At 40.9% G+C, this 428,903-nt stretch overlaps 19 protein-coding genes and 1 non-coding gene across 36 annotated transcripts; 10 read left to right on the top strand and 10 right to left on the bottom strand.

The window, feature by feature from the left end:
• Positions 1-2,720: 2,720 nt before the first annotated feature.
• On the bottom strand, positions 2,721-13,093 carry nudt4b (nudix (nucleoside diphosphate linked moiety X)-type motif 4b). Its single transcript, XM_028397775.1, has 5 exons — positions 12,701-13,093; positions 7,188-7,298; positions 6,075-6,119; positions 5,824-5,911; positions 2,721-5,152 (listed from the first exon to the last, which is right to left on the bottom strand). The coding sequence occupies exons 1-5, from the start codon at positions 12,794-12,796 to the stop codon at positions 4,932-4,934; spliced, it is 561 nt and encodes a 186-aa protein (XP_028253576.1). The 5' UTR covers positions 12,797-13,093; the 3' UTR covers positions 2,721-4,931.
• A 12,030-nt stretch (positions 13,094-25,123) lies between these two features.
• On the bottom strand, positions 25,124-30,545 carry ube2nb (ubiquitin-conjugating enzyme E2Nb). Its single transcript, XM_028398586.1, has 4 exons — positions 30,391-30,545; positions 28,465-28,711; positions 27,413-27,553; positions 25,124-26,538 (listed from the first exon to the last, which is right to left on the bottom strand). The coding sequence occupies exons 1-4, from the start codon at positions 30,418-30,420 to the stop codon at positions 26,495-26,497; spliced, it is 462 nt and encodes a 153-aa protein (XP_028254387.1). The 5' UTR covers positions 30,421-30,545; the 3' UTR covers positions 25,124-26,494.
• Positions 30,546-31,001: 456 nt separating this feature from the next.
• Positions 31,002-32,566, bottom strand: mrpl42 (mitochondrial ribosomal protein L42). Its single transcript, XM_028399515.1, has 5 exons — positions 32,450-32,566; positions 32,022-32,079; positions 31,717-31,801; positions 31,302-31,465; positions 31,002-31,117 (listed from the first exon to the last, which is right to left on the bottom strand). Exons 1-5 carry the CDS (start codon positions 32,523-32,525, stop codon positions 31,072-31,074), a joined length of 429 nt encoding a protein of 142 aa, XP_028255316.1. The 5' UTR covers positions 32,526-32,566; the 3' UTR covers positions 31,002-31,071.
• A 258-nt stretch (positions 32,567-32,824) lies between these two features.
• Positions 32,825-37,617, bottom strand: pwp1 (PWP1 homolog, endonuclein). Its single transcript, XM_028425117.1, has 15 exons — positions 37,432-37,617; positions 36,923-36,981; positions 36,671-36,840; positions 36,474-36,559; positions 36,205-36,301; positions 36,011-36,121; positions 35,794-35,930; positions 35,643-35,713; positions 35,431-35,527; positions 35,288-35,349; positions 34,567-34,678; positions 34,115-34,205; positions 33,630-33,751; positions 33,441-33,546; positions 32,825-33,328 (listed from the first exon to the last, which is right to left on the bottom strand). Exons 1-15 carry the CDS (start codon positions 37,495-37,497, stop codon positions 33,234-33,236), a joined length of 1,482 nt encoding a protein of 493 aa, XP_028280918.1. The 5' UTR covers positions 37,498-37,617; the 3' UTR covers positions 32,825-33,233.
• Positions 37,618-37,771: 154 nt separating this feature from the next.
• Positions 37,772-48,401, bottom strand: ano6 (anoctamin 6). The gene is made up of 20 exons (XM_028425111.1): positions 48,003-48,401; positions 45,133-45,203; positions 44,595-44,723; positions 43,273-43,338; positions 42,908-43,195; positions 42,702-42,815; positions 42,509-42,624; positions 42,110-42,244; positions 41,922-42,024; positions 41,769-41,829; positions 41,435-41,580; positions 41,237-41,314; positions 40,804-41,032; positions 40,556-40,725; positions 40,383-40,480; positions 40,156-40,286; positions 39,814-40,019; positions 39,446-39,648; positions 39,260-39,365; positions 37,772-39,163 (listed from the first exon to the last, which is right to left on the bottom strand). Exons 1-20 carry the CDS (start codon positions 48,088-48,090, stop codon positions 38,951-38,953), a joined length of 2,751 nt encoding a protein of 916 aa, XP_028280912.1. The 5' UTR covers positions 48,091-48,401; the 3' UTR covers positions 37,772-38,950.
• A 9,221-nt stretch (positions 48,402-57,622) lies between these two features.
• On the bottom strand, positions 57,623-201,479 carry cacna1c (calcium channel, voltage-dependent, L type, alpha 1C subunit). Of its 6 annotated transcripts, none has more exons than XM_028429763.1 (53): positions 200,489-201,479; positions 155,375-155,807; positions 151,277-151,382; positions 112,878-113,017; positions 106,915-107,054; positions 105,856-106,008; positions 104,906-105,105; positions 103,217-103,320; positions 98,106-98,193; positions 97,875-97,959; positions 95,941-96,015; positions 91,320-91,410; positions 88,777-88,803; positions 86,874-87,034; positions 86,719-86,792; positions 86,467-86,618; positions 86,178-86,379; positions 85,877-85,997; positions 85,386-85,500; positions 84,824-84,941; positions 84,672-84,741; positions 84,437-84,569; positions 84,207-84,336; positions 83,279-83,338; positions 82,906-83,012; positions 80,148-80,235; positions 79,963-80,070; positions 79,815-79,867; positions 79,402-79,548; positions 79,109-79,310; positions 78,549-78,707; positions 78,352-78,462; positions 76,196-76,279; positions 70,554-70,655; positions 67,944-68,081; positions 66,387-66,452; positions 65,919-66,010; positions 64,589-64,751; positions 64,353-64,480; positions 63,835-63,931; positions 63,635-63,737; positions 63,441-63,542; positions 63,212-63,339; positions 62,990-63,130; positions 61,439-61,803; positions 61,214-61,240; positions 59,520-59,648; positions 59,309-59,433; positions 59,118-59,215; positions 58,919-59,015; positions 58,721-58,829; positions 58,467-58,635; positions 57,623-58,369 (listed from the first exon to the last, which is right to left on the bottom strand). In XM_028429763.1, the coding sequence occupies exons 1-53, from the start codon at positions 200,610-200,612 to the stop codon at positions 57,869-57,871; spliced, it is 7,041 nt and encodes a 2,346-aa protein (XP_028285564.1). In that variant the 5' UTR covers positions 200,613-201,479; the 3' UTR covers positions 57,623-57,868. The 6 variants fall into 6 exon arrangements, with proteins under 6 accessions (XP_028285564.1, XP_028285586.1, XP_028285578.1 ...); XM_028429770.1 differs by having other exon boundaries at positions 57,869-58,369; positions 62,996-63,130; XM_028429785.1 differs by lacking the exon at positions 70,554-70,655 and having other exon boundaries at positions 62,996-63,130; positions 67,944-68,072.
• Positions 62,342-62,414, top strand: trnak-uuu (transfer RNA lysine (anticodon UUU)). Its single transcript has one exon. It is a non-coding gene; the product is annotated as a tRNA-Lys (tRNA).
• dcp1b (decapping mRNA 1B) lies at positions 197,655-206,842 on the top strand. The gene is made up of 10 exons (XM_028429809.1): positions 197,655-198,053; positions 198,419-198,459; positions 198,556-198,683; positions 203,231-203,297; positions 203,371-203,536; positions 203,621-203,719; positions 203,833-204,553; positions 204,666-204,892; positions 204,975-205,187; positions 205,276-206,842. The coding sequence occupies exons 1-10, from the start codon at positions 197,895-197,897 to the stop codon at positions 205,351-205,353; spliced, it is 1,899 nt and encodes a 632-aa protein (XP_028285610.1). The 5' UTR covers positions 197,655-197,894; the 3' UTR covers positions 205,354-206,842.
• Positions 206,843-207,894: 1,052 nt separating this feature from the next.
• Positions 207,895-276,451, top strand: cacna2d4a (calcium channel, voltage-dependent, alpha 2/delta subunit 4a). Of its 5 annotated transcripts, none has more exons than XM_028399269.1 (40): positions 207,895-208,152; positions 211,609-211,805; positions 214,153-214,234; positions 215,318-215,434; positions 215,538-215,597; positions 215,907-216,069; positions 216,168-216,299; positions 216,734-216,794; positions 217,286-217,436; positions 218,036-218,110; positions 219,819-219,908; positions 220,040-220,153; positions 220,240-220,318; positions 221,143-221,276; positions 222,156-222,233; positions 222,445-222,525; positions 222,687-222,761; positions 222,896-222,982; positions 223,072-223,143; positions 223,289-223,350; positions 223,433-223,500; positions 223,577-223,622; positions 223,709-223,806; positions 224,039-224,132; positions 224,262-224,354; positions 224,871-224,998; positions 226,735-226,803; positions 264,513-264,574; positions 268,217-268,231; positions 268,654-268,698; positions 268,876-268,938; positions 270,587-270,657; positions 271,322-271,397; positions 271,496-271,548; positions 272,240-272,295; positions 273,114-273,134; positions 273,519-273,639; positions 274,181-274,296; positions 274,726-274,808; positions 274,919-276,451. In XM_028399269.1, exons 2-40 carry the CDS (start codon positions 211,630-211,632, stop codon positions 275,009-275,011), a joined length of 3,360 nt encoding a protein of 1,119 aa, XP_028255070.1. In that variant the 5' UTR covers positions 207,895-208,152; positions 211,609-211,629; the 3' UTR covers positions 275,012-276,451. The 5 variants fall into 5 exon arrangements, with proteins under 5 accessions (XP_028255070.1, XP_028255073.1, XP_028255074.1 ...); XM_028399272.1 differs by having other exon boundaries at positions 226,738-226,803; XM_028399270.1 differs by lacking the exon at positions 207,895-208,152 and adding an exon at positions 210,135-210,650.
• On the bottom strand, positions 229,599-252,742 carry lrtm2a (leucine rich repeat transmembrane protein 2a). The gene is made up of 7 exons (XM_028399274.1): positions 252,302-252,742; positions 245,316-245,501; positions 235,591-235,820; positions 234,777-234,902; positions 234,311-234,399; positions 233,955-234,112; positions 229,599-232,570 (listed from the first exon to the last, which is right to left on the bottom strand). The coding sequence occupies exons 2-7, from the start codon at positions 245,389-245,391 to the stop codon at positions 232,044-232,046; spliced, it is 1,206 nt and encodes a 401-aa protein (XP_028255075.1). The 5' UTR covers positions 245,392-245,501; positions 252,302-252,742; the 3' UTR covers positions 229,599-232,043.
• Positions 276,452-276,892: 441 nt separating the features above from the next.
• cpsf6 (cleavage and polyadenylation specific factor 6) lies at positions 276,893-291,418 on the top strand. Of its 2 annotated transcripts, XM_028399975.1 has the most exons (11): positions 276,893-277,002; positions 278,274-278,483; positions 278,566-278,669; positions 279,741-279,886; positions 280,054-280,227; positions 281,185-281,292; positions 281,993-282,491; positions 283,413-283,528; positions 283,603-283,756; positions 283,869-284,067; positions 289,027-291,418. In XM_028399975.1, exons 1-10 carry the CDS (start codon positions 276,943-276,945, stop codon positions 284,053-284,055), a joined length of 1,758 nt encoding a protein of 585 aa, XP_028255776.1. In that variant the 5' UTR covers positions 276,893-276,942; the 3' UTR covers positions 284,056-284,067; positions 289,027-291,418. The 2 variants fall into 2 exon arrangements, with proteins under 2 accessions (XP_028255776.1, XP_028255777.1); XM_028399976.1 differs by lacking the exon at positions 281,185-281,292.
• A 546-nt stretch (positions 291,419-291,964) lies between these two features.
• Positions 291,965-294,077, top strand: yeats4 (YEATS domain containing 4). Its single transcript, XM_028399977.1, has 7 exons — positions 291,965-292,199; positions 292,418-292,537; positions 292,644-292,710; positions 292,815-292,909; positions 293,054-293,143; positions 293,380-293,467; positions 293,628-294,077. Exons 1-7 carry the CDS (start codon positions 292,149-292,151, stop codon positions 293,795-293,797), a joined length of 681 nt encoding a protein of 226 aa, XP_028255778.1. The 5' UTR covers positions 291,965-292,148; the 3' UTR covers positions 293,798-294,077.
• Positions 294,078-294,487: 410 nt separating this feature from the next.
• Positions 294,488-297,436, bottom strand: LOC114432149 (zinc finger protein 436-like). Of its 3 annotated transcripts, none has more exons than XM_028399972.1 (8): positions 297,331-297,436; positions 296,956-297,158; positions 296,727-296,834; positions 296,551-296,646; positions 296,352-296,462; positions 296,106-296,223; positions 295,803-296,006; positions 294,488-295,724 (listed from the first exon to the last, which is right to left on the bottom strand). In XM_028399972.1, exons 1-8 carry the CDS (start codon positions 297,347-297,349, stop codon positions 294,694-294,696), a joined length of 1,890 nt encoding a protein of 629 aa, XP_028255773.1. In that variant the 5' UTR covers positions 297,350-297,436; the 3' UTR covers positions 294,488-294,693. The 3 variants fall into 3 exon arrangements, with proteins under 3 accessions (XP_028255773.1, XP_028255775.1, XP_028255772.1); XM_028399974.1 differs by having other exon boundaries at positions 294,488-295,728; positions 295,810-296,006; positions 296,724-296,834; XM_028399971.1 differs by having other exon boundaries at positions 296,724-296,834.
• Positions 297,437-297,861: 425 nt separating this feature from the next.
• Positions 297,862-301,456, top strand: tspan33a (tetraspanin 33a). Its single transcript, XM_028399978.1, has 8 exons — positions 297,862-298,170; positions 299,463-299,520; positions 299,665-299,792; positions 300,033-300,107; positions 300,349-300,444; positions 300,518-300,646; positions 300,731-300,892; positions 300,968-301,456. The coding sequence occupies exons 1-8, from the start codon at positions 298,069-298,071 to the stop codon at positions 301,067-301,069; spliced, it is 852 nt and encodes a 283-aa protein (XP_028255779.1). The 5' UTR covers positions 297,862-298,068; the 3' UTR covers positions 301,070-301,456.
• Positions 301,457-303,823: 2,367 nt separating this feature from the next.
• On the top strand, positions 303,824-311,497 carry smo (smoothened, frizzled class receptor). The gene is made up of 12 exons (XM_028400563.1): positions 303,824-304,679; positions 305,497-305,696; positions 305,790-305,999; positions 306,089-306,261; positions 306,351-306,570; positions 306,650-306,773; positions 306,922-307,014; positions 307,316-307,424; positions 307,801-307,986; positions 308,376-308,524; positions 308,822-308,956; positions 309,043-311,497. Exons 1-12 carry the CDS (start codon positions 304,415-304,417, stop codon positions 309,651-309,653), a joined length of 2,475 nt encoding a protein of 824 aa, XP_028256364.1. The 5' UTR covers positions 303,824-304,414; the 3' UTR covers positions 309,654-311,497.
• Positions 311,498-312,017: 520 nt separating this feature from the next.
• cax1 (cation/H+ exchanger protein 1) lies at positions 312,018-317,638 on the top strand. Of its 2 annotated transcripts, none has more exons than XM_028399131.1 (20): positions 312,018-312,172; positions 312,853-313,032; positions 313,120-313,250; positions 313,535-313,643; positions 313,746-313,862; positions 313,941-314,002; positions 314,096-314,275; positions 314,344-314,529; positions 314,613-314,712; positions 314,792-314,933; positions 315,018-315,201; positions 315,283-315,382; positions 315,450-315,568; positions 315,666-315,703; positions 315,785-316,029; positions 316,406-316,563; positions 316,794-316,888; positions 317,001-317,079; positions 317,153-317,261; positions 317,357-317,638. In XM_028399131.1, the coding sequence occupies exons 1-20, from the start codon at positions 312,097-312,099 to the stop codon at positions 317,428-317,430; spliced, it is 2,484 nt and encodes an 827-aa protein (XP_028254932.1). In that variant the 5' UTR covers positions 312,018-312,096; the 3' UTR covers positions 317,431-317,638. The 2 variants fall into 2 exon arrangements, with proteins under 2 accessions (XP_028254932.1, XP_028254933.1); XM_028399132.1 differs by having other exon boundaries at positions 315,785-315,912.
• An 848-nt stretch (positions 317,639-318,486) lies between these two features.
• klhdc10 (kelch domain containing 10) lies at positions 318,487-322,635 on the bottom strand. Its single transcript, XM_028399616.1, has 9 exons — positions 322,391-322,635; positions 321,201-321,422; positions 320,931-321,085; positions 320,682-320,830; positions 320,498-320,582; positions 320,344-320,410; positions 320,215-320,262; positions 319,979-320,118; positions 318,487-319,904 (listed from the first exon to the last, which is right to left on the bottom strand). The coding sequence occupies exons 1-9, from the start codon at positions 322,479-322,481 to the stop codon at positions 319,695-319,697; spliced, it is 1,167 nt and encodes a 388-aa protein (XP_028255417.1). The 5' UTR covers positions 322,482-322,635; the 3' UTR covers positions 318,487-319,694.
• Positions 322,636-323,005: 370 nt separating this feature from the next.
• zc3hc1 (zinc finger, C3HC-type containing 1) lies at positions 323,006-327,077 on the top strand. The gene is made up of 10 exons (XM_028399617.1): positions 323,006-323,153; positions 323,703-323,802; positions 323,916-324,066; positions 324,187-324,270; positions 324,380-324,507; positions 324,682-324,821; positions 325,219-325,489; positions 325,602-325,802; positions 325,929-326,141; positions 326,254-327,077. The coding sequence occupies exons 1-10, from the start codon at positions 323,020-323,022 to the stop codon at positions 326,326-326,328; spliced, it is 1,497 nt and encodes a 498-aa protein (XP_028255418.1). The 5' UTR covers positions 323,006-323,019; the 3' UTR covers positions 326,329-327,077.
• Positions 327,078-327,711: 634 nt separating this feature from the next.
• On the top strand, positions 327,712-347,191 carry ube2h (ubiquitin-conjugating enzyme E2H (UBC8 homolog, yeast)). The gene is made up of 7 exons (XM_028432468.1): positions 327,712-328,002; positions 339,532-339,608; positions 340,408-340,482; positions 340,570-340,609; positions 341,802-341,854; positions 343,001-343,129; positions 343,725-347,191. Exons 1-7 carry the CDS (start codon positions 327,950-327,952, stop codon positions 343,847-343,849), a joined length of 552 nt encoding a protein of 183 aa, XP_028288269.1. The 5' UTR covers positions 327,712-327,949; the 3' UTR covers positions 343,850-347,191.
• A 13,833-nt stretch (positions 347,192-361,024) lies between these two features.
• nrf1 (nuclear respiratory factor 1) lies at positions 361,025-371,857 on the bottom strand. Of its 4 annotated transcripts, none has more exons than XM_028399474.1 (12): positions 371,722-371,857; positions 369,837-369,948; positions 369,569-369,713; positions 369,045-369,159; positions 368,839-368,965; positions 368,605-368,745; positions 366,316-366,474; positions 365,900-366,115; positions 365,728-365,826; positions 365,429-365,595; positions 363,873-363,994; positions 361,025-362,045 (listed from the first exon to the last, which is right to left on the bottom strand). In XM_028399474.1, exons 2-12 carry the CDS (start codon positions 369,903-369,905, stop codon positions 361,885-361,887), a joined length of 1,521 nt encoding a protein of 506 aa, XP_028255275.1. In that variant the 5' UTR covers positions 369,906-369,948; positions 371,722-371,857; the 3' UTR covers positions 361,025-361,884. The 4 variants fall into 4 exon arrangements, with proteins under 4 accessions (XP_028255275.1, XP_028255272.1, XP_028255273.1 ...); XM_028399471.1 differs by having other exon boundaries at positions 369,828-369,948; XM_028399472.1 differs by having other exon boundaries at positions 361,885-362,045; positions 365,429-365,586; positions 369,828-369,948.
• Between the last annotated feature and the right edge of the window lie 57,046 nt (positions 371,858-428,903).

Genomic DNA, 428,903 nt, shown 5'->3' on the forward strand with positions numbered 1-428,903 from the left:
TTCTTCTTGTTGTTGGGGGGTCTTGTTTTTGTGGCTTTGATGAGTGCCCACTTTGGGTAGCCACATGTTTGCAGGGCCTTCCTGATGCGGTGTTGCTCCTTCTTCTTCCCCTCTGAGCTGGTGGGTACAGTTTGTGCTCTGTGCTGCAGGGTCCTGATGACTCCCAGTTTGTGTTCCAGTGGGTGGTGTGAATCAAACAACAGGTACTGGTCCGTGTGTGTGGGTTTCCTGTACACTTCCACATTGAGGCTCCTGTCCTCCTCAATATGTACTGTGCAGTCCAAGAAAGCCAGATTGTTGTCCTTGGTGTCCTCCCGAGTGAACTTGATGTTGTTATCCACTGTGTTGATGTGTTCTGTGAACCGTTCCACTTCGATGGTCTTGATTTTGACCCAGGTGTCATCCACATATCTAAACCAGTGGGTGGGGGTGGTTCCAGGATAGGACCTCAGGGCTCTTCTCTCCACTTCTTCCATGTAGAGGTTGGCCACAATAGGAGACACAGGTGATCCCATCGCACAGCCGTTCTTCTGTCTGTAAAAGTTCCCATTGTATTGGAAATAAGTGGTGGTCAGGCAGAGGTCCAGCAGGTCACAGATGTGGTCTGGCGTTAGGTTGGTTCTCTCCTTGAGTGTGCTGTCTTGTGTGAGGCACGTCCTTACCATCTCTGTGGCTTCTGATGTAGGGATGCAGGTGAACAAGGAGGTGACATCAAATGAGACCATGGTGTCATCTGGGTCCATTTGGATCTTCTCCACCTTGTTCACAAAGTCCTGAGAGTTGTGGATGTGATGTGGTGTGTTGCCTACCAGTGGTGTCAGGAGTTCAGCCAAGTGCTTAGCCATAATGTATGTGACTGAGTTTGTGCTGCTGATGATGGGTCTGAGGGGGACTCCTTCCTTGTGTATCTTGGGGAGTCCATACAGGCGTGGAGTGGCTTCCCCAGGATACAGTCGAAAGTAGAGCTTGCGGTTGATGATTTGGTCCTTCTCCAGTTTTTGTAGGTAGCTGACTAGTTTCTTCTTGTAGTTTCCGGTGGGGTCCCTCTTCAGTGTCTCATATGTGGCTGTGTCACTGAGGAGATCTGTCACTTTGGAGTGGTAGTCTTGTGTGTTGAGCACCACTGTGCATCTTCCTTTGTCTGCTGATAAGATGGTGATGTCCCGGTCCTTTTGTAGTGCAATCAGGGCCTTCCTTTCATCACTGGAGAGGTTGGATGGCGGTGCTTTAGCAGTGGAGAGTGTTTATTGCCATTGCCAGGCAGCCAACTTGAATGGTGCACTACCGCCACCTAGAAAAATATCTATAAACAATTTCCTTAATCTTCCGAATTCTTTTATGTGAAACAGATTTTTTCCTACCACATCAAAGATCTGAAAGTCAGCCACTGTCCTCTTCCGCCGTGAGAGAAGGCACCACTCCGCTGAAGAATGCAGCATTTGAAACTAGCAACCAAGCTAAGGCTAAAGCTAGCCAGCAGCCCGGTGTTAGCGGCCTGTTTTTTGACAAAGAAAAACCTGCCATTAATGTAAGCGCTGACAAACTGTCTGAGATTATACTTCTGTTTTGTTTCAACATTTACACGAACCCACTGCAACACCAGCCAAACTGCAACTAGCTTCATTGTAAATACTGAGCTGTGAATTTTTATTGTTGAATAAATTAAATGTGTTATATTTAAATAAAATCATTCAGATTTAACCAGAATATGTAAACAAACATCCAGGACATAAAAAGCAGCCTCCACCTTTACTGCTGTCAGTCATGTGTCTAAGAATGATGCAGTTTGTCTCCAGCAGGGGGCGCCCTCAAAATAGGAAACTCAATCTCATTTGAACTGAGAGTATTTTTGAACTATATGATCAATGTTTTTAGTTAAAACCCAATTAAAATGTAAAGTAACTATTTTTGTACATTTGTTTCATTTTTTCAGGGCCACTATACATTTCTAACCTGGCAGCAGAGTAAACACCAGGTCAGGTGGACAAAAGGCAAGTGAAAAAGACAGCAAGAGCAAAATGTTTTTTGTGATTAGTATATTTACAAAGTCCTGTTGCATGTTTTTTTTTCTTTTAACTTAAAGACAAGGTCGCGGTGGTTTTGATCTGATCATAAAGCCATATCTGCGGGTTTACTTTGTGTGGGAATTTTGGGTTAAGTCAGTTTTTGTGTAATTTACAGGTGAAATAAGTAAGTAGTTTATCTTACATGATGTTTATGTCACCCTCTCTGGGTGAACAGACAGAAGAAAGGTGTGTCTTTCCAAAGAAATGTGCCACCGTCTGTCTCAGCAATAACTGTCAAACATAATGATAAGAGCTCTGCTATTCAGATAACAGAGGACCAACTCCTGGTAATATAATATTAGTATATATGATCCTTCAAAATAAAGCTGGATATCAAAATAGAGCTAGGTGATAGGGGCCTTCACATGCATCCTACATTCTGCAGCCTGGTCTGAAATCCTGTCCTAAAGTCTGAGTTTTACAGCCTCTGTCATGTGATACTGTGGAAACTGTCTGACTTCAAAATGTCAGCCACTAACTGTGTCACATTGCAGATGCTAATCCCTGCTAAGAATGGAGGGTGGGTTGGGAAATGCCCTCGTTTTAACCCTCAGGTCTCTTGAAACAACCATTTTTGGGTTGCTTCTGAAAACATGAATCAATGCTCGGTCATACAGAGATGTTACCTTCAAATAAATAAGCATTCAACAGCAGTAACAATAAGAGTTTCCCCTTTAATGCAATCGTTCCAGTTCAGTTCTTAAGATCACATTACACTTTGCTGTGTTATGATAACAGGTTCAGTTTCTTATGATTAAAAAGCTCCGGGCAGTCACAGATCCACAAAGATCAGAGCATCAAACAGCATTTCAGCTAGTGGAGGATGGAGATGCAACAAGCTGACACAGCTGCAAAACACCAGGGTCTTAGTTGGACTTATATTCGATTACATAGAAAGTGTGGGGATATGAGTAAATGCTGAGTCCTAAGTTCAACAATGGAGGAGGTACTCTGAATCTGAACACAAGGTACATTTTAATTTGGCACATCATATTTCACATTCATCAATCTGTCACACACACACCAGATCAAACAAGGCCCAAATTATGACTTTATGATACTGATAAGACTTTGTGATGGAGCAGCATGACACGGAAGATGAAGTCTCATGAGAGTCTCTTTTTTGCTGGTAAACATGGACATACGGCATGTAGCGGTGGATTTATAGTTGAAAACATAATTACTGAAATCATACAATTACTGTATTCAGTTTCTGCTCATAGACGCCACTAAATCCTACACATTGATCCTTTAGCTCCTGGCCGTGAACTTTAAATCAAAGTATAATTTTAGTTTTTTTTTTTTTTACAATGTTATAATCTCTATTCAAAACCATTTCTTCATTTGTATCTGGTTGGCCTTGAAAACCTTTTTTTTTAAATTAGCAAAATCTAGTTTGAAGGTTTTCTAAACCTTTCATTTAAAGGTATCAGGTTCCATTTAACTCTTAACCCTTTGTGGACAACAGCATACTCGGTAGGGGGCTTTTCTGACATTTGTACATTGTTAAAAAATATATAAAATATTAAGAGAAAATGTACAGGTTAATACAGGTTAAAAACACAACGGTTATTTACACATTTCTGTACGGATACGAGTCATCATTCAGCTGTCGAAGCAGAGAGTGGGAGTCCGTTTTCCATGAAGAAGATTATTTAAATTTAAATGTGACACCTCTGTCTTTAGCTGGGATAGGCTCCGGCTCCCTGTGACCCTGCACTGCAGGACAAAGCAGGTGATGATGGATGGATGGATCTCTATCTTTGGATTTTGGTGTATTATTAAAAAAATTGCAGACCACAACATTCACAGATTGTTAAAAAAAATGCAGCTGTTAACAGATTTATACATTTCATTAGTTGCAGCAATGTTGGTTAACTGCAGAGGGACAAAACAATCATAGTGTACATGGAAAGGATGTATACTGGAGAGTTTAATTAGACTTCACTTAAAGCACTGTGAAGCTTTATTAAAAAAAAAAGATGCATCTTAAAGAAAACACAGCAATCACTGTCATTTAGTGTAAATTACACAAATTCACTTCTGAAATGAAAAATTCAGCATAATACCTAAGGCAAAGACACACTTTGCACCACTAAATACTTTAATTGGGAACTGGAAAGCACTGATTAAAAGGTATGTGGCTTTGAACCAACAGGCTGATGTGCTGGTCAGCATTGGCTGAAGTTAAACTGTAACTCACTGTGTGAAAGGTTGTGACAGAAGGAACATGTCTAGTTTTCAGTTTACTGAGGTAGCAATTAAATGACTTATCATGATAACGTTTGCATTTTGTTCTCTTGTTTGTGTCTCTCTTCTGGAAATACTCCAGTACTCTTTATCTTTCTATTTATTTTGAAATTAGGTCATTTAGTTCAATAAACTAAATATCCATGTAGAATATATGCTGTTGTCATCATGGGTTGATGATACATTCCCCACTTCAGTGTGCTTTGGGGTCTACACAGCATATTCATTAAACTAAAAAGAAAGTAAAAAGGACCATTTGCAAAGTAAAACAACCCAAAATTAACATTCATACAAAGTTTCTGTAAGGCATTCCTTCCTAGATCACTCAGGGCTGCAGCTTCTTTTTCTTCTTCCCAAACGTCAGTCTGCTGCTTTCCAGCAAAAAGAAAAAGTCATTTTTAGTCAATCAGGTCCATCGTCTTTCCTGTCAGAGCTTCACCAGCTTCTCAGTTTTTCAGCACAGTTCTGGCAATGGCTTTGGTCTGTCCTGCAGCTAAGATTAGAAATTATACATACACGAGAGCCACATCTCTGAAAAGTCACTAGATCCATGCAAGAAACTGTACAGACTTTCAGTGAACTATCCAAACTGGACAGGTGGGTGGAGGTACAGTCCTATCTGCGGGAGGAACCTAGCACACTGCCTGTTGACGGTGTGGTAGCAGTAGCGCTATAGTGGGGGTAGTTGTCATTTTGCGGTGGGCTCGGGAGGATGGAGTTTCCGTTGGTGGGGGAGCAGCTGAGCTGAAGCCTCCGCAGGTACTCGGCATGAACGGGTTTGTGGCTCTGTAGCACTTTGATGGCCTCCTCCACAGTGAACCACTCCCGCTTACGGCCTGCAGATGGAGACAGAGGACATGAATAGAAGCTTTCAATGTTTTTCTGCATCACAAAAATACATGTGTTCCATGAATATAATATAGAATGTACTTGTTTTGGTTATATACTTTTTTATGCCTTGAATATGTATCCAAGCCATGTACCTGCACTGTATTCTAACCTGCAGCATGTTATTCTCTTAACTACAATAACAAACAATACTTAAAATTACTACAATTCTGACAAATAAGGTGGGACAGGACAAAGATTTTGTAATGAGACAATAAACTTTAAACTTTATCTGCAAGTTACTGGTTTGTCTGGTAAACAACATGAACTACAGCAGACTGAAAATGGATAAAGAAGAGTCAAACTCACAAATAAATGCATACACATATAACGATAAATATGCACAAAATAAGTAGGCTTCAAAACAAGGGATGAGTGCATCATGCCCGGGACATGATGACCTAACTAGGGCTGGCATCCACAGCATTGACAGCTGTAATTTACTGCAGCAGAGTACCACTGTAGCTAAGATCAGCAACCTAGATTTATAGGTACCTGTTGTCACTGCATGCCCCAATGCAGTGAAAAGATACAGTATCGTGAACAGCAAAAGGTGAACCTGCATTCAGCAGAGCAAGTAAACACACTGCAGTAACTGCAAACATTCATACAACTGTACCTATGTTGACGGAGTCTTCCCAGGCCTCCAGTGTTTCTGTGACAGTCAACACATAGACGTACGTTCGGTGCTTCCGATCTTGGTTTTGCTTTAATGATCACAATGAAAAAAGAATAATTAACTTCACACAGCATCATCACATCATTAAAATTCAAATATAATAGCCAATATTTTGTTTTTGTATTTGAAAATACATGCATTTAAAACCTTTATATGTGCACGTCAGTAGAATGAAATAAAAAAAATCTTACCTCAAACACACCAAGCAGGCGTCCTAGTTTGCCCTTCACGCCGGCCTGAAGGAATAAAGAAAACAAAATGATGGAAAAATAATTTATTCCTACTGTGTTGTTGTGTAAAGAACAGGCTGACTCACAGTACTTATGTGGTTTTTGTAAGGTCATTCACTCAGATAAACAGAAGCTGAAAAGCAGTGTCTGTACCAGTCTACAGTCTGTGCAAAAACAATGGGTATTGTCTATTATATTTCAGTGTTTTAGAGGACTTTAGAGGTCCGCCTCTATGCACTGAACTCAGCTTCAACCTCCACAGCGTTGCTTTGTCATAGAAATGCTGGAAATGCATTTACACAACTACAAAACCAGGGCTAAACTACAGAATAAATTCTAGATATTCTTTTCCTCTGTGGCTACAGACATATGGATGTATTGATTTCTAGACTTTAACTTTCTTTAGTTTACTTAGCACTGCCCTGATGCCTTGAAAAAACCTGGCATGAACCCTACTGGAGTATGATTACTGAAATGTAATTATGGCCCTTTTTATAACAGTTGTTTTATTAATTCAGATGTACTTCACGAGATTCAGGTTACTGTCACTGACATATGACATCTGTTCTTTCCCCCTGCTCAGCATAGTTCACAGGTGTCACTCTGTCCCCGCTGAGTGTGTCGAGCGGGAGAGGCTGCTAGGTCTGTGAATGCACAGGAATCCAGTGAAGAGCCAAGTTTAGATCGCGTGACGTAGCTGAGAACATGAGGTTCTCTACCGGCAGCATCTCACAAATACCATATCGGACTCCTCGGTCACTCGACTACTGAAACTGTAACCCTGCAAAAATCTTGTCCTTAGCATGCAGCAACGCCTTCAACCATGCAGCTCCAAGTGCAGCCATTTCAGACTGTTTTCATACTGCAAATAAAAACTGTCAATGATGCACCTTCAGTGCACATACTGTCTATTAAAACTGTAACAACTTCCTGCAGCTTAAACAGCAGCAGCTTCTGAAAAGCTCATTTGTACTTGCTACTTTGGACGGATGGCCCTTGGATTTGGGTTAATCTGCTCATTTTTTTCAAAGCATAAAATGATGAGTCAAGATTGAAACACACTGATGTATTCACCTCCTCAAACACTTCTCGCACTGCAGCGCCGCATGGCTCCTCTTCCGGCTCCATCCCCCCTCCGGGGACAATCCACTGATCCGGGTGCCGGCTGCTGCTGACCAGCAAAACCTGTCAAAAGAAAAAATGTTTTTAGGAATTATGTATTTCTTTGATGTTTGACTTTGACACAGAAAACCTGGAGGAAGATCATACTCGTTGAAATGCCTCAGACTGAATTTCATTTTCATCTGCCTCGATTGGCTGTCACAAAACATACAAACTGAGGGCTGGACATGAACCGTGACCCTTTGAACTTCACAAGAAGGACAAAATGACAGATGGGCGGTCGTGCCTTTTCTATTTTTTCTCCGATGTTGCTTACAAAGTCTCCCACAACTCTAACACACCAGTTCTGAGTAAAACAAATCCATGTAAGTGATGGAAAATGTGGTAAAGATGATTCACACAAAATATTACACACAAACCCAGTGTTTTAAGTTAATTAGAAGTTGACTAGGTACATTGTCTGCATCTGTGAAGAGGCAAGGTTCTCTGCGGATTTGTTGCTTTCACATGGACACTGGTTACAGCAACTGCACGTGCAAAAAAACAAAATAACTCTAAAGACAGCCAAGAGGTATACAAATACAACAAAACATGCTGAGAAATTTACTGAAAATATCAAAAAATGTATGTCCACACAGTTTCTGTAGATGATCTGTTGTGACTGTGGGGGATGTATCTGCATTTGTTGTGTTTGTGTGGACTTTTCCACACAGACATCCAAAGAGAGGCTTGCTTAGACCCTGTGAGGATGAAATATATGCAGAAAGTGTAACAACTGTCTAATAAAAAGGATGTCTGAAAAGAGGTCCCCGTTTTCAGGCTTTGTGTCATCCTAAAAAAGGCATGATTTGTTTTCCGTCCTATAATTAAGCTCAAGGCCAGTGTTGATGTGGATTCATCACAACATGACCCCAGAAAAAAAACAATGCATGAGAGTCCAGCATGAGCTCTAAAATTCAGCCAGGGCTTCTTTGAGGCTCGTGGACTGCATGGGGTTTGAATTACACTACAGTTGCAATGTACACTGATATGCACAGATCAGATGTGTCTGTGTCTGCGGTTTCTGGCAGTATTCATATGGCAATCAAAACAGACACACGCACACCTGCTGTTGACATCATTGCATTTTGCATGGAACAGTTCAATCATAATTAGGTCTGTGACAGGAAGCAGGTCGTAATAATCTCAACAGCCAATGAAACGAGATTAAGTAACATTAAGTTACAAACTCTTGACGGCTCAGATGTGAGTCAAGTAGATTTTTTATAGATCTTCCCACAGAGAGAAATGTCATGCTCGAGGAAACTCAAACTTTTGATCATGTGTTACTTTCAATCAACTCAACGCCTGTCTAACATCCACACTGTCAATGCAGGATTTATTCTATAATACACACCACATGCAGCGAATACTTGCTTTAAAAGAGAGAAATGTGTGTTAAGCAGCTTGTGCAACAGATGGTGACATCTACGGCAGTCACCCATCTGATCACCATATCCAGTGATCAGCCAGAGGAGTCAGTCTGTCACCTAATCCTAACTCAGCTTTCTTATAGCTTCCCTTACATTCTCTAATGGGATTATAGCTGCAAAGGCCTCCTCAGGCCAAAACCAATTGTAGAGCACATGCCCGGAGGCGCTGACAGGGAGCAGTGTCGGCTGCTGCCTTCCTCACGTGCCAGCCTCACCCTGGTTAAACCACCTGCTCATTCCCAGACATACAGGTTAAGGTAAGGGCGGAAGAGGGGGAGCACAATTAAGTAAGTGTATATTCAGTACATTTCCCGGAGATGAAGTCACGCAACAGGTGTTTATCATATAGTGCAGGTGCGTTTTATATATATATACCGTAAATGACACATACACTGACAGTACAGGCAGACCAGAACATGACATTTCTCAGAAGAGTGCAAATTGGAAGAAATGTGCAAAGCACATGAACTTTGTAACCTGACCGAGAAAGCTCATTGATGAAGAAGAGGGCTTCTGCCAGTAAAGCAAGACAAAACAAACACCCAGAACACAAGTGTACAATAATATTCTAATATATTTAATGCAAATCTGTGCATATTTGACCATATATAATAATGTATAGTACTTTGTTTGCATATTTAAACTACACTATTCAAGACTAATGATACACAAAGTGTATCCACCTTCTTCTTCTTGTTTCTGGGTGGGTTTCAGAGTGTTCAGGGTGCTGCATCCTCGGGCTGTCACTGTCCAACAGTATATGTGTCTGTGTGTTGAGCTGCAGCCAACAAGGCTTAAAGGGGGATCAGTGGTGTCAACGCGCACCGAGCCGACAGTGTGATGTATACAAAACAAAAGCCATGCAGCTTCCGGGGCAGCGGGGACAAAGCAGATTTCTGCTCTGCTTGTTCCATTTTTATCTTTTGGTTGCTGCCAAACATAGACTCCTGTTTGTCTGCCCATCCTGTATCCAAAACCCAGCACAGGCTTTATTTAGGTTTTGTCACGATGAATTTAGGAATGTAGAGAGATGAATCTACATATTGCAAACTGTATTTAATTAAGAATTTGCCGCTTCACATGTGCATCTGAGATGAAGATGTTTCATAAGAGGGTGCAGCAGCAGTGTTATGTGCTTCCAGCTTTTTTGATTAAAGCCTTTCCACCGCCATTTCAACAGGATTTATTACTCTTCAACCACATTTTTTAGAATTTAGCAAACTTTATTTATTAATTCAACAGTGATTTCAAACTTTTTATAAATAACCAAGAGGACTGTTGTTCTTGTCCCATGTTGGGCTATGTTACACATGTCTGCAAGAAACTTCCCTCCCATTTTCTTGACTACCATGCTGACAACTAAAAACAGCATAACTCACACCATCATGATAGGTCAACGGTCAGCTGACAGCTCAACTGTGAGCACAGAAAACCCACTTATATTTGGACAGTGGGGCACGATAATATTCTGGAGGACATAAACACCTCCCCCCCCTCCCCCATGACGGACGCCTGTAGCTGTCAAAAAAAGAAGGCTCCAAATGCCAGGAGGTGCCGGGAAGAAAGACTGATGGAAATTCCACAAGGGCAGAGGCAGAATCAATAGTGCTAAGATAATAATATAGTCACTGAATTGTACAACAACTAATACATGAGTTGTAAACAATGAAAAACAAGAGTGACTGCCTACATTCCTGATTTTATGACACATCCTCGAACAGCGATAAGCTCTCACTGCCAGTATTTACAATTTGCTGTAGCACCTTCAATATCTAGCCTGTGTGTTGTAATCTGATGAACATGGTGGCTGTAGATCTCTTTCAGCTAAAGTTACCTTAAGTTTACCCACATTTACCAAACCTACAAGAAGACTGACATTCTAACCCATGAGGTAAATAACATACAGGAACATTAGATTCATATGAAGTCACATTTTTTCCTTCTAATAGATGCAATTTCAATGTCCACTGAGCCAATAAAAATCTGCGCTGAAATAACCAAAGAACTGTAGCCAGGTGCTAATTCTCAGTGTGAAAAACTATTATGTTTGTGGTATAAAAATTAGACTTTTGGGCACCACAGTATCCACTGTACACCAGCCCTCATTGCTGTCTCTCTGCACTGTCAGGTTCCCATTTTCCCCTGTAGGAGTTTAATTGCTGTCACACAGTAGCTTGCCCTGAGGGCTCTGCTTTCTCCTTTCCTCTCCAAAACAAAACAGCTGAGCAGCATATACAGCTCCAATTTCACCACAGTTGAGTGTCCTGTGTCTATGATTGTGTGTGCGCATGTGTGTGCACAAAAAGCATACATAAAGCCTGAAAATGAAACCACTTAAATGATAGTAGTATAAAGACCCCAGTTACAATCAGAGCATTGCATTTGTTTTCCTACTTCAAGTGGTGTCATCTTTGTGAATGTATGAGTAGACATGTCAAAGCCTGAAAAATCCTGAGGGTGATGGTCACACCTACACACCTTTGTTGTCATAATATTCTGACTGTCCTTTCAGTCATAAGAAAAGAATCACAATGCACAGGTTCTCAGAAACACTAGACAACAGAAATTACGTTATACGTTATAATATTATGTTAATGTCTTTTTTACATTCTATTCTATTCTAACATCTGTGCATGTGTAAGCAAGCGGATATGCTGTGTGTCTGTACATCCTCAGATATGTGTGTTGCACAGCCAAACACAGGAGAGCCCAGCCAGACCTATTTGTGCCAGTCTAGTGACACCAGACTGGGCTGTATTCACTGTATGTTGTGTAATACTTTGTTTATGCCACACTCAAAGAGGAGGCTAAATGCAGACAAGCAATAATGTGCAGGATATAGCCCTGACTTTTTCCCTGAATCAGTAGTGAAAAATGCATGGGTGTAAACAAGAAGATCGTCAGTCTTGACTGCCAAACAGGTGAGAAGTGACTAGCAATAGCCAAAAAGTAATTACTGCAGTTTCATTTACATATAAAGTACTAATCACATGCTTTACCATTTTTGGTCGTTTTATTTACGCATATTGGTCGCAGAATACTGTAAAAATTAGGGAGAAAAATGTTGAGCTTGCAGTGCCATCATTGATAACAGTGTGAATCTCACAACTGGTGTTTTATTCATTAGGTTTGGGTATAACGCACAGCTCAAATCTACCGTAATCCCCCTTTGAGGTGGTCCAAAGTATAGTATGTCACCTAGAGGAGTTGTTAAGACACAACAATGTGTCTGTCACCTCGCCTTCATTATTTACATGGTGAAGGTCCCTTTAAATCCTCACTACATAATTGCTACGCAGCTGGCCACCCAAGGCCGGCGGGATGCTGCATATAATCGTGCATGGCCAATGCTTGGTCATGGATGCACACCCTGTATGACATTAAATGTGATAAATTGACACCACATTTGACGGATAAATGTATCTGTGTGGGGATGTTCTTATCCCCGCACTCACACACGCCGACGTTAAAGCTGCTATTGAGGGAAAACCAGATAGCGCCTCGCCCCCTCTGTTAGCCGCATCAAGCTAACAGGATATGCTGGGAGTCTGACTTCAAAATAAAAGCGCCACATTCGCTCACAGAGCGATTTCAAGCGACGTTGCTAGGCTATTTGTTTTATTTTGAAAGTCATAACGTCATAAACGTCATAAAGTGAAGCTAGCTTGACAACAGCGACTTTTCCCTACGTGCTCCTCAAACTAGCCTAAACTGGATGGCCCAAGGCGCATCAGCAACAGTAACAACAGCACAGACACACAAACCTAAACAGTGGAAACACCAAAACAGTATGGATGCAGCCAACACCTCAAAGGAGACACCATGAATCAAAAACCATGCGTTTTATTAATGAAATAAAAACATTTTATTCACGACCACTGCCTCGCTCTTTCTGAATGACTGGGAGCAAAGAGACAGGGGATGACTAGGCCACAAAGTCACAACAAAACACCACTGCAGCATATGAATAACACCTTCCCGGTCAAATCTTACCTCTTCCTCGCGTTCGTTCTTGAAGCACAGGCATGCTGCTCGTTTCTTGAAACCGTCGCCATCGTATGTCCTGGTCTGGTTAGGTTTGAGCTTCATTTTGAGTCTATTCTGCCTCCTTCAAAAAGAACCGGCAAAACGGAGAACGGATGAGAGGAGGGGTCCAAGGAGTTAACAGCAGAGCCGCCGCATCGCTGCTGCTCTCTGCATCCGTGGTCGGAGATGGTCGGTCAAAGGAGGAGGATGGACGCAAAAGAAATCAAAAGATAGAAGTCAAGTCTCCAGATGCAACCTGTGATCTCCAGTCGTTGTGTGGAAAAGTCCCGAGGGCAGCGATCTTATGTAGACTACAGCCTACACAGCATAGCCCTCCTCTGGACCCATTTGCGCATGGCCGCTGACTCAGTACAATGAACAGGCAGGCTGGAGGTTCAGATCACTCCTCTGAGGCAGAGAGAGCTCATTGGCTGGGCTGCTCTGAAGGGGGCGGGGCTAGAGCGCTGCTCAAAACACAAAATGTGCGTTTTTCAAGCAGTGCAGTAAACTTGTTTACAGAGATCAGAACTATACATTCATACATTATTTCAAGTTGTTGTTTTTGTATTTTAATTATAAGGTTCCACCTCCTCTCTTGTTATTAAGGATCAGCTCTGTAATGCTACCACTGAAATCCAGCAAATAAAACCCACCCTCTTATATCATGTTTCTGTCATAATACAATTACCTGTGACTGTTCTATTGCACTTATAAATGAGTTCCACTGTTTGTACAATCACACAATAAGTGTCCTTTTATTCACCATCGATAACACACTGCACATTCAGTATTTTCACAAAGTGCTTGGGAACTATATTGTTGTAACTCCTCCTATAAGTATTTGGTGAAACTGTGCAAAAAACATGTACTACGTGCTCAGTCCAGTGAGTTGGGAAATCAGTGCATGACTCCCGGCTTTACATCATATCTTGTGGCTGGGTTCATGTAAAATGCAATATTATTTATTATACCACCTCTTAACAGCAGGCGGTTTTAGAATCTGCAAATGGGCCAAGAGTCACTGTAACTGAATAAACATTCACAGACTTCAGTGATGTAGTTTAAAATATGTATAGATAAATACATTATAATTTAATGGAGACATAGCGGACTAAGTGTGCTGATGACACACACTAGTTGTGGAGAAATGTGTTTTTACACACTCCCTCACCCTTGGTTCACCTTTGACCCGCCGTCTAGCAAGACCCATATGTTGTAACACTATAGATAACACATCATAGCCAAGTGACCTACAGAGGACAGATCTATGAAATAGTGAGATTGATCAAAGTGGGTCATGAGTTTGTTTACTGATATAGTGTATACTAGTGTATTCTGCCTTAATTGTCTTTTTTTCTATACCTACAACCAACTAAAGCCCAATCACATGGTTGCTCTATTATACTCTAAACCTAAACTTAGGGCTCCAAAAAGCAGATCCTGCATATTCACACCTGTTTATATAGGTGTCAGCACCCGTGTCATCTGTGTTAGCAGTGACTGAAATCTCCCTTATTTACTGCAGATCAATGACAGCAGTTTAGAGGTTGCAGATCTTACTGATGAGATCACTCCTGTCATGAGACTGACACCCAAACAAACACATTAACTACTTTTTTTGTCCCTAAACATTGAATAAAACATGTAGGTAATGAGTGAGGACTGCACACACAACACATTTTAGTAAATACAACAAGCCCACAGATTGTTGTGATACTACACATCATCTTATATTAGAAGGTTATACTGAATGTACACTGATATGATTACAGGGAAATAGCAGCACACTCTGAACACTGCATTAAAAAACACAGTGTGTCAGTGCTATAAAGTTATAGAATAGTAATGTCATTTAAAGTGGTCTAAAATAAGAAGCTACTGCTACACTTGATCACTTCCCATAACAACAGATGTTATCATCTTGATAGCATCAGTCACATTAGAGCAAAATAAATCTTTCTGTCATCATATCCTTAAAGTGGTTTATCATCATGCTCTTGCATAGTAAAGGATGGCAATTAAGAGGTCCCCTTTATAGCCGAGGTGTGAGGGGAAATAGAAGGATCCGGTTACCTCTGGCCCACATGGAGACAGCTGGAGGGACGACGGAGCCAGAACTGAACGTCTGCCTATCGCTGTCCTCACTTTATCAGGAGAGTCAGAGGACATCTGCTTAGTGACGACACAGTGAGCTCACGCTACACATACTAATCCACACGAATGCACGTCAAACATATTGAATACAATACAGAGGTGTAGTGGTAGTCAGAGAGTCACACACACGTTCAACGATCTACACTCTCACACATGGAGTCTAATCTGCTTCTTCTTTCGCCTGTGATCCACTCAGTGTTTGCAGCCAGCTGCGATTATGCGTATAAAATCCTGAGCTGATTAGCTCACCTAAGTCTCTTCTTTGACCTCAGCGCTGAGCCTTCAGTCATGAGCCATGTGAGGGAATGGCTGCTCGCCAGACAGGGAAATTACAGAGCCACAGCTCAGAGTGCTTTCTAATGTAAACCATGTAAAATGAGGCATCGTGTATTCACATTATAAATTTAGTTAATGGATAACAATCAGGCTAATTTTAGACCTGGGAATCTGCTTCCCCCTGAGGCCTCTATTATCAGACACAAGCAAAAGGCAGGGCAGTTGTTAGCAGGTACTAAGGTGAATGGAACTCATCTGATAATGAAGTGACCTGACAGCCAGCCAAGGCTGCCAAGACGGATGTGAGCTGCTGTCAGCTGTTGAATAAAGAGCCTGAGCAATGTGCTTCTGCGAATGGATCTGTGTCCTCCATAAAGACGATACTTCACCAAGAGAGCAACAGAGAATCTGAACCTTCAGGTTTGCTCCATCACAAACACTATTTTTAAATTGGAGATAAACTGTACACCAACATTGCTACATAATGATGACATGTGTTATCATGGAATTGTATATGAAGAACAAAGTCTACATAAAGATGCATGAAGCCTCCATGACGTCACCCACAGGTTTACAGCTGTGGTGGCCCTACCTCCACCTAACTCCCGGCTAATCCAAAAATTGAGCTTAAATGGAGCTGAGGAGGGCAGGTAATGGCTAAATAGATCTGTGATGGCACACACCTGTCACTCAAAGGGACCACAGCTATGAATTAGCCTTTATATTAGCCTTAATATTATCTTTTGATTCACTATTGAGACTAAAAGCAATTTTGCAACAGACTGTAAACATTTCTGGTGTAGGGTTTAGCATATTAACACAAAGTACATGTAAACTGTTTCATTGGAGCCATTCCCCAAGTGGTCATTTGAGGAACTGCAATTTTTTGTTCATTTTATTATTTTTTTGGGTCATTTTTTGGCCACTTTATCAGAGTCTCAATCAACAGCAAACAACATTCGACTGATACTAAAACCAACATTTAACATTAATATGGGATTAGCCAAGATGATGCATTTACAGCTATATCAGCACTGACAGTTATTGTGCAGTATATTTTTAGCCGATGTAAATTGAATATTCACTTTGTTTATAGCTCTGTTTTTAGTCTCCCTCGTCACCTGATGGAATTATCTGACTCCTTAGCAGCTAAATGTTACACTAAGTTCACCAGCTGGTCACTAATGAAGCTGAGGAGAGCAGCTGTTCAGGGTGCTGGACAAGAACTGTGGCATTAACAGCTATAAAGTTAGTGCTGAATGCAACTGTCTGGACAGCATTTATTTTTTTTTATTTCTTTCTGTGACCAAAATCACATCAACACGTCACTTACAGTTGATACAACAGCATAAATACAGGTTTCCAAGCCGAGGATGGAAGAAGAATGACAATAACTTGCTTGTGAAGGCTGAAGGACACAATGGGTGTTTGTTGGTGCATATTAAAGCCTATTATTATGATAGTTGTGAGTAAAGTAGAGTCAGTGTGGGTAAACATCACTTGTGATTCACAACCAAGAAACACAGGTAGAGATAGTACGTCATAGCTTATGTTATTGTCACCACATTCTTATAAAAGAGACAAACAGTAAGTACAATATCCAACTGAAATTTCAATGTTAGCTACGGCTGAGGCTACCTGCAGTCAAACCTTCCTGTCTGTTTCACTGAGGTACAGCAAAACACAGACACTGTATAATTATGTGAAGATTAGGCTTTTAAGGGCATAAACAAAGCCAGACAGTGACAGTCTAACTGTCAGAATGTGGGAAAGTTGTCTGAGAAAAAAACCCCACAGCAATGATGACACACTCAGGCTGAGAAAGATGTTTTAAACTAGTTTTAAAGTGTGGACTGAGAGCAAATAAAACCACACACACACAGAGATCCTGAAAGATTATTATTAAATGAATTTAGCTGATCAAATATTGAGCTGTCTCACAAAGATGCTGCACAAAAACCATGATGATAACAGGCTCAGGTCACAATAGACCAACAGACAATGAGCTATTATGAAGGATTCAGTAATAGGTGATCTGACAGGCCTGGTTTTGTTTTGCCCTGAGGTTTACTATAGAAAATAAAGTAGGTGACATTGACTGAACTAGAGAATCAACATGCTTTGAGGTTTAAATAGTTACCTTTCTAAAAATATTTCCCACACCTTAATAACAAAAATACCAGGCCCAACCTTAAGAAACCAGTCTGCAGTTCCTTGAATGGCCACTTGGCTACTTCGTATAGCTTCATAGTAAAATGTCTTTTCATATCTTTACATCCGGGTACACAAGTAGTTTTTCTGCAGATACCCTCCAGGTTGGTGATGATTTTCTATAAATCAACCTGACAGATCATCAGTTATCTGCCTCGGCTCCACCACCATATTGCCCCGAACAGGTATTTACACAGAAAACTAGTGGCTCTCAGGCACCAAATGGAAGACCATCCACTGATGGTATTCAAGAAACCCTTTTCTGACTGTTACAGTACTGCACCATAGCGTGACACTGCAGCAAAACCCTCCCTCTGTAGACATTTTCCTTCTATATGTCTGCACAGGGAGTCTTTTCCTCATGTCTTCCCTGAGGTGTGGTGCTGTTTTATGAATGAGCTGTTATGCAAGAAAAAGTGACCTGAATACAGACAGACAGAGAGGAGGGAGGGAGGGTGGGCTGTGTGGATGTGACGTCATTCTGCTGTGCATGTAATTCATTTTTGTTTGCATCTAAATGACAACTGTTTTCAGGCACTTTTATAACAAGGTGTTGATTTGAAGATGTAATTGTGCTAACGCAGGAGACTTGTTCATCAGAATGATGCAGCACAGATTCTGTGGTTAGTGCCACATCACTGCTAGTCATACGAGAGCCAAAGAAACAGAGTTTAGCTGCTGTTAGTGAAGGCAATGCTTCAACATTTAGGCTTTTTAAGCTTTAATCTCCGAAAACACCAAACTTTTATTGCTTGAATTATGAAATTAGAAGTTTATATTATAAATAAGACGAAAAAGACCTGCCTGCTCTAAGTTTAGTCCCTTTTATTCTTGCTGTGTTATCTTTGACCCATCTCTTTGATGTTTATGTGAATTCTGGGTTGGGTGACCTTGCTATGCTATGTCTACAAAAAGGATTCCTAAGTACTCTATCTTGCAGATTAACTAATCTTTTGTCGTAGTGACACTTGGAGGTACAGTAAGGCGAGCCTTACACACTGCTATCATAATAAATGCACAACTTGTCAACTGTGTTTAATAAATAAAGTGAAATAACACTGCTGTGTTGAAATTCACACACACACACAGTGAGTAAGTCCAGTACATAGTGTACACAGAGTACAACATGTCTGTGTACCAATAGAATTAGGACACTAAAACATATTAGCATGATAATGTTAGCTTCATGAAGCCAATACAGCTGCTTGGCATTACATCTGTGGAAGAAATTCTTTTCTTGTTTCGCTTTCTTTTTATTGGAATGAAAGGTCAGGGGTCAACACTACAGCACGATTCCATTACACAAAAACACGCAAAAAAAAATCATCACAACATTTGCCTGATATGATTCACAACCTGCTGCGCCCCTAAACTCTAATCTGTGTTAATCTGATCTTACACTGGAAAGCCAGTGAGGCGCAGCTTTGTCAAATAGATGGAAATATTGAGCCCTGAGTGCTAAAACCTCACTATGGGCACACTCTTTGACAGGTTATTGATCAACGCCATCAGACCCAGCATGACTCCCTCTGGTAAAGAAGAATGCAGGTTTATTTACAAGTCAGGGTGGTGGTTACCCTGCTCAGGCCCTATAAAGACATTCAGTGAATAGAGACTGTTAATTATTTACATTCACCAATGCTAGGCAAGACCAGACTCAGACTGATTGTATGAGTAGGTGAGTGTTTTCAACATCTGACATAATCAACTATGTCATCACTGATACACTGATTTATTTACCCTATTAACCTCTAAACACTTCTTACTGGGAGTCTGGTGTGTTTGAAGTAAAGAAAGGACATCTTATTCACATTCATTAATTATTTCAAAACATCAGGAGTCGAATAGAAAAAATATGGAAAGATAAAGCTTCAAAACAAGCATAGGTTCATTCCTGCATGTTTACATTGGCATGAAGAGGAAAAGTGTGAGGAATGAGGAGAGATCCTTTGTTTGTACTGTCAGGTAAAGGTTATACTGTTCACTTATCTGTAAAATGATACCAGTACCACAAAGTGGTAGCATTGTACTGGTATCTTGGTTACAATATTTGCTTAAATCCAAAGTAAGGGGTTTGTAGGCTTTTAAAGACACACACACCCAAAACATATCCATTAACCCAAAACTGGATCCCCAGCATTGGTCCCAAGTTGCACAACTTAACTGGTCTTGAGTCAGGTGTGTGTCCCCTGAAGGTTGCATAAGTCAGACCCCGCCACACACACACACATGGATGTATGCCCGTGTGTCCTTCACTGCAGAAGCTGTTATATATTTAGAGAGCAAGAGAGAGAGAGAGCGCGAGCATAGAGAAGTGCAAGGATGGCCTAGGACAGTCTGTTCTCAGTATGGATGAAAAAACTCAGCTGCAGCAGAGGAATCCCTGCCATTACCTCACAAAGACACACACACACACACTCACACACACACACACGACAGCAGCCACTGGGGCCATGGATTATTAAATTATTGTGCATTAGTGTGTCTATATGACAAACTAACTATAACAATTTACAATTTCCTAATGATTTTCCAGTCTTCTAAAACAAACAAACTAAAACACAGAAAAAAACTGTACCTAGGCAAATGTCACTCAAAGTGTCCTTAAATATGTCTAACTTTAAGCCATTAAGGCTTAACTGAATCAGGTCTTCATGTTTATATTACCATTTAGCACAACTTGCACTACATACTGTTGCACTACTTGCTCAATATACTGTTTCTATTTATCACTCAAATATACATACGGCACACCTCTATCTATCTATCTATCTATCTATCTATCTATCTATCTATCTATCTATCTATCTATCTATCTATCTATCTATCTATCTATCTATCTATCTATCGCATACAGCACTAAATCATGCACATGTTTATACTACACAACACAGAAATATAAAATAACAGCACCCTCAGGTTTAAGAGACTGAAAGAATCCTCAAAATGGCCCAAAAAGCTAATGCCTGCTTTAACTCCTGTAGTCACTGCCTGCATTAATATTACACTGCAGCTGTAAACTTGTGTAACATCTGTGACACAGACCATTCTTTACCTGCAAACTCCTAGAAAAGAGAAGAAGAAAAAGTCACTTAGAGATGCTGAAAAGGAGGCTGAAGTACCCCCTGTGGCCAAAAGAAGCTGGGATTCCCTTTTGACTGGCTGACATTGGTTTTTAACGCTTGGGAGAATAATGAGGATGGTTATATAACTAACATGCGGAGGGTTCATTGGAGACGTTTCTGACTGCAGCCCCCCTACACTTCATCTGCAGTGGGACAGGGAGGAGGAGGAGGAAGGGAGAGAAGATGAGGAAAGAAATGGGGAAGAAAAGGGAAAACAGGTAAAGACAGAAAGGAGAAGGGAGAAAGTGGTGAAGGTGAGGAGGAGGATGGTGAGAAGAAAGAAAGACAGAAAAGAAGAAAGGACAAATCGGGAGGCAGGAGTCATAAAAAAGTGATGAAGACCATCATGTTTCATAACAAACAAACACACTCTTCAAATTGCACCACATCACTGACCAACTTTGAAGGTCTGGTTTCACGTAAGTGCTGATTCTAACGACATGCGACAGTCAAAACAGGACGACTGTCATCGCCTGTCCGTTCACCATCGCCAGCAGGCGGCGGGAATGTTTTCACCTGCAGTCAGCAGTCACAGCGAGAGATGATCTGGTGTGTCAGAGGAGCACATCTATGTTTAGGACTCTGGATCCATGTCCTCCGAGGCAGAAGTCACTGCGGTTGAAGCGTTGCATTGTCATAATCCTAAATTACAAGTGCTGATTTAGAAATGTTTTGGTGGTGCTGCTGTTGTCATGTCCCCTTTTAGAAACCAGTATTTTGAGTGTTTAAGCCACAGTACAGTTTGTTAGCTTTAAAATGATACAGCGAGATATGCTAACCAGTTAATTCTGCCAGCCCTTTGTCATGTTGTGAGAGCTGAGAATGAGAATGAATGCATGAAAGAAACACAATGATTGCAAACACTCTTATGAAGCAAATAAATATGGGAGCAGGATTATCAGGAGTTTCTTTGTATGTGTTCTGCTTCCTTATTATGTCAGCTCCCACAGAAACTGTAGTGTATCCTGCATATCATCGTGCTGGGTGGTTGTTGGATGATTTCTAGACTGTTGCAAATGTGAAACACTAGTTGTGCTACACATTTAATACAAATTAAACTTTGAACTTTAAAAGGAATCTACATTGTGCCTAAGCCCATAACACCCAGACACCAGCAGCAGGTCCTGTAGACCTACCTGCACAGTTTTTCCAGCACATCCCACAGATGTTGCATCAGGGGCTGTATTCACAAAGATTCTAAGAATCCCCTCAGAGAGCTCTTATCTTATCGCGCATTGAAAGTTTGATCTTAGTGACGAGGCGTGGTTGACCCTGTTGCTAAGCGTGACGCATTGTTTTAGGAGATGTGATTGGTTGACAGCGAAAACATGAGAACTCGTTCTTAATAATATAAACAGCAGAGAAGGGACGTGAAGTGACATGAAGTCTTGTAGTCTCAAATGATGATGTGAACATAAACACTAATGGCTTGGATGGAATTCAACCTATATTTCTCTTCTTAAAAATCCTCCTCTCTACTCTTGTTTTTCACCTTAAGGCTCCCTATAGGGGCTGAGATGTTTTGTGAATCACCTTTATCTTTACCGGGATTTAGTCTTAATTATAAAGGGAGGTTCTTAGAAAGCATCATAATTCTAGGAATATTCTTAGAATTACACCACTAAGGGAAACTCTTGAGAATCTTCTTGGAATTACATCTTTGTGAATACTGCCCCAGATTGATATCTGGGGAATCTGAAAGCCAAGTCAACACCTGCTTGTGCTGTTCCTCAAACCCTTTCTGGGAACCTTGTTCCTATAAATGGGTGTGTAAGACAGTAATGTTTAGATAGGTGGAACATGCCCGATGAATGGCAGAATGCAAGAATACTGTACACAGAGGAACAACGGATCCTTTTGATCCCTGATCATGTTACTGATCATCTTTTATTAACTACTGAAATCCATAAACAGTACAGCTCTTGTCAATCTCTCACATCTTTACCCGTTTTCCTTCTCTAAACACAACTGTTTACTGTCTGGTAGCAGTATACCCCACCTCCTGACAGGAGACATTGTAATGGGATAATCAGTGTTATTCAGTTCACCTGTCGGGCTTGATGTCGGCTGAGTGATCTACATTTCTAACAGAGAACAGAAAGCTCCCACACAGGATGACCTACATGTCAGGAACATAGTGATTGCAATGCATTATTAAATGAAAACACCAGCAACATATGGGAAAAATCATTAACATTTTCCTGAAGGGTCTGGCTGCTGCCCTGCATCTACACTGTATTATCAAAAGTATTCACTCACCCATCCAAATAAGTGAATTCAGGTGTTCCAATCACTTCGCTGACCACAGACTGCTTCTGCAAACATTCGTGAAAGAATGGGCCTCTCTCAGGAGCTCAGTGAATTCCAGCATGGAACTGTGATAGGATGCCACCTGTGCAACTAGCCCAGTCGTGAAATTTCCTCGCTACTATATATACTAATATATAAGTGGAAGTGACTTGGAACGACAGCAACTCAGCCACCAAGTGGTAGGCCACGTAAAATGACAGAGCGGGGTCAGCGGATGCTGAGGTGCACAGTGCGAAGAGGTCTCCAACTTCATAAGTCAATTGCTACAGACCTCCAAACTTCAGGTGGCCTTCAGATTAGTTCAGGAACAGTGCATAGAGAGCTTCATGAAATGGGTCTCCATGGCTGAGCAGCTGCATCCAAGCCACACATCACCAAGTGCGATGCGGTATTTGTCTGACTGCATTGTGCCAAGTTGTTTTTCAGGAGCTGGGCTTGGCCCCTTAGTTCTAGTGAAAGGAACTCTGCTTCAGCATACCAAGAGATTTTGGACAAGCCATGCTCCCAACTTTGTGGGTACAGTTGGGGCATGGCCTCTTCCTGTTCTAACATGACAAAGCAAGGTCCATAAAGACATGGATGAGCGAGTTTGGTGTGGAAGAACTTGACCGGCCTGCACAGTCTGCACACAGAGTCCTGACCTCAACCCTATAGAACACATTTTGGTGAATAGAGTGAAGACTGTGAGTCTGACCTCACAAATGCCCATCAAATATTCCCATAAACACACTCCTAAACCTTGTGGAAAGCCTTCCCCGAAGAGTTGAAGCTGCAAAGGGTGGGCCGACATCATAATAAACCCTATGGATTAGGAATGAGATGTCACCTTAATTCATATGCGTGTGAAGGCAGATGGGCGTATCCTTTTGGCATTATAGCGTAGCATCCCTATGTGCAGCAATGCGAAGTATTTGTAGGTTGTGTTTTGACAAGCATCTCAGTTCTAGTAAGTGTGGTGAAATGACGGTTTCAGGGAAACTCAGAACTCTTACTTTGAAGAGTGTGACCAACCATATGATGAGACTCAACTGAAAAAGTTGGAGTAAAATCACTATCCTGTAAAAATGGGGTGTAGTCTCTGACATTAGATCATATTTGTAAATATAAAATGTGCTGTCATGATGAGTGACTGAAGTTTTCTGAGGATGCAACATCCAAGCCTTTCCAGAGACTCTGAAGCTGGTTAATGTTTCGCCACATGATGCAGATAATGAGGGGAATCGTTTCCTGCACCTCCACTCAGAGACTGACTGCATACCAGCCTGTACGACTCCCTGCTGCCACATAAACCAAAGCCATGGCCATAAAACATTGTAAACAGCTTTTCCTAAGAGGAAACCTGAGCAGGTACATCCTGCAGGAAGACGAACAGAGCAGAAGACAGTATTTGCTCAGGTGCGTAATGGATGTCCTGGCGAGACGAGCTCATGGAAAGTTGTGACCAACAACAACAACAAGTCTGTGCCCGCAAGATGCCAGGAAACAAAAAAATACAATGATCTGGGTGGAAGCTGTCTTTGCTTCTGGCGCCATCTTGTGGAATAACACAAGAAATAAATGTCCTCTGATGAATGAGTCAGCATCCCTCTCTGCAAACCTGTGAAATTCAGTTTCACTGCCCATGCTATAGATCAAATATGAACCACAGTAACTCATCTATCTTTGTGTTGTGTATAAAGAAGTTGCCGTCTCAGCATCAGATGTACGAATGGATAACACCCCCTTTAACCTTTGCAAAGACACATCCACACATCATAAACCAGAGGAGACTCCTCTTACTTACTCAACTCAGTTTATTTACAGAGTGTTTGAAGAGCCATGTATGCAAATGTACTGAAATTACTGACACAACTCTTCTTTCATTTCTTTGAATACATGGGGAGCTGATTAATCAAGTTTGATGTCTCAATATTTTTGTAATATTTTCACTTCCAAAATCCAGTGACTGTTTTTGTGGTTTAGATTACTGTCAAGTCCCTCAGGGAACCAATAAATTAACCATGTCTTAAGCCATGCTCTGTCTTCCAGACTTGAGTAAATGTAGCAGTTAATATTTCTGGGTGAGGACACAAACAAATATAAGCAACAACGAGGCTGCAACATATCAAGAAAAAGCTAAAACACAACAGAAATGGTTCAGTCCTCCCTCAGATGAGCCACGCTGAAGCAGTATGACACAAGGAGTCTAAGCTAAGCAGCACCGTGTGTCTCAAGTTGTGATCTGATCCCGTTTACTCACATACAGATTATTTTTGAAAGGAACGTTTAAGGATGTTTAGAGGTCCACTTTGAGGGAATCCAATGGAAAAATCCATGATGGTGTAGTAAAACTTAACTTTGAATATGTTTTATTTGTAACATCAGGTTCTCTGGTACCACAATGACCCAATTTCCCCTCAAGAATAAATTTCTCTTGCATAATCATCACAGAAAAGAACAAAAAAAGCAGGAAAAATGACTAAACAAAACCCCTTAACTTTCCCTTTAACAAAACGAAACAAACAAAAACACCCGTGAGGAAAACTAGTTGAAGTATCCTGATATCAGTTTGGTTATGCCTTTTTTTGTTTTAATGAAGTAGCACTGAAAAAAAATAAAGAATAGGCAACACAGACGGCATGGACAGACAAAAGTTAAAATAAAAAGAAGGAAATAAAAACAACTTCCAACACTCTTAAGAAAAAAAAAGGACGTCATTTTCAACACACCTTAGTAGTCTGCTACATCACAAGTACAGCTCCTTTTCTGACACCTTCCTGATAGTGTTCCGAATGACTGGGTTTCTTTTTTTTAAGCATGTGGGAAGTACTCTGCTGCCCACCCTCCCCAAACAGAGACTGTGGGGATTTTAATTTCATTCATCATGACAACAACACAGGCAGACTTTCAGCTAACCATCAGATTTAGGATTATTATTATAAGCACAACTCTTCTAATGTGTCTTTTCTATTAAGCTAGGACCAACGTTAAGATAAAATGACACCAGCTGGGGCCACAGATCACCCCAACCATTGACAAAAAAAAAGTTAGCTATGTATTCTCTACTTTACATGTTGGCAGGAAGTCTTTATAAATGTACAGTAAAAGGTCTGTGATTACCGTCTTTGTGGGATTGCAGGATTTATCTGCTGTGCGATGAAACCGCTGTGTATTAAGTGCCCTGTGTGCTCCTGGCTGAGCTACAGCAGCTGAGGCTTGTGAAGTGCTGAACGCACAGGAGTGAAAATCCAACTAACCTCCTTGTAGTTTTTTTTTGTCTAGCATGAAAGAAGACAGCTCTCTATGTACTGAAACAATGTCATCTCTCACAGAAACATACAGATGTGTTAAAAGAAGGACAGCTTTAATGCATGTATATTTTTGCAAACGTACCAGTATGTCTTTGTCAGGACAACATATGTTGCATGTGATTTTTGTTTTCAAGACTGTAGTGGGGAGGGTGTCATTCTCTGTCCATGCATTTAAATAGCAACACAGGAAAAAAAAGGCTAACACACATTTAACGCGTCTTAGAGAGGAAAATAAGTCACCCAGAGGTCTGCAGCAGTAAATCTTGTCATTTCTTTCAAATAGATTTTGGACTTATAATCTTTTTTTTCTCTTTTTTTTGTGTCCGTTAAATTCAAATGTTGACAGAATAGGAGTACATTTTGTGAATCACATTCAGACGCTTGTCTCTCTTCTTCTATACTTCAGTGTTGCCCGCGTAGAGCCTGGTCCATGTTCGGGCTAGAAGGGGACAAAGATAAAAACAAAAGCCATGCTGAGGTGTTGCAGAAAACACACAGGCTTTATCAAAGACACTTCCAGAACAACAGGCAGCCCACAGCTGTCCGTCATTTCCAAATATAAAATCAACACAAGGTTCATAAATGTTAGTTTCACTTAGAACAAGGACGACTTTACTCTGGATATTATACCCTCACTACTGAGTCTTTAACTGCTAAAAAGCAGCAATATTCAGATTTAAGAGACAGGAGTAAGGGTTGTTTTGGTTATTTAATTTCAAAATTTGAATAAATAATTGTGATTAATATTCTTGCATCAGTTACAGCTAATTCAGCTCTCTTTCTATACATAGTTAGGACAACTTAGAGACGTCATGTTGGGCCTTTCTTTTTGTTTTTTTATGATGACTGCTAAACCTAAAATTTTAAATCGTTTTGTTAGACAGACAAGTTTATCTGTATTTTCAACAATATCTGTTCTTGTTTTAGGACAACTTTGATGAAATGTTTTGATCCACTTCAGTTGTTGACTACTGTAGCTTCAATCAATACAAGTCTACAAGTCATTAAGCTCCTGGGAAAGAAAAGTCTACACACCCAGATCATTTTGATAGGAGCTAATAAACCTCTACCAACAGATCAAGTTACAGAAATGATATCTAAGGGTCATATCGTATGGTGTACAAACAGTGTTCCACAGTTTGTTTTTAATATCAGCTCTTGGTCACCATTAAGTGACAGACCTTTCTATCGTTTCATATTGTTTGTAATGTTTGGTGGCAATTTATAAGGTCTGATAGTGAGCTAATGTTTGTTAGTTTGTTTGTTGTAGCAGCAAAGATCTGCGGCTGGAGTAGTATGAATCTGCTCCTCACCTGTCTCGATGGCATGGCTTTCATTTTTCTTCCACTGCTCTGCGACATCATTTGCCAGGGGATCATCTGGATTGGGGGCACTTAATAATGCCTGGATAGATAGCAACACTGTACGGATCTGCAGGGCTGGAGACCACTTGTCTATAAACAGAGAAGTGCAGAAAAAGAAAAAAACTACACATCAACAAGCTGGCAAACATCTGGGAGCTGATCAGAAAGTGCTGCTAGCAACACTTTTTCCCCCAAGGCTACTTGTGGTTCTGCTGAATCTAATGAGGCAATGAAATATGAACTAGAGACAGTTTGATTGGTCTGCAAATCACAGTCTGTGGCAGCAGCTTCTTGTTTGGCAGCCTTTCTGTTTTTACTTTCCAAAGGGACATAATCTTGAGTTTCCATGAATTTCTTATCTGGCCATTCACTGCGCCCAGAATATATATGTTTGGATCTTCAGCACTCGTTTTACACTAAGTGGAAGCTTCTCAGCAGCTTTGACAAGTCTAGTGTTTGTTGTGTGTATGCTCAGCAAAAACAGCTGAACGCTAATGTAATGTGAGTGTTCAGTGACACAAGGCAAGCTAAAATGCAGTTGTTAATGAAGGCCAAATGCTAAAATGCTCAGGTGGCCAAAAAACATTTTAATGGAGCTTCTATGATTCTCTGTGTCATCTAAATACAGCATGTAGAATGGTCATTTTAATGTTTGTTAGCACATTAGCGTAAATACCCCGACTGTAAGCAGAGAAAGGGACAATAATGTGTTTGCCCATTTGAACTGTGCACAATGCTCCTAAACAATTTTCACAAAGCAAGGATAAACGTACTTCATCTATGATAACAGGTCATTACTCGGATCTGATATTTAACAAATATTAAGCTCACCGTCTCTTTTTTCCTTTGTCAGCCATTTTGCTGGCTCACCCTGACACCTAATTAACAGCAGTTAATCTTGGGGTAGCTGATGGCTTGCTCAGGTCAACACAACTTAAAAATCTGTCCACCAAGGAAAAACATCATCATGCAAATTAAGTGTGTCTGAAATGTTTTCTTACCTTTCAAAATGTCTAAACATATTCTTCCCAGTTTGTCGACATTGGGGTGATAGATTTTGGTCATGAATCGCACTTTGGGAGCTGCCATGGGATACTCTTCTGGAAGAAATAGTTCAAGTTTAAATGTGCCTCCTTCAAAAGGAGAGTCTTGAGGCCCTGCAATGACCACATGGAAGTAGCGTGCGTTCCCTTCATCAGGTGTAGCAGTGATCCCTGGAACAGGCTCTGCCATCAACCGCTGTGTCTCCTGAGTGTGGTCAGAAAAGAAACACTATTGTTGACACTTCTGAGTAAAAGCAGAACTGCAGGAAGAACTGCGGAGGTGTCAGCAGACAACAGACACTCGAGCATATAACGGATCATAATGCACATTTTCACCGTAGTTAGTCACTCATGCACTTTCAACTTCACCCACATACAGTCAAGATTCCACCGGCTATTGTTTATTACAGGAACTAAAAGGTAGCTGAGGGCTGGAGCACTTCTTGTGTACTATCCAAGGACTTTTTATAATTAGAGTGTACATAGAACTACTCCCTGCACTCACCTGTTTAATTTTAACTAAAGCAATTCATTCAGGGCTGCATTAAAAGTTTTCTTATTACATAATCTGCTCATTATCTCTTCTGTTGCTCAACAGATTGCACAGAAAAGAGTGAAAATGGTCCATATTTTCTGGACACTTACAACAAACTCTTCAAATTGCTGTGTTTGTTGGGCCTTATGTCCAAATCAATAGATGTTTTAAGCATGTAAATAAACTAGGAAATTTAACATCCAGAATAATTGTTTGGTAAAAAAAAAGTCATTTTTACCTAGAAATTACTGTAAACAACCAAATAATTAATAAATTAGTGCCAGATGCTTTGTGGATCACTTCTAATTTCTCAGAGACGGTTTCCCATTAATTTTTGAATCAATTTTATTGCAATAATTCATCTATGATTGTTATGTTTGTAAATATATATATATGACAGTAGCAGCAAAAGTCTATAATCTATAGTAGTATGACCGTAGAAGAGAACTGTAACGTGCGACACAATGGCTAAGTGACAGCAAAACAAGGAAGCGGAACATTTTCATAACTCTGTATTTCATCAAGCAGGTGCACCCAAACATCTGCAATAACAATAACGGGAGTAAAACTGGTTCGATCTTGTTTTACATACAATCATTTCTGTGTGAATGGAAAACAAAAACACAACTTCGCTGCTAGTAACTCTGTCGTGTTTTCGGTTTATCAAAGACATGGTTCTGCATGTGAAAACCTGCTAAACCAGAGAAATAGCTGCTGGATGTGGCGGAAAAGGCTGATCGCGCCCACTGCCGGGCCTGGCCCAGACAAAATGCGATGAAGCAGCGGGAGGAGACCGCAGCGCAACAGGCCTAGAGCTTCTGTCACATCTTTTAGTTCCGTTTTACACTAAAGAAAAAATTCTAACGCGTCTGGTCGGTTTGGGGGCATTTACGTGTTTCAAGGCCGCAAGGACAACGTTTCACAGCAACGCCAGACATGTGTACGAATCAGAAAAGCTATTGCTGCTAGGCTAGCGTACTTAGCGAGTCCATTCATATGGCTACTAGGACAAATTGTCATAATCTGTTGTTTCATACAAGGAATCGGAAAAAACGACGCTTTGATGACTACAAATTAACTAAGATAACAAATCTGCTCATACAAAAATACAACCACAGAGAGAGCACAAGGGAGTAAACGGAAGTGGCAAACAAAACACTTGCAGACGCGGACCAGCGAGCTAGCTCGATAACTAGCTAGATAAGAGCTAATTGTGCTAGCCGCGCTACCGTCAGGCTACACGCGAGATGGCAAGTAAACTGTACGCCCGCATGCTCTTTAAATAACCTCTACGACACCGACACACGGGCTCATTAATACCTATTTACACTGTGTAGTGACAGGTGTACCTTTATAATCCTACGAGGCAAACCGGCCATCTTGTGTTAGCTATTATATTTTTAGCCGTGGACTCGCCTTCTCTTCAGGTTGGATTGACTGAGTTGCCGGGGCGGGGACAGATAACTCAGTCTTCCGGTGGCTTCAGATGACGTAAGGACGTAAGCAAGCGTAAAAATTCATACTGTATTATCAAATATGTTCAAGGTTTTAACTAATATTTCGTTAGTGTCAATGTATTTTTTAAATTACCCAGGTTATCCATGATTTTTTTTGCATTTTATGCATTAAAATGAAATTCTTTAGAACTCATGTGGAAGACTACGTTTATTATTTTGGATTGAGGTTAATTTTTGTTGACTTGTTGATCCAAGCACTAACAACACTTTTATTCAGAATTAAACTATAATAATGGAATAAAATAATAAAGGCAAAACTTTAAACTGTAAACATCCATTATGCACCCAGTTACTCCTGAAGGCATGTTTTATTTTACTTGCATTAACAGGGTTAGGTTTATCAAGTATTATCATGCACATCTATCATCCAGTTTTTGTTTAACAAAGCTCTTAAATTCAGAGCAGCAGATCATTCACCCAGACAAAAGAAATGCATCTACACATTCAAAGCAATGAATCCACTTGTGACCTTTATTTTACACATGACAACAAGACAAGTCTGATAACTCCAAATTATCTGTCCTTGGGGGGGTTCCTCTTTATACGTCTCATGTGATACCTGTGGAAAAAAAAAAGAAGTAATATTCAGTGTACAAACAAACACTGCAGAACAACAGAAGCCACCAAGTCCTTATCTGCTGTTAAATCAGCAAAGTAGACCTGCCAAATCCTTGTATTAAAAACCACATGCTTTAGACCAACACTAGCATAGAAGGCATTTTTGAATACATCTGTGTACTTACTGTCCTTTTGGATAAAAGCGGTGTTTGGTTGTGAAAAACATCTTGCTCAGCTCCTCTATACTTGGCCCCTCTTTGTCCTTCAGTACTTCCTTGCTGAGGTGCGCTTTTAAAATCTGGTCATGCGTCTCAACTGTGTTGGTCAGTGGGTCCGAACGTTCTATAGGCTGGACAAGGACATGTTGAGGTTCACAACTACACATCTCTGCCTTTTTGCAATAATACAGTACTACTGCTTACAGAGCACCCAACTATAAAAATCCACTGTGTCACCTCCAGGATGGAGGTAAACAGACACAGACTGAAGAGAACCTGCTCATAAAGCAAAGAGTTTCCTTTTTTGGCGGATAAGGTGCTCAGTATATGATCTGCAATTGATTAGGTATTTAGTATTTGTGAGACCTGAAAGCACTCCTACCTGGGTAAGCTCATAGGGAACATCGACAGCTGGATGGTAGCACACAATCGTTTTCCCATCGGAAGTCACACCAAGCTCCACATTGCTAAATCAAAAATATTGAATAATTAGCGTCTAGATCATAATTATCTAATAAAATGCAAAACTACAAAGAAAGAACCTTCTTTCTTCTTTTCTACTGAATTATTCTGGATGTTACAGATTATTGTGCCAAAGCTCTATATTCTGTCTGTGGTTAGTTATGCTAACCCTGACCCACACCAGGGAACATGGCACCTAAATTACATTTATGATGACATACACACCAGTTAGCGCCTTCAAGTGTCGGAGCACTGGACTTCTGTCGAACTGGCACCAAACAAGCTGCAACAGCAACCACATAAGAAAAACATTTAACACACCAGGGTAGCTGTTGTAATCTTACAGGATGAAATTGATGTTGTTTTTAAATAAAACAAAAAACAATGTTGACACCAAATTAACTGGATACATAATGTCGCAAAAGAAGTACACATTAATAATTCTTTCAATAAGCTGTGATCTGATTGATATTTCATTTTATATATGCATATTCGTGTTTTTGCCTAAAAAACACTAAACAGTGGAAACACAACTAATGCCTAGCTCAAGGTTAGCCCCTGTTAGCTTGTCCGCCCGACATGTTTGACGTTTTTCATTCGCGAATTTCTTCAGACATGATCTCTAAGACAATAAACACAGTCAGATGACTTACACTGTACACATCGCAGTGTGCTGCCATTAGACAGTCGCGTTAGGCTGTGTAGCTTGCACAAATGACCCGACGCCATGCTCGATTATTTTGGAATGTGCAACTGTGCATCGTTATAATGGTTCCGTCTTAGCGCTCGGACTGAAGATCTTAGTTCCACTTCACAACCTACCATTACGGATCAAAACTAAAGCGCTATTTCCAATCTTACCACTTTAAATGAAAGCAATTATTTTATTACAAAGTATGTAATCAAACTACATATAGCAGCAAATTAGAGTGTGCATATTTTAGTGACATATTCATAAGTCATTGTTGTTACTGGCTTATCCATTTTCCATTTCTAACTCAAACAAAACCAACACAAATATAATAAACTGGATTTATTTATTTTTTATTTTTATTTATTGGTCTGATGTTGTACAGTTGTCTTTAATATTTCATTTTGTCATTGGTAATTATTAGCAGAAAATCCAGGTAAGCAGTATCACAATGAGTCTTGTACTTTTGCAAAAATAGTATAATAGCTTGCTACATTTGTAATGTACAAAGATAAGCAAACTGCAGCTGATCTTTATTTTAAACATCAATATGTAAATCATATTCACATTTCTTGAATGTTTGCTATCAGCGATGTCATGAAAGTGCAACTTCATTTAATCCGGTCCCATGTATCCTGAAACAGCACTGCGATGGATGTGGCACAAGCCGGGCATCTACTGTGAGCCTTTCCACGGCTCCTTCAGTTCTTTCACATTAACAGGCTCTTGTTTCATCCAGGGCCCGTCTATGAGAGTTCCATGTCTGCTGTGGCTGCTGTGCTGGAGGCCTGTGAGCCCGTATTTACCACCAAGCGCTCTCGACTGCCGAAAACCTCAGCCACTAAAAGTAGTCACAGTAACATTAGAGCATTATTATGTACATTATTATTTTACAAAGCAAGGAGAGGAGTAAGTAAGTAAGTAAGTAAGTAAGGAGTAAAAATGACATGTACCTGCTGCAACGTCACTAATATCCCAAACCCGTAAGCCGTCTTTCTGTCCCCCAAAGGCATAGACGAAGGGCAGGTCAGGGCAACATGACGCACAGAACAGTACACCCTGATCACAGGTGACAAAGCAAGTAAGTGTCAGACTGTTCACACTCACAAACACCATTATTACCCTTCTATCTAAATTCTTACCATTTTCATATCACGTGAGTGGACCAGGTTGGGTTTGTCGCCTAAAATGTCCCAAATCTTAACATGTTTGTCAGCTGATGAGGTGACCAGGCACCCTTTGATCTGGCTGCTGAGGTCCAAGCCTGCAGGATTTTGGAGATGTTTACACATCATCACTATAGCTTAAAACACACATAGCTAGTAGCTTTCTGGTGGGTGTAAAGCATGCTGACATGGAGAGAACAGGGCCCCAGCTAACTGGACTCTGGATGAATTGTTGTTCCATCAAAGTGTAGTTTTAAACACTGACAGAAAAACAAGTTGGCCCACAGTTTTCCCACAATTCTCTGGTTTGCAGGAATGTTGTTAGCCCATGCAATAATCCTCTCTTCATGACTCATCAGCATCACCCTCCCCACCCAAAAGCCATATCACCGGTTGTGTTTACTTTATGATACGTTGGTACAAACACTTGTTGGTACAAGTGTACAAACACTTGTACCAACCTGACACTTCTCCATCATGAGCCTTCAGCGTGAAGACAGGTTTATCTGAGCGGGCATCCAGGCAGTAGACGAAACCATCCTCTGTGCTCGCCTGAAACATAAACACACAGCACAGCTGACACTGAGCACTCTGTTGCACAATGTGCACACAACAACTGGGATTATATTTACTGCTTACAGACATGACAAGGTCATTGGGAAAAGAATGTGACTGACAAGAGGCGTTTTGGTGTGGCTGCACTTTGATGCTTTTGAAATAATTAGTCATCATCTAGTAAGTACGGAGGGAAAACACAAACACTGTGCGGAGCTTTTCTGTGTGGAGAAAAGACTGAAACTAATAAAGCTGTTTACTGGCAAATAGGCGCAATGCTACAGTTCAGTAGCTAATTTCTAACCAAGATTAGAGGTGTAAAGTGTTTTTAAACTAAACAGAAGGTTTTGAGTTTTACCAGGAAGTTGCAGGGTGAAAAGTGGTTCCAGACCAGGCGCTCCACTTGACCACTAAACCTCCACGTCCGATAGCTGTTGTCTGGACTCCGGCAGTCGTACAGAACAGCTGTCCTGAAAAGAGATGATGCTGTTTGCCAGTTGTTGATGTACCTAAAATCTTCTGAACGCTACATGACACATACGTAGAAAAGATTGAAGCAAGGCGTCTGGACTTTTCTGGAGTTTTCTTGAAGATGTTTCGCTGCTCATCCAAGCAGCTTCATCAGTTCTAACTGTTTGGCGGGGAAACATGGTTTATATGTGGTTGCAGACCTCAGTGGGTGGGTCTGGGTAAAAATTTACAAACAATAGGTGACAGAAACTGGTTCACCCGAAGGATAAGATTCCCAGGGAAAAACACAGCAATATCATTTATGCAGTCCAGTGCAGTGAGGAATGCTCTGATCTGTACATTGGAGAAACTAAACAACCACTCCACAGAAGAATGGCTCAGCACAGGAGAGCCACCTCCTCAGGACAAGACTCAGCTGTTCACCTCAAAGAGAAAGGACACTCCTTTGAGGACAACAATGTCCACATCTTAGACAGAGAGGAAAGATGAAGCTGCTTGGATGAGCAGCGAAACATCTTCAGGAAAACTGAAGTCCAGACGCCTTGCTGCAATCTTCTCTACATATTATGACCTGGATGACTGAGAATCTTCATCAAGATGAAACATACTTATCATATGATCCTGATATCAATGTCTGTGCCTCGAATGGGTGGAATGTCAACGTCTGGACCTAGAAGATGAAAGAAGTGTTTTACACATGCCAAAACTTGAAATTTTCCAGAACTCAACACAAACAGTTACATTTTTGTACCTTATCAGCATGTCTGCTCAGAGTTGTGGCTGGTTTGACTTGAGACAGATCCCACAAGATAACTGTGTTATCTGCAGATCCACTGGCCAACACATTCCTAAGAGGAGAAGTGAAGAGAAGTTTTCCTTGCATTTCTTTTTTATACAATGGACTAAAACATACAGATTTCCTATACTCTATTAAAATATATGCACAGCCATCAGAATACTGACCTGACCAGCTTGTTCCAGGATAAATCCAGCACTGCATCTGTGTGCCCCTCCACAGGCTCTGCTGCTGCCCCCTGGTATTAATGTAGACACATAACAATCAGAATGTAGAGCACAGAGGAGGTGATTCTATAGATGTTGATACACTTTGTACCTTCTTGTTCTTCTTGTTCATCTTTTTCTTGGAGGCCTTTTTGCTCCCCAGGGAGAAGGCCGGCTCCAAACAGTCCACCACATCCAGATCCCACACGTCTATCTGAGAAGTCATGTTGCCCACAGCAGCGTAATTTGCTGCAAGTTGAAACACAGATTCAACCATAAAACCATTAGGATATGTCATCTCAAAATATTAAGCACCCAGGCGTTCTCACCAGGTCCTTCTCCAGGGTTTGGGTCAAAACTTAGCCACTCCACACACAGCGGGTAGGCGGGCAGCAGAATATCATGATGAACATACAGAGAGTCCTCATCGGAGTTATATACTGTAAAGCAAGTTATCAATCAGTCAAGGTTAGAAAAACTGTCGTTATTTTTATCTAATATTTAAAGTATGAAGGTAACTCACGATAAATCTCCAGATTGCAGCAGTCTTTCTCTGCCCTGCCTGCCAGGATCAGGTTGTCATTGGGCTTGATTTGGAAGTCTTCTCGTTCATACTGGTCCTACAGGGGGAAATGTAACTGAACATAAATCTTATATTTATCCCTAATTTAAATAAAATGTTCTTGTACTAGTACTAAAACAAATGTCTTTAACAGGAAGTTTGAAATTACACAGACTGTAACAGGGGTTTAACTGCTCTCCAAAAGGAACCACGTCTTACAAGACACTTACTGTATCTTTGATTGTGATGTACGGATCTTCTTCATTAGAGCTGAACACAGTGAGCCCAGCCAGGCTGTCACCAAGGTTAGCGGTCACTAAATTGGAGGCAGACATAAAAAATTATTACAAGACTCTCAGTAAAGTGTGAAATAAAAACTGGCAAAACTGCAGACAGAAAAAAACGAACAAAAACAAAACAAACTCACCCTCATCCTCTTCATCATATTTATCCAGACCGTACTCTGCAAGCTCATCTTCTTCTTCCTTTCTTTCTCCTTTGTCATCATTTGCAGCCTCAGCTGTCACATTACTTGGATTCTCTTCAAGGGACAAACCCTCATCCTCCTCCTCCTCTTCCTCCTCAGCTTGCAATTCTCTGAATAAAAATAACCAAACAGTAATATCACAGTAAACTATCATTCACTAATAGGTAATGGATTATTTTTATCCTAACATACCCCAGCTCCTCTTTTGCCTCAGTAATGATGCGCTGCAGCTCCTCCTGAGACAACTCGACCTGGAGTTCAATGAAAAAGGTTAACAGGAAAAACTATGAGTATTAATGGAATTCACTAGAATAAACTCATATATCTTTTCAGTGCACCTGAATTTAATAAAGCTTTAATTAATGAGAATATTTAAGTTAGGACTGTAAGTATGTAGTTGTTATTGTATTGTATTTGTTATAATCCTCAAATGTGAAACCCTATAATTTGCAATTACATTATAATGTACGCTAATTTCTGGGTGGTAAGTATAAAAGTTAATTTTGCACCAGCTATTAGCACCGTTACTACATATCATGTGCTAGATCACATCACAACTTTATGTTGTTGACAGTCTAAAGTTAAATATTATCCATAGCAGTACCGAGAAATATAACTCCTAAAGGCTTAAACCTGCCATGTTGACAGATTAGCCACCGGGAGGCTAACGTTAGCTAGCTATAGCGCAACATGTTAGTTACCTTGTCAGGGGTTCCCTTGGAAACGCCTTGTTTTACCCACCCGACACAAGTAATCTGAGCGCTCATTCTGTAGAATCTGTGTGTTTTTTTAACTGAAAAACTATATAAACTATAAAAATGCTGTGGTATTTCCAAACACCCCTTTTGCTTAGGCACGCACAGTGGGCGTACATGTGAGTTAACGTGGGTCCCAGTCGCGTCTAGATGACGTCAGCAGAACATAAAAACTGCCTGTTCGAAAATGCAGTAAAGGAGCAAAACATTCTCAAAACATATGTTTTATTTATATGAAACGACTTAATGAAAATATAAAATAACAATCCAGACAGACATATTCAGATACTGCTCACATTTGATACTGTTTATATACATGGTGAGTATGTACCATTATTTTAAGTAATAATACAGCAGAGGTACTGAAGATTGCTGTGCTGCTTATAATCTCAACACATAATATGTGGTGCAGTGGTCATGGCAGAAGCAGAAGCAGAGCAAAACACTGTAGGTAAAGCCATACAGAAAGAGCAAGTATACACACAGCTAAACCTGGGGCATTTACAAACATCTACCCATGAAACCCCCTTTCACATAGTATGTGTTTCCTTTTCACATATAAAACTTAAAGTGATTTGTCTCACAAGAACTGATGCAAATGTAAAGCTTACTGAGGCACATTGAGTTAAAAGATACTTGCAGTAAAAGATTAGTCTCAATACTTGTGTAACATTTTTACACTACTACTATTATTAATATAAATAGTGGTGTAAAGTGTAAAATAAAAACAAAGCCGTGGCATTGCATTCAAAAATTTGTATCTAGCAACACTGGTATTTGACAACATAAAACAATCACCCTGCAGTGCATTACATGTAGCTGAGTGAGATGCTACAACCAACACTGCAAGACAATGTGCCACACCTGAAACATCACAGGTACACTGGAACTTTCAAGCATTCTGTATTTTTGTTGTTAAGCTAAGACCTGTGTCATGTACTGCAAGTGCTTTATCAGCTGATAGAAACAATGTGAGGCAGCTAAAAAAATCTGATTTGACATCCCTGCTGCTCCATGTTGTAACAATCATATCTGGTCAGAGTATATAGCACCCAGCTGGTCAGTTGGTTGAGCTAATTTCACCTGATGTGCTTTTGTATAAAATAAACTGACTGATGTTCAACAGTGCATTCAGATTTGGCCAAATACCTCTAACCTCGGGATTCGTGCTAGTGCAATGTGAGTTGGTGCAAAAGATCTTCTTAACGTACGTTGTTTTACTCCACATTGTTGCTACATACACTTTCCATCTGACAGTTTCACTTGGAAAAGCATCTTTTTCAGAGATGATAATATTGCAAATTGTTGGTGCCTGACAAGACAGGCTGACAGGAACACAGTGGTTAATAATGAACGACAGTGGTTTCTCCCAGCTCTTCAAAAACATCTTTTTCATATCGCACTAAATATGAAAACATTATGTTGGTGGGTTCACACATAAATCTTCTTTACATTTTATCTACTGTCACAAGTCGTCTTCCATCTCCTCCGCTGTAAACTCTGCCTCTGCCGGGATAATATCTTCCATCGGTTTCAAACGTCTGGTCACCAGCTTGAGGTTGGTCTCATGGAGGATTACTTGGGTTAGGTATTTCTCACGTTTCATTTGCTCTTTGACAGCATATGGGACATCTGGTATCACATATGATAGGACGAACTTGGTGAAGTATACAATGTGCTGTGAGGGGGAGAAAAGGGTCCATTATTAGGTTTTAATAATTAATGATTGAATAATATATATTTTTTTAGTCAGTGAGATTTCCAGTGTACCCACCTCTACAACAATTATAAAAGCCATTTTGGCAGCCATCACATGCCAGTAGTGAATGCTGTATTCGTACTGTCTGGGGTGTCCAGGAGGAAACCGAAAATCTCTATACCTGAAAGAGAGAATAACATTTTCAGACCCCAACACCTCATCACACACACCTTCTCCTGACATCAGGCCTGTCAAATGTACCTGCACGTGGTGAGGTTGAGCTGTTCCGAAGTAATATAAATGAGTGATTCTTTCTGGAAATCACTGGTATTAAATACGGACAGGGAGCTGTTGATGTAGCCCGCCATGGTGTGATTTTTGTGGTCTTCATATGGGTACACAGAGAAAGACCAGTAGTAGACCAAGCGTGGAATCATATCGGATGTAAAAGCGATGATCATGGCCTGTTGAGACACGAGGAAAGCAACAGTGTCAACAGTCATGTCTCGCTGCCAGAAGGTGGATCCAAATGTTATGCACTGTAGCTTTAATAAACAGTGTTATAGTTTTAAATATCAGAGTTTCTGCAGGGTACATCAGTGCCTACGTGCAAACCCTCACAAACGCACATTTGTTACCACAGCCAAGATGGCAATGCCTTGAAGAATGGGCTGCCAGGCTCCTATGTCCTGGGCCTTTTCTGGCATGATGCGGCGAAACTGAGTGGTGATCTTCCAAGCATCGACCCGAATCTCAAACAGATTGTTGACCAGTGCCAGGGCCGGGGCCAGGGGGAAGGAGGCCACAAAGAGGGTGACAAAGCCGAACTGGATGACTGTAAGATGAGAAAACACACACTGTTGACACCACCCAGGATTCCACTTTACAGTCAACTACTTTACTTTGTTAGGTAAAGACTGTCTTTTGCAACTGCAGATGAAACAGACAAATACTTTTTTTTACGGTCTTACCCATCTCAAGATACTCATAGAAGAGTCCCTGTTGAGAAATGGGCTGCAGTTGGTAGTCCTGCTCCCAGCGAGGGGTCACCTTCTCTGATGTTGCACGATTGAGGCAGCGTGCAATCAAATTCTTCAACCACCTGCGCAGACATGGGAGAGATCGCACAGTATGACGATGGAGACCTTATGTAAGATTTTGTTATTACTCAATCAGATCTTTGATTCTGGTTGCTTACGGTATCAAAACTTCCTGGATGTTGTTTAGGATGGCTTTTCCACCCATGATGATGGAGAGCTGAGTCGTCAACTCGATCAGACAACCACCGGGGTCACACTGCAGCAACACAGACTGAGAGTCAACACTAACACGTTTGTGAGATAAACTAAGAGCAAGATGAACAATAAGCACCTCCTCATTCCTGTATTTCTCCAATAGATAAACAGGCTTTCCAGGATAACCGACTGCTTTCCCCTTGGCAAAGGCGATGTAGAAACAAGAGGAGTAATAGTTGACAAACTGAAAGAGGAACATCTTTAGAGTCAAGCTGTTTTCGTATTCGGTTTTGGTCCGTGGGAGCTCTGTAAGGAAAGGAACTGTAGATTAAACCCTGTTGGACTCAGGACAGAGAAGAAGCACATGAACCAGGTTAAACTCACCAAAGTTTGTGATCCAGATGGCAACTCGCTCGTACAGAACATTGAGGATCATGATTACAACAAAGCTGATGAGTGAGGCGGTGACAGAAGTGGCCATCTGAGGTGTCACATATTCCCTTAATGTCTCCAAATTTGTCAGATTGCTGTTTCTGAGGTTAGTGGAGAAGATGATAAAGACAACCAGGCGGTACACAGTGATAGCCACGATGGACGCCACGGTCAGCAGGATCTACAGGAAAAAATGTAAAAACATTAAGATTATTGTGTTTTTTGTCTATATGTAGTGCATCTGGTGTGTGTGTAGAGAACAGATGCCAGCGTTTTTCCCCACAGCCAACACCTGTGTGTACTTCCTTTTGTTTCTGAGAAACTGGGGTACTGCAGACATGAGAATGATAAAAAGAAAAATAATGAAAGCATTTGATTACATTACCCAGAATATGACGGTCCCCATTCCTATAGACAGTCGAACACATCGCCCACAGGATGTATATGGCACATTTTCATTCACCTAAATTACAAACAAGCACCATGAAACATTGAACTTTAACAAGGCAAAATCCAAAATGTTCATGTCTCTTTATACTAGTAATATCATTTGTGTGTGGGTGTGTGTGAGTGTGATATTCACCCCTGTGATGGGGTTTTTCCTCTTGTATATACATTTGGCTTCATATTCTGGGCGAGGCTGCTCTTCCTGCTCCAGAAACTCCACAGTGTCCCACTCGTACTCCAGCTCCGCCTGGTAGCGTTTCCAGAACTCCATGAACAATGTTACTACGGGAAATAAGTCAACAGAGGCAGGAAAAGGACAAGCGGGGCCGTCATGAGAGGGAAGGAAACAGCTCAGTATAAAGAGTTATGGACAGCAAACTGACTATTGAAGTTTTATAAACAACCCAATATGATGATAAAACAAACAAACTTAAGGATATATGCATGTACATGCTCTGTATCAAACTTACCCCAGACTGACATGAAAACTGCGAACACCAAAGTTCCAAAGTTGTCAAACAGGACAAGCTCCTGTAAGGAAAAGGAACATGGAATTACATCCAAACTGCTGCCTGACACACTTCTGTGTGGGAACATTACTGTCAAGATGAGGTAAAGCTCACTTTGGATGTGTCACAGGTGCTGTTTAACATCCAGAATTTGCACAAGTCACACTGTGGACACATAACGATCCTTCCTCCAATGTCATCGTCACACACCTCTTTGCTGCAGATTATTAAACATAAGTCACCGTCAGTGAAATGTGTATTTGTAGCCAGTCACTTATACATGACATATAATAATATAATACCTCCACGTGCTGGTTTCTTGAGTTTTGTATCCATAAACGAAACAGCCCAGTCCCACAACAGCAGCCAGTGCGAGCATTTTTGTGTAGAAACCCAGCCAGGCAAAGTAAATGCCGATCTTCTCCCCATAGTACTTCCTAATAGTAGAAATAGTCATGTCACATGCCAGTCATGTTTCTGAATGAGCTACTCAGATTTGCAGCCTGTTAAAATGTCAGAAAAACTCGTCTTGGTTGTTTTCATTGGTGTATCAATGGCACTGTGAACCTCTCCTCCAGGAAGAGACATGACAAGCAGCTAATTAGCATTTAAAGCTACAAACACTGATACAGTCATAACCAGAAGTACACAGCGAGATATGTGAGACTTAAACATTAACTCTAAAAAAATCTCATTCTTGCCTTATGAGGTCAAGTGGCTGCATCTTGTAGAAGCTTTTGGGATGAGCCCATTCATTGTAGAGCAGGTATCTCTCATTAGGGCATCCCTCTTCACTGGATTTGACATTGAACCTGCACTGAACAAAAAAAGTCCTAATGCTAGTATGTCCAACACACTACACCATGCAGTCAGCTTAACAGCAGCATCACTTACGTCATGGAGGGGATAAGCAGCTTTGTAGACTCCAGAATCCAGCAGTTTAGTGATGCCAAACTTCTTTATGTTTTGTCGTATTTCATAGGGGGCTCGGCTCAGGATGTAATACGCCTGGGAAAATACAGACAGAACCAAGTTACCTCTCTTAATTTAGCATGAAATCCATTTGAGCTAACTGCGCTAACACAGATCCTTGAACTTGCCATCCTGCTCCTCATGGACGGAGTGAAGAAGATCTCTTTGTCTTTGAAATAGAAGTGCTCCAGACGGTTTTTTTCAAAGGGTGCTGTGAAGAAATCTGCCTCCTTTCGGATAAGGCTTTCATCGGGATAGAAATGTTTGGTAATGCAAGAAAAGAAGCGCCACGGGGAGGGGTGGGAGGACAGGTCGTTGGGCTGGATGGGAAGCTTGATGTGGAGGACTTCGGCATAGGTGCAGAGCACGTCCCAAGGCATGTGAACTTTCACAAAGATGGTTTTGTCATCTATTACCTGCAATGACACACAAAGTGAGTTAAGTGTTCGGTGAAAAAACACAGGAGGGAAACCTTCCACTGACATCCACTCACAGAGGGTGTAGCCTCCAACTCCAATTTCATGTTCATCAGGCTAGCCTCAAAGTACTCACGTCGTGTCTGCACAGAGGGACACAGATAAACAGAGAAAGTTTATCACCTTTCCTTTCTGGGGTCAATGCAAAGCAGCGTCCTTTCTGGGTGAATTCAATCATCAAAGTTTGCCATCAGCTCCACTGTGATAACCTTGGTGGCGAGGTTAGCGGGCACAATGGCAAAAGAAGGAGAGAATAGTGAGGAAAATGTGGGCACACTACAATATACTTTCACTTATCACAAGACATCTTACACAGGACAATATTATCGCATAGCACTAATTCTCTTCATATTGTTATAAGCTAAGTGAAGTTAATTTTAGTTAAATGTTAGGACTTCTCTTTGAGGTTTAGCCTGGTAGTGACTGCTGCACAGCTCACTGGATTTAGTTTGGGCCGAGGAGTTGCCTCAGTCCTTTAGGATCATGTGAAAAAACAGAGCCTGTTATTTGAACTTGTTCTACCAGCCGGTCTTTTCCAAGGAACTGGATAAAACTGGCTGATCGGCTTCTGCAGGGCTGGATCTGTGCTTCTTTCTACGCCTACTACCAGATTTCACAGCTGCAGCATGTCAGACATTTCTCACTTCAAGTGTAGGTCATGCACTAAAACACAAATGAAATGATGCATGTCACAACATAAACACCTGGTATTGTGCCATCCATCCTCGTTTAAAGTTTACAGTTGCAACACTTCAGTCTGTGTATCCACATCTTATTGCACAAGCTTTACCATGAAGCAGTTATGAAAGGCTCAGGTAGCAACAAGTACACCTGGGTTTGTCACTTCCTGTCTCAGTGTGCAAACCACAGCCACATTTATCAATAGATTTAGTGAAGTTTGGATATTTCTGACTGGAAATGACCAATTTGTGTCTTTTTGGCATTTTTTTTGAGCTCTCTCAAAAAAATGCCAAAGTGAAGTAACGATGTTCCTCATTTCATCATCTTCCCTCAGCTGTAATGAACGCCACAGACTCTTATCCAGGTGCAAACGAAAACTCCTTTCACAAACAAAGAAGCATCAATATAACAAAACAAACAGGCATGTCCTATTTACCCATACATTTTCTCAGAGGTAGTAATTCATTAACTTAACAATATTAAAATAATGTTTAAGTATATATAAAATTACTATTAATTATGAATATTTTTATTCAGTAAGACTATTTAAGAACGCAAAATGTAACTCTTATTGTCTGCTGGCTAACACATTAAGGACACACGTCATCATTTCTGAGATTAACTGTTAATAAACTGATCATTTTAATAACATTCCTACCTTACGCCTCTGGGATGTGTGCCTCTTCTCAAACTCCTTCTTGTCCTCATCCTCATACACCAGGATGAAGTCGATCCTCCGCACGCCATCGTTGAAGAACAAGGAGTCTTGTTTGCCATTGAACTCTACCTGGGGACAAAAACACGGTGCACCCGGTAAGTCTACGGCCGGAAACTCGTACTCCTCTTCCTCCATAATGTTGTACATGTTGAACATATCCAAAGCTCTGTCTGTGGACAGCCGTGCAGGGACGCTGTTGAGTGCTGACCTTGGAAAGTCTATTTAACCCGTGATGTGGGCCACGCAGGAGAGATGGGTAGAGTCAACAAACATGATGACATCCACCCATCAGCTCCCTCCCTCCAACCACATTATTAGACTTGTGACACCACTTGGCATTACTAAAGCTCCTGCTAGCATGCAAGCACTATTATACTACAGCATCAGTGTTACAGTTCAGTTTCTGCTAATTATTTCCTTCAGCTTTTTCTACAAATAAAGTTATGCTCATTGACATTCACAGATTGTGTTGACTCACCTTATGTACTTTGGCCAATTTTGTTCCCTCTTTAATGGTTTGATAAGTTGGTAAAAACTCCTCTGGGCAAACTGTGAATGAAAAAACACATTAATGAGACCTGATAATAGATGTTGATAATAGATGCACCAGTTTTGTGTTATCTTACATAGCTTAAAGTTAGAAAGCCTGTGACTCTGTACGGGATAGAGTGTGGTAAGATAACGGATGGATGGGTTAAAGTTAAAAAGGCACATTTAAGCTGTAACACTTCAGTCTTATCTACACTTCACAACTACAGGTGATTTGAGAAATTAAAAAGTACATAAGTTATTGTGAGTATACATGGATTATAGTCAAACCACCAGAACCACCACCTGCCATCTCTTCCTTTCGGATTCCTGTCATTGCTCTGCAGTCCAGTTCTGAATCCCGCATGCCTGCTGTAAAGGTTTCAGGCAAGACCCACTGTCCAATGTATTGGTTATACCAACAACTTCATAACATACAAAGCATTAAAGTTTTCTATAGTTATAGTAGCTCTAGTGTGGGATCGGCCAAAGCCCGAGTAACCATGACCCTGTCACTACTTCAGAGGTTGTCCTTCTTTGGACCACTATTGGTACTGTCAAGACAAACACCACGAAACCTGAAACCAGAAACATCTTTGGAGGTGTCCTTTATCCCGCTTCAATATAATACCTATAATATCACACATTAATCAAAATAAGTGGTTTTAATGCTGATGATTATATAATAATTATTTATTATGTAATAATCTACAGTAAAAAAAATAAGCCCATAATTAACACCCTCAACATCTGTGTAACACTGAGGTGGTGTCGGCTATCTGTATCAGCTTCTCCTTCACACAGCCACAGCTTCAAACCTCATTCATGTTCTGCCTCAGTGCTGCCCACTAAAGCAGCTCAGGCTACTTTTCATTTTCCTAAACCTGCCGCTCTTTCTAACTGCCGCTTGCACACAGTTCCTCACTCACCACATTGTTATCTGGAAACACGAACAGGAACAGTCACGCTGTCTGCTGCAGCAATCCTCCCAACACTCCACATACAATATTCACACCGCTTCACAACCAAAACAACAGTCCCACACTGTATGCTCCATTATATGCAAGTGCCATTTTGTTTTACAAAACGGATGACACAATGTCTAACATGGAAAGTGCTGTAAAATTTCCACATGAAGTGGAACACTGTGAGAAAACTAACTGAAGACAGATGTTGTTTTGAAAACACGAGCCATAGTAACATGCTGAGAATCTAAAGTGGAATCACTGCTCATCCAATAACACGTTCCTTTAACAAACAGTCTGACACAGCTGGTTTAACAAGTTAGTACTTTGAATAAGTACCAATAAACAGTGTGGGCAGTGGAAAAGATTTTGATTTTTTTTATATATATACTACATAGAGTCAGGAAATCCCCCAAAATCCAGCACCAGTCAAACAAGACAAACTATAAACAGGAAGGTTAAAAGGCTGAGATCAGTCCAGCACAGTATCTGACACAATTACAAAATCCACTTCTTGGAGCTCTGTGCTGCTGGTCTGGCTCTGACCTGACTGTGTAGTATGTGGCTGTAGACATAATATGACAACAGACACACAGACTGAATCTTACAGCCAGAATTTGACAAATAAACAGCTACAAAACCACTGCTGCACGTCAGGCTTCTTTATAAAAATCATCAACAAATGCTGTCTGCAATAGGAATATATATTGGGTTGCTCTAACTAACCCACTTCCTCCCGACACGACACAACACTCATGTTGATAAATGCTGAACAAGTATTTTAAACACTCAAAGAACTAAAGAAAGCCTCTCTTTGAGAATGTGACAGGAAATGCTTTCCTAACAGCTGGCAAAAACAGAGCTGTCTTTCTTAGGAAGAGAATCAGCTCTGAGAGCTTAATCTGTATTACTGCCTGGAATACTGTACGATTGTTCAGCTTCAGATAGGCAGACGTGGGTGTACATAGACTCATGGCAGTTTAGCAGTTTCCTTTCATTGTAGCTCAGTAACAGCGAGAGTGTCATAGTGCCAGGCCTGCAGTGAGATAGACATCCATTTTACTGCACCATCCACTGAGCTGGCGTCTAATTTGACTGCGACTGACCTGAATCGCCCCAACACGATCACTGTCTACATTATGAACAAGCTATAAAAGTGATACTGTATGTTAGCCAGTCTTTGGGCACCACAAGGTCAACATCATACATTAATAATTCATCACAGCGCCTATAATAGAGTCGATTAAACAGAGTCCACCTTGGCTTCATGATCAGTGTGGGACTGACAGCTAATAGTTGAATCCCAATGGATCATTTGTCTCTCAATAAGAGTGAGTTGGTCTGTTGCTGAGGACCAGACAGACAGAAAGGAGCTTATTGATTAGGAAGACATTGTAACTTCTGATCTCCAAACAGTGTCCATATGCATGTCTGCTGCCTCAATGACAAGTCCTGGAAGTGGGGCTCACATGATCCCAGTTAAATGATCTAAAATCTCTGATCATTTATTTATCTGTGGTCCTTACATATAAAACTGTATATAACGTGGTTAAAACTGGCTCTACCTCCAGACTCGGAGACCCTATGATTCCCATGCTTCACCATTGATAGTCTGATAGTCACACCTATTTATCAGAAAGACCACACCAGCACTTTTAACCATATAAGTCCTTCTGGAAGCACTTTTACTTGTAATAGAGTATTTTTACTTTACAGTATGGAGTGAGGTCACTTTTACTGACTGCGCAACAATGTCTGAAGTTACCACAGCAAAGTGCCAAGGTTTCAAGCTAACATGCGCACACCTAAAACAGACATCCATTTCGAAACTATGACAGAAGATTAGCAGTCTTACCAACTTCCTCGTCTATTATAGCCAACTTCACATCTGGCTCATCTGTGTCCGACGCGCACTCCATCTCCAGGGTGTCGTGGTCGCTCATGGTTCAGAGTGACACTCACATCACAGAGAGCTTCAATAGTTCACCGACAGCCACCTCCGTCTCACGTTCTCCATTTATTTCTCACTGTTTCTTCCGCCGCAGTAACTTTGGTCAAGTTGAGACTTGACAGAGAGAGAATGGAAACGAAAAGGGTGGAGTTGGCGGGCGGCGGAGAAAAGGGAGGAAGAGGAGGGTGTCAGTGTTGTTATACCACCCTCCTCCTGACATCGCCAGCTGTGGCTACACTCAAGAGGCTGCGAAGTCTGCAGTTAAAACGCAAACAATAACATATAAGTGGCGTATAGGACACGTTTAAGCCATTGTTTAGCTAATGCTAGCTGGTTTGTAGCTTGTGTCACTGCACCGCAAACTTTTATCTTTTTTATCTAACCTGTCGAACTGCGGTCAAATATTAAAATGTGAGTGAAATGACCATGGAACTGACCCAGAAGTAACTTTGGTGGCAGACATTATAAGAGGTATTCAAGTTTTGTAAACGTTCTAAGCGACAATGCTTACTTTAAAAAGTCAGACTGGAAACTTCTTCATCAAAATACAAGAAGGTGAAATTTCCCATCATTCTTTGCGCGGCAGCATTCCGAAGACTCACGAAAAGAAACGATCAACACGAATCCCCCAAAACGCGAAAATCACAGTGTGTGTGTCTTATCAAAAGAATAATAAAACGAAAAAGGTGTTTTTTTTTTTACTCTAGCAATAAATGTACTTTTAGGGATTTTTACTGTACATTGAAAGGAAAACTTATTTTTCTATACTGTTGCAATAAATACTGGTGCCAGATGCCAGGAAACAACAAACCGTAGACACAGGTCCTGGTTACGTTTTATCATAAAAGTATTATAGTTTATGGCAGGAATGGTAATGTTGTTCGTTTTGAATGAGAGTGGACCTTATGTGTTTTCTCTTATATACGGTAACCCGGGGAAAATCTGTAATCTGAAATCTCACTACTAGATGTCAGTATTCCTAATCGGTGCATCAAGATTCAAACTGATTCACAGCACGTTTTTATTTTAAAGGCATTGATGCATGAAAACCGCATGAAAACCGGGATGAAAGCTCACGTGTTTCCTTATAACATTAAATATTATCCATTAGATAAGAATGTATAACCTATATTTAAAATAGCCTTCATCAAAGGTTTAACCTTCCAGACTGGGCCCCATGTGGTGTGAGGAAAAGCTGCAAGTGAAGAAGAACACAGCTGTAGGAAATGCAATTTATTTGCAATTTTTTAATAACATCATTCCTCAGATAAAAATGCAATGTTACAGGAATATACATCAGATATTAATTTAAAACTTGCTTTCAAGGGACCATACAGTCTAAATATACTTTTTCCTTTTTTATTTACTGGTAGCGTGCGTTATAAGCAAGACAGACTCTGTCACCAATGACAGACTGACAAGTTACAGATACAAACTGTACATTACTTATTTACAAATCAACTTTTTGTTTGTTTTTTTGTTTCACTTTTTATTGAAAATAGGAGTAGAAAAGTGATTGAATTAATATTCTGATTTATTTCATTTGTATTCTTTCCCTTTCTAAAATCTAAAATGAAATGAATGAAAAAAAAATCAAGAAACTCTCCTTTAGAAAACAGAAGCAGAAGAAGAAGAAGAAGCAGAAGAAGAAGAAGAAAAGGGTGTGTCAACTGTGAGACCATGCAGTCCTCACCAAGGAGACAAATGGCAACTGAGGAAACCAAATGATGTTGGGCCGGTGTCACTTAGCAACCTCAGAACCAATGAAAATCCCTCGCTCAGTTGAGAGGGGGGGAGTGGCTTATGTTAAAGAACTCAAGTTACAAAATGGCCACCTGCCTCCAAAGCTACCGCAAGCACAAGAACACACTCTAGTTCATTGTTTTGACCATAATAGTGCTGTTATTAAATACTACATTTAACAGTAGCGTCACTACTAATATTACAACAAATTGGTCTTGTGTGTGTGAACACCCCTCTCCGGAAAAACATGAAAGAAAAGAAAAAAAGAATCAACAACAGACGGAGACAGACAAACAGCTCAGTCCTGTCAGAGGCCCTTTAAACACTCTGCATGAGTAGAGACTAAAACAAGACACAGATACTGACCAGTGGAGCCGTGCAGCCCTGGCAATGAAATGAGGAAACAGAAAGGCCTTCATCATTAAGCACTCCTGCCACTGAGGCGGGAAAAGCCCCGCAACCAGCACGAACTAATGCATGGAAGAAAACACTGATGCTCTCAAATAGGCCGACTTTAAAGCTGCATGTGCACACACACACACATGCCCACTCACTGTGTGTGTCAACAGGCCCAGACCTTCTTATCTATATGGGGCTCAAAATAACTTCCTTTAATGGCTAAATGTGGATTCTTCAGACATCAGTAAGAGCATCACTGCGTCCTACATTCAAGGGGTGACTGTTATCATTCGTGCATGCAAATGTTAAGTAGCAGGAGCAGACATTCATGGTTCTAATGAGGACGAACCACTGCACTGAAAAGCTGCTGCCACACCTCTAGAGTGGAAGTAGTAGTAACTAATTACTTTAATCAATCACCAGGCTGTGGGTGTGGTGTCACTGTGAAAAAAAAAAAGATGGGTAAAAAACGTGAGGCTTTCAAGGTCCTAACAGAACAGTCATCCTAAAATAGTCACATAAAGGTGCTGCTACACGATGAATGAGTTTAATATATGCTATTTCTATGCGTCTAAACCTACGGGGCAAGCAAATCTCTTCTATCGGGTTCATCGCAGCTAACAAACCAAATTTTAATCCTGACTTTACATTAAGGAACAGAAACAGCTGCTTGAGTGCAGCAAAACGTGCAAAAAGGATGATTAGAAGTGATCTCAACCACTTCTAATGTGCTGTAAAAATAACTGATAATTTGATCAATATATTGGTTGTTACTCACAACATCACCCTTAATCCATCAAGAGTCCAAGTTTCCAAAGGTTAACTGTAATATGCAACGGCTGAATGAGAAGCATCACTAAACGTGCAAATGTAAAAAAATACCATCCCAACAGACTGATCATTACACAAAGGAAACCTATCAGTGATCAATACTAAACCTAATGGAAACCTCAAGCTGATGGTGAAACCAATAAAATATGTATCCTCCCATATAGACTGCAATATGTTGCACCAAACTGCCATTCCTTATAGATATAATACTTCTATTATTTAATATCTAAAATAGACACTAGCAATATAAACTAATATATATATTTTCCCTCTTTTAATTCCATCCTCTTTCCCAACAGCAGTCAAAGTCTGTACAGCAGAAAAAAACAAAGAGGTGACCCTCTCTCTGATGTTTAAACTATGGCTAATTTCACCAAGAAAATAAAATGGAATTCATATTCAAAATAGTCCTCTTAAAATATGTTGCCAGGATCAAACAATGATCTGCAAACACTTTGATTTACAAGAAAGTGCTTCGATAAATCCACATAAGGAAAATGAAATGTGTTGGGAGTGTGTGTGTAACATACTACTTCAATCGCCTACACACTTCAGCTCCTCGCTGTCAAAATATTATCCAAACTTTTGATTAAAATTTATTTCTGGGATAAATTCAACATTTCTTTTTATAGTAACATACAAAATACATGAAACTCTTGTTTAACACACAGGAGCGTTTAGTGTAAATGCAGCCAAACATTAATCCTCAGTGATGCAGGTGGCTGGAAGCTCCTTAGTTATAATATAATAAATCTATTTCTTTACACATATGTAATTCAAGTCCTTCAAATTCTTTCTTAATGGAAAAAAGAAGCTACAGAGTTATAATGGCAGATAGCATACAGAAGTCTAGTCCTTGGTAGGTGGGAGTTTGTTGTTGTTTTTGGTTACATCCTTTGTTGTTTTGTTAGTATTAGAGAGACACGTCTCTCAGTGCTACAGTATAGGAGCATAAATCAGACTCGGACCTGTGCTGACAGGCTGCTGGTACATGTTTCAGACCTCTTCACAGAACATGAAGCAAACACAAAGCAGAAGCATGTTCGATTTCAGACCTGTCGGTTTCTTATAAAGGAGATTCAAACCGGACATTCCTGGAATGTCAGCACTGCTGATGGATGGATTGTTAGTGGGGTCTCAGCTACAGTGCAGGACATTCACTTTTTGTGGAGACGGGCCTGTGCAGTTTTAAGCTAACGGTACTAACAAGCTATCTAATGTTGTCATGAGAAAACAGATCGTTATGTTTATCAGATTCTGAACTGCAATATAATCAAGCTAGGTTAGCTTAGCTCTCTGCTCTTGAGACAGTGACATCATTTATGACCCATGAGTTCATATGTAGACTTCATGTGTGCATCCTGACAGTAATTACTCTGACTGCCTGTAGGGGGAGCACTGTAGCTTTAAAGAAAATTCATCGTGAAGTAGCTTTTCTGATATTTGTGTTCAACAGCTTTGTATTCCTGGACTGAAACCCACAGTGTGGACACATCCTAAAAGCCCACTCCGTATGTTCCATCAGTGACAGCAGACAGTGTTCCGTTAGTAATTACATCTTCTGTTTTCCCTGCTGGTTCCTTTTGATTAAGAATAAAATGGGACTATAAGTTCATACTAACGTCTGTCAGTAGGCCTATGTAACACATTGACTAACTACATTCCCACAAGTGTTCTGCCTGTTCCTTACTCTAAAATTCTGGTGATTAAATATCATATATTTGTGTGTATATATATATATATAGATATATATATATGTATCTTGCTATATATGGTATATAAAAATATACAATCATTGGCTAGTGGTGAGACAAAAGGTATCGTCATTCACATAGGACCAGTACTTTCAGGAAACCCATGCAGATGAAACATTACTTGGATATAATAATTCACCATGTCAGAACTTAGAACACCCTGAAATCCAAACATGATGAAATTAAACCTTCTGCATTTCCCAAAACTTCACTCAGAACAAACACACACTTCTTCCCATTGTCATCAACCGCTGAATAGATTGTCACCCGTCTGACAGAAAACAAGCCTTTCTGCTCACACTGGATTACTTGAATTTGGCCTGCAGAGGGGTGTTGAAACTAAGGATGAGATCCAGACAGGCCACTCCATGGCGGCATGATGACATTAAAGTGAGGATCTAACATCACATTAGGACACAGCGCCTGCTAAGCGTCATCCTGCCTGTCCTTATCCTGAAGCTTCTGCTCATTTTGAGGGCAATTATTTCCACTTGTTTACCTTCCTAGAGACATGAGACTATGGCAACATGTAGGCATATTTTTGATAATCATACCTTTCTCCTTCTCAGGGTTAAGAATCAGAAAATAAACTAAGACACAAGATATGCAAAATCACCTTCCAAATACTGCCCGGTCACTGCTGTCCAGTCAAATATTAACCAAGAGTAGAAATACTGACTTCAATCACTGTATGTACACTGGATAGAAAAAGCTACTCCTTCATAATGTGATATGATTGGAACGAAACGACTGCAAAACCCAGAACGCTCAACATGTGAACCTCATGCAATACTGATGGTACACCCACAGAGCTCAATCCATTTAAAACTAGAAATAAACAAGAGGAAATCACAGAGTCATGGACATGAAGGCAGCCGCTTTTCACCCAAGAGGAGCAAAAAAAAAAAACTGCCTTCAGATCACTGTTTCAGTCAACACGTCTGACCAACATCCTGGCACGAGAAAGATAAATAAATACACCTTTACTATACTGCACTGCAACGTACCTGATTTCAAGTATGTTAGGTTTTTCTGGCATGGAAACCACTGAGTTTACTTAAAAATGTAACAAACAGAAAATAATACATCTTTGTGATTTTTTTTAAAACCTCCACTTTCACAAGTATATATATTTACTTCGGGAACCTTGTATACAGTCATAGTTATTGCATTGTTTTTGCATATCTTGTGGGTTGCAGGATTACACCCACTCATACTGTTATACTGCAACACACCACAACCTCATGCTAACCAATGTATTACACACACAAAAATAAAAAAACAACAAAAAAACTGCAATGCTGCTCCACTCCACACAGGGACACCACAGGTCTCTGAATCTCTGTCACTTTAAACTCTCACAGCGAAGCCTGGTTTGGCACTTCTGAGACATAGTGTTACAGTTTGTGTGTGTATATTTATACACTGTATGGATGAATGTAGTTTCTGAATGTGCATATTTTTTTATGAATAATTCATCCCAGAGAACTGAAGATGATGACTTTTCATTGGCCAAATCTGAGTTGGATTACAATGGTACATTACACATTTCTAATTTGTAGTAGTAACATTCATGGCTGTTGATATGAAGCAGACACACTCACTGGCTCCACTGTAGCAGCTTGGATATGAAAACTACAATGTTTTAACTTCAAGGTTCAAAATACTAAATTAGCCACTGACTTTTGATTAAAAAAGCAGCTTATACTGAAACTGATGTGGGCCAATAGCCACTCTGTGACATGTCAGCGTCTGTAACCAAATTAATTTTAGTAAAGACGAGTCCCTATTTTAAGCGGAATAACTCTAAGAGGATCGTTTTGGTAGAGTTTTCCTTTCACACCACAGTTTTCAGAGTTTGCAGTATGATCATAACCACAAAACAACAGCACTGCCACAAAAAAAACATAATTCAACATTCACATTTAAATTGCATAATAATGACAGAAGTCTGTTACTGGCACAGGATGCAGTGTATGGCAGTGTGTTCATGTGTACCTTACTCTGCCACCAGTCTGCTCTGCTCAACATGTAGGCATTAGAGCTCAACAGTATGTTCTTTAAGTCCCTATGTTGTGTGTTTTATGTGATACGCCCTGCACTATATACCACCCGTGTCTGGCTCTACAATGACCATCCATTTGTTTTGTAGGTAGTCTTTGTGGTATTTGCTGGAAAATAATCAAAACAATGTTGATGACTCATCCTGCACAAAGGGGCGTATGCTAATTCGGTCTTCTCCAGAGAAACTTTATCACGCCGCACTCCGTGCTTAATAGATTATTTCACCTTGTTTTACAGTCAATGAGACCTGCGCCATGTGTAACACACCAAGGCCTGACTCTCATGTACCTGTCTATGGCCGTACCCAAGCTATAATCACAGAAAAACTTGAAATAGAGAAATGTCTGCTACCTATAAGCTGTACGCCTATTAGAAAAACAAAAAAACCATCCAGGGTGCATCTTCCCTCTGTGCCACAGTTTGTGATTTAGATCCAACAATTTATCATATTAAGCAAACATTTATCTTGTCAATGATATTGAAATTTCCCGCATGTATTATAATGTAACTATATCACAGAAAGGAAACCTCTGAATAGAGATGTGATTCTGAAGTCTTGCAGCATCTGTACACCAGCCCTAGTAGTTCATTAGGAATAATTAATTATTAGGAATTAATTAGGAAATGATAACATAGTGTGATATGGGTTGTATTACAGCCGAGCAACCCCCCCCCCCCCCCCCAATCAATCAGTTCATTCACAAGGCGTCACTGTGGCAGTATGAATTTGGTGCTTCTACCATTCAGAGCAACCATTCACCATGAGTATGAAAAGCAGCAATTGCCGAAAGATTTTTAAATTTTTTTTTTTTACCTTCTGGCCAAGCTGCAACGCCAAAACTCATCCTCACTGCAAATGTGTCCTGTCTGACCTTGCCGGAAGACCGTATGCTGGACTACTTATTAACATGAAAAATAACATTATGCAGTGACTAGTTTGTGGCTTCTGACTGCAGCTTGGCGAAAAAGTAAAAAACCGTGTTAAAGAAATCACAACGCTTTGGAAGCATGCCTGTCCATGGTAACCCTGTGTTAAGGAGGCCCAGTATTACACAGACACGCACTCTCTCTCTCTCTCTCATACACACACACACATACATAACACCATAATGCTACCTTAATTTACTGTCTAGGCTTAAAATCAGCTTTTTAGAATACATAAGTAACCACTCAGAACACACAAGGACACACACACACGCATTCTCTTGCACATTTTTTTCTCTTCTGGGAAAAATAAATAAATAAATAGATACAATCTGTAAAAGGTGCATACTGATAGAGAGAAAGACCCCCCTTTTAGATACACACGCACTCATACGTCTTGTACTAAAATGCAAACACACATCCGCACGCACAAATATAGTTTTACAGTCGTACGCAAAACACTACGCCCTGCTTCGATACTTAAAACCTCTTAAAATTCTCCTAAAATAAACCGAGCAAAAATACATTTATAAGACCAGCACCCCGATTGTGCAAACAAATCAAGGATAAATTAAACCAATAACATCATGAATATAAAACAAAATAATCATGGCTAGCCAGTTTTGCACAATATTGAACTGTTAAATACATAGTGGGCGTGGTCTGTAGAAAGAGTGTGTGGCAGCAAATCCAATAGGATTCCACGCTGAGAGGAAGAGGAGGGTCTTGGAGAAGGAAGTGAGGTTGATTGACAGCACATCCATCCATCTTGTGTGGATCCGTGCCCAGAGTCTGTTTTCTTTTCAATCGTTCACTCCCGTTCTCTCCTCCACCCTGCCATCATCTCTGTTGCCCTGTTTAACAAACACACACGTCCCCGAGGGTTAAGAAAGCAAAAAACCCAGGCAGAGGGAGAGAGATGGTAAAATAACCAAAGAGAAGGGAGGAAGGAGTGAGGAACGGCGAGGTATGAGGCAGAAAAAGGGAGCTCGCTGTCTCTGCTTGGTCACCAAATGCTCCTCCCATTTCGTGTGTGGGGCAGCAAGTGGGTGCGACCAAATGAGGAAAAGGAGGCGAAGCCAGGATCGAGGTGACAGACGAGGTGAGTTTGTCTCTGTCGTACTGACCAGCAGAAAAGAGAGCTGGCTACCTTCCTGTTGACAGAGAGTGTCTCTCTCTGCCTGTGGCCCCCCCAACAGCAGCCCTGATTGGCTGTTGGACCCTCCCTCGAATCCTTCCCCCTCTTGGCTAGGGGTGGTGCATCACCTCAATCCCACCCCCAGGCTGGCAGGGCTGTGCTCCAAGGTTCCTAAGCTTTGGAAGAGGAGGAGAAATGAGATTTCAAACAGGGTTTTTCTGGTCCCTGTTTTACTCAATACAGCGCTTCATCATCAGTGAACCAGGAAAGAGGAGTTGACCTGTGACCTCAAGGGACTGTGGTCAGATTGACTGACCCCTCCACGAGCTGGTCTGCTGTCCCCTACCTGGCGACATGGCGGCCAGACAAACAACAATAACACAACACCAAAGTAGGCATAGAAAATGAAAACATTAAACACACTATGTCATGTGCAGGAAATCCACAAAAGAAATTCCCGTCTCTGTTGTTTCCTTTCCACCTTTCCTTCAGTCCTGCGTCCCTCTGTCTTTTTTTGCTTGTCTCTACTTTTCTGCTCTTCACACTTTGAGGACATGATAAAACTGTGAGGCACTTTAGAGACACACTCAGACACGTGTGGAGAACACACGCATACACGTAAAAATAGAGAAAATTATAGAGCGCACACACAAGCATACACTCAGATAGCATATAGTGTGGTATACTTTACTACAAACACTCACACACATACTAACTCATATAAAACAACAAAGTCATAACCAGGTGTTTAAGGTTGCATCACTGGCCGCCATTGTCCAGAGCGACAGTGTGTGTATGTGTGTTAAGGGTGGGGACAGACAGAGCCAGCCACGGCGCTGTTAGCCAGCACTGACAAGCGTCAGTCTCTGATGATGTCAGAGGGGCCAGTTGGCCGATTGAACCCGTTGAGCCGACTCCTACAAGCTCGTCACACACTCCATATCCTCATCTTCCAACAGCCCGCTGTTCCTCTGTCGCGCTCCTCCAATCACAACAGAACTTCTGTGGTGCCCCTCTTCTCTCACTCCCGACTCCTCCTCTTCCTCATCTTCTCGTCCTCGCCCCCTGGCTAGCAGCTCCTGCCGCTCCTCTATAGAGGATGGCCCATGGACTGACCCTCTGCTCCCTCCGGCCTCTCCTCCACCTTCACTAGGACTCGAGCCGCCCGCTCGGTCTCTGTGTGTTGTTGCTGCTGCTGCTGCTGTGTTGAAGGGGAGGAGGTTGCCATTAGGGCTGTGCTGAGAGGTGGAGGGGATGCTGGATGTGGCGGGTGTGGTGGTGTTGCAGTTGATAATGTTGTTGGCTGCGTGCTCCATCTCCTCAATGGTCATGTCACAAGCATCGGCCAACTCGGCTTTGGTCGCCTCAATGAACGACGGGTCCTGGGCGAAATGACCCAAGCCTTCTGATATTAGCACCTTGGAAGGGAAATGGGACAGAAAGGAGTGAGAGAGAAGAGTGAGTAACAGGCAGACAGTGATTTCCTCTATCCTGTACACAGGTGCAGACACTTACCGCCTCCACCAAACTCCCTGCGCTACCATGAGACAGCAATTTAGATTCTTTTCCCACTAGTGAGGGCACTGTGAGGGACACCGGCCGTGGTGCTCTTTGACTGGATCCTGACACGCTGGGGGTGGGGCTAGGACTGGGCACCCGGCTGTTCCCATTACTGTCACTGTACCTAGTGTAAATCGTTTGCTAATTAAGGATATTACTGTACTTACAGCATCACTCCTACTTGTACACAACTAGTTTCAAATCCTTACCAGGGCCCACAGTTGACAGAGGGCAAGCTGGTATTGAGCTTTTCATGGGAATTGGAGCCCTCTAGTCTCAGAGAAGGAACTTGCTGGTAGGAGGCATCACTGGAATGAGCTGGGAAAACACAGCAGTTAGGAGAACAAACCTAACAAAGCTGTAATGTGTTCCTCCATTCTGGTGTCAGAGACCAGGTTGAGGTATACCTGTGGGACTGGCTGGAGGCGTAGAGCACAGCCGACTGAAGAGGGTTGGTGAGTGACTCCTTCTTAGCAGAGGACTCAACCCTGCCACTGCCAGAGCCTGGAGGAGAAGGGGAGAGCAGAGAGGGAAGAGTTGGAATGGTGTTGGAGATTATGGGGTTCTGCTTTACATACTGTATTTAAAACTAATCTGTGCATTTACCTGATGATGTACAAGATGTAAAGGTACAGCTGTCTTCTGGGAGACGTCTGGTCTCGACTGTCTCCGGAGACATTCCAGATGGAAGGACGATCTCCGCCCTGACACCACAAATGTGAAAACAAATAGCAAAATAGTTCAAATGTCTTGAAGAAAATATGCAACTTTATATCTGTGCATGTGTGTGGACTCACCCAGGGAAGTGGGGCAGAGGAAGACTCTCCTGGGAGACTGCCACCCTCCTCCTCTCCTGTCCTCTACTTCTTCTGGTTCCTCCATGGGAGTCAACTGTTTACACGTTTCATCGTGATACACCAGCCTAACAAGTTCATACAAAGAAACAATGAGAAGGTGTTCGAACTTTGTGAAATGATAAAATTTTGTGATAACATAATTCAAGTGTACATGTCAGAGGACAGCGAATGGTCATCCTCGTGATACTCCCTTTCGTCACAGTAACTCTCGTCATACGTCTCCTCAGTTGACCCCTCCCCTCTTTGGATGATCGGCAGGCGACTGTCACTTGAGTCCGAACTACAAATAAACAAACAAAGGACCAAACAAGCAAACAAACAAACAGACAAACAAACAAAAACACACATGAAATGAACATAACCTCAGACACCACAGATGGACACAAAGGCAAACAGATGTAAAAGCAGCTGATTAGCAACAAGCTCAGGACTGAGAAACCCACAGCACGAGAACGAGGAGAAGTCTGAGGAGAAGCAGGTGGGAATCACAGCTGTTTTGTTGAAGCACAATGGTGAATAGCATTAAAGGCAGCACCTGGAATATGATAAACGATAGCAAGACTGAAGTTCAGACATCTTTAAAAAACAAAGATGGCACAATACATGTAGCCTTAAACTGCAGGCCTTCAGGGAAATTAAACAGGTAATATGCTGCTGCCATCATTCACAGTGATGCTGTTGTCATGTTTTGTTTTCCTTTTTCTTTACACTGGATACAATCACACTGCTATATTATGCACTATATTAAGTCACACTGTCTTTGCATGTCAAAGATGTCTTTTCAGCAGTCACATCTAATTCATACCCCAGATCTAAGCTTTAAGGAGACATCCTTACATTTGAATTTTCATATTTTCTTCTTCAACATGTCAGCCGTCACAAAAATCTCCTGCTAGTAGTTGCTTTTAAATTATTATATATTGTATATACACTATAGTACACTATATGCACTAAAGTGTATATATATATATATATATATATATATATATATATATATTAAAAAAATGACCCCATCATGTTCTGTCTTCTTCACAAATAAAAATCCAGCATGGACTTGGGCTTTCATTTTTAATCCTTTCTCTTACAAACAGGCTGTTGAAGAAAAACGAAATAAAATGTCAAAATGCCACGATGTCCCTTTAATCAGCCATTGAAGGACTCAACAGCAGGCTCTGGGTTAGAACAGCTTTTGTCCTGATAAGGACTGCTTCCACAGGCTTGGATCAAGCCTGGGTGGAGCTTAGCATGTTGCTGAAATGATCAAATCCAATTAAGTAGTACATCCAAAAGCTTACACACTGCTCTGTCTGTCTAATTCTAGTTTACTTACTGTCTATACATAGGGAAACAAAACGGGTACGACTATAACAAAGGATCTGAATCCTCAATGGGTCAAAGTTCGGACAGTAAAATATAACCCAAGCTCCATGCCTGCTAAAAACCTCAAATATTTACTGAACGCCACAACAAAAAGAAACGTAAGCGTTTTATTTTCTATGTTAAGATAAAGGACAATATTGTGACATTGTGTCTAACCCAGACCTGCCAAACTTTATACAGTAAAAACAGCAGCAACAGAAGCATTTGATAGAAAAGGTTTGGCCACGTTGCACCAAACAGTCTATCTATGGCTTTGGTAGCTGATATTATAGAAGCAGCATGTAGCCTGGCTTTTGCTATAGCATCTAAAGCACTATGTGCATAGCAACATGTGTTACTATAGCACCTTGATAGCTCTTTTGGTATTTACATAGCATCATGAAATTGTTTTAGCGCACGCTTAAAGCACACACACACCCCCACACACATACACACACTTTCTCTCCCTGTCACCTGGCAACATACCGCATAAGGCTGTCATAAAAACACGTCCTGCTTGCCAACAGAACAAGAGAAGAAGGGAAAGAAAGCAGGAAGTAAAAAAGAAAGTGAAGGATAGAGTGGAATCTAGATGTCCATTCTAAACCGTCATTTAAGATCAATATTTGTATTGGATCAATATGATGTCCCAGAAAAGCAAAAGCAAAGTTAAACAAGAGAAAGTTAGGATGCTCTTCAGACTGCTCTCACCTCTTTGGAGGAAAGCACCATGCAGATCTTGGGAGCAGGATGGGGGTAAGAGGCTGCCCTGTATGACCGTCCACAGTGCTTATAGATGGGCTTGGGAATCGACTGATGCCCTGGGTGGTCACCCCGGCCATGCCGGTGTTGTTGGCATTGTTGATGTTTGCATTTGAGCCTGATGAGGAGTAGGAGGAAGGGGTGAAAGTGGTCGAGTCCATGAGCTTCTCATGAGATGGGCTCTCGCCTTCGCAAGGTGAGCCTTTCTGGCTGATATGCAAGGGACGCTGGGTGGTGAAGGACTGTGGGAAAGAGCTGCGGCCGTCACTCTGGTTGTAGTAGTTGACGTGGTTGCCAAACAGTCCGCCTGAACGCTGTGGGTGGACAGGAGAGTGCAAAAAGGAGACGAAAGAAGGAGAAAGATGGAAAGAAAAGAGGAGAAATGAGAAAACAAAGGGAATTGCAACAACACTCAACTCAGAAGTCATAATTACTGCTGTCACACTCACTGCTATCTGCATAACTTAACTCAGCCATGATGGACATGCAAAGCACAGGCTAAACTTAGAGAGGTATTATTCAAAATATTGACATATGGAAGCAGAAACTGAAAGAACCAGACACTAAAATTTGTCTGAAACCTCAGTATTACTTAATATAGATCAAGTTTTGTCTCCAGTTAGATAAAGTTGCCTAAAAGACATGCAGAATTTATAAATATTTGAACACAACCGAATACTGCAGCGATAAAATAGAGCATATGAGTGTTGCAATGGTGGTGAAAATGGAAGGCGTAACTCACCCTTGTAGCAGAACAGTAGAAGCACGTATGTGTGTTCATGTAAATATGTTCACAGTTACAGTGCTCAATATTGTGACGGAACATTGCAATTCATGAGAACTTCATATGAAGCCTGGATAGCTCAGTCGGTAGAGCATCAGACTTTTAATCTGAGGGTCCAGGGTTCAAGTCCCTGTTCAGGCGATTAGTTTATTTAACTTCGTCAAAATTATCTGAAGACAGAAGCAACCTACTTTAGGAAGAAATCTCGCAACAAATAAGTCCCCAGAGATGTAGTTTCACAGCATCCTTAGTTTGGACAGATATATATCACTGAAGCAAACCGTCTTCAGACATAATCAAGAATGCAGCCACCAGGAGATTATTAGGTGCCACAAACAGAGAGCATCATCTACCCTTTTATTTATGCACGGGTTGCCTGTTAGTTTGTATACTAGTTTTAAATTTGTACTTCTAAAGCCCTGAAAGTTTTGTCTCTACACTACACTTTTGATGCAGAACACAAAGTCCACACACACACACTGATCTGTGTGAAAGTATTTTCGTGACCTTTGTCTGGAAATGTAGTTCAATATCTGCACTACTTCGCAGCCAAGCTGTGTGGCGACAATGAGACTTATTAAAAGTGTCTTATTGACTCTGAGCACATGCAAGCATGTATATGTATGTGCATGGAGCTTCAAGCTGGCGCTGGCCATGTCTCGCTCGCTCTTTCTCTCTCTCTCCTTGGAGAGTGAATGAGGGTGTGTGTATCCAACCTTTACCCTGAAGATATCGTCCTCAGAGGCTGCTGACACAGGCTCCTTCAGGCCTTTATCCAGCTCCTCCTCCACGTTCAGGTCTCCAGAGATGGCCCTCCTAATCTCTGGACCAATGTCATGTAATGTCCGCAGGCCCGCCTACACACAGACCAAACACCATTATGTGTTGCTTATAACTTTCTTTACAGAGCTGATTATGGAAAACAAAACAGAGTGTACCTGCAGAGAGAGGGCAGTTTTTGGGGGCACCTTGGCCACCAGCCCTTGTTCTTTCCTCTTCTTAAATTTTCGGAAATATTCCTGGATGAGGAAGGTAGCGTAGAACTTCCCGACTGTTACCTCATCATCTGAGACAAACACATTGTAATTAAGGTCAAAACAGTGCTGCTTAAACTGTTCACTTTTTCTATACTCGTGCACACAAGGCTATGTTGCAGTGTATACATACCGCCAGCAGGGGGCACTACTTGATCCAAAAGCTTCATGCTGGTTCTCTTCCAGATCTTCTTCACTATTGCCCTCAGTTCCTCATTGGCCTGCTCCAGATTGCCTGCACACACCACACATGTTAGTAATTTCACAGTTGTATTGTAATTGTATATAAAGACAATCCACAATGTGAAGTGTTGGTCATCGTGTTACCTTCTGTCTTGATCCGGAGTGCAGTTCTGACCAAGGCAAACAGTGTGGCGTTGAACATCACTGTTCCATCACTATTAAGAGGCATGTTCATTGACACCAGACGCTACATGAGACAGAGGACACACACACAGATAAATTGTTCACAGTACATGTAAGATTATTTGTCAGTGAGTATTTTCAACCCCCACGTTGATGCTTACCTTGCAGGCCACCCTGTGTGGACAGAGCTTTCCGAAGCCGAGGGGAGGCTGGATTCTCCGAAGCAGAGTCACCACATCGAGGTGTTTTATCCTCCCCCTGAAAACAGGACATATGTCACATCACAGCGAACAGACACAGTCCAGAACCTCTGTCAATGACAGCATCATTTTTCTAATGGCATGCTTTAACTGTGTTTCAATTCAGGGACTTTATGCTTAGAAGAACACAGTCCATGGAGATGTGGCCTTTGTAGACTGAGAAGGCCAAACAGAGAGTTGTTAAATGAGACCATCTGGCCCATGAAGGATTTCTTCTTTGCGTCATTGTTATCCTTGCCTCACAAAGAGCTGAGAGTCTCTTAGCAAGTGTTGAGTGCTGCATTTGACAAATGCCAAGCAATAAATCTTGTGATAGGCTGAAATTGAACAGGTGGAACTGTTGAATTCTGCCTCCTGCATGTAAAGAAGACTATGATGTGGCTCCTGAACTGAGACACAGCTTTTTGCTGTAGACGTACTTAGCTTCTGGGTCATATTCAGCCCAGATCCTCTTGAATTCATCAAGATGATGCGGCCCCAGGATCGACCAATCACGAGTTAAGTAGTCAAAGTTGTCCATGATGACAGCCACAAACAAGTTGATGATCTGTGTATAATACGCAATGAGTTAGTCCTTAAATTATAAATCAATTAGCACAGTCAAGTTCCTTTGTTTAAAAGAAAAACACTGCTGCTGTTGTGCTTCTGCTCTTACCAGAAAGGCACAGAGCATGTAGAAGCTGACAAAGTAAATGATGGCAAACTGGCTGCCGCAGTCCTCGTTAGTTGTGCTGTTTTCATTGGTTGATCCTTTCTCACAAGGCCGATTGGCCGAACACGCCAGCATGATCTCCTGCCATGCCTCACCTGTTGCACATCTGACAGACAGACGCATGCAAACACGACACAGTATGCACACACACAACAACACAGGTGCATGCAAAGACAAAGGCATATACAGACCAACAAAAGAAAGACACAGAGACACACATAAACAAAAATGCATGGATGTGTGCATGTATACATACAAGCATGCAAACATGTTGTAACACAAAGACAAGAGGGGGGAGACATGTACACACATAAACACAAGTGTTAGTGTGCACAGTACACAAAGAAAGAATACAAAGGACATAATAATAACAAAGCAATAAATAGTTTGTCCGAACTATATATGTCTTCCATTCTGAATACTTCACTGAGATTAGGCCTTTTCAGTGCAGCTGCTAGGAACACATTGGTGTTTGGATTAGCTATTATTTATACATTTGTCTGTTGTGTTGGCTGGTACTAAGCCTAAGGGAATAATATGAGTTCCTTTCCCAGGATTGTAAGTTTGAAGTATCCAAGTATGTTCTCTCTCCGAATGGAAGCCCAATAATATGATGTATTCCATGTAGGGGTCACTGCGGAACATGAAGGGATAGAACTGTGGTTTTATAGGAAACTTCTTACATGATTTGAAAGCGTGATTTATGTGTGATTCTATCCTTTCAGGTTTGGTTTTAGATTTTTTCCCCTGCATGGAATCTTACCATCACCACAATGAGAAGGGACACAGAAGTTTCTGGGTGTGGATCCACGCAGTTAAAATGTATAATCGGTACACTCCTCTGACAACAATGCAGAAGATGGCCTCCTCAGTGGATCAGAATATTTTGTGGCAAATTAATATAAATCCATGACACTTAACTTTAAAGCACTCTCTTAACAGTGACAGTAGAAATACTCTTGAATTGTTGTACACTCAGATGGTTCACTAATTCTCACCTAATGATGTCATACATAATATTATATCAGTCAGACAGAACCAGCACTTCTATATAATCTTACTATACTTAAGTAAGATTTGTACATACTAATGGAGCATGTTCATCTAAAATAAATACTTCTATCACTGGTAACATTGCAGAATCAAAACAGAGTTGGATAAAGCCTCTAAACATGTACAGATGTCAAAGCACTTAACACCTATTTTCAGTGTAAATGCACGAGAGACAAAGAAAGCACACAGCAGATTAATGATACTTATTAATCATCCTTACCTGAAGAGCAGCAGGACTGCCTGAGGGAATGTCTGGAAATTGTTGTTCCTGTTGATCTGCGTGTGGTCCCGTAGTGCTATCTTACCAAACATCTGTAGGATGAAGGAAGTAGTCACAGCACACAGCACATGACGTCAGCATTGACAAGAGGAAGTCAATCAGAATTAAGAGGCCAGCCGTCCCCAGCTAATCAAATAAAAGTGTCTCCCACTCATCATCACTGAAACAAACCATGTAACAGCTTGTGGAACGAACAGAAGGACAGACAGGGAGAGGAAGCAGACAGACAAAGACAAACAAAAACTGGATAGCAACAGTGAGAAAAAGGGGAGGAAGAAAAGTGACCAAACAGGAACTCAGCATGACAAGACTCCGAGAGGACGCACAGGACGAAGGCTCGCTATAAGAGAGGAGAGAGAGGACAGCAAAACACAGGGAGGGAAACAAGGGGCGAAGAAGACAGCTTACCTGCATGCCAATGACAGCGTATATGAAGAACAGCATCACTATAAGGAGAGCTACGTAGGGCAGAGCCTGAAGAGAGGAAAGACACATCAGTGACAAGTCGTGTGCAGTTACAGTTATCACCCGCACCAAGGCTGGAGCCCCTTCACTTTCATTCAAATCAAATTCAACAAGAAGATTTAAAATGATTGATAAAGGATTGATCTGTATTTTGTTTGTCAAATTAGCAGGTGCACATTTGTTTATCGGTATTTTCTGAATTGAAAGTGAACAGATCTGCCGTCCTGTGTGGCACAACACCAAAAACAATTCAGGATAAATCATCTGACTTCAGAGTGAAAAGCCTCAGTAAAATTCAAGCTGCTCTCTGGATTCAGCCACAGATCAGTCCAAGTATACTGAACATGACCCAAAGACGGCCAGGTGTTTCTTTTATATTTACACACCAGTATAGAACTGAACTGCTGGCTAATATCACCCCTGTGCCTGTGTAGAAAAAGGCCCAATCATGATGAATCAATAAAAATTAACTTGGGTGATGTGTAATCCACAGCTTTAATAATCTTTAATTTCAAAGAGTGCCCAATAACATGAAGAGGCCAATCTCTACCAACACAAGGCAGAGAGAGCAGATTATTTCCCCACATCACTATCAAATGATTTTTTTATTTTGGTGGAGTGCTTTACTGAGCTTATCTACTGCTTAACTTGCCTACAGGGAATGGTGAGTTCTCAGGGGTTAGTAGTAGGGAGTTGGTGTTTGAGAGAGTAGAGGAGAAAAATGAGAGGAGAAAAAGAGGAAAGTGTAGGTTTCTGGTTAAGGTATTTGAGTTCCTCCCTGTTTGCACGTCCCTGTTTCCCTCCCTGCCTGCTTTTGTAGGGAGACTCCTAAACCTCCTCTCCGTTACCCTGCACCATCCCTCTTTTTTCTCACCATCCCCATTTCCCTGATTTCCTGCACAAATAAGGAGGGATGAGGCAAGGAAAGGAAAGGTGGCTTGTGAGACTCTGTCTGGCAGGATTTACACAAGGACAAAGACAATTTAACCCCATGTGCCTCAGATCCCTGAAAAATATGTCATCTGTATGTGTCCCTGTGAACACTAACATTTTGATTATTGTGTTATTTTACCTGTCTCTGACAGAATGTGAACCCTTTTGCATCCTTACTTCTGAAACACTGAGCCTCAGTGGGATTCTCTTTTTAATATCATTGCCAATCAACCTCATTTGTTTGTGAGGTGTTCCTCCAGATGTTTAAGGTGTTTTAGTTTTACACAATTATCCAGTCTTTTGTTGTAATTGTTTTTTATATATGCTTCTGGAATCAAATTCAAAACACCATATGTCTAAACTTTATATATTGTTGTGCAAATAATTGCAGTCTGTTTTCATTTACATATTTACACAGCATCCTGACTTATCATTGAGCCTCAATGGTCTCCATAGAAGGGCAGTCTGGGTCACATCAGGGTTAAATTCAACTTTTACCTCTGCCACATCTGTCTTGTGTAAACCCAACCCCCTGTTCTAGCATGTTGTGTCCGGTTCTCCCCTCACTTGGAAGGATTTGATGAAGGTCCACAGCAGGGTCCGAATCCCTTCCCCGCGAGACAGCAGCTTCACCAGCCTCATCACGCGGAACAGCCGGAAGAAGGTGATGGAGATCCTGGCGTTCTCTTCAGTGTTCTGCAGTCCCTTTTTGGTGGGGTTTGGTGTTTTTTTTTATAAGAAAAAACACAGGACGCATGGGAACACATGCAGATAGGTGAGGGAGACAAACACACACACACAGCACGCACACACACAGCACACACACGAGAATAGATGATAATGAACACATGCATATGCACACACAGACAGACATACAAGTAACATTCATATGTATATTTCCACCCACACATAGATGTGGATATAAATATGTATCACACATACACAAGCACGCATGCACGCACACACACACACACACACACACACCAAGTTAATAAATGGAAATCTGCGTCCTACAAAATCCCATCAAAATCAACTGACAAAAGAGATCTGGGAGAGAATCGGGCAGTCATGCTTTTTGTGACTTCATGGAAAATTCACATGGCAACAAAGAAAATCTGCCTGAATACACCTGCTTTTGCCTCTGCTCCTCTTTATAACCACCAAGCGACTAGACATCACAACTACTCTAGAAAAACACCGAGTAGTTATCCTGTTACAGGTGACTTTACCTTACACTGCAAAAAGCAATAAAACACATGTGAACTAAATTATCAAAAAAAAAGATTTTGTTATTCTGCACTGCTATGAAAAAATTCTTAATCGCTGCAATGAGGCCAGAGAGTCTTCCATCGATGGAGGTAAGCACTCCCATAAATCACTGATAACGATTCACAGAGATAGAGTACAAAAATCCTAGCCGATAGCAAGACTCCTGTCTCAATAAATCATGCACGCAAGCTAATTGTTTGTCTGTCAAAGAGAAGCTGGCCACCTAGAGGAACAGTCCAAAGACGATATTTAGAGGGATAAGGATTTAATCACCTAATGCATGCCGCTGCCACATAAACGAACAATATATTATGGGTAGTGAATGTCTTTATCTCTTTCTCGGGTTTACTGTTAAAAGTTTCCGGCAATCTTGCAAAGAATCTGCAAAATGTTGCCTCTTAACGCAGTTAAGCAACCTATTGTTTGCTTTCCTTGTTTTTTGTGCTTTTTATTCCAAAAATACATACAGTTAGAGCAAATTTGGAGACTGGGCTTTCTAACTGTCTGTTGTGCCAGCAGTCATCCACAGGAAATAACTCAGCTATAAAATATTCAGCTATCTTGCTGCTGAGTGCTATTCTAATACAGGCTTATTTATTTATGTTGCCCCTGCTCTAACTCTGGGACAAAAAGGCAAAAAGGCAAAAAAACAAAAGACAAAGGTGGCATTAGGATTTGTGCACAGTTAAGGATATTATCCACTACTAACAGCACAAACAGCAGGTAAGTCAGGCACAAACCAACATCTAACAATGCAATACCACTACCAACTACCACAACACACACTGCACCAATGTGCTCAGAATAAACCTGACCACTTAAGATAATACACCTGTCTTCTTTGTAATAATTAAATGTGACCCAAAGAAACACATCACGAACTTCTCTGACCTCTGAGTCCGCTTTGCCATTTGTGATTTTCCAAGAAGCCATCAATTCTTTATGTTAATCCCAGAGAAAACAGACAGTGTGCTCCTACAAAGAATGTGCCATTCTGCACACATCTTAGTGCAGTTTGGGATAACACATGTCATTATGTTACTTTTCAACTAAAAATGTACTAACTTATTTCTCTCATTCTATAATTCTGAAATAATAAAACATTTTAAAAGTCACTATATACTGATGAAGAGTTGACTAGTAACTCAAGACATGAATTGTCCCAAACTTCACAGACATGCACAAAAATGACACATCCTTCTGAGGAGTGATTAAACACGATTCTGTACTGCATGTAATACCACAATTGAACCACAGTGGGCACTACTGCACCATTGAAAGAGTGGGGGGAAGTGAACGAAAGAGGTACAGTGATAGTGAGAAGGAGACAGACTGAAGAGGAAGAATAGGTTGAATTACACCAAGACACAGACTGATTTATAAACTGACAGACAGATAGATAGATAGATAGATAGATAGATAGATAGATAGATAGATAGATAGATAGATAGATAGATAGATAGATAGATAGATAGATAGATAGATAAGAGTGTAACAGAGTGATAGAAAAGGGGACCGTGTGACTGGGACTGCTTGTACCAATGAAAGCACACCCATAAGGGAAGGGGTTGCAAGCCATGGGGAGGAGGTGTGGACAGCGGGCGCCATGGCAACAACAATAGCCACTCAAGGAAAAAGTCATTCTAGGCCTGCACAATACAGTGCACCTCAACATACACACATATATATACAGTATACATGTAAAAGTACAAACAGCAGTGACATATGTATATATAACTCTGAGCATGCTGCAGAAGATAACAGCACCAGCGACAGAGGGGAGGATGGTAAGCGAAAACTTTCGGATCATACCGTGGACGGCATAGCAGGAGGAGGGATGGAAGGATGGAGGGATGGAGGGATGGTGGAGGAGGTAGGGAGGCGGGCGAGGTTACCGTCGTAGCGTACCATTGGCCTTACCACAGGGGGGTGAGAGGAGGAAGAGGAGGAAGAGGAGGACGAAGAGGAGGAGGACGAGGACGAGGACGAGGACGAGGAGGAGTCAGCTGGCTTTAAGGAAAGGCAACAAAGATCAGCACCAGAGTAGCGCCTTGGTGTGTGTTTATGTGTGTGCATGTACAGTACTGTGAAACGTAGGGAAGGTTTGGTGCTAAACCAGGTTAGTGAGGCTTTAGTGTTTCTGATCAACTGTGATGAAATGTATTCCATCTACTATCAGTGAGGGATTTCTAATGTACAGAGCCTGGCTTCATCCTTAGTGAGGGCCACATCAAAGTCACTTCTTATTAAAGTAGAAGATGCTATACTGGAAAATCTCTGTCCAATGCCCTGAAGGCCAAAAGAGTGATTGATAGCAGCCATGAGTATGTGAGAATGTCACGTGAGGCCATGTGTCTGTGTGCCATGGGGGGATGGAGGGGCGCTTCTGTGGCTATCTTCTCTTTCTACCAGCTGAGGATACAGTACAAATACAGTTATTACAACTTTAACTCAGACTACGTTTACCAAATGCATCTCATACTGTTCCAATCGTTCTTTGACCTGAAAATAGTAGAAGTAAAACTCCATTCAGGTCAAAGAAGCATCAGAACACCACAGTAAAACAGACTAATTACATCTGAGTCAGTCACTAAAGACAAAGAGGGGCAGTAGATGCTTTTGGAAACTGGAGCCCACATGTATCTACATACAGCTGAGAAGCACATAAACCATATGCTGTAGGTAGACACCTACTGGTCAGCTCTGATATTGCGACAAGACTACCAGGAGTGATAGATAGACTTTTCTGTTCCATCTATGACCCAGGATCTGTTCACCCTGCATTAGCATCGGCTCTGTTAAAACACCTTAGCACAAAATAAATGGGTCATGTCCTCCTGACTTCTATTAGAATAAAGCAGGAAAGATTAATGGAAGGAGAGGGAGCAGAGAGAGAAGAGTACCAGAGAGAAGAAAAGAATTTCATGGTAAGACAGATAAGAAGGAAGGAAGAAATGAAGCATTTAAAGGTATTTTTAACAGAGCCATACACCCTTATGAGTAATGAGAATTAAACATTAAACTATATGCTGTCAAGTACTATTGATTGCCAACACACCTGTGTATTACCTACTTTGAACTAACTTCTTTGAACTAACGAGGCTGAGGAAGAGTGTGTTTGTGTGTATGTACTGATGGGAGGTGCATTATGAAGGATAGGGAAAGAAGGAAAGTTAGAGTTAAGGATAAAGAAAAAAGAAAGGGAAGGAAAGAAAGAAGGATGCTGCTAAGGAAGAGTTGATTTATGGATGGAGAATATGTGTTTGAGTGTGGTGGTGATTAAGGGTCAGCTAGATCCATTTTTTGCAAAATTTAAATTTTCATTTGCTTCAATTTCTAACTGATATCAAAGCTGGGGCACAGACCCCAAGACTCAATATATTCTTCATTATAAACTGACCCAAAGCAAATTATAGAAACTATTGTGAACCCTCGGGAAATGCAATGTGTAGTTTAAAATCTAAAGCAGTCAGTTTGTAAACAGCTGTCCTTTCAGGATGAACAACAGTGCAGATGTGAGTTACTTCTTTCGTTGCAGGTGATTTTGTTTTTCACATTGCACATTTTTTCTTCAAGCAAAAATGTAACCATTTCAGTCAGTTCAGTGGGTAGCATGGGTTTCAAGAGAACATTGTCACTATATTTTAGGTGTGTACTTTAATACTGCAGAATAATGATTTAAAGGTTCTATACATAAGAATTTGAACAAATTATTTTTAATGTGTCGATGAATTGACATGCAGCTAAAAATAAGAGCTTCTCCGATGTTTATGCAATAACAGCGTTTTTTTCTGTATAAAGGTCCAAGGACAGTGACATTTATTATCATTAATGAAAGTCTTGCTGTAGGGACATTAGCCAACATTAGCTTGCCTGCTAACATAGATCCACTGCTAGCTACCTAATGAAGCAACATACTGTGTTGAGCTTTTTTTGGTTTATCAGCTACTTCACAAGGTGAAGCTGCAGCTAGCTGACGAAGATGACTGTATAGTACAGTACATAGTTTATAAGTATGACTGAGAATTGATGAAGCCAAGATGCTTGCTATAACTCACTCTTGGAGTCTGAGTACAAGCAATAAAAATCCTGCAGTTCACTTAATGGCCACAGGTGTCACTATTAACCAACATATTAACATCTGATCCTTACATTTAGAACCTTTAAATATACTATCCTAAACTAAAAAAAGCCAACAAACTGCCATAAGAACATTATTAAGATGTATAGCAGATATGTCAGAGACCCATGTTACCCAGCTTGCAATTCAGGTGAGCAAGCAGAACCGCAAACCAAGGAGGAAAAAGACAGAGAAAGAGAGATAAACATCCATAAAAGAAGAGTTAAGTGAACTGAAAAAGGCTCAGAAAAAAGAGAGATCAAGAGGAGAAGAGGAGGAGGCATTCCGGAGAGAGAGAAAGAAAAGGAGAAACAGATGCAGTCCATACTGGCATCGTCTGCAAGACACCGCTCAGAGCAAACCACTACCGATCTGTTCACACTACTTCTACTCAAACCAAAACTAAAAGAAACCAGCTTTAAGAAGCACCCGCAGGTTGCTGGGGAGAATTAGAAACCCAGATTTAAGGAAAAAAGGCTAATCTAAGTCAACAGTCACCCAGCAGAGCAGCGAAGTGGGTGCATTCAAATGGAGTATTTTGGCCATTTAATATTTATTAAAGGCAGAGGTAACATTTTAAAAGGTAGCCTGTTACTGCACTCCACCGTACACTTAGGAATGCAAGAAAAAAAGAGGTAGCATAATGTCTAGTTCTTTTTGATAAAAACATGACTTGTGTTTTTTTTGTGACTGATGAAATGCAGTGGCAGGCTAAAATTTAAAAAGTGACCGGGCCCCAGTTAAAAAAAAACAATCAGTTCTCAGAGAGTTCTCTCAGGTTAAAGTGCGGAGGGTTTCTTAAAAAGAAAAAAAACAAAGAAGAAAAAAAAAGGTTGCTTGGGCATCTTATCACCCAAATTATTAAAAAAAAACTACAAAGAAAAGAGAGAAAAACACAATTTGGGGCATGCCTTCAGGTTAGAAGTGAGAAAATAAAACAATGAATCATTCAGAAGGAACTGCAAACCAAATCAATCAGTTTCTCAATTAACCAAATCAATCAAACTTCAAACCAAAGAGTTAAGTGCAACGTCAGTGATTTGTATAGATGACAAAGGTGTATATCTCTGGCCGCAGAATCCTGTGATAATTTAACTACAACAAACAATGCATTTCAGCCCAGTTGCAGCATTGTCAGCCTCTCAAAGGGACAAATGGAGGGAACACACTTTATATGAATGCACTCATGCTTACTGTTTCTCCCATGTTCTGGTGGAAGCTAACATCTAAAGGTGTCAGAGGGTCACCTTATTCAATTAGTCTATAACTACCAAATCTACCAAATACTAATTAAGGTGATGCATATAGAGACTAGATGTCCTGTGTTAAAGCAGGGCTGGCATGTGTTTCTTTAAATTGCAGACAGTCTCTAACATCTGAGCTACATTCGACCCCGGAATGGGTGTTTGCTACTCGAGAGGCAAAGATTTGTGTGATCATAGTGTGAAAAATGATTTTTCTTCTACGGCTTGATAAAGTGTAATTCTGCAGTTTTGCATGCTGCTCAAACTATTTCCCCGCCAAAGAGCACTTCCCTGTGTCACATGAATAAAACCCCAATTATCCCTTAAGTGTAACTACAATAGACACTCAACATTTGACTTGTGTTTGAGATATTCATTCTTATTCAGCCCCACTGCTGACCATGGGGCCTTCACGTCGATAATAAATGAATTCATACATACATTTACATAAATTTCATGGGTCCTGAGTAAATCCATTTATGGATCAAATTGTTCCCCATGCCTGCACATTGCTGTTGTTGGACAAAAAGAATGCAACTTGTATTTTTCTCATTCGAACTCAAAAGTTTACCTGTGATTTATGAACTGAGAGTGTTTTCTGACCATTGGCTCAAAACTGAGAGTGTTAGCTACAGTAACAGGCCTGGATATATCACCTTTGTATCCGTCATGCTATACAGTGTCCATCATGCCAGGAGGGAATGGACAGAATCCCCTGTGGCAATGATGATAGATCAAATGTGTAACCAAATCAAGTGCTGAGAAAATGCAATAGGTTCTATTGACAAATGCAATAGTCTCTGATGCTGTTAATGCTCAGCAGACCGAGGCATGAATACCCATCTGAAGCACAAGTCTAAAAAATCCAAACAAAACACACATGAAGGAAACTGCTGCATAAGCTAGCGTGACAAAAACAAGTTGTTCTGCAGCCTCTTGTGTTAAAATCATCTTTCCAAAAAAAATGAAAAATGCTAATTGTAACCGACCGTGTGGGGGAGGAATAACAACCTAAAAATCAGTTTAATTCTTTTTAAATTACACAAACTCTTCAGAGGCCACTGATTGCGCTACATCTGGCTGTTTTATCTGCCAGACTTATTCAGCCACCTCTTTAAGTTCAGATATTGTGCAGTTGAAGTTTCCTAATCATTCGAACACATGCGAGATGGGTATCAGCGCTCGGTCTGTTTGTGTGTGTGTGTGGGAATGGCAGAGCAGGCAGGCAGGAAGGGAGGGAGGGAGTTGGACTACTTACGTTAACCTCAGTGATCGCTATGTCAACAATGCTACCCACAACTATCAAGGCATCAAATGTGTTCCATGCATCAACAAAATAATGCTGCGTGGGGGTGGACAGAAAAGGAAAACGACAGAAGAAAAAAAAGGACAGAACATAAGACATTTAAAAAATGGAAATAAATGAAAGGAGAGAGGAGAAAAAAATAAGATAAAAATATTACATACATGAGCACTCAAGTTTTTGTTTTAAGTCGGAGGAAAGAGGGGATAGAATCAACAAAATTAAACGGCTAAAAAGAAAAAGGAGGGGCAGTCTGAAAGAGATGACAGCAGAGGAGGAGCAGCAGCGATCGGTCATGCTTGTCCATGAGAGGAAATGTCAACAAGAACAACAGTAAAGAACAAATTGCAACAAAATCACAACTAAAAAATAAAAAATGCCCATTGCTGCATTTAAAAAAATGAAAAGCTGTGTGAGGCTGTTTATGATTGGTCAGTGAGTTAGTTCAGTTAGTTAGGTGATCAAAGTACATGTCACAGTGTGACGAAAAAAATATCAAGAACCCAACAACATCTCAGGTACTGCAAAGAATAAGGAAGGAGGACGCAAGACACCCTTTGTGTTCATAGCTAAACCCTGCCTCTGTTTTTTTTGTGAACACCTGGAAGAAGATTGTTCTTGCACGGGAACCCCTGTGGCTGGACGGGGGAGCGGTCCCCCTGAGTGGCAGCAGCCATCTTGGATTTAAGGATAAAGGGAGAGAAGGAGGAAGAAGAAAAAAGAGAGAGGAGGGAGGTAGAGAAAGAAAGATGGAGAGAAACAAAAGCACAACACAGAATAGCCACAAAGGAGAGGAAGGAGATGAGAGATCTAGAAGTGAGGAGACACAAGACAGAGACAGAGAGGGAGAGACAAGAAGAGCGAGAGGGGGCATCGTACTTACGTTGATCTCACTGAGAATGACGTCTATTATGCTGCCAATTACGATGAGGAAATCAAACACATTCCAGGGATCACTAAAGTACCCCTACACAGGATGAGGTGAGCAAGAGGAGGAGGAGGAGGAGGAGGAGGGTAAGAAAGGTAGGTTAGAAGGAAAACAACATCTGCTGCCACTTCGCAGCCCCTATTAAGGTGGTATGAGGTTGTACAGTACACTGAGGAAACAGAAAAAAATCAGCTATACTTGATGAATCAACACATGAAAGGATAGCACGTTTTCCAGAGTGTTATCAGTTCATCAAGTGCAGCTGAATTTCCTGCTCTGTGAAGGATGGTGTGTTAGATCGCAGATATTTAAGCCTTCCACCTGCATCATGAGGCCATTCAGCAATGCTGTGGCAGTGATTACACTAAAAGCCCACTTTGTTTACTTATCTTACGGTGGGCAAGTCACTATAAGCTCTGGCACAAAGAAAGTATTTACATAAAATAATCCAAATATCCCCAGGACAGAACAATATCTAAGCTGGAAAGTTATAATACATCTGGCATGTATACAGAGAATAGATGCACTTGTCAGAGAGACTTTTCATATACTTTAGAATTCATCATGTTCAATCATTCACATTGTGGTTGTTTAACACAACAGCAGGTAGCTGCACCTGGTTTGTTAGTTGGAGCAGGGGAATTAGAGGATCAATGATGAGATGTGAGCCTTCTTTTTAAAGTCATAGCTCGCTCTGTTTACTGTGCCTGATGCTTATTCATAAGGTATGTGCCACAAATCCCACTTAGTTGTTTGTGTCCAACTAGCAAACTGATGGATAGAGAGGGACACTGAGTGAGATCAATCGTCCTGATCTATTTTAAGCTTTATCATCTGTCATCAGCACCTGAGGTTATCATCATGGAAACAGCATTATGCAAATATACTACAATGTAGTCCTGCATACAGTGGCGTGAATAAAGCTGTGTTTTTAGTCTAAGGAATATTAATGTAAATACAGACTTAAACATTAGCAAGAGCTGATGTATGAAGAGATTAAATCTGACAAACTTAACACAGCATAGAGTACACATGTACTCCAATATTAAATAACCAAACAACCCAATAAAAAATGGAGAAGTCCTTCCACGGCTGCATCAATTGCACCTATTAAAATGTATTGATTAAATCTTGTTGGAGCTAATTCCAGGAGTGCGTGACAACTGCAAAGTAAAACTGTTAGTGACAGCTGGTCCCCTGTGTGGCTGTTTAAAGCAAAAAGGTTATCAAAGCCAGTCAAACCATACAAAAACAACAACGTTCACCGTGGCTTGGGAGTGTTATCATGTCGCACTGGACTCTTTGAAAGATAGAGGAAACAAGCAGCTTGTTTTGTTTAGGTCTCACAATCTTTATATGCTCATTTTTTAGCAAAGGTAAATCAGCTGTTCCTAACAATACATAATACATAGCACAGCATGATATCAATTCCCAAGCCATGGTGACTGAAAGACGTGTAATTTCTTCAATTAACAATTAACAGCATTAACAATAATATCTATTTTACAGTCTCTTGTAGTTATTAATAACTGATTTGACTGCACATTATGTCTAGAAGTGACACTGGCACTGTTGCTAGGGATCCTTGAGGGAAGGCTAAAAAAAAAAAAAGTTACCCTTACCCAGACAGTTTGATTTCACCTTCATATTTCTCCTGCTCACTTGAGTGTATTAAAGAAGTCACACAGTGCACTGAAGTACAGACTTTTACTGTGTGCCACTGCATGAAATAACAAGGAAAACCTTGGTTCTTACAACTTGCACTGTAAAAGTAAAAGTACATTTAACCGTGTATTTTGCTATTGATTTTGTTCAAGGATTTTCCATGAGCCCTGCGCTAATGGGGGGAAACGTTCCCATCTGTTACTGTTTAAACAGCTGACGCACCAGGAAGTTCAAAGGCAGGACCAATAAACCCATGCAGCTACATGGCAACAACAGCAGGGTAACAAGGGAACTGGGAGATTAAAAAAATCACATGATGCTGTTCACTAATCATGTTTTAAATGTAATAATCATCTGGAGTGAAATCAAGTGGATTACACTAGTACAAGAACAAACAATACATTTTACTGTAGTCTATCCTGCAGTTACAGTTGTATAGAACTTACCCTGGGTTTGAAGGCGATCAGTTTGAGGATCATCTCTACGGTGAAGAGCCCAGTGAAGAGCATGTTGAGGATGTTCATGGCATTATTGAAGTTTGAGGTCTGTCCATGATGCTGCAAAACACACACAAACAGCTTGTCAGTGTCCACAAACAGTAACTTAGGTGTTATATTTCCTCATTTTACGTGTGTTTACTCACCTGCATGGCCAGACAGATGGTGTTGAGAAGGATGAGCGTGAACATCAGGTACTCAAAGTAGGTGGAGTTGACCACGTACCACACCTTATACTGGTAAGGGTTTTTGGGGATGTAGCGACGCAATGGACGAGCCTTGAGGGCATACTCCACACACTGACGCTGTGACACACACACACAAGTGAGCATGCACAAATGCTGCCAACATTTGAGACATCACCCACACTGTCATGTAGGAATAGCTGTACAACTCTCTGCATGTCTACACCCTTTCTGAAACATGGATCACAGAGAACAGAGCTGCAGGGACCTAGCTCCTTCATTAAGGTTCAGTCCTATCCTCTGCGTGCCTTCTCCTGGCTGGACTCTTGAAGCTGTTCTGCCCCTAAAACTCTCCCTGCCCCTCTCTAGAACTCATCCATGTCTGGCCTTCTCTCTCCCTTGTGGCTCCGGAGTAACAAATGACTTTCCCACTTATTTCAGAACAGCACAATAACTCTGTGTCTTCTACTGTAACCTGGAAACTTACATTAGTTGTCACACAAAATAAAAACCTGTGTTACCTGGTTCTTGTCCAGCTCACAGTTCTTATATTCTTGCTCGCCTTGCTCCTGAAATGTGACAATGACGAAACCGACGAAGATGTTCATCATGAAGAAGGCAATGATGATGATGTAGATGATGAAGAAGATGGAAATAACCACGCGGTAGTTGTAGATGGGCCCAACGTCCTCTGTGTGAGAGTCTATAGCTCGGTACAGTAACCTGACAGAGGGCAGGGCAGGTGGAGAAGAAGAAAAAGATTACACCAAGTGTTCAGACAACATACACACACGTGTTTGTATGTAACACACACCCTGGCCAGCCCTCAAAGGTAGACACGGCAAACAGTGCCATCATGCCCTGCAGGACGTCGTCAAAGTTAAAGTCGCTGTTCTCCCACAATCTCTGTGCCCTTTCAGGCTTCCCCACATCGCCGTCCTTATACATGATGAAGGAACCCCTGTAAACACAAACACCCACAAACTCACATTACTATCCAGTAGTCGGTAATGGCACCTACAGTCATTGCCATACTATGTGAAAATAATCTAATAAATGTGGGCACTAAGTCAAGTTTCAGGTATGTAGAACACCTTTGTGTTCTAATAGTGGCAAATGCTGAAGCAACAGCAACAATTGCACAGAAGAAGAAACGGAGGAGAATTTAGACCCAGTTGTTATTAAGGATAAGAGGCCAATGCAGGGATGCCAAGAGCGATCTCTTACCTGCACTCTGCCTGTGTCTGTTTAGAGCTGTCGGTACAGTAGAAGAACTTGCCCTGTTGGAAAGACACAAAAAATGTAACCCTCCTAAACATCACAGGTGACATCTCACTCGGCCTGCTGACAGCTGCTTCTGCCCTTTCCTCTATACCTTGAAGAGTTGTACTCCAATACAGGCAAACATGAACTGCAGGAGCGTGGTGACGATGACGATGTTGCCGATGGTCCTGATGGCTACAAACACGCATTGCACTACATGCTGTAAAAAACAGAAGATGATGACAGTGAGTGTACTGCATGGATAAGAATAAAATAGGTGTGTATTGTGTGTGTAACCTTCAGTCCTTTGGCTCTGTTGATGGCCCTGAGTGGTCTCAGCACTCGCAACACTCTCAGGATCTTCACAACATTGATCGCACTGGACCTGAAAGATGCATAGAATTAAACTACTGACCAGTCAATGAGACTGAGAAAAACAATGCTGGCACAGCACACATCACAGAGAACATCCAGAGGCATCTGTATGCCTAAAAACACCAACTGTGGAGAACGACACAAAACAGATGCCAAGGAAAATGAAATAAATGTTGCAAAAATAATCTTAAAACACTGAGCAAAAAAAGGAAAATTCCAGTTAAAGAAAAAAGTTTAAGACAATCTAAGCAGTGAACCATACGTGACTCACTCTGACTACTACTTATACTGTTAAAAAACAACAAATTTTTTATTACACATTATATTTCTGTTATTTATGCTGTTGTCTTTTGTTAAAGCTACAGTGTAGAACTTTTGTCTCCCCCTTCTGACAGTGAACGTAATGGCGCAAATGCTGCCAACAGGTGAACTCATCACAGAATTGCACTTTCCATGACTCAGTCTGTGGGATAGAAGCTTGGTCCACTTTGATAATGCACCAGCTCACATTTTAGGTTTGAACAATCTGGTTTCCCAAGTTCTTTTCACCACCTCCATCTTGCTGTAGTCTACTCCTCTTTAGCTCCGGTACATTAAAATACACCCAGGAATGTTTCCACAGACGCCATGTTTAAAAAGCCAGGCTACAGCGGAGAGATTTATAAGCGGCTAACAGGCTTAATCAGCACTGTGTGATCTCATTTGTCATGGGCTTGAATGCAACAGATGTTTTTTTTACATTTTTATGTAAAAGTTATACACAGTGGCTTTAATGTATCTAGTACTGATTATTTTTCAATATCAGATTTTGTACAGCAGATCACCATTTCAAAACAACAGTGACAGTTTACTATACTCTGACACATACAAAACCGGACAAACACATGTTGTACAGACCAACATAAAGACGTAAACAGACATTTACAGGCAAACAGAGAGGTACTGTGCTGTAAGAGAGTGTCAGTACAAGCCAAAGGTCAAACAGGGTGTGACCTTGAAAAGGAAGTGCTGACCAAAAGAATCAAATTAATACCTTGGCATTTTGAATTTTATTAAATATATCTGGGAAGAGCTTTAACATCGGCACTTCTGTGATCTGAACTCAGTCTTTCCACGTTCAGAATGTAACTTGCCGGGGTAACTTAAGTGTGGAAAGATTTTTAAAAAGCCAGTTGTTCAGATAACTAAAGAGCCAATGCAAAAAAATGTTTATTTTTCCCATATTATGACAAAGCTAGAAGGAAGAAAGTGCATTCAAAATGTCAACGTATTGTTTTGAGGGTGACATTTTAGAAGGAGTGATTTAAAGGGAAAGATTACTCTGTGTAGAAAAAAGACAAAGGTAAAGTTTAACGGCAGTTAAAGGTAGTTCAGGTGGAGCAGGATGTTTTCAATCACATATCAGAGTCTAAATAAATGTGAGGATATGTCCTAATTATAGAACACGTGGAGTGTATTGCAAACATTAATGGTGTTTCAGTTGAGTGGGCTGAGAGGGATGAAGAGCACATCTATGAAGTACTCTGTTATGAATAGATGTGTTTTTTTTATTGGCTGAGTTATTCTTTCATGTCTGCTGATGTTAGCCATATTTCATGCTATCGCATGTGACAATACAAACACGTAATCTGTCACAGGAGTGTATGTACAGCGTCTATATGCTTTTTGATGAATGCCTGTCATTTTCACTCTCAGTACCAGCCCTTTTTCTGTGCTCTGACAAGAAAGATGTGTGTACAATATTGTAATTATAGGGTAAGAATAAAAGCAAAAAACTAGCTTCCACGGTCCAACACCATCACAATCACTTAAACTGTGATACACTCAAGAAAAATCCCACTCACTCACTACCTTTAACAGACAAAAACCACTAGGTTTTAGCATTCAGGTGTCATTTCTATTGCCCAGGAGAGTTCTGATTATCCAGAAATATGAGAACTGAATTTGACCTTCCCCCAAATCTATGACAAAAACAGATGAACAAACGCATTAGTACTAATTGGACATGAAAAGTGAGGAGAGCATCAGAGGACCCAGGGTAATTTATCCAATCAAACAAGTTAAAAACCAATTATGCCACTCCCTGTAAAGTGTTTTGGCAGGGGTGTATTATGTCCCTAATAACAAATCATCCATTCATTATTGATACTATATTATCTTATTAAACTACACCTGTGGATCACAGATTACAGATGTATTTCTGTCCTCTGAATGATGCTTCAACTAAAAACTCTCCAAGACCATAGAAATATAAAACCAAAAAGAGTGACAGCTCTACACGGTTAAGGTGAAGGTCTGTTGAAGGGGTTATTAATACGGACTAATGTGGACTTACGTCGAGAAGTCTAGTCTATAAAGCATTAGAGACAGAGAGTGTGGTATACCATCAGAAATATTACAGAATTTCAAGGAGTTATGCGCTACAAGAAGGAGAGAACATTTTTAATAAACATCACAGGGAGAGAGAAAGGACTTGGGGTAATGAAGTGTGACGTTGTTTAGAGAGCAGAGAAAAATGAGAAGCAATTTATAAACAGAAATGTTTCTTCTATCTTACAACTGGAATTATGTGTCCCATGCAATACTATTTGGCTTATTTGATTACAAATATATATATACATACACACAAATGCTTAACTGACGACTAAAACGTGCAGTGAAAACATTATATTGCACTCACTGTATTCCAGAGGAGATGAGAGACACACTGACAACAACTAAGTCCAGGATGTTGAAATAGTTCCGACAGAATGAGCCTTTGTGGAGGAAGGCCCCGTAGGCTGTCATCTGTGGGGGGGTCATATGAACACACAGATTAGCAACAGTCATACAGAGGATATATGATGAAGACTATGAATGGTTTTACTGCTATGTAGACCTGTGACCTCTTAAACTTTGCAGCGTCACAGAAGACTGAAAACAAAATTGAATACCGTAGTTTAATTTTTCATGCTCGCTGTAGCAGACTGATGAAGCCATCAAATTATCCATCAGAGGGGCTTTTTATAGATTATATGATCCACTATTCTTCTATCATAAACATTAAATTATACCTTAAGAATGATCTCTATGGTGAAGAGTCCAGTGAAGACGTGATCTGCATAGCCCAGAATCTGAAAACACAACAAACTGATTTTAGAGAACATTTCAAAAAACAGGAGACTGATAGACAAAAGGTGCACTGTATAATATCACTCATGAGATTTTTTAATTTTAGTACAATGGCCATCATGCTATGGAATCTAACATTAGCAGGGGTTACATGACAGAACTGTGACTACCTTTAAGTTGTGAAACAAGTTAAGTTGTAAAAAGTTTCACAACTTAATGGAGTGCAATTCATCTGGGTTAACGTTAAAATTATGCCTGTACCTGTAGCATGAATGAGGCTAAAATAGACCTTTCAAAACTGAGCAAAATGTTGTTTGAATTAAGACTGAGTTAATCATGGTAGACTGTTTGGCTGCATTTTACAACAAAGCCAACAGGAAGAGATCAGAGAGAATAAACAATGTACAAAAAACTGAATATGTATCATACAAACACAAAATGTTTGGAGGTTTTAGAACTTGGCTTGAGGCTGAATATTCAAGTCCTACTGCAGCATGCAAATTAAATTAATAGCTGTTCTGTTTTATACATTGACCTTGCAGCCAAAAAGATATGAGTGCAAATAAAACTGTAAATACATTCAATATCCATTCTGGGCTAAATGTAGATTAGCAAAAGACACAACAAAGCTTAACAGGCATTTCACATCTTCTTAACATGAAGTTAATAATAGTTACAGTACTCTACAGGAAATCTCATTAAGTGTAACAGGCCGGTCACAATAAGCTTGGGTTGCTCTATACGTTGCTGTCAGCTATAATCCATTTAGTTCAGAACGAATGTGCGTGGGACACTAATGAGGGCTACAAAGTATTTAGCCTGCGCCTTCATGTAATGTATGTCCAGCTGTGTACTTTACTGCTATGATACCTGGTTTCTGAAAGAGTCACTTTTGACTGGGTCTTCTGCTGCCAGACTGATGCTGCTGAGCAGGATGAAGAAGAGGATGAGGTTGGTGAAGATGTTATGGTTGACGATCTTATGGCACAGAACCCTGAATCTGAAAAGAAGGAGAGATTAAAGTCTCAGGTTAAAATATATACAGAGGATAGAAAAGGGGAAACTTTTAGAGGGAGAGTGGAGCAGCAGAGTACACGTACTTGTTGGTGTGGCTGAAGACGAAGAAAGCGCGGGCCTCGGGCATGGGAATGGCCTTCTCCTTTAGCTGAATGTCAGAGAGCGGCCGCGGCCTCGGACCCACCGGCATCTCTGGCTCATCATCATCCTCATCTCCTGATAGGAATGAGGAAGAGAAGAGACAGAAAAAAAGAGTGATGAGCAATGGAACAACTGATTAACCCGTTATTATATACACATGGGATTTGAGGTCGCTACCTTGGTAGTCATTAACAGGATATGGGTTCTTCTCTTCACTCTCATCTCCACAGCAGTCATCCATGTTGATCTGCAAACAGGAAGTATTATTCAGCATCAACTCACACAGCACATATGTGTACAAAACACGTCAGATGTGTGTCTATATGTACCTTAGTAGCAGTGTTGGTCTCTCCATCAGAGGTGATGGACTTCAGCTCTATCTTCTCCTTTTTCTCTTCCTCCAAAGGTGGCTTGGCGTTGTCATGACGCTTCTCTGGACTGGAGAGCCTGAAGAAAGCAGGAAATCCTCAACTTTAGCAGCAGTGTCTCAGCCCTTTGATTTGTATCAGCATAAACACCACACTGATAAAATAAGGACTTGCAATAATGAGGTGAATTTCAATCACAGACAATAGCTGTGCTGTGATGATCAAACTTAAAGTATAGTGAGCAGCGAAATCATTGTTTTCCATTACGCTTTCTCCTCAGATCAATAAAGGTTGCGACCAAGAAAGAGACATTAAATGATTTGTGCCACTGACAGGAAGACCGTCTTTCTTAGCTGCACTAAAATCTTTATTATCACTGCTGGGAAATTACCTTTATGGGTTTAGAGAAAAGGCAAAGCAGCCCCTGTTAATGTCGCCAAGAAATGACTGTTTTTATAATGTCTCAGACTATACATGTTCCCTACATGGCAATATCTCTCACAAAAAAACTTCTTTAACTTACCTGGCCAGTTTTTTCCTCTCCTTCTCCTCTTCCTCTTCTTTCTGAGCAGATGTCAAGCTTTCGGCGTCTGCCAGATTATCGACAGCAATGGCCAAGAAGACATTCAGGAGGATATCTGTTCAGGAGGTATGTTAAGGTTGTTGCTGAAACATCAGATTATAAGTTCAGCTGGCTGTAAAACCCTGTCAGAGGGCGATGTGAGTAAATAATAACTTTCAGCGTAACTTCTCTTTAATTTAACTTTCAAACGCTTGAGTAGAGATGCTCAGCATCCTCATTCAAAACACGGAGCACTCTCCTGCAACTGCATCTCATGGGGGGTTAGAAATCAGAACCAATTTAATTCCAAGTCAGCAGCACTGTTATTCAGATAATGATAGGATTTATCAACAACAAATGTGTCTATGTCACGTAAGCCTTTCCACAATGTACAGTCATCGCATCCAGATTATTTATTCAGGTGTGTAACTACTCCTGTTGTGGCAGGATACAGTTTCCACAGATGAAGAGGATGATGAAGTAGATGCAGACCAGCATGCCAGGAAAAGATGGACCACCGTACGCCATGATGCCATCATACATCACAGAGTTCCAGTCCTCTCCTGTTAGGATCTGTGGAGAGAGAAATTGATTTATCTTGACGGGGGCATCTGTGATAGGCTATCATATGTGATTAAATGATGTTTTGCACTACACAACATTATGACACAAAGATCATAATTTGTTGGACTAAAGCTGAGAATGAAAACCAAGATGGACAACCTGGATTAGAAACTGATACACTGTCATTACCTGAAACACAGTGAGCAGAGACTGGGGAAAGTTGTCAAAGGTGCTGCGGCGGGTCTCGTCGAAGTTGAATTTTCCCCCAAAGAGCTGCATGCCCAGCAGGGAGAAGATGATGATGAAAAGGAAGAGCAGGAGCAGCAGGGAAGCAATGGAACGGACAGAGTTCAGCAGGGACGCCACCAGGTTGGACAGGGAGTTCCAATACCTAAAGGGAAGCAGGCGTGTAAAAATTGCAAATTCTCTGGCAAGCAACTTGAAGACAAAAGTGACAAAGTAACTGGCAGAAACATACCTGGTTATTTTGAAGATTCTGAGCAAACGTACGCAACGTAGTACAGATATGCCAAGAGGGGACATGATCTTTGTTTCCACCAGAATGGTCTCTAGAATCCCCCCACAAACTACGAAGCTGTCAAACCGGTTGAAGAGTGAAACAAAGTATGCCTGTGAAGGCAAGAGGAGCAGTTAAAGCAGGAATGCAGGAATATCAAGAATTTAGGCAGTTCGCCAAAATGCACAATTTTCCTGAATTTCTGCCTCCTACCTGTAGTCCTAGACTGTACATCTTCAACAGCATCTCACCAGTGAAGAGTGCTAGCAAAACCTTATTGGCTATGTCTGAAGAGAAAGAAGGAAAAGTGAACACCTTGGCCCAGATCAAACCACGGCTTGTGTGTCTGCATATCTGCATGTGTGTACCTTGTACATCGGTTAGCCACTGAGGCTGCTGGTGATGTTCAGAGGCAATGGTCAAAGTGTTGAGGAAAACCAGAAAGATGACCAGCCAGTAAAAAACCTGTGATTTGACCGCTGCCCGACACTTCCGTCTAAAAAGCCTGTTCCACCTCCGAGAGTAGCGACTGAGAGGGAGGAGGGGGAGATTGAGAGGTGAGGAAAGATGGAATGGAAGAGAAGAAGGAATAAAGAGTGAAAGAAAGGTAAAGGTAATGAAAAAAGAGATGAGGCGTGGAGACCCAGATCAGGCAGAAAAAAAAATGAAGGGGGAGTAAAAAGCAAAACATAAAAAGAAACACGTAAACAGAGTGAAGAACAAACAGCAAGAACAGTAAGAAGAGTCAATTAGTGTGTCTATAGAACAGTGATGACACCACCCCTCGGCCTGTTATTGTTTGAGAGCAGACCTGTGAAACAGAGTTAGTCATCCTCAAATAGGTTTCACACTAAGAAGAAGCCAGTATAAGGAGCTTTGTTGTAGAATGAGATATGCACCATTTGAGAAAACGTGTAAACATGTAAAATGATTGAAGGGACAAATGGTTTTTTAGGGAAATTCATGCTTCAGAAGAGAAAATTGTTATTTAGCATGACAAACAATTTTTTGCCTCTGAAGAGTTTTTTGCATGTTTCTTCCTTTTGAAAATTAAAGTTGTTTCTGGTAATTGCAAGCTTCACACTTCACAGCCACTCCTGAGCGAAAAGCTACACTCAAACATTTTCTGTCACCTGCGCCAATGCACTAATGATGTGACAATTGTCTTGTTCTGACATCAGAACAATTGAATACAGTAACCTTCGCTTTTGTAGTTCTCATGGTGGACAGCAGTGAAGCATGAATCTCCCTTTCAGAGTTTCAAATGTTTGTTTTTCTTTCAATAGGTAACAAATGTGGGTATAAGCAAGTAAAAAAACAACATAAAAAAGAATATAATAAACAAAAAATATAATACATTACATTCAAATAACAACAGCATTCATTAAGAGGCATTAAATCTGTCTGAGCATTGTTACACTACTGGGATAAACACTGCGTCATGCTTTTGGACTTGACTCCAGTGTCCACTCCACCTGACAGGTACAGAAGGAGGAACCATCTTCTATGCTAAACACCATTGATCTACTTCAAAAAGCATCTTCTCTTTCCCCCTGCCTATACAAAATTCATATTTCACCAGTGGTCTGTTTGAGTGTGTGAGAGCTGTTTAAAGTCGGTAATGGCGCACAGCGGCCTCTGCCATGATGCTCACACTGAACGTTACACAAGACACAACTCACAACACAACACAAGCGGACATGCATCCCTACACTGAAACACACTTTTTATCTGTGATTGTAATTTAGGGAAAATATCTTATGAAAATAACTTCCAAGAAATAGATTGACTCTTTGCAGTGTGTGTAAAAATATGTGACTCTCCCACTTTGAAGATGCTCGTTTGGATCCTGTGACTGTTGGATACTGCAAGTATGTAATAAACTCAGAGTGGTAAGCAACAAAGCACTGACTGAGACATAATATAATAATAATTTTATCAACTATAAATAAAGAAACACCTGCTTTATAGATGCACTCTGATTCTTAGCTCACAGAACTACACCCCTGGTTATTTAAGCTTAAGATTCTTCGTGTTTTCTTTACTGTACAGACATGATAATAGTGATTATTGTTCTCATCCAATGTTTAGAATTACATTTTCCAACATGTCAAACCATTCATTTGAAGAACAAAGCTTGGTCAGTTTTTTTTGTGCAGACCTGTACACAACCACACACACACACACACACAGCGACCATACAAATATCACAGCATTGAAGACATCAGAGCAGGTGATTGAACTGGACGATGGTAAACAACATGTACTAACCTGAACTTGGATTTGGAGATCCTAATTCTGGAACACAGAAAACAGAATGGATTATACATACACACATAACACACATATAGACAGGTACACATGAAAGGGGGGATTTGAGGGGGGATAAAGGGGAATAGCTTCCCTCATTATCACAAATGTTTTGGCAAATATGTTTGTTGACCAACTTGCGTTCAATATTTCCTGCACTTTTCAGATGTAATTAGCTTGTATTGCAAAGTAAACACTTCCAAGTCTTTTGTGAAATAAACCACTGCAAAAGCTGTTGATCCTCTCAGCAAAAGTGCAAGATGATCAAAGAACATATTTGATAAACAACAGCAGCTTGTCCATTTTAATGCACCCACTAACAACAGATTCTGGGTACAATGCAATAAAATGAACATCATTATTATATGTGGCTTTTTTTTAACAAATCACCCCCCAAAAACACATATACAGTGGCATCCAGTCAAAAGAAAACAAACTGTGAGTTTAGATTTCCTCCAATCAGTCCTGATGTGAGAGAACACAATTTATTAATAGAAAAAAAAGTCTGTTGATTGTTCACCACTGTAACAGTAAAAAGGTGCAACATGCAGAACTGAGGACAAGAGATTATGGAAGACATTTTGATGGAAGAGAAGAGAAGAGAAGAGAAGAGAAGAGAAGAGAAGAGAAGAGAAGAGAAGAGAAGAGAAGAGAAGAGAAGAGAAGAGAAGAGAAGAGAAGAGAAGAGAAGAGAAGAGAAGAGAAGAGAAGAGATACAGAATCCTTTCAATTTGTCGAAACCTTTGGGTGTTTGTTGTGAGCGACTGTTGGTAGAAACAGAAATTAACTGACTGACTGACTGAAGCAATAAAATGTCTCACTGACTGACTGAATGAAAGAACAAGATGACTGACTAGCTGGATATGGGAGCTGACAGTACAAACATCTCTCCTCTTCATGTGTCCATCTCGATTATGAGACCAGTGGGTGCCGAAGTAGCTCGTACCCTGACGTCTGTCTCCACACCAATGTGAAGAACTGACAAACACTGAAACTCTCAAGCCTTATCTCCATAGTAGTTGGAGCGAATGGCCTTAGGCAAATTAGACAGGCTGTCCTGGCAATGTTCTGGACAGTGGAGGTTCAGGTTTACAACAGCTGTTATTAAATTAATGTTACGAAAATTACACCTTAATACAACAACATGTAATTTAGTAGCTTAGTGGAACCTTTATCACCTCTTGACTTGACAAAAAAAGTTTTGTCTGTTCTGCATCCCATTTTTGCCCCTGCTGTCACCTGTGATATGACATATCCTTTGTTTTGAGCTGCTTTGGTCTGACAGGGTATAAATAAACACAAACAACACAACAAAGACAAAAACAAAAAAAACCAGATGGACAGAAAGAGTAAACAACAGTGTGCCATCCAAGTGTGCTTGGCTTTACTGTCCCTCTGGTCATGAGTGCTTTTATGAAAGACTGTTTCACTGTAACTTTCTGGATTATATCCTGTTCTTCAAGTGATGATCTTGCATGTAGGTGTGCTTGCTTGTGTGTGCTAAAGTAAGCCCGCTGGGATCATGGCTCCTGCGTGGCCTCGTGTTTAAGTAAGAGAGTAACGCACTTGTTTGAATAATGTAAAAAATGAAAGCAGAGGGGAGAGCAGTCAGCGAGTGAGTCAGCTGTTTGTGAACTCCCACAGGGGAGGAAGAAAGCACTTCACCAGCAAACATATGAAGGAGAGAGAGTGAGAGTACGAGCATAAACAGGAGAAAGACAAAAGAGAAAAATGGTGGAGAAGTATTAGATAAGGTTAAGATCTTTATGAGATGTAGATATCCAGCTTTTCCATCAGGTCTTCCTTTATAGTCACACTTTAACACTTTGGCATCATGCTGAATAAAACACACACAGTTCAAACTATAAAACCCTGATATTTTCAGGGCCCTTTCGCACCAGCTTGATCACAGGTTACAGTCCAAACATAATCTTGATTCCACAGAAAGGTGTGGTGTTTGTTTCTAGTTTGTAAGTAGGTTTGGATAGTTTGGAAAGTGGTAAATGTAGAAAACAAGAGGTTTTTTTATTATTTAAATCGGATTTGGCATCATCACCCTTCAGGGTACATATGTACACCACCTTGCTCAAGTCTTCTAGTGTGAAAAGGACCCTTATTTGAGAAGAATTAACATTTTGGGAAAAGATCAGAAGCATGTTTCTGCTGACAATTTGAACCAGCTGCTCCCGTCAGAACTTCAAAACGCATGCACTGATGACAAAGGTAGAGGTTTCTTCAGACACATCCTAGTTAAAACAGCCTTGTGTTATTCTACTCAAACAACCTTCAGTGTTCAAAATCTACAAAAAGTAAGAACTGCATAGAGGCAAGCTGAGCCACTTGTACCATGGCTAATGCTGAAGTGCTAATATAGACAGCCTGCTGGATGGACTGCATCCTTGGGACTGGCAGAAGTTGATTGAAAGTGCTGAGAGACAGGCAACAGTAAAAGAGACATGTGTGTGTGCGTGTGTGTGTGGACAGAGACAGGTTCAGGTACTTACGCTAGCCGGGTACAGCAGGTCTCCCCCTCCACCTCTCCCCCGGGGGCGTTGTCTGTGTTGACTGATTCATTCTCACTGGCTGGCATGCTCACTGAGAGGGAGAGATGGGCAGTAGCAAAGACAGAGATGGCAGATGTAGACAGAAGAAAGAGAAAAGGGAAAAAGATGAATTAACAAGAAAGGGAGATGACTTCTAGATCAACATGTCCCCTTACCTTTCTAAATCTGGAAATCAAAACACTGTAGACCCCAAAAGGTATAATTTCTAAATGCACACTTAAAAGCTCCTTCAGTCATTAATAGGTAAGCTCTGAGGGGCTGCACTGGACACTGGGTCAACAAGGTTGAAATCATAACATTATGTTTTATAAAGTTGTCTTGCGTGAGTAAACAAGTTAATTAAAAATATAAATCACCATTGTCCAACCCCACTAATTAAGATACACAGATAACCCTGAGTCAACAAAAATCATTCCCAAATTCTGCACTGATTGCCTAACTTAATTACACACTAAGTTGCCATACTAGCATTATTTACCATTTAGGGATCATGGGACCCTCTCTGACAGCTATTTGGAAGGATTTCCACTTCTAAGCTGAGGGATTGCTTAAATCAGGGCAAATTAATACGTAACAAAACCAATTTGTGATTTCATAGTCCATGTAGATCTCAGTGTTTGATCCACAAAGGACATAAGGGAGCTTAATAGAAATAAAAAGTTCTGAAAAACAAAAATGCCCTCTGCTCTTATAATCCTTTTGTAGATGAAATGTATAGGTATAATGCCTTTTTCTTATGTATAAACCATCAAAATAGTACAAATGTTTCACTTTGTCCTGGTGTGAATGATTAAAAGCTACAAGTGAGTATGAATAGTAGGAAGATGGGGCAGAGACTGCTGTAGAGAAAAGGCGTAAAAAGTAATATGAATTGGCAGGTAGGGTAGAAAAGGTGTTACAGTACAGAGGCAAAAATAGAGGACAGAATGGAATATAGTAAAGTTTGGGGGAGAAAAAAGTAATGGAAGCACTGAAGGAGGTACAGCTGAAGGGGAAGAGAGAGACAGAGAGAGGGAGGAATGTTTGGGATGGCTGGCAGCGAGACTGATGTGAAATGATACATTGCTTTTTATTGCTCCTGTCAGTCTTTGCCTGCTGGCGGGAATGAGCTGCGTTCCCCTTACTGTCACCTCCAACACTTATTGTAACACCCTCTGGGTACCAGTGTCAGACACTGCATATGAATATCAGTGCTTCTTGTGTTAAAATAAGACAACCACTGGTAGGAGATAAAACTTACTCATGCAAATTGTTTCCAAGTATTAAGCAAAGGTGAGCAAATACAGCATGTAGTCTGTCTTCAGTCCACCATAAGACACAACAACGAAACAACATGCAATGATGGCTCAGTCGCCTGGTAACCCATTACAGGAGAGCAGGATTAATAAGTAAGCTGAGCAGATAGTGTTTGTTTTTAACCTAGCACAGTCATTTTCCCACCCTTCTGCTTCCTTGCACTTCCTTGCAGGCAGTTTGCATGGTTTATCAGACAGTTTTACAGTTAGATGATTTCTATGCTGTAGCAGTGTCTGATGATGGTAGACAAGAAAACACTGATGTAGTAGAAATTCAAGAACATTAGCTCTTTTAAATCATAAGACTTCCATACCTCACACTATGGCTTTTAAGCACTTGGCCATCCGATGTTAAAGCAATTGTGACTGAACAGTGAAACAGACTGGTGTAGTTTGGTGATGATGAATGAGCTCAGCGTTGTAGACATCAGGATGGGCTCTCTCAACATAAAGGCCTCTGCTGTGCACATGCTGTATGTTTCCTCACCTCGACACGTGCCACCTGCTGCTACACTACTTAGTTAAAAGCACTAGAGGCCCTCTGGTCTCTCCCGAGGCTAAAGCCTTTCAAATATAAAAGCAGCCTTGGTGCCTTCTCCTCAATGGAGCTCTGAACTAGTTTAATGTCTATTGTTAGAGTAAACCCCAAAGACCCGAGACACAGAGACGAGGAAGGAGATGAAGAAGGAACAAGAACACAGAGCATGGGAGGGGAGAGAAATGGAGGAGGGACAGTGTAGTCATGTGTCAGTGTGCTAAAACATTTAGTAACAGCACTGTCTCTGCAAAATAAGTGTACAGGTCTGTTTAGTTCATGTGTCAGAATACTAAAATAGACATTATATCTTGAAGTCACAACATGTTAAACTATCAATCATCAAAATTAAACACTGGATAACATTTTTCTAAGCTTTCTGCAATTTCACAAAAAAACTTTTTAATGGGGGTTTAAAGTTATTTCCTTATTACACCATTGTTGTACTGAGCTAACCTTAAAAAATCCCTTAACAGCTTTATAGCATGTATTACTGCACCATCCTGGTGCACCATCTGCGCTGAGAAGAACCAATAAATTTTTTTTCTCAACAATGTAGCAAGCACCTATAAAGCTAAAATATATATATTAATACATATATTAAGCTTTTTACATTGTTCTATTATCAGAGCTAGCATGGCTCATAATGATGCAGGGGGAATTCAGGGAAAGGAATCTGAAACAACAAGGAGAGGACGGCGACATCACAAACATCAATAAAAGTTCAGTAAGCAGTGCGTTTTCTGTGACGACATCATCCTCTTGTTATTTTTTCAGACAGGTCAGGCAGATGCAGATTGTTTCCTTTCCTAAAAAATAAGTTGTTTCATCTCAACACTGTAATGTTTTCTCTCATTGGCTCCTTTTATCTTGTTTTCAGTTTTGTGATTGAAAGCGGAGGTCCAATGTCCAACACAATGGGACATTATTTCAAAAAACATTTATGTAGTCAGTAGCAGGAGACATACACTTTTTAAAATCTGTATCCATGAAAGCTCAGTGTCTCCTGTTAGATAATATTGATATGTACAGCCCTGAGATACTGAGTTACAGTCGTACAAAAGGGGTGAGGAAGACAACAAGGAACAACTTTCTACAGTGTTGAGAGGCAGCTGCTAGACACTTAGAATTTGAAGCTCTGGAGCTGGCAGAGAAAGATGCTTTTTCCAAAGGAGGAGGAGTTGATAAAAGATGAGGAGAGAAAAAAAAACTTTGGGGTGGGGGGGGGGAGAAAAAAGGAGCAAAACGGACTCGCAGTCTACTTGCAAATCTAGAATCCAGTAAGTCTTTTAAACTAGTGCTCGACCATGCAGACAGACGCACACGCCTTACGAAGGAAAGCCGCGTTTTTCTTCACGGCTCCACGCAGAGACAGAAAACGTTGGTTCTTACCTGGGGATAGAGAGCATGGCTCAGCAACACAAACAAATACACACACATATGCAGGGGTACACACAAGCAGACCACAATCACACAGAGGGAAACTCACACAAACTATAAACATACAAAAAAAATCTCATTCAGCTCTGGATCCTGAAAAAAATGCAATTCCCTCTGCAGTCACACCTCATTTCATTACTCAGAGTATAAATGTGTTCTTATTTCATTCCCTGACATCAGATCTGAATGACAACCTTCAAGTCCTACGAGGTAGAAAGAAATCACAGGACAGAAACAAAGAAAGAACTGAACCGAGAGAGATAATCCATGAGATGATTCATATTTGAGGTTGTCAATTATGACAGGTTGATGTGCAATGTTTATTTTATTGAAACCAACTAATACATTTCTCTGCACCCTCACCTTCCACCAGGCAACAGCTATTGTTTTCTGTGATTGTCCACTTCACACAAATGTCATGTTGTTTCAAAAGCGCCTCCATACCAAGCTCATTCTATTGTTTGATTTCTGCTCACTTCAGGTGCACCTCCCCGAACATGTCATATACTTCAGTGCATATAATATCAGTGGTATAAAAAAAATATACAAAAGCAGGTGTAAAACATGAATGCATGTAAACAGCATGCACACACTTAACTCAGTGCACTATCATACAAATATCAATCTACACAAATAGGACACCTGTCTAAATTGCAGGTGACAGTGATTAATGAAAAGCAGCTAGTTGGGTCTGATAAGCACACACACACACGAGCAGAAAACAGCCACATATAAACAAATCGGAGATCTATATAAAGGAAGATGGGATGAGGACTAGATATATAATCTTACATTTAACATGACAACCTTAAATGACACCTATCACGTGAGCCTCTGTCCATGTTGGCAGGTACTCAAAACCATGGACTTATTTTTATTGGTTGCACTTCTGTGCCACTATTTGAAGTGATACCTAAATGTGACTCTCTGTCAATGCTGTAAAACTGACTAGAATGCCCATTCAGACATGACGCCATCAGATTAATGGAAAAAGGTGCATGTCGAAATGGGCTTTATTGATCCACACAGTGGGGTGTCAAAGAGTTACATCTTTCTTTCTAGTCACATCCTCCCGACACTCCTTTGGGTTCCTGAGGTACTCCCAGGAGCCATCCGGACCAAAAGCCCTTCAGATCTCATTCCTTTCACCCAAAGCAACATAAAACATCTTAGATTTGGGGATGCTGAGCAAAAAAAAAAAAAAAAAAACACGCACTTAAGCGATTAATATACACATGCTTGATCACACATGGAACACACACATCAGAACCACACAGAGACGCACACATACCGTCCTGAGAGTCGGTAGAGTGACTGAACCAGGCAAGCTTACTGGTCTTCTTACCCAGGTGGGCTGGAGACACTCCTACCACAGACAGCAATGGCAGGATGCCAAAACAAGATGACAGCATGCAAGAACAAGATGGCAGAGGGTGAGAGCATGCAAGACACACATATGCACGCATATACAGTGTTCTTCTGAGATGACAGGAAACACATGCAAATGTGCAGAGGAGACCCATCATATGTTACGCATCACATTATAGATTCACACATAATTCATTAGTGTTGTGCCCCTCTAGCACTTTATGTAATGTGATGATACATATGATCGGATGATTACAAGACATGTTCACCTTGTGTAGTTTATTCTTTATCACTTTTTCACACACTTTGTTTTTCTGTTCCTTTGTCGTTTTGTCACGACAACTAGTTTCCCACTATCTTTATTCTGTGTCTCTCCTAATGCTTCTTAGGACATGCAGAGGTGTGCCGTGCACGCACGAGTCTATGCAAAATGTCCTGGGCAGCAGGGACAAACTGCCCTCATTCATCTTCCCACAGGAGGATCCATCCATCGAGGAGAGGGAGGCAGAGCAATACAAAGAGCAAGTGACTTGATTTTTTTCACCTTCGCAAACAGATGGATGATGGATCTATCTAATGGAGAACTTTGGATCACACATATTAATCTTTCATGTCATATCATTTACACATAATGGCTCCAGTTATACTCTTTCAATATGTGTAAATTATTATAGTACACGTGTGAATGTGTATTATTTAGACTATTTGGATTTTCTGGATACTGAATGATGCAGCAGTTTCTAAACTGGCCACCTACTGTATTTGTTTGTCTGTTAGCTTGCCAGTATTGCAGACACTGCTGATGTGTTATTGCCAGACTGATTGGCCCAGGGGATCACAACGGTAACAGGTGAAAACGAGCAGATTTGTTACGGATTAGCCACAGGAGGGTGTTGTGCCTTATTTTCATGTAAATTGGGTCATAGCTCATTTGACCATGTTAATTTCTTGAGGTTCACTGAAAGATTAGATCATTATTAGATTTTTTCTTTCCTCTTCCCTTGGCAGTCATCAGTGTTTCTCAGAATAAACCACAAGAGATGATCAGGCTGTGTGCAGAATATATGCAGCGTACATGCTCTGTCTCTGCAAATGTATTCTTCATTATTCATTCATTAGCAGGGTGCAGAAGTCTTTATGAAATAGATCCTACTGTACATGCTGAATGGGACACACAGACACACCTTTTATCAAACCACTGCCTCCCTATCCTGATAACAATCCTTCAGGTTAAAACAATCCAGGGTCCTACACTCCTCTCCCCAGGAAAAGTAGCTCACTCCTGAGGAGACGTGTGCCATGTGTGGCTGCCTGTCTCTGGAGGTCTTGTGGTGAGAGACAGGGTGTTAATTTTTGTGTTTATATTTCTGTCAAAACGCAAGCACAAAAAATTCCTAAGGGTGTATACCTGCAGTGTGTGTGTAAGTTTGCATAGGCGCAGGAGTGTTTGTATGAGTGTGTGTGCCCAGAGGCTATTAGATATAGTCTGAAACAGTGCACTAATATCTAAACAGACAGAACCTCAAGAGGATTCTAAGCCAAAGCAAGCAGACAATATTAATATCTCCTCAGTCTGTCAGTCACTCTGCCAGACAGTCAGGTGATCATTCACTAACATTTCCACCGTCATGTGAGGGAGGCTGCAGTGAGCTCATGACTTATAGATCAAACATCAGATGAGACACAAAGCATGTACACACACTGACACAAAATCCCAGCTATCCTCACAGCTTTGTATTTCTCAAGTGCCCATACCATACATCAACAGTCCATACATCATCTTATACATTCTCATGGCAACCCAACACTTCCTCTTTTGTTTTTTATTTGTTAAAGCACATGCAGTGTGGTACTCACGGTTTCGGGGTTTGTCATCGTCCAGGCCCTCCTCTTCATTCTCTGGGTCAATGTCTTCAGCCTGAGTGATCCAGTCTAAATAGCCCTATATACAGACACACATATGAAAGCTGTCAGACTCAAAACTCAGACATTAAATATAAGTTTCTGAATTTTACAAATGAAAGGTTGTCATTTACAGAAGACCACCATTAAAAAATGACATGTATAAACACCAAAGTAGAAGGGTACCTTGAGGTCTTCCTCTAGTTGCTGTTTTTCTCTGAGTTTCTGGAAGTCACCACGTGCCTTGGCCTTCTCTCTCTCCTTGGAAAACTCTCTGGGAGGAGGGAAGCAGGATAGGAGGGAAATAGTTGGAGGGACAGAAAGAGAGGAAACAGAGGAAGGATGAAAAGAATCTGAAAATCTTGTGCTAATTACATCACGTGACATTACTGTGATTACATATAGCATTATACTTCAGAAAGAGGAGGGAAACCTGATAAAGTAAAGGAGTAGAAAGGGAAGAGAGGCACTGTAAAGGAAAAAGGGTGTTAGTGTGCATCAGAGAAACTAGAAGACAAACTTTGCTCCTTTTGGATTAGGTCCCAGTAAGGCCAAGTTAACAGACTGAGCTTCAAAACTGCTTTCCATGAAACCTATGGGTGACTTCACAGAAGATTTGTCCACCTTTACATACAATCTGTTCTTGTTCCTCTAACTTTTAATTTCATTTATCTGCACTGTTGCTGTCCCAGGGCAGCAGGGCCTCAGGCACTCCCAGGCCTGTTGGGAGATGGGACTCCCCGCAGTGAGGTAAGTGTAACCTGGGTCTCTTCCCAGGCGGAAAGTGCTCGGTATAACCCCAGGCAGCCTCACCAGCTGTACCACATCAGCTCCTGTCCAATTGGAGGAGAAGTGGCTCTGCACTGAGGTCGTCGTGCATCATCAAGCTTCTCACCTTTTGGCTCCCATCACATTTTTTCAGTCACTACTCAGAGACCTTGGTTATAGATTGAACATTATACAGCCTTACGTTGTGCTTTAGCTATTTTTTTCAGATTACACACAAGTAAAAAAAACGTAGTTAATAAGTACAACCATTTTATCTCTAATACTCCTCGTGAAGTGATTTATTGTAGAGTTTTTTTTCCAGATTTGGAGGATTTTGGAGGTGATATGAACAAAGAGAACATAAATAAAGATGATTTAGGACAACTAAAACCAAGTAAATGTGAAATGCTGAAATATTATGATGAAACCTGGTGAAATTACATCCAGGTGTCAGGACAGAAAAAAGAATTAAGGAGCATTTGATTAAACACTGCACTTGGGGAAGGTTAAAGGCAGGTTAGAGCTACAGATACAGTTTGAACAAGGACATTTCATTTGGACAGGATTTGGGGTGCGGGGGAACATTTGTAGTTTACAAATAACATTAAAAATGAAACACATTAGTTGATTCCCTGCTTTGTAAAGGTTGATGAGGTAACCACTCAGTCATCTTGGTGTTGAGCACTGATGCACAAATGCAATGGAAGAGTCATCTGCATTTTCTTTAATCAGATATGCAGTCAGCACAAAGATTTTAATTAAACATGAAGGATGTATGTAAAGTTTCACTGTTCCCCTGAGCAGGAACATAATGAAACTTTATAGATTGTCCTGTGACATTTTCATTGATTTTTTGTGTGTCTATAGGGTAGAAGAGAATTGAAGTGTGTGCGAGTGCCTGTGTGAAATTTAGAGGGATGATGGAGCTGCAGACTGTACACTCAAACACACAACACAGATCAATGAGCATTAGGACAAACTGCTATTGTCTCGCTTGTTGGAACATTAGCAGGAGACCCAATCCTATTGATCCAGCTTTGTGTATTTCAGTGTGTACGTACTGTATGTGTGTGAGTGCACATGTCTGAGTCTCAGTCACCTTTCTGTCCCAAGGCATCTTTGAATTCTCTTTTCCCATTTTCTCTCATCCTCTGTCAAGCTTGCCACTCTCACTATTCATCCTATTTACATATTACATCAGTTTCAGACAAACAATCACACCCTGTGTTTATGGGTGTGCGACATCCATCGCTCTCCTTCTTCCTTCCTGTTTAGCCATTAGTTATTATGCCAATCTGAGACCTGCACACACACCACAGAGGAACCAGTTGGTAAAAAGGTCAGGCTGTGTAGTGTGCTGACAGCATCATTAGTCAGAAGTCAGACAAAGAGTCAGACAGCCAAACCCCCCCAGCTGTTTGGACCAGATATAGTTCTATTATTTTTCCCCACAATGCTGCTGTCACATCACCAAAGGTATTAAGTCAGACTTGGGTCATTCAGTCAGGGGTGAAACATTTGACTCAGAACAACACAGATAGATGTGATTTTTAACAATACTGTCAATCAAAATTATACAGTGAAACCTGCATCTTCCCTTCTTGGCAGCTAGAGTTATGACTGTCGGGGTGTGTGATTGATGTATAATTCCTGTGAGTTTAACTTCACTTAAACACATTCGAGGGTTGTCCACTAGAGGCTCTACTACACTTTAGCCAAGTAAACAGATCTCTACTGGTGGGAATGTCACCACATACATCACATTTAAACCCCTGGTATACCATAGCATACAGAGACAGAAACACGAGGCCTAATCAACACTGTGTGAACTTGTTTAGCAAAGGTTTAAATGCAATAACATGCATTTATATAGAAAAATTTCTGTACCGTAGCTTTAATAGAAAAGGTAATCAATTTAGTACTGTCTGACCTGAACCCATTTTCTTACAGGTCAAATAAGTTTTACTTTTCCACTGTGTTTCTGAATTTATAGTATTTTAATCTTTTCTGTGTCAGTACCACACAACAAAGCTTTTAATAGTGCCATTCTGCAGAAGCAGCAGTATAGACTTGCAGTTACAGAGACAATACCCAAAAGGTCTCAGTGGTATTGGAGCCAGATGCTCAAGTGTGATTTCACTACAGTCAGCTGCAATGATAATGACTGAAAATCTGTGGAGTTTACATTTCTCAGTGGGAAGAGCTCCAAAACACATAGCACCATAGAACGTTTTAGACACAACTATCATCAAATAATACTGCTCTGTACTCATTAAACATAAACATCAGCACAGCAAGAAAGAAGAAGAAGAAACACACTGCTAGAGCAAAGACTAGGAGCGAAATGCTCCAAAAACAGCAAAAAGCAGGAAGGAAAGGTAAGTTTCACATGACCTTTGACCCTGCCCTTACCCGCTTAACACCCCAAGAACCAAGTTTAGCACAAAGAAGGATCCGATGATGATTAAGGTGACAAAATACACCCAGGGCCACTTGTAACCTACTGCATCATTCACCTGGGAGATGGAGGAAAGGATACCAAAGAGAGACCCAAGGGAAGGGCACCAAAAGGATGTGAGATAGGAAGTGGATGGATGGCAAAGATAGAGGGAGAAAAAGGAGGGGATTGGTTAAGAGGGGATAAAGAGTGGTGAGGGAGCAGCAAAGGAACAGTAGGAGAAAAAGGGAGGGAAGGAGTTAGATCTTTGGTTCCAACAGATGGAACCGTTTACTTCTGCAGGGTCCCTGCTGGGATTATGGTGCATTTGTCAGAGTCACTTAGAGAGCCACATAGTAAAGTGTTTGGGCAGCTGTATTTAACATAGATCTGAGAATTAAGTAAGAAATGTAATTTATATTACCAGCAGGCCCTTTTACACCTGCAACAGTTAGAGCAGGCCAGCATGTGAAACACAACTTTTATTTGCATGAAGATTAAAGAAACTGAATCACTTTACTTTCCCTCCTATCAGCCTATTTCAGGCTTCACTGTGGAGAAACATATTAGTTAGATACAGTAAATGAACAGACTGTGCAACAAGACTCCCATGGAGTGGCCTCAATTTTGAAATATTACAAAACACTCTCTTAGTGTCTTACACAATAATTTAATTAGGGATTAAAACCCATAAAATATTTTTTTATTCGTTTAATCCAATTTACAGCTGATTCAATTTAAAAGTTTTTATCTCAAATTAACTCATTACCATTATATAATAAACATTGTTTTCATACAATTGTGAACTATGAAAACTATATCACTTATATCAGGGAGACAAGGAATGTTTTCATTTACAAAAAAACTTGTATCCTGTTCGGTGCAACCTTCCATAATTTCCATCCTTAATGCCATGTTTTCTCCAGACTCCACTCTTGTCCTCAAAAGAACTTTTTTTTTTTTTTGCTTATTGTGTTTTCCCTGTTGTGAAAGGTTTTATTTTAGCGTTCCACCACCACGGCTGACCTGAGGGGTGAATTATTTATACCCCTGTGTGTCCCTGCAGACAGGGGAGGTGCGTGTACTAAAAAAGTTCGAATTGGCAGAGCGGTGCAAAACAGCACCCAGCTTCACTGCTGGAGTAGTATTTATTGAGACAAAACACACAGCATGTGCCTTCATATAAATATGGACTCTGCAGGGACAAATGTAGAGATATGATGGTGATCATGGTGATGATGTCATGCTGGTGGTGTTTAGTGAACAGAGGTGTCATATAAAACACCAGCGAGGCACCATGACCTGTGTGTACATGTGTCTGAAAAAAGATAATGGAGTCAGGCTGTGATATTACTGCATGTGTTCACCTGTCCATCACAGACAGGTTGTGACAGGATGTGGCCCCATGTGGCTCTACAGACATGAACATAACAGATAGACATAGGGTCCATCATGGCTTTTTTGTGACATAGTGTATGTGTGAGTGTGTGTGCGTGTGTCTCTCGGGCTTGTGACAACAGATTGATTCAGTGGAACAGAAAAGAGAGAGAGTGAGAGATTTTGCTCAGTTCAGTGAAGTTCAGTGTATCTACCTTGACTGTAGAGGACCACGGCCACCTAGCTCTACTTTTAGCTGGATTTGTGAGGTGAGACTGCACTCATCACTCATCGCTCTTATTTGCATCTTCTTCTTCTGATTCTTCTGAATCAGGTCAATCAGAAAATCTAAACTTAGCTGTACTTTACTCTTTAGAGATAAAAGGTACAAGGGGGAAATGATAAGTCTGTGGCGTACGATAGAGGGTTATCAGTTACATAGCCACTCAGTCTCTAGGGCCTGTCTGAAGTTCTACAAGGACACACAGCAGTGTTTCCAGGCACGATATTAACGATGACAATAACAAGTCATCTTTTCAGTTGTAGCATAAGCCATGGATTTCTTCCTGGCTTAATAGATTCTAAGTTACACTTTGTGTTTGGTTAAGGGAGTCTTGTTACATGGTTATGTATCACACCTACCGCACATACAACCACATCACACATCACAATATGTGCACACATGCATACAGCATGCAACAGCATAACCTCTTACCCGCTCAACACACCCAGAACCAGGTTGAGAACGAAAAAAGAGCCGAAGATGACGAGAGAGACAAAATAGACCCATGGCAGCTCATAGCCCATAGCATCCTGCATCTGAGAGGGAGAACAGGCAGAGGAAGGAAGGGTGATGAGAAAAGAAAAAGGTGGTGAAGGAGTAAAGATAAAAGAGGTGGAACCAAGAGAGATGGATGAGAAATGAGAATAAAGTGAGGGAAAATGGGTTGAGAAGTGATAGAGAGGGCAGTAAGCAGAGGCCAAGGACAGAAAGTGTGTTAGTGAGTGGAAAAAATGATGGGGGGGTATCAAGAAAAGAGCAGTGTCTGCTATAAAGAGTAACAGGTAGACCTGGCATAGCAAGAGTGCATCATAGTATTGGAATTAGGACTGACTGAACAGTGACACAATATAGGCGGATTTGAATGAGAGATGATGCAGTGGAGGTGACAAATACTCTGAATGTAACTATGATAGAAATGTGAGATTATTATTATTATATATATTATTACCCTCATCAAATTGTTTTAGAGAAAAACATCAACGTTGTATATTTTAAAAATTAAAGAGCTATAACTTCACACAGAGTCTGATGGGGATGTGAGAGAAAAACTATAGAAATGCATGTCCCAAACTTGAGGAATCATGAAAACTAAATATTGTTAAAAGTTTTCAGTTAGTTCAGTTGTATGCGTGTTCAGAAGGCTGCAATTGAAGCAGGAATAGCAGAAGGGGTGTAGAGCTAGTAAGCTATCTGCTCCATGTGTATACATACCCAGTAACACACACATGCACACATGAACACATTTCACATTCACACCAATTTCCTACCAATTTAAGTAACCTGTCTCAAAAACTACCCTTTCTCTCTCTTTCATTACCTTTACATTCATGCCACAAAGCTAAGCGTCTATTCCTCCCAAAGATAACATACCAGTGGTCTTTAAAAAAGTGAATGAATCTTTCATCTATATGTAGGGACACTGTTTTTAAAACTGGAATCCACAATAATAATTAAGGAAATAAATGCTTAGATCAGAAGCTGAATTTAAACATAATATATGGGAGACAGAAAATCAGCAAAATAACACAGCTAATATAGACAGTAATTGAAATGAAATCTTTTCAAATCTAAATTAAAGCATACTCATCTGTACCACATGAGTGCTTTCTAGCTGGGGTGATCTTTTTTGCATTATCCACCCTAATCTTCCATAGCCAGTCAGTCATGCTGAATTCCCTCTGAGAGATAGACGGTTCTAAAGTTACAGTCAGCACTGTAATGCTAACACTTTACAAGATAAATCTTGTTAATATTTGATGAATTGCACTGTGTGTTAAAACTACTCTACTGAGGAGAAAGGAAACATGTATGTACTTATGGCAGTATGTGTGCTCACTGACACTTGAATTGAGCTTTGGAAATCTGCACGTTCCAAATGAATCTACGCTTTTTATTGTCTACACTGAATTAAAATGAGATATGAGCTGAATGTGTAAACTGTGTATGCATAAGCTCTCTCTTTCAAAATGATATTTGTGTGAATATGAGCCAAGATTTGTGTCAAAGCACTCATGTGGCAATGATGTTACAGATACAAGGCAGTGGTGACACACATGAAGCCGTCTGACACTAAGCCCACACAAACACCAAGAAAAAACACCATTGTGGTGTCCGACTCACCCAGTACAGCACATCTGTCCAGCCTTCCATGGTTATACACTGGAAAACTGTCAACATGGCGAAGGCAAAGTTGTCAAAATTGGTGATGCCGTCGTTTGGACCCTCCCATCCCACTTTGCACTCTGTTCCATTCTGCATACAGTGTCGACCATAAGCTCCATCAGGTGCGCATGGTGCCGGCTTCTCCTCTGCATTGGTGCCTGTGACGAGGTAGTACGTTTTATTCTTACATATTTACTACACTCAGATGTACAAACAAATAGAATCAAATATAAAAATCAGTTAAATCCTCTGGAAAACAAAGGTTAAAAGGACATACTGAACTAATGCCAAAGAGAGCAGCCATAAAAAAAAAATCAATGTGAAAATGTGTTGTACCAATTAAGCAAAACATGCTCTCCAGGGTAATGTATAGGATAACAGAGTGTATTCCATGAGCACTTACCCTGTGCAAAGCTAATGCTTCTCATGGGACCTATAACATCAACATAATAACACTCAAGTCCATTTATACCTGCGGCCCTTCACTGAAGTGTTTCAATCATTCATGGTGGCTGCTGTTTCAATCGTTGCTCAAATTGTTTATACTCAGAAACTTAAATGACTGTTTGAATAATTAATGTCTGTGATAATTCTTCATTGATCAATGTTGAATTTGTTGATTTTGTTGAAGATATGATTTAAATGCACAGACAAGTCAAACTCAGGGTCAGTCTGGCATTGCTCCTCATGCTATTTCAGTGTAATATACTATTCACCTGTGTTTATCTCTGGACTTGAAGTATATGTCTATATTTGAATGTGTGCTTACTGAACCATTCCTTCACACACAGTTGACTACAAAATGTATCAGAGCATTGAAGTGCAGTATGTGTTTGATCATCTGTGCATCAGTGCACAATACATAGCATGCCTCCTGCTCTCTTTGTGCAGAGTGTGCATGTGTGTACCTGTGTGGTTGTTAACGCAGGTCTTGTGCATCTTGCCCATGAAGAGCTCCAAGCCGATGATGGCATAGATGATGATGACGAAAAGGACCAGCAGAGCAATATGGAGCAGAGGAACCATGGCTTTGATTATGGAGTTCAACACGACCTGTAAACCTGGAGCACACAGACACAAACTGCTAAAGAGAACAACAATCAAAAGAATATAAACAACACAAAAAGAGCCAATATTATAAATATTTTATGTCAGTGCAGGATAGATTGTAGGATAACTTAGATAATGTATATAACTGCAGAGCCTTATAAATGTACACTATTATACTGTAGTACACCTTGACAAATGAATGCTAAAATAAAGCTATTTATGCCATATTTAGTCAGATTTTCTCTGTGTACATGCAGAGGCCACAATATGTATATCTGATCTGCGTTGATTTCCATTGATTAAAGACACTTGTGCAATTATTTACACTTAATTTGATGAAGTAAATGCAGCTGAAAACATCTGTAAGTGACATCAATGAAGAATAATTTACATGACACTGTGAGTTCATTCCTGTATGTTACTTCTATAAATTCTACAGCACATAAGCAGCAATAGCTCTGGAATTTTGAGGGGTAAACAACTAGTAAACATGCTGCTGATCAGTTGCCATGACATCAATACACAGCCTAAAAAGACTGGACAGAATTCAGTTTAAACACTTTTACATCAAACCAGACCAAAGTGTTCTGGTTGTGTAATTATAATGCCATGAGCAACAACGGGTTGTATGCACAACCCTCATCCTCAATATCTGTTCTTTTTGTGTCTTCAGGCCCTCTGAATTATTGATTTCTCTAATTACGTATAGACAGTATCAGAGACAACTCATCTACTGCTCATACTGTCTAAATTTCTGACAACAGAACCTGTGTGTGTGTGTCATTTAAGTGTGGCATCAAGCACCAATATATGTTCCAATCTGTGGTTCATTTTACTCAGCGCTACAACCAATAACCATTCACACCTGATCCCCAGAGCACCCTTTCTTTCTTTTCCTACAGATTTTTAGTACTTACTTGGTACTCCAGAGACCAGTCTGAGAGGTCTGAGTACTCTGAATGCCCTCAGAGCCTTGACATCGAAGCCTGCTGCCTTCCCTCCGATGGGAGTGGCCCCGTCCCCCTTTGTCGCCTGCTCCAAGATTGCACTGAATAACCTGCAAGACAAGTGGTGATCATGACTGCAACTCTACATTCTGTAGACTGAGGGGAAAAAACTAAATGAGACATATATACAGTAACAATGTTGTGCCAACCTAGTTTTGGACCAAAAATGTAATTTAAAAAGTTTTGATGAACATAGCTGCCCTGTTTTATGATGTGCTTCTCAAAGAAAACTCAGCAGTAAAAAAATAAACCAGCTTAATTAGTTATCTCTCCAACACAACAATAGAAAGTGTTTCATCTGTTTCCTCTGTCTTTCACAGATAAGAAAATGTGAGACATTCTGCTTTAATAATTTGTCAGCTCAACAGAGGACTGCATGAATGTAATGAAGGCAACAGTCCTCAAAATGTGTTTATGTGTGTGAATGGGCATGCGCTCACAACAGTTAGACTTTATCTGCTATGCAGAAGTACATAAAAATAATTACAAACCTACACATACTGTCTCATGTGGCATTATGCACACAGGCTTTGATTGTGAGTGGTCACATCAGTATTGCCTGTGGATTTCCACATATTTAGGTGTCCACATGTACTTGTCTGAATAGAGTCATAAGACAAAGTAAGCAGAAACACATACTAACATAAATCTATTCTTCACCAAAGGAACTAAATATGGTTTTATGCTGTTGCCTTCTGTTAGCAATTATTCTCTATAAACTATTTACAGACATGTCTTTTGGTACAACTGGCTCACAAGCTTGAATTTGTGTACGTCCAGCTGAGCTTATCACGCTCCCCTTCCTCTCTCTGTCTCTGAGATCCTTTAGAAATCACCATACAATACCATTTTCCAGCTAGCGCGGCTCAAAGGCCAGTCAGTGGCGCGTTAGTCATGGAGAATTATCAATTAGCACAGATGAAATGGCCACTTGAAAAGGCCTCTCAAAACATATCGCCCTCTCTCTCCCTCTCACTCTCTGTCGGCCTCTCTATTTTGCACTACCTCCCTCTCAATTTGATTAACTCTCTCTCTCTCTCTCACGCTCAGTGGGAAGCAAGCCTTTTGAAAGAGACTATGAAGAGCACGTCAAGGATCCACAATTTTGCACCACCAGCATTTCACTCACGCATGTTTTTTTTGTGGTTGGGTGTTAAACGATAATTAGAGCCTTTGAGTGTAGCACCACATAATGGCCTGTGTACATCCATGGCCAAGATAGGAACAAGTGTGTGCATTCATAAAGATAACAGAGGTATTATATTAGTCAAAATGTCAGCACAACACTTGCTTGCACAATTTGCCCACAAGTGATTATTAGCATTATTAAATCATTTAAAAAAGTGATGGAGAGACAAAAAGGAGACCACAAAGTATAAAGTATAGACTAAAGCAGAAGTCCATATAGTACTCATCCACACTGCACTCATAGACATATATGCACACAGTCCATTCACTCATTGGACCCTCATTAATAACCTCTTAGGTATATGTCAGCTAGAATATGGGTTATCAGCATCTGTGTGTATGTGTGCGAGGGTGCATGTCTCTGTGAGGCTGCCCAGCACCAGGTACAAGCTCTTCTACCCATATGGCGAATATTCCAGAGGGAGCGAACTCTTGTCACTTTTCATTTACACACATACACAGGTACAAATGCACACACACACAGAAGCAGAGACAGGCTGGCTGGCAGTTAGGCATGCACACACAGGCACAAAGACAAGAGCTCATTCATGCACAAACACAGATACAGTGCTGTTATAGCTGAAAAATTCCTTTGTTCAATTTTGTTTTTATCAATATCTACATTCAAACTGAATCTATAAAGCAGAGGTCGGGAACCTATGGCTTGCGAGCCAGATGTGGCTCTTTTGATAGCTGCGTCTGGCTCGCAGACAAATATTTTGAGCATGCGCGCACCGGCAACTAGAAGGCCGGTTCGCAGTAATTTTAGTGGGAAAGTGGCAAACAAACATGCCGTTGTATCTATTTATCTATCTCTAAATCGCATAGGCAGCGCAGATGAGGCACACTTTTCAAGTTGGGTTGCCGTATTTTGTGTGGAAAATAGCGGCCGATGTGCGCATGTGCAAAAGGGTCCGCACAACGGCCTGTCGTGAGATCAGGACGTAAATTTCCCTCGTTTTAATCAGCAGCAACTTTGTGTTTGGACCCAACAAGGTGACTGGAATTTGGCTAGCTTTGTTGCCGCTATAGCAATTGCAATTGTGAAAAACGGAAAGCCATTCACAGATGGGGAGTATGCCAAAGCATTCATGCTTCATGTTGCCCATGAACTTTTTGACGACTTTTCGAATAAAGACAAGATAATTAAACGGATAAAAGACATGCCTCTGTTGGCAAGAACTGTTCATGATCGTACCATCATGATGTCAAATCAAATTGAGGCAATCCAAGTGAAGGACATAAATGCGGCACCGTTTTATTCTCTCGCTTTGGATGAGTCAACAGACGTAAGCAATTTATCCCAGTTCAGCGTGATTGCAAGGTATGTTGTCGGTGACACACTACATAAGGAAAGTCTTGCTGTTTTGCCTATGAAAGGGACAACAAGAGGGGAGGATTTGTTCAAGTCCTTCACTGAGTTCGCTAAAGAAAAAATCTACCGATGCATAAACTTGTTTCGGTGTGCACTGATGGTGCTCCGTGCATGGTGGGAAAAAACATTTGTAGCACTTCTTCGTGAACATGAAAACAGATGCATCCTAAGTTGTCACTGCATCCTACATCAGGAGGCGCTTTGTGCTCAGATGTATGGGGAGCACCTTGGTGAAGTGATGTCACTGGTCGTTCGGGTGGTCAACTTTATTGTTGCCCGAGCTTTAAATGATCGCCAGTTTAAAACACTGCTGGGTGAAGTTGGGAATAATTATCCTGGTCTGCTTCTGCACAGCAACGTGCATTGGTTGTCAAGGGGGAGGATGCTCAGCCGTTTTGCGGCTTGTCTGAGCGAAATCTGGACTTTTCTTGAAATGAAAAATGTCAAGCATCCCGAGTGGCTCCTGAAGTTCTACTATTTCGTGGACATGACTGAACATCTAAACCAGCTCAATGTGAAAATGCAAGGCATTGGAAATACAATCTTATCCCTTCAACAAGCAGTGTTTGCATTTGAAAACAAGCTAGAACTCTTCATCGCCGACATTGAAACAGGTCGTTTACTACACTTTGAAAAACTGGGAGAGTTTAAAGGTGCATGCACAGCAAGTGACCCTGCTCAACATCTTGATCTTCAGCAGCTAGCAGGCTTCACATCTAATCTCCTGCAGTCATTCAAAGCGCGCTTTGGACAATTTCGCGAGCACACTTGTGTGTCTCCATCAGAGATTTTGAGCTACAAGCTGCTGACCTGAAGGCCTCAGACATGTGGGTGAATAAGTTCAAGTCACTGAATGAAGATTTGGAAAGACTTGCACGACAGCAAGCAGAGTTGGCGAGCCAACACAAGTGGTCAGAAATGAAAAAACTTCAACCCGCAGACCAGCTGATTGTCAAAACATGGAACGCGCTTCCCGTCACATACCATGCACTGCAGCATGTGAGTATTGCTGTACTGACCAGGTTTGGCTCTACATATGCATGTGAGCAGTCTTTCTCACATCTAAAGAACATTAAGACCAACCTACGATCACGTTTAACGGATGGAAGTCTCAAAGCCTGCATGAAGCTTAATCTCACCAAGTATCAACCAGATTACAAAGCCATCAGCAAAACAGTGCCAGAACTTGCATTAATGGTAAGAAATACTCATCATTGATTAGCAACAGCGTAACAATGTTATTAAAAAGAATTCAGAGACTTATTGTACTTTAAAAGTGTTGAAATTACATAAAATGCACACATACTTGTATTTTTAGTTTTAAACATATTGTATGGCTCTCACGGAATTACATTTAAAAATATCCGGTGTTCACGGCTCTCTCAGCCAAAAAGGTTCCCGACCCCTGCTATAAAGAATGGTCTGATGTCTTTTCGAAACTGTGACCCCCAAAGCAAATTAGACAGTTAGCATATTTTGTCATAGTTTGTCTATGGCAATGACCAAGGATGTGATAAGACACAAAGGTCAGGGAATAAAGTTCTGATATAATCTGCATAATGCATTTTTCTTTTTGATTTTAAATTCATATTCAATATAACCATGCTGGGTTTAACACTTTCTTATTCTGGATTAGTCACCTAAAATGTTACTTGAGTCACTGAGGGTGTATGTGGGTTAATAGCTTTGCTTTGTCATAAAAGCCCTAAAGAGATTTTGTCCTCTGCAATCCTATAGAAGTTGTAATTTGGTTGCAGGAAGTGTGACAGGAAAGATTTCTATGAAAACATGATAAAATATGATTATTCAACGCAGGGAATTAGGCTATGTTCAGACAGGCAGGTCTTATGCCCAATTCGTATTTTTTTATTTTTAAAGGCCTGTTCTGCAGAACAAAGACTGACTGCAGTACTGAGTTACTTCAAAACAATGTAAAAGGGAATAATTCTTCTGATGATAAACCCCTGCTGTGTTAAAGGGCACTTTGTTTACTTCAAGTATGTACACTTATTCTGGCTATGTAGTGTCACCGAGGAACACACTGACCCTTGCCAATTCTAGAGCTGCCAGTTGTATGTGCCCTTCTGAACTTTCTTTGGCAGGGGTGTAATTTACTTGCATGGATCAATGCAGTATTATCACATATTATATTGTGCTGCATCACAATAAAAGCTCAGACAGAGTCAGAGACAGACATAGAGGGTAGATAACAGCATAAGAGTGGTAAAGGTTGTGTTTATGCCAGGGGCACTGGCACCATGTTGTCAGTTTGTGTGTGTGCATGTGTGTGTGTTTATGGGTTGAAGCCAGCCGTGCTCAGTTAGTGATAACTAATGCGAGTGAACACTTGACTGGCAATGAACAAGACTCAGGAAGCATATATGTCTGTGTGTTGGTGCATCCACAGAGCCTCCCTTCAGGCTGAGGGTTGCTTTCTAGCTCGACCTCTCTAGCAAACAAACACAAACATACATGGTCAATTAGACCATTTTTAAAGTATTAATGTAACTGTCAGGTACACAGGCTGTTGCCGTTAGCCCTACAGCCCACTGTACAACAAGCACAGCTGGTAAGCAGGACATGCATGCAGACACACACACATACATAAAGGCAAAGAGGGTTTAGCAGCTGGGCTATGTTGCTGAATTGCAGATAAAGAAAAACAGCAGAGCTTTGCTATCAGCATCTCACGAGCTAATCACTTTAAGCCTCAACAATACACTGTAGGCCAAAGTTTACTGTGGTTTTAGCACAGATTCACTGTGTGACAGCCTTGTATAGTAGTTGTCTGCTTATTTCTAAGGATGTACAACATGTACAACACTTACAGCAAAACATGTCACATCCTCTGTGGCAGTAGGCTGGATTTTGAAATGCTGCTGTCATGAAAAAACAGAAAGCGTGTGCTCTTCCTCAGCTGCAAATATATCTTTTTATAGCTTCTTGTAAAGTTTCATAAAAATATGACTTTAAATCAACTACAGGAGAAAGCACAATAGCTGTCTTGTCTTTGCCACACAAAGTAAAGGAGTTCATTTGAAATGTGATCTTAACAATAATTCTGACAGAAGCAAGCACTATGGCATCAGACTGCAGCTGCCAATTGTCTTGGCTGTACTTTCATTTGTTGACAGTGATTAGAAAAAGGTACTATTAATATTCTGCCAATGATGTGCTGATGTTCAAAAGTGTGTCATGTACTGCTTGAAACTGAGCTATGTATTACAATTAAGCTAGCTATATTTGTTGCTGCCTCTATCAAAGTTCATAGATTTATTTCATAGCTTTTCTCTTTTTTCTGTTCACTCACCCTACAACTACAATGATGAAGTCGAGTAGATTCCAGCCGTTCCTTAGGTAGGCGTTGGGGTGGAAGAGCAGGCCGTAGGCTATTACCTTCAGGAAAGCCTCCACCGTGAAAATGATGAGGAACAGATACTCCACGCGCTCCTGCAGAGACACAAACATGACAGCACAATTTACTTGTCTGAGCAACAGCACTTGCAGGACAGCATGACTCACATTGACCATCAAAGAAAGATAGAAAATAATTTAAGAGTGAGATGGTCCTAAACAGACCCACTGAAGGTTACATTCTTGCCGTTTTTTGTTTGGTAGATTAACAAGAAACTTGGCCACTCAAAGAACCCTCACAAACACATGCGCCCTCATATATGACATTTTTCCCACACCGACACAAAAGCATGACTTGTGAGCACTTGCAGTGCCGACTGCCTACTCCTCTGACTTTATCGGCAAGAACAAGATGTCCTGGTACTGTTTATGTGGCTCCTGGCTTGGTGTCTGTCTAATTATTTATGTGTGAACATGTATTTGCCTAACTTGTAGTTGTGTACACAATCAAAGGATTTTGCTTGTTTAATCTCTTCCTGTCCTTCGAGACTCCATGTGCACTGAGACACACACAAGCTGCATTTCTACTACAGAGTCCCTCAGGGACTGTTGTCATAGGGACGACCCCCAGCCTGAGGGGGTCCTGGGAAATGTCCTGAAATGGCCTTGAAAGAGAGCAGGATCATAACCTTCTGACAACTGTAAAAAAAAAAAATCATACAGTTAATCATCCACCTAATCATCGATCATATCTAAGCATAAACTAAAATAAGATCAAGACAGTTTACACAAGTCAACGGACAATAGATTCACGTTGTGTAACCAAAATATTCTGTACTCAGAAAAGCTCTGTGTCCTCTCTCTGTCCCTCAGAGATACTTACGAAAATAAAAACATTTTTAGCTCATTCTATCAATCTGTCCATCCATCTCATTCCCTGCTCCTCCCTCTTTTTCCCTGCTCCTCCCTCTTTTCCCCAGTGTTTTCCCATGGACACATGCACACAAAGGGCCAGAGTTTTGGGACAGAAGGCCAATCAGGTCCCTCAAGGCTTTAGCCTCATTCCACGGAAGAATCAGCTCAACCTGAAGCTGGAGAGATACGACTTCTGGATGTGCCCAAAATGACTTTGACAAATACCTACTGGATACTACTACTATAACAGTAACCATTAGTGGTTACTTCCCGAGGTGGCACCCTTTGCCAACAACCTTTATTCCAGGAGTGAGAATATGTCTGACACAGACAATCCCCGGCTCTGTGAAAAGGCACATCCAGTCCCTTCATGTAGAAGGTTTGTCTCAATAGCTTTAAAGTTGATTGGGTTGTCGTCTTCATTTCACATGAATAGCAGATATTTTACGATGCTTTCACAAGAAGTCACATTTCTTTTTTTTAGACAAGCACATGTCTATGCACACACAAGTACACAGTGACTGCATAAAATTGGGCCTTAAGCAGATCTAGCTAAATAAACAATCCTTCAGTGTGGAGAAAATCTACATCATGCTACCATTAGGCCCCTTATGCACACACTCATGCAAACATGCTCAGGACTATGGGAATCAGTCATTCATGTAACCCCAGTCTTGAAATGACTGCTGTGTTTCCACTGTACTTCAGTAGACTCTAATAAGTGGACTATAGAAGCAGTGCACAGCTGACACCAATGACTGGATATTAATAAACAACTGATGCTTTCATTTTGTTCTTAACAATGTACTTATCATTTAAACTGAGTTAGGAGTGTTTTCCCACACTTGGAAGTGTTCTGACAGAGGAGGGAATGACATGAATTATAATTCTGAGGATTTGCACAGTCTGAAAGACAGACAACTTGAAAGGCAAGTTGATTTTTAGGGCAGGGATTCTGCACCTGAACGCTCTGCTCAGTCTCAAACCTGTTTTTGTTTCCTAGCCACTTCTCATTTCAATTCAGTTTCACCTAGTGTTCTTTATTGGTTCTTCAAAGTGCCTAGTTTAGAGATAAAGAACAAGATTTTCACATTAAACACCCGTCTCCCTTTTTTCTGTGTGTGTGTGTGTGTGTCAGTTTTAGAGACTGTAGAATTGATTCTTTTTCATATTCATTATTCATTCAGCAAGCCCTCCACCACACAGTGAGTATTAGTAGTGTGTGAGGAAGTAATTCATCTCACAAACACACATATCCTCCCTCTAACAAATACACAAAAGCTCTCGATCACTCTTTCTCACTAACACACACAGAAACACACACCCGAGCTGTGTATCTGTCAGTGACAGGCAGACAGTGCAGCGCTCAGAAGAATAAAACAAAGAAAAACATCTGGTAGGAACAGCTTAGCCTGACACACACAAACAGGCTCCCATCCCTTCCTCCGTTTTCTCCATTCATACAGACCCATAAAGGGCAAAATCCATAAGGGGCATGGCTAATTTGGTTAGTGACTGGAAAGAAATGAGAGAGGAGAGAGGAGAGAGCATGAGGAAGAGAGAGACAGACAGGCAGACAGAATGACCGAAAGGTGAGTATGTGGGAGCAATAATTCAGTTAACTGTGATAGGTCAACCAAACCACCTATCCATCAACTAGGCTAATCAGATTATAGTATCGACATTCTACCATACAGCGGACAATGTTTCCATTTGAGATGACCTTCTTTGTTTGTGTGTTTGTGCGCTGCAAGACGGGATTAGCCATTAAGCTGCTACTGAAAGATCCCGCAGACACGTCATAGTCTGTGTGTGTGTGTACCTTTCATGCAGTTTTCAATAGATCAAGAAGAACTGAAAAAATACCCACCTTGAACACACTGTACCAACTATTCAGCCATGAAAACATAAATCAATCAAACACTAGATTTTTGTTTATTCAACCTGTCCACTGCACAAGTCAAGAGAAAGTGGAGAGAAACTTATAAGAAGCACAGATAAAGGTCTTAACACCACAGCAAGACTCAGATCCAGACATTTCATTGATATCACGAGCAGAACTGTTAAAGTCATTCTTCAGACACTTGGTAAAGTTTCTTCTTCTCTCTCACTAATTATCTCAGTCTCTCTCCCTTGTTTAGCTTCCCTCCCTTATCCCTCTCTTCTATGTCCTCCTCTTTCTCTCTCTGTGGGTGCCAACCAGAAGTTACCATAGAGACCAAGATGAGTTTCGACGTTTCCATGGAAACTGTGGTCTGCACAGCAGTAGCAGCAGACTCTCTCTCTCCCTCTCATACACACAGATGACACTGATCAGTACTGTACCAAGAATATCCACAGCACATAGTTGTAATTACTACTCCTCTGTCAGCACCCAGACTTCCTATTGTGTCTATGTGTGCATATTATGTATACCAACAATGGTGGGTGCCTGTTTGTATGTATGACATGTGTACTTGTGCCTGAACCAGTGATCTCTAATACTCACTCAAGTTGGTTGTAAAGAGCTTTATTTTGCATGAAACTTTTGTGTGTAATTCTGTGACTTTGCATAAGCATTTGTTTAATAACAAGACTTTCTATCTACAACAAGACAACATACTGTTTGTAATGCAAGATGTATAGTACTATTAATGGAAATTAGAGCTTTAGCAGAATTTTGTTTTGTTTTTAGGTAAAGTAACTGTAAAAGCATTGTATTCTTTTTTAGAAATACAGTACTTATACTTACAAGTATTTACCCCATAAAGCTTAAAGTCACTGTATCATTACTGATGGAGCTTTAATTATGTAATTTTTCCTATTTTAGAAGGACTCCTAATGAAAGCTTAGCACGTAAAACTCAAAATAATATCCTTATACCATCACTGAATCATAACTTAACAAGTAGGAGAGAGCTAACACCAAAGCTTGCACCCATAATAGTGGAAAAACTCATCTCATCACTATGGGGAGACCCAGCTTTTTATAGTCACTCAAAGAACTCTTCTCCCAGCGAAGAACAATATTGGGGTTGCATTGAGAAAATCTCTCTCCAACATTGGAGAGTCATTTTCAGCTCTCCTATTTTAGTATGAACTCTCACTGCCTGGTGAAACAGGTCTTAATGCATAAATAAACAGGACAGACCACACTCCTGCCATTAAAGGGTCAACCTCTGTTGTTAAAACATGAAGATCAGTGAATACATCACATTGTTTAACATGTTCTATATGGATAAAGAATGACACAAGGGACAGAGGCTTACATATGTAATTATACATATAGATGTCCAGCCTACAACTTTAAAGTGTGTTCAAGAAGCACCACACAATATCACAGAGACCGATATCCACTGAAGCCATCATCAGTGGCAGCTATGGGAAGAATAGCAAATACCACCATGATTCCACACTCTTTGTAAATACATTGAGAACATGCAACAAACAGCATGTTCAACATAAGACTTAAGCTCCAATCTGCTGGCTGCTGGAGAAGGATTACTTTAATCTACACTTGTGTCTATGCACATGTGTGTGAGAGAGAAAGATTGCATTAAAGTCATCTGTAACCTCCGACCTTAGATCACCTTAAAGAGCAGACTGGCACAGCACTCACACAGCCATGATATGTGATGTGGCAACCAAAATCTCCCACATGTCGTCATGGCCTACAGCTTACACTAATGATGAGCTTGATTGGAAAATGTTAGACCGATTACGCAAACCATGTTTTCATATTTCTGCACTGATGTGGACAATGCCTTATTAAATCCATTTATTTTCCTTTTTTATGTTTACTTTTTGTTTCCTCCAGCAAATCAAATATAAAAACTTTATAGAAAGACCAAAAGACTTGTTTCCAGGCAACTGGCACTGTAGCTACTAGAAGAACAGTAAGAAATGAAGAAATGAGAAAGAAAGAAAGAACGAAAGAAAGAAAGAAAGAAAGAAAGACAACAAGAGCATAATGTGGAGTCGATTTGTGACTACAGTCTTGACGCACAATCTGTCTGTGGCTGCTGATTATCAACTATTGTGAGCCTTGTGTGTCTAAAGCGACAAAAATGATTCACATGTTTTATTTGTCCTTCAATAGAGATGACATGCTACTTCCTCTCATGCTGGTACACAAAGTATGCACATGTTAGCTGTCAGCTTCTTAGGGGGAAGACATGACTTAATGTGAAGTGTTTGATTAGTCAGCCTTTTTTTAACATGAATGAACATGATAACATGAATACTTTCAGACATGGATTCAATGTTTGGTGCCAGAACTGGAACTCACAATGCAAATCAATTACAAAACTGCTACATGCTAACTACCAATACACCCCAGGAGAAGTATGTCATCATCGCTGTCTGTCACATGTTCTGTCCTTTATCAATTTATCTCACTTTCAGACACCTTAACCATATCAACAAACACAATCCAAAGCTGAAATGTCTATAGGTAAACAAAAAGTAATTTAACTTTTTTATTCCTTTTTTTAACTTTTCAAACCAAATAATTCAATCATTCAATCCTTTAAGTTTTGAGATCTGAAGCCCATCCCTGCATGCACTAGAAGAAAATAGGGTCCCCAGTCCCATCCCAGGCCCTTGTGTACAAGTAAATTGAGTCCTCAGAGAGGATATAACCAAGCTGAAGTCAACCTTAGCTGAGGGAAGATGGTAAAACAAACATCTTAAGTCGTCTACAAATACAGACTGAAGTGTAGAAAACAGGAGAGAATATTTAGAGGACAGCAAAAAAGGGAAGAGGGAACTGAAATAGAGAACAAGCGAGATATAGACAGAAAAGAAAAGAGTAATTGGTCTAAAAATAAAAGAACATGGGAGCATAAATCATCTAATATAGACAGCCACTGTGTGTGTGTGTTGGAGAGAGGGTGCATAAATGTGTGTCTATGCTAGAGAGGAGGTAACTGGTACCCTTGAGAGAGAAGAAAGCGTACCGAGAAATGTGATGCTATGCCACTAGAAAGCAGGCGATGGTAAAAAAGAGCGGGGAGAACAAGATACTGTACATGAGGAGAAGGAAAATGAAAAAGCCCAGTTGAATGTCGAGAGCAATACATCTTTCCCTCTCTGTTTTCACTCATCCCTCCATCCCAGCTAGCACACTCCCTTGCATCATGCTACCTTGCCAGTTCTGCATTCTGCTGTGTGTGTTGTGTCTGACTTATCACGACTTCTCTTGCCTCACCACGCAGGGAGACAGATGCTCTACACACACATATACACGAACACACAGTGACAGTCCTGAATTTGGAATTTGTCTCTTTCTCACACATACACACTCGCATGGATGTGGCCCAGACAGGAGACAACACATGCAAAGGTCCAAATAAAGACAAAGTGAAGCAATGTTACAAACACACAGATCACTGCAGTGCATCAGGATCAGGGTAGCTGCTCACTAAACTGACAGGACAAGATAGATTACTCCACACTATAACTCATTGCATGACTCATGGTACGGAGCGTGTGTGTGTGCATGTGAGTCATCTAAGATGCCTTTTGAGTTGATCGTGCTGTTATGACTTATAGGAAAGGCAGAGCAACTAAAAGGTGATATAGAACGGCAGGAACATAGAGATGTTATTCATCAGTTTGCTGCTTTGAATGTGTGTGTGTGTGGGGGTGGGGGGGGGTAGTTTTTGCACTGTCCTTTTCAGTTGGCCCCTGTCAAACCCTTCTCTTCTCTGGCTAAGTGAGTGTGTGGTGAATGTGTAGAAGTAAGAGAAGAAGAAGATCAGAAGATCATTATCATTAGCGCCTTAACTTAGTGAAGCAGTGCATGATTACCGGTAACTGAAGACATGGCTATGTGGTGCTATGGCTTTTGCTGATGCTAGTTTTTGATAATTGTATATTCTTTCATCTGCTGCTCTTCTCTCACTCTCCTTGTCTACACTTGTTACTCTACTTTGCTTTTTCTGTTCCCAATCAATTATCCTGGATGATGCAGTGATTTGAATGAAAGGGCTGAAGCAACAAATGAATCGCTGAAAGAAATACGTGGTGTCACTGAGCTCCTGCCATTAGCTAAATCAACCAATCAGAAAAAGGCTAAGCCCTGAATAATCAACTAGATTTTGCAACCACTGGGTAGCCAAATTAGACTCCAGAAATTCCAATTATAGCATTCCCATAATTCTGTCTTCCATCTGACAAGACCCTTGTAGGTATTATGTGTATCACTTACTGTATCAAATTATTTTCTTGCAATCACATATCATGAATAGCTCCACTGACAAAGCCTGTGTTTATATTTCGGTCACAACTCTTGTTTGTAAACAAAGGTTAATTTACAGAGTAGAGGCTATACATTATGAGCGTTATCAAGGGCAAATAAACAAAAACATTAAAGCTATTAAAAGTAAATGCAAATATACTTTCTATAACACCAGAGCTTTACCATAAAAAGTGTATTGTAGATTAAACTTTATCACAACAACAGCAATATGTGCACACCAACCACACACATATAATGAATATGTTCCACTGCAGGTGATAAAGATTTAATGTTGCCTTTAAGGTCTTTACCGACTGAGATCAAACATGTTATGGGTGTGTATGTGACTACAGATGTGTGTGTGTGTATACGTGTCTGAACCCCACTGTGTTGACACATGGTGTCCTCAGATATCAAGCAGGATGGGCCAAACAAATGTTTAAAACACAGGTATTCTACTCCTCTGTTTAAAATATGATTTCATGTTTACATATTTATATGTAAACATGAAATCAATCTGTTACTATCTCTCAATTCTTTCTATGTTCATTCACTGGAAACAGCCAAGAAATTAATCACTGATTTTAGTGGGTTTGATTTTAAGCAGATGCACTTGATACCAACCGTGGCATGGATTGATGTGAATCAGATCACCAGAAAATAATACTTGTTCTTTCACTACTTGTGAAGCAGAATTACTTCCATGTCCCACGAGTCAAGAAGATTCTCCTGAGTAACAAAGCAAACCTAACCCTTTTCCATGTAGAATCACTTCTTTCAGAACCAAATACACAACGCTATCTCCCCCACAGAGTGCTGGAAAAAACCTGTCTGCATGTGCATGTGTTTGTTAAAGACTGCTCCATCATTCCTTCCCTGGTTAACATTTAGTGGAGTGAGACCAGAGCACAACACGGTGAAAATGAAGGAACAGCGATACAATGGGAAAACACTGATGTGTGTGTCAGCAAAAAGGACAAAATAACAGTGAGGTGTGGAATCTGGATCCATATATAGCTTTAAGAGCACTGTAACCGCCAATTGTTTGTAATTGTTTGTTATGAACTGTTGTAGATAGTGTGATCTGTCAGGGCAGGAGCCTTTTAACCATAACAATAAATGAACTCTGATTGTAGTAAAAGCCCAGCATCTTGCCCCCTGAACCCCTAAATCTGTAATGATGAAATATGATTAAAGAAAAGCTTGTGTAGCTGTCCTACTGGGTGCCATAGCAATGTCACCATGACACCCAAACAAGATTAGCTGCTAACACCCACTCCCCTGCTGTTACCATAGTAGCACTGTGAAAACTGCGACCCACGAGCTATAAAAAGACAAACCAAACTTCAGGAAAGTGAAACAGAGAAAGAAAAGTAATTAACATATATGAGCGGTGGGGATGATACCAACAGGTTTGTGCATTTTAGCTGATAGGTCAAAAACAGATAGGAATTTGGGGAAAATATGAGCTAACTGGATTATTAATCATGGTGCAAAAGAACAAAATGATTCCTTCTCCTTTCACATTCACTGTTAAATCATCAGCAAATCTCTCCTCACCTTGTTGCCTTTCAATCTCTTTCAATTACCTCTTTGAAAGTCAACCTCCAACTATTTTTATTCACACTGTGAGAAACACCTGGGTTTGATTTCTGCATTTAGCTTCCATTTTGTCTGTTCTATTTTACTCCCTCAGCTGATACCTCAAAGTCTTTTAAGATAAGGACATTTTGTCCCCATAAATAAGGTATTCACTGCCACAAACACATGTAAAATTAAACAAGAGTGTGGCAACAATGCATGAGACTGATGGAGCATGTTTGGAAGTGCTCTGTGATAAGATCACAAGATACAGAGATGTTGGGAGGGAGAGACGTGAGAGGAGGCAGAGATGAGTGAACCTGCGGAGCATCGCACTAGTTCAGGCAGAGCACTGAAGTTGCACACGCCCTCAGCTGATCACTATCAGCTGATTCACTTTATATAATCTGACAAGCTTGCCTCTCTCACTCTCTGATCATTCATGCTGCTGCTGCTGTGACTGGTTATGCTGATTTATTCCTGTAGCATCATCCTGTTATGATTTCATACTAAACTTGTGATATGCATTGCATAGTGCAGCATGTATACTCTACATCTCACTAGTGTATGAGTAGATAATTTTTTGTCTGTATACATGCAGTTTGCTAAATATAATGCATCCCATAAAAACATAATAACATCAAATTATGGAAAAGTCTTTGCTGATCACAGTGACCCAGAGGAACAATATGTTCAGTTTTGAACTATGTGTGCTGTATGATTTCTCAGATCAAACACAAAACAAAGCATACGCACCGACACACACCACCTACACTCTCCCTTTCAGCTCAGTAGGGAACACAATGAATGGCAGAGGCTTGTGGCTCTGTGCAGACATGGCCATAATTAACCACATGAAAGAGAGAGTCGCAGGCACACACTTAAACTGTACATAACTCACTATCTCAGACCACACAGAAACTCAACTCCCACCTTCACCAGTCAATGCAGCATAATTAGGGGATATCTTGGTTTATATGTGTGTGTCTGCAAGAGGGTGTATATATTTGCCAGCATCATATGAAGGGACACCTCTGGTGGGGAAACAAGAGAAGAAGACCAGAAGAAAAAGTACAGAAAAAGGGAAAAGTAATGACCTCTACATCGAACTGCTGAAACAGTACAAACAGCAAAAAGATTTGGTACACTGTCGTCCTGTGGTGACCACTGTGATGCAGCTTGGACATGATTCTTTTTGACCGTATAGTGGTCCAGTGCAGAGTTTGTTGCTGACTAGAGTCTTTGTGATAAAACATTCAGCTGGTCTGGTCTCTGCTTTTACTGATTCAGCTAGTGCGGCAGTAGAGTGTGTATGAATGTGCATGTGTAATTTGTAATATATGTACATGCCAATGGAATGTGGAAGATGTTCAACCTCTCTGCGGCCATGTGCTTGTGTATAAAGCTTTGATGATGCAGAGCTGGCGCTGCTGTGTGTGCATGTGCCTGAGTACTTGTGCTTCCACCCTTTTTCCATATTCATCACTTTATCTTCACTCTAACTTAAAAATCCTTAGTAAGGTAACTCTGAACTGCCTTATCTTAAAATGCACTTAGACTACTACTCTACACAGGCTATTCCCCTTGGGTAACCTGCTTTACAATTATAATACTTTTGTGTGCTATTCTAATGCAGTCTAAGTCAAATCCTTCCTAAAAAAAGACCTTTTCACAAAGTTGAACACTTGCTGGCTGGCATGCTCTAAAACTCCCTGGCTCTAATAGGTTAAAGCAAACATTCCTCTGCCATTTATAAACAAAACAAACAGTAGCTAAAATGCCATACAGCAGGCGAGAACAGAAAGGTGTCAGGCTCCTAAAGAAATGGAAGATACAAACAACATAGGAACATGGATGGAACAGCAACTATTGTGCACCATTTTGTGAGTGTACAGGTAAAACACATATCTGTGTATCAAGATCTGTAATTAGAGAACATACCTCAATTGTGCTTAAGTTAAACATTTCTCACTGTATCACTCTATGTGCATTCACTCACAACTGTCCTCCACATCTAAATGAGTCATTTGAGACATATGAGGAGGGCAAAGACAGAAAGGACCAAGGTAAATTTAAAACCTTGCAAGAGGGTGACACAAAAACATTAAATAATGCTTTTTGGTAATGTTTATATTTACTTACTTGCCTCAATTTAATTACATATGTGCAGACAGATAACATTGTATTGTGCTCAATAAAATGGTGAAGCCATTACCTGATATTTCTTTCTGTTGTGTTGTAGTGTGGAAATAGGAAAAAAATGCAGGGTTTGCAAGATCAAAAATATATTCTAAAAACGAGGAGAAAACGCTGCTGATAAAAAGACAAAGGCAGGGATGAAGAAAAAGAGAAATGGAGGGGAACAGGGTAATAAAATTAATCTAGCTTTCTATGTTCCTTCAGTCTACTTGCTGTCATTATACCCTTGCTGTCACTTACTACACACTGTGTCCTTGCTATTTGTGTGTGTCTTTGCAGGAGTGTGCAAGTCAGTGGGTGTGTATGATGAGTCTTGAATGATATTGGATATTATCCTGTCAGACACAAACACACAGGCACAGACATACACAAGCCACACAGCAGTATATCACACAGATACGCTGGATACAAGGACTTGCTCACTCTCACGGTCTGTATGGTTTTTCTTTGTCCCTCTCTCTTTCTCACAGTCTTTTTTTATAACTTTCTTTGCAAACTTTCCCAGTAATGAGTGTGTTGTTAGCACCACTGACATGTTAAAAGCTGTGTTTGCACACTAACATTAGGTTTTGATTGAATCATTTATGTTGGCTCAGTCTTTGGACCCTGTGTGTGTGCGGGTGTCTATCAGGGAATGTGTGAGAGAGTTGGCCTCCCATTAACCATCCATGCAGTGTTGTGATGTAAACTCCCGCTGAGTCTGGCATGTTGACCAGCTCTTGCAATCCATCCCTCCATCATTATCAGGCCTTCCTTCCCCAGCTTGACTTTTCTCTGCTGCCTTTGAAAGGGATGGCTTCAGACAGAAGTACAATATAGATTCACATTTATATAATTTATTTAGGACGCCTTTAGAGCTTATTTTTAAAACACTGGTGTTGAAAATGGTTTGTTTTATTATACAGGCTGAAGTATCAAAGGTGTTTCACACAGCCATCTATATATCTGCATGGCACAAACTAACCTTGAATGTACTGAATGTAATCAACGAAAAAGCAGCATGATGGTGGAAGGAAACAGCAAGTTTATGGAGTTTGTTTTATCCCAGGCTATAGTAGGGAGCAGCAACTTATATTTTCACAAGGTTTTAGAAGGTTTCGTGCTGTTTGCACTTACATAGCCTGTGATCCTTGGTTTGTCACAGTGATGATGAGTCACTGTTCTGGACTGCTGGCATAAGCCACTCATTGGCTAACTCTTGCATACAGCTTCCTCTTTATTCCATCATTTTCTGCCATTGTTGAAATTCCCAACTCTGTGAGCCACAGCAGTACTTCTGACAAACACAGACTTAAACTTGTACAAAATGTTCAGTGTTATGCTGCAAGTATTTAGTGTAGCAGGATGGTCACGCCATAGTTCTGATTTGCCAAAGACAGCACAGGTTGTCAAATTAGTCCTAAAATGAGGTATGTCATAGTTTAGCAAGTTAGAGTCACTGCACAGAGGTGTGTTTATTGAGAGACGGGTATTACTATCAATAACAATTTTAATATAATTATTGCAGAACTCAAGACCCCTTTTATCCCATGATTATTTTCAGCTTGGTCTTGTTTCAACTGATATTATCTATAATAAAGATAATCAAATTAACATAATTAGAAGTTATACTGAAGTAGGCCTCAGCTGCATTGGTGCTTTTAATCATGTTGCTGTGGTTGTTGGTGTTTAGGTAAACCTAGCCAGTTAGCTAGTTAGCCTGCTGTGCAACAAACACTTGTACTGGTAGTTACTATGAAAACCTAAACCCCCTCTCTCTATAGGAAGCCCATGTGCAGGGCGACGTGTCCTAACGGTTTGCTGGAGGGTGATGTCACACAAGGTTGACCAGAAACAGAGGTACACCCCCCAAGAGAGGACACACTGTACCCGTCTGGACACAATGACATACAGATATACAGCAGTTAGGTCATAGAGACACACCGCTGTGGATACACATGGACACACCCCAACATGAAAACATGTGGGCCGATAGTAAAGATTCACAAACGCACCCGCCCTTCAGTCTGTGTCCCTGTGTGAGGACACACCAATGACAGAACATTTGAGGGGACCACAGTATCACAAAAACGCTTAAAATGTACACAGGAGGTACAAGAGAAAAGGGAAATGGTCTCTGATCGCCTTCTGTGTGGTTACATTAAGACCAGCTAAAATACTAGTATTCATCTGAATTTAGTATAAACATGTGAAAATCAGCTTGTTATATGCTTAGCAAGCTCCCAGAGACATTAGCATTCAAAGAAGGGGTTTTAATGATCATTTCTCTCTTTCTGTCCCTCTATCTGTCCTTTTATCCAACACCTTCCTCAAAGATCTTGTTCTCATCCTTCTTCCCTGCAGTGTTTTTCCCATCCACCTGTCGTTCTTCCACATGTCCTTGTACTGTAATCCGTGCTACATCTCTTTCACTGACGGCTGTCCTACATTTCACTTTTGGACGTCTTCCTATCCAGAATCTCTGTTTATCAGTCCATTGTCACTGTGTGTCTACTGGACCATCTACCAAACATATTCACCTACATAAAATCACACCTCTTTTTTTCTTTCCCTCATTTCCTCCCGAGTATGCCCATTAGTTCTGCTTGCTTGGTGTTCGATGGAGCCTGTCCGCCATTCCGGCCCCCTCAAGAGACCCTGCCATGGAACCTCTGATTCATCAATCACCCTGCAGCTGGCAGGAAACTGACCCAGGGGGCACAGTCCCTGCTGGCCACCTGGAGCCAAGATGGCTGACGGGCCCAGGAGAGGGAGGGACAGAAGCAGGCAACAGATATGTATTTTTCCACACATAAAAGCAAAAAAATGTAAAAACTATATAAAACGATGGAAAAGTAGGTGCTTGTGAAACTTTGTGTGTGGTACAGAAACAAAAAGCTTTCCCTTCTTCTTTTCCTGACACAAACCCATTAGCAGTGCTCTCTTATCATGTGGCCATCTCTACTGTGTGTGAATATGTGTGCATGTGTGCGCATGTATTTTTGTGTGATTGTGTCAGAGAGAGCAAAAAGCAAGCACAGAGCCAAAACGGAGATTTTCATGGTACTAAGCTGATACACTAAAAGCACAGTAAGGGACACCAGGGTTAATAAGCATTCAACACATGGATTTGTAGGGCTTCATGCAATTCCCGCAACATATGTACCTACACACACACGCACACAAGCCAGGTGTGCACACACAGACACATCAAGGTACATAAAACTTTAGTGAGGCAATGAGGAAAATATGAGTAAGGTATAAGAGAGAGCGGGAGAGAAAGAGAAAGCCTGGAAGCCTGCAAAAACTGGACTGCCTGTGCCAACTGATTTAATAGATTTCTTTGCCTGAAGCTAGCTCCTTGAATGCAGATTTGCTTGAAATGTTTGCACCTAAAATATTGACAATAGCACTGCATCCAAAAATCTCGTATCTGGTCAGAGTGTTAGCACAGCAGAAATATCCAGACATGATGTTACAGCACACATTCACCCTCGGGAGCTTCCTGGTGAAACCACAGTCCTCTGGCCTCTAAGCAGCTTGACTGAAGCAACTGAGGTTAAGTGCCTTGCTGAAGGGCCACTCGACCACATTTACACATCCAGCAGGGAGTGCGGCTCGTTTGTTTCCCAGTCTGGGTTTTCCCTGCTGCTTCTCTAGGCACACAATCCAGCCTGCTTCTTAAAAAAAACTCTGGCTGCTGCCACCTTGACGTAACACCATGTAATGAAAAACCCTTTTAGTGCCTTGTCAGACAATCATTTCACAGGTAGAGTTACCTTAATTGATTATTAATTTAGTCTGTTTCGGTCCAATTAAAACAAAAGCTCAGAAAATAATGAACAGGTCATGTCTTCCAAAGTGTAAACAGCAACACACAGTACTTCTGTTACTCTTCATATAATTACTAGCACACACACACACACATGTATATGTATATATATATATATATACTCCTTACTTCTGTGTCTTCCTGAGCTATATGCTGCTGCATTGATGAGTCATTGAAGACACCAACACGCACAAGCACACACATAAAGATCGTTAAGTCTTCTGCTCCCTGTTGTAAATGTGTGATTGATTTGTATTTTGAGACTCAAATTGTGCCGTCTGCCAAAGAGCACACAAAGCATGAAAACATCCAATACACACACAGAAACACATACACAATTACAAAGACACACATGCATGCAAGTGAGCAGTGGAACCCTGGGTCTGTTTCAGAGTAGAGGCCTGGGCTAACAATGTGTAGCAAGACCTGTGGGACACACAGTTGCAAACACAACACACACACAAATACAATCCCTCTCTCACTCTGTCTTTCCCCCTGTGGGTAGGGACACACAGTACATTCTGGGCTGTTGTTCAAAGCTTAGCAGGATTAGCTGCATGATCTTGCCACTTTTTAAAATATATATTTTCATATTTTTAGCAGGTTTTGGCTCACTGAAACAGCTTTAGAGGGAAAAGTACTTGAGAATAAACAGTCAGATTTCATCTTGGTTTAGCTAAGTAGTATATTGTGTTCTTAAAATCTTGGTTGGGTCATCACAACGCTGAGTGGTGGCTCTGGAAATGGGGAGTAACATAACCAGAAGTTACCTGATTTTACTACTAAGGAGACAGAAGTTTATTTTTACAAAGCTGGTAGAAAGTTATATTTGGTATACAGGTGAACATTTCAACCTGGGGATTAGTGACTGACCTATTTTTTAAACCAGCACACTGCATTTTCTGAGCAGCAACATGCAGACAAACACACGCCACAAGAACATGTTGCTTGTGTAATAAAGTCATGTAATGGCACTGAGCTCATTGTAGCTCATTTTAAACAGTCCCCCTGGAAACAGTTGAATTTGCCTTTAAAAAAACAGTGATTTGTTAGTCTCTTGTGAATTTTCAGGGTTTGGTTTCAGTGAAGCAAGCAGTAGCAAGATGTCTGTGCCTTATTTTGTTTCACATTTTGTCCACTTTGTGTCATTTTTTTCCTTCACTATAATCTCCTTTTAATCTCTCTTTTTCTCTCTCACTCTCTCTTTCTCTATTTTACATCTTGAAGCTATCAGTATCTTGGCAGCACGACAACTAAGAGGCAACACAGCACGTGGAGAGAACATACCCACAATTCCACTGCTGTGTCCAACACACACAGATACACTGACGCACACACGTGTCTATAATTCCATTGTGTTAACTAGCTGGCAGAAAGCCTACCTCAGTGTTTCCAAGGCAACATGTTTGTAAATTTAGCAATACTGTTGTACATTGTGTGTGTGAAAACAATATTGAAGACATATGAAAACACAACAGATCCAGACACATGATTTAATTGTTGACCTCAGTCTTTCTGCTCTTCCTGCACACTATTGTTCATGTCTGTGCCAATTACACATAAATGATGTGTTGTTAAAGTCGTAATCTTCTGCTGTGATATTTTTGATCTGTGTTTACTTCAGACTATATCTCTCCTCCCAGTTTGATGCCTTAATACTTGGATTTATTGTGGTCAGTGCATTTTTGTTCATCTGGGGCATAGGGGTGTAGGTTTTTATTGTCCACAAAGCTGGTGAAAGAACCAAAACTGACAAAAAGATCTCTCAATAGTCTCCACAGAGCCCAGATCTACAGAGCCTTGATATGCTACAGAGCAAAAAGCGAATATAGCAAATTTATTGTTCTTTTTCCAATGAGGAAAAATACCAAATGCTGCATGCCAAAGGCTTTTGTGTGTATTTAGGGATCCTAGATATTATTGGCCAAGCAACCACATCTACTCTTCATTTTGTTTTCTATTATTTTTTCCTATTACTATAAATAACAATATTTGAAAGCAGTAACAGGAAGATAAATGAAGAAGAGGAAAAAGGAAAAGCATAAAAAAATATATCTTCTTTTCCTGGCATGCGATGTTGCGTGTGCATACAGTAATATGTGTTATTGTGTTTATGAGAGTACAGATGAGCCAAGTTCACAGTATGGTCGGCCAAGAGAGGGAGAGCCCAGGCAGACGTGAATGCATGAGCATGGTTTAAACCTTGAGCTGTCTTCCTTTTGTCAAGTGCAATGGAAGGAAAGAATCTCCACTGGTTTCACACACACACACACACACACACAGAGAGAGAGAGAGAGAGAGAGACACTCAAACTGGAATCAAACTTAATCCTTCTCTCTCTTTTTGTTTTCTCACACAGCTAGTCTTATTTATCAGGTCTACCAGCGGCTCGGACAGGGTGGGAATGCGCAGGCTTCTATGCTGAATACTTAAGAACAAAGCAAACACATCCCAATGTGCATAGTGTGTGCAGGGACAATGCTGGCAGAGCACACATGCTTAACTACTTGCTGAGGAAATTAGACTGAAGAATAATCTGTTGTCAGTCAATTGCATCAACAGCCCTCTATATAATGTCTTAACCTGAAGAAACCTCAGAAACCAAAGCTGGGTTTGCACTAGAAATCCAATAAAAACCTCCTTCTTTGTTTGTGTGCATGTGTGTGTGTGTGTAAACACAGTGTCCGGCCCTGCCCAGCTGACTACCTTCTGATTTCATTTGCATATACAGGCTACTAGAAAACCATGTGTTTGTACTCAAAGCAAAGTCTGTTACCACTGCTCTAATAGTTTTTTCTTCACACTGAGCAGGAAAAAAACAGAGAGGAAAATGTTGAAAAGGGAAAACGGAGAGAACGATGAAAGAAAGAGGAGAAAGCGTCACTAATGTTTCCTGCTAAAATATTCTGACTACTGCCGCATGATGCGTCACCCTGTCCCACACATATACTTACACACTCTCACATGTACACACAGAGCTGTTCCTTGCCCCTCTATCCTGAGTCCCCCGCAGGGGCCCACAGCCATATTTGACTATGATGAACTTCCTCTTCACTTGATTTTTCTGACTCATGATTGGTTAATAATTTAGGATAGGAAATACGAAGAGAAATTTAGTGAGTACTGCTTGTTTTTTAGAAAAAACAGGCTTACAATTAAACAATAGACTGGACTTCTAAATAAAAACCAGGACAATGCTTTTCCAGTTTACACACATAGCAGAAAGAAGGGAAAGCATAACAACGAATAAGAAACACACAAAGATGTAATAACAGTCTCTCTGAAAACTGGTAATAAAGGGAGTACCAAAGACAAAGAGGAACAAAAAATAACAACCCTGGTCTGGTATCATGACACGGTTGCGTGCCAAATACTTCCTAACTTCACCTTCCTTTCTTCCCGTCGTCATATCCAACCTTGAGCTCAGCATATAAAACATTAAAAGCCTTTAGTCAGCTCAAGAAAACAGGCTAGCTGAGAGAAATGGAAGGAGAGGAGAACAGAATCTGCCACCAGTTGACAGATAAAGCCTTGACAGAGACATGTGTAACTTGTTGAGAGCAACACTCAGATGTGGTCAGCATGTTCACTACGAGCAGCACTCCCCATGGCTGAATATGCTAATACAGCCTCGCAGCAGAAAGTCAGGCTACTGAAGACCAAACACAATATAATAAAGTCTCATTTGTCTCAGGTTATGGTCTCAGCAGCTAATTCTGCTAATCATTTTCTGTCTTGTGGCAGTTTTGATTGATATTGTTCCATTAAGGCTCTGTGAAGGTTCAAATGAACTCCAAGAGAGCCACAGGGAGTTTGGATCATCTTAATAAGACATGAGATTCCCTGAAAACATGATGTGAAAAATTTTGGTGGGTCTCTTGACAAAATGCTATTTCTGTCTCGCACCATGATGGAAAATTAGGCTATTATAAAGAAAGTGATTCAGGCTTGTCACTTCTGGTTAGTAACAGCACTATGTTGGACATAGAAACATTAACATATTATATTTATAAGTGCCATATCTATATCCATATCTATCTGGTAGTTATTTAACTACCACACTTTGCAGCTTTCTGCTCCATAGGTTGACCCATATTTTGACACTATATTGCCAAATAAAACTTCTAGCTAGAAACAAGTCAAGATAATGACAAGAAATACTGTCTTCACTCCATTTCTATTCCATTCTCTTTTTTTTGTTTCATACCACCCCAATGAAAAGAGCTGGTGCTATACCACATTACTATTCCAGTCACACACATACCACACACACAGCGACAGAAAGAAATACATACTACACTCTTGTCCAATTTTGGGTGTAAACCCAAAAACCACAAATTTTCCATGATTCTGATTGGACAATGTAGACCTCCACCCACCCAATACTATGATGGCAGCAAATGGCAGTGATGCAGTATTGATTTTCAGTGGGTAGACATAAAATAGACTACTTACATACATAAAGACATGCACACACCAGCATGACTAAAGGTACATAGGTAGCATTATATTTGTTATAATACATCACAGCTCATGTTCAGATACAAATAACTCAAAAAATATCCACACTTCATTTATGAAATGACAATCTTTAATCAAATCTAATATGTTTATGTTCATCTGATAAAAAGAGCTAACAGAATATTCCTCTCTCTGGCTATTCTGGTTAAATGATTGATGTTTTGTCACACTTCTTTTGCCGCACTCTCACACCCTCCAAGTTTTCAATGGCTTTAGAGGCATTCTAAAAGCATAAAACGCATCACACTCTCTGCTGTGAACATATATAAACATGCACACACACACAGTCCACTGCAGCTGTGACGGTGCACCTCCAGAGACAGAGTGTGTCCAATCCTCTTCGTCTATCTAGGTCAGCCTCATAGAAAACCCTGCATACCTCCCTCTGCCATATTCTCTCCACCTCTTTTCCTTTACTTCTTCTTCTTCTGCCTAAGCATCTGGCCTCACTCTTTCCTCCTCTCAGAACTTTGTCTGTCCCTTTAACATTTTGCGCTCTCTGTTTACTGTATGTGTGTGATCTTGTAGAAAGACAACATTTTAAGTAGAGTTCCACTTAACTCGTTGCCTTGGGGAATCATTTGAAAATAACTTCATGTAAAAGTATGGCAGAAAAAATGATATCCATATTCACCATAGCTGTAAATCACATAAAAAAGAGGTTTGACTGATGCCAACAAAAAGCTTTAAGAATCAAGAATCAATCCATCCATCCATTATCTGGTATGGGTATATTGTACATATTGCAGCATATTAATGTCCTAAAGTGCAGTGCAGTGTGAGTGTCCATCTGCAGGGGTTTAATGCTCAGTCTTAAGGTGGGTCGGAGGTGTGTGAGGAGATGGGGTGATGGATTTCACAGCTCTGGTGAAGAAGCTGTGTCTCAGTCGGTGTGTTGGTGTGGGTTCTGATGTTCCTGTAGGCACAAACAGCTTGTGACCTAGGTGGGTAGCTATATGCAGCTATACAACCAGCCCTCCTTTGAACCTGGCTGTCGTATATAGAGTCCAGGTGTGGGAGAGGATCCACAATCCCCTGTGCCATTTTCATGACCCAGGCCAAGTCCTGTCTATCCTGTCTTGTGCAGTGCAGCTCCTATACCACACTGTTGCCTTTTTCTATAGGTGGGACATGTGCGTGGACCAAGACAGGTCTGATGTGGAAGCCCAGGAACTTGATGTTGTCCACCACCTCTTCCCCATGAATGAGGAGATGGTGCATCCTATCCTACTGGATTTTCTGAAGTCCACAATGACCTCAGGTGTTCAGGACTAGGTGGTTTTCTGAACACCAGTCAGTCAGGTGCTGGATCTCCTCTCTGTACTGAGTCTCATCATTGTCCGATATGAGACCCACTGTGGTGGTGTCATGTGCAAACTTCACAACCATGCGGTGGAATGAATAGCAGAACAGTCATGTGTGAACAGGGTGAAAAGAGCCAGGCTGAGCACACACCCCTGCGGTGTGCCTGTGCTCAAGATCAGTGTGGATGATGTGGAGTCCCCAATTCTCACTACTTGAGGCCTGTTGTTGAGAAAGAGACAGACAGTCCCAGGTTGTGGAGTTTCGGTGTCAACTTGTCTGGGATCATAGTATTGAAAGCTGAACTAAAGTCCACAAATAACATCCTGACGTAGGTGTTAGAATGCGTCAGGTGAGTCAGGGCTATGTGCAGTGCCAATGAGACTGCATCCTCTGCGGATCGGTTCTCCCTGTAGGGGAACTTTTTTTTTTTTCCCCTGTAGGGGAACTGATGTCTGTCCAGACATGATGTCCTTAAAGTGGCTTAAGACGATCCCCTCAAAGCACTTCATGATTACCGGTGTCAGAGCAACAGGTTTCTGGTTTGGAAACACCTTGATGGACTTTTTGGGCAGAACAGCATCAGTGCAGAACTGCACATAGTCCAGGATGGATGATGTGTAGGTCTCTAGGTCTGAGCCACCTTTAAACACTCCCCAGTCAGTGAGTTCAGTCCTGTAGTGCTAAAGGAGCCTCATCAGTCCATACCTGAACTGGTTTGGTGGTTGGTCTTGTCCTGCTGCTGCAGCCTTGTATGCTCCTGGGATGTTGCAACAAACTTGATCTAGTATGTTATTGTCTGGTGGTATCTGGTGGGAAAGTGTATAAACTTCTGGAATTTTGCAAGTACTGATTTGAGTTCCACATGATTGAAGTCTCCAGCCACAATCACAGCTGCCTTGACTGCCTGCTGATCCGACAGTAGAGCTCTTCTAGCGCTAGCCTAGCGTTAGCCTGCAGTGAGATGTAAACAGCTATGATCAAGATGGAGCAGATCATCTTGAATAGTCTGCATTTCACAGCCCAGGTATTCAAGGTCAGGTGTGCAGTGTGTTCCAATGATGTGTGTGGCTGTACACCAGGAGCCCTCCATCTCTGCATTCAGCAGAGGCTGCATTCCTGTCTGCTCGGAACAAAGAGTGTCCCGCTACCTCCACCGCGGCGTTAGGTGTGTTGTAGCCCAGCCAGATTTCAGTAATGGCCACACAGCTGTCCATCCTCCGTGAGATGATCCTCAGCCGAATCTCATCCATTTTGTTGGCAAGTGATCTTACGTTGGAGAGGAAGAGACTGGGAAGAGCCAGTCTGTGCGGGTTAGCTTTTAGCCTTGCACGCACACTGCTCCTCTTACCCTGTATATATTTACGTGTCTCCTCCCTCTCCTAGACCACAGAGGGGGGATGGCGAAAGCCGTGGTGGTCTGTTGGATCTCTGGTGAAACCTTAAGTTTCACTCCAAAACCAACTCAACACCATTAACAAACATTTCACACCTACACTTAAAAAATGATAGCTGGCATGAAAATAAACTTCATTTTGCACTTGTTTCCTTTTGACTTATGAGTCATCTTTAATCCCTCGTTTACAAAGTTACATTTTATACAGATCAGCTGTGGTTTCTGCAAAACAGACATACATATGAATTTCAATGGTCTCTGTATTGTGTGGATGCCTTTATAGTAATAGGAATTTTCTTTACATGGGAATGCCAAGCTTTGCTGACAGAGGATAAGAATATATGACAAATGACACAGCGTAAGTCTGTTTTGTCAGAGAGGAAGTGTAGACTACATTTATATGACAAGACATGAAGTAAAGTCTTATCTGCTGAAATAGTTTTTTATGCCCTATGGGGGAAACCAAGAGACGTCAAGAGGAGTGACAGTAAATAGTAGCTGATGGAACAACTGGTCACACAGTTACTGGTCACACAGGTCAACGTACATACAAACTACACATTTACAAGCATAAACAGTATGCTTGTAAAAGCATACACAAGTATACACAGGTATCCTTGTGATGTCTTTAAAAAGTGACTGCTCTGTCTGTATACTGTATCATGAATGTGTGAATTTGTAACACGTCTGCTTTTATATGTGTTAACATTTTTTTATATTACCCTAACTTATGCAGTGATGTACAAGTGTTCATACTGTGTCCATGATTCCACAGCTGATCTTTTGTCCACAGCCATTAAAGCAAGGCACATAACCAGAACCTCTTACTGTGTAGCATCACATTAGCCAGAGGGATGAGGATGAGGAAACTGGAGTGCTTTAACTGGTAAATCCTTTCTTGGATGAATATGAAGAGATGACTCTTTTTGTCAAATTTTTATGAGCATATTTCAGTCAAGAAGTGGATTTCTACCAAAGAGCCATATCATTTCCATCAGACACATTCAGCCATCAACTACCATCATGATGAAATCACTGGAGAGTGAGGCAGAGAGGTCTGTTTGGCTAGCAGCCTAGACAGATGGACTATAACACCAGGCTAGGACAACAACATAGCCTACAGGACCATACAGGCGAAGCACACACATTTAACACACACAACACACAAACCACATGGAGATGGCCAGTCATACCAGCTTCTCTGCCAAGGTCAGTGACCCACAGAGAAGGAAATAGACAGGCTTAGCATGTGTGTATGTGTGCCTCTGCGTGTGTGACTTTCTTTGATATGACATTTTATGTAATTATGACATGGGAACTTATTCATGTGAACAGATGTTTTCCATAAACTGCCATATTCTCTCATCTATTCTCAAGCGATTAGCAAGCCACCTTGGCTGGCTAAGAAGGAGGTAAATCAGAACAAGCCACTGAGAAGCGTTGAGAGTTTGACTCATTACCCTTATAGGAGAAAGCCTTCGCTGTAGTGTGTTGCTAGCATGTCATTAAAACTTGTTGAGGTAATTCCTCTCCAATTAGCTTCTCTGTGATATGAGGACCAGTTAAGGAGCGAACAGTGAAAGACGAGGCCTCTCAGAATCGAAGCCACCCTCGCACACAAATCTCACCTGATCCCTCTTAAGCAGTTTAACTCACTGCTGTTCCTAATGCTACTATAGTACTACAATGTTTCTCTTTCACATTCACTGAAATAGCCCGCTCCAATAAACTTATAAGCAGGAAACATTCTAGTAGTGCAAAGATAACAATTACGGCAAAAGGAGAAGCACATGTCACATAACAACACTTATGGAAGGCTTTAGAGGCCACTTTACTGTCCAAGACATTAACAAAAAACTCTATGATGCTGTCATATACAACAAATCATACTTATTCTGTAAATTCTTTATTACATTTTCTGGCACAGACCACGTCATTTTAAAAGCTGGCAGTATTCTTTTTACACTTTTAAAGTGGTTTAACTACAAGCACATGTAAAAGCAATAAAACTTTAGTCACGCAGTTTTAAATCTGCAGAGATAAGACAATTTGCATGTGTGCGTTCCTTCCTGCCATTTCGACTCATTAAAAAGTCATCTCTTTCTCTCTCTCTCTCTCTCTCTCTCTTTCTTTCTCCCTCCCCCTGTCCTTGTGTCCCTTGTTCACCTTCTTTCACCAAACATGGTAAACAGAGCAGAGCTGCACCGGGAGTTTGAAAATGGGTGTGTTTAGATAAACATCACTCTCACTCTCCTTCAGATGTACTGTAACCAAACCCATCTTCCTCACAGCCCATCTGTCTCTTTTGTGAATATAACCTAAATCTTGAGTGTGAAAGTCACAGAGGGAAATCACTTCTCTTGTCTGTTTTAAACATACTCACTAAGAAATTCTAAAAATTTACAGCACACACTTCTGAGGTAGTTTATCTGACAAATAAACTTTGCTCCTAAAGAAATGCAAAAGCCAGACCTGGGATACAGAAAGAAGAGGAGGAAGAGAAAACAGTTAACAAAAACTAGATAATAACTGACACATTATGTATCTACATTTTCTACAGTGTCCTTGAAGCAGTGCATTTCAATGTGGTGGCAGAAAGTTGCAAGCACACTGTCATTGTGTGTTTAAGCATTACCCTAACATAAAAGCAGTTCATTAACACTGGTGGGTGTCACATTTGGCCTGCTTGGGAGCATATTCACATGGAAAAAAAAACTGTGAATTCTAATCTTAAACCATTCATTGTGTATGCATGTGTGAGTACGAGCATGTGTTTGCTGCATGCTCTCCTTGTGTGTACCAGTTGTTGCACACATACTCCCATCTCCACAAATGTGAGGCTACTAAGCTCCATCACCAAGGAAACCAGCTTGTTGCCAGGTAGCAACAGAGAGAGAGAGAGAGAGAGAGAGAATGGGGGGGGGGCAAGAAGAATTAGTGAGACAGAAAAGACAAAATTAGACAGAAGTGAGAGACAGTGTGTGCGAAAATAAGAAGAGTTCCCTTTTTTAAAGAAAACAACTGCCAAATTAGAATCTGCAATAATAGTAGTTGGTCTATTAATCTTTCACTCAAGTGCTTAATATTGTGGCAAAATGTAATTGGCTTCCACACTTTGCATTTTGGGTGTGGCTTGGGTACACTACAGCTGACTTTGCTAGGTAGCAAGTATGTTGCTGTCAGACCAGACGTAAAGTATCACACATTATGTTGCTATGTGTGTGGATGTGTGTTTTTCCAATGTCTCTATGTGTAATAGGTTAAGTTCATAATTAAATCTGACTCCAAGGTCGCCAAAGATAAGAATTAGATTAGAGTTCAACACTCATTTGACAATGTGCGTGCCACTCAGACAAGGTTACACAAGTCTGGACCAATAGGAATGATGCTTCACATTGTCAATCTGTCAGCCTTCATTAGGAACTAAAGAGACATTAGCAGATGAACACAGTATGGTGAAGACACTGGTTTGTCTGTGACTGTGTGGATTAATCTGACAGTACCCTTACCCTTACATTTTTTCTGTGCATACAAATATGTATGTCATAATGCAAACATTAGAGAAGAATGACAGGAGGACATAAAATCAGCACTGCTGGAGCTGGATACACTGTAGATCACTACATTACATTTAACTTCATCATTACAGAAATATTTATGCATTATTGTATGCATTTGAAGGGATTGAACCTGCAACCTTCAGCGTCACATAAACCTGCCAACAAGGTACCAATAATGGCCCTAGGCACACCTAGGTAAACATGAAGCATCTCCAAAATCCCTGCCCTAGTCTCATTTAACTAGGCACAGCCAAATTGTCAAACATGGCGGATCAGCCGCTAAGCTTCCAAATCATGACACAGCGGATTCAGACTCTTAATATGACACAGCGTGTTTACACTGCAGCAGAGCACAGAGAGAAGAGGGGAGGGGGTGCTCACCAGTGAATTGAAGATGGCATTTTAATTAGATCAGGGAGCAGACGCGGAAAGAGCAAGGCTGGAAGAGATGGAGAAGTAAAGAGATAAGACGCAAAAGAGGAGAAGAAGGAGAGAATAGAGAAGGAGCATGCTTTCATGTGCATCTTACCCTGTTACCCTTTGGCTGTATAATTAGAGGGGAAAACATATTCTTTCATAGCTATGCAATTATCTGTTGTAACACTGAATTGAACCTAACAGGTTGGCTGCTTTACACAACTGCCAAGCTCATGCTGAAGTCAGGGTGTTTTTCCTTGAGCTCAGCCCAAAACTAAGCTTACAGAGTTGAGAAATGCTCTACACATAAATATACTAATTAAAAGGAAATTAGTTACACACCTTTTTTAAAGTAACACAACCTGGCAAAATAATACACTATGCAAAAATGAATACATTACAAAGCTAAAAATAACACTGAAGCATTAAGCAGTAGCTTTGGAGCTTTACTGAACACCTCTATCTGACAGACATACAGAATCAGTACCAGTTAAACAAAAGCAATTTTTGGTGATTTAATTGAAGAGCCCAGTGAAGTGCCCAGAAAACACAACATGTTAGGACCCTGTTGATTAGTTGTTTTAGTGTTTTAGTGTGTTTGCCCTTCATACTCTCTTGCAGCATACAAATAAAGATTTGGAATATAAGCAGCACTGTTATTATTATTATTATTATTATTATTATTATTATTATTATTATTATTATTATTATTATAGAATAAATACCAAAAGTTGCCAGCACATTTTACAGTAATGTTTCCTCACCCTAGCATCCTTTGCATCACACCCTTCTGTCTTTTCAAGTTTTCTATATTTCCACCCTTAGCCAATCAGCTCCTGAATTGAGAAAAAAAGTCAGACAAACGCAACAAATGTAATGTAATGGACAGCAGCATAAAAAGGAAAAGCTGCAGAAGTAAAAGAAACAAGAAATTAAAGTGTGAAAAGAAAGAATAGAATAGAATAGAATAGAATAGAATAGAATAGAATAGAATAGAATAGAATAGAAATGCTTATCCCAAGCTGGGAAATTTTGCTATTGCAGCAGCAATGTACAGAAAGCAATGAAGGAAAGAAAGGAAGGGAGTCACAGTGGCAGGAAGTCTAACGCAAAAACTGAAATTTCCATATACGGTTGCTGGTGTTGCTCGAGTTGCCTGGCAACCTAAAAGTTTGGCTTGAATCTCACTGCCAAGTCATTATTGCTGTGAAACAATCTGTATCCTTTTTTATCTACAATGAAGTCAGAGAGACCAGAGAGAGAGAGATTTACCACAAAGCGACTCCACACACTGAGGATCACACATGGGGCGCTTCAAGGCCGAGAAGAAGCAGCTCGTTAAAAGAACACAGACAGAACGTAGACGCTTTGGATAGTACAGACACATTTTATCATCATTTAATAATAGGTCTTAAATCCTGCATGCATGCTTAGTGTGGCAACTTGTGAGATCCCTAATGTTGCTGAAGCCCTGTATACCATAAAGATATTCAAAGTTACATATAATACAGTATATAGCCATACTGGAAATGTGTCACTGGGCTTTGCTCAAAGGTAGTCCTGTTGTTGAATTTTGGCAGGGAAGTCACTTGTCATCTCCCCACTTTGCAATTCTTAAATCTGGTCGTACCAGCAACTCTTCATCACATAAACCCTTTTCTCTAACCATTTGGTGATGGCTGCTCAGTTGCAGCCCTCTCTTACTTATGTTTCCCCCTTCTTCACTTCTTTTACCATGAAGTCCCCAATATTAGCCACATGTTAACCATATACTACACTGCTTCTTTCTTTCTTTAGCTCTCCACCACACACATCAAGGTTTTCGTTAAGCGTCGGTGAAACTAATAGTAAAGCCTGATAGCTAACATGTGCAGCCATGTGCTGCTTAACCTTCTGAACAATGTTCTGCGAATGTGTTCGAACAGATAGAATGTGGAGAATGTGCTAGAATTCATTAAAAAGATAGGTATAGTTTGCCAGACCAAATCCTATCTGGCAACATGTCACCTTTGCTTCTGATAATGGTTCTGGTTATGGAATATATGAAAAAATAAAGGATTTGAGCTCTGAGAGTAAAATAAAAGTGCCTTTGACAGAAATGGATTCATTATGAAATATAAAAAGCATATTATTTATTAGTATGAGAATGTGATTAAATGTAAGGTCTGAACCTTACAGAACTGTAATGCATACTTTTCACAGTTGCCAGGTTAACGTGCATCTTGCTGTGACACTCTGCCCCTCTCATTTTTATAGAGGTCATTACAGACTTGCAGACAGCTTTTTATACAGTAATTGCACACTTGCAATCAACACTAAAAATTTACTACAGGAAAACTGAGAGACCAGACATGTTTTTAGCCTCCACAACATCCGTTACATGTTGTAGTTTTTCTTTCATTTTTTTTTTATTAAGCACATGTACTGTATGCTTGCTTGCGTTAGGCCTAGGCGTTACTTTGAAGTAAAAAGCTGTGTGGGCACTTTAAAAGCCTTTTAGATGAAGAGAAATATATTATTCACCACAGCCAATGAGTGAGAGAGAGAGAGAGAACATTTGCTGTGTGTTTGAGTGTGTGTGTGTGTGAGCGTGCGTGAAGCCACTGCTGTGCAAACTCAATGCCAGCCTGAGGATTGACAGCTCTGGCAGAAAGGTAATAGGCAGCCACCTCTTACATGCCCTTGTATGTATGTGTCTGCTGCAGAGAAAGAGCCTCTGTGTGTGTGTTTGTGAGTGAGTGTGTGAAAATGCTATTCAACAGGTGTGTGCTGCAGTCAGCAGTAACAGAGATTAAATACAAGCTACACAATGGTCACAAAAGCAAACACACACCTTTGACTGTATAGTGAAGCTCTTTAGCTTGTACACCTGGCATTTAACCTAAAAAGAACTACATTATCTATGGAAAACATCCACCTGTTGGAAGAGAGACACAAGTGGCAGGTAGTTTGCTTTGTTTTCACATTTGTGATACATTAATATTACAAAAAGTGAAGTGTACATCCTGACATAGCATGAAACTTTAATGTGTAACACTAACAAATAATCATAATTTACATTACTTAACTCCAAAACATTTGTCATTCTTTGAGCTCATTTAGACAATACACTACAGAGCACCTTTATTTTAAATGTAAGTTCTAAATGTAAGTTCTAATACCAAAACCATCAACTACCTACTTAATGTCTTTACTGCAGATTGTTGTTTATTTTATACTAAGTGCATGGTGATAAAAATAGAGTAATGGAAGACACTTATGGTCAAGGATAGTGATGTGCAATTAAAGGTGTGTTTAATCTCAGTAGAAAATAGTAGACCTGTTAGCAAACTTTCTTTAGTCATTAAACTGACTACAGCTATCACAGTGGACCCCTCCTTCCTCCATTTTTACGACCCCTTACTACACCTTTTCATACTTCCCCAACTCTCCCAAAAATCTTTGTTGTTACCTTTTCTTTCCTCTGTCTCTCCACTCATCATTTCTCCTCTCTCCTCTACTGTCTAATACTCTGTCACTCTTTCTATCCATTATTCACGACCCAGTCACAGTCGGCATTAAAGGACCTTGCAATATCGCTACGGCAACAACGCAGCAGAAGCAGCCGCATTGGATCATGGGAAACTGGGTCACCTCCCAGGAGCAGGAGGGTGCGGGGGGTGCAGCAGAGGGAGGTCGCTGTCACACGCACACACACACACACCTGATGGTTGTCCTACAAAAGCAGGAGGACAGGAAAGGTAAGTGGGATGAGAGAGACAGAGGAGAAAAAGAATAGTAGAGGATGAAAGATAATATGTGTGATTAATGATCCAGACACAGCAACCGGCTTAAACAAACACAGCGCATATGAGCTTTATGGTTAAATAGACTATTTCCTCATACACAGTCCCCTTACTCGCACTGCTGTTGATCTAGATGTTAGTCATATAGTATCAACTTATTTTGGCCCCTAAATATAAAAAATAAATTTGAACTTGTAACATTTAATGTAATTCTCTGTACATTAAGCTTGATTTAGCATTCACACTTTCATTCTGGCCGATGGTAACGTCAATAACAAAGAAGAAGTCTCTTCATTTGTGATCCAAAGTGGATCTTTTGTGTATTTAACACTTTAATGCCAAATCCTTGAACTCTCCCGCCTGTCGCAAAACAGAACATTCTTTTTCATGTCGATTAATTCTAAGCTAAACAGATTTCAGTGAGTGGAAGCAGCCATTTACAGTATGAACAAGGCCACTCTATTGATCATGACCAATCTGCCACCCACCAGCCTCTCAACAATGAATGATAAAGACCTAGAGGCAAAAGCTAAAAGATATTCATCATTTGATGTGAATGACACTATCAATGATGAATCATCATAAGAATAAAACAAACACGGGAGCTTCTCAATGCATGTCAGGTAGGTCTAAATAATAACTATAGAAAATGCAAGGAATTTCCTTCTGATGTGAAACCACAGCCCCTTTCTGCATAATCCACTTCTTTGTTTTCCCAAAGCTTAAAGGTCCTTTATGTGCTTGGATTTATCTATATCTCCTTTGTGGTTGGTATAGATTTAACCAGAGACATCAATAAGAAATAAGAACGTTTACCTGGATTCACCTCTTTATTTAATTTTAATCAAAAAGCCCATGTCCATGTGTTAACACTTTCAGCTTATATCATAATGGAACAGTCTGTCACATGTTGCCACCAAGAAGGAAAATGGAAACATCTGTTTCTATGGGAACCCAGCCTATGATGATGCAGGCAAAACACACAAACCACACCAGCAAGTGTACATGTATGAGCACACACACACACTGCATTAAAATGACACACCTTATCAACAGTTTCAACCCGTGTGTGTACATCCATGTAAGCCATCACCTTGTGTGTCTATGCGTCTATATGAGCGAGAGAGAGAGAGGGAGAGTAAAAAAGAGCTGCCAGATCCAAGACCAGATGGCTAAATGTCAGTGAATACCACACCAACATGACTGCTTTTTCTCCCTAACAGAACCAGTGCACACTGCAATACAGCATCTCCTATAGTTTTCAGGGTTTCCAAACAGATCCACAAGGATCTACAGGATATCACAGCATAAATATGTGCACTACTATAGCTGGTTTGTTGTTGACAAATCTGCTTTTTTCTGCTTGTAAATGTCAGCGTTTGCACCTGAGTAGCTCAGTGGAAACAGGCAGACTGAGGAGGGGATGTGGGAGCTTTTAGCAGAAAGTAACTAGTGTGAAGTTTGCATTACTCCTGTGGTGATGTCACACAGAGCTTTTACGGCTGCTCAAATATTAGTCTGGATTGGAAAGTACATACACATGCACAGAGACCACACATTACACCTGTTTGCTACTTTAAATTGCCCACAGATCTACTGTGCACTTCCATTACCTCCGTTGCCATGGTGCTCATGTTTGCTGTATTCACAATTTGCTGTGCACATATATATACTGAGATACCAGTAAAGAGGGGATTTCACGAAGGTCTGATTTTCAACATATCAGACCGAGCACTTATCATACTGTGACAAATATACTGACAGAAAAGTAATGTCTGTGTAATGTTCTAAATATTTAACACAGTATATGATGTCGTCCTTGACTGTAACAGAGCACCATGGCTGCCCACTGCTCAAATAGTTGAGATGGGTCAAACGCAAAGTTGCTAAATTTAAAACTGCATTCAAAACCCACCACACATGTGTTATGCCTGGCCCTGTTCACTCTATTCCCTTCTGAGGTGTTTCTTTTAAGCCGTTCACATTAAGAGCTGGTTTTTCTATTGGGCAGAGAAGCTGCCTTGAACAAAGCCATTAAGCTTAAGTCGACTGTATTTGTCATAATAGCAAACTTGTGACAAGAATGTTTCTGAGCAAAATGGGGACATTAAGACTGACATCGCTCCCTGTGGTAAGGCTGCAGTGAGAAACTATGAGTTTCAATGATGGACAGAGACATTACTCTCTCATCTCCCTGTGTGCTCTGTATAAGCTGTAATGTGGGTCGATGTGAGGGAGAGCTGGACACTTTTAGCTCAGTAAAAATATCCTGTTCTATCTCTTTCTCTTCCTCCTCTCTCTCTCTTTAAGTGCCTTTCTGCCTTTCTCTTGCCTTCATCACTGGTACATCTGGAGCTACAAACGATCAAAATGCACCTCTGTATTACTTGCCTCTTTCAGACAGTTATGTAATGTTCATAAGTCTTGCCTTGGCATGAGCGTTAGGAAAACTTTATTTTAGTTTCATAAGGCTCATTTGACCTGATTTAACATTGCTTGTTTGCCAAATTACACTCTGGTGCTGAATACCAATGCAGCAACACAAATCCACATAATACATTCACAGATCATATACATTTCCTCCCACACAAAAATACACCAAAATAGCTACAACATAGGCTCAGATTCACAGGAGTCTGGTGTGCAGGTTGGGACAATTTCAGGGATCTTCTCAGGAATCGTAGAATGAATGCCTGAGACAGTGTGTTCTCACTTAAAATACTGCCTTTAATCTGGACTGAAAGGCACACACATGTAAAGGGTGACACATGAAGACAATCATGGGTGTGCATACTTCTCATTAAAAAAGGAAAAATGTGAAGAAAGAGGCAGAAGAAAGAAGAACTAGGGAAAGGTCAGGAGGCTTGTGTGGAAATCTCCCTATCTTTATCATCAAAATGGGACTATTAAAAAGCAAGGAGGGGGAGAGAGGGAAGAGGAAATGGCATTGTAATGAATGTGGTGCCACAGCTGCCATCATTTAGAGTTGTTATCTTTCATTTTTATTAGAGGTGGAGGAGAATAGTGAGGGGAGAAAAATACTTGGAGAGAGGAGGGGCAGGATGAGGTAGCAAGAATATTCAAGCAAGTAAAATGCTTGCTTATGTTTTTTTTTTCAATTCCAAACAATAAGACAATGATACCAGCAAAGCGGATAATAGAATGTCAGGCTTTAGTCAAAGAGTGTCTGTTTAACAGCCAAGTTCTTCTAAACAGAGAGAAAATAAACAGTGCAAGTGAAAAGAGATGCACATTTAATGTAAGTACTTTTCATGGTTGTTTTATTATATGGCGTTTAATTTAAACCACTGAATCAAAACTTTAAAAAACAATAAGCTGACATGATCAGAATTGTTTAGTTTTAATGTAGGGTGAACTTGTTTCACAGGCAACCCTGAGGCTGGAGGCCTGGTCTATGCAGCTAGAAAAGGTTGTTTAGCTTGTTGGTATTGGATCATTTCTGTACTGTAGTATTTTCTTGTGCTGTTAGACACAATTATTTTGATGTCCATGTACCGTACTACACAAAAAAAGTAAGACTGACTTAGACTAAAAGAAATCTTCCAGTACAGAGACAACATGGAAAATAGCTCCACAATATGGAACTGTTGGAGCAGAAACCAATCAGGAGATTGAAGCAGTAATTTTGGAATTGGAAAGCACCTCATTCTCTCACACAGATGGTAACTTGTTTCTTCTGGGACCAAAAATGAGGGAAGAGCATTTATAATTTTCATAATAACAGCTCTCCAAGCTATAGCATAGTTTGAACTGGTTGTACTGTAGAAACCTAGTAAGACCTGATAAAATGCAGTCATGAGTCATATTAGTGTCTGTTTATATAGTGTACAACACACACACACACACACACACACACACTCTGTCACACTCACTCATCCTATTAGTAAACATAATATACTAATGAATGTGTCTAATTCCACTTTAGCAGTTCACACATATATCACCAGCAGACACACAATGGCACACACATAAGCCCATAACTTGATGCACAGTGAGTGGTAAATTCCTCTGTGGCTATTCAACCATGCACTCACACACACCTAAATTTTCAGAATCACATGTCACCTTCACCACAAAACACAGAGCAAACTTGTTTAGATAAGTGAATATAAGGATAGATGCTGATCGTTCCTCTTCTATAAATAGACATTCCTAGCAACCGGCAGAGTAGCACCCAAACGAACAGCATGTTAACTTGATCCTTCACAGCAGAACTGATAGGGGGGTGGAAGAGAGAAAGATGCAGGAAGACATGTGGAGGAAACACCAGTATATTTTATGGTGTATGGTGCAATGGTTTGAGGAGGAAGGCTCAGTTTGTTTTAGCGGATTTATTCAATTAAAATTGGGAAACGCATAGGCCAGCTCTCAGTGGAAATGTTAACACACAAACATAAGAACACAAAAGGTGTTGTAGCAACGATTTAATCCACTACCATAGCATTTTCATTGTTCTAAACACTGTCTTATCTTAAGTTTATTTAATGTTGCAAAGAGATCAACTAAAAAAGACCTTAAAGGAAAAATACACTAATGACAAAATCAAACTGTTTGGCTGTCCTTTTTTTAATGTTTAGACATCCCTGACAACAGTTTTGTCGAAAAACCCACATGAAGAATACAAAGGAACACTCTAAGCGGGTATTCAGCACAAAAAACATCATTAAAGAGCACAAATTAATGGGATAGATTGACAGAAATTTGCTTGTGGAGTTTTTGCCTTTACAACAAGAATTGAAAACCAGCACCTGCTTGGTTAAAAAAAAGCCAGTATAAACTGCTGGTAGGAGGTGACAGTAACATATGTCAAAGTAACATGCTTTATGCCTCCAATTATCCAATTATCCTCCCTGACTAAATTTTGCAGTAGCAAATAGTCAAACTGTCCAAGCCATGCTATTTTAACCAACTCAAAAAATCATGAATTCTGTGGATGCACAAAAAAGAGAAAAATAGAAAGACAAGACACAGAGAGTAGGTATGTGTGTGTGTGCTGTGGTGGGGTCCATTACCCTCTGAAAGGTGATTTATTTATATAAAGGTGCTCGTTTCACACGCCTTCAGCAGGGTGAGCAGCTAATTCATCTAACACTGAACACCCCGTCACCTACTGCTGACACACACCTCATCAGACACAAATCAGTGACTGTGAACAACCATGAACTCAGGTTAATACATTTTATGAATGATGCACAAACATACAATGCAGAAAAACCTCATTACCACTTGTGAGTGTAAAGGTGTATGTTTTCAGGTCTTTCCCCTCCCTCAGTCAGGTCTATTGGTTAGCTAATTGCTTAGTTATTGCAATGTTATTCTGTCAATCAAAAAAGATCCATATTGATCTGATTAAATGGTGTAATGAAGGGAGAGCCAGAGGAGAAACAGGTAAAGCAAAACTGGAAAGAGGGGCAAAGCAAAGAGGAAAGAAGAAGAAGAGGAAATAAGTCAACTCGATTTTCATCCAAACTTAGCCAACAGTTGTCTCTAAACTGAACTAGCCAAAAGTGCCGCACTGATTTCCTCCCTGAGACTTCTAACACTAACACTGGTTCCGATCCTTCCCTCTGTAACCAAGGACAGATGAGGAGCATCACTACGGTTACCATATCCATGACAACCTCTCCCGCTGCTATTATTGGGCATGTCGTCAAGGAGACAGAGCTGCACATTATGGGATGCAGTCAGAAATAGAAATCTTGTACTGGAAGCAATACAACAGATCTCTGGTATTACATAAGTAAGACTTGTGCAAATCTAGCGAGGGGGTGCCATATTGATTCTATAACTCGGGCTTGATCACACATCGAGCGAAGGGGTAAAGAACATCACCAGGCAGCTAAACTACAGTCATGATACAGCTGTTTTGAGCTTATTATTATTTCATGAAAATAAAACTCTGTACGAACCTGTAGATGGTTTGCTAATAAACTGGCAACAGAGGAAGTGATAAAAACTGCATAAAGGTGAGCAAGGGGCAGTGGGTAAAAAAAAAGGACACAAGACATTCAGTATGAGCTTTGCTGCAGGGAATACTTAATATACTCCTGTGGCTCGAAATTCACATTATATTTAATGAGAGGGTTGTCTCACACTATGTGGCACTGTTGCAAAAGGTGACACTGTAAGAAATGACTTATTATAGCATAAGGGAAACGATCAAGCCACAGAGTGTCCTACTAGTAGGACAATAAGGTCACAGGTCCATTCTTCCTAAATATGCATACAGAGTCATTAACAAAAACAGTTAGTGTAGCCAGCTCTGGAAACACCAGTCTTCTAAATGACTAAGATGTGAAAATAATGAGAATCCCACTCATTAGCAAATTAACAAATAGGAAGCAATATGGACTCTGGCAGTCTTGGGTATAATTGCTGTTTGCAAACACAGTGAACGAACTCAATTGTTTAATTCTTAAAACGAATGCATATTGCGTGAGTTGTGTAAACATACTTATACAAAATGTGTGCAGCATGGATTTTGAATAAGTGTCTGATGAAGGAATAACCTACACATTTGGAAAAAAAGATGAGAAAAAGTGTCTTCTAATGTTGCTCAACAGTTTTTTCAACATTTTTTGTACTTAATGTTTGAGTGCACAATGTTCGTTTTATGTTATGATACATTTTCTTTGTCTGACCCATGGTCGAAAAAATGTTCCCCACTCACTGTGTTTACATTTGTTAATGCCACACACATGCACCAAAAATTGTACAAACAACAAACACACCCTCATGCAGATACATGGTTTAACCATATATTTACGACTCTGGTCCATCTGCACATTGCTTCCTGTCTGTCAGAAGGTTATAAAACTAATTGAACACAGCTGTGGTGGTGGTGGTGAGAGTAAGTTGTGTGTTGGTGTGCATGTGTGTGTTGAACTTCTCCATCATGATGGGGGGGTTCGGGGATGTGTCACACAAAGGTTCCAAAATAAACTTGCAAGATTAGAATACATGAAAATAGGTTTGTTGGGGAGGCCTAACACTGGATTATATAAGCGTCAGTGCTTCCTACTGTATACAGTATCAGAACAACTAAAACACCTAGAGAGAGATCCAGAATGGCTATAAAAGAACATTAATCTAAAAGACCCTCAAAAATGGACTACTATTTTAACTGTAAAGTAATAGTAATAGGAAATGTGAGAAAGACATATAAGCCTCCTACAAGATTCAGAGTGATCGGCAGAGAGAGTGGGTGATGGGCACAGATTGAGAAGATGAAAACAGCTGTCCTCCTTCAGTCGTGTTTACTCTTACTGACTCATACTGTATACCTGCTCTGTCAATGCATTATTAAGTGAGAAATCAGAGGGTAGCTACACAGTGAAAACAACTGAAAACAAATGTTATTTCTCCATAACAGATGTGCTATAAGCCACAACTTTTACATGTCACATTAAAACCCTAATACTATAATACAAATCAATTCTGTGAAACAGCAATAGAATAGTACAGCATGTGAGAAATGTGCCAAAATCATTCTTAGAAAGAAAGAGTCAAAGACAGAGTGACAGATGTTACACAGCCTCAGTTGGATTAGTGTCCTCCTCTCACTAATGCCACTAATACACTGGCACACATCTGCAGACTGACACACACGCAAACTCTGCCGCACACTTGTCTAGGGCAAAGTTCCAAATTGAAGATCAGTCATAATGTCACTTGAACCAGGAAATACCAAGAAAGTTTTAGGATCATGTGGACCAAAAGTAACAACAGCATTAAAAAATTCTACATTTTTCACTGAAGGCAACTTCATTTTCTTAATAAAGACCTCCAGTCAGTCAAAGCTCTGTCAAAAGAAGGTTCTCCAGCAGACTTTGAGTAACTGTCGTCATGCAGTCACAGTGGCTGACTGGAAAACAACTCCTTTTTGCTGATAAATTCAAGTTTGTGGATTTGGACACCTGCATTGAATTGAGTGTGCCATTCCATTCGTGAAAGACACACCACCGCTTCTGGTTTGCATTTTTGTGGGGATGGATTCATCCTACAGCACGACAGTGAGCCCAAACGCACCTCAAAGCCATAAAACAATCGCTTGGAGACCAAAGGAAACAAAGGATCGCTTACTGTTACGGACTTTCCTCTACAATCATCTGACGTTTAACACCACTGACCATTTAAGAGGACGCATAAAGACTGAGACAGGAAGCTCTTTGCAAGCAGTTCATGCTGTGATATGAGGGGTTTTCCAGAAAGTTGTGGACATGATGGATGTAAATTTAAATTTATGAATTCTCTGGAACAGCAAAACACTATCTAAAGTCAGGCAACCCAAAGAGCTCACAGTTTCTGAATCCTCCTTATGCAAAAATAATTTTTTACCCACGAAAGTGCAGCACTCTGCCTTTATCTGTGACATCTCAAGTGGCCTCCTTCAAAATAAATGAAATGCGCCACTTTCTTGAGGTTTCAAAGAACATTATAATCAACAACTGAGTATGAACAATCAAGAGTAACGGATGCTCAAAGGAGGTGTCATGCAAGGAGAAACATTTCCTTTTTTCCCCTCCAACATCTTGTAGTTTTCCTTTATAAACCCGCAAAACCTTCACAGACTCATGTGAGAATCAGTGTGTGGCTGAGCGGTAATATGTTGTAAAGTACCGTACTCACCAGGTTGGAGTTGGTGGCATTTGAATCATCCTCAGGGAAGGGGATGTAGACAGCTAAGGCCACACAGTTGGCGAAAATGGTCATCAGGATGATGATCTCAAATGGTCTGAACAGACAGTTAAGGAACACAAACAAACGCTACAGAGATATACAGGTCAACATCATATTCAGGGTAATTGGTTGCCCCTGGTTTTTGGGTTTTTAAACTATCAATCTATACACCTTGAGTACAGGGGGGGTTCTAAAAGATTCACAAAAACCTTGACTTTAAAACATAAACTCTGTCTTTATATCAGTCATGTTACTTCAACAAAGACGTATTTTTAAACAAGTTAATACATTCTTACATAAGCAGAGGTATATATACACTAAGCAGAGTGCACACAAGAAGAGAGATCAAAGCTGTTAGGGTTAGGGTTTGCCTTTTCGTTAACAAAGGGGAGGGGGGATTTGAGAGACAGTGTGTGCCCAAATATGGGTGCGGCAAGGAGCAGGCCTGTCGCGTGGAAGATGGGATGTGGACGGGGAAAGAGTGAGAGCAAGATGGAATGAGAGAGAGGAGAGACACAGAGGGTTTTTATTTGGAACGGTCCTTGAGAGGGGACTGACCTCATTATTTTGGGCCTCAGAGAGAGAGAGAGACAGAGAGAGAGAGAGAGAAAGGGAGGGAATGTGAAGGAGAGATAGAGGTCTGGTTTTCATCAACACAATTACAAACTGCCACTGCTGTCACCTCCTCTCCACCTTTCCTTGCCCTCACTCCTCTCTCTCTTCTATTCTTTTCTTCCTTCCTTACATTTCTCACCTCTTGTCTTTGTTCTCCTGTGGCTGCATATCAAATTAGTCTAGATCTCACAGTATAATATAAACAGCAATGTACTGATGAGCTGTTGACATTAAACAAAGTGCATCAACATTCATCCATAAAGGGAGGTTTTATAATTTGATGAGTTATTTGAAAGTTATCTTTAGGCACCAAACTTAGCTATCATGGTAAACCATGACAAACAACACATGTGAAAGTGTCAGTTTGGTGCTTAAATTTAAAACATCTACTGTTATTTATTCAGTTTAGGGCCACAAACTTCCAGATATCCATCACTATTACATCTGTGACAGATGTGAAAAATAAATCAACAGCATGTTTTAATTCCATCCACACCACAATGCCCTGGATAATCTCTAATTCTGGCCTATAATATCAGAGTGAGTTGTCAGATATAATGAAATTATGCAGCAAGGTTTCTAACATGTTTGATTGACAGGACAGAAATGAAAAAGTCTCCGGATAAATAATTAAAGTTTAACTTCAAATATCTTATATTATTTATAGTGATACTATTAGACTCGCTGTGTGTGGGCCTGCTAGAAAAAGAGCCATTAAAGCTTTAACTACCATTAAGGCTCTGTAGATAGAAAAAGTAAGCAAGAGAGGGAGGAAAAATCTTTAGATTTTCATGGTGGAGCTAATATTTTGTTTATGTTTAGATTAGTGATTGACCCTTGAACATTGTCAGCCACAAGATCATGCAGCTCATGTAGCCTGCGACAAAAAAAAGCATCAAAGTAAATTACTCACACTTGTATCGAGGGCTCATTAAACTCACTTCAGACATGTGGGGACTGTGACTCATTTTGGTTTCCTGACCCATAATTTAAAAAAAAAACCCCTTGAGGTCTGCTTCTATCAACACGATAATAAATCTACTGTCTGCTGAGTGCAAAACCGCACAAAGAAGAAATTGTGGAGGTCTGAACAAAAGAATCAAACCAAGTCTATTAGAATGAGGCACATTCATTAACAACAATATCATAAATCTTAAAGGTAAACCAGTACCAGAAGTAAAACTAGCATCCAGGTAGCTAGCTTAGAGCTTATATAATAAAGTACCAAACTGCAACCTTCTAAAGGCATTAAGCATTCTAACAAGCGAGCTGTGTATGTTTAGGACAAACTGTTACACCCAGAGTGCATCCACACACACACACACACACACAGCAGCACATGCAGCTCAAATAAACACATGATGCAGCTCACAATAATACAGATAATCTCTTATCTTGAAAAACCCCAATAACAAACCTGGGATATACTGATATTATCTGCCAGAGCCAGCTTAACACTCTGTAGTGTTATGCTAAGAGAATCTTTATCTGTTTTCCTGGTTGGCTTGGAAATGCATACAAATAGTGTGATCCCTGATCCAGTAGAGTATAAACGCTACACAGAAAATGTGTGTGTGATTGTGTAGATGCACTCAAAATTACCACTTAGAGTGATTTCCTATAGACAATGTGGTAGTTAGACATAAACGCGACACAGCTCTCACCTTGTCTCCCGCACTGACCTGGCTGTGTGCAGGTAATGCTTAAATGTTATAATTACACAGCATGTGAGAGTACTGCATGTCTTTTATTGTCTGCGTGTCAGTATGTGTGTGTGTTCTTCAAGAGTGTTAATGTGTGTTCTCTAATCTGCGCGTTTGTGTGTGAGCTTACACAGGCCCCATCGACCTGTTGAGAGCAGTTGCTGTTGTCATGGTAACAGAGGAGGAAAAGAGGAAGATTTTGGTCTGCTATCTCTAGAGACTGAGGTACTAGCAGAGCACAGGACACACAAAGGCCTACACACACACATATGAGCCCTATAGAATATAAACAAAATATGCATTCACTGTATAAACACATGCCCACTCTGCACTCGTGAGTGATGGTTAAGCAGACTAACGGGCAACAAGCATCTGATGGGTAATGGTGGTTTTAGCTTTAACACTTTTTCTTTTCTGTCTTCTTTCCCTTACTTATCTCATTCATATTTCTGTCACTCTTTCTTTTTCTCTTCTACTTCCTACCCTCTAAAACTGTTCAAATTAATGATTCTGGGAATTGTGGGTAATGATCCTTATGGGTGAGACTATTTGAGTGACACTGTAGTTTACAGTACAGTATTTATATGAGCGCTGATACTGGTAAATACACAAAATTTTGGTTTAACAAGGTGTAATTTAAATATATTAATTAATTATTAATTTAATTAATATTATTATTTTAAACATGATACCCCCAATCCTTACTCATTATTTGGCCTCCCCCACCATGTAAGTTTCCTTGTGTATCCTTCCCATCATCCCCTCAATCCCTCCCATCTCAGCCACTCCGCTCCATTATCTCTCCTAGTGATGTTCATATCCTGCCCACATCCCTGCCTTTCTAATTTCCCTGTCCCCTCTTCTTCCTCCCCTTCTGTCCCTTTTAGGGAGAAGCATGACTGTGCTCTTGCTGAGCTGATGTTCATGTGGACCTGCACCTATTATTGATTATCTTGACTGTGACACTGACCATTTCAGTCGCCTATTCTATTGCAACCCTGAGGGAGGACCTAGCCATTACAATGGGGAGCTTAAAAAGAAACACAAAAAGAGGAGAGGAAGGGAAGAAAGGAAGACAAGGAGGAATAAGGGATTTGGGTGGAAAGAGGGAGTGACAGATAATAAATGTTGTTTGAGAACTTAGGGAGCAAAGGAGGAATAGAGGAATGGCTGAACCTGGGGAGAGCGACTGAATGCAGTAAGAAAGAGTCAAGGGAGGAAGATATGCTGTGGAGAGGTGTGAAGGAGGGATGAAAATGACACAATTTGTTTTATCCTCCTGTGAGAAAACAGGGAAAAAAGAATGGAAGATGAAAGGGGAGAGCAGAGAAGAAAAGAGGGAGAAGGGCAGACAGAGGAAGGGGAGAGGGGATTAAGACGACCGAGTGAAGAGTGGGAAATCACACTTATTGAGAGCTAGAGGACAGAGGAGAGATTGATTAAAGCCCCATACGGATGGGATTAACATTACTGGGGGAGGTGGGAAGGAAAATATTCCCTGTACTTCACAGCAATTTAATGCATCATTCCAGGATGCAAATTTAAATTTTTGGAAATGACAGGATATTGCATGAACATTTATTGAAGTTTGTCCATAACAATGCTTTGAAATCATATCAGAGTAGTTCAGTTTTGGACTGAGCTCTGGAAACAGGAGATCGGTTATTGTTTTGACTAAAAATGGTGTTGGTGAGATGAAAAGGACAGACTGTTAAATGTAGTAGGATACTTCCACTCGACGATGCTAATGCAGGCCCTGCGGATGGGGTTCTTGAGTGTGAGACAAAGTAGGGCCCTTGGCGGCCTTGTTGCTGTCGTTGTGGTCGGTTTCTTGGGTTTGGAGCTATAGTGTTGTCTCTTTCTTTGTGTGGAGCTGGCCGTAGAGATGGGCCCGCCTCCTCCCGAACCAAGCCCCGCCCCTCCACCCGACGCGGCGTTGCCCATCATCTTCGCCTGCCGTGCAGCGTCGATGGCTGCTTGCCAGCTCAGGGCCGCCCCTGGCGTGGGGATGTGCTCCGGAGCCAGGCCAACCACGCCCACACCGTGATTGACCCCGCCCCCTCCTCCACCATGGTCGCTGTGGCTTACTCCGCCACTGTGCTCATTGGTCAGGCCAACGGGTGGAGGCCGAGGAAGAGTGGGAGGGGGTGAGTAGTCGGAGCCTGGAGAGGAGAAAGAGAAGAAGAAAAACAGAAATTAGGAAACCACACAGGTTTGGGTCATACAGGCTTTTACAGTGATTTATTTTCCATGTTTCACAACTTAACTTCAAAACGTTTAAGAGCAGAATAGATCAATCCCCAAAAGAGGTAAATTCTGTAATGTGTAGTCTATGACCATCTCTTTTTACTGTTAAATGTTGTTGGACTTTATCTTATATAACTCTCTCTCACTTCAAGAGTGAGAGACTCCACATTTACTGTGTGGAGGGCAAATGCCATGCATTCCAGTCAGACCATTTCTAACTTCTATTACTGCAGACTAGGGCTGAACGATCTATCGTTTTAGACCGAAAATTGTGATCTCAGACGACGGGATTTTGAGATCGTCAAAGCCACGGTTTTTTGCACTGCTCCTAACTGAAGCAGGTTTTGTTTTGTCAAATGCTATGGCTGAAAACGAAAAGAAAACGGAGGAACTGGTCCCTAAAATGAATTCCACCTTTATGTTCGGTACTGTTTTTGCCGGCAGCAGTTAGACCTGTGTCTGTGTGTGAGTGCGACGTGTGTCGCAGTGGAAGGGCCGCGTGTATACGAATGTATTATAATGCTACGAGCACATACGAGCCCACCTCTCTGAACATTACCAGCTCGTTATATTCAGGTTCACTGCTGTTGTGCCGTCAGCATCTCTTCTACACGTGTGTGTGTGTGTGTGTGTGTGTGTGTGTGTGTGCGTGTGGGAGGGCCACGTGTGTACATCAGATGCAGACAGAGGCAACAGCTAATGACGTCACCAAAACAATAACGCAGGCATTTGATGAAGAGGCTCCATATGAGGACTCTAGTAAACGGTGGACAGAGGTGACAGCAGCAGCTCCGTTTTTCATTAGATATGGTTCCCATTAAAGTTTGATCACATTGAACTTTAACTTCAGTCTGTTTAAATGACTGTTGAATAATACTTTACAGAATTACATTAGTCTTCTTTTTAACCTATTTGAAATAAAACTTTATGCACTTTATGAAACATGCAAATTAGTGTCAATGTAAAAACAAATCGTGATAAAACCGTGATCGTGATTTTATCATTAAAAAATTGTGATATAAAATTTTTGCCATATTGCCCACCCCTAGGTGTGATGCAAGTTTCTGTGATCTTTGCAAATGCTCATGTGCACTAAAACTTGATTTGAAAAAAATCGTGGATGAAATCAAAATCGCAATATTTGCCCAAAAAATCGCAATTCAATTTATTCTTAAAATCATTTCACCCTACTGCAGACAACAACAAAAGACATAATAGTGGAATAAAAGATTAAAAAAAAAAGAATGCAAGAAAGAAATTAGAGTTAGAATTACAATAATCTCTATGAGATTACATAGTTTCACTCATACAGATGGAAGGAATAAGACTGAGAGGGATTATCCATACTGTATGCTTAGCCAGATTAAAGACAGTTATAATATCCTCTCAGCCTGCCTCCCTTCTGAACATCTGAGAAAGGATTCCACACATATTCACACCCTGTGCTGGATTACACATACGCCACTTCCAGGATGATGACAATACATATACATTAGGCCAACGATTAACTGGATGTGCCATCATTTGCTAGCCCTAGTAGCCCCCAAGTGGAAATAGAAACCTAAATCCTGGCAGGGCAGCTGTATTTGGAATAATGTATAAAATATGCTGTCAAAATTACATTTCAACAAAATGTAGCTCCCAAAGTTCTCAAATTCACAAGTTGCCATACGGTGCAAATCTTTGAGGAGAAAGGGAATACAAAACTTTAAAGAACCCCCTGCAAAGTAAATCCAACCTGCGCTGGTAACAAAGATAAGGAGACAGAGACGGAAGTAAATGTGAGAGTGATGTGCAGGATTTAGAGGGAGGAGGAGAGAGGCAGACTTATCCTGTACGCTCCATACTATTACAGGGTATTTACAGTATCTGCTGAAAGAAATCCCCTTCCTCTCTTAACTCTACAAGTTCTTTCTTATGCACTTACACTTTCTATCAGATCATCAAAAGTTCAACCCATATTACATGGGGCCATGCTAAACCAGGAACACATACTAGTGCCTCACAATGTATCGCATCATATGCAACGATACAGTAACAATACAGAGGTGTTATAGCAGGAAAATATACAAAGATGAGGGACTAACTGCAATTTAAACGTGGACAATTTGCTTTAGTATGGCAGGAAAGGTACAGGTGGTGCTATTACCTTTAACAATGTCATGAATATGTGACAGTGAGCCAGAAAAAAAGCTGTTGAAGGCAACTGAGGAACCAATCATTTTCATATTTACACCTGTGCTTTTTGTTCTGTAACACTCTGTAGAAAAGGCCTTACAAGAAGAATAGCTTCCGTCAGTGTATTGTTATTTTAATCATTGAGTTATTTACTTTTATTTGTAGGTTTAAATTGTACTCTATTGTCTGAAAGACCAGTCTCAAAGCTTTTTTGTATCAGCATTGTATAAGGTAGCGCATTATGAAAGTACAAGAACCTACGTTATGCACTTACGTAAAGTAAAAAAACAAAAATGCGACTAGCCAACCTTTGTTTTTAGCCGTTAGCAGCTAGCTAGCTTAGTCACAAGGACATTATGCTGCACTTCAAAGGCAAACATGTGATAAGACAAACACGTACTTAGTGAGTTGTAACACCACATAATGTGTAAACGAGTTAACAGAATTTGGGGGAGTCTTACCTCGATTTCCGCAGACCTAGTTAGCAAACATTGCACCAAACAGCTAACAAATAGCCTGTCCGCCAAGAAGCTAACACTTTAGCTAGCTGTCTCCTACTCTTAGGGTTATATCACACTTACTACTTTACTACTCTTTTACACTACATAAATGAAGTACTAACAATATTCTTTTTTTCATACTGATTATATTTAAGGTATTTTGTGGCTCTGGACTAGCTGAACAGTCCAAGTGGTGCCTGCTCCTCACCTGTCAGCTGACTGAAAGTCAGTGCACTTTGACCTTTGAGGACATCCTTTTTTAAACAAATGTCCCATTTTAAATGTGATAACTTTCTAAACTCTTATTTCAGCGTATCCTCTAATTTCTTTTATTTATCTTGTTGATTTTGTTGAGCATTCCTGCTGTAATATTTGTTTGTTCTGAATAAATATTGCTTTTATTACAGCACAAATAAAACTGCAATGCCTTAAGGCATAAGACTCATCTTAAAACAAATGCAATAACTAAACAACGGCACCAAGATATGTTTATTAAAATTTAAATTATTTATGTAAATATTTAGGAGCTTTGTTTTCCCTTTGAATAAAGCAATAGTGCCCAAGGAGGCATTTTTACATTCACCAGAGGTGAAGTCACTTCAGATGCAGCTGTGCCTCATGGGAAATGCCACTGTGGTTTTTAAGTTTGGAGCATATCCTATATCTCATTAAAATCATACACTGTTTATTCTCCTCTCTGGGACTGAATGAAGTCTTTTTTATGTTTAAAAAAAATCCTATACTTTTATCAACTATTCAAGCCTGAAAACAGACATTTTGAGTCTGTCACAGATGAGTCTTTATACTGGAATATATCTTCCTCTTCCTTTCACCACTGACTCCAGCTTCCTGCCTGCTGTTGCACATCATCATTTCTCTTTCGCTCACCATCTCACACATACACAAACGCACACTCACACTTAATCACTTTCAGCATATTGTACTGCTGCGTGATCAGTTTATCTCGCACTGCCTGGCCCTCTCGCAGGGTGTACCCCGCTGAGATAGTGTGTGTTACTAAGTATGCATGTGTGTGTGTGTGTGTTTGTGCGGATTAGAGAAGGGTAAAACTTTAATAATACAGAGCCCACTAATCTTTGTGTCTGACCGCGTGTCTCTGTGTGTCTGTGCCATTGGATGTGTGTTTGTGTGTTGCCTGCACGGCAGACTGCGCGTGTGTTCATGTGACCGACTATAATTCCATTAGCAGCTCTTTATATGGAAGGAAGCAATGCAGCATTCCATGGAAACATTCAGGCTGAAGCGGGAAAGGGAGGAGAAGCAGAAGATGAGAGGAAGGACAAAGAAGAGGGATGAGGATGAAGGGAGGGAGGGAGGAAAATATTGTTTGAATTTGCATTACTTTTGCTTCGGGAGGTCTGAATATTATCAGATCTCACAAGAGTGTTTAGACCAAACTAACATTTTAGTGTTGGAGTATTCAGAAAATACATGTCTTGTAAAAACGTGTCCAATTTTTACTTTTGACACAAATGGGTAAAGATCTGTGCTCACGTTTCTCCCATTAGAATCAGTATGATTGTGTTTGTGGAAATGTGGCTAATGTGGCCATACAAAAAATTTAAAATGTAAAAAATTGTAAAAACATGCCAGCTACTCCATTAGGTTAGAACCTGATAAAATGATTCACTGTGAAGCAAAGGGCCACACTAAATATTTTATCAGACTTTATACATCTGTCCATGCACAGTCAGCATTTACTCCAACTGCACTTGAAGTGAACCTATCCGAGGTGAACTTCAGTGTGAACTGAACTGCAGACTGTAATGAGCTGTGATACAAACTGAAGTCGGTGGAGCTGTTATCTGCTTAATGATAAAGACCGTGCAGCAGACAGATGCTATCGCTGCAACTCTAAGCACTCTGCTGCAAAATGTCATCGCTCCACTACATGTGTACACAAATTCAGATTTACACTACAAATAAAGCTTCCAAAGTCTTGTATTATTCTGCTCCTTTAATTGGCCTTTACCAGATAACGACCAAAGATGCGGACCAATCACATTATCCCACCCCTGAATCAGCCTCTCACATCATCTCCTCTGTATGCCCTTGTTTCTATTTTTTTCCTCCTTTCCTCCATCTGCTTTTCCTCCTCCTCCGCTCATTCCAACAGGGATCTATTTGAGTGGACAGTGAAGATGTAATTATCAGTCAATTAACTGATGATGACACCTGATCAGACACTAATTAACGTGGGAACACACACACATGCAGACATACACACACACAAACATACTTTACAGCATCTCTGAGCGGCCCTCCTTTTTTTCTGGTCCACTCTGGTCTTTATAAAAGATGACCTCCTTTTTTGTCCTCCTCCCCTCTAATTCTGCACCTTCTTTATCCTCCTCTTCCTCATCATCATTGCTAAACACTTCTCCCCCTCTTCCTTTACATCTCCTCATCTTCCTCCTCCCTCCAGCCGTTCCTACATTCCCATTAACAGTCTTCTTCCTTTCCCTCTTTTCTGCCTAATCTATACAGCTGTCACTCCCTCCATTGACTCTCCAGCACCAGACAAGTTCATTTTCAGTCGTGCACCCTTCCTCCGGCCTCCATTAATCTACCCCCTCCTCCTCATCTCTCCATTTTTCTCTCTTTCTTTCCTGCCTTGCTGCTTCTCACTCTTTCTCCCATCACTTCCCTCTCTGTCACTTTCAAATAGCTGACAATTATTCTCTCTCACACCCATCTGTATAGCCGAGAGGAGCGGCCAGTCCATCACCACTGTGACCAACAAGACCGCCGTTAGACTGGAGGAGGTTTTATTTTTGTCATGAAGATTGTCGCTACTTCTAAGCTTTTCAAGGTTCGTATGACATCCCATCAGGCTCAACCTTCATTATCATTGTCATCATAAAGACCAGTTGTAAGCCTAATACTATTTTTATCCAATTTATGTGTCATTCTTTCAGTCACACTGACACACAAATGCAGAGAGTATATTCAACATGAAGAGGCTTGTGAGCATGTGCACTTTACACTGTTACCTGTGTGTGTATGTGTGTGTGTGCATACACAAGTGTGTCTCATTTCTCTCTCTCTCTGTCCATATGTGCCCATTATCTGGCCGAGTAAGCACTGCACCACACGGACACACCTGCTACCTTCAATGCACACATGAAGCTCACACACGTTCAGACAAACACACACACACCTGCTCCTGCTGGAAAGACAAGCCACACACACACACACACACACACCTGCTCCCCTCTGACACCACCACGATTACTGCATGAGTTGACACACACAAGCCCTTGCAGCATGAATTGAACATGCATGTAATTTACAAGGCAAATATGTAAGTGCACCGAACACACACCTCTGCCTGTTATAATCGTGGTCCCATTTTGCACTGTCAACAAAAAGAGAACCACCTTTTTTTGTTATAAATGAGTTAATTCAAACAACAGGTACATGCAGCCTCTTTGGTCTTGTAGCATTTTCATTGCAGTGAACACTGGATATAAAAAGCCTATTGTATATGGATTTATTCATTAAACTGTGACAAACCTTCAAAAGCGAAGTGGAGAGGAAAGAGTGTGTTTATGTGTTTGCACTCCACACATGAGATACACATGACAGCAAAATGCCAAGGGAATATACATGGTTATGAATTATGCACTCATGCTCTGTATTCAGCGGCACATTGTTCACTGTCATCTGGACTTTTTTAGTTTATTATCACTCAGCCAGGCCCTTCAACTGTCACTCATGGTTCTGAGGCACTGATTGCTTGTTGTCTTTTGTACTAGGAGGTCAGAGAGGACTGTATGTCTTTGAAACATGTGGATATTAAATAAGAAAATCATGTATCACATTAAAATTAAGTACAGTTTATTTCTAGGATTCAACATGCAAAAATCCCCTAATGTTCTACAGTAGCTTCAGGAAATTAATCAAAGTGGCTCACAGGGGCTGGGAAATGTATTTTATAAAATGTCATTTATCCCTTTTTAAGTGACAGTTGTTGTAACAATGACATATTATAAAAATCCTCAGAGGGCTAACTTTAAGCTAAAGATAAAGCTGCATTGGTTTTAAGCTGTTTAATACTTTGGAAGTCAAATCAGCCCCTTGGCTGGCTAGTTGAAAAGTCTGAGCCAAATCCAACAAGGTCTTATTTTTTTTCACGACCCAGTGAAGAGTGAATATTTGTCTCTAATGACTTCCTGCTACATGAAAAAAAACATTAATCAGAACAAAATATGGATTTAAATCTTGAAATAATGTTAAAACTCAATTAGGTCATCAGGCTTTAAAATGCATTATTAAGTCCCTCCTGGAGTCAAATGGTTCAGTACATGCCAGATATAATAAGGAACTGCTTTCCATGACATAATCAAATAATCAGCTTCTACCTAGTCCTGTTTCCATATTCACACTGACAAGTACCTGTAGTGCAGGTGTGCTTATAATGATCAGAAAGAAACCACCACAAATTAATGTTACATATTGGAAGAGTCTAAATTGAGACAACAAGCCTAGCACCAAACTTCACTAATGAACTCATTGTTGCTGCTGTATGTCTTTTGTACAGAAACTGAAGTACATAGTATTTTAGAACAAATTGCTAGGAGAAAAAGATCATAGATCACAGCACTTTGGATCTGTCACCATCTATGTGATATACCTTTTTTTTTCTTTAAAAACACAAATGCAGGAAATGTATCAAAATACATGATGAGATGCAGCAAATGAAGCTGCTTCATTTTGATTTATGACAAATCTATTGCCAGCAACAGCACCAGCATCCCATTAGCAGCAAAGAATGAATGTGGGGGTGAAGGACGTGAGAGACACCAAAGAAGAAGAAGAAGAAGGAAAGTCAGAGTGAGCATGAGGAGGAGGACACAAGAGGAAAAGGTGATGCATGTAGAAGAGGAGGAGAAGCAAGAGGCTTGCTCACACTGCGCCTTCATGCCGACCTCACATACACACATATTCACGCACACAGTGCAGGCAGCAGATATTAATAACTCCTTATTAATATTCATCTGCAGTGGAGGGATGTGAGGCCAGAGTAACCCAGATACGTACCATCGCTCTACCTGTCTCTCTCTCTGTCTCTCGCGCTCGCTCTCTCTCTCTTTCGCCTTCATGCGTTGCTCCTTACATGTGATCTATAAGATCTCGGCCTGTCTTACACATTTAGCTCCGCATTTATCCAATTTGCTTATTTTTCTGCACATTGAGGACATCCTGACACCCCTGCTGTGGGAAAGGAAGGTCAAACCCACAAATATCTACACTCCAAACTCCCCTCACTTTATTTTAAAACAAGTTTAAAGAAGTTGCAGGGTCTGTACATTCACATTAATTTCCACCTTCTCTTCTTTCCTCCATAGCTCCTGTTCAGTCTATTTTGCCTTTTCTTTCCACACTCACTCTCCTGCTCTCCAAATCTGCCCTTTATATTAATAAAGGGCAGAATGGGCCCCGAAATTGTATCACATATGCCACTCAGACATGCTTTCATCCAAAGTGCCTTCCGGTATAAAGTAATTGCATACGTTTCGTGGTCCCACTGAATGGAAATCCTACCCTTGACAAGGTCATCCAAAACCAAGTGAGCTTCACATGACCACCTGTACGATGCAGAACAAAGCAGTGCCACCTAATGTGTTCCAGTTGTCTTAACACTTTACTGTGTCTGTGTCACATAGATAGTGCTTTTACTGTGAATTATAGTCTATAGTCTATAGCCAACTCTTTTTTTGTTGTTGCTGCCTTACTTGATATTTGAACCACCACAGAATGAGAATAAAGGAAGCAACAGTTGCCACTGCATGTACACATAAAGTGCTTTACATCATCTCTGCAGCTGCAGCGGGGCACATCTGCACCTCTAGACATAGGACTTATATAAATACAAAAGAAGATTCCAAAGCTTGAAGCAGGCTCACTGGATTTGCTGAGACGTCCTTGACGACATTTTGCTGCTCCTCCAAACAACCTTATCTGTTCTGATTGATGCAGAACTGAGCAGAAAAACACCTTCAAGAAACTCGGTCATGTTCATTTGCCTCACTTCATGTTTTTGAATGACAAATGACCTGCTTGACTGAATCAACATAAATAAGACAATAGGTTTTTAACACAGATTATATTACACCAGGGCCTCCGTCTCATAGAACCATGTGTCAAAATAAACAAATGTATAAACAAATAAATTAATGAATAAGCTATGAAATGCAACACCAAATAAGTTTTTAATTGTTTGTTATCTGTGGTACTGAAAAGAAGTAAATACTGTTAAAAATCGAAATGTAAACAAATGAAAAGTTTATTTAGAATGTGTAAAGCCTATGTCTTGCTTTCTGTCTCCATTCTCTCTACAGAAAATCATGAATATTATAAATATAATTTGTTAATTTCTGGTTCGATGGTTGCATTTGTATTGATTCTACAGCCAGGCTTTGGGATTATCGCCAGCCAGAACCCAAACACTGATGGATGCCTGCTTTGGCTGCTAGTGCTGCCATTTTGGCAGCAAACCAAGCCATCATTTGCCGGCTCGCTTGCTCACTTCCTCACCTTCTCCTGTCATCATGTAAATATACACCTTTTGACAGTAAAATATGCAAAATCTCCCTGTTTATCTGGGCCATTTTTATATAAATAAAGGATAAGAATAGGATACACACAGCCAGAAGTGCTGTAATTATCAATTAATTAGCTAATTACCTCAAATTTAAAGAAACTATTCTGTCATATTCTGTGTAATTCATTGTCTAAGCAGATTTTTAATAGGAAGTCATCCAAAAAGAAACACAAACAAGGCATAAACAACACACATCTTCCATCTCACTGTTGCTTTCCTGCTCTGTTGGCCAGTTATTGCCAAGTGTGTCAGCAAGCAACACCTGTTACTACTAACTCCTGCAGCTGCTAACAAAGTCAACAAGAGGTTAAAGTGGAGAGTATAAAAGAATCAAAGACAGGCATGGAGAAAGTGAACGGCTAACACTACCCTTATGCCCTTGAGCAAGGAATGAAAACCTCATGTGCTCAGCAGCCAGCAGTGGGAGACTGTGGATACACTGGTCAGCTGCCAGGAGGGAGCGAGCACATTCCCTGCAAGGGGAAACAGATTGAATCCCTAATAACACAAAATAAAAAAGAAGAAGGTGTCAGTCGTCTCTGTGATATCATTATTGCTGAGGAAGAGTGCAGCACTCCCAAGACAACCACTGTGCGATTTGTTAAGTTTTGAACGGAGCATTTGTTGATTTTTATTATAGCAGCAGTTTTAAGACAATAATCCCTGATGTGCTGATGTTTTGATCCCTGCTGAAATATCAGCTCCGCTCTGCATTCTAATGACACAAATAAACCTACAGTAGCTGTGGCTCAGAATCACATTTGATTGTGTAATGTGTGTCGTCTGTTTCTTGTGACGTCAGCCATATTGAGTTTTGGATACTGTATGCTGTGTTACGTATTTTGGCTGCAGTAGTTGTGAACAGATGGTCAAAAGGGAGGTGTTCATAAGGGTGTTTTTAGGACAGTGTGGATTTATATGGGTAAATATTACGGTATAATTTGGGGTATTTTTTTACAGTCAACAGCCCCTCTACTGGAAACCTGTTTGTACAGTATGTTTAGAAGAAAAATCAACAAACTAATATCACATTCATTCTCTAGAGTTGATCCTGCAGGGTTTTCACACGTGTGTGTGTGTGTGAGCGCTCTGTTTAAAACACACTGCATTAATAAATAATTTTAAATAAAACCAGATTATTAACAACCATATCCACATGATATACAGTAAACCTTTGTTTGTTGTGTTTGTGTGGTTTTCTGTAGCATGCACACAACTAAGACTGGTGAACACATGATAAATATAAATTATACTAGCAGACATAATCAGAACTGTGTTATTATTTGTATTATTAGACCTTATTGTAGTGTAACCAGCAGTGAAAGAAGTATTCAGTGTGGAAAAATACTGCCCTGCAATAAAAAATAAAAATAAAGTAAATAAGTGTTGTGGGGCTGATTGAAACATCTTTTCTTCTATTTTTCTAGTGCTTGAATAAAATCAGCCCAGTCTGATACCAGCACATTATTATGAGAGATTAAAAGACCAGAGGGAAGAAGTAACAAGGGCGAATCAGGCCAAATGTATTTATGTGTATCCAGTCCTCTTGAAGTTTTGAAGTGGATTTGGGGGACACTAACATTAGACAGCATAAAAATGTGCTGACATGGCCCAAAAGCTCTCAGTTAATTTAAGAAAAAGAAGAGAAAAAGGATAAAGGCAGAATATTGCACTGCAAATCAAAAGTGCTGTAAAATGGGTAATACACTTGCAGTGCTACAAAAGTCATTAAACAAGACAACTTGTCATTATCAGCAGATCTGCCCCAAATAGAAATGACCCCGAACTATAAAGGAAACTACAATTAACCACTATTAAGATTCCTTCAATAAAACCTTCATCGGGGGAGCCGAGGTGACGCCATTTTACTGTGAAGTCAATAAGTGTCCTCACGCGGGGTACAGACACATTATGTGAGTGTGTGCATGTGATCCCAGAGGAGCAGATATACGGACCAGGAAAGAAACTGTACAGTAAAGTACAACACACCGGGGAGCCATCCAGTCAAAGCACATGTGTGGTAATGTCTTTGTGTGTTTCAAAGATGACACACAATGTCTCTGCTGAGAGTTGTCGTGTTTGGGACCAAAAGAATAAGACAAAAAAAGTGTGTGTGTGTGTGTGTGTGTGTGTGTGTGTGTATGTGTGTGTGTGTGCGCACAAGGCTGTGACTAATTGACGTGCCTACAGAGCAATAAAACACTAATGAATGTGCTCTCGTAGTTTAGCTCGACAGTCTGGCATTGCCACAGTCTCAGAGGGAGTGTTAAGTTTATGACTCAGGCTCTACCCATCCTGCACATCCCCCATCAGGAGCTGTAGGGCCATGGGAAAAGAGGTAGTAGGACCTAAGCACCTTTTTCAGATCAAGTTATGCAACAAAAAGATCAGTAAACAGTGAAGCCATATGAACACTGAAGAGAACTGTTTCCCCTTTCAGATAAGATAGGACAAAGCAACAATAGGTCCAGCAGTGGGACTGACAAAGAAACATAATGATTCCTGTACAATACCAACATCTAAGGTGCTCTGCCTGACCAATAGATTTTTAAACACAGTACCCTAAATTTCCAGCATTGACTCCACTTTATTTGGAGGTTACTCGCACTCTATCATTCTGTCTCAGAGACAAATGTGACTTAACTTCTCAGTTCGATTTACAAGAAGCTTTGTCAAGGGGTGTACAGACCAAAATTGCCTATACCAACAACAAGTCAGAGAAGCAAAACATCTTAGTTGTTTCCTCTGAAGCAAACCCCATACTACAGGGACCAAAGGCTAGAAGAGGGCAGGTAGACCCTGGACAGGTCGCCAAACTATCAGAGTGCTACAACAAACCAATAAATTAATACATCACTGCGACATATGAGATGGCAACAAGTGTCCAATGTGTGTCTTTAATACTGTATAATACAGTAAAAAGCTGTTGCATGTCACACCTCCCTCTGTCCCCATGTGTTCCTGTCTGCAAGTGTTACTTGCATAAAAAAACGAGCAAAAGTATCTACACACATTACTGGCACCATACTCACTTTTTAATATTACATCCTATAGGTCAAATCTAAACTAAATTTGGACCCAATTAAAATAGCAGTGTGCATATTTTTCATTCTAAGACCTACATGCAACGTGCCAGCTCATCCCAGCCAGTCAGAAAGCATGGCACAGTTACCACATCTGAATCTGTTAATTAAGTCATTCCAGGATTTTATTGTGCTAATTTACATGCATATACCCCATTACCACTATCATCAGTCGGTCATAATTTTGAAAACATAGGCTTAATAACACATGGGTTAATAAAATGTAACAGAGACCACGTGTGTCATAGGTGTAAAACTGCATTCTCTCTGCATATTTCTAAAAATCCCAAAAAGCAGATGTCTGAGAAATCGTATGTGCAATTCCCTGTCAAAGAGGCTTACAGCTTAGCCCCTCCCTGCTCTTTATACCCCGAGTCTGCTGGGACATGTGGGGCCTGGGCAGCAGAAGAAGAAATCAAACACCCCTTTGATGAGAGTTTGGCTGCAGAGTGAAAAAGGCACAGTGTGTGTTTGTGTGTGTGTGTGTGTGTGTTTATGGATATAAATACATCAAAAAAAGCTTAAGTGGAGCAAAGGGCAATTTCTGTGACAGAAACAAACAAAAACATGCATACCACAGACATTTCTGCTCACATAGGAAAAGCTGTTAGAAATGACACGACAAATAATACGAAGGGATTAGGGATGAGGAGAGGTAGGGAGGAGAGAGGACATATGTTGAGTGGGTGGACAAGCAGAGAAGGAAAGGAAGGGGGTACGACTGGCAAAAATCACACACACGAACACAAGTCTCCCTGCCATCTGCAGAACTCACTACCTTGCCAGTTGTCCTATCCTACCAAAAAATGTCCCTATCCTCCTGTCTTCTTGCTCCGATTCTCGTCTCTCCTGTAAAGGTAATAGAAAAGCATTTGTGCATGCTTAGACAATCCATTTGTGTTTGCATTCATGCCTAAGTGTGTGTCTCTGAGTGTGTGTGTTTCTCCTTGGTGTGCAGGGACCTCTCACGGCTACCACGAGCTAATGAGCTCCATTTAAATCCAGCCCCTTCTGATCCTTCCTCTCGCCCAGTTTCTTTGCCCCAGGGGCCGTTCCCTGCTCTGGCCTGGAAACTGTAGCGCGGCAGCGGCCATTTTGGCTCATTAGGAACAAGCTGCTGAACCAACACGCATGTCTCACTGAATCAGTATCAGACTAATGGATGACTGGTGTACTGGTGTGTGTATGAATGTGTGTTTGTGTATGTGTTCAACCGTATGACTAAATATTTGTGTGTAGCATGTGTGCGTGTGTATGTGAGTATTCACGATACTGTGTGTGTGTGTGTGTCTGTGAGGCATCACTAGCTTATGGATGAGTCATCCTCAAGCACTCCAGTAGCATCATCTTTCTATCGTGGCACATCCAACTTTCCCTTTTATTCTGGTGTTCTCTCCTCCTCACCCTCTTCCTTTTTGTTTCTCTTTTTCATGTCACAGCCTGTCTTCTTCTTCTTCTTCTTCTATTAACACAGTTACAGCAGTAAAAACCAAGCTGACCCCTCCCACTGTGTGATCAAAGTCATCAGTTGGAGATCATGTGTTGGTTTCTTTTATTTACATTTTACGTGGTGGTAGTAACCTTGCCTCAAGCACACATTTCCAGGACCACACACACACAGAAGAACATGAAAGACAGGATCAGGACAATGAGATTGTTTTGTTGCTATCATGAATAGATTTATATAAAAGGAGTGATACCAGACATTCAAAAGTTCAGTTTTTGGCTGTCATCCAGCAGTCACAAAAATGCAATGAATCCTGGGATATGTTGTGCTTTAAAGGATCCACCTGATGTATTTATTTCTAGCAAGGAAATAAGCAAACATGTGAAGGATCCTTCAAATTAGGTCAGCCTTGTTGTACTGCAGCCTGGAAATGTTGCTCGTCACACATTTGTTACACATATTTCAATAATGACCACGCATGGCCAAAGTCGCTTTACCTGCTATTCCTTCTAAGTCTCCACCTTACCTTAACATCACCCTCTTACCAATTCTCAATACTAAAATATTGATATATATTATGAAAACTTGTTGTTTTGTCTCCTAAAGGAAACCACAAAATGATCGTCCACACTACAAAACAGGTATTCACAGCCTTGTGCAATCACAGGGTGAGCAGATCATCTTGGTATGAAAAGAGCCTCTTTGGAGCGCTTTCAACACACACTGAGTCGTGGGCTGGGGCGAAATACCCCCTGCCTCGAAGATGTGTATGTTTGTGTGTGTTCACTTTTTCATGGTATTCTGGGACAAGAGAATAAAAACACAATATGTCAGTATGTGTATGTGTGTGTGTGTGGCTAAGTGGTTCGGAGGTTTGATCTTTCAATAAACAACAAGTGACTTCTCATTTACCGCTCATGTGCAAGGCTTGACTGTAACACACACACACACAGATGCAGACACACACATGCAGAACAATCGTACCTCATGGCTGCCAGTACTTCTGAGTCATAAAGCTATTGGATAGCCGGCCACGAATAGACCTCTCTCTCTCTCCTGCATTTCTCCTTCATAACTAACAGGTCCCATTGTAAAACATTTACACTGAAGTGCCATCAGCTCCACTATCTCACACACGCATTCTTCACTTTGTATGGAGGTCTATGTGTGTGTCTTAGGTTTATACAACTCTCTGCTTTGGTGTTCTTTCATACTTGTCATGACTTGGTCCTGTCGGAGGAATGGGATAACCGATAAAACACACGCACACATGCAGACTGAAGTGTTTCCCAGAGGCATTCCTCCACTAAAGAGGTAATGGTGTAACTGAGCTACATTTCCACTGGAGTTCCAGGCGAAATAATCTGGAATACTGGAAAGCCATGTGGCATTTTGAACTGGAAGTTTTCCCAGACTGAAAGAGCAGGAGGAGGGGAGAGCAGGAGAAACCACAGACTACTGTGGATACTAATGAGTAGAACACAAAGAGAAAGGAACTTGTAGAACTGAATAAAACAAAACTGAGAGCAATGATTCAAAAGAAGACAAACACACGTAAAAGAGGAAAGCTGCTTTTGCTATACACAACTGAGACAGAGATGCTGCATAAGTCTTTTTTATGGCACAATGGACTTCCTATTCCAGATCTGTTTTTCCTCTTCATGTGAGGATTGTTGGTCGTTTGACCTCTCAGTATGTGTAACATTCATCAGGCTTTACTGCTTTCAGCGTCATCTCGACAACACTGTAAAGGAGGGAACACATCCTCCATTTATTCACAGTACAGCCAGAAAACTTTGACTCTCTGTCATCCATCATGGACACCATTATGTAACGATACACAAGACTAACCCACAATACCAACAGTGTGGCTTCTGACCTCTAAGTATCAGCCTTCTGTCCTCAGATCAATAATGATGTATATGACTATTGGGAACACACACATTTACAGATTAAATGAAGCATATGTTCAATACACTTTACACCACAGGTCATCAATAATCAGGTTGTTATAGCTACCAGACATAAACAAACAAAGAGACAACCTGAGCCACCTACATGTATGATATAGAAATAAAATCCTGTGTTATACAGGATACAGATAAAAAGCTGGAATCAAGCCCTAATAATGGAGCCGAAACCTGCAGTTCCTTAAGTGGCCACTTGAGGCTTTATCCAAAATTGAATCAATCCCCATTGAACTCCATGTTAATTTATGGAAAAAATGTTTATAGCAAAGACCTGAAAAACATCTATTGACAGGTTTTTCTTTGAATTTCTGTAATTTTATTCTTTGTAATGCAGCTAAACCACCAGTTGAAATATCACTATAAATAATTAGCTTTGGAGCTGTAAGCAATTGATAATTTGTTGTGCCTTTTTTTGGGTGACTCACTAAATTGGACCGCAGCAGCAAATAAATGCAGAATGATAAAGGAGCAGCAGGAAGACAAAAAAAAGGCTGATGACGGACAGAAAAAAAGGGACAAACAGACGGACTGGATGAAGAAGAAGAGGAAGAATGACAGAGAGGCAGAAAAAGAGAGACTAAGTTTAGCTCTCCCCTGAGGACTCCTCTCAGGTTCCTCTGCTCTTTTCATTGTCCTCCTCTCCTCCCATTCCTCCTCTCCTCCTCCCTCTCACAATCCATCACAAAATAATTAACTTGCTATAAGTGAAATTAATTCTACTAATTGGTTTTAAAGGTATTTTTGGAAAGGGAAAAAAAGGGTGAGGAGAGAGATAAAGTGTGTGTGTGTGTTAGAGAGAGAAGTGTGAGGAAGAGGATGTTCAACCAGTCATGTTACAGCAGGGAGGATGTGACCTCGCCAATCAGGAAGTGAACTTGTTGAACTCTGACAGAATTAGGAGATAGAAAGATGCTGACGACAAACAAACACGTCAAAACGTGCTTATTCTTTGGTCTAGATATGATTTTAAACTTGGACTGCAGTCATCATATTACAAGGCACTGTGCTGCTGTGGCTTTGCAGTGAAGTGCACATCTTTGAGAGGAAGGAGAAAATGACAGAGCAAGGCTTTTTGAAGTAGCTTCAAAGCTAAGGTGGATAGCAAAATGACCAAAATAACATCTTAAGGTGTCCAATAAGATATTTTTAACTTGTTTTCTTCTTTCATATTTGGCATTTTATTGACGCATTAAGGACACAAACCGAGAACAAAAACAGAGCAGCTCATAATGAATACACAAACAGACCTATCAAAAAGCAACAACTGTATGCATATGATCTGTTAAAGTTCCAAACTCTGCAGTAAAGATAGATTAAAAAGATGTCACCACTGCTTAGCATCACACACACCCCTCCCTATTTATTCACATTAGCTGATATTTACAATGTCTTTAATTTTACTAAGTTAATTCTCCAGTTACTCTTTCCAGTGAGAGTTGGTTCTGTGGTCTTTACAGCAGGAGTGTGACTTAAGAATTCCAGATGTATCCAGTTGCTTCGCTGCCCAGGTATGACTATAAATGTGTTCTTTGACATCCATCCAAACATAACGTACTGCCTCGGCTGTTGACGCTGCACTCTTTCCATTCCTTTATCTTGACACTGAGGCTAAGGGTGATTGAATTGTGTGTATTGTGTTTTTTGTGTGTATCTTGGTGACCAACTAAAAACTCTCCTTGTATGTTATTATCTGCTTTACCCATACTGCACTCTTACATGCTCACTGTCAACATTAATTGTCCATCTTTTGTACCAAACCTCACTTCTGCTTCCCATTTTTAGTTTTCATCTTTAAGATCTCTGTTTTGTGGTCTTTGGATAATCACCAATTGCAGTGGAGTTTCCTTACCTCCCTTCCTGGGGTGATCCAAACGGAACCCATGTATGGAAACCTGTCTTTTTCTTACTGTTGCCATGTAACAACCCTTGAGGGCGCTTTTGTATATATTCCTCAATCAATGTAAAATAAATGGAGCTAAAATTTATTTCAAGTTCTCGATTTTTGTGCATCAACGATAAACATTATAAAATGAAAAACTAATTTCTCAGGTTGTCAGCTATCTAGGAGGTTGATGGATTGATTCCCCACCCTGCATGCCAGTGTGTCCTTGGGCAAGACACTTAACCCTATAAGCAGCCCCAGTGGTCGCTCCATTAGCGTGTGAATAGTTGTGTGTGTAGAAGGAAAATGTGAAATAGTGTTAAGCACTTCGAGTACCTTTGAGTAGGAAAAGCCGAATTTGCACACAAGATGCCCGGGATTCTGAACTGAACACTCTCTCTCTTTCTCTCTCTGCCTCTCTCTGTCTGATGTGGTGCAACATATGCAGCCACTTCCTTCCTTTACACACAGAGACTAATTACAGGAGGAGGAGGAGGAGATAGGAGGAAGAAAATAAGAGATAGAGAGACTGTCTGGGTGAGAGAGAAAGAGAGGAGGTGAGAGAAAGGACAGAGAGAGAGAAAGAGAGAGTGGGGGAAAGGGGTCCTTGGGGTGAATTATTCATCTTACACCATGACACCTGAGGGCAATCTACCTCTCTGTGAGTCACCAAGTTAAAGAGAGAGAAAGAGAGAGAGAGAGAGAGAGAGAGTAGACTGTGTGAGTCAGACTTGCCCAAGAGGATATTAACACCTGTGTGTATGTCTGCTTGTGTACGTGTGTGTGAGTCCTGCAGCGTATTGTCCCCTAAGCCGATCATGTGCCGCCTACATACGGAGGCCATCTAAAGTGTAACCTGTGGCTGTCACTCACACACACACACACAGACACAAACACACACTCACAGAGTCAGTAATAAGGCAGGTCAGAGCAGCACACAGCGTAAATCTTACTCATGCTGAGCTGCAGCCATAAGCAATACAGCATTAACCAGCAGGGGAATCAGCACACTGACATGCACAAAAAAAAGACACATGTACACATGATAAACACACACACACACACATATTCTCAAACTCTACACACCACATCTTTCCATTAGCTGTTATTAAATTAATAACCGCCATCATCCTCTTTGCCTGTAATATGGTCTAATCTGCTGTCTCCTCTCTGACTCTCAGAACACTCTAACTGTTGACTGGATCACCAGCAGTCATCAGCATCAGACCAGCTGCTAGATGAATCGCACACACAGACACATTTCTTACATCGCAAAGCGTCATAGGACTATGCAAAGGAAAAAAAAAATCTGGAGAGTCTGTAAAACTGTTGGAGATCATTTAAGGCCTTTAATTGATGTGCCTGTCCAAAGTAAATTACAGTGATTTAGTGGAGGCTCATTGTCTTACTCAAGGACACTTCAGCACCGCAATTGATAGACAGGTTAGCTAATTGTGCGATTAAAGCACAGCTAAACGCAACATTTCTAAAACTGACTCCTGCTTTAGGCAACTATTTATCAATATGGGGTTAAGTTTGGCAAGTTTTCAAGTGCAAAGGAATAAATATTACTGAAATATGTGTGTTCACATGGTCATTTTTAGGTACTGTGGCTCAACAAAAGAGGAGATGGAGAGTTAATTGCAATATTTAACTACAAACAAAAACTTTCTAAATGCACGCCAATATTGCGGACACAGCTTCAGTGCAGTGTCTTGCTGAGATGCTGTGAAAAGACGAGAAGTGTTTTTGATGTCTCTGTTTGTCTTTTGGCTTCTTTATATGTGTTCCACTTTCCCTGGCACTGAGCTTGACTTCCTACTGAAATTAACCAGGCAGCCCAAAAATAATCCACCGCAAGAGAGAGAGAGAGAGAGAGAGAGAGAGAGAGAGAGAGGAGTGGGGAGGGAAGTGAGAGAAAATGGGGTGGTGAAAAAAGACGATGGAAAGTAGAGTAAAAGATGACATGATAGCAAGGAAAGAGAAGAGGCAGAGAAAACAAAAATGTGCCGCAGTGACACCCTCATATGTGAATTTATTTGTATTTATGTTTCCAGCTGCTGCTGCTGCACCTTCTAATGTGATCTGTTGGCACCAATGCATACCCAGACAAGACACAGTCAAATATTTATTCCAAATTAGGCCCTGAGATACTGTGAAGCTACTCAGGAAGTCTACTTCGCTGGAGAAAGGTGGATTGCAATCTTTAGAGCCAGCATCTTGGAGTCAAGGCTGTTGAGAAAAGAGAGCTCATCTTTGGTCATGAGTTTTGGCTTAAGTGGATGAGACTGGAATTAGTTTCCCTCACACTTAGGAACAAGGTTAGGACCTCTGATTCGGACGTGGTTTTGTCTAGAATATCTGCTCCTTTAATAGCAAGCTGAGGTGGTTTAGATACTTGATGCCTTCTGGGTGTCGCTCTGTGATGGTATTCAGGACAAGGTCAAAGTGGGTGGGAGACCCCTAGGGTGGACCATGAATGTACTGGTGGTGGTATTGCATATCTTGTATGCAGTCTGAGACAGCGGAGGAGAATGTAAGGACTTTTTTTCTGCTTCTGCTGCTACCCAGACAAAGATAAGCAGCAGAAAAAAAAGAAAGAACAGATTATTCCAGCAGTTCAATTACTGCACAAAGAAAGAACTGGGGGTCTGACTCATATTGTCAAAAGGCTGAGTATGGAACATTGAAACTTTGCAGTGGGACATGAGGACATTTGTACCACAAATAGAACTTCGAGAAATTCTGGTGGTCAAATTCAGGGAGAGCCTAGAAGGTGACCTCTGTTATCAATAGAGGTCAACAAGAAACACGTACATTGCCACTAAACATCTACCAGGAAGTACAAATGACAAAAGCCTCAGCTTATTGGGTCCAGAAACTGTGGTCACATGAGAAGCAGATGGGAAAATCTGAATAAGAGTTTCCTCCAGCAATTTGTGATCATGAATCAGATTTCAGTGCACAATTGAAGCAAAAGTATAAAAAAGTGGAAACACCCAGAGTCTCTGGCTCCCAAAGAGGCCATGGCAGTGAGGTCTGCATCAATGGACTTGCTCCTAAGGGTCATGCCTATGGGATCAGGACAAGAGTGGCAATAGGCATTAGGACACCATTTTGACAGTGGTTATTGCTGCTTCCTAGACACTACTACCACTCTGTGTATGTGGAATGATTGAAACAAGCAAACTAAGCTCCAACAGAGATGTTAATATTCATGTGAAGTGGCAACACACACCTTTCCAGGTAAAACACACAAAGCTGAATGTCACCTTGACAAACGAGTGGGCCAGCTATAGTCATCTGCGATGCACGACTAGGCCTGCCTGCATGACCACATTAGCCCGAGCGCAAATTACATCCACGCTCCCTTAATCTTGTATTCTGTGCGCATGCCTGCATGTAAGCGAACGGAGCCACGTATATATACAAAAGGCCAACGTGCACATGCATCTGCACGCACACATCGGTATTGTGTGGTGACAATCGAACAGAGTTTTCTCATAATTAATGGATTAATCAAGGAGTAATGAATGTGGAGTGGCTCCACACGGTGCTGATTAACACAGATGATGGAGAGGCATGGGGAAAACTCTGCATCCATCCTCTGCTAATACTACCATGTTAGCCAAGGGAGAAACCTCCATAGTTAGATCCCAAAGCGCAGGTGAGTGAGTGGCGGCATGATTGTGTCTCTGTGTGTGTGTGTGTTTGTTTGTAACACAACATTGTTTCGCAGAAAGAGACAGTCAAGTTCTAGCTCCTGTTTTCTTTTTAATCAAGTGACACTGTGTGTGTCTGTGCGTGTGTCTGTGCGTGTGTCTGTGTGTGTAATCACAGTGACTTTCTCTTCCCAATTACTGCTTTAATCCATCAGCTGGCTGTTGCTATGGTGTTTCTCTCTCCACCCAATCAAAAAAGCTGTGTGAGTGAGCACGCTCAGAGAGGAGAATCACACACACACACTCGACAATGGTCTTTGATACAATGAACAAAATTGGAAAATAGGAAAAATTGATGCATAAAAAAACAAATAAATACAAACAACCATATTGTTGCTCGCAGGCCTCCAAATGCACACAACTGAAAATTAATCCAACGTAGCTCCATGTAGCTGAATTGAAATGAAAATTCTCACTTTAATAGTGTCCATTAATCATCCCTAATATACTTTTTAATGTTTACTGCCTCACTGTACTTATTTGTATTTATTTGACTTAAATAAACGTTCCTCCTCTCTCAGACTACCTCTTATATTTCTTCTATTTTCTGTTTATTTAAGCAGGCAGGGAGAAAATTGTGATTTACTACAACTGCACTGCTAGCACAGCTGCTCATACTGATCCCAGGAGGGAGTGGCAGAAGTGTACGTGTGTTTGTGTGTGTGTGAGTGGATGAGAAGAGTGTGGACAGTAAGTGGTGGGACGGCGGTGTTTTCTTCCATACTGTGCATGTGTGGAGTCCCTCTGGCAATGTCAGCATGTCTGACTGTGTCTAGAGCAGCTTTTAAAACCAGATCCAACACTCAAACCAAAAACTACAGAGACGAGTCTGAATCATATGCACACAAGGGGGTTGACATCTGCAGTAAGTCACCCATGAATGTGTTTACTTTGAGGTTTAAGACGAAGAATGGAGAGCTGTGGACTTTTTGGCACACTTTCTACCATCACTACTCTCTGACATTGCACCTAGCATTTAGCATTAGCATGGAGCATAGCAAACTAATAATGAATTGCAGCACAGAACAAAACTAATAAAACATGCCTTGTAAAATAGTCTGCTGTGCTAATTTTCCAATTGTGAGTCTTCCATTGGTGTTCTGCAAACCAAGGACTGATATTTAATTGAAATACAGACTCAGTACAGTGTAAGCCCTGGTACACTTTGAACCACTTTATGTATAGCCGAGAAGGATGTGAAGAACATGTTGGTGAGAAGGATGAGTCTAAGAGAAGCAGTAGTAAACACACAAAGAGGGACAGATGTACAAAGAGTGTGCCAGGTGTCATGGGCTTGTCTCTTTGACAGTAAGCAGTTCAGATGGGATACAGCTGTCTTTGCTGCGGCTGACAACTCCTCTGCTGCATGGCACAGCTTCTCCACTGCTCACTGCCTGAACAAAGTCACATCACAGGTTTGCTAATCAATAATCAAAGTCAATAAATGATTTGGAAAAGTAGTATCAGTTCCTTACAGTGTGAGGGTGGTACAGTGGAAAAGAACAGAGGAGGAGAGGGCTTTCTTGTCATCTTGCTCTCCTTGTCTCACATTTCTAAGTGGATTTATCATTTCAGGCCCTGACCTGTCCTCTCCGACAGGATAGCCCTGCCGTGACTCAGCCCTGTAAATTACTGCAAACCCTGACCATGAAAAGCTGTGATTCTATATCATAGCTCTGACCTGACTTTGTCTCTAACCTCTGCTTATTCTATCCCTTTGAACCATGACATGATGACAATATAAAAAGCAGATTTGTTCCTACTGATTAATTAGACATCTGAAGAGGATTGTTGCCTCCGTGCTGGGCAGCCTGATATGTTTGTTTTTAATGTGTTTTTTTTCCTCACCTGCCTCCAGCACACTAAATGAACACTGCCTTTGCTGTCAGGCCATTTCACACCTCTCTTTCACATCTATTTAAGCAGTACAGCTGTGTTATTATCAAGTCCTTCTGTTCTTGAATGCCCAAATGTGTGATAGCTCGTTTCACACATCCTGACACCTTTTTCCACCTTCATTTTCTCCCTCCGTCTATCCTTCAATGTTTCATCTCTCTCATGGCCCTCTCACCGCTCTCTACGTCTTCATCTCGCCAGTTTGGCCGCCGCTATGCTGTCATGTTCCAATAAATGCTGTGTGTATGTTTTTGTGAGCTTGTGTGACACGGCCAGTCAAAGGAAGCTCGGGTGATTAACTCTGATAGCCACCAGATGCCTGACTTTAGAGGTAGAAACACACACAGACACACACACACACACACACACACTGGCTATAGCAGAGAGAAGCAGACAGCAGGAAAGACTGACAGAGGCTGAATGAAGACAGAAAAGGGAGTGACACATAAAGAAGACCCACAGAGAGTGAGTGAGGAGAACAGAGGTCCACATGTGTGTATCTGCAGACACTTTGTACTCAAAAGAAGACATGCCATGGTATGTGTCCTTCCTAAGAACAAACAACACATGAGTGAAGGCAGATGACTGTCACGTTTTTCCAAGATGGCTGGGATGTGACCTCAGATCAAAGCTTTGATTGGCCAGATGCAACAGATGTTGTTTGCTCTTTGGTATTTGTGCTTGTATGTGTGTGTGAGACAGAGAGGCAGGGGGTGGCAGATTTTAACGCTGGTGTTCATTTTCCTGGATAGAGTGGACTGAATCTTCACTTTTGCATGTTTACAGTTGAGTTGTACTGTACGCAGCACAATGTAAATACATGGAATGTACTAGTATGCTTGGGTCACTGAGTCTGATCCACCAGCTCTTGGTACACTGGTGCAATCAGATCTGCAGTAAGGCATGTAGTCCAGAAAAAAAACTCATCACAAATTAGCTTGCAATGGTTAATACTATAAAAATAAAGATATGTATTTTGTATGTACTGTATCTCTGTGCGCTTGCAATGGTGCCTGTGATCTTTGAAAACTCAGTACCAGTCAACCCGATCAGATTGGGCAGTCAGTGAGCAGCTGGCTCCCAATGTGGGACTGGCTGGTGTTGCTTATCCGAACTGCCAACACACACACAAACAAGGCTTGAAACAACACAAATCACACAAAAAAGACGACATAGACTACACATACTCTAATGCATTCTGAAAAATATAGATAATAAAAATGATTTCCACTTAAAGGGGCTGATTAATATTTAGAGACCTGGCTTGCAGATGGCTGGAATGTGGATTCATCAGAAGTAAAGCTATAATCTAAATCTGGATTGATTTATATAATTTAGGTCTGCATCTAACATGAGCAGACAGACGTTCTCACAGACTGACCAGCAGCAGACTTTCTTTCATAGTCTCCTTAAAGCACCACACTTGTTGCAGTTTATCATAAATTATGTTCTTGTTTTGATGATTTCTCTTTTAGGTCCAAACACCTTACAAACCAATGTTTCCTTAACATCTGCGCTCCGATTAACCCTACTGTGCTGCGACACGGCTTCCAGCATCATTAACACTCGGCAACCTGCTGTCACGTTGAGCTGTTAGCACGGGCAATAATTAGCATTAGCATAAGTTAAATGTGGAAAAATGTGCATTTATTACAGCGCTGCTACACTGGGCTTTGGGGGAGAGTCATGAGAAAATGCTATGGATGCTTGAGAGCTGCTCAGTGGTTGTACATAGACACCATGCTTTTAGCACAGATGAACACTGAACAACTGGTGAGCTTGTAAACAATACACTGAGTTAATTAAAAGTCTTGTAAACCATTATGTTGTGTAGTAGCGAAGGTAGAAATCATTTACAACAAAATTATAGTCTGTGTTTGCTAAATCCAGTGGATACTAACCTTCAAGTTCTCCTCCTGTTCTCATGATTTTTTTAGAAGAAGAAGAAATCAAACCCAATGCTAACTCATGCTAACGCTACCTCCAAATTACATAACTGTGTTTTTTTAGTAGCCCCCTGAGACTCTCCCATTGGAACATATGAAGCATATTTTCACATATAAATCCCCAGATGCATCATTTAAACCAATGTTTCCTAACCAGTGTGCCGTTAGAGATCATCAGGTGTGCTGTGGGAAAGTATCTAATTTCACTTAATTGGTCCGAATAGTATTATTATTCATTTACTGTAAACAGTTTGTATTTGGTCATCTATGCCAGCAAAGTATAGTGATGGGCAGAATAATTAAATACCCCCTAGATGCATGCATTGTGTTGGGCTAGTCCTGGTTAAGTGAACACACACTCACACACACATGTGTGAGGGTGGGGCAGTGTGACATGGTTCCCTGTGTTAGTGTTAATAATCCAGCCCCGGTAACTGGCATAGAATATTGATAGAGAGGAAAATGGCCTCAAGCAGATCTCTGCTTCATTAGCGAAGACAAGGGAGACGGAAACAGGAGAGTTCATAGAGAAGAGGGATGGATGGGTGGAAGGAGGGAAGAGGGAGGGACATGGTGATGGAAAGAAATAAGGACAGAGATTTCACAGGAAAATGTTTAATTGTGTGGTTTATAACAGCTTTCAGAAACCAAAGGATGTTGAGCCACTTAGTGCACGATTGACCACAACACAGCTCCATCTCCCATAACAAACACAAAAAGCACTTATGTCATTCTTCCCTGTCTCTAATGTAATTCATTATATCTGACTGAACCGACCCATTGAAGGGTTTCTTAGAAGTGTAGCTGCATGATGTTGTGTACAGTAGAGGGTGGTCAACAAGCCCACAGCTGAAGGGAACCAGGCAAAAGCAAGGAACTGTACTAGTTAAATATTTTTGTTGTTTCGGACGGTCAAATGTCTGCTTTTGTCGATGGAGTCTGGTGGGTACAATACATCAATAATAAGGCCTCAGTTCTACAAAATACCACCATCTACTGCCTTTAAAGGTCCGAGCTGTATTACAACCTCCAAGCTATCAGGATGTAACAACAACCCCAAAAAACAAAAAAAAAAACATCTTGCTATCTTTTTCATCCTCCTCCTCCTCTCGTCTCTATTGCACCCTCTTTCTCCCTCACTCTGGAACATAGTGTTTGTTTAATGTGCTGTCGTCATGGTTACCCCTCTGCCACGTTGAGGTAATGTCATTAATCATCAACTTTATCACACTGCGACCCAGACGCACGCACGCAGAGGACCAACGGTGACATTTTGCTCTATCTGCTGCTGAGAGGGAGGTTAGAACATTAAACAGCTGTGAGGTGTGGATTAAAGAAAGCAAAAAAAACCAAAACATCCAGTACGTGAATGTTTAATAGCTCATCGTCCACGTGGTCTCCCTATTCCTCCATCTATCTCTCTCTTTATGAGTGTGCTGGGTCTCCTCTGGTTGACATGACAACAGACGGATAGTCTTGCCTCCAGTTCTGATGACATCACTACAGGCGCCAAGCCAATCTCCAAAAAACTCATCATCATCATCATCTCCACCCCCCAACCACCCCTCTGTGTTTCTCCCTGTCTCCCTCTCCTCTCTGACATATTGATCTGGAATACAAATCACAGATGCAAAGAGGAGATGAGCTGAGGTAAAGGGTGGAGATACATATAAAAAAAGGTGGAGAGAAAGAGAGGAACACATGGAGAAAGCCTACTATCTCAGTGTGTGTGTGTGTGTGTTCACTGTCATTTCCATACTCGCGGACATGCATGATCAATTGTGTGAGAACATCAGACATTTAGATGTCTTTAATTCTGTGTATGTGTGTGTGATAGAAAACGTCTGGCATATATGTGACCTGAAATACATTAATAATAGATATGCCTCAAACAGGGAAAGAAAATATGAAAAAGTGTGTGTTGTATTTACAAACACACAGAAGACAAAGATAAAGGTCTAAGGACAGTTTTCTGCTTCCTGTCGGGACAAAAGTGATGAAGTTGCTGCCCAACTAAAAATACACCAAGTTTTTGCTGTACCTGGAGGTGGATGGTCACACACACACACTGTACACAGAGTCCTGTATCAAGCCTGTTTTAGTCATTATAACATCTAAGTGTGAAAGTGAGTCTGGTCTTTGGGGAAGTGGACTGCTCTGTACACACATACACACACACACACACAGCAGTATCTCTCTCCTCTCTCTCTCTCTCTCTCTCACACACACACTACCACACACACATATACAGTGTGGTCTGTGGGGAAGTGGTCCGTGGAGCACAGACATCAAGACTGTCCTAGATAGATGGGAAGGCAGGGACACACACACACACACACATCCACACACAGAGTCAAGGACATTCTCATGACCTATATAGTTAGGTCATTTCATACCAGAACACCTTACCCTTGGAAGACGTGAAGATAGAAAAAGGAGAAAGAGGAACAGGATGAACAGAATGGATAAGATCAGAAATGATGTTTTGAATGCCAGCTACTCGCTTGTCATCATGTCTACTACAGTATTCAACACACAGCAACAGAGGCATCATAATCAAGTTAATGACAGGTCACATCCATCTGTGACACTTCTTTATGTGGTCTGCATTGAACCATCATCAGGAGAGGCTTGTGAGGGGCACTTAAAGATTACTACTCCTCAGCCTGTGTAACCAGTTATGACACCTCCGTCTCGTCATATTTTATATTGCTCATCAGGTCAGGACTGTCTGATGCTACTGAGCTACCTTATGGAAACAATATGTGTCAGTGTTACTAGGGACTAAAAGTCAATATATATCAGCATATTTTAGCTCGTCCTTTAAAGGAATTCTTTCTTATGTACATTTAGTGGCCGATGAATTGAATGGATTCACTGTCCTGTACCAGGCTGCACTTACTTTCTTCTTCATCACCTGGAGACCTTGAGCAATTTATAATAATTGTAGAGGTCATCTGTGTTGACAACAAAAAACACATATTTGTAAAATAACAATCCCACAGCAAATTACCTACAATGCCATTTTTCACCAAACACAGCAGTCCTCTTATAATATTAGTTATCTCGTAAATCCCCAGTGTCAGCCTAACCTTTCCTAAGTTATACATTTTTAAAATACTGGGATTGACTGTAAGTCTTTTTTTTCTTTTTTTTTTGGAAAATGGCATTGCTCAAAACAAGATGGCACCTTTAAACCAACTGTCCTTTGGTGAAGTGTCACTTAACCTTTTCTGGTCTGGCTGCATAATAGGAAAAGTAACAGAAATGTGTTTTGTGCCCCAGGCTACACGCCAGGCTTTTGGTAACTCATGATTCTTAGCTGCAAGAACTGATCTGTCAGCTTTCGGCCCCAGACATGCACACACACACAGTGCTACCTTAAAAAATGCACATCTACACACACCCAGAGGCAGGAAAACATACACACACAAACAAACAGAGAGTCACATCACTCTAGTCTTAATCTATCTTGCCTAGGTGCTGTCACCCAGCAGGCCCACAGCAGTATGTGTGTGTGTGTGTGTGTGTTTGTGTAGAAGTGTGTGTGTAGAAGCCTATGGTGGCGGACCACCTTCTCTGTAGTGCATCTATCCATCCTTGACAAGCCCACAGGAGGACTGACTAACGATGCTGGATAAAAACGCATGGCTCTACATCCTTTAAACCTCACATCCCGAGAGATACACACCAAAAAAAATCCTTCAATCTCTTCATCAAAACATATGCACTAGTAGAAAGGTTGGCAGTATTCCAGCAGAGGAGGTCTCTTCTCTCTGAAATCATCTTCATGAAACGTAACTCATGGTACAATGGTATGTCTCATCATGTCCGTGGAGGAATGCTTTATGCATAGACCCCTGCCTGGTGCTCACATACATGTGTATGTGAGCATGTAGGATTAGACCCACTAATGAAGACAGTGGTTTCATCACCCTTGCATTTGTCACAGCTCAGCTCTAAAACTCTGGTGCACGCAGAAAAGCTGCTCTTTAACTATTGGCACCTCATGCCTTTTCTCTGATTATAAAAGGGGACTGTGCACGCCTCAGCATTGACTCGTCAAATGGCCACGCCCTAAAGCACGACATCCTCCATATTAATAGAGTGTTCTAAGCAGTAAACATAACAACTTGACTCCAGCCCCTGAGAGTGGAGTCGCACTCTGCAGGGCTGCAGAGCAGTCATGTTACTTTAGTGCACCAATCAGTCTTTAGCAACATGTGAAATAAATGTTGTTGACAGACGAGCGGTTGTTTGCTTATGTTGCCAGGTGAATTGTCCAATCTGATAAAACCATACACACACCAACACACAGCCTCTGATGAATCAGATTAGAGTGTTTTGTTCCATATTTAGTCATGAATGTTTGATGTTATAGGCAACAGCTTGAAACCATGTTTCCAGAAAACCCTGTGTTGTGGTTTCAATTTCAATAATGTTTTACTATCATCATTTGATCAATAAACTCTTTAAACCTATGTAAGAGATAAGGAGTTATCACAGGCAGCAAGAAGTTATTATTGTTATTGACCTACATGGCCTGAAAAAATCCAGTTACATTTGATTTTTGATTTTTTTGTAGGCAGGTTTTTTCAAGAAAGATGTGACAGGTGATTGTTCAAACCCTCTTCTGGGTAATCATCAATCAATCGGCTCACTTACTGGCATCTTTATCATAGTATGTAACTGCAAAAGAACACAGTAAATCTTTTATTAGTTAGAAGCTTACTGTTTGACCACAAGCTTATTGCCAAGATGGATTCTTACGCATTATTTTCTTGAGAATTTCTCAAGAATCCATATGCCTTGGAAAGTAAGATAAGATTAAAAGTTCTGGCGCCAGCGTTGTATGGACTTGTGGTTTGTTCACTTTGTGTTGTGTGTGTTGAGCTCACAGTCCAAATTGCCCATTGGGACAATAAATGGTGTTTTGTATCTGGCTTTTCTGTGGTTGGATCTACTGAAAATGCTAGAGACTATTACAGTAAATGCATGGAGATGGGCTGATTAATTCATAGAGAAGAGGAAGGAAATGTAGTTTCGCTGTACAATAAACCTCGAGCTGGACAACCGCTGAGAGGGAGCAAAAGAGTGAAAACAAAGCAAATTATCAACAGGAAAAGATCTTTGTGAGATGGAGAGAGAAAGAAGGGAAAGGGAGGGCAGACAAGATAGCGAGAGAAAGAAGGGGGAATTGCATGGCTGGGCATGAATAATATAGACTGCTCTCTACTCTTGTCTCCCTTCATCCCTCAGCCTCTGCTGTAACTTGGGGAAAACAGTACACACACGCACACACAGCTGTTCTGTTGTTTTTTTGACTACATGGAAACAGTAGCATCATTTTAATGTTGCAGATGAGGGGGTACAGCCTCTAAACACACAGGAGCACTCCTGAGAGGGTCACATAAAACACAGAAACAACACATACGACTTTACTTTTAATTATTTAACCAGTCTCTATATCCTGAGTAGGTGAAGAATGGATGGTTTGTAGATGAAAGAAGTCAGGTGATTTAATATTTATAAAAGTATCATGCCATAAATGCATTCATAATTGATCCTTCTTACAGCATGGTGGGCTGCCCAATTAAAAAATGGTGGCCTTGAAGAGGAACGCCTTCTGAGAAGGCTGGTCACTATGACCATAAACCATAAGACAAGATCAACGAATAACATGGAGCACACTTGAAGTCATCCACAGCTAGCTCTAATCAGCCAACCTTTCAGCTAGATGCTATCTTATCAGCTTGGGCAAAATGTCAGCAATGTATAACCACAGATGGTGGACTACCTAGAAAAGCATCACCCTATTACACATTCTTACAATGCTGATGCCTGAGACAGCTAAGATTCAGTGTGGCAGCTTCCACTCAAAGGTCCAGAGTGGTGATGTGATCCAGCATCACCTGATTCACCTGATTTCTTCCACAAGAAGAAGATGTAGCTGTGTGTCCCTTCATGGAGGTCCACAATGCCAGCTTCTGCTAAAAAGAGATTAATGAGCTCCACAGCTGCTGGGTTAAATGTAGTCTAGAAGGACAACACTATAGACACAAACTAATCAACTAACCACTGGAGGTCACGTGCCACTATGCTATTTACTGCTCCATTAAAAGTCTGCAGGACTCACTTTGTATAGAGCCACCAATTATTATTAGTCTGTTGAATCGTGAAAAAAAGTAAAACAAAGTGAAGCTGCAGAACTGAGAGGAAATAATGACCTTGTATGTACCGCAGTATGTAGAATAGTCTTCAGAGCCTACAAGCCTGTAATATGAGGGTAAGCAGAGGTGAACAATCCTAGAGTATGCAGTTAAAAAGATCAACTGAGAGCATGAAGTAGAGAAAGAAAGGGGGTTGGAAGGGGGTGACAGAGGATGCTACAGGTCTGGAAACATTATTTCCACTGGTTGCTTTAGCCAGATCAATAGAATAGGAGGGTGTGCATTTTAGAGAGCTAGGACACATGTCCAAACACACACATACACATTCAGACAGAGGCAGCCAAGCAGGCACAATGCATGTGGGCAGGTGGCCAAACACACACCCATATACACACACACAGGGTGCTGCCGGTGTTGGCGTATTGTCCCACCAGAGATGAAGACTGAGGCCCGATAGCTCTAAGAGCAGAGGACAGCCTCTGGATAGATTTCCAATATCCAACCAGAGGCTTAAGCAAGACAGAGTCACGGATAATCCTCCCTCCTCCTCCTCCTCTCCTTCTGTCGTTCACTCTCTTTTCCTGCTCATTTCATCCCCTTATTCTTTTCTCCGTCTACACTTCCCTCTCGCCATTGGCTGCCTCCATTTGCTCCTTTCTGTCTCCTCTCTGTTTCTCTGCCAGGCTTGCATCCTTTTCCTTTTTCTTACCCGCTCTCTATCCTCCCTCTTTTATCTCCTTTAATGCAATCTGTCATTCCATTCTTTTATTCCTTCTTCAATCTGAACCCCTCCCCTTTCCCTCCTTTTCCACCATGCATGCTTTCTCTCTCTCTCTCTCTCTCTCTCAGTGTTTTACTGTAAGAGCAGCTGTTGTTGAGTCACATCCTTAAGTTAAAGCCGCAACACCCTCTGAGACACTAATATAAACTTCTTTAATGCTGATAATCACTCATTACATCCTCCTCTACGGCTCTTCTGACCTGAGCATGAATAAACATACCTTTAAACACTCATACCGTGACTATACTGTAAGCTATAGCCTGACAGAATGAGGCACCGGTTTCCAGACAGATCCACAGAAGTGAGGCCTTACAATGATTTAATACACCAGGGTCAATTTACACTCCTGAACAGTGAGACGAGTTCAAATAGAAATTAAACTTAAATTAAAGGTAAACTTTGTGCACTTTAACTCATTCTTTTACAAAGCCAGTGGTCCAATCATGTGTCATGTGATGCACTAGAAATCATTCATGGCTAACACTAAGCCAAATAAAGGTTCAAATGCAACAGGTCAATCACAGATGTCATGTCTCTTTAAATGCAGGAATTCTGGGCTTATTGAGGAGGTAGAGAAGAACGCTCTGCTCATCAGAACCCAGAGTAGACAGTGACATGATTAATCAATGTCTCTTGACTTGACACATGGCCTAAGCCTCACCTCGTCATTGGTCTATAGCCCTGTTCACACATCAACCTGTGTCTGTTCACACGTGCAGCTCATAACAGGCGGGTGAGGGGCTGTGCCTCAGCAGAGTGTCCAGCACCAGAGGAGGAGAGGATCAGAATACTTAAATGTTAAAGCTATATGTATTTGAACATACTTGCAATATCAACAAGCAGTGTACAGGCTGGCAAAGCAGTTAAAGCACATTAATGTAGGGTGAGGCTGACAATCACACATCCATCTATATTTTTTCTACTGCCTCACAGCAAAAAGGCTCCTGGTTGAAATCTGGCTGGGGCTTGAGTGAAGTTTGCATGTTCCCTCCATGCCTGTGTTGGTTTCCGTAGCCTCCTTCCATCAAAGATGTGCATGTTTGCTTAATTAGGGGACTCTAAATTGGCCATAGGTGTGAGTGTGAATAGTTGTCATAGTTAACCTTACAATAGGTGCACCCATTGAGAGCAGCCACCCTGTGACTATGTAGCAAGACACGAAGCGGCTTCAGAAAATTACAGAGTCTCGCCAGCACTGACAAGCTTCTATGTTTCTAATATTTCTGTTAACAGAAATGAACACACACACACACACAAAATAAACCAGCTGGATTGGTTGACTTTTGTGTGCACTTACAAAATGCATTGGTCCTATATAAACTCACTGTTTTGGAGCAGAGGTGATAGCTGCAAACACCAGACAGACACACAATCTATCCACTGATCAGTTTCTATCTATTTCACCTTGTTGCCACGAGTAAAATCTAACCTGATATTGTGCAACAACTATATTGAGTAATGGTAGATTGGTGCTTAATTGCCCAGATTTCCATCTACACTAAGCATGCTGATGGATGTCTTGGCTTGCTTAGCAGTTTCTCTGCCCCTGTGGATTCTAATTAAAACACATGTGACAGAAATACTTGATTAGTTGTTGCCTTTTGAAGAGGCAGCTCTTTTACCACCTGCAGTTGATCTGTTTTCACAGAATCAATTGGGTTTTCTTAATTATATTCATTCTCTTTGACAGCATCAGACAAAAAGTAAACGGAAGTCAAAAGGTTGCTTCTGTGGATTGTGTGTCTGCAACAACACATGAAGAGAACACAAGTGTTTGTTGCTACATGTTTTTTGCGATAACTTCAATCGGAATCATATCAAGTCAAGTCATTACAGTTGAAGTGAACTGGCAGGTGGCCCGCACACCAGGGTAACCATCAGAAACCAATTAATATCCCTAACAGAGGTATCATGCCTCTGGCACAATGCCCACAGGGAAAATCAACGCACTGATTACACTCTTGAAAGCTGCTGCTGCTGTAATAAGTGTGTGTGTGTGTGTGTGCATCAAAACATTTCCTAGCTGTGCTTGTAATAAGAGTAATAACATGAGATTCCACAGGTGTGTGTTTTCTGCTATATCATGTAGTGTGTGCAATAACAAGTAAAGCTGCTCCCTGAGAGGCTGACAAGAATCCTAAAAATATGTTTATGCAGATGTAGCACATTCGGTGAGTATCATCAACTCTGTTTGAATTACAGAGCACATGTAAGGATGGAACCTAATCGATGAAGGGGAGACAGTCAAATACCAAAAATGGCAAAGCTGGTGTAGGGTATCAGGAAGTGTAACATAAAGCTTCAGAATGTAAGGTTTTTCCTTTGTAAGCAGAATGTTTTGATCCCTCAAGGAGAAATTTGTCTTTTCTTTTAGATTCATTGCCAGAGAGAGGGAGGAGGTCAGGGTCAGGATACAGAGCAGTGTCTGAGGGGTTGGAAGGGCTTCACTGGCAAACACTGAGGGTCCGAGTAAACCACTGAAACTTTCATCTTCAGGAATTTCTTTAGGTGTGTGTGCCACCACTCTCCTCAGCTAAAGAAGCAAAATTATACATTGATTTCAGTGTTTTCTCTTTCTCCCATCTGCCATTACCATAAGGGAGAGAGTTAAACGATGATATCTCTGTGCAAGCTTTTTCTTCCCTCGGTAGCTGTCATGTAGCTGTCAATAGGCCAATGAAAAATGAACTGTCCATGGTGCTGAAATCACCACCCAAATATACAGCCTGAGACTGAAAAAAAACAACTACAACTTGGCCTAAAAGAGACAGAGGTGTATGATTCTCATCTGTGTTGTTTGGCACATGTTAAGTCATAAATAGTGCGTGCTGCACTCTGAATACTTTCAGATGGCACCTGCAGGGCTCTGGTAAGTTCACACAGAGGCACTGGTCAGCTCATACATGACCATCAGAATTGCTTGCTGTCAACAAATGTCCCTGGTTACTCTACATGTTATGAAGCAATGATGATGATGGTGATGATGAAGCCTGATCCACTGATAATAATCACAGATTAAGATGACATCATGGCCAGCTGTGTCTTGTCTAAAAGGCTGTGCTCATACCTGCCCTTCATGATGTCATTCGGTATATATGATGAGTTACAACAAACTGTTGGAGCCTCGCTGCGACACACGCACACACATATATACACCGCCACCCCTCTCCTCATCCCCTGTTGCTATGGAACCTGTCGCCAAGGCAGAGAGGTATGTGGTTGTGATGGAGGTGGAGGTGGTGGTGTTTGAAGAAGACGACGACAACGATGATGATGATGGCGGTGGTTATGAGGATGATAATAGTGATGGAGTATATAAATAACCGCTTTCTGAATTGCACGGCTTGGATGCATTGCTGGGCTTCGCTCTCTGCAACGTGGGTGGAAGGAGCGACGCGTAATACTGCGCAATGCAAACAGACCCTCTATTTCCACACAGCGTACAGCACAGCACGGCGCGTCACTCCTTTGCTTCATTTAAACAACTTGGTAAAGTCCTTTAACGCTAAACTTTGCGTTGTCGTGTCTCCTCTGTGCTAAAACAACCCCCCCTCCCTTAAAATAGCACATCATCAACCCAATTCTCAGCAGACAAAAAATAAGTCCTGCAGGCCCTCCTACTGCCACCTGTCATCTGTGTAATTTATGTAGCGCCGCTATTAAGAAGCCCTGCTGCCATGAAAACTTGGCTTCAAACGTGACAAATACGACTACTGATTACAGGAGAGGGGAGGATCGATAGTGATCGAGCTTCGGCCACCACTCAAACATCATATAGCTGCAGTTTAGTTGGTTCCTAAAGGCTTCTGGTGCCATTTTTCTTCTATCATAAAGAACAACGTTCCCCGTCTACAACCGCCTGTTGGCTAAATATGACCACTGCCCCATTCCCATTATGCCACAGTTCTCTTGTGGACAGGCCACAAGTGTGGAGCAAACCAAGGCCTCATCCACGTCTGTATACCTGCAGCCTTGTTGCGCGATTGCGCTGGCACAAGTTACCAAAGTGGCGTTGAAATAAACAAACTGCACGCAGAGGTGAAAGTGTAAGAAAAGACATCTGTCCATCTGTTAAAAAAAGAGCTCACACCCCTCTCCCTCCCCCCTTTCCTTCCACCCCCCTTCTTTTCCCATCCCATCCCTATTTCGAGATCATCATACCTCTCTTACTCCCTCCCACCCTCTCTCTCTCGCTCTCTCTCTCCCTTCCTTCCTCCTGCACAGTTAGATGTTTGTTAGTTATGAATAAAAAAAGACACCACACATACCTTGATGGTTCTCAAGGGTGTCCTCCGGGATGTACATGTTTTTGCTTTCATTTACCATAAATGTAGTCCGGCGTTATCCCTATAGGTGAATGGAAGAGAGATATAGAGGAGGAGGAGGGAAAATAACAACAGGGGTACAAAAAAGCCCCCCAAAAATAAAGAAATTAAAGAAGGGGGAAAAAGAAGAAAGAACTGTCTGACAAGGGACAGTTTTTGGGTATTCCGTTATTTTTGTTTATGGGGAGGGTTTCTTCGGATGGAGTGAATATTACCTAATCCCCATGATGGAGGTGAAGGCGAGAAAAAAGAGGGAGCTTTCGGCGGAACCGGTTGGGAAAACGCACCGGTGCATCCCTCGGTACATCCGGGCCCTAGGCGAGAAACATGAGACCAGCACCGCGTTCAATTCAATTCACACCTCTCGCTCTCTCTCTTTCTTCCTCCTTTCTTCCTTGTTATAAAAAAGGTTTCAAAAATGTTATAAAGCACGGGCGCTGTCAGTGACGGTCGCAATGGAAGTGCGCAAAAGACGCATTCGTGCGCATCTTCAGCAGCGTGTCAAAATGTGAGAGGATAAAGAGGAGGAGGTGGAGGTGATGGAGGAAGGAAAGGAGGAGGAAGAGAAGAAGAGAAATTTTAAAAAATGAGAAAAGTGTAAATATTCCATCACGGGTAGCACGGGGTTAAATCTCCCAATAGGTTGTTGGTTATTCCACGTATCTACAGCAGAGTCCCCCCAAATAACAGAAACCAGGCCGTCCTGTCTCATCCGGAGACGGGTTTCTCTGCCCTGATCCAGTCCATGATGGTCCGGGCGGTGTGTCTATCAGTCAGTCTGTCTGTCTGCCTGTCTGTCTGCGTCTCACTGATCGGGAGTTGGAGCTCTCTTCTCTCTGCCTCTGCTGCCCCTGCAGCTCAGCTCTGCAGTGATACCGAGAGAGAGAGAGAGAGAGAGAGAGAGAGAGAGAGAGAGAGAGAGAGAGAGAGAGAGAGAGAGAGAGAGAGAGAAGGGAGCGAGAGCGCGAGGTAGCCCCCCCCCCCTCCCAATGCATGTAGACGCTTTGACTGTTTCCAGATGTGTGTGTGTATGTGTGTGTGTATGCCAGAGAGAAAGAAGGAGGGAGGGAGAGACTGTATAGGCAATAGTGGGGAACTAACCGGCTGGTATCCAGATGATGATGATGATGATGATAAAGACAAAAATGATGATGAATTATAGTGAAAAGAAAACGAGGGCGCACAGAGAATCGAAGCAATAGAGGGCTTAAAAACCGGTGAGAGAAGAGACAGAGAGCAGGAAAAAAGAGAAAGTGTGCCTGAAAGTGTGTGTGTGTGAGAGAGAGGGGGGGGGGGGTTGAAGGGGGGATAATGATCCATAGCAGACTCAAACCCTACTAAGACTCTAATTTCTGCAGGAACAAACAGAGATCGGAGATGTTATGTGTACATCTGATTTGGCCCTACACATCTGGACTGCTTCAGCCTTGTTCTTTTCTTTGGCTAAGGTTTTGTTTACACACACACTAAATATCTGGTTTTTCAACCTCTTTTATGACTCAGGCTCTGATCTTTTTCAGGGCACTCTTAAACCACAAATGCAAATCTCATAACTGGCTCAGGAAGGTCGGTGCACAAAGACTGAACCTCTTTATCTAAAGGACAATAAAAATCTTTTTTTTTTGTTTTTAGATTTAATTATGGTTTTTTTTGCCCTCAGGACAGTGAAGTATATTTCGACATTGTTTTCTGTGGCCAGAAACAAATTTGTCCTGGCCTCTGAGGCACGCAAAGTCATTTTCTGGAGACGTGGGCCCATTTTCTAAGGTAACACTGCCATGAATTGAAGCTCATTTGGGAGTAAAATGTCAAACAAAGTCAACAACATCAGCTCTTAGCTAAATAGCCCTGGACCAGGCTTTGGTGACATTGAGTCAGCACGGCTCTATAGTAGCTCTTGGACGGAGCCGCTTGCACAAATGACATGTCGCTTCTTAAATTGAGTTCTTTTCTTAAAAGCTTTCCACAACTAACAAGATTTTTTTTTTTTAAAAAGAGCCTTTCCTCCATTATGAGTCTCCAAAATAGACTTTGACCTCATTTTTAAAAGTAGGCCCTGTTGTTTTATGCATATACTAACAAAATCTTTACTCAAAATGTTCATTTTTAGATGTCAAGTGTGTAAAACAGAAATGTAAAAGAGTGCTTTACAGATACATATGAGGTACAGAGCTGCACTTCCACATTCTAATCGTGGCACTGGCCATCCCATATAATTGTCTTTGACACTGAATATGAACTTCACAATGTGCAGGCCTCATGTCAATCTTACCGCAGGCTATAATCAGGAGGTGAATCTGATGACTCAACGCAGCCTGTATTCATTTATTCAGTGCCATAGCACAAAATCACCACCCACCATTCTGTAATAGAATAAAGCTTTTTGTCTACATGTGTCACTGCAGGCATAGTACAGACAGGGAGACAGCTGATAAATGATTCTATAGATGACATCTGAAGAATTGAATTGTAATTTGTTCTGTTGTTGATGTTATATAAATATACTGTATGCAGAAGGGAAAGTGAAAAATATTGAATGAATTAACACAGAAAGGCTGGATGATAGATAAAACATTCATCCAGAAGTTCATCCAGGACTCTGTGGTTCGTGTTTCTTGTTTTTAAGTGCTTCATGACCTCCAAAAAAGTGTCGTTTTCAATGGTTAACATAATAAGCTTTTAATGTGATGGATTTCTAACTGTTTTGGTTTCTTACAAACAGGCAGTATAAGATAAATACCTCTAAAACTTTATTTTTACACCTTTCATCTCTTATTAAACAATCCAACACTGCCACACATTCCTCAAGTGTCCCTTTGTATAAAAGTGTACAGTAAAAAGTACAAGGACTTTTAATAGTTCTATTTAACTGCTAATGCTTAAGCACTTTTCCCTCAGTAGGATTGTACTATTATACTTAACAGATCTGAATATTTCTGCCACCACTGCTAGACAATATTTGTAGAGAGAATACTAGAGACTACTTCAGTTTTTCTATGATGTACTGTATTTATACAAGCTCGCATGTTATGTAACGTGATGCTATGTAAATATAAAGCTCAAGTCTGTCAGATAAATATAAGTTCCTCCCAGCAGAAGTTAACTAAAGCACTTTCCACTGCTGCAGCTGAGTGACTGATGGTTGTGAGACAGATGGGCAGTAAGCGGCCTGAACCTCCCCTCACTTTTCTTGCCAAACTGGCCTCTGTTTGATTATGCTGGCCAGTGAGCGGAAGATAGACGGAAGGGAAAGACTGGGAGAAGGAAGATCGGATGAAGGGGCAGGTCGTGGGAACAGACACTTCTGCCCAGGGGACACACACACACACATACACAAATGTCCTTATTTGCAGCCTGCAAATGGAATATCAGTTCTATTTATGACCAGCCTATATTTGTAGTTCCAGACCCTTTTGTATGTGTGTGACTCCAAAGCACAGTTGGACTCTGAGAATATCTGTACAGAGAAACATTTCAATGCTGGTATTCTCTATGTGGGAACCCAACAAAGGGGGAATCCCATCAGGATTCATCCAGCTGCACAATTTATTCATTTAATAATTTATTGCGATCCTCAACTGGAAAATAAGATCTAATGGATTCAAATATTTTATACATTTCCATTCAAATATGTGAGAAAAAGTGCATCTTATAATGTATTATTTTGCCACAACAAGGGGACACAAAAACTGGGATAAAATTAACCTTGCCTGATGTGTTTCAGACTGTATATATAAAGTTAAAGTCAGATGTGGATCCAGATGAGGAACAAAGGGACTCCATTTGGGGCCAGGACTGATGACAGACCCATATTGAAGACTCCGGGCAAGCTATCCATCACCATTAAGGGGCAAAGACCACATGAATGTGTTAAATTACAGCACGAGGCCTACTGGCCAAAGCCCTTTATCCTTCCAACCTGTGATCCAATCAGCCGCATCGTTGACCCCTCCCCTCCAATCAAAGACCAGCACTCAATGTGGACTGAAGTTATTGATTATATTGACCCATCCATGGATAACACATTAGCGTCATAATTTGCAGATATCTACCACCCTGACAAATGAACACATGCACACCACCTGTCACAAGAATCTGTGTTAAAGAAGAGATAGACATGACCCGGTACAGTCCCTGATTTAGTACATCAAAGGAAAGGCTTTCCGTACTTATAAGCATCTTTATTTCTCAATCATCTACATGTTTACTTGAAGTGGTTGCTATGCCAACTCAAGTACCCTTGAAACAGAAAAGGATATGTTAAACTAAATATGGAGATTCATTATCAGGTACTCCATCTGATATTGTCTGTTATGCTGATGCAGATTTCAAGAACTTGCCGTGCTGAAAGTCGTCTTCCTCTATATCAGTTACTGTTCTGTCCTTGAGTATTCATTTCAGGAAGGATGCGTCTCATTTCTGCTAGAACGCTGTATATTGTTGTGCAAGCAAATATGTGACATTCCTTTTTATGGTTGCAATGAACTTAAGGATAATGTGTTGAAAATTATCCTACTTTTTAAATAAAATATTTGACTAAACAAAAATCAATGGGATTAGCTAGGAAAAAGGACAGCGTTGAGAATAAATAAAGAGAGAAATGAGACTGTGATTGTATTTGACATTATAGACTTTAGTGCCATAACTTTCTTAAAAATACAAGTAAATTTATATGTCGTTCTAGGAGTGGTGTAAGGGACTTACACTCATTTATTGTATTCTTTAAAAACTGGTACGAGGGATGGCAGGGTTTTTATCTATCCCTATAATGCCCCCTAGTGCATTTGATGGGAAATGCAACTGTGGATGTAACCCATCACTCAGCGCCAGTGTTATGTTACTGGTAGCTGGTCATAAAAAGCTACTGACAAGACTGACAAAAGAAAAACATCAGCTGCTTACTTATATTGAGAGATGTGACTCAAATACACAGTTAAAATAGAGTCAAGCAACATCCCAAGAATGACAATGTGCACGGCAACCTTTATCTCACACACACACACACACACACACTGTTTCCTTTTTAATGCACGTAGGCTACAGTCAACAATCAGGACTCATTTATTTATTTATTCATATATTATTTAACAGAAACATGTTCCTCTTGGTGTTATCAGTAACCCTATGAATAACATTACACCAGAAATCATTGCAGTTGGCGGTAGACCATCTTAATCGATTTTTCCAGGTTGACTTATAGGACTAATCGCTTCGCCTGTCGTGCAACTACTAATGCCTAAGTTGTTTACAATTTCTCTGGTTAACATGGACGTTTTCAAACTCACTTATGACAGTTAGAGCTCGAAAACTATTTTGTTTTTAAAATTTATAGTTAATATTTTGCACAACAAGCCATAGTGTAACGACCGACTTAATATCCTCTTACATTAACGCTGATTTGGGTTTCTTCTCGTGTTCTTGTGAGGCGATAGCCGCCGAAGCTAGTTAGCAAGCTAACTTTTCCATAAGGAACAATGACAGCCACTTCTGCAGGTAGCAGCAGCTGCCTGATTGCCAAAGGACTGGACATTAGCCTGGCTGCTTTGAAGCGACAAGACCCTTACATTAACAATATTGTGGACGTGGCCAGCCAAGTCGCCCTGTATACTTACAACAACAGGGCAAATGAGTGGGTGAGTGTTAAGTTTGGTGAAAGGTATCATGTGCTAATGTAGCTTAGCTTTGCTACTCTCTGCTGGGCGCGCTTTGAAATAAGTATTAACCAAGCTTTATAGAGTAGTACTGCATACCGGATTTATGTGACAATAAAACAAAGGTTTAAACGTAAATTGTTATTTGAGTAACAATAGTAATACAAAATGTTATGTGACTACTGCTTTCTTCGGTATAAACAAGACAGAGCAATACTGTGTCGTTACATTATGATTTTTCGAATTTAGCCAGGATTATCATTCAGGTAGTCTGTGATAAAACATAAAATAACATCGAGGGAGATGAGATTTACAAGTTCTGCCTACTTACTTGTTTGTTTTTTCAGGAAAAGACTGAAGTGGAAGGCACACTTTTTGTCTATACAAGGTAAAAATCACATATCATAGATCCTTTTCTGTACACTTGTGCTCTTAATATTTTGTAAATGAAATACACCTTACCTCTCTCTTTTCTGAATTTTAGACTGGCATCTCCCAGGCATGGTTTCACCATAATGAACAGACTCAGCATGGAGAATCTGACAGAGCCAATCACCAAAGACCTGGACTTCCAGCTCCAAGACCCTTTCCTGCTTTACCGCAATGCACGATGTAAGGACACGCACGTCTCTGATTTCCTGTCCATTTATAACTTTTTTGCAACACATTTTTTCCCTAACTCCTATAAATACCTGTCATCAGCTCAGTTTTGCTGGTATTATGCTAGTGGTTTCTCTCTGCACCTCTCTCACTCTGCAATCTCTTTGATACATTATCTTTCCCATAACTCTCTAATAAAATCATTCTGTCACAACTGAAAAGAGTCAGAAAGCAGCATGCAGCCAAGAGATTAAACTGGGAGATTGTCCATCACACTATTGTTTTTGTGCATTTAATGGTATGAGTCCTGAGTGTAAGCTTATGCTATATAGCTATTCACTGAGATCAAATAGCAGTTTATGTACATAAGAAAGCAAGGGTGACCGAATTGTATGCTATGCAGTTAAGGTGCAAGACCCAGTAGCCCTTATAAGGTACTAAACAGATGTATTCTGGTGAATTTTATCAGCCTGGCTCTCTCTGAGACCTACATATGGCTCTTGGACACCCACACATTGAGTATGCCTGTGGGACAAGAGCCTGACAGCACTACAAAACCAGCCAGCAGAGATTAGATACACCACAGCTGGGACTGATAATCTAAACACACATGCATGTCACTGACACACACTCACACACAGACATCCCTTGCTTTCTTGCTGTCTTAGTCTCACACTCTCCATCAGGCTCAGTAAAAGGCAGGTGGGATGCTGTGTTTAGATACTGGTGGCTGCTTTGATCCCCTTCTTGTAGTACCCCATTTGTCTTGCTGACACTAACCCATTATTAAACATCACGACAGCTCAAGAGAAATAAAGTGTGTGACATAAACTTTCCTCAGTGACCTCTTTACACAAGGATGCGTTAAAGAGGATTTGTAAGAGTACTGGCCTGTGGTCAGAGCATTAGTAATGGAGAATAAATTTCAAGTGGGAAGTTCACTTACTTTTCCTGGAAAGGAAAGTTATTTAAAAAACAGATAAAACCAGTAATCACAGCACACTTAATGACTGTTTTCTCTGATAAAGAGGAAATATGGGAGTTAAAGAGTGGGCACATACATAGCAGCCCTAATGGTTTAACCTAATAGTGGCTCCAGCTGATTACTCTGATTAAAGATTTATAATAAAACCCCCATAAAAGGAGGCATGCAGAATGAATTTTTAGTGTGTACAAATGTGACATGGTTGTGCCAGATGTATCTAGAAAAACATTAGTGACTATGCATACAACAAAGGAAACAGTCACAGTCTGTAGTGTGTAAGCTGTTGGTAATGCTTCTGGTCCCACTGCAGTTTGACCTCTTGTGTGGAGGGGTCGTGGAATCTTATCATTACACAAACATGCAGCTCTCAGTGCTGCCGTAACTTCCTGGAATGGCAGTTGGCACAAAGTGGCACCCCAGGCTAAAAATAAACAATGGAGATACACAACAGAAGAGGAAAAGATTCAGGGGAGAGAAGTTTAGCCTGAGCTTGTCAAGGTTTATTCCTAATAGGAGCGTTCATTTCTGGAAACACCTACAATCATGTCTCAGTTGCTACATGAGTGTCACCTTGGTAGTGTTAGTGCCTTGATTAATGGCTTTGGAAGGTCAAAATTAAAGTCACTGTTTCCAGCGTTCTTATTTTATTTATTTTTATTTTTTTGTAGTTCAGTTTCAGATTTTGGATCAGCACCATCTACTATGTGTGGATCTGTGCGTACGTGTTGTGTCAGGCCCACATATTACAGATTCCTAGATGTGGTCAACAGTAGGACTTCACTTGATTGAAAGCCTACCGTCTTCTGCATATAAAATAAATTCAGAGTCTTACCTCCTGGTCGGACATATGTATATCCCAGGTCTCTCTCTGAAACCAGCAAGCCTTTAAATCTGACTTCAGGTTCCTCCTCCAGCCGCTCATGTTTAGGTTTTCTGTGAAACAGGCCTCTCAGCATGGTCTCTCAGTAGTCTCACAGCGTGCTACTGATTGCCTCTTTCAGTCTCTCCACAACTTGAGAATTTACTTTAAAATTGTAGCTCCTGTAATTCCTTATCCGGAAAAATGTTCTCAAAGGTGATATGACAGGTTGACAAAGCCTCTTTATAACCGGGCTCCCGTCGTCAAAGAGCAATTTGAACGTACCTGCAGTTTAGCCTCAGAAGAAGTGTTTAAAGATGCGATAATGTCTTCTGAAGCTGTAAATCTGAGTGTTTACTCCTTCTGCAATGTCACAAATTCCATTCCTACAAACAGCGGTTCTACTCATTGAACAAAAATGCTAAGGAGGATGTGCTTCACTAAGAGCTCTTACTACTGACAAGAAACTAAATACAGGCTAATTCAAGTCTGGTCCTCATGACTGTCGACAGAGGTGACCACATACCTCAGTTAAAGCACCTAATCGTTCTTCTTGCTTGTAAATATGTCTACATGTCTAGTTGTAGTAAAGTCTGACAAAGTATAAAGCAGCAGTAGTCCCAGAGGTGAGCTTTGGCGCACAGCTAACTACAGTTTTACTGCATTGTCAAATCACATTGAAATCGCAGCAAACCTTAGTGCCAGTGCTCACTGGTGACCCATCAGTGGATCATCATTGGTGATGACAGAGGTTTGCTTTGTTCAAAGTGAAAAGAAAAGTCTTTCTTGAGTGTGCCCCTCTTGGTTTTGAAGTCCTGGTAGCTGTCTTAAGCTGGTGTCCTGATGAAGTTATCTTCCTTTTTATGGCAGTTCAGTGGAGTTCCCAGTTAAGTTTATGTGGCAAATATTCCTCTGCCTCTCTCTTTCAGTGTCCAGCCTGGAGCTCCCTCTCTCTTCTCCCCCTCTCTCCAACTCTCTGATATATTGACCTTGTGACCACAGCCACTTTTCTTGTTGGTGCTCCTGGTTGTAGTCCCCTTCCCGCCCTCTCTCTCTTTGTCAGTCTCTCTCTCTTTTGTATTGCATTAAAATAGAATCCTTATGTAGGTCAACAGTTAGGACACCTTGCACATCTCTTGTCTTATTCTTGTTTATTTTTTTTCTACCCACAGCAGGGCTGGTCTTGTCTCTCTGTCACTTGAAAATTTTTCATTCATTGACAAAGCTCTGTGCTGTTTCTCCTGTGATAATCCCCTCTGTCCCACACCTCACTTCATTCTCATTTTTTTTCAGCTGTCTGATTATAACTGTCTGTGTCTCTCTCTGTCGCTGTCAAACAGTCTCATCTCCAGTGAACACTAAGTGGCTCTGGCTCCACCAGACGCTCTCCCACTGTAGTTACTTTTTTGGTACTGGGCTGATTTTCCCAGGCTCGTCTGAACTCTGTGTGTATGTGTCTCTGCCTCTCCCTGCCTGTCTGTTCCCCCCATCCTTAGTGACCTCTGTGGCTTGCCCAACCACAGTTGTAACCACATATGTGTGTATTTGTGTGCCCTTCTGTCTGTGGGAATGTGTGTTGTGACTACTTGGCAATGCTGTCCACTACATAGTGTGTTCCTCTCTTCCTCTCTGTTTGTTCTTGCTTTTCCACCTCTCTCCTTCTTTTATTTTGTCATGTCTTCAACCCTGTGCTCATTTTTGTTTTTTTTTTGTTTTTGGGATTATCTTTTCCCAAGATTCCCTTTAGAGAGTGCTTGTCCTGTAGTGTCAGATGATGTCCTGCTGTCCTAGATGCGACTGTGTCAATGCTGCATTTTGCATTTTCAACTCTGAGTAATTAAACTTCACTGTTAAAGAAGATCTGCCACAGTGGAATCCTCATATTGCAGCATATATTTTTATTGTAGTGACAAAGTTTTGCATTAAAACATTACAATTTTCAAGTTAAAGTAGATGTTTCTCATTAGAATGTGATTATTTTATTGATATGAATATGAATCGGCTCCCCACAATTATTGATTTTACTTCTAATTTCCCAGTTAAACATCTCATGAGAATGTGTTCATGCCACAGATATTTTTTATTACCCCTGGTCGTAAATGTTTGTAAACGAAAGACTATTTTTGTTTCTTAATGCTTCAGTTTTTTCTGGTTAATCTATCCTTGGAATATTATAATTGGGCTACAGTGCTTTTTTTCAGTATGCCTGAAAATAGTAAAGTTACTACTCACTGTGTAATGTATTGCAACTCACATACTGCCCTGTAACCCTTTGGCAAAACTGCATTAGTGATTTTCCTGCCTTGCTGACCATGTTTGCGTAGTTAATGAGACTCTCGAGGCTCATGTTTCACTGTATAATGGCATTGCTATAATGGCTGTTCCCATTAGCTTGGCTGGGAAATGAGTCATTTCAAACCCTGGCTTTGGTCATAGCAGTGCTAATAATAAACGGTTTACAAATCTGTCCTGTGGTCATAGCGGCAAAACGGTGCTACAGCATGTCTCTGCTTTCATTTGATTGTAAGGGTATGGTAGGTCAACGTGATCATTTTGTGTCTCCTGACCTTAATGGCTAATAATCCCAGAACGGAACACGCTAACTGGATTTCTCAGCATTGACCGAATCATTGACATGACATTTTGTTGGATTATTGTTTAAAAGTTCAGATCTGTCATTCTGTGTGCCTCTTACATCCTTTCTCCTCCCCACAGTGGTTATCCACGGGATTTGGTTCTATGACAAGGAGGATTGTCAACGAATTGCCCAGAGGATGAAGATGTGAGTAAGATCATATGTTGTGTTTAGGTGTTGTTTTTAAGTTTTAATGCTTGTCATCGCTTTCTGTGTGCAGTCTAACCCAGCAAGAGCAGGTCCTGGCTCAGTCTCAGGGTGGTTGGTTATCCCCAGGAGAAGCAGTAGTGAGCATGTTTGGTTCTGGTGGGGATGAAGTAGGAAACGATTCAAAGACAGTGGACATCATCCAGATGTTAAGTAAAGCGCGCACAGAATATGACAAGGTATGGACACGCCACAGATCCATTCTTATATTACTGCTTTATTTGTCTGGTTTTGTCAACTTTTGTTCTGATTTTCTCCTTCAGGAGAAGTGCACGTCAGAGCCAAAGGAGATAGGTGGCAGCAGTGTTTTGTGTGGAAATCCCAATTTGATCAAACCAATACCTGTAAAACCGAGCACTCAGGTAAAACATCCAGTTCCTGTCTGAGTGGATAAAAACCTGTGGTGTCTCATTTAGTTCTCTTTTCTACTCATGCCTGATTCTCATTACCTCTTATCCTGTTGTGTGTGATCCAGGACAGTGAAGCGGCTGAACCCAAGTCTCTTTCTTTGGCTACTCTCTTTGGTTCTCAAAATCATCATCACCTATCACCAAAATCTGACCCTTCTGTGTCTGGTAAAATGGCTCGCCCACCTGTCGCCCGCACACTCACCTATGATAATGCAGTGAACTCTGGCAGAAGCGTGGCAGCTAACGGAGAGAGCGCTCCCATCACTGGGATTTCAGATGGAGCTATCAGGGCCATAATTGGGGAAAATCATGCGAAGGCAGTTGCAGGCTTGCTGCCTAGTCCGACTACTGCTCATCAGCAGCAGCAGCACCAGCCAAACCAACCACAGCATTGTCCAGCTATCGCCAAACTCATGCAGGGACAGAGAGGTGTTGCTGGTGTTGGAGGAGTGCTTCAGACCCTGTCTGAGTCTCCTGAGAACCGGCTGTGTGACAACGGCGTACCGCTGGAACATCACCAACACCACCACCATCACCATCTCTATCATCAGCAGCAGCAGCTCCACCGTCATCACCACCATCAGCAGCAACCCGACCCAATCCAGAGACTCTTCCAAACCCAGCCCACCTGCTGCCCCCAGCCTCCTCTTCCTATGCAGCAGAACCCTCATCCCTCCTCCCAGCCTGTATTAGCAGATGCAGTGTTATGTTCCCATGCTCAAGCACAACAAAGCCAGCAGTTGTCATCTCAGGTGACCAGTGACCAAGTCATTCGACCCTCACAAGGTAAAATATCAGTGATCCTAAAAATAATGCTTAGCAACTGAATTTTGTGTTGCGCAAAAAAAAAGACTTTACCTAAAAGGTGTTTTAATGTGTCCCTTGTGCTCTCTGTCAGGTCTGTCTTCCCAGATGCCAGGTGTAGTGTCACCTCATGAGCTCCTCCAAAAGCTCCAGTTGGTCCAGCAGGAACAAAACCAGGCTTCTTCTCACAATGCAGCTAGACTCTGTCCTTCACTGGCCCCTCGATTCCTGGGGCCCACCCAAAATCAAGGTGTAGCTTTGGGGGTTGTCCCAAACCCGACCCCACCTACTGCAGGTCAAAAAGCGGCACTACAATTACAGGTGAGGCATGGTTAACAGGTTTAACATTTTCTGACATAAACTAATTGTAAAACACTACCAACATCTGTCCGTGTCTGTACAGGTCATCTCTCCCCAGCGGATACCAGCCACAGTAGCTCCCACTCTGCTTCTTTCACCCAGTATGTTCTCTCAGACAAAGTCTAGCACCATGTTGCCAGTGGTTGCTCAGGAGAGCTGTCCTTCCCTCTCAACCCTCCCCAGACCTGTGCTGCAGGAGGAGATCAGAGTTCTGTCTAAAAGCCAGCTTCAAGCCACCCTGCTGCATCTGATTCAGGTAAATATAATACTTAGAAGTGTCATTACAAGTCCATTCAATTCTACACAAGCATGCAGTATGAAGTTGCCTGTTCTGTGTGTTTCAGACTGATGGCTCGTTCTTGGACTCCATCTATGAAGCTTACATCAGCCGTTTTACGCACAGTGCCAGCAGCAAGTACTGATGACTCTTCACACCCTCACACCCAGTCTGAAGGCTAATTCTTACATCTATTGGATGTACCACAGGCTCTGTATCACTGCTGTACTCTATTGTCAGTCTGCCTGATTTTCACTTCCAAACCAAGCAAAAAAAAAAATTAATCCATGTGGTTCACGTGAGAAAATTGCACACTCTTCCAAAAAAAACAGACACATGACATAAATGTACAGTCTTGACCTCACCTGGATTTAAAAGGAAAAAATGTAGCAACAGCATTTTGGTCCCCTCTCAGTGAAAACGAGACATGCTGCACCATCAAAATGTTCAAATTTGTAAAAGTAACCAGCACTATTTCTTTTCACAAAGTGTAGCAATAATTTACTTTAGTTTGTTTTAGTTAATTTTTGTGCATCATCACAATCAGCACCAGCCAGCCTCTTGGGATTTACTAGTCTTCCTGCTTAATAAAGCTACTCCTAATAGACTCCTAAAACTTACCACTATTATGAAGACACAAAATGTCATGGTTTTAATGCAGCTTGAAAAAAAAAAACAAGGAAGCTACCTCACAGAGAGCTAGTTTAGAGATCTGTGTTTTTACAAAGTTTTAAGTTAAACAGACTTAAATTATGTTTCGTTTCAGTTTTGTTAACATTAAAAACTAATGAATTTTGAATTCTTTACGGCAAACAAATCAGCCTGCAGAGATGTTTTATGTCAAATAAATAAAAGAAAGGGACATAAACAGAACAAATATACACATCAAGGAATCAACAAAAATCCAACAATATCCAATAATAATAATTACTCTGAATTCTCATGCATATTGTGGCTGTTGCATGTATAAACAATAAGAAAAATAAACATGACAGAGTCATGTCAGACAACACTCCAATCTTTCTTAAAAATGTATTTTGTAATCTCAGGATATATTTTAATACTACCACCTTTGATTGGCCCTCATACACCTTTGTAACCTAAGATAGAAGTTAACATAAAAAAATAAAACTTCAAATTACATGTACTGTACAAAATGTCATTTCTCATTTATTATTGTTTTTGTTTGTACAACAAAAAGTTGCTTTTGGTAAAAATGCTTCATTCTGTCAGGGTTTGTAGTTGGTGTTTAGCTTTTGTGCTAAACTTGTATATAGTCAGTCTGTACATACAGTAGCTACCAGACAAAAGCAGCAGCAGCAAAAAAAAAGTAAATGCGATTCAGCAAAAAAATACATATATAACCTATTTTTGTACTAAAGAAGAACAGTTTTAATTCTTGTTGTACCAGTAAGCAGCACGCTACAGTTAGCGGTACAGCCAATATATAAGTAAACATTTTGCAAGATGCTGTTTTTATGATTTTTAATTCAACCATAATTTTTTTTTGTAAAACAAAATGTAAAACAATACATTGAAATGTTTAATTTTTTTCGTCTGGAATGTTTAACTGTTACTTGAACTGGAATATATTTTAATGAGAAATTAAATGTAATAAAATGGCCTCTCACTTTTGTCCTGTCCTCATATGAATTTGCGTGGTTGAGTGCCTTGTTATTACTCATGATGGATGCAACTAATCACACTGAAGGTCCACTCATTATTTCTTTAATGTCACTTCATTGCCTCCTTTTACCACAATCAATAGTGCAACATAATGTCTACAGCGATTAATCAGCTGTTTCTACAGCAGAACTGAACGACCTCGGCCAATTAACTCCAGCAGTCTTTATATGATGTTAGTTTTTCCAATATTATAACGGCTGCCTCTGTCGTCACGCCTAACTAAACACACAGTACAGCAAGGCTGCTGACATGCTGGTGTTCATTTGACTGAACAGGAGGCTGTGAAACACAGAAAAGATCTCACCTTAACACAAAACCAGCTCAGTGTGAAACCCTAGATCTATTACACAGTGTAGACGTCAAGCTTCTAAACAGAGCTTGTGAAGTTCCCTCAAAGTTTTTAAAGGTATCATGTCCACAAGTGAATATGATCAAAATCACCTTGATTTGTCATGAAGTTCAGAACTGTACTGATATGGACCAAACCCAGAACACTGTTCCTCCTGCCACCATGCATAGATTTGATCTGTATGTTACTTATTAGTCATTGTTCACAGTGTCTCTGTGCTACACATGTACATAATAAATCAGACGTTTATTAGGTAGGAACCCAAAAGCGGTGGTTAAAAATATTTTGTTTTGTTTTAAAGGGGGAAATTTCGCTGCCTCTCCTCTTCCTTCCTGTTTCCCCTCTGCCACCAAAACTTATACAGTCAGCATCAACATTTACAGTCACACAATCCAAGGCCTAATTAGCAAGATTTATGTAATAAATAAAAAGAACAATTGAAAATATCATTATGGTGTGCTATTATCAATGTATATATCAATATCAATGTTAAGCGTTTTGATTTTTATCTTCTTTCAGGAGTGACACACAAACACACACACACTCATTCTTTCCTCCGAGGCTGGGAGGTTCCAGACCATTGGTTTAGCTGATGGAGCTAAAAGTAAGGGCTGACTATTAGACCTGGCTTAGAGTAATCAATGACTCTATGATGTGTGTGTGTGTGTGTCTTTCCCAGAGAGGCGGTGTCTTCAGTTTGTACAGTGACTCTGAACCACTTCTCTGTCTTCTGAAGGAAGCTGCTGTGCGGCCGTTCACATTTCTCTGGTTTTACTTTTATGTCCGAAGAGTTAATCTGAGGAAACATTTTGTGTGTTTTATAGCTTTTGAAAGTTGCCTCCACTTTTTCAATCTCAGTGAAGCTCATCTAACACAAGTTGGGACCATCACTGATGTGCAGAGACATAGGTGAGTACAAACATTCAGTATTTTCTTTAGAAATGTCGGCTTGTGAATCACTGAATGTTTTTATTCTGTTAGTATTATTTTCATTTATATGTATGTACAGTGAAAAACATTTCAACTAATATGAAAAAGTGAGCTAAGATCCAAACAATCATAATCATTCCTTAAAAATTTTCAAATAATACATTACATGACAATTTGGGGTGAACATAGCTGACCATATTTTGTTGTAAAAAGGTATTGCGCAGGTAGGTAAGAACAATTCAGATTAATTTGGATTAAAACAGCCAGTTTCAATCTGTCGTTTTTCCAAATGCAGCCTAGTTGACATTTGGAACAGCAGATGTCACTATTTTGTGTCTTATTGTTGACATTTTGGTTCCTTTGAGTTAAAAACCTTCTCTTCTTTTTTGTAAATAAATAATTCCATATAATATATAGCAATTAAATGAATAAAACTCACATGTGTGTATAAATTAGCTTTTTAGCCACCTGTTTTGTACAAGTTGTCTGTTCTGATGAAAAATTGGCACTGAACTTGATGAATCGGGGGGAAGTTCATCCCAACCATGAGTGATCTGGGTCAGTGGGGGAGGAGTCCCACAGCTGTTACACACGGCTGGTGCATTTGGATGTACATATGTAGCATGTACATGTTTGTCTGTGTGGGCACACGTCACACTGTATCAATCACTGCAGTGTTCATTTCTTGTTTTATTACATTTTCCTAACAGCAGGAGCAGATGTTTTCCTGCTTGTTTGCATGAGCATGGTAGTTTGTTCTATCTGTGCCTGTTATCTGTATTTACCTTCTGCTGCATACTGTGTTTAGTTTAATGAGGCTTAATGGTCCCAGCAGCAGACAGCCCATCATGTCTCTGCAGTGGCTCTCATACGTGTTTTACACTGAGCAATAAAGATCAGACAGTAAACATCACTTATGTATCTATTATCAGTAAAAGTGTGACTGAGTTCAGTTCAGTTCAGCAGAATGTAAAAAATCAGAGGCTGGCAAAAGTAAAAAGTGCAAAAAGAAACGCTACCAGAGGTCCTTTGTCCCGACAGTGATGAGACTGTAGAGCCTTTTGTTTTTACAGGAAGCTTTAAAGATGTTTAAATATTCAAGTTTTGATTTGAGTTTTATTGTGTGGATGGATGAATGTTAACTAGTTTTGGTGAATGTATTAAAAGTAATATTTGCATACAATTTTATATTTTACTTTACAAAAATGAGATGAAACACATATTTAGCGTTACATTAAAATATGTAGCTTGACTGTTTGTGCCAGATTTGTTTGCCAAAATGTGTTGCTGAAACACACACAGATCTTTAGTGAGGTTAACGTTCTACTGATTTGTCTAAAATTCAGGTGATACATTAGCAAAGAAGGAGAAACTTGATTTATGGGGAACCTTTACAGTGCTGATACCTTTTCAGTTGTGTGTGTGTCTATACGTGTGTGTGTGTGTGTGTGAGGCAATGAGAGTCCACTAGATGTCTCAGTGTGTTTATACTATGAAGTGAAGTCAGTGAAGTCCTCCACAAATCACGACTCACATTGGGACTCTCTCCTTCGCTCCTCTCATCATCCCATTTTCATTTATTCCTCCTTCTTATCTCGTTCCCCTATTCCCTTAATCCTGCCACCTATTCCACCACCTACTGTTGTTCCCAGAAAAAAAGGGACAGAGTGAGAGATTACCCATAAGGGAAAATGTATAACTAGAGGGAAAAAATAGGTGAGATGCAAAAGATTAAGGGAGACAACTAGAAAATAAAGCAAAACTAGAAAGACAGTAGGTCAAAGAGTGTTAGAGAGAAGATAAAGGCAAGAGAGAGCGAGATTGTGTTAATGTGCGCATACGAGAGAGAACGAGATGCATGGAGAGCAGAGGAGGGAGGAGGGGTTTAATCCTGCCTGGATTATGGTATAAACTGGTGCTGGAGAGGAGGAAGAGATACTCTGGAGAGAGAGAGAGAGAGAGAGAGAGAGAGAGGGGGAAGTCCAAGCATCCATCAATCCATCCATCAGTGTTACTCTCCATCCGGTATTCGTCTGTGGATGCACGAGGTCAGCAGGAAGGAAATCCAGCAGGATTTCTTTTGGGAATATGTGTGTCTGGTTTGGGAATATCACACGCCGCTGACAGCTGAAGTCGTGGGATGTTAACCAGGACGTCCCAAGTTGTTTTTCTTGTTTCCCGGTTTTCTAAGCGAGGAAGCATGGACGAGAGCAGTGGATGATGGGAGGACCAGGAATCAGACTCAGAGCCTTGGAGTGAAAGGTGCAGGAGCATGGCGAGACCTGGTTGTGACACCCTGTGCACAGAAGTGACCTTTGACACTGGGGACAAAAGCTTTCTAGACTCTTTTGTGCGCCTAGATAAACAGCTCAGCTGACATCAAATCATCAGTCAGACTTTTTTTACTCTGTACTGCTTACATTTGATCTTTGGTTTTAGACTCACATGCCACTTTAAAGCTTTGACAACATAACAAAGTGAGTAATCTTCTGTTCCATTTCCATTATGTCTGGATTGGGGAATAGTTGTAAACTCCTTGCTTCTTTTAAATCACAAAATACATTGTAATTACGCACATAACCTGCTTTGCTTGACACCGGTGTGTTAGCAAGTTCTGTATGTTTATTTTTGTGCTTGCTTTAGCTTCTGTGCAAAGTCTTGTGGCACAAAATAGGATGACAACCTTCTCTCCCCTTATTTTTAAGGAGCTTTATATATTGTTTTACCTGAAATTTAGAGTATGTCTAGCTTAACATTGCTATTTTTCCTGTTTCTCTGCCATACCAAGCTGTTATCCAAGATCTAGGAGGTCAATGTGAGCTAAAACAGCAGACACATGTTAGCACATTTATCTCAGGAGGTGGGGGGGGGGGGCAAAAACCTGTATATTCTGGACTGGTGCACACTTAATGATTGTCATGTTTGCACAGGCTCTCTCTGGTGTTAATTTTAATGCATAAGCCTTGTAGCTAGACAACAAATTTGCGGGTATCAGTGGCCTCCCAGACCTTGGTGACCTGAGAGTACTTGTGGACACAGCTAATATGTCCACACTACATTTTGCAAGCCATCCATGTAAGTGTTTATCTGATGGATAAGCACGTTGACAAATGTTTGTGAAGTGATAAGTCAATGTGGTGCTGCATTTTTTTTTACTGGAAACACAGCATTAACACAAACCTCACACTCAGTAATGTACCACAACTGACACCTAAACTGTATGTATATAAAGTAACATGCATTTCTTACTCTGCTTTCATGACTACATTTAAGTCCCCTGAATGCTGGTTAAGAAGTTCCTGAGTGAGGTTTCAGGGGGTTTATGATCTTCCATGTTCCTATTCAGACTGTCTTGCCTCTGTCTTGGTGCTAAAGGTGTAAAAAGTGCATCCCTGAGCACTTCTAATTTCACTGTTTTTTCCTTTTGGAGCACAGTGTGCAACAATTGCAGGACTGATGCAGATCGCAGCAGCTGCAGGGATGAACCGCTGGGGTCTGGGAAATGCCGGGAATGCCATTAAATTGAACAAAAGTGGGCCAAACAGAGGGAGGCTGATGATGCTGATGTGGATTATCCTCTCCAGCTCTCTGTGCCTGATGGTCGATGGACAGATGAAGATCCCACCAGAAACGTGAGTGCAGCTGCATTACAATGCTGACAGTGACATAAGGTCGCATTCTAATAATGTGCTGTGTTAGTAAAATAAGGCTGCATTCATTTCATATAGTACCAATATTATGACTGTATACTCACCCAAAATAAGACAAAATGGGCGTCCATTCAGGGCTAATATCCACACATGGTAGATGATCAACGACAATCACAGTGATCTTGTATGAGGTCATTTCTGTGTGTGCGCCCTGGCATGTCTACACACTTCTTAAAGCCATATGTCAGATGGATGAGTCAATAGTGTTCCTTCTAATTTAGTGGATTACTCCTCATAGATACATATGGGCCATCTGGGCACCTGTGGTGTGTCGCTAACTGCCAAACTATCCTACAGCCTCTCTGCAGACACACCCAAATGTGCTGATGTAATATTTGGTTCAATAATAAAACATGTATGTTTCCTATATGTAAAGTTTCTTTATTTTTCCTCTCTGTGATTATAATTGTGTTTCCAGTTGCTGTTTGGTTAGGTGGCTTATGGGCACTCATCACTTATCTAAGGCACTTATTTTAGACGGCTTTCATGCAAGGGAGTGTAACTCACTAATGAGTTTTTCACACCAGTGTTGACTTTGTAAGATAAGTGGTTGTTTTTTTCACATGGATATTTCTTTTGGGAGTGAAAATCTGTGTTTGTTTTCTTCAAAAGCCAGACAAAGCTCTTTTGCCTGAACAGTTTTCAGCCATCCTGCTGACTAAAAACACTAACAGATCGATACACTGCTGTCAGTCCACCACAGCCCTTATCCATTGTGTGTTGGCGAGTGTGTGTGTGTGGGGCTGCATGTGGTTTTAGCATTATAATTTGGGTTATGTAGTTTCAGGATGTTATGAGTGTGTCGGTGCTTGTGCGGCTCAGAGAGTGTGCGTGTGCTGTGAGTAGGCAGGCTTGTGTGACTGAGTACGATTAAAGCTCAGGGACAGCAGAGTTCAGCAGGCCGACACAGGTCACTGAGCCCAAAATGCTTCACTCTGCTGGGGGAAGATTTGGCAGCATGGCCCCTATGGCCCTGTAAGTTAACAGTGCCATGACCAGAACATTTCAGGCTAGGAAGGTCAAGCCTTTAGCCTCTGAGGCAACGCTGCACTGAGGGAAAAGGGATGCAGTGTTACACATAAACTATGTAATTCACCTACGTCTACATAAATGATGGATAAATACTAACTTCTTCCGAATCTTCCCCATTTGCTCTTCTACACGGCCAATCCTCACATTTCAGAATGGACACACTTTCATTCTACATTTTACAATCATCATATCAACAAGTCAACATATGACTGGCCAGTTCTTGCCACTGAGGCAGGCTAACTAGCAGCAAGCTGGCTGACTCCCCATTGGTTGAGCCATCTGTCACATCCTGTCCACTCTTTATTACCTTTACTTCATCTCTATTCACACTGAGGATTTGCAGAATTACAGCGTGTTATTAAGCACAGAATAACCTCTTGACCCAGAAGACTGGCAGCTTTTACTGTCACCTTCACAGTAATCTGCATTAATCTGTTATTGTTGAATGCGGGGTTACCTCTTAACATGATTGGCTGTGTAGAACATTCATGGTCACCTTCAGTTCCTACTTGACCTTGTTTTTTTAAGAAAGGTATAAGTGGATTTCTTAAAATTGGAGGATTCACATCCTCGCTGTGGTTGTGGAAAATCCTTGATCAATGACCTGCATTGGAAAAAAAACTGTACCTTAAGCATGAAAAGCACTCAGGTCAACACGGGGAAAATGTGCATTATGCAATTCACAGCTTTATCAAGTCTGACTAGTCAATAAACATCCTTTAGCATACGGAAGGACACCAAAGAAGACGATATACACATGGCTCATGGGACAAACTATGATGTACTGTATCTTGAACAGAGAAAGAAGGTCTCAGCCGTTCACCTGCTGTGTGAATGGTTGCTATAGTGATATCGCCTCACATTGAGAGGGGGCAGACACCTAAAGTCTTCCTCAATTAGACTTCCTCAATTAGGAAAACACTATCACAGTCCAAAAAGTAACCCTAGCAAGCTAGCTAGCCCCTGTAAAAGCTTTTTGTCAGACTAGCGTAGTCCAAAGCCTCCTGGTGTCTTCCTGTAGTTAGCTGTATGCTTTTATTTTGAAAAATGAATGACCATGCTAACAAAAGCTGATCATAATGTTAACAAATATTTTGCTAATGCTAATAGACTATCCATCATTAACAGTGTTTGGTTGCCAGATAGTAAATGTTCTGCCTTTATATGGTGCTTTTTAAATGTTACACACATGCTGTGTTTAAACATCTGTCACTGATGGTGTTTTGTCTGTGTCCAGGGTACAGAAGTGGGCTGTGTCCTTTGGCAAAGAGATAGCAGCTCTATCATCCAGATACTCTGGAGCCAAACTTCTGCAGAAAGTAAGAAACCACACACACACATACATGCTGCTCACAAACATTACCAACAACATTTTTTTTAATCATTGTATTTTAAAGGTAGGGTAGGAGATTTTGAAAACTCAGTGAGAGTCAGCCAGATTTTGGAAGTAAACACACGCCCCTTTCTCACGGAGTTTACCCCGAAGCCACGCCTCCCAACCAGTCTGTGACTTCGGCCATCATGCACGAACCTCTCTGGTGCGCGCAGAGCAAGAAGAGAGTGACAACCAGCCAATACTCCACGCAGGGTCCACCCGGAGGATTGGCTGATGTTTTTAGCATTTTATATCTTCCACAGATGATTCATATTCTTCGTTTTAAAGCGAAACTGCCAAACTAATTGGTTGCTATCGGATTGTAAAGAGAAGTTACACTAATTTGAACAAAAAGTGCATCAGAATGAAATCTCCTACCCTACCTTTAATATGCATCATTGTATCCCAGCAGACATGAGATGGTGAAATACAGAACATATGACATGATGTCAAACTGAAATGAGTCTGGACCTCTCACTGCGAACTGGCATACATTTGCTGTACAACATCTGCACATGGCCCAGAGACCAATCTGATGACACACTTTATTCACATATATTTCAGATTATGTCTTTCAGTAATTAGGAACCTACCTTGTAGAATCCCTAGCAGGCCCTTTCACCATCTGCCACACACACAGAGACCTAACACACATTTGTTTCTGTTATACAAAATATAGTAGAGCTATAACGTAGAACAAAACGGAGATATTCCAGTAGGTGTTTAGCTAGTGGTTATTATTAGTTGAATCCTTGTACTGAGAAGCCATTAATCACCCACCCCTGTCTAATCAATGGCTTTCTTGTTATCTGTGGAACATTAAGTGACTATGGCTTCTTGCCTGAGTAAACTGGGTAGAATATTGATGTCATAAAAAATTGTGTGGGGCTTCACTTTTGCTGCAATGTGGGCTAGAGATGCTTTGTTTCTGCTCATCTCTTTCTTCCTTTAGTCATGTGATGCTTCCTCTATATGTATATGTACATAAATGTGTTGCTAACACAATGAAATGATGTCTGTTGTGAAGAAATACAAGGACATCGAGGGTGTGGTGAAGATGGAGGAGGTGAATGGGGAGGAGCTGGTGAAAAAGTTTGCGGAGGAAATGGAAGAGATGCTTGGGAGGAAGATGAAAACTGTAAAGGTGAGAACAACACATTCTGTCAAAGAAAAAAACACATTTAAGGGAAACAAAACCAAGACAAACTGCTGGCATGCCACCAGAAATGTGCTCTGTTGTGTTGCAGAGGTTAGCAGAAGCAGCGGAGGATGCTGATTATTACCACGACTACAATGAGACACTAGAGGTAGGTGACAACTTGTGATTTTTGACCTCAATAGTATCGCAAGCAGTAAAAGCAGCAACTAATTTATACCTGCATCATAGTTCTCTTTTGTATTTGGTGGTGTCTTGCCCAACCTGGGTTAGCATTGCTTGTGTAACACCATAGTTTGTCACCTATGAAGCATAAAGCAAGAGACCATTTGGTTATTTGCACTTGTGTAGTTACTCTTATTGCCAGTAGGGGGAGATAAAAGTTCCACACTGAAGCTTTAAGCATGTCTTCAATCACGCATGTAACTATCCTATGTTATTTATTTATTTCCATTCCCAGTTTGACTATTATAACTCGATGTTGATCAACACGGTGGGTCAGGATGGGAATCCAGTGCCGCTTGGAGGAGAATTCCCCTTAGAGGAAAACGAACATTTCAATAAACTGTCAGTTAACACACAACAAAGTAACATACAGGTTCCTACGAATGTCTACAATAGAGGTAATTCTAATATAAAGCCTTCATTTACTTAGACATGCTATATAATATAACTGAATGTCTGTTTCATTCATTTTTTTCCCTTTTTATTTTTTTTGCAGATCCAGATATTCTGAATGGAGTCTACATGTCTGAGGCCCTGAATGATGTTTTCATCGAAAACTTCCAGAAAGATCCGACCCTCACCTGGCAGTACTTTGGCAGCTCCAGCGGCTTTTTCAGGCTGTACCCCGGTGCGTCACACAATTTAGCATGCCGTTTTTAACCGATGGTGTTTTCAGCTCTACTTACTCCAGTGATGACACGGTGTTGAGACAATATGACCAGAACAGAGCTGTAAACATTCAGCTACACAAGCCAAACAGTGTACTTACACAGCAACTGATGATGCAGGAGCCTGTCAGTCAAACGTGATGACTCAGTCTAAGTGAGAATATAGCTAACTGCTGAAATCCTATGGTGTGTGTGTGTGTGTGTGTGAAGAGAGAGAAGAGGAGTAATTAGCAGAGGATTTGTGACACAGCTTGTTTTACTCACCCGCTGCCTCATCCATCAGACCCTCACTTGACAATCTGTCACCATCCATCCATCCCAGCATTCATTTGTTCATTTAAACATTCAGCCATGCAGCAGTTTGTGGCGGTACACTCTCACTGTGTTTCTCCAGGGATTCAGTGGATTCCAGATGAAAATGGAGTGGTCACATTTGACTGCAGAAACAGGAACTGGTGAGGCTGTCTTACTTGTCAACATTAGATCAGGACATATTTAAACTTTTTAAATAGTGATAATATGACCACATCCTTATGATGTCTTTCAATAACAATAAATCTTCTATACACGGCAACACTGAAGCAACTAAAAGGAAGCCAGGATTATTGTGTAATACTGTAAAAATGCATTCTGCCATTCGGTTACAGTAATTCAACTTCCAGGAGCCTACACAGTGTTGTCTTGGATGACGCAAATCAAAGAACAAGATGGCCCTGGTGTGTCTGGAGAGCAGCCGATCACTGCTGCTAAAGGGGAAATCTAATTTATGTTAATTAGCTTGGAAAATCAGGGGATGACATTAAAGAGATGAAGGGAAGCCTGAACGGAAGGGCAGAGGAACAAATAAAAGGATGAAGCTTAACCTCTGTCTGCTAGACGGCTGTTAAATAACGCACACCGGGTTCATGTCTGAGGTTACCAAATCATTCTTCCTGCTTTGTTTCAGGTACATCCAAGCAGCCACTTCTCCGAAAGACGTAGTCATTGTGGTGGATGTTAGCGGCAGCATGAAGGGACTCAGGCTGACGATAGCCAAGCACACCATTAATACAATTCTGGACACACTGGGAGAAAATGACTTTGTTAACATCATAGCTGTAAGTATCTACTAATGAGCAGTCTATAGTCTCAGTGTGTCTAAGTCCTGATGAGCGTGACACAGAGATTAACACCCTAACACACAAACACACAGGCACACAGATACAAAGATAGGCACAGGAAAACAGACACACACACACACACACACACACAACAGCATTTAGCTCACACCAAGTAACATCAGAGCTTCAAAATTCATCTGGGTTTTCAGGATATTGGCTGTGTGTAACCCTACAACCACAAATCTGTGTAATAAGCACGGTTTATCCCGGTATTACTGTGTGTGTAATCACACGCCTCCTGCAAATCCACTCCCCTTAAGCTGTTTTGTTGCACTGAATTTAAAGCTACACTCCTTTCAGCCGAAAAAAGACTGTTGCTTAAGTTTAAAAATCAAGATACTATATTCAAATGGAGGAGGGGGTTCGAAAGACAGGACGGGACGCTAATATGCTCCAGAGTGTCCAGGTGTGCACCAAGAGTCATAGAGCAGCATCCCAAACAGTGTTTTTTGCAAACAGGAAAATCATTCTTATGTTTTTATTTATTTATTTATTATTATTAGTATTGGGTCATCAGATTTGGTTTGTCTCTCCAGTACAGTGACTATGTGCGCTACGTGGAACCATGCTTCAAGGGCACCCTTGTACAAGCTGATCTGGATAACAGAGAGGTAACTCACACGCAGGCTCACAGCTAATTAATTCAATTAACCTCAGCTAACCTATTAATCATAAGCTATGTTATCTCGGTAATCCACCTGAAGACAAAGATTAAGCTGTCATTGCATCGCACTGTTAAAAGATCAGAGGGAATGTGTGTTATCTACCTGTTCTGTGGATTTATCCAGCCGAACCACATATCTCTTTACCTCTGCATCCTCTCTTCTCTTTATTCTCTCTCTCTCTCTCTCTCTCTATCTCTCTACATGTACTGCACCAGTAATCGCATTGTTTCATTGCTGCTTTCTTTTCTTTTGTCCTCTCCTTGTCTGTTCTCTCTCTGTTTTTTTATCCCAACACCTGCTCAGTCGTTTGTGTGTGTGTGTGTGTGTGTGTGTGTTGGATGCATGCCCTACTTTCACTCCCCTTCACATCATTGCAGATCAGATGAGGTCATTGGCCACGGACACATTTAAGCAGGTCATGTGACCTGATAGCAAGGGATTTGATTGGCCTTGGCAGGCTGTAACAGACTGGGCTTACAGATGTTGGCTGACACACTTATGAATAAACCCAAGTAGGAACACACACATTTACAGGAAGACAATGATCAGTGTGTTGTATAAGAGTTTGTACTTTACACCGAGCTCATACAAACTGTAAAATAGACCTTTTGGGCAGGTTACTATAGTGACCAGGACCCTGATGATGATGATGATGAAGATAGTAAGTTATCTGTTTTAGGTATCCATGATTCATGATGAAAATATACATGACACAACATCTTATTTAGTTATTATTATAATGACTCAGTTTCTCTAATTAACCTGTCCTCACTTATCTGAAACTATGTTGGGTGTGGGTGAAAAGAGAGACACGGGGGGCTCGTTGATAGCAGCCATGACACTTTATTATCTCTTCTTCTTCTTCCCTCACATTTACTGTAGCACAACAACCTAACAGGTGGCATGCAACCTCCTCATTACGTTAAATAACACCATTATTAATGAAAAATAGTTTTTTCCCCCTTTTTATTTTCAAAATAAAATAAAAAAATCTCATCTTATATATAATTCATTATTATAAAATACATTTAACTGTGTAAAAATATTTTTGTTTTAATTTGTGATTGTGATTTTAATTTTGCATTATTTATTTATTTATTAGAAAATATGTATTTATTACATGTGGTATATGCTATAAATAAGTTTATACTGTGATGGGAAGATTAAAGCCACTAAAGAAAAATACTTTAGACTCAGAAGGGTTTTTTTTTTTATCTTTTTCTTAAAAATCTAACTTTAAAGTCAAGTCTGTGCCCTAATCCTCATCTACAGTTTTCAAAAGAAAAAACAACATACATTTCAGTTTTATCCTGGATTAATAAAGTAAATTATAGTCACTAATGTAAATACTTTCTATTAAAAACCCCATGAAGATGCGGGTTATCCTACCCAGTGCTGGAACAGTGTGGCCAGTCCTCATCATTGTGTGCGTGGGTGTCTGTGTGTATTTCTGTCTGTGTGCATGAGTTGATTAATCCTGATTACCTCCTGTTGTAGTAGTAACTTTGACATTATTGGTCAGTATGCCAGGAAGCCAGGGATTATCTCTCCACTACACGCGTTCCCTTATGTCACTCTGTCTCTCTGCTTCTTTTCCTGTGTTGACCAGTGATATTCATTCACTCATAATTGTTTACACTTTGTGTCTATGCAGCATTTTAAGCTTTTGGTAGAGGGGCTTCATGTCAAAGGAGAGGGCAAAGTGAAAAATGCAATGAAGGAATCCTTTAAGATCCTTAATGAGGTTTGTCCTAAAATAAATTATTGCTATGAGCAATATATATGCTATGAATTAGTTTAGAAATCACATTATTAATCACATTATTGTTAATGTTAATTAATGGACAAAGACTGACTGAATGTATGTGTGTTTAGGCTGCTACATTGGGACAGGGCAGCCTGTGTAACCAGGCCATCATGCTGATAACAGATGGAGCAATGGAAGACTACAAGGATGTGTTCGAAGAGTTTAACTGGCCAGAACGACGGGTACCAAACACACACAGAAATATACGCACTGACAAATACGAGCAGCAGAAAAATCAATTATTAGGTCTCCTTAATTGTTTCTCCAGGTGCGAGTGTTCACCTATCTGATCGGACGTGAGATGACATTTGCTGAAAGTGTCAAATGGATCGCCTGCAACAACAAAGGTAAAAAGCACTGTCAGGAAGCGAATGCTGATCCTGCACCAAGAAATGTACTTTTTAAATCTTGAAGTCAGCAGCATACCCCTGAGGTTTGCTGGGTCCGGGTGATCCCAGGTGGTGTTGTATTAGACGGGGCATCAGCTGCTGCCCTCTTGTGAATTACATGGGGTCATGCAGCAGAAAATAATCACTTTATCCTCCTCTAAGCACATAAAAACCCTTGACTAAATAACCGATTATGAACAGAGATACACTGTAAACACATCCCTGGCCAAACATTTGTCATATCTTTATGTGTGTGTGTGTGTGTGTGTGTGTGTGTGTGTGTGTGTGTGAGAGAGAGATGGGTAACAGGTGCACTCCCTTCTGTTGTGTGCACAGGCAGCTGCTTCTGCCAGAAATAAAATATATCTGTCATAAACAGACATTTTTTTTTGCTTAAAGCCTTCAGTTTAGGTTGAGTACGCAGGCATGCTTATTATTAATATTTTTTTTTAACCAGCACCCTTTTGAAGATGTAAAGAGAGATTTCACATTTTCACATATTCGTGCCTGGCAGCGATTCAGTCGCCTGCAGCTTCACTGCAGGTATCCCATTGACGTCACTGTCAATAAACCTTAGACTAAGCCAATGTCAAAAACACATTTCCAGCTGATTTTTCTTCTTTTGAAACAGTATTTTTGGAATACAATACATTCTGAAGCCTGATTAATGAATCCATTGCTTTTAAAGTCATATCAAAAGGGAGAGAACTAGAAGTTAAAAATAATACAGAGAACATTTTATTTTCCAAAACTTGTGCATGTTGTTTTTGTGCGTCCTGCAGGTTACTACACACACATCTCCACGCTCGCTGACGTCCAGGAAAATGTCATGGAGTACCTTCACGTTCTCAGCCGGCCAATGGTCATCAACCATGATCATGACATCATCTGGACAGAGGCCTATATGGACAGTGTGGTCAGTCTCTATCTTTAATATGCTATCACAGCATCACCTATAAATCTTAGTAATAAACAATGAAATAACTTATGATAGCTACTAACTATAGCATGTTGACAAACACAACAACATGTCCTACTTGTCCTACAGCAAAAGGTCCATTTAATGTACTTTTGTGTACAAAATAATGTCCATACTGAGATATTATGGAGAGCTATCTGTTTCTAAAGGCTAGGTCACATCACTAACATTTTGTGTTTCTCTATCCATTTTCTCCACCCGTCCTCTCAGTATGTTTTCATTTCATGCTTGTTGTTTTATCTGCCCTTTGTTTCCATCTACAGTTACCAAATGCACAGGAGGTAAACATACTTAGAGCTTTAGCTTGACTTTGCTAGACTACTTTTTTTAAATACAGTGTGTAGTTCCCCTAATAACTTGTTTAGGATTTTATTTATAATAAGTGCCCGTTTTTCACTATTTTTGGTAGTTTTGTATTAGCTCTCACTGTTTGCTAATACTAAAGTTAGCTCATCTCCTCGCTAGCTAACCTAGCATAGTAAGTAAGTATTTTTGAAACCTTGCGTTTAACATGGTTTAACCTTGTAGTCGACGTGGTTTTCTTTACGTTGTTTTCATTCATTTTATTTTAATTTTAGAGGTTGCCACATATATATATAATAGGACTTTTTACGTTTCCTTGTTTCCTGTTTTTCTTTTAGATGTTAGCTTAATTTAGTTAGCATACACTAGCTTCGTCTTCATTTCATTTCCTTTTCACTGGTTTTTCAGTGAAGTCCTGTTCGTTCGTTGTTTACCGTTTTTATTTTTTACTTTAGCTTGTTAATTTTTAACAGAAGATAGTAAAATAAAATAATATTTTTCTGTGTGTCACAGCTGTTCAACACTCAGGCACAAAGCCTGCTCTTAATGACCTCAGTAGCCATGCCTGTGTTCAGCAAGAAGAAAGAGACTGTAAGTATAGACAGTATAGACAGTTTTGTCAAATTGTGTATTGCTTAAATTATGTATTCACAATACTATTGCTTAATGTATGATTTCACATCTGCATTATTTTAGTCCCATGGAAAAAGGCAATTATATTGCTTCTTTTTGAGTTACTGTAGTTACTCAGACTCAGATGTCCTTATTCTTTCTTTGTGACCCCTCATGAACCTGTCCTTAGTTGTCTCATGGGATCCTGCTTGGAGTCGTAGGAACCGATGTGGCCTTGAAAGAACTGATGAGATTAGCTCCAAGATACAAGGTAAGCCTTCTCAGGCAGATGCTGTTACATCTGAAACACAGCATCCCGCAAATACACACGTTGCTCACTCAACAGTGCAGATATTTCTATTCCTGTGTAGGAGTCTTCCATTGTACTATAATAAAGTGTGATCCTATAATTATGTATTTTTGCTTTATTAGCTGGGTGTTCATGGTTACGCCTTTCTCATCACCAATAATGGATACATCCTGTCTCATCCGGATCTCCGACCCCTGGTACAGACCACATCAAATGATGAATTATTGCAGCTGAATTTAAAAACTTGCCTCATATATATATTGTAGTTAGGTTCCCAGGAAATGGCTGGCACAGTTATTTGTTGTTTGTGTTGTCTCTCTGTGTGTGACAGTACAAAGAGGGGAAGAAGCTGAAGCCAAAACCAAACTATAACAGTGTTGATCTGTCAGAGGTAGAGTGGGAAGACACAGAGGAAAAAGTGAGCAACACACACACACATTTCCTTTTCAATTCTCTGTTTTGTTTTTATTGTAAAGCGTCAAGTGTATGATGTCTCTCCTCTTTTAGCTGAGGACAGCCATGGTTAAAGGAGAAACCGGAATGTTGTCTTTAGATGTGAGAACTTCAGTGGATAAAGGAGTGAGTAGATTTCCTTTTTCTTTCTTTTAATGTTTGATTCTTTTGAAGTGACAACTTGTATTTGTACGTCTATATTTCTATTCAAGAGGCCTGTCTGTGCTATGTTCACTGTCATTTTCTTCATCTTTTCATCTGTTTCTCACAGAGGAGAGTCATGTTCTTGAAGAATGATTACTTCTACACTGTCCTCAAAGAGACACCTTTCAGGTTTGTTTCTAGCAACAAATGCTTACTGTTTAAAACTGTTTGAAATGAAAATGAAATGATGTTGTCTTCTCTGTGTTGACAGTCTCGGTGTAGTGTTGAGTAGGGGATATGGGCAATATATCTTCACAGGAAACGTCTCTGTCGAGGAGGGTAAGTGTTTTATTTTGTTGCTCTGTATTTGTTTATTGTCTGCCTCTTTATATCTTAGTTTCCTGTTTTACTTCAGGTCTTCATGACTTACTGGGTCCAGATTTAACTATAGCCAATGAATGGTGAGTTTAACTTGTACTTCCTTCGAAGATGGTCTCCACAGCAGGGCACCTGTGTTGATATACTGCCTGTGTGCATTTGCTTGTAGGACGTACTGTGAGACAGACATCGATCCAGCACATCGTAAGCTGAGCCAGCTGCACGCTGTGGTGCGATATCTCACAGGCAAAGAGCCAGATCTAGAGTGTGAGTGGAGACTTAATTTAAGCATATAATCTACCAATAAGTGAACCCTACAAGTTTATATACAAACTAGAAATTAAACAGAATCCTGGCAGAATTAAAGTGGGATTAAAAAATCTTAATCCTCTGTATTTTGTAAAATAAGCTCCCATGGTGGTGCACTGAGACGTGTAGGAATTCTTCTCTGCATTTACCTGTATTCATATTAGATTTATGCTTCTCCCTCTCTCAACAGGTGATGGACAATTACTGCAACAAGCTCTATTTGATGCTGTGGTCACAGCTCCCATGGAAGCTTACTGGACCGCCCTTATGCTAAACGCTTCTGGGTGAATAAAAACACACACCCAGATTTGATCTATTCAGTCATTGACTTTTATTTTTATTGATATTTACCTCCTCTCTCTCGCTGTCTCTCTGCTCTGATCACTTTTTTTCTCTCTCCTGTTCTCTTTCAGTGTGGATGAGGGGGTTGAAACTGTTTTCTTGGGGACCCGTTCAGGCCTGATGAGATTCCAGAGGTACACCGGTATGGAGAAAAGAGTTGCCAAGTGAGTAGAAATATGCAGTACAGAAAAATATTGTTATGGCTTTTTTTTGCTGTGGTTGCTGTATGTACAACTGAATTAGATGTGACACTACGCCCTCTTGTGGTCAGTTAAGTTAATGCCTTACATCACAACACAGTTACAAATAAGGCTCCAATTCAGCCATGTTTTAATGGACTGTTTCTCTAAAGAAAGTCATTTTATGTCTTCAGCCACATTGGAAGCGTTTCCATAATTGTAAACTAAAAATGCTTTTATTGTCATCTCAGGCAGAAAAATTCATATACTGACTATAAGAACAATATAAATACACCTTAGATTTTCTTTCCTCTGTGAATAATTGTGTTGGGTTTACACAAATTTAATACGTCAGCAAATAATGAACTCATTATTTTTTATTCATTTTATTTTAATCAAAACCCACAGGTCTTTTCCACATCGTGTGTTTTCTTCTCCCTTTTCTTCCTCTTACTTTTAAGCAGTTGCTTGTACTTGAGGTTTATTTTTGTCTCTCCCCAGGTCTTTCCTGACCTCCACAGACAAGGAGAATATGTTCACATTGGACCATTTCCCACTGTGGTACCGCAGAGCAGCCGAGTACCCAGCTGGACAGTTTCTTTACTACATGCCCAGACTGGACACAAGAGGTAGAGGGCATACCTTTATTAGCCTTTATAAGTCACACACACACACAAACACACTCATTTTGTTATAGTTGGCAGAATGCCTCTCTATTAACCTAACAGACCTCATTTATATGGACATAATTTCCCCATAAGTAGGTGTGTTTTTTTGGCCAACACAGAGCTTAAAGCACGCAAAAAGGCAGTGTGTTACAAAACTGTGGCGACTGTCATGTGCATGTAAACAAACTGACTGTGTATTAATGTCAACTGCAACCACAAAGTTCTAACACAAGTTTGGAAAAAACATGTTTTTAACAGGGCAATATGCCCAGAAAGAAATTTGTTGTTCTGGAAAATTCAGCTAAGCCAGAGTGAGAACATTAACAGCTGCTGTCATCATGTCTCTCATCACATCATACTAACTTCATTTTTATTTATAGTTGAGAAATGAAAGCCAAACTAAACTGCGCCGCTTAATTTCCTACTTAGCCATCCTTGTGAATAAAATAAAAAATTTTTAGCAGGCCCTAAAAACTATTTTTTTCCCAGAAAGTGCAACAGTGGACAATAATGTGAGTTTATTATTCTTGACACAGAATAGAGTTAAATTGGAAAAACAGCCTATTTAATGAATGTTAAGCAGATAAGACTGTGGCTCTAAATGACAGAATATAAGTTATATCTATTTCCATAGGCATATTATAGTGTGGTCACTGGTAGCTGTCACATGTCCTGATAGAGGAACAGCCCCATGTCTAAAGCCTGTTTTAAGATGGTGATAAATGTTTTATGGTGTGTTTACATGGGTATTTTGAGACACACGATGCCACCATCATCTTAAATGTTATTGTAAACTAGCCCTTTTTCTGTCTTAGAGTCATGGTAAACACAGTGTGTTGTTTTCAGATATATTCAGAGACTATGAGGCTGACTATAGTGCCACCTTGAGTGCAGAAGAGGTGGAACACCAAGCGGAGGAGGGAGGGAGGAAACGGAGGGAAACGGAGGAGGAGGAGGTGGAGGTGGAGGAGATGGAGGAGGAGGGTAGAGGAAGCCTGTTACTGATACTTGGCATGCCTCCTCTCTTTTAATTTAGTCTCATTTAGTTTTTCTTACCCCTGATTTAGAGATGATCTTCTGACTTTTTCTAGACTTGCTCTGTCTTTTCTGTCTTTCTCTTCAGTGCATGAGCATGCAAATAAAGTTAAATAAAGTTTGGGATCCTCCTCTCCTCTTGTATAGGGAGTCAATAAGGTGTCTGAGCCATTGTAGTTTATCAGTATTACCCTTTTCCCTGTATCATTACATTATGATAACACAGACTGTCAATGCATGATTGTCTTTCTGGATGGTTTTGACTTAGTGGTTTGAATAAGAAAACACACTCTCTCTGTTATTATTGTATTATTTGATTAGCTCTCAATCTGTGTTACATAACAACTAAAATGTTAATTTAGCTGCAATCTGTGGCTTGATGACAGTTGGCATCTGCTGGCATGAAGGCTGAGCATTGAAGTTTAAAAGAGGAATGCATGAATTGATCAAATATTACCATTATTTCAAGACAATCTGTCACCCATGTACTTTCAAACACATTTTGGCATGCCTGAACTTCAGCTGTCACTATCAGTGTGCTCATAGACTTATTATGTATGTGAGAAAAGAACATTCTCCTTTTATTCTCCATGCATGGTTGGTAAAAAAAATGCATGCCTCAGTTTTTGTATTCTTGCTAATTGGATGTCTTATTTTACCAGCAGGGAGGATAGTGATTGCTACCACTGCTGTCACTGTGTCGGTGGGCAAGAAAACAGCCGTCGCAGGAGGTAAGATGACAGTTTATGTTATCATCTCATGATTTTCATCCTCACATACTCTTGCAATGGTTTCCCTTTCTTGAGTCTTTCTTTTTTCTGGTTACGTGCCTATCACCTGTACATTTGTTATTCTTATTCTCAGCGCTGTTAATGTTTGTTGTTAATTGTTTGTCTGAAAAGAACCAATTTTAGCTCCTGTCTTCTTAAGGTCCCCCTCCCTATAGGATTCACTTTAGTCTGATTGACCATTTTATAGTTATGAGTAAGGGTTATTACTTCACTATCTTCACTGTCCAGTTGGCACTTTGGTGTAGATGAGATCATTTGTCAGCAAGACTTATTTGGAGTGCTGCGTGGTGTACGGGCCCAGACCTCTGATGATGATTTATGTGGCCTTTTCTTCTTTAAGATCCAGTAGGAGATGTGCAGGGAACTGAGTGAGCTTGTGCTTGTATATTACAAAGAACCATTTTGTCTTTATAGATTCTGGCTTTGTTACACTGTTTCTGGATATGGCCTGGAAAGCCTGTCTATGCCTGAAACACACATCAGTCATAATTATCTCTATGAGACAAGTCTCTCTGGAGCTGCATCATAAGTGTGTGTGTCTGCACGTCTCATTACGCTGACAGACGAGACAGAGGAACACGTCATACACACTTAAACACACTCATGCTTATCTGTTTTTCACAGCTTTCGTAGAAATTGTCTCAGGTGTGAAAATCGTGTTATATTTGGAAGTGGAAAGCAGGAGAGTAGGGAGACGTGACAAAGAGTTCAAAATAGATGTGTTTCAGTCTCTCTCTTAATCTGCCTGTCATTCTTAGTAATTCTCTTTTCAGTATGTTCTTGCTCTCTCTGTGCTGTTCCAATATGTTACTGTCACAATGTGTGGAATTCAAACTTAGGTTTTTGGCTATTCTAATTTTCATGCATAGTGATGGTAGATATGATGAATTGTAAGTGAAAGGTCATTGCAGGATGTCAGGTGTAACAGCCTTTCTACCAAGCTGCTTCACTCTAACAAAAACACTAGGGGAATGGTGTGTAGTGAGAAGTGACTACACACACAACCTGCTCTTTGACTTTTTTTGTTAAAAAAATAAATACATCTCTCTTTTCTTAGCCTCTCTCTTCCTAAGCTGTCAGACCTGTCTCCCTTCACTTTTTCTGTTCCTTTCTTTCTCTGCCTTCATCTTCCCCTTGTTACTCCCATTTCCTTGTCATGCTCTTCTTTCTCACATCCCTTTGCCTTTTCACTTCCTCTTTACCTCTGATTCTTACTGCTGTAAGCAAAGAGGGCTTTCATGTCGAAAGTTACATCCACTTCCTGAACATAAGGGGATAAAATATTTAGAGGCTGCCTGGTCAAGGGACATGCACAAAACTCAAAAAAGCTGTAAGCCTCCCTACCTTTAACTTGACTCTTATGTGTATTACTGAAGTGGAAGTAGGCTGCACGTCTACAGGAAAAGTGTAACAAATGAGGAGCTGTTCTTTATTATGGCCTGATGAAAAGAAATCTTGATTTTCTCTTGTAAAATAGGGGTCATTTTTAACCTGCAGACCTCTCTGTCTGGGCTGTCTTTGGAGATGTTTTGACTGTTTCTGTTCTTGTGTCTTTAGGTGTGCTTTTTCAGTGTTATGGATAGCTGAATTGACTTGTTCTTGGGAGATGCCTCAAATTGGATATTTGATATAAGCCACTAACACTGTTGTGTTTCTGTGTATGTCCACTGAGTGTCAGTGTTCATCTGAGTAGAATACATGGTCAGTTTTCCACCAAGGTCTCAGGGCAATACGTGTTAAGCTTCCTACTGATATTTTGCAGATTTAATTTCTCTTTTTTTTTGAAGCTGAAGGATTTTGTATGTCAGAGGCTGATCCAAAATCAGTCAACTGTGAGTATAAAAACACAGTGTTTATACTGTTATATGGACCAGCAATGGATTAGTGTATCTCTGAGGCAGAAGTGACAGGCTGTATGTAAATAAACCTAATATTCTGACAGAGGAGCAGACTGAGAAAACAAGGAAGAAAGAACGATAAGTGGGTAAATAAAAAAGTGTAGCGGAAGGATAGAGAGAGGGCCTTTGACATGGAGGAGGAGGAGGAGAGGAAGCTGTGAAAAAATGATAAAAATAAGGGGAGGAGAAAAGTAGGTGAAATAGGGGAGGTAGAAAAAAGACACAATAGACCAGACAGTGAAAATGATAAAGATGGTAGAGATGAGAGAAATGAAGGTCAAAAGAGTGAAAAAATGATGAGAGAAGAGGCGACAGAAAGATAAATTGAGATAAGCAAGAGAGGGACAGGTAGGGAGAGAGAAAATGAGAAAGACAAAAAGGTGAGAGGAGATCAAGGATAAATGAGGTAAGAAAGTGAAATCAGAACAGTTCTCATTGGAAACTACTCCACCTCGCTTGAGACTTTTTCTAGACTATTTCACCTCAAAACGTTTTCTGGCATGGCATTTTACACAAGGCAATCCGCCAAAGGCTTCTCTGCCAATATCTTACTCTATTGTCATTTATAATTTAAACCAATAAGTAGTCGTCATAGCTGGGATAAGCTCCAGCCCCCTGTGACCCTGTACTACAGGACAGAGCAGATTCAGAAGATGGATGTATTGAAGTAGTTGTCATAGTCTTTCAAGCCTTGTCATTGGTCCGGTGTGATATGTTTTTATTTAAATCGATGCATATTGACCAGGAAATGCTCAATCATTGCCATCATTACCATATCATCATAGTCATAATCACAATCATCATAATCAACACAACAAACCATAGATCTCTGGGCAGTGTAGGCCCTCGGTCATCTTGGCTGCTGCAGTTTTTATATGTAACAAACTAGAATTTATTATTCGTTACACACACAGGCTATAGGAACAGGATTCAGCTAGCTAAGATACTTAGCTACCAACAACACAAGACCTGCAGACCAGGGGGGTAAGAGGACAATGTTTTAGAGATTCATAGACAGAGTTTAGCAGTTTTTTTCTTTCACATACTGCCTCTGCCTACTGAAGTTCAAGGCTATTAACCTGTGGCTTTGTGATTTGTACGAGATATACAGTAGTATATTTAAAAAAGTCAAGTTAGAGAATCTGTCATCTATATGACTTTATGCCAGACAACATCACCTTGATACATTTCAGAGACAAAGCAGTATGGGGCCCTTTCAAACACTTTATCCAAACTCTCTCTATGCTTCTTTCAGAAACATTACCAATACAGAACACAAATAAATGGACACAACAAATAAACTTTACAGAAATATTGAAACCTAAAACAAAACACAGAAACCATTAATACAACAAAAGACATACATCATGTATTGATACAGGAAACAATAAACAATTACATCGAAAACATTTTTGGGTCGCTGGGCCAACACACCATAGTAGACTAGTATAATCATATTTATCTGTATCATACCCGGGTATAAGAGAACACACTATTACTATAAGTTGATTTCAAGCCAATCAAAAATTTAGAGGGAGCAACAGTTTTACTGTAGGGGGGCAATATGCAATGAACTGTCCTTCTCTGTATGAAAATCTCAGGGCATAAATGAGGAGAGTAATGAAAACACTATGTAAGTCATTGCAAAAAAAAAACAAGCAGATTTCTTACAATTAAACAGTGATTACTCTCAACAAAAAGACTCTTTGGCGGTGACAAAAAATTTCATGTTATGGTGACATAACTTTCATTGCATATTGCAGACCTTTCTTGAAAATCTAAAGGATGAGGAAAGGATGAAGGTGGAAGTCTTAAGGGAGTCTAAAATAACTTCCACAAATAGCACAAGATGAAAAGATGGATAAAGAGATAAAGGGATGAGAAGAAGGGTGGGGGATAGCAGCTTTTTTTCTGTTTAATCCCTCGTTCATTAAAATCCCTCTGGGCACATCGTCCATCTTAGAAAGAAATACATGAAGTGAAAGAGAGACGGTGTAGGTAGAGAGGCCAGAAGGGATCTGATTACGGAAATAAAGTGCAGGAGTCTGATGTATGTAGTCCTTAGATGAGTTTTTGTAGTCCTTAACAGGAGACAGGGTTCTCTGAGAGATTGTTTTCTTGCCATAGTAGCAAATATTCACCTCTGAGTGGTAATAATGAGTTCTGAACAAAGAACATTTGCTTTAAAGCAAAGTCTGTGGTCCTTTGAATCTCAGATTTTGATCATAGCCCATTAAACAAGCATCAACTAGGCAAACAGCAAATTCCAGTGAATGGTTTATTTCCCATTTAGCTGATTGATAGGATCCATTGCAGACTCTCATGCAGAACTCCAGTGTGCAACACTTTGAAAATATGTAAGAAGTCCAAGGAAGATCCAGAGAAAAAACGTGAGATCTGGTCCAAGTAGAGGAGAGTGCTTCTGATGCCATGGATTTCAAATGTCTGGTGATCAATTTGCCAATCCAAATGGCTTCTCGAGAGACTGTGTGTTTGATTTTCCCATCAGCACATAATCTATACCTCTTTGACGAAGAAGTAGAGAGGCTCTGAGTGTATAAATTGCATCTCTTTACTCCTAAATTTCTCAGCATCTGTCACTTGCTGGCTTCTTGGATGTTTGAGAGAAATTCAGAGGAGGATTAGGCCAGAGGAGGGTGAAGGTTTCTGGCTGGGGTTCTGGTTTTTCACCGGCTTTGGAGAGGTCGAGAAGGAGAAAATGCAAATAAAAAAAAACTGTGCAGTGCCTACATATACACACACACGCCACAAACTCTCTCTATTGTTTGTGAATATTGGTCCACCACACATATTATGAATCCCTGAAATTTCAGTCTAGATTTACAAATACTGGACTGACCATACACCATGAGTGTCCAGCTGAAATGATATGTTTCATACTAAAAAGAGACACAAGAGTGCTGTTTTTTTTCCTCCCAGCCAATATAATGGTGAATTCAGCAGCAGTAGGTGGCTGGTAGGCGAGTTGGAGGGATGATTGGTTACAGTGAGAATAGGTCCAAATGGAAGAGAAAATCAGGGAGCAGATAAGGTATGTGTGTGAGGGAGTGTGTTAGAGAGAGAGGGACAAGGTTAAAAATAGAAAAAGGACAAAGGAAGACAAAAAGTGGGAGAGTGGTGTCTGTTTGAGAGTCAGAGGAGGGAGAGATACTGTAACTGTGTGTATAAAACAAGCTCTTCTCCTCTTTGAGCCCTTTTAATTTTTCCCCTTCCAACCTTCACCCTTTGACATGGCAACCCTCCTCCTGTCTCATCACTCATTTAGGCCACAGAGGAGATTTGTTTTTCCTCCCTATCCTCCCCATCAGCTTCTCCATCTCCCATCAGTGGCTGCCTCTTCTTCAGCTCTCTCTGGTATTTGGCCATCAGGGAGGCGTAGATGCAGCCATAAGCCGCGGCAGCAACCATCATAATACAAACAATGCCGCACACCACGCCAGCAATCACCACTGTGCCAATTGCGCGTCGCACGCTCACAGGCCGGTAGCGGGCACGGACACAATCCGACGAGGGCTCCCCGCCGCCACCTCCTCCTCCTAGCCCGCCTCCAGCGTTTGAAGAGGAGTCATCACCGGTGTTGTCAGAAATTGGTGTCGACCTACTAGGGTTAAGAGCATTTCTGCTGCAGGGAGGACCGCCCCCTTGTCCAGAACGAGAACCCTCACCGCCTCCGCCATTCTCATCCTCAAGTTGGAGGCAGTAGTTGAACATTTCCACTGGAACTCTGCGGATGTCTCGCCCACGCAGATCCTTTGGTAACGTGCACTCCACCGCATCCACCTTCCCTCCTAAAGGGAGAAAGAGGTTCAGAGACAGGGGACAAGGAGAGGTAATTTATGAAATCCCTTATGCCTGTAAAGCACTACCAATTAACTGAAAGAGAAGAAAAGACAGAGAGGGGATGGATGTGCCAACACTAGGATGCGTCATACATCACTTAACACACACACGCAGTTTTCTGTGCCCTCCACACTAAGTTGAAGATAGCCTCAACTAAGCCCTTCTATAATTCATGAGATGACATACTAAGCTTCAGCACAGCTTTGCTGTGTCTTTGTGGAAGAGAGAAATATCTGAGTCACATATTCCCACAAGCGGCAGGAGGGTGGGGGATCTGCTTTGTTATTGTCACATGCTGCATGTGTCTTATAGTCAACATAGTATTCATCTCAGGGTCACATGTTAGAAAGCCATTGATCTGCCCACCCCCCACCCCCCGGATGGGTTAAGTGACAGAAAAGATGAGATAAAGGCGGAACGACAGAACGAGAAAAGTGGTATTTAGCCCCCCAGATGCTTTTATCTCACCTGTAGAGAAGATTGAAGCAAGGCGTCTGGACTTGTAGAGTTTTCTAGAAAACTCTGGACTTGTAGAGTTTTCTAGAAAACTCTACAAGTCCAGACGCCTTGCTTCAATCTTCTCTACGTATGATGACCTGGATGACTGAGAATCTTCATCAACAAACTTTTATCTCACCGTGTGAGAATCCTTTCTGCAAACACAGCTCTTGCTTTCCAAATATTACAGCTACATGTGATGAAGCCAATGTTGGCTTCTATCACTGAGTTTTTTACAGTTCGGTGCTTTGTCTTAGTTTTTGCTGCGCATATCATCTGTCATCTACAGTTTTAACAGCTACTGTCATGATTTCATGTCCTACTATGCAACATCTTATTGTAATTTTCTCTGATGCTCTGATGATTATTAAGTTATTATGGCTGCTGCGTTCCAGTCTGCATCTGTAGTAGGAAGTGTACTGAATTGAGCTGGAGTAGAGCCCAGCAAAGCAGAAGACAGCAGAGTGAGGCAGAGAGGAGAATGGAACAGAAAAAAGAAGAGATGCTTCATTAGCGGGACAGCTGAGGCCCAAGGCGCTGAGGTGAATGTAGATTTTTACACATGAGGGGAGAGCAGAGAGCAGCTGTGGTTATCTGATGTACTAACAGCCTGCAGAGACACGTGGACACAGTACGAAGAAGCACACAATGAGCGTGGTAATGTGCATTCACACACTGATGCAGTTATAGCTTGAAGCACAGGCATGCACACGATGGAAACAAACACCTTGCCACATCAGTAGGTTCCACCCACTACTCCATGACTTCTTTGCCCTCTTGTCCTGTTCCATAATTCAAATCAAGCAGAATCTATCAATGTTCTAAAACATTCACCTCTGTACAGTAGCCATTCCATCCAATGTTTGAAATCACGGAGGTTGCAGTCGCATTCCCAGGGGTTATGTCCCAGCTCAAGGTGTTGCAGATTAGCCAGGGGCTCAAATGCTGCCCTCTCCAAACCATGAAGTCGGTTACCTGCTAGGGACAGCCACCTAGGAATGATAAGCAGCAGCAGTTGTCGGATTTGAGGATTATTTTCTGATATCTGATGCAATGCAATCTGGGAAAGAAAAGATTAGCACGGACTAGATGCCCAGGAGGGCTGTTTTCTTTCTAGGCATACCACAATTCAGTAGTGTGATCTTACTCTAGAGGTCTGTAAGGGGACACTGGTTAAGAGTGTTTTGTACCTGAGGCTTTGCAGCTCATCCAGCAGACCCAGAGGAACTGAGGAAAGACCGTTCAATGACAGGTCCAGACTTTGAAGACCACCCAAACCCTGTAAAAATATCAACATCTCTTTTTGCATTTAATGGTTTTCCATTTTTTTGTACGAGATGTCACCTGATGGATTAGTCCTGTTTGGCCTCTTGGGAAGTCATGGCAAAAAAATCATCCTACTGACTGCTTCAGTTTAAATTGGGTGAAAGAGCAAATGATTTATTACTAATTTACTACCTGGACAGGAGCCGGTCATGTCAGCATATGTGCCTAGGTTGGCTTCATGAACAGCATTTTGCTATATACTTCTTTATTTTCACTGTACATCTCACACAATTCATGGCAGGTACATAATCCGATTTGAGACAGTCCTGTATTTAGGGCCTTCTCAGCTCTTGTTATCTAATGTGGTGCTGTATAATCTACTGTGCCTACCTGGAAGAGGTCTTTGTCCATGACTGTTAGTGAGTTGTTGTGCAGAGTCAGTCTCGTCAGGTTAGACATGTCTCTGAATAGTCCAGCCGGCAAATTATCCAGGTAGTTATTAGAAAGGTCCAGCTCCTAAAATACACACAAGATGACATATTTAGTTACATTTTAAAGCTTTGCAGATGTTCTAGTTCAAATTAAGTCAAAAATGAAAGGTCTTCACCCATCACACTTTATGTATCAAGCCTTGGGGAATCATATAAATTGAACTCCAATTTAATGTCGATGAATATTCTCAGTCATTCAGGGCATTTTCAATCAAGAGTTTGAAAAAGGGCAATTTGATTTGTTTCTTTGTTTCTAAGTTATTTTGCTGCAGTTCTGAAAACTGATGAAGCTGCTCAGAGAACTGACAAGTCCAGATAGTTACTATCTTAAAGATCTTGAATGAACTTCAGTTTGATGTTTAAACCTGGTTATATGATTATGATAGGCCTTGCACTATAAGTCACCTGTGTGCCAGTATTAGGCCTTACAGGTATTATTATAGAGCCATTACAAGCTATAGATCTAACTAATTATGTTGAATTTTCTCTACAGAATATCTCCATTTTTAGCTGCACTATTCTAAATACCAACTTTCTGTGCTCTGTGCACAGTATACATATAATGAGTGACCCTGCACAACCTTGAAAATGTCAACTTTTCTTTCAAAGTTTGATCAATTTTAGGTTCCCAGAACAGTATATTAGTAATAGTATATCACTGTCCTGAGGGATTTCAGTGTGCAAGAAAACACAGCAAACAGTAGGCGGCAGACCTCCAACGATGAAAGGTTAGCGAAGGCAGAGGCTCCCAGTGAGGCAAGCTTGTTGTTGGCTAGCAGGAGTGAGCGGCTTCCTGGAGGCAGGAGGTGCAAGGGAGGCAGGGAGGACAGACCCCTGCCTCCGCAGTCCACCACTAGGTTGTCTGAGGAGCAGATACAGGGGGAAGGGCAGGAGGAGGCTGGCGGCAGTAGTGCAGCCAGGAGGCAGAGGGTGCAGAGGAAGACTGGAGGAGGAGAGTGGAAGAGACAGAAAAACATGGTTAGTTAGTTCTCCCTGAAAATTATCACATCAAAGGACTGAAAAGAAAGTGGAAATCGTTGCTGTAATTATACTTAGAAATTAAGCCAAAGAACCATTTTGCCAGACACGTGGCCAGCCTATAGTAACTGTCTGTGAAATGGTTTCTCAATTCACTAATTTGTTTAAATTTAGAAGAGATGGAATTAGGAATTAGAAACCACAGCTATCTCATAGGTCACGGAGGCTTTTTTGTGTTGTTGTTGTGTAAAATGTGGGAAGAGAACAGGAGAATAAGTCACAGATAGACTGGGAGAGAGAGTAAACGGCAGCTCAGGCCTGATAAAGCACCTTCCTCTATGCCAGAGGCAGTTTTTCTTTGCCATTTGAATCCTGGAACAACACAGGAAATTTCCACTTGTGTATTTGCACTATATTTCCATGCATGTTTAAACACCACAGACAATCTGATTTTTCACTGTGTCTGTGTTAGTTATGTATCCTGCAGATGACTATGCAATCTAAAAGGATCTTGTGCAAAGCTTGCTTTATATTTCTATGGCAGTGGTCTATTCTGCAGAGTCACAGAGTCATGCTTGTGTGTTAATGAGTGAGTGTGTGCATCTCACTGCCGCTTGTCTCTGAAGACACTGGTAAGGGAAGTGCCGTCTGTTTTATTTTTCTTTTCATTGTTTTTCTTCAAACTGCAGTAATTCATCACTTTTCTTAGCTTTATCCCTCTCCTTGCCTCCAGTATTCTTTACTGTTTTGCTCTTTGTTCTGCCCTTTTCTTTATTTGCATCTATAATTTTGTATTTGTTTCTCCATCTGTGTGAGCTTACATCTGTTTGTTCAAGTCTCCTCTGTAATTCGTGCTCTTTCCCCACTCGAGTCTCTTTATCTTTCACTCCAAGTCTCTCGGCAGTGCTCTGTATTCCCTCAGTGTCTCGTTACAGCGGCTGACTTTGTTTCCTTCCAGTGGCTTATCAGCATGACTTATGCTTTATCTTTCATGCTTGTGTGCGTGCTTTTGCGTGTGTGTTAAGCAGCAACAAAGCGTGATATTAGGAAAACTGCTCTGTCTAAAAAGTCCCAGACACACACACACACACACACAAAACACAAAGCACTTTCTGACAAGATGCTTTGCCTCACCAGCAGATTTCATTACTTGCATCATCTGCATATTATTACCATCTATTTTCCAGTGTGCAACTGTCTATTGTCACACTGTGTCTCACTTGCTCCCTGGTTGTCGTACTTTCTTTTTGTGCTAGCCCATATATTTTTTTACTGCATTTCATAATCAACTCTTCATTCGCTTTCACCACACATATCAGTTGTCTGGGTCTTGTCTGGTTGACGAAACTCTGTGAAATAGCCCTTTAATGGCCAGTCTGCATTAATAAAAAGAAAAAAACTAAATGATGAAGACCAGAATATATGAGTGATAGCGTAATGAAAGTCATCTCATTCGTCTAAAGTGACTTGACTGTCCTCAGGGCTTCTGTATCCCATTACTGATAAAATATAAAGTTTGTTATAAGGCTGGTGAGAAAGCAAAATTAGAAAATGTTTTATGTGTCCCATTAAAATGAAGTTTTATTCCCTTTAAACTTGTTATAAATTTGCTTTCAGTGAGAACAGAAGTTTAACCACATAGACTGTAAACTTAAGCCTAATTGGTCCTGAGTGATTAGGCATTCAGAGCTATGCATAATAACAAGTTTATCTGGATTCTCCATGAAAATCAAAAAAAGCCATTAAAGTGTGACAGTGACCCATCATTTATTTACACTAAAACTTTTAAGATAAATGAACACCATTTTTTCCTCCCCCTTTTATTTTTACCTGATGCATATTTACCTGCTTATAATTGTGATCAGAAGCACAATTGTGTGCAAAAAAATTAGATTTTTAGGAATGTTGGTTTTTTTGTAACCTTTCAGCCTTCAATATACGCTAAGCTCAACAGTTCATAATTCACCTTGAAGAGTTTAAATAAAACAATTATTTAGTGATTATTAAATAACCTAACTTATCTCACTTTCACTGAACTTTGAAAAAACACTTTTAGCTGCCTCAATATCTATTCTCGGACAGTTGTTTTTCTGCCAGACAGAACATGACCTCACACAACCAGGACGTCGTCCCATTTTACATTCTGATCCAAAAAGGTTCATAAAGTGAAGGCTGCAGCACTGTAAACCTGTGTGTGTGTGTGCACACTCTCCTGTTCCTCTCTCTGTTATCCTCTCTGCTCCATCCAACAGTATAATCCTAATCTCTCGGAAAAATTAACTCCACTTCATAAATGGATGAAAGGGGAGATTTTTAAAGTATCCTGAAGCGTCCTGTGCTGTCTTACTTTGTAGTGGAAATTCTTTAGAGAGCCAATCTTTCATTGCTGCTGCTCTGTAGGAATCTAGAAAGCTTTTGCCGAACAGTCCGTAAATGTCCCAAAACAGGTTGAAGCTGTTTGAAAAGGTGCAGTTGTGAAGAGATTTGTAAGGACAATGTAGCTCTGGGTTTGAAGCACTGTTATACAACTGAGAGTGGAAGAGAGAGGGAGGAGAAAATCATGTTTGTTTTTCTGCTTTCCTCTCCTATAATGTTACATTACAAATACAAATTGTGGTTTGAGCACCATGTATTCCTCTGAGCTTTATTTTATGGAGATATTCCTCCTCTCCCTTCACTCTTCATTTCCTCTTTACTAACCAACCACAGTACCCCTCCTTCTTGCTCTTCTCCCTCTCCTACTGTACATCACAACCCAACCCCCCCCCCCCTTACCCGCTACCACCCTCCCTCCCTCTGTGCGAAGCAGATCTTCCAACATTTATGAGTGGTTTTAGCTGCTCTCGTGGAGGAGGTGGTTGTTGTTTTTTTGGCTTATTTTAGCTGCTCCAAATCCTCTCTGATGTAGAGCACCACACCGCCAAACCAGAAGGAAAAATATTCTGCCACACTGAGAGGACGATAGCGGAGGTTCAGTCCAAATAAGTTTTAAGTGGTTCTGTGCAGTTTAATTCAGTCCAAACAGACTTCTGACTAAATCATTTATAAGAATTGCCATAAAAGTGCAGACGTTTTGGGCAAATGTAGGCAGGCAATGCTCTCAGTGATGGGAAACAAACTAAGACATGGCATTAAAATGCAACAAGATTTCTGTTTGATTGAAGCAAGACTTCTGAGGCAACTCCTAGAGCAGCATTGATAATCAAAACCATAACACCCACATCAAGTGACAGTCATGACAGATTTTCATGCTATATTAATAATCAAGTAACTTACATCCAAAATCTAGAGTAAAAAATCTAAAACTTTGTTGTCGTTCTATTAAGGACTTTTTCCAAAATGTCCTCAGATATAAATGACATATACATATGAGTGAATATGTTATAGTATTAGTACTATAGTATTATAGTATTATATTTAAGCAAATTTCCCCCTGGGATTAATAAAGCATTTCTGCCTTAATAAAAAATAATAAAGCATTTTTATCTTAACGTATCGTTCTTACTATTGTTAATTTTTATAGAGACAAAATAATTGAAACAGATTCCTAGCATCAGATGACCCTTGTTGTCCTGTGGGCCTGCTGATTTCTGACAGCGTCTCCTGGACCTCTTGACACCTCCAGGACCTCATCTGTAAGTTTATATGCAGGGGCCCCTGGGTGACACTGGACCCATGCTATGATGTCATCACCACATGCACTTCTATTACTGAGCCCAGTAGCATGTTACCACAGGCCAAGCTGTTTTCCATGCAAGCGACAGACTTGCTGCTATCTTGTTACGAGGAAGACCAGCTGTCCTGTATGCAACAGACTGGCTGGCCGGTGTTTGTTAACTCTTTAATGTTTTACATTGTGCTGTCAGTCTGAAACAAATCTATCCCCCCGCTCTTACAGGACTGAGTTGTTGACTCTTGGTTCCAGATGCAGTTACCTGATGCAACATTGCAGGTAACATTCCAGGGAGAACTAACACGCTGACCTTAGGCTTTTGTGATGGGTACTTTCACTGTTTTAGTTTGATCATAAATTTAAAATGATACTTAGTTTCCATTTCTGCGTTTAGTTCGACGAGGCCTTAATCTAACCTTAATCTAGCAAAAAAAGGATTGTATATTATTACAAGTGGTAGTTGACCAAGGTGGTGGATGCAGGGATTCGAACCTCACATTGATGTGACAAACTAAATATTTCATTTGTCATATATAATGTGAAATCTGCCATGTGCATTATCCCAACACAGCTTGTTGTTCTACAGCAGCACTGTTTGTGCATGTCAGAGGTGTTCTGTGTCTGGTCTCTACTGTAACACAAGACCCTAGACAGAAAATAGCCAATGTGTGTGTGTGTGTGTGTGTGTGTGTTGCTTGAATGTTTGTGTTTAGCTCTACTGTAAATCTACACACTTCTACCCTTGCACCTTTTTGTCTTAGATGAGAAGTCTTATAAAAGACCATGTCAAGGTCCCATCAGTACCTCTTTGTTATGCCATCATTGACATCGTGTTTCCATAGCAACCAAATGCTGTAGATGATGTTAAAATGAATAATATAGGAGATGGTTTGTGGTTCACATCAAATCCTATCATTTATCCAACATTATTTCCTTTCTGTCACGCATACAGTCTGACTTTCAGGCAGCACCGTGTGTAATCGCTTACCCACACACAGTAACTCATGATCATACACAGAAACACATGCACACACTCTCTGACAAACATGCAAGCAGTCAAGGATAAGCAGGAACACAGTGTAGGGGTTTAGGCTGTACTCCCGCTGACAGTGTGATGAGGAGCAGAGAGGAAAGAGAGCTTTTCTAAAATCTTTATACATCTGTTCCTCCTCTCCTCCCTGTGGGGTTACCTCCAATTATCTCTCCCTATTTTTGCCCCCCCCCCCCACCCCTGTTTACACTTTTTATTTTCTATTTTTTCTGTCTTTCTCTTTGTATCTCCTCTGTCCAATTCTCCTGTGATGAATTTGCCATCAGTATACGAGAGTATCATTGTTCTGGCTTGGAGCTGTGAGTGGGTAATGTGTAGGCTGATCTGTTTTTCTAATTCATGATATTTGTTCAATTTGTAGTGACACACACACACACACACACACACACAGAGACTCTAGTCTAACAGCACCGTGGCCCATGGGAGTAGGTGACATGCAATGACATTGTTTTTTGTGGCTATTAATTAGCAAGAGTGGCAGGTAAGATAAAGAGACCAGCAAATAATGGGATAGAGTGGAAAGAAGTGAGGGGAGTTGGACAGTTTTCAACTGCTTCACATTTTGCTGTGACAACATCTCTTTAATGCAACACTTTATACTGACCACTCAGCAGGGCCTTAGTCCAAGGATGAATGCACTCAGAATTTGGAAGGAAACTGAAGGACGCTTGTCTTTTGATGTCACATCCACATCATTGTGACTAGAATAGAATAAATTCTGCCTTGGATCTGTGACAGGTCAAATTGTATGTCTGCATATTCTTTAGACAGATGGATAGACAGATGATATTGATCCAAATTGCTCACACACATCCACACACTTTATATGAGACATTTGTCATTCTGTCATTTTTAGCTGGTTATTTTCTTGTATGGGCCAAAAAGATCTTAATCTAGAATACAAGAAATCACAATCGCATCAAGAATGGTCCTTGCTATGATTATTATCAGTCTACCCAATTCCATGCTGGACTTGGCTCGGAGTGTGTATCAGTGTCATTCAGCAAGTGCTGAACTGCAGTGGTGCTGTCTTTGGTGGAGGGGATTATCCAGATTTATTCCTGCCAATGTCCTTTGAAAGTGGGCCAGTACCATGTATTTGTGTGCTGCATCTGGCACATTCCTGTTGTACCTGCACCTAAATATACAGTGGTCAAAACTGATGGTTTACTGTGGTGGTAGGTAGTATGTTCACACAGATTTTCTGGAGTTTCGCTGGATGTAGTTCAGGGTCACCTCCGCTGTACAAATCCTACATGAAGCTACGGCCAAGCTGACAGAAAATCAGCACAACAGTAAACTAAACTAGTTTTTAATTCCTATGTCATAATCGTACAAACCAGGTCAGATGTCAATGCCACTGGAAGCAATCCTAGAGAGATTATACATTCCACATCAGGAGGTACTTTTCCTCAATGCAGAAATCCTGCTTTTCCAAAGGTTATTTACTATTTGTATCTTTGATTCCTAACATTTCAAATTCCATTGATTATATCAATAAACTCGAATCTGCTAGATGCTTTGGATACTTTTCCAACAAGCTGTCATTCCAGTCTCTATTTAACTCCAAGTCTCATATAACACTATGTGAAGGGGGCCCGGCTCCATTCCAAACCTAATGGCTGCACACACATACAAACACGTACACATTGTGTCACACTGCTGGGGATTCATGCCAAACCCGATATCCCAACAGAGTTGTGAGTTGAGAGCCACCACTTACTGTACTAACCACTTGGTGAAGAGTCTTGTTTGCTGATACACCGTCACACTTCTAACTTCAGTAGGGATCTGTGCAGCATCTTTGTACATTGCTGGTAATGTTTTAATAAGTAATTAAAATAAGTAATTTTAATGAGTTACTATCCAACTTTATTTGGCCTTTTGCTGAATCTGGGGCAGAGCCAAGAAGTGCCAAACATGGTTTTGCATCAAACCATGATTTTAGGGGCAGTCCAGAGCGTGTGATATGCGCCATGCACTTGCCCAGTTTATAATCAGTCAGTTTAACACTAGGTTCTACAGGTGGACAAAAAATTGTTTTTTTGTTCTGCTTGGTTACAGAGGTTACTGGCTCTGGTGGCTCCATTCCAAACCTAACACTTTTGAGTGCACTGTATTACAGCTGCACTCTAAGTCATTGTATTATGGCTCCATTCCAAACCAAATATTGTAACCTCAGTCGGTGTATTATACCTTTGTTCAGAGCATAATCCCCTCTCTCTCTCTCTTTCTCTCTTGTCACTCTTTTGATTAGAAGCTAGCTGCTGGAACAGGATGCATTAAAAAACATACAGTCAGATACAGTGTATGTTTACTTGAGTAAATAGGATCAAATTTGTATTTGTATTTGTGCATTTTATGCAAATGTGTGTGTCAGATGTGACAGTCTGCTGGGATAGTGGAGGCCCAGAGGCACCATATGGACTCTGTGCTGCTATAGACCCCTCTGTTCTCCTCTCGTTCATCCTATCTTTTCTCACTGTCTGCTCTCTTTCACTACACCTCTTTGATCTCACATCTCTCTTCCCTCTCCTCTCAGCTCCCCTTTGTTTCCATCTTTTTTCCTTGCTTCCTCCCTTATGACACTCACATTTTAAATTCTCCACCACTGGTTTGTGCTCATTTTCAGCTTCTTTCCTGCTTATTTTAAGCATTTCTATGCTGTCACTGTCCTTTTAACCTCTTTCATTTTCTGTTTCTTTACACCTTGGTATGCTAGTTGCAAATGCTTTGTAACAAAGGTTTGGCTATAGTCTCTTTTTCACAACATGCAACATGTTTTAATACCTAAACCTTAAAAAAGAAAAGTGAGAAAGTGAAAATAAACCTATGTATACCAGTACTGTATAAACCTCAACCTTTTAGAAATCTGGACTTGGACGTACTGACATCCATTTAACCAGACAATTTTGTCATTCATTTATGAGGACATGTTGCTTTCTACCTTCATTCTATCACCCCCTTTGCACCAGGAAGTGTTTGTTTTTGTAACTTTTATGGTTGAGAAAAGAGTTTTTAAATGAGAAATTTAGTTTGGTACAACCCACAAAAACTTCAGTAATAAAGAATGAAAGCAATAAACTGTAGTGGAAATGCATTTATTGATCATCTGGCACTACAAATCTCTATTGAAAAACACCCTCTGCCAAGTTAAACCATCATGTCACTCTGCCCCATGTAGGCCTCCATCATATTTGTTCAGCTGTTAGCTGACGGCAGCTTGACGCTGAAGAATACTTGCTAAAAGACTATTTTTCTAGTTGATCTGTTTTCTGTCGGCCTGTTTGAGCACAACTTTGTAACATTTCTGGTCTTAACAGAAAGCCTTTTTTAAACCTGAATAAATCAACATTAGAATTAACTCTCAATTTTTGTCATAAGCTAAGGATTTTGCTGGTTTTGTTAATGTGTATCTTTCTGTTGTTAGAATGTGTGTGCAGTACTAGCAGAAGGCAGATGAAAACTATTTAGTTTATAATGCACATTCTGTGTCAATACATTAGATTGATTTGATAAAACTGTTTTGGCTTTGGCCTGTAGTGCTGCATTCAATACAATATAATGTCGGGCATAAAATGCTGAGGCAGAGAAAGAATGTTTCCAATGACTGACAGCATTTTTGGTGAATTCACATGCCTACACTTAAAAAGAGAGATAATGGAGTCAAATTGAACATAATTTAATGCAGAGCTGAGGTGGAAGGAACAGGTAAAGAGGAAGAGGTATGAGGTGTAGACAGAGAGAGACTGAGCAGCTCACAAGGAGGTATATCTATCGACTTGGAGGTTCTGTGTGGGTGTGAGGAAGTTCTGACAGATAGTCTTGCCCTGTTATTTAGTGTCCCCGGTGTTGCACAGCGGTTTGTGGGGGCGTTTTTGCCAGACACCTCTGGAACAATAATAATCTTCAACAAGAAGACAAAGACCCATGTTTTTATGGTCTCTTTTTTATTTGCAGAGAACGCAGTATATGTTAATATGTGTCACATTCAAATTACAGAAAGAATGCTCTCATGTTTGCCTTTGCATGTTAGCTGAAGAAGTGTCTGGAATCTCTCACAGAGCAGGATCCGTCCACTCCACAGCTAATCCACAATACACACACACACGCATGCATACAGCTGTCCTATCTGTTGCTATGCCACCCGACTTCTAATGGATTTTTGTTTTGACTGAGTGTACCCGTGGTATGAGATGGGAAAAGAGAGAAAGATTATGGGGCTGAAAGAGGCTTGGAAGTAGGGAGGGGCAAATTAAAGGATGAAGGAAGAAGTGACAGGTGAAAAAGAGGAAGGAAGGGGGATGGTATGTGACAGAAATAAGAACAAGAACAAGAATGCAAAGGGAAGAGAAAGGAGGACAAATGAAGTGACAGACTTGGATAAAAAACAGGAGAAAAGACAGACAAATAGCCAGCAGGTCTACCCTCATTATTCTTGTCCCCACTGTTTTGATTGAGTACATACAGTAATGTGGCATTTCACTGGAAGAATTGGCACGTGGCCATAGTATGCTTGTTGCCCTTATCCTTTGTGTGTGTGTATGCAATCAGGCTGGGCATACTAACATTAGCAGCTGTCAAAACAGAGTGTTCTTCCTTTCATGTGTAGTTAGGATCACAATAGATGTGACTAAAACAGTGCTGAGTTGAGAGGGAACACAGGCATATGTTTCCCTTTTCAGTTTCTCTGATCTGACGCATCTTTCGATCTGCTTTTCATTTTGTAGACTCACCAGGTCTTGCCAAGTAGATGGTAGTGATAGCTGGGGGCAGGCCAGTGCCCCCACGGGGATTAAGGTAGGGGGGCATGACACTGAGCTTGGCAGCCTTCCTCTGTCGGAGGAGCGGGGCTATGGGGGCTGGTCAAGCCGCCATGCCTGCAGCCTCCACTAGGTTGGTGACTGTGAAAAATAAATTACCTGAATAGAGAAAGAGAAAAAGACAAGTGAGACAAACACATCCTGCTTCTCTGATCACTTCATGCTTTAACAGCAGTGAAGGCTAAAGCTGCAGGACCCAGTGTGTATGCGTGCTCATATTTGTGAGACTGCTGCCTTGCATACATTAAAACTGTATTTCTGTGCATGTGTTTGCCAATTGTTGCCAATTGAGAGCGCAGGTATGTATTAATGCATGTGTATGCGCAAGCAGCACAAACAGGCCCCCTGGTATTTTACAGGCATAAATAATAAATGTGTGTGTCTTTGGTAGTTTACACAATCAGTTTGCCTTTAACACAGACAGACCCCCTACTGGAACAGTCTGGCACAGAGACTGACATGGGGGAGAGAGACAAAGCAAGACTGACATAGGGAGAGAGAAAGACAAAAGTACATTTGCATGGTGTAAAACCACCCTGAAGCAAGGCAGCAGGCAGTAAGGCTGTTTAAACTCACACGCTTTTTGAATAAATAAAGGTAACACTAAATAAACTATAGCATGCACAGCATATTATACAATGTTCTCATTAAGAGCGCATTGAGATCCTGAAAATGATTTATATGATTTCCAAGAGGTTATATGATTTCCAAGAGGTGTAGTTTACTTTGCAAATCTGTGAATACTAAATTTTTCAGTAAATGAAAGCTACAGTTCACAATAGCTATCAAATCCTCTCTGGTTTGATTTAAGTGAACTTCTTTAGAGATAAAGTAAAGACAGCCTCCTTCTTTTCTGGGGATTTTTTGTTTTGCATGTGGCTATTTTAATGACAGTGTTGTATCTTGGACTTCGCACTGCCCCAGGCAACAATTTTTATTCCAGGTACCCTTCATGTTCACTGACAAGATGATCCTTCTTGTCACAGATGAGTCATTAAAGTCAAAATAGGCCCTACAAGTGGAGATTCATGATATCTGAAAGCCTGCTGGAATCTCAATGTGACATGCTTTTGACTCGAACTGCCGAGGCCAATCATCGGTAATTTTTGAAAATGCAGGAGTGCTGCTGTGAGATGTGCCTTTTTTTTAAACTATCATCAAAACCCAATCAGCAATGTGTGAAATATAGCACTAATCAGATTAGGCTGTTGTTGAATGGTTAGCTGTTTGTGGGGAAAACTCAGAAACACAAGTAGGATTCTTCTGCATGGTTTATTTTGCCATTAAGAATGAAGATCAAGGTACATTTGTGTGTGTGTTTGTACTCATTTGTTGATGTGTGTGCAGTGATTATGTAAATATGCACCTTTGCCACCATAAATAGGCAGATTAAGAAGTAGTAGGAAAGAAAACAAGTAGGAAAATATGGATGGGTAAATACAGCCAGGTAGTCAAGCAGACATGCAGACAGTACTTGCAGTCATATCTAAAAGTAACAGTCATTAATCTGTTGTGAGTCTCAGTCTTTACAACTGGTGATGTGGAGGAGATGGTAGTGAAATTAGAGGCAACAACAGTGACAATGAGAAAAGGCAGTGTAGAAGATTTAGGGAGAAAATGCCAGGAGGGGAGGGGAGGTAAAAATAAGTGCAGTGGGTAAACAGGGAGGACATTAAAATTCTCCTCCACAACCTCCTGTGTGTTTTGGTGAGTGATTTGAATATGTGTTTGTGTATGTGCACCCCTGTGGTGCTATTCGTGTTATCATTATTGTTATTAGTGCCTGCCAGACACTCAGCAAACTATAAAACACTCTGGTCTCTCATTTTCATATTCCACTTCCTGCCTCTCCTTCTTTTTTCATTCATCTGTTTTTTTATGACCTTCATTTATCAGTATTCAGCATCCTTTTCTCTCTGTCTCATCTCTCACTCATTGTGTCTCTGTCCCGCTCTCTCTCTTTGACAAAGGAACAGAAGCATTCTGAGGATATTCAGCAGATGGATTTACTGCATGCGATTAAAGTCACATTAGCCAGGCTCTACTGGGAAATTTCAGTTGTTCTTTTTAAATGAGGACATGAGTATTATTTTAAAAGGAAGAGCACACGAGAAATGGAAAGAACTCAAGGAATGTGGGAAAATTCTTTCCTCAGCTTCAGATTACAGTCTGCATATGGCTTCTCTGATTTCTTTTTACTGGCTTAGGTGAATTTGTTTCAAGATTAAAACAGTGGCGATATGCACTGCCAAATTAACCTGTGGAAATGCCCCCTGGACAAACATTTGCTGTTGTCTCCTGTGGTAATTTAATAAAGACACACTGGGCAACTCTAAATGACAGAGCCATATTAGGTGTTTTTCCACTGCAGGAACTCCTGGGCTGTTTTAGCACAGGCAGCTCCTTTGTGCACGTTCCAACTGTCTGAAACACCCCTGTAGGTTCTCTTTCAAGGTTGATTTTTGGAAAAGCAAGAAGTATGTGCAATAGGTTAGGTCTGGTTGAACTTAGAGGTTAAACAAAGGAGCAACTTAATAAAGCAAATGAAGAAGATATGTAAAGGAAAAGTGGGGAAAATGCAGGTTTTATTGGCTTATTATTCCTGCAGTAAAGTTCATAGGAGTCTCGATGTACCACACCAGCTTGTTAGTTTAATAGATCCTGGCCAATGGGTTTTATTCCATTCAGTAACACAAAAGAATCTACAGCCTGATACTTCTTTTCTCCATTACAGTAGATTTGAAAGAGTTCCTACAAGGCCAGTTTCAATGGATTAAAAAAGGCAAAGTTGCAAGGCTGTCCTATAACATTGCATTCCTATGGTGCTAATAAAGTTTTTGTCCAATTGGCGCTCCTGCCTTGACAGGGCATTCTTTACATGATGGAAAAAACAGCTTTCCTAAATTGTTTTTCAGTTTAAATATTTCTGCACATTTTCTATCCCAGTACAATCAAACTTAGTTCCTTGTCTCAGCATTGGGACTGTAAAACTTGGTTTTTATGTTGGCCATTTATCAAATGATTCATGGCTTTGTGTATGTTTGATGTATTTATTTGGAGGAAAATAGTTTGGCTGGAAACAGTGTGTTATTTTATGAGCAGAATCATTCAGGTTTTTAAGTATCTGGTACAAATTGGTTGACTCCCATTTCTATGTTATTAGCTTAGTGTACACTTTTTTGGACAACAGTTTTGAAACAACAATGGATGAAAACGAGAAAGGTAAAAAATATAAACATAAACATGGTAAAATGCACCAAAAGTCCCTCATGTGTGCAGCCATGCTGGAACTGTCCTTTCAATGATGTATTGGAGGTGCAGAAGAAGGTCACCTCAGCAGCCACATGCTACTGTTCGCCCATCAGCTTCCATCATGTTAAATGGGTGATGTGGTGGTAAGCCAGCCTAGCAGGCTATTCTCAGAAAGCTTTTTTTATCAATTTGACCTGGACACAGGGGCAGCCAGAATCTACACATACACCCTAGCACACGTTTGTGTACACACACACACGTGTAGATTCTTGGGTGGCCCCGCATGTTGGGGAATCAAGTAACGTGCCCACCACCCCCCTTCTTTCTTTCTCTTTCTATCTTTCCTCTCAGCCCCTCTTCTCTGCCATCTCTCCTTTAGATTCAGTCTATTTATTCCAATAACTGTTTCCTGTTTGCACTTGGGCAGAATTTATATTCCGTGGGGTGTTGCAAAGACATCATGCAGTGCGCCGACATGCATTTCCTTCAAAATTTAACCACCCACCTTGGGGCTGAGATAAGCAGAGACCACCAGCTGTGATCGGTCAGCTTGCCTTTTCTCCTTTATATTTTGGAAGGGATTTGTTGATAGTGAGAAAGCAAGATGAGGAAAGGCTCAGTATTCTTGTGTTTCATTCATTCATTCATTCATACATTCATTCATTCAGTCATTTATCCCTAATGGAATTATGTTTTGTGATCTCACAAATTCTATCATTTCCAGCCCTAATCATCATTCTCGATGACTGAAAGCGTATGTTCATTGTAAACAAATAAGTATTTTGCCATCTTAACTTCATATCTCATTTCCTTCACAAGATGCAAGAAAAGAGCAAGAGTGTAAATAACAATACTTCTGCAGAACAGAATGTGCAATTAATTAAATAAGTAATCTTTTCCTTTTTTTAATTAATCGAAAAGGATGTATTCAACACAAGTGTGTGTGTGTGCAGTGTTAGGTTGCATGTGTGTTCATGTCTTTGCCCAATTTGCTCCCCTCAGTCCATTTTTCCATGTATTTCATGTTTATTATGACAGGCCTGCTTGCCTTGACTAATAGTTTTTAATCCACATGGCTGGAATTCTGCCCAATACACCTCAAAATCTAATTCCACCTGCAGACAATAGGACAGCTATCCTTGTGTGAAGGTAGGCGTGTGTGTGTGTGTGTATTTGAAAGTATGTGTGTGTTTGTCCGGAGCGTGTGACTTTACAACCAAATCATTTAACTTTACCTATACCTTAATACCCACACAGACAAAGAAAAAAGGTCATTGAAGTCACAAACCATTGAGTGTATACATGATCATAAATGTTTGCATGTTTGTATGTGTGTGTGTATTGCTATGTGTAACAGTGTAGGCTGCTAACAAAGGCAGAGAGAGGCAGCCAAGCTCCCTAAATCAATTTTTAATGGCTTTCTTACACAGGAGAGGGGAGAGATTGGGGCAATATAACACACACACACTCCTAACCACATGCCAGCAGCTTGACAAATGTATCCTCCCTGTTGTACAAAAATACTTTACATATTTTTACATACATTATATTGCAAAAATTAAAACGTCCAAAAAGGTGCAATTTATAGATGAACATGCACTAAATCTGTTATTAATTGTGCTGTAAATTGAAAATAAACATTACAAAATTTTGCCCTTTACAGATTAGACAAAAACGTTTTGATACTCCCTGTCCCTCCACTCTGAACGGACAGAACATGCTCAACTGATAAAGTTATGGCATCAGTGCAAATTGGACTTGGCAGCTGATGGCTGTTTTTATTTAACTGTGTTGTCATGACATTTAATTGGAGGCTTTATGATGATGTGATGTATTTTTCACCCCTTGTCGTTAGTGCTACTTTGCTTGGAGTCAATTGGATTTGATTTTAAAATTTGGTATTTGGTGCAAAGTGTTAGCCATGTTTCTAAGCAGACTGGCCAAACTACTGCACTAACCACGGTGGCTATAATTATTTTGTCTTTTCATTACTTTAAGAATATGCTGACATTTCCCTTTCATTGTCAGTTAATGTGTAAAAAGGCACAAAAGTCTTGATGACATTAGGGTAATGAGGCCTCACACGGTGTAGCAAGTTAATCAGTCTTGCATCACACACTTTAAAACAAGTGTTATACAGCAGGCAAAATCTGGAACGCACAACCCAGTGGAATCAGGCTGAAAAACATCAGGGTGCCATCTGATAGCACATATCAAGGGTTTCACATTTGATTCCAATTACGTAAGACAGGGTGAGGTAACTAGAGCCCCTTCTACATTACACACACAAAAAAACACTGACTCACTCGTCAGTGGGAGAGGGCACAATTAGCATTATCCTTACGGTCGAATGACAAGAGTCACAAGTATTTATGAGCTTCAGCACCAATCGGCAGTGACGGACACAACACTGTGTGGGCACGGTAACTTTCACCCCCTTTTTCTGGAGCATCTCTGTCTGGTAAATTCTATGACTCCTTCCCTTAAAAGCCACACATTTGATTTCCATCCTCTACTTAAGGTGCAGTCAAACATCTTTCATTCAGTGCTGAATAAAATAAAATAATAAAAAAAACATTGGAAAAGTCCTGTATTATAGGCCTTGCTTTCTACTGTTTATTTCTATGTGTAACATGAAAAAAGTCAGTAGGTATAGGAGGTTTAGGCACATTTTGAAACCTGCAGTTACATCCTAACTGATCTGTTTATAAAATAGTTGTCAGCCAAGTTTGTGCAATGTTATTTAATATAAAGTCAGAATACAGGATGGTAATTGTACTCTTTGAATGTGGAGGTATAGCAAAAGACATCTTTAAGCATTAGTTTAAGCACTGATCACTACTGATTTTAATTTCTGAGGGATTAACACTAGCATATATATATATCAAGTGACACCTCAGACTTTAAGTTTAAGACATCCATTCAAAAAGGAATATTCCTTTAGCTATGCAGAGCCAGAAGTGACAGGTGGTATTTTTGCTGAATTAGTTATACTGTGATGACTGGGCTAAAAGGGACCTTTTGAAAACCTTACGTAAAACTGGTGGCTGGTACCACAGGGATGTTTACATTAGCTGTGCCAAAAATATTCACAGGGCTCGCAGTGAATTAACCACAGTGAGGCTGGATCTCAGAAGATTATGCATCAGGAGTTTTGGTAGACAGATATAATCTGTTTCTATAAAGTTAGAATCAAGTTCCTTGTGGAAGATGTAAAAGTGTTCCCTATAATGAGATTGCAGATCATTTTCTATTTATGATATAGAAATATTCCAAAAATAATGTCAAATGTGTGTACACAGAGAAAAAACTAAACATCTCATGAATTACTGTTCTCATACTTGCCAACCTCTTCTAGCTTTATCCCAGAACCTCAACCCAAGTATCGCTGCATGTTGTGCACTCTATCTTTTGTGTGTCCAGGAAACAGCCTATTGGCTGACATTTTCAGCATCCACCTCCTCACAACGTGCACCTTTAGGCCACCTCCAAAATGCCCATTTTGTTTGTTGACAAAAAGCCAATTCATGCTGTCTTTGCATGACATAACACATCTTTAATTCCAGCCGTAAAATGAGATGAGGAGCAGTTGATATGAAGTGTATGAGTGAGGTGAAGAAAACTAACACAACCACCAACAGACTTACCTTTAAACCAAATATCTCAGACAGCACCAGCCTTACAGCTCTCTGCCATCAACCATGCTTCCAAAAATATTATTTTAAAAAAGTGAAAAATCTCTCGGAGGAGAAAACATCGAAGAAAAACTGTTACCACTTCTTCTGGTTAAACAAATCCATACATTCAAGATCCTAGACAGACGAATAATTTCAGATTAATCCTTCTTTCTGTGTAGAGACAATCCCCCCCCCAGCTTCCCTTCAACCCACCAATGAATTGTGAAAAAGGAGGGATTGTAGAAAAAAACGAGGTGAAGAGAGGCTTAGAGACACAAGAGGAGGGAAGAGAGGATAAGGTCCTTTAGTGGGAGAGGGATGGAGATAGTTAATCCTTTTCTTCGGATCTATTCCCTATATGAATGATACATCCAGCGCTGTCCTGCTCATTGGCTTGTGCGCTGCTGTGTGTCTGAGAGGCGTGAGTGTGTGTGAAAAAGAGAAGTGTGTGTCTGAGAGAGCGAGAGACGGAGAGAGGGAGAGAGAGAGAGAGAGAGAGAAACAACAGCATTAGGTTGCTCGCGTCATGCGCTACCCTTTCTGTGTGTCGCTATGTTTGTGATTCCTGCACTCAGCATGCGTTTGTGTGCCTGTGTGTGTGTTTCCATGCATGTACACTTGAGGGCTGTCATTCCGGTGTGTTTTTGTATGTGTGTGTTATTGCCCCCTCCTCTCAAGACAGCTTCTTCTTTTCCATACGTGTGTGCAGTCGTGCATGTGGCAGGAGAATGTGTATGTGTGTGCCTCGTCAATTATAGTAACATTAGTGCATGCTGCCTCTGTCTGCCTGCAGCTCTCCCACAGTGACAGAAAGAGGATGAGGGAGGTGGAATACAGAGTGATAATATGAAAGCTGAGAGAGAGATAAGGAAAAATAGAGAGGAAGAGAGTGAGAGGAGGGCAAGGAGAAAGTAGAGAGAGAGTAGGAAGCAGCAGAGGAGAGGTTGGTTGAAAAAAGAAAAAGGTAGGAGGAGATGGAGGCAGAGGACAGGGCGGGATGAGGTCGATGGAAAGGGGACAGAAAGAGAGATGTGAGAAAGAAAGCTGTGGCAGTGAAGGGAGGGAGGGATCAGCTGATTTCAGTGAAGATGAGAATCTCCCTCTGCCACATGGGCTTTTCTCCTCCCTCGATTTTTTTCTTTTTTTTCTTCTCACGTCTCCCTCGCTTGGCTTTCATTTTCATTCTATTCCCTGTGGCAGCTCTCGTAAGAGCTTGCTTTATGTGTGTGTGCATAGAGTGATGTTGTGCATATGGCTGTGTGTGCTTTATTCACATCGTATGGACCAAGATCTTATTGTCATGAGACAAAACAGTACATTTCACACTGAGTAAGTTATGGTCATGGCAAGAAATCGATGCAGTGCAGTGTGTTTTGAAAGTCAGAGAATGAGAATTTCTTTTGTTAAAAAATAGAGACTGAAGGTTGTGTGTTAAGGGGTGTGTGTGGAGGAATGAACTGGTGGGGTTTGTTTGCACACAGACAGCATATAATTACTTGGCGGCTTCCTTACATGGACTGAATCATAGTAGACACACACATTGTGCTGTTAATGAGCATGTGAATCATTTGGCACAGCTCACAGTATTTAAATGAGACTCTTTTCTTTTCCAAAAGAAGCAAATCAAAACTTCTTCTAGCCACTAAATCCGTATTTTAGACTGCATTATTATTAATTTGAATAGTGTTGGAATTAAGGTTGTCTATCAACCAGATATCTGAGCTTTAAGACGTATATTAGACCTTCTGTCATATTTCTGAGCAATACGTCAATTCCTGCCAGCTCCAGGGCCACTTCTGTGTATCTGTTCTTAACCTGCGAGCTTCCTAGGACAAATGGCATGAAAGAAAATCAATAGCAAGTCACCTTGTAGCTGCGTCCATCAATACTTTTTATATTAGCATCATCATATGACTGATGTAATGTTAAACCTAGTGAGCAAACCCTTTAGGACTGACACCAAGGCTAATTGCTGGCCTTAATGCTGAATTGTTATCTGACGTTTCAGGGTTTCTTTTAGCTCTCCAGAGGATTTCAACATCTTTTAGTATCTTATTGAATAAATAACCTAAAATTTCCTTTGGGATTTGGTGGGGTCCAAAATCAAAGCTCAAAAATGAAAGACAATTTAAGCTAACATGTTATGACTCCTGAGTGCAAATGCTGTGTCATTTCTGCTGTGCGACTGGTTTAGCTCCTCAACACAGACATCCACACACACACAGACACACTGGTTTCCTGTCCAAATGTGGGCACTGTGCTGGCGTTACTGTATGTCATGAATGCAGTTCCTTGCAAACAGAAATCTATTTTAGCTGCCAGCAGCTCCTGCCAGTGCTGGCTATAGGACACCATGACTATGGAAGATAATTGGCTAGAATAAATGGCAGCAAAGGTTCAGTATGTTCTTCCACATCATTTTTTTATATTTTGCTGTCTGTTGTTTTGTTGAAGGACATTTTTAAGTAGAAAGTCTGCTTGTGTGTACGCGTTATGTGTGTGTGTCATCCCACAGGAGTAATTAGTTCCCTAATTTGTCCTGCACCTCCCCTCTGGTATGCAGGGGTCAGTGTCCAGGGTTAGCTGCTTTGACCTGCAGAGAATTTAGTGCCAGTCTCATAGACACTTTTTAATAATAGAATGAGTAGATGGTGCACAGAACTCTTGTGCACTATTCACACATGAACAGGGACTGAATTTATCTGCAGAATGTATGGATGTGTTGTTGCTTCACTTAAAATTGAGTGTGTTTCAACTGTGACTTTGTTTGTTAGTGACCTTTCAGTTTGCAGCAGATGAAATGACAGCTGTCTGTGATGTAACCTGAAAGCAATCTATGATGGATGAAAAGGACTGCACCAAGTCCTTTTTTGATTAACAGATTCTTAAACTGAAAAAGCTCGACTACCACAGCCTTTTTGTCTTATACTGAATTATGTAATCCACGATCTTGCTGCAGACGTTTATGCTGTACTGTGCCTTCATTTTAGTGCATTCACCTTAGTAGTGAGAGCAGTTACTGTAAGAGAGCATAACCATTTACAGAACGGAAAATGGAATTAGAATCAGTGGTAGCAGTTCTATAATGTGTATAAACAGATATTGCCATAGAAATATGTAAAATCTGGGTCCCAGCTTTTACTGCATGCTATACTATGGACACATTGTTGGCCCATCAAGGGAATATAATTGGTGGGCATACTGTAGGCATACTTCAGTAAAGTGGTTAGCCCACCAGGGATCCATATAGTCATTGGAAAATAGCCATCAGGCCCTCAGAAAGACACATCTAAATATGGTTGCATGATGCACTCAATAAAAGGAAAACTGAGCTTATAAAAAGTTTAATTCTACAAACAACAAAAACGACAAACGACTGTCACTGTCACCTCAAGAATCTCCTTCGAGTCTTTGTTTATTGATTGGTATGTTTTTTGACATCAGATAAGAACTGAAGGTGAGCTTGATTTATTTGTTCCTACAAAGGGTATGTCCACTTTTTGGTCTGTTTATGTGTCTGGCAAAGAGGCTTTCTGGCGTGAGGGGGGATCCATTGTAAGTGCCAGCACCTCCTGCCAAGGCGACTTTTATGGCCGGTTCTGTTCCATCAGTGATGCAGGAAATACGTGTTATGAAAAATGATTCCCGGCAGTGGGTTGGAGTGTTCTTTTTTTACCTTTCCGTCTGGCTATTATGGTGTTACCCAGCATTTTTCAGATTTATTCATTCTCTTGCTACATGATTGTTTTTTGTCATTAGAGGCAGCGCCGGCCTTTCTGTCCATTGCATCTGATATTGATGATACATGAATTTAAACTCAGTCTGTTGCATTCATTAAAAGTTGCTTTGCATAGAGTATCACTCACCACCCTCTCTTTTCTTTTTTCATTTTTTCTACTCTACAAGCTCTGTCTCTAACCTCATCTCTATCTTTCTTTTTCTATCTCTTCACCCCCACTGCTTCTCTTACTCTGTAATTTACTGTGCTATTGGGTGAGTGTCAGTGAAGATGAATTGGCCTCAGGCTTTGTATTAACACCAGGTCTGGCCAGGCACGTTTAGCGCTACTACCACTAGTTCCTGCATAGAGCAAGTGACTCTGAGGCACTATCCATCTTTTGCACACACACACACACACACACACACACACACACTGAAACACACACATTCAGAGGGATTGTCTCTAGGTTCATAGTTCCATCCCGGGAGTCACTGCTGTGTCTGTACCAATTCATGAGCTTTTTCTATCATCTGTGAATCAGCCTTATATTGACTGGACAGTTTTATGGCCCATTGGTCAATGAGGACTGCATCATTAAAAATCAATCATGTTTTAATTCACATTTTTTTCAAGAAGGTTTTTCTTCCTTTTATTCTTTGATGAAATATATCCGCCTCATTGTTTCCTCGCCATTAACTTTTTTGCACAGTAATTGCATTAAATGTTAACTCTAAGACTCTTAAGTCTCTTAAGCTAACACACCAACTGAAATTTCAAATTGATTTCAATTAGCTGATTTATGTGCTCCTTCACATCGAGAGGAGTCAGCTCAGGTGGAATCTGTTTTGGATGCCTCCCTGGGGAGGTGTTTCGGGCATGTCCCACTGGGAGGAGACCCCGGGGGAGACTCAGGACGCGTTGTTGAGACTATGCATCTCGGCTGGCCTGGGAATGCCTCGGGATTCCCCCCGGAAGAGCTGGAAGACGTGTCCAGTAAAAGGGAAGTCTGGTCCCTGCTTAGATTGCTGCCCCCACAACCCGGTCCCAGATACGCTGTTGAAAATGGCAGAGACCACACCCGGTGTTGTCGTTATTGGCATCTTTGATATTAAGAGTACTTAAGCATCCAAGTCATACATTGTCTTACAGCATACCATGTTACACCTTATTTAAGGCTGTATGAGGCTGAATATAATCACAACAATCACAACAAGGTAGTCTTTAAATCAAAGCTGGTATTATTCCTGTCTGTGCAGTGATCATTGTATGAATATTTCAATACATTCTGTGACCCCAAAAGGTGCCTTGTTTTTGGAAGATATGCCTAAGAGTAAATATAGTGTCTCACAACCATGTAATTAAAAAAAAAGCAGGCCCATCTGGGACCCTGACTTAGTTAGTTTAAGAAACTCAATGTGTGCAGCCAGCCTTGTCTGTTGTATTTCCCTGCAACACGCTATCTGTCACAGCAGGATAAATTAAGTGGTACAGTCAACGGATTATGAAGCATTTTAGGTACGCACACACTCTCATTCACACCAACACACACGCTAGCATAAAGTTTATCCCCTTGGAGAGTCTCATTAATTTTGCCAAGTTGATTTGTTCTGAAAGGCGCTGAATTCATCACAGCCAGACAGATGGCAGAGAGGGATTTCCTAGAGGAGAGGAAGAGGGCAAGAGAGAGACAGAGAAAGAGAGTGTGGTGTGGAGCAGACAGGGCATAAGAGTGAGAGAGGGGTGAAATGGAGAGAATAAGAACACAACAGAGTAGAATAAAAACAGGAGGACTGTTGAGAGATAAAGAGTCGAGAGGTGAGTGAACGCCATCTGTCTTCTTAGAGAGACAGAATTAGAAAAGCAGAAAGATGAGAAGGAAGTCAAGTAAGAAAGCAGACGTAAAAAAAAAATGACAAATAGATCATGCATTAGGGATGTCACGATATACCAGTATTGATCAAAACTGATTAATAATTATAGGTTTTCTACACATTAGGTATCTTAAAACTGCCTGCAGCAACATTCAGCCAAAAACTGCAGTTGCAAATGGCCTAAAAATGAATCACTCCCCATAGACCTGTGTTAAAGTGTCCTTTTATATAATCTATGAACATGATTTTGTTTTGACTTAAGTTGGGCATAATAGCGCTTTATCTCTTGACACATGACAGGCTTCAGGGAAACCAGCGGAAGGTCATATGGAGTGCTCTTCAACCTTATTTAGAGCATAAAATGTAAAAAAGAAGACGGCACTATAGCTCACTACTACCACAGAACTACTCCCACTGCTTTATGTCACAAGAGAATATCTACTCAGCTAATATTGGTAATGCATGTTATGGTACGGAATCCATGCAGACAGTTTATGTGCATGAATAATTGTTAGCTGTAACAGCTGCAGTTGGCTCAGCTGGTAGTTTCACAAGTCTGATAATTAGTTTGTGGTTCCGACCCCTCTTTATGAAGCCAAGATGCCAACCAATCATACATCCATGTTTGGTCATAATAAAATCAGGTTAGTGCAGTAATAGAGATGCCTCACCACATGTGACACACACACAGAGAGTGTGCCATTGTTGATCTCCTTTTACATCATAAAAGATTGACTAGGTAATAGAATTTCACACTAAATTAATGACTCAAAATGTCAGTCCATTAATTCATTTTGGATGTGGGAGAAAAAAAGCCCTATTACAAGAAAGAAAAGACCGTGTAGACATTCAGAACACAGCAGTTTTCCTTCACTCTTTGTTTCTTTCTCTCTCACACACACAGAACATGTTTTTCCCTGTCTCACCACTATGAATGATTTAGTGAGCATGCCTCTAACGGGCCTGCTCAAGAAGGCTTTGAAACTAGGTTAACTTAAGGTAGGCTCTACTGACTTAGAGGGTCCACACATACATACCCAATGTCACCAGCATTTATTTCCATTTTAAAGAGGCGACCACACATTACACTCCTTGCTTCTGTCAAGATTTAAGATGGAGATGGACAAATGGGGGTATGTTTACTTGTATCAATAAAACAAAGCTGTGAAACCATCCTGTATTTAGTGTGTGTGTGTGTCCTGTGTGCATGTAATTCATAGCGTGCCCTTGTCCACCTGTGCCACCATTCCACTCTTTATGGCTCTGCCTGTGCATGTGCCTCGAGTTTGCATCCTTGATGTTCAGAAAGTTGTGCATGACAAAGTGAGAGGCACTTCTCGAGAGGAATACAGAGACTATGGTGAGAGAGAGAGAGAGAGAGAGAGAAGGAGGATGAGGGAGGGAGTTTGAGTCATCATCCTTTTCCTCCAATCCCTGTTCTCTGCCTGTTGCTTTGGTAACGTGATGTCAGTGCAGCCTCTGGCAACTCCTCTGAGGTTAGCGAGCATTAGCGCAGAGAGGTGTGTCTGTGTGTGTGTGTGTGTGTGTGTGTGTGTGTGTGTGACCAAAACCCAAAACAACAGTGACTTTGACAAGTTGCAGGTCAGAGGTCATTTGTAATTCTTGTAGTGGTTACATTATCTGTAAGATTTGCATTTACGTGTGTCTTTGCTGTAGTGTGTGTGTGCTTTTTTTGCATATGAGCATGCTTCCTGTGCACGTGTGAACATTTGTGTAGCAGCAAGTCAAGTGTGTTTTGTTTGCCTGATGAGACGTCAAGGATTTCTGTTCATACCGATCTGCGTAACAGTTGCTGAACTTTTTTTTTCCTTCCCTTTCAGAGTAGATGCAATAACTCCTTTTACTGGCTGGAACAAAGTTTGTTGCCTGGCAACATCAGGATATTGAACACTCAGAAACTCATGGTATCTGTTGAGGCTTTTTAGGAAACACAATCTGTAAATTTGCTATTTCAGTTGAAAGGTTAATTAATTCTATTTGTGTGAAGCAAGTTTAAGTTTTGTTAGTGTGAAAAACTATGTAGGTTAAAACATATAAGTCAGATAAAGGATGTCCTCGTCTGTCATCAGCATAAACATAAACAGCACGCCGCTATAAAGGGACTGACTGACTTGATCATACAAGCCTTTTTCTATTTTTCCCCTTATCATCAGTTTCATTGCTTTTCTTGAGGTGTGGTAGTTTTCTCTCTTTTTAGTTGTTATCTGTAATAATTTGTACACATTAATTCAACCTATTAGAAGTGGACACAGCCTGAAAAGTCTTTGAAACCACTAATGGTCACATTTTAAAGAGAACACAAAGAAAGGGAGAAAAAGAAAGACTACAAAATAAGAATGCCTTAAACTGCCTCTCGCTTTATTTTATCTAAGTGATGAATGTTTTGACATTAAAAACTGTAATTATATGTTTTTGTGTTTGTGAGCAACAAAGAAAACACAAATGCCATTTTCTAAGTGAAGAAGCTATAATCTGTGTGCATGACTACGTCTTTGTCAGTGTTGATGTGTATATTTGTGTGTGTACAGCACTAAGTGTGAGGCACTAAGTAAAAGGCATGATGAGTCTTTGACATTTGTTCAGATAAACAGTAATTTTGCTGTCTACAGTAAGTTCAGAAAAGGACTAAAGGTATTGCAGTAAATCTTTTAGGGCTCAGCTTTGTTTTCTATAATCAAACACAGAAGAGAGGAGTTTGAATTTAAATCAACCCAGAAACATGGTCAAAAAATTAACATGGCTTTACTATAAAATACCACTTGCATGTAATTTAAAGCAACAAAATAACACACTAAAGCCTTAAAATGGGTAGATATGATATGTACGACAGTACCTAAATGACCAGTTTAAGTAGCCATACACCACAATGGTCTGACAAGAGACACAGACTCCAATCCTTTGGCTGCTGGATGTGGACAGAAGTAAAACAAACTTTGACCAGAAAGTGTAGTACGAAGTCCAAAAACTAAACAAAAACACAGTCAAGCTTTAATAAATCATCTTTTTTAAATGCAGTGTAATTTTAAACTAAGCTCCTTCTCACACCAGCACACACACTGAAGCTAACATACCTAACGCCTTGTTTTCCTCTCCTCACCTCCCACCTCCTCTTTTCTTGTCTGCATACACAAACACACTAACAGTATGTGAAAAAATGAGAAACACAACATACTCTCGTGCATGTCCAAGCACAACCGTTTGATCTTCCTATCTCTATTATTAATAGCCACGCTTGGTTGAAATGAAAAGAGGGTTTCAGCTCATAACATTATTAAAAATCAATTCATCCTTTTCATCCCCTCTGCCTTTCGTCTTATCCTTTCCTGTCCTCTCTCTTGTCCCTCTTCATCCCTCCATCATTTCCTCTCCACCTTTGCCACCTGACTCCATTACAACAATTAATCTGTTCCTTTGATTACAGTGTCTGTGCTCTGCTGACAACCTTTCTGTGTGTGTGTGTGTGTGTGTGTCCTTGATGCATCCAATTCTGTTTGCTTTTCTCTATCTTTTGTGCATTGGTTTGAATTTGTATGTTTCCCTCATACCTTTGGTCTCTCTCATCTCCCCTGCTCTCACATCCTCACTTTTTCTGTGTGTGTGTGGTTTTGTGTGTGTGAAACAGAAACAGAAAAAAATTAAATGACCTCCTCAGTACTGGCCTTATTTTCAGCATCCCCTCTGTGCTTTGAGACTTGTCTATTGTGCCAGTTTAATTTATTGACTCCATTTGGGTGTGTGTGTGTGTGTTCCTATATATTTAGCCACTACTCCAGGGTCTTGCTCAGGGAACCATCAACACAAGCATTGTTCACCCACCATTTAACACAAGCTGACCTCCTGTGCCAAACACAACGCAAACACACTAAATAATGTCAAATATATGTGAACACACATTGGGATCCATCTTTAGAACAACATGGTTACCACTCTCCTAGGGTTACCATGAACATGGTGGTGGGTTGTGGGTGTGCAAAGCACCAAGCTTTAACCCCAGAGGTTTGTGTCTAGACTACCCATACACTTCCTGTTGGATAAGCTGCTGAAGCAATTATTTTGGCTCTGCCATAACATCATAGCTGTTATTTCTTTACATTATATTGACAGTTACGGTTATTGTGGTCATGTGGTTTTTATGCTATGCTATCACTTGTTATTGCTATGTGCATCCATGCATCCTTTTTACACAGTTCACACTTCCCTATCTCTCATTCCTCTATCTTGCCAGTGTAATAACCAATTAACTCCAGCTCCTGTTTTTTTTACGTTTTTTATTTATTTCTTCATTAATTAATTTCTTGTTAGCGTTAGCCAAGTGTACGCCACCGTGATTGGCGGCTCACGCTAATTGCACCTCAGATTTTGAGTGTACAAGATTCTTCGCACACACAAGCTCACACACTTGCATCAGTGCAAGGTCATGCATGTCCTTCTGTACACAACTGTATGCCAAGTGAACACACATTAAGAGTTAAATGCTTGCAAGCTGTGCAGACACATTATATGAAAAAAACATTTATTGCAGCTCTCTCTCACACAGATGCGCACTCACAGGGATCAGTGTGGTGGTTTTAATTAGATTTGTCCTATCAGTCTTCAGCTCAGAGAGGGAAAAAAGGCAGATTACTGCTGCCCTCCATAATGGCCTTCTAACACTTTATCTGAGATTATGGTGGAGGTAGATGACTTCAAGGTCACTGGCACAGAGAAGATATGCGAAAAGGCCTTAACACAAAAAGTCACATGGAAAGTGATATGTGATCTGAGACACAACAGCAGATCAAGTGTGAACATTTTCCACAAAATTCCAGTGGCTGTATAAAATTGTAAGTCTGTAGATAAGAACATTCCTGGATTTATTTGTGAGCAGATAAACACTCCCCAATCAACACCTTTTTTACAGGTTGATTACAGGCACAATGCCGCACCGCAAGTGATTTTGAAGAGATTTGACAGAATCCATGAGTCACAAGAGTCAAATAAACAGAATTCTTAATCCTAATGATTATTAATTCATTACCTAATTGCATTTTACAAGCATGATTGATAGAGGCATGTTCACTCCTTTGACCACAGCTGACCTTACAACATCTGATAGACATCCGATTACATTCATTTCCAGTGGACAGAATATAATACATTCTTAATGTTCACTGTGACTGATCACATAACTTAGGCAAATTTCATGCTAATCTAATTTCAGGTGGAAATTAATGGAAACAAATCTCTTTAAAGAGGAAAATGCAATTCAAATTTCTGCATTACTTTGGCAAGGCCATAGATGGTGAGGACACTGGTCACATGTCTTCTGTAATATCTCTTAATATGTAATCTAAGGAGAAGCATTTTTTAATCATGACCTATTAGAAGAGGCAGGGAGGCATGTCACATATAGGGATAAACAATATTATCAACAACACATCGCTATTAGCAGATATTGGAAAAAGAAGAACCAGCCATTGGCTAATGAGATGGAGAATGGCCAGATAAGTTGACACTGCATTGGTATTCTTCTAATGCTACAAGCTTAATTGCCCATTTTGATAAGTTACATTCACTATAGGAAAGACTGCTTTATATTATTTCTTGGTAAACTTTTTCGTGTTAACTTAGATTCAAGGCCAAATATAAATGAATAAATAAATTAACAGTATTAGTGCACGCCGTGTACCGACTGTAAATGTGTGAGTGTATGCGTGCAGGCACATATGGGTTTTCCCCTTAGTGGCTGTACAAAGCACACCGGAAGAAAAACGTTGAGCCTCTTGATACTAATGTGATGTGTCATATCTTCGCTTACACAGTGTGTGTATTTGTAATGTGTGTGTGGGTAAGTACAGTATGTGTGCACTGAGAACTTATGCAATTACAGTTCCTTTTCGCATTACCACTCTGACTGAAATGCTGACAGACATACAGCCCTAAGCTGACACAAGCAATCACTTTGCCTCTGTGTGTGTGAGTGCACTTGAGGTGCATGTGCGCATACACACTAACTCTGGGCTTAATGTTTGGTGACCGAGAGTGCTATGCTGTAAAGAGAGGTTTCATGCACACATGCAAATCCACACACACACACACACACACACACACACTGTCTAAGAATAGGCAGTTCACACGGTGCTGCTGAGGCTCAGAAGGCCAGTTACTGTAAAAGGATTTTCATAAGTTTAGTTCTGAAGGCAGAGCTGATCTGTACAGCAGGTCTGCTTCTGCTCCTACAGCCTCAGAGCCAAGAGAGAGATACAGTCTTTTACTTTAGGACATTAATCGGCTCATTAATGTTCTTTCTTCTAAAGTGCTAGATTTAAAGTTTCACTTTCCCTTTGCTAGCAGCAGGACTAGTAAAGCAATCACTGCTTAAACTGAAAATGTTATCACAGCAGTGCTGTCTTTGACTATCACTGCTGTTAATAATGCAGTTTATATGTTGCTATTAGTCATACTAGTACATTATTTCTACTGTAAACCTGGTACTAGTTGCTACTTGTTCACACTCCTTGTATAGAAGAGTTGTGTTACAACCTATCTGATGTCCCCATCTCTCTTTTCTCTCTATGTCTCTCTCCAGCCATTGGGGTCCAGATGACTTTGGACGTGATGGAGTCTAGATTTTGGGCCATCACATCACAGGTAAGCCCATAATATTGCTCCTGCTGCAGGAGCTGTTGTGTGTTCTTCCAGTGTTGGACTTTCAGAGAACATAAAGATGCATATTTCAGCCCTATCCAAAGGAATAAGCCAAACAAAGCCTGGCCTTCTTATTGGTTAATTTCTCACATGTGTTACTTTGGGTTTTAGCACCAATTTAAGCAGAAGGGTTTTACCAATCAGTGTAGTTTCACTGATTTAAGACCACTAAGAAGTAGTCCCCAGTGGAAGATGTTGTCTGAAATAAAGTGGTCTATTAATTCCTCCAGTGAAAACGCACAGCTTGGGGTAGGTGCTTCTGAATGGCCTGAAAAAGTATGGACCAGAACTTGGGATTCTTGTAGGCCCTACAACAAAATAACCAGTTCATGAGGCTGTTTACCTATAAAAAATTAATCATAATTGGAGATTGTGCTTGTGGAACACAAACACAATCACAGTTTGTGATAAACATCCCTTTTTTCTACCTCTCACATAATAAGCCCCTGTTTTATTTCCTGTAAGCCTTAAATTGTCCTCCATATTCATCCAAAAGATATTTTTAGGTTTTGCTGCATTTATTCCTCACCAGACCACTGCTCCCTTAAATAGGTTATTCTTTTAGTCAGATTAAAGGAGTGCTCTTATTTGTGAATCAGGAATATCTCTTTAACTGCACTGCCATATATTGCTCTGTGACAAGGGCTCAAAGATGATTATAGATTCTATTTCTGCTCCATTAGTTGGTAATTGCTTTAAACTTTGTTTGATTAAAATCATTGCTCCCACCATTAGGAGTGCTTGCTGTTCCTGCCTAAAACATTATATTGAAAGATTATTCTTCTTCGTTTGTGCAGTTTCAAAGTCAGCACAGCATTCCTATTCTTTCTTCTATACTTTCAAGAAAACATTTGATTCAGGGAATACTTACTTAATTTGGCGTAACGCTTTTGCTGTAGTAGGTGTTTGATGGCTTGGCCCTTCTCCTTCTCCTCCTCTTCCTCGTCTCCCATGGCTGTAAATGACAGCAGTTAAAAGAGCATTACAGCTTCTGGCTAGCCATTAGGTGATGGATAGCTACCACAGCTAGACTCGGCAGCTCCCTAGTGTGTGTGTGTTTGTGCGGTGGTGTATGTGTGTTTGAGGACCAGTGTATTGTATATGTGTCTGTTAATGTTAATGCGTGTCAGGTTGACAGGGACCATATGCAGGGCCATCTGTGCACAAGTGTGTTGGAATGTCCACATTCATTAGCTAGGACCTAATTAGCATCATTTGCAGCAGACTTATCCATGAGATTTATGCTATATAGAAAATAATTTCATTCTGACTTACTTTCTGTGTCTTACATTCTGACACATTTGACTTCCCTTTGATATTCTGCCCATTTATTTTCATACATTCCACATAAACCACACTGTCTCCTATTACATAATCATCTTATGGCTTGTTATGTACTTGATCTTTATTTCATTGGGTTTGTGTGGGCTCATCAGCTGTGTATGTTCATGTGGGTTCATCTCTTTATACAGTATGTGCATGTGCATGAAATCCTCTCTACAGTCTATTTTAAGTGTTCAGCTCCCCCAGGGTTGAAGATGGCATACCTACTGTAAATCCTGAATGAAAGACTCAGGGCATGTGTTTAGAAGAGACACGACAATCTTCTCCCTCTAGAGTGGCTCTAGGATCATACTAACTCTGGCTATATCCGTTTTTTTTTATTATAATTTTGGCAGCTGATTAAATAGGAATACACATTATAAAAGACTGTTTTAAAGACATAAGACTTTTGCTAACAGTAAAATAATATCCACCTGCAATATGGTTTAATCTGTGGATTTTACAAATGCTTCTCAAACACATTGTAGCACAAACCTCTCACACATTAGCAAGAAACAGCAGGGTAAATAGCAACAGTGGTGGCCCGCTGTGTTGAGGCACAGACAGCCTGGTGTAAAAACAATGAAAACAGCTTAGATTTATGTACTGTCCTTTCTTCATTTGAATGCTGCTTCATCATTAGCAGGACATGAGAGAAAAATTAGAATGACAATTAGCCAATAATTGGTGTGTTTTAACAACTAATAACATCCAATTAGCTGGTCTGAATGACTAAAGCACACCGTCTCAGTGGAAAAGTTACATAATGGAAACCCTGTCTGACCTTCAACTTGCAGTGTAAGGTTTCCTGCCTTAAAATAAGATGTTATTGGCAGATAAATAATGAATTAGTCAGGGTCAGAATAAAGCACCTAATGGGAGTCAGTCAGAATGTTAGTAGGAAACTCTTCTGACATCTCTGTACTGCCCTCTGCGTCCTGCCTGCTCTCTATAAATTACATGTGTGAATATTTATGCTTGCTCTGCTGACACACTATGTTCCTATCTTGTTGAAAACTGGAATGAGATGCACTATATTAATAAATACAGTGTAAATCCTGCAATATAACACCCCTTTATCTTTCATTGTCTTTTGCTGTTACATTTTGTCTGAGTGCAAAAGCAGCGAATGGCTTGGAAGTGAGAGTGATGTGACATATCACATGTTTTAAATTTTCACTAATTTAATGGCTAAAATATATTATTGAAATTATTCATTATTTTTTAAACCAGGATTTATAACAAATCAAAATGGTAAAACAGATGTTCACATGTTCAAATTTCTGTTGACACACATAGCATTAGTGCCAGTAGCGAAGAGAATCTCTTAGAGGTTTTTGAAGTGCTAATTGATGTTCTCACCATCAGCTTGACTCATCCTGGAGTCACCAGATGAGAGATGGAACAGCCTCTTATATACTGCAGGTTTAAAGAGCTGGTTTACCTGAGGCTGGAGAAAAGAAGGTGATTTGTAAATTGGGGACGAATCCTTTGGTCTCACTCATATATTTAGTATATACTTAGTCACTTTTTATGGTTCGGTTTTATTTTTTAGTATGCTGGTAACAACCACTAAGTCCACAAAAACTAGCTACAAAAATCATGAGTGTGAAAATGATTGCTGCTGATTCCTGGATGTTAGGATTCACTTTATTTAGCAGAAAGACAGTTCTGTTAGTTAGAGATGTCCTTTAGAGGCCATGCAATGTGTCCATTGTGTGTGTGGAAGCACTTCCATTTCTGTCACTCCACTGAATTGTGGTTTATTTCAGGAAGCAGTGATGGGAAGCATAGAGTAAGACTGACACTCTGCGGTAATAGCATTGAAAAGGATGATTGATTGTTTCATCCACACTTCGACATGCTCTATTTAGCTTGATTCCAAAGACATATTGTCCATAGACACCAGTCCACATATACTTCAGACATAAAATGTGACCATATGGTCACCACAGAAACTATTGATGTTTGACGCACGGCCGATTCACAGATGAAAGAGAATCTCTCAGATGAACCAATTTATAGACTGTTGATGGAGGTAAAGCTTTGTATTAAAGCTTTTAGAAGCACTAAACAAAAATTTGGAGTTTCTTTTAGTAAAGCTTTTAAAATGTGTTGAGTTTTTTGTCACTTGAGACATGTACTTAAAGAAGATGGAGGGCTTTGTCAACAGGAAACAGCAGCAGAGAGAGACTAGTCAATGCATTGATTTACACATCATTAACTGAAGTAATGCTTCTCCCTTTCTTTGTGTCTTCTCAGCCAAATGACACAGATGTAAGTACACATAATTCTCCCTCTACTCATCAGTCACAAGCATCGCTCCACTTTTTTTTCTACAGAACCAAATTTAACATCTTCAGCACCTGCTGAGCTCTGTGAAGTCAGCTTCACACCCCAGTTAAAGCAGATTACAAACACACATACACACAGTCAAAGAGCACCAAGTAAACATGCACAAACCTGCCAGCAAGACACTCAGGAGCCCATCACAGGTAGACGTGCCACATCTCACACAAATTAACAGCCTTTCACCCACACAGACATCTTTTTTTGTCACACACACACACATGCACATGCATTTGTCGACATTGACACCAGCCAAACACCTCCACAGACAGAGCATGTGTTCACATTGTGTCCTCACATAAACAGATATAAACACAATGAATAAAAACACAATCATTTCTTTTCTCCAGTGCTCAGATATAGATGGGATTTGTCCTCTTCGCTGTAGCAGCTTGGTGAGTATAACTATCAATCCATGTGGAAATCTATAGCTTTAGTATAATCATTGTCAATATTAAAACCCTGGATAGTATCTGTTTGCACCATATGGAGCTATAAATGTAAGAATGTAGTAGGTATTTCTGTCAGCATGATCTTTCCTTACATTAGTAATTCTCTGTCTCTCATATCAGGATATCACGTGCTACCTGGTTGACAATAATGGCTTCATCCTAATTTCTAAGCAGCGAAGTGATGTGAGTTCACATACATGCACACTCACACACAGACAGAGAGAGAATACAGCTGGAGTGCTTTCAGTCTTTGACTTGATTATTTGAGAGCTCTTCAGCATGTCAATATTTATCACCTCAAAAACACAAACACAAAAGAAACAACCTCAGAAAAACAGGTCTAAACAATGACAGCATGTGTTTATTATATTATAGTCACTTAGTGAGTAGGATGTAGGGCACCTATTAACATAACAAAAACTAGCATTTATATTTTCATCAGTGAATTGATGAGAATATGTAATCATGAATCATCAGAACAATCAGAACAGAAGGGTGAAAAACCAGTAATCAATCCAACCAGTTACAGTACCAAAGAGGGCTGGACTAAGAGGCACAAATCTGGAAAACACAAGGAAGTTCATACACTAGTAACTCAGAAGAAAGAATTGTTGGAACGCTTTTAGAAAAAACAAGATGATCTGGCAGGGAGTGCGGGGAAAACACTAGTACTAGACTAGTACCACTACACATTGGCAGGGGAGACAATGAGACACAGGTGTTACACATTAGGGTGGGGCAGGTAATCAGCGAGGGGAGGGTGCACACGAGGAAGGGGAAGACAAGACACCTGAAATGAGAGGAGAGTTAGGACTTCAAAATAAAACAGGAAATTATTTTCAACATACAATAACCTGACCCGAGTGGAAGCCTGACACATAGGCAGTAGGTCCATTCAGTAGCCCACAAAGGGACAAACCAAACACTGGTTCTAGAAGTAGCCACTGTAGTTTCTCCTTTTTTGCCCAAAAAAGCAAAGGTGGAAGGAACAGTTAGCTGCAGTCTGCAGCTTCACCACTATATGGCACTAAATGTCACACAGTGTCCTTTAAAATTTCCTTGCATGTCTTTTTCGGGTCAGGGGTGAACCACTATCAAATGTACTGTTTTTGTAAATAAGGTTTAATCCCTTACATTATTTTATCAGTGTTTAGAGGGATTTCCTTTGGGTCCATTTAGGTTTTTTTTTTACTAATTAGTAGACACACCCTGGCCTTATATAATACTTTTTAAATGTATATACTGTTAAGATTCAGACTTTTCTAAGAGTAAGTATGTCTAAGCTGTAAAATTAGTCAGTGGTAATGAATCAAAGGTAAAAGGGACAACCATTCCCAGCAGAGCATTTTACAACACTAATCTGTCTGCAGCCAAAAGAGTGCTTGTGCCCTCAGTTTTATGTTTTTTTTTTTTTAAATATCCACCTTGAATTGTCTTGAAACGGCACATAACCAGTAACTCACGGTAAATACATGACTCTGCTGTGTCTGATAAAGATTATATGAAATGAATGGCATCAATTTTCTCATCGGGATGGTAAAGTGTTTCCCAAAAATAAACACTTTGCAGTATCCAATCTCTCCTGTATTTAAATATCACATACATACACATTTATATGTTATAACATACGGTACATAGCTATAAAAACAAACACACAACATGGATGAATAATTGATCATACGGTTCATACTGCGGTGAACATGGAAAGTATAAACACTGCAGAAAGGAGCTGGCACACACTCCTCCAGATTATCATGACATGGATTTGATGTGTTCAGCTGCACTGATTGTCTCGAACAATGTTTATCTTATCCCTTCTGTTTCCTGACAGGTGGGGAGGTTCTTTGGTGAGATTGACGGATCAGTGATGACCACATTGATCAGAATGGGCATGTTCAAAAGGTAAAGACTGGTTGTCATTGCCTGATTGACTGGGTGACAAGATAGCTGTGTGTTCCGTCTGTCTGTCTGTTAGGGAAGGATGCAGGGTTATGTTGTCGTCTCACTTTGCAGTGTGAAGTGCCACTTTAATAATCTCATGTCACTGAGCCCTAATGGATGTCATATAGTGCTACATGCTGTTCTGTGTTTTCCTCCCTGCATGCTTCTGTGCATTTCATATAAAGTAACATTGCCTGTTTTCTTTTTTTTGTTCCCCTTTGAGCTTTTTTGATCTGGGTTTTTTCCCCTTCTTAGTTTGTGCCTGTCTTTCATGTTTGAAATCTCATGAGTGATGTGCTATTTATACACAGCTAAAAGATTTCTTCATGCTTCATTTGACACAGGATATTACATAACTAGTTTGGAGTATGCATGAGCTCCACTGGCACTGACTGTATGTTTGTAATATTTATATACGTGGAGCCGTAAAGACCAATATTTACAAATTAGAATGAAAAAATTGGCCTAGAAAATCTACAAAATAATGAGACATTTTTGCCTCTGGATAGGCGTCACTGTTCAGCCACATCACACTGTGTGATATGGAGGAGGGGTCAAGGAATCAATGAAAGTCAATGAAATACTGCCAGAGGAGCAACAACATCATGTGCTTCTGTTTCCTCAGGGTATCCCTGTTCGACTACCAGGCCATGTGTAAGATGAACTCTCACTCTGTCAGTAGCGCCCGTCCACTTCTCAGCGTATGTACCATGAACTCGTTCACTCTACAGTGCTGTTCCTCATAGGCACCAATCAATTCTCCAATAAACACCTTCTATCTGTCTGTCTGTCTCCTCAGCCATTCTATGGTTTGGCTTCAACCCTGAAGTGGTTCCTCTCCAACTTCCTGCTGTAAGTGTTGCCAGGGGCAACAAGAATCAGCTGTTCCAGTTTTGTTGCTGTAAAATTATGTTTTTCTTTTCCCCATGAAAACATTCTGCATCATTTTTGCAATATGTTAAAAAGCTCCTCCCAATTATGTGGGACACTAGTCAGACATTGGATCTTCTAAATCTGTGTGGGGTTTGCAACAGCTGCTAACATTTCAATAAAATGTTATGATCGAGAGTGAGATGCTTCATCAAAAAAGTATAATGTAACTATGTGTGATCAGGTGGAGTGATGTGGTGCATTTGAGAGTGGAGCATAAATAACCCCCTCAAAATCCATTTCAGAGAGGAAAACAATTTTTTTGAGAAATAAAAAACACGATTTATACTTTCGAACAAACTTGCTGACAATTTATTTATATTAAGGATTTTTTTACTTCACACTGAATCATGCAGCAGTTTCATTAAAAATAACATGTTGGTTATCCAGTTAGGAAGAAAGCAGTTACCAAAGCTACCAATTACTGCTGAATAACTTGAGGACCCATTTTATTATTCCCTTGATACAACTTTGGGTCCTGGCCCAGTTTTTGAAAGCTACATGCAATCTGTTTGCAATCTGCTTTGGTCTATAATGATGGCTGCCTAATTGACTTCCTCTCTGAGTCCACTCCACTCTTCACTCCCCTTCTCTCTCTGTCTCCCTCACACAGGTTTCTCCTAGAGTTTAATTTCTGTGGTTTCTGGCACACAGAACATTTCGCTGAAGGTGAGCTCACACAGAAAATATGTCTAGTTAAGGCAGAATTCTCTTTGTATATATCTTGTAGAATATCCATGCCTTCACGTGCAACATTGTCACCCCAATGTTTTTCTGGATGATAAGACCTCAAAGCAGAGGTAGCAGGTGACTGCACAAAGGCCAGTGTTGTCCATTTCCTTGGTGCTGACCTAAACTCCTTCCCAAACCTAAATTTCATTTTTGCATAATCATTTAGAAGCTGTGTCCTCACCAGTGCCTTCAAAGGATGCATCACCTCGATAGACTGTGGATGTAGAGCCAACAGTTGTTAACATTGTTAGAACATTCTGGCCTTCCTGTTTATCACAACTTATTGTCATAGCAAGCTGCAGTGAATTTTAACATTTGGATTACTCCATTTCTGATTGTGGAGCACTGCTGTAAAAGGAATTCAGCCAATGAATCATGCAATGGATCAAGCTGATGCAATATTTGTTACTAGGGAGACACATGTTGGCCACATATGAAGGAGCCTTCAAAACAGGACAGCGCCTTGTAAAGTGTGCCCTTTAAAGAACGCAGCCCCTACACTGGGATGCAGACAGAAATCTAATGTCTGCATGTAAGGAGAGATACATATGTAACTAATATCTTCTGCCCCAAATGTATCAATTACCTATATTTTCTGTGTTTAAATTGTGTTGTCACTAGTGTGGAGATTCAGCAATATAACAGCATTGTATCATCTGATCTTCTCACCTCTCATCTGTCTACTAACCCTAACCTGTCCATCATCCCCTCTATGTCTTCATCATCATCATCATCATCATCATCGCTCCAATCAGCAAAGCCTGCTTACAGCGGGTGTGAGTATTTGTGTTTGATTTCTTGTGTTGGATTCATAGCTGTCAGTGGGACTATACACAGCTGTAGAATCCTTCAAAGCAACACTGAGTTTTATTGCAGCTAATGTGATTCTAGAGAACACAAATAAGAACAGATGGCTCACAAGCAGACATGTTAAATGTCCTTTTTCATTTCAAAGTCATCATTTCACCTTAAATTTATTTTGAGGGTACAGTGAGCTAGAGTGCCTCTGGCTGTGGTAGAAATGGCAATAAACGGCTGAAGTGTGAAGCGTTTAGACACTGGTCCTCATTCCCTCTCAGCCTGTCAGTCACCAACAGTGTCACTTTCACACAAGCTCATTTATAACCTCCAGACGTGACCCTTATCTATCTCTCCATTAGCCTCATCTCACAAGAAAAAAGGGGACATCCTGCAGCCGTGCGACACCGAGTACCCCAGCTTTGTGTACGAGTCGTCAGTCAAAGAGACCAACAGCATTATTAAGTGTGGACGATGCCAGAAGTAAGCACACGCTCACGCACACTTATGCACACATAAATAGCATTGCAGTCCTCACTAAGCCCTACACCAGTCATATTAAATTGTCCCTCCAAAATCCATTTTCTACGGCTTTGCTCTGCCCTGCGTGCTGAGAGCAGAGTGTATTTATGCAAGAGTGTCAGGAAGAGGGAAATAAGTAGAAAGGAACTGAATTAGATTAGGGTGCGTGGGGTTGGAGAAGCACATGTAAAGTGAGAATGTTTTAAGAGAGGAAATGAACAAAAAAAGCAGCTGGAGAGAGTGAGTGACAGAAACAAAGATGGAAAGCAATGGGAGGCAAATGGAGGAGGAGGAGAGAGAGAGGAAAGAATCCCAGATAGTGAGGTTGAATGTGAGCGCCCTCATAAGGCCACATGTGGTACAACACATCTGCTTACAACTCATACAAGGTCAGATTTTTAACAGTGCTTTTTAGTAAACATGCACCATAGGTAGTGTGAAACTGCTAATTTAATGATTGTTATTTTCATGTTTTTAATCAGTGTAATGTTTTTCTTGTCAGGATGTTTGTAGTGCAACAGATACCACAGAGCAACCTGTTGATGTTGGTGGTGCAAGCTGACTGTGACTGCTCCAGACAGTTCCCATCTATCACCTTGCAGCCAGAGGAAGTCAAATATATCCTTTAATATTCATATAATTATGTGGTGGATTCTAGTTGTCTAGCACTCTTACACTTGCTCTGCAGATGCACACACAGATTGCAGTGAACACTGTGGACTTGACTTAATTGGGCATGCATGTTTTCCTTAAGATGTACACTTCAAATCAGTACCAAATGGTGAACTCCATGCAACGAGAATTAAGTTAAACTGACTGAAGTGATGTTCAAAAGCACATCTGCTCTAAGCATCATTGCTGAGTGCTATAGCCATCACCAAAGTAAACCTAACAGATTGGCACCTCATGGTATCACCACACAGCCTTCACTTTACGTCAGGCATTCACAGTGGATGGATATATTGTTACTGCTTGTATAGCTGCTATGTTGTATCATTGAAATATGCAAGACAGCCGTCTTCTTGTTGCTCCTTGACCCCGCTGCACATAACGCATCGGTAAAGTGTGACAGAATGAGGTCTGAGAAGATTCGCAGACGCCCTGAGTCTTGCCACGCTTATCACCCACAGGTCAGCTTCTCATTACTCCACTTCCTGACACATACATACATCTTCATTCAATAATTTAAATTATGTGAGAAAGTGAAGAATGTAATCATTTCTCTGTTCTGTCCCTGTAGGAGAATGCCAACGACTGTGGAGGGGCTTCTTTTATATCCCTGTCAGACTCGCTCTTCTTCCTCTGTCTCTTCTTTTCCGCACTTGTTTCCTGATCATGGACAATTGCGCCATGTCACCCTTTCCCTGTGAAGGAAGAGGCTGGAACAAATTCAGAGATCACCTGTGGTGGATTTTTTTGTTAAACAACACATTTAGCTCACAGTGGCTGAAGGACTCTCATGGTTTATGAGCATGTGTTGGTGAACTCTTGAGAAATCACATTTGAACTGACATTACAGAGAAAAATGAAAAGCAAGTTAATGGCCTGTTGTTGCCATGGATACTTTTCTATTAGTTATTTTCTCATGCACCGCTTTGCATCTTAGAATGAAAAAAGGGACTAAAGAGGTCGCAGCTGAAACTATGACGTGCATTTATAAAAGAGGATTATGAGTCAGAAGGTGCAACACAACAAAGTCCAATGGAGGATCAAAACATGTTTCTCATTTCCCATTTCCCCCTGAGCTGAAGATTGCAAATGCACACGTGCATATTATATATGCAGAAGCAAGCATGCATATTTTCATAACATCATCCACAATGCTTTATCTGCAGACGTTGCTTTTTTGTATTGTTGAATAAAGCTCCTGAGAGGGGTGGGACACCGCTGTCTATTTTTTAAACAATAATGGCACAGTGATAAGAAGGTATTCACAACCGAGCTATATAAATGAAAATGATATTTATGTAGAATGATCATATGTAATAAAGTTAAAGAGGATGAGGTTTATTTATTTTTTTGTTTATTTTTTTTTTACTTTCCCAAAAATATTTGTTTGAAGGAAAATGTCTGTCTGCCTTTTGTCTTCATCAGGTGTGTCTTTCTGTGTATTTGTACATACTCTATGTCTACATTTTTTGGGCTGAAAATACAGAAATGTGCTGTAGATCTTCACAGGATGTAATTCTTCAAACTGAAGCTGCATGTGTTTGCCACAAATGATCATTTGCACCCAAACAAATGTTCTAGGAATCAAAACAAATCAGTTTTTATTCATTTATATCTCCTAAATCTGATTAAAACAATATATAATAAATAACAGTGTTACAACAAGTAATGGTTATAGCTGAAGTCATGTTGAAACAACTGTTATCTCAGTGTAAATGAAACTGCATAGCGTATTTTTGTATACATTTGCTTGTGTGTTTTATATATTTTAAGCCTCCTAGTTGCATTTTGGCCTATGAGTGTCCACATATCTTTTTCTATGGTATTTTTTAAAATCACCTTAGAAAGCATGTCTTTACATTGGGCTGATGACACAATTGCCTGAGACTTTGCCTGTTTATGTAACTGAGACATACTGAATGCCTGTGTGTGTGTGTGTGTGTATGCACATTCTTAACTGTGTGTTTTGTCTCAGAGAGGATTTGAAAGTGACTTTAATCACCGGTCCTGCTTTTTGTTTGAGTTTTCCACTGTACAATATGCAGTTTATTGTATGGGTGACATGATCACATTGACTGAAGCCATGATTTGTACCAAGTAAATTAAAATGTCCCTTTTTTGGTTTTTGTACTCCATTTGCTGTCAGTTTTATTTTGTTGTGTGTGGTTTGTTGGTTTTGTACACATAAGAGGAACAAAATAATGTTAACAACAGTTTTATTCAAAAGCAAGGTATTCTCTTTCCATCCTGGTGACATGTCATTTTTAGCTGAAAAGACATTGAAAATATGAACAAAGAAAGGAACACTAGTTGAAGCCTAATAATCAAATCTGTATTATGAAAAAAGTTATTGTTGTACGTGGATGAAAAAAGATAAAAATGTCCACCTCATGAATCATTTGATATATTAACATTAGAAAGTTTCTTTAGTAGTTTCTAAGTGGAGTACACTCACTGAGGGAGTTTATAGCAGGTGTTGTAATGAGCGGATGTGACCAGTGGGGGCGCTGGTTGCCTCGTTGTGTTACATTGTTTTTGTCGCTGCTCTACACCGCCGGGCGGAGAGAGACAGAGAGAGAGACGGGTCAGAGGAAAATGGCGGACGGTGTGGATCACATCGATATTTACGCCGACGTAGAGGAGGAATTCAACCAGGTATTAAGTCTTGCTTTCACCACGCTATCACTAATGTTTAATTATTTAGCATATCTGTATAACCTTTTGATGATAATGTGATTATGAATTGTATTCGCTGGTCAAGATTTGAGCGTCTATCGCATACAGGCCCCTTTAACCATGCTGCAAGCCTGCAGCCTCAACTCGCAGCATTCGTGCTGTTTTGGATATTTGGTCGACCAGGTGTATTGTGTGGGTGTGTGTGTGATAACATACAGTGAGCACTTGCTTCTTTCTGTTTGGGGGTAATTTCTGAGAGGATGTGCTAAAAGGTACCATTTTCATCGTTAGCGCAGTTTCAGGCCGCATCATGGCCGCTGCCAGTGGCGGGCTAACGAAACAAACAGACGAAGGTTTAGTTAGGCGATGCTAACCTCGCAGTTTTTCCAGGACTGTTTGGTAGGCCAAAGTCCCTTTTTAATCTGTTGATAATGACATTATTCAAAGAAAAAGCGGGTCGTTAGATTTAGTCCAACAATCGAATATGTGAATTACACATTATTTATGTAGTTATAGCTTTTGAAAATTAGCTCATTTTAGCATTGAGTGAGCTTGATGTTTTCTTCCTTCTTACACGCAACTTTTTCTTTGCAGGTGGTAGAGATTATATCAGTTTAGACTGATTCAAGAAAAAAAGTTTTGTGGAGCGTATAGAAACAGTGTTTTGAATACATTTACGAAGCAGAATTCAGCGCGTTTTTGCAGTAGGAGTTTGGGCTTAGGACAAGATGCGTTCAGGTTCGCTCGAGTGCTGGTTGTTTCCTAATGAGGTGTTTTTTTTCTACTAAACTTGATATCAACAGAGCTGCTTATTGTGACTTTAAGTAAGTCACATTGTAAAAAAGGTAATGGTTTATGTTACATTAATGTAATTTGTCAAACTTAAAAGTTTCAAATATTTGTTAGGTATTTAACCGTTACTTTGGGACAGGTTTAAGCTCTTGTAAACATCGAAGTGATTTAAAGAGCGGCCTTTGGTAGTTTCCCATGGACTAATGTATTTTAGATGGCAGCACAAGTACTTTTGATTTGTGTCAGCAGCAACCCAAATTGGAAATTTACAGTGTCAATTGAAGCAGCCACAAGCATCACTGAACTGATACAGACATTAAAATGAACATGTGTGCAAGTCTTTCCTGAATGGATGAAGAATCAAATCATTGCGGTCATTCTACACATTTGTACTGGATGTTGCAGAGTGTTTCTTTTCACCTGTGTGTCTGACTGTTAAGCTATTGTCTCAATTACAGGAAGCTGACTACCCGGTCCATGAGCAGATCGATCTATATGATGATGTAATATCTCCATCAGCCAACAATGGAGATGCTCCAGAAGATCGCGAGTACCTGGATGCACTACCTGCACCTGGCGGCACAGAAGGAGGGAAGAGTGCCCCACCAAATGTGGTGTATACCTACACCAGCAAAAGAATTGCGCTGTACATAGGGAACCTTACGTGGGTGGGTGTCAGAGTCTTTGCACGCAGTTTGTGAACTTAAACAAACCAGTAGAGACGCTGATGATGCTGTTTTGGTTTTACAGTGGACAACAGATGAGGACCTGACCGAAGCTATCCGATCGATAGGTATCACAGATGTGCTGGAGATCAAGTTCTTTGAAAACAGAGCCAATGGCCAGTCAAAAGGGTAAAGTATTATTTATCGTATTTATTGTTGTAGAACAGGGGTTCTCAAAGTTTTCATAGCTGAGGCCCAATTTATGAACCCAACATTGGACTGACGGCCGGCAAAGAAAATAAATGAAAAAAAAAAAGAAGAAAACAAATTACATGTATAATCATTTTAATGACCCAGTTGCATCTCTACAGTTTACATTTATTGGTCTGTATCTAGTAATGTGCAATAAACACACATGGGACACACAAGATGAAGGAGGTGGAGTGACATGACTGAAGCTTGTCAAATACTCCACGAGGACAGACAAATCTGTTCGTGTTGCTAAGGTGGCAGAAATAAGAACCAAATCTGTGACTTTTCATACTCCATGAGAAACCATTGTGTAGAACTCTTCATACAGCTCTCCACTGCAGCGCACGTAGCGTCACACACATACAGGTTTTGTTTCTTTTTCGCTGCCAATCATCGGCAGAAGCAGCAGTTTATGTGAACATGTATGAAGCAGAGATATTTGGGAAAACAGGTGGTAAAATCCCAAACAGCAGCAACATCATCCTCCTCCGCATCATGTTTGTTCACCTGCTTCTACTGCTGTGCAACGTCCCCAAAAGTCTCCAAAACCTGCTTGTGTGTGAGGGTGATTGAGAGCTGTGTGAAGAGTTTTACACACATTCCTGCTTCAGAACGTCCCCTGTCCATTCTCACCAACAACTCTACTAATACCTGTGCTCTGCTTCATGTGCAGAAATGAAAAACGTCCCCTGTGAAACAATTTACCACCGCCTGAGTTCCGGACATTTTAGGCTATTTAAACTGGTGTTGCCGGTATATGAAAAATTCATATCACAAATTCACATAATTCATTGCGGGCTGCCATAAATGTTTTTGCAGGCCGCGCATTGAGAACCTATGTTGTAGAATGAAACATGTTGGAAAATGATTGATCGGGCAGATTCATGATTATATTGTGGTTAGTTTCCTCTGCTCATAGATATATATGAAAATACACTAGCTTTTAAAATAGACATTTTTGAGCACTTAGTCATCTGATGGTGTAAGTCCTTTGCTTTTGTTTTTCAGGTTTGCTCTGGTGTGTGTGGGCTCAGAGGGGTCATCCAGGAAGTTAATGGAGCTGCTGTCCAAGAGGGAGCTTCATGGCCAGAATCCCATCGTCACACCATGCAATAAGCAGTCGCTCAGTCAGTTTGAGATGCAATCACGCAAAAGTAATTAGGAAAAGTGCACATTTCTTTAAATCCAGCTTAATAGAAAACAACTCTAAATACCATAAAGAATATGTAGATATTGACTGTATTATCAGTGTTGAACCAGCTCTTGGCCTATAGTGGGGTGACCAGTAAAATATTGAACCGTTAACTCGTGCTTTTCACAGGTACCCAGTCTGGCCAGATGTCCGGGGAAGGAAAAGCTGGTCCTCCTGGTGCTGGACCCCGTGGAGGTTTCCCCATGGGCCGAGGCAGAGGCAAGTTTCCTGGACCACCCGGCCCCGGAGGAGACCGCTTTCCTGGTCCTGTAGGGCCTGGGGGCCCACCACCACACTTTCCCGGTTAGTTTGGTAACAAAGGCTGGTTGTTTGTTGCTTTGAGGTCAAAGACCAGGTCCCTTTCAATTTTAATGCAAGGGTGATTTTAAAAAAAAAAAAAAAAAAAAGTCAAGACCGAAACCTGATCAATCGGAGCATTCGAACAAATTATATCTCCGTCCTTGTTGGAGACAGCTACTATTAGTAGTAGGCTAGTAATAATAAATTATTGGATGAATGCACTGTGAATACATACACAAACAAATTCTTATTGTTAGTTTTTTTTGTGTACGGAGTTCTCGCTGCTGGCAGTGGCCATTCTCTGCACCTAGTGAGGTAACTGGGTCAGTGGAGCTTCATTTTTCTGTTTTCAGGCTTGTTGCCAAGATAAATATTCTGTAGTATTCCAACAGTGTGACAAGAGAACCTATGCTATCAGCTTGGCAGTGCTGCACTGTTAGCACATTCCAGGCATCTTAAATACTCACATTTGCATGCAACCAATGCCATTCTGTTGAAGTTTGCAGTTCTTGTGAAGGATCTAACTATATTCAAATACCTCCTGGCTAGGATCTGTGTCTGCATGTTTTCCTCTTTGCCTGGTTTGTTCAGTTTGACCCACTTTATCTCCAGTTGAACAAATGATCATTTCTGGCTGTAGTTGTCTGCTCACTGACCATTTTCAACACCATTTCTTAACAAGCAGTTTGTCTCAAGCATTATTGGGTGTTCTTGCAACCTTAAACCCCGAACAAATCCTGGATTGGCTGCCCTACATAAGCCGTCAGAGAGAATAGAGTTGCCAGCTTTCCTCTTAATTTTTTTCCCTGTTTTGCGTTTGTTGCCTTCCATCCCACTCTTTTTCCACCCATCTCTTCTTTTGCTTAGTGGCTGGTGCCCCATGCTGTGACAGGTCTTCAGTTAGCAGCCAGTAGAATACAAAGGGAAGAGTTGTGATGGGTTTGCTTTCTTCCCCATTAGGCTTGGAGATGAGACCAGATCTGGTTAGGCACCAAGATGGCCCACTGATGGATATGAATTTCAATCCCTTCCCGCCGGGGGGCAGGAACGGGAGCTGGCATGGCAGAGGTGAAACACCTCGATTGATCCGATTGACACGATCAATGTTTTTTTCTAAGCCGCAGATGTTTATTGGAAGGAATCATGCTTCTGAAACAGCTGTCTTTACTTCTGAATTAGGGATGTTGGCACCAGACAAATACATTTGAGGTCAGTTTAGGTTTCAGAATCAAGCAAAATTGTGTTAGTCTGAGATCTTTCATGGAGTTGAACAAGATTGTTAAAATGTGTTCAAGCCAAAAGTATTTGTCCCTATTTGCTGCATTACAAGTTAATTTGCCATTCAACATAACATGCTCTTTTGGAGCTGTTGGAAGCTTTTAGCTGTTAGTTAGTTGTTGAAGGAAAAGAAAGTCAGGATAAAATGCAAGACCTCCAGTAAAAACACAGCCTGCCTGAGTGTTTTTTTTTCTTATCTGTTCAGTTGCTTCTTGTTTTACTTTTCAGCATCTTGTTTCTTTGTCATTGTTCCTTTAAGCAGCAGCTTCTCCTTATCTGTCTGTCATTGTCCCACCTCCGAACTGCCACAATTAAATGGCATCAATGTATGAAGTGTGCATGAAAAGTACAGTATATTAGATGAAGACAAACACTTAGAGCTCAGCACACCTGTTTCTCAATTATTTGTTAAAATTGTGCGGACAGTTCTTTGTGGACATAAAAAAAACTATTCATTGTGTATCTTTTGTCTCTTTTATCTTCTCTTCAGGTGGAATGCAGGGTCCTCCACGCCCCCCTCCCGGCCCACCTGGTCCTCCTGGCCCACCAGGACCTCCACCTCCTGGCCAGGGCCTCCCCCCTCCCCTAGCTGGTCCTCCAAACCGTGGCGACAGGCCTCCTCCTCCTGTTCTCTTCCCTGGTCAGTTTGGCCAGCCACCAATGGGACCCCTTCCTCCAGGTCCACCTCCTCCAGGTTATGGTCCTCCTCCAGGGCCTCCACCTCCTCAACAAGGCCCACCACCTCCAGGACCCTTCCCTCCTCGTCCCCCCGGTCCCATTGGACCCCCAATGGCTTTGGCTCCACCTCCACACATGCCTGGTCCCCCACCAGGTGGTCCTCCACCAGCTCCCCATGTAAACCCAGCCTTCTTCCCCCCACCTGGAAACAACAGCATGCCCCCCAATGACAGCCGAGGACCCCCAGGACCAAACGATCCATACGGGCGCCCGCCACCATATGAGAGGGGAGACTACGGTCCAGGGGGCCGGTAAGAATGGTTTAACAAAATGTATGCCCGTTTCATGTTCCTCTTTTAGATTTAGAAACATGTAATTAGGGATGCACCAAATTTTTTGCCGTAAATGGCCCAAAAGTGCATTTTCGGTTTTCAGCTGAAACAGGATGTTGTTGTGATGACGCTCCAGCATGTCTGCGGTGTCTTTTCTTGCTAAAGCGTCTTCTAAGCAAAGAGGCTGAGACGGGCCGTGGAGTGAAATTCTTAAAAGTACACTCGTAGTCCGCCTGCACGCGTTTCACTACTCGGATTCTTTACACTTCATCACAGTATTCATCCGCATTATAAAGATCATACTTGGAGCACACGCGAAAATAATCCAGGCAGCGTGGATGCATAGAACCATTTGAAGCGCACAGCGTGCCCTCGCTGTCTGATGTGTTCAGTCAGATCCTGCAGTGCCTTAAAAAATCATAGACAGGCTATGATGTTCTGATTTACTATATATGTGACTGTCAGATTTATTTTTCTGCTGGACGTTTTTTTTTATGCACTGGCCCTATTTAAATAACATGTACACGTAATACATGAGTGGGGTCAAGCTAAGTTATTTTATTTTATATTGTGCATTGTTGGAATGTGCTAAATAAATATTTTCAATTGCTTTATTCTTTGAAACATTAATATTAAGTTGTGCATTTGCAATGCCTTGATTTTAGTGAGGTTAGTACACAGTTAAAGCCATAAGTGCAATGGTACTAATGATTGGCTTAATACGGTTTGTTTCGGTTTTCGGCCTTGGATAATTCATTTTCGGGTTTCGGTTTCTGCCAAAAAATTTTCATTTCGGTGCATCCCTACATGTAATGAATATATCAGTCTGCTTACAGTTACAGCTTACAGCTAGTCTGAAATGTAATTTGTGCTCCTGTCCTTGTGTCTGTGACTTTGTAGGGAAATGGAGGTTTCACGGACCCCACTGAGTGAAGCAGAGTTTGAGGAGATCATGAACAGGAATAGAGCCATCTCCTCTAGTGCTATATCCAGGGCTGTGTCTGATGCCAGTGCAGGTAATGCATTGTGGTGCATGTTCTGTGTAATTATGAGTGAACAGTTCTAACATAACATTATAATATCTCTGTAGCTGATTATGGCAGTGCTATTGAGACCTTGGTGACGGCCATCAGTCTGATTAAGCAGTCCAAAGTGTCAGCAGACGACCGCTGTAAGGTCCTCATCAGTTCCCTGCAGGACTGCCTGCATGGCATCGAGTCAAAAAGCTACGGCTCTGCCTCCAGGTAGGCCCATTAAATATCACACAGATGTTCAGTACAAGGTCAAGACATGAAACCAGTTGGATACAGTCATTCTTTAAATGATGGCCTATTGATAATTCGTTGTCTCTGCCAGGCGAGAACGTTCCAGAGAACGTGACCACAGCCGTTCGAGGGAAAAGAGCCGGCGACACAAGTCGCGCAGTCGTGACAGGCATGAAGACTATTACCGAGAACGCAGCCGAGAGCGAGATCGCCATCGTGAGAGGGATCGGGACCGAGATAGGGAGAGAGAGAGGGAGAGGGAGTACCGACATCGCTAGCCAGTACCGGAGGTGGGTACAACTTGTCTTTACTGTTGTGTTTGTTCTTAGATACGAAACAAGGGGAAAACACCAATGCTGAGATTTTAAGTTTTAACACTTATACCGCTCAGGTAGGTGTTAAGGTAAGTCAGCTGTTTTCTCTTTGGACACTGTTAATATGTATATTGTCTCATAAAATGTATGTAACACACTTTGTATGTATTCACTCTGCTGCTTGGACAGCACATTGGGGTTTGTAAGAGTTGTATCTGTGCTGGAGGTCCCTCAAACCTAGTAATACTGACAGTCACTGGAACTTCACTATGGATAAATTTGTAACTTTTTTGGTCTACAGGCTTCAGGGGCTGGTTAAAATAAAAAGTACAAATGGTTGGATGGGATTATGTGTTATCTGCCTTTTTGGTAGTACAGATATCCAACTCATTAAGATTGTATACAAAGAGCAAATTAACTTTTACCAGTAACCCTAGCCAGTGGTCCAAATGTTAAGCATAACTGTGTTTTGAAAATGAAGAATGAGTACTAAATTGCCCTTACATGACATGTAAATTTACATTTTAATGTGACTGCTAAGTTGGTTTGTCAGCATGCCTGTATCGAGTGCCTTCACTGAATGGGGGGGTTTTAAAACATAAACATTTGTAGTACAGATTTAGCACTTTATATGGCCTGTTTATACAGATAGGGTTGTGTTTACTTTTGTGTGTGTGTAATTACCAGTATTAGTTGAGTATACCAAATAAGACATTGGTATGTTATAAGAGAAAGTAAGGCTTTTTCAAAGAGTGTCATTTTTGGACAGAAAAGAATTCTTAATGTAATGGTGCCATATTTGCATGCCAGTAATATCACCTGACATTTTATTGGTGTGAAGTGTCGTACTGCACCTCGGTTTAAGACATTGAGGTGACATGAAAAATGCTCATGCATGTAACTTTGATATAATGTTCTTACCACATAGATGTGATGATGATGTTCAAATGCAGGTGTAATTTGTCACAATGTCTTCAAGGCTAAAGTCAGGGAAAAACGGCACAGTTTGATCAGTATCTCAAAGCTGAAATAATTGGATGTGCCAGCGCTTGTTTATGTTAAAAATCGGTATATAATACATTACTATTTTTTTTTTTTAAATTAGAAAATCACACATGAACCTAGAAAAAACAAAGGCTAGGATGATGAAAATCAGTGTTTTGGGATCCCAAGTTTTCTCTGATTCTGCTGAGCACCCAAAGGGTCATGGAGGGGGATTTGTGTGGGTATTAAAGTCTGAGTGAGAAGAAGATGTGCTGACTTGCTGTTCTCCTTTCTCAACGTACTCTTATCGTCAGAAAAGAATGGTTTCCCATTTTAGCATCCCTTTAAAATTGACAAATTAGACATTCAACACTTAACATCATCCATTGTACTACATTGTTTTTCCTAATAACATTGAAGACTCCCTATGAATTCTAATCAGAAATTTGGGCAGCTGTCTTCTCTGCCGAAAGCAATGTGTCTGTGCATAATCCTGTAAATTTGGTGGTCCACCTAATATAATTTATGTGCAGGAATTACTGAATACAGACAGCTAAGGGACCACCCACTCACACAGTGGTTACCACCTGCGGCATTCTACAATGTAATACTGTAGTACTGTTATAACACATGAGGACAGGACAGTTGGGGGGGAAAAATAGTCCATAAAAGAATTCTCAGTCACCCTTTAAGTGCTCTGTAAGACTCAGTGGAATTTCATTTGTAAGAACTTGTAAAACAGAATTGTGCGGTGAAATGTTTACATCTTTATTGTCAGTCCACCATATTCATGATTACATGCTTATTGTTATTCAACATTGATGCAAATTTAAAAAATTGACTTTGGCTGCACTGTTAAATGTAAACAGATTTATAATCCCTACATGGCAAGAAATCATACGGATATTTGAGATTTTGTTTTGGCATGATATGTGGATGGCTGTAGATAGATTACTACAGTATTTAAAGTGTTTTTTGCTTGCAAATTATATGAAGGAAACACTTTCAGGCTAATGGCCTGAGGGTTGCTGGTGCATGTTGATGACCATCAGTGTTAGGAGTCCACACTTTATAATTGGGATGGTGATTTCTTCTGTTGGTCATTTGCGTGTTGAATCACTTGTCTTCATTTTTTGGACCTGTGGTTGAATAGTGTACAAACAATTCTGCGTAGTTCTAATGTCCTTTCCTGTCCCTGTCTGTAGTGTTGTGTTTAAATCAGTCTATTTGGTTACATGGATCCTTCAGCCTCTCTGTGTAAGTGCAGCACCCCAGTATTATTTCTCATAGTTTTAACTTTAATAATGTGGTTGCACTGAGTGCAGGAATATGCCTGTACATTGGGCATTTTTATGCACTTTATTTTTTTTTGCATACAAATATTAGCTGGGGTGGTCTAACATGTGGAGTTGCTGAACTTTGATAATAAGCCAAAAACAAAAGAATGTAACTTGGTTACTGTTTTGGTCATTTTTCATAATAGTGAAGAGTTGTTGCGTTTTTAGCTTTCAGTGCTAGCTGAGTTGATCTGTTTCATCCACTTATCTTGTAGTGTTTTCCTGCAATCAAAGGCTTTGTGTCCACTGGCATCATCTGATCAAAATATTACTGTACTGAACTTACATAGATTTCAAATTCTTTACATTTGTATGATAGCTTTTGGACAGTTTCCACAACCTTTAAGGTACAACAGTCTCCTGAGATTTCCAGTGGGCACAAAGTCCAGTGAACATTTGGTAATGTGTAGATGCTCAAAAATGCATTTATTGAGTCACTTTATGTGTTTAAATGTTTCTTGCATTTTGAATGAAATGACCAAAGACAAAAAAAGTGGGCAAAAGTTTCATGTCCATATGTCCACTTTCCATACCTTTGCATTTTAATATGATAAAATCAATTTGTTAATCTGGAAATATGGATGCCAAGCAAATCTGTTTCTGTTCATATTACTATCCAGTGCATAGCGTTTGTACCAGATTTAGGTGTATGTGAGTGTTGTTGATTGCAGCCCTTTTACAAATAAGCTACTCGTTGATGGCAAACCAGGGTCAAACAGTTTGTTATGCAAAAAATATTATTATTTACGTTACTTAAGCAATTTTCCCCTGGGATTAATGAAGTATTTCTGATTCTGATTTCCAGACTGTTACTGAGACATTTTTTTAAACAAAGTAGCTGCAGCCAGATCCAAAGAATATCTTAAAATGTGCATGTTATTTTTATTGGCTAACAGGGGCTCCACTGTTTGCAAAAAACAAATCTGTAAAAAATAAAAAATGGTCTGCGTATCACAGGTTAACAAATTTCCTAATGTATTGTGTGTCCAACTGCTAATCATCAATAGATTGTCATCATTTTAAAATTCTGTTAATGAATAACAGCGAACACCAAAATGCTACAGATGCAGATATAATGTAGGAACAGGTAAGTATGACACATGAGGTGCTTTGTAGTGGACTGTTTGACCCTGGTTTGCCTGTTCTTCATTTCTGTATTAACTGACACTATGCTATTTGTTTTTTCTCTGGATTATAATATCCTATAATTAACCCAATTTAGTTCATATGTCAAGTGAATTATTGACCTGATATTTTAAATGTAATAACCACTGAAAATGATTCATTACATTAACTTACTGCTTAAACTGTGAAAAGGAGTGCCATGAGTTTCACTGCTGTGTTTATGCAAGCTGGTTATTGTTACACTGTTTACATCTACAACAGTAAACCTTTAAATGCATCAGTCCTAGAATCTGAGGAAACCGTGTTTGAAATGACTTTCTGTAACAGAAATGGTCATTTCATCTCATAAATGTAACATTCTTTTTTTAAAATGTGATCAGGTCAGAGGGCAGATGTTGCAGCCACAGTTTTATCAAGAGGTAGTCCTTCCTAATTTCTGCACCTCGCATGCTTGACTTTTACAGCATAAGCAGACATTTTTCTAGGGTTCCACTACATCACTTTTTTTAATGTGATAATACTGATTGCTTTTGATGGCCAGTCAGCAGTTGAGGCAACATTATATTCCCTGCTCTGTCTGAGTCTGTGCCTTTCACTTTGTAGCTTTGTGTTTCGATCTTCTGCTGTTTTTGTCATTTGTGTCTTTCTTTTGTGGTCCCTAGTTTCCTGGAAAACATGGTGGTCTTATTTCTATTACATTCCACAAAGTGCCTTTCAGTACCTAGATGAAAATATAAAAAATATATTGGTGGCTGTGCTCATTTTCTTAATGTTTCCAGAAAGATACTAACACAACTTTAATTTGCAGACCAGCTATTAAGATAGACCCCTACATACTGGTGTCTTACACACTCAAAACAAGTGGCCTTAAAATCTTAGCGCTTCTAGTTTTTTAAGTCAAAATAAACAGTAAAAAAAAAAAACTTTGCTGAGATTCATTAATCTCATGTTGTGGTGGCTAACATCAGTGCAGGTCTAGTTTTTGTTCCACATATATATTTGGCTAAATATACAAAAATACAACTGTGATGGTTTTTAAGTACACATTTCAGGGTATTTGTATTTCATATGCAAACCTCTGTATGCATGCAGATACTTGTCATAGCAACAGTGGGTAAATTCAATTTAGAGACAACTGTTGATGTACTTTTTGTGTGTGAATAACTGATAGATTTCAGAACTGTTGAAATGTGCATGCCCCGTTTCTCTGTCTGTGCCAGGGTTGGGGGAAATACACAGTAGGTGGAGTTCTAATGGAATTTAACTTCTGATAAATGTCTCATTTAAAGAGGCTTGTCTGCTCACACGTCTGTCTGAATAAGCTGTTCAGACGCCAACATTGTGACTCAGCTTGACAGTGAATTGAACCCAGCCCTGGTGTATACACTATGTGTATGTGTAGTTGTAGAGGTTTAATTATGGTGGGGGGAGTGTTCACTGTTGGGCTGGCTCGAAACCAAACTCCACCCTTCATTTTGACACCTTTCAGCTCACGAGGATCAAGGATGGATGGAAAGAAAAGGAGGAACGCTTTCAGTGCACCAGTCCCTGCCCACCCTGCATGACCGGACAGGATTGCAACCACCATCTCTTCCTCCACCCCCCCTCCATTTCTCCTCTCCTCTCCTTCTCCACCCATCCTTCTCTGTCTGTTGTCTGCCTGACTAAGTGCAAGCGGATGGACGACCCTGACCTGTGTAAGGCTGTGTTATCCAAACGTCTAAACTCATGGTAACTAAAAAACTTTCCAAACAGCTCTTTTATTTTTATGATGTTTTATTTGACTTGACAATGAGTATCTGTGGCGCTTTTTTGCAAGAGAAACAAAACAATGGCCCGTTTGATCCTCCAAATAGAAGACGCAAACGTTACATCCTATCTGTTCTTTGTTTTTTGTCTTTTTTTTTTTCTTTTTTTTGGCGCGCTGTACTGTGTACATTCAGTTTAGAGGTCAGTTTTTATAGGGTCCATGTTGGCTGTTTTCTCCCCTCCCTCCCTTTCATTCTCATTGATTCTTTTCATGATTAGTATGTTTGTAAATGTCTCTGCTTTTTGATTAAAAACTAGATGGTGTTGTAATAAAAATGTTTACTGAGGTACACTCTGCATTTGGTGAATTCCTCTACCTGTTTGGTTCATTTATATTAAATGTATATTTTGAGCTGAAATGTTTTTCATATTGAATTTATCTACTTTTTAGATGGAAGGTTTTAGCAAGGATTTCTTTTTGTCATGTTTTTTTTTCTTCAAATGGATAAAACTTTTACAAGGTAAGGTTATAGATGAGATGAATGTACTGCCGTGCATTGTTCACTTAACCGTAGCTTGATAGGTTTTGAGCAGCTTTGGACCACACACCATAAACCAAAACAGTTTCTGATCTTTTGTTCATGTGTAATCACACCGAATAATCACCACCAAAAGGGTTCATAAGCAGAATTGTCTTTCTATGTTTTGTTGTTGTGAAAAACTGATGTTAGATCCCTCCAACACATGTCAACTTTTGTAGTAAAAAAAATCACACTGAAGCCAAATTTGTCATTTGGCATGTCTTCACATTTTAAGACTTTGCCCATTGTCACTCATTTATATAAACACCAAGGACACATGCAAATTTGTTCATTTTTCAATGATGCAAAACGTACCATTGACATCGTCACATCCCACGCAGCACTTTTTATCCTGCCGCTCATGTTAAATGTTCTGCATGTTTGTCAAAGCAGTCTGTTGATACCTTTTTACAAAAGGCTTTCATCACCTCATTTGTTTTTTTTACTTTTATTTCCAAGTTTTGTGTCGGGTTGAGCAAGTTAAAAGCGCCCGGAATTGAGCAAAAAACAAAAAGATGGAAAATATTATCAGGGTCTGTGGCGGTGTAGTGCCACATCAACTGTTTGTTTTGTACTCAAAATGAATATTGATAAAATTAAATATGAGAACTTGTATGAATTAAACAAGGTAAAAAATTACTCAAACTTTTGACCAAAAATTTTACCACAATCTTTCATCTCTCAAACCTCTTGTGTTGAGATGGTTTCTCGTTTGTTAACCTCAAATCCATGAGCATTTACAGAGGTTGGTGAATGTAAAAATTGTGAACTCTAATGATTCATTCAAACCTTTTTAAAACCCTCATGAAGTTCTTGGAAGTGTGTTTTTTGAGTGTTTTATGATTGTTTAACCCTGTAAACTCTGTAACAAGAGTAATGAACCAAAATGTAAATTGGGTTTTGATACAGAAAAAAAATAACCTGGTAAAGTGGGACCGATCAATCACAGCAAGGTAAAAAAAATGTCTGTGGTAAATGATTCCACACATTCAAACAGTTTTTGATGGCCTTTCAAAGTATGTACACATTATGTTGATTCTGTAGAGACTTGCTGCTTTAAAATTGGTCCTCTAAGTCCGAATTAGAACATGTGTATACAGGTCGTTGGTTAAAGTGATCAGTTTTGTGTCACTTGCTTTGTGCTAGCCTCTCTCCACAGGGCTGCAGGTAAGTTTTCTTTTCTAAGGTCAACATGGACTGCAGAAAGAAGCAACGAGGTCTGGCAGACCTGCACAAGCAGTGGGGACGTATTTGTTTTTCAGTATTTAGTTCAACTGTGTAGTGCTAATCATCATCACACCCCCAGATACTTTCTCATCCCCCTGATGTATTGAAGTCTAGCTTCAGACTTGAAACTACTCATTCAGAAGTACAGAGTGAAAAGCTGGACTTTTCCTCAAGTCTGTATGATCAAAAACTAGTTTTAATGTTTAGTTTGGATTAAGTTAGCGGTTAAGTTAGTTTCATTTAAATAATTGCTATGAATTATATATTTGTTGTCTTCGAGTTATATATTTACTTGACAGGGAGGCAAACAATTGTAATTGATCTAAATAAAATAAACCAATTTTTTTTCAAATTCATTTTGGTTTTATGGTTTTGTTTTTTGAGCCAATGGAGTTTTGGTAAATATTCACATCTACAGGTAACTTATAAGAATAAAACATTTATTTTACCAAATTATTATTGTTTTTCATGTTAAAAACTCATAAAGAAATCATTTAAAAGGATCACACAAGGGTGACAAATTATAAAAATTATAAATTTGTTCCACAAATAGCTGTGAATTTAGCAAGGGGACTACCTTGCTTCATCGATGGTATAAATATGAGCTGAACATATCAGATATTTTGACATAAGAGTTGGTAGAAAATGACCAGCTGGTTTTACAAATGGACGTTCAGATTGTATTTGTATATTTGTAACAACTGATTAATGGGACAAGTGAAACAGCGAGAGAGAAAAAAGTAGACGCGCAACGTGATAAACACGAAAAATAACAGATCTGGTTGATTAGTTCGCCGGTTACCATAGCGTTGTTGCACCTTCTGCCGGAACCTTGGCGTTCTTACTCTGCTTTCCTCCCGGACAGTTTAACACGCTGTACTTGATACTTCCGGCGCTTGTTTGGCTGTTACTTCAAAATGAGCTTTGCTAGACGCATAAGAGACGCTTTTAGTGTATAAATGGCAGCTTTGTTAGGTTTAGAAACACACGGCGGGACAGAGAGAGTGCTCTAGACTGTACCACGGCATATGTTTCTCTGTTTCCTCGCTGTAATATGTTTAAAAAGATGACTGAATTTGGTCCAGATTCCGGAGGGCGCGTTAAGGTAATGTAGCTGCCCACAGAGGGTTTTATTAGATTATTTTAAAAAGGTGAACATCACTTTCTAATCGTTCAAACGGGAAGTAAAATATTCTGGTAAAGTAGCACGGCATATACTCTAAATATTACAGTAGTTCGTTTTTCTCTTCTGTTTCCTCTGTATTTGTAACGCAAATAATATTAACATCTATATATATATTTCTTTTCTTATCTTATCTGCAGGGAGTGACTATTGTGAAACCTATTGTGTTTGGAAATGTAGCCCGCTACTTTGGGAAGAAGAGAGAGGAGGACGGACACACACATCAGTGGTCTGTGTATGTAAAGCCCTACAGAAATGAGGTAAAATATAAAGATCAAGATGTGAGTTGTACTGATATTTATACTGTCAAGCCGGGGTGGGCAGAATTATTATTTTGCATGTAAATACATGACATTGTTCTTCCAGGATATGTCTGCTTATGTCAAGAAGATCCAGTTTAAGCTGCATGAGAGCTATGGTAATCCACTGAGAGGTGAGTTGATCAGAGATGTTCTTCACTCCATCAAACAATATGACAAAAGTACTGAAACAACAATCATGTGCTGGCCCAGCTCACTGTGTTTATCTGCCTTCCAGTGGTCACCAAACCTCCCTATGAGATCACAGAGACAGGCTGGGGAGAGTTTGAGATCATCATCAAGATCTTCTTCATTGATCCGAATGAGAGACCTGTAAGAGGCATCACATGCACACAGCAGGCTTATAATAAGTTCTGCATATCTATGCTGTTGCTCATCTTTATAGTGCACAGTTTCTACAACAGAAAGGCAGATAAGGACATACTTACATTAATTTGAGCCTCATTTGTGTCTTAGGTGACTCTGTACCATCTGTTGAAGCTGTTCCAGTCTGATTCCAGTGCCATGCCCAAGAAGACTGTGGTCTCTGAATTCTATGATGAAATGGTAATGTTTCTTTCAGGCTGTACCAATATCTGATCACACTTAATACTGCATTAATCACAACTACAGCAGCAACTGGTTTTTGCACAAAGGACAAAAAAAGACCATCACAGGACAGACGATCCACAAATTTAAATGTAAACTATATATATCTTTCATAAGACAGGATGATTTAACTTGTGTTACATAGAGCTGTGTGTGTGTGAGAGAGAGATTAAACCCTTCTGTGTAATTTCCAGATCTTTCAGGATCCGACAGCCATGATGCAGCAGCTGCTTACCACATCCAGACAGCTAACTCTGGGAGCATACAAGCATGAGACCGAGTGTACGTATGGTAGTTTCATAATGAACATATAAATGCAAGATAACCGCTAGTTCGATTTTACCTCAGTATCTAAGAATATAAGATGTAAACTTGAGCTTGTGCCACTGTGTGGAAGAGCTGCATCCTCATGTGCTGCGTTTGTTCCTTTTTGCGCTTGCAGTTGGTGAGTTGGAGCAAAGGACCAAAGAGAAGCTGGAAGCAGCCAAGAAGAGAACCAGCCAGGAGATCACAGAGCTGAAAGATAAACTAAAAGCCAGCAGAGAAAACATCAACCACCTGAAGGCAGAGATCAGGAAACTGGAAGAGGACGGAGACCACAAAGAGCACTGAGGGGTGCCCACTGTATGCACAGCTCTCTGTCATTGTTTCATTTTGTTTAACACAGAGTAGGCTTGAATGTGTGAGTTTGAGGCAAAGTAGGATTAAAAAAAATGTTTAAATATACATTTAACGACAGCCAACCCTGAAAAAATAGACTGCTCCCAGCGATGTGTTGTGTTTTCAATTACTGCACTGGAAAAATTAAGTCAGAACTCTTTGTAGTATCGTTTTTGGTGTGTCATTTTTTACCGATGTCTCACTTTTATATAAAGCTCATGTTTTTACAGCATTGACTGTGTATGTTTTCTACATTTTGATCCATAACACAGAGGACCGTGACCTCCTTCTTAGACCATGTGGATCTTTTCTGGGTCACTAGCAGGATGTGATGTGTTCAGGGATTCATGCAGCATGTTTATTGAAACTAACAGAGTTCCAGCCTTTAAAAGAGGGCAACTTTGCTCACATCACTGAAATATAATGCAAGAAATCACAATGATGTACGAAACATTAAGCTGGACATTTAGACTGCAGTCTATGACTTGTCATTTCCCAGCTTGGAATGAATAAAGTATTTCTATTCTATTCTAAACAAAATTTAATAAAACTAGCTCCAGTATATCTGATACATTGCAAATGTTTTAAAAAGAATATCCAACTACAGAATTATTATTGTGTTTTTATTACTTGTAGGTTGATTTTCAGATTTCTCAAATACTGCAAGTTCTATGCAGCTCTAAAATAAAATAAGCATGTATAAATACCCTTCATGGTTCTGTACACCCTCTTTTCCTCACAGGAAAAGCTAAGGAGTGTCTTTATGTGCTGTGAGCCACAAGGTACTGTGCCTTCAGGTTTATTAAACATATTTTACATGATTTTCAATGCAACATTTATGACTCATCCTACGTACTGGCTTTATGAACTGCCAGGTGTCTTTTCAGATTCCCCTGCTGGGAGAATTCTCTTGCACAGTCTGGACACTTAAAGGGTTTCTCCCCGTTGTGGCTGAGCATGTGTCTCTTCAGACAGTTTAATGTGAGGAAACGCTTTGGGCACTCTGAGCATCCATACGGACGCTCCCCTGTGTGAGAACGTGTGTGGACGTTCAGGTGGCTCTTGCTGGAAAAACCCTTCCCACAGTGGAGGCAGGTGTACGGCGTCTCACCTGTGTGGGACCGATTGTGTAGCAGCAGCTCTCCAGAAGACAAAAACGACTTCCCGCAGGTGGTGCACAGGTAATTCCTCTCACCTCTGTGCATCTGTATGTGTCTTTTAAAGCCAGCCTTGCCTAAGCTTTTCCCACAGATGTTGCAAAGGTTGGAGGGGCCTTTGTGCAGAAGTTCATGCTGCTTGAGCGAGTAACTGCACAGGAATCCTTTGTTGCACTGGGGGCAGGTGAATATTCGCCCTTTCTTGTGAAGTCTCTGGTGCTGATAATACCCTGACGAACTGGTGAATCCCTTCTCACACTGGCTGCAGTGGTACTTGAAACTGTGAAGCTTCGTGTGTGTCTTCAGTTGGTTTGGAAGCTCAAAGACTTTTTCACATGTTGGACACTTGGTTTCTTCCTCTGTGAAGTTTTTATTCACAGCTCGTGTGCTCAGAAATCTTCTGTCCTCCCCCGTAGGCTCTTTCCGTCTTTGTTGCCGCTTGTTCTCCAAATTGTCCTTCTTGGGTTTACATTCCTGCTTTTTCTTGCCACCGTCTTTTTGTCTGCGTCTCCTGGTTTTTTCGGAGTCTCCTTCTACTTTCTCTTTTTCAGCTTTTGAACCTTGGCTTTTCTGCTGCATCTTGCTTCTGTCTTTTTTCACAGTTTTCTTTTTTTTAATAGGAGCTGACAGGTGCTGCTCGCTCTGAATGTGCTCTTGGATTTTCTTCTTTAAACGATGTGTGAATGGACACTCAGGACAGCTGAATATTTGTGACAGACGGCCTGAGGAAAGTGTAAAGCACAGCAAGTTAGTGAAGCACTCTAAGACTGACTGATTCAAGCTTCTCTTCAACGACTGACCTGACGTCTTTTTTGGCACCCAATCATCTGCACTGACATCTGAGCTTTGACTTGAAGCTTCTTCCAAATCCTCCAATGCCATCGTCCCTTCATCATTGTCATAATCATCATCCTCACTGTAAGACTCAGTAAATCTCTCCTCTCCAGCTTGAGAAGGGAGGGCCAGTGTGGACAAAATAATATCCTCCTCACTGCTTGACCAAGCTGTAACAGGAAAGAAGAAGACCTCTTACTGAGACATCTTGTGAGTGAAAATAACTAAAACAAGCAAAGATAACAGAGTAACCTCTGTTCTGACCTGACCTGAGCTGAGATTCCCCTGCTGTTTGTGATGAAGCAGCAGAGTCTTCAGGGCTGAGGGTTCAGACAGATGATGTCCAAAGTCTGCTGACACTGACATGTCAGCGAGCCACGCTGCAGTCTGAGACAGAGGAGAGAAATGCAGCTCAGTAAATAAAACACAGGTGGCCGCAGCATCATTTATAATGTTCCTAAACTTTGCTGACAAATTCTGACTACAATAGTATGAGGTGTAACTTGCTTGAGCACCTGTTTCAGCTCTGGTATGGGTAGCAGCTGATCCAGCCTTAACAGGAACACAGACACAAGCTGCTGGATCTTCTTGTTATAGGCAGAGCCGTAGTTTGCAGGAAACACCTCCTACATAACGGTTGACGTGTAAATTTACATCCACTTTGTCATAAATTCATCCCTTTGCCTTTTATAACACATAAAATGTCAGACTCACTTGAAAAAAGAACTCCTTTTCAAAAGGAACATTTAAAATGTTTTGAACCAGGCTGGCAAAGTTGCTGTAAGACGTCTTCAGTATGTCAAACCTGGACTGTTGACAAGGAGTAAAAAAAGGCTTTAACTACGAGTGAGAAAACAGTGCTCTGGATGAAAGGACAGAAAACACACCACCTGGTCAGTGGCGTTTAGCTCAGTGCTGCAGCTGTGGATTTTATCCAGGTGACTCTGGATGGTCTGCAGGTTGGTAACGTTATCACCACGACACAGCTCCAGAACCAGCTGCAGGTAAGTCAAAGGAACATCAAACAGAGGAGAGTGAGCAAAAGCCACAAACCGAACAATACAGCTCCATCTTATCATCACAGACAGCCACATGTAAGGACAGTAAGTTCACTCTTACCCTCGCTCTGAGGCCCAAGGTGAGCTGAGCCTTCTGAAGTGGACTCAGAAGCTCTGGTACAATTTCTGTTACCAAACTGATGAAGTCCACCAGCTTGTCATAGAGCATCACATTCTGCTGCTGCACCACTTGCCACATAAAGGCAGACATTAGTCTCACCGGGGGGACAAGAAGATGTACGGAGGCTGGAGGAAGAGGAGAGCCTGCAAACGACAGTTCCATGTCATTACAAACAGCCCTTTGAATGCGATTTGTTCCCTGCACAGAGGGTTTGCTAGCAATAGCTTAGCAAAGGTTTTATAATGAAGTGTATTCTTTGCTAAAAATGTTAACTGATGATGCTAACAGACAACAAAATATATTAAAAACACAAACCTTTGCTCTGCCACGGCATTGTCAAAGTTTAATGTCTCACACATTAACTAAATTTTTCTTCCGCGTTCTTCTCCAAACACGAAAAACAACTTCCGGGTAAAGCGGATGTGAAGGTGGCGCTTCAAAATAAAAGCTGGAATGTTTATTTAGGCGTGAAATTTTGACTTTTTTTCCACTACTGTAAATTCCTGAGAAACAAATATATTCTTATTATTTTATAACTTGTGCAGCAAGACAAAAGAAAATATAAAAACCTAATAATCAGATTTGTGCACAGAAACTTTTCTTCTTTGCTATTTATTTATTTCCTCACATTCAGACAATATAAAATGAATTATATATACAACTTATTTCATTCCAGCTCCACAGGCAGGATCTGCAGTACGCTGATGTGTGATGCTGAACACTGATGCTTCAAACATGACTTTTATTCATTACTCACACATGGGGTCAATCATGGCACCCTGTTACCTTCAGGTGTCCCTGCTGCAGGTTGTAAGGTATCATATGATCACCAAAGAGGTTAACACCCAGTCACACACGCCCAGCCAGTGTCAGAGAGAAGCGTGGAACTACAGTCAGTATCACAGTAACTGCGGCAGCTCTTCATCTTCCACATCATGCGGACGAATATTTGCTTTGACAGTCGGAGTCAGTTTCTTTCTGCTCATTGCTCGCGCAAACTTGGATAGATCGATTTTATAGCTTCTTCTTCTTCTTCTTCTTCTTATTGTCGCCATGGGAGAGAGACGCAGAGGCGCACCTGGAGCTGACGGAGAGTTTACATTTGTCAGCCCAGTTGTGAAATACCTGCTGTTCTTTTTTAATTTCATATTTTGGGTAAGTGAGTAAACACACTGATATCTTCGTTAGTTTTAATGTTAAAGTTCTGCTTTGGTATTCTAACAAATGTCTGCGTCTCATGGCTGTTTGCCCGGCAGCCACCAGCTCACACTGCTTTGTTTGATTTAGTTGTTATTTAACTTTGGTGGAACATTCAGTCAAACTGTTTTCAGGAAGAAGATGGGGGGAGGGGGCACACACACACACACACACACACACACACACACACACCTGTGTCTCTCTCTGTGTGTGGCTTGGTCATTAGACTGTGACCAAGTCATATTTTTGCCATAGCTGCTTCCTGTCTCACAGACAAACACACAAAATCCCTTTTCTGGTGCAGGTGTGGGTCGGCTCATCATCCAATCTCTCATTATGATGAACAATTTTTTTGAACAATTGTTCAAAAACAGGATTTTGACGCAGCTTGTAAACAAAACAGATTTCATGTCAATGGGTTTCAGCGTCAGGTGACTGCTTAATGAGCTTTCTTACAGCATTTTGATGCAGATTAGAACAGTGTGAGGAGGCCCATCAAAAGAAAACATTAAGTTTACAAAAACAAGAAATGATTGTGTTGGATCTATGTCTATATATATATATATATATATATATATGTGCAGAGCACACCTGTGTGAGCATGCAGCGGCCATGTACAAACAGGAAAAGGCTGTGTAAAAACTTGGACTGGAATGTGCTCTTGTCATTTCTGTAGCCTCTGGCCACAACATGCTCCCCACAAGATTAGAGAGTCCTGCACAGTTTTTTAGTCAGCAGGATATCTGTTTTCTTACAAACTTTAATCTTTTTTATCTTAGACGTAATTTTTTAAAAGCCACCTGTTTGATTCAGGTGTCAGATTTGTTCACTGTTAAAGGCTCTGCTCTGCCCTCCCTCCTGGTGAAGCTGCGCTGTCTGCTGTAACTGGATCCATTTCATTCAGAGCGGGAGGAGTATTTCAGAGGCCTCCCTATTATTCTGGTGAGCCTGTGAGAGTGAAAGGGCCTTTATTTTTTAAGAGAAGGGCACTGAATCCTGTCTGGTTAATTTAGTCAACGTGGATTAAAGAGTCTCCTCACCTGGCCCCCCTGATGAATGTGGATTTTGTCAGTCCAGCTTTTAATGCCTCATCCTTCTTATTAACATGACTAAGTGTTCTGGGGAATGGTGCCACTCCCCGGACAAGTATGAACACAGAATAAATGTCTTTTCACCCACTCTGCTCTCCATGGCGCCCACTCTTAATACGGCATGAGTGTTATTTGGATTGTTTTCTGTGTTCTCATCAGATAATCTCTCTGGTGATGGTGGGGATTGGCGTGTACGCCCGCATGATGAAACATGCAGGTAAATTCTCAGATTATGCACATTTTTTTCATGTTATGCATGAGTGGGGAAAACATATCAGGACAGTAAGGCTTCATAAACATAATTTCCATAGTTGTTGTCATACTGCTAAATGTATTCCTCCACCTCTCTTCTCTTCTTCAGAAGCAGCTCTGGCGTGTCTGTCAGTGGACCCCGCCATGATGCTGATGGTCATTGGTGTCCTCATGTTCATCATCACCTTCTGTGGCTGTGTGGGCTCGCTCCGAGAAAACATCTGTCTCCTGCAAACAGTAAGAGAGAGGTTTTTATTTTCAGCATATAAAGTAAGATGCTGTAAATCTCATAGGGAATAGGATCGCTCTGTCTTTAATATCGGCACGTTATTTTGAAAAACAAATTCTTGTTCAGATAAGAAACAGCTGAGGGGGGAAACAAAATGCATGGAGACACAGCAGCGTTGTTATGTAAAGCAGATGAGTATGACGCCGTTATAACCACCACTCTTCATCTCCTCCTCCTCCTTTTCCCAGTTCTGTATCTGTCTGACCATCATTTTCATGCTGCAGCTGGCTGCTGGGATTCTGGGCTTCATCTTTTCCGATAAGGTAAGCAAACATGGAGGATTGTGTTTATGTTCTAATAATGTGCATGTTTACTTAATTTATTAAATGTATGTTATATTACTTATAATTAACCAATTGTTCTGTCTTGTCTGTTTTCTTCTTCTGGGGATGTTTCTTTTCACTGCTTTATTATTTTAGTGTTCAACTGCAGTAAAAAAAATAGGAAACATCAATGCAAGTGAATCAGAATTTAATAAATGACTTTTTAAATGTTTTTTTAAAGGCTCGGAATAAAGTGACAGAGATGATCAACAAAGCCATCATCCACTACAGAGATGATATTGATCTGCAAAACCTGATTGACTTTGGACAGAGAGAGGTATGATGCTGACTCATTATCTCTCTCCAACTGATGAAATGTTGTGTCCTTGAACGTCTTCTTGTCCCCATAGTTTGGTTGCTGTGGTGGCATCGTGTACACCGACTGGTCCCAGAACATGTACTTCAACTGCACCGACACCAACCCCAGCAGAGAGCGCTGCTCTGTCCCCTTTTCCTGTTGTCTTATATCCAAAAACAAGGTCACCTTTTTGTGGCGTCAATGACGTTTTAGTTTCTTCTTTCGTATGTGTTTGTGTCTCTTACATGTATATGTCTTAATGCAGGTAGTAATCAACACCATGTGTGGTCAGGGCATGCAGAAAGTAGAGTACCTCGAAGCTGGAAACCACATCTACACCAATGGTTGCATAGACAAACTGGTGAACTGGATCCACAGCAACCTGTTCATACTGGGCGGCATTGCACTGGGACTGGCAATACCACAGGTAGAATAATGTACACACACACATACACACGTTTCCTGAACAGGTTTAGAGCTCTTTATGTTTTCTATTTTGCAGCTGGTTGGCATCTTTTTGTCTCAGATTCTCATAAACCAGATTAAAGACCAGGTTGAGCTGCAAAACTACAACCAGAAGCACCGCTCTGACCCGTGGAGCTGATCGCCAGCTGAGTGGAGACTGATAACACCTCTGAGGATGGCTGTGTGAAAGCACATGGACACACCACACAATGTGTGATTTAAAAATACTTAAGAATACATAAGAAACAGACGGAGCAGTGAAGCAATGCTGCCACCTGCTGGACATATGCCATACTTGCATTTACCAAACTTGGAGCCACAGCAGAGGGGACATCAGTATCATCTGTTTGTTTCGTCCATTTATTGGAAATTGTGCATCGTTTAAGTTCGCTGTTTTAGCTCTGTCAATGTTACAATACAGTGTGAAACCTAGCAGAAAAAGGGAATCTAATTTTGTACTCATATATTTGTAGACTCTTATTTCCTGCACATGCATAAATAAAATAATAAATAAATGCAAAAATGATGTTCTGCACAAACACAAACCTGAGGTCACGTAGAGCTGCTGGGTTTACCTGCCAGCACCTCACACTGCTTATAACGTCAGTGGACGCAGCTGAGGGCCTGCATGGCTGCAGAGCCACAGGATTCTGTAGGTTGTAGCTATGTGTTAACATGCTGCCATTATAAATACATGTTTGCCAACCTACATAAATCTTAAGACTACTGCTAGGAGGGTGACTCACAAACTAATTCACTGCAGATTTGATTGAATTTTTCTTTATTTTTACAGCAAATTAGAGTGAAAACCAGTTAAATTTTTTTAGATTTATTTTATTTCCTTAACCTATGCACCTAAAGTAAAAATAGCAGCAACAGAACAGGCAGCTTTTAGCTTTTCTGCAGAGCGGTAAGAAAGCTGAAAATACGCTGATGTAAATGCTATGCTAACAATGCTAACAGGTTGGCATCTCAGTAGGAGATGTTTTAACTAACAGGCACTTATTAAGTATACTTATTAAATTTAGAGTTAGTAAAAGTAGATAGTTACAACCCTAACAGTGCTAACTGGGTGAACTATAGTCACTTCTATTCTGCTAAGGGCAGGCTATGTTTTTTGATATTCTCTTAATTTTAACATTATTATTTTGTGTTGAACAGTCATAACTGTTTCGTTCTTTGTTATGTACATTTAAGTATTAAACACACTATTATAATTATTTAAAACATATTTTGTGTTGATTCTTCCTTCAGAGTCACCATTTTCCCGGCACAATTGCTAATCTGTGGCCTAAAGTCTAATGTAACTGTACATACTGTAAGGAGGCCTGCTGAGTGAAAACCTGAGCTGTGAGACGCCTGAAACCTGATGCCTGTGATCAGGAGAAACAGTCCTGTATGTGTGACGCAAGTCCCCAATCTAAACATGACGTTTGTGTGTTAGTGTACAGCTGTAGTAACTCCTTTTTCTGTTTAACACACACACACTGCTGTATTACCATAGTGGAATTTTTAGAGATTTGACATAAAGCGGTGAAAAAGTGACACTTCAAACCACAGTGTGCGATTTTTTTTGTAGTAGTAGTCAGTGTGCTTCAATATGTGTGTGTGAGCAGTGTGTGTTGGCCATGGGCTCCTGTGCTCTGTGTGTGGTCCTCCTGTTTTTTGCTTCTGACTCACTCAGGCAGCCATGTTGCCGAGGGTTTTAAGGAGGCCCAGACCCACACACACACAAATAGAGCAGAGGTAACCCACTTTTACTCATAGGGTTCGGGGAGGAGAGAAACAAAGCATCAGCAGCCGTGCAAATACCACAAGTGCACCGTCCAATTAATCCAATCACAGCGACACCATGCTGGAAAATGTGTCCTGTTAGGAAAAGTGTGTTTGTTTTCTGGTTTCCTGGTATATTTAGAGTCATAAAAATAAAAAAAAATAAATATGCCATGGGTTCATATTTAGTTAGAATAGTAGTAATAGATTCTCAGCCGCCACCTTAACCAGGAGAGAGGAAGCTCAGGCCATTATGATTGTCCCAAAGGAAACTCATTTAAAGTCGTTTTGCAGTTATTAACTGTAGTCACTCCCTCCCACACACAGATACTATCATGTAACAACATCAACAACAAAAAACAAAACTTCATGTAACTTCAATAATCAATACAGGTTGTGACATTTTGAAGGTTTTGAAGTTTAAATGAAACTTTTTGCATACATGACATATGATGTTCATATGATATATTACCCTTTAGAGCACTGAGTAATGGCATTTCTCTGACTTTTTAAAACATCAGATTATTCAATGATGAAACTAATCATTAGTTAAGAGTGCAAATATGGCAGGTTGTCTCCTGAAGGGTGCTAAATCTGCTTCTCACCAGGCCCAGGGAGCTCCAGGACCTAGCTTGGTCATTTGGAGTTTGTTGTGGGTAACATGTGGGCATGTTTCTGAGAGACATCAAGTGGTCATGTGTGCCTGTGTGGTGACAGCCTTCTATCTCCCTCTTTTCTGCCATGTTTGAAATCAGCTGCTGTCCACCATGCTATAGGAAGGAGCAGTGTCCTCTGTGTCTCCTTACCTCTATATGGTAGATCAGTAGGTCTGATGGCCATGACCAGTTCTTGATGTTCATGAACATTTTATCTTCCCTCCCTCTACAGTCATCATTAAGAACACGCTGCACGATCACAGGCTCCAAAACCCTTCTCACATGAGAGCCAACCTGTCAGATGGGGGTCTGTGTTGTTTTTTTGGGGGGTCCTGGTCCTTGAGATGAGACACTTCTGAGGAGGCCTGCCATAAGGCACATTCTTCCACTTGCAGAGGGGGGATGGGAGGTTTTGTTGCCCTGGCTGGCTCTCCCCCACCATGTGCATACCAGAGACAAAAAAACAAGCAGAGCTGCAACAACTCGCAGGAGCACAACAAAACCCCTCACACTTCAGCAGGAGGAGAATCACCTCATCAGGGGGGAGGACATGTACAGAGAGATGTAGGATCATTTATCAGCTTATTTTTCTGCGTGTATTTTAAAAAGAGGGGCTGCGGAGAAGGGGTGGTGCATGTGATCCTATTACAGAGATCCAGACTTTTTCACGGCAAGTTTTTTTGGAAGTGGGGGGAGGGCGAATCTGCAACTTTCTCGCTTGTGATTTTTACGCATCCCGCGTTCTTAAATGAATACTTTATATGGTTATAGGTTGATTTTACGTCTTTCATCTACTTGAGGGCGGTTTCCGTGGCTGTTGGGAGTTTTTGTTTTAGATAATGAAGGAATTCAGGGCGATCCTGCAGGGATCGGACGAAAAGTGCATAATAAAAAACTTTGGGAGGAGGAAACTTTGAGAAAACTTTTTCCTCATCATGCCACGTTTGGAAAAATCTCATGAAGAAAACTGCCTCTTCGGATTGTTTGGGAATAACTGAAGAATACAAAGTGATCTTTTATTTTGCACAGTTGAAAATCTCTCGTCCTCCATCAAGATGTCTTCCCAGAGCTGGAGCCCCATTGTTGGATTTTACGGGATGCTTTGCGCTTGGGCAGCCCTGCTGTTTTCAGGTTGCGGGGCAGTCTTGTCTCCGAACGGGACCATATTTGAGGATAACTGCAAGAAAACCACAACTTGCGAGGCCCTTAAATACAACACATGTTTGGGATCACCTTTACCGTATACACACACTTCTCTGATCCTGGCGGAGGACTCCAGCACCCAAGAAGAGGCTTTTGAGAAATTGACCATGTGGTCCGGTAAGATTAAAAGACTTAAATCGCATTTTATAACCTTTAACACCTGAAAAAGAAGATTGATGATCACTCAAAGAGAACCATGGCTCTTATATCCTAAAATCGTATACATGTGTGCATTAAAAACTTTCAGGCTTTTATTTTGTAGGATCAGTTGATGATCAAATGACTGTTTCAGCCACTGTATTGTGTTAATTGTGAGTCGTGTTGATAAGATAAGTGATAAGAGGTTAGTTAAATGATAATAGCCTGCCATGAGAAGTTCTCAAGGGAGTAAAGAGTCTGAGTTAAAAAAGTCTGAGTTAAAGAGTTAAAAGCCATTAAAAGGTAACAAAAGGGACCAGTCACAGGTGTTAGAGAGGGGAACGATTGTAGAAAGTGTTTTAGATGTTCCCCATGAAAACTCTCACGTTTATAAGATGCCACTAATGACCTGTCTGTCAGGTCACAGGTTGATACTTCACAGGTCTTGAAAGGCCTAATTGGTTGTTGTGGGTTAATAAATACAAGAAACAACAGTGAGGTGAAAAGATTTTCTTAAAGGAACAATGCTGCTTTTTATAGCTACTTTTATAGCTATATCTACTTTTTAAAATTACATAACATGGTTGGTCACAACCTTAAATCTCTTAAAACTGCTGCAGACAGTAGAAACACTATAGTTGGGAGTGCAAAATACATGGACACACAATATTTGCATCTATAATATCAGCCAGCAATTGGTGCAATCAAACAGATTTAGTAAAAGCAAGGGATGAGAATGACCCACCTATCATGTGATGGTCACCTTACAATTGTTTTATTGCTGTTTTTGTACTAGGTTTGCGCAACGCTCCTCGCTGTTGGTCAGTCATCCAGCCGCTGCTCTGTGCTGTCTACATGCCCAAATGTGAGAATGGACGAGTTGAGCTGCCCAGCCAGAGCCTGTGCCTGGCTACGCGCCGGCCATGTAGCATCGTGGATCAAGAGAGAGGCTGGCCGAACTTCCTCAAATGTGACAAATTTCCTGTTGGCTGTTCGGTAAGCTGTCACATGACACTTTACTAACACCACAACCTTCTCAATGTTATCAGGGCTAGCTAGTCTATTACAAACGTCTCTGTCTGTGTGCAGAATGAGGTGCAGAAGCTGAAGTTCAACACATCAGGCCAGTGCGAAGCTCCTCTGGTGAAGACGGACATTCAGTCCAGTTGGTATAAAGACGTGGAGGGCTGTGGAATCCAGTGTGACAACCCCCTGTTCACTGAGGAGGAGCACAATGACATGCACGCCTACATCGCTTACTTTGGTACCATCACCCTGCTCTGCACTTTCTTCACCCTGGTGAGATAGAACTACAACACCCATAAGCCTTTTCTGAGGTGAGGTTTAACACAAGGTATACATGATGACATCCGTTTATTGCATTTCAGGCCACGTTTCTAGCTGACTGGAAGAACTCCAACCGCTACCCAGCCGTCATTCTCTTCTACATCAACGCCTGCTTCTTTGTGGGTAGTATTGGCTGGTTGGCCCAGTTCCTGGATGGTGCACGCACAGAGATTGTGTGCAAGAGCGACAACACAATGCGACTTGGGGAACCCTCGTAAGTGTAAAGGCTCCACCCAGCAGCCGGCGAATCAGATGAGATTGTTTGAAGTTTATCAAAAGTAAAAACCCTTTTGTTCCCTGCAGGTCTTCGGAAACACTGTCTTGTGTCACCATCTTCATCATTGTCTACTACTCCCTGATGTCAGGTGTCATTTGGTTTGTCATGCTTACATATGCCTGGCATACATCCTTCAAAGCCCTCGGCACCACCCACCAGCCGCTCTCAGGTCGAACATCGTACTTCCACATGGTCACCTGGTCCATCCCCTTCGTCCTCACTGTGGCCATTCTCGCCATCGCTGAGGTGAGTATGAAGTGCATTGTTTGAGGTGTTAAAAATTATTTCACATTGTTTGAGGTTTCTAACATCTGGTTGTGTGAAGGTGGATGGAGACTCTGTGAGTGGGATTTGCTTTGTTGGCTACAAGAACTACAGATACCGTGCTGGGTTTGTGCTGGCACCCATTGGAGTGGTGCTTGTTGTTGGTGGTTACTTCCTCATTCGGGGTGAGTTCAAGTGGTTGTATCAAACGGGATAGTCTACATGTTCTAATAATTACAGCACGTCGGTTTATGTACTGGAATATCACAATGTACAATTGATCACTAACGTCACCATCAATGATTGAATTGAGTGTATTTCTCTTTTTTTAAGGTGTCATGACGTTATTTTCCATCAAGAGTAACCACCCAGGACTGCTAAGTGAGAAAGCAGCCAGCAAAATCAATGAGACCATGCTGAGACTTGGTGAGTTCTGTCATCTGTTGCTGTTATAATTTCTTTCCATATGAGGGCCAAGCCATCCCAATCATGGTCATGAACTGTGTGTTTAAACTGTCTGTAGATCTGTACAATGCTGGGCACACTGAACAAGGAATGTAAACACTATACAGTATGCACACCCTTAGGAAATTCCTGTTTACAGTGTCTAATGCACAAAATCAGTTCCATTACTCTGCATTTATATGCATAGCTCACATGTTTAAACTAAGTCTTTCTACAATCATTTTACTAACTGGAGTCTTTTTTTGATGTTTTTTAATATTAGGGATTTTTGGATTCCTTGCTTTTGGCTTTGTTTTCATCACCTTTGGCTGCCACTTTTATGACTTCTTCAACCAGGCAGAATGGGAGAGGAGCTTCAGAGAATACGTGCTGTAAGTTGCCCACACACAATGTACAGGTTTACACCTGCTTTCTTCAAAACTACTTCATCATTTAGCTGCCTCCACAGATTTACTCAGTGCAACCAATCACTCACAGAAATCCACAGACTGATGCTGCTGAGACACCAAACCGCTTATAAACCTCTCAGCATGCAGCAGTCAATGCAGCCCTATTTCACAGTGTTTACATTGGCCAGATTGGAATTAATTTACCCTCAAAAATGTAACCCACTCTCCTCCTCTCCTAGCATGTAAAAGACCTTATTTTCCAGCATTTGAATGTAGCTCAGTCATATGACTAGAAGGTGTGGGGAGGTACATACAGTCCTTCAAACCTTGATCTTCACTTCACTGTTATTTACAACAGGTGTGAAGCTAACGTGACAATCGCCTCTCAGACCAACAAACCAATCCCACAATGTTCGATTAAGAACCGCCCCAGTCTTATGGTGGAGAAAATCAACTTGTTCTCCATGTTCGGGACGGGAATCGCCATGAGTACCTGGGTCTGGACCAAAGCCACCATTCTCATCTGGAAACGCACCTGGTGCAAGTAAGCAAAGAAGATTCTGAAGATTGTGTTGGATGGTACTATGGTCCATTAGACCTTTCATTTCATATAGTTGCATTATGCTTATATGTCTGTCCATATCCATGTAGGGAAAAATCTTGTTTTTCTTGTACCAACCAAACAGAGTTTCTTTGTAGAATGTAGAAAAATTATAGTTCTTGCACACATCGGATCTTTTTGTTTTGCTCTTACTCTAATCTTGGCAAAGCCTACTCTGATTTTACTCGTTTGACAAAACTAACTGTAATTCATCATCTGGGAATTACTGGTTCCAGTTTGGGATTGATGACTAAATATAATCCCAATATTTTGCAGCTACAACCACCTCTCTTTCTGTGCCTTACAACCTTTTTCTTATGCTCCTTTGCCAGAATCATTGGTCGCAGTGACAATGAACCCAAGCGGATAAAGAAGAGTAAGATGATAGCTAAGGCGTTTGCTATGAGGAAAGAGCTTCAGAAGGACCCAGAGAAGGAGCTGTCCTTCAGCATGCACACAGTGTCGCATGATGGGCCTGTGGGTGAGTATTTCAGTGACGTTATTAATAATAATGACTATAAATAACTGAGTTTAATGAATATTCATCTTGTAGATAAATAGAGTGAAAAATGAAACACTAAAAGCCATGTGAGAGTAGTTCCATCTTGTGGTACATTACTGCAACTGCAAGGTGTCTCATTCAGATTTTTAGTGTAAAAAGTGATAAAATATATTTTCCCTAAGGTTTACTGTGTGCAGGAAGTGCTGTTAACACACTCTAGGAGAGCCATTGGGGTAGTTGCATTTAAAGCTGGATTTTCTGCTGTCTACTTTACAGCTGGGATCAATTTTGATCTAAATGAGCCGTCCAATGACATGTCATCAGCCTGGGCGCAGCATGTGACTAAGATTGTGGCCAGGCGAGGTGCCATTCTGCCTCAGGATGTTTCTGTTACTCCTACTGGCACACCAGGTGAGATCTAGAAGCCATGACACCTACTGCAGAGACAATGGAAATCACTGACTCTCACGCTTGATTGTATTCTTTTTTTTTTCCAGTGCCACCACCGGAGGAGAGGAAGCGGCTGTGGATGGTGGAGGCTGAGATTTCACCAGAGATGATCAAGAGGAAAAAGAAGAAGAAGAAGAGGAAGAAGGAGGTGCGACCAGCTGAAGAGGTGGTGGACCATCAGGCCTATCGCCAGCGTGAGTTTGGCCGCAGCTCAGTGCCCCGTCTACCCAAACTGCCCTGCCACCCGAGCCTGGTCGCCAATCTCCGGGAACAGCAGAAGATGGAGGAGGAAGTCCTACCAGGGTCTTTCCCAGACTTTCAACCCTCACATCGCCTGTCTTGCGAGGACAGGTATCCCTACCTGCAATACCAGAGCAGCCAAAACAGCTATGGCCGCAGCCTGCTGTCCAACCACCTGACCCTCGACGACTGTCCAGAGGATCTGGGTCTTGGCCCACGCTGCCCCCCCTCAGCCTCTAACTGGCACCCCAGTGGACATTCACGTTGTCCTGGAGAGACAGATCCCACTGATGGGATATCGGAGAGGATGGCCCATGTGGCTCGGGTTTCAGCAGGCCGCAGGGTCGGCTATGGACCCATCCACTCTAGGACCAATTTAATGGAGGCGGAGCTTATGGATGCTGACTCTGACTTCTAAAGTCATACCAACATACTGCTTTGTGGTACACATACAGTAAGCTAAAAGTGCTGGATACTTTCACAGATTCTTACTCTAAAGTGCACCCAATGTCCAGCACCCTCTGACCAGGATGGAACAAAGCTGGTCAGTCTTTCTTTCTCTGTTTTATTTTATTTTAGAAAAAGGGATACAATGACAAAATGTGTTGTGAATAAGTTAATAAGAAAAAAATATTTTTTTATACTTTATATGTTTCCAGTATAAATTCAAAGGCAACTCCATGATGATAAAACAAATAAGGCAGCTAAACTGTACATGGCTTGAAACAACACAGGTATGTTTATCTAGAACCCCACCATGTTCACAGTGGGGCCAGTCTTATTGGTGTCAATCAAGGACAAATTACTTAATATTTTATGGACTGAGTACTTTAACGTGGCAGAAAAATCTAAATATAAACAAAGTACTGTACAGGTTCAACAAAGGTAAGGGCCATTTGCAAATAATATTTAACCCATGTAGTTTTGCATTATATTTCAATTCTTTTTAAGACTCATTTCTCTTTGTTCCCATTGTATAGTCACTAATTATTTGTGCTTATGTACAGTTAATTAACCATTATCTTCCTATTAATACTAATATCAGAGCTGAGCCAGCTGATATTTGTTCATAATACAAACTAGAATTTAAAGGAGCAGTGTGAAGACTTTGGCTCCGTCTACTGATAGAAATTGAAGTGTATAATCACTGCAAACTTATATAATAAAATAAACCCCTGAATATCCACTATAGGGAGTTAGCTATCTCTCACAGAGTTTGCCATATTGTGCTGCCGTGTTTCCACTGTTTGAAGTTTTGTGTTTTATTCTATAGCCAGTGGTAGCCACTGTCTCTTACATACTTCATGCATTCATGTTGGTTGCAGCCTGATGCCATTAGTTCCCACACACTGGTCCTTTAAACAGAAGCCAGGAAGAACAAAAACAGCTGTAAAATCTGTATGGAATAACTAACTCTGTCACACCATGTCTTACATTAAGTTAAACATGTTGGTTTCACAGCCTCACACTGCAGTAGTTTACTTTCTTTTTGACCTAAATAGCAATAATCAGCTTGTATTACTTAAGATTCTGAGCTGAAGTATATACTGATTATTTGATGCCTTCTGTTGCCTGGTGCAATAATTCAACACACATTGCAGTTATGCTGCTTTGAACTGAATAGTATGGAAATGGTTTTCTCATTAAGTTCACCTTGTACACTTCGACTTCCCCTCTATCTTTCTACTGTTATTATTCTGTTGTATAATTTCAGCTTCAACTTGGCTTTTTATGTGTGTCCTCTCCAGTCCAGTTAAAAAGGTCCTACTATGTATTTTTTGTCATAGTGAAAAGACATTTTTACCACAGATATTTTTCCTAGTATAAAATATTTTTTCAAACGCTCTCTTTCTGATTGTGTCAAATGTATATAGGCTGTTCATAGATCTCTCAGTATGCTTATTATTTGTGCACATTTATGATTTTCTTTCTTCAGCTGAGATAATAAATAAAAAGGGAAAAGATCTGTTTTTTATTAAAACAAATCCCACTGTACATGTGCTGTTACCAAAATTTCACCTGTCATGTAGCTGTAAAGTAAACTGTAAGAGGCCGCTTCTTCAGGCAACACAAACTCGTTTAGTTGCATATGTCAAAGTGAGACAGAATTATTTATCACATCGATGAATTCCAACAAAAAGCAAAGCTGATGTACATCTTTTTTAGGATTTTAAATGAAGATTATTTTTGGAACTAAGTATTACCTTTTATGCCTTGAAATGTATTTTTCCATTTTTGTCCACTGTCACAAAATTTACTCGTCTCCCGTCTCCCAGCTGTGTTAAAAAAAAATTACTGTCACTTTTACTGTGCAGCTGTATTTTTTTGTTTTTATATGTAAATAAAAGTAATCCTACAGTTCACTGCGTGTTTACTTTTGTTTAAATAAGAGTTATGGTTAATACATGCTCAAAATCAAGATTCTTTAAAAAATAAAAGTGTTTGTAAAAGTTTTACTTCTGGCAACCAGCTGTAAGGGTTATCTTTCTGAACAAAACATGTAAGCAACATAAATTTTTTTTAATTATTTTCAATATCTTTTATATATCTTTTGAAATTGAAATCTTCTGAAATTAGGTGACACTTTAATCTCATTTTACTTGTGTATAATAAAAGGCATTCTATTCTATTTTGTTCTATTCTACAAACATCACCCTCCAGCACATAGACACACCTGCAATAACAGCTTGCCACCACAGGTGTCGCCAGAGAGAAGGAAATGGTGAGTGGCGCTTTAAATCCTTCCCCTCCCCTCCACCAGTCTCAGTTGGATGACTGCCGCTGTGAAGAGACGTGTTCAGGAGAGGCGAACCAACCCCAGCGCATGATAGGTAGCAACACCTGAGGGATAAACAGGCAAAATGTCCCACATAAAGGCTTCACTGATGTCGGCCGATGTGGAGAACCTACGTAGAAGGTCCGCAGCGGAGTCAATAGGTGAGAACAAACTTTGTGCTGCGACTTTTTGAATTCCTATCTCCAACACCTGTGTTAGCCTCCTCACGTTTTTTTTAACTAAAAACAAGTGTGTCATTTGTGTTTTATTTCTACGCTCGGTTTAAGTTGTCCGCATGCTCATTAAAACCACCTGCGCAGCTTAAGTTCACCTCTACCTGAAGTTAAAATGTTAAACTCACGAATTAGTTTAGTCAGCAGAAGCTGCTGCTGTTTGTTAAACCTCCATGTTTAGACAGACAGGATAGCAAAACTAGAAGCAGACCTGGATGAATGAGAGCACCCACAGACACACCTTAACCATACCTGTTCATGTTGCTGACATAATGTTACCTACAGACAGACTCTGTCAACACTCCTCAGCAGACCTCGGTGCTAAACCTGCCTCTGCACCATCATGCTGTCACTTCAGGAGCAGACATGTATCTTGACCACATCAAGTCATTCTATTTTTAGTTTCAAAGCACAGTGACCCATGTTTCTTACTTCTATGTGCTGCAATGCATTGATAATGCGATCAGTCTTGGCAGATGGAACAATTAACGGGGGACACAGCATGACTCTCAGGAGGTTTTTGTTAGTCACACACATTTTACATGGGAGGGTGGATGCCAGTCAGCCTCCACATCTCTAACACATGTGTGACTTGTCTCTCCTTTAAGCAGAGAACTATGTAGACCCCGAGCAACATCACCAGTGTCCACAGCGACAGTCCCGCACTGACAGGCTCTACGTTGGGCCTCATCACCCAGAGCTGGGGGCGGTAGAGACCCCACCTCCGGATACGTCTGAACACCACTTCTGCCACTACACACCAAAATGTTACCTAAATGTTCACAAAGGTGAATGAGACACTACAAATAAAGAGAGTAAACACACTGTCCTAACTTAGCTTAAAGGGATGTTCTCACAGCTTTGCATTTGCATAGGATCACATGGCGCTTCTGCCCAGTCTACTTCGTCACAGCATGGAGAAGAGGTCTGGCAAGAAGGCACCTCGAAGACCACAATCAGAGCTGAGAATGAGGTGGAGGCACACAGGGAGGCCAACAACTACAAGGTGGGGGCCATGGACTGTGTTGTGGGTCCTTTGCTGGGGTCTCAAGGGTGTCTCACAGGGGGTTCTTGCATGACTGTAGGGGAAAACCATGTGGACTGTAATGTGAATCAGATGTGTGCTAGCCAGCTGAATAATTTAGGTGATCAGAAATGGATCCATACATTTATATATTCGTCCATGTAGACAGTAAGGTGATGCCTAACATGCCAGTAAGTAAGTTTGTGTTATTCTTTTCAAAGTTAGACATGTTATGTATGTTTTTGTTTTGACACACTTTTCCCCAGTTTGGATTCAGAAAATGGAAGGGCAACGTAACAGAGCGGCCCATTGAGGACAGATCAGAGATCATCAGAGAGCTGCACTCTGACCTCAGTGTTGTTAAGCAGCATGAAGGTATTTTTTTCTCCTTTTGTACTTACTTTCAGGCTCTATTTAACTAGACTGACATGTGGATATTGTTGTGTGCATTGATGATTTTCCCTTTCTTCATTCAAGGCTCTGTAATCACCATAGGAAACATAGGTTATGTCATTTTATTCGGATGGTGGATATCATTTATCTACCTCCTCATCTGTCCTATAATGTTCCTAACAGTCTTCGGAGTCCCTTATGGTAAGTTCTCTATAGATTACTGCAATATTGTTGTTTTCCCTAAATGTGGAGCAACACACCATTTTTGGGTACTTTCAGGAAAGCTGTGTTTGAAGATGGCGCTGTATGTAATCTGGCCATTTGGGAAGACGATAGAGAGGGTAACCCCTGTTGGGCGCTTTATACTTTGTCTTAAAGGCAAATATTGTACTTTTCAGGCGTACCTTCTGATGTGCTACGATTTAATTTTTTAGAACAGTGGTGTAATTGGCAGATCCACTTTGAAGCCTCCAAAGATCGAGGTCATTCCGCATGACGTGGACAGTGAGGACCTTGTCAGAGACAAGGACACTGCACCACTTCTCGTGTCTTCTCCAATCCCTGTTGAAATCCCTGTCCCACTACCGCCAGCAAGAAAAACTTCCAACCACTGGGTAGGAACATGGATTTGACCCTAACGAGAGTGTTATTTGTGTTTATGATTCCACGTCTGTCTCTGCAGTGTCGATTCAGTACCTATATTTGGTTGTTACTGGGATACCCTGTCCTGGCCGTGGTCCACTGCCTTGCCTGTGTGCTCTCCTGGCTGCCAGTCTTTAGCATTCCAGTAGCCAAAATGAATGCTCGCATAGTGACGACCGTCCTCCTCATGGCACCTGAAGACATTCAGATTCACAGCCTTGAAAAGGTACAGGAGCGATCAGGCAGCATCAGTGCAGGCGACATGTGGAGGTTTTGACCATGGTGTAAATTCTGTGTTTCTCTTTGCAGACACATGGCTGTGAGACCAGAGTCATCTTATGCTTTTACCGGGCCTTCAATGCGTTTTACTACAAGTATACTGTCCAAGGAATCAACATTTTCGCTCTCAGTATCCTACTCTTGTTAGTAAATAGACAAAAATACTTGTGTGTCTTTGTTTGTTCTCCTTAAGCCTGTGTTCCCTGCAGACTTGCTTCCTCTGGTATTAATCACTCTGGTTATGGGCTATGCTGACCATGAACACCATTACTTCAGTGCAGAGACCATGTTTGCCATTGCCATCACTTCCATCATTCCTTTATCCTACTACATTGGCATGGGAATAGCCAGGTTACAGTTTTTTTTTGCTTCAGACAATACTCCCTGGAACCTGTAAATAGATTAAAAGGTTCTCTGCATTACTTTCTTCTACAGCATTTCTGCACAGAGTAACTTCGCAGTGGGAGCGGTGGTGAATGCCACTTTTGGCTCCATCACAGAGATTACCTTCTACATCACGGCACTGCTGCGGGGGTATCGCGCTGCCAACAAATGTTACGAAGAGATTGTCAAAGCTTCGCTCACCGGAACTTTGCTTGGGTGTATTTTATTCATACCTGTAAGTATTTGAGAAGTTAAACACATATAGCGGCATGGAACGTGCCCACACCTGAGCACATACCTATATGTAACTCTACAGGGTATCTGTATGATCATCGGGGGAATTAAACACAGGGAGCAGCGGTTTAACAGTCGATCAGCTGGAGTGAGCTCAGCTTTGCTCTTCATCTCCATCGGAGGTAAAGATGGCATCATCCATCAGCTGATTGTTACAGTTCTAAGCTCATACCGCAATGTTGTCTCCAGGTGTGTTCGCTCCCACTCTCTTCTCAAAGACCTTTGGGAATCTGGTGTGTGAAAGCTGCACTAATATTCCAGGCAATGGCAGCGTTCCCTTCATCTGTAAGGACTGTCACTACGACACGGTGGGAAGCACCTTTTACTTCCTTTCCAGCTTTTCTTAGCTGTTTTAGAGAAAGTTGCATCTTAATTTTCTCCTATTGCGCCCTTCTTTCTCCACAGAGTCAAACTGACCCACATTTGATTCTGTCTCATACTGAGTAAGTGCAGATGCTGTCCAGTGTAAACAACCCATCAGTGATTGACTAATCAGATGAGTTTAAAAAAAACATGTCCTCCAGGCCTCTGGTGTACACCATCTCTGTGCTGCTGCCCGCTGCATACCTGATTGGCCTCATCTTCACGCTCAAGACTCACTCCCACATCTATGATATCCATATCAGTGATGTCCACGGCGGCCATGCGCACGGTCAGTACATACAAGAGGGTGCCAGCAACCCCACTGGTGAGGTCGCCACTGGCCATCTTGATGCCACCCACCAGTGTATTAATGCCAACATTATTGTCCCCAGCCATGTTGCAACAGGTGTGTGGTGTGCATGTAGTTCTTCAAATCTTTGAAAAGCACTAACTGCCTGTTGCTGGGCGTATTAAACAAGTTATTTACTACTCTTGACTAATAGATTATGTACAATGTTTTTGCATGTGATTACTGAAGATAATACTTGATTAGCGTGTGTGAAGACATGATAATCAATTATTATCTGCATGCCTGCATGAATTTTTAACACCTAAATTGGATCATTCCATTAGTTTGAAAGGAGGAAATGGATGTGTGCCTGGAGTGAGGACAGTATTTTACTTCTTTTCACTGTTAGAGTTTACTGTATGTATTTGACTGGGGAGAAAAACTTTCCTCAGCAGTGCAGTAGGTCATTATGACACTTTAACCTGTTGTTAAGTTTGTAGAATGTATGTCCCTGGAGGTCACCATGTCGTGCACTGGTCCCGGTGGAGGGCTCTTGGAGTGCTGATCGTTGCCACAGTGCTGATGGCTTGCTGTGCCGACCTCAGCACTGAGAACATTGAGCCCATTCTGACCCATTCCTCCGTCTCACAGGTAGATAAGGCAGTTTCTTTTAGAAGAAAGGTGCTGTGAATTTAAAGCTTTTATACTGAAAATCATTTAAGCATGTAGAAGCAGATGAAAACCTTTCATAAGATTAAGTGTAAATCCTTGTTTACAGAAAAGGTACATGTTAAATATAATGAATGAATATGTACGTGTGGGCATGATGTGTCTGCCATGTTGTGTTTTGTTGTGCTGAGATGTATCCTGTCATCATGCAGTACTTCATCGGTGTCACAGTGTTGGCCATGGTGCCGGAGCTTCCCGAGATTGTCAATGGGATCCAGTTTGCACTACAAAACAATATCAGCCTGAGGTTTGAGCCAGCTGTGCCGTCATACTGCCATTTTAGGATTCAGTTACAAAGCATTAGAAATCTCCTTGTAGTAGAGTTAACATTGCACCTTGTGTAACTCCTCTGTTTGCAGCCTTGAAGTGGGCAGTTGTATTGCTGTGCAGGTCTGCATGATTCAGATTCCGCTGCTCATCCTCTTCAATGCTTTCTATGTAAGACAGATTGGTCGGTTTTATTGGACGTTTGTGATGATGTAATGTTCTGACACAGTTATTTTCTCTATAGGATGTTGGCTTTGTGCTTGTGTTCAGTGATATTCACCTGTGGGCCAGCATCTTCAGTGTCATTCTGGTCAACTACATCTTCATGGATGGAAAATGTGACTACTTTCAGGGTAAGTGATTTCCCTCATATCAGAAATGAACAGATTGCTGATAACTTTCTGCTTAAATGGTCATCAGATAATAATGCTCTGTGTTTTGGTTGCAGGCACGGCTCTAGTGGTGGTTTATCTCATCCTCTTAGCACTCTACTATTTCGCTCCTTCTCCACGCTCATGTTAATTTGCTGGCCATGAGGGATACTGAAGGTCCAAAGTTATATTCTTTGAACGATGCATCGCACCTTCTTTAGATGATGTGGGTTAAGATTACATCCAATGTGGAAACAAAAGAAAATGCTAACAGTGGAGCAGCTGTGGGTGAGCAGCTGTCTGCTAACTGTAAATATGATCCTTTTGTAAGACTTTTTCACAACTGACAAGAAATGTTTTTGCTGTTGCATATAAATGTGTGGTATTTATCATTGTAATGTCTTTGAAATCAAATAAGTAATGTATAAATTAATGGAAAAAATATATTAAAGGCCCCTTTTTCCAACAGATGCTGCACTTCTTCCATCATCTACACTGCTCATTGACATTTTAGCACATTTGATATGCTCAGTGGACAGGAAACATTCATGCACTTGGCAAGTCATGCAGGAGTCTAAAAATAGCAAATAACTGGGTTTTAATGTTATTATGCATCATGCTTGTTAGTAGTGAAGCAAAGGATTGAATGGGAACAGAGCGCTATTGACAACACTTTTATTGATTGAACTCCACAACATTCATACAAAGCTAACTGTACAATATTTTACAGGCCACCTGTAAAACTATAAATAGAAATATAAAAGGTCATGACATCATGCACCAAGTAGTGTGGAATGCAGGGCAGACAGGTAAAAGCACATGCAGATTCATGCAGATGTGGGCAAGACAAACTGATCCGGCAACTTCAGTCTCAATCTCATTCTTAAGGGAAGGTGCAACATTATTTGGCATTAGACTGGATTAAACATATTACCATGAAACACGGATTATTAAGTGCTTTTAGGGCAGATAACCAAAACACTCAACATCCTGTTCTACAAAACCAAACATTTGGCCAGCAACATAAATGATCATAATCCAAGAATTTAATCCATACATGCAAAGATCTTGCATGCATGGATGTGAATGTGATGTCAGCCTTATTACAATTCTGAAAAAGGCACTGCAGTATAAACTGATGTGAGCTACAACTCCCTGTGCAAACCCATTGTCATGTCATCAGCAAAGAAGGGAGTGAAAGTCTAAACAGAATTAAGTCTTTATTCAAATAAAAGCATTTTTAAATAAAATTTTAAAGAGCACCGAATTCACAGTGATGTGTAGCATGGTTTGGTTAACAAATGAAAGCTGCAAGCAAACACAATGAAGACACCCACCCCTCTTTTACCCCTTTTCAGCTGTAACAGTGTGTAATGGACAGTACATAAACCCAGACATTGGCAAAACTGGCTTTTCTTTACATGCTAATGAAGGGCAACACAGCGTTTCTGCAGTTTTTAGGCAATTTAGAAAACAATTTAGAACAAATAACTCTCATCTTGATTAATCCTAAGGTGTGTAGTACTTGAGTTTTTAATGTTTTCCTTCCTTCCAGTCTGACAGCAAATATGTTCAACTCTGCTTTTATTTCTGTCAACACCATGAGAATAAAAGCAGAGTGACTAGAAAACAAATAAAATTGCTGCCTAGGTTAACATATAAAAAGAAGCATTTAAAACACTACAACAGCAACCCTGATTGGATTCAGAGGTTAAGAAGGATGAATGGGTAAAACACTGTCAGTCTTAATGGAAAAAAAAGTACAATTGTGTTAAATTGTCTAAAATGTGCAAACACTGCCATTAGCAAAACGACTGCCTGCCACCCCTTTAGACTAGAGTCATTACTGTAGACACTTGTGAAATCTATTTTAAAAGGTAAATGCCTACCTAGTTATGCAAGACCAAATGTGCAAACAGCAATGTCAGTTCATAAGAATACCTTAAGAGAAATTGATTTTAATCATTAAAATAAATATTCATGCAGCCATCCTTTGCACAAAAATCTTAAAATTACTAGAGAATGCAGATTTCAAAAAAGGGAGTAGACAGTGCTTGACTTCATGATGTGGCAAAGTTACCCAGATTTTTCCATTTGGAGGATGACAACCAAGAGTCCATACTTGGCTTGACACAAAGGCATCATGTAAGGAAAAAACGGTGGCATGGAGCAGGGCGTGGATGAGTAAAATCCATAAAACATTCCACATATATTTTCTTTATCATCACTGTATCTACAAATCTTCAGAACAAAACCAACGAAAAAGGCATCCCATTGTTTTTGGTTTTAAGGCGGGGCTACAATTGGCAGGGGAGGGAGAGGGCATGATCCCAAGTGGATTGATTTCTGTGCTCTGTGAGACCTCATCTCCTCCAGCCCAGCCCTTCCATTCGTCTTTTTTGCACTCCACTGTGCCTATTTCAAACGTTCAACTAGTTCCTGTGTGAGGCCCAGGTTGAGCAGCTGCATGGTGGGGAGAGAGGTCAAGTGAGGAAACGCTTTCAGAAGCTTCTCCCAGCATAGCTCCAGCAGGCTGGGCACAGCCAGCCAGATCTTGAACAGAGAGCCAGTTCTCTTGTTCTCATGGATGTTCACCACACCACCATGGATGTACATGCAGCCAGCCTTGAGAAAAGTGAGAGAAAGATATTTTATATATAGCATAAGTCTTCATTTAGGGTTTAAGCTTTGTTACTTACTGGGGTAACAGCAGCACAGTGAAAGTAAGCTGGCTCAGGCATCACTGCTGGTAGTTTACTCCACTGGAAAGTGTGCAAGTTGATCTTCCACAGATCAGCCAATATGAGTTCTCCATTGTAGCCTCCACAGATAAATACATCTGCAACACAGAAAAGAAATCGTTGGTGTTAACTGGAATCCGTCTTAACCCTGAGAAACATGAGAACATATGAATGTGTATGTTGGAAAGTCTCACCATTGCGAATTTGCACACAGCTATGACACCTCCTGGGAGCAGGATATCCTGTTGAAAGGACAGACATGTTTAAACATTGTGCATTAAAACACATCAGATGTTATTATTCATGAGCTGCAGGACACAGACCTATTTTATCATGAGGTTTAGTTGTAATCTCCTCCCAGGAATTGGTTTCCAGATTGTAAGCATGTATCTGTCAAAAGAAGATGTTTAGGTAGTGTTTTGATGACATGCAATGTGTTTTGTTTACTTCACTTGGTGTAGTGGTGTAGTACTGTACTTTATCCAGAGGGTATGATGTCCAGGAAGTTCCTCCTCCCAGAATATAAATCCTTTGTCCATCATGTGCTATTTCATGCCTGTATCTGTGACACACACACACAGCAGCAAGCCAGGATTTAATGCACTGAAAGGATGGCTGAGGTTAGTGCCTGTAGGTTTTGTTTTTAAATGCAGCAGCGTACCGTTCCTCAGGCAGGTCATCAGGAGGGTTGTTGGGTTTAAGGTGGATCCACTCCCTGGTGGTCAGGTCCAGCCTGTGCAGGTCTGTGCTGTAAATGTAACCTGTTGTCCCTCCAAACACATACAAGAAGCCATTTATAATGACCATGGCCTGGAGGAGGAGAAAGAAAAATGAAACATTAGAGAAGATACATGAAACACTACAGCCAAGATTTACTGATATCAACATGGCCTTTAATATCTGTACCTACCTGCCCATAGATTCTGTTAGGCTTCTTCCCTCGACAGATGAGCAGCGACCATCGCTTGTACTTCACATTACAAACATGAACATCGTTGCCATTATTTTCACCAAAGGGGATCCCAGTGCCACCAAACACCAGGAGGTTGTTACCGTGCAAAACAGCTAAAGGAATACAGTAATGTCAACGTTTAATGTTATTAATAACCTTCAAATCTAGAATTTGTGCATGTGAAACAATGCAGACATTTAAGCATTAGGGAATGATATACTATTATACCTGACATAGACGCCAGCTCGGTGGGCATGTAACCCTCTGTTCGTATCTGCTGCCAGCAGCCTGTGGCAAAGTGGTACCTCCAAAGCTCCCTGAACAGTGGATAGTCTTCATTCTCTGAGCCTCCTGACTCATCATAGTCAGGATTGTACCCTCCAAACACATACAGGTTAGTGTTGTCAGCGACACAGCGATGCCCACTACGGGCAGGGGGAGTACGATGACCTGTGAAAGGAGGAAACGAGGATGAGGAAAAAAGAGACCAGGTATGCAAAAACTGCACAAGGATATGCTATCACTAATCAAGCTGTGAGGCAGCAAGCCAATGACAATCACAATCAAAGCAGGACACACAGAGCAAAGAGAGACACACAGAGAGAACACAAGCATCCACTGATACTAATTTAATGCCAAACAAAACTGTTCCCTAGAAGGTTTTACAGTATTGTCAGTTACCTCAAAATAACTCAAAAACACACTAATATTTCAGTGTGATCACATGCTTCATGCTAATATTACACTTCTTTCACTTCTCACTTGCCAGATATGGATGCCTAACACTACTACCAACATGGCTAGAAACAGAAAAATGACAAACCAATTACCATCCAGGCATTCAGCATCAGCAAGAATACTAGCATCTGGTATCACACATCTTTAATGCAGTTTTCTGTATGGATCTTCTGCAATTACTTGGAAGTGACAGCTTCCTCATGACTTTCTGGCTCAACACACACCGCAGATCATCTCAATTTAGTCAGTATTTCTTTTATGAATACTTCCTGTCCACTCTAGAGATGCAGCAAAAACCCTCTATAAACGTCCATAAAATTTGTTTGTGGGCGTGACGTTGCACATAAATTCACTGAAATAATAAAGTAGGCTATGCTACAGCTGAGCCGGATTATGACGAGCAGCGAGTTTTTTTTCTTCAATCAATATTATCTTTCAAATGATTGGTAACCACTCACAACAACTGTGATTATAGAGCAGAACAACGATTTGTTGCTAGCTTGATTCCAGTGCTTAGCAAGTCACAAAAGAAGGGAGACATTTAAATTCCTGTCATACACAAAGTCATTACTTTGTGGAAAACCCTCGCTGACTCACACAGATTTTATTTTACAGGAAAAATGCGGCATCAAGTTGAAACGTAGCACTGTTAGCATGTCTGGCTAATGTTGTTGACCGACCTGCTAACGTCACACCGTGCGGCGGCCTGCCTGTCAGTCTCTCGAATTTATTCAGCAGGTCCGGACTGCGAACACCTTCAGCGTCTGACATGGTTTCCGCTGTTACAATCCAGTCCTGAAGAACGTCACACGAAATAAAAACAACATCTGCCGACACATCATTTCACAGTTCAGTCAGTTTTGAAACCATTTACAAATTTTAACCCCCGGTCGTGAGACGGTTGGCCAATCAGCGTCCTTGTTATTAGGACGTTGTTTCGTCAGAGGTGGGCGGGACTACCCGTGTCAATTGTCTCCACAACAACTAAAATGAATAAATAAAATTTAAAAACTTGCCAATATTCTAAGTATAGTAACTTTTACAGTATGAGCTTCGATGAACAATACAGGTAAGCCACGGAAAAAAATTACCAGCATTTACCCCAGTAAATTACTAAATAGATAAATTATTAATTCAACTATTATTTCTATGAATGTGTGTATTTTATATTTTACACTAGTGGTAATTTAAATATTCCGATTAATATTTTCTATAAAATAAAACTACACGTCTGTGTTGTGGCTGGGGCGTTTCAAAGCGGAACGGTTGGTTTCAGGGTGTATTTTCCGGAGGGACTTCAGTGCCGATCATGGCGACTCTCGGCGGCAGTCGTGGGGATCGTCTCGGCAGTTCTAATCAACAGAAGTCTTGTCTTGCTTCTCCAGAAAAAGTTCGCGAACTTCTTAATGAGGGAGTATCATCAACAGACGTCGGCTCCGACAGGTGCAGATTTCAAACAATGGCGCGTTTTCTGTTTGCAAATTACAAGTTGGGGTTAGCTAGTTTGGTTAGCCTTTTAGCCAGGCTGCAGTACCTCTGCGGCCGTGTTCACTCAGCGTGTTTTATAGAGAGACAAATCTCTGTGGATTTGAAGCTTGTGAGCTAGCGACAAGTGGTATACATGCACACCATTGTGTTTTTATTACGGTCATTATTGCTTTAATTGGCTGGACTCGTATTTCTTATGGTAGCTGCTGCACTGTGTCTGGGTGCTGTTACATATAAAAGGGACGTGGACCGAAAGTTTTGTGGAAACAGTATAAAGTAGCTGCTAATATTCTGAGTATATTACAGATACTGATATTACTGCGCACCAACTAGATCCTGGAACAGAAAGAACGAATGAAACCTCTCTTGATATTATTATTATTATTATATTTCTTCTTGGTTTTTAGACCCTCTGCTATGTACTCATGGCAGAATAAGTATTTGTATCTTTCATATAACAAGTGTGTGGAAACTGTTGTGTGTTTTGGTCTTTGTGGATTTCAGTGCACAAGGAGATACAGTTTTGGAAGGAAAAAGCAACACTCCAGCACACTGCGAGGCAACAAACAAAGAAGCCTTCTTCTCAAGAGTGGAATCATATTCAATATCCTTTGCTTATTTTGACAAAGTGTGATCTATCTGATTTATCCATTTATTTATGATACAATCAAGTAAGTAAATAAGTCTGCCAGAGTGCAAGTTTCCTTAGTATCTCACTGTTTGAAATGGCCAGGCAAACCCCGCGCACTCTCCCCTCTGATATGCGCCAGATATGGCTGGATCAATGTCGGCTGTGATATGCTCAAGTGCTGCAGCTGCCAGGCTTTCCTTTGTGCATCACTACAACCAGCTTTAGACTTTGAAAAATGTAAGCCAAACTTTAAGCAGACAATGTCAGAGCCAGAATACACATTAACCTGGCAAGGTTAGCCTGATATTTCCAGTCTGCCAAATATGAAAGGTCGAACCATTCTTTTCTTTTAAACAGATGAAAACCGCATTGCAGAGATATCAAGGCAGCTTCAGACACAGCACGAGAAGTTCTGTCCTTGGCCTGACTTCCCTTGTCCAGGTAACTGTTTTGCATAGCATGCATATGCCATCTATAATATATCACTTAAGCTGAATTAACCCTGAGTCATCCACATTGTGGTAATGGTAAATGTTGCTTTTTATTTCAGAGCGGTTCTGGCTGGTTCCAGCCTGTGAACCATCAACACTTCTTACTGCATTTTTGGAGCGTTTCCAGAGTGCCTGTCTCCTTACACAGCAGCTGCCAGCCATGAAGCCGGAACAGCTGAAATCCATGGTGAGACAGCAGAATGGGAGAAACCTCTGTGTTTTAAAACATTAGGAGCATTATTTGTGTTACAAAAAGATCTTTAGATTATAGAAACCATGGCCAGATTCATTGTAGAAAACTGCAATATTAGGTATTTTTTTTCTTGGTTATGTGTAATGAATGTCCACTGTTTCCTCGCAGTCTTTGACAGAGGATGTCATCAGTGTTATACTTCAGCTGATTGAGGAAGAACAAAAAAGAAAAGGAGGGACACCATGTTCTCAATCTTTGGCTGTCCAAGTAGCTGCATGCATTGTGTCTCTCTGTGGCTGGGCAGCAAGGTGAGAGGAATCTTTTGTAAGGCTGCTCTGATCCATCAACCTTTGAGTGTTGTACACCGATATCTTTTCTATATAGCTGCCATATCTATTAAGCACTATCAGAAGAGCTAGTCAGATTTGCAGAACATGTGAGACAGTTCTTTTATGCACAGCTAAACTAGCTTCACTGGTCTAGCAATTTCGGAAAATAGTTTTGCAATTCGCAAGGTGTGTTTTTAGCAAATTCCTCATTCAGGCAAGCAACTAATATATTTAATACAACGAACACATTTAAACACTCGAAGGCTGCCTGGACATGTAAAGAAATGTGACATGTTTTCAGCATTTAAATGCTCTTAGTGTGACAATACCGGTGAGATTTGAACCATGGGACAAAAAGTGCTTTTCTCTCTCTTAGCCCAGCTCTGCATGCCATGAGTCTGCCCATCCTGACCTGCGCTTACTGCATGCGCAAAGTGGGCTTATGGAACTTCCACCAGATGGAGGAAATTGGAGGTGACGGACACACATTATCAAACCCTTCAGGCTCCTCTGCTCATGTAACAGCACCTGCCTCAGCAACCACCTATGAGGGCCAGGGGGATCATTCTACATCTGCCTCACCCAACCCTGCCACAACTCCATGTCGCATGAAGCTGAGGAGTCAGGACTCCACCCGTTCTGATCAGGCAAGCTTTTAGCAGGTTTCTAATTGAATGATTAGAAACTACGTGTCTCATTCATAGTACTATAAACTTTGTTAAAGGCTGCTTCTTCAGCATTATTTTGTTTGTGCTCCAGGGAGAAGGCACCCTCTCCCCTGTGGCCTTGCGTGCACGAAGCAGAGACTCACCCAGCCCCAGTGAAGAGGTGCCAAGCCCTTTGACCAGGGGCAAGAGGCCTGCAACTCGCAGTAGAGGTCATGGAGACGGCTCAAGCATTGACAGTGTTGCTAGCCTTCACCCCCCTAAGCGCCTGTGCCTCTCACCAGCTGTTGGTCCTGTAAGAGTTGCCATTTTATTTATGTGCTAGAAGTCCACATTAATCCAAGCTAAAACCTTTGTGGATTACTTACTTTGAGGTTATTGATGTTATTACACTCTTTTCTGTCCACTTCTGTTAAATCAGGATGGGCCCCTGCACAAGAATGCATTTGACCCCCTTGCTCAGCACAGGGACTGGTGCCCCTGGATCTCTGTGGGAAAGGAGAATGTGGATCCTGGGGCTATCCCTTTTTTGGATGCAGGAACAGCACCCCAGCAGCAGGGATGGAAGGCTGCTCTCGACCTCCTTATGCCCTCAAAGAAGAACTCCAATGGTGAGGCAGGCCGTCCAGTACAGGCAAGTGAAAACTTTTAACAACTAAGTGTCATTCAAGCATGAACATAATTTAACACTGACATTGTTTCTTTTGTCCTCTAATAAAAAACTATATTTGACTCTCTCTTTGCAGGGTCCGTGTGACAAGTCTAAAAAAGTGTTTGCTATATTCCGTCAGTGGCAGGTATCCTCTTCTCCATCTCAGTAGACTGTCTGCATAAAAGGAACATTGCAACTCAAAAAGCATGAAGTGACTTGCCTCTTTTTGTGGTAGAGAATCAGTCGTTTTATGTCAGGAATGTCGGTGTATGCCATCCCAGTGTGTTTCCAGTCTGAAGACTTGGAGAGTGTCAACACTGAACGTGTGTCTTCTCTGTGAACAGCAAAAAAAATGTGAAGCATTTTAAAACATTTGAATTTGGCTATATGAAATTTGGGATGTACAACTACAGGGGCCTCCTCATGTGAATAGTCATCAAGCAATATGGTGCATCTCTGTATATAAAAAGGCCACAAACAAGCCATGTACGATTAACCTTATAATACGGCCTGCTGTGGTAGGTAATGACATCATGATGGTCTGGATTTCTGTGTAATAGTCAAAGAATCCTTGGTTCTGAGAAAGGGCCAAATGGCACTACACTGGAAAGATAAGGTTTACCTTCACTGTATGTTGAATCACAGGTAAGGTAAACATTATCCTCAGATGAGAACAAAAACTGTGAGGTCCTTTTTTATGTGTACTTTTGACTTCTTTTTGAAGAGAAAAGAGTCCTTATGGAGTAGTGTTTTTTTATTAATTTAGTCAGTGCTAAAATCCTGATTGGGTAGAACTACGTGCCACAAATTTCAAACCTTCCTTTTATTGCCTTTCTGTGATATCTTACTGCAACTGCAGTTCTCAGTATTCTGCATGTGATTTATTTTCGTAGGGTTTAATAAAATGTCTGAATGTTTTGCGTGGCTTCTCAAAGGTTTTTTTTTATAAGTTTAACCTCCTGTGACTTGACTTTGCTCACGTATTTGTTGGGGGTATTTTGTGTTTTAGCACTCGGTGGCAGCCACTTTGTCACATCTAAACACTCTGTGTGGACAGTTACACAAACACTGCACTTTTTTTTTTTTTAAATTTCCTGTTTTATAGAAATGACTAGGTTTATTGAAATTGGGTCTACACTTGAATATTTCTGAGGACAACCATCTGTCTCTTTTTTTTGTCTGTTCTTCTAAATTCTCTTTTGTATCCTGTAATAGAGTAAAGTTTTCTAAACGTCACTTTAGTCTGATCTGATACTTTGAAAGAAAATATCTTTTCAAAACGACTGTCAGCTTTGCTAGACGTTTTGGGGTGCATCCTGACAGTCAACATGTGGGTTCTGGTGGAGAACATGGAAGGAAGAACCAAGACAGAGCCAATTCCACAACAATAAGGGTAAACCTCATTTACAAGAGACGTAAGAACGAATAGCTAACATGGCGAATCATTATAATTCAAACATAAAGAAAAAACAGGTTTCATGATAAAAAAAACTACAATGATGTCCATTTATGGTGACGTTGGGTCGCACACATATGACGTAGTCGGCGGAGGGATCCCTGCTTGTCAGAACCATGGTTAGAACGCTGAGAGGCAGTTGAACAGCAGAGGTCTAACGTTAGCTCAGCCACTCGTTAGGATAGATACACGTTCAACTGTGAAGACGTTTTGCGGCTGAACATTTCCGAAAGCAAATGATAACTTTTGGATAGTACCGTTTGCTAGACTGTCTAGCGTTCCGGGGGCTAGCTTCCAGCTTACTTACTGGTGTTCTGCGGTGGAAATAGCAAAAATGTCGTCTCCAAGTCCGGGTAAAAGGCGAATGGATACCGATGTGGTGAAACTGTATCCTTTCTGAACATAAACAACAGTCTGTAGTCTTAGCTGTCTAGTCAGCTAGGTCCTGAACTGTGTGAAAATGTGATGTGAGAAAACTGAGTGTAATGGCGCTGCTTGTTTGTCTTGATAACCCAAAGCAGAAAGAGCTTTCACTGTGAATGACTGGTGTTTTGTGTAAACAACATTTTGCTAGCAAAGCCAAGTGTTAGCTATTTCTGTCCTGCGAACCTTTCAGACGTTTTCGGGACAACTGTATGAGCTAATCAGATAGGTCACAGGTCCTTTTACCAATATTCCCAACACTGTATCTTCAACTGTTAGCTGTCTAGCTTGTTTTTTGTTGTTGTTGCTACAAACAGATATTTCAACGGACGCTAACGTTACTCTCCTTTTACAGGAATGTCTTTCGTCTTGTTGCACCATCAATAGATCTGGCAGCGGTAGTCTACACATAAAACACCTTGTGGCTATTTGGTTTCTTTGTCCAGCTTGCTGTTTTTAGGGGGAGTTGAGTAAAACTACCCCTTCACACGTTGTCACAGGAGCTTGTTTACATAACGTAAGGCCAACTGTGAATGCTACTGTCTTTTGTTCTACTCATAAAAACGTTGGCGTTATTGCAGCGTGAGTCGCTGTAGGTATTTTCTTCGTAACTCTGCTGATGCTTTTGTAATTGTGTTATTGCATCTGTCACTTGAAATGTTCCCCTGTAACGCTACTTACTGAGCTGGCTAGTCTTGTTAATTTCAACATCAAAATGGCCACCTGCTCAGTGTGTCTCACAGCACATGCAGGCAAACGTATCCAAGACTAATTTGTATCATGTTAGAGTGGTGATAAATTGTTGTTTTTGAGATATTGAATCTAGCAGTGAGTGTGGCAGCTGTTTTTAAAGTGGTATAGCAGGTGTCATGTGCCTGCAGTCGTTTTCAATGTGGAATGCTTGAACCTTTAGGCAGCATCTAGTGTGTTCTGTTTTCCAAGTCCTTGTCACCATGTTTACTTTTGTACTGGTGATTTATTTGTTTAGCTTCATTTGGGGGGCTGACAGGGGGAAGGTGTAAAGTGAAGCACAACAACACGTTTCTATTCTATACAATGTTCTGGAAGAACAGTATGAACAAGTTGTTTTGTTTTTGTCCCAGCACCCGTTTAATGATTGGGTAGCCTGTTACTAGCCGGAAACCACAAGAGGGAGGGACTTAGAACAGCTGATGGGATGGCAGTAAGGCTTAGTCAAATATGGGGTTAGAAGTGGGTTGATCAGAATTAAACCAAAAACAAAGGCAACTTGCCTAAATAAGTTAACCAGTATTGTCCTAAAGGAAATGTTTGAAAATTTCTGTAGTTTATGTTTTTTTCAAGTTAGTTATGAACTAATATTACCTGAGTCTGCATTTGCGGCATCATCACTTAAGTTCTTTTCAAGCTACATTGCTGTTGTTATTTTGGCCTAATGCCTGAGGCAGTTTTGCTACATTTGCTAGCTAGCAGCTCTGCTTGTTTGAGCAAGTTTGTGCTTCCCCCACTCAACACCACTTATGTGCAGGCTATGGCAGCTGTGACAGAGTGCTGGAACTGACAGAACAAGCATGTTTGAGGATTGCAGCGTGGTGACACAAACACAGAGTAGTAGAACACCCCCGCTCCTTCTTGAGCTACTTGACTGACGAGCAAGAGCAGGTTTGCTGTGTGCCACCTGCTAATTTCTGTACAATGACCTGTGTGTTTTACCATACCATGCAAGACCTGTGGTCAACAAGTGTTGTACCCCAGTAGATGACTACCATGCTGTTTTTGTGGCTAAAGTAAGGAGGTCTCTATCTTTCTGGTTGTGTCCTCAGAGCAGTGAAAACTTCTTTCTGTGCTCCCTGTCCATGCGTCTCCCCCCTGGTGTAACCAAAACCTGAAACTCACACCGCCTCTTAGACAGGAGCAGCTTCTGAGAGGCCTCACGCATTAATTTGCTGCGGCCACCGGAGAGCTAAAAATCTGGAGCGAGGGGCCGTGAGGGAATTCGTGAAAATGAATGTCAGAATGACCTCAACCATGTAATATCACTGGCTTTAAGCTTTGTCCAGAGGAAGCCTGATGGATTGCAGCCTGCTTTTAACACCAGTCTTTGTGTTTACATGCCAATAGAGTTAACACAGTTCAGTGAAATGGTTGTTGAGAAGACATTATGTCTCAGGCTGTTCTGGCTGTATATTCTTTCCCTTATCTACCTACACAAACTCATAGCCTTGAATGGCAGGAGTCAGTGTCATTGATAATGCCGAATGAATGCCATTGGATTTTCGGTTTGGCTCTTGGGCATGTTGCTTTCATTTTGGAACATGATGTTCTTGGACAAGGGTCTTAGCAGAGTGTGTCATTTGAAAGAGCTTTACATTCAGCTTGTTGTGTGGGGTTGACTGCACGTACTGTGTGGGAAGTTGTGCTATTATTTGCATGTATTCACTGTTGGTCTACTCGATTTACAAATGCTTTCAAGCGGTAAGTTGCTGGAATTTGAGCACAGGTAAATTACAAACAAAGCACTGAGCCTATTGTGAATCCCTGCACAAGGTATTGCAGTGTCTGGCTTAAGGAATCTATTGTAGAAAATGTGTTTAATCTATCTATGTAGGAGTTTTGAAATCTGAAACGTATAATTTAAGTATAGCTTCTAATGAAAACAATGGCATTAGGTAAAAAAGAGTACAGCATATATGCTTTTCTGAAAGACACAGGTGAAGTGATGTGTGATGGGTAAACCTCAGTTTGTAACATTCCTCTTTCAGTTTACTGTTGAGGTCATTGTTTAAGTCTTTAGGATGAGCCTAAAAACTCTTTCATTTCTACTTTTTAACCCTTCAGCTGCTGGTGGAAGGTCTGTCAGTGAAAGTCTCAAATCTCAAATCACCACATATGTATTCTGGTCTTCTGTTCCTTTAAGTTGGCTAAATCACGTTTGGGCTTCATCATGTTTCATGTTAGAAATTTAAGTCGAGGATCCTTTTTATAGACAGCACCTATAATCCTGATTTATTCACTCGCCCACAATCGCAGGATGGGCCTTTTTGACTGTCCTTCCATCCCTCCACCCTCCCCAAGTGGAACACCAGTCCTGAGCTTTATCTGCCCTCCGCTTGGTGTTTTGGCCCCATTGTGCCCCTGTAACATGACATCCGGACAGCATCAGCAGTGGAGTCTTTTGTGTTTCCCATTTACAGGAGCCCCTGTGACCTCCACCTCCTGCTGCTGCTGTGTCAGACCATGTCACACATTCATGGGCAGCTAATCTGCACTCATTATTGCGCGACTGAGCAAACTAGACACAGCTTTACTGTAAGGAAGGAGCCAGCAGTATTCTGTATTGAGATTGATTAAGTGAATAGAGGCATGTGGAATCCATGAGGAGAATGGGGGAAAGCTCTGGTGTGATGATAAGGCAACATTTTTTGTTATTGTCAATAGTGGATTCATGGAAGCTATGGAGACATTCTGTGACATGTGTTACAGTTTATTCACAGTCAGATTATATATGTGGATGGGATTCTCTATTGTGTTTGGTGAAGTGAGGTTACCTCAGCCATATTTTTTGCCAGTGCTTACTGCATTCTCCATAATGTTAACCCTAAAGCAGTCATTTTGTAGCCACTCGTTGTGGCTCAAGGTTGATCTGCAAGGGAAAGGCTAAATCCAACCAGTGATTGTATGGAGTTAAGAGTCCGAATCCTGGGAAAGCTAAATACATACCATCAAATAAGTTTTCTTGCTTTGTATACAGTCAAACACGCTCCATATGCCAAGATTTATGTTGCGACTCTCAGACTGTGAGCATGTGGATTTATATACAGGAAAATAATACCTTGGATCCTGTTTAAGATTCTGCTTGTACTGCTTCTATTTAATCACAATCTCAATCAATCTCAAGTATGAAGGTATAAATATGAAAATTATTGTGCTATGTTTTGGTATTTGTGTTTGTGCAGGTGTATATATCATTAGCTGCATCAATTTCTTGCTTAGCTCTTCATGGCTAAACAGAAGGTAATCTACTAAATTTAGTACAAAGTCCCTTAAAGGGAGGGGGACCCCCACCTTGATTGACAGTCCTGTTTTTGGGGTCCAAGAACAAGGCATCTCTAACAGTAGGAGATTTGAGGCCCTCACTGTTAATCCCATAGTGTAAACAGTGAAGCTTCCCTCATGCATGGCTGAATTCCCTTCAGAAAAACAGATGGACTGAAGTTCCTCGCTTTGTTTTGAATGATTTTTTTTTTCTGGCACTCCGAAGCTGAGCCTGCCTCTGCCACTCACATGCACTGATGCTTTAATGTGGAAAATCGAGTGACCATTGTGTACTTGTTTGGTCACTTGAGCTAGTGATACTGGATCCAATGTTTCCATTAAAACAGTGTGTATATATAATGCGAAATGTCTTATCAAAAAAACGTGCACCATATCCACACCCAGTCCTGGACTGTATCTGCTAATCTGCTGCTTTGCATTTCTTGTCTGTGTCTTGTTGATAAAATTAGCCTCTGATTACACTGAACGTCAGGTTGGCAGTCTTTTTTTTGTCCATAGCCCACAACAGACATCCAGTCTTGCCTGTTAGATTTGCTCATTAGACTACTGCCTCAGATTCAGGCCATTGTTTATCCTGCACTGTTCATTAATGATGTACGTTACATGCACGCGGCTCAAATGCACACACATACTCTGTTCTATTGCTGTAAATAGACTGTTGATTTAGTGAAGGGCTGAGAGGAGGAGCAGCTGAAGGATTCACATTTGATTGCAGTGGGTGGGCTCTCATTTCTCACCACTGAAGACAAAGAACTTAGCCAGCTCTCACACTGGGAGGTGGCTATTGACATCTTTAGGCTTGCAGCTAATGAAAAGCAAATATGCATTGCTTAGCAGTTCATTTTTCACAGGAGCTGTTGAGCATTGAGAGGACTTTTTTAATGCATCTATGAAATGTGTGTTTTTTTTTAGTATTTCATGGCATTAGGAAATTGTGGCCTATTGAAATTATAAAACTGTTTTGACAGTTGAAAAGGCTCATCCGTTGATGTTTTATCCTCCGGCTGGCTGTTTTTTCAGCTCACAGATGTATAGTTTTACTAATACTGATGGATAACTACAAGAAAAAATGTGCACAGGATCAAATGTGTTTAACTACCTGTTAAAGTTTAAAGGGGCCTTTTTTAGTTTACAATGGTTCCATTTGTTTTATCGCATCTCATGTGATTTAATTTACTTCCCGTCTACCTTCCAGTATACAGCTAGCATACATTTACGCTTAGATTTCAGGGAGTCAGGCCTCAGAGGCCATATGTCCATTGATATGTAAAACCTGCTCCATGGTTGTTTTTTTTTTCAGTCCCACAGACCGCACACGCTGGTAGTCCATCAGTATTCAAACACTTTATGTGTCGGAACTAGCTGGATGCTTCAAAAAACAGACAGTTTAAGACCAGCTTTGCTCTGTAACACCAATCCTGAGATTGTGAAAGGAAAGAGTGATTTAAGTTCAACATTTTAAATATGTCCTAGTTTTCAGCAGTGTAAAGGAGAGCGCTTTGTTTTTCTGAAAGGCAGCTCAACCTGTGACCTGTCCAAAGTACATCCCGTTAGCATGATTGTTTTGGCTCTTCAAACTTGAATGAATGTTGGGAAAGCAGCAGATAGGGAGGTGTGATAGAAGCAGGAGGCAAATGTGCTTAATTCATTCTTATAGATTGTTAGTGTAATGGCCCCCTGAACCTAACAATAGACAGTAAGGTATACTTTATTGTTCCCCATAAGAAACAACAGCAGGCTCAAAAGTAGTAATTTTTTATTTAGAGTCTTTTGGCAAATATATTTTATATGGATATTAGGATTATATGTATTTTTATATGTATGGATGTTGAGTAGGCACCCCCACAACTTTGTACTTTAGACCAAACTTAGTACATAGCTTATTGAGAAAAGCACATGTTGCATCAGCAAAAGATAAGTTGGACTATGGTCAGTAGATGTAAAATGGCAAAAGACAGGATGCTTACAATCATCACTGTTCCCATGAAACAATTGTAGATTGGCACCTGCTGGCATCTCATCTAGTTCATTCTCAGTTTCATTTCTCTTTAGCTCACCATGTATTCACAGGATTATCTGTCCACTGAGTCAATGAGCTGGGATTTTAGGATTTTTTTTGACAGTAGAAAAGGTTCAGTCAGGCTCCAAATCTCACTTAGAGTGAGTGCAAGTTTTTCTTAATGAGCAATAAAGTAGGGTAACCGGCTTGGGGAAAATGTTACCCTCAGTATAAGAGCACGAGAGTAGAGGAGTAGGTCAGAGTAGGGGCCATTGACGACTGCAGTGGAGAACTGTGTTTGTTTGGTGTTGAGCTGATTAAATCACACTCTTGCAGCAACACCCTGCCTATCACTCGCTTTGCCTGCTGTGGCAGGATGGTTGCTGTGCTACACTGGCTGCCTCTGTTTTCAGGCAGCAGAGTGTAGTGGAGGTCACACAGTAATCCAGCTCGGCTCAGTGCAGTGCACTAATACATACAAAGTTGAATGCACAAACAGCCACATTTAAACACAGGATTGGACTTTAGAAGGAACAGTGCACTCGTAGTGGTAAAGCTGTATTCCTGCAAAGATTTCAAACTAGCAAGCCTTTTTAAACTCATAGTCTCACACTTCAACATGCAAAATGTATTTCCTCTGGCTGTTTCTCATTTAGCCCCTTATATCTGAGTAATGACAGTCTTGTAGTTGGTGTAATTTAGGTATTCTCTTTCTTTCCTTTTTTGTGCTTCTCATGACTGATTGTAAAATGTAGCTTACAGTCATAGGAATCAGCCCCTCTATCTTGTGCAAGTAATGAGTATTAGCAGGTGCATATCTTTTGGTAGCGTATATTTGAGTCTCAGTGGAGGAAGCCTACCTATTGCCTACACCCCGAGGACAGCTGCTATATTTCCTGCCTTTCATCTGCAAGGCCTTTGATTGTACACTGGCGCTGCAATTTGTGTGTGTGGTAGAGAAGGCAAAAGAGAGGTCGCTGTCTCAGACTTCCTCATTTCTACACAAAGATGTGTTGTTAAATAAGTTACCCTTTGTAGGAGCTATAGTGTTACTTCTTCCTTTTTTAAAAAACTAAACTGACTTAATCTAGGCGTATGTTATCACCTAAAGCTACTACCTGCCTCTGACACTATCAAACTTCAAGTTAGTAATTTCTGGATTTGTGTGGCTGTATCACAGAAGCAAATTATCAACATCATTATCAACTGTTTTGCCTTTAAGATCTGCTGTTATCTGTTAACATTTGGCTTCTGTCTGCCGTTCCCAAGTCAAAGGACTCAGCTGTGGTCACAGGATTTTATAATCTCCAGCTCCAATTGGTAGTGGTGGGAACATGACAAGTGGGTTTGACACACACACACACACACACACACACTCTTGCACTTACACTTCAGCCCCCTTCTCCTGCACATCTTTTGTGCCATTTCAGCCTTAAATTCCATCAGCCTCCTCTCAGGCAGTGCTAGAATGTTGTTCAGGTGGCAACGAGTATGAAGAGAATGAAGTGAAATATTTATAATATATTTAAATCATTGCTGTAACATAGTTCTGCTTCGTACTAACACCTTTCTAACATTTCCAGCATTTTTGATACACACGAGTAAAAGCAAACAGGTAACCTGTCTGCTGGCAGTGTAAAAAAAAAATACATATGCAAATTTTGTTTTAAAAAGTGTATTTTTCTTTGCCTCTCTTTTTGGATGTCTTTCATCTTTCTTTCTTTTTTCAACAACTCTCGATCATCTTCTCATGCTCTTTTCAGCCCTTTGCTCTGTTGGCTGGCCTTGCTGTCTCCTTTTATGTTGGGCCTTCCCTGCTGTCTTTTGGGGGTTACGGGTTATTAGTGCTTTTCAGGCTGACTTCTCAGCTTTGCTTTCTCCTTTTTAAACACAGATAGTCTTCACTGGTCAGTGCCGTTAATAACTGGACATTCTCCTTGGTGTCCCTTTGTTATTCAGTAACCTAGTGCTCTTCCCATGTCTTAAAAGGATTACTCGAATCTAGAGTTGTCAGCAGGTGGTCAGGAGTATTGTATGCTCAGACGTAGTCTACACAGGCCTGCTCAGTTGGTATGGTTGTTTTAAATTTGAGTGTACATATATTTGAAGTAATGTTGTGTTTCTTGTCTGCTTATAGTAAGACACTTTTTGTTTACAGACGGCCAGTGACTTTTTTACATGTTAAATTGTTTTGCATCATCCTGATATGAAGTAGGCTTCTGTGCTTTCATGCTATATCAGTAACTGCTATCTCCAGGAGGGAAATGTTTGAGCATATTTGACACCACTTTGTTTGACAGAGTACCTTTTGTTATTCTCCATCATGTTTGTCTCCATACTTGGAAGGAGGTTGGTCAGGATGTGATATTTTGATCCCAAGTCAAACAGGGATAGTGGCCCAAGCGGACCAGAAGGAAAACAAGACATGTCTAGACCACAACCATAAATGCTATTTACTGCATATTTTTACGCTTATGTATTTAAATGTTCTTTATAAAATGTAAAAAAAAAAAAGTCGCAATAGCATTAACCTTACTCGTGGAGAAAGCCTGAAGGATAATTAGCAGTTTGTAGAATTTTTAAAAAAACTTTTTTTTTGACACTATGTTATAAAGTGTGAGTGAGGGAGTCCATAATGCAGGTCTGGCAGTAAAATGCTGTAAACACATGACACAGGGTTGTTATTGCAGTTCAGTTCTTTCTGGGCTGTCTGGGGATATGTTCTTCAGGATTGATTGGGCCCTCTGTATCAGATTATATGTTGTACAAAAGGATATTGACCTGGTGCTTTCCACAGATTACGATTTATCTATACTAATCCAAGGTGGGGTGGGGTGGGGGGGGGGGGGGGGGGGTTGGAAAGACAGATGTACTACAAACCAGGAGCAAATTAAATCCATAACACTGATGATTTTCACTTCATTGTATTTTTTATTTATTCCTGGTTTTATATGTACTGTTTGAGATCCATCCACTGAGTTGACCCATTACTGAACTGCAGGCACATTACATTGCATACAAGGACCTTGTTTTACCCTAGTCCTCCTTTCATGGCTTCCCTCACAGTGTGTTCAGAATGATGTTCACAGTTAATTGGTATGTCCTGTGTGTCTTTTCTGTCTAGTTGTGGCCATCCACTTGTCCAACCTCTTTCAGTTTTTTGCTGGATGACTACCAGTGCAACTCACAGTGGCTGCAACCCATCTTCCATTTCATCAAACAGTTGGTAGCTTTACCAGGAATGTCTTTTCATAAACCTGTCAAAAGGAATTTTTAGTAATATTTTATTGACAGTGACTTGTAGTTGTTTACTGGGTGGAAGGAATAAGTACTTAGTGCTTTGGACCTTCTAATAATAAACAAGAGGCCAGTCTGTCATGATGACTGAAAAGAGAGCGTTGCAGCCGTATTCTGATTACACTGAACTTCACCCTGGTGACCTGTGTGCTGGGTTCAAGATGTTCCTCATATTGTTTTAGAGTTTGTCCAACTCACAAACCTTCTAAGAATGGTTTGTCTGTGATTTAACATTAACACCTAATTTCAGTTTTTTTTTCTTAGACTCAGCAAAGGAGACGCTTTAGTTGGTCTTCTAATTAGCTCTTGGTTCAAGACCAGCATAGGAGTGGTGCACCTTAAACCAGTTTTACTGGCTAAGAGCCTTTTCTTTGGTAGTTGAAGAACTGGTTTAAAATTGGAAAGCACATAGGTGAGATGAGAGTATTTCAGTTGACTTCAACGCAAATGAGTGTTGCATAAGCTGATTGTAAGTGATGCATGAGCCTGTTTATAACTAGTAAATCAACTAAGACCATGCATGCATAGATAGGGGTGAGTAGACGTTTAAATCATCATCATGAAATACAGTATGTCAGACGTCAGTCAGTGCAACATTAGCCCTTCCCTCTCACTATCTACCTCTCCTCTAAAATAATCTTACCTATGTTACCTATGTGTATATTTACAGATCATTAAGGTCATGACCTTTGCACAGCTACTTAAATGTCCGTTCTGCTCAGTTCTTCTCTTTCCTCTCAGTTTGTAACCATAAACCAATGTCAATTAGCTGGCAGCATAATCAGTGTGGATTCAACCCTATTAATGGCTTATCCACCACCATGCCTCTCTGCTGTCTTCAATAATATAACACACAGGCCATACCATCCCCCTCCCTCAGCATTACTGCCCTCTCTCACTTAGTTGCACGCATTCACTCACACACACCAGTGGTTCCACTATCGGTTAGGTGCATCGATGTCCTTACATGAAGGGCAGAACTGAGTGCACTGCAGAATGTAAACATAATGCATATGGTATGAGGTGGGAGAAGCATTTGTATAAGCTCGGTGTGAATTGTTGTGTTGCTAGATGAGTATTATGCTCATGGTGTCAGCGGTTATTTATTCTTTGACTTTATATCAAAGCCTCAGAATGGCTCGTTGACTTCAACATGAGTCAGAACGGAGAGCTTCCTCTTCTGTCTGACAATGACACATTTCCTTGCTGAAGCCAGGGATTCAGTCTGCTCTTAGCAGACTCAACCAGAGCTTAAAATAACCTCCAGTTTGATTTAACCCTTTAGGGTCAGTCCTTCTGCTAATGGGATACGCACTCAGTCAGGATTGACAAGCCAGCTGCTACATGGAATACAGATTTTTTTTTTTCCATCTTATCCTTTGTACCTTCTGCTTGTAATAGACTTTATAGTTTTTAATTTTGTATTCTCTTCTTCATTTATGTATACCACTATCACCCAGGGTTGATTCTCTGTCAGCTTGTTGGACTGCCACACACGTGCATGTGGCCTTTTTTATTGGTTGCGTTCCCAAAATCCTTCTCTCAATAAAGGGAGAGCTTGGACATCACCGTGGAATTATAAATTGGCCTTGTGCAGTGGTATTGTTATGTACACAGGATATACAATACACGTTGAATCCATGACGAGGCCATTGTGGTGAATACACTGGGCTATGACAGAAGAAAAGGTGGTAAACTTTTAGAAGTCCACAAAGGTAGCAGATAGAAAGAGACCTGCACTCGTAGCCAAATAAAGGATGGATGAACACTTTCACAATATAGTATTAATTCAATCATGGCATGAAGCTATCCATCGTCATCAAAAGTGAGGCTCTAGGACGAGGGGTCACAACAAAATCCAAGTGTAATTTTCCTGCATTGATTTGTTTTCATTATCTGTCAAAAGCTATCATCTCTCTCTTTAGTCTTCATAACACTGTGTGACATAAAAGATGATGCTGGATTAGAGAAGGGAAGGAGGTCAGGCTCTTCTTGTGTCTTTTGTCAAAGCATTTGGTGATGTGTTACACCGAAACAGTCACAGCTGATTGACATTTTCTAGAGAAGCCACAATGATAGTGACCTTGAGTATTATTTAAAGAATTATTCTCTGATGTTTGTGTGCATCACCACAAAGCCATTCTCCTTAACGGTCCTAACAGCATCGAGAGCAAGCATGAAGTCACAATCCTCAGTGGACTCAATGAATTTGTAGTGAAGTTTTTCGGACCACAAGGAAGTAAGTGTTCCTCTTAAAACTAATAAAAATTCCTGATTTGCTACAGTGCCACAAATTACATTTACAGGTTTAACATGTTTGAAACAGGGTGTAATACCAGATTCACATGCAGTTTTAAAATGATAATCTAATGTTTAGTTAAAAACTAAACGGAGCATGAAGTAGCAATATCAATCATTTCCTTGTTTAGAATGTAAAGGGAGTTTCCTCACAGCAGGCCAGGAACATAAAGCAGATTGAAACCAGGCCTGAGGCCACAATGTGTAAATGCAGGAGCCAGACCTGAGGAGAATTTGGAGGAGGAGAGTGGCCTCATCAGCAGGAAATACTTCTGTCGTAGAGGCTGCTCTCAACATCTGTCACGTTAAAACCACTGCCACTTAGGCATCAGTAGAAAGAGGAAGTGGGTGTTTAACCCTGTTTATGATGCATCCAGACTATGTCAAGTAACATGACATGTACTGTTGCCATTCATATTTGTTTCGTTCATTCGTGTTTGCTGTTCAGTTTCAGTTTAGAGCATGAGGGTCCTGTCACACAAAGTAATTTTGGGAGAGAACCACAGCATCTCAGTATCTTCCTCTTTGATGTTTGTGTATTATTTGAAGTGATTTGGAAGTAAAGAATTCTCCTGGGCTGAAATACATTATTGTCTTAAATGGCAGGCAGAAGTGACATCTATAATTCATCTTTAGTGGAAAATAAATTATCGCTCTGCGGTGTCTAAATCCAATTTAGTGCAAGAAGGATAGAAAATATTCAGCGGGATAAAAATCTGTCCTTTGTTCTTTATGCACAGCGCCGTACGAAGGAGGCGTGTGGAAAGTGCGAGTAGATCTTCCTGATAAATACCCATTTAAATCGCCATCAATAGGTAAGACTTTCTACTTAAAATACAGGATTATGTCATGTGTTGGGTATGTCTAACTTTTCTCACTGTCCTCTTTTCTTGCCATTTCAGGGTTCATGAACAAGATTTTTCATCCCAACATTGATGAAGCGTAGGTTCTTTCAGTGTATTTAAAGAGTCACTGTTATTGTGTTGTCACAGGTTCTAAATGTTAGAATCCTTAACTGGCACTTTAATTCATTTTGTTCAGTTAGCAGCAAAGCTTATCCATCTACAGTCTAGCCCTTTAAAGGCATTTGGTTCGATCTCATTGGAACATGTTACATTTAACACCAAAATACTGATAATTAAAGCTACAAGCAGCGATGAGCGAACCCTCGCAGTCCTTGCGGTCTGCAGGAGCCGCAGTCGTCCCCTTCCCCGATCAGCTTGTCTCATCTCTCCCCTGTTCCTGTCATCTGCTGTAGTCTATTATCCACCCAAGTAAAAAAAACACACGTGATGACAGTGTTATATGAAAACTTGCACAGGGGCTGATGTCATGATATAGTATGAGGAAGATTGGATTAATAATTCAAGAAATACAGCAACTTCCTCTAAGCTGGGTAAGGGTCAACTTTGCGCCGTTGCCCCGCCCACACCGTGTAAGTTTGATCAAAGCTTTTGATAACTTTTGCTCAAACGTGTTTTCAGAACCATGTGACACAATTTCAGGTCGATCAGAGTATTTCCAAAGGAGGAGTTTGTTCAAAAACGACATGTGGAACATGGAAAATTAGCCTAAAATTAATGCATACTGCCGATAGGTGGTGCTATATAATAATCATCATATTAGGATATCAATCTGTTCAGAATGACAGGCTCATCATGCCTGATTTTTTCCATCCATATTGGATGAAGTATGTGGGTGATACAGCCACAAATACATCCATTTCCTGTGTGTTGGCGAAGGTCAAATAATAATTCAGTTCTGTTACAGCAGGGCTCTCGCACCACTCGGTGCTCGGGCCCTTAATAGGAACACAAAGCAAATCACTTTATGATGACATCAGTACATATCTATGGTTTATGTCACACTTTTATGTCACACAATTGTAAGGTTATTCACTGGTCTACTTAAAGTTGTACATTTACCAGGTGACAGGATTTCACAACTCTTTTGAAACAAATGGCGCAGTTGAAAGTAGCACACCAGTTGCTGATTTGGCATTTTCTGCCACATTTGAAACAACAAGTCGACACAGGTTGAAATGTTCCGTATAGCTTCCAGCAACACACAGAGATTCCCTCTTGCCTCGTTTTGGTCATGAACCTTTAACTGTGTTTTCTTCCTGGTTTCCCAGGTCAGGGACGGTGTGCTTAGATGTCATCAACCAGACATGGACAGCCCTTTATGGTGAGTGGTCACGCTGCCTGTGTGTCCATATTAAGTTGCCCCACTGAGGGGTGTGTGATTATGTGTGAAGAATTTTACACGGTGCCATCAGTACACACACAAAAAGATCATCAGGCCCCCTTCTCATGAGTGTGGTCGAGTAGCTGTGGCACTAACCTACTTACTGGGAAGAAAAGTGCGCACTAACGAGGTAATACTCTCAACCAGCAAGGTCAGAAAACATTCACCTTTGACATGTATGATTTACGGTCTGTCAGCTGTTGTGAGACATGCTCACATGCCCTGGCCAGCTGCGATTATACAGTACTTTCCTTCACTGTGTCTCTCTGCTGCCCTCCGCGTCCCTGTGCCCTTCTCTCTATATATTTCCCCATTAATTTCTCATTACATTGTCTTCATAGGGCTAAAATAGCCTTTGAGCAGTATAAATGGCTTACCGTAATATATCTAGCAGATGTTTCAGCGTCCCTCGCTATTCATGTTAACTGGTGTTCTCACTCAGGAGAAAGTCAAAACTCCAAGTGGTATTTAAGATTGATTAAAAATAAATTGTAGGGTTGTGGATTTTAATTTTATTATTAATGCATTCTGTTTTTGATAAATCAGGTCAGCTCTTCTTAAGAATCATAAATGTGTTTTTCTTCCTTTGTGCTTGTTTACAATGCACTCAGTTTTATTGTGTGGTTGTGCTCAAAAGAGAGTCAGAGTCAGATTGGACAAACATGGAAAGAATAGGCCAATCAACCAAGCATTGTGTGTAAAAACAGCAACTGATTAAAATTTGTAAACATCACAATCATGTACAACACAGAAAAAGGAAGTGTTGCTTCACCAAAATGAATGGTTGCAACAGGGACACCTAGGGGGTGACAGAAGAATTGCAGGATTTTTACTAGGTTGAGGCCTGCTAGCACAGAGCTGGCCAAAGGGATTAAAGTGGCTCTAGCTGCTATGAAGCTTTCGGTCTGAGGATTTCACATTTGCAGTCTGTATGCACTAGTTTATTTACTAGTCATCTTATTATAATACTGAGTTTGCACTTCTTTTAGTCAAATTGTAAAAATTTGAGGGTATTAAATGTTTTTTGCAGTACACACCATTTTCCATTTCTTTCAGTTGGTGTTAATGTGATGTCTTCTTCCTCAGATCTGACCAACATCTTTGAGTCGTTCCTGCCTCAGTTGCTGGCTTACCCAAACCCCATTGATCCCCTGAATGGAGATGCAGCCGCCATGTACCTTCATCGGCCAGAGGAGTACAAGCAGAAAATCAAAGGTTCGACATAATGGATATATGTTGGGTGTAGAGTGTTATTTATCATAGAAGGGGTGATTGATAAGTTTATGCTAGCTTCAGAAAATCAGGATTATTTATTTTAGTCCTCTGCTACATTTACACACTTCATCCAGCAGTACTACTACTTTTTGTACTAGTTGTCACTGTCAAAGTGACAAAGACTTCATTCATCACTCCTTTTGTCAGCTTCCAAAACACAAAAATGTCTTAATTTTCTCCTGTAGCATTTTCAAGTCCTGTAATAAGTTGATCCTTCTCCTGTTAGTCCACCAAAAACTCTTACTTTTACATTCCAAAGCTGAGGCCATTGCCTTGCCTTATTGCCACCATGTCCTTGTGCATTTACTTTTGTCGATAAGACCAAGGTAGCAGGTGAATGCATGAATGTTGTGGTGGGACTTAACCCACTTACATCCTTACCTTATGCCACAAAGTTATCAATCACCCATGAGGGTCATATCCACACATTTCTCCACACCAGGAAAAAGTAATTTCTCAAAATGTGTCATCTAATAAAATGCTACCTTTTTCCTCTCATAGTTTTGGGCCTGTTCCACATTTTCTCTTTTCACAGAGTACATCCAGAAATATGCAACAGAGGAGGCTCTGAAAGAGCAGGAAGAGGGAGCAGGCGACTCTTCATCTGAAAGCTCCATGTCAGATTTCTCAGAAGACGAGGCCCAGGACATGGAGTTGTAGTAATAGGAGGGCTCCCCCATCCCGCCCCCTCCTTTAACCCCCACAGAGACTATATTTGATTTCCTAACCGTGAGAAAAGCAGACTTATAATATTCATATTTAAACAAGTTGATTTTTTTATTATTATTATTATTACTACTAAACAAGGATTTTTATGGATATCTAGCCTTTGGTGTGTTTGACCGACACCCCTCCCGTTCTGTAGCTGTTCCTCCCTACACAGATGTTGCGATTTGCGTTCACATTCTCTCGCCTGTCATCTCTGCATTTGTTAGGTGCGTCATGTAGGAAAATGTCCCTGTGAGCATCTCTTCTCAAATTTCACTTCATAAAATATAACCTTCCGGTTTGGCCTGAATCACATTTCTCATTTCTTTTTCCACAATGCTAACTGACTCTGACCAGCATTTTGTTAGTTGGATCACCGCAGAGCTCGCTTGCCTGTCAAGAATATTTAAGACGCGCACAATCACGCACAAGGTGACTGAATACACTTTACGTAAAGTGACATACCGTGGAATGCTTTTGAAGCAAATATTTTTAAACTTGTTAAGTTAAGTGAGATGTGAAGAAAAAAAAAAGCAGTTTGATGCTACATCGGCTGTTACATTACTTTGTGTTACTCTTTGTTGACCTCCTGCAGCTGCCTGTCAACTACATGTGCTGCTGTACTCTGAAAAATACGTGTTTGTAAGGTCATGTCTTAGAAATTGATTTAGTGCATGTGTCGTTACAGAGGTGCTTTGGGTGTTTGGATTTGTCGAACATATCCTAGCTGCACAAACTGTATGTGTAATAGTGTTGCACACAGGCAGTGAAGACTGAAGTGGCTCTAATATATCCTGGTCAGACTCATTTGGCGTTCTGGGAACAGAAACTAGAACAGAGATACCCTTTAACCATCTGACCATATGAATTTCATGTCAGGAGAAACTTGTACTGCTGTTAATAAAAGACGTTTCTATTAGTATTACTAGTGAAGAACAGCTTTTTTTTGGTGTGTTTACAAAACTGGCGACAGAGATCGGTTTTAATCAGAAAATGGTCATATGGTTAATGAGGGGATCTAAGTGGAGCTGAAATGTGATTTATAATATATTCAGATTAGTGTTGTTATCGGTCCTCCTCGCATTCCACTGAATTTGCTCCAATGCATGCCCTTCATATTGGTCCGACCTGTGGTATGTACCCTGACTGCATCAACTGGACTCCCATGTTTTGTTGGCTTACCAGCGTCTCTTATTTCATAGATGACGACTGGGGCTGCTGTTAAAATGTGTTTAAGTCTGAGAAACAGAAGTCGAAATATTGAAGTGAAAGTTGGAAATCTGAAGAATTTTGCCTTTAATCTACTATATATTTTGTAAACTCAGCTGCCATTTAGAGAGAACAGCAAGGTTAGAATTCAGTGAAGAAGTCAGAATTGAGAGAAAAATATTTTTACAGTGCTGCTGATTTCTTCTTTAATCACTCATAGGAACCCACCACATAAAATTTAGGCTGGTAGCATATTTTTTTGTTGACAGAGTTTAGATACAAATGTACAGATTTGGCATCTCAACTAAAAAAAATGTTGATCGAACATGGCAGGTGACGATGAAAATCCATGACGTGGAAAGAAACTGCAATTGTAACTTGGAAGTTTTTTTCCTACAATTATTTCTTCATGTTTTCCTGATGGGGGGGTCGACATATTTTTGTTTTCATTTTTTGTGTACAGCATATATACTTTGTACAGCGATAAGACACCTCTCTGTAGCCTCGTGAAAACCCGGCGTCGAACCCAAGACACTGAGCTTAGTGTTGCTTGCCGAGGCGAACGTGGCAGTCAGACTACCTAGAAAAATCTTGAAATGTATTCACTTCACAGATTGCAGTAAGAATCACTGGTTGCTTTATGGCAGATTGTGGATCCCAGATGGATCATTTGGGAGGTCACCTCATTATCCCCTCTGATCTCAACTCCCTATTCTGTGCCTCATCACAACAGGAAAATTACCCCTTGAAAACCACAAAAAAAGCCATGAAGGTCAAAGACAGCTTCTAGAAAAAGCACATCGTTTTATTCTTCCCTTCCAGCAGTGTGGTCCTACTCTCCATTCTTGCAGATTAGAGGATTTCCCCTGGGCTGAGTGGGTTTATTTCAGCTAATGTAGGATTGTTTGACTTTTTTGGCTCAGGTTTGAAATTCAGTTTGGTTGCATCTTGCATAGTGATTAATATTTTTCACCCATGATGTAATGAAAGGATGGAAATCATTCTAATACTTGTATGTGTTGTCAGGATAGTTAGTTTTTTGCTGGGTGGTGACTTCAACTAAACATAATGCTATATGGCTGTATTACAAATAGAATTAGGTAGTGTGGTATACTTACCTGATAAAGCATTCATCAGATTTTTATTTTTAGTCTGTTTCGTGGTATTATGTGAGATACCCCATTAGACATGCCTGCTTGTCATTCCAGATTCAAGAGTTGTACAGACGAGTGTGAGTGATTTCAAACTAGGGTGACCTGTAGTGAGCCTGATTAGATCTAAACTGTACAGAAGTCAAAAACGTGTGGTTCATCAGCCCTTTTTCAGGACAGTGGATATTCTTCATGAGCATAATTTATGATGTAGTTCTGTTCAACTCATTTATCAGATCAGGACTGCATTTGAATGCAGGGGCGCGTCCTTGGTTTGTTTTTAATTTGACTGTTTTAATCTATGGGAATAATAATCTCTCTAATCTGACCCTAACCCTGGCCAACAAGCTAACCTTGTGATCGTCAACCCATTCAAGACAGTGTGAACATTACACACTTTCATCCACAAATAGGACAAAACCTAAGTTGCCTATAAACTGTCTATATACACACACATATATATATATATACACAGAGAGACCCCTTTTTGTTTTTTCCTTGGTCACCCCTGTTGTGGTTTACCAAAGAAGCACACAGATGACAACTTTGCTGTGAGTCAGAGATCCAGTTGTACAGTATTCTACTCAAGTGCTGAAATCATAGCTCAGAATTGTAATAAAACACATTATGATTCAGCAGAGGGGGAATATTTTTGTGTTTTTCACAAAAAGACTCTTGTGTTTAGGTTAATTCATAGGTTTTGTTTTTTCAGCATTATCTGAATCTGCTGAGCAATAAATGGATGACGTACTCAGCTGTGGCCTGGTTTTGGTCTGGTATCTGAACTTTTCAGTGGTCTCCCATGTTCTTCTATTGATCTTTTATTTTATGACCCACCTTTGCTGATTCATGGTTAAATGAACTGATGCCCTTTATAATTCTTCAATTTTCTTCCCATCACAACTTGAATACTAAATTATTATTTGAAAACTAATGGTGTTTATTGTGCTTTTATTTAATCTCCTTTTGGCTTTCACTCCTTCGCCTCTCCTGCAGATAAAGTTAAGACAAGTAGATTTCACACGGTGGGATTGATGGGGCCTCAAAAATCTGGCCGCAAACATCTCCAAACAACTACAAACACACACCCTGCTCGACAGTAAAGCTGAGTGGACCGGTCTATCAATAATCCATGACATCTGAGGACCATTCTCTATTTTATCAGCACACTGCAGAAATCTTGTAAAGACACCTCCTCCTCCTCCTCCATGTGTTGAGTGTGTGTCCTCAGGCAGTTGCATGCTTCTGGTGTGGAGTCGAGGCTTGCTCGGAGCACACCTCCCATTATGTCTTGTGCTTGTGTGGGTTTGTGCCCTGTGCTGAGCTGACTGCTGCCATCAGGGGGTTAAGCAGGAACACACACACAGCATGGAAAATGGCAGTTTTTTTTTCTTTTACTTTTTTTTTTAAATAAAAAAACTATGTATTTGGTACCTAGTGTGTTATAACTCGAGAGTTTAAAAAGTCAAAAGGTTTATTTTATTTTTTTGTTTTATTTTGAAAAGTCCATTCTTGGTCTTATATTTTTATCACCTTCTTTACCCTCATTTTTTTTCTTTGCATTGTGAAGTGGGCATGCTTGTCAAAAAAGACAAATGCTCTCTATTAATAGGCTTATAACCTCATAAATAGTTGTGTATAAATAAAACTGTTATAACTTCTTTTTTAATAAAACATTCAATGTATACATGTGGTCTGAGGGTCATCATTCTCGTAGTAGGTCTGTCGGTTTGATTAAGGGACAGTTAATGTCACTAAAAAATAAGTTTGACAGAAGATGTTCTTGTTGTCAGCTTCCCTAGCTGTTGAAGTTGCACTGTGACCACAAGATGTCAGTATTGCTTTACAATCAATGCTGTACTGCAAATCCCCAACCAGATCTCTGTAGCATGTACAATATAGGCCAGTGTCTGCCATAGTCCCTGTGACTACTGTGAAATTGGAGTCACATCAGTCTTCCAGTCTGAAATGGTGGTGTGGAATGACCACAGGCATCCACAGAAATGGCCGCTCAGTTTCCACCAAAGGAAACATTTATTTTTATTAAGTGAACATTATCTCACACTGTCACAAAGCTCTGCTCAAGTGTGTTTGTCTTGTACAAGACCCTGATCTGTACCAAAATCTGAACAGCATCTGAGTGTATTGTGTGAGATTAACCTTGCTCTGAGGGCATCCTTGGCGTGCAATGATGGATGCAGTTTTACTAAACACCAGCTGAGGGCATCACCTCCTTCATCCTCCATCCTCTGTCCTCAGCTGAAACCCCCCCTCTGCATAATCACAGCAGGAGAAAATAAATGCTGTGACATAAGGCTGTTTAATCCTCTCTCCTCTGAAAAATGTATTCTGTCACGCAGCAATCTGCTCCCTCTCCCTCCCTGTAGCAGTGCTGAGACATGACTCCACTATTTGTCCAAATGTTTGGATGGCAGACCTCTCAGTTGTTTTGTGTCATATAAAAACAAAAATGACACATTTAGTATATTATTATCAGGTACTCTCCCTGTTTACTGTATATCCTGCCAGGCCACAAGCTCCAGTGTGTCAGGAGGGTCTTCATCCTAGCCAGGATTGTCAGTGTGGTGTTTTTTTTTAACAACTTATTATACACACAGTAATATTCAAAGAACCTCGAGGCCGGTCAGTTGTGAGCTGCTCAAAATTGCTGCAGGCAATACTGAGAGCATTATAACAATGGAGTCAGAGCGCACTCTGCTGACATGTTGTCTTATCCAACCACTTCTAAATAATCTATTTCCTTATTATGTTTCCTCTCTCTCTCTCTCTCCTTCATCCTCTCTGTCCTGTCTCTTCTTCTCCTCATTCACCCAGCTGGCTGTCAGCAGGAAGGTTCTTCACCTTGCTACCTTGCCACTGTTGCTCGTAAGGGGGTTCAGACTCTGGGTCTCTGTGAAGCACTTTGAGACAATTTTCTGTAAAATGAGCTCTATAAATTAAACTGAATTGAATTGAATTGAATTTAGGAAATTTCCCAATCAACACATAAACAAAAAAAAACAATATATGGCTCAAAACAGCTCCAAAGTGGACATATTTTGGTAGCAGGCTGGCAAAAAAATCATTTGACGACTAGCTGCAGACCTATGAAGCTTATCTATATGTCTGATCGGGTAATAACATGGGTAGAAATAAGCCGTGTTTGCCTGAAAGTCAGCTCAGATTGGCATTATGTTTATTGTTCAGGCAGATTTTGAATGAGTTTTAGGTTTTGAGTTAATTTGACTGAGCACCACCCCTCTTATTTCAGTCTCACTCATGGGTACAAATCAAGTACCCATGAGTAGTAGGGAGAGAGAGAGAGAGAGGCGTATGTTTCAGGAGACGTCAGAGAACCATTTTGCAGTTGATCACTTGTTAAGACAAGCTGGCTCGCCCTCATTTCAAAACACCATGATGAAGACTGTTGTTGATATCTGGCTTTTTATAAGCCCGTTCCTTTGTTTTCCATCCTGCTTTCTCCACTCCTGCATCAGGGAGGGAGGGAGGGAGGGATGGGGGAGAGGATGAAGCTATCTGTCTCTTCACAGTCCTGACCTCCAGAAGTCCAGCAACCTGAGATCCTCAATGAAATATTTAAAGCTTCTGTTTTATCCGCAGTGCGTTGGTCAACAGAAACTGCAGGCCTCCATGACGTAATGCCCAAGATATACAGCAACCGTCTGATTGGTCCACGCTGAAACGGGGTGGTCAGGTGTCCTGTGCCGCTGTGGCCTTTTAAGGCATTACGATGCCCTGAGGCTCCACATTAGGCTCATGAGCTGTCTGCTGCAAGTTATGATCAATTGCTGCTGGCTGCTGAGTTTTCCATAGCAAGGCTTTTAGCTGTAAATCTGTCTAGTGTGTATATTCTTTAATGAGGCTACAGTAACTCTGTCATACTTATAAAAGAGTGCTGAAATAAGAAGCAGAAAAGTGCTTTTTGAAATGCCTCATTTACATGAAAATGCTAAGTCAAAGTTAAAGTCAGCTTTATTGTCAATACTGCCATATGTGCTGGACATACTGTCAAACCCACAACATATAACTTAAAAATAAAGAATAAAAACAAGTACAGCAAATAAATATCAAAAAGTAAATGGTAAAGATGATGTATGTAAGGATGCAGCAAGGGAAACATAAGAGAAAATAATAATTTGTTAACCTTTAAATTAACTACAGATTTCCTAAAGGTTATAAAAGAAATGTTTTTTAGGATACACAGAATGTGATGATGGTAAGGCTACCAATGTAGCTGTGAAATGTGCCATACATTTAGTTTTATGTGAATTTAATACATTTTAAAGACTGCAAAGTACAGCTTTGCAAATGTTTAAGCGATGTCACAAGTTGTCTGCAGCTTGCTGACAAAATAACTTAATAACACATTATTGTATCGTCTGCATAGAATTGGATGTAGAAGTTCCAAAATTGAATATTATTGATATAAATTCTTTTGCATTAACAATGTCAGTTAAGTGTGTTTTGGACATTAACTAATATGTAGGTATGATGCAAAATGTTCTGTATCTTCTTTCTTATATTTGACTGCTGGTGAGCTAACAGCATGTCAAGCATTTGGGGCTCACCATCACCAACATTCAGCTTGGGTATTGGGTTTCTCAGGATGGGGTTGGGTGGCAGGCAATGGCCTCTCTCAAGTTACAAGCTCTGTTTCAGTGGCACAGTGGGGGGTTGGGGGGTATGGGGGGTGCATGAAGCAGCGGCGATGGTGGTGTCGGTGAAACAGCAGCAAGCAGTACAATGATCCTTTTACTAATAGATGAACCACTGATTAACATGCCCCCATCCACCACCACTCCTCCTCTACTCCACCCTCTTTGCTGCGTGAGGGTCTCAGAGCAGGCAGCAGAGAGAGCACTGCAGAAGGTGCTTTGTATGGATACAGAGATGTGGATGACATAAAAAAAATCATTATCAGATAATAAAAATCTGTTTTCTTTCTTTAGTACAAAGCATAAATTGCTGTGTACAGACCAGATCATTTTAGAAGTTTCTCCTTCTTTACATGGGAAATGAGAATTATTTATAATTTAAAAACAGTTATTGTTGTGAATGGCTTTCTGTGCTGTTGACAGATCACTTTAATCAATTTTCTCACTGTTGTCTAATCAGTTTTACATCACCTCTGACTCCCTGGTCAGAGTGTCTTCTTTTAAACCTAACTCATTTTTTAAATGATTTTAGTTGTTAAATGTGTGTGTTGTCTTTTGTCTTTTGCTGTTTGTTGTTGTATTCATTTTGGGCATGCCGTTTTCAAGCTGATGCCTTAAAAATAGACTTGGGGTGGAAAGGGTTAACTTGATCCATTTTATCAACACTGATTTGATGTGTTTGTGTATTTTTCTCATATGGTTTAGTCAGTTAGTTAATTATCTATTTACATTATTATTATTAGTAGTAGTAGTAGTAATAGTATTTATTATTTAGTTTGAGCAGTATAATAAATGTAACATGACTAATTCTAATCTAGGCCAATCTGATCTTTTCTTTCGCATTTAAGGGATTTATGATGTCTCCCTCTTCGTTGCTCTGCATTACATCCTCAGTAAATTGATATAACCCATTGTCGTCATTTACAATAACTTATTCTTTTCAAGCAACAGACTAAATCTTGCCGCATTATTTTTTCATTTCGCGTCCTATGGCCTGGATCCCTTCAGCGTCCACCTGATCCCTCCGCTGGCACCTGTTTCATCCAGCTCTAGAACCAAATGAGAATTTTAAATATTCATCGAGGCCTACTCATCTCCTATACACGCCCGCCTCTCACACACAGATGATCTGCGGCTCCGGTTTCACCGTTTCCAGGTGGAAACCACGTCAGGGGCTCGGAGGGGCTTCGGGCTCCAGACTCTCTAACACTAAGCAGCAGCTACGAGGCACCGCGGATTCATTTCACTGCCGCTATTCACTCCTGGCAGCAGTGTAACCAGACCCACAGCATCACCTCTAAATATTAGACGAGTTTTGTCCACGTAGTTATCTGCCTAATTATCAACAGCAGGTAAATGGACTCTGACTGGCCATCGGAGAGGAGCGTGGGTAGCACTCGCCCTCATATATTAAGCATCCTTAAATGAACTGGGGACACAGTTAGGCTGACTCCAGCACGGCCTCCTCTGCTGAGCTCTGCGTAAAACCAGGGAACAGGACGAGGAACAACACGGAGGCCCACTGAAGCCCAGCAGAGGGGACACCAGGCCTCCACAGCTCCACTCCAGGTCGTATGGTTATGATAGAAGGGTTTTAACCTGTATGTGATGATGAGAAAATAGTCCCCATCTACAAGCAGAGGCATTTTTGTCGCTGCTGCTGCTCCTCGGACAGGAAATGTTACGCAATTTGCGTGGAGTAGTGCAGCCTTCAAACGCAGTGTTTGATAATCATTAGCCATCTGGACGTTGTCATTTGATCTTGCAGCATCTCGACCCAAGAACTGCAGCCTCAACAGCATCATCCGACTAAAACTAATCCCGGGATGAGGGGATGTGTGGTGGGAGGAGGGATCTGATGCATGCGTGGTTTAATGGATTGCAAGGCATGTTTGTTGTCATGGTCATTAATGAGCTATTTTTCTGTTTGCACCAGCAATCATAATTATAATCATCATTATTATTATTTTTAGACAGAACAGGATGCTTTCCTCTTCTCAAACAGGCAGCTTTGTAGGTGATGCTGCAAACATGGCCTACAGGCCTCCAACAGGCTCCAGGCCTGTGACGCATAGTGATGAAAAAATAAAAATTGACAACTACACATTTCAGACTTATATATATCTGAAAACAATTCAATTGTCTTTAAACGTGTACATCAATACTGCGTAAATATAACTACGCGTTGTCTCTTTTATTACTAAATGTATCTGTATTTAATTGGCCAAATAAAAAGTTAACTTGACGTCCGAATTGGAAGAGTGTTGGGTTGGGTTAGTCAAAAAAGGGGGTTGGTCCAAATTATTTGTCAGGAAATCGTTTAATCCTGAGAGACAAAACCAATCCTCCTCCGCTCAGAGTGCAGCAGTTCGCCGGGTTCAAAGCAGCTCCGCGCGTTTCAGGTCTCCACGTCTCCGCAGTGATCCAGCGTAAAGAGACGAAGCCGAAAAACACAGAATAGCAGGAGAGTCGGATTATCGGTTTGTTGAGGGGGGAAGATGGTTAAAATGTGTGTGTGTTCTTCCCTGGACTCGTAAACCAGGTGAAAGGAGACGAGATGGAAGCTCTGCTGGGATGAACCCAGGTAAAAACTTTAACACACGCACTCACAGTTGACAATTCCTACACGAGAGGACATTTAATTAAAAAAAAGATCTTAAACTTAAGCAGCAGTGATCCACATTCTAACCTGCTGTTGCGCCTTTATTGTGTGTCTGCGCCTTTAAAAAGGTGCGCGGAGCACCTCTGTTTCTGTTAGTGTGCAGTTTGGACGCGCAGGTAAAAGGGAGGAGGTTGAGTTTGGAGAGAGAGAGAGAGAGAGAGAGAGAGAGAGAGAGAGGAGAGGAGAGGAGCGCAGGGCTGAAATTGACATTTGATACTCAGGAAGTTCAGGACTCCGCTTGGATTTCTTTTGTTTCATTGTAATTCTGCAGTGTCGCTGCGGGCAACGCGGACAGACACGGAGGCTTGTGTCACTTCCACACTACGTTAATAGTAGCGGAAAATCCTTCCATGATGATGATAGGTTTAACGGAGTAAAGATGTGTCTTGGTGCCGAGTACAGTGCAGTTTGTGGCCTCAGATGTGACGCACAACGATGGACTCGGAGAAAGGTATGAAGCATGGATGATATTTTACAGTTTAGTAGCCTACTGGTGGCACTATTAATATCTCTAGTATTATAGTATAATTCACTAAAAGTAGGGAAACAAACCGAAGATGAGCGATGAAAAATTTTACTAAAGAATCCACGTTTGCCAAAAATCCACAGATTTCTGTTGAGATTAATACTCGATGACAGAGCTCTTTTATTTTGAAAAAATGATCAACTAAGGCCTTATTCTAATGATTTGGCCAGATTGTTGTGTAACTGCAATTCAGTTCATCTAATCTTTTTTTTTTTTAATTTTTCTTAGGATATATTTAGGATATATACGTGGTAACAAATAAAAAAAAACACTTGGAAACTGCAGCCTTTATTATTTGAATACACTCAATTACCAATTTATATATATTTTTTATTTTCTGTTCTTGCTCAGCGTTTAGGTGTAGTCTTAATCACGATGCACCTGCTTTATTTCCGTTTAAAGTCTAAAACTATACAGTCAAATTACGCACCCTAATCCCGTGGATTAATATGGTAATGTGTACATTTTTACGCACATCGAGAACGGTGCCTTACATAATAAATCTAACCCACAATAGCAAAAATAAGATGTTATATTATTAAATTAAAACAGTTTGTTTAAAAAAATGTATTTAAAAGTAGGACTGTCATCTTGTATGAAGGCCTGTTTCTCGCCTTTTAAATTCTCCAGGTTGCACGGCTGACAGCAGTGAATGTAGATGTTGCAGCAGGACTTAGAGGAGTGATAAATCCTCCTGAAATAACCGTGAAGTTGAGGACTTGTAGACTCCCTATTCAGACAAATGCGATTAACTGAAGGGGCTTTGGAGCAGCTCTGAGGTTAAATGAACGATAGCAGAGACAAAAAGAAGTCCGGGCATCTGCAATGTTAACATTTCAATATTACAAAGCCTGTTAGTAATTTCACATGCATCTTAATACAACAGGCATGGTTTTTGTTTGTTAATCCTAAACGTAATGTTCTGGTGTAATGTTCTGTAGTTTTTATTGGTTGGAACACAGGCTTATTAAAAATCAAAATTCAATCTAATCAATCAATTAAGAAGAAAAACCAGACTCTTCTAAAACATGTGATAAAATTATAAAAACCTCACAATTAGTTTAAACATGAGTTCATCCAGTTTAAATAATTATTATTAGTGTTGTATTTTGACACAGCTTGATGTCACATAGTTTTCAGTTTACTATCCACTTAATTACACAAAAAAATCATATTTAGAGAGTATACCTCCCCAGAAAAAAGTGATTTATCCAAAATTAACATCCTCACAGACTCTTATGTAAGAAGATCACAAATACCTCTATTATTTTTTTCAATTTAAGGTGTGGAAAAACAAGACATAGTCAGACCTTTAAAGGACACTTCTTTTTATTTGACTTGGCTTTTTAGTGGTATTGATTTCTCCAGGAAATGGCAATGGGAGTCTTGCTCAGGGAGCCATTTGGGCGTCTGAGGAATCACTTAGTACATGGTTTGATCGCTGGAATCAATGGGAGCTCCATGCACTGCAGGGTCCAGTGCGAGGGAGCTAATGGCTGAAGCAAGGGTGGGGCATGATGGGCCCTGGCAGGGCATGAGCCAGGGGCGAGCCTCTCCTCCGATTTGGATTATCTGCAGCGTAGAGATGCTTTTGACAGCACAACCAAGGTCAGGAGATGGACTGAAGGTATCGCTCACAGCTGCAGTATCATCATTTATCTGAGCCGAGAGAGGAAGTTTATTATTGCATGATCAATAGAAAGATGTATGCTTGATAGGTATAAATACCCTAATTTTAGTCCAGAGACTGAGCGTAGTTTGCTGTTAACTTAAATCAGATAAAAGATGCTGATTTACAGGAGCACATGCTAATCTACAGAGTGAGTTAAGAGGTCATATTAAAGGTGACAAGTTGTGGATGTAGAAGGGGGGAAGAGCCAGGATCTAAAGAGACTATAAAGCCATCCTTGTGCTAACCTTATGCTTAGGACAGCAGAGGGTTTGATAATTGGGAACAAAATAATTGATTTATTTATCGGCTGCCAATATTTGTAAACTGGATTTGCTCTAAAATCTTGTTTATTGACCAAATCTTGTTTTTCTTGAGCATGTGCTGACTAAATTTGGGGATTCTGTTGGACCACAAAATTCCCACTTGGTGTGTAGAATATAGCGAAAACAACATTCAATGGACAAATGAAGGATTGGGATGGAATTAGCTCTCCTTTCTTAGAAATCTAAAGATGGCTGTACAGGTGATTAGCAGTGGACGGTCAGAGTCCAGGATGTGACTGGATTTAAATTTAGTCACCCTCATTGAGACACAGTAGCCTTTGACCTCTTACTCAATGAGTGGATCAATCCACTGCAGTGCAGGGCATCTTCAGTTAAGCTGTGTCACTGTGGATCTACTTCCTGTTTGACATCATCTCTCTCTCTCTCACTCTCTCTCTCTCTCTCCTTGTGGGTCGGTGGTCTACTTTGCATAGCTTTGCTTGGCTGGGTTGACTATCCTCACAGGGCTGACTGGCTGGCCTGGGTGTTGGGGTGATAATGACTCCTGTTCTGTGTATGGCACTGGTAGAATTCACTGTGAGAGCTCACTATCAGTGAATTACCATAGGGCCATAAACAGAGCAGAGAAAGAACCACTTTATGATGCCCATCACATAGCGGCTTACTTTCCTCTGGCTCTCCTCTCCTCTCCTGTGCTTGTGGGTGGGGCGAATGTGATGTAATGTCTCTGGTGCTGTTGCATGAGCTGTGTGGCGTACATCTTACTGGATATTTTCTATCCTCATGTGTCTCCATAACAACAGCTGCTTGCATTTTTGGATGCTCCAGCCACTCCTCTTCTTTGCCCATTTTGGCACTAGCACATTTTTGCTTCTGTATATATACTTTGAGCAATTATGTGTAGTGCCAATATAGGACAAGACAGACTTCCATCGCTTATGCGCAATCATGGATTGAAATCTTTTAGTATGTTTTGGGGTTTCTCTGATAAATTTCATAATGAATTCTCTTCATTTTCATGTATTTTGGTGAAGTGATCACTTGGTGATCACTACAAATGATCCAGATTTAGAAGACTTTTATGTGCAAAATCATGACCCAAGATGATGCTTCTGGCACAACAGAGCCATGCAATGATCAGCTTTCTCTCTGTTTTTTAGGTACACATTTCAGGTTCTGATACCCTCATCCTAGTTAAGCATGAGGTGAAGAGGCCCAGCAGCTCTCTGTTGGTGTTTGGCAATGGTAGAACTCACACTGGTGAGGTAGATGGATCCGGTGGTTCTAGACTTGCCAACTACTGCTTGAGAGTGTCCACCAGCGGAGACAAAACCAGTCCAAGTGGAAGGAAAAAAAACATCACTAGAACATCTAAGTCAGAGAGAGTAAGTGGCTGATGGTGGTGGAGGTGGGGTGAGACTCTGTTCCTCCCCTGCACACCCCAGCCTCAAAGCTCCAGTGACTCTTTGAAGGACAGATTGTGTAGTGCTTGTATAAGGCACCTGGGTCAAATATTGTTTCAAATCTGTAGGGATGATATTTAGAAAAACAATCCCGATTGGGTTAACCCAGGTAACACAAAGCTGTATTCCTTCTTTCAAATAGATGGGAGGACACGTAACATAACTGAAATGTGGAATAAACACAAAAAGGAGACACTATCTGCACTGGCCCAGCCAGCATGTCATCTCTGATGTGTTCTTATGGACATCTTATGGACATCACAGCCAGGTGTAATTGTTAACCCATCTGTACAGGCCAAATTAAACATGGATGTTGTAAAAGAAATGCAACTTTATGTCAACAACTGAGTGAGTCGTCTGGGGACAACTGATAATCAACAAATTTTAAGTAAAGCTTGACCGCTGTCTTGTCCTTCTAGCTCAAATTATATACTGTGTTCATTGTATGTATGCAATAATAAGAGAACAATAGATGGAAGGACCCTGTGACAAGTCCCAGCTAAAAAGTTAGAGCATGAATGGAACTGGTAACTCTATAGTTACACTTTTATAGTAAGTAAGTTTTGGGGTTTTCTCAAATTTAACTTATCAATATTTTTATTTTTTATTGTTTACTGTTCAGGCAAAAACACACTTTCTACAGCCTAATCTGCTGAGCTATAGAAACCAGAGAAGGGCATTTAACAACATTTTTTCCTGATGTAGAATAACATATAAACTGAGAAATCAATAATGATGTATTAAATGGGAGATAGCTCGTAGTTTGCTCCATGCTGATAATGTTATGAAAATAATGGACTCCTCCCTTCATCAGTCAGGTCTGGCAGTTAGATCTGCAGTATGAGGGACTCTGCGGATGACTTTATGTGGAGGTTCAGCTATTCCGCCATCAGCCGACCATTAGGGGGTTCCTCTCTTAGCTCTCGTGGCATAATTGGCAAACTGTGTGGTATCATCTTACTCCTTTCTTTCAATGCAGCCCTTTTTCCCCTCCTCCTCCTCCTCCTACTCCTCTCTTCCCAAAATGGTGGAGAGCAGGAGGATTCTTGCTGTAACAGTGTATTGACAGTTTAGCTTGAAAAAAGCTGCTACATACTGAGCTTCATATATCTGGGTCAGGGTCTGCTAATGTAGGTGACAGGGGGATCTGGGGATTAAAACCTCTTTATCTGTCTTTGTATAAATCCTGCTTTATAGCCTACACTTCAGCTTTAGCTAATATGATTTGTATTGTAACCAGTGGTGCCTGCAGCAAAGCTATATTTGATCTGCATGGACGTTGGTGTTGGACCTTTGCCTTTATGCTGCTCGCCCATTAAAATACAAAAACAGTGGGAAAGTGCTGCGACATCAAGCTGTCAAACATATACGCAGATAATGAATATGAGCATGTGTGCACCTGCTGTCTCATCTCTGAAATGACATATCATAGTTTCATATCTGTGATGCAAATAAACACTTCCAAAAAAGACTCATCCATTGTGTGAAGACTCCCTCCAATGCTCTTCTCTGCAGCAAAGTGCATTGTGGGATAACCCTCATCAATGCGAGGCCTTCTCCAGATGGACCAAGCAGCTCAGGTTACACCGCATTTTTCAGTGCCCCCTCTATCCCACAGCCCCCCTGGCCCCTTTCTCCATCTCTCTCTCCCTCACACACACACACAGTTTCCTAGGTTGAGCTGAGACAGTGCTTCGCCTGTGTTCTAATGCAGGCTACAGAGCATTAGTGAAATGAGATTATCATCGTTCTTACGCAGTGTCTGGGTTGGAGGTGGACAGAGGTGTGAGTTGGGAAGGTGAGGAGGCCATTATTAGACTTTTATACTACATTACACAGGAAGACGCTTCATCAGCAACACGTCTGCATGAGGCCCAGGTTGTATATTGAAATTGATTTTTTAATCCTATAGAATGTGTTTATTGAATTATTTTTCCATGGTCTTTTTCTGGATTCCCTTAGAGACAACTGTTCCATCTCACACTAATGTGGAAAACATTTTGTATTCACCTTATATATGCAGGTTATAGGGTTCATCTCCTTGTACAACAGGGATGCTTTCTCAAGTTGTAGCCCAAGCCGACACTCAGGATGAGGGGTAGGAGATTATGTCTTGTTAGAGCTAGCAGGGGCTTGGACTGCAAGCAGCAGTTTGTCCATATGTGTGTGTGTGCGTTCAGGGGTGTAGGGCCCGGGATGCACGTATTAAGAAACGATTAGTGGAGATTAAAGCTCTGCCCTAGAGTCTGCCCGCACGACTCCAGGCAACAAGAATGACCAACCCCTCCCCTCTCACCCTGCAGTGCCCCCTACAGAGCTCAGGCCCTGGATGCAGCCCGGTCTGGCTGAGGATCAATACAGCTCTGCCTCACCTTTTTCTCAGTGATCTTCCACTAAACATATTGCCTCCTGGATGGAGCAATAGCACTCATGCACTGCGGCCCAGAACCACCTAGATTGGATGGTTTTAATGACATCGAATCAGATTCAAAGGATGGGTGTGATGATTGGAAGAGAGCACTGCAGTGTAGAGCACGATGATGTAACAGTGACACACACACAGTGCTGCACTAGCTCACTTTAAATCCAAGCAAAGCAGTGAGGCCTGGCAAATGTGGTAAACATACAGAGCAAAGTCTTACTTACAGGAAATCCCTTACCTTAAGGTTATTATAAGCAGGGAGAGTCCAAGAAGTTGAGTAATAAAAAATATTTTGGTAAAAAATATTGTAAGCTGCTGTAAAACTTATATTTTAAAATAAACATAAACAAAAAGTGTAGCTCACGCTTGACCAATTATTAAAGTGAAATTAGTGTTATTATCAGTAATTTTCTGACAGACCAACATGATAAATTGACACCATTTAATAACTTTCAGCTTTAATCACACAGTTCAAAGGTTTACATACAAAAGGTTTACTTTGTGGTGACACAAAAATGGAGGGAGAGCAAGAGACGGTTTTCCAGCAAGCATAACCAGCCTTTTAATTTAGCAGCTACACAACCCACACGTCACATTCAAGCTTACCAAAAGGTCCCATCTAAATGACAGGAGGGAAACAACCTTTTCATCTGTGTGAATGCAACCTGGTTTGGGCTTTAATCTGGAGGAAGAGCTGGATATACACTGACGCCTGATAGATTAAGGCCTGAACGTTTCTCTCTCTCCCTGTTCTACTCTGCAACAGAAGGGCTCTGCTAACAAATCCCAGGCTTTAAAGCAGAGGAGGTACAGGCAGCTTATGATGTAATCAAGGCCCTGTCTGTCACAGCGGGAAAGGAGGGGGGCGCTGAGCTGTAGAGGAGAGTGAGAGGTTACCAGGTTTTGTGACAAGTGTAACTGTTATGGGTAGGAAAATAAAAATAAAATCGTCTTCTTTGAGTTCTAAGAGGTCAAACATGACGCTTCTGGTGTTGCTGCGAGTTTAAAATAAAGCAAATAAAAAGTTGAAAGATGCTATTTCATGATGAAAAATAAACTGTATGAATGGTGAACAGCAGCCATTTTATTGGACTTTAAATACACAATTTGTTGAGAGCTAAACATAGCCTGCATCAGACTAAGCTGATTCTTGGTAAGCAAATTTGTGTTTGTAAATGCATCAAAAAACAGCTCCTGTCTAAGTTCGTTTTACCAAGTGATGCACACCACCGAATCTTTTAGTGACATACAAAGGGTTGCTCATCTTGTCCATGCACTGTAATGATTTGGTAGACAAAAAGACACTTTTCTCCAAGAAGTAAACTCAGCAATCCAGCAGTAAAAAACACCGTTACGTACATATCCTGAGTCTTTGCGAATTCTGGCATGTGTGTGGACTACAGTAGCACACAATGGGAAACAACAAGACAATTTAGCAATATGATATTTTATCTAATGTGAGAGATGTCTGGGAGTGTCTACAGCTCAGAGCTGAGAATAGTGATTTACAACACGGTAAACAGAAGGGAGTGATTGTGGACTATGGCACAGAATTTTTATCCAAAAAACAAAATCCAGAATGATGACAGATAAACACAGTCTGTGGAGCAGTGGTGGCTTTTCCTCCTGGGCTTTTTGGTTCATCGTTAAAGTTAATTGTAAAGAAATAAATACTAAAAACTCAACATCACAGGGCTAAAAATAAAACAAGACGCTTGATGGGAAAAAAATACACCAACAAAAGCAATAACTTTACGTAGTAAACACAATGCATTGACGACTCACACTTTTTCTTCCCCTGCATATGTACATTTAAAAATATGTCTGACATTGTACACAGCGTGATGTCTTGGAAACCAGTATAGATAAATCTCCAAGGTGGCCATTCAGTGCTTTTTTTACTCCTTCCAAGATCTTAACTGTCACTGCTCCAGGGTCACAACCTCTACCGCCTGGCCATCCAGCGTGACTGTGTTGTCTATGCGTGTGGCAACAGGTGCCATGGCAACCTGGACGGGCCTGTTGCCCTGAGCGAGGCTGGTCACTACGGTCTGGTACATGCTGACGGGGATCTGGACCAGACCTGAGGAAGAAAAGATGGACATGTTGCATTCCATTTTCATCTAACAGCAGCAATTAGACTGAGACGTCTTTACATGCAGGCCCTGAAGTTCAGGTACTGGTCTGTGGCAGCCATCTTAGGCATTTCTAAACAATGGTTCTATTGAACGTCTTTAGCCTGCTTCCCCCCCATTCCCAGCTGTGTGAGTCTGCCCGTAGGGATTATTGCTGCAGTCACGTGGCCTCTGCCCCACCCTACAAGCTGTCACTGTGTCACAGGCAGGCAAGAAGGTCAGTGTAGAGGATGGCAGTGGCTCATGCCTGCTCCCATTACTGTGAGCTTAGATGCAACAAGTAAACAGGAATCCTTTTATTTATAACTGAGACGACACAAGATGGCATTAACATTAAAAAAATGTGTGAAAATAGGCAACATTTTTGCATTCAGTCTTATGAGCCCATAAACGAATATTAGATCCTTATTGTCAAGTCGGCTTGTAGCAGTCAGTCCTCTTTGTGGGCTCTGGCTAAGCCCCCTTGCCAGTGATTTGTGACATTAGTAAGTTGTGCTGATGCAGGTAATTGTACTGGCAGTGATTACGGTGGAGGGCTTAGGGATCGGAGCTTTGGCCTGGCACAGTGATGTATGGACACAAGGGCCTCACTCGAGTGTTCCAACATTGTTACTTGGACATTAAGGGTTATGCCCGGTGTGGTTGTATTCATGTACATGTGTGTGTCTGCCTGCCTTTTGTCTGTGAAGAGTCACCACACAAGCCAATCAGCATCGTGTCTGGGTCAGTGCACTTCAAACGGTGCTCTTCACTCCAGTTGTAGCACTACAGTGATTAGCTAAGGTCAATAGTCGGGAGAAGGACTGGCTTTGGCAGCTCCATTAGTCGCTTAAGTGAGCGATTGCAGCCAAAAGACTTCTTATGGTTTAGGGAGCAAAGCATCCATCAACAAGATGTTAGATTTACACACTGATTTACCAATAGGTTCTAGTCTTATCAATTAATCTTGTCAATTTTGGCAAGCTATACAAGTTGTGCAATCTTAAATGTTTTGATGCATTCAGAGAAGGACATAGATGTTCACGTTCTTAATATTAATATAGAAATGGACATTGTGTATGTATACGTATGCCTGTCTTGGGGGGAGAAGTTGGGGGTGCGTGCTGACAGCTGGTCCTGTGATTAGACCATGGACTGATAATGGAGTGGATCAAAGCTCTTTAGGAGGGCCCCTGAGGGGCCTGTTCATGCCCCTGCACTAGTGTACATTATGTGTGTGTGTGGTACTGATTAGAGGACATGGAGAGTAAGGAGAAGATTGACAGCTTGCAAGTGAGGTTTCTAGTTGTACACTGTAGAAATGTATTTATTTTTCTGTCTGTATTTGTTGCTACTACTCCACAAGGATGCTAGGACTGCACCAGGTCCAGCAGGCGCGCTGCAACAGCAGTGCATGCAGTATGCATTTAGGGAGGGTCACCGTGTAATAAAGTGTCATTAAGACAGAAGTATTGCTACAAGACACACACACACCTCTGTTGTTATATTTAGATTTTCAAGCACAAAAAGCAAAAACTTTTTAAAAACTAGACTATAGCACAAGGCTGTAAACAAGTTTATATCTGAGGTCTATGATGACTGACTCACTTTTGGAGCCAGCCTCAAGTGGACGCATTGGGAACTGCAGAGTTTTTTAAGCCTCAGAGGCTGCCTACTTTTTTAACTTGAGGTGACTGTTTCTGACGTGCGAACTCACCACTGGGGGGGCTGCTAAATTGCAGAAAAGCCACTTAAGTGTCTTTTGTATGTGGATGATGTGTGGGATGAATGGGTACCTGTGGCATCCTGAACCCCTGCCAGCGCCCCAACAGCAGCGGCTGTCTCTGCCAGTACAATCTGCCCTCCTCCTTGTAGAGTGGCCTCTGCCAACGTTGCTACAGCCTGTGCTGCCGCTTCACTGTAACACAAAAACACACATAATATTATATATTATTTATTTATGTTTTTTTTTTGCTGATTTTGGGGCATACATTTTTATTTAAAATACACACAAGATGGATGGGGGTATTAGGCTTCCATGTGCAATCTTTTGGAACAAAGCCTAAAAGCTGTCTCTGTCACACACACACTGCTTGCAAAGGCAAGGGTTATTAGAGAGATGTGGGGTGAAGAGGTAGGAGTGTATGAGCTGTAAGAGGCTTTTCTAGTCTGGACTTACAGAGAATCTGTCACATCTCCCCAAAGACCAGGTGCCATGGGTCTAACAAAGCAGTTTTATTAACCAGATCTATCCAGCGGAATTACTGCAAGCTTATTAGCACACCAGCTTCGTTATGAACTAATAGAAGTGTTCACAGCTTGGATGATCATCACATCTTAGATAGAAATACAGATGGACAGAAAGGAAGAGGTGTGTTCATAATGGATGACATCAACTGTAGAAAGACTGGGATGGAAATAGTCCTAAATGTTAATCTTTTTTACAGCTGTTAATGTTAATAATGTGATTAATTTTCTTGCATGGTAAGGTGTGGTTTCCCAGTCAACACAGCAGAAAATACATTCAGAGTGAGACATCCTACTCCCCCCCTCTGGAGCTGGAAAACAGACAAAATGTTCTAGAGCCTGTGGAGCACTGAGCCCACAGTAGCTCAGCACAGGTAAACACCAGGAAGGGAGGGGAGGGAAATCAGGACTCAGGTGGGTGCAGGTAACAAGCCCCAGTGGGAAATACCCATACATACACAACTGATTGCCTTGACAGTGGAGGCAGAGAAAAACCAGTGAACACCAGTTTCTTGGGAAGTCTGGTTGATGAATTAAATGACATTAGTAAAACATATAGATCAGGAGATCAGGGCGTGGCAGGTAACAGGTTGTAATGGTTAATGACTGCACTACTGTTCTCTAACAAGCAGTTCTTAGTTGTGGCTAACAATCAATGTAATGATCACACACCTTGCATGCTGCTGAAAGACTACAGGCTAATTAATTAGATGCTGAACCAGGTAGGTTTACTCTTCATCTCCAGGGGACCCCAGTGACCTGCCCTGACAGTTGTCCCATTTTCATCCAGTTGTTAAAGCTGCCTGTGCAATTATAGATTCTTTATACACACTGCAGTGTTTGCTGGCTGCACCACTAGACACTGAGCATCCCATGAGGACTCCCTTAGTGAAAGCTTAACACAAAATCCTCCTGTGTAATTACATTTCTTGGAAAAAAAGGTTGTGACAGCGACCTGTGTTTCTACTCCATTAAAACATGTCTCACAATTCAGAAAAAATAGTAAACTGAGCTACGCCTTCCCAGCCCAATCCTGCATGTGTTCTCTTTATCGAAATGCGAAATTTTCATCGAAATGCAGTTTAGCAGCGCACTTCTTAATCACCTGTTGAGAGCCATTGTTACAGTGGCACCAGGCTGGATCTCCTGACTCGCTGCGACGGCAGCTTCAGCCAGCGACGCGACCGCCTGCGTGGCCTCTGACGCTTGAGTGGTCTGGATTGTCATCTCCCCACCTTGAAGAGTGGCCCAGTTCTGCTCAACCTGCACGAACAAAAAATACAAATACGGAAACATTTCTGTAAATATCACTGTTGGTTTTTTGGCATTTGTTTTGTGTTGAGAGGCTATGTATGTATGTGTATAAGCAGAATGCTAGTTTAGAGGCATATCTAAGCGCATTACCTCTCCATCGGTCACAGTTGAGTAGTTAACCTGTGCCACGGTCACACCAGGCAGTTCCGAAGCATCTGCCAGAGTGGCGACTGTGTGACCTGTGCCAACCTGGGAGAAAATGCAGGAACAAATGAGGAGGGGAAAAAAGTGCCAAGATGACCATACAGTAACTGAAGCATACCTGGATGAGCGACACTGTTCCATCAGGATTGTTGATGGTCTGTACCACAGTCTGTGAGGGCACCAGGTGAGCTATGCTCTGTGTAGTGGTCAGGTGGTGCTGGGTGGTGGCTACCGTGGTTACCTGCTGGTCTTCAAAAGCATATAAAAGATCCTCACGACCATGCTGCTTATAGCAGTTCTTCACTATGGTCCGTAACGCCTGCGTCCAAGACACCTGATGAAGCACAGACACAAGTTAAAGTTTGTAATAATATTTGTGACATTTTTGGCCATGCAGCTATTTCCTTTCTGGGCCCAAGGATGGATATCAATAAAAAGAGAGTCAGTGATAAACCATCAGTTTCCAGAATGCAACACCCGTTGAGAAAGATAAAGAAGAAATATATCACACCATTACACCAATATTTCTCTTACCCTCTGTTTCTGCTCTTCTGTGCGAACATCACTGCGGACGTTAGCCCAAGGGATGTCCTCAGGCCACCACACAGGTTTGCAGCTCTCCTTTCCCCACCCAGGCTTCCCTCTGCCTGTTGAGTACTTCAGCATCTCTGGGATAAATGCTCTCAGCTGGGCCTAAATCCATAAAAACACAAACATGCAGGAAAAAAGAGATGATATATAGTGGAGATCTGCACTGTCCATACGCATACACACACACACAGACGAGCCGCACACGCCCTTGAGCAGGCAGTAGGAGATGCATATTGATCGGGTACCTGCTGCCGGGTGCTGATGTGGTCAAGGCCTGCAAATAGAAACAGGCTTTCTAAAAGGAGAACAATGCGCTCATGTTTATTAACAGACCAATCTATGGCTGTGGCTCCAGCCTGACGTGTCAGCCAGACACCGTGAGAGGACTGAGGGTAATCAAACGGAGTTCAGCAGTCAGCCTGTCCCAGCAGAGACTCTAACGCACTTGGTATGGGTATTATTAATAAGGACAAGTAGGTCAATGTTATTAGAAATCAATGATGAACTTTAACCACTGCTATTGCAGAGCAACTCAAGTAATTAGCTGATTATTGTGGACTGACTGAATTAATTTGTCGGCTTTAAACTGTATTTTTATTAGTACGCTTTTCATAGTCTTTTCAGTGTTTGCTTTAAAACCAGTTTTCATGTTGCAATTTTGCAATCGAACCTATTGAACTTCAGTGTTAACTGGCAACTGTTTAATGATTAACTCAACGGCGGATGAGTGATAATCTAATCTGTCTTGATTGCTATTGATCATCTGTATACATACTTCATGTGAGGCACGCTTTTTTTAACACTTCCAGAACGAACGTACGTTCACATTCACCGGCATGCTGTGGTGGGGTTTAGTGCCAATGTCCTCAGTGTCCTAGTAATATGCAAGCATCACTGGGGATTATATTGCACAATGAGGCACTGCAGCGTCTGCCTGCCTTGACATCACAGGCTAAATTTGGTTCCGGGAGAAATAAATCCCTCCCTCCTCCTTGTTAGACCCCCCCCCCCCACCCCCCACAATCACACACCACCTATACGCGGCCTCACAGTGCATCAGTGCATCACACAAAGAGATAAAATAAAATGGAACTTGATAGAAAATGGAGGGTCGATACTTTATCACAACAGCTTTGACACGCTGCTACATTGGTGTAAAAGTCAGTCAGCCCAGAAAAAAGAACTTTGTTACAGCAATAGGATTTTTACATTTCCACCTGTCGATGCATATGTACGTATGTGTGTTAGACCAGATGGCCTAATTACAGTGGCTAGTGAGTTAAGTGGCATGTTGCCCTCACACCCACCACCCCACCCCCAATCCTAATCCTCCAAGTAGTGGTCCAATCAGAATTTAGAAAGGCAGCCATATTGCCTGGTCCCTCAACAAGGCTAGGGGGTAATTATGGGCTCAGGCTAGACCCAGGATCACCTGCTACAGATGCTCCATATATCTAAAGAGCAAAGACCTCTGTCTGTGTCACTGCAACTCACTTGGGATTTTTTTTTCTTCCCAATATAATTCCAGACAATTAAGTTTGAATTTGATTTCACTTTTATGTGTGGCTTTCCAAGATGAACTACACAACATGCCATTAAAAAAATAGCCACAGCTTTTCACCTGCCTTTGCCAAGCTGAGTGAGGCAACAGGTTACTGATGATAATCTCATCCTACAACCTCCAGAAAAACAAGCACAGACTAACACTTGCCCTCCAAGGAGACATCTGGCCCTGGGATTGGCTAGCGTGCTCCCAGGGTTTGTGAGCCGTCTCTGAGGGCTACTGTCATGCAGCATGCTTGCTACTCTGACGATGATCTAGAGAACGCGTCAGCAGCACTGGGATAGTGAAGTAAACAAGCCGAGTTCCCTTGGGTGAATAGAGGACTCAGGCTTCCACTGGTGCTAATGCAGCAGTGAAAGGCGTACAAGGTGAAGTCTACTCTGTGCTTAATCTCACTGCATAGCAAGGCTTTGGCCTGTGTTCACATGCAAGACCACCTATGCATCACGGAACTGCATTTTATCTTGATAAGTAGTTGCTGTTTGTAAGTGAAAAGACCAAAACTGCCAAAATACAGATGCTGCAAATGTGACCTTGATGCATATAGTTAGCTATACTCTTGCTCATGCTAGATATTGCACACAAGTTTCATTTTCCTGGTTTGTTAGCAACCGGTGCCCTCTGCTGGGGGTCTCAAAAACTGTCCATTCAAAGGTTTAAAACCTCACCTGGGTCATCTTATCCACAGAGACAGGGATGCCATCGATGGTGAGTGGGGGCAGCTCTGAGGCCAGCTCTCCACCAGCAGGAGCATGCTCAGCCAGGGCATTCTCGAGGTCCTCCAACATCAAGCTCTTATACTTTCTTACCTAGTTGTAAAGACAGACACACAATCTGAACCTTATCTGTTCATATCATAGTGAAAAGAGCATTTACTTTATGCTACTCAAAATAATGCTCACCACATTTTCCAGAGGAGCCGCACCAAACACTTTGAACACTGGGTTTGGTTTGGAGGGAGAGATACAAAGCACTATGGCCTGCTGGCCCACTCTGGTGGTGTACTCATCCAGCGTGGCTCGTAACTTCCTGTACACACAGAGCATCATTCACCTCGTTGTTCAGAAGAACAGTAGAAGAAGTTTACTTCTTGGTGTTTTAAGCTCACCTGAGCAGACGGGTCTGCTGCCTCTTGCGGATGGATGGGTTGGATTCAAAGATATGAGGCCTTTTTCTTTTCTTACCGGTTGCCACAGCAGCGGCGGCTGCCATGCCTACTGGGCCTGAAAGACAGAAAGAAACCAGGTTTAATCGTCGATTTGAGGTTCAGAAACAGTTCTCCAACCTACAGCGTGATAACATGTTTTTATGTGAGGCAGAAATCTGACACAAGGCAACACCCAGCCCAATGACCCCACCTGCTGTTCAATGTCAATAATTACACTGAAAGGGGAAGCTCTAAATGTTTTGAAGGACAAGAACAATGAGTCAAAAATGCAACAAAGCAGATGGCCTGGTTGGAAAACCATGAATGCTACTTCCCAAATATATTTACCTTTCACTATGAACCACCAAATGCTAACAGTGGCTAACAATATCTCTGTTTCCTAACTTGTGCAGGAACCTCTCATTTAAAGCTATTTCAAGATCTGACTTGAAAGGTGTGTGGATCATCCGTAGCATTAGACTCACCTGCAGCAGCCAGGTGAGCTGTGACCTCATCAGTGCCAGCTGAGTTGAGGATGTCTGTGTCATCATAAGGATCGTCATCTGGCGAAGACGTTGAGTCCTCCTCAGCGCTCATCATAGATGTTTCAGTAAAAGTAGTCACATGTACCTACACACAGTGAAGAAACTAGTTATAGACATGAATAATGAGAACAAGAAAGGGGGCTGTCTGTTAATCCTTCATCATTTTCTCATTTTTCAGTTATTATGCTTGTGAGTGCACCTGCTGGACCTGTTGGCTGACGGCGCTGGCCTCGATGGTGGTCATGTGTTCTGTCTGGTGTACAGCGTGCTCCTCCATTATCAGCCACCTGGTCTACACAGTGAGGTCCTGGCTATAATTACTGAGGATAGAAAAAGGAAAAGAATAGATGTGACGCAAGATAGTGCCTAAGTAATCTCCATTTATTGATTATAATAACACAGAACATTCATTGATGTATAGCTTAGAAGTTGCACATGACTACACAAAGGATGTGCTTCTGAAATTAACCATTTTTACTATTGTAAAGCATAGACTGATGTCATAAATTACAAACAAAATGCCTCTGATAAAATATGTTTGCATGTTTCAATTTAATGAGAGCATGGCTTATAACATGTGAATCACACACAGTATACAGTTATCGTTAACTGGACTAAAACCCTGGATCACATAGGAAACTGCTATATATGCTGTGCAGCTTAGTGGGCTCATAACAACTGACCTTTAACTCCTCTGTTACCAGGAACAGCTGCCACTTATTTTCATTGAATGATCTTTTACATGAGTCCACAGCAGCAATTGTTTGCTGTACCTTTACTAGAAGATGCTGCAGTGCAGCTACCAATAAACTTCTTAGCGCATCAAATACACTACTACTGCTCTGCCTCTAGATGGCTTCACATTGTATTAATAGGGAGTTTGATTTGAAATATTATTGTTGTGAGGAAGCCATTTTTTATTTTGCCATAAGCACGTGCTTCCTGTTTTACTACAATGATGCAGTTCTGTGTATTGAGCAAAGATGATTTTATGTGTAAAGGATTTTAAGATTAAGATTAACTTTATTAATCCCCGCAGGGAAATTAGGTAGGTCGATTTACCTTAATATTGCCTATGGATCTTTAGATACTGAAGTCATAATGGTGAGGATTTAACGTGTGGTTTGTGGTATAACACTGTAATCTGTCTGAAGATCACTTATTTAAAACATTTCAAACGGTATGCTTTGCTCACTCAAACATAAAACTCATGATATATTGACTGCAGCGTTGTGAACACAATGAATGGATGTGCGGATATGCGCTACATATACACTACATATGTTATTTGCATAAACAAATCTGTCTAATACTGGTTTTCTATCTTTACATGCACATCTTTCTTTGTTTACAACAAATCAGAATATAACCTGTGAAAATTCGGCCATTACTCGCTGCCTGGCAGATTTATGTGAACCCAATATCACACCTACAGTACATCAAGTCTAGACGCTGATAGGATCAATGAGAAGATGCACGACCCGATCATATCATATGTGCATAATCCCTTCAATGAGACCTAATCTTATCCACAGGACAAGTTAAGCAGGAATAACTATCCCTGTTTAGCTGGTTGCGTTATTTCCCAATCATTACTGTGGTGTAATGTTAGCCGATCTGCCGGCTGCTTGTCAACGATGAACAAGCAAGCTAAGCTAGCTGCATTTTGGCTAATTAGCTGCCTAGCTAACCATTCGGTGTTGTATGGTCGCTAATGTAAATGGAAATTAGCTGTGATCAAAGAGATCGCCAGCTTTTTTATGTTCGGACGATCAATAAAACTGATTTTAGTGTGCAATGAAAGGTAAACGATAGTAACGCAGCAGCTAGCACGAAACCCGCGCAATATGAAACAAAACATAGCGCTACAACAGGCCCAGCGGCCTGCGGCTCATCCAAAGCTATTCTACTCTATGAGCTTGTTGTAGATACGCGCCTACAATACGATCCCCCCAAAATAGCCAGATATGCCATATAAACCCGCTGCAGTCAACATATAAACAATCTGCATCTTTCACCCCAACGCTGCCGGGTTCGATGATGCGGCTGCGCCGGGGCTGAAATAGATGGAGATTGCGCGGTAGGGCACTAACCTCAGAGCGGCTGCGCTACTTCGGGCCTGCGCCGTACAGCGGGGATGGAGCCGAAGCTTTAATGGAGGACAGAGGGGAGCCAGCAGCAAACACAACGAACAGAGCGCACACAACACTGATCTGCACTAGTGATGCCTTCAGGTACCACTCCTGACTTTCTGCATCCCCGAGTCACGGTAATACATGCTAGACAAACGAGTTACAAGTGAATTCGGCACTTAAAATACGTTTCATTTATTTTATAAGGGCACACAATACACATTTTGTATTAACAATTTAAGATATGCCATCAGTCCCGACATTATGAGAAATACAGTTACTATGATCAAACTTGTAAGTATTGCGGTTGTACAAAATCAATAATGCATGAATAATTGTCATTAAACTGAGCAATATAGCATAATTATAATAAAATGAGCCATAAATGAAGCCAAATACAGGGAAGTTACATTTATATACAAGCAAACGCATTCCACACGCTTAATGTCTAATGTCTTCAAGTCATTTACACATTAAAAAAATATTTGGTGTCAGAAATTTACTTTACTGGTCTGTTGCGCGCCTTTAAGTGTTAGATTTCCCACAGCCCATGAATGCCACACAAGATATGGTAAACCACGCCCCTTTCCGCTTTAACGCCGGATTCATTTGTTCCAGGTGTTTTCTGATCGTCAATCTTGTAGCGTTTTCTGCAAGCTGAGCCACAAAGCAAACACTTTAAGTTACGGGAAGTTTTTAAAAAACTTAACGTCTTAATTTACTAAGCAAGGAAAGCAAAGGAAAACAACTAGACCAAAACAAACTTTCCAAGTAGCACCTGGGTCATTCACAGACACGCTGGGCTGCTTTTAAAATAATTCCTTAAGAGGTTTGTTACCACTTACTACTCACACTTGCAGCTATTTCTCAGAGCAAAGTGTCTTCACAGACCTTCAGTATCAGTAACTTTATTAGTCGTTATGTGTGGCATTTTTCCAACAGGTTTGAGTTCAAAAGTTTCACTGACTTGACTGATAACCAGATACTACAAGTACGTGCGGACAAGATTTAAAACTTGGATCATAGACAAACAAAGATCAGCTGAAGTAAATACATTTAAACAATTAATGATAATTAGAATAAATGTAGAAAAGTCTTCAAAACTGGACAAATAGCCTAAACAGAAATGACGAAATAATGTCTTTGTGTTTGCAGAGTGCAAAGATGCTGAAGGACACATGACATGATGTGGAACTTCTGGTGACCTAAGAAGGTTTCCTTTAAGTGGATTAAAGGATAAATAACAAGGTAAGTTTCTCATTATTCTATACATCTTAATGCTACAACATCAAGGCCTCAAGGGGGCAGCGTTGCATTAGAAATCACACTTGGATCTCGGGCCCCTCAAGTTTGTTGTAACAGTATTTGGCAGTAGGGCATCACTGATGCGGCGCTCTGCAGGTGCCCTGGCGTGCATTCAAGATGATGGATGTTTTACATTACTGTGTGATGACAGCAGCTTATGTTTGTGTCTCACTAAATGTCAGCAAGTATCATATTCAACAATCTGGCAGGAGAGCTGCAGAGTGTAATTCTGCATTTTACAGCCTCCATACTGTGTGACTGACCTCCTTTCCGCTGCGTCTCACTGTCATCCCCTCTGTCCACCTTTCTTGGCTTTGTGCAGACAGGGTGCTATGTTAACGTGTCTTTATGCTACATGACAGACACACCCTGGTCTGAAACAGATGGGAATGGTTTGGTCACTTGTTGATTTTGTAGAGCTTTCTTCCTAAATATGCATTTTGAGTATTTTATGAATTCTGTCTTGTCAGCCCTCTGGAAACATATGGACAATGAAAATTTAGAGACTAAACTTAGATTACCGTATCTTCGCAGACTGAAAACTTTTTACACTGTATTGTTTTGTCATTTATTCAACGTGTTTCTCAAGGACACTGCAGTGTGAAACAGCTTCGGAAGGTGATGGTGTGACAAAGATGGAGTGAAAAGCTGGAGAGTGTTAACGAACCAAGGTCCTATTCTGCTTTTTCTTCCATGGGCAATGGTTGGGTATAGATAAGCCTCGCAGCCTGGGGGTCTGGAATCAATAATGGATGTAATTGGTGAGCTGGAAGTGAGGATAATTGAAGGTAATTGTGTGGACCGTCACAAGCCTTGGAGAGAGGTCAAGATGATGAGGAGAGAAAGATGGTGAAGGGGGTGTGATTTGTTCATTGTACTCTTTGTGTATCTTTACAGTATAAAGCATGACCTTCATTAATTTTAAAACGAGCTGTTAGGGTCTAGATCTTTGCCTCTCCTGTCATTTTGATGCCATAATGTTGTGTACATGTTGCAAGTGTTGCATTACATGACTTCTTAGACCACTTCTGTCTCAGTGACAGTCCTTTGGATCCCTGTTAATCTTCCATCAGTACCAACTCTGCAGCTACTACTGTAAATTTTACTTCTCAGTCAGTAACGTTTTTTTTTAACCTGCTAGAAAACCATGTAGCCCCTCCATGTGTGCATGCTGGTTTTTTTCTTTCTTGTGACTACAGTCAGGTAGTTGTACTGATGGCTGCTGAGGAGGGCGGCCCTGTGGTATGTCTTTATCTTAACTTTTATGCCAGGCAGTATAAAATCATATATTGCATCAGGGTGCAGTATCCAAATTTTTTTTATCTTTTTCTATATAATTGACGAGATTTTTCTGTTTGTGTGAAGCAGGCATTTTATTAAAGGTGAGTAATCCTCCCTTAGTCAGCAGGGGGCACTGCAGCACCATGCATTAACCCAAAAACCCAGCTGGTGCTGAAACTTCCCTGGTGCTCTGCAGAGTCATGGCCACTGAATGATACCACACATTCATTCATATTTCACTCCAAGAACATTTAAGAGATAACTACCATCCAAGATCGATGCTGCCTTATCTTTTTGTAGATTATATCGAATAATTTAGGGATGGATTTTGCAGTTCAACTAGTTTTCTGTTGCAGAAAAAACACATTTATTTTGTGTATGCAATAGGGATAGATGAATGAAGGGATTTATCTGGTATAACCTTGTGTTACAGCATTGGAAAAAGTTGAATTTATTGAGGAAATGTTTACAGTCAGTACGGTTCTGTCTTATAGTTTCACAATAGTTTTTGTCTTCTTTCATAGTTTTTTGCAGCTACCTGCTGCAAAAACGCAAGTGCATCGTTTAGCATGAAAAAAAACAATGTAATCTGTCTAGTGTGTATTCAATATGGGTGAATATATTCAACCTGGTGCTTTTACCCTTAGCTTTTTTTATTATAAATGGCATAAGAACATCACAGGGATCTCATAGGTTCATGGCAGCAATTGTTGAATTGACAAACTAAAACGTGAGAAATGTATTCAGGATCACCACTTTGATGTCCCAGCCAAAGGTTTCCAGGTGGATCACACAATTTCACCGCTCTCCTGTCACTGCGTCTGCCTCTGAGGGAGCTCCTCGCGCTTTCCTCCTTGTAGATCCCGCTCCCTGGAGGATCAGCTGAGGGATGTTGTCAGTGATGAATACTCTTTGTAATCCAACAGGATATTAGATCGGAAGAGCTCCCTGTGATTTGTCTGCAACTCAACCATTGCTCAACAAGGCAGGGGCGTGAATGTTTAGAGTATCTCACAAACATAGAAACCAATGAGGCACTTAGTATTGATTCCATATTTTGTCTCCAGTTTTCTGTGTTTACCTGCTTCATGTTTCACTGCCCATCTTTTCCCCTATCTTCCTCGGTTCCTGCATCATTGGATCTGTCACTGTACCTATATTGCTTTGAGTAAATACAAGCTAAATGCACACAAATATTCGATCTATGTATAACTTATAAAAGCATGTAAAAGTGATTGACTATAAACACAATGCAAATGCAAAGTCAAGGCACTGACCTCAGCTAATGGTGAGCTTTCTCTCAATTGTCTTGTTTCTTTCTTCCATTCACAGAGTTCCCCTACCTAATTGGAAATGTAGTGTAGGTAATGAACCTGTTTATAGACTCATTACAATATTCAGCGTTAGCAGAATGTATTTGTGCTGACATCTAGGACAAGAGCTCTGGAAAGGGTGAGATTAGAATGGAAAGACAAGAATACATGAAGAAAGATAATTCATAGAGGGGAAAATATGGCTGTCATCTATCTGCATGTTTTGATGTAAAAAGATATCAGGTGATGTCTGTTCAAGCTGGGATAATTGGGATGCTGACAGCTGGTGTTGTGCTATGAATGCTTGTTAAACAAACAGGAGAGTGAATCCAGGCCACTGTGCACCTTAAAAGCACGCAGCACTAATGCCAGAAGGTCACCTTTATAATACGAACTATTATTAGTCAGAAAAGGTGAAATTGACAACAGAAGAAATATGTAACAAGATGTGAGGGTTTATTGCTGCTCATCACGCTTTGTGCTGTGCTGAGCTTAGTGTGTGCTTGTGAGGTGTTACAAGGTCAGATTATCATCACAGTGATGTTTTATCTTTACTATTGCTTTTCCAGAGCCAGAGGTGTTTGACTTGCTGTGTCTGTAGAAAAAAGGACATGCGAAGGAATAATATGCATCCAGCTGAAAAACATTTGTGCCATAATTCACTCAGGTTTTAGAGAAGTTTGTGAACTTAGGTGACGTAGCTCTCATTAGATGCACATGCCGTACTATCTCAAGGGTTTTTTTTTCACCCATGAAGTCCATGAGGACATGGTAGGAGCACAAGGCGGAGGGTGCTTGTTCCTACTTGCACGGTGAACATGACCTGGAAGCTGGTCAACATCATTTCACAGGAGACCATTGATAAGATCCAAGAATTGGAAACTTCTTGACAGTGGCAGTGAGGCAAGGTGTTTTCTTTAGTTATACTTATCAATTACTGCTCTATCTGCTGTGCCTGACATCCCACTTTACTTCCACATCACATTATCATCATCTTAAACTTCAGCGCTGTGCGTGCAATAACATTTTTAATTGCTGAACCAGTTGTGTAAGCTTAGTTAAAATTCCATCTTGCACAGTAAACATTTCATGAAATTCTATTAGCTGCAAACAGAACACAAACACAATCACCCTAATTCTCGTTGAGATGCCATACAGAACAGGGTAATAGATTCACCTTCCATTTCCTGTTTTGAGTCAAATAACCTGTGGTTAAATGCTTGGGAGAAGTGCACATTTTGATGCCAGTGACTCACTCAGTCATATTTAATGGCACAATGTTTTCTCTTTGACTTAATGAGCTTCGTTAATTTCTGACTCACTCATTTTCTGTGGGAATTTTTTTTTTCGTGATGCTAATTTAGTAACAGGGACTGCTGTTCTCATACTGAGCTTGTAAAGTAAAATCCCATAAAGAATGATTCTACCCCACATGAATATGGTCCGTAGCAAAACATCTTATTAGTTTTACTTCAGTGAAAATTCATCGCTTACCTGAAGGGGCAACTTCTGCCATCAGTGCAGTCAGCCTTTGTGTGTTTGTGTACAGTGTCTTTGGAGCCATTTGGCCTCAAAGTAGAATCGTCATCCTACCACAACCAATGGCATTAACTAGCCTGAGATTCCCTGATGCTGATTCATTTGAAGCAGGAGAAAAAGAGCTGACGGGGAATGAAAAGTAACTCTGCTTTTAAAGGCCAGCCACTTTGACTGTTTGTCTATGTGTGGTGTACTTGTACTTGTGCTGTCCTTGCTCTAATTGACCAGCTGTGGCTACGTGTTCTGCCTCCTTAAAACCCCCATTGATCCTATAGCCATTTCACAACAGGCCTTATTGCTTTGCTTGTACCCTCCGTTCCAGCGGTCTGAAACACCTCTGAAAAGGGAGGGAGAGGGGAAATAGTGGAGACTTGTGATTGCAGAGAAAGCAAAAACACAAGAATTGCAGTAATGGATTGAAGCAGAGGATAGGGGTACGTGGGGGAAGAAAACAGTGTTGTATTGACTGAAGTAGAGGATAAGATACACATGGGGACGATTAGGAGGATGGATATGTTTTGTCAGTTTATGAATTCGAAATCTTATTATTCAAGTCAATAAAAACAATTTATATTATAGATTAAACGTGACGTTATATAGACCAGATCCTGTTTCTGGAACCTACTTGAAACAGTGTGCAGGGATCAATAAATCGATACCAGTGAAAATGAACTCTTAAAGATTTCCTATGATAAAAGCAGCATGCAGAAAATGTCCCACTGTTCTCAGATATTAAAATGTAAATGTTCCCACATTTCTTGAATGTCAAATTCAGTGACAGTAATTTAGTTTAAGTGGAGTACATTACTGTGTTCTCGTTTAAAATATATAATTGTAAGGCTAAATGGGTGTTAAGTATTCTGAAATGCGTGCTGCATAACCTCCAGGTCTAGTGTTGCTCTGGCCAAGAACCATTTGTCACCCCTCTCACTCTCTTCTGCTGCGTGCCTTATAAAAGGAAAACCTTTAAAAAACAAATAGAATTATAATTGCCTTTAGCTGTGGGCTAAGGTCACAGAGTAGGGTGCTTTCAAACTTGGCTGACTGTGAATGCAGGTTTAAGCACATTTTCAAGGAGACAACTTTGGGAAAGTCTTGGTTAACAGCACTCCATCAGTTTAATAGTTGATGCAAAGATGGAGCTCTGCCAAACACCGTACACATCTGAGTTCATCTTGCCCTATAATATTATACAAACTTTGACCTTTCTTCCTCCAGCACTGCTCTTTGGGGTTGTGGGCCAGAGTCAAGGCCATTAAACTTGGCTTAATAAGCTGCTGAGCCCTCCATCTGCTCTCCCCCCCCACAGGTCCATGTGAGGCCTGGAGGTTTAGAGTCAGCAAAGACAGAATGTGGTCCTGTCAGCAAGCTTCAGAACCATGTGTCTGTGATAGCTTTATTTTCATCCTGAATTATACATGCTGAGAGATACTGAAACATACAGTAAAACCTTAAAATATATAAACATGATTACACAAAATATAAGAAATCACTACCTCTCTATTGATTTAAAAAAAAAACTTGTTCTAGCCCCTTGTGACATCATAAGGGGATAAACCCCCTCCTTGGCTGGTACATGTACAGTTGCACTCCTGTGTTTTTGTTGCCAGCCATATTGTTCTCTTTCCTCGTTTTGTCAGGGTATACCGTATTCCTGGCAGCCAGGTAGCATCCCCATTCCAAAAGGGAGCAGAGGACAACAGCAGCTCAATTGCATTTATAGCTACAGGAACATGAACAACCCAACTAGAACAGGGCCTAAAGAACTTTGTGGTATTTTGAGCTGAAATCCGGACACATTCTGTAGATACGTGAGGCTTACGTTAGCTTGTTATAAAGGGGTGTAACATGCGACCTTTCACATACAGTCATACTCGCGAAGCAATGCTTTCTCTGCATATGCAGGTGTTAATATTTATTCAAATATTAGCAGATGTGGCACGTTCTCTCCGCCATTTTAAAAGTCATTAATATGTGTAAACAGCACATAAGAAGATGAAAGAAATGACACTTGCATCACATTGATACTAAAATGCAAAAGTAGGATATTATTGCTGAAAGCCTTCTAATGGAAAAAAGTTGGCCCTGCCTACAGACATATCAGCATCTTAATTTCATCTGTTACTCAAGGTGGTTTTTCCCCATATCTTCTCTAAAAACACAAGATTTAAAGAGGGTTCTTTAAAGTGTCATCATATTTAGGATATAAACAAACACATACTATAACTAATGTTTGGCTCTTTAGTGTCAATAAAATGACAGTACAAACCTTTGCGTAGATTGTTTTCTTGTTATATATTACTTTTCTGTCTTTTTCAGTCACACCACTGTGCAAACTGATGGCTTATTGGCTGAATTATGTAAACCACCCAGATACCAACACTGTAACTCTGTCATTATTTTTCTGAGAAATGTTTTTATTATGGTGAGGTTTAGAGATTTGTTTATTTCCCAGTTCTACATATAAGCCAGGCAGGAGCCATGGGGAGTGGAAAATAATAACTTGGTGAAATTGCTTTGGTACTGGCTTTCGGTGTTTTATGGTAACAAGTGTGTTTGTTGCTTGTGTGTCAACTGTGTTGCCTTTGCAAGAACTCTGGTCATCTTTGTTGGCATTTTAATGCTATATTGTCTTTGGTCTGTTGTGAAATAACATGCTTTTTTATACGACTACCTCGATTTGTGGAGCTAGCACCTAGTCATTATTAGTACTTTTGATTCATTCTATATATCACACTAAAATAAACTCAATGCACTGCAAATATGAATGTCAACAAATCAAATTAGCAATGCAAATGACAAAAAAACTCTAATACATTGATCCCCTTCCTACATGTTTAGCACTGCAGTTTGTTCTACAGTGTCTTACTCTTGTGAGCCAATGCATTTTTAATGTGGACTTATTTTCAACTGAATAATTTAGTGCATGGTCAGCAGCAGGGGTGATCCAGAATCCATCTGATGGGAAGAAAGAGCACAGGGGGGTACATCAAACTCAGGAAGTTTCAATAGGTATGAAAATACATATTGTAGCACTATACTGTACCAAGGGTTAAGTCCGCAGGAAGTCATGTCCTGCCATGTAACAAGAACTTTGGCAGCCGAGTCATTAGAGCTCAGTGTGTGTTCATCATAATTACTGTTGCCTGATACACATTTCAGTCTTAGATAACAAAAGGACAGGTCCGTGCTAGCCATAATTACACCACAGATAACAGCCATCCAATGAGGTGATAACATTTGAATAGTCTGGCTGATTTGCGTAAACTATGCCTGTGAATAATTGTACAGTTCAATGAAGAAATGAAGCTCAGTACTTGGTCATTTTGATTGAACATGGTTACTAGGGGAGCAATGTTTTGATGCAGGTTACTGTTGATGCTTCAGTCAGTTCAAACTTGTTATGTTTATAGTATAATTAAATAATTGAATGAGCAGCTGCAACATACAAACAGCTTTTTCATTTCCTCAGACCTAGCCCTGTCCCCATACCCAGGCACTACTGTGTTCATTTGTTTCATTGCATTAGAGTATTATGTAAATATGTATATTGCCAGTCTCTGGAGGGAGAGTGTGCCGACGGGGCTGAATAGTGCATCCGAAGAGGGCAATTTAACAGCCAGCGATGAATGCTCTGTAACATATGTCAGCTTGTCACACACACAAGTGGACATCAACATCATCATGCAGGAGAGCGGGTAGACCCATCTGCGGCAGGGGTAGACCCGGGCATCCGGGGGGCTCCATCTCTTTCATTTACCACGGCTGGGCGCAGAGTATGAACACGAGGTTTGTGAATGGCCCGTTGTTAATGAGGTCTCATTTGGTGCAAGCAGACACCCAGGGCTGCTGCTTAGTAGCATGCCCTCAGCCGTCGTGAATAACAAAAGGCAGAGTGGGATCATTAGGCCCTTGGACGCCCGAGGGGTCCGCCACTTTAATCACGTTTGCGTAATGAATGCAGCTGCTGTGAATCACTGCTTATTCATAATGTCGCCAAAATGCAGTTGTAACGCAGTATTAATGTTGCTGCTGCTCTGCCAGAGGTGGTGTGTCTGTGTCTGTGTGTGTGTAATTGAAGAAGCTGAGATGGTGTCAGTTTTTATTACTCATAGACAGTAGCCCCTGTGTTGGTTGGATACTGTGACAATGTTATGACAAGGCCTAGGGTCATGTTAGATTGATAATCACACTGGGATTTCCTCATGAGTATGGATGATGAGGATTCAAAAGCTCCTGTGCATCAGTGATGGTAAAATGTTGGAATAGGCTGTGACACGTTGGCGTATGACTGTAGGGTCAGAGAATAGGATCTGATAGTAAGGTGACTTCTAGATACTTTGTGGAAAGATAACAATCTTCTGCTTGAAATTTTAGACTTTCTTCACATTTTCAATTTGCTCTCTTTCCTCAAGCGCACATGAATGACGTCACAGAATTCATCCATCTTAGATTCTCTACTCTCATGGCAAATGCTTGCTTTTGAGTCCTAAAAGTGCAGAATTGATAGCTTACTTCTCATGTGGCCTTTCTCAAGCATGGCTGATCAGAGTGACCTTTTCCCATCTGTAGGTGAAGTTAAGCCAGCTCTGAGCATTTTACCCCAGCTGCTGGACCTAATATATTGCCACAAGTAAACAGCATGTTACACTCTCATCTTTTTGATGTTCTCATGACGCCTTTGTACCAGTCAAAGCGACAGCGCGTAGCTCTGCACAAGCCAGCCAGTCTTGAATATAAATGTAAATGGATAATCTTGTTAGTAGGCATGTCTTGTTCCACGTGTACTTCAATGCATCTGTCTCCTTTTCTTTGTCTGTATGGTTAACAGTGGAGCCAAATGGCACCAAAGAGATTCAGAATAATTGTGTACAGCCTTCAACAGTCTACATTAGTTTTTGGAGTTTAGAGTTGATCACTGTCTCCTTTGAGGCTATTGTAAGCCTGCTTTTCTTTCCATGCCAAGGCATCTGCCTTCTCACTATTGCAAGTTAGAACAAATCCCCAGAAGGAGGCTCAGTCCTAAATAAATTGAATTCTATTTGGTTCGAGTCCTCAAGTACATCTGGGCTGTCTAAAGGATAGAGAGCATGGGCCGTTGTCTCAAATCCCACCTTTTGTAAGCCCCAGGTCTGTGCCATGCAGACACTGTACCCAAGATGCCAGCTGCATTTATTTCTCTCTATTTGCATATGCATAGGGTGAATCATTGTTGTCATTTTAATGAAGAGGGAAAACTCCCTCACAGGCAAATACCACAAAAAGAGACCATTTTTGATGGCAGACATGCCTTCATGATCAGCTTTAATAGGCTATTTTACTGGGGAGCTGCATCCAAGTGGAGCACATTAAGAAACAGCTTAAAGTGGCTCATAAACCGCTTGAATCCTCCAACGTTCACTGTCATCATCATCATCATCATCCCAGACAGACAAAAAGCTTTCCATTGTGAGTGTTTTCTGTCCTCATCATCTCCCCTCACCCCTCCTCACAGAAGATGTCTGCCGTGAACATGTGAGCGATGCTTATGAGGTTATTGTGTTAACAAATCTAAACACTTCTCTGCCTTGTTCGGACTGCCAGCTCCAGATCCGTTTTTGAGGCATCCAGTTTGTGGAGCTGATTTTTAGAACGTGTGGACAGTGAAAAATAAAATGCACGAAATGTGATTTTTGCTAATTGATTCCAAGTCTCATTTGGAGGTCATTTGACATATTTCCATTTGTATTTCCTCAGATGTGTCTCAGTATGGACATTGGTTTTCACTGTCTTTTGTGCCTCTCAGTAAAAAACTATTGACCCTCCTTTTTTTGAGCTCTCTATCCATATGCTTTATGCACACACACACATACAGTAACATTAGTATAAAACAACAGCAATTTAGTCTGATAAAGTAACCAACATAAATCCTGAAATGATGAGCAGTCGGAAGAAATGAGATATTTTTCAGTCTTTTGCACTAAATATAGACGTTACCATCTGTTGTTCCCTTGGAGTGAATCTCGATGTGCAGTACTTTGTTGATAAATATCATCAGCCAGGAGAAGGTGCTTTGTTCACTTTGTAATCCTGCTGTGGTTAACTAAACCAACAGAAAGACCTGACCTTTGTTTGAACCCATGTGTCGGTACAGTATCTGCATGCATGCATCAATGCATAAAATACTTGTTGAAAGGAAATGATGCCAAGGTACAGAGGTAGCTGAAATGAGGGAAACGGAGGGAAAGGGGCTTCTTTCTACTTGGCCCTCATCCAGGCTGCATATCAGCTGTCTGTTGGGCTTTTTCAAAGGCAATTTATTTTTAGATATTTCAAAAACTCATTTGAAGGCGATTTTCACTCTATGGCTGCAGCCCTTGCCTTCAGCCTCGTCCCTCTGCACCATTCTTACCCCCCCTCTCATGTGGCACCCGATGTGTCGCAGAGCCCATTCCTTGGCAGTCAGCACAGTTTTGATTTAATTCTGAGGGCCATCTGTAATCCCCTGCAGGACACAGAGGCCTGCAGCCCCACACGCCACACCTCTATATCTCACTTTCTATCTGCCTTTCTTTTCCGCTGCTCTCTCAGGACCCTACCTTTTCTTTCTTCTTCGCTATCAGCAGTTCCCCTCCCTCCCCACCCACCCACCTATACCCCCCCCTCTCGGCTCTTTTACCTCCCTGTGGGACTGTCAACACACCTCATACATGCAGGGATAATGGGATTGCAGAGCACCAAAGACTTTCTGCAGGTATTACAGAAGCAGACTTGAGAGCAACAACTGCACTGCACTGATGTTCAGCTTTGTTGTTTGTATTTAAGTAATAGGTCATGTTTTGTCGAACACTTCAAAGAAGTTGTCATTTTACAGATAATTGCGGAATAAAAAACAATAATGGTTGTAGGAAAAATGCCACAATAAATCTCCTTTCATAAATCTTCAATAATAGTTTTTTTTAACTTTATTTTCATCTGACAGAATCAAACATTTACAGAAAAGTTTAAGCCTTACCACAGTCAGTGTGTCTTGTGTCTGTGATTTCCTCCTCAGGCCTTTTGTATCTGCACTGTCACACAGTTTATGTCTGTGCAGTCCAGTGCATCTCTTCCTGCTCTGCAACTACAGTGGCTTGTAGTAAAATCGATGAAGCATACAGTTGATGCTGTGACCCTCCAAAGGCTATTTCTAGGCCTGAATATCTGATCCATCTGACTATGATGTTTGGGAACCAGTGAGTCAACTCTCTGCTCTCGTAGGTCCATTGGTACCTCCTGAAATGGTTGAAATTGTAGTTCTTGGTCCTTGATAGATGAATGGCAGTGTTCCTAACTCACATGGAACTCATTCAGAAGTTTAGAAATCACATATTTAGTACTGAAAAGTTACACTAGCCTGGTAAAAATATCTTTCCTGGACATTGCTCTTCACAGGCTGATTGGAACTTTCTCTGTGAGTGTCTGGCTGTCAGGGTAAAGCAGTTTGGCGGTCGGTTGACTCTGTAAGCTCTGGTCAGAGATAAGCACCTGGCTGGAGAGCTTTTCCATTTCCTCCCAAAGCACCCAATCAAGTAGTGGCTGCAACTCAGCACTAAAGAGACCTAAATACTCCACACTGTTCCCGTCTCCCTCTCCCCAGTGGAAGTCTTACAGACTTGCCTTCTGCCTGTCTTTCCAGTTCCCTGTCTCTTTTTCTTTAAAACCACTACTGCTTCACTCCTGTCTCTCTCATGCCCCTGCATTGTTAACCTAAATCCTTCCAATGCCTTTAAGACGTCATGTTGTTGCTACTCATCAGTAGTTTGTGGGAAATGTTAAGTTCATGACCTGCAGGCCAAACTAATCCACTTGGAGATAGGTCATGCTTTGGCTTGCTGTTGACTTAGTAGCAAGTGTGTGTTAATTAGAAATAGTAAGGGGCTGGAGTTCCCTTTATATACCGATTCAGCAAAAAAAAATGGCTTATTCATTTGAGTTCATTTTGTTCAGTACCTGTGTTGCTATATAGTCAGTTGTTGGTATGACAGTGAGCCCTCCAGCCTTAGAGATACCAATAGATGAAAAAAGGAGATAGGTTGGAGGAGGTTTTTGTGGATTTGAGGTAATTGAGATATGGATTATGCAGAAGCTGCTCCAGCTCAATATCAATCTGATGTTTGTAAATCGAGCCTGAAATGCCATCTGATTGTTTTCAAGATATCTCTGGTCTTTACAAGTAATTGCACGAAATAAACGGACAAATCTGAAGCAGTCCTCTAAGGACACTGGGCCCATGAATGTTTCATTTTTTATTTTTTTCTGGATAGGTTTAAAAAAAAAAAAAAAAACATTGTCATACATACATTGACAGTATACATGCTTTATGTGGCTAACCATGATTGACACTGTATAGTTAATGTGTCTTCACAGCTGTCTGTTCATGATATCTGCATCTGTAAGATACATATCTATTAACCTTGTTTAATGCCCTTTGCTGGCACACACCTCCGTCTCGTGATCACTGTGACTCAGACTTTCCCTTTCTTTTTGGTCGTTTTCCACCATCAGCAGGTGATGCCTCTGAATGTGATGACTCAGCAGTAGCTATGATAGGCTGGCTGGTACTTTGTCTTGCGTGCGACCTTTGCTGCTCCTCTGATATCCATAACAAATTGCCCCAGGGTATCGGTGTGATCATGCAGTGGCAACACAGTGCAGGAATAACAACAAGCTTAACCATGCTCTCTGTGTGTGTGTGGTGTTGCTGCAGCTAGACACTTTTTAATTACAGTCCTGTGTGTCTTTCTTTGCTAGAAAATCGCCATTGTCCTGCACATTTAATTCAACGACCCTATAAACTGATTCAGAACACCTTCTGAATGTGTAAATATTGGTGTGTCAAATAACAAGTACTAATTACTGGAAATTCTACAGCAGCTTACCTTTTTGTGGCTGCAAGCACTATTTCAAATTACAGGTGCACATTCATGACTCCCTGTCTGCTCTCCTATTTTTTTTGTTCAGGAGCCAGTGGCTGCAGTTATTAATGTGTTCAAATATGTGATTCATGAAGTGCAAATGGCCCGTTGGTCAAGCTGTAAGTGGCTATGTCATCCAGGAGTGCTGCAGGGGTTGTAAAGTCCTCTCTGTTCAATACACACTCCCAGCCCTTGATGAACAAGCTGGTCTGTGCAGTTTGCTGCAGCAGCAGGATTTTATAGTGTGTGTGCGCTCTACATGCGCAAGTGCAGGCACATTTTAGTTGTTAACATAAATTGTGCATGTAGGAACAACTGCACATTCAAACTCCATGGATAGAATTGCTGTCTGTTTTAATCATTAACCCCTAATTTAAAATAGCTTACACAGACCGCCGTGAAGAACTCAACCGCTGTTAGTCCTCCTATCCAGACTTGATAGGCTTTTTCATAGTCAGGGTCACTCCCGTGGGACCCATGAGGCCTCATCTCACTCTGAGCTCCGCATGATAGATGAGGGCTCTTACCTTTTGAGCCAAGCTTGCTAACACCCTCCGCCAAAAAAAATCTGAGCCACACATACACTATGCTGCTGTCACAGCATTGCATTGGCACACACTCTCATAAAGTTCCAAGGGCATCGATTCAACTCTGCTTCATTAATATGTATTGGAAATTATTTTCCACTTTGTTAAGGCAAGTCGTGCTCCCCTGAAGGTTAGGTCCAGTGGGAGTGTGTGTGCATGCTCACGTGTAGTTTGAGCTGTGCTACATACAGTAGAGATGTAGTGAGCGATTTACTATGGGTGAAGCTTTGCTCCATGATGATAATAATATGTTGTTCTGAGTTGTGAGGAACTTAAAGCAGTTTGGTAATTGCATGGGTTGTAAATATAAACTTCATTATGATTCATGGCCATAATCACCTTTAACTGACCTGAATCCTTCAGCTTGAGTCTTGTGTGACGTCTCTATATAAAGTGAGAAATCTCTGTAAGGGTGTGTGTTTCTACCTTCTGCCTGATCTATTCACACTTGATGCATTGATAGGGACCCATGTAAGTGCAGTACCAAACTTAAGGTTGTTTGTATTTGCATACTTTGAGTAAAAGTGGGGGCGTTTTTTTACAGCAGCTCTCACTGCTCCGTCTTCAGCAAAAAGAGCAAAGGGTAGTGATTGTGCTTTTCACAGCAGCACAGCAAAGGTGACAGAACTACGGTTGTGCATCTCATGAGAGCCAGCTGCCAGATGAACAGCAGGAACCTTTTTAAATAACTGTTGGATTAACCTGATGTGAGTCACTATGTGTGAACACGAGGACAACCTCTGTGTATGAGTTTATGTTTATTTAGCAATGCAGTGGTTAGCACACTATGGGCTTATACACTGCTTTCTTTGTTTCCCTTGATTGCTTAACTATGGTTAGTTAGCATCCGGTGCTAACAAACCTGGTTTCAGGCAATTTAAGAATGGGCAGTATGAGGCATTATGGGTGTTGAAGTTCTCAAGCATATTAAACCATACAGCCTCTTTTCTTGGTTTTCTCTTTTAGCACCAATTTCAAAAAAATGTTTTACATTTTTTCTCTAATTTTCACAGCAGCAAAATACCAGATATAGTTTGGATTATTTTCAGCCAACATGTAAAACTAGAGTGGATGGTATATGTATATATATGTGACATATTGTATGTCGACTAACATTAATCGTTTTGCCTCTTTTACAATGAAGGAGGCCAAAGGCTCCCTCATTCCCCAGCACTCTTAATTTTTCTATGATTAGCGCCAATCAGTGTGTGCAGATGTGTTTCTGTGTGTGTGCTGGCTATTGTTTCTTAATGGGGCATAATATTGGCAGACCTGGCACAAAGCTGGCCACATTGGGGAGCTTGTGACACCCGGGGCTGATTTGATTAAAGTCAGCAGATCCCTTTCTTAGGCTGCTCATTACACCAGCCAACGAGGGACCCTGTGACAAAACCACTTGGCATATATAATAGCCAGGTAGTATGAGATTTAGGTAAAGATTAATTAGACTGTGAGGGGACCAGGGAGCACTTAAAAGATGGAGATGGATGAAAACTTTCTTTGAAAATTTTCTTTGAGACGATTGACTTCATGTTTGAGACTTAGCAACTATTATTGTAATTTTTCATCTTTACATATAGTGTGCCCTTAAGGTGTTATAGACCTCTTGTTGATGAAATGTCAAGTGTAATTTTAATGTGGCCCATGTTTAAAATATGGGCCTTGGGTAGATTAATAGAGACCCACCCCCAAATCACAGTTTTCGTTCCCCGAAGCAAATGAATACACAGCAACCTGCATTAGCATTATAAATGTACTCCCAGATGTCTGAAATTAATCCACAGAAAATGCCATTTAATTTTTCAAAAGAGCAGGAAATGTTAGCCTCGCTTTAAATTGAAAATATCACGATGAAAGATTTTTACTGCAGAAGGCATCGCACACATTTACACACCCCCATATGTGCAGACTCATATGCAGAGAAGACGATTCTCCCTCTACATCCTTTAGAAATAAGAGATTTAAATGGAGGTGTCAACACCGGGAAGATGGATAGGTCTCAGTTAATGTGTTTTTTCTCACTTGGTAGGAATTAACTCCTCTTCTCAACTCTGGCTCACCCGGGATCGGCAGAGTAATGAACCCTAAAAGGAAAGCACTGAGCATGTTTATCTTTTTTTTCTCCAGCATTTCTGCTGCCACAAACCCAAATTCCTCGACTCGACCCATGACTTATTGAGGGGCTCAAAGCCCAAAGCCAATTTCACAAACATGTCCTTCATCTCGTATTTACTCATGGTGTGTGCATTGAAGGGAGAAAAAGGGCTTTAGTGTATATGGGTTAAGATTTGTGTATAGCGTGTGTATGATTGTTCACCAGTGCTGTGTGCTGGTGTGTATATTCTGTATATGCACCTGGGGAGCTACTCTTTCCACATGAAACGGAGGACGAATGTGTTTTGTTAGTATTGAATTTCGTGTTCCGTTATTCACGGGTCAGAACCGTTTTATTTTCCAGTGTGTGTGATGTGCAATCAATTTTTTGCACAGATGTAAGAGCCTGGCACGAACAGGGCAAAGAGCACATGTCAGCTTTTATAGTTTTGGCACAGATCTTTTCACTATGTTAGTCACATTGCATGGACATCTGGTCCCATTGTGCTGGCTTTCCCTGTCAAACAGCTGCTAAAAGGTCAATATCTAACACAGAGGTATGCAGATGAATGCGGGGGTTATATATAAACAATATTGTTTACTTTTCATTTCAGTGTAACTGTTTTGTAGACTTTTTCAACATGTTTTACATGATTTAAGCCACTCCTAGTCCAGTTTAGGAATCTGAAAATTAAGGGTCGCCATAAAAGCTTCCCTCTGAAAGAAGAATCCTGGTATAGTGACATTATCCTGTAAGGCAGTGCCTGACTGGGCCTTTGTCCTCTGTGTCTGGCTTGGACCTAGTCTGGTTTTCTGCCTTTTTTTTTTTTGTCTTGTAACGTGACATCCGTAACAATTATTTCAAGCTTTAGGGACAGGATGTAAAAGGACATGTGCAAGGGCATACATACTGTAGTGTATGGCAACTGCATACCCAAAGTCCAGCTCCACTTTTGTTCAGTTTATCAGTTTTTTTAAGTTTTTTAAGTCTTCTATTCAGCCACCACTGATTCTAATATAATACATAATGTTTTTTCTCCTTAAACTCAATTCTCTCCTTTACAGCTGTGAGCCAGGCACCCACACAAACTATATCCCCATTCCTCCCACCTCACAGAGCACACGATCCCACACCTTGCCCCTGCTTGCGGACATATCAGATTGATATTGATGTTAATTAGGGAGTTTCTAGCTAACAGGTCAAGTGCTCAGCATTATCTAACCATCCATTAAAATTGTGTAATGTGCCCATTGAATAAATTTTTCCTCTAACAAGATAACTATCCATCAATCGGTGTCAGCTATTGAACGGCGTGTAATGAATGACTTCTACCAATAACCATACATAATGCAACACACCTTATCAACTGATTGAACTCAAACTATCTGCTGTGTAACCATATTGATTGATCCACTGCTGAGATTTTCTGTATGTCTGTCCAATGTTTGGCTAAAGCATTTTGCTGAGCTCTCAACCCTGTCATGATTGGAAGGCGATTGATTGGTGTGTGAGACAGAGACTTTGTGTGTGTAAAACAATACAACTGTTGTGCTGAACTTTCACTCTAAGCCCTAATTTAGCTGTAAAGAAAACCAACCCAGCATTCCAGATTACCTCCAGCAAAGTCTCCCTAAATATTTCACCAAAGTTTCTTTTATGATCAAAAAAGGCACCTGCAACCTCCATCGTCAGCCGTCACTACTCGAAGTTGTCTGCTTTTATGTCCTAAGATTTCATTACTAAAACATCCATCCATGAAAACTCCCACTTTCACATGTTCTTCTTTCATTACACTCCTGTGGTCTGTGCCACAGTTAATTCCACAGGATGATAGCCAGACTGAGCTTCTATTTGATTATAATCCATCTCCCTCATCGAAGATCAGCCCTTCTGATTGCTTTGTGCCGTGTTTGACAAGATTAAGCCCTTCTTTTTTCCCTTTGTTAGACATGAAGATTGTGTTAGATATGCAGCTTCCTACTGGAGTTTTATTTGAACTGCTTCAATTCTAGATACTATGATGGAACAAATAGCCATGCCATTCTTAATCTGTTGCTATTTAATGACACTGAGAGTGTACTTAAAGAATATGGCAGCTCTCTTTGCTACTCTGCTTTATGTCATTATGCCTCAGATGGTAGTGACTTAACTTTTACCTCTCATAGTTGCTGAAAAACAACTGTGTTCACCACTGTTGACTCCATATGTTTTGAAATGAAGTTGCTCTGTGTGATTAAAGTCCCACAACAGCTGTCACATGAGAGACTGCCAAGACATTAAGCGTTCAGCTCTTTAACTCGGTTAAACCAAAAGTGCTGAATCAGCTTTTTCAGTTTAGACATTCCTTTGAAGTCATCTGAGTTTAGGCAAAGTGAGGGTAGCCAGTGATAACACAGTATCTCAGCAAATGTTACAAATCCTGTAATACAAAATGTACGTACACACCATGATAAATAACAAAGCCTTGTTTTTCTGTTTAAAAAGTCAGAATCAATAACTATTGACAGCCTTACAGGGATGCGCTCATGCATTCAGGTGTGTGATGAAGACGAAGTGAAGAAGAGAGGTACCAGCATGAAATCTGCCACAAGCAGATCCACGTATGGCCTTGGGCTGCTGTTGACTTTATACTTTAACAATACAACTGATACTCCTATCAAGCATCGATACTCAAAATCCATTAACCATGAGGCACCAGGTCTCAGTCGGAGCCTTTTTAAATAGCCTTTTGAAAACAACAGCTGCTTCCTTCAGACCAAACTTTTATAATAGTTACTCATGCTTTAATGCAGAAGGCGTCCTCATCTAGAAACACTGGAGATTTGACTCGGTCCACCCCACATTTCATTCTCTGTCTTTTTCATTCTAATCAGGTGAAACATCATGTTGGATGTTTGGCCACCACAGGAAGTTCACATATCTGTTATATTTTCTGTCTGTTTGTCAAATAGCTTGGGCCACAAAGAGGGATTGAAAGCACATAAAAGCAAACATTCTGTGAAAACCTTCTGTGTAAACTCTATACAGCTGATAGCTGTTGAGTTACATTTATTTCGTCTGATAGTTAATGCACAAATGTAATATGTAATGTTTTAAAAATAAAATCAGGTTTTGTTGTACAATCAGGTGAACTTTACAATGATGAACTTGAAGAGAAACCGTAGATTTTACTGCATATTTATAGCCACAGGCTATGACTGCAATCGCCTGGCGACTTTCTCCTCACACCCCTCCCCATGTGTTTGACCCAGAAGCCCCAGCAGTCACAGAAAAGGATTGGCTGAGATTACTGTGCTCCACTGCATCAAAAACGACCTGCCCAGGGGCAAATTTGATTGGTTAAAACACGGCATCCATAGCTGTTTTCCATGCGGAAGAATGGAAGCCCACAGCAATGCACCGGAGGAGCAGGTTTATAATACATATTTATACCTGCAGTCTGTGGACCATTTATACCTTTACTCTTTTCATTTATGTGTCGCTTCTTATCTTCACACCCCTGGCTGTGTTCCTCATTTATGTGGGAAGATTTGCCTTTTGTGTATTTTTATTATTATCATATTTATTTATTGCTGCTCACCTTGTGGAGAAAACCTCCGGGAATTTAATGATATAAGCAGGTGGCAAAGAAAAAAGGCAGGAATGGCCCTAATAGCAAACTTTTGAAAGAGTTTTTATTGCACTGTTTACAAAGGCAGAGAAGTTGTTTTGCTTGCTTAGTAACCCCTGTGGTGATGGCAGACTTGTAAAGTTTAGGTATCTTTAAAGGACCACTTTGCTATTTGAATTGAATGTCCTCTGGGCCTCAGATTTAAAATGTGTTGTTCTGCCCATACCGACTGACATCACTGGTTCCCTTTTGTCCATGTTGGCTTTCTTAAACACATATAAGAACCACGCTGCACTGAGCCCTGCCTGATGATGAGATGGCGGCTCACTGGGATGCAGATGAAAGGCTCAGGTCACACTTTCTTCTGTCATGTATAATGTTACTGCTTAAAAAAACATGGGCCATTACGGTCCATTTTATGAATGAACTGCAATCATACATTGATAAGATAAGTGCAATTTCCTGTTGGTTCACAACCTTTAAACCGATTCCTCTCTGGGTATAATTTCATCACTAACTGGCGAGAGTTGAGGCAGGAACAATTATGAACTGTGCAATTATTGATAAAATTGGATCTGCTGTCGAGCAATAATGCATCTTCTCCGTTGCCAAGAGATCCTGGAAGGCACACACACAGTGATTTGCAGCGCTATAGCTCTTTGACTGACATCATATCCTACAATGGTGAACAATGCTATAATGGCAATGGAAATCTTTCCAGATACAATTGCTTGCTGCCATTATGCACCAGGGCCTCTTTTGCTTTTGTGGAGAAGGCACAAAATTGCTATGCTATTATCTAACCCCCCCCCCCCCATCATCTCTTCTTGAATAAAGTTGCCCTAAGAGTGAGATAAGCAGGGAGAGAAGAAATGAGGGATGTGTGTGTGTTGGTGTGTGTCCGTATGGTCTTTCTATATGCAGCACAGGGGAGGACGGAGAAATATATTCTGGGTTGGTTCTTGAGCCAGTGATTCAGTGGAGATTGAAGGGATTTCCTGTTCTGCATGTTGCCTATATCATACACCCCCTCCAACCAGCTCTACTGTCATTTAACTTCATACTTGACCCTCAGCCTATTCAAATCCTCTTCTCACCATTCACAGTCGGGTTTCCTCCCACACCACGGCTATTTTCTCCATCTATAACTCCATCGCATCATCATTTGTCTGTCTGCTATTCTTGTCCACTCTCCTGCTGTTTTTTTTTGCTTGATTTTACTGTCTGTTCCCTCCTCCCAATCACCCCCCTCCCCCTCCTCCTTCTCTTCATCCCTTCTTCTCAGTCCCTCTATTCACTACCCAAGGGAAAAGTGCGGGTCTGATGAACATGGAGAGCCCGGAACAAATCAGTCTATTGATCCGTCGATGTATCCCTCGCTCTGCCCCTCTGATCGTCAGCAGAAAACAAAGTGTTTATTAAGCGAAACCTTCCCAATCTCCCTTCTCACCCACCCAGCTCCTCTCCGCTCCATTATTCCCACACTTTAATGGAGAGGCTGTTCCTGGGACCTGTCCACTCAGCGGAGACTTGTGTCTTCCAATTACATTTCTTTAAATGTTCTACCTGTCAGGGTTCCTAACTTTGTTTTTCTGTGCCCCTTTCCTTAACCTGTCCACCCCTACAGCCAATTTAAACTTAGACTGTACTATATATATACAGAGAGAGGATAGAGCTCTTATTTATGATGATGCACTGCAGCAAAGTACACCACAAGGAACAGAGTGACTTGTATTGGAGTGGAGCGTTTATCAGTCATCTGCAGTCTATAGGGCTTAAATTGGGCCTGAATTTTGTACAGACGGATTGCATTATGTGTTTTTTTGAAAGGGCTGAATTTGATTGAAATGGAAAGCAGTGCCTTCTTGCTCTGAAAATACATCAGTGCTGATTAGATTATGAAGAATTGCGGTGGTGGAAGAGAGGGTGTTCAGAGTGGTGGCAGATATGAGGGTGAAATGCAGGCAAAACACACTGGACAGTCAGTCAAATGGGAGGAGAACGGAATAAATAATAAACAATACAAAAAAAACTCCTGGATCTCATGATTTTTCCCACTCTGGTTGAAGTAACCTCGTATCGATACAGTATTAGTTGGAGTCAGAGGTTCTGCAACAGAGCAGCCTGCCTTTACTTGACAGACAGACTGAATGGATCCATGCCATTCCCAGCCGCAGAGCTCCCAGGCCTCGCATAATCAATCAGCCATTAATGGAGTAAGTGGCTGTGGAAGGATATTAAATGTTAATTGCTGTAAGGTATTGATAACACCCATTGATCTCCTAGATAATTGCAATCAGTGAAAACAAAGATACATTATATGAGACTAAGCCAGCAGAAGCCAAGGCTAAACAATGATGAATGGACTTATGGATGAGATGTTCTTTTGTTGTGCTCATCTCTTGGTTTGTGTGTCCACCGGGGAATATTTTATAGCAACACCAGCCTTCAAGCATTTACTTGCAAGGCAAGAGCTGATGAGATTATCTTTAGATTGACAAGCTTTTTATTAATTTTTCCAGGTTTCCTAATTAATGTTCCCCTGATTGATTCTAACTTAATGAGTGTAAAAGTTGCATTATTGTCTTTTCCTTTTATAGCAGAGACGACTGTAGCTGCGCCCTTAATTGTATAATGCAGACAAAAAGAACAAAAAGAGTGTCTCATGTAGGTACCAGAGAGCCCAAGCACAAAGCAGAACAACAGATGCACTGCAAATTGATTTTGATGCCTTAGGCCTAAATGTATTATGTATATTATGTAACATTTGTGAGGATTTTGTATGTAGTGCTCATGCTGTCATGTAGGGGTGGGCAATATGGCCCAGCATGCATATGATAATATGTAGGGGTTACACAGATATAGCTAAACCTATGGCATTGATTGGCTGCGTTAATTGTTGCCAGGATACAAAGTGTCTCATTTTAAAATAAAAAGAAGCATGCTTTATATTTCCATTATTTTGAAAGTCCAGACAAGAGGTTAGAGGTGTCATATTAAAGTACATAAAGAGGCACCACTGCAGAGACCTGGCTGGTCACACTGCAGGTAGAGAAACATGTACAAGGTAGCAAATAGTGACTTTACTTTAAAAAAAAATGGCTTCATATAGCTCATTTTTAATAATGCGGTCTGTACAAATTCACATTGACAAGAATATGGCAGTCTTTCCTCTCAAACAGCACATTGACAGGTTTGGTTTAGTTTGGTTAAAGCTAAGGAGAAGCTTTCATTTCTAATTTTATTTGTGTGTCTATCATCTTTACTGCAAGGTCTCTGTTCTCAAATGGTGTCTGCAGTGTCTTTGCTGGGAAAAAAGTTACTGTCCGTAAATTACTTGGTGGGAATAGGAGGAGACGGCAGCATCAGTCAGTTCATTATAGATTAACCCCTCAGTGGAGTGTGAGGTCAATCAGAAAGCAAAAATAGAAATCTAGAACCTGCAATCGGAGAGGAAGAGGGGTCAAGACCCGGTGATTTTTATCTTTTTTATTTTTAAATTTCTGATTGTGTCTGCGTGCAGATGGAGTGTATTTATGCTAATGCTTTTGTGTGAGTATGGATAGAGTGTGTGTAGAGAGTTGCAGCTACTCCAAGACCACCTGAGAGGAATTGGCAGGCCCTGTGAGGCGTTGTTTCAGAATGCCTGTTGAATAATGCATGGCCTCAGAGCAGTTGGGCCCTCTAATACCACATCAGTCTGAGACACTCCTCCTAAGATCAATAACACTTAGAAGCTGCTTTATAATGAAGGAGACACTAAAATTCCATCATCAGGTAATTAGTTGAACTCTGCCTCCCATTCCTCACCCCTCCTCTGTAATTTTTCTTTGGCCATGGTGCAATACACGGCACATCGTTTGTTAAGAAGTGAGCAAGATGGAGACGGGATCTACTTTGATGGAGCGTCACTGGAGGTTTGATGAGGAAATTTGTCAAGCAGTTTGCTATGTTTGACCATCAGATTTGAGTGAAAGTTTGATATCTGAAGATTTTTCTGTCTGTGACTGAAGGAAGGTGAAAGGTAGTGTGAGTGCTCTCTGATTTACCTCTGTCCTCCATCCACCAACTCCATCAAAACACAACACTTAACTATGAATCAAGTCCTTAAAATGGTACAGAGGCCAGTAAGTCAGCTCTAAGAGTCCAGCTGCTGGAGTCAGATTTGTAGTATGTGTTGGACGCCTGCACGCACGCACGCACACACACACACACACACACACACACACACACACACACACACACACACACACACACACACACACACACACACACACACACACACACACAATTCCCCCTCTTCTGGTGCCATGCTGTGCAATCTGTGTGAATACATATATAATGACTGAATGAGGACTCTCTTCTAGACTCCACTGGGAGGCCAGAGGTCAGAAGGCGATAATGCAGTGTAAATGTACTGGTCTGGGATTTGGAGTTCATTAGAGGTCCATTATAGCCTTTGAGTGACATCACTCTCTCAGGGAGCGAGGAGGCGTGTGATTCATCACAAATGGCCCGTGGTGTCTTTGGTGCAGTGATTTCTGATGTATGATGTAGGGTGATCCAGGGTCAAGGGTATGTAAAAAAAAATGTGATCCAGTCTAATGTATTGCAGCTTTAAATGCATTCTATAGGATCAATACAGTGGCACTGATACTACCATCAATCCAACAATCCAATACCACATATTTACAGCATAAAATGTATTTTTCATTTCTCCTGCTGGAAATTAATTGTCCTTAATTGATAGTACGTACATTCCAGTGTCAGCAGAGTACACCCTCATACTAATATGAAGGATATTGTTTAAAATAATTAAATTGACCAAATTCAAAATTGGTAAATGTCATAAATCTCTACAGACCATTCCTCATCTGAAGTAGTGAGCGATTTTGTACGATTTTGTTTAGCCAACCCCTCGCACTGCAGGGCCAGCACTTCTTCCATTCCACAAACACGACCTTCATCCATATTCAGCGACTGCAGAATCCACTGCTGTCATCTGCAAGCACCCAAATTTATTAGGCCAGTGCAAGTAGGGAATATTACCAGTGGATAGCGTACTTGCTTAATTTGGACCAGAGCCAGCATCTCATTATTCATCTTCGTCACTGTTTATTGGTGAGAGGAAGGATACGAGGTGGTAGGGGAGTCACGGTGTCACTCAGGACTGCACGGTTCTACGGGGGATCTCTTCTCTTCACTCTCATGAGTTCCTGAGGTCAAGCTAAGCTCCAGCCCCCTCTGTCAGTCTAGAATAATAGAATAATGGCATAATTAACTGGCAAGAAGATTTTGCCCTGGGGATGTGCTCCGCTGCTCCATTAGAAGAAGCTGGAGTATTGGTCCGAACTGTAATTAGGTCTCCATGGGTTCTAATTGTCCTGCAGTTTTAGAGTTTAAATGGTAGCAGTGTGGTGGAATGGGATCTGCAATGAGAAAAGCTGAAGAAGTAGCAGCAGACGCACACTCATGCAGCACCAGGTCCAATTATAAGTGTTCTGAAGAAGTTTATTGGGCCACATACAGTCGCAGAGATGATCTATGTAAGCATGACATTTAAATTATAGGATGTAGAAGAGCACATCCTATATTTTTAAGGATTAATCAATCCATTGTGTGACAGATAATTACAGAGACATGCTGTGTCTCAGCTGGGTTTTGCATTGTGCATCAAAAAAACTTCAAATATATAACAATTTGTGGATTGTATGGTGGACAGGGTGCTGACACAAAGAGATCTAGATCTCGAAAAAAAATGAATCTGGCTCACACAATGTAATTCTTTGTTGGACAGTGAAATATGTATGTGCATGCATTGCAGGATGATTATTATTTCAGATCATATATGCCCCACCTACACAGACTTACTTTTTAAGTCTGGGATTGTTTTTCCTTTCGAGAATTGTACCACTCATTATATTAGCAGATGTTTGCCATTCCAGTTTTGATTTCACAAAATGAATGCCACACTTACCTCTGCAAAGTTTCTGCCTAATAATGCAAACCTCAGTGCAATGATACTTGCACACTGCATGCTATGCTAAAATGTGTTTTAATTAGTCTGAACCTCGCTCAGCACCTTCATGGTAGCCTGTTACCTCTCCATCACCCCGCACCACATGTAGACACCTTATCTTGTTCTTGCAGCATCATGCTCTTAACACAGAAGAATGTGTGTCTGTAATAGTCTATTGACTCTCTGATGCTTTAACAATGCCTTAGCCAGCGACTTCTAGCTCCCCACCACACACACATGCAGCTCTAACTGATCTCACATTGAAAGAGATAGCAGTACATATTGGTTTTCCACACAGCCACTTGTACGGTGCTGTAGTAGATACTGAAGAGAGCTCTGCTTTGCTGCTGTTTCTGATTTATTTGAATTTTCATCACCTCAATTGATCGAGACCCTTTACTCAAGGGACAAAGATACAGACTAAATGACTATTGACTGCCAAGTGTTTGAAAAATGCATTTGTCAGACCACCAGTGCTATTGATGAGGGTGTATTAAAAAATGTATCTAAAGAATCAATGAGGAGATTAAGGAGAAAGTCCATGGCAGTAGACTACCAGCAAGTGTTTTGCCCTCTAATTTGGACTCTCTTCTTCTCTCTAGCGCCCCCAGTTTTCCTTCTTTTCTTTCTGTCTTTCCTTTGTGTCTTAGTGCTTATGTGCTAACCACTGCTGGCCGCAATGCAGTAAACTAGGGGAGGTAGAGAGAGTGTGTGTGTGTGTGTGAGGAGCACAGGCATCGACAAGCATCCGTGGGTTTACTATCTACTATAAATCCCACATTACCCACTGCACACACATGCACACATAGAAATGGTCCACAGCTAGAGATGCTGACTTTTATCTCAATACAAAACAGTGAAGATGAATCACATCATAATGTAAATGTCACATTTATTCCTTTGGGTTATTAATGAAGTTTGGGATAGAAGAGCATTAACAGAATTGTTAAAATGAAAGATTTTCATAGTTTCGTACTTTTCTGTGTTGTCCTTATGACCTCACATTTACCACCAGGGGTGATAGACGGGAGTGAAGATAAGATGATACAGTGAATTAAAAGAAATTAGTCTAATATTCTGCTGCTTTGCTCCACAGATCTGCCATTAAAAACCAGATAACTACAATCTAAACACATCTTTCCTGCATTATCTTTATTCTTTTAACATTTGAATTTGCAAATCCTGTTTGAATTGTGGACCAATCAGAGCTGCAGTCATCCTCAAGAAATGTTAGCCTGCTGAGAGCTAGGTGTACAGTTTGATGGTTGTGTTTGCAGTAGGATTTTAACATCCTCATTTCATGACTGGCTGGACTTTATGGAGGAGATGATGAAAGGTGCAACAGTGCACACCATCTCGTATATCATGTCCTCTTTACACACACATTCGGCATCTGACTATCTCTCCCTCTCTGTCTCTATTTTATCTCCCCCCATAAGCTGGCATACCTTCCAACTAATGCTCTGTCAAGATCATTAGCGAGTGATGGACAGCTTTTGATGTACGTCATCATTCCCTGGTAGAATGTGTGTATGTTGATGCACTGAAGCGCGCAGTCAAATTGGAGCACCTCTGTACGGTGCCGCGTGACCCTTGGTGTTTGAAAGCAGGAAAACACAGGAGGCCGGAATGATGATAGGCCTAGATGAGAGGAAATGGAGGAAACTTCAGAATGGGCTTGATTTAGTCTGGCCTTTATTGCCACAGAAGAAAATAACAGGAATGAAATGGTGCCGGGGAATATGTTTGAAGTGCTTTGAAGTAATATTGATAGTGTTGTTTATAAGTTAAAAGCCCAGTAGATGAAACAACCAAATGTGATGCCAGAACTAAGGAGAGGAAAGACCTATTTATGTCTCTTTTTGGCATATTTAATTTTTTTTTTGGTCATCCGGGAAGCTTTCTAGCTAAGGCTCTCTGATTTAAAATCAATGCTTTGTAAATTAAAAAAAAGTTCCATGGAATGGAATGTGGGACTGATCTTAAAGGCAGCTGTCCTTATTCTCTGTCTGAACAGAGTATAATGTTGAAGAGCTTCAAGTGTAAAATCCAGGTCAAGGGGACTTTGGAGAGTTAATTAGGGGACAAAAAGGGGGGACTTGAACCTGAGCATGCTTATCTCAAGCGTAGGTAGGTGAGTGACTGAAGGTTCAAAGGTCAAGATGCATCACTTCCTCACTGAGGGATGTGTAATTGTGTGGGAATGTGTGTGTGTGTTTGGGTTTAACTGTTGTGACACCCAGTCTGCAAATAAAGCTTGTCTCAGTGATAAATGGTGCTGTAAACATTGAGCCAGACCACAACAGCTCCCTGAAGACCAGCCATGTATGCATGAGATCAGCAGAAAAAGCCCTTATCAGGCCTATTATGGGCATTCCCTCTTAGCATGGATGGTATGCACTTTGCATCTTAATGTCATAATCTATTCTTCATTAAGGCTTAACGCAGCAGTTAACGCGCCCTCTGATAGCATCACACTCTGCCCTCGCCGCAGCGCGGACGAGTCCTGTGTACCACTGATAAAGCTCCAGAAAGCCATAAAGATCGCTAAAGCATGCCTAAAACGATGCCACCTCAGGATGCTGCCACAGTCTCCAAAGATACCCAATCTCATTAAGAACACTGAAGTGTTCATTTTAAGGGAGAGCTCTCCACATTTCACATGCTTCCATAATTCAGAGAGAATGCTGACGTTTGGAGGGCCCTGTCATGAGGTGCCATGTGTTCCCTCGTGGATGGTGCCATCTGGCCTGGTTTACAGCAGGCTGCTAAGGCCGCAGTAAGGTCTCAAGCAGCTGATGTTTAACTGGCACCGAGTTGAACCCTAAACCAGGCTGAGCGCGTGTGTGGGCAGCAGCACTCCCACACCTACAGTCTGTTAAGTTGTACTGCCTCTCCGTGACAGATGTGGCGGTGCGAGTGCCAGCATTCGCTAGAAAATGCATGACTAACAGTGTGCCAACATGAAATCTCAAGACTGTGGCAAAAATAAATAAATAAAAATATAACATTTAATTGGAAATGTTCATCAATCTGTCGCCCATCTCGAGTTAAAGAGGTTTTTTAAATGTGTGTAAATCTGAAGTAGAATGAAAAATGGATTATGGAGTGAAGTAAAAAGATAAAAGAGGGGAAAAGGGAAACAAATGACTGACGTTGACAAGAAAAATAATAGAAAAGGTGATCAACATCTGCATTATGCACAAACCTATTGAGACTGGGATAGCACACACAAACTGCAGGTTTTCTGTGTGCACAAACACTTGAGGGGGTCTGGTGGCCATTTTAAGTTGGAATTAGGGAGTTCTTCACTTTCATTTGTAATTCATTCACCCTTAAAAATGTGCTGCTGTCAAGACAAGTCCAATTCTCTTTATAAATGAGACGCCTGTCCTCTGCTTTTTAGTTCCTCAAAACATCCAGTGGTGACTCATTGTGTGTTCGATACCACCTCCAAGATAATGAGCACTGCCAGAGCATTAAACACGTCTCTCTCAAGTCAGGTTTTTCCCTTTTAAATTGCTGCAGTGAGTCTGATTTTTCTCTCAACCTTGTTAAATAACATAAATGTATCACAGACAAGAAACCCACACAGGTACTCAATTTACAAGTGAAGCCATGGAGGAGTATGAAAACATTATGGCTCAATAAATATCGTTTGATATTCTAGTGTGTGTTCCTCCTCACACTGAGGTCAGACACTGAGGTCAGAAAGGCACCACTGGAGACGTTTGGGATAGACTCATGTAGTCAGGATCAAAATGAAAATTCATGCCTCTCAGTGGTAGGATATGTTCTGTTTTTGGTGAGTCCAGCTCTCTCAAGAGACAGAACACTCAGCAGAGAACAGCATGTATTTCTATAAGACAAAAACTTTTTGTTTTCATTGACAGTTGTGGTTGAGAGCATACAGCATTTTAAAAATAGTGAGATCCACAGTTTCTTTTTCAGATTATGCTTCTTTGTCAGTGAGGTATCTATTGAATTCAGTTTGGTCCTTTGTGGCATGTCTGTCCTGCTCCGTGCTTGCTGCTTCTTCATTGTGGTGACAGGATAGGTACCATTATTCTGAACACGATATCTCAGGAATGCTCTGAAGGTATTTATTTAAATTTGGCACAACCATTCATTTGGACTCACAGATGAACTGATTACATGTTGGTGGTCAGAGGTGAAAACTGAAGGTCACTGTGACCTCACAATTTTGACCATAAGCCAAGAATTGATATGCTAGTTTTGACAAAAACTGATATGGTATAACTTGCTCTGGCATAGAATAGTTTATATTGCCTGAAAACCCAAATGTAATAGTTTCTGTGAACCATAAACGGGCTAATCTGAAATAGTGGTTTGGATTTAAATAGACTTGCTCAAGTGCACCTTGATATTCTGTAGGCTGAGTAAAGTGTTAATAATGCTCACACTGATTACTCCATATCAAACACTTCTAACTTTATCAGCAGAGGGGGCGAATCCATCACGGTGTCATGTTTCCATTCAGACTTGGTATCATTGATTAACGTAATCAGAGATGCGGCATCTCGCCCGTAAATGAGTTTGAGATTGACACTCCAGTTTATTAGGCTCCATGCTGCAAAATGTGCCGACTGGTGGAGTGTAATTAAAGCTCTCACCCTGCAAAGCAGTGACATGCAAACAACCAGCCTGTTATTGTGCTGAGCAGGATTACATTTCATGTTGTTGTGATTTGTATGATTTCTTATTTATTTAGGGTGTGCTAAAGATTCTTGAAGCACTGTACATCTGGGGATCAAAACTTCTTGCTGTGATGGTGTGAAACTGTATAAAAATGTCATTGTATCAAGACAAGTGAGAGCAAAATGTAGGTGAAGAATGAAAACAATTAGACAGATCAGCAGGATGGAAAGGTGAAAGAAATGTTGGTAACCATCAGGTCGCTCAGAAAGACGGATGTGATCCGGTGGACTGTTGATGCATTTCTCCTGGTCACCACAGACTGTCCCAGTGTTACACCTGTAGGCATATGAGGCAGCGGCGTTTGTTTAAATGTGAGTTCTTACCTGATTTGTTTTCCTTGTAAAAGTATCAATAGGCATCGAGGTAAGTGTCATATTGATAGTGATGCACAAAATAAATGCAGGCTGGCATTGTTATGGCTGAAGATGGCAGTAAAATGAAAACAAATGATACAAACCATAAACTGAAGCTGCCGACAGGTTAAATCTTCATAAAGCATTTCTCTTCTTCTAACGAGCTACTGTAATTCCTTTAGATTTCTTTAGTTCCAGATTACACCTGTTGCTGCTGGTTAATCATCATCATTGTATCCTTGGGTATAATGACTGTGCTTGATTGAAGTGAATAGACTTAACAATTTAGTAGCCTACTATTTCTCACAAAACTCTTTTTCTTTAAATGAATGAGCTCTGAACTACTGTTTTATGTTCAATTACCTCTCGCCTAAGTGGCTCTTATGACTTGCTGTTGAGCACCTGTGGATTTCTTTTCATTTAGACTTTAATGCATTGAGTCTTGCAGCTCGTCCTCACCAGAAAAACTTAACATACACCTTAAGATAACACCTATATTAGTCTATAACACAAGGTTAATATTTCAGTCCTTGAAAATGACATTTGGATCACATATTTTGATGCCCTGTTTTAAAAGTTAAACTTTCTGAAAGCTTAATGACGTTTTTTGTCCCTGAACGCCTCCATCAACTCCTTTACCCTTATAAATTTTATATTTCACATAAAAGATTACCTGACAGGAAATGTGATTTATGTACACAGTTGAAGAAAAAAAATGTACAATAATACAGTGGTTAGGTGTGGTGTCTTTAACGGGGAAGACGTCAAATAATGTCGTCTTGAGGCTCGGCCTGCTTGAAACTTGATTGCACAGTTACTTGTTAAATTGCGTCACAGCACTCCCACCTGAGCATATCTCACAGCAGTCATCCCTCTGCTTGAAAAAAAAACATTCCATCTTTCAGTTCTGAGCTGCGACAAACTTTCCAGCTTGGTGACAAACTCGTTGTCTCTCTCTCGTTTTGGCTATCTCAGATGTGATAAATGACTGATGGTCATGGGCTCTAGATTTATGAGCCGCTGTCTTGCAGCGTGGTATTGTGAAGCTGGGACGAGTGACACATTCTAATATTCTATAGATAATGGTGAATAATGTCACACACACCCCACGCAGAGCGCATAGGTATCAAAGCAGTGGAATATTAAGCAAGCTCAAACTCAATTTGAAACCCACCGGTGGGAAAATGGCATTTCTAATGGAGGAGGGAGGCCATCAGATTTGAGGTAGAGAGCAGGCTGATCTGGGCTGTTTTTCTGTGGCACTGCTGGTGCTATCAATTTCAGATGGTGTTTCGGATGGCAACGGCCTGGCTTCGACAGGTAATCTGGTACAGCCATTAGTGCCTGTTAAATGGCCAGCTCTCAGTGTCACACCTTGTCCATCAGTCTCTATTTGGTCAAACAGGGACTTTTCCTTTTTCCTCCCTTAGATCCTTTCTTTCAGGCTGGTGACCACATGGTGATAGTCTGGCAGAGGTGCTGACGCCCTAAATCGACGACAGGGATTAATGTAGTTTAAATGAATGAATTGAACTGCCACATCAACCCCCACCTACCCCCAACCATTTCCCCTTCAATCCCTTCATCTAGCCACTCAACCTACACAATAAGGGACTCCAATCCTGAAAGGGGACTTAACGGTTAGGACTAATGAATGCTGAGAGGGACATGCTCATAAAGAGGGTAGAAATAATGAAGGACTTTAATATCTTTATCAGATTGGCCCAGATTAACATCTGCTTTGATTTTATGATACTGCCTATGTAGAAACACACAAGTTTAACATCTAGTAAATGGATGACACATTGTGTAACTGCTAGAAAAAATGGCCAGTTGTGTGCATTTATGGTGGTTGTCAAGCATTTTTTTTCTTTTATTGCAAATCTGATACTAAAAAGGAGGAAGCAAGTCTTCTATAAAGTGAAAACTAGAGCCATTTACTCACTGATGACTGCAATAAACTGCTCTTACTTCATAACCCTCCATCAAGCATGCTTTAAAACCTTTTAATATTAATATACATATTATGCAAAAGAAAAATCATAACAGCTGAAAGTTTCAGCACTGGTTGCATTCCATCATTATGTTAGGGAATGGCACAAATGAGAAAAATCTTCCATTACGATAGAAGTGACCTTTAAAGGTCAAAGAATGGCAGTGGAGTAGCACATTGACTTTGTGCTGCTTTTTGTTTAAATTGCACTTGGAAACATTCACATTCAAACTGTGAGAAACATAATCAATCAGTGGCCCAGAAGTATATTTTGTGTCCCTATTAAAGCTGTAAAACCAGGAAAATCTCAACCAGTGTGTGGAAGGTTGAGAAGTTTGTTGTTTGGCCATCATTGGCTGTTTTTGTTTACAAGTGAAGATATATTTAATATAAAGATAAAAATTACAGAAGCAAACTAATTTGATCATTTTTAGGTAACTTTAGATCTCTGCATTCTTGAAAGAATAAAAGTGTTTGTGTTTTCAGTTGTGTATTGATCTGTGGGATAGAAGGCTGGGATGTATCAGCTATCCAAACTGTAACCAAGTTAAATGAAAGACAAATGTTAAAAGGTGCACATGTTTTGTTCATAGAGAACAAGGGATGTGATGGCAATCACACCCTTGACGAAACAATTATGCCTCCTCTCAGTCTGCTGCCCCACTGATCAGCTCTCTCACCACCTCCATTTTTCTCCTCTCTTGTCTTGGCCCCGTCTGTCCCCTGTTTTTTTTTTTGTCCTCTCTTTCCACGTAGCCATCACTGTAATTAGTGCTTCTGTCATTTGCTCTGACATGGGTGTGCACACGTTATCATGTGCATGAGAGTGAGAGGCCCAGACAAAATGCGATGGTGCGTGTGCTGGCCTCTGAAAGTGTGTGCTTGTGTGATGGGGGATAAAGCGGAGTAGCAATAGGTCGACTCCCAGAGCGATCGATTCTCAATCGCTGTAGAAGCGCTTTCCTCCATTTTTTGCCAATTCAACACATGATTAAAGCCGGCGGGGCAATTACCATTCATCTGGAAGGAGACAGGAAGAACAGGCCCTCAAAGAAATGTGAGAATCAATCCATTATGAGCACCCCCCCCTCCTCTTCCTCTATCTTTCTTTCTTTCTTCCAGCTCTGTGGCTAATCTTCCCTCCTTCTCTTTCTTTTTCTTCTCATTCTCTCTTTCTGTCTCTCCCCATATTCCTCACCTCCTCACCGCTCACTTTCTTTGCCTGTTGTATCTTTCTGTCGCCTCCTTCCATCCCTACCTTCACCAGTGCTTCCTCTGGTCACATTCAGACATATTTTTCCTCCTGCTATTATACTCACTACAATATCAGCAGTGCTTTCTCTTCACGGTCACTACTGAGGCAATATTGATCCTGTGATTTGACATCTCTGTAAAGGAACGCTTTTATCTAAAATAACACATTTAAAAGGCAGTTCGCCCTCTTTTACTTAAGGGCTCTTGTGGACTTTTGTTGACCTTTGACTAATAAATTCTGCACTATGTAGCTATTACACATTTTGATGATGTGGAATGGTGTTAGTCCAGACATTTCCATCACTTGTGTGACTAGTAGTGTGATACACATTCAGGTCAATGTTTTTACAGTTTCCCTCAATTTAATAGTAGAAAGTTGTGCTAACAAAAAAAGTATTGAACCTGTTTATTGGGCCTGCAGGAATAATATAAAGTACATTTGTAATGTAAATCTGTAATTTGAAGGAGTTTACTTAAAATATCCCTTAGGGTGTTCTAGTCAAACAATAACATTTACTCAAAAAGAAATCATATAAAATTGCTTTATAATGTGCATCATATTGTATATCTGCAGTGTGAGTGTGTCTGTTGTATGTGGTTGCTGTGAGGTCTGCTTTTCCTCACAAGCACAGCCGCTCGCTCTGTGTGATTGCTTATTTCCTGTGCAGCCTGTCAGGGCTGTACATCCAAACCTTATCCATTGGAGATGTTTGGTTGTATTAGAGCTCTTTAACCAGACAGAGAAAAGACTCAGATATGGGAAATGAGGTTGTATAACCTTTTTGTAATTGCTTTTGTAAGTGGGACTGTCCCAGGTCTGGTTCATTTATAAGGGGGGAGGGGGGTGGGGGGGCTCAGTCTCAGGTCATTAAGCCCAGCAAATAATGTGAATGAATTCATTAAGGTCTGATGATTGTTGACTGCACCTGTGGGTTGAGCTTCGACAGAGATAAGAAAGGTTCTTCAGATGCCGGGGACTCATCTGTAGTTGCAGCAAATAGGATGTCAAATTATCTACAGCTGACACACATGCATATGCTTCACATACACCAAGGGCATACACATTCAAACAGGCATATTGTATAAATGATAAAATATCAATTGAGCCAGAGTAAACTGTTATGAGTGCAACAACTCACAAAATCAGCTTATTTAAAAAAAAAAAATCAATTCCTCATTCCATTCTTTGTGAGAGGTGATAAGCAGCGTGTGTGTGTGTGTACATTTCCACCTTTGATGAAAAGGTGACGGCTGGCCACAATCCACGGCCCAAGAACTGGGCTTTTCACTCCAAAATCACACAGCCGCGTCCTTGTTCATCAAAACTGAGAGCTGTAGACTCTCTTCCCCGACGCAGCAGGAAAGCATGACTGATTGAAGTTGATTTCCCCTCGCAGAGCTTTGCGTTGAAGCGGAATAGAGAAACACGTAAAGACGGTCGAGTAGGCAGACGTGGACGGGCTGATAAGTAGCAACGCGGCACCCTCCCTCTACCTCAGGATGAAGTCAGGTCCACAAAGACTGTAGAATTGTGATTATACCGTAAAGCTGTGTGGAGAGCGGTCTGCTGTGTGTGAGCAGAAACAGGGGAAAACAGTGAATCATATCTACTTTTGTCCATCAAGAGATGGCCTATAAATCAGGCCAGGGCCAGGGGAAATTACATACATCTCAAACACAGCATAAAGCACTTCTAACAAATTAAAATTTTATCACATTTTTTTAGACATGACAAGATTTATTTGATTATTGACGTTTGCATATTGGAAGTAGATAACTTTTGTCTTGAACCGATGTTGCTGTTGTTGAACAACTATTTTGGGTGCTGTCCATGGTGCTGAAGATGCAGATGCTGAAGAATGCTTTGGCTTCACTTGTATCCATTAATCACTACAGGCAAACACCACCACACTATCTGCAATAAATGACAACACACTGCAAACATTGTATTGTAATAAATGTAAAATTCACCACATGTGTTCCTGCTAATGTAGCAGGGATAGCAAGGAATGTTACGTCCACTCTTGTCTGGTGTGCCAGCGTTGGTATGTGGGCAGAAGTAGTGATGATTGCCAGAGCCTCCTGCTGCTGCTCTCTGCTGGAATAGCTGCTACGATGCTATTGCTAGCTGGAATATTACATGTGGTAGCAGCGGGGGTGTGTTTACTTTCAATAGTGTTGATAACTAAATTCATCTTTTTTGCTTAAGTGTGTGGACATGGCTTCCTGTATGATCAGTTGTATATTTAAGCATTTTTAACTTGCAACCTAATGAACTGAATTGTTAGTTTTACGGTTACTGATAAGGAAATTGTTGTATAACCATTTTGTTGCATTTCCTGTTCTTCTGCCACACACGTACAGATCAGACTAAAAGTTAGTAAGAAAAGTAGCTTTGGACATTTTGCCCTTCTCATCTTTGACAGCCATTAACATTTTCAATTTTAGACTGTCTCTTTAATTTCCCTTAAAATGCTATTCCACATTGCTTTGTAGCCCCAAATGATCCCTTTTGTCTATCAACAGAATTGCAAACAAACACATATCACCATAAAACAGTACATTGCCTCCATGCCCTGAAGGCACGAGAGGGCAATGAAATTGATTGATAATCAGAGAATAGGATCAGAGGGAAGACGGTCTGTGGAAATTAATGAGGCTATTGTATCAACACATTTTCTTTTCATTAGAGTCCAGAGTAACCTCCATTCTAATAATGTGCCAAGAGTAAAGGGGGCTTTTTAGGTGGCAGACCTTGGTTGGTTGTTAATCATATAAATGGCACAGTACCAATTAAGCCCCACAGTGCTGGGCGTTAAGGCTTTTAACTGGCCCCAGATTACCCTAAACCACTTCACTAAGAACCTTTAATTACCATCCTTACCAGGAGAAGGCCTGAGTCAATGTATTCATCAATGTGTGGATACATTCTTAGAGCAGCCTACCTGTGGATAATTGCTGTGATTGACTTTTAGGGGAGTATTATATATTGAGATTGTGTTGGGGAGACAGAATATGAATTTGTGGCCACAAAGATATATCTTAACAAAACAAATAAGAGACAAAAAACACAGTATAGGCAAGCTGGAGTCAAGGTCAAGACTTCTCAGTGGGTCCTGTGTTGCATTAATGACTGGAAGTTTTAGTTCAACTGAACGTGAGCAATTAGAAAAGGTGTTGTGAATTCATAGAAAGCTCTGTGGGGTTGTACAGCAAGCGATGCTAATCGCTCTTTGTGTATAACTCATTAGAGAAGACGGAACTAAAGCAAACCACCATCCAGAAATGATTAAATTATATGCATGCAAAGTGAAATCAATTGACAATTATGTTATCGTGTCATTTCATTCAATGAGATTCTTCTTTTTTAATTCTGTTCCTCTGTTTGTGTGTCTGCTTGTCCTGCCATAATTCTGATGATGTCTTGACACGAGGCGAAGCTTCCCTTCGTATGCAGCCGAAGATATGTCATTAATTAAAGGGAAGAAAGAGATCCTGACAAGGAAATTGAATTAATTATATGTTTATAATCTTGAGAATGGAGCAAAATGTTTTCAATTTCTCTTCAGACTGTAGATATGGCCTGCTATCATAAGTAAGGAATTTAATTCAGTATTAGAGGGCTATAAAGCCACATGATGTATTTTCATGAAGTAACAAGAGAGACCATGGGGAAATTTAACACAATTTAGAGAAACATGCTGCAGAAATCATAAAAGTTGGTCAAATGCTTTTGTGGGATAAAATCACGGTGAGGCTTTCCTCTGCACAGACAGGCTGATTAGAACCATTATTTTAATTAGCTTGCACTACCTGATAAAACATCCTTGGCATATGAAAAGACAAATCGGTGAAGTGTAGGTAGCATGAAATGTGTATGTTCTGCATCAAAGAGGGTGCAAGCACTGTGAAGGACAATGTAACTGCAACACTGGTCACTTTTAGCACTATGATGCACCTGGTATAGTTGCAGCCTGTTTAAAATGTGAACTGTCTTTCAGTTTTTCCTACCTCTGTGGCCTGCCACTGATGTGCAGAAAAAGCCAAAGACATGAGGAAAAAGTAGCTTAAACCGCTCCAGTGACTCCGCTTTGTCCTTCTTTTGACCAATATATGTAAAATCTATTCACAGAGAGTTTTAGTGTTCCATCCTCAGTTTTACAAATTTGCAAAACAAAGCTTGTTTACAACACTGCACCTCATGAGGTGTGTGTTTGTTTTTCATAGGCTGTCAAAGTTCTCCCTTTTTATTTTGCCTGTTGTGGTGAAACCATGTAATGCTATTAGTCAGCTTTTGCATTTCAACACCGTGAGAGTGCTTCAGAATTCCTCACATGATGCTTTTCTTTCTCCCTGAGCTCATCTTCAAGCGGCTCTGGCAGCAGCTTAATTTTCATTATCAGCAGAGCCGTGGCCCCTTCATGTTTGTTATTAACTGATACACTGCTCCGTCCCAAATATGTTTTTTTTATTTATTTATTTCTTTTTTGTTAAGAATTTGTTTCTGAGGGGTGATGGCAATGTTGAGCTATTTCACGGCCCATTTCTTAATTGCCATCTTCAGCTCAGTCAGCTGTGTGTTTCACCACTCAGCTTGTTGTTCTGTCACTAACAACACACCCTCCGCTCACCATCTTTTTGCTGCCCTGTAATATACACAACACACCCACATGCAGTGTCATGAGCACATGCATGCACAACAACCAGCTGCCTATCAGATCGGAACAGCTGGAATAAACATGTAAAAACCAGCGTGCTAAGAGGTTGCAATCAAATCCTGAGCACCGCCAACACAATTGAGGAAAGGATCTGACGAACAGATGGAAAGTCAGGCAGCTGACTGAGTGCTGCTCGGTATGAGCCAGACTTCAGGCTCCCCAGTTTTATAATATAGGATTAGTCACGAGGGAAATTGCCATGAATGTTAAGTAGCCGGCAGTGGTGAAAGAATAATTCATATCCTCAAGTAAGAGCAGAAAAACCACAATAGAGAAATACTGTTATACTACTATTACAAGTAAAAGTCTTCACTTCAAGCTTTTACTTAAAGTATCTAAGTATATTCAACACATTATGAGTAGCTGCTTGTGCACAATTGGGCCACAAAGAATCATTTACTGCATCATACACAGCTACACATGCAGTCACAGACATTCACCAAGAGACAAATTACATGATTGAACAGACACTGCCCTGTAATTACAGACTTTGAGGGGAGTCTGAGGAACAGAGGGCAGCAGGCATATTGTCGCACTCTCCCTCCATTTGTCCCCAAAGCCACTGACCCAATGGCCTCTATGTAATGACCACTGAAACGGGTCATTCTTTCTTATTGACACAGCCTGGGCATTATGGCATGTCAGTATTAGGGCTCACAGCTCCAGCAGTAATGGCTGCTGTTGTGGATCACAGTCCCAGTTAATGACCTCAGCTATGGGTTGAAGAAAGAGTCAGATTTTCTGCCTGTGTCACTTTGTCCATCTGTCTGCCAGCAAAACTCTGGAGGTCACAGCCTGTGTTTGTGAAGGCATTCCTACAGCCACACATACATGAAGGATGCAGACCACCCCAGCTGGGGGCCCCATGTCCATTAGAGTGGCATGGGTGTTGAACCACTCATACTTCATTGGCGATCACACATATTGGGGTCCTGGATCATGGCCCCTGGTCTCTGTGATTCAGCAGGTGACAGATGGAGTCTGCCTTTTTTTCTCTGCACAAAAAGAAAAGTGATTTATATAAAATAAGTGTTGGCATTTTATAGGCTGTGAAGGTGTAATGCAATATCATTCAGGGGATGGGCAAACAATTAAAGAAAAAAAAGCTATGCAGTTACATGGGTAAATTTTAGTCTTCATGAAATAAGCAGTCACACCGCAAGCAAAAATTAATTGCTACCCTGCCATCTGCTCAGTCCCTGAATAGTGCCAAAGGCTTAGTGCTTAAATAAAACTGTGATAGTAAGTGATGGGCTGGGCACAACCATGTGCAATGACAGGAATGCTATTTGTTATTAGATCTCTTAAACACATGGAATTATTTTACCTTTTGCTACCAGAATTGTCATCTGATATTTATTTTGTAAACACATTCAGTCTGACTGTACCTCCACTAATAGATTTCCATGGAGAAGAGAATCAAAATAAATCAGCCACCATTGTTTGATGGTGGCGTGAGTCCTGCCGGGGGTGCTGATTGGCTAACCAGGGCGCTCATTGGGCCTGCACATTTCGTCATCTGCTCAAGTGTCTCTGCTTGCAGCTAACAATTTGTAACCTTTGACTGCACTGGCCGACTTTGTGTTGTTCTGTTGTGTCTGCCAGGAAACCGTTTGTTTCAAAGGATATGTGAAACAACACCATTCCAGATCCTTCTATTCTGTCACGGAATACATAGTCATACTAGCTGCTCTACTTTCTTTCAGAAAAATAACACAATAACATAATGACCGGTCTTCACAGCAGACCTGCATGCACCCTGTTGTAGTATAAACCGTACGTGCATCTGTTGTCCGTTTTAAAAGTGAGACAAAAAAACACAAACTGACCTTCTATAAGAATTGTTTTTCATCATTTTGGAAGCCATGGTGTTGGGAAGTGCTTGTGTGTTCAGTGTTATGAATTTAAAGTACAATGGTTTTTCACTCTATTCCATTTTACTGAAATGAGTGGCTTCCATTTACGAGGGGTTTGAATTAGGAATGTTCTTTGCTGCCCAGAAACAAGGTTACCACTTAAAGGTAACATCTCTGAAAATGCTTGCATAGGTCCAGTGGGAGCAGAATTTAGATGAGGTTGCAGAGAGAGCATAATCTCCTCAATTTCATTGTTTTCCCATTTTTACATTATTTCCATGAAACACGTGCATCTCCGGGCTCTGCACAGAGATTGAATGTGGCGAATGTAATTCTGTCTGTGCTCCCCTGGGCATTGCATAGGCGTTAGTAACTTGACTGACTTTAGCTTGGATGCCTAAGGCCCCGATGGGATCTTTGCCACCCATGTAACTCATAATCTCTTTGGAACAACACAGTCCCCGAGCACAGAGTCTCCACCTGGCCACAGGAAAGGTTGTGTGCTGTTTTGTCTGCATTTGCATGTGTTTATCAGGTTGTATGATTGACTTCTGTATATCTCTCCCTCCAATTCCCTGTTCCCTTTCACTTCTATAAGAAGATTGGATCGGTCAGTGTTTACATGAAGTCTATTTCCATGGCAACAAAAGCAGTTTGTAAGCATCTCCGCACCCAATTATCTCCCATCCTCAGGCATCTCGGACTCTCTGCGCTTCCTCCTCCTGTCCCCAAACTATTCTGATTCAGTTTCAGGCTTGCAACAATAACTTGTGCGTACACGCATACACACATGGGTGCAGGATTGTGGGAATTCAAATTTCATTTCTGCCAACTGAATGAAGTTTGTCTGCCTGGTTAAAATTTTACAGTATTTTGTTTGTGTTCACTTGCTAGGATAAATGACTAGATTTTACACTCAAATGAAACTGGGAGAGATAATAGATCATTATCTATGAATCCGCTGTGGAAACGTATAAATAGAAAATAATGGTAAGAGAAAAAAAAACTTTCAACTCTCTTCAGAAATCAATTGGACTGCATGTGTCTGTGTTCTTAGGCTGACATTTTGGTGGTTGTTGGGTCACTGCTCTGAGCTGGGACGAGCCAGGTTGTTGGCCCTTGCAAAATGGAGAAGTTCTCAACTGGCTGTGAGGTTGGGCACCACCAACCAAACAACCGTTGGTCATTGATCCCTGAATTTGGCTTTAGCTATAAGACTGCAATCATGCTGATTTAAGAGACAGATCAGACAGACGTGCAAAGGGTATAAGAGTCTTTTGTGTCTAGTTAAAGTGTCTGTCTTAGGTGGAGGGCTGGATGCTTGCATCATTCTAACCTTTCAAAATAAGGTACTTTTATCCTCAGATCAGAACTTTCAGAATAAGAAAAGCAGTGAATCCTTGTGTGCCTTGAGTTCAGCTGTGGAATTGTGCTACAGATGATGGACCATTGTTCCCACAACATGAGTGCAAAGAGTGTGATGAAACCGAATAAACTGACACTCTTTACATGTAGTATTTTTACATTGTACTCAACCCACCCATGTGTTATATTATCTGCTCTGTCCTTACACACAATAGCTAGTAGAACATTAAATCAGCTACCCTCACCTAAGGTTTACATGAGCTTCTGATGTGTATGACTGAAGTTTTATTTCTACTTTAAGAACTGTGAATTTTCCTTTGTTGTGGAGGTGAATGTGCAGCAGCAAGGTCGGTTGTAAGAAGAAGCATTAAGGTGGAGTATAGCAGAGAGGCTCACCAGGCAATTATAACAAGATTAGGAGGAGATTTGAGATGTGAGAGAGATATTGTACTATGCTCATGCACATAGACCAATCTTGCCCTCTCCCACTTACTCTCCTCCATGCAAACACAAAGCCCTGTAATTTACTTTGGCATATAGAACGACGCCTGGTTGTCTGTGCAGACGTGAAGCGACACAGAAGCCAGCCAAACAGTCACAAATACAGACGATCTGGTAGTCGTGACAGGTGAAGAAATGTCTCCATCCATGCTGTGTGCCACGAACTGATCACAACAAGCCTGCATCTATTACAGCCATGCATGATGTTTTCCTCTGCTTCCCCCTAGTCCTCACACTGGGGGGGTTTGAGGGATCACAGCCTTGGGATTTTAAAAAAAAGTATGTTGTACGATATAAACACTGTCATGCTTCTTGGAAAACATGGCCTCCCTTCTCCTGGACAGGAGCACAGAAGACATTAACACAAAGATCTGTCTAGAACTTGTAGCATGAGGTTTTATGAACTGACTGTAAAATAGAACAATCATTGCAAAAAATTGTCAGTGTCCATCACTTTAGTCCTGTCTGACATGTAGCCTGTATGTAGTGTACCAATATTTGCACATAGAAATGGCTTTGATGGTCATATCTGCAGCCCCCCTGAACATTAGTCAATTAAAGAGTTAATGACATGTCACAAACGGCAATCTTGGCTGGCACATGGGACTCCCAGCCAACCAACCTTTAATCTAACCCACTTAAATATGCATGAGCCTTCCCAGTAGGGCTTTAATGGTCCTCAGTTCCTGCCCTCTATACCTACACCCCTAACCCCCCCTTAGAGAAATGAGAGAGTGCACATTGAGTTACCAAAACAGCACTTTGTTGAAGGGCCTCTGAAGCAGACCAGTGGGGGTGGGGGCACTCGTCAAGAAGCTGTCTTCCTGGCTCAGCTGACCTCATACATAACGAAGGTGTCAACTCCTGTGATGCTAGAATGTAAACACCACTTCTGATAGTCACTATAATGAGAAACTTTGTTTTGCATCATTTTAGCTGACAGGTGCAATTTAGATTCCCTATGTGGACACTGATAGACCTCTTAGATGTCCTTAACTCATATTGATCACAGCATGTGTTCATGGTGTGTTTGTCCCCTCTGGACATGGCATCTTTCATGCAGGGATGGCTCAATAACACTTTTTATGTACACACTACCTTAACACCGAGTTTCTGCTGATGCCAGCACAATACAATCATCTGTTTTGCTCCTAAACAACCACACTGTTAATGTCTCCTGTCTTCTTTCCATGATGCTTCTGTGTTCAGACTTCACATGATGTTGATGTTTTTATGATGATGACAGTGTTGCTGACAGGCCTCACTCCCCTTACTAGCCACCATTCATGTTACACATATTTCTTATCACATTTTATGCTGCTTGAAGGTGAGAACATTTGAGCTCATGGGTTTCATCCTATTTATTTTATGTTATTTTAAGATTGCTTTGAGATTATTGATTTATGAGACTCTTTTGCACTTCTTTTGTTTAATGCTTAAACAATTGATTGACTGAATTAGATGATTGTTCAGATGATAGCTATACGCCTCTGGTCAGAGGTCAAGTGTTTGCTGTGACAGGGACATGGGCCATGCATCTTGACAGCCAGACTTGGTCCGCAGGCTTCCTTTAAGTGTCAAGTGTCATTTTTTCCAATTTTCCCAACACTTTCTGGCAATATGTTATGACATATGGTTAAAGACCTTTATACTTACCGAGTAGACGAGTAGGCTTGTTTTCATTGTTATCACCAATATCTGCTGGTATTGTCACATTTGTTGTTTGTAGTGTTGAGTATGTAATCTTGCTCTGATTTACAGACCTTTGTCTAGCCACAAAAATGTTTATGGTGAATACTAATACTAATATTACAGCCTATTCTCTGACTGAATGTAGAACATTTTTTGTTTAAAATTTCAATTGAATACCTAAGCTGTATAATGAGTTCCACTCTATTCCATCCCTTTCTCACTCTCTCTCTCTCTCTCTCTCTCTCTGTCCCTGCTGACCTGTGAACATATTGTTGTCCAAAGGCATTTCTCTTATTTCCGGATCAATTGAGAACATATGGATATCCTGGGAATGACAGATGCACGGCCATTCAGTTATTGTAAACACACCAATAATATCAATGATGGGAGGCTAAACGGCAGAGGTCATTCTGATTGGCTCTAAACATGTCAATAATGTTTATTTAAGAGACTGAACTAGGCCACGCACAGCCCAGTGTTCCCCCACAGATCCATTTCATTGCACCAATGAAATCAATGAGTGAGAGAGCTTATGTAATTTGAGTATGAAGTGAGTGGTTTGCCCTTGTTTTCTTCAATTTTCCTACTGACCTCACACAGATCCCCACTAGAATTATAATGGCAAAAACGTGGGATGGTAACCATGCTGCAGTGTAGGGGACAATTCTCAGTGCACTTGGGAAACAAGGTTATCCACTAACCTTCTGTCTCCTGCTGCAGAGCCAATGCTCGAAAGGAAAGGACACCATTACCGCCTCCGCAAAGGGGGTATCAAGTCAATTCCCACTGGACACGCATGTAAACACACACACACACAAGCGTTGCACAGACGGAGGAGTTAGAGCGTTCCTTCTCTGACACACACACATTCACAGCCATGTCCACACTCCCCTCTATCCTTCTGACCTCACCTCAATTAGCAGGAGACATCTTTGTTTGGGTTTTGGTGCCTAATTAGCATGGTTCACCGCCAAGCAAGTGCTCGGTGAAATTCATTTATCAAAGGGGGGCTGGGACAATGCTTCATGTCACACCATTAGGATTACAATCTCTCTCATCATCTCTCCTGCTCATTTTGTGAGGCCGTTTGACAGTTCTGAGTGAGGGAAGGAAAGAGGGAGGGGAGCAGTATGGAGTGAAGCTAACGCTGTGTACAACTGAATGCTACAGAGAGGATACATGTGGATACTGAGCGAAACAGACAAATGATGTTAGCAGGAGATGAAAAAACGAAGGAGACAAAAATGAGTTTGAAAAAGTGGCAGATGGAGGAAGGGGGAGTTGAATAGTGAAAGGCAAATAAATGTTGAAGAAAGAAAGAAAAGAGGAAAAAGGCCTCAAGGGTGTTTAGGCAAGTTTGTATAGACAGATATGTGCGATGTTGGCAGCCTGAATCTCTCCATATCACATCTTCCCCATGAGAATGCAGCCTAATGGTCCTTTGAACACACACACACACTGCCTATAGAGGCCACTGCAGCCTTCAACATGCATCAGATATTCAAAGCACCTACTTAAGACACACAAACACACACATTTTCTCACAGCCTCTAAGCCATAAATGTCAATATAAAAAGCAACGCTGGCACGTCCCCCTCTCTTCCTCTCTGTCACCGTCTGTCTCTGTTTTGCTCCCTCCTTTTAGTAAAAGGGAATTGTTTATCTAAATTGCTAGAGGATATTGTGAATCATTTTTCAAAATGTTATTTGTTATTTTTCACACGGTGTGCAAATTGATGCAAGGGTAAAGGGGGTTGAGGGGGTTAGTGGTGATGGTGGGGGGAGGGATGGAGAGAGACAACCATTGGACCATCAATCACAGCAAAGTAGACCACAATGACAAGTAGAAGGTCTCTGGCATTTTTGACTGACTTGATTGATGTGTTTTTGAAGTGCGGCAGGAGAAGGTGTCAAACTTCCTTTCTGGCACAGAGCGGATAGATCACACATCACTCTGCGGCACTCAGTTGAGATCAGCAATATACTTTTTAAACAGCCTGCACAGGTCTTCACCTGTGAATGAGAAGGTGCAGTACCATCACTGAGAGCAGTTTGTGTGATTGTCACATTGTTGTCTGATTCTTTCTAGTTTTCAGGCCAATAACTGTGCACCTGATAGTGAGTTATATACTGTGGGAGTGATTCTTATTGGCATCACTGGCTGGGATCTTGCAGAGCTGAGTTCATTGCAGTCATGTAATATGACGGAAGAGTTAGAGCTTGAAAAAATGTACTGTGGATGTGTTGGCTTCCGTTTTCAGGAAGTAGGAGAAGAGAAGCTGCTGCATTTTCCCACTTATAATTAAAGCAAGGATTTATCTGAAGTAATGATGCACTGACACTCAGATGTGACATTCAAATCCTTTTAGTTGCTGTACACCTTTTAGTATGTACAGTTAGAGAGAATTCTATTCAGCTACACCATGAAGGTCAGCTGCAAACCTTTTCTCTTTGCTACTATGGCAATATTGGTTCATGTTGACAGAATATAAAGGAAAAAAGAGAGCTCTAAATGAATTTTTGGAGGCCTTCAGTCGACAACAACATCTGAGAGTGAGGTCAGGAATTTCAGTGTCTCCTTTTTGCCATGTCAGTCTTCTTGGTCATAAAATATTTGGAAATGCCTCAGTGGCTTTTTGGTCCTTTTTGCACATTAGCTAGAAGTTAAGATGCTACCTAATCTGTCTCTATCCACATGCCCTACATTTTGATTGCTTTGGGTTTAGCTAAATGATTAAGGGGTAATGCCCTCTCTGTGGTGTCCCATTAAGCATTCATTTGGTGAAATATCTTCTGACCACATCTGACTGACTGACACATGTTAACAGGATGAAAGGTTAATAAACCAACTGATTTTATCCTGGGTGTTTTGACTTAGATGAGAAATGTAAGTGTGGATTTCATTGCATCAGTGCATATGAAGAGTGTGAAGATGTGCTGTATTGTATATTTATTCATAGACATAAGGAGTCATTCTCCTGAGCTCAGTTTTTTTGGGAGTGCTCTATTCTTTCTCTGGGTGGCAAGGTGACATTTGAAAAGTGCATTTCCCTCTCTGCTCTGTCAATCTGTTCTTTTTCTTCTTAAAGACAGCCCACTCCATCTGCACACTACCACTGCCTACACACACACACGTTTTCCCTGCCCACTGACAATGTCCCTGGTTACCACCAGGGTTGTGCGTGTTTGCTAGACTAGAATGTGACCTCTGGGCCCCAAAATGACACTCTTGCTGGCTGCGGTGTGACCCAAGGGCCCATTAAGAGTCAAACCCAACACCAGATCTGTCACATATACTCCTGTGACGAGCTGTTGGGCATTTAACTGTCACCTTCCAAAGACAGGTTGTCAACACCTGTGTCAAGATGATCGATTAGCAGATTGAGTCCCAAAACCTCATCCTCCCTCCAGCTCGCCCCTCTTTAGGCTGATTAAAACAGGGCTACAGTCATTTATATTTTCTCTCGCAGACAGCGGGTCTGTTTATCTCCCTGGTGACAAAGTTTTGTTGCACATTTGGAAGTTAATTGCTTGGCTCATTAGCTGAGCGTGTGTGTTTCTGTATCAGAACAGTGGGGGGATCCGGCGTTATCTTGTTATGATGAGATGTTTACGGTGCGAGCAGTGATCTTTCAACCTGGGGCATAAAATGTCCTGAGTGCTTTGGAAAGCCCTGTGTGATCTGTTCATTCCCTGCATTCATTTTTAATGGCCTTTGAAGAGAACACTTGTTTTCCATCACCACCACCATTTTGGCAGCAAGGTAAACAGATGGATACTGACAGTGAGTGAACGTCTCGCAACGAGTGTCTCGCTCTGCCATATCTCCTCCTTGACAGAATACAGCACGCCTTCATCCAGGTTTTTTCCCTTCCTGTGGGTAGCCAGTAAAATAAACGGCAGACATACGGATTTATGTTGCACAGAAATGGAAGAAAATACCAGTGTGAAGTTGACAGATTTTCTACTGCAGTCGCAAATAATAGGGGTCTTCTATGAGTTTTGTTACACTCTGTGGCCTCTACAGTGCAGGATTGTATTGTCATTACTAATATTTATATAGGTGACATGATTTACATCCTATAAATTTAAAGATGCCAGGTGCTTTTTCTCCTTTGGTGCATGTAAAAGTTCTCCAAAGGGAGTTACCAGAAAGAGCATTTAATTGTTTTTTTTGCTTATTGTTTGTCACCACCTACCACCTATCCATGCAAATAAAACTAGTGAGCACTTATTTGCTAAGCTGTACACCCAAGAGCTTAACTGTTATTCTCGGCTAACATGCTACCTCATGTAGCGTCTCTTTTTCATTAAGTGAAATTTGATCCTGTCAAACATAAGTGCCACAGTTACAGCTGCCACATAGCTGTGACTTTAAATACACACATAAACATCTAATTGATGAATCACTTTCTGCTGATGGCTTGTGATCAGCAGAGAGACATTGTGTTCAAGGACTCGCTGAAGGTTGCTGCGTGCAGATGTGTGATCGCTGTGAAAATCGATTAAAGCAACACCTCCTTCCAAGCATGCTGCCAGGCTGCTGTAAACAAGGCTTCACAGCCTGTTATTGAATGGCAACTGAATATAGCTTAAGAAAGCAGCGTCTACATACAGGCGCTGCATGCAGCACCTCTTTGCATTGTCTCATACTGTGACAGCTGGCATCTTGAAATCTCTCGGTAGCCTCGCCTTTAGCAGATCCACTTCCTGTCCTTTCTACCTGTTGATGGCTGTGAGTCACGGGCAGACAGGGTTGTGTTTTCAGCCCAAAAAGATGACACATTGATGGATCACTGCAACATCCTGCTGACAGCCTCAGGACCACTCTGGCCAAGTGTACGGTGGCGGTGTCCTGTCGGCTGCTGGCTACGTTTGGAAAAGAGACAGATATGAAGAGGACTTTGAAAGGCTGCTGGATGTAACAGGCACATGGACTGTGAAAGTAGAAAATGAGAGGCAGGCATTTAGAAGGACAACAAGAGCAGCGGGTACAGAGGGATGAAGAGAAAGCGAGTACAGCCAGGTGAAGTTATGTTCAGTCTTCTGAGGAGGGATGTTTTGTCAGCTCATACAGACTGAGGGTTATCTGTCTCCCCCAGCTGTGCCACCCAGCTGTCACACACTGCCATGCTCACTCTGTCCTGGCATCCTGGCACACTGTGCCTTCTGCCCACCATTATCTGCCTGTTTGTGTGTGTGTGTGTGTGTACTCCATATTTGTCTGTCTTTATGCTCGCAGATGATTAGGATGGAAATGAGCAGTTTCAGGTAATTTATACGGGGTGAACAGTCTCTTCACGCCCTCACCCGCCTCTCCAGAACAGCTGACTATCATGCTAGCGAGCAGCTGTCCATCCATGGTATTGTGCCTTTTAATTATCACACTCTACATGATGAAAGTTTTCTTTTCAAGGCAGTCTTGGAATCAGTCATTTCCCAGTGGAAGCCAGTCAAGACAAATCTGCAGTCCCGACCGTTGCTCTCACCACCCCGGCCCCGGCGGCTAAGAGCCTCAATTACCCAGAGTCTATCACTGCAAACAGCCACTTTGCAGCCAACCACCTGTGACTCGGACTGTGGGAAGCTTTGGCTGCAGCATGGCAGCGTGGGGGGAGAAGAGCCAAAGCCATGGGCCGGGCAGCCAACCATTGATTAAGGGAATCAGTATTGATTAAGGGAGCAGGGGACATCTGGAATGAACCAATTTATGTCCCCACATCAATTATTCAAATGGCTGCCACTGAATTGGATTAGAGGACGATCTCCCTGCCATCGTTTCTACCCCCTCTACAATCTGTACCCTCTCAGCAAGCTGTCGTCACAAGTCTCACACAAGTCAGCCCCTCAAATTGCGAACTTTTAGTTCACCCGTGCATAAAAGGCTGGTGAAAGTCACTGTGCTCTGTAAAGATTTGCTCTGCTGAATAAACTAAATGCTAGGACAATCCTTGTATTTTAGTCTTCGATCACTGGCTCATGCTTATAGCCGACTGCTGGCCCACACCGTGTTGTTAGATTTGTTTCTCAGTTTGCCCTGCTGTCTCTGTGTTGACATCTTGACGGCTTGAACACAGCACAGAATGGTACAGCCGGCTAAAGCCTGGGCCAGAGGGTTATTCATATTCATCATGTTGGTGCTGGAGAAGCTGTGAAAACGGGCGCGGCTTTGTTCACGTATGGTGTGTGTGTGTGTTTTTTTTTTAATGTGTGTGTGGGGGGGGGGTGTTTGTGTTAATCCCTGTGTGAGTGTGTGTCTGGCGGGATGCTTCTTTGTGTATCATTGCAGCAGTAGGCTCACAGAGACAGGGGCCAGTGCTGAGTCTGGCTGGTGGGCTCCTGTCCATTGCAGACAGTCTAACATAGAGGGAATGAGTGGTGTGACCGAGCCAGGGCCAGAAGCCCACAGGTGGCTGATCATGATAGAGGGATGCCCTTTGTCTGTCGTCTCACTGAAACACTTGTTCCTTTGACTTTTTTTTTCAAATATGATTCAAATATGATTATTGGGAACATTTTGTTTTTTTGTCTTATTTCTAATATGCAGCATATTGCATAAGAGATGCTATGCATTTCCGTATTTTTATGCAGCTGTACCTATCTACGTGTACCTACCTACATGTTGGACATGTGAGCAGACAATAAAGTAAATTCAATGTACCCCCTTAACCAGATAATCAATTTAGTGTGTTGTACCGGCTCACACAGCTTTGGTAATTTGTATTGCAGTTAGAGCATTTGGTGCTGGAGCCCAGGGAGCAAATGTATGGTTTAAAGGGAATTGCATGGTTGTTATTGATCAGGAGCTGAAACAGGGAGGGGGGGGGGGTGATTTGTAGAGACCATAAAGGAGAGACGTCATGGAGTTTGTATGTGTGCCTTTGTGTGGGTAAACTCAGTGGAAATGTTTAGCATAACAGGATGTGTGTAGACTGCATGGTGCAGCTGGTTTATACTGTATGAAAACTAGTAGGTTTACTTGTTATTAGCTTGTCATGCAGCAAGTACAGGGAGCCATTTGACAACACAGCAGACTTGCACATCTCATCTCAGTTCAAAGTCCTTATTCTGAAACCTTTGACAGACTTGTATCTTCATTCTCCATCTGTAGTGTTTAGATTTTTTTTTTCCTGGATGTATCGTTGTCTGTCTGATTTCCTTCCCACTCTATCCCTCCCGCCACCAGCAACACAAATGTTTACCAGGCTAGAGCAGACGGAGGAGAATGGACTAATATCGGAAATTGCTCCCATCTGCTTGCGTGCAGTTGTCAATATCTGAGTCCACTGTTGAAATTAGACCCGCCAGCCAGTGTCCAGGCTGCGCTGCTATCATCAATCCATCCATCCTGCCAGTCTGCCACTCACTAACGCAGCCAAGTGACAGAAGCCACACGAGGAACCTCATTCCAAAACTCACAGGCGATAACCAGATGTTTTAATATTAGTCTTTGGCGAGGATGCGGGTCAGTTTAAATTTACAGCAGTGCTGCAGGCTATTCTTATTTTACACACCCTTTATTCTAAACAGCAGCCGCCTCACTCACTCACTTCATCTGTGCAGGTGGAGATAACAATCTGACAGCAGCTGATGTCTGAGTAGAGATGTTAAACACCATGCAGCACTAATAACACACCACACCCAAGTGTAAATCAGGTCCCACTGCATGTGTTAAGTCTGTACATTAGATTTTTTTTTCTATTCCATTTGGGGCAGGCTACACGTTCCCCACCATGATTAGTGTTTCCTGAACACACTGTTGACAGTTTGGCATGAGCAGATTTCTCAGTTCCTTGAAGCGTTAGGTTGGTTGTCAAACCTGCTAAGGAGGTTTATTCAAAATAAATGTGATGAACGTGTGTGTAAATGTGACAAGCTTGGTCTATGTTTATATTAAAAGCCGTATGGATCAAGTCAGATTTTTTTTTCACATGTCGCCTGGCCATGAACCAGATATATATCCAATTTAGGATCACATCCTTAAGTGAGTCAAACATGAGGATTGATAATCAGATTTGTCTGTCCATTCAGACCTATGGGCAGACAATGGTGCTGGCTGTAAAGAAGGATGCATGGATGAGACTGACCAGGCCCCCACCTTCACTTTTAGGTATCAGCATAGCCTAATAGAAAAGAATAAAAAGTAAAAAGTGCAGGCATCTCAAACTAACACGTCTCAGTGTCTGCTACTGCAGCTGTTCCACATTTTGAGGTTAGACTGGAGCTGGGATTAAACAGCGATCTCTTTCTGAATAATTTCACACGATTGGAGGAAAAAAAAAAAAAAAACGTTTTTTGATACAGCCGTTCCACATGAGTCAAAAATACTGTGCGGTGTGAACAGTGTAAGGCGAGTGAACTTTAAGAAGCTGTAACCTTCTGAGAAATAAAAAGAGCAAAGTTGAGTGATGATATAAAAAAGAAAGGTTTAAGCTCTTTGCACCTTCCACAGTTTGACACCTAAGACTTTCAGATACCACCCCCACCTCCCCCACTCCCCCACCCACCCACAACCTCCCCCTCCCCTCATCCCTCCTCAAAGCAAAAATACATCAGAAGCCCCAGACAGCCTGCTCCCATTAGCCAGGCCAAACCATTCATAAGCATGTGTTTTTACACTCCTGAGATAACATGGCTGCATGTGCGATCATTGTAAATGATGGACATGTAATGTTCTTTGCAGTTGCCATATGTCAGTGTGACTGAATGTGCACAGAATATCACTTAAAATTCTTCAGCACTCTCCTGATTTTTATGTAACATCCATTTCTTTCCTGGTTCGTCTTTCACCCGATAGAGTGATATTAATCTTTTGAATTGCTCTGTTGACAGTAAATGTAATAGTTTCTTGTCTTGAAGATAAGTCTTTTAAGCTGTGGTGGCCAGGGGATGAATATGGGTTCAAGTCCCTAAAGCAGCAGGTTGAGCCCTATTGACTAAAACCCCACAACCCCCACATGCCCTCCAAGACAGGCTGCTTACAAAGTTCTCTCCTCTTTCTTGTCCATCACTCCATCTCCATGTGAACGGACCTTCAAATCTTGTATTTTTTTCATGGCCACATCACATCAGTGTGTGGATTTGATGGCAGGGGTGGGGGTTTTGAGGGTGAAAGGGCTATGGTGATCATGTGAGTGTGGAAAACCATCCCTGGTGCAAAGCAATCATAGCCGGCTCTCTATCATCCTGCCCCTCCGATACCTCCATCCAACCTCCCGCAACCCATCACCCCTCAGAGTTGCCTCTCTCCTCCCTTCCATTATTCCCAGCTCACTAGTCAGAAAATTAGGCTAACACTCTGCTGGCCTGCCTCCTTCTCCATACCTCTCTTTTTCTACCCCCCTCCACCTTCCCTCTTTCCATTTCTCACCCATTACTCCCAGTTCACTGGTTGGTATATGGAGGGTGACACTGGGCCAATTCAATCTCACATCGCGGTCGGCCACTCAGCCTGCTGGAGTGCCGCAGTCTTCCGTCTATATATACCCATCCAGCAGGTTGTCACTCTGTTTTCTGCTCTTCACACCTCTCCTGCTATACAGAACTTTCTATTTCCTCATTTGTCACTCCTCTTTTCCATTTACTTGTTTTTTTTAAGCTTACCTCTGACTTTTTCTCTCCTGTGTGTCTCAGGGAAGGTGTTTTGAAGATGGCTTTGTTGTACAGAGGCAGTGATAGCATACCGCATATTGTGGAGCTGCACTGGTGGGGAAAGTTGCAGAGAGTTGTCTGTGGGGTTGTGTGTTTTGTGAGATAACGAAGCTGCAGAGCTAAATGAAGATTAGTACATTAAAGTGTGTATTTTGACTCCCTTTGATGTGTGACATTGAATAATGCAGATTGTGGAGTAAAATAAACCAGTAATGTGTTTACTTACAGCTAAGCTTTGTAGACTGACGTGTGCTTAGAGGCAGGGATTTCCCTCCTTGATTTCCTGAATGGCTTCAGGTTGGCTAGATTGGCTTTAAGTGGAAGAAGCTTACAGGTTCAGCTAATCTTTACCAATGCCGCTGTTTTTTTAAAAAATTATTGTGGCTGTGGATATTTGCTTCCCTTGCATTATAATCATCTTGGTTGCATCATGTCAGGGAACACCTCTCATTAAAAGGAGATGAGATTTTGTAACCTGCATCTTGACTTTAACTCAGATTAGGAGCTAAGCAGCACTCCCATCACTTGGAGAAGTAATAGGCTGACTTAGAGCCAAACACAATGAGAGGTCCGTGCCCAGTGAGCCAGCGTTAGTCATTAATTAGAAAATTCACTATTAGCCAGTTTCAAACTTGGAACATGGAAGCGGAAAGTTGTCAAAACTGGAGACGATGTAAATGTATGATGCTGAATCTTTTAAGCTTTGCTCATTAGGATGAAGTGAAAGCCCTGTTTTAAATGAAAAATAGAATATTAGGCTTTAATGTGCAGATACAGTTACACTTGCTGTCCACAGCCTGAGGCCTTTTGACAGCCAGCTGAGATCCCATGTTCTGGCCACTGGAGATTGTGTTGTAAATATATTTACAATAACACTGCCAGTCAACTGATTTTTTTCTTTTTCTTTGTGTTTACTCACACAGACACACACAGTTTCACTTTAAAGTGTTTCATCTTCTGCTATTTCACCTTTGGCTTTTATTTGGGGTTTGGTTGGGGTTAGGTACGGAGCCCCTCTGACATAGTAAAAAAATAAATAAATTGTGGCCACAAAATATGGATAACATGTGCACGAAATACTATTTCGTGGCCACCAATTAGTATTGGTATTGATGGGGTGCACGGGAGCGGGCTGCCTGGCCAGGGAGCACCCTTCCCGGGCAGCAGGTACAATGAGCGTCCCTCTCTGTGGAAATGTGCTGGAGCGCTGGAGAGCTCCAAGAGCGCAGGGGAGCGGGGTCCCCAGCCAGGACGCATGCCTCCCCGGGCAGAGAGGGATGCTCTACCTGCTGCCCGGAAAGGGTTATTTAGGTTATGTTTTGACCGTGTCATCAGAGGGGCTCCGTAGATAGGCTTTAAAACTTCTCCACCATTTTTCTTGGTGACCATGGAGATGGGTCCAAGCTGGATGGCAGATTTCACACCAGCCTTTAGATCACTACTATTGGTATCTGGCTGCATATCTACTGCTTCTGTGCTGCTTCTAACAGCTCACCACAGTCCTCGAAATGGATTTTGGATAATTTGTTGGCCTTAGTGTTGTGCATTCTGTTATGAAAGACAGGCGCGTTTGTTGTGAATGTCAGTACTCGGTACCAAGCTTCTGCCCTTACTCTGATTCAGGCTTTACTACCATTGTTGAATTCTAATGTACATATTATTTTGTATTATTTTCTCTTTCAAGCGAATCAGAATAGACTACTGAGTGGGTGCACTCGGAGCACGACTTCCCATGTGCAAAGATTTATCCCAAACCGTGGTTTCTTTATCTTCCCCGATGGTGCAGTGGAAAAACAGGCCATACACTGTGAATTAATTGGATAAAAGCATTGTTTAAATAATTTGTAACATAGTCTGAAATAATTCAGCCTATTGTGTATCTGTCTCAGGATCACCATGGGTTTCTTTTCATTGTAGAGATTTTGCCCTTGTGCTGCATAGAGTAGTACAGTTTTCTCCCACGTGTATCCCTTGCATGCATATAATCAACAGTGAAGAATAATGAGATATCCCAGAGTAGAAATTACTCTTTGTTGTGCATCTGTGTGCAGCTATTCTTTGTTGATCTGTCTGGCAGCAGACTGTGGGAGATCTGAGATGGCCTCTGTGACCCTGAATACCGCCTGCTGTGGCTGCCGTTTGATGCGAGTGTGTATGTGCAGGGTGTTATGTGGATGGACAGATGTCAGTGCATGTACCATGTTTTTAAATGCTGTCTGCAGTTGTCTGTCACAGTGCTTTACACAAAGTCGTTACATCGCAAAGTCGTTCCAGCATTAATTTGTTTGGCACATTATTGTAATGATGCTAGAAGAGTCCCACTGCTACCTAAGTCCTCTTTAGCACATCCCATAGA

Source organism: Parambassis ranga, chromosome 2, assembly GCF_900634625.1.
Source record: "Parambassis ranga chromosome 2, fParRan2.1, whole genome shotgun sequence".
Taxonomy (NCBI): Eukaryota; Metazoa; Chordata; class Actinopteri; family Ambassidae; genus Parambassis; species Parambassis ranga.

What these genes read in the sequence shown, in the direction of transcription:
- nudt4b (XM_028397775.1), bottom strand. Translation starts at nt 12,796, where the DNA reads ATGAAGCTCAAACCTAACCAGACCAGGACATACGATGGCGACGGTTTC. An exon ending in AGAACGAACGCGAGGAAGAG is followed by an intron (nt 7,299 to 12,700) that starts GTAAGATTTGAC and finishes TTCTTTTGACAG; the next exon opens with GTTTTGCTGGTCAGCAGCAG. An exon ending in GCCTGCTTGGTGTGTTTGAG is followed by an intron (nt 5,912 to 6,074) that starts GTAAGATTTTTT and finishes TGATCATTAAAG; the next exon opens with CAAAACCAAGATCGGAAGCA.
- ube2nb (XM_028398586.1), bottom strand. Translation starts at nt 30,420, where the DNA reads ATGGCCGGTTTGCCTCGTAGGATTATAAAG. An exon ending in TGCCTCGTAGGATTATAAAG is followed by an intron (nt 28,712 to 30,390) that starts GTACACCTGTCA and finishes GACCACACTCAG; the next exon opens with GAGACACAGCGGTTGATGGC. An exon ending in ATGTTTAGACATTTTGAAAG is followed by an intron (nt 27,554 to 28,464) that starts GTAAGAAAACAT and finishes CTCTGTTTATAG; the next exon opens with ACAAGTGGTCTCCAGCCCTG.
- mrpl42 (XM_028399515.1), bottom strand. Translation starts at nt 32,525, where the DNA reads ATGGCGTCGGGTCATTTGTGCAAGCTACACAGCCTAACGCGACTGTCT. An exon ending in CACACTGCGATGTGTACAGT is followed by an intron (nt 32,080 to 32,449) that starts GTAAGTCATCTG and finishes TTGCTGTTGCAG; the next exon opens with CTTGTTTGGTGCCAGTTCGA. An exon ending in ACACTTGAAGGCGCTAACTG is followed by an intron (nt 31,802 to 32,021) that starts GTGTGTATGTCA and finishes TTTTTGATTTAG; the next exon opens with CAATGTGGAGCTTGGTGTGA.
- pwp1 (XM_028425117.1), bottom strand. Translation starts at nt 37,497, where the DNA reads ATGAGCGCTCAGATTACTTGTGTCGGGTGGGTAAAACAAGGCGTTTCC. An exon ending in CCAAGGGAACCCCTGACAAG is followed by an intron (nt 36,982 to 37,431) that starts GTAACTAACATG and finishes ATTGAACTCCAG; the next exon opens with GTCGAGTTGTCTCAGGAGGA. An exon ending in TCATGATGGAGAAGTGTCAG is followed by an intron (nt 33,752 to 34,114) that starts GTTGGTACAAGT and finishes AAAATCCTGCAG; the next exon opens with GCTTGGACCTCAGCAGCCAG.
- ano6 (XM_028425111.1), bottom strand. Translation starts at nt 48,090, where the DNA reads ATGAGCGACCACGACACCCTGGAGATGGAGTGCGCGTCGGACACAGAT. An exon ending in CAAGAAACCAGCACGTGGAG is followed by an intron (nt 42,025 to 42,109) that starts GTATTATATTAT and finishes AATAATCTGCAG; the next exon opens with CAAAGAGGTGTGTGACGATG. An exon ending in TCTTGGCTGTGGTAACAAAT is followed by an intron (nt 39,649 to 39,813) that starts GTGCGTTTGTGA and finishes GTGTCTCAACAG; the next exon opens with GCCATGATCATCGCTTTTAC.
- dcp1b (XM_028429809.1), top strand. Translation starts at nt 197,895, where the DNA reads ATGACAGCCACTTCTGCAGGTAGCAGCAGCTGCCTGATTGCCAAAGGA. An exon ending in GCTTTACCGCAATGCACGAT is followed by an intron (nt 198,684 to 203,230) that starts GTAAGGACACGC and finishes TCCTCCCCACAG; the next exon opens with TGGTTATCCACGGGATTTGG. An exon ending in CTGTAAAACCGAGCACTCAG is followed by an intron (nt 203,720 to 203,832) that starts GTAAAACATCCA and finishes TGTGTGATCCAG; the next exon opens with GACAGTGAAGCGGCTGAACC.
- cacna1c (XM_028429763.1), bottom strand. Translation starts at nt 200,612, where the DNA reads ATGCTGAGAGGCCTGTTTCACAGAAAACCTAAACATGAGCGGCTGGAG. An exon ending in CCATCTGTCTGGCCATGCAG is followed by an intron (nt 78,463 to 78,548) that starts GTGAGTAAACAC and finishes TGTGTTTTGCAG; the next exon opens with CATCATGGACAGACCTCAAA. An exon ending in GCCTCCAGCCAGTCCCACAG is followed by an intron (nt 58,830 to 58,918) that starts GTATACCTCAAC and finishes GTGTTTTCCCAG; the next exon opens with CTCATTCCAGTGATGCCTCC.
- cacna2d4a (XM_028399269.1), top strand. Translation starts at nt 211,630, where the DNA reads ATGCAGATCGCAGCAGCTGCAGGGATGAACCGCTGGGGTCTGGGAAAT. An exon ending in GATCGCCTGCAACAACAAAG is followed by an intron (nt 220,319 to 221,142) that starts GTAAAAAGCACT and finishes TGCGTCCTGCAG; the next exon opens with GTTACTACACACACATCTCC. An exon ending in AAAGCCTGCTTACAGCGGGT is followed by an intron (nt 273,135 to 273,518) that starts GTGAGTATTTGT and finishes TCTCTCCATTAG; the next exon opens with CCTCATCTCACAAGAAAAAA.
- lrtm2a (XM_028399274.1), bottom strand. Translation starts at nt 245,391, where the DNA reads ATGCCCCCCTACCTTAATCCCCGTGGGGGCACTGGCCTGCCCCCAGCT. An exon ending in CTAACCTTTCATCGTTGGAG is followed by an intron (nt 234,903 to 235,590) that starts GTCTGCCGCCTA and finishes TGTGTATTTTAG; the next exon opens with GAGCTGGACCTTTCTAATAA. An exon ending in GATGAGCTGCAAAGCCTCAG is followed by an intron (nt 234,113 to 234,310) that starts GTACAAAACACT and finishes TATCATTCCTAG; the next exon opens with GTGGCTGTCCCTAGCAGGTA.
- cpsf6 (XM_028399975.1), top strand. Translation starts at nt 276,943, where the DNA reads ATGGCGGACGGTGTGGATCACATCGATATTTACGCCGACGTAGAGGAG. An exon ending in CGGGAGCTGGCATGGCAGAG is followed by an intron (nt 281,293 to 281,992) that starts GTGAAACACCTC and finishes TCTTCTCTTCAG; the next exon opens with GTGGAATGCAGGGTCCTCCA. An exon ending in AGCTACGGCTCTGCCTCCAG is followed by an intron (nt 283,757 to 283,868) that starts GTAGGCCCATTA and finishes TGTCTCTGCCAG; the next exon opens with GCGAGAACGTTCCAGAGAAC.
- yeats4 (XM_028399977.1), top strand. Translation starts at nt 292,149, where the DNA reads ATGTTTAAAAAGATGACTGAATTTGGTCCAGATTCCGGAGGGCGCGTT. An exon ending in CTATGGTAATCCACTGAGAG is followed by an intron (nt 292,711 to 292,814) that starts GTGAGTTGATCA and finishes TCTGCCTTCCAG; the next exon opens with TGGTCACCAAACCTCCCTAT. An exon ending in CTGAATTCTATGATGAAATG is followed by an intron (nt 293,144 to 293,379) that starts GTAATGTTTCTT and finishes TGTAATTTCCAG; the next exon opens with ATCTTTCAGGATCCGACAGC.
- LOC114432149 (XM_028399971.1), bottom strand. An exon ending in AAAAGGAGTTCTTTTTTCAA is followed by an intron (nt 296,463 to 296,550) that starts GTGAGTCTGACA and finishes ACCGTTATGTAG; the next exon opens with GAGGTGTTTCCTGCAAACTA. An exon ending in CCATACCAGAGCTGAAACAG is followed by an intron (nt 296,224 to 296,351) that starts GTGCTCAAGCAA and finishes CCTCTGTCTCAG; the next exon opens with ACTGCAGCGTGGCTCGCTGA.
- tspan33a (XM_028399978.1), top strand. Translation starts at nt 298,069, where the DNA reads ATGGGAGAGAGACGCAGAGGCGCACCTGGAGCTGACGGAGAGTTTACA. An exon ending in CCGCATGATGAAACATGCAG is followed by an intron (nt 299,521 to 299,664) that starts GTAAATTCTCAG and finishes TCTCTTCTTCAG; the next exon opens with AAGCAGCTCTGGCGTGTCTG. An exon ending in TTGACTTTGGACAGAGAGAG is followed by an intron (nt 300,445 to 300,517) that starts GTATGATGCTGA and finishes TTGTCCCCATAG; the next exon opens with TTTGGTTGCTGTGGTGGCAT.
- smo (XM_028400563.1), top strand. Translation starts at nt 304,415, where the DNA reads ATGTCTTCCCAGAGCTGGAGCCCCATTGTTGGATTTTACGGGATGCTT. An exon ending in CCATTCTCGCCATCGCTGAG is followed by an intron (nt 306,571 to 306,649) that starts GTGAGTATGAAG and finishes GGTTGTGTGAAG; the next exon opens with GTGGATGGAGACTCTGTGAG. An exon ending in AGCTTCAGAGAATACGTGCT is followed by an intron (nt 307,425 to 307,800) that starts GTAAGTTGCCCA and finishes TATTTACAACAG; the next exon opens with GTGTGAAGCTAACGTGACAA.
- cax1 (XM_028399131.1), top strand. Translation starts at nt 312,097, where the DNA reads ATGTCCCACATAAAGGCTTCACTGATGTCGGCCGATGTGGAGAACCTA. An exon ending in CCCCAGCCATGTTGCAACAG is followed by an intron (nt 316,030 to 316,405) that starts GTGTGTGGTGTG and finishes CCTGTTGTTAAG; the next exon opens with TTTGTAGAATGTATGTCCCT. An exon ending in TCCTCTTCAATGCTTTCTAT is followed by an intron (nt 317,080 to 317,152) that starts GTAAGACAGATT and finishes TTTTCTCTATAG; the next exon opens with GATGTTGGCTTTGTGCTTGT.
- klhdc10 (XM_028399616.1), bottom strand. Translation starts at nt 322,481, where the DNA reads ATGTCAGACGCTGAAGGTGTTCGCAGTCCGGACCTGCTGAATAAATTC. An exon ending in GCACGGTGTGACGTTAGCAG is followed by an intron (nt 321,423 to 322,390) that starts GTCGGTCAACAA and finishes CTCCTTTCACAG; the next exon opens with GTCATCGTACTCCCCCTGCC. An exon ending in CTGTGTGCAAATTCGCAATG is followed by an intron (nt 320,119 to 320,214) that starts GTGAGACTTTCC and finishes TCTGTGTTGCAG; the next exon opens with ATGTATTTATCTGTGGAGGC.
- zc3hc1 (XM_028399617.1), top strand. Translation starts at nt 323,020, where the DNA reads ATGGCGACTCTCGGCGGCAGTCGTGGGGATCGTCTCGGCAGTTCTAAT. An exon ending in AGCTTTAGACTTTGAAAAAT is followed by an intron (nt 324,067 to 324,186) that starts GTAAGCCAAACT and finishes TCTTTTAAACAG; the next exon opens with ATGAAAACCGCATTGCAGAG. An exon ending in ACTCCACCCGTTCTGATCAG is followed by an intron (nt 325,490 to 325,601) that starts GCAAGCTTTTAG and finishes TTTGTGCTCCAG; the next exon opens with GGAGAAGGCACCCTCTCCCC.
- ube2h (XM_028432468.1), top strand. Translation starts at nt 327,950, where the DNA reads ATGTCGTCTCCAAGTCCGGGTAAAAGGCGAATGGATACCGATGTGGTG. An exon ending in GATACCGATGTGGTGAAACT is followed by an intron (nt 328,003 to 339,531) that starts GTATCCTTTCTG and finishes CGGTCCTAACAG; the next exon opens with CATCGAGAGCAAGCATGAAG. An exon ending in CATCCCAACATTGATGAAGC is followed by an intron (nt 340,610 to 341,801) that starts GTAGGTTCTTTC and finishes CTGGTTTCCCAG; the next exon opens with GTCAGGGACGGTGTGCTTAG.
- nrf1 (XM_028399471.1), bottom strand. Translation starts at nt 369,905, where the DNA reads ATGGAGGAGCACGCTGTACACCAGACAGAACACATGACCACCATCGAG. An exon ending in AGCTCACCTGGCTGCTGCAG is followed by an intron (nt 369,160 to 369,568) that starts GTGAGTCTAATG and finishes TCTGTCTTTCAG; the next exon opens with GCCCAGTAGGCATGGCAGCC. An exon ending in GTAACAATGGCTCTCAACAG is followed by an intron (nt 363,995 to 365,428) that starts GTGATTAAGAAG and finishes TTTGTGTTACAG; the next exon opens with TGAAGCGGCAGCACAGGCTG.